This window comes from Battus philenor, unplaced genomic scaffold (assembly GCF_028537555.1).
Source record: "Battus philenor isolate CCGP_79_NKW_IND1 unplaced genomic scaffold, ilBatPhil1.0.hap1 SCAF_5, whole genome shotgun sequence".
NCBI lineage: Eukaryota > Metazoa > Arthropoda > Insecta > Lepidoptera > Papilionidae > Battus > Battus philenor.
Window position 1 is genome coordinate 10,000,410 of NW_027181715.1, and position 576,716 is coordinate 10,577,125.

Sequence of the window (576,716 nt, forward strand, 5' to 3'; positions counted from 1 at the left end):
ATGTAAAGCTGACTTTATTTAGAGCCTACTGCCAAAGCTTCTACACATGCCAAATTTGGACGAATTACACGAAGATACCATATAATGTGCTTCGAGTACAGTATAATGACGCTTTTCGTATAATTATGAAAAATCCAGATAATGCAGCGCCAAGGGCATGTTTGCGGACGCCAGGGTTTCCGATTACTATGCAATCTTTTGATGCCGAGCAGCTAGTGCGTGGAACAGGGTACGTAACAGTAGTAATAACATTTTAACTGTGGTTGCGCGTGTAGTGTACGTGAGCTTTCTAGCACCACTGGATATACCTACACAAAAGTGTGAATAGCTTGCTTTTTTTGCTTTGCTTGTTCTCTATTGATGTTAATGCTGTTAGCCCTAGGGCTTATACAGCTTCATCGGTACTGAGTTCACGGAGCGGAAGGGTCTGTGAACTAGATAGTGTGAATGGCAAATAATCACGACTATTTATTTTATTTATTTATTCATTGATGTAGCATTATTTTGATTTAGTTTTAACTACCTACCCTAGACCTAGATCTATATTTATTTTAATTATAATTTCTGGTAATAAAAAAAATAATATACATCTCATTTATTTGTGTCAAATATTATCACATTATATATATGTATATACTATGTGATAACATTTGACGATGACATTATCTTTCACAAAGTTTTTTTGCTTGAGCCCATGAAGTTTTAAGTTGGCATGGCCAATTTTAGAGAGATGGCGCCACAGTCATTCCTATGAATTTCATTTATTGCCGAAATGAACAAAATCAATAAATAATTTACATTCCATTCTTGCAATTTTTCCATTTATTGTTCTGCTTAGTGGCGTAGCAATGCGTGCAGTGTACTAGTATTATTATTAATATATTTCATTTAAAAAATTATTACTTATTCTTTAGGATTATCTAATGAATAAACATTGTTTACATTTGAAATAAATATAGTAATTCCTTTAGAGAATATACTTTTTTCTCCTGGCTTTCAGTAGTATAATTTTAATACTCATTTTACAAGCTAATGATATTACTTAATTTTAATAAAACATGCAAGTATCACAATGGCAACAGTTTATTATCACTTCTTTATTTCTAATAGACAAAAATGAGTACAGAATTACTATCAATAAATTTTAATTAATTCTATAAAATCTTGTTTATATGTTTATCGCTTCCTTGATTTGTATATTTTATTAACATTAGAAAAAGTTTCACATTTTTAATTCAAAATAAAAATAGTTTAGCCTGTTTCGTATGTTGCATACATTATAATTTTAAACAGCTTCGAAATCTAAACAAATCTTTACAATATTTACTAAGATAATTTTTTTAACAAATTCTTGCTGTTTGTACAGTTTGTTTACTTAAGCATTTAAATAATACTTCAGGCAGTGATTTCAATTCTTATAGTATTTATAAAGTCTAAAATTATAGGCCTCTATGTAGTACCCTTGTAATTGTAACAGACTACTTCGAACAATAAGAATAGACACATTGGGATAACTATTAGCTTCAATGTAGCAAGATAATTCACCAACGCAGAAGAAATATAAACATTAAGTCGTAAAAACGATTACATTAGGAAGCCCTACGAGATTCGATGTCAATTTTAATGCTCTACTTTTTTTTCATATTGAAAACATTTTAAGCTTTACTATTCCTTATAAATCACTACATCGGTTAAAGTTATACCGGCTACATGTTCGAAACACGACATTTTTCAAATCATTGCGTCAATCACATTAATAATTTACTAAAAATAGACTAGAACACCATCATATGGCGACGTCGGTGCAGCTCTCTCGCCCTCGCATACCGCCGACCATATCCGCTCCATCGCCAAGCCCTGTTGAAAAGATATGGTTTAAGTAAAAACAAATTATCAAAAGGCGCCAATTGCGAAAGCTAAACGTGAGCCGAGTCGCTAAGCAAAACGAATAAAATTAGACCAAAAATTGTACGCAAAACTATCAAGATATACGGTCAAAAAAGACAGTTTCAATTTTATGATTCTGATCGCATCGTGTCTTGCTAATATTCTTTGTTTAAAAATTCACTGCATTTTTTTCAGTTGTCTCTTTTTTTAACAAATAATGAGATTAAAGTAGATAAAAACGTGCTTATTAATTAATTCAGAGAACAGAAAATGACCTCCAAATAAACATTTTTCTTATGACTAAGAATTTTTGGGCAATTTCAGGAAGCGCTAAAATTTTTAAACACGATTGACTTTGTTCCAATTTACCTTTCATTGTATCCCAAAGGTTCGCCTCTGTAAAGATGATCGTCATCGAAGCGCCTGTTCAAATCTTCATGACTATCTAAAATTTAATTAAAATTGTAATTTATTTTTAACACAATTCACGATGTCTGCAGTTCCTAATTATTTTTATCATTACAACAAACTTATTAATTATTAAGAAGTAGATGAGAGTACGAAACTCAAAATTATCGTATGTTGCTTTCTTTTTACTTTCGATAAAATTCTAAATTTAAGGTTTTGAATTATTTTTTAGTTTTAGTAACAGCATCTTAACATTGAAACTTGATAACAATTACGCATAAATATATACTAGCTGGCTTTGTTAAGATAAATGTCCTCACTATTTGGATTGGAATGGGAATAACGCCTGCAAGAAGGTCCACGGCATGTGAGAAGTTGTTGAAGTTGATTATGAAAGTAATCTTTTTCCGATTGTGTCAGATATTTTACTCTATTTTGTGTTTCGAAAGGATCTGTAATAAAAAAAGGTTTGTGATATTTTTTTTAAATGCACTTTCATCTATAAAAATCTTCGAATTTACTAAATGTATGTTACTTGAATTTTTAAACTTACCGATACGCAAGTTGTAATAAGTTACGAGACCAGTGACAAACTCGCAGTACAGTAGATTATGCGTGGCATTGATAGTTCTAACACAATTGTACGTATTGTTAGAGGAGCTCATACAGAAGCAGAATGGACCCGCGGTCCATAGAGGTGCGGTTCTCCAGTGGTCATTGTCATGTCTAAAGCAATTCATCCTCTCCGATTCACACAGTCTTTCTAATTCAGCCTGCAATTGCAAGACGTAATCTTTAAATAACAGCTTTAATAACAAAGAAATCTATGCCAAGTATTAAGTGAATCATATACATGAAGCTGTATTTGTACCTTTTTCTTAGCTTTTCTTAATTTCTTACGTAGCCTCTGTTCTTTTAATTTCCTTCTTTCTTCTCTAGCTTTTTGAGCTGCTTCTACATAAGCATGTCCTGGTCCCCGCGGTTTACTAGTTAACATATATTTTAAAATTAATATCTCACAAAGATGCAAGAGTGACATAAATTGTGTAAGACTATAACTTACCGAGTTTCTTCACAATAACAGACATGTTTATCTTCATTTTCAATGAACAAAGGGTGGAGTCTTCTCTGAAATATGTCGGCAGGTTTACTGAAAACACCTAAATTTTCATTGCCTGCTTTGTTTGGATTTCTTTGCTCATATTCAGAAGCGTCAAATCTTGTGGGTCCTAAACTCAGAGACGCAGTTGAATGATTTTTAATTGTAGTTTTATTACTAGAATAAATGGATGGAACTGTTGAAATTGTTTCAAAATTAAGTAGCTTGGTGATTTTAACCGTGGTTGAAATTTTATCAGTACTGCTATCCAAATGTGTAGCAAATGTCGTATGAGGTCTACCGGTGTCTATAGTATGGACGTCTATTTTTTGCTCAGTTGTGGAAGTCATTAAAGGTTTAATGTATTCAGTAGTCGTTTCGTCCAATGTTGTCAGTTCATTGTGTAAGGTGGTTTTATCCTCTACGATACTTTGGTCGATATAATTTCCTTCTGTAATAATAGTCGTTACTTGAGCTTTAGGTAAATCGGTATTTATTAGTTTTACTCTTTCTTTTCTATCTTCTGGAAAATTTATATCATATCCCAATGTGGAGGATTCTGTTGTATTGTTGATTTGAGAATTAAAAATATCTTCTTTGGTGTTAGCATTTACAGTTGGCACTATATAGTCATTAGATTGTCTGAACTTTTTATCAAGAGATGTAGTATTTCTATGCTTTAATTTAATTCTGTGAAGTTTTGTTTTTCTTAAATGTTCTTTAGATGTATTATCATGTGTGATATTTTTACTACGTAAATGATGATTTTGATTAGCCGAGGGAGGTGCGATTGTTTGCAAATCAATTGCCGGTTTGCTGGTCTTTAAGTGCCTTTTTATTTCTTTTAGGTCTTCAAGTTTTGTTCGTAGCTGTCTTATTTGATCTTCTAAGCTAAGCCTATTTGTATGCCAAGCTTTTAAGTCATTATAAATAATTTGAGAGCAATTCACGGTTCCATCCTTCTCTATTTTACATTCCAATGAAGACACGTTGTTAGATTCCATAACGTCATTCTTTTGTTTGTGTTTATTGTGATTCGAATGTTGAGCCCTACGTTTAACTCTCTTATGATCTATATTTTCTTTGGTACGTTCATAAGCGCTAAGATACGCCTCAGTTTCCTTGATGAGTTCATCTAATTTATCCTTGAGACTTCTGTTTTCTATTTCATTAAACGGTTCATTAAGAAAACGTAAATGGCCGATACTGGGATTTTCATCTAAAATGCTTTCCACTGTGTTAGGTTCAAAAACATCGTTGTCTATTGATCTGCGATTACGTGTTATGTTTTCTTTTTGCGTGTCAGTTGGTCGTCGTAAAATTGTACCGTCAGTTTCTAATCTTGTGTAAACGAGTCCACTAGGAGTAAAGCATGCACATTTTTTTGTGCTCATTTTTGGTTGAGGGGCATTTATTTCAGACTAGAAAGAATATTAACAGAGTATTTTAATAAGGCACATATAAAATAAAGATTATTGTTGTATAGTGATTTTTACCTCATATTTACATTTATGCCTTCTCCAACGGCCGTTAACAAGAACACATTTCCATTTGCGGCCTATTGAGCAAGGAGCTCGAAGTTCCGCTTTAGAACATTCTGCTGCCAGACGAGCTGCCTTACCACTTGCTATACTTGCAGCTGATTCTGAAACGAAAAACTATTAAGCGTCTATAACCAAAAGTTACCCTCTGAACAGAGACTTTATCGAATACACTTGTGTCCTTAAAATATTCTTCTGCTTACGTTCAAATAGCTTGGATCCCGTAGGTGAGAGAAAGTCAAGCTGGTTAACATTTCCTTCTTCTGCATCGAGTGCTTTTTCTAGATTTGCTTCCAATATCGGATTGTGACTTTCATTCGTAAGCAAAGGTTCTGATAATTTCTTTGTGTCATCGCTTTGATCTGCGCTTTCCTAAAATTTTATGTATTATATTTCAGATCTGTATTAAATATAATTAATTATCGCTTGTAAATTAAAGAGAAATTTTTAAATTGACTATAAAAATATCCTACATTGTCTTCATTATCGTCAAGTTCTAGGAAGTCGTCATCGTCGGATTCGTCATCAAAGTCCCCGCTCTCAGACGAAACCTCCTGCGGCCGTGCCGTAGTCGCCTTTTCGTACATCTCACGACTGTACATATGGGCACGCATCCTCTCCTCTGACATGTGTGCCTGCGTGTCACGACGTCCGGAGCTGACAAAATATTCGATAATTACAGTTTTTACTTATGTACACCTAAATTTATAGAATGTATGCTTTAGTAATCATCATTATCATTTCAGCTGTACTACGTCCACTGTTGGTCACAAGCATCCCCTATAGATTTTCAATAAGATTGACAGCGTCCTACAGCTTCTTCCGATGGCCTTAACAAAGTCGTATGTCCACCTTGGGGATAGACGTCTTACGCTGGGATAACCGGTCTGTGGTATCCAATCCATACCTTAAAGCTCCAACAGCCATTTGTTCTGCGATTATTTTACTAAAACTAACAAATTATCCGTCATTCCTTCATCCGCTAAGAAAAAGCACATAGTCGTGAATTTGGTAATCGGATGCTAAAAACGATAGTTACATTAAATGAGTTCTAAATAGAAAAAGTACTTAAATTTAATATCTTCGGAGTCTTCCATAAGCAGACATGGCTATTAATCACTTTTTAAATACAAAAACCATTTCCGTAACTACCGGCCGAATCGTCATTGTTACAACAAATTTTAGAAATTAAAATGATGAAATGGAGTAGACTTTGCTTTTGAACTTTTTAAAATATGGAAATGCTCGGAAACTAAATATTATTTAAACATTAGTATCTTCTGCAATATTCTTTCTATAATGTTAAATAAATATATGCTAACGTAGATGAATAACCCTGTCTATGAGAAATATAAGTTTATTTTAGACGCTCAGAACATTAATAATAGATTGTATTCTAAACAAAGATTTCTGGTGATAGACGCCCACTACAAGGTTAAAGCTTTACCCAAAGATCGCCACGATGTCTAGTCTTACGCTACCGCATCCAGCGACTTCCCGCAACCTTGGCTACGTTCGCCGGTCATGTAGTGGTGAGCCTACCCGTACATCGGTTAGTGTTCGACACTCGGTAACCTTCCGGCCCCGACAGCTGTCGGCTGCACGAGCGATGTGGCCCACCCATTGCTACTTTAGACGAGCAAATCTTCGAGCTACGTCGGTGATCTTGATCATAGACACATAAAACTGTACCTTTCAATGAGGAATGTGTCGGGCCAATGCGCAGCCGCTTGTCTTCTGCGTCGTGGTTGTAATAGTGGAAGCAAAGAGCGGCCGTCCATGTGCGACGGGGGCTCTACCCCACCCATATCCAAGAATGTTGGCGCCAAGTCAATGTTCAGGATTATATCGTCTACACTAAAAACATTAATAGTTCACATATATCTCTTTGACTTTGATTATGACGTACATTCATCGTATATACACACATACGTGATTTTGTTACCATGATTCGTTCAAATTTTTCAAGAAAAAAATAATTAAAGCTCTTAATATAGTTAAAGATGCTGGCATGTTATAGGTGTGAATTTATGTCATCAAATAAAAACTTAGGTTAATACAAGATAATACACAGTGTAATGCAAACGCTGTCATAAAAAGTAAGACATGCAAACTTACACAGTGCCCGGCTCCACACCTGGTCCTCGAACCAGAAAAGGAACTCTGATGTCGAATTCGAAAGGAAAGCTCTTGCCTTTTACAAGACCGAACTGGCCCAAATGGTAGCCGTGGTCCGACGTATACACGAGATATGTGTTGTCCAGCTCGCCCAATGCTTTTAGCTCTTGGTACACTCTTTCCACCGCCTGCAATCGATATAAAAACCTGATAATACTATAAATAAACCATACAGTTTTAGAAACTTTATCTCTTATATACAAATTCTTAAAATTTTTCTAGTTCATACCATCCAGCTTGAAATAATAACTTTATCTATTGTTGAAATATATCTACAGAAATATCGCTGTGTCGAAGTTAAAGGTGTCAAGCAGCACATAATATTGACGAATTATAATTTTTTTAGCAAGCTATGAACTAGCAGGTGCATCTTTTTTAAAAAACTTTGGTTTGTGATAGAGCGCGGAATCCCATCCTCATTCATTACATATCGATGAAATGATGAATGACTGTAGAGTATAAAGAAGATTGCGTGCAGCAAAAAAGACGTACTATTTCATTGCTAATCTTATACTATGGGGCCGTTCATAAAATACTTCCGCTGTGAAGCGAGGGATGGAGAGATTGCTTAGTGTGACAAGAGGTAACATGGAGGAGACGGAGTGGTCTATGTAAAGGTGATGATCTCTTAATTCTAATAGATTATTATTACTGTTTTGCGTTTTTATAGACATCTGAGAATATTAAAGAAATCTGTAAACATATAAAAATCAGGTAATAGTTTATTAAATTTTAATAAGGATATTTATCAATTTATTTAAATATAGGTACTATTTTTGAAATCCAATTATTTTCAAAAGAAGGATGACTATTTTGGTGACGTAACGTAATATTATGATATTGTTTGTATTTTGTTTTATTGTAACAGCAGAAGGGGGAAGAGATTCTAAAAGTTACTTCGAGTGACTTATTTTATGAACGGCCCCTCTTACAGTAATATCCGTAAAGTAATATTTAGTACCATATCTACGCTTTGTAGCGTCTGCAGTCTCTTCGTCATTAGAAGATCTGTGAACTGCCGGTGGATAGGTTTCATTTTCTCCGTGACGCGCAGTATCCATTGTTTATCTGGATTTGGAGCCAAATCGTAGGTAGGTGTGCTGTAAACAAACAGCCAGTGTCAGTCTAGGAAAACATGAAATACTCTGTGGATTAGTAATAAATAAACATATAAAAGTAAACCGGTGGTTACGTTCGTTACATTAAATTTAGTATTAAACTATGATCAAGTGTAAAAACAAATTCGACTTTGTCGGAGCTAGGCGGTTGACGTACTTCTATGTAAAAGCACGCTGACAAAATTATTTTTTTTGGAGGCGCTGATTATGGAGTATAGAGGTTAAGAGATATTTTTATTTTCTTTATAGAAAGTGATGTAATTTATTTTCCATAATAACTACAGCATCTAAGTTTTAGTCAATAATGTAACCATTATTACGTACATAAATTAGTATCCTGTACTTCATGGCATTTTAATCTTCTATTTCTCGAAAATTTAAATCAACGTAATATTTTGGAGGCTATTTATTTATGTTCACGAAAGTAATTTCGACAACCACTATACACTTTTGCTTTACAACGCTGTTGCAAGCCGTTCAACGAAGGAAGCGTCTTTTTATGGCTTGCTCGTCGTTTTATATAAAATATTTAAATACGAATACACTTTTTTATCTCTTATTACTCGTTTGTCGGCACAGACCCCCCAGGACAGGTTTGACGGCGACCACACAGTATGCCAATGGTTGAATATTTAACGGAACGTCGCCGAGTCCACCGTTCGACTCCGGTTATCGGCGCCGGCCCGTCGCAAACCAAGACTCGCGGAATATACATATGCAAAATAATAAAATAAAACCTAAAAGTAATAAGACTAAATAACTCTGCCTTTACATGAAACAAAATTTCTATGTTATATATATTTAAAACCACTATTTCACAATAGATCGAGCTTAATGTTTTACTTGTACAATATAATCGAACAACCGCTGTTAATAATGTTTTCGAAACTATTCTGCTTGCGCCGAATATTTGGAAAGTTCGACGTCGATGCAACCTTCAAAGGTCGTTAAAATCCAGACGGGTATGTTTTTACCCGAGTTTTCGACAGTCCACACGTTCGCACAAAAAGTGACGGAATAGCTTATAAAATTTCGAGGACTTACCTTGTGTAGTTTAGATATATTCGCTTTTAATAAGTATTATTTAAATTTGTAATCAGTAATTTTATACTAACTGTATACTAAAAAAATGGTTATAATTTACGGTTGAAAGGTAAGTGAAAAGATATTAAAATGTATTATTATGGTTATTGTTTAAAGGTTTCATTATAAATGCATAGCAGTTGTGAAAAACTGTAAAAAGTAAATTTTTAAACATATAATTTTAACACTTTTTGCATAAACATTATAGACAAAAATTATTGTAGAAAATAATATACTATTGGCACTGATGTAATTTATTTATTAAAGTAAGTACCACTAACTTGTTTATGTAAACTTTTGGAGATGAAAATCAACCAAAAGAGATTTCGTACAGCTTTGGTCATTAATATTTTTTTGTGACTATTGCGAATTTTCGTATAAACGTTGGCTGAATTCTTTTTTTTGCACGATAACTTTTTAATAAGTCAATTAACTCATTACTTGTAAGCGCTTATAATTACAAACGATGCAGGTAAAAAGATCGGAATGTCGTTAGAAATAACCGGTTTTACTACTTCAAAAGCTGTGCTACCAACGATTACTTCTACAATGTGAATATAAATTAATCACAAATATTTATTACGAAAATATTTTTTTATTTATACCTTTAATGTTATACGAATGTTTGCAAATACATGTAGAATAGAGCTTCTCCATTTCTCCAAAGCAAAAAATAAGTGCAATGTTTGATAGAGCAATACGGTGTAGAAATGTCACTATGCTATATTTGTCCGATAGAGTGAATACCAAAAAATCCAAAATTCAATTCATTGGTAATAATAACGAGCTATGGGTGCGTTTACAGGCAACTGTTGCAAGCAAAGTGTAGACGTTTTGTCTTTCCCTTAGGTTGACTATTCCCGGCTTGATTTGTTTTTGGAACAATTTCTACATAATTTGTGATTCGGAGTTATCTTGCATTGGTTCGTATTTAATCTATGACTCTTAAAAACCCATCAACAATGTGTTATCTGCATTTTTGTCAACATCTCAGGCAATGATAAAAAAGGGAACAAAAAATAAAAATGATATATACAGAAATTGTTACTTGAAAACTTTTTAAGAAGTAGCCGCATGTGTCTTTATATTTTTTTCCTCTAAGACGTAGTGGTATCTGCGCATTAAATATTCCCCACCCTCTCCTCCCGTGGTCGTTGTAAGAGCCGGCCAAGGAATAAATATATATGGTATTTGCTGTATGCTTGAAGGTTCGAGAGTAGGGACCACGGACCGGCAAGTGTAGCCTAGGACGATCACGGATAAGATCGTCGGGAGACGCTGTATGCTGGCCGTTTCCAAACGATCATATTGAAAATCTATAGTTAAGGTCTATGTCCAACTGTGCACGTCCTGAGGCTAAAGTGATAATGATTTTTGACTCTTACTCGTCTTAATTGTCCTCTTCATTTGCATACAAAAGTGCAGTTGATAGAGCGTTACATTATCCCTTTTTGGCAAATAAAGTGTAATAACGCTTGTCTATAACTTTTTCTAAAATAATTTGATTTATTTTAGAAAAAACTAATAATATATAAATATTTGAAAAACAATTTGACGCGTTTTATTCTTTCATGGATTATAGTAACACATGTGTATGCAATTCAGCTGAAGATAAGTGATACTTATTTTCTGTTGAGGTAGACGCTGTTAGCCCGAAGGCTTTTACAGCTTCATCTGAACTGAGTTCACGGAGCGGAAACTTACGTGAATTTAAAAATGATATCTGTATTCCTAAAGCTCGTTAAGGAAAGTTGTTAAAAACAAATGTAATCATAAATACAATAATTTTCGGAATTCTCTTCCCTCTATTACATGAAGCACTGTAGTCAACAACTGCAATTTTTAGCTTAATTTTCGCCAGTTTTATGGCCGTAACAATTTGACTTAGTTTAATAGTGTAAGAAATTTTCTTTCGTAGCATTGTATAACAATTATTTGGTGATATAATAGATAAGATACAATATTATTTTTTTAGCATCTATGTAACTCTTTGGACAACAAAACTGACGACCAAATTGTACATTTAGATTTTTTATCGATTGATAATTGTTGCTATAAAATAAAGTACTCCTTCAATTTTCGAATCAATTAATGGCTAGTATAATGAGCTAGTAATAGTAACATGCAGTTTATTTTCCAAAAAAATTTAATAATTTTAAAATACCTATTTTAAAGTGTTTACGTTAAAATTGATGTCAAAGCTGTCCGACTCAATATTTGAAATAACTTTACTTATAAATTGGAATTCTTCTGGTGGAATGTTCACTACTGGACTTAGGTCTTTCCCATAGATTTTCAATAAAACTGGTAAGAAGCGGCCAGCACTCTGCCTTTTCCTACGATCTTAACAAGCCGTCTGCCTATTACGACGTCCTAGGCTGCACTTGCCGGTTCATGAACTCCTCTCCATACATTAAGGTCCAAGTGACACTTAAATTTCACTGTATTTTCACACTTCACTCATAGTATTTTTAATATTATTATTATTAATTTTTCATACTTGTATCATTGATTGAAACTTCACTGGAATTTGGTAAAACATTATCCTGTTATTTATAAACAGAAGGAATTATAATTTGAGGATATGAATAGTTAACATGTTTTTCAATAACGCAATAAAAAATTATTCGCATGATATTGATCCTATAATTATTGCTTATTCGATTCCGCGTCAGCTTCATTTACATCAGCGGAGCTTTTATTTGCCGCTAGTCCGCCCTGTTCAGTTGATCAATTTATACAAGTCTTCAATCGTCGGTATTAAATATTTATCACCGGTTTATGTCGTCTGAAATACCCGATATCATCGAGATATGCGTGCTGTTTTACGTTTTTTTAATTCTGAAATTTAACATCTTCCTACTTAGTACTATCAGTATGAAATAAAATTTTACAATTTCATCATCATTATAGTTTTAAGATGAAGTTTTAAGGTTTATTCAACCTCTTGTCAAGTTAAATAATAAATACTTTCGGCTTGATTAATTAATGGATATCCAAAAAATTTGAATAACCTGATTTAGCTTAACGTAATAAATTGCTTAAGTAATAAATAATAAATCAAATGGCGAAGTTGCATATACGTCAGTCCTAGTTGACTGTGATAAATGTACGAAATGGTATTATTTATTTTTAATTGCCGTTAACTCATGACAATCGTAATAAAGTTGTCCGTGGAAATATTAGATATGTAAATAAATTAATACATTTATGATTAAAAGGTATTCGGAATTTCGAGGTTATTGTCCAGAGCGCGCGAACAAAAGACAACTGTCTATAAACATGTTCTTTCTTAAAAGACTTAACGAGGTAGAGGAGGTTATAACTATTATTTACGATGCGATGTATGTCCTTTGAATTTACCGAGTGTTCATTAAATGTTTTAGTTATAATTCTAGTTAGTTTTTAGAATATCAACGTCTGGTACTGTCAATCATAATGAATGTGTGAATAGATTTCTTATTTATTGCTATGAAGTGTCAAAAACAAGGCAATGTTCCCCCGATAGTGATCTGAACCCATAACAATGTGATCTATCCAGAAATTAGCTTCTTGTAAGTTATTAATGAAGATCGCTTAAGATGTTCTTAATAATAAAGATATTAGCATCGACACAAATGATAAATGATATTGATATTAATACAAGATAAAACGAAACCACATGTGACATTTCATTAAGCAAAAACATGAAGAAATGATACTGACTCACGTTACTAGTTCTTTGCCTTGCATCAAGCAAATATCCTTTATATTGCAGTGTTATTATTCTGATTTTAATGATAGTGCAAAAAAAATTTTTTTAATGAATATCGTGATTAAAAAAATTATAACTATTCCTTTAGTTTGTAGTTCATAGTTGGATAACTTAAAAGAATATCATTATACTGTATTAAATAATTAATGGAATTAATGTCACCTGGGCTTAAGTTAAAACCATAATGAAAAACTTTTACTTGATAAACTTAGATTTTATTGTATCTAAATTCAGTAAAGCGCTTGTTTTTGTCATTAAAAGTTCATCTAACTTTAAGCCGATAAAAACAATTAAAGCTTTGTATTGTTCTTTCGTACGGAGTAACATGGTGTATGGATCTCAGGCTTAGAGTCTTAAATACTCTTGCTATGTAGATAGGATCGAATGCAATCAACGTAGATTCCTACGTAATCTTTCGTATAAACATGGTATACACGGCTGTGATTATTTTAATCGATCTAGGCGTCATCATCTACTTTCTGTCCTTAGTAAGGTACAGAGAGTTGGCAGACACTGTACATTTAAGTAAAATTTTAAATGGCTCTGTCGATTGTCCCGAGTTTGCTAGTTCTATATTCATTAATGTTCCATCTTTTCTCCAGAGGAATCTTCAGCCAATCTCTATTCCTTATAGCCGCAATAACCTTCGGAAAAACTCTTTTCTATTATGTCCTCCACGTAGTAGGTAGAATGAATTAGATAAAGAATTTGAATTTAACATTTTTAGTGTCAGTCTATGTGCATTAAAGCGCGAGTATTTGAATGATTTTTTTTAAAAGATTTGAATGATTTCTTTTCAAGTTAAAAAAATAAGAATTTTTTAGTTTGTTGACTTTGTTACATTACTTGTATATGCTTTAAAGCTTGCTGAGTAACTTTTATAAGCTTTTATGTAGGATTTTAATCTTTTTGTACGTCTGCACTATCTAATTCGTGATTAAAGCGGAAACTTGTGACGACTCCTGGTTCTTTATGTCGCCAATCATCATGTAATTGTTTAAGTTTCCCAAATTAGGAAATAAAATAAATAAAAATACATAAATTGCAAAAGTTTCACAATGGATTAATATGTAACGTGCAACAACCCAATACATTTAATTGAAGTGGAAGAAAAATTGTTGGTTGTATTTAACTTCTCGTCCTCTAAATATTCCAACAAACTCTAATTGCTGTGGCATTTTTGCGAGCGGGCAGCCATCTTACTTCTTTAAATATTTAAGGAGTTGACCGGGTTTTAGGGGACCATTGGCAGGCGGCAAAAACTTTTACGTTATTTTAAAAAGAGAAAACAGCACTTACTACAATTATTTTACATAATGCTGTAAGTAAAAAAATTGGTGTGTGTAAAAATAAATAATTATTTACTATTAAATGTCATCTATTGTATACTTATATATGCGACATATTATCACAGTTTGGAACAGGCGGGAAAAAGTGATGTTATTACTTAGAACGAGTTTCTGAAACCAATTTCAGTAAAATGTATCACGTAATATCCAAATCATTCTTCATCATTTCGTTTCCGTATGACGTCCACAACTGGACATAAGTAAGTTATAGATTTCCAAAAGGACCCGTTTTAAGTGGCCTGTATCCTACAAAACCGCTTATAGTGTTTATTATTTCTTAATAATGCATAAGAGCTGAAGAAGCTAGATTGTTTATTTTCTATTGCTTAAAAGTAATAATTGAATAAGAACATCATCAAAAGTAAAATATAAAGTTGAGAAAACATTTGGCATATTTTTGTATTCCTTTTTAAGTGTTGTGATTGCCTATAAATATTATCAACCTATCCCAGGTTCATATTACAATAACATAATAAATATTTTTTGTACAGACCCCAATTTTAAAATATCATAGAACGACCTTGTTTTTTTCGCTACTCCAAAAATCTCATGTACGTTCGCTCAGTCGACGTTGCCCTGAATAATTTTACCTCAATACTCCGTAACCGAGGCTGATTTATGATTCATTAGAATGTATAGATCGCAAACATTAAGTACACACTCTTGTTATGTTTACATAAAATTAATTTGTACAATGGGCAAAGCCTTTTTTGGAGAGTTAAATTTTGAATTAATATTATGTCTGTCTTGTTTTGGTATTGGTTGCCTGTTTCATAGTAACGAAGTTTCAATTAAAGATCATTAGTTTTGTAAATGCATAGCGATCCACTAAGTTCCGTTTTTAAATATAAGAAACTAAGACTAGACAGCGATCGGGAAACTTCCAATTTTTTTCTCGTTCAGTATTCCTCAATGTCTAAAGACAAAATGTCTATGACCAATATATGTTAGCAGTGATGATTTGGCACTGGAACGTGACCTCTCACTCCGGACCTCATTTGCAAGCTCACGACCGCTTAACGAGCCTTACCTCTGTAGCTCTCTAGCTACGCTCAGGATATTCTCGGAAGATTCATAAACAAACCAAAGTCACCAACATATCCCGGCGAATGGGCAATTTGATTTGGATTTTCATCTTATTGGGAATCAAACATCGATGATGTATTTCAGTCAAGATAAACTAGAAAGTATCGCACATAAACATACATCAAGTATCCATTTAATTTTTATTTTCAATATTACTGGTTCAACGAGAGTAGCTTCTATAATTATAGCATCGATGAAAGGAGTCTTCCTGAACGTAGATGCACGTTTGCTCAGTTTCGTCACACAAATGTGTATCGATCGAGTTAATTTATTCATAGTGCACGTACAATGCTCTGCCAAACTAAATTTTCACCCCAACAACGCTGCATGGGAGCGCCGGTACGAGATAGCGGCGGTGTGATATTACTTTTACGATGGTATTAGCATAACACGGGATTGGTTTGTGAACGCGAGCGTATTTTGAAATTGGGAATTTAATATTCTATTTCGCTTGACAACACGGCATCTGCATTCGCTCGCCCAGACGCTCCCCGCGCCGATTGTTCCGGACCTGCACATGCTATCAGCTTCATACATGTTTTCAAAATACCGTTGAAATTTTTAACCATTACGAATACCCTAACATCGCTTAAAAATTAATTAAAAATTAATTGACTAAACAAAACGGTTATTTAAATTAAACAGCTACAATAAATTATCTAAAAATGCATTATCAATTCAAAATGGCTAAAATAAATTATACAAGTTAACGTCGCCTTTGTTATATGAGACAATATTTTGTACATTCTACAGTTTCAACGAGTTTGGGTTAAAACATAAAGCTATCATTCAGCTTTTAAACATTTAAGTACAAAATAATAAATATGTATACAATATACAGTAACATTATACAGTATAATTATGATTAAAAAGTATGGCAGACCTTAAAAACTTGTTTCCTTGCATATTTTTAATGTGAAGAAAATCTTTATCAATAAATACATAAAATATAATCTAAATTATTCAGATTAAATTTGAACTTCCGTCCGGTTCGATAAAGATTCTAATACTTTATCCGCTGAGCTGCCATGAACTTTAAGAATAATTTTTCACTTAATTGAATTCTTTGGACACGACAAACATTTAGACAACAATTTATCTTATGTAATATTAATAAATTTGTATAATGGAATGCTTAATTTACCGCACATGAGAGCGACAAAAAACTAAATAGGATCCTTGTGCGATAAAAACTTAGCCTTGCGTGGATCCTAGCGTAATGAATTGATTTTTATTATAATATTTAAGTCATAAATTATTGTTCTTTATTGTGTTCCATTGAAATAACTCAAGTTAAACTAAATCTCAGTTTCTTTTTCATATTTTGTTATAGGCCAAAGCCTATAATGTGGAAAATGCCTTTTTTGCCGAATAATTATCGGCCTATAAAATGGTAATTAAAAACATTTGATAGTCTCTAACTGGCTATGAGGTCGGCTAACCTGCAGTTAAATTTGTAAGAGGATTGCAGGGAAATTCACACTAAACAGATAAATGTTGTTAACTTGTTAGAGACTTTTATATTGCGTAGAGTACATTTATACGACCTTATCTAATAAATTACGCATGACATGTTCTCGTATTCAGCGGCAGTCGTAAAGGTGACGATAACTGCACATGGTTGTAATGACATCAGACAACACGAACATGTTACTATACATTATCCAACACATTCTCTGCCAATGAAGTAAAAAGTTTTGATGGCTAAAATGTAACTATAAAAATCGATTACACCGAGAGGTCTTAAATTATTATTATAAACTAGAGGTCCCTAGAGAATTTGCACTGCGAGAAGTTAGCCTGTCGCATTCTGATAGAAAAAAAATATTATATGTTTCAAAGTGGATCACTTTACTTTTTTTTTGATTTATATTAGATATTATTAAATAATTGTAGCAATTGTAGAACTAAGCTTGCAAAACTCGCGTGATTTTGTTAAAGATAACGCCATATTACATATAGCATTATTACACATATTACATCGAGCGTAAAAGTCCAAAAGGATAAAATGGACTTATCTTAATGCTTAAAGTACGACGCCATAATAATCTTAACAATTGAAAACAAATAAACAAATAATTATATATATATATATATATATATATATTATATATATATATATATTAATTTATATATATATATATATATATATATTAATTGATATATATATATTATATATATATATATATATATATATAAATCTATAATGATCTAATACTTCGTTAAATTAAAAATAATAGCTGTAAAGAGTATTTTGAACTATTTAAAAAAAAGGATTTTTTTAAAGTAGAGAAGATTCACCGATGAAATATTGTGGTATATTTATTAATCATAACAAAATTATTTTTATATTTATTTTTATTGTTACTGTTGTATCAAACGAGCTTTTTAAGAGTGAACCAGGCATCAAAGTTTCCCTATAGAAATTATATTTAAATATAAGTTTTTCGGTAACTTACTGATGGGTAGTCACATTGAAGAAGAGGTGGGAGTACTGCGGTGCGGAGTCCTCAGGCCCGTGTGGTGCTGGGAATGACATCACCAGCAACACTGGCTTGCGCGAGAATCGCCGTTTGGATGCACGAAGGAAGGCGATCGAATCATTAGCTATCAGATCCGGATAATAGTCCTGTAAAATTAGGACTTTGTTAAAGAAACAAAAACGACGTTTCCTTCGGGTAACATTGTTGCCGTAAACCGTATGATTTATAAAGAATGTCTGTTAAAATTATAAAAATAAACACAATTTACTGATATATATATATATATATTTCTGTAAGCAACTTAACCTTAATTAATTTTGTTTAATTTGTCTAATTCTCTTCTCTTAAATACTTAACGTTAAGAAATATTTTGTAGGCAACTATGAACACGTTTACTTATGAACAAACATCCTTGTATGTTTCTCAATAATAATGGAATTTATTTTAAATTTTAAACAAAAACTTTTAAAGAAATCCAATTACTGTGATTATGTGATAATAAAGCTTGAAAATGAATCGCTTTGCGTGATTGCTACAGGATTAGGAATATTTAAGAAAGCAAGCTTAAAACAAAATCCCTGGATGTTCTTAGATCACGGTGCCTTTGGAACTTTCGTAAACACGAATTTTATATTGCGAAATGATATTCGTATCATATTTATTATTATAAATTATATCCATATAGAGGATAGAAATTTAATTCATGTTCTTTTAAATTTTCTTATTTTTATTCGGTAGAGAACTGACTAGAAATGAATGTTGGTAATTAATTGTATTTAAACTTATAGCTTAAGGTTGTTGGTAGCACCGTATGACATTGTAATAAATATGTGTATGCATACAAAAGACATATATTTAAAATTCGAAAATTTAACATAAAGTCAACGATCATATATATTGTTATGCTGTAAGTGTTATTAATGTTAGTTTATGTATTAAATCTTTAAGCAAGATAAGTCAATTTTGAATTACATACAATTTTGTATCGTCAACTTATACTAACAGTTAACAAGTCAGAAAAATAAATTAATATAACAGGTCTATGTTTATAGCTGCAATAAGTTGTAAGTTCGTGTTATAAAGTTAACATACCCTGTGATAATCGTCGCCATGTTTGATCTTTTTTCCATTCATGTTGACACTGTAATTGTAGTACTTGGAGTTCATGATGAGGCCGCCCCATTCGCGCCAACCGGGCGGGATGTATGACCCGTTGTATTTGTTCAAATACTTGCCGAAATAGCCTAAGGATAACGAGAAATACAATTATAATATTGGCACTAAATATGGAACTGTACTTTTACATAGATGCCTTTATTAATAGGAACTTTTAGCTTTTGTAAATAAATAAATACCTATCAAAAAATGTTATAACAAAGGAATCGTTTGTATAATCGAAAAGCTATACAGTATAACTCTGTCTTATTTTTCTGTGTTAAAAAAATGGTTAACGCGGAATGAAAAATAATTACGAAAGATTATGGTTGATTTATATGAGCAGCGGTAACCCAGCGGTAGAGGACTGAGACGTGAGATCGTGTGTAGCGAGTTCGATTACCGGTATTATTCTAATATAATTCAAACTTTATGCATTAATTATGTGAGATTGCCACTACCCATTAACAAATTTCCATACGATGGGTAGCAGCGTCCGCCACCTCTCCTGCATAGCGTGACCATTAATAGTACTAGCTACAAATAGTAAAGATAAAAAAATTAAAAATACTAGAAGTAAATGTAAATAAAATAAGCCAATACCGTGGTACCAAATTTACCTGTGATTTAAAATGTAATCTGAGAGTGAAGATGAGGGTAGGAAGGCGATGAAAGGCAATTGATATATAAGCGATGGAAAGATAGACACTGTAAGGATAAAAGAAAAGCACGAAAGTATTTGTGAACAATAGGAGGAAAATGAGAAATAAAAGATTCGGCTGAAAAGCTTATTTACTCGAATATATAACGTCTAAGCCCTAAAGGGCCAATAAGGGCCTAAGTGCCATGTAAGAACAAACGTGGCGATTATGGTATAGCCCCATCTAAATATCTTTGAAGTTGATGTAGCATGTTATATTTTACCTTCAATATGGTAAAAACTTTTTATAGCTATCGGACTCCGGGTCTGCGTGTTCTTAGTTGCACAACACTGTTAAAACCAAAAAGGTACAAAGCTCAACTTGTCCTTCCTGTTTCCACACTAGCGACAGTGACAAGACCGGTCAATTTACTTTTTTATGTTGTTACAACTCTATGTCTTCTTAATGTTACAAGTAAAATAAAGTAAGGAGTAACAAATTAATAAAAAATAATATAAATGCATATCACGAAACGCCTCTTGTACACCCGATTAAATTAGAATACCATTTATAAAATTCCACTATTTGCATAGTGCTAATTAAGAGCTATGTTAAAAGTTCAATGCGAAAAGTTTATATATAATGTTTCATCCGTGTTATATAACAAGTTCTTCTACTATTAATTAAAAAGATGGATACTCTCCATATAAAACACATAAAAGGTTTTAAAAATGTCGAACAAAATTGTCGAAACGTAATTATATTCCGCAAGTATAATTAAAATGTGCGCTGGTGATATTTGTAATGAAAAGTGATGCGGCGTAAAAAAATTTGTTTTATACTCGGTGACAGCAGTTCCAAAATTTTAATTTAGGTGTCATTAATGCAAATGCAGGGAGATTTTTAATTTTCGAGAGACGTGTCTGCGTCAGCCGGCTTCGATGAAGTAGGTAAAGAGACGCCGATTGCCGCCAGGGATGGAAAAATACGGAAAATATACATGAAAATTTTAAAATTTACAACATACCAGAAGTACTATTAAAAGTATTCTTTTTATTTTACTATGAAGTTACATCAAATTAGTGACGCCATTATAGTCAGAATAAACATAGTTATTGAAAGTTCCTTGGTTCGTTTTCATTTAAACATTAACATAAGGATTGAACATATAGCCTATTTAACGGCAAACCGCTTTACTTAAAGCTTTTACACCTATTTTCAATCAAACCTGTATAAAGTTCTCACTTTTAAATATATATTTTTTGTATTGCTATGCGATAGGCCAATAATTTTTGTCGGTTCAAAAATTTGCCAGAACAGAACAAATAATTAATAATTAATTTTAATATGTAGTAATCCAAATTTATAAAACGCTTTTCTTATTATATTATTACGTTATTAATTATTTCTGAAACCATTGATTTTGGGATAGCGAGATTACCATGCACTAATTGACAAATTAACTGTTCATTCACTCCTTTAAATCTATAAATTAATCACCCTGGATAATAATATCGACTGATGTCATATGTACACAATTATTAATGTTTAAACAAAAAGTTTGAAGCCTTAGAATCCTCCCATCCACGATGAAGTCATAAATAAGAAATAATTATTAAAAAAGTTGTATTTAGTTTCTTAATGAAAGTTTTTTCAGCAAAGCTTTTCTTTGTCAATCGTATTCCCACAGCTTTAATCCAAATCTCCAAAATTTTGTAAGCTAAACAAATTCTAGTACCACTAAACCTTTCGAACTAGAAAACAAATGTATTTAAGTGACTATTCGTCAGTAGAAATATTTGCCGCAGCTATAGTACCCTTGACGGCATCCGAGAAGAAAGATTTGCAGCCTGTAATTAGTAAAAAATCAAACTCAGGGTTACGTCCTTGCCAATACCGTAAAAACTGGTATGTAGCAACCCGAGCCGATGCTCTCCAGGAAGCCTTTGAAATTTGCTACCTAAAAAGCGGTTTTAAACTAAGCTTTGAGCGCCCTCCATCTTTAGTCCACTTCAACCTGAGGTATCTACAAATGTCACTTGTGCTGCTGTGTAAGCTGGTGTAAAAATAATACTTAACCGTGCAATATTTTTAGTACACTCATTAAATATATAAAAAAAATTAAAAAAGGCTCTTGAGAAAATTTTGCTTAGACAACCCTGGTTCATTTCCTTGCAAATTCCTCCGGGAGTTACGAGCACAATCTCCACCCAGAGAGTGAACGAGCGAGTAAATTTCGACGCTCTTCAATTAGAACTGTCACATCAAATGCAGCTCTCAGCAAGTTTAGCTATGTATCTCAATAACTTGTGGCACGACCTCTCATTTATTTGAATAAAACATATTAGTGATATCACCTTTGGCTCTAGGAATTACGATGCATGTTATTAATAATATGTCGAAGAACAGGCCGTAGTAGTATTTTAAAAAATATGAAGTCAGCAGCTCCTACGTTATTAGGGTCGGGTACGCAATTTAAACAAGAATAAAAACAGAGAATAGCAATAAAAGTAACTCGATAAGATAATAAAATAAAAATGTTATTAAAAAATTAAATTAAAGAGAAATAAAGAACTATTAACTGTAATAAATAAACATCTTTAATACAAATAAATAAATAACTTAAGCATTAATAAAATAAGAATAGACAGTTATACATTGTTACGGATAGACATAGACTGTGATAATTCAGGAGAGGATGAAAGGCGATGCAAAGAAGGAAATTTAGAATGAATATGTTAGATTATGTGACATAAGTTAGAAGAGTGAATGAACGATTATGTGGCGACTGGAAGAAGAGAGCGAAAATAAAAGACACGTGAAAATTTTATCAGAAATGTACAAGTCCCTTTCCCACAATAAGCTAGGAGTGTACAGTGTGAGATGCGACAAATCTTTTTATATTCGATTAACAACGTAACAAGATCACTCAACAACTTGCCCTTGTACCGTCGGTGCGTTGTTATTTAGGCCACTAACAAACGATGTACTTATGTACTTTTTTAGTAATATCCCATTGAATTCGTTTATCGTATTCACCTGCACTAATTACTTGATAATGATCGTGTGTTTAAAGTTGCGAGAAGTCGCTCGATGCGGGCAGCGCAAGACATCATGACGATCTTTGGCGAAGGCCTTGCGCTTGTGACCGTTTATCTATATTATGTTTACAAAATATTTACCTATCCTACATTTAACAATAATGGAATTTTATAGCGAATGCAAGAGGTAGATTACCTTGAAGTATAGTTATTTATACTTTTAGTTGGCGAAATGTATTTGCCTACATATAAGTTATGGATGAAGCAAAGTTTAGATTAAGTTGAAGAAAATTATCATAATTTATGTTAAACTTAGTCAGGTTTTAATTATTCCTTTTGTGTTGACATGCATTAAAACCGCAGCGACGTTTCGTTTTTGCGAACGCTGCATCACAAAGCTTTAAAGAGTTAAGAGTAACGCGTTAGCTAGTTTTATGTCCTTTAACCTGCTGTATTATGAAATTGTTATTCAAAGAAAATCTCTCTCTCATATGTCTCATGAAAGAGCTTGACACTGAAGTTACGTGAGTACCCCGCGGCGAATATTTATGACGCCACACAGTAATGCGTAAGCTTTACTTTGAGGTCTATGTTCGGGTCTGAAGAGTTAATTTACTATCTTATAGAAGATAACGCCTTGAGTGTTAAATATATGCTTGTACACGCGATGCTATTCATTTGATATTTCCTACTTAAAATAAATACGAATACATTTTCTCGATATTATTCAATTTCATACGTTTATTATAAAGTCTCTATAAAGGATGATTACTTATTGATGTAAAAACTTAAAAGAGGCTAAACTATAAATATATTATAAGCCGTCAAATGGTACCCTATTAAAATAAATGGTTATAATTAATCAATTACGAAATAATTTTATTTTTAATTAATAAATAATATGAATTACGACATTATATGTATATTTTTTTATTGTGTGAAATGCAACATACCTATAATTTCTTGCAGTACAAAATCTGTCGGGTCAACTAAAAAGTATCTAATAATAGATGTTATGGATTTTGCTAACAAATTTCTTTCATGGAAATAGCTTTTAAGGGTACCTTTATAAACTTTTAGCTTATTCTTACCTTATTCTATGCTAATTCATTTTTGGACGTGAGTTGAAAACCATAAGTATTAGTGACGATAAAACAAAGGAAAGTACGAAGTAAGGAATATGGCTGTCTAGGACCTAACCAACAATTCTGGACGCTGCGTGACTAGTTGAGATCTAAGTGGGGGCGAAGTGCCGGCGAAGTTTTGTGAAGTGGCTCGAGGTAAAAAAGGGTACTCTGAAAAGCTTCTAAAAAGAAAGTTTTCGCCTTCTGCAGCAGGCATTTAAATTTTTTTTAGGTCCTAACCGGACAATTACGTTCTTTTCTTCCCAGGAAGGCAATAATTTTTATTTATAAACAAACTACGGTACATTATGAAGAGAAATTTATAATATTAAAGATTTTACTAGTAATAAAAAGGTCCTGCATTGTCGGTTTCTTGACATACCCTGAAAATCTAAACATAAATTCCGCTGTCTACAGAAGAGAAAATAACTAACAACTAAAAAACGAAGAGGCATACCGTGTTAACGTCTTCAAAAATTAAGTTTGACTTCATAGGTCAGTTCGATCAATGCACAAACCTATATGCCAACACATTAAAAATTTATACTTCCAGTAAAATTAAAAGTTGCCTAATGTCGTAACAGAGAATAAACCTCTGCGCATTCTTTTTAGTGATAAATGAAACGTTCACGTTCATGACTACATGTAATATAAATAAAGAAGGAAAGAATATACTTTTTTATTAATAAAATATAACTTGTTATTTTTATTTATCCTTTGGTAAGCTAGTTGTAATGTATTAATCAGTATCCACTCTATGTTAGCAAACTATTCCAATTATAGATTATTAGAAAGCCTTGGGTCAATACCCAATAAACGTGATGGCATGTTGGATGCCCGCGCATATTACTGAGAAGGAGTACTGATATGGGTACGAAGAAATATATTTCTTTTTTAACTTAACAATTTAGGTAAAATATCATATTTAAACTTTCTAATACTTATTTAATAATTCAAATATAACATTGAATTTATTAAAACGTTTTTGTTATAATTAAGATTAAATATGAAAAATTATTATATAAATTACCTCACGTTAGAGTTGGGTTCGACCAAATTTCGTACATAAAACAACTCTATTAAGTATCAAATTGACAGTGCAACTCGTAAATAAGCAGACACTGTGTTGCTATCTGTCTGTTGTAAATATCGTATTGAATTCACGATTAATCCTGTTACAATACCTTCACAACACCTTCGGTTCGATTCTTCGAATCGTGATTTCGATATATCGGCGAACGCGTTGTAAAACCGAGTAATTGTTGAGAATTGACTATCGCAGAGCTGACGTAATAACACTAAATTATTAAAAGTAATTATTATAGATGGAGACATACATATATTGCTTGTTTTTATACATCAGATATACCGATGGCACATAACTATCAGTCAAATATTTAGAAAATTCTTCGAAAATGCGTTGTATTGCAAGTTGTTCACTAAAATTAAAAGAATGTCGGCAAAGTGTATTTGAACTTGCGCAAAATATGTTTTTTGTATAACATTTATATTTCAGTGCAACGAAAGGAATTGTTAAATAATAAACAACATTTAGGTACAAATAGTAATTTACAGGCGTTACTTAATAAAAATAATTTATTATTAAAAAGTAGATAATGACATTAATTGACAACAGACATTTATTGACCACAATTGAGCTATACATTTATCCCTTTTAGGCTTATACACCAATAACGTTTTTAAAGTGTTTTTTTTTCTCTGTTTTTATTGTACGTTTAACATCAATAAATGTAAACGCTAATGATGCCATATAAGTGGAAGCTTGTAATTAGCAATTGTCGCAAGCAATTGTCTCGTTTTAAAATTTGTTATTAGTCTGTAAGCTTTATGTAAAATAAAGTAAATAGATAAATAACCAATCACCATGTACAGAGGAATAAAAATGTTAATGTTTAAACTAGGCAGCGAGGCAACAGATCTAGTTTCACCTTATCACTCCGACTATTAATTTCCTTCACGTTCTCATTTATTGCTTATAGAAATGCATAAACATGTATTCCGGGAACCGTACAGTCACCGCAGCTGGCTAAGCGCATTCGTTCCAATTTCACGTCACTATTGCAAACATTGCCATTTCCATGAAATTAACTCGCTATAATCACAATCAGAGCAACTGTCAGCGATAAGAATTACCGGAATATATTAATTTAGTTTTAGCACGTTAATGTTGCGAACTGGTTCGTAGAAATCTCAATGATAGACATCGGAATCTATCAAAGACTAGACGGTATCTCTGTGTTAGTACTAATGGATATCTACTTTACTGAACACTTATCTAATTTCAAGTGAAATTATCGTGGCAATTATTATGAACTCATTATGATAGAGATAAGCTGAAGCTAAGCAGTTTGCGGTATGAATAAGTTCTCGTCGTGAATATATACAAAAGAAACTAAATATACAAGAGATTTTCATCAATTTACTGACTTGTTATGATACATTGGTCTTAAGATCCATAAGGTTTAGAGGCTTAAAATTTAGCAAAAATATTCATTTTACCGAATTAAGATCAGCTGGGAACGGATTTTACAAAATTCTACTTGTAGCAGAGGGAGAGAGGGAACGTAAGAGAGTGTTCATTTCTATTCAACTTATCTCTTATAAAAAAATTCATCAACTATATATCTTATAAGTAGAAAACTTGGCCAGAATGTTTTATTAGAATGTTAAAAATTACACAGAATAGGTTTTTTTTTTAATTACATATACAAATATCAATGCAAATAAGTTTCCAATGAGAATCTGTCCAATATAGAAATAGGTGTAGATTGATGCTCTATTGAAAAGTATAAGTCAGTTTTAGACAATATTCATTATTCATATGATGAGCGGTAAAAAATCTGAGCTGTGCGGTAAATTAGACTATAATCTCCGTCGTTATTAAAGTATTTCTACATTAAATGATGGGAGTAAGTCGCATGATATAAACCAAAAATTACGGTATGACCCCAGGTTTTGAAACACAAAAATCTGCTGTTTATAGTTTGCGTAAGGTTTAAACTAATACAAACTCTAACGATACACAGAATTAAAATTTAAGTCAAACGTGTTGTTAATGTGATATACGTTTAGCCTTGTGCAATTAAGTTTAATGAAGTATACAATTTAAGGAATTCGTAATAAATAACTTAATAATTAATACTTATTAATAAACGACTGAGGTAATTTTGAGTTGCTGATTGTCTTGTATTTAAGTTGCGCCGCATACAAATCTTGGCGACTCCGACTTGTTTTATTCCAACTGTCGGGTTAACGCTGTCGTTAATTTTATAATTCCGCAAACGGGTTGAGTAAGTTACGTCCTGTACAAATTAATATTATTACACTGGTACGTAATTTTGTTTATACATGTTCCGCTGATCATGTAATCCTGTATATAGGATGATTGGTTATAGGTAAAACTTTAAAGAGGTACACTTGTAACACATTTGCCGTCAATTAGTGTATTGTATGCATATTTAATGCTTTCAGATAATTTAACGATAATATAGTAGGAAAAATTGTTACCTAAATCGAATTATTAAATATTAAAATGAACAAAAGTTTACTGTTTGCCCCTGCACACAATAAATAACTATGTAATATTTCAAAGATGTTCACTTTTTAAAGATGTAAAGATTATGAAAAGCTTTTTCTGAAAAATAAACTATACATTCACCTCTTTAAGGTTTTACATTAATAATTAATCAACTCTGTATATGATCTTCCTATCCAATATATTCGTGTATATTCTGTATGTTATGAAAACAAATATTTTTGTCATTAATTACCTTTATAGCTTTTATTATTACATGCGTAGTTAATTCATTATATGTATATGCGAATACGATAAAATTCGAGGCATTTTATATGACATTAAAAAAAATCTTTTGTTTTTGAAATTTTCGAGTTAATATGAAAACATAAACGCAATATATTTAGCATATCTCTACAGCAAATTATTTCTTTTTAAATAGTTTCTTTATTAAAGTTCACTGGACTTTTAAGCAGATTAAAGGATTGTAATAATTTGAACGTCGACCATAACTATTATGTTTTAATTTTTTATGTTTATGTTGGAGAGGTTATCGTAAACTGCAAATACGTTCTAATTTTTTTTAGTTCTTTGGACGTTGCACCTGTAATGAGGATTCGATGGAACGTTTGGTGGTGCAAAGCAAAGAGTACGCCAAATGATATCGTAGTCGCTCAACAGGATGGAAAGATCTCATTAAATCTGCCGTTAGAAACTCAATAAATAAATGCTCTCATTCAGCCAAACACCAAGCTATAAGGCGACGCACAGCGACAGCAACGGAAGTACCAGAATCGACCGGGGCATAACCACGATTACTCTGCCAAGAGTGAACTGAGAAAAAGTAGAAATAATATAAATATGTTTTTGGAATAAAACCATAATGTATTTGAACCCCAAAAAATAAAGCTTCGTTACAATTCAAGTTATATATTTAAGTTAGAATGGAACAGGAAAAAATTAAATAGAGAAAAGGAGTGTATGGAGTTTAATTTTATTTTAGAATATTTTCCTAATGTTTTACTATTTAATACACGACTTTCAGGATGATTTTTATATCAGAAGACAAACAGATAAATCCATAGTTTGTATAAGTTGAAATAATAATAAGATGTACACAGGATTAATGTAATCACACCAAGAAATGCTCTAACAGCTATATAACATGAATGTTGTTCCAATTTTTAAGGGTTATCTGCCAACGTCTAATATTCTTTTAGTCAAACCCATCCTTGCTTGATTATTACTGATATTATCTCTTGTAACGCGAGGTCTGAATACGGGTAACCGTGTAGCCTATTACCTCTATGTTGTGTGGAAACATAACCGTAGTTTGAAAAGCATTGCAGCTAATGAAATTAGTCTCGTAAACGTGTTAACGAGACGTGACTTCTTATGTCTCGATAAAAAGGAGTTACGCAAACATTGCGTCGTGTAGGAGGTTTTTTTTTGGTTTTTCATGTAATAATGTAATGAAAATATAATTTGTATGATAAAGTTACACTGCGATATAAAGTAATATAACCAATAAAAGGTATATAGAGCACGTAATGAGTAATAAAAATATTACAAGACAAAAATATATACATCTAACACTTTTTTACACCGTAGAGTAAGTTTCTTAGAAAAGTGTGCAAAAAATGCATTTTATATGGAAAATTTGGGGACATTTTCAACAACTTTAAACATCGTGTAAGATGAAAAACCCTTTAAATAATTTCGTAAAACCATTCAAAAAAAAATAATAATGAAATCCGTTTTTGCATGTAAAATACAATTTGATTTTAGAAATAAAAGACAGAAAAACTTCAATTCTCAGCACAGTAAATACTTTTATTCCACTTTTAATACTCTTAAAGGCCAACTAGCATAGTTTCCACTAAACAACTTATCACTTCGATGGTTATCGAACGAGTAACGGAGCTCTCGACTCAATAATCAAAACGCTGTTTCAACCCCACCAATACTTTTACTGGAAGTTGTCACAAAAGAGTGACGGGGTCGAGTAGTGTTGCCATTTAAGAAAAATAGAACTACCTTTTATAAAATTATTACATGTTAACTATTCATCGCTACTTGTTAACAAGCGCGCGCGGTCATTACGGACTTGACCAAAAATGCTATCGTCGATATCGATACATCAGATAATCAGTTGCTAAATCTGTGCTGAACACAACTGTTAGGTATGAAAAACTGAGTATGACAAAAAATGGTGTATTAATTCTTATTTATGAACCATCTTATTCCAAACCGTGTAAACAAGACTGTAAAAGAGTTGGGGAATATATACAACGAATAGGCAAAATCAATAGCCCATCACTAGTGGTTAGTGATGTTAACATGTAGTCGTAACACTATTCGATGCGTTACGTTAACTCTAAGACAGTTTACCTCGTATCAGCTATCTTATCTTTGGTTTGCTGTCAACATGTATTATCAAGTACCTGTCATGTTATGTAGCATGCTCAACGTTCACAAGGCGTCGATTATATTCACAACGAAGTTAACCGTTTGAATTTACACGAAAATTATTTAGCTCGACTAGTAGTCATTCATAAATTCTAAATTTGATTTATGACTATAGATGAAAAAGTTGTAATTTAATTAGTCAGAATACAGATTAGCAACAATTGGAATTCAATTTTTATAACAGACTAGCTGTCACGACATACTGTAATGTCATTTATGTTCACGGACCCTTTCGCTCCGGAAATCAAACAGCAATAAGAGTTATGTCAGAAGTTATTGGACTGTTGCATTCCAACAGATAAAATATATTAATGTTCTATTAAATTTTGAAAGGATCTCTTTATTTACTGATCAAATGTGAAATAAATAAATAAAATATTTGATCGATTAATGCACTGACCGGTGCAGCTGAGGAACTGCCGACGCGAACAGGGAGAACTGATAGGAAACTGTTAAATGCGCCAAGTTTTGATAATCATAATATTTCCTGATTTTTTGTGCAAAATATTTTTTTCTTTAAGTACCTTATACTAGGTATTCAGAAACTTATAAAAACAAATGAAATCAGTGAAATCGTTCTAAGTTACGGCGTGACCAAAGGAAGTAGGTATTCGTTTTCTAATTATGGATATGGTTAGCACATCTGTTATATGAATTATAAATTACTTTAATGAATTTTTTAGCACAAAATGTTTAATGTTCACGTGATTTTTCTTTCATGTTCTCCTCAAAACAGTACATAACTGCTACCGAAACCGCTGCACCATGCCTTGATATGTTTCAAACGAGAGGCAGTATGTTCTTCTCCATCAGTACATTGACAACGCTCGCGAAGAAGGAACTCATGATCTTTTTTCAGTCCCCATTTCGCTGCGTTTTCTCAAGGCGTGGTACAGTGATTTCGAAAGCCTTATAATTTTAAAAGACGTCTTCAGTCACCAAATAATATTTTTATAGAAATCCATCACTAACTCAACCACCATAAACATTATTACTCAATTATATATATATATATATATATATATATATATATATATATATATATATATATATATATATATATATATATATATATATATATATATACATACATACAAATATTACCTGTTTGTAACTCTATGTGTGAAATCGTTGCGGAGGGACAAAATCATTTATGTAAATTAATAGCTGTTGTCAGAAATACGGTACCTCACATGTTCATGCATATATGTGTCAAAGGTGATAAACGGCATAGCTGAACGGTGAAATATTTATCACGCTATAGAGTTACACAAAGAACAATAACTACACAACAATAAATACACTGCAACATCCTTGTCAACTTATTAAACTCAACCTGTATAATTGTATAAAATGTTTGAACAATTTGTAAGAAGTGGTAATATAAATGTTGTTGTTTTAGGACTTGTAAATTACTACTACATTAAGTGTTAAACTCTACATAAATTCATATGTTAATAATCATCGATATTTGCGAAATATTAAATTTCGATATTTTTGAAGTTACGCAGGCCAATCCCTAGATCGGTGGTGACGCATGCAAGTACGTCCCTATTTCACCGTGTCACGGGGGTCGTGTTTAGCGCTGGAATTCCATTAAGTGACAGCGCATTTAATTTCACTATGAACGGAGGCAGAAATCCTTCAGTAAGTCGCCTGTGATCTCGGTGCCATCGTGTAAAATATATACTTTTCTATCTCAATTAATTCATTACTTTATTATTTAATTTGACACAAATTTGTCCAATTGGCTCGGTACATTATACAATAATGATTTCTTATAATGTACAATATAAAATTTTTGTTAGCCATAAAATAATGTTTGCCTCGGTTTTATAAACAATTTCTTGAAACCTGCTTTGGTTTCAAGAATTGATCGTCTGAAATCCGATGGCTATTGAAGCCAAAAAGTTCCCTAATGGCAACCACGAACCAGTAGACGCGGCGCGGGTAGCTATTCCACTAGGTGAACCAGGGACACAGTAAAGATCGTCCGATCGATCACACTAACTGTCCGAAAACAAGTGCTGAATTAAAGCAAAACTTTCGAGAAAAAATGGCGGCGGCTTCAAGGAATGCCTTTAAAAACATTTAGCACCGTTTGGGAGAATGTTCCCAAAGATCATTAAGACACCTCGGTAAAACAGTTTTAAGATAATCAATTATTTTATTAAATAAAGCACCTATTTTTGGGTGAAAATAAATCTTATTTTAGCCTACCTTATATCTGTAGTAAAACTGGAACTATAGAGAGTATCTTCTCTTGGTAAAGATGTTTTTATAGATTAAAAACTGAAAGACTTAATTCAAAAGGGATTTATTAACTAAAAATGTAGCCTAACATTGCAGATTTGCCTAAGTCGGTTTAATAAAACACTATTTAATTAGTATTTTGAATAGAACTACATAAATAAAAATCCTTAAATTACAACGTTGAAGAAAGTGCGAAAAAAATTAAATCCAGAGACATTTAATTTTCGAAAATAATATTTCGACAAAGAAAACGAAACAATTACATTTTCGATTATTAAAAAATATATTCAGATTATAATCTAGCGGCAGTCCTTAACCCACATCCGTAGCGTAAAAAAATTGTGGGAGCGACCCACTTTGTTATTCACGCCGACGATGTTTGTCGTAACGAGCGCTCTACGCTCGGCGAGATACAGCCGGTCGGCCCTTCACCAGCCATTGTAGTCGAAAAGTTTCCTCACATTGTTTATACACGAAACTTTTACACTTTTCATAAGGTAATATCGCCTACATGCACGAAGCAGTTCTATTTGATTGACTTCGCGTTAAAGAAAACTGTTCTGCATTTAAAAAAAATATCGTCGTTATAGTCATCATTTCAGCAGTGGGACGGCCATTGATGAACATATATCTCCTTAATATATTTCGGATAAGATCGATTGTTATTACCAATATTAACAACCGCATCAACAATCAACATTAATAAACCTATTACATTCCCTATACATAGACATCAACGTTTTCCTAATTAGGGAAGCTTTCTCCAACAAGGTTTTACGTAGACAACTGGTTTTGCATGTTATCTTTTGATTTACTTTCCTACGCTGCTGTTTTCTCAACAATATTTTCCACCGCTATTATAGCGCATTAATGACGGCATTATTCACACATATTTAAGTGATACTTACACTACATAATGCGGTATTACCGTGAGTTTCAAATAACAAAATCTTGAGCGACGTAACAATTCCTTTTGACTTTCATCTTTTAGCTTAGCAGTTCTACTAGATACATGTACAAAACTAATTTCTAGCCTTTTCGAAAATCATTTATAATTTTTCTTCAATGGTAAGTATTTATTTATATGAACTGAAGAAAAAGAAAGAAGAATTAGTTAAACAAAGTCGAAAGTTTTAGGCAGTAATAAATTGTTAATGGGCATTATAGTTACGATTATAGTTTTTGGTATATGTGTAATTAATTAATTATTTTAACACACGTACTTTTAACACTGATTTTTTATTACTATAGTAATAATACATTATAAGTTTTCAGAAATACGTATTTTATACTGACGATAAATTCAGATAAGTACCTTGAAATTATTTACTTAAAAAGACGAGACACAATGTGTTTTATTAATTATCTCTGATTGACAGAGATTCTATTCTATCTATTTTTATCTCCAAGAATTCTGTTCTAAAATTTCACACGTGCTTTCTTAATTCAAAAAAATGTACAGAGAAATTTCCTACGCGTTGTTAACGAAGTTAATCAAATAGACATAAGTGGGCTTATTAAGACACTATTGACTAAACTGATTAAGGGGACCGCCCACACAATACGCACTTCCGGCGATTTATACAACCGGCCCGACTATTCTTTGGAATGTCTAACATTATTATGAATGGTACATTGCCATTCGCTAAACTTTTGTCAATGAATGTAGTGTCGGCGAGTTAGGGCGCCACGTGGCTCGCCCACGCCCACGAGTGCCGATGAGAGGCGGCCCGGAAGTGTTGATTTGTCCGCCTTAAGTACCGCTGTATTGGCCGCGGTGTAAGCGTGAGGCGTTAAGTGTTTACATCGCCAATATTTTTTATGGCAAAACCGAATACACGCTATGAACATATAAGTGAGAATTCCGACCAATTAAAATCCATCCCTTATAAAAGCGATGAAAATGTATTGATGAAACCTGTATGGTTTTTTGTTTTCTACCGATAACACATCAGTACGTTTTTTATCATATTTTGTCATCTGCATTTACTACTTACGCTAAAAATTGTCGACTTCTTAACAAAATACTTCTTTAACATCAATGGCATTTATGATACTCATTTAATACCATTCATTATAATTCATAATATTTATATAATTAAATTCAAATGTGAGTACATTTGCTATTCCGGTAACAGCAAATGTGGTTCTGTTCATTTATACTATATTTTTACCACAAACGTTATTGCGATGGTTTTCATAAAGTATTATTAAAAGTTTTAAGAATTGGCATAAATTTATACTTTGAAATCCAAATATAGATTATGAAGCATAAATAATAAGTATAAAAGCGTGCGTGTAGATTGAAAATTTTTTTAACCGCGTAGTTATTCTTTAACTTGAAGCCAACATAATTTGTACCGACGTGTGAGTTGTAAACAATTGCGTGACCCGCGCGAGCAACCCACGCGGTCGTATAATAGTGTTGATTTGGCTGTATCGAGCATGAATTTTTCAATTAACATTCTTTAGCCTACTAAATAGATATAAGATCTTTTAAATTAACATTGTTTTTTTTTCTAAAACTACTTGTCATAAAAGTATAAATAAAACCTTACGAAGCGGTATTTTAATTCTTACAGTGTTTGTAGTAGTGGTGTTTTATTACAATTATCGTAAGTGTAGCTCTAATGTTTATTGTCATTATTGTCTTAAGAGTAAGATGTCTTTTGGTTGGTAAGCCAACCGCGTAGACTTCTAATACAACCGGCTGAAAGTGACCTGCATTTGGAGTTTCCCGACGACATTGTAAATATCGTCTGTCCTTGTTATATCACTTACCAGTCTGTGGTCTCCGCTTCACCCAAACAGCGGGCATCTGGTCTACGCGCTACGTGGCCATTTAATAAACACAGGGTTTATGTTAAAAAGATTAGCACAGATCTCCAGTTTCAAGGGCCTTTGTTTACAGACAATTCATGGGTTGCCCGTTATGCGACCTGCAAGATTGATGTTCTTGGTTGGTCCGCCGAGTTTATTTACTGTGAAGAGATCAGGGCTAAGCGTCTTTGGCGGATTGCCACCTCAAACATGGTGAAACTGTTAATATCAACGTATAAACGGCATTTGTTAAATGTTAATGAAAAAAATAACCTGAATCATACTCACGGTTCATGCCATGATAGAGATTATAATGTTTTGTTTTATAAGCACATGTAAACGTGTAAAGCTCCCAGCTACGAAGACTTCAAACAGAATATATTTGTATTAACTTTCTATATCCTAAGTTACATACATAAAGCTATGTTGATGTTAAGTAAGTTAGTTTAACTCTATGGCTTAATTACAAGCATTTTTGGAAATGGAGGACTGCGTCATGATAGTGTAATTTTGAGAAGAATATTTTTTAGAACTTACTAATTTGTATTAATATTTGTTATAGTTTATTTTTGCCTAGACAGTTTCTAAAAAGGTTTTACTTTCGATTTTTAATTTTGACGTCAAGTAAACGAGTTAGTATTAAAGTTTTGTATTATGTTATATATTTTATACAATATGTGGTCAGGAATATTATTGTAACATAATCACATAACAACAGTTTGCATTATATGTAAATAACAAAAATATTTTAGACCTCGAGAAGCACCAAAAGCACCATTGTCATGTTACTCAAGTCAAGCTCAAAATTGCATTGCTTAAAATGGAGAGGAGAGATGTGGCTCAAAAGAAAACTTGACCCAAAATTCTAATTTTCCACTGTCAAAGCTTTGCAACAGAAATTTGACACAGTTGACGACTCACTTACGTAATTTAGGACGGTGTTTTTTTTAATAGTATTACAAAATAAAAGTTTCAAAGTTTTATAATCTAAATACTTGTTTTTCCTTTTTTAATTTAGTCGTTAAATTAAACGCATTCAAAATATACAGGTTTATTGGTGCCTTTAAACGTTGACTCGTATGTAGTATTTACTGTCAATAGATGTGTTGTGTACCTTATCCAATTAACAATGGTTTCCGAAATAAGCAATAATAAATGACAATGTTGTAAGAAAAAGCGTTTTCAGAATTCGGATTACTAAATTTCAAAATTAATTTTCAATATTATTTACCTGTCCTATACCCAGTAGAAAAAAATAATTATCCAAAGTGACCACTATATATATGTTTAGAATTAGATGAGAATGCTTATATGTGCATCTATAACCAATAACACTGTATTGGTAATTATACAAATGTAAAATAAAAAGAAATGAAAAAATCGGCGAGAAAATGTTGGAGCAAAATAAAATATATCAATGAAGTAGCGGCGCGTGGGTGGGCCAGTGACGAGGGCGAAGGAGTTCAAATCAAGGACGCGCTTATTGACAGCTTCATTAGGAATACAAAGGCGGCCTGCAAGCCATTGATTAAAAACAGACGCTCCGATGTAAAAATAATCATTTGCTTCTTTATATCAAGCGAATTACATTTATATACAGGTTGATCGATTATAGGTATGAAAACTTTAGTGATGAATAAAGTCAATTAAAATACAGCACATGCTGATCTAAAACCAATGGTTTTAGAAATAATAAATAACGCAGTGATATCTATTATAGTAAGAAAAGCGAAAAAAAGAAAAGCGTTTTTTAAAGTCAAATTCGTTCAAATTAAAAATATACATCGTTTACTATCTATCCCTGCATATTATACTGCCAGAGGTTATTAGCCTATCGCATTCCAATAGTTTCAGAATGATCACTTTATACCCGTTCAAGCTAAACACCTATAGCCATTACATAATGTTAGAAATAATTCAGTCTGTGTTATATCAGTTATTATAAAAGTGTTCGTTCACAAATACTGTAATTTTTTTTCTGATCAAAACCATATCATTAAATTAAGACGTATAATTTCGTCATTAATTATTGATGTATCAGATGTTTTAGAATTCAAATTAATTAACAAAAAAAATATTCTCACTATATTTCAGATGTTTTGATTTGCTTTTTTATCAGCAAGAGGCGAGCCGAGAAGACTTCATGCAAAACCTTGTAATTATTTTGTTTAATTATCGTATTTCTTATTTAAACTTTTACATTTCGGTATCGGCGCATAAATCAATTATACTTCGAGCGATAAATCTTAAAGTGAATTACTGACGGTTGTAAACTATTCTAAAGTGGAAGCGGTTGTTTTGGAGTCCACAAATAACCAAGAAAGAAACAAACAAATTATAAAATTAACTTTAGAGTTTTCGTTTTGAGTATTTTGAAACATCTATATGTATAAACTATTTAGTATTATTTGCAGTTACGTCTTTTAAATTCCTTAGTGTTTTCAGTGGAATTGTCTGAACCACGTTATCTCCATTCTCCAGGAGCTCAAGATTTAACAACGTACCTCTGCTCATTTATTCTTACTTTTATAAATACTTTGGCTCCATTGTGCTAAGGAAAGATGACACTATAGAGAGACTTATTGGATTAGATAGAAAGAATGGTTCAAAATCCATACGTCACCCAGAAATGGCTGGAAGAATCAGGTAAGGGCCCTTACGTAATTACCCGTGAATGGATGCGAGCTGGAGAGTCCAATGCTACTCAGTACCGGTCGTGCCAGAGGGTCGCTCTAGCATTTGAATAAGTCGCGTTCAAGTCATCTTTTATGGGTCATAATGAAATGGATCGACACGATCGAACAGGAGACTCACAGTGTATATATTACATAATTACGTTTGCTAAGTGTTTAGCCTTACTTCAAATTGTTCTTCAGAAAATAAAAACATTTGGCAAATAATCGGATCTGTATCTGGAATATAAACACTCCATTACGCGGCAATGATAAAGCCAGTTATTTCCGGTTATAATTTTAAACGGCTTGACATTTCGGGTTCGGAACACCGTTATATTACGCCAAGTAACCTTTTCGCGACCGCCAGGAGAAATTGGCTTTGAATGGTAATTAAAAATAAAAAGTTTTTTTTTAATTCTTTAGAACACCGCTACCTGCCTGGCTCGCTTTAAATAAAATATTTTATGGAACTCTTTCTCTATATTCATAGCGTACCTGAGTTAAGTCTTATAAAAGCAAATATAATAGAGGAATACTAAATAGCTCCGGGTTTTCTTGTTTTAACGGTGTTGAGAAATAAAAAAATCCATTGACCTGTGTACGCATGTGAAATTTACTATTAAATAACAAATCATAATTTCTTTTCATTTCATTATGGCCATAGATAATGACTTTAAAGCGAAATATTCAAATGGCGGAGGCTTAGGGTGGCCCTTCGCCACTACTGGTGTACTGCGTAGTATTGGATACAGCATTTTATACCACCATCATCAATATTTCAGCTACAGGTTGTCCACTAGGATCGTTTGGGCACAGCCTTCAGATGATCTAGCAGATCTAGCAATTCTGTACAACTTGTGGGCTTCCCACTACCACTTCAACTTGAAAATCTACTGGGCTTTACCGATCACATTTGGTCGTGAACTAATTTTCGCATGATTTAATCTGTTAAAGAAATTCTGAGCAAAGCCCTCTACATAATTTTTTATTAAGCCAGTTTGTTGCATATGTTTTCAAATCCATTTAATTAATGAGCAATACAAGACCTACTAATTACACGATAATTGTTAATTAATAAAAGTATCAACAGTCGTTCTATAGCCGAGCTTCGATGCGATGTATCCCTGCTGGTAGACGTCAAGTGGGCGAACTGGTGGGTCCCATTTATACACGTAATGAATGAACCGAGCTATTACATTTGACGCTGTTGATTTACATATACGAGTATTACGATAACGCTCACTCTAATTGCTAACACATGTAACTTTATATTATCAAACAGGTTTCGCCTTTTGTTATTAAATTGTTTATAACAAAATAAAAAGACACTATTACGAAGTTTTTATTAGTCATTTCGTGAGATAAATTCGTTAATAGCTCATTAAGTTCATTGTTAAAAAATTTCAAATATTATATTTTTTCAGTATTGCCAAATCAAATTATATTTTTGGAATGATCGGTTATAGCTTTAGCACCTTTAACCAATCACCCTGTATATATTTGCTAGCTACTACTATATTAGACAACGTGTATATGTCGTCTACAACATGTGACTTGGAATGTCACTCAATTTATCTTCCGAGTAGCTGTAAAAATACTTGTGAAGCAAGTCCGGCTTCCCGTAGAGAACGGTTAATGTGATAAATGCAGTATTAAGCAAACGAATGAGAAGATTAAATGAGCAATCTCATTTGAAACTACTTCGCTGCGGTCAATAAAAATTAGTGAATATCCGGTTTATAAGCAGGACATCCACGGGGATAAACATTTAACGTAACAATTGATGCAATTGGCGCGTCATGGAATTACCGAGAGAAATCTTTAGACGTCAGACGCGACCACGAAAAAAAGGAATTAGACTCAATTAGTGGCGCCAATGCGGCACGCTCGCTTCGACCGTATTTGCTTTTAATTTCTTTCATAATTAAAACCCGGTACTCAAACTATTGAGGTTTGTCTAGCCAGTGTTTTTATTTGCTTACTAGTATTTATACATATAAAACAGTTTACAACTCAAACCAATTTTCCTTCATAAAATAAGTTAACAAATTATATAAAAAAAATTACATAATTTGTGACTTCCACTTCCGTTCTATGATTTTCGAAAAATATAAGCTGAAGCATTTTATTATAAGTTTTCATTTGTACGAGAAACAAATGAAAACTTGTTAAAAATTGAAGAATAAATTATATTGTATTATTACACCTTGTGCTGAATTTTAAACAAAGTATAAAGTTATAAATAGTTTATTGTTTTTCTAAATAATTTACGCATTTTGTATTCTGTAAATTCATTGTGTGAAGCAGTGGATTTACTCCTCTCTGGAACGCTGCTTCCAATTCCGGCATCTTAAAACCGTATTCCACGAAGTTTTTCTTTTATTTTTTGTTAATAAATGAAAGTCATAATACACACCTGTCACAACCAAATACTCTGTTGCACGTTTGGCGAAGTGTGCTAACGCGTTGTCCTCATGAAGGTGGACTTTACTAGAATGTTGTTTATTACAATGTACACCTCTGTTGTCACCGTTTACTTGTTTTCGAGAAAAATTATTGCATGATAACCTGTCCGACCAAAGAACAAGTCGATGTTTTTACTCATGTTTTTTCTTTTTTGTAGCAATCCTTTAAACCTTTTTTGTGAAAATTGTCTCAACGTCTCAAGAAAAATAGACACAAGTAAATAGAGTAATTTGTCGATAAACAACAAAAACCATTTAGTTTATTAACAAAATATAAAACGTAATAATTGAACATGTATTTCGGCTTAGTATAAATGTATGTTATATGTTATTCCATGAAGAATGTAACGTTACTTAAAAAGGCCTCTCATTACTACATTACGCTCTTTGGGTATAGCAATCGTGATGGTGTGATTATTACATGTAACTTCTTATTAACAAGTCGGAAATGCTCTCTTAGAATGAAAGACATTAATCTTTGACGCGCCCTTCCGCCTCCCTAATTAACCGCCTCGGATACCCAGCACCGAGCCGTGGACACCTCATTACTCATTCCAAAAATAGAATGCTCTCTAGTGGCTTTAAAACAACTTAGATTATTACATTTCAAATTCTCGCGATTGTAGTCTCAGAGGTGCGGTTTAAACATCAACTAATTATTTCCTTAGGGTAAAGACACAAATTTTCCTCCTAACTGAAGGTATTAATATTACTATATATTTATCTAACTATGATAAGCACGTATTGGCATTCAGATCTTCATCACTTTTTAGGTAGCAATCTCCTGAAGGCGTTAGTCATAAATCTATTTACAGAAACTTAGGTATAAATTAAATATTTTCTTGATGTAATCACGAGAGATTGCCTGTTTATTGCCAATACTGGTGATTTATTTATCAAATTATACACATCGACATTTACATCTTCATCTGATTTAAGAAGGTAAAGCGACAGAGCCGCTTTTTGTAAATATTTACATAAACAAAATTGTTTACTATTTTCTTGGGATAATCCAATATTGCCTGTTTACTGCAATATATGCAATATTCACTACTATTCACACATTGTGCAAGTTAACGTATTTGCATTCACATCTTCACCGAGTTCAAATTCTATAACGCGAGAGGCGCTCATCGTAAATCTTTTTATAGAAACTAAGCCATCAACTAATTATTTCCCAAACATATTTACAAGATTATCACCCCTAGAAAATAATTACTTAATAGTTAGTTCAGTATCTGTAAAGAAACTTACAAAGAACATCTCCAGCGCTCGACCATCAGAAAACCGGTAATCAAATTCGGATTGAGACATATTAAAATCAATTGTTGCTTACTATCTATCCTGGCAGACTTTGTACTGCCAGAAGTAATTGACCCGTCACATCCTAATAAATAAAATTAATTAATGTTACATATTTCAGTCATCACTTTATAAAAGGGGATTGGAAATAGATCAAAAAGCTTTTAACCTTTTGCTAACAAATGAGATAGCACTTCTTTAAATTACTTACGCTTGTAACCAATCATCCTATATACTTTATAATGCTTAAAAATGTAACTAATCCTTAATAATGGTAACGCGAATTCAGCGAACTTTACCTACAAATCCCATTAGGTTGCACCAATTATAAATCCTTTATAATTTAAACGACAGCCGGAATGAGGAAACAAATGGAGATTACGTCATACTTTAAACTTTTCCCCCTAGCATATTCATAACTAATCTTCGCAATTTAATATGTAAAAGGATTCTTAAATAAAATTGTCTGAATTTTTTAAATTATAAATATTGAAATTTACTCTTTTCGTGTAATTGAGAACAAATCTCCGCAGAAACATCATGTTCTTATTAAAATTACGTAGTTTTTATAACAGTTTACGGATAACAAATTTTCATGTTAGTAGTTACGCCCACCTATCTCTGATTTCAAATGTAATCAGACAACCATAACGCCTGCTAACTTGTACGACCTATGCGCCCACGACCCTCACGGAGGCCCAACCGTGAAGAGCGTCTTACGTAATATAAACAGCATTATGAAATATCTCGTAAAGGTTCCACGTTTAACACTTGTCACTTGAGACAGATGTTGTGAAATTCTTTGAAATTAACATTAAAGTAAAACAAACACGAAAAGGTACTTTTGCTTATCACATTATACTCGTGATCACCTCTCAAGGTTTTGATTGGTAAGATAATGACATGAAATAATACCGTACTATCAAATGATTCCGATCATTATATGAAAGTTAAAAAAAATGTTTAATATGATGCAACAAAATAAATGTGACGGGACCTGTCTGTGCACATAACTTATTGCTTCGTAGCTACTCTTTTGTAGTAATCCTTGTGAATTTGTAAATACAAATCTTTATATCTTTATACATATTTGCAAATCCACTACCTAAGGATTATAAGTATAGATATTAAAAAACTAACTGTTAAAATTTTATATTCATTAAATATATTAAAAACTGACACTTTTTATTATTAATAAAATTTTACAATTACATAACAAATGAAAAAAGACTTCCAGAATACCTTGAAGATTACAGATTAAATAATAAGAAAGTTAATTGTGTGTTTGTTTGTCACCGTATTGAAAAATTGCGTATTAAAATATAATACAAAAATATTTTCTTAGTAATTAATTACAGTTTATTGTTTTTATATTTTTAAACCACCTTTTGCTGCTTTCACCAACAGTTTTAAATGTCACACCTGTACTAAAATAAGAATAAACTTGTGTAAAAAGTAAAGGCGCATGTCATACATACATTACAAAAGGTTTGAGCTGAAAAATAAGCATTTTATAAACAACAAAAATAAAATATTCACAGCATAAAAGTAAATATTATTAGAATGTTATGTATGATATCATATGAAATGATTTAGAAATGAATAAAAAAAAACTTGGATTTATAGATCGCTGGCGATTATGAAGTATAATAGTTAAAAATTATGAGATTATTGTTTTTAGTGTTAAGTCATTACTTACAGTGGTAAATCTTAAAATTATCTCAAAGCTTATTAAATTTAAAAATAGTCTATTTTATGTTAAACTCGATAGAGAAAATAGATTTCTCTAGAATTAATTCTAATAAAACATCTTGAAACATTTTCACCCACGCGAATTCATCCTCGCTTTCTTATAAGATAGACAAATGAATTAGTGCGAATATTGTCGTAGTACAAGCACAATGTAATTAACTCCACGTCGAGGAGATGCTTGACGAGTTTGAAACTACATTAACACAACCGCGGCATGCGGTAAATAGTTTCTTAATAGCAACCAGTTATAATTCACAAAAGCGTTACAACGCAGACAGTGGCTTCAAAGAAAAGGTTTTGGAAAATAAATTAATGATATTTTCTATTAAATTACTATATAGATTACACATTATTACCCTACATCACTTATTAACGAATACATGTTAATAATTATTCTTGTTTATGCTGAGACACACTCAAATTTCTGGAAATATCTTCTGCAGATTCGTAAATTAATCATTCGATGACCATTGACATAAAATTTTTTAATATATTTAACTATATTTTAAAACCTCACATTTTTAGTCATCCTAATAAAGACTCCATTCTAGGCGTAATTGCGCCATTTCGGGGTAGTGCCTTTTCAGTTATATGAATTTTGAAGATATTCATTGACTTCAGCGCAGAGCTTCTCGAACTTTTCGATTTCTAGTATTTTCCTGGCCATATTAACCAAATTAGGAGGTCGCTGTGCCTTTTGGGCACACGGTAAGTAAAGGGCCAAAACTCGGTTTGATCTGTTGTAATTGCCAAATTAGTATCTACTTAAGTATATACTAATCTGGCAATTTGCATCCAAATGCAGAAATAGAAAAATTTGATAAAGTACACGAAAGATTTCACGATACAACGCGGCGACAAACAATATCACATGCATTTTGTGCCTTGTAGTGCTTTCCATCATTTGCAATTAACATTATTTATAGCCATAATCATATTTCTTATTATGAACAAAATAATATACATCCACTTCGAGAATCTGCAGAAAATATAGTATATTTTGCGCAATTTAATCTTTCGAAATATTGCATCGGTTAAATATACAAGTATTTGCTACCAAAATATTGGATAAAATAGGAAATATCGATACTCATGTCAGTTTTCTAGTAATTCGTATAAAAGCTTGTTAGTACATCTTCTGCAAAAAGTATTTTTTTTATATTGTCTTATACTAAAAATAGTTTAATATTAATCTTTTAAAATCAATGTTATCTTAATCTTATTAATAAATTAGATGTAGTAACTCGTACTATTTATGAGAGCTATAAACCGTCGTAACTTTGCTTAACATTTATGATACTCTTTCAGAAATCTATACACCGAAAAAGTGAATCATAGATATAATAAATATTTAAAGGAAAAAAAGGTAATTTTCTTTCACGAGAATAATAAAAAAATGTAATCTGCCTTCCCGCATTTACATCTACTTTATGCCTTATTAAAATTTGTGGAAAAAATCCATGTTAGTCGGGCAGTGATCGTGGCAATTAATTGTTTAACTACTACTGCAAATATTTTATTGTATTTATTTGAAAATAATTATATAAATTCAAAGTATCTTTATTCAAATAGACAATTATACGCACTTATGAAGTTGCAATTATTTTAAAATTATAAGTAAGTTATCAACAGCTTGGAATGTTAATCTGTTGAAAAGAGACAGCCAGGAACCCAACAGTTGCTCTTTTAAAATGAAATTTAATGAAGTTTGATGTACAAATTTTAATACCAATCATGTAAATGAGTCAACAAATCAAATGCCACACATTTCTATGAACTTTTGAATTGAAAGTTTATTAAATAATACAATTTCAATTTTAAATTTAAAACTTCAAAAAATAAAGTATAAAATACCTTGTGTCCATTTATTATACTTCTATATGCCTACATTTAGACCTTTGATGGATTTGTCAAGGTTTTGAAGACAAGACGTTGACGTTACGGATTTACTTTCATTTCTTGTAATTTTATATTATTTAATGTATTTATTAACAGCATGTGTTGAAATTGACCTTGAGCTGAGCGATAACAGAGGCTGCTGTCTTGTATTATAAACAACACAAAACATAACAAAGGTCATAACGTAAACTTACGGTGCTAATCGAAAATAAATTTTATTTATAATCTGTATACTTTCGTTTAACAGCGAGCGCTAGCGTGCCTCGAGCAGACAGTTTGGCGTCGACACCCACGCACTGTGAGCCTCGTACTGTATAATATATTTATGATATCCTACTTTATTATCATATTTACTCTGGAGTCATGGCCGTCTAACTTTTTATCGAACATTGATATAAGATAACATATAATATCAGAAACATTAATAAAACAGTTATACAGAATTATTGGAAATTGGATGAATATCTCATTTGCTGTCAATAAATAAATCTATCTAAAAGTCATTGGTGACGGAAGTAATAAATAACGTAATGATATTTATAGTAAAAGAAAGCGTTTTCAAAATTCGGATTACTACATATTAAACTTGATTATAGTTTACGTATTTTGTTATTATTGGCAGACATTGCACTGCCAAAAGTTATTAGCCGCATTCTAGTAGAGTTTTAGAGTGATCACTTTATACAGGTTAATTGTTAATATCCACAATGTAATAATCAATCTCCTTCTGTAATACCTTTCCGGCCTTACAGTTTAATATCTGTTTATATAATATCTGTTTTAGTTTAATTAATTAAAATATCTTTAGCGATATTGGCATTTTTCTTCCAAAATTTTACGAGATTATTTTAAAAACTAAGAGGAAAATCGCATGTCATGATGATTCAGCTAATACGGCTTTTCACAACGTGTCTTACCGCGTAGTCAAATCAATAGATTTTGGCAAACGAAGGTAGCAAAACTCCATAGGGATTAATTAAGCCCACTCAAATATGTTCATTGTTAGCCCTACTCATATAGCCCTACTTATAATACAAATTTATAAAATAATTATAAAGACATTTTAGGATAAAACGTCAGAGGTTTATTTAAATCTCAGACAATATTGTTGTTTTTGTCATACTTCTTGGCCCCATCTTGCTTATTTGAACTGTGAAGGAAGCAGAGATTTTTGTGCAAAGAACATATGTTATATAAAGTTCAGCAGATGCAAAGTGCCTACTTAATTACTAATGTTTGCTGTAGTACAGCTAACAATGGAACGTTTAGTTTTCGTGTCAAGAACTAAATGGATTACGGGTTAAGAACTTTAGAACACTGGTAAAAGTGATTTGAAAGACTGTAATGTTTACGATAACTTATATAGTAACACAAATAAGTAAATCATTATTTTTTTATTTTGTTTTGTTAAACTACCGACAATATTATTTACTATTAGCTGACCCACTTCACGAGGTCCGCACTATCTTTTGTGGATGTAATTTCATAGCCCAGTTTTATAACCACCATACCTGCATAACTTGCGAATAAATTTTCTAAAAACCGTTCTAAGCTAACGCCTACTTTAAATTCTACCTTACAACGAACTGTAGAAATACTAAGTGACAAATTTTTAATCATATAATACATACGTTTATAAATACATAAGGATAAACTTCAAAAAATAGTTTTACGAGAAAATGGCTTTTTAGATTCCTTTTCCTAAACCTACGCTTTCGTCGTCTAGACGGAAGCTGCAATTGATATGATGAGCGTATGAGATGACCGTACAGAGAATCAACACAGTCCCTATCCCGAACTATCCCGGTTACGTGGGCGTGCCCATCGCCCACGTGGCGTCGCGGAAGGAAAAGCACAGGACTAATTTATGATAGCTCGCTTAGAACATAAATTTACAAGGCAAATGAATACTTAGTGGAGTGGTAATAAATCGCAACCGTACGTTCCGTATCTCAGAGGGATCGGTAGACAAGGCAGGTGCAAACCAAAGATGAACTGAGGTTGTGAGATTCTTTAAAATAATTTCTGAGGGATTTCATTTGGGACCGTTTGTTTATTTTTTACCTCGCTTCTCCTTCATTTCATTATTTTTAATTTGTATACTCTGCGTTATCCTCGAGATTCACCTTTCGTCGGAATAATTTGAATTTATAAAATTATATTAAGGAATATTTACACATCTACAAAAAAAGAAATATATTACAATTATCCAATAAACAGTCGAATTAAGAACCTTTTGCAAATAAATAAAAATTTATTTATTAATGTTGTGATTTTTTTAATATGAATTTATATATACAAATTTAAAAGTGGCCAAATAATGTATGATAGAGTGTAACTAAAGAATGTAGTGCGCGACGAATTCCTGTCGGCAGTCATTTGCGACCGGACAAATCACGATTTCGCACTCGCAACTGCGTCTCAGTCGGATGGACGAATGGTTCGGCCAATAGGCGTCTCCCCAAATACTAGCAAGGACACTTCTATCTACCGATGTGCCGCACTCCGTCGCGGGTGTGATGCGACGAAATCGCTGTCGTCCGGCAACCCACGTGCGCCCACGCTTCGGTCCATCTAACGATATTTAGAACAAATCTCGCTCGCCATTTGCAGCAATCTACTTCTGTCGGCTATGTCGTCCTGGTATTGACTTATGACCATTATTACGCTCGACTGCGGATGGAAGCGATAACAGGCGTTTATAGGACTTATGATGCAATAAATTAAATTTTGTTTTACTTCCCGGGCCGAGCGTCAACAAGATATGTTTGTGTATACTCTTTTGAAAGGTACCGACCATGATAATTTAGTGGCTACATGAGATTTTATTCTTCTTATCACTTTTTATACAAAGGATTTGTAAGTTACAGTTTTTTTAAGAAATAGCCTAACTTTTTTGAAACAAGGGAATTCACTGATTAATTAATTGCCTTGCTTGGGAAACCTCCTCATAACGCGCTATAAGGAATAACGAGAAGAACGATATTTTAAATAAACACTAAAACGTGTTTTGTACTGATATTACATTTATTTTGTGCTTATGTGTATATCAACAAAATATATCTAGAGCAATGTCCATAAGCTTGCCGAAGGTAAGCCTTCCATATACCTCACAATACCGCGACGAGGCACCGAACCTAAACGTTAACCGATTGTGAGTCAGGCGGCATTCCTGACCTTATTGCATCATTAAACCCGGTATCCATCCGACGGATAAGCGTTCAACGCTCCTCGCCTGTGATATATCTTCATATGTGTTTATCGTATAAACTCTAGATCAAACAAGTGCACTATATGCGAGCGTACGTGTAGGTGAACAGTCTTAGAATAGGAATGACACCACGCGGATTGAGTCAAAAAGGAAATGGCGCATGAGTTATTTCTAATTTCAGTCTGTTTCAATCTTTACAAAGCTGCTCTTTACTGCGTATTACTTTTATGTCATCTCGTTACTGTATACCTAATTATAGAATGAATTCATATGAATTGTAATAAATATTAAAAGAAAACGCGACTAAATATTTAACAATACCACTATGGAATTTTTCAAATTATTTTTTTATATATTAATCTATACACTTCCTTAGCACGAGTTCGAGTAATTAAAATTATTAGCTGATTTTTGGTTAGCGCCAAAACTTCTAATTCAAGTAATATTCTTTTATTTCCATTAATAATTAATATATTTCAGCGATTATGTATACGGGGTGGTTAATTATAGAGGTAAAAGTTTTAAAGGACTGCATCTATAGCTCTTTTGCTGTCAAATAATGTATGGTACACCCGGTCTAAAAATCAACGGTTTCTGAAATAAAACTTATTGTTCATTATTTGTACAGCCAGTAGTTACTGGCCTGACATTGCAAAAGAAAAATAATGTGTGAACTTCGGAGTGATTATTGATTAAAATGTTCAGAGATTTTGCTAACAAGTGACAATTCACCGCTCCAAAACTTTTATACCTTTAACCAATCACCCTGTACAAGTTAGTAAGTAGTGTAGTAAATATTTTATCTGTCAAATAACATATACTCTCCTTTGTCCTTAATCAGGTATAAATTTTACATTTGAATTTTACTTGGAAATGGTCATTCAATAACAGACAACAGTTGTGTGGTGACAATGAAATTCTGCGAACTTCGCAATTGATATTCTTATATTGCATTCTCGAGTGATGGGTGTAATAATACTCTGGATTAATACAGTTTTTTTACTCTACGTTCTTAGTTTAGCCTTATATATACAAAAGTCAACTTTGTTGTACTTCACTTAGATTTAAATGATTTGATTTTTCCTCAACACCTGATTTACTAATCAGGTAAATCAGTAATCAGGTAAATATGTAAATAATATAATAGGTCATTAACACTTAAAGCAATGATTTTAACATACAAAAGTGTTAAATACATCGCTGTTTCCCAAGGGTCCCAAAATCATTGTGTCTATATTTGTATATATATTTATATGTATATATATATATATATATATATGTATATATATATATATTTCTATGTATATGTATATATATATACATATACATAGAAATATATATATATATATATAAATATATATGTGATATTACACAACATAAAGGAAGCTGCGCCCCATCCTCTGGAAACTTGTTAGTGAGCAGTGGCAATCCAATAAAATTAATGCACAAAGTGGAATACATAAGATTGTACCGGGAACCAAACCTGCGATCTACAATGCAAGTCTCAGCCCTCTACAATTCTCTCAATGAGTGTATATTAAAAGAGAGAAAATACAAAATAATATTATCGTCGTCGTCATATCATCCGTAAGACGTCCTCTACTAAATATAGGTAGGATATTTCTAATATACTTAATTTTTTGCCTTTTATTTATTTTCTCTGTCTTTGTGTAGAACAAAGATTTAAAATAAGTAAACTATCAAATAACTGTACTGACGAATTGTTTCATTTTGTATAATTTTCAGAAAATCGCAATCAAATTATAATAATATTAACGTAAATAGCAAATAGCGAATTACAATTCGTGTTTGTCAGCTTAATGTCTTTAATAATTTGTCTAGTATAAATTGTTTATATCCGAACAATAAGTATTATGCATGACTTCGCTTGCAACTTAATTAAAATTTATATGAGTGAAGAAATGTATACCGTATTACAATACAATTTTATAGTGACTGTTGCGAGAATTACCATTGATGCAAAAAAAAAATAATTATAGATCTATTTCTTATAATTTAAAATAAGCGCGTTATGTTACAGATTTAAAGTTTTTACATCTATTTCCTATCATAATGATAGTAAGTATATAAATTGATCACTCTGAATTTATATGTTATTTTTACTATTGGAAAGCGACGGGTTTCTGCTTCTATTAGTAAAACAAACTCTGCAGTAACAGTTAACTTATATAATTAATATTGATACTTAGATAATTAATTTGACTATGTAGTAATCCGAATTTTTAAACCGCTTTTCTTACTATATTATCTTTAATTTTTAAAACCATTGTTTTTTAGACATCATCGTGTACTCGTACAAGTAACGCACACACAACAAAAAATTATTATAAATGTTAAAGTTAGAAACACCAGCTAGACTAACTGGTATTTCTAATATTTACGATGTTAACTTGCAGCAGCGGCAAGTGACATACTTTTCTGTTGGAACTAGTGATACGTAACCATTCATTATTATCGATAAATAATGGAAACATTTATTTTCTAATCTCTGCTTTCCAACTGTCAACTTTTTTGAAACGACAGCTTAAGATAAAATATATTTACTTAGTTTCAGTTACATTATGATATTACCACACAAAAATCTATGAAAAATATAAAGAATTAAGTGACTTATTATATATTCTTTATTGGTTTAATGACCATAAATTAATTTGTTATTTATATAATTGTGAATAACAATTAAACCTAACAATAACGAAAACTTTCTTTGCTTTCACCCATTTTGTTAGAAATTTATGGGGTGATCAATGTCGAGCACAAGACTCAGTCTCTGAAAAATGCAAGCAATGTTTCCATAAACGCAGCTAGCTGTACATGGCACATCTGCGATAAGAGGGTTGCTATGACGGAGTCAAGGTCTCATGAAGTCTCTTTTAAGAATTGGGCTAAAATGGGATATCCTTGATATACATAAAGGTTTTATTGCGCACCTACCACAAAGCACTCGTGGCTCTACCCATAAATCTGTTCATAAAATAACTTTATCTAAACTCTGTCTATTGTTAAACTGAAAATAAACTTACCGGTACGGTAACCAGCATTGGACAGGTAGGTAGCGAAGGTGTTGGTCTCATGGGTGGCCTGCCACATGGGCGAGGAGCAGTTGTCATTATTTGTGTACACATTGTGATTGTGTACATACACGCCCGTCAGAAGAGAGCTCCTACGAAAATGTAAACATAATTTTAAAAATTTTCTTTAAAAGTCAAAAAACGGTAACAACCATTCACTTGTGAATTTACATTTTTTACTGTTAATAAAATAGATTCGTTTTCAGAGAGGATTTATAAATTTAAAAATTAATTTTGAAATTTAGGGAGTTGAATAATTAAAGAACAATTCATTATGAGGTGGCTATATATATTTTACAAACAGGATATTACCGAGAAGGGCAACACATTGGTGTGGTTGTATAAGCATGTCTGAATTCAGCTCCTGCACTTCTAATGGCTTTCATAGTCCTTGGCATAAAATTAAGGCTGCCCAATTCAACATCCTGATCATCGGTCAGTATCAGAATAATGTTTGGTTTCTTTTCCCTCGGCTGAGGATACGGGATGTACCCATTGCTTTGCCATTTATTGGACATTTTAGCTTTCATCCTCGTCATATTTTCTCTTACAGGCACGTGCGTTCTTTCTGGTTTGTTTTGATTGATTATTTTTCTTCTTTCCTGTGAATTTTTCTCCAAACTACTCTTGTTCCAATGTTTATCTGGTCTGCGGGCTTTTTCTTCATTCCTCAAACTGAAGGGATCTGTACGGTTAAAGATGTGGTATTCCTCAGAAGAATGGGCTTCAGGTCCTTTCCTTCTGTCCCGTCTAATTTCATGCTCCCTTTCCCAAAACCTACGTCTATCACCGCGATATCTGGAGCTGTTTCTATGTCTTATATATCTTCTTTCCGATATATCAGTCAAGGTACCGTTAAAAGTAGTCCTGTTACGATTGTTTTCTTTATTTCTTAATTCTTTTGCTCTTATTGCATCGTCATCTTCAAATGAATCTCGCTTAGCAGTTATAAGCAAAAAGTTCCACGTCAATAATAACGGTACTATTTTCAGATTCATGTTTATTTGTTAGCAATGTCACTAAATTTTCAATTTCAAACAGATTAGTGTGAAAATTGACTTTTCGAACACTACTATTTATGTGGTGTCGGTTTGCAACAGGAGTAATAATATTCTCTTAAGTTGTAGCCCCATCTTGATCTGTTACCTGAAACAAAGAATACATATATTAAATAAATTTCAAACCAATATTTGAGACTATTACTACACTCAAATTTATTACTGAAAAATTGTCATTTGCTCGTAACTGAATTGTCATTTCCAGTATGATTTCTAGTAAGAAGATTTCCATTTAGAAGCAGCTTGCGTCCAATGTCTTCTGACAGTCTTAATATGGTCAACTGTTCAACTTGCGTATGGGCGTCATACGCTTCGCATGAAGGTCCGTGGTCTCCGCCCCAGAACCTTAGCGCCCTAGCAGCCGTCTGTTCTGCATACTATGTGGCTCTATAATTTTCCAAACCGCTGGGATCAGTTGGTTACTTTTATACGTCTACGGAACTCCTTAGTCCTGATTCGGTATCGTAAAGAAATCCCTAAGATAGCCCTTTTCTTTGGCTTGTTAAAAATGAGCAAAACAAAATAAATTAAAACATTTCACTAGTAAGAAAATCAAATTTAAGTTGTTTGCTTATTTCATTTTTTAATAATATTTTTTTAATAGTTTGTGATTCACTGAAAATTATTACAATTATTACTTCCATTTTCAAGTAAATGGAAATATTAATTGTAATTAGTCAAAGTTATAATTTACTTTTTGACTAATTCCAGCAATGAAATTAACTTTACCCATTTTGTCTTATAATGAATTATGATAACCGTAATATTTGTAGACGCCAAAAGTTTCAGAATTTGGACAATGTAAAATCACCGTTTTGTAATTCCGCAAACAATTAAACCCTAAGAGCATTTGGTCTGTGAATTTCTCTTATTTTATTTACGACTTTCATTAAAATTGATCATGCGGAAACGCCTTGAAAGCTTTATTGTTCCCTTACATACCTACAAGCATAAAGTGGTTTGTTTTTGGGTGCAAAAGGCGTGATATCTTTTGACCCTCAACTGTCTTAAATCTGAAATCAATAGCGATATCGACGACAAAAAATTTATTATATTGTCACAAAAATTATAACATGGTTCCCGTTTCTATCCCCGATTTCCTTACTGAAAAATATGTATCTATAATCTGTACAACTGAATAGAATAAAATAAATACATATACCACTTATAAGTTAAGAGTTCAAGACATGGATAGCGTATGATATGTTATAAACAAGTGTATAAAATACATTCCGAAAGATATATATCCGTACTTTAGACTATTTTGATTCTGCTAAAGTTAATGAGATATTTAAACCACAAAACTTAAAAGTAAAAACAAAAAGTAAAAGTCGGACCCATAATGTGGACTAAGTGATTCACTAAAACACGAATTAAGCACCTTCTTTAAAGTTATATCCGTTTGAAACGGCGATGAAAGATTAAAGGAATTATTTATAAAAGAACCTAACTGTTAAGTCGATGTTGAGTCGTCGTCCGCCTTTTTAATTTTAGACTTAAGTATTTTGTTTGCTTTCAACTTTTTACTAGTTCCAAAATATTCAGTAGTGCACGTTAAGTTTTTTTTTTTTCATTTTAGTTTATCTTTGCGGCCAAAAAATATTCGTTGGAAAATACTATTATAGTTTTAAATTATTCGTACATAATGTGAATATATTTTTTACCCTTTGATACAATATAGTCTGTAGGTACATTAGTAGGAGCATGTAGATACATTAACTGTCCCTGCCTGGTGTGGCCTGCTGTCTTTTGTGAGTGTAATTTCATAAAATCCATTCTTAGTTATTAATAACAATTAACCGTGCCAATAAAAATATTCTAGCCAAGTTTTATGCCTATAAAAGCTATAGTATAAAAATATGCATTTTTTTATGAACGCCCTCTCAACCTTCCTTGATGGGTTGAATTTGGCAAAATCCTTTATTAGCTTCTAGGCGCTTCTAGGTGAAAGGAATATTTCTACCGAATTTCAAGTCCCCAAGTCTTATGGAAAGATATATCGTGATCAGTTAGTACAAACGATTTCTCTCAAATATAAAGTTTTTTGTAACTTTTCTACGGTTATTTGTGTTGTTGATGTTTTTCTAATTAAAAAAAAACACGATATTGTTATCCCACAACCTGAAGTAGCGGGCGCTGACTTTTAAGACATAAATTGTTTTATAGCTCAGAAAAGTGAACGCGTTTTATAAAAATTTTGCAAGTTATGGTACTTCAATAAAAGTAAGCTCGAATTCAGTTCGTAAACGATGTTTAGAGCATTGAGAAAGGAGTAGAATTAAGGGCCGTTTTATACACATTATTGTAAATTGTATGGAACGCGTGGCGCCCGCGCCATGCTGATCTTGATTTATGTCCTCAACGCGCGACGTGGTGCCGCAATTGATAGGGGACCGTGTGACGATCGATAGCTGTCGGTAAACTGCAAAACTAACCCCAGCTATACACAAGCCCAAATTACTTATCAATACACGTATGTGATATTTAATCGATGGTTGAAATATATATTTCAACCATTGACATTGGATACGCTTCCTACCGGTCCTATTGGATATCTATAAGGAGAGATATAAATAAATCCAGCAATGTACGTCTTATGACTGAGATAATGATTATCGAATATTGATTTATTCATATTACTATTTTCTAAGAGTAATTTTAACAGTAAACACCAGTGCACGTCATGAGAAAAATGCTAAAAGACCCAAATTTGATGGACACTAGAATCAGATTGAGCTCTCCTATAATGGCACCCTTCAACTTAAAGCTATAAGGATTCCTAATACACTATTATTCAACAAATAAAAACTAATAATAAAGTAAGACACAATTGAAGGCAATAGCAATAAAATTTTCGATATGCGAACTAATCGAAAATATTTATAGCTTAATAGTATGCTTCTAAGAACAAGAAATGTTATGTCACATTTTATACCATTTTAATAGCTTGCCTGGAAAACTCATACTGGCAAATGCAACATAAGACGTCTTTCAAGTTAATGGTGCTTTGACCTATACGGGTTTACGGGAAATCGATGGATGCAGGTGGCACTGGATCGTATTTCTTTATATTTTATAGGAGGTCTGTGAGTCTTAAGCATGCTGGAGGCGTTTACTCTGTCCTGGAATAAATGTAATATTTTATTGCAATTGATATTGTACGTTTGTATTTATTGATATTATGACGGTTGCTTATAAATACATATTTAAAAGAATTCTTATTGCGCCAAAATTTAAATACATTTATTAAAAATAGTGACAGATAAATAATAAATACAAGAAATAAAAAAAATTGTCGCTTAAATGTCGTCCTGAAAAACTGAACAAATCCTTCATAGATTTGAGTGTACGCATTATACAAGTAAAATAAAATTCTATAACATATCTTAGCCCTTCCCGTTTTAGGTTTAATTCTAAAATAAAATGTATATAAGTATGGCATTCAAGAGCTTTTAGTAGTTGAAATGTAGGGAACTTGGTTTGTTAATTTACACGGTTGATAATATCGCTGTAGAAAGCTCACGCTCACTCAGGGAGCTACGGAGAAACCTATTTTAGAAGTTTCTAGGGGAACAAGTCAGAGATGAGGAAATCCGCAGGTTAACTGAAGTCACCGACATAGTTAAAAGAATTACTCGTCTGTAATGGCTGCGGGTGGGGCATATCGCTCGTGCAGTCGACGTCAGTTGGAGTCGAAAGGCTTTCGAGTGGTGACTACAAGCCGGTAGGCGCGGGCCGGTAGAAGTTAGCCTCCTACTTGGTAGACTGACACAAAATCGAAGTCGCGGGAAGTCGCTGAATGCGTACAGTGCAAGGCCAGTGCAGCGATTTTAATTTACTTCCAATATGCATCTATCGGCTGACATGTATGAAATTAATTAATGAATTATAATGTTTATATACATCACACATCATTAAATTTTAGTTCAAAAGAACAGTGCCAGCTCTTCTCAAAAGATATAGATTCCAAGTCGGCGATAGCTTAGTATTTACGATCTTAAAATCATTAACGACTCAAAATAGCATATAAAAGCCTACTTGTATAAAGACATATAAGATATTAATTTGATTTTATTGAAATTGTTATTTGATTACTTATATGTAATAAAAATACTCTTCATGATACAAATATATAATAATTTTATTAGGTAATGAGAGCTTATTTATTTTATATTATTAACAGAGCTGTTGGAAATTAAAATTTCGTGATGGATTTTAGAAGCAAGTTTTAATAATGAAGGGTCGGTGCGTTAAATCGAATGTTTTGTTTATGAACACTCTGTTTATGTGGAGAAAGCACGCCTGATTCTATTTACAACGTCATGTTCGAAACAACTCGCAAACAATACCTCGACCGTGTTTTTCTTTTAAGCAAAACATATTATAACTTTGTACTGTGTTTACATTCAAAAGTGTGCCCATAATAAGGAACAAAATAAACAGATGGATTATAATAATGTTTGGTATACATGAATGGAAAGTTTAGGTGTACAACTTATATAGTCTGCGAGTGCGAGTATTTAAATCGCCGAGGGCATTAAATTTGCATTGAAAGATGATCACTTTGAAGATCAATGGTAAGATATATCACGCGTTTTCTACGAGCCTATTTTAAAGTCGAGATTGAAACTGATCCGAATTAATAAAATGAAAGCTAGCGAAGTATTCTTTTCTTCTACTGCCATTTACTTATTAAAAATTTATTCTTTATGTTATTTAATACATTTGCCATCTGTATTTATTAAAATAATTTTCATATCTCATTCTCTCGTGTCTTGTTTCCATTCAAAGGTTGTCTGGTAGAGTGGTCTGGAGTAATAAAACTGACTAAGATGATTTGTTTCCTTTTTTCTTATTTATTGTTTACGGTGTACAAAAAAGTGTAAAAAAGTAAATATATAAATAAAAACAAACCTTACTATTATTGATTGAGCATTATTTCACTCTTCTAGTTGTAATGTGCATTTAGGTCAAAGTTTTAATAAAAAAATCATTCATTATTATCGATATAACTGACAAAATAACACAGATTCTCAAAGAAAATAAAATTGAAAAACACTGTTATTTACGAACATTTTTCGCTGATACAATAATATGTTGAGAAACAATCGTAATTAAAATTGTTATCGGGCAGATTGTTGACAAGAAATGCAAATAATTTCACTACCTAGAAAACCAACACATAATATACCATTTTATACGATTTTGGATACAGTTAAGCATTTTAGGTAGACGATTTATTTATATTATTACTCATTTTGAATCATTTATATTGTTTACTTCGAAAAAAAGCAAGAGCCCGATTTCATAGAAGCGAAAATCCAATTGGGCTCCACTGTATTTTCCATCCTACGACTTACAATATATGGTAACAAGTGTTCCAAACGCACTCTGGTCTGAAAAAAACCTACACCAAACTCAGTCGAGTTGTATTTTGTGTTCACATTCACGTATATCCTTAATCTATTTAAAGTATTTATTACTGTATTAGGGCATTTACGGGCTTTTTAAAAGTGATGAATGACAATTAATACAGAAATATATTGTAACACCATACACCGTTGCCTACAAGATAGTTACTAATTTTAAGAAGCCTCGAGAAAGAAATAAGCATGCCTTTATTTCTATTGTAATATTAACCTTACATAAAAATTCTTTTTAGTATATTTATTACTTATATACAAGTTTAAGCAATAAATATATATTATATGATACTACTTACGAAGCGAGTATAATCTAAGAGAGACAGATTTAGATGACATAAAGTCTTACGTAATTTTAATTTATAATCAACCTAACAGTCAATTAGGCTGTTGCCGGAACAATCATTAACTATGGCACGACAAGACGTCGGCATTAAATCCTCTTCCAATTGATTTTTTTTCGACTCCGCTGAACATAATTTCAATTAAATCATTAACAGATGTAGCATTATGACTCAGCCGTCTTATTTTCGTTCACGGTGAACGCGTAATTATAATTAAATATTTAGATATGACCGCTTCGTACAAACAACTTCGCTTGTAAAATCTCGCCTCCGGGAAAACAAACAAAAATCCCGTCTGCGGAGCGTTAAATAAAGATTGGATAAAAAAAACTTTCTTCCCGCCATCTATCGCAACAATATTAATGAACCCTTATAAATTAGAAGTTAATCACCCATTTCGCGAAGTTTTACCAACCGCCGCGGAAGCTTTATGTAAATCTCCTTAATGGTTCCCGGGTAACAAAGTTTATTACTCGCCGTTAATTTTCGAATTGGCGAAAGGAAACAGGAACCAAGTCGGCTGCGCAACGAGAGATTTTGTTCACATTAAAGGGCGCAAACAAAACTCGAAACACCAAAAGATACTTCTGACCTATTTTTGGACAGAAATTAGTACCATCTCGAAAATATAATTTATTTAAATAATTACAAATTTACCTTTTTAAGTGCCTTTTACAATTTCCACTAGAATAATGAAAGACTTAATAGTGCAGTGGTAGCTCATTGAGACTGAGATTTATCCACAAAGTGTAAATTATATAGGATTGCCACTGCTCACAAACGTTTCCAGAGGAAGGGCAGCAGCGACTTCTGCGTATCATAATACCACACTGTGATCGCCAGGGCGTCAGCCAAGCGTGGCGATTATGGTATATCTCCCAACAAATATCTTTAGGGGAAACCTATGCCTTGAAGTCTGTGTCTATGGGCTGAAACGATAGACGACACCTTAATAAAACTTTTAATTTATGAGTGGAACTCTAATAACTCCGTACCTGCTTCTAATAATATGTCATATTTCCTTTGTCTATCGTGAAGATTCTTATTCTTATCGACTTATTGCTATGGGAGATTTTTTTACCATCTTATTACGTTTTGTTTTCAAGTATATTCTTAAACAGCTGGAGGATCATTTTTCAAATATCATGTAATAATAAACTTTACGCAAAAAATAAAATTGGCCCCTCTATATTTTGATAGTGACGACAACGACAACGACAATAAGATGATATTTTTTTTATTATGTAGCTTACTAATTTTACTAGTCACAGTTCCTTTAAATAAACGTCACCCTCATTATTATTGTCATAAATTCATCCATAGGACGCCTCCTGCTAGAAATAAGTCTCACGTATAGATTTCCAATACGATCCGCGTCAAATGCTTTTGTTACACTTTTGGACAAGATCATGGCACCGCCTCCACATCATTTAACAAATAAGATAAATCGGAGAATTTTTAATTAATTTAATAAAGGCTCGATGAAATCTTTAGAAAATTAATAGCTGCAACAAAAAGTGGAAGCCTTCTGAAGACAGAATTAACATCAGAAGTATAGAAAGGAAAAGTCTTTGTGTAACCCGCAAAACAACGCAGTGTACATTTCAAACTAGGTTCAAACATTCCGTGAATTTGTTTACGTGTCTATCTTGTTAGTACATTGCACTGTTCGCAGAAATCATAGTTTATCTTTGGTAAAATAGTAATAACTAGGATACGTTGAATAATAGTATACTAGGAAACAGGAAGAGTTCATGATTATTAAATAAATTTAATCTAGTAATGACCTATTTTATAACCCGTGCGTGTTTTTTTAAAGAAAATAACAACGGAGTGACGAAATAAAAACAGTGGTAGCCCAGTGGTAGGGGACTGGGACTTGCGATCATGGGACACAAGTTCGAATCCCAGGACAAACTTTCATGCGTGAATTACAGAAAATAGTATCACAGGAACTCTGTGCATTAATTATACAGGATTGCCGCTGCTCACAAACAAGTTCCAGAGGGTAAGCAACAGCGTTCTCAGTGTACCAAAATGTGGTCGCCATCCGAAAATTATCCAGCAAAAAAAATAATATCTGTAAATTTAGAATACTTGAAAAAGGTTGGTACTTCGGTTATTAGAGATTACATAGTACACAGAATAATTGTTCCGCGCAATTCGTTGCATAACGTTTACGGACAATAGGGCGTTAATGCACTAGTTGGTATTAATTCGTGTTGTGTCCCGGATGAGTGATAAATTGTGCTGAAGTACAAACTTCAATTGACTTTATACGGTCTTGATCATGCATTGCAAGTTTATAGTGCTGAATATGTATCGAAATTATTATTTTCTAATGCAAATTCAAATACCGGTAAGTAAGTATGAAAATAATTGTTTTATTTATGTAGTAAGTAAGTACTGTTTATATATAAATAAAGATATTATTAATATATAACGTTTTTTTTTAATTGATGATATTTTTATTAAAAGAACTGTACTAAATCACTTGCAAGCTGCACGTACCCGTATATGTTTACTTAAATAGAAAAAAAATTTAGGAGCACTTGAAAATTGTTCAATAATTTCGGAGAATGTGTCTAAACGTTTATATGTTGCGGATCTTCTGTTGTACAAAAAAAATTCCTACTAATCATCCATTATTAAAATATATTTTAATACATTGTCCTTTAGGAATTATGATTACCTTTTCTTTTTATTTTTTTTATTTTGTTAAAATAATTCTTAATGAATATCCAAAAAAAATTTCATATCCTAAAATTAATAAACAAGTGAACTAAAGTTTTGTAGTGCAGACGAGAATAACATTTTGTAACAAACACCTGCACAAAATTACTTTAGTAATACATATTGATATTTTAAAATGAAAGTAAATGTACTTTCACGCTACTTTTTATTTTTAATTATACTTAAACATGTTAATTCCTTATCGATAATCGATATCGTTCAGTTTAATAGTTACCGCAACCGCTTTCTCATACTTATCCACATAGTTTGCATTGCAAATGCAACTTGAACTTTCTCAAATGATTAAAGATGACTAGCGTGTTCCTTAGTTTATTGCCGGCCGTTCCTTACGTCAGTCAGGAGCAATCAGTCCGCCTCGCGACTGATTGCAACTGATGCCGGAGTAAGGACCGCATTTGTTGGTACTGCTCGCAACGAGACCTCTTTGGACGACTTGACTCGAATCAACTGACGAGCAATTTGAATACTACAGGTTGAACTATCGTTTACACTTTATTATACGGACGATGTTAGACGATTCATATAAAACGAGTAACTAGATACAAGTCAATAAGTTGTAATAGAGAATTTTATTTTATAAAACCGTAAATATTCTGTTCAGTACCATATTATCGTGTTAACGTTTTAGTGTGGTTTTGTCACTTTTTAGAATTGAAAAATAATCGGTCAGGATTACGAAAAGTGAGAAAAATAAAAAGTTAGCAAATAATTTACTATAACAGCGTGCATGCGTTATAAAACATTAGGTATGTCTAGAACGATTATATCCCCTAAATAATTTTGCTGCAGATACGCTTTTACTCTTAAAGAGTTTTAAGCTATATAGTACAGAACTTTTTTTAACTATTGATATTGTTAATGTCATCGGAAGACACTGGATGCAGGCCGCTCTTAACCGGACCTTTCGTTAATCTATGAAGGATGCCTATATTCATCAAAAGACATCTTACACCTGAAATGGCGATTACTACATTTTTTACGTTATCGTTCCATAATATTCTATCTAATCGTTATCGTAGTATTATTATGTATACTTATTATATTATATTTCTATTTTACTGATATAAAAACTACTTCAAAAGCAAATTGTAAAACACATGGTTGAAGAAAAAACTTTTAAAATCCATGTAAATGCGGCACCGTGATAGTAACCAGGACATGATTAATTTGAAACATTTGCATAAGACCGCACTGCGGACGCGAATGTGCAGAAATAACTCCAGGTCTAGCCGTTGCGAATTACCGTCCGAATAACTGGACTAAATAAATGCAGACTTAAATCAATTTGTATAATTTTGTTTACATTTTAACGGATATGCCTATCGGAATCCTTAATTGTGAAAATGTTGATGTTGTCGGTGCACAATGAAGGTATTATTTTTACATTATTCTAGTTTATGAAAAATTAAGAAAGCAAAATCATTAAGTGAAATGGCTGAAATTCTGGAAATAAGAGCCGAGAGTCCATAATAAGACCGACTGCTCACATGAACGCTAAAATATAAGGATGAAAGGACTTTAAGGTAACCTCAAATATAACGCAATTATACCCAGGTAGAGAATGTAATGACAGGAAAAGATAAATTTCATAAAGAATTGAACAATTGTTAAATTGTCCCTTATTAATCCTATTCACCTTTTATTTTTTATTCAATCTCTCTCTATTTTATTGAAATATTTCTGAAAGAAAGTCCTAAAGTATATTTCTAAAATAAAAATTTATTTATTTTAAAATTTAATTTCATTAACTAAACTTTTTAAGCGCAAACACAAGACTGACGTTCTATAACAAAGAAGCACATAGAATTTCTTCAGTTATTTATAGATTTCTATAATTAATACCATAAAATGACTAACTATTATCGGTTAGGAATAACAAGCACAGGTTATGTTTATACGCAAAAAATATCAGTCAATATGTCTCATTTGGACGACACGAACGTATTCTTTTGCTCTCAAGCTGATTTTTCCTTGTTTACCGATAATATTCGCGTGCTTTATAATTGATTTCTTAAAGAATTCTTTACTTGACTTATGTTGTGGTAGTTTTAGAGCCAAAAATACTCGTAATTATCATTTATCATTGAAAAAATGTTCTTTGGGCACATCTTTAAAATTACCATGTTTAAAAGCTTCACTACATTTACTTACTACAGCAGATACTACTGTCCAATCTGCCCCTTCCCCTTGCTAACAAAAGTGCAATTAAAAGACTGTCTGGTGAGTATATTGTATTATGATTCAGACTCTCACTAATCATTGTGCTATGCTTGTCAGCAGATATATTTTCTTCTTTTTAATAGTCGTATGCTTGTGGATCAATCATGTTTATAAAGCCTTTTATTAATTGCACGGCCATGATCCATCGATACATCATACTACTACTTATCATAGATTCATTCAGTAATTTTATGAAAGCCCTACCCGATCATCTGCAATTGCAAAGCTCTGCACTAGTTCACCCGCAAAGGCACCGCTCTACCCTACACGACTTCCCAAGAGGATGAACTTACAACAGTTTATTTCATCTGGTATGATACCTGCTAAAGCCACGATTAACATAATTACGCATAACAATTATGCAGTGCGTGTGTTCCATTTAATTTTGTACTAAAAGTTGTTCAAAGGCTGTGAGCGGCGGGTTTATTAACTCAAAGGATTAACTAAACCGGTGGTAAGTACTCACTAAGCCGCGTGACGGTATAACTCGACCTAGCCGTAATCTTTTAAGCTGCTCTGTAGAAATTCCGATGAATGCATACCATGTAATGAAAACCTAAAACCTAAAATTAGTACATATTAGATTACACAACTTTTAATCCTAGTGTCAAAATGCCTGCGGTTGACTATAGTGGAACAGAAATAAACGCCTAATACCAAGTCGTATATTCAAGTTTGGAACCAAGTATAAATACCAACATCTAATATTTAATTTATAATTCAAAATTCGAAATGATTTAAAACTAAATCCCATGACAGATTTCGTACGTGCAAGTTATTGGCCAGTCACAATCCAATAAAAATTAAAAAAAAGTAGAACGTATTTCAGAGCGATAACTTTTTAATTGGTACATTGTTTGAATAATTAACAAAGTTTACTTAAAAATAAACTTTCAATTTCATTGAAAATATGATTATTTTATTTCCTAGAACTCTTTAGTTACTCGTGTAATGTTAGTACATTTGTACTCGTACAATACACAATATTTAATATTTCACGACTTGATGTCAATGAGAGATGAAATCCATTTTAAGTTGAAAGAAGAATTTTTGAATTTGAAATTCGTATCGATCATTGGACACCTTATGAACTGACCAAAGGACGTAAGCTAACACGCGTTGGGTTTCATTTTACGTCACCCTACCAGCATTAACTATAAACGGCTTCTTAACTTACAGCGCTGCCTAAATGTCATTTATAGTTTCCGCTGGTCCAAGGTGGAAGAGCGTAGAAAGCGTCTAGCCGGACCTCTTTTAGGGTGGTAGCAAAGCACCTAGGGCCCCGAAGAAGCCTCGGCCCGTGCCGCTACATACTACTATTTTACCGGATTGGGAGGCTGCCTGACGCACCATGGAGGGTCTAAGCTCAAGAGCTCGAGGAGACCTCAGCTTGGTCGATATTTCCCTCTTAGTATTCCGACACAAGGACAGCTGAGAGCGCTTAATACAAAATACTCAACCAATGTATGACCGACAGACACAATTTTAATAGTAGCTTTCAACGTAAGTAAAGCAACGGGCAGTAACTAGTCTAAGCTAATAAAAACTGAATTACGAAATAAAATATCGTCTGACTCTCACTTGACATTTGTTAACGGCTATAACTGATATAAAGTTACGGTTAACAACATGCACACATAAAAAACTTGTTTGAAGTCATCTTAATAAACAGAGAAATTCATTTGAACCACTTATTACCCACGGGTCGACTTACATGAAAATATTGTTAAATTTTATTTGTGTTTGCCTCTTTGCTGACTTATTTATTATCAAGAAATCATTTCAATTTTTTCAACTAACTGACTATAAAAATATATTTGAAGAAAAGGGTTAGAATCATCTCACATAAAATTGCAGTAAATTTAGAATATTTTTTAAGTTATTCACGTTATATATTATTTATTGCTTTTTTAATACTTGGCTGTTAAAATAACATTTTTTATATAAATATTATGAGTGTGAAATTAATTACAAGGAAAGGCAAAACACAGGTATGTAAAAAGTTTTTATAACTATTTTCGGAATTAAATCATCCACATAAAAAAGATATCGATGGAATCTTCTAATGCGGCTGACTATTAAGCAAAAGGAACCGATTATTTAATCACAGATAACAATTTTGTCCTTGACAAATGCTACTTGCTCTTTGTCATCGGATTTTAGGGGATATTGCGCTAAAGAACACCTAAGGAACCTGGGCTCGTGCAATTTCTACATTCATTTCTATGATGTCTTATTCAATTTAAAATTCAAGTTAACTTAATAGAACTCTTTTTCTTATTAATTATTACCGTCTTAAGACCACATTAAATCCCTGTCAATTTAAATACGGTCACCAATTTCAATCATGCCCATTAAAGAATAGATTAAGTAATTACCTCAATAGAAACATCGTGAACAAAACCATTGAGCATTAGAGTTTGGGAAACAAATTGAATGCACGCGCTGTCTCGACATTGGTCAGCACAAACGGGCGGTGCCCACGCGATCCCTTCATTAAACTGACATCTTCTCGCTAAATGGTATAGAACTGAACCAATCTACTCTTATTACAGTACGCGAGTGCATTGTCACCATATATACTAATTGGCAGTGCTAAAAGCGTCTGAACTATTTAACAATATTAATGATATTTCCAATTAGAGAACATGCCGAAGAAAAATATACAAATCATGATGATTTCATTATCTTTTACAAATTCTTACGTTTCTACAACATCCTTATCATCGTTATTCATTAAAATATTCGCGCTGTAAACAACTTTTTTTATAAAACTATCTGAAGTTTTTATACGAAAACAATAATAGAACACTCAATAAACTTGAAAGTTGCATTGAAAGTCTAAAGGTATCAAATCAATGTTAGCCGTGATCGTTTCAGCAGAAAGATGCTCCTCTAGCGGTTTGCAACGACCTTAACAAGGTCGATTGTCCTATGTCAATTATGTTTATATGTATAATGTAATTTCATAAAAAAATAATTTCTTATGTAATGTACAAAATTTATAATCACTTTTACTCATTTGGTTAGATCAGGTTCATCCCTATGCTCAAAGATCGTCTGGTACATTTCACAAAATGAATATTTTATGCTGTTTAGTTTCGCCAGTACACGAAATGACTTGAACTAATAAACTGTAATGAACGTGCTCTCTCTTCAAGGACTAGTACCGATAAATATTACAAAATAAACATTGGGTTCATTTAGAAATAAAACCATTGTTCGTCTAAAAATACAAATCTTCAACTGAAAATTATCTGATGAAAACTTATAACAACAAGAAAGTAGTACTAATTTGAATGCTGAAAAATCGAAATCGGTTTTCAATAAAGTTTATTTAATATCTTTCATCATATATAACTTCATTACGGTTATTGGTAACGGATGTAAAAGCTTTAACAGAGGGGATGTAGCTAATTTGCTGTCAATTAATGTATTGTATGCACTTTATGTAATAGTCAGTGGTTTCAGAAATAATAAATGACGTAATGACAACTTACTAAGAAAAAACGTTATCAATATTCATATCACTAAATATTGCAACGAATTATTGTTTACTACCTGACCCTGCAAACTTTGCACTGCTAGGAAAAATTATTTTCACAATTTCATAATTCAAATTTTATATTCCAGAGCAATAAATTTACACAGGATCTTTGGAATTAAATATAAAAGATTTAAAGCTTTTTGCTGACAAATGTCATTCATCCCAATACATTCACTCTTTCTACAACATATTTACCTATAACCAACTGCCCCGTACAAATTCTCGATAAGCCACATCAAAAACTTTTAATGCGTATAATTTTTAATTAAAACAGCCAAAGCACGCTATGATGGTACAAGCACTATTTTATTACTGTGAGTTTCAATTAAAACAATGCTAGACAGACATCAGTTGCTTTAAGAATGTTTCGTCGCCCGCGAGCAAACATTTAACCCATAAAACCGATCACAACTATTTGACGCATTAAATAAAATATTCCCACGGTCCTCGTCTATGGCAGGCAGCCATGTGGCGCCCCGGCCGCCAATCTGTCAATTTATTTTATTCGCGAACAAAAATAAATACTATTGCACCAAATGGTACGGCTAGATACAAAAGCCGCTACGTCACCGCCAGACTAAACAAACGCTTACGGAGAACCACACTGGTGACCCTCAGAGATTTTAAACATTTAATTTCTGTTTACAACATCGTCATAAACGAAAAGTTTAAACAGGTTTTACAAGCACTTAGTTTTTCTCACATAAAATTTTCTAGTTTATCTAGTCGAAAGTACGAGTATATGGGCGATTCATTAATTTCATTTCAGCCGAAGAACACCGAGTGTGGCCAATGGCACCAACTATAGAATTCCTATAAAACCTGCGATCCTACGACCTGCATCCAGTTTTTTCCGAAGACCTTGACAAGGCTGCTTACGTTATGGTAAATGATTAGAGTCTAAATCATTATTATACGAGATCAATACAACCATTTAAAATCGACAGCTTAATATTAAGTGTCCTTTAGTAACACTACACTTACTAAAAGGAACTAAGAAAAACTCGAGATTATTTTAAAAAATTCCTTAAAATTAGAACAATTCATTTTAAAACATCTTTACTATTAACATGCTTTGAGATAGAGTAACATGTCTTTTAGAGAGAGTCTTTTTTGAAATTCTTTACTGAGAAAAAATTTACAAATTGTATACATTAACCTACGATTGAATGTGTCACTTTATGGAACTTAATAGAGGTTATAGGAAGTTGATTTTTATTCCTTAGATTACATTTATGAAGATCATCACTATTTATCTTATATTTACTAGTATATTTTCCTTTTAAATATGTTTTTATTATCTAATAAACGGCACATTATGGAAATAGAAAACCAGACTTCGTACAATATCCGTAATCTTGTATGGTTAATGTCTTTGAAAGCGAATAATGTTTTGTACCAGCAATATCTTCCAGCAATATCTTAATTTAGTATCCAATTCTATCATGTTGCAAAACTTTAACCATCGAAAATCCAATAATGTTTATTTTTTATTTTATTCATATAACTAAAAAAGATTTTTATTCTCTCTGTACACTTTTATTTAACGTTATCTAACCTAATACACTAGATAATCTGTACAGGAATTTTACACGCGACTTTAATATGTTAGTTTCTAATATTCTAAATTCGTTTGTTCAATTTAAACCTTTCAATCTTACTTTCTTCATCAACACAGAAAACCCCACCTATGTCACCATTGATTTAGATCAATTATTTTGTGTACTTTACACAGCGACGGACTTTTAAATACAATATTTAGAGATGTTAGTAAAATGACGTAGTAACGACATGGAAATGCCGTAAGCAAGAGAATAACTTAAAAGTTATCCATTAGGGTTAAGTGCATCGGTACTTCGCTGAGATACCGTTATCTGCTCTAACGTTAATCATTATGAATGCTAACAATTTACTAATTTACACTGGCTGTTCACTACTACTACAAGTTTTACTAACTTTGAATATGTTTCAGGACTTGTTCTCTTCAGCAGATAAACACCCACTGTAAGGCATTGGCCAAATGATTGCCACGACAACCAGTCTGACCGTGACGTTAACTATGTCCTTCAGTTCACCAAGAGGGGGTCAACACGCGCCGCGTTTACAGCTTCGTTGTCGCCTCTCGAAAACCTTTCAGCTCTAACGACCATCGATTGCACGAGCGATGTACCCCACCTACTGCCATTTTAGACTAGTAACTCTTCGAGCTACATCGTCAAGACTTACTAGTGGTTTCAGAAATAAAAATTAGTACATGTTATGTCTCTGGCTATTTGTCCTTTCCTTCCCTGGCTTTGTACTACCCGAATTTATATCAGAACATACGCTTTACAACAGAGAAATAAATTAAAGTTACATATTTTAGAGTGATCACTTTATTCAGGATTTATTTAATTTATTGGAAACAGGTGTAAAAGTTTTAAAGCTTTTTCCTCACAACTGACCAAAACATTCACCCCTTTGAAACTTAGAGCTAAAATCAGTCACCCTTACATAAAATGTAATTAAGGACAGTGTGCATTTTAATTATTATTGTATTCAAGTTTATCTATCTATATAATAATCAATGATATTTGTGTAAACTTAGCTTTAAATAATACGAAGCAAAACATCTATACAATCTAACTTAATCCAAGTCTGCGTTCGCTTAGAAACCACAACAATAGTTGGCAATCGGCCGAATCCTGCGACAATGTGCTGTTTTCTATTTTAGTACTCCTCTATTGTAGCAGCCGGCAGACGTGCACTAATAAACAATCTGTTCCCTTCTGTCTGTCTCATTTGCACTTACACTTCCCTGTTGTACCGTACTCGCTGCAATTTCTCTGAAGAGCAATCTCAAACACATAACCAATTTTAATGTATTTGACCCAAATTGTTAAAACAATGTAATTAAAATTGTATTTTAATTTTCTATGCAAAAGTAACAGAACCCTTCCATAATAAAAGGTTCATCGTGTACAGTACTTAAACTTTATTAAAAATAATAAAGTTCATCAACTTCGCTCCTCGTGGATTATAGAGCATTTACAGCTAAAGTAAAGAAAGTTTTATGTGCTATTTCAGTCGCTTGGGATGTTTATTAAAAATATTCCAAACTCTCTCTTCGTCTTCTGTTGAAAATCTTAATTTCAACGATTTTCTTACATAGGAAATTGACGTATAACATAATGTAGTAGAGAATCTTTTCTATGGTTATCTAGTAAAGGTTGCTCTTACGAAAAAATCGCCTAATTAGACGCTAGCAATATTAAGTTATAAACATTTTAGTGTAATTTATTAGTACATAAGTGGTGTAAAAATAACGTGTTATCTATTTATCTATATTTACATTGAATATCTGTAGAAAGCACACTTGTGGTTGTTCTGTCTTGCAAAAGGCTGTCTAAATACAACTACGCTACTAGCTTTATATATATATATATATATATATATATATATATATATATGTATATATATGATAATATACTTTCACAGAATATATTATATATATGCAAGGGACTTAATAAATATGTTATACATTCGCATGCCAATAATAATGAACAATCAACAGACTCGGTGTATCTTTTCATATCGACACAGGTTCGCTTGCAGATAATCGAAACCCGTAACGCAGCATGCTGTCCTGGGCAAAGGTTATCTCGGACGGATGCTCATATCGCGCATTTAATAACACTTAGGAACGCTTCCGATGCACTATGTGTATATTAACGCTAGAACTGCTGTGTACTGTGTAATAATCGTCAATGTTTCTTCACAAAGAAACATTGACGATTATTATTAGTAAACTTACAAAAATATTTTACCGACAGTATATGTCAGATCAAACAATCTTACAAAGCAATCATCATCACCATCATTCTGCTGAATATAGGAATCATCCATAGATTTCCATTAAAAACCGTTAAAAGTGACCTGCATCCAACTATTTTCGAGGACTTTGACAATGTAATCTGTCCACCTTCTAGCAGAGAGTTCTTCACTGCGCTTGCCAGTTCGAAATCTTTACTTTAACAACCTTAAGGCCCGGACATCCGTTCTGCGAGCTGTCCTATCCACTGCCACTACAACTTGCCAATCCCCTCGGCTATATCGATTACTTTGATTTGACAACCGAATTTATTTAATAATGCTGCTATGGTTAAAAAATCTTCTATTGGTTATATTTCTATGTTAAGAGGGTAGTTTTTACTGGGCTAGTTAGACATATATACCTTATTTGCTGTTTAAAATAGATTAATATCAACGCGGTTCAGTCCTAGATTTTATATTTAAAAATACTATGCTGCATCCCAATATTACACGTAAAACAATATGACGAAACATGGATTCAGAGGAATTATTTAACATTTCATCCATCCATTAATTATTTGTTTGTATGTAAAAAACTTGCTGCGTATATAATATTGTACCTTTTAAAATTATAAGCTTGTGGAGGAAGCAGAGCGATGTTCAGTAACCAATGATGATAATTACGTAAAACGGTCTCTTCCGCCTCTCTGGTAGCACTATACCTAGTCGTGGACTACCCAGTATACTACAATATTACATTTAAACATAGAGTGTACGATACGTTGAGCTGCTATCATCTGCAAGCGGCGCAGTGCCGGAGGCTGAATTCAATATTCAAGCAAATCTTACACTGCATGCACCACACCTGTACTGTATAACCGGTCGAGGTAACTGCTTCGTTAATAACTAAGAACAGCGAGCAACTTCTAATGTTTATTAATTATTTTAATACAAGGAAATGTTGGTAATTTCTTATTAAAAGGGAAGGAAATGGGTCTAACAACAGGACGTATTATCGTAAAACTAAAACAAACGATCATTGCAGTATTACAAGCTTTCAATTATTTTAATTTAGCGTAAGATGTACACGATTATCGTAATCGAAACTTTAATTAAATGTTTTACAATTAGAGTCCTTTAATAAAACTTTGTTTTTCTTTCGTTCATTGTTTTTTAGTGTAATATACTATATAAATTATTCGTCGATACGTGTTTGAGAACATGATGTATTAACACTTTTCGTTTATTACTTTAAATGGTTTTTAAGAGTCCCAAGAAAACAATTGTAGCTAATGTATATTCAAGTTCATTAGCCAAGACAAGTTCATTAACCAAAGAAATATGCTGTTTATTCATTTATATATTTTATAAGCATGATCAACACAATCATAATCTAATACAATAAGCAATAAGATCTAAGTGTCATTATAATTATAAATGAAAGCATGCAAATAGTTAATTTCTATATTCTATCAAATTAAAATAATAAAACAAATTAAAACTTAATTAATCAAATTAAAAAAAAATGTTGCGGTTCAAACACAATTATAATTATAATTAGGCATTATCAAATGTTTCGTGATCAGAGGTCAGAACAGCCTTTGCACATTTTTTAAATTTCATTTAATACTCTTGTACACTCTACAAAATATATGCATAGTTGCATAATAGTAAGAAAAAAGTACAATGGACTGTTTTACCACACAAGGCAATTTCTTCCAGACAAGCATACTATGGAAATGCAAGAGGTGCGAGTAGTGGGTAGGTAACGTGTACATATAGACAAAACAATCATACATATATATTTAAATATTCATATATACTTATAATACATTATTATAATATATAAAAACATCAAATTAATTTGGATCGCACTTACCTCAGAAAGAATAATGAAACAGAGAAAGTAAAAAAACCCAATCGGATAAGTACACAATGGGCTAGTAAATATTTCTTAAATATATTCTTAAAAATAGGCCCATTGAACTTTTGAATTAACAATAAGGTTAATTACTAATTAACTTTCCAAAATAACAAAAAGGTACCTAACGAGTTATTTATTAATTACTGTCTTAAGTAGCCTAGTCCAATATCTAAGTAGTACTGCCATTAGGTTTTATAAATTAGGTCATAAATATAATTATACAAGTTTTATTCTGTGCAAGGTAGAAAATATTTTTTTCCAACATACATAACAATTACTGATAAACAACGAGAACCAAAAGTAAATAAAAAAACTATAGTCATAAATAACATAATAAAATAAAGACCAATATTTTTTGCACGGTTATGTTAATGTAACATTCTTAGTTCCATCTACTAAGATAATTAAGCATTCGCAAATGACAGTGAAATTACACCACATAAGATAATTTCACTCTTAATAACGATTCATTAGTTTTTGTTCAGTGATTCAAACATTCGAAATTATATGGTCTTATAGACTTAGACGGCAACAATTTAAAATTTGGAACTCATTTTAGTCACTAAGACAGTGATTTTAAACTTGATGATAAAGATAAAATACTAATTAAAAGAAAATAAAGAATAAACAGTTTATAATTTCATATGTACTTACTCGTCGTACTGTAGCCGTCCAAAACGGCGACTTATTGATTCGCTACACAATTTCTGTTATAAATGAATACAACTAGAAATGATATTAACATACGAATTAATTATGTATTCGAAAACACTCAATACGGCAACAGCGTTGCTGTCGATAACCACGTCTTTACTTTTGCTTCCAAGGCTACTTTCATACACAAGTCTTATTTCGTATTACTTTCATACACAAGTCTTATTTCGGTAGTGTAATACTAACCATCATATGCTGGTTAGTATTACGGCACTACCATAACTGTGCCATGCTGTAACGTACCTATATAATTTTCGCTTTTCGCCTATGTATAATATCATAACTTATTTATTATACACCTGAATACATTATATCATATCGTACCATACCATATTATGTTATATTATATTACATTGTATTTAGCTCTTCATACGCTCTTTTCTAAACCTGAATACACTCATAGATAGAATTTATATTGTGCTTTTCTAACAAAAAACCTTCGTATATGATGAAATTTGATACTGATATTTATTGTAATTTTATTCGGTTTTACTGTTATAATATACACAAGCAAGAAAATGTTGATGTAATCTTACATATCCCTTATCCGTCGTTACCCACCATCTTGGTAGCTCACACAAACTTGTCAAAGAGACAAGAACACGTCCCGTCCGTCTTGCCCTTTTTAAACGCAAAATACAATGTAAAATAATCACTTAATCTTAACGACATTCCGTATACGGATATCCTAAGGTTTTTTCAAACGCGCAACAATCCGCATGCGCGAAGAAAGATGTAAATAAGGTCCAGCGCATGAATTGTAAACATGTATGAATTATTGATAGAAAACTAAGACAGATCACGAATACTTCTACATATTTTATTGCGGTATCCAAGAGCGAAAACAATTTACCCCGAACGAGACGTTCGTCTGACAGCGAGCAGACGCGTCGTGATACATTCCACGCAATTTGATATACGTAAAACCAACATAGTGCTCGTTGGGCGGCAAAAATCGTGCTTATGTTTCGCATGGAATGGAATCGTTGTTTTGAAACCCTTCAAGATTGCCTAAGGGTTGACGGGCATTTAATACCGTCGCCATTTGGTCGCCAAATATTTTACGTGACATTTCACTTATATTTTACTGTACTAGCAAAAGCACTTACATTTCTTAAAATATCACACTTGCTTTTAACGCCATATGTAATAAGAGAAAAAAATATTATATATTCAATATCGTTTTAAAAATATAAATGAAACTATACGGAGTAGGTATTCCCTCGCGTAATATTTAGAGGATCACGTAATATTTCCCTTGGGTGCACCCGTTCCACCGTTTGAATATTTAAACTTAGAAAAACTTAGTTAACATCGTGGAACTCACATTCTAAGACACTCAGGTATATTTACCTACATTATTCTACTGTAATGAAATGTAATAACTAGTGAAGCATTTCAAAGAGAATTAATTATCCTCTAACCTTTGGACGCTGAATTCATAGTAAATATTTTTAAAAATAACTACATTATGTATCTTAGATCTTTAAAGAAAAAGTTCAAGTTCAAATTTAATAATTTCGCGGAAAAATAATAATTTAAAATTTATTGACAAATTCTTTTCTTCTCAAATTAACTTTCTTTTAACTGCACAACTTTAGCTATATTTAAAGCTACACAAATTCTACACTATATACATCATCATATATATATTTATTTGTCAGTTAATTTACGAAATTTTGAATCAAAATTCAATATGCTAGGAAACAAGTATATATCATTGGGTGCAAAAAAATATTGAGGAAAAACTTTTAGTAGAGTGAATGTTTTCACGAAGATGGTATTAGAGATGGATAGGACCTTCATTATCATCATTTTAGTTGATAGACAAGACTTTATTTAAGAAAATAATTTATTTCAGAGATGAAGCAATCAGCTGACGGTGATGGTACACGCAATGAGTTTTTCCAATATTTTCTTGACATGAAATAAATGTCACTTTTTATAAGAAACATGTCTATAGACACGGCTTATATGCATAATAGCACTACATAACATGATCGATAGTTTTGATAGAAGTAATTTGCTGAATATTCAAGTGCTTAAGCTGAAATTAGTGAAAATAGCAGAAAGTCTCCGCTAAATTCCAACGAAAACCTCTCTAAATATTTATTTTGCAAGCGAGGAATGAGAGTCATGATAGTTTTTTTCGCCCTGCTTTCTGCCATGAATGGAAGCTGGCTTGATTGTAAATACGGAGCTTTGAATTTCGAACATTTAAATTTATGAAAAGAATTACGAACGCTTCTGCGTTTATGGAAAAATAGAAAAGGCTCCATTATGAATATATATCAAGGTAAACCAAATGATGGCGATTTCGGATGTAATTATCAAGTTGTGGAATATAATTTAAATGACAATTTATGAAGAAAATTACTTTTAGGAAATTATTTACCTAGCAATTTTTTTCATACACTAAAGTTAATTTTGGAAGATACTACAAAGTGTGAATAATTATATTAGTCCTATTGGAAATCTTTGGGGGTGACCTTTGCCCAGCGGTGGATACCCTGTGGCTGAAAAATGATGATGATAACTTTTATCAGTCGTTCATACAATTCAGTTAGCCTAGACAGGCTAAAACCTCGAAGCTAAAATCTCCTTTTTATTAAGATAGGAATGTGTGGATTACATCTACATCATGAACACGTCTTCAAGTTAAGATAATAGTTGATAATTAAAAACAACTAAAGGAATGCATTCGCAACGATTACGTCTACATAAGTATGTTATATCTACTGATATGGCTTCTAATTCTTCCTCTGAGAATTTTTTAGATTTAAAGATGTATTAACAACGTAGTTTAAGAAGCACTATAAAATAAATAATATAGTTATTGCTGATTAACCACAGAATATTTAAGAATTATACAACTGGTATACTGGTTTTTATTTTATTTACAAAGTTCAAGTACTAACCTAGCCTTAAGCACCTGTTAAAGCACTTCGTGCCTCCGATTTAGTTCCAATTTATACAATTTCAAATATTTTTTTATAAGTAATCCGATATAATTGCTATTAACGGAAGATGTATACCAAAACATTGCCAAAAATAAACTATATTTCAATAGACAAACTAAAAGAAACCAAAACGCACTAAATTATTTAAGACCTAGTAATTGTACGAAGAAATGTATGTAAAAATGATTCCTAAAAAGACCGGCAATGCAATGTGGTAATCAACAGATACACATTGTCATAGACTACTAAGTGACATTAAAAACTATAAAATAATGTAATTTTTACGTAAACATTTCTTAACAAATTCAAAACAAAAATCTTTAAAAATACATCCTCTTTTCTGAAGCAGAGTGGACTTCTATGTTATCTATTAAACATCTCTCTTAGAACGTCCAGTGGAAAGCTTTTAAAATAATGGTCCTCGCTGGTACCATTGCCTACTAAAAAGTAAGTTTAAATTTAATAAAAGCGAAAGATTCTAGTTTTATTTTTCGTTCTAGCAGCGTTTAGTGAGAATTTTCTTTTTACGCGCATTTTATAAAACGATAAAAACAACGTGATTCTCACTACTTACTCTTTGGAATTTTGAACGTATGACTTGCAACCATGTATGTATAAGTTAACGAACAAAAATTAGAGGCTAAACGGTTTCGGTATATTTACAGATGCAAAGCATAGTTTAACAAGAATTAAAAAAACGAACCACACTGTTTATTATAACCATCATATGTTTTAATAGATATTTTATAGCAAAAGACATGTACGCAGCTATTTTTATTGACCTGAATTTCACTATCGCTCAAAGGACATTTTTAAAACCCGCGGGGTTGAGCGGATAGGGCGTAGCACGTACTTAGCTTAAAACCTCTTTAAAAGTAGCGAAGACTCCCTGGCCAGTCTCGGGTCTCGGGTCGGGGTTCATCAGATTAGGAAGCCGACGAACTCCTAGATCGCTTAGGTAGTACTAACATTACTGTGTTAGCGGTAAGAAAAAATTCGCAGTAGAAACTCCAGCAACGATTTTATCTAGAATAATAATTAGTTATTGTTTTAATTTTATGTTAAGTAAATAATAATCCACAGTCACAAGTTGCGCGGTTCATTGCGATGCGGAGCGTAGAATTCTGTTGCGATAAGCAATGTGAAAGATTTAAGACGCTTTCACGTATATCTCTCAGAATGCATCGTGTATTTGTCGACGCTTCTGCAGGAGTGCGGACTTATGCCAAGAAAAAGCTTTTGTCCTTAAACGAAACATTTCACTTTTTTTAAAGAGTTTTGTCGCAAACTGGTTCACGGTGGTTAACTTTTTATGTTCTCTGTTATATAATATAGACATATCTTGGAGAGAAAATAGAAAGAGCTCACTTGAAGACTGTAGTCTATTTTCAATCACATTCTGAAGTTAATTTGATTACCGCATGAGAGTAAAAAATGTTAAATTAAAAATTAGCTTTCTTTTAATCGTATTAAACACTAACCAGTTACTCGCATAGTCTTTAAGTATAATTTATTATTCAAATATTAATATACTATGGATTGTATGAATTTAAAATAAAGTTTATTATTGTTATAATGAATACGAAAGAACCAGTTAAAATGCAGTTATGATAGCCTTACGCTAAAAAAAAATACATGTCCTACATATTTGAAATAACAAATAAAAACACAATTAATGTCAATTTCAAAAATATTACATATATACATTATGTATTTTAATCAAAACAATTACCGCGTAAACTTCAACTTTAACCTGAATTAATGATCATTGTATTTGAATTTCACTGTACTTGCGCTTCTGCGAAGTTTTCAATGCAACGTTCTTTACGCAGAAACAATAACCACATACTTGCCTACCAGTGCCGCGTTTCACTATTGTATCAGCTAACACTGTGTACATCTTTGTTTTTAGTGTCATTGTTAGTCACAAAATAAATCTATTTTCATGGCAAGAACTTGTAATTGATGGAAACATGGAAAGAAGTGATTATTTTTAACTCGTCAATTCTTGTCGACACGTAATGATTCTTACATTCGTAGGAATCTTACTATTTTAGACTTAAAATAGTTACAACAGTAAATGATGATTTTCTACTTTGAAAATTATCTCCAAAACACTTTTTTAATAACTTTATTATGAAAACGTAGTCAGAAATCTAATAAGCAGGTTCGGTGATATTTCTTTTCAATTTATTGTTTAACGTAGAAATATTTATACAGGCACGGTTAACCACGCCCACTTTTGTACGTATTGTAAGAAAAATCGACACTCAATTATTTTAATAATACAGATAAGTTATATAAATGTCAAATTATTTTTCGCTATGTTATTGAATAAGTAAATCATCAATTAAAACTAATACACAGGTTGATTAATTTTAGGTGTAAAAGCTTTAAAATGATGTTGGTATATCTTTAATCACATCATATAAAGCAATCGCTCTGGAATATGTAACATTTAAAAAATTTTCTTTTTTTTGGAATACGGCAGGCCAATAACTTCTCGCAGTGCAAATTCTTCGTGGACAGAAAGCTAACAATAATTAATCTTAATGTATAGAAATTCGAATTTTGAAAACGTTTTATCTTTGTATGTTATCATTACCTAATTTTAATTTCTGGAAACTTTGATTTTTGAATAGGATGTACCATATATTACTTTGCAGCAAATGACTTGTACATTCACATTTTCAAAGCTTTTAAGACATGAACCAAATTACCCTGTATGCAACAAATATAAATAGATTAAATTGCAAATTCTTACTAAAAAAAATCATTATCAATAATATGTCTACCAATGATATTTTTCAATGACTATAGTATAAAACAATTTACTCTACCAGATCTGTTTCATATAAGTAGAAAGCCTTATTAGGGTAAGTGCCACTTTTTCAATGCTACATAAAAGGTTAAGTTTACCAGAGTCTTGTTTTAGAGATGCTGGGGCGGGTAAATCGGTTTTCCATTACATGCCAGCTCTAGATGGATCTAATTCTCTCTAAGTATTGAGCACGGGAAAGGCAAATGGCCATATGTTTGTCAAATGGCTCTGTCGTGTTAGTACTTGGAAAATATTCTGTACTATTTAATTACATTATATAAAACTAAGTAATGTATTTAAATACTTTACAGAAATGTTTTACGTGCTTAGTTTTCTAATTACCATTACTACATATTTATTTAGAATTATCATCATTTAAACGGTGGGACGTCGACGGCTGGACATATCGTCCCGAATAATTTTCAAATAGGACCAGATGTAAGCGTCTTTTCATTTGTCCAGTTTCTGCATGAACGTTTTACACTTCACTTGCAGGTCTATGAACTGAATTCAGATGTTCCGTGTGCTATATGGATTTCACCTTGCCAATCCGCTGGGCTGTGCGTTTACTTTCGTTCGTCTACTGATCCTGTTCGATCTCGCAAAGAAATCTCGAGTAGAGCTCTCTCTGTCCGTTAAACAACTGTGAGCTTGCCAATGAGGCCTAATAAAGTAACCGAACATAACTAGGTTTTTTTTTTAAAAAATAGTGATATTTTGACGACAGTCCAGCCAAGGTAGTTTTTCCACTATACGGTCACATTTTTGAGTTCCGGACTATATGTTTATAATTACTCGTTTAAGAAATGCTATGTTCATTCTATGTATTCCTACAGGCTTCCTCAAAAATAAGTAAATATAATATAACCTCTAAACAGAATTTAACTATTGATTAACATTTCAGTGGATTATTTATTTTTACATAAAAAAACCAACCACTAAAAGATATATCATCAATATATTATATCAGCTTGTTATTTAAAAATAACATCGTAAAACTTGAAAGAGATCTTTATTGGCAAGCTAAAGATATTGAAAAAAAGTAAATTTCATGGTAAAAGAATATAATTGTATATGATTAAGTCGCATGACAAGGAATGTCTACGTACATTAGACACGACACGTAAGCGCACCTATTAAAAGTTGTGAACTTTTTACAGCAAGGAATTATAATCGTTTCACGACAAAGCTGTTACGTATATGCACTAAGAATTTTTATTATTATTTCTACCTCGTTACTGTTACTGTTTTAAGGTAACTTTTTATTGTTTTTAATTTATATTATAACACAGCTTATTAATTAAGACGAGATGCATTTATTTGTGTAATATATGTAGGTGCGAATGGATATAATAAAAAAAATGGTTATATATCTAAATATACCATGAAGGTTTAATAAAATTATTTCAGGTACTCATATGATCGACAATAATAACGTAAAACAATTAAAGTGTAATTTTTAAAATCATTTAAAATGCGAATTACACACAAATATTATAAATACATAAATTACATAATATATATAATTACAAATGACAGAATTATAATTCAATGCAATATTTCATGTACGCCCAACCAAACCTTAATGTAAGCCATAGTAGACCAGCTGCCGCCTCTATTTAAGTGATTTCCAAGTAAACTTTAGAACGCCAGAAGTTAAAAAAAGGTAGAAAGGTATAAGTAATCGTTATTTCAGCCCTTAGACTATAATTCTGTAGAATGGTCACTGCAAACAAAAAGGTTTTCAGAAAAAAGGCCGCAGCATCCTCTATGTACCATAATACTACGCTGCGATCGCCAGCCCGCCCGACAAGCGTGATGATCTTTGAGGGAAGCCCATGCCTTGCCGTGTACGTCAATAGCCTGAAACGACGTTGTCAATTAGCATAGCCACGAACCTTGGCAAAACAGATATTTTATAAGTAAATGAGAAAGCCATGTTCATATTGACCAGCGGTTGTAAGCGATTTAGAAAATACAGTCACAAAGCATTCATTTTTTCCAATACTATCATATGATCTAACAGCGTTGACATTTACAAAAAGGAATTTATCAGCCAGTGCGTTTTCAAAGCAACAACCTGATTACATATAAATTTAATTCAATATAACTAACTAACCTATCAGAAAAACTCCAATTCACAACAAAGTAAATACATTTATTCCACTTTTAATACTCATATAGGCCAATTAGCATATTTTTCACTAGACAACTTATCACTTCGATGGTTATCGAACGAGTGACCAAGCTCCCGACTCAATAATCAAAACGCTATTTCAACCCCACCACTCTCAATTCTTTTACTAGAAGTTGTCACAAAAGAGAGACGAGGTCGAGTAGTTTTGTCATTTAAGAAAAATAAAACTACCTTTTAATAAATTATTACAAACCTAAACACAATTGCCGATTTGTAAGCTTATTAATACAATAGGTTTTCATAATTAGTTTATTGAATATTAAATGAACTTGAAAATCGCTACAGTATTCTGTTTATAACAATTGTGTTTATGTTGTAAAAACTATACTCGTATCTAATGTTATGCCATACCCTATTACGTACGCATCGTAAGAAGTTCCATCATACCATAAACGCGGCCATTTTATTCGTAGGGATGTGACGGTAGTTGAAGCATCTTACACTGCCGTATTTGGACTGTCAGGTATCTTCGCTATCCTTATACGTATGTGGAAGGATATACCGACTACATAATTAGAAAAAAAAGATTACCGCAGCCTACAGGACATTCTCGGAAGTGCATATGATATCGACAAAGGTTAATACGAATAATATTACCTTGCCTACGTATGTAAAGAATCATTAATTTACCTATCAATGAACAGCAAGCCTTAATAAAGTTACAAATGCAGCATACCTAAGTTATAGCACCTGTTGAAATTATACTATAGTTAACCATTGTATTCTGATATAAATATGATAAGAAGCGTAGAACATAAACAATCTACTAGTATAATACTGAACGTAAGCGTCCTCGGGCGGTCGCCACAAAGCAGTCTTAGAGTAGGTTATCGCTCTATCTTGCAGATAACCGTCCAACACTGCGGCTATCTTCTCAAAGTAGCTTCTTCAAACTACAAGACTCGATCCAATACCACTTTTGAAATTACAACTTCTTTAAAACACCATCGTTTAGTCGCAATGAAAAGTTTATGTTTGTTCAGCTTACTGCATAAACACAACATATCAGGTACACGAGAGGTATGTTAATCGGTAATCCGACTCTTGAGAATTCAGTCCCAGTGCCGCGTTTATCGGGAAAGGACCGTGCATTGTGTGAGCGAGAATATTAAAAATTGTAATTCAAAAGCTTCTGCAATATTGCATACCCGAAGATGCTAGACGTTTGGATTTTCGCTCCGGTTGCTTGTAGAAAATAAAAAGCGTCAACGTATTGGTTTTTAATTTAAAAAAAAATTATTTTTTACCAGCTTATATTTTCTTTCCCATTAATCATTTAAGTGTGAAGCACCGTGTACACACGTAGACATGAGTGTTTACTTTACCTTGTACTTTACAACAAAAAAACATATGGTGATAGATATTGATTTAAAAGCTCTAAATAAGAAAAGAGTAGAGAGTTCTTAATTATTACATAACACATTTATAAAATTAATTTTTAAGAAATACTTAATATCTTAACGATAATATAGTAATGAAAAACGTTTTCAAAATTACAATTACTACTTATCGAAATTAATTATTATTTACTTTCTGTCCTGCAGACGTACTACTTTAGGTTATTGACCTGTCGCATTCCAATAAAAACAAATAATGTAACAAATTTTGCGGGTGATCACTTTCAAAAAGGTCAACGAAAATAGGTGAAAACACTTTAAAACTTTTTGCTAAACATTAATATATATATTCTTCCCTTAAAAGGTTATACTCCTTCATATAATCAATCATTCTGTATAGTTACTTACGTTCGTTGGTTTTATTGTAACCGTTTTAATTTTATGACAGCAGATTTTTATACTGACACCATATAGTTAATTAACTTATTGATATAAACTAGTATAAACAACATTCAGTTTAAAGTTCGTTGTTGAATTAAAGAGCAAATAGCTGTTTATTGCTCTGTTCCCATAGAGAGGCGTATAATTTATTGACCCAATATCATCGCGTCATCTGTAAATAACTGAAGAATTATTTCACAGTCACGTTCTGGTACGAAGGCAATAAATTTTGTTGTTAGCAAACTACGTAGTTTCGCTTACAATGTCGTATAACTCATTCCGTTCATCGTTTATACACTAACACTGTGGAAGTTATTTTTAGAAAAGATAATTTTGTTACAAAAACTTTTTTTGTCCAAATAAAATTCTTTTACTTTGCAGCCAAAAGTTTAAAAAGATGAGTTTCTAAAAAATTTAAAACATTCAAACGTTGAAAAGTAAATAAATTAATTATTTAATTTTATTTAATATGAATTAGAAATAAGGACATGAAACATGTGGCTATTAAATTTGACTATCTATTTTGAGAATCTATTAGACTCTTTACCATTTATGTAATTGGTATATTAGAAAGATTTAAATAATTATTGACACAATCAAGATGACATATTTTAAAATGACGGTCGCTTAAACATTATATAAATCATTCCGTTGATGAGTAGCCTTATTTAAAAGCATCTCTAGATTTTCTTGCCGTTTGGAAATTTCTCTAATCGTTCTAATCGGTCCCTTTCACTCAAAAAATATGCGGTTGTAAGGTCGCATTTTAACTCAACACAATGTTGAGGGTAATTAATACGCACTATTGAAGAAGATATAATGAATAATATTCTTAATTGGAATTCATTCAGGATTGGTAAATAAAGAAAAAGATGTAAATAAATACTTGATATGATCATTACTTATATCTATAGCACAACAGACGGTCCTTCTTTTTGTTTATTCTTCTGTGTACCACACGAGTAGCCCTTAACCCTTTTTAGTTTCTTTTTAATACACGCGCAAGAGGGTGGGGAGTTTTATTTCCTTTTCTAAACTGGGTACTGCACGCTTCATCTTCAATCTAGAACACATTTCAATATTCAATATGGCCGGAACTCGGTTGAATATCAAGTTGAATATTTCAAAACGCAAATCGCGATTAATGGGCACTAGTCACTATACTGAACATTTTGGTTTTAAAGACAGTAATTACTATATAAAATGACAGAAACTAAGTACAAAAATGTGCGTATGAAAAGATATTCATTTATGTGTACACTGGTGTAAATTAGCAATACCAAAAAAACAGATATCATTATTACGTAACATGAATAGTTTACTCATACGAGAACAATGATGATGATGAAAACCATTTGAGTTATTTTACTCATCTAATAAAGCTGGTACATCTATAATTTCATTTATATCCTTGAACAGTCATTTGGCTATCTTAAACTATTATTTCTCTGACAGCAATAATTAAATATATTATAGTGCTACCGAGAACGTTATATCATGATTTAGAGAATAAGCGTTGAGCAAAAAAAAAGAGCACGAGCGAGCGTTGATGACGGACCGAAGAAACGGCGCGACCGTTACTCCCCTTCGTCTCGCCGCATACCTAAAGCGCGGTACTGCGATTTCGGTAGCACACAATACACACATCTATTTTTGATTTCTGACCCGTTATGTTACAATGGGTGAAGGTATATGTCTTTTTGTTTGTATGTTTCGATGTTCCAATTTGTTATTACTTTATTTGAGCTTCGTGTAATAGTTTATTTTGTTTTACGAGTCCACGCCAAAGGAATACAAAATTCTTATAGAAATTCCGAAGCCCCTGAACCATCTACCAATAAAATAGTCTATCAAATAATCTCTACCAATAAATCAATTTGTCATATTTTTGTCTTTGTCAATGGTGGCTAACCAGTATTTATTATAATAAAAGTATATAAGTAAAGTTAAGGAATAAGACCGCCTCTTATACCTCTACATTAATTGTTTCTTTTTTTATTATTATCTATGGTGTACAATAAAGTATAAATAAATAATTATTTATTTATTTATACTTTATTGTTTAATGTAAGAAAAAAAAGTGTAATGTTCCTGCTTGAAAGTTTTTCCTTGTAACTTTCATAAGCATATAATTACATTCAACCCTTAGTTAAATTTTAATTAAATTTAAACTGTAAATAGTTCAATTAAAAATAATAGAGTGTTATAATAGCCAGTTGCTATCCATTCGGTCGCACTTGGTTGGATCCCAACAGCGAACAAAAAAAAACAAACAACTCATCACGGCGCCAAAAGTTCTAGACGGCTCTGTAAAAAGAATCCATTGTTTCCTAAGAATCAACGACGCATTGAAATAATATAATTGTCAGTTGTCGCTTTATTTAACGTGAGACAAGAATGAATGGGGAGACAAAGAATGCTGCTCATTCATAACTCCTTTGGTTCTCTTTGTGAAATATCGCTGCAAGTAAAACAATTTTTTGATGGCTGGTCTTTTTTTAACATTGATGTGAAAAAAAACAGAAGCTAAATGGTATACAACATTTGTGACAGTAAGTTGTCACCCAGGGATTTAGAGAATAAAACCAGCTGCTGGATTTTTTTTCTACGCGACGGAAACCATCTAAATGGCCTATAGCAAAAAAATTAACCACCAGTAACAGATAAAATTTTTTTTACTGCAAGTGATGAAGTTTAGAACGTAACACTTGACCTCTTAAGATGAGAGTTCGTAACAGATAATTATAAAGTATGCTATCTCACATGATGCAGAATTTTGTATAAAATGCTTGTACGTTTCACGCTGTTTAGAAGGGCTATGTCATTTATTACTTGTTCGCTTTCTTCGTTGAGTCCAACAGTAGTATCCCAGGGCGTACGCAGGGTCACATTGTGATTATTTATAAATTGAATTAGTAACAGGGGAAATAGCAAGAATTCAAATAAGTTGTATTATTATTTATATAAACATTCTAATGATATGTTATTTCTATATGGTAAAGTTTAAAATGAATAATAGACCCTAAAACTTGTATTAAAAAGTTCTTGGTGAAAAGTAACAGAAAATAAGATGGTTAAAAAAATAATAAAATGTTGTTAATATACATAATGGACTGCTACAGTATCTCCACAGGTAACCAGCTTCGTGAGGGAATACTTGGTATATATTAAATTTTCGATTGATACTAGATAGATCTAAGAGAAATGAGTCTCATGGAGTAGGTATGTAGTTGTGAGGGAAGGGTTCTGTTTATGGATATTATATTGATGATATGATAATTTATAATTATGCTGTGTCCATCCTCTAGAAACTTGTTTGTGAGCAGTGGCAATCCCATATGATTAATGCATAAACTGTGAATTATATATGGTTGTATCCGCAACCTACGATCGCAAATCTCAGACCTCTACCACTGGGCTACTTGAGATAATTACGTGAAAGATATAAAAGAAGGTTAAAACTTAGTATAAAACACAAAAATTAACTTGGTACTTGGTCATAAATATTTTAATTTAATCATTTTCTTTTTCATTATAAAGAATAAACTCATTAGTTAAATTTGATCACTACAACTTCAAACATTATAATTAAACAAATTCGTCTGTGCCAAATCTGTTAACACATTCAACTACTCGCATTCCGATACAGATATGTACATATTTAATCTCTAGTCTGTTCACTTTGCACATCTTTGCAAATTTAGCACATACAAAAAAAATATAGACATTTAAAATGTCGTTGCCTCCGACGCCACAGTTATGATGCCATTCTAGCAAATATTTGCTCCGTCTGCACCGCGAATGTTATTTTATGTCCTCGTCTAGATCAAGCCTAGCTTTGTATTTACTTGGCTAATGCCTATCAGTCTATTAACTCGAGTTTACTCAATTAAAAAATTATAAAGATGAAATAATTTTCATAATACTAATAATAACATAAATATATACATACTCACCGTCAGGCAAAGCTGTGTCAAATTATTATTTCAACAAAATTACAAGAAGGTACGATGAAAAGATTTATATATTAATACGTGTAATTATATTAACTTGTTGTACGCAATTATTTATGATAACGGACGATGATCATTAACGACATTGAAACGTGATCTCCAACTTCACGCTTCATCGACAAACTGACAGACGTTTAGCAAGCCATAGTAAGCGCTATGCTCGGGATTCGTCAAAATCGAATCAAGAATCTGTAGAAAGAATCTAGACGAACGGATTGAAGAGATCAGTAGCCCAACGTATTTAATGGAATCAGACGTTACCTTGCGGTAGTCCATCCTAAGTAAGAAAAGGACCAATATTTGTGACCAATGTGCGGAAGTGGCTAAATATTGGTCCTTTCTTGCCCAACGTATTGGCTAGTTGAAGTGGCAATAGGCTAGTCACAGATGGCAGCTGTGGCTGTAAGATTCTGGCGTAGAGACCACGGGACGGAAAGGCAATATGGGATTTGCCCGACACGGTCTATAGAAGACATTGTTCAGGTCGCCAGAAGACGCTGAATGCAAACCGCTTCCTGCCCCTCTTATCGAAAATAAATGAAGGGGTCTATGTACAGCTGTGGGCCTCTTACAGCTGATGACGATGATGATGACGTGGATACTGGTTAGCATATAAAAAAAATAACGAGGACTCTGACGAAGTTATGATTTATTCGATTAATAGTTAAAAAAGAAAATGTAAACTAAGAATTTTAAATATACAAAGCAATAGATGTACGGATAAAAAGTTGGCCCGATTTTCGATATTAGGCCAGGCACTCATACATAAAACCTTGTTGCGTATATTGACATGAATAAGTCGACCATGGCAGGCAATTTAAAGTAGGTCAAACTAAATTTAAATTAATATGATAAAGCCTAAACACTTTCAAACAAATGTTAGGAAAGTATAAACAAAGTTTGTTGGTTTAAACCATCCTCCTAATGTGATTTCTATTAAGGCTACAAGGTTATAACTTTGTAGATATGTACAAGCTTGCGATATCGATTTGATCATATTATTTTTCCGACAGAGCACATGATGAACACCTTGTGCAGACCTTTAAAATAGATACCATTGCGACGCATTTTCCCGCTCTTAACGAGTAAGGGTGTAGGAATTATTTTCTATTTTAATTAGTACCATATCTAGTAAAATTTTAGATTACTTAGTTACACGTATCATACCTTGGTACCTCACAAAACATCGTATAGCAACTACACCGCTACACAAATTGATTGGTTATAAACTTTAAACGGGTGAATGCATAGTTCATTTGCTAACGATTAATGTAAAGTAAACCAATCCAAAAATCTATTGTTTCAGATATAGTTAAAAACGTCATTATAATATACTTAGAAAAATTCGGAATACTACACATTAAAATTAATTATTGTTTACTGTTAAAAATTAATTAATGTAATATGTTTTAGAATAATTACTTTATATAGGTAATAGGAACTTGATACAAAGGCTTTTTAAGCTTTTACTCCTCTAACCAATTATCCAGTGAAATTGTTTGACTTTCTATTATGTGACCCTTCTTATTTCATTACTTTTTGATAAAAAGATGAACATCTATACGTATCATAAATAAACATACTTTAAATACTTCAAGTATAATTATATAAATGAATGAATTATAGATATTGACTATTTTACAATAATATGGTGATATCAACCCATCAGGTCGTGGTTAGCGGGTAACCGTCGTATCATCCCTGTGGCTCTTATTGTAATACTTATTTGATATCGAGTGACAGCCTTAGACGAGTTACTTTCTCGGAGACCCTTACTCATCAACAGTGCATGGAGAGTCCTTCTAAGTGAACTAAGCTCTTGGCAGGCGCCCAATCTCGTAAGATATTTAGTCTCCTCGAAGAGAATCTCCAGAAAGCGTAGTCGAGACTTGTTACTGTAAAGTAGTTTAAATAAGGAGCATTCAGCTCTATTCTTCAAACACAGGGAAGTTTTAAATGCAAACAGAATTTGTCAGTTACCAAAAAAAATATCGTGATCTCAATAAACTTGAACAAACAAGTACGATGCTTATTATAAGTTACGAGCCGTAAGGAAAATTCGATAAGTCATATTATTATATTAAAGATTACGTACAAGAGAAACTTGCCTTGGATTAACATCAGGCTATTTTCACGTGGCCAATAGAAGATTTGTAACGTGGTAAAATTGCAAAATTGGCGTTAAAACAGTAAACATCGAATTTATTGCCAAGTTTTTCTCAAAACAATCAACATTCCTTACCTGGCAATAATATATGAAGAAATTTGGAACCAATAACACTGTGTATGAATACATTTTTAAATGTACGTTATATTATTATCTTTTCGGAGGTACGTAGCAAAGCTTATTCAAAGAAAATAAAAATTGATTTCGTTGTAATAGATTCGGAGAAATTTTGTGGTAGCTGTGAAAATATACAATTAGTGTCGGCTAAAATCGACCAGGCGTATACGTTGAAAATAATATAGTAAAGCTATTCCCTAAGTGGGTTAACAATGTCTCGTATGGTCGAATGCGTCTTACGTGACGATAGCGCCGGTGTTCGCACGATTTACCACATCTTTAACATATCACATGCATGTATAGACAATATTGCATTCTATTTACAATTAAATGTAAATTTTAGATAAATACTCGATTTCATTAGAAAAAAGTTTATATTGTTAGACCATCCACGATCTTTCGTATTAAAAACATAACTATTTGTCACTATAATGATCTAAATTGTTATACATTACATAATATTATCCATAAAATTATCATCATCATATCAGTCGATAATCTAAAGATCGTCACGATGACCGATTGGTTTATATAATATTGAAGACAAATTTATATTTCACGTAGTAAAGTCTAGTGGATATTACATTCGAATTGCTACGTAGTCTTTTATAGCTTGCGCTGGCGCTATTGGGGTAGAAGTCAAGGCAACTATTTTTCTATTTATACAAAACCCACCGCTTAGTATCTGCGGGTGGATAAGTTTCGTATCGCACGACATTCCTGTTCTTCAACTTGAATTCTACTACTGAAAACCAAAACAATATTGAATTTGTATAAACCTCCACAAAAGTCTGCTTAATACAAGTCCTATGCTTTGGACAGACCATGACATTTAACTATTGTTTAACCGTAGCCTGATAAAAATTTTTGAAATTTATTCATGCGATGTAGTCAAAAAAGAAGATCATCTTTGGGGAACGCCTATACCTTGCAATGTGGATTATAACATCGTCAGAGGTATGAATGTAATCAATATTCATTTTTTCATATTTTTATTCACACAGGATCACTAAGTGACCACTCAAGTACGTCATGAGAAGAAAGCCAGAAAAGCATTAGCAAGAATCAAATTAAGCTTACCTTTAATGGCAATATTTCAAATTAAAGCTACAAAGGATTCAAACACACCTTGATCTAAGAAGAAACCACTAAAAAGGCAGATTGTTTTTTTTTTTTGGGAGGGGAGGTCATTTTTTAGAGGAAATCAGTATTTTTTTCACTAGTTTTTGTTCAATACATTTCTTACATTATAAGAGCGAATTGTAATACCATACACAGTAGCTCACAAGATACTGTCTAAATATAATTAAGCAAGCTTATCTTTATTTCTAGTGCTAAGCCTATGTACATGTTATACATTTTTTTTATATTTATTACTATACGTAGGCAGATCATCATATTTATAAATATCAACCATGTACCGTCATAATATTTGCTTTACGTAACTTTTCTTTAAGATAGTCTTTGCTTAATAAACCGTAAGTGTTCTTCGTTCCGGTTTGAAAGAACCGTAGCTCGTTGTTTTATTGAAATAATGTAAAATATATCTAGTCCAGGAGGTAAGGACACACGCGGCACTCTTCCGTATTGAAAAGTTTATTACATGATAACTTTTAAAAGTTTAGTTCGTCTGTACAAGTTTTGCACAAAAATGTTTCTATATTAGAAATAATAAAATTGTATCAACCTAAAATTTAAGTACATTACGGTATTAGAATAAAAAACATTAAATTTGATATACTTCTGCCAATCAATGTGTCAAAATCATGTTTTATTTCAAAATAAACATAAAACAAACATTTCATATCGATGAATAACATACATTTTATTCATATTTCCGTTCAAGCGAATAATCAAACATTAAATTTTGGGGGCATGGAAAAATCGCTCGTTCGAAAATAATCTTTCTTATGTTGGTATTAATGTTTAAAATTAATTCCATATATAACTGTTAAGAGTGGCGGTTAATGGAAATAGGGAGCGCCTGCACTGGTCCGTGTCGAAGGCTATTGTCATTCAATCGAGCTATTGAGGTCTTTGTTGAACTCGGGCTGGTCCCAGCGGTCATTCGCTATGGGGAGAGGACTGTGGAACATGTTAGTGTTACGGTATTTATGTACATATGTACCGGATTGGAAGAGAAAGCAGACAAATCCCGTTTGCTTGAATAACATTGGGAACTTTTTTTATCTGACACTTGTGACAATTAGTTTCAAAGATACGGATTTCATGATTGTATAATTGTAATCATAATAGAGACCCCGGAGGTGCTTTTAAGTTTACGCCTAAACACTTTTCGTATATAATTAACTTATTTCCTATAAAGTTCCTGTAGGTTCCTTAATTATTATCCGTTTAATATTGTTTTGTTTTATTCAGTTAACTTTAATTAAAGTTGAGATAGATATAAGGCAACATGATGGCCAGGGTTGTGTACGTCTAGTGTAAGCAAACGTATTTAATTTTATAAAATTTTGAAAAGCCTTTTTGAAATGCATAAATAATAAAAATTATTTTATACTAAAAATATTTCGTTAACAGACTTTATCGTGCACGTGTGTATTATGAATAACTTCTTTAAGAAATTCCTGTAACGTTTAACTCACACAGACCCACGGGTAGCAACAACACAAGCAAACGTTGCTTAATACTCATTAAAGCAACCAAACACGTTCCTCCAAAATTGCGAGCGATTTCATTTTGGATCAGAAACGCAACATCAAATGCATATTCCGCCGACGTTTTGATGTTCTCGTGACCGTTTCATATCGCCTAAAGATTTATTGGAAGATTGGACATAATTCACTTTTTTTTCACTACGAAATATCCTTATACAGGTTGGATGGTTTTATGTGTAAAAACATTAAAGGAGTGAATATATATCTCATTTGGCAGCAAAACGCTTCAAAACTTTTACACCTATTTACAATCACCTTGTATAAAGTAATCACTCTGAGATATATTACCCTATTTTTTTTCTTTCAGAATGTGACAGACCAGTTAGCACTAATTTTAATATATAGTAATCCGAATTATGGAAACGGTTTTTCTAACTATATCGCCATACACAGTGCATCCCTTCAAAGATTTTACTCCTATAACCAATGAACCTGTACACATCGTGAAATTAAATGGGTAACGACTAAACAATTTACTTATATATAACGTTATGTATAAAATTTGCGGTCTTTAATTGAAAAGGGTAAAACAGGTACACAGAGATAATTGCTGTGCATTATTCAATTAAGCATAAAAGCCTCTACCTAACCTGGATACTTTTGTACAGCGATTATTTTCTCAACCTACACTGAAATAAACAGTCATACCGTTCGAAAATACTGTTGCCAAAACCGCTGTACCATGCTTTAGATATTTATAACGAGGGAGATTAACGGCCGCGCTGTTCCATCAGCCCTCCATCAAAACTCACGGCGGCGGCGCTCATACTCTTTTTTCCTTGAATGCCCCCTCTCTTCAACTTCCTAAGGCGTGGTACAACAGTTACCGCATCACTATATCACATGATTCAAAGTAGTGAACGAAAGCTAATCGCCTACCACCTACCGCCGAAATTCGCCTTATTTCATCAGTCGGAACATAAAATTTATAATTTGTGAAACATAAATTATAATATAAATTATTATAATATAAATTGTTTTGTTTGTCTTCACATCATACATAAAGTCAACACTTGACAAGCATATAAGTGCACAAAGTTATACACAATTATGTACGTACACATTTCGTGGCCATTTCGAAAAGACATAACTAGCAAGTGCTTAATATCGTGCCAAATACCACACGTGTATTTATGAAACACCTGACTATTCCGCAAATTGCATTATTTATAGCTGACATAGCATTCGAAGGACCTTTGGAAAATAACTTTACCATTAAAGTTGTTTAAATGCCGCATTTTATGATGCTATTCTTTTATTCATCAGTTAGCTGTTGGAGGAACAGTGCCGGCGGCGCTACAATGGACTGTTCATTTATTACAATCCATAACGCCTGTAACACTGTGCTATTCGCTAACATTTCATCTGTCGTCCCGTATTTTTATCGTACCGGCAATGTATAAATCAAATTAATTACTTAATAAAATGCTATCACTACTTGTGGTGAATACGTTTATTTATTTTTTTAAGACAGATAATAATGTTATAGTTTTAAATAGTTTTTTTTTTCATTTTGTCTATTCCGTATTAGTTAAAGTGTGATTCTTTTGACGTTTTTAACGGACAGGTAATTTTGTAAAAATTTGGTATGGTTTTCATATATTATTGTTAATATCTCTACTTACCTATTTGTGTATGAAATTTTCATTAATTTTCTGATACTTTCAGAGTACGCGTCATAAAATTTGGCAAATATAATTTCAGCCGTTAGACATAAGCTTTTCCCATATATCCCTTCCTCTGGCCGTCTGCCTACTATATAGGTGAACGTCCTAGGCTGCAGGTATCATCATAACATATCACTAATACGCTATAAAAAACGAACGGATAGCACCACAATAACAACGTTAATGTATCGAATGATGGTTATCCTCAAAATATGTAAGATTAATTTAAAACCTGAAATGAAAGTTGGTTAGTAATTAACTTATTCAATATGAATACTTACTACTTTAATTCAGCCGCCAGGGTAAAAACGTTAATCTTAATAATAACTTCGTCGCCTATTTAGAAATTAAATCACCCGCCAGCTGCATTTTACCCACCGCCAAAACCGCAAAACATACGTAAAAAAACTCCTACTTGTCTGTATTTCAAATGATAATGTTATTCTCAAACATGTTAACTCATAAAATTACCTCGTGTAATAAATGATAGACATAAATAACTATAAGTATTTTCCTTGAAATATTTCTAGATATCTCATTACCAACATCGCGTAATCGCTTAATAACAAAAACAAATTTATACTGTGACTATACAATGCAATAATTTGTCTATGTGTATTACGACGAGGTTTTTGATCTTATACTGAAATATGGATCCACAGCGCTTATAGTTAAATTGGTGTTCCCGCAAAAGATATCGAGAAATATGGTGTGGAAAAAAAATGAAAACCAATTTATTGTGTTATTTAATACACCAATAAAACAGGCCAGCGTGATAAAAAGAAAAAAATAATTTATTCAACATTGGAACTTTCAACAGAACTCTTATTAATAGTCAAAATAATTTTTTTAATCTGTTTTATTTTTGACTCTACTCTGCTTCGCCAGTGTGTTATAGTTGTGGAGAAGAGGCAGGAAAAAACTCCACAACAACACGACTTTTTATAAAATTTAACAATACAGATGTATAAATGTACATTTTATCAGATAAAGCCTAGTAATACCAAGCGGCGCTGGTTATCGGCCCCTCCTAGCTTTCAAGGTTTTACGAAGAAGGTGTATGGTAACATATAGTGCTAGCCTACCAGAACTAATTGGCACTCCAGAGTGTGCCAAGCCCAAAATCTAGCAGAATTCTTTATATTATATACTATACTACTACTTATATTATATACTATATTAAGAATGATTGAATAATTACGAATAGAGAACAACCACCCAAGAGTAACAAATAGAAAGGGCGTTCACCTAGTGAAAAAAAGCTATGTGTAAAAACATCTAATGCAGAATTGTTTGATCCGCAGAATTTGTAAAGTTTAAATTAAATTTCTCTGTCATGTGATTATGACCATGTTTCAGTATACCTACCAATGCAATCCATCAATGAATGAAATAGAGTTCGTATCTGATCTCAATAATCCAATCTCGGTCTATTAATCCTACCCGTTACCATTTAATCCTACGGGTAGACCTTTCGTAGGCTGTACGTATTGCAGTAAATTCAAATCAATGAACTCGCTGTGTTTACAAATCGATATTACCGATTCGTATTGATTTTATTATTATGAATCGGTAGTGTTTGCACCATTCATTCATTAATATTTGGTCATTTATTACGTAAATAATAACTTTTTATAAAATAGTTGTTAATCGACTCTTTTACAACTATTTAGAGAAGATTAAGGCGAAATACCTTTTTTTAGCTATTAAAGTATAAAGTCCAATGTAGCAAAGAGTTTGTTGTCGCTCTAGGCGATTAGACGATACATTTTATTACCTGTTTCATCTGTATGCTAGTGAAATGTCGAAAATACACTTACTTTTTTATCTCAAGACTACTTTAGAAACATATATATATAGATAGATAAAAAAGTTTTGCTAAAACTTGAAAAAATGATCTCCGATTTGGATATTTTCTTTTTACTTTCTTTTCGTTAGGGTACGAGAAAGGTTAAACAAGCTTACAACGGTCGAATGCTAAAACGCTTATGCAAGAGTATAAAATTATGTTTTGAACTATGACAGGTTTGTACCTCTCATAGTTCATCGAGCCTAAATAGTATAATTTAAAAACATACATACATACTAATTTTAACATTGCCATCGGCAAATATACCGATGTCTATTCTCTTTTCTAAAAATATATTAAACACTGGCAGTCTCCATAATCGTTATAAGTAATTCGCATTATCTATTGAAAAAATGGAAAATTTTCAAGGAAAATTGACGCTTATTTTCCTACACAAACGACAGAGTAAATTAAAACACCTGTCCCTAGTTATCAAACATGTCACGTAGACCCTTAACAAAGCGCGTTAGGATGTGACAAAATAAAAAATATTATAAATGATAACTTATTACAATGACAATATATTCACAATAATATAATCTCGCACTGTATGTATTACAATATGTCTTTTAACGATATCAAAGTCTATCGGGGTAATTAGTAAAATGAATTTGGTGACAGTTGGTGTAATAATAAAAGACTAAAACTTTCTATTTGAGCAGGATATCGAAAATTGTAAACGAATCATCAAAATATTAACACTGTATGTTTTCGTACAAAAAGTTTATTTCTATTATTATTTTCTACTGCAGAGGCCAAGTAACATAAGGTCAAGTAACGCCTGATCTCGTCAGCTAATTTCCATTTCTCCTTTAAATTTTTCATTTAGTCATTTATATCAACATCATATTTAATTTAAAACTTTTTAATCTACAACAATAGTATTTATATAACGAGTACATGGACGACATCAAATAACACAATTACTCAGATAAAACTAAATATATATAGATTACTTTACCTCAAAGTAAAATATGAAATACATAGCAATATGTAAAACTCGTCAAATAATATACCGTTTCATAATGTATTCTCAACACAAACCGTTTATTCTAACGGACTTTCATTTATATTTACTACAATTTTACTTAAAGAAACACTACTTGAAAATAAAATCATCAATTAAAATTTTAAAAATAAAAAAATGTAAAGAAGAATCTAAAACTTTTGAATTATATACCATTTTTAATAATCACTGCCTTTCTAAATCTCGAAAATCTACATAATGGTTTAAAAAAAATAACATATATTATCATCGAAAAAGTTATAACATATAAAGAATGTCGTTATCATTATTTTCTCCGCAGGATAACGTATAAAAATATTAAAAGATATATTTGTAACTACAAGGACTCGTGCAGAAGACAGGTTAAATAACATCTGTTCTTGCCCTAAAAATCGGTAAGAGTGAATTGAATATAAATACATAGTCACATTTTGAAATAATACAGTTTCTATGTTAAATTTCGTCAGTTATATTGGAGATATGCATAGTGATTAGCTTAAACATACTCATCCTTAAACAAAATGATTTTTTAAGGATGAGTATGTATAAGTTACCATTTTTTTAAAATAATTTAAAAACCAATGTGTATGTTTATAAATATATTTGTTAAATTAATTGCTTAATATTTCTGCCAATTATTATCACTAATTAGAAATAATATTACAACTAACAGTATATAATTATGCATAAACCTATAGATGTAATAAGAAAAACAAATAAAATGTTATATTATTTGCGTAAGACCTTTTAAATCAAATTGATAAACGATGTAAACAAGCCATCGAAGCCCTCATTCAAAGACTTACAGGTTATTTGCTTAATGAAGTAATTTTCTACTGGCGGACTATTGCCCAGACCCGGTGGCGACATGGCGGCTATCGTGCGCAATCACGAATCGCGGAGAGTGAGATAAATAAATCTATAAATCAATTTCACCTTTTGACACTACAAATATAAAAATTGGCAGCAATTTATACAATATTATTTTATATTAAACATCAAATTACTATATATATCGCGTTCTTTCACACCGATCTGAGGGATTTCCTCAAATTAAGATATATTTCAGCGTTTTTCGACCGAAATACCTCCACTATGATAATAGATACAAATTTTATTAATATAATCTAAGTTTAGATTATTTCATGGAACGACACAACTATTTTAAAAATGCAATAAGAAAATGTGCGTCACAGAAGTTTTTAGTATTTACTCAAAATAAATATATTAACATTTTTAAATAAATTACAAAAACACAAATATTTAATTTATTTTAGATAGGTATCTATAATTCCCGTAAAATACTTACCGCTACTAAAGGTACAGCAGGATCTTGCACGTTATGCTTTTCACAAAAAAATCGAAAACACAAAATTAAAACTAAAAGACGAAGTAATATTTTACTTCCAAAAGATAATGGAATCTTTACTAAGTAATAAAGTATGATAGTAAGAAAAAAACTGTATATGAAACGATAAGATGTTCGTAAAGTTTTTGACGTTTGAACTTGTAACAAAAAGGCAGGACAAGCTGCGCGTCAAGTCCCTGCCAGAGACGGCGCGAGACTGTACAGAACAAACGAATTCCCACCTCCAGCGAGCTTTCGTAGCGTTTGCCGAGAACTCATCCGTCCCTCTCGCGCAACCGGTCACCTGCCGGATAAAAAAAAACTGAAGCCTCACATTTCGGCGAAATATGAACCAAACTAAACAGCACTTTATACACGATCAGGTACGCGGCAACTTTGTTTACCGCTGCCAGACGTCCTCGTGGAATAGCCGCGGATTAAGCTACTTTACAGACACCGAATATAGCTGTATCGTGCATTCGACTATCAAGAATGGTCGTTCGCACGCCGCGAGCTATAATTTGGATACATTACCCATTATTCGAGATATAGTAAATTGCTGCAACGTGGTGAGAGCGCACTGGCCTACAAAAGTGATTGAATTCAAGCGGGTTAGGAATCTTTAGCGGACACTTGGTAACTACGCGTATAAACAATGAGAAAATCTTAGCGGTCGACAGATAACTGACCGCCGTTACAGAAGTCGTACCTGGTCTCTTCATCACGTTATATTTATTTTATAGCGTCTTTCATGAAATGTATAATCTACTATTTATTAAGTAGGTACTGCCACTTCTTGTAAGCGAAAATTGCGTTTATAATCAAGCTGTTTTTAAGCCTAAATATAGCTAAAGCTGTTATAGGTTTTTTACGCCACTCAGGCGATTTGACTAGTAGCACTAATTTAAATTGGTAAAATATGTTTTGACTTTTGTAAGAAAACACTAAGTAAATTCTTATATACTTTTCACAGTTCTGTAACTTAGTATTGTATGTGTATACTATGTTATTGTATGTACACACAATCAGTCAGAAATAGTGTGCTCATAAAGGCACACCCAATAACTAGTATACTGATAAAAATATTTACCATTTTCTTCAAGTTTTACCAAAAAAACTAATAATAAACTGACTATAGGAATATTTGTGTTTATTTATAATTTAAAAAATATGTATATTATTTTATGTTAAAAATATGATATCGTACAAAGAGCGTCTATTTCAATTAATAGTTATTACGTTAATAAAACATTTAAAAAACACGCTTATATGACGCGTGTTTACAAAAACAAAAATGTACACTGTTGATTGTTAAAACTACAGTTGTAAATAGTATCTCTGGAGATACTGTAAATAGGTTACGAAACTGAATTTGTTCTCGAAATATATATGAATAACTCTATTTCTTTTTTCACCTACAAGAAATAGAATATTTTCAAAAACCAAAATATTAAAAGTTAGAATTAAATGCCTCGGTTTCTATTTATTGTTTCCAATTGAAAGGCGTTACTTCCACCTATTACTGTCTTCTACGAACTCATAGTTATATCTATTGAAAGAAAATCAATAAAGAGCCCTTATAAACTGATCAAAAAAATAATACAACCAATATAACTACTAAACGTTTACGTACGTGAATAAAAAAAATAGCATTAAAAATGATACTAATACAGAATCCAATTTCATTCATCTGTTCCTTCGACCATGACGCGCATTATCTACATACTATATGCTACAAACACAAGGCGTATGTATTATTGTTGTGCGCTATGTATAGCTTGTTGTTATGTATTCGTAGTAATTTCTATCCAATATAAATTAATCATACCTTGTTAACATCGCTGAATGATTTGTAAAAAATATGTACTGTTTTTGTTAACACTGGACAATACTGTACCTGTGTAATTAAATCACATCGCTAGTAAAAGACACGGGAAAGCACTCAGCAAGCACCCCAAAGCTTAAAATAGAGTCGAGGCAAACCGCTCGCTGCTCTTAAATCCTATTACAGGCACAGAGCACCTCTATTCATAGAATCCTCTGACTCGTACAAATACCTAATGCACATTTGAACGAAATGCATATATTTTACAGTACTCCATTTAAACATTGTCCACGAATAATGACATCACACCGAGGTCATATTTCGTTGAAATAATGAAAAATTGAGTTGATATACTCGTAATAGATAAGATTTTTTATCATTATTTTAACAAAGGCAACATGCATTTTGTAATTTTAGTGAGACAATCGCGAATGCAGGAATGAAAAAACTAGGCTAACCGTCCGGTACAAGGTACAGTATATAAATAAATAGGTTTTAAATTGTTTAGTAAATCCAGCATCTTCCATCGTCTTTAAGAAGGTCGTCTGTCTACCTTGTGGGTGGACGTCTTACGCTGCGCTTTCCGCTCTGTGGTCTCCTCTCTAAAACCTTAAGGCGTAAGCGGTCATCCATTCTGCACGCCATGTGGCCGGGGCAATAAATTTACTGACTTAATATGTAAATACACACTTATATATATATATATATATATATATATATATATATATATATATATATATATATATATATACTAGCTGATCCCGCAAACGTTGTTTTGCAAAGAAATAATGTTTTTAATTTACAAATAAAAAATAAGGGATGATCATAGAGGGGTGAAAATTTAGGGTTGTATGTGTTTTTGTATGCTGTATCATAAAAAAATTAAAACAAAAAATTTCGTCAAGAAATTAAAAAAAAAATTTAGGGGTGGACCACCTTTATCACTAAGGAGTATGGAAAATAGATAGTAGCCGATTCTCAGACCTACTGAATACGCATATGAAATTTGGTAAAAATCGGTCAAGTCGTTTCGGAGGAGTTCAAGTTCGAACACCGTGACACGAGTATTTTATTTATTAGATATATACATAAACATCTTTTTACGGGTCGTTTATGAAAATGAACACACACAAACTGAGTTGATGTTGTCGTAGATACTTCCATGTTTAGGGCGCGCTTAAATAAGGTTTTATTTTACGTAAGAGGACATCATTACCAAAGAGATCAATTTCATACCAGTTTCTATCAGGTTGCAAATTTCAAGCACTCTTTTATCGACGCGCATAAATGATAACTATAATCGATTAAAAATATAAAACAAAAAATCAGAATGTATTCCTGCAAAAATTACTAGAGAAAATGATTGATTTCAGCATACTCGAAGTTTAGCTATCTACTAAGCACATAAAACTATCATTAATATGAATAACATTAACGCTTTGTTGACAATAAACATAATTTCAAGGTTAACATTGTCTTCATTTACATGTCTCTCTTGTGGAGCTTGCTATTTTATTTTCGTAATCGATGAATATGTTGTTTACCTATACTTTGATTAGCCATAATAAAAAAAATTCATAAAAACTTACAAGACAGAAAATAACTCGCCTCTCTGCGGCTCACATACTTATCAGAATCAGCGGTCTTCATGCGTGACGAATTAAAGTTTTAAAAAGAACCCCGCGATCACGGAATCGAGGGGATATTCAACCATGAAATTGGACATACGAATCAAGTCTCAAAGAGCGTGTCGGAGTAGAGAAGCGAGAAGTTAAATTACTTACTCTTCATGAATGCGATCAAGCGCACTGAGCGGCGAACATGTTGTGCGGAATATATCCGCACTATAATATTTGTTTATGAGTAAAAAATTGCATTGCCGCTAACTTAATTTTTCAAATCGCTAATGAAAATATATGACGAAGTAGGTAGCTCTTGAAGCGTTTCTAAAAAGCATGATATCAGCAACTATGACGTCACCAACATAATTTATTATTACTAACATAATAATATATATATTGTACAAAATACAATCACAGTTATTTTACTTAACAAAGTTATGTGACTACAAAAGCAAATGAAAACTACACTAATCATATATAGACACATAATTTTTTTAAAAGAAGAAATTGAAAATTAACATTCCTCAGCTATTTCTTCACGAACGGAATGATATCCGTGTGTGTGTCTGCGCGCGCAATTGCAAAATGCAAACCCTTACAATATATAACAATTTCTTAAAACGTAAACATAGTCCAAATGCGCGCAGTCAAAAACTGCAGTAAAAGGTATTTTCTAAAATTTATTTAAAGAAGAGCATATTTTTAAAACCAATGTTGTAATGGTTGTTGATGGCAAACATTAGCGTGTTCCGGTTCTAGGGAACAAATAATTACGTAGCTAATGACATACACTAACTCATAGCGCCGATGTGCTGCACAAAAATGTAAAAAGCTATTTCAATGACAACGTAAAAGAAAACCAAGAGTGAATATGTCATGTTACTCTTGTTGCGTTCATTTAACCGGAACAAAAACATTATAAAAACTTCTTATATCAGGTTAATTATACATCATGAAGATTACTGAGATTATTTAAAAAAAGAGATGTGTATTATTTTTAGTTGACATTCTTGACAAATTACTAATACTCGTGTAAAACGAATTATTTTTTAAAAAATTTCAGTCTAATATTACAATTGAAGTTACCAAAGTGATCAATGTTAGACACTTTATCTGTATCTATACATAATATACTCGTACTATAAGACATTTCTATCTTTGTACTGACATCACTATAGCTCTGGAACCGAACATACTAAGAATTTATGAGAAAAGGTTTTACGAAATTCTAGCTGCAAAGGTTATTAAGTTCGCAAAGCGGGCTAGGGACAGCTAGTATCCTATAAATATGTACTAGAAGAGCCGTCGTTCAGAAATAAATATTTTCTTGACCACCAGTTGGATTAAAATAAATTGTTATCGAATTGAACTTTAAAGTGTGTATAAGCAGAGGTCACTGTCATTTAGCTGCAAGTGAAAGCACAAAGAGTACCCCGCGACCCGAGACCCGCGACCACCCAAAGCAAACAAGCTAACCCAACCAGTTTGCTCCTTGAAGAACGCTCCGGGATTTTATGTGTTTTTTTATTTTAAAATTGAAAGACATTTATTTACTTTATACGATAACTTATAGATTTAAAATGAATTCAGGAAAGATATTTTTTGCAAGTTTTCAGACTTTTATCAAATTCACATTGAAAAAGTATGTAAGTATTTTTGTGATATATTAATTATAACATAAAGCCCAAAATATCATAAAACTGTTTGCATGCAAACACTCCTATGATAAATTCTGGTAATGATTGCTTTTATTTTAAGAAAAATAAAAACGAAATCAAGAAACATCGATGATCATATTTATTTATCAATTATCGGTGTTAGCAATAATTAAAATTACTTAATAAAGTGCTGTGAATGAAAATTTGTGAAAAGAGCTTAAAGTGTAAGAAGTTAGGTTATTCCTGTAATTGTTAAAAATGGGACCTTGGAATGAGTATAGTGAAGATACCGTTTATCAATTTTTCCAGCTAAGATTGTCAAATTACATACAAAATGCATTTTCAGCAGAGCTGTTAGGAAGCTAAACACTGCGGTTAATTGCTTTGATCTTGACCTCTTCAATAATAACCCACTTATTTTTAAAAACATTACAATGTATCGGTTCTCTGTTGGTTATAAAAATATACTAATTAATTATATTGTGTGTGTGCTCAGTACATTAAACATTTTTTTTAATATTTGTTTCTAAGTAATGCTCTTCTATTACATTCTCTTTTTTCTTTAGGCGGAAACTTGTTAATTAAAATTTTTATCACTTAATTTTTGTCACTGTATGTTTCCCTAAAATAAATAAACAAATGCGTAAGCGGGCATAAATGTCGGAAAGGCACCGTCAATATTATGAAGTTATGAAACGCGCGCTGCAATAGAGTGATATGTAAATTGTTTGACGTTAATAACGTTGTATATTAAGTTAGATTTTGTGAGTAACTATCAAATAGTTTCGTACAGATATAAATGTTCGTACACAGTATTAATGTAATAACATAAGATAAAGGGATTTTTTAAACAAAGTATCTTTTCAAAAAGGAATGATAAAGGACCGAGTACAATATGTTGTTTTAACCAAGGCACTCGGCGACTGGGTCAAGGATATGCACTCAGGACACAGACTATTTGCATAAACTCAACTAACTCCTAGTCACAGACAGTGACGCGCTGCGTAAGAACTCATGTAAGATATAAATAGAAAAAAATATTTTACATATTTCATTTGAAAAAATCCTTTGCTCTATTTTCAAATTTTTCATAGATATAATTTTGGGATAGAAATTAAAATATTTAATAGTGCACTAAAATATGAAAACTATGTTTATAGCTGTTGAAAACATTACAAACAGCTCCTAGCGAAAGATATTTAAACACATCGAAATTTACTTTCACCTTATATTTTAAAGCTTACACCCATGATTGGCCAAAATTAAATAATATAACGTCAAATGGATTTAAAGCCTATTTAAAAAATATAAATATGTCATTGTCAACCCTTATGTCAAAATGTGTGTTGAACATATTTTTATGCTTGTTTATTAAATTTACCTAATTTGTTTATATCTAAAGTATAAATCGGAATTAAATTTATTATATTATTATTGAATATCAACAACATGGCAGGTAAACATTTTTTGGATATTTTATTTCGTTCCATTTACTAAATCGCGTGATCATATCAAGGAGGTAATAGATTGATGGCTATGGATTAATGACGTCAGAGAATACTTAATGCAAGAAGTACTTGAGTGATTATAACATATAGGTTATGGTTACATTTTTAAACTAAGCAAGTGTTAGTAAAGCTTAAATAGTTATTTTAGCCTTTAACGTCAGCAAACCATCGCTATGTCTATTTATTTCCTCACTAGTCTATCTTAATAGAAAAAATACATAAATATCGTACTCCTAGTACGCTTGCTTGCATAAGTTTCTTTAGTATATACTGTTAAATATCTTTATTGTATCCAATTTAATTCACTTATATGATATACATACAAAATATTGTAGTAATGAGTAATAACTGTTTATATATACACAATCCTAAATAAATAATTAAATCGTTTTAAATAAAGAATTATTAAAAACATTTCCCTAGCCCTATTTTATTTATCATGGAAAACTCAGAGCTAGCAGATATTTATACATTAAGAGTAGTAACAGAAAGTCAATTACATGTTTTTACTAAAAGGAAGAAATACGTTCCAGATTTAACCTTACAAATTGTTATATTATATATGATATCACGGTTAAAATTTTTTACAACAATTATATTAGAACTATAATAATAAATACATAAATGACAAAATTTTAGTTTATTTTAACGAATGTATATATCAAACAATAACTATTTAATTAAACATAAATATTAAACTATATACACTATCCAACTCAAAGGAAGAAGAGCGTCACTCTTAATCTTTTTGAGTGAGTGTTTGAAACACTTGTGCAAAAAAGGTCTAAGTTCGCATTGTATTGTTGAATTGGATGCTGGCTCTTACTAGAAATGCATTGCTGCTATAATTTGAGTTAACACGGGTAATATTCAGTAATCTCGGATTTGTCACGAGGTCGGCATAAACGCGAAACCAAAAAACCACCCAGAAAACGATAATCGATCAAATTCGCTAAAGACAAAAGATAAGCTGAATCAGAAATGCGCCTCACCTGAATTATTATTAAGGTTATAGGTAAGTTTTTGAGCGACATTGAATGAATCTCAGGAACTTCGTTTGGATATTTTCAAGGTTATCGAAATAAACATTGTAGTTTGGATTCCACGCCGGTGAGCAGTATTAGAGATGACTGCGGAAGAATGAACAATACAAAAAATTGATGGTTTTGATGCTTTCAAATGAAAAATGTAATCTCATAACAAATCGTAATGCTTAAGAAGATTTTGTCACAATGTCGGAGATATGTGTACTAAAAAGATGCTTAGTATCAAATGTTACGCCCAAATTTTTTATTGAATCTACTCTTACTAATGTTTTTCCGTTTAGCGTGAATGTGAAGTTAAATGGTCGATAATAATAATGGTCGATATATTTAATTCTAACTAGTTGATTATGCAATAATCGGTGAATCAGGTGAGATCGGATTAGAGAGCAATGGAATCACCCTCAGCTGAGTTGTGGTGCAGTACTTTCATGTCATCCGCGCGCAATATAATTTGTGAATGCGTAAAGCATTCGGATATATCGTTGATAAAGATTGTGACAACGAACGCAATTCTGGAAAAGACGAATGCTACTCTAGATGAATAACTGTTAAGCAACAGTTTGACAGTTAGTTGACAAGTTATCTACATACGTAGAAAACCATCTGAAGAGGTTACTTCTGAAACCTGCGTCTGAAAGTGTGCGAGTAGAAGTGCATGGTCAATTCTGTCGAAAGCTTTATATGGCTGTATATTACATCGAACTGAAGATGTTTAGACAATGCTTTTGGTAGATATTCACAACAAACGAAGAGTTCGTCATTTGGTTTCTTTTAATGTATAGAAGTAATGAAGGCGGCCATGCCAATTTTAGGAACTGATACTTCGCTCGGCAATCTTTGAAAAAAAAAGTGGCACTAGGATGGTGAGGCTTGTAGCACACTTCACGTTAAAAATTGAGGAAATATAACGGCCGGAAGATTTGTTAAAATCAACCGACGAGAATACTTTATATAATTCGTCATTATGTTTTGGTATTGCACTAACGTCTGCTGCGGAATTCTTGATATAAAATAATGATTCTCAATATTACTGAGAAGCAGGATCCCTGGTATTGCTGGCGCAAAAAAAATTGTAACTGAAATAGTCACAAAACATGTTACATATGTGTTCACCATTTTTAAAAGACTTTTGCCCCTTTTTGGAAGTTTAATAATAAGTATTGCTTACTTTTCTACTATTTATATAAGACCAGACCTTTGGGATTAATTGCTATGTTAGTTTCAACTTTTGTATTCAGAGAAGCTCTCAGTGTCGAGCGTTTTAGCATCTTTAAACAAAGCAAATGTAGTATAGTCTGGTACCTTTTATATTCAGAGTGCCATTTATTTGATTCTTTTCTTAGAATTTTAATAAAAGTTTTACTGTACCAGGCAAAGTATTCGGTTAAGGGAGTAATTGTCTATCTAGAAGACGGTAGATTTTCTACTGTGGCTTGATGATAAGAAACCTCTGGCACCAAAGGATCGCAGCAGAGATTAACTAGCAGTTTTCTATTTAAAAAGATCAGGTCAAGCAGTTTATTGTTTGCATTAAGGTATAAGTTATACCGCAGCAGATTGCAAAGTTGATTTTATCGAATAAGATGGATTGAATTGGACCTTTGACATTACTGAGCTCCAAAGAGCACCCATCGTCTAACAGAGACCGGTTGATAAAAGGAAGATTGAAATCGCGCAAGATGATAACGATAATGATAAGTTCTACTAATTACATTCAAATTCAATTAAACTTCACTACGTGTTTATATCTTTTTAAGGTCTAATAAGTTGTTAGTTTAAGAATCTGTGTGTGACTGTGGAACTCTTAACGCGTTTTTTTAAAAGCCTGCTGTCGCCCAATCTAACCTTAATAACATAATTTAAATGATTACTGTTCCTCTAATAAAGCATAGGTTCTTATATTCGACTTACAGTGTAGTAAATCAGGACTTGAGATATTGAACCGCTTCGGTGGACCTAAAGACAATACCATCATGACAATGTAAACATTCGAAACCATTAATAATATTTGTTTACAAACTGATTATTTTACCACACGATTACAAAAATATGCTTCACTGTTATAAATAATTTTTATCGATAATGTTATATGAATGAAAGCTTTAAAAGGGTGAAGGTGTAGCTCATTTGCTGTCAAAAATAAATTTCTGAAATAATAAATAACCTAATAAAAATATAGAAAGGAAAAGCTGTTTTCAAGATTTGGATAATTGCGTATAAAAATAAATTATCGTTTAATATCTATCACTGCGGACTCCGTACAGTCAGAAATTATTGGTCTGTCACTTCCCAATAGGAAATTACATAATTCACATTATACATGACGGTTAGAAATAGATGTAGGAACTTAGCCTTTTTGCTGACAAATGATCTATGCATTTACAACTTTAAAGCTTTTACACCTATAAGCAAAGGCACTGTATATGTCAAAACTGCATAAAACACGTAATGTCTGTAAAATGTTTAAATCTCATTTAACTGACACGGAGGGCTTTTATCTGCCCACCCAACAGTTTAAAGCACGCATGCATTAAAATAAAGCTTTAAAGTTCGAATGACCGATCAACTGTAATGTGAATCGTTCGAACACAAACGAGTGTTCATTGAACGACGTCGCTTGTTTAATTCCTAAATGATAACACTGCGTAATAATTCTCTCATTCGTCGACAGCGGCTACTCAGAAATCTGTGGTGCTTAATATTGCGTCAATGATTGACTTGGCTATTGGCTCACCGGAGGTAAATAATTCACATACATTCATTTATCTTTTTAAAGATCCTTAACAAATTGTGAGTGATTGGTTATAGGTGGAGAAGAGGTTTATGCATCGCTCATTTTCTATTAATGTATGACACGTCCTATAAAAAATCAATGGTTTAATAAATAATAATAATTTAATGATAATATAATAAGTAAAATGGTTTCAAAATTGGAATAACTACTTTTCAAAATCAATCACTATTTACTATCTGTCTCTGCAGATTATTAATACTGCTTAATTTAACCTGCCTATCCATTCCAATAAAAAATTACTAATATAAATTATTTCACAGTAACTACTACAGGTTGATTTGAAACAGTTGTAAAAGCTTTGAAAGCTGACAAATTCTGACATTCAACCCTTCACAACTTTTACACCTTTAACCAATATAACCAATCACCCAATATATATAGCAACAGATCCGACCGATTTTTGGCAATCCTAACTAAACGAAATAGACGTGTTACATTTTGAAGTAAATATTTTTTTTTATATTCTTAACTGAAGAGTAGGATTTTACAGGTGAAATCACAACATGAGTAAGAGTGCTCTATTGCTGGTACTAAAAACAAGTCTCCCGTTATCAGCAAACATTTATAGTAATTATTTAATCCCTAAGTGTTTCCTGTGTAAGTTGTCAGCCTAATTTGATATTCTGTGAAACAGTGAATGTCTTCAACAACTGTCTATCCTTCATTGAATTTGTAGTTGTCACCCAGCATTATAATATCAGTTAATAGAAGTTAATCAAAGCAAAGTCTACACCTATAAACGTATTTAAATTACCAAGATTATCGTTTTTTAATTTACAAATTACAAAAGCTGGCAATATAGATTTTTTAACCAATCACAAGCCTTTGTCATATAAGACCCTTAGTGTTTCCAGTGTTGCTCCATATCACAGAAATGTGGACAGTAAAATAAAGAAATCAATTATATTGATGGTTTGTATGTTGAGGAGGAAACTTGCAAATATCGTGGACTTACCCGCATTATTGTCTGCATTCTCTATTAGCTTAAGATCAATCACCTCTCGGCAATAGGTCATTTTAAAATTTTAAAGTTTAACAACGTTACATAAAAGAAGATTGACTCATCGTACAGTACATAACTCAAGATCCAAATCAGCCAACTTTGCGATAAAGTGATCAAGAGATAACTCTCACGGAAGACACTTAGTGTCTATACTGGCTACCATTAAAGACTTCCATCGCTAATAGACGGACGACTTTATTTAGATCGTCGGAAAATGCTGGATACTGGCCACTTCCAGCCGGCCTCATTGGATATCTATCGGGTGGCCTATGTTCAGCAGTGGACGGCCTGCCAAATGTTGATGACATATATTTCCGGTTCACGATTTTGGGTTTTGATATGTCGGTTACCTTAGGTGATAACAATTTACCATTTGTGAACAATGGCTATGTGATAAAATTAATAATCCGAAACCGTTGATTATAATTCAGTCTTCAACCACTAGACTTCCACTACTCAAAATGCTGAATTAAATACACAAAATTGGTAAAATAATAAAAATAGCAACCGCTAACAATACAATCGTAAGCATTGTTAAAAGTTTAGTTGGAATTAAAACTTCATGCATGACCCAGATTTTTCAGTGAAACCGTTTAGCGATTTGTAATTCGATGAAACCCTAGAGGTTTACTCCAGTAAGTAGGTTATTTTTTTTATTTTTAGGTTGGCGTAGTCGACTTTTGTATGCTCCACACTGTACTGCACTGTCTAGCACAGCAACTGCGCGTAGACACCAAAAACGTGGAAATTAGGGGCCCTATAGGCACGTTGCCCCTTGATAGGGATGTCAATAAATCTGTTTTTGTTACTGAATATGCTGTGGACACTGAAGGAAAACCGGTAAATAGACTAATTCTTTAAATTACCCACGATTAGTTACATCGTAATAATACAATTGTCGTATTTATATTTGCTGTTTTTGGAAAACCCGATATAATTTTAAGAAATATGGCGAAAGGAGAATACGAGAAAAATATATCTATTCAGTTTTTTAACTTCCCAAAATCTATTTAAAAAACTATACTTTCGTTTCATTTTTACAGACCGATGAACGACTCACGCAATCAGGTATCATTTTAAACATATTTTACATAGTGAATAGCATACGAATATTACGTACTATTCTGTAAAATAACTTAACATTACCAATGGCTTACAGGTATATATAATTATAGTACGTTTTAAGAGTATTAGACGAATACAAAATCATCAAGGTTTTAAGCAAAAGAAATACTTTAAAGTTAAATTTAATCTTGGTCAAGACAGCTTTTGAGGATAAAAATATATTGGGGATTAAATTATTCTAAATACAATAAATGTAATTTAATAAAACTGAATATTATTTTTTCAGCTCTTGCAATGCCTACAGGGACCATTGACAGTATTTTAATAGGTAATAACAAAGTATAGTGTAATGGATAACATAATATGAAATAAAATATGATAAAAATATATGAAATAGAATATAAAGTTTATTCGAGAATAATTTTTGCTTTTCAGTGGAGCGCCTCAATGAAGCTGGAACTCGTAAGTTCTTTGGAAATATTTCATAGAAATATTTAAATATCTCCATTTTAGTAATACATCTGTGTAATTATTTTCTTTGTTGCAGCTGAGGAGAAAACAGAACCTTCTCGCGGTAAGTTATAATACATTAAATTAGAAAAGAAAAAATTTTTCACAATCAAATTTCTGTAGCTGAGAAACATAACAGTAGTTGAGAAAATGTATGAACAACAAACTCTGTAAATTTATGGCAGTGTAACGTGGTCACTTTGAGCCACATTGTTGAGCTCACAAACACCCAACTAGCCATGGAGTAGGTTACGCTTTTGAATACTCTACGAGATCAAATAAAAAATGAGAAGATCCGTTGACCAACGAAAGTTACCGACTCAACTCATCTGATTGTTTAGTTGAAGTGGCTGTGCGCAGGCCACATAGCCGCAGAACAGATAGCTGATGAGGCCTCAAGGTTCTAGAGTATAGACCACGGACCAGCAATCACAGTGTATAACATCCAATTACAACACAGACGACCTTGTCAAAGTTGTCCTATTGGAAATCTTTGGGTGAAGCCTATGCCATTGGACGTCCCAAGGCTAAAATGATAATAAACAACTTCAACGTTCTAAAATTTTCTACATTAGTTTTGCAAGCATCAAAGCAATATAATCAACTCTTAAAACGAAATAATAAATATCCTCTTTTAATATTATTTAATTTTTGTAGGCAAACCCGCCGCTTCACGCAAAACTTTGACCGCAACCTCCAGCGCCTCTACTGAGAAACTATCACTTGTTACTATGAGCAAGTTTAACTTGCTGGAGGACATGGTAGAGGATCTTAAAGAGCGAGTATATGGCAGCATTCCAAAGAATGAAGATATCATAGAGGAAGTGAGGTCAATATCAGTAAAATAAACTTTTTAACTTTATAACATTTAAATAACTTTTAGAGAGTAAAAATAATGAACTCAATCGTATCAAAGGTCACAAACGAACCTCAAAGCAATAACGGATATGTGGACTTCGCTAAACGTGTCTTCGCGGCTAGAAGCAACGGAAGCCGGCATCACAAAACTTAGCTCTCTCATAGAAGATCTTGTTTCTGATATTGGCAAGCTACAGGATTCTGTAAAGGACGCTGCACAGGACGCTGCAAAGTAAGCAAATTTTATTATTACAATCACATCTAAAACACCACCCTAATAAAAATATTTATTTTAACAATAAAAAGAAATGTAAAATATAATTATCCCAAACCATTAGACAAAAGCATTAAACAAAACCATTAAACAAGAAACCATTAGAGTGTAAACATTAACATCCTTTCATGATAATTCAAAATGATGCAAACAACATGTGAGCCATTTTTCAATTAATTACAAATGTCTAGAGCCTTATAACCCTTTCTTTTATTACGTTTTAAAGGCGTAATACAGCGTTTTCATGTAAAGAGTTTATTCAATAAATACCTTCTTTTCCACATAATACTATATTATATCCTAAAAGATAAAAAATGATCCTGGTATAACTTTACTTAAGACCTCGGGAAACGGTAACTGTGAGACCTACAATTGTACCGGAACCACCAACTACACCGGTACCACCAACTACACCGGTTGTTATCCCGGCGATGAGTCAAGACCAGTGTGCCGAATTGATGCAAGACCTGCAACAGCTGAGAGCTGACCATGACGAGTTAGAGCGAAAATTTTGTACAGCCATTCAAGATTTCAAGCCGAACACAGGTAGGATTTGTCGCAATTCTCTTGTATATATTACCGCTTCACAAATTTTCAATAGCCATATATACGGAAACGTTTAAATATTTTGATATTCGAATCAAAAAACCTTCCTTAATTTTCTCCTTTTATATGAAAGTAATATATATATATATATATATGTGTGTGTGTGTGTGTTTGTGTAATAAGTTTTTTTATGGTATACATAATAAGTTTTAACATTTGCAGATGTTGTGATGCCCGGCGACATAATCAACCGGCTAATCGAGTTTGATAGGAAACTAAAAGAGTGCCATGACTCTGTCAACAAACAAGGAGGCGTTATGTCTGACAACGTAATTAATTTTTTTTCTTATCGCGCACTTAAAATTGCATAAAAAATATTCGAAAAATACTTTGTTACAAGTCTGTACATAACACAGAATTTTTCCCAATGTGCCATTTATAAAAATACTCATACAAATACAAAATACATTTATTTATTTGTTAAGAACTATGAAGTGATTCAAAAGGTCATCTCATTGGCTGTAAATCGCACCTAAATTTTTAGCAACTGCATCAAGTGCACGTTTTTCATATAGACCAGCCGTTTACGAGTTTTTAAACTGTTTGTTGCAAGTCATATTTCGGACTAAAAATATTGGAAGTTTTTTTAGAATATGATGACATATAAATAAAATAAATACATCGTTCTTGGGAAGGGGACAACACTTCTTAGCGTTCCAAGGATTGTAGATAACGGGTTCTGCCTGTCACCGAGTAAGTAATGCAAAGTGTACCTTCCACTTAGAACCAAGCTGCAAGTTTTTTAATGTTCCCCCTACCATGTTTGAAGCAGGAAGTTTACATTATTGGGTTTTTCTTTTATCAATATTTTAATTTTATTCATCATTTCCCTTACATTCTTCTCAATTTCTTTTACATTTTTAATCAGTCCTTCACAATCTCTTTTTCTTTCATATCTTTTTTCACATAACGCCTTCTTTCCCTTGTTTTCATTCCTAGATCACAGGTTAATACAGTATTAAAATTTATTTGACTTGTTTACTACTTTTATTTTCATTTTATTTTAATTTTTATTTCAGACATAACTTTCTTTCCAGTAAAACTCTTTTTTTGTCTAATCTGAATAACTTCATTTATACTGTTGTATTTGTACCTATTTCTGCTTGCATGTTTAACTTACCGTGGATCTTATCTGAAGCTTTTGTTTGGTCCCCGAATCTTATTTTGATTTATCGAGCACTGTACCATCTTTATTCAGAACTCTAAGATGACATTTGTCGTCGCCTATGAGGTAGGCAACATTTTCTTCCTCTATTCCCATATTCATTGCAACCTCAAAATCAAGGCGAAGCCCTCCTAATACAGGACATATGGCGATGGGGTGCACCACGGTCTGGTCCACTTCCAGGTCACAGATGCACGAGGGATTCTCCTTGAGTTTAAACTTATGCAGGTGTTCAGAGAATCCCCTGTGCCCCGTAAACATCTGGAATAAACACATATGCACCTGAACTTTTTGAAGTACACGATATGCTGATCCTGCGTCGGGGAAGAATTTCCTCGTTGTGGATGCCGTCGTTCCTTTCCGTACACCTCCTATTTCATCCGGCAAATGTGTTCAGCCTGAGCTGTCGCTTGACGGAAAAAAAGAGGACATCTCTCGTGTTTCGCTCGCCTCTTGCTCTTTAGGGCCGCGTCCTTAACCAACTTGTCCGCCGTCATTCTTGTACAACTTTATTGTCCGAATTTCTGTTCCCACCTTACTAAATTCTATCTAAATGAATTAAGCTACTTCATTATGATTCGAAGACTTGAAAAGTAAATTGGTAACAAAAACTTCGTACTCGTGTTCGTTCGAAAGACAAGACGCTCATCTTGGATCGCAAATTTTTAATTGAAAACTTTTGATTTGCAAACTCGCAACAACCATAGGGAAAACTAAAAAAGGATAACTAAAAAAAATTACATCTGGAAAAATACCCAAATTTGTTTTAAAAATTGGCTACGATTTGCGAGGTAGATATAGAATATAATATATTTACAGACCTAATATATTATTTCATGCAGTTTTTACATCGGTCGGCGAAAGTCTTTTCGCAAAGTACGAATAACATGAATTCGTAATAAAACCTCTATGGCTCTGCGATTTGATTCTAGCTGCTTTTTGGGAGATGAAAAGCTTACGTTAAAAGAATTAGTAATTTTTTATTTAAAAACTACTAAAACTTAGTTTTTCTTTCTGTCAAAATGTGAGAATCTAGAAAAGAAATAAGATACATTTTAAAATTTTACACATATTTATTTTATATAATGTACATTTATTTTTCACATATTCAGATGCTTATATTTTTATTTAGGTTAATTCATTGCAAGATCAATTGGAATATCTATCAAAACAAGTAACGTTATTGCAAGAAGCAAACAAAGACGCCGAAAAGGACTTACCAGGTATGCCTAGTTACGTGAATAAACAAACAATTGCCAGGCAATGTTTACCTTCTTATTCCTTTAAAATTATTTATTAATTTCGCAACATTTTAAACATCCACTGTCTATATAATGTTTTTTTAAATATATTTTTTTAATTAATCTTAACGGTGTCTAAAAACAAACGATTTCATTTTATTAGTTCCGGAGAGGATATATTATGCACTTCGAACGATAAGATTTAAACAAGATTCCAACCATACCTTAAAATCTCTTAAATCTACTGTTGAAATCCACTGATGAAACAGTGGTGCCCGTTGACACCAAGCAAATGCCGTGTCACACTCGCTGTCACACCATGTGTGTGTCACCTCACAAATTTCAATTTGCTCCCAACTTAATTCCTGCTGTAACATGCCTTGGTATAATGATACCCATTGACAATCGAAAATGAAATGACGCTTTCAACGCACCACTCTCTTATAACAGTCCTATAGGTATTTGTACATAAATATCTAAAGTCTCCAGCAAATATCGGAAGACGTAATACCGATGCATAAAAAAAATCCTCTTGTAATATGACTAACTTTATTGACAGGCCGAAAAGCATTAAACTTTAAATTTCTTGTAGAAAACAAAATTATAATTCTTATACCATTCTATAGGCCATTATTTTGCAAATTATGAAGATATAATCAAGCAACGTGATCTAACATCATAACTGTAACATATCAAAATACCACATCGCGGAAACGCCTTGTCACGATTCCACCGTAACGGAACGACATTTCTCAGGGTTCGCTGTTGTCTTCAACCATAACTGATCTTTTAATATAAAGCTCATATACAGTTTAGACGCCGACTTTGCATTTTATACTTACATAGAAAATTGAGATTCACGTGTATTTGAAATGTCTCTTAATGTTTTTTGCAGTGTAACTCTTTTATAAACAACATTTCCGAAACTAAAATTTTAATAACATCGTTCAACTAAGTTATCACTGGTGATAGATATTATATTTCATAGGCTCATATGTTAATAATTTCTCAGCTCCCGCGTTTTTCTTGTTTTCTTTTTTTGTCCCTATATTTGTTTTGTTGTTTTTTCTCCCCACTTTCTAAGACATATTGGTATGCAGGACTTATGAAGTTGTTCCAGACAGTCCAGGATATGCAAGAGGAATTGAAACTGGTCCACGAGACAGGACTGCAATTAGCCGCTGAGAAGGAAGATCGGCAAGCCCGTATAAATGTATTATTGTATCATTATTATAAATTTCTCTCGTCCTTTAAGTTTTTTGATAAATTGAATGACTACAACTAAGCTTCATTACTCTTCATAACGTTTGTAATTCGAATTGCATGCTAATCTGTAAATAAGAAATAGACTAAAATTTACGAACATATAGATGTTACGTTCCTTATTTGAACTTGTTTTAATAAATTAAATAAAATAACTGATGCTATCATTACAAGCACTAAGTTGGTTTTAAAAGCAAGCAAAACTTAAAGTCGTATGATAGTGAAAGAATCTATTATTAAATTCCACCGTTATCAACACATCAACACAAAGATATTTTTACTTAAATAACGCTTTAAAATGCAAAACATCAAGGATAAAATTTCCTTTTTTTAGGTTATTATAGAACAAATCGAAGTGTTGAAGACGATTAAATTAGATCGGGACGATATGACGGAAGCAATGGCTGAAAAGGCGGATCTACGCATGCTGGCTCGTAAGGTGTCGCACGACCAATTCGAGCTCGCCTGTGATGATTTATCCAGAGGATTGGATCATGCTCTTGGAAAACTCAATTTACAGGTACTCGACGTTTCTCGTATTTAATAAATATTTCCTATTTATTATGATTTGATTTACCAAAAGATTGTGTAATAATTATTTTCTCCATGACGCAAATCTTAAATGCCTATACAAAAATTTTTACACACGGTTACTACAATCTCTTTCATTTAGAATTTTTTACTTAATAAAATAAAAGAAAATACTAATTCGTATTTCCAAAACTAAATAAATTAAAAAAAAATACCGGTGACCATCTTAATAGATTAGTTTTTTCTCAATCGATCGATTTTGTTAACAAAAATGATGGACAGTTCTGTTAAATAAATAATTATTATTATTTTAAGGAATCGTTATGGCAACAAGCGCTGGACGATATCCAACGCGAAATTGAAATGAAGCTTGACAAAATGGAGCTATCGCCTGTGAAAGAGTTCTTTAATAACAAATTGAAACAACTGCAAGAGAACTTGAAACAGATAGCGTCTATTCGCAGAGCAGTTGAAGCCGCTGGAGCGAAGAAAAAGCTTATGAAGTATTCTTTTTTATTTCATATAATCTGTGATTTTATACTCGTTATATTACAATTAGGTACAATTCCAGTACTTAACGTAGATTTGGAAAATCAATTTAAAGTTGTTGCATGATTGAGTTACAAGCTAAATATTTCGAATCAATGCATTGAAAGCGGTGTCTTTTTAATGGCTAATGGAAAATGAGTAAAAATTTCTTTATTTCAACATAAAAAAATAAGTAAAAATCCTGCAGGCAGTGTTATCAAGGATTTAAACTAGCCAAAAGCTTCCTTTTCTCGACAAAACTATAGATATTATTTCTTGTATTATAGAAATAACAGCGCGCGCTTTTTCCAGAGATTTGAACTGTATTTCGTGTGACGCTAATGTCGTGATGCCTATGGAAGGAGAATCAACAATACCAATGGCAAAGCCTTTACCTGCTCATATGTCCATGAAGCCATACCTGACGTACGAATTGGGTATGTCATTCTTGTTTTATATTATATTGTATTCATATTTAGAAGGCCTGGTGCTACGTTTCTTTTTAATGAATTGGCTGCCCCGCCAGACTTCGTATTATTACAAGTTTTTGGCCTATTGCATTCTAATAAATACAATAAACAAAATAAAACACATACTTTATATTATTTGTAGTCTTTAATTTCCAATAATACGCAGCTGGCAAACTAGCGGGACTTTATTAATAATTATTTAAATTTTTACTATTTTTTTTTTTTAGTTTCATTCTATCGTATCATCTTTTGTTTATGTTGACGTCAAATGTTTGGTAGCCTCTTTCATTCTATGCTTTGAACGCAATAAACAAAGTGTACTTTTTACTGATTACTTTCAGTTTTTTTTTTGCCTCTATTAGAAGATTTCTTGTCTATTAAAAAAATTACCAAATTGGTCGAAACTACTTCGAGTCTTACGCTCAGCAACACATTTTGCTATTAATTTTATTTACATAGAATATTTTAATACCTTAGTACTTTCGGAGCAAGAGCTTTTTTTTTGTAGAGATTAAAATGATTGTTTTCGACTAATCCGTGCACTATGTAACTATTTACATATGAATGTGCATGAAGTAAATGAAATGAAGATAAGAGAACGTTGGTTAAAGACCAAGTTTAACAAATTCTTCATGGGTTTATGTATACGCACATATAATAAAGTTCCACCAGATATCCTACACGTTCCCCTTCATAGTTTTAAATCTAAAATCATTAATTTAAAAAAATTCAATTTTTTAATTTGTATTAGCGAAATTATTTTCACACATGTACAACTACTCATAGATTTTTGACTCTTTCCAGAATTTTCAATTATATGTTATAAAAAAGTAAAATATACAAACAAAAAAATTGCGTTGAGTTTTACTAAAACAATGAACTTGTTAGCGTACTTAATATTAAAAAAAAACTCGTAATACATTTGAATTTTTGTCCTTATCATAAAAAAATCATTAAGCTGGTTACAATAACCAATATGTTGGTTATATACCAAGTATATATTACGATTGGGTTTTCTCTAGTATCTAAACTAGGCCTAGCCTGTGTTTTGACACAAGGGAGTTCCTGTGTACCAAATGGAACATTATATTTACCCTAATTATTTGTATTATATGTAAACATACAAGTTATAGTTTTTTTTTTTCAATTAATACATAAATAAAAATTCTCAAGATAGATATTATAAGATACTTTTGATGTCGTTTTTATTAAGTAAGTTTATACATAAATTTTGATTGACTTTATTGTATAGGAATGTACCAAGAAAAGATGTGAGTCTCGCAATGTAAATCGCATAAAGCTGGTCCTGTAGGAACTAATTGGACACAGTTCAGAGATCCATCGCCGTCTCAAATGTTTAGGATCATAAAAAAGACTTTTACGCTCATTTTGTACGATATCCATTATAAAAAATGATCGCTCTGAAAGTACATCACACCAGGAATATAATTCTCCAGTGGGGAATTCGAAGAGTTTAAAATACGTAACTTTAAACTTGCTTACATTAGGCTCTTTCCACTTTGATTAAAAAATAGTTTTTCACATCTCCCTAAATCATACACAATAAGTCAATATAGATTGTGCCATAATATAGTAAACTGTTTGGATAAGCACAGGGTCCGCAACATGACGTAAGGTTTTAAATATAAATACAAGTTTACAGATCCCTTCCGTTACTTTTTTTTTTGCGAAATTTATGTAAGAGTTTGGTCTAATATAACACTAAGCTCATTAACAAAGGCAGCTCTTTCCAAGATAGAACAATTACTTTACGAGTCCAATGTGTGAAAATTATGATTATTGCATGAATGTACCTTAACAGTGAAATAAATTCCGGGATTTTATTACAATAGATACCAAATGTTACTTATTTAGTTTTTAACGTACATTTGCTTGAAGCCAAATCTTTGTGTGTTTTAAACTAAATTCGGCTTTGGTTCCAACCTAGTCTCAACTTCGACCTTAAAAAACCAATGTTGTAAAGATACTCATGTATTCATCAGAATTCCATAGAATCATCTGCCGCTGGCACACAAAGGGTGAAGATCTTTGGTCTTCAAGCTTGGTACCATCAGAATCAGATAGAGTGTGCTTTAACAATTTGCTGCTAGGTAGAGTTCTTTGTGTTCGTTGCATTTTTCTTAGGTTCAAAGTATTTGCAATGGAGGTCTCTAGTTATTACTTTTCCAAACTACCTTGAGCTCTACGAATGTACTACTGGACGGCACAGGAAAATCTTTGTTAATTTGGCGATTTCAAGATTGTGCGATAATACAAAAAATGCTTCTATCTTGCTTTAAAAGTAGTAGCAAGTCTTCATGTTTATGTGTGCCTGGTACTTTCAACAATACTTTTAAGCACTAATTTGTTCTAATAATTACAACGAGCACTGGGAATACGGTCCATACACTTTCGCGGTCAGGGCGAAACTGAAATTGAAAGTATACAATTAAATAAATCTTATTATGCATCCAAGTTTTTAGTTTACATTAAAATGGTTGATATTAAAATTTATACATGAAAGTTTGTTCGATTTTGTTTAAAAAGAGCAACTGTTGAGTTTGTGGCCATATCTTCTTAGCAGATCCGCCTTCCGAGCCGGTGGTAGCTTAATGTATGTAATGTATGTAAGATTTTGAATTTAAATTTGACTTTAATTGCAATGATATTTTATCTGTGCATTATAAAATTGCGTGCTAAATAAACAAGCGAGAAGCGGTACAGGAATTCCTGCTGTCAATGTAGTCGCGTGCCATCCGCACCATGTGACTGATTTCATTCGCGCATCATTTTATACGACTTTTCTTTGCATCCCCACGCAACTTGAGTAATTTATTAATTACTTTAGAGTTTTTTGCTAAGTGCGCCGTTGCGTGATCGTTACAGTTGACTCTTGTTTATTTGCCCGTTAATTGATATGTTTTGATCCATTACATTTCTTTTTTGACTAATCATAGCGTGTTCAGTATTTGCAAATTAACATAGGTCCAAAGGTTACTAATAAATAACTGCGACCTACAATTGTGCGAAGGTCTAACGTACGAAGTTCTTTGCACGCATTGTTTTTTGTATATCCGCCACAGTTAATTGACGGTGAATTGAAGCATCATGAAATGAAAGTCATTTTAAGATTCACTCGTTCCTTGTGAGAAAGACCCCAATTCGATAGAAATTAGAATTAAATTAAGCTCCCCTATGCAGTATGACAGACTTCAACTAAGAATCCACCACAAATTCAGATGGATTTTTTGTGAACAATTTCCAATACTCTTAAGTAGTAGTAGATTTTCAGCTTAGTTATTACTTAGGTGCCCCTAACACTGTAATAGGATTATTTTTAAAAGTTTGCGTCACTAAATAAACTTCCTAAATCAATGGCTTGACAATGAAGAGAAATTACTCGGGATTCTATTATAAAACCGTTACATACTTCTCTCAAAAGAGTTACTAATTTTACAAATCATCAATCAATAATCAATCAATAATTTAATACTATTGTTATGCACATAGACAATATTATAATGTACACGATATCGACATGTGTTGTTATAATTTTTTCTTCACAAAAATTTTATCTCAAATTAAGAAGTAAGAAAAGGACTAACATGTAGCTACTTCCGCAAATTAGCGGACTTGATATTAAGTTCGCCACAAAGACCTTTATCTTGGGCGGTCTATGTTTTGAATATAGACAAACAACTATTATAAAGCATCCATATTAGTTATTAATAATTTATTTCTTACCGAGTACATATTATAAAAATTTAATCGTTTTGTTCTTTCCCAAAAATTAATATTCCGAAGTGTACAAAACGGTCAGTTTGTACTAGGCCTAGTAACTTAGCGAGTTCGTTTTCTAAAACATATATCCTATTCGGCAATATTATAAAGCTTAATATATCAACTTTACTTACGTATATTATTTATTGACACAATAAGAGTTGAAAATAATGTACCAAAAGAAAATAAATTTGGGAAATTGTAATAGTAAACATCAAGTAGTAATTTACAAAATGTTACACAATAACGAATATCGCCCGACTCAAATCTTTCAGAATGATGTTTTAATTCTTTTATCAACTAAACTTAATTTAAATATGTAATTTCAATACATAAATTATGAATGTGTAAACTGTTTACAATGAATGTCGTTCCAAATATACTCACATAACTAAAACAAACTTCCACAAACGCACAAACTTCCGATAAATTGTTTCAAAGTAGCCATACGAAAAAAAACTTATTCAGCAAAATATTGACGCTACTTTGTATTACTGTTTTCCTAAAATATAACCAAGACAGAACCGTAACATAAGAGGCAGTGGAGAACAAGGTATACTAAAATAATAAAATAGGCATGCATTTTTCAGTCAAAAAATTTGTGAGTTTATGATTTATAATAATTAACGCTTTTTCATCTATTTTTTTAAAATAAGCTTTGACAACTATTTTTGTTTTCGATATCCTTATGACATCTGTCGCCCAAAACAAAACGTTTTTTTTTTGCGTTAAAGAACACGGGGGTAAGTAACATAACTATAAATTAACGAAGTAACAGTACACGAGAAACAAATAGTATTAAGAATGATAAAGTATCATTTTTTAAATGTTGTAAGCCTCCTTTTGCAAATAATTGCATAAAATAAGTAAAAGTTTGTTTTAGTCTGATGTGTCTGAAAGTTAAAAAATATAAAAAAAAAGATTAAGCGTCGTTGGCAGGTATTGGATCCACGGTATCCATTTATCTCTAGGTCAGAAGCAGTACTATGTACGAATTTATATATATCTTCTGTCAAGGCAAAATATAAGTATTTTTTTATTATACTGCAACGTACCGATACGAAACCCGAACCTTCTTTAATATTAGCTATAAACTATATATGGTTTAACATGTATGGATTAGTTGTTATAAGACTATATTGTCGCATATTTTCTATCACTAGATTCAATACGTAAGGCTCAATCAAGCAACTTGCCTCAGCGCAATCTGCACGATTGGGAACAAATCGACAAACAACCAAAGAGTTCTCAGAAAGTGCGGTAAGTTTAAAAATATTTTTAAATGTTTGGAATCACATAGCATTTTACTAAAATCTATCAGTTTCGACCTATTATTCAAAAAAGATTTTTTTTTTAATCTAAATATAATCTATTTAAATTCTTTGTTGCAGAAATATCCTTACCACAATTTACACGATTGGTTTTTTTTTCATAAAAACTTGTTTTTTTTTTTAATAAAATGTCTTTGTAGTGTATTACAAAAATTATTATACATATCGTTAACATGTTGTCGTCCTGTTTGCGCGCCATTACATTAGTGTTACATTTACAATACACTTACATTTAATTGTTGCAAACGCGTCATTGTTGATTTGTGTATGATAACAGAAAAAAGTAGTTAAATGATGAACCATGATTTCGGATGAGATATTAGCAAAAAAAATTTTAATTTAAGTAGCATATTAATATACTAGCTCTCTCCCGCCCGCTTCAAAAACTTTAAGAACGCTACTTCAAGCTCCTTTGCTAGAGCTATTTCGAAAATCTTCTTACCTGAATAAACTCTGCTCTACAAAAGAAATATTTTTACCTAATTTCCAGTTTTAAAAGATATCATGATGACACAGTACAAAGTTGGTCCTGATTGTAATCCCTTCAATATTTATATATATATATATATATATATGTATATGTATGTATGTATGTATATATATGTATGTATGTATATGTATGTATGTATATATACATGTGTATATATATATATATATAGAGAGAGAGAGAGAGAGAGAGAAAGAGAGAGATAGAATGAGGTTAGGATATAGACAACGGACTCGAAAGCCCCGCGGAGGACGTCCACCACACTACACCATTCCACAAGGTAGACAGACGACCTTTTTGGTAATCAGAAGACGCTGGAAATTTGTGGGGAATACCTACGTCCAACAGTGAACGTCTTTCGGCAACAATAATAAAAACATATCTTACGAATCTTTCAATTTCGATATGCCGATCACTTTATAATTTTTTCCTTTCCTGTCTTGTTTTGTACGATATTTTGTATAAAAAACTTAACATAGTAATCTTTACACAAAAGATCGGACACTGACAAACACATATGCAACCGCTACTGTGGCGGGTCGCACACGGTGACGACGCCTGCGCAACGCGTGGCGCGAGTTGGACACTTCGTGAAGCAATGGGGACCCGATGTCGTACCTCTGTCCTCTGGCTACATGACCGGCGAAGACGGCAGGGTACTTATCCATTGACATTAAAATTATATTCGTTTATGCAACAAATACATCGTAAGATTGAATCAGAAAGTAGATTTTAAGTCATACCAAAAAAATTGTTTATTTCATATAAAGTATAATGCCGCAGTAGTCTAATTTTGTATATTTAAATATCAGATAACCTTTTTATTTGATACTGATATAGTATCAAATAAAACGCTTCTTGGTTCAGTAAAAGATCTTATATATACTTATCTTTTAACGGATTATATTACAAATATATCTGATACCGTTTTTAATACCGCGTTAACTTTATCATATATTGTAATCTTTAAATTAACAAGTACTTTTAGCTTACTAGAATACGACGTGACGAGTAAAGAATTCATTTGATTGTATGTGATCCATCCCGGCCATGACAGCACCACATGTGGTGGTCATTAAACTGATAAATACACTACCTATGAAGCCCCTACGTTATCGTCAATGAATAAACTATACATACACTAAACAATTTATATATTTAGTCAAAAATGGGAAATTCCATAACGATATTTTTATTTCTGTACTTTTCTTCCGTATTTATTTAATCTTTCCTATATATTTTGGGTGTTTTTTTTTTGGATTCTAAATTAATTCATTTTAAATGTTTTTCTTTTAACCTTTTTATTAACTTTTCTAACAATTTTTAGATGTACAAAATTAGTACACCAGAGGGACAGGAAGCCGGTACTGGTAAGAATTTAGATTAAAATTATTAAAATGGTTCAAAAGTATTAAATAAATTAATAAAGCTGGTACCCCAAAAATATGGATACAATTAAGCTTAAAATAAGTTTCGCTTGTAACCTGTGCGGGTAGTGAAAAGTAAAACTAGCATTAATCTATAAAATTACAATAAAAACAAGTGATTTAGCAACTGTCAGCAGCACTCTCCGTTGCGAATTTTTAGTTAACTCTCAAAGAATGTTCTAAAAAAATAAGTTCATGAAAATTAAATGTAAATAGTCTGGTAATGTATTTACTTTTTAGATTTGAAGTTTTATCTTGTGTGTGTAATACGTTTTTTTTTCATTTTTAGGTGATGTTAGTGATCCTTGTACGCTGAAAACGACTAAAAAAGGCGAAATCCCAAAGGGAGCCGATAAGCGTGTCAATCTTGTAAGCACGGTATGCATCTTTTTTCGTAAGTAGGATAAGTGTATGGATACAAAATCACACTTTATCAAGTCAAAATTACTTAACAAAACAAGCTATGATGAGGTCTTCATTAATAGGTATTTGAAATTTTCAGCCATAATCTTTTTTATAAAAGTTTAGGCTAAACGTACTTAACTCCACACTCCACTGACGGCAAATATCACTAGTGCAAATAGTGACCATACGTCATTTTAAGGGAGCTGTATCTATTTGAACATCCAATATTTTTGTAACACGTAACATTTTACTTCATAATGCATTTGGGGGCATATTTAAATAAATAACATATATTTTTGATAAATACAGTTTATTCAAACGGTACCAAAATGAGGTATTTTATTCAAGACTTCTTTGTTAAGATACTCTGGATTGTTTTATCATTTTTTTTTCAGGAATGCCGGTGTCTAACGGAGGGAGGAAAGGTATTATTATAAAAATAGGATATTTCTAATTATGATTTAAATTATTTTATATTGACGTAAAAATTTGTTAATATTAACTGTTACAAAAGCTTAACCTACATTTTTATTCATCAACAAAACATAACCATGACTCATCGATAACACAAATCAAATGCTGTGAAGATTCAATGACTATTCAATATTAAAAAAAGTTAAAAAATATTTTATTTACAGGTTGTTTAAAGAAATGTTGAAGATAAAGCTGAGATTATACATTTTTGTGTAAATTATAATAATATACATTATATTATAATTAGATTTCGTATATTTTATGCAAATTTTATTATGTAAATAAATTATTAGTTTTTTCTATAACATTTAAATGGCATTAAATGAAACACGGCTATCTTTTGTTTTGATTTTATTTGGTAAAACATTTACCATACACTTCACTTGTACCTTAGAAAATAATTATCACTTAGACGTTTTAAAACTAAACAAATAACAAACCGTCTTTTACTTTCAAGTACATTGAGTGAAAAAATCAACCACATTTTTCTTAAGATAATAACTAATATTTACATATTATTTATATTATAAACAAATATAGTGTGAATCTAACTCAGCACATAAATGCATAATATTTAAGCTGTAAACATAATACTTCATGAGTTCAAAGTATTCTGTAAAAAATATAAATTTGGGAAGATAATATTAAATAAAACTACTCATATAGCAGCATTGTAGTGTGACGGCACACTGTTGTAACTCAACAAAATTAAGCCCAAGCCTAAAATATTATAAATTCCATACTAAGGCATGAACAGACAGATTCTATATATAAAAAGCTCAATTCGGAACTACAATTTCCGTACAGTCAAATATAATTTGATTGAATTTGAAATGAACATAAGAATGATGATAAACTGGCGATCTCAGATTAATAAACTCGTAACAATTCTTATATAACTGTTAAAGCTGAAGGGCAAGCATTGTTAGCATATATTTTTACTATTAAATGTTATTTATAAAACAAATATTCTTTGGTGATTATAATGACAAACAGGTAAGAAAGATTTATTGATTTAAGCTTAGATGGCTTTTTTTTAAGAATATGCAAATGATTTATGTATGGTGGTGCAAATTTCTCGAAAACAGGTATAATAATAAAGTTTTTGAAAACATTTCAAGTCCAATCACCAGCAATATTTAGATATCTAAAGAAAATCTACGTCTATATATTTAAAAAAATATTGTAGATCCTGATTTATTATATTTACTATAACGACAAGCCATTCGTAACCATACACACTGACAAATTTAAAAAGAAAGTTAACAACAATCACAGTAGTACAAATGCCTGCTTTAACAAATTATGAGACCATTCAACTTTCAATGAAAGCTTTAGAAATATTGTTTTATTTTCAAAATATACATATTCGTTATTTATTATAGGATCATTATAAGGCATCTAATGGTTTTTATTATCATAATATCAAAACTGTCGACGGTTCATAATATATGTATGAAAGTTGTAGACACTTATTCTGAATATTAATATTTCCTACACTTAAGAAACAATAATCTATATATTTACAAAGATGTACAAGCTGAAATTCAATAAAACTGTAGTATACTCTCCAGCACACAGCAATACAAAAACACTTCGAGAATTGTTTTATGTATGAAATTCAACACAGAGCATATTTTTGCCTGAACAGTGTCCGAGTCTATTAGTCTGAGCCGTAAATATACGTGTATGCTAGTGGCAATTCAAGTAATCATTTTCCCTAATCAAGACAGAATGTATTCCTATAAAAATTGTGTAAGATTTGGTTACAGCTTTGAAAAATTAACTATGTCTTATATTCTGTCAGAACAAATAATAAGATTTTATAAATTAAATGTGTTCAAAAATATTTCATGTTGTAATAAGCACTTCAGCTAACTACATTTGAAAATTTCAATTCACTTAGACAAATTACCACTCCATGATTAATAACATAGCTGCCCTTGTTGTTGAAATTAAAACTGTTGAGTTATAAGATTGTCTACCGTTTTATGATAAACCATATCTTTTTTAATTGCCTTAAGATAAAGATAATTTTTAAAACGGCTACATTAAGAACCAACTTTTTCATCACTTAAAATTCAATATACAACACTATTCACAGCTAAATATCTCTACGATGTCTCCCTCTTGCGCTGTAATGGTTGCTAGGTCCATCGCGACTGTATCGACGCTCTTTCCGGTCGTCACGACTTCCCCGTGACCGGTCTCTTCGGTCTCGATCTCGAGACCATTCCTTATCGCGCGACGATTCATGACTTCTGAAAAAAAAAATACGGCTCTTAGTTTAAAAAAAATCTCTGAAGTATTTAAAATACTCAATTATAATTATGACCATAGACATATTATAGATAGATAGATATATATATGTATTAGTGTAGATATATATATACATACATATATATAAACGAAAACTAATGTAAGATTTCAACAAGCTCTAAAATATAGACATTTTATACAGTGGACACCTATTTTGGCAGTAATTAACACATATAATTCGAGAAACCTCAATTTTAAACAATTATATATATTCGATTAATTATGAATAGAATAAAATTTAACGCAAAAAAAGCAAATATATATATATATACATAAATATACCAAAAAAGAAATAGAATGACATATGAAGATTCCCTTGCTTGTAACAATCTTAACCAACCTTGATTCACCAGCGGATCTACTGTCTCTCGATTTTCGCCTCGTGCCAACAGTAGCAGACCGGGATCGCGGCGAGCGGGACCGTGACCTTGACTTGTGACGCTTTGGAGACCCCTCGCGCTCGCTGTTTAAGTTAAAATCGTCAAATCTGCAATAATTAACACGAAAATAAAAAAAAAACACGATAGTATAAGATCTGTACAACTCAATCGCAACCTGAGAATCTTATTAGTATGAGTGTCTTACTAAGAAATTTAAAAATAAAGAGACAAACTTCAAAGATTTACACGTCCAATGTCTTTTGCACAGGATTTGTTAATTTTCCTCTTGAATTTAAATCTCCCGAACACATAAGAATAGGACAACCAGAGACAATAATGACAAATATTCTGTTATTCTTTTACTTTCTTAAAATAGTTTTTCTAAGAGACAATTTTAAACTTATTAACAGAGTTAAAGTTAAGGAAGAAGTAAATGACAACTTACTTATTTTTTGGTGTTTGAGTCGAGCTATGACTAGAACTAGAACTTGAAGTGGAGCTTGATGATGAAGACGAACTGCGGGATCTGTATAGAAACCGACATAACAAAAGTAAAAAAGAAAATTTCTACTATATTGTTAAGAGATAAAATGTTAAATCAATATAGTATTACCTCTTTTTACTGCTACTACTCTTGACTTCAGGTGTAGAAGATTTGCCATTTTTTTCCATTTGTTCTGAACTTAAACCATCCTTTGAATTTTCATTCTCTTTACCCTTTTCTGTATTTTCTGGAAATAATGGAAGTAGTCAATTACATCTGCTTGTATCCCATGCTACACATCCTTTGGAAAAAGACCAATAAAATGATATATAATGTATACATATGATTTTAGCTGTACTAAATTTTAATGCTAACCCAAATTTGAGGAGTTGCCCTGCTCCCCATCACTGCCCCAGAGATCATACTTAGAAAGATCAGCTTCATCCCCTGACTCTTCTTCCTCATCCTCCTCTCCTCCATCGTCATCTTGGGAGGCGGTTGCTTTACCCTGAAGCAATAACACAACTTACATATACAAATGACACTTCAATATAACTTAGGATAAAAGAGTTATAAAATACAGACCTGTTTTTTAATCCGTTTTTTCTTTCCTTCGCCAGATTTTTTGGCGTACTTCTCAGATGGTTTAACAGCTAATTTAAGCCTATTTAATAATATTGGTTTGGGAAGTGCAAAGCTTTTAAAATTTCCTATCACAGGAGCATTTTCGTTGACAAGTGCTGTTTCACCAGGAGGCTTTTTTTCCTCAGATAATTTTAAATTTATGTTTAATTTCTTGGCTACATTTGCAGGCATTACAACTGGACCTGGATCAAAAATGTCACTTAAAAAAGGTGTGTCGCCCGTGCTGCCATCTAATTTTTCTAACTGCCGCTCTATACTGCCATCTCTATTTGACTCTTTTTCCCATTCTTCATCATTAGTTAAGTTAATGGTTTCCACGTGTTGCACATCACTATCACTTTTGTTGTTCTCTACTATTTCAACATTGTTTTTGGTTTCATTTATAGATTGCATATTTTGCAAGTTCTGTAGTGCCAATAGTAATGCATTAGTGTTAATACCAGATAATAAACTTGTAAAATCAACTTGGCCAACCGTTTGAACAGATTGCAAATTAACTTGCGTATCTGTTAATGCATTACATTTTAAATGGGAATCTTGTGTTGAAGCTTCTCTACAAGCATTACTGTCTTTTAAAGTCTCTTCTGGATTACAAATGTTCAGTGTAGGATTTTGCGATTTTTTTAGTAGAATTTGGCTTGTATTTGGTTGAATAGTAATTGTTTCTAATACTTGCACGCGCTTAGCTGGAGAAATAGTTGTTTTGGGTAAATCTAGTGTTGTGCCATTGTTTGTCACTAGAGTAGATAAGTCACTTGTTTCATTTCTTAATAGCTCAATTTGGGTTAAATTTGGTAATATTGTTTGTAATTTCTGATTACAAACAACACTGGAATCTTTTGATTTATCTTGCTCTGTTATCACAGATTGTTTTTTTGGATCACTCCTAATGGTGTCTTGTTCATTTCCTTTCTGAAAATCTTTTAACAAATCAAGTAACACATCACGTTTGTCCTTGATAAAATCTATGTTTGATGTATTTGATTTCCCATCAGACTGTACACTGACCAATTGTTCTGTATGTGCTGTATACAACATTTGAGACATTGGGCTTTGAATTGTAATGGAACTTATACTTGGTGGAGATGGTGTACATCTCTTGGTTGCCAATAGTTCAGGTGAATTGGAATTCTTGTAGAGAGCATCATCATCTTCATCCCATTGTGACTCAAATATTTTATGAACATTTGCATATTTTTCAAAGTCATTGTCTCTCTCAGGGCTCTTATCTACTTGATCACTTGTATTAAAAATGTCCATTATGCTTCTATTTCTACAAGCAGAATTTGATTGAACTATATCAAAAATTCTTGTTGTGTTTTCAGGGTTTTTTTCTAATCTTGGTGCAGGTTTCATTGGTTTATCAAAGGGTGTATAATGATCAACAGATGAAAAATTATCGAATTCATCTTTTGTGAAATCTTCCATGCGATTTGATCTAGGAGCAGTAATGTAACCAACTGTTTCTAGGTTGGCTGAGGGCGGTTGTATATTTCTAGTTATTGGAAGTGTGATGGAAGTTACAGTTGAAGTTTTGCTTTTACCAATAGAAACACAATTGCCTTTAGCCCAATAGCCTTTCTTTTTAACATTATCTCTGAATTCTTGATAATTTCTCTTTGCTGTGGAACCTAATCTTGTTGGCACATATTCACTAGAACAACCATCTGTATCATGAATAATACAATCTTGTGTTTTAGCATTCATGTTATGCAAATTTGATGTGTAAATATTGCCAGTAACTAAAGGTGACTGCTCTGATGGCTTAACTGTACTGTACCCTTGGAAACTCTCATTAATATCATTAGATAAATATTTATTTGATTTTATAACTGGTGTAGGACCTCTCTTGGCTTTGTGTCTTATTTTTCTTCCGTCTTCATACACTCTTGATAAAAAGTCACCATCATCACTATTATAAGAAATAGAGTCTGAATCGGAGCCATGAATAGAAGATCTTACCATCTTTATCTTACGTGACCTCAATTTTGTGTTCTTGAGTCCCAAATTTTCAGAATCTGTGTCAGGATAATTTGAATCTTGGCTGTCACGGGAACTTGATCGAGGTCTATGATGAGTAGAAGCAGAATGACTTCTTACCTGAGATTCTCTTTCTTCTGTACTTACAGATCCACCTGTTCTTAGATTACCATCTACACCACAAAGTAATAGAGTTTCAGCACTTAAACTTCTTTGCCGCAAGGAAGGTAACAATTTATTGGTAGTTTCTGTATTTTTTAAACCATCATCTTCACTTTCACTTCCAATTACAATTTCATCAGGATTTGGTAGGATGTGAACATTCTTTTTTTTTATATCATTTTCATTTGTTAAATCTGGTTTTTGGTTAGGCATTTTTTCATTGTTCAGCGATTCATATTTAGAAGCATCTAAATGAGAATCTACCAAACATCCTGTCAACAAAAGCCTTTGCCTCCAAGCAAAAATTGTTTTGAAATCAGGTGCTGGTTTATCATACCTTGATTCAAATTTACTAGTACTTATTTTACAATTATTATAAACAATGGCAAATGCAGCAGCTCTCACTCTTTCTTCAACAGTATATGTAACCTGAAAATCTTCCGCTGGATTGGACCCCGTGAACTTGTAAATAAAATCATTATTTGTTGAGGATACTCTATTTTCCATAACTGGGCTATATGTCTTAATAGTTGGAGATTCATTTGTTTTCTTTGACCCAGTTTCATATCCTGATGAACCAGTATTGTCTCTATCACCAATACTCGAAAATCTTTTCCTTGATCCATTTGAGTTAGCTTTGAAACCAGGCAACATATGTTCCTGACGATGATAACTTGTTTGACTTTGGATTTGGTTATTCCGGAATGCTACTTTACTTAAAGGGGGAAGATCACACACAGAACTATCACTCAGGCTACCATTAACTTTTTCTCTCCCTCTATTTTGATGAAATAACATATTTGATACTGGCACTTGCATTACATGATCCACCTTATTTTCCTTCTGCAGCACAGTGGGTGGCAACTTTTTGTTTACTGGTCCTTCAGTGATGCCAACCTGAAGGCAGGAAAAATTATCTCCACTTTAATAATGATGTGCTTCAAAAATTATTTCATTTATGTCTAACATTACATCAATTCTTCTTAGCTTGAAATTCCATTATCGGCTTGATTTTGTAAATGTTTACACAAAACAACCCCTGCAATTCTTAAATGGTGCCTCTATAGCAACTTAATATTGCTTAAACTTTAACCACAGTTTCTTGCAAAAAATGCTCTAATTGTGAAGAGTTTATTTAAAATTAAGTAAAAAAGTAAACATACTTTATCATGTGTTTCCGACTTGCGCTTGCGTTTCTTTCTTCCAAACTCATCGTATTCGTCATCAGAAGAATGCTCGCGACGCCGGTACTCCACTACCCCGCGTTCATTGTAACCTCCGCCGTAACCGGTGCGCGCTTCTACCTAAAATTAAATCTAACATCGTAAACGAAATTTCAACGACTTTCTTCAAGTAAATATATTTCCAGAAAAGTACTTACTTCACCAAATTTTGGAGCATTACAAACATTGCAAGTTTGCCGCCGGGCCCAATTCACATTCGCGCATTTATTACACTGCCAATCATCGGCATTAAATAATCCTCGTGATTTTTCTGCCGCCGATTTGCCTATTTCTGTACCGAGTTTCTTTTTACACGGTTTACCTCCATCAGGTCTCTCTTTGTTACAACGATAGCATGAAACTCGACGCGCAAAATTAATATTTCCGCAATTAGGATCACTACAAATCCAGTCTCCGTCGTTCATTATGATTCTACGATTCTTTTTCTAAATAAAGACCATACTTTACATTCAAAACATCACATTACAGAAGAAACACTGAAAAACGCATTATTTTAATGTAAATAAAAGACAAAAGTGACGGAATCACTACTTGCAAAGAAAATCAAGCTCTCTTTTGCAAGAAAAGTAATCAAGATCAAGCTTCTTGCCAGCCATGACATGACGCAAATATAGCTTTTCCGGTTATATTGTCATAGACAAATTGTGGTCATTTCCGGTTTAATTTTCTCTAAAAAAATTTTAATTAATTCGGTTTTTTTTTAAGTTTAAACATTATAATCAAATCATCACATCAAATTATATAATTCAAAAAATATTTATTGTATTTTTCAGTGAATTTATGTTTGTAGTTATCATTTCATTTTTAAATGCATAAATGGTGTACATAGCATTAACAAAACGTGTTTCCTTTAGATTGGTCTCTATCTATCTGTATACGTTTACTTGTCTTTACAGTGTATATTTATTTATATACTAAAAACTGAAAACACTAAATATACATTATTTTTAGATATTGTTTCAACGATATTTTAAAAGCAATGTCGGAAAATGTTAATATTGATCTTTCAGGAGAGATTAATGCAACAATGGAAAAAAAAGGTTTTCAAAAGTATGTGAATGAAATGGAATTGTAAGTTATACTAACAAATAAAATATATTTATGATGTAGTGACACTAACAAATGTCTAAAAATAATATATTATATTCTTTGATTAGCTTAAGGTCTCATTTTTTTAAATATTTAAGATAAAGCTTTTACCAGTCTTCAATCAGGACCATATAAACTAATTTCAATTTCAATTTATGATCCAGATTACTTCAGCATGTACGAAGTGGTGCTGCACCTGCACTTGTGATGGGTCTACTGTCTAGTAGACGACCATGGACCCAGTTTGTTGCTACCGATAATTTTAAGGTGAATTATGATCAAACTTAATGATTTAGAAAATCATCTTAACAGAACAAGTTACTGTTACCAGTAATGCTAATAGCTTAAAGGCTAATATGTTTATGTATGTAAAAATGTTTAATTAGTTTATCGGTCTAGTTAATAAACTTGCTTAGTCTTAATACTCTTCAATTAAGATGTTTCTTAGACGAATCACTTTTCCCTCAAAAAGCACACCTAGTGTGCTCAACAGTGAGGAGATGGTAGCAATAATGATTTAAGGATAGTAACGGTGAATGCCAAAGATTGTTTGTTTTGCATGTTGTGCATGTTGTGGTTGTTGGGCGTTATGTGGGACGCCGCAGAGTTGCATACTAAGAAACTCAAGTTGAGCAACTTCTGCACTGTATAACAGGCAGAGTTGCTGGCTCTAGCGGAAGCATCAGGGTACGCGGCCAGCATGTTCGCGCAGTCATGTTCCATAATGAGCGACTCCCGGTCCGCCCTCGAAACTGTCGCAAGATCGGACACCCTACATCCCTTGTCGTTAAGCGAGAAAGAGAATATCATGAAAGTGAGAGAAAATGGGAAGGATATAAGACTATACAGAGTGAAAGCGCACGCGGGGATGGAGGGAATGAGAGGGCGGATCAGTTGGCCATGGATGCGGCCCTAAAGAGCAAAAGAAGACCTGAATATGAGAGATGCCCCGTTTCATTTGTCAAGCGACAACTGAGATCAAAGTCGCTCGACGAATGTATTAGGAGGTATATGGAAGGTACTACGGCTACAGAGACGAGGATATTTTTCCCGAACGCGACGCAGGCCAACCGCGTGCTCCGCAGTGTCGAGATGAATACGGTCTTGGCCCAGCTCTTCACGGGTCACGGGGGGTTTTCTGAGTACCTTCACAGGTTCAAGCTCAAGGAGGACCCCTCGTGCTTCTGTGAACCGGGTGTGGACCAGACCGTGGTCCATTTTGTGGCCCACTGTCCGGCGTTCGGAAGACTGCGCGCAGATTCCGAATGCCGGATGAGCAAAAAGATAGAGGAAAGGAGTATCTCGTCCATCCTGCAAGAAGAAGAGGAGAGGAATGCTTCCTCAGCTACTGTAGGAAGGTGGTGATAAATGCCATAGGTAAAAATAAAACACAGTAATAGATTCAAATAGACTTGAATATGAATAAAAAAGTAAAGCAAACACTAAAATATAGAAATAAAATAAAGTAGTACCAAAAATAGTGCCATGAACAGTATAATATAATATGATAATTATAAAGAAAATATGTGTTAAATGTAATGTTGCAAAATAAAATAGTAAGGAAACCTAGAATGTAGTGGTTAAGGATGGATGTATGGCTAATGGAATAAAAGAGAAAGACAGGAAAAATTATAGAACGAAAGAGACAGTACGACAGATATGATACATGAAAGAGGAGAATGATAATAATAAAAAATTATATGTATAAATTATTAGAAATAAAGAGTCCCTGTCCCACATGAGATAGGGGAACGGGAGGTCCCCAATAGCGGGGACCAGTTAAGAAAAAAAAGGGTTGTTTGTGCTGCACTAGTAATGTGTAGGACATTACTAGTCTGAATTAAGACCTTATTCGGCCAATATATTAAAATATATGTTGGTTTAGCAGTTTATATGACAGCTAATGAACATACAATTTTTGGAAATTAATGTATTTAGTGTTCACAAATTTTATAAAATATACACATTAAAATTTATAACTTTCATAATGAGCACACATTTAATAGGGACATAGGTCAATTTACACGTCAATGGTTTACATTATAACCAAATATTTTTTCTTTCTAAAATAAATATCTTTAGTTAAAGAAAACAACTAGTCTTTTGCCCTACACTTTTTTGGTCATTATACCACCCACCAATATTTAAATAATTGGCATTATTGGAACTCTAATATTTATATGAAATCTTGATCAGTAAGTTAATTTACCTATACTGTCTCTGAATGATACACAGTACTGTTTCTAATGTATACACCTAACAGTGACCTATATTGTAATTTTCTTTTTTCTTCTTTTTACAGACACCTGCTTCCATTCCAAGACTGTCAAGACGATTCTACAGGAATATTGAATATTTTCAAGCGAATTACTTGGTGGTATTTTTAGGACTATTTGCATATTGCCTGTTAGTACAAATATTGTTAATTTATCATCATTGTTAAAACCAATATTTGCTTTGACCAAAAAGTAAGACTATATTAGAATTATTACTGGAATATCTATTTTGAGAACAATTAATGTTGTTTGGCAACCAATAATAGCCAAAAGTGCACAGTATCAGTTATTGGTTTGACAACTTACTTATATAAATCACAAAATTATCTTTTTAAATTTAAACTTTTTTTTGTAGGATCACTTCTCCTCTTCTTTTAATTGCAATGGTTGCAAGCTTTTTTGGATATAAGAAATTAACATCTGGTCCTAATACCTGGAAGGTAATATTTCCACTTCATTAACTAAGAAAACAAGAATTGGGGATAAAGCTAAATATTAATGAAATAATATTTATTTTTCAAAATAATATCTGAGCTAATTTGGTTCACTTTACTTTAGATATATGAGAACAAACTTATGACTACAGAAAAATATTACAATTTTATTAGTTCAGAGTTTAGGTATTGGGATGAATATATCTGAAGTTATACAGGTGATTGTTATAGGTGTAAAAGTTTTAAAGGGGTAAATGAATAACACAATTGTCAGCAAAAAGCTATAAAAATTTTACACCTATTGATTTTACACACTGTATAAAGTGATAACTCTGAAAATAGGTTACATTAAATTAGTTTCTTTATTTGAATGAAACAGATCAATAACTTCAGGCAGTGTGTAGGGACATATAGTTTACAATAATTAATTTTAATGTGCTACTGCTTTTTCTTTTTTAAAATAGCTAAATATCAATATTTTATATTTTATATCTGAAATGATTAATTGTAGAGGTTTTACTATGTATATAACCAATCAACCTGTATTTGATTAAGAAATTATGCAGGCGGCGAGGGCTTCAATATATTACTCATATAACCGTTTCCAAGACACAATTTTTCAGACAGCTCTTATTGGTATTTTGATAAAAAAACACATGTCAATACTTACATTTCAACTTTATTCTTCCAAATATCAAATCTCTTACAAAGACAATATTATTAATTTAAAAAAAAATTGTAGATTGGTAGCTGGGAACTTACTAAAACTCAACAATATGCAATTTATGCCTGTGCATCAATGGCCTTATGTTGGTTGGCTGGTGCAGGAGCTGTTTTATTCTGGGTTTTAGGTAAGCTAAAAACTTACTCTTACTTATTCTTTTTTGGTCCAGTCTTAATAAACATGCATACTTCTTATGAAGTAATGGTAAATAGTTACAAAATTGATTGTGTTCTTGTGTTTTGTACTTAAGCATTGTATTTGTCAGTTAACACAAGTTTAATTTTTCATCTATCATTAGAAAAATGAATTGTTTACTTTTTATTAATATTTATGTAGCAAGAATTTCATTACTTCTTTTGCACAATTTTTTGAGAAAAAATATTTTTTTCATCCCATACAATTTTTCTAAAGTATGCCACATGAATTTTTCTACACCCTTTTATATGCATTTTTAAAAAACTTATCCACATTGTAGAAAAAAATGGTGTAGTGTTTAAATATATAAATCTATACCTAACTTATTGTTTAAAGATAAGTTCACAAATGCAGTAAAAGTAGGACTAAATCTTTTATATGTCTGAATTAAAGTTATATTATAATTTTCAAGGATAATTACTTAAATTTGGCGTAATCCTTGCTATAAAAGTTAAAATTCTTAAATATTTCAGGTGCTACAGTCACAGTTGTTGCTCTGCACGCAAGCTTCTTTGACACAGAAAGTCTTCCTCCATCTGACAACTTGGAACAATTTCCAATGATCGAACAAGTCTGACATAGTCACTTGCCCTTGTATCATATACCTGCCAGTCATATATCACCACCTCCCTAATAATTTTAAAGTATGAATAGAAACTATTATTTGTGCTACAAGAAACATTAGTATTATGTAAGTTGATGAAATGGCACTAATACCTTATTCGAATAATATTAAAGTAAATAACATCAATAAATATTAGAGGTAAGATTATTCATTACAAGAAATATTTAATTGAAATATTTTGTATTCTCTTACTTCAATAAACCTTTAAAAACTGTTACTTGATCATTATACTATATTATGTCTTAATAATATTTAGGATAAGTACATTTATTGTTCAAAACATGACTTGTGTTCTGTTGCACATACATTTCTTGAATATTAAAAACCATTCGAAGTCATTCAAATAAATATTATTTTTTTTACAAATGTTGCATCGATGATCTGTTTTGTTACATATAAAATAAGCGAAACAGTAGTGAATTATAATTATTTTACCAGTAAAAATAACCATGCTACTAATAACAAGGACATTAATTTCTCAACTAAAATTTTAGAATAATCACAAGGATGGTGAGAGTTTGTAAATAAAAATAACATTTGTAAAATATAGAATATTTATTTAATAATTAACTTATGAGAAATATTAACTTGGCATAAAGTTTTCATAATATATTCACACAAGAGGATAAATGCAAATGACACATTTTATTTTTAAAAATATGCATTTTGGCTTCAACTTCTCCAATACCATTTTTTCATATTAATATATATATATATATATATATATATATATGGTACACATATATGGTACACACAATTATTCAATTTAATATTGCGTTTTACAGATACACAAAGGTAATTATTAATAAATAATCAGTTCTGAGGTTCCCAGGGACATAATTAACTGAATGCTTTAAAAAATTTTGTAATAATTGTCTGCACATGTTGAACGTAATTGACAGTGTCACAACATTAATTTTTAATGAATATTTTCACTGTTTACTTTTGACACTGACATTTAACAAAAATGGACATTTAGTTATTTCCTATTCTTGATTTATGCCATAACATGCAGTGCTGGTATTATTTTGTCAAGCAAGCATTTCTAATGTTGTAGTTCTAAATGTGAATAGTACATTTGTGTCTTTAAGAACTATTTATTTTTACTTTTAGCTATTTGTATTCCTCTGGATGTTGTAAATATGTAGAAATAAAGAGTATAATCTTCAATATTAAAGTTGATCTATATAAAAAATTATCAATATTAAAAAAAATATGTTTTTTTAGTTCTAGTCTTTATACATCATTATGTTGTAAATTGTCAGACAACATTAATATATTGCCACAGTAATAAAGATTATAGTGCATAAAAAACGATATTGCATTAATTACAATGTAACATTTCATTTTTGCTAAATACACTCTTCTACAACGTATTAATAACAACCATAATAATCAACAAGTTGGTTTATCATTTTTCTGTATTATTATATATTTTTTAAATTACTTTTAAAACCACTAAGTGACGAAATTGTCAGTGCTTACACCATTATGAATATGACCTTTACAATAACCACCATTAATTATTTAAAATTTTGTACATTGCCATAAAGATCACCACATACATCCCATGTGAAGACTTCACACATTTTGACACAAGTTTAATATTGATATTCAACTTTATGCACATAATGCAGTAACTTGCACTTGCTTACTTACTTGTTGAATTTGATGTAATCAAAATAAAACGGTTCTTGGAATGCTTTTCACAATAAGCAAATAAATATATTTTATTATGATATATTATACAATATGTAATATACAGGTGCATTAAAGTAAGTCTTAAAAAATAAATGATAAAAAAATGTGTTAGAAATAATCCATGTAAAAATCTGAGGTTCAAAATTAATAGTTTAATCTACCATTTTTAATGTATGTTACATGGCTTAATTTCATTTTGCTATGAACTTTACTGTAATGCACCTTACGCAATTAAAATACCTAGAACATGTAATTCTATGCAATATGTCAATAAATATTAAGTTTAATAATTGCACATTGTTATTACAACCTTGAAAAGGTATTTCTGAGACTTCCCTGGAAGACAACTTTAATATTAACAACTATTAATAGAATAATTATGGCTTAAATTAACATTCAGTCAAGTTCACAATATTTATGAGTGAACATTCTATAAAATTATTAGTCAATGCAAGAAATAAATTTTCTTAATTTTTAGTAATTCATTTTTAAAAGGAACTATGGAATATATACATTTTAAGGTGTACAAGTTAATCACAGTTCATATGATGGTATAAATTTACTGTACTTTTGGACACCTTCATTTGTCTTGAATATTTCTTTTTCATGACTATCAAACATTTTTTAAAAAGATTCATAATTATACTTGATTCTTCATCAAGGCACTAAGCTACTTATTTTAAATATATTTTATGAAAATATTTACTGTGTATAAAGCATAAGATCACAACAAGATGCCATTATTAATTCTATTCAGCTCCATATCTGCCACAAGCAAGATTTCATCCCACTTGTGTGATGGTGTATGTGGAGGTGTGGTAACACCTAATTTGGTTTCATTATTTACAGCAGTAAATTCTAATTTTCGCCGAGACCGGCCTGCATATACATGGCAAGGGGTTATTTTCTGTTCTATATCTAAAGCTGAGAGAGATGTGATTGGCGATGGTGTCATGAAAGCAGTCTCTTCAAAGTTATTAACTTTATAACGTCCCACATACTTGAATACTGGTTTCTTTAATATTAAATTTCCAGAAACTTTTTCAATGAGTCCAATTGATATAAATACATTAGCTATATCATAGAGCCTTCGTACTTTAGACTTGTGTTGACGATCCAGCTGTTCTGGAGAGAGATCAGTTGTATTTTTATTTGATGTATCAATAAGTACTCTCACGGCCATTTCTAAATTAATTAAAGTATTCTGTAAAGAAAATATTAAATTATTATATCTTAAATTTCTTACTGTGTTTTATGAACAAAATTACATTTAGTAAATGCTGGGATACTAATATAGGGACATGTTGCATCATATATTTTTATGACTTAATATGTATTTGACTGTACAAACAGACAATTCAAAACCTTTTACCTTGTTGTTTAGTATGATCCTCAATATTTCAAAAAATTATCAGAGAGCCAGAAACATTATTGAATGTACGTAACTTCTTAACTTAATTACTTCAAATAAAGGCACTCTTTATTTTTATTTTTTAATATACTGATAATTACTCTTGGGTCACAAACAAGTGTAACATTATTGTTACTAAATATATAATAATAGTAAAAGTATAGGTATTAGCTAATAGATATACAAATATGTAAAAATACTTACTTGTGGTTCAACTAAAAATAACATCAAAAATCTTTTAGCCAGTACTCCAAGAGTTTTATGTTTGGGTGGTGGAGGCTTAGGTGCCCTTCCTCTTAGCGCTTCAGATAATCGCAAATTTTCTCCTTGCTTTTTTAACAATTTTAAAAAAGCATTTAATCCCGATTCTCCATGCCACAAATATGTATTTTTCTTTTCATGAACAGCATACTTCATTGCCTCCAATATATTAATTATGTCATACATCCTTCGTTTTTCAACGCCCAATCTGGCTGCTGTGCTATCTAGTTGAATTTTCATAGTTCCATTACAATGAAGAGGATATAGGTTAAGAAATCTACAAAAAAAAATAATCTTTTTAATCATAAAATTAAAGAACATTTAAGAATGGACATTAGCTGTGCCAAAAGTTGATTAGAACAGCTTCTGGAGAAGCATCTTACTTGTCACATAATATTTGCAAAGATTTTTCTTTCCGATGTACGGCGCTGGGTGGCGGCGTGGGATACTGTAGTGCAACATTGGTCAACAACTTGAGATTTGCAGTAGGGGATACATAGCTTGCGTTCGTAACTTCAGTAAGGGCATATCGTTTCGGAGTAGAAATTATGTATTCACTTTCATACATTGTGAAGACATTATGCAAAAATACAGTGTCTTAAAAATTCGCGTACTTTTTGACAGAACGACCAGAAATCAAGTAGGTTGACATAAAATATTATTAAAAAAGAAACTTAATTGGCAAGAAACAATTGATTACTTTAATCATTTTGTATAACTTTATACTTTAGTCTCAAGTAATATTTGAAATGGTTAACTTTTCGATAAACAACTTTGACATAAGCAAAACGCGCGCGAACTGGATTAGAAGTAAACCGATTGAAAGTACAGATTTTACGCGGTGTAAAAGTTGACAAACATGAATTTTTAAATATTGCCTAGAAATATCTAAACAACGTTTTACTACTTAAAATTTGTTGAAGTTTTATTCCAGCAGATTCTTTCCCAAAATCGAGCAGTTTAATGTTAGAATACAAATTCAAAAAACCATTTAAAAAAAATTCAATTGTTGTTTGTAATGTTTTTGATTGTGGAGGTACTGCTTATTTTTAATTTTTAACATATGTAACATCCACAATATCTATAAATCAGTGTTTTTTTGACAAAAGAGGACCGGAACAAAATTATGAGCACCTACTGGTTTATTTTTATCGCGGTCCAGCTTATTCGTTTTTATTTTGTTTAAGGCCTCGTTATTGGGGACCTCTCGTCTCATCTAGGGAGTGACAGGGTCTTTTTTGTTAAATAATTAAAAACACTCCATATGATATAAAATACCTATTTCTTTATATCACAGGACAGTTTTATCAATTGTATTTTTTCCTTCTTTATATATATCTCATCTGTTCTATTTATATACTTTTTCATTAGCTTCTAGTTCTTTAATATTGTTTACCGTTTAAAATAAAAATACAATATAAATTTTTACTGTCTTACCCGACCTTTCCTAGTTTGTTATATTTCATTATTATTATATATATGTTATTATATATATGTTATATTATATTATAACTTTTTAAATTAATTAACTGCTGTAATTCAGGAATAGAAGGTGAATCTTTTCGTGGCCCATCCAGAAGATGACATTTCCAGCCTCCTTTTTCTTTCTTACGTCCATTTTTAATTCCGTTCTTTGTTTCGAAAATGTGAGACAGCCGGTGACCAGGTGCAGCGCGGTCTGGTCTACCCCGATTCACAGAAGCACCCATGAAGATACTCTAAGAATCCCCCATACTCCGTGAACATCTGGACCAGTAACGTGTTCAGCTACATTTGGCGAAGTATGCGATAGGCCTACGTGACGCCTGGAAAAAAACCGCGTTGTCGAAGCCGCCATTCCTTTTACATCTTAATTATTTTAGTTTAAAATCATGGAAGTGCTCTTACGTATAAATATTGGGTAGTTCCGTTTCCATTGATATTAATGTTCTTAGCAAAGCGGTCTTTACAGTTCATTGAATTTATATCAAATTAATCATGATGGTCCGGTATCAGAGGTTTTGAGTCAAAAATCATATTTATCATTTTCGCTTTTACATGTATTTGCTTATTTCGATTTCAGTTTTCTTTATGTAACGATAACTAAACAACATCTCATGAACATAAAATAGAAATAACAATAACAATAATATACTAATAACAATAATATCGAAATAACAATAATAGCGCTGAAATGCAACTAGTGGTCTTAACACATATAGCGATTTTTCGGACTACTTTTGGACGAATTCTAAACTATAGACACCGAGGAACTATACTAACGCATAGGGAATGTTGTAAAGAGGTGTCTTCTGATACGATATACGACAAGCAATACAATTTATAAATGACAAAGATGAACGTTCTAATGTAATAGGTATTAAATAATAATGTAAAATAAATCAATCTATATAAAAATAAATATTTGTATGTATGTCCTTTATAGTATCATAAATTTTGCATTTAATCATGTGATGATCTAAATAAAAGTAGTCGTTTATGTGTCCAAAAAGGTTCCAGAGTGACTTGTTTTTTTTTAAATCAATAAAACGACTCAAAATTAATAGAATATTTGTTTAATGTCTCTCCTTCAAATTTATTTGGTGGTGTATTAACGCCCGTAGGGTACAGCTAGTTTAGTTATAAAATACTTATACTAAACATTGCAAGTCATAAATAAAACATAAGAAAAAATTAAAACTAAGAAGATAAGAATTTTAGGTTACAATGATTGAAGCTTTTCATGTGATTTATCAATTCCCAAGAGCCTAATAAATCCAGATTTTTGCTGGATCGTCATTACCTACAAATTATAAACATGACGGCTTGTGCGTTTCTGACAATTTTGCTTAAAATAATATATTTCAATCGTTATACAATAGATAACATATTTAGACCAATTCATTGACATTAAGCCATAAGAAATTCCTGATTTTATATATCTGTGCCGTTTGGAGTATTTATTTTATTCTCATTCAGTCAATTGCTATAGTTTGACTTCTGATTGTAATGTTTATTTATCGGTTGACGTTTAACTCTTCCCAAAAACGATGAAAACGAATTAGTCATTAGGAAATACAGGTCTTATAAAAGACTATAGTTTTTTACAATTGTAACCTTCATATGAGAATCTGTCTATATATTTTAAACGTCATAACTGTAACAGTGGTATTTCTAACATTCCATAATTTCTCAAATTACTAAAACGTTTTAAAGTTTGTTTATGAAAACTGTTTAATGCGGACAAAGTTTTAGTGGAATTTTATTGTGTTGATTCAACTTTACATTGAAAAGGTAAATTTCAATTCCTAAGTTTCATGTTAGCCATAGGCTTATCCCCTCTGTAAAGTGTAGGCCTCACGCAAATCGGGCCACGATGTCTGGCCTGGTCTTTCCAAGATTAGTTATATATAATTTAAATTCTTTTATGCTATTCAAGGTGGCTCAAATATTACCTATGTTTTTGCTTTGCTTATTTTTACACCAGAGGAATTACAATGGTGAACAATCTTTACTTGCTATTTAGTGTTACTAAAACACTTCTGCTTAGTTATTAAATAATAAGTAAAGAAAATTTAAAGCAGTTGATCAATCAAATAATTTAATGTAGAATACAATTAATTATCCTAGTATTGCAGACAGCCATGTTTATGGTCTAATTGGGAGGCCTTTATTGGAATGATCTCTTAGAGCTATGGTATAGATATATTAATAATTCTTTTAATATATACTTAGTATCCTAATTCATGGTTGTACTTTATTTTTCTTAGTTCTTCAATTTTTTTGTCCATATGCTTGTCATTGCTTATAAGCAGTTTTTAATTTTAAATTTTATGTTAAAATTATATTAGCAGAAATCCCATTTAGTACATTTTCTTCGTCATGAAATTTTGTGGACAGGTATAAAATATGGAATTTTAAAAAATTGTCTAACTTCTGTAATATTTTAAGGTGCAACTTTATAATTTGTGTTTATTCCTAAACATTTCAAATAGTAGAAAGGTAGTATATGGAGTGTTCACTGAGATGATGCAAGAGCTTGGCAGACTGCCAATCCAGTAAAGTAGTAGTATGTTGTGCTAAAAACTGGGTCTCTCCCTGGAGTGCCTGACCTTTGCTATTTTAAAAGAGGTCTTAGGCTAGACACACTTCATGCTGTCACCTTAAACATGCGGAATCTGCAAATGCCTTTTGAGCAGCAGTGATTTTGGTCTAAAAAAAAGGAAAGGGAGATTGTTAAAATAGCCATTCAAAAAAAACAAACATTTACAAAAGACACAGCTACTTCATGGGGACAGATATCCTCGTGAAGTAACTGTCTCTTATGAATATAGATATATTTAACTTGTTTTTGTTTTGCAGTAGCTAACTCAAAAATATAATCAAAAATATAAGCATTCAGAATGGCTGCTGATAAAATCTCGGATGAAGACAAGGTCTTTTTAGAGCAATGTGAAGTGGAGTTCAAAGACAGATACACTGGCAATGATGAAGATTACATGAAAGTTTTTCATGCTGAACCATCAACTCCCCCTATAATAGAGAATTGGTGGGTGGGCCAGCATTATGGGCGGCGTAATGACCGTCGTAATAACAAACGCAAGTATCCTTATGATGATTCGCATAATGGGGAAAGAGATTATTCAAATCAAGGTTATCAAGGCAGAAACCACCAAGACTGGGGGAAACGTAGTAGAGGGTACCAAGACAGGAGCTACAAGGAAAGAGGTAATAGTGGTAGAGGATACTCAAGCCGGGACTACAGAAGATATCAATAATTAATACAATATACTGCCACTTTGAAAAAATATAAAGAATTGTTTGATTTTAGATAGGGCTGATAAATAAAATAAAACATTTTTTCAAAAGAATATATTCTCAGTTATTATGGCTTGATTTACAGTTAACAACTTAGAAGTAACACAATAGATCACCAGTAAATGAATACAGCTACAGAATCTTAAATTGAAAATCAACAGAATAAATAATTGTATATCTCACTGCTACTCAACAATTTATTATAAATTTTTAACAATAATTATGCCGATAAATTTTATTACAAATCTAATGTTTCTAAAACATTTTTGTTGACATACAACATAGTTTATAGAATAGGTATTCTGCATAGACTGAAATATTTCAATTATATTGCATTAATAATGCTCCATGTTTATTTAATTCTATAGTAATAGCAACTGTATTTTGCATAGGTAGTTCTTATTACATGAATATTTTCAAAATAAATATGTAGCAACATTTTTACACAAATATATTGGTAATCTCATCTATGAATTATTCACACAAATAGTTATGAGAACAGGCCAGTAAGTTGTTTGTTCTGGGTCAGCTGTTTGTTCTCTGCATTTATTTGGTACAGTCAAGTGCTTGTTAATGGTCCATTTATCCCGACGAGTCAAATTCGGCGATTTGGGTTGCTGTTCTCTAATAAACATATACAATATAATGAATTTAGGCTAGATGGCGCAATACACGCCGATGTATTTCGATAAGTATTAGCAATCGCAGGAACATTCTAAATCTACTTTGAATTTTTCGAAAACAGAGTAAAGCCCTACAAAACCAAGGTGGCTTTGAGGTTCCATCTCCATGAAACCCAGCCGAAATTCATTGTATATTCGATGATAATTCTATATATACCTCGTGCGCGAAATTTCCACGCAACTTCCAGCACCAACATATAAACCTTCCAATTCCTACCTAGTAAACGATACTGTTTCTTCGGCAGCTGGCTTTCCGGCGGAGTGTGTAGCTCAGGGTGCTGTCGGAAGCGCCGACCTTACATAGCTAAATAAATAATTTCGTACGACCAGATAAGTCTGAGTAACATCATGCTAAGTGACACAATAACTAAGCACAATGACAATTACATTCATCAAGCTCTCTAAGATAACTATGTATACATAATTCTTTACTATGTTAATTATGTTATAATAATATATCGGCTACTGTTTCTGTACTGAAGCGTTACATCAAAAATATTACTAATGATCAATATAATAACCAAATTTAGTAGTTTTACACTAGTCTAAAATACTCATTACTTATCATTCGCCTTGGATTAAGTGAATAAAACAATATGTGGATGAAAATCAATGGGGGTAACTACAGTTTTACTAAAATAACGCTTCATATTCACATTAAAATGCAACCACATAAATCAAATCACAGTGAAAGTGTAACAAATTATGCTCACTACCTTAACATTACAACTTAACATAAATATGACAAACAAAACGTACATATCGATAGGAGAACTAAAAATAATTATATTTGACAGGCGTTTCACACAATTGAAAATGCTTTTCGAATATATGTATACCAATTAATAGTTGCGGCCTATAGACTTTTTGGCAAGAAAGTCACCAAGGATATAGTTGCCAAAGAGACATTCGGGAGCGGCCAAATATAAACGATGCTTTACAAATATTTTCTTTAGTGAACCTCTACGTAACATTATACAATGAAATGAATACAAATATGTTTCTATTCTTAACAACGCACAACATTAATTGTATGAATTGACACGTATTTATTTGGGAACGTCGGCCGCAGTTACGAGTGGTGGCGCCGTGCGACCACGAGACCAGGAAGCCGTTGGTTGTCGAGGCTCATGTTGGAGCTCGCACGGCGCGCATGCACCGCTAATGCCATCTACCTCGTCGAGGCCGCGCCCCCGACGGGAAGGGGCCTCGACCCATCCAACTTACATACGAACGACAATTGACTAGGAATAATGCACTTGGTCGCAGGTCGCAGCGCCGAATCACTCGGTCCGAACGCGCCTAAATTCGGAGAGAATGAAAACATTGGTCAAGTTTCAGTACGTTTGACTAGAAAAGCGCGTGCACATCTCGACAAAATCATTTTCAGATCGATCTATAATAAAATCGAACAGACTGAAATGTGTCAAATCTTCGTAGCAAACGTTCACGAGATAGTCTAAAGCTTATATCGATGTGGAGTGAAGGTCGACCGCTCAGATGAATGTCCAGCACTCCATGATCTTGACGATGAAGTCCTCGCGGGTGGTGAGTGGTTCGTTGCCGTACGTGGTGCAGCGCTGCGTGCGTCCCAAGTACAGGTCACCGTCTAGCCAGATGCCGAATTTTCCGCTGTAATGGATTTATACATAATTACTAAGTATCATAATGTGACGATCGCTCAAATATCAAAGACAATGGAGATCGCTGGAATAAAGGACTAATTCTACGAATTAGTCAGTGGGGCCGGCGGTGCGACATCATAGAGGGGTATATAAGGCACGTCGATCGACTTACTGAATCTTTTACTGCAGCTGGCAGGCGGAGATGATATAAAGTACGACCTAGCCTCTATTGCATACTATATATATTTTACATATAGTGTGACTAGGAAGCGAGTGTAGACTCGAACACTCCATTTAACCTAACGACTCGATAGTCTCCACATATTATGATAAAGAAGCTGGTTCAAACGCGGACGAATATTTAAGAAGGGATTACTTACTCGCCGGCGCCGATGGATATGTTATCGTTGCTGCCGCGAATAAAGTACATATTATCACCGGTCCAGCCCCAGTACTTGAATTTTGTCTTCACCGGAGCAGCTTCGTCTGTAATAAAAAAATTGTAAAATATACAAGATGACTTTAAAGTGGTACAAGTAGAGACAGCGCGGTGGTCAATGTGCACAGTAATAGCCTTGGATTGGTCGTAGCAATAGGGTCAAGTCGTATTTTCAGACAGTCGGAAAAATAACGTTTTCATAAAACCAACAATACATGTTAACAACTCTTCAGATTTGTTCCTATGATCTAAACAATTTAGCTTTTTTAAAAAAATCAATTCAAAATGTACCGAATAGTTCTTTGATATGTATGATTAAAATTAACAATTAACCCCTGAAATTAGGTTGTACTTACCCTCCTTTTCATCCTTCTTTTCTTCTTCTTTTATATCCTTGTCTTTGATCTCTTCCAATGCGGGATGAGATTGACGCCTGGGGTCTTCTTTGACTCGTTGAAACGAGAACAGTAGCGACTCGCCAGTTCCGTAGAAATGTTCAGATGGGCGTAGCGCGCACGAAGTTAGCGCACCAAATACCTGATAAACATTATAAAATTTTTACACAACTTTATCGTTTTGAGTTGGCGGCATTAAGGTTCTGGAGCGAAAAAAGATCACTCACAAGGTCGATGGACGACTTTGGTAATGTGTTTGAAAGACGCTGGACGTAGGCCGCTTCCTACGGGTTTTATTGGAAATCTTTGACGCCTGTGTCCAACAGTGGGGGTCTTACGGGTGAAATCATCTTGATGATAAAAAATTGGATACGAAATTATTTTAAGGACAGCGTAAGATTGTCGAAATCTGGAGGAAGCCTTGCAGTGAGCGCCTATCGGCCTACGTGAATATTGTGGTTATACGTCAGGCATTGATATTAGTAAAAAAAGTTCGTTAAACGTGTTTATTTATATACAGTTTGTGGATTTTTTTAAATCAAATTAGACAGAATCTGTGGTCAGTTTTTTTTTTCTAGCGCATAAGCATAACGCTTAAACCCTCATATTTAAAAGAAACGACGGTATATACTGCGTTACTAATTCAAAAGTAGAACTTTCCAGAAATTCAGAAGAATTATGCCTTGCCGGCTCAGGATTTAAACTTGTCCATGAGAACGATTCCCAAAGAGCTTTTGAAAGTAACGGATAAAATTTTACACAATAACAAACAAATGAAAGATTGAATATAAGAATCCAATGTAATGTACATTTTGATTCTTATATTAAACATTACAGCAATCGCACTAGACGTTAATTTCTCCTCTTCAAAATCCTTGACCGCATCATCGTCGATGCGCATACAATACTTAATTTGTTCGTTTTGTTATACGAATAACGTTTAAGTTTCCTTTTATTCGTCAATAGGTCCTTTTTTTTGTTATTTTAATAAAAGTTTTAGCTGTATTTTCATTAAAACTAACATAAATTAAAAGTTATGAAGCCGTGTCGACGCTTGAAATAATTCAATTCCATCGCGTTTTAGGAAGTGTCACAAAATGTTGTATAAATATTAACTTAACGTTAGAAGACTTATGATGTTAATAACTGCAATAAATTAATTGCAAACTACAATGAAAACAGAATATTTAAACGTTTACTTTAAGCAAGAACTCGTAAACTGTCTGATAATTAAGAATACTAACCAGACCTGCGTAATAAATCTAATAACAAACCAATTAAATGTTTTGTTACAATAGCTGAAGACCGTATTTTCGTATGTACAGTGTACCTGATGTATAATGTACCTATAGTGAAGGGTTAGCTTATCGTGGAAAGCACTTTTGTATAGAATAATTTTCTTATGGGATACCTGCTTGTGCGGTTGAAAATACAAACTACACTATTTATCTATTATAAGGTAGCATAACAGCAGTACCGCGTCCGTCAGCGCCCGCGGGTTTTGTTTTTTCCCATATCGTCGCAGTTTTCCAAGGCGCGGTACGGCTGTTTCGGTAGCTGTATAGTAATCCATTGAAGCCGCCGCGATAAATTCTTAGTCAAATTATGATTTTAGTTAAAGATGCATCTGAACATCAATGTCTAATAAAAATTATTAAATAATTAAAATGCCACATTACAAGGAATGCATTTTTTTTACAGATAAAATAATAAAATATTTACATAAAACTTCATATCCCGTGTCTGATTTTTTTTAGAAGAACGTAATATTTACTAACATGTTACAATTTGTAAATAACAAAATTCTCGTGGTGGCGCATGCCTTCGTTGAAGTCGAAATTTGAAATGTGTTTCTGGTATGTCGGTCAGAGCATAACCATCTACATGGCTCAATGAGCGACCGTATGCTTGTCGATAAGCTATTCATTTTAATAGTTGTAAAGCCAAACATTTTATCTAAATCTTTTAACAGTCACATTGTAAATATAAATTTCGTTTCCGCTGTAACAACAATAATAAGATATTTTTATTCAATTGCATTTAGATAACCATTATAAAGTACGTTTAAATTGTACACGTGTGTGAGTGAGCAACTCTACAGACCGGTTTTGCGAGCGCGGATTTTAAAACTAGAATTGTTTTCGAGACGACCGCCACATTTAAAAAATGTAAAGGAAGACATACATCATCTAACGACTGTGTAATAATGATGAGTGTAACAGATGATAATTCATTTGTGTGCATTGGTGTTTGTCTGCCTTTGTAGTGCCTAGTACACTTTAACTTGACATTGATGATATTTCATAGGAATCACAAAAAAGAGACAATAAGGAATACGAATTGCCTGTCTAGGCGGTTCTTAGCTTGTACTGATCTAAACGATACTTTTAAGAAAAAAACTATGTAATTCGCATTTTTTATACACATGCAACGAAAATTATTCATTTAAGTAGAAAATTTAACAATAATTAACGTTTTTTCATGGAGAATGTAACTTTAGTTTTGCTGACGATCCGTCAATCACATTTGTTCAAGCTATGGTTCGGCCTATTCGCGAAGGGGTACCTCTTATCAAGGACCCATGCGTCCAGTTACTTAATTCAGCCTGAAATCCGTTGGATAGTGCAAAAGTCTGTACTGAGATTCTCGAGGAAGCCCTCGTTCTGCACTCTGCCACTTCGAACCAGGTTAAGCTGCATGTCAACCGGGAATTATACGTTAATAATTTTACATTTACTTATTTTTCACTTGTATTAATATCGTTTGTAGCGATGGATCCGTTCCGCCGCCGTCGCTTGCGGCGCTAATGCTTTTTTTTCATCGGCCCTAGCCACGCTTCCCCAAAAGGAGATCGGGACGTGGTTCTGCGCTCTCCAGCATCATCGAATGAGAATATTAAACGGAATTCCAGGGATCCTAGCACGAAGTTACTTTACAGAGCGTTCGCCTAAGTGTATTAAAAGCTTGTTCACCCTTCTCGATCTGGTGAAATAAACAACGCAACGTTTCAAACCGAGGGAGTTCACAAGCATAGTTACTGCAACGAAATACATACAACTACAGCGTGCATAGCAAATACATAAAACTAAAATAACATTTATAAATAAGACGACCATAATTTTTATGTTCATGGGACTTACGTTGTTGTCGGTGTCTTGTATGACGAGAAGCACTGGGCTGTCGACGCGCTGCATCTTGCGGTACATGGAGGCGAGCGAGAAGCCGTGCTGGCTGGTACTGAACGCCAGGGACCACATATAGCCTTGCGCACGCGCCGGCAGCACGCCGCATAGTTTCTCCCTGCGGTCACACGATACTTTAGCACTGCATTTTTTCATCCTCATATTAATTTGTACATCTTGAGTAAATAAAATAAACTAATATGGATAATATTTGAATAGATGTCTAAGGAACTCTGATGTGAAGTCTAAAAAAAAGAAAGAATTGCTCATCATTGGTAGGTACATAAATAATTAAATTTTGGCAGTTCTCCGCTTGTATTAATGTAGTCTTTCAAAAAAAAATGCTAGTGAATAAGTTTACACTTCATAATAATTATCAATTTCAATGTAAAAAGGGGCCACATTACAATAAAATACATATATCAGACAACCACTTTAAGGAAACACAAACTATGCCTACAAAAGATTCAATATATTGGTATGCATAGATGGTAAAATGGGTCTCCACTTTGACGTGCAACATTAATGCAAAAATGTGCCGATAGTTGGTAATTATGAGCGGAGGCGAATAGAGGCAGACAATTATTCAAAACGGCCTTGTTTTTGTTATTAACCAGTATTATATAAAATATTATAATTGTTGAGCTCATCTTTATTAATTATTTGCTGTGCAATGATAACTAAGTATTGGCTGTGTTCTAATAGTTATGAGAGGATACCGAACGCCCAAATTTTTACATATAAATAGCCTCAAATCACCGGACTTAGATATTTACCCTATTATCTAAAAATATAGAACTTCGAAATTAAGTTACTTATGGTTTATTTAACAGGCTTGCAAAAAATACTAGATTCATTCATATTCATAAACAGATGTTATAAATCATATGAAACGTACACATTGAATGGCACATTTCGTCAAAATTAATTCAATTAGATTTTTTAATAATGATATATGTATATAAGTGTAACATAATGTTTTAATAACTAAGTTAAAGATATAGCGTAACGATCATACCTGTGCTCCATAGTGAATATCTCCGAAGTCCCGATGAGGTCGGGCGGTGAAAACTCCATGTCGACAGACGCGCCGGACGAATACAGAGCGCGGCGTAGTTCATCGCTCATCGACAACACCTACGCAAACAGCCATCTTACATTACAATTTGTTTTTTAACAGAAAACAGAACATTGTTAACAGCCAGTCTCAACACATTGGTGTGTTAATTGTAACAACTTTTTGAGTTTGTATAGCTTCTGCTAATTGACGCGATCACACTTTAAAACACCTACGGAATAAGCATTATTTTTTTTCCAATTAAATTAAAATTTTCCAATCATTACATTAATACTACTCTCTCTCTTGTTTAAAGATCATCATTTAGCATTCATCACAGGCAAATTATTTTTTTTACATATTAACTTAATTAGTAAGATAAAACTAACGAATGTTCATAAAACATTGAAACTGCCTGCGTGTTTTAGAAACCATAATAAATACCAATTTATTCATGAACAAAAATATTCATTGTAGATTATCATGCTTGTATGAAATTCAATGGATATGAAAGAAACCGTGAATCATTATTTGAATTAAGTCGTTGAGGCTGAAGTGATGTAATGGGGTCGACAAGATGCAATGAGATGATGCATTCCCGATCACTACAGTTCACATTTAACATCCACTGGCGTGTGTTCAGTGCACTACAGATACTAATGACCGCGATGAAACGGTGGGCACTTGTACACAAACATTGAGGTAAAGATCAAGCTAATGACAAGCTTAGTTTCGTTGGTTGTAGAGGTGTAACTACAAATTATATTGCTAAGGAAGTTTGCTAGAATTAAGTACATATGGACGGCCTCGATAAAACGTCCGTGTGGTAAAAAGCAACACCGCTATTAGTGGCCACTTACTGAAGTCTTATTTAGCAATTCCACGTTTAGTGGATGATGTATTTAGAGGTCTCAGCTTAATAGAGGTAATAGGCCAAGAATTGTTCGATCGTAATGAAGATGGAGCCAATTAGACATATTCTGCCGAGAACTTTGTGTTCTCATATTGTTTTATGTTGTCCTCACCTCGCCTATCGAGTGCACAGTAGCTCTTCTACAAATAGAATGTATCGTGCCCCGCCTTCGAACGACTGCCACATTGAATATAAACATTTCTGTCTTCCGGATCTTCTCCGCGATTCTTGTGGCAAATTTGCGCACAAAACGCAACATACTGGTTGATCCAAATTGAATTCTCACTATATTTTATTTATCCTTATTCGTTTTCTAATTTGACTTCCCACAGTTTACGGTTGAATTCCAAAGATAGCCATTTTATCATAAATTTTATAGCGTAATATTTCTAGAATATATTTTTTTAACCGCTGACCAATTTTCACGCGACTGAGCAGTGAATGCATGGAATAGACTGTCTTTGTCCACACGCGTTCAAAAGTAAACTAAAGATTATCTCTGAAACGCTTATCGTAATCTAATTAGACCCATCTCTGGATTAAAGAGAGGATTATAGAAAATTTACGAGTCAAGTGAGCAATAAATATCTTGATAATTTTTAACGCCTGTGTCATAATTCAAGTAAAATGTCGTCAGGTGGAAAACAGTTTTTTTTATTCCGATGTATGAAGAAAAATTATTATAAAATATTTATGCGCTTAAATTTATTATTTAATACTACAGCACGTACAGAACACCAATAAATAGATTTGGGCTCGTTTTATATAACTCGTTTGTTAATAACTTGGACGTACGTTTTAAGCCATTACAGCTCTCACGTATTAATACGAGCACCTCCGATAACGTATCGAACATAACTTAATTTTTAATCTGCTATGTAAAGGTTTCTCGTCTTTATTGTTAAACTTAACTGTCTCGTCGTCGAAAATAATTCGGACTAGTAATATTACAAAAAAAATTGAGGTTTATGTTTCAATGTACATGTACATAAGGACATAATAAAAAATAGTCATCGTACCAATTGTAAAGGTTAAATTACTGTGAAACTGTTGAGATTTTTTTCAAGTGCGTTCTGTTTTGGACAACGTTGGAGCGATAATGTCAAAGTATGTTTAACTTATTATTTTATAAATAAACCTTGAACTCAAACAAAGTAAAAATAATTATACGATAAGTAAGGAAAATAATATAAAACATTTGTCGCATTTAATATATCAAAAGCATTAATAAAAAAAGATACAGACACGAATAAATTATTTTCGATCCTTGAATTACAGCGACTTTATGAGGAATAACTAACTAAAAGTGAATGTTTCACAAAAACACTAAGCCATTTTGTAATTTATAGATACAATGGAATGTGAAAAAAATTTTTAAATATCGGTGACAAAGACCGGATATCCGAAAACACAAATCACTACAAATCCGAAGTCGCTGTAAATTATAGACAATTTGGTTCAGAAACCACGTAAAGTGTAACAGATTACCCTTTACGTGTATCAAAACTGAGAGCGTAAAATCGTATGAACAGAATCACCTTAATAAAAACAAGTATTGAGTTATACTATATACACACCAACAAAATATCGAGGGTCAATTGCCTTACACTCTTTTCTCGATGTTCAAATGATGTTGAACGCTGTTTGCTTTAGTTGAAACTTCACTGAACCAACGGAGCTAAAAGTAGATTCTGTTTAAAGATCCACTTTTATATAATGGTGCAGTGTATTGAAATGGAAGAATGTACGGAACTTTGTTTTTATCAGATCGTTTAATTTTTAAATAAAATGTATGTTTAAAATTTAGATAAACACATGCGATAATAAATATGCTAGTAAGAGTTTGACATAAAATTTAGTTATGATTTTAACATCATTAAAACATGTCGATTTATACACCGTTTCAAAAGCTAAAAATCATTAACATTCTTCATTTTATGATATTTACTTAAATCGATAGAAAAGTGTTTAATTTTATTAAGTTTTGTTTAAGTTTAATAAATAAGGAAATATAAAGCGAATAAGCAATGACACCGTTATGGTATCATTAATTTTTAACAGTAGCGTACCGAAACGCGACCTCACCTTATCACTGTCGAAAGTTGAAGACCTCTCGGAGGGCGACGGAGGTCCGAGTCTCACCATTTCTATCCATTTCATAGTCTGCATTTATTCAATAACGTGTTTTGGCACATGAAACGATGCGAACACGTGTCACAATGCGCTCATAAACACGGGAACACGCGATCTTTACGTCCGCCAATACTTTAGTTTTTAATTGTTTATAGAGGCCTCCTCGATTACGTGTATTCAAAACCGCTTAGTATAGCACACTGCGCGTTCACCGTTTGCTTATAAACAAGAATCGTTTGTGTACGTCGCTGCGATGCAGTCCGGTTTAAAGACGTGCATTAATGGCGGAAACCGTCGTGATCTCAGATGGACCAGCTTTACAGCAATTGTTGTTTTATAATACAATTTGAAATCTACGCTGCGCGCACGCGACTACGACACGGCAACGCTGTGGTGGTACTGGAGGTGAAAGAAACGAGCGAGGAATGCTCCTGCCCCACCACTATTTCTTACGACAAAAACTGTGCAATAAATTTAAAATAATATTCATCGGACTACATCAAACTGCTTAATAAACCTGATCACGCCTATTCGTTACTGGTCAAAACATTCGATCTTATTTTACCGTTACCATGTTTTAAGACTGATTATTTTCAAGAAAGATCATATTCATTATTTAATTGGAATTAAAAAATATAGTCAATGGCATTGGACTTAAACGCAATGTGGCGTCACAACAGGTATGAAGGTGATGTTAACGCGACGCCCGTATCCGGTCGACGTCGCGGACGCAGAGTTTATTACAAAAAATACATTTATAGGTCACAGAGTTTTTGGACACCACATATGAATTTGTGTCACCAAACCCACATGTGAAATTGTTAATTGATAAATCTTTATACACTGGCATTGCATTATATATAAAACATAAATATTTATTGTTTTTATAATTCAATATTTTTAAATATCTTCTGATATTATCTTTAAACATGAATTTGAAACAAAGACTGATCTTTGGCATATTGTGTTGCAACAGTAATTACGTCAAGGAAATAATGTAATGACGAAATATTTTATTAATAAGCGCAATTAAATTGTATTTAAATTTTCTTTAATAAATTGTATCGCATAAAGTATTGTACATATATGATACTATACGTGTGTCATATACTTGTCGAATGCACTTGCAACAGTTATTATTTAAAGACCTGATATCAATTTATTTACAAAAGAAATGTTAATCAATAAAACCCAGCTGGTAATTTGTTCTTGAGGACATCTAAAGAAACATTCTTAAGAGTATTATTTACACTAGCATTTTTATTTATATTCATAAATTCCGATTTCTTCAGGTAACAAAAATATTGTTGCAAACAAAGTAATGACGTAGGTAGGTGTAAAAAATTAGGTCGTAGAACATCGCCAGTTAACAAAAATAAGTTATAAAAAGCCAAATAAAAAAATTAAATATGTGGTTTACATGACCTCATTCAAACAGTTTTAAATATTTCGTGATGATTATCCTTAAGAATAACGTTAGGAGGAATGCATATCATATATCTCTCGTCTTTATATTCTTATTACTTTCTACAGATAATAAGAAAAAACTATAGAAGAAAAAGTAAAAATGTTTATTACATAAATTATTTTTTAATTTGTTCCATTACTTAATTATTATAAATGATGCATTCATTTAATAGACAAAAGGACTCTTGAAAAATATTTTTAACAGATTAATTTTTAATTTCATTGCAAATTACATCTAACAACACGCTTTTAATACGAAAGACATACCTGTAAAATGATACGTCACATGTTCGGAATCAACGATCGATGTGATCGCAGACGTTTGCGGCGGCTAGAGGAGCACGAGAGGACTTCACCATTGGTACTCAACCTTGCACTAGTGCAAGAGGGAATTTACAGATGAATATTTATGTGTGTATGGCTACTGGTGTTAAAAGCAATTAGGGATATTACCATGCGGCTAAACGACACGACCACGAGGCGCTGTTGTAATGTATTAATTGAAGCGGGTTCATGGCAAACAGCGTTTGTTAATTCGTTGCAGGTTGACAAACATGTCTGCGAAATTAATTTCTACTTTTATATCCCATAATACCTATAATATTAAAACATCCAACCAAATTTATGAAAAGTTAAATAATAAATAAATGCAGAAAAATAATAAAACACTGCAAGTAAATTGTTTTAAAATTATATTTTCTCAAACAATGCATGAACTTTTATTGCCAAGGGTCGTGTGAATAACCAATGTGGGTGTTGCCAATAACATAATATTTAAATAATAATAATAAATAGTGAAAATCACGTTTATTATTTGATAGAAATATCATTAAATTGAAAGACTTACGTACATGTACACAAGTTTAGGTGGAGCCAGTACAATTTTTTTTAATTACTTTTCTTTACATATTGTTGTCCAAAAAAAGTGATTGCGTAAAAAAGTGTAAAACTACAGATGACAAATATTGTACAGGCTTTTAAAAAATATGAAGTATTTATAGCATGTATAAAATATTATAACCCCATTCAACCGGCTCTGGATAAACACAGCCGGTTCCATTTGAGATGTACTCGGATGTAATAAGATACGTTCAATCAACTTTATCGTTTAAGATAACAATAAACTCGATATATGCACCTCGAAACCGATACCCCACCAGTCAGTGTCTACAGTTACCACTGGGTCACAGTTCACCGCAGCCTCGCTTTGTAAATAAGCCATAGGTATTATCGCGGCTCAGTAATTGCTACTGTTTTATTGTGGACAATTAATCTGTAATCTACTTGTGTATAAACACGTTATATAATAAAATTTATGTTTAATAAAAAGCATACATATGTCGGCGAGACCGTATTGTATAACCGCGCAATTGTTAAAGCGTTATTGTAAGGTAGAAACATATTTTGTTAGTTTCTGAATATTAAAAAGTCATTATTGAGGGTGGACGATTATAAATAGGTGGATATAAATAACGACGCACCGACGACACAAAAAAAATAAGAGTTGTCACTTAACCCGTCGGAATGTTAACACTGACGTTGTTACGCTTTTAGTCGAATACGATTTTTAAGAAACTGCGTGGTATTTATTTTATGGCTCCTGTTATTAGGGACCTTTCGTATACCCTTATCATGCGAGGGACATGGTCTTTTAATTGTATGAAATATTTTTACATTTATTAATTTTTATTTCTCTTTCTTATTGCATGGTATAGGAATTGTGCAGTAATCATCAAAATAATGTAGGTGGCATTAGTGATGCTTACGTCCCGCTTTTTAACAATACTAGCTATAACTCTAACAAATGTTTAATTTTTATTAATTCATTATTTGTTAAGCTGCATGTCGTTAACATTTCAACATACTACGCAAAATTACTGATTAAACGCAGTATATATATGTACCTCAAATCGATTACAGCACGAGATTTTACAACATAAAACCCTAGTTATCGCCGTATTAATACGAGGAGCGCGCTATATTCGATTGGTGCTGTTAGCCTTTCGGGCTTTTACACCTTAGGTTATTACAACGTGAGCACAAAATACTGAAGTTTCGGTGTAGATATAGTTGGGAGGGTCGCAATATTATACCTCAATTCTGACGTCAAAACGCCCATCGGTTTTAAAATTATTACTATTCCAATTTGTTGCTCAATGTCGGCAACAAATTATTCAGATATCGTAAGAAAAAAATACAAACAGTGGAAATCTACCAAAATCTACGACAAGGTTAAGTTTCTTACATGTGCTACTTATAAATAAAATAAAGTTATGCATATGTAGACAGGATAAAATGCCAATAAATTATTTCAATTATTAGTTATTTTATTTTATTATAATAATAACGATGATCTACCTACTAATAATAATGAAATATGCAATGATGTCATAAAAAAACCTTACTGAGTTTTGAATTTTGCGCACATCATTAAATTGACAACTTTGTTACCCGAACGCAAAGTAAAATTATTTTAAATGCTCCACGTGAATGTCTTTTTAGATTTATGGCGTAATATAAACCAGAGTACATAACATATTAACTTACTAACCAGGTTTCGCTGCTGCCCAAGTGGCATTTTCGGATTCTATGAGTGCAAAGTGAGGGTATGGAGGGCGATTAGCCTAAAAGTCCTTTTAAGGTAGTTAGTTCGAGGGCTCCATGAGAAGCCTCAGCTCGGGCCGCTACTAACTTCCATTTTACCGGAATGGGAAATAATAACATGATTGTTATCTCAAATAAAATTAATCTTGTTCCACTTGTTATTAGATGCTCTTTGACATGTAATAAACTATACGGCGATATATTAAATTCATGACAAACATGAAGCAGAATGAATTAATTAAGCCTTAAACTAAACAACAAATTTGTTTTGCGAAAAGCTTTGACGCATATAAAAACGTGGGGCCTTATGAATCGTACTGTCGTTATAGACGCTAATGAGGTCTGATTCAGCAATTGCTGACATCCGTAAGCTAATATTAGGTCTAGTTTATTGGTGCATAGGAAAACGTCGTGTACCATCACCGACAACGTGCGTGCTATTTTCATCAGGTTAACTGCAACTAATTTAAGCCGCGCTAGTGAATACGTATCTTGACAGATAAACCATAATTATGGTGACCTGTCTTCCGGTAAAACTTATAACTGCAGTATCCCAATCTAATTATAGAATAGAATGCAGTGGTCAAACCCAAGGCATCTGAGGGAGATATCGAGTTTTTTTTTTTTGTAAAACAAGGCTAAAGCTTAGCACCCTTCCTCCTCAAAACTGTGGAATCTGTAAATGCCAACAGGGCAAAGGTGACCATTCACTACAAAAAATGTATTGGTTTTTTTTAAGTTTATATTATACAGTTATTAAAAAATCATCTATATTGACCGTATGTAAAGAGATACGACATAAATCAGTATAAATACTATCTATCTAGTTGGCCGGCAAGCTTGATCGACCACAAAAAAAAAGAACTAACATACTCATCCAGTAGAAAACTGTCTTTAAATCCTGTCCTATGACTTTTATCGCAAACTTGCAAGTACATACATTCAAGAATATTTTCAAGTAAAAAGATTTTGTAGTCATTTCATATTTTTAGTAGTAAATTTTATTGTAAGTTGCTGATAATTTAGCTAATTGTTAATCTCTATTTACGTTTAGCTAATAATTTAAATGAATGTAGGCCGCCAATGCAAACATCTAATTTATACGGTGAAATATTTACTTAAAAAAATAGTTCATCTAAATGATGAATAAATTATCTTTATATTATAAACATTCAATGTATGCGGGTTAAGCGTTTTGTTCAGGTGTATAAGCTTTAAATAGGTGAATGTATAGCTCATTTCCTGTCAATTAATGTATAGTAGACCATATGTAAACAAGAGTTAAATATTAACTATTATAATATTCGGTTTACTACATCTTAAAATTAATTATTGTTTTCCACTTGTGCCTGTAGACTGTTTACAGAAGTTATATTCATTCGAATAGTTTCAGAGTAATCACTTTAGACAGGGAGACTGGAAATAGATGTAAAATATTTAAAGCTGTTTGCTAACTACTTAGCTATATATGACCCCTTTCTTTTACTTGTTATTGCAAAGGCATGGATTAAAATCTGTCTGGACTGGATGAAGTTATTAAATTAAATGATGTCAATGGCCATTCCGGTGTTTGTAAACAATGCAGGTAATTTGATATGAAAGCTCCGTATATATTACTGCCACACATTAAAAACCAAGAAGGAATTGAAGTAAGGGACAACTAGAGCTCGGCGAATTCTTAATCCGTTGTAGTACACAGTGTACCGGGCCAAGCCGAGGTTCCTGCGGGGACCACTGAAGCTTGGCTTATATGGTAGCAAGCATAGGGTTTTAGGTGGTCGAGTGCTAACACCGCTAACACCAACAGGTTTCAGGTGTTAGCACTCTACCACCTAAAACCCGATATAGATGTCAAATTGTAGACAATATTCCATGCCAAAAAGTAATAACAATGCATTGACGTGGTTAACACCTAAATAACAGAACTTGTTTATCTTCACCAACAACTAATTAACATATTGTAATTACGTTGTTTTCTCTCAGTACTTTGAGAATAATAACAACCGCGAAGATACGTATGTTAGTGGGCAAATGTCATTGGATTGGATACGTGCCACTTGTTACAGTACCTGTTTACAGGCGTCTAAAATGAAAAGGCTACTGGTTTTGTGAAGGTTATATGGCGTTGTTTACTAAAAATTGTTATTGATTATACATATGGATTATTTCTATATATGTTACTATGACTGAAATGATGATAATGGCACACTACGTATGTACATACGTACAGCGTATCTATAGATAATCCATAAAAATCTTAGCCAGACTAGTAAATTTCAATGTTGTTTATATTGAAATATGAATCACGCACAATGTAGACAGTAAAAATTACTACTTAATAGTTGTTAATTGATACAGTACCGCTTATTTCTATAAAGCTGCCACAACTTAGAAATTGGGATAAGTATTGAGATTCTTATCGGAAACAACTTATATTTTTAATTAATTTATTTACATTAATACTCACTTGATCACTTAAAGTAGTCACTCGTCTACGTCATGACAAGAATGCCGGAAGAGTATATTTTGAAAGATAGTATTGTAATCAAATTGATCTCTTCTATGCGAGGATGCCAAACAATGCAGCAAATTTTTAAATTTATTGCATGATAATTCAGAGGCATAAAAAATGTAATGTGGATTCGTACATTAGTGCCTATAAAAGTTATCAATTATAGGAAGCTTGGATTTATCCTTTAGGAGTGACACGATTTTGCTGATCGCCGTCTAACTTTCACGATGATTTTTGAATGTTCTAATAGAGAACAACATTTATGATGGTCACATACGGGGTTGACATGTCAAGGATCAAATCTCAAACTAAAATTAACGATCATAAAAAAATCCAGAAACCTTAACTATAAGACAGTTCTTAAAAAATTAAAATATACTAATCGTGCTGTGTTCTAATGGTCACCTGGTTGACTTTCTTTTCTATCTAATAATGTTTGTACGATAAGCTGCTATAAATCTGTTGTTAAGTCGTCTTGAGTCTAGACGTTAGTGGCTTTTTAAAGCCCTCCTCTTGAGTGATAAGACGGTAGATCAAAGACAAATTTCAATGAACGCATAACTAAATAGATATTTGCTGTGTGCACCGCGTTACGAAAATGCAATCGATATTAATATATTATTATTTGTTAACTTGGTAGTAACTCAGAATAAAAGTACCGGCACATTCTACATCGTACGTGGCCCAAATATCTTTCCATACGCTTGTATATATCCCTTGGGTTGTTACCGGTAACTATAAGAAATCATAATTAGCTACCAATAAAGATTGGTAGCAGGAAAGTGGTTGAGGAGTGTTTCCTTGACAGTTAATAATTGATTATTTATTTTTATTTATTGTGGTATGTTCAAATAGGCATTTTAATATTTTTATTGTAAATATATATGAATAAATGTATGTATGTATATATGTACTTGTCTCTAAGAGTACATATTTAATATTGTACAACCATACTATGGTTAATGGTTAATATTAATTATATGGTAATGGTTAATATGGTAAAAATTACCCTGATTGATAAGACCGCCCATTGTTACCTTATATTATTAAAACTTCAAGTTTTTCTTTTCTATATTAAATGTGCCGTAAAGGGTATTAAATAAATAAGAATAAATTCCAATTAATATTCACATCGAACGTCGAAGCCAAACGCGATACATAAATATTGAATAGAAAGTGCGTCACGACTCGGGTTTTCTTTGTACTTGAGCGGTTAATTTAAATTTTAAAACTTTCATTTTGTGAAATCGTTTTAAATAAATAATAAATGTATTAAATTCTTCATAAAAAATAACTAGTTACACATTAACGTGATGATTTATGCAGACAAATATTATCCATATGAGCAAATTAATCTAAATATAATAATAAAACTATATATCCCCAAAATTTAGTGCCACGCTAAATATGTTTAAAGAATTCATTAACACAAGAGACGTCACAATCTACTCCCTTTTTATTATACTGACCATATGTGAGAATATAACATCAAATAATGAAGTATTTGTATGCTTTCATACAAACGCAGTCTTCGTTTATGGTTAAGAAACGACATGTAATACGATATGCAAATAAATTTAAGACGTCAACATGACTAAAATATGAATACATGCATAATGATAGTGTCATTTAAATTCAGTAGTTATTCAAAAACAAAATCGTATTTACGCGTTTATTTTAATGTGTATGTGCGCTTATAAATTTCTCAGCTAGTGTCGATGTAAAATCTCTATCGGTAAGTGGAACGTATATTAAACGCGTTTGTCGCGGCCACGCAACGATCTTCAAGTTTATTGAATTCAAATAGTTAAACTTTATCACTAGAAAGACGGAAGCAGTCAATTGACCGAATTTTTTATTTAATAGTTCGCTTATTCTAAAACCTTTAATGTAAACTTGGTGATTATTTACTACTTTTATTAGTTTACGTAGAAGCTTAAAAAAATACAATCAAAATCATTCTAGTTTATTTGTTCAATTTCTAAAACGCTGATGTACCGACAAAGACGGGAGCAGTTATTTGACTGCAATAATCTATAAATGCTATAATAAAATATAAGTAATGTATATATTTGTAATATGGCGGTACTTTTGTACACATGTGAATTATCTATTTGTCGGTAACAATCGTAACTTGCTTGATGTTGTTCGTGTTACTCAGTACGATTATTGTAAATAAATTATTCAAGGAGACGAAATATTTCAATTGCTGCAAAAACCTACCAGAAGATTAATCGGAATGTAAATCTGAAAAAGTAGAACATAGCAGTGACGATGATTTTTAGTTGCGTGAAACTTTAAATTCTAAATGTGAATGCGCAGACCCAGAAAATCAGGTACTGTGTGCTGCCAGATTAGTAATATCAATACTATTCACAAGCAGAATCATAATTACATACAGTACATAAAATAAAACTAACAAATTATACAACGGTTGTAAAAAGCCGATTTGTGGTTCTTGTAATGTTATTAAAGCTCTGAATTGTGAAATTTGTTACTGAATAATTACGTAATATGTAATTTGTTGATATTAGTACCTGATTTTTTGAACTTAATAAATAATTGTCCGAAAAGTTCTCCTTTCAGTCATTTGATCGCTCGCCGTCTTTATAGACTTGCCATCTTTCTAATGTAATTAACATTAGAACGTTCAAATTTGCAATATAAAAATTAGGCGGTTGTAATTATTTTTAAGAAACATTATCATTAATTTAGCCGTAAGACGTCCACTGCTAGACATGTACCTCCCCATAAACTTCTATCAGGACCAGGAAGCGACCTGCGTCTAGCACCTTGAGCTAGTCGATGATCTCCGCTCTAGAATCTTAAGGTCTTACCCTTATGATTAATATAGTAAGAGCTTATCATAACTACTTTATAATAAAAAAGAAAACTCTTATATATCTCGTGATAGAGAAAAAAAATAAGATATATACATAAATAGCAAAATATTTAATTGGGTAGTTATTAATCGTCAATTAATTCACACCACCTTTGTCTTTAAAGAATTAATCCGATAATATTAAATAAATTAAATAGCTTATCTAAATGTTGCATCATTAAAATCTATCTCTACGTCTAAAAGGGTAAAAGTAAGACCGTGTCTCAATTTTTTACTTATCGCTAAAGAGATCTAAATAGATAAGTTGATTCAAACACATATCAAAAGTTGCTTGTAATTAGAAGATAATAGCGCACTTCTTATCGCACGGTGACGTAAATATGCAAAGATGATTATATTCTGAACTTATTGATTGGAGAACAAACTATTGTAATTTTAATATTATGCACGCCTTAATAACCATTATTTACGTAATTATTTGTGATTAAATGTAAAGAAGATTAAATAATTTGCAGTTTATTTATTATATACTACACCAAAATTTAAATTTACGCATAAACGTCTCGCGTATCTGTGACGGATGAAAAGAATAAACTTTTCCGCATTGTTACTTTCCATTTTCTTGAAATTCTTTATTTGATGCCGTGAAATTATACTTTATGTGGTTTTGTTAAAGATAAACTATCCTTATCGCCATCATTTCAGTTGTATGATAAATCTATGAAAAGTCATACGTACAGGACATATGACTTCCCATATATATCTAACAGGATCGGTAGAAACCTGCGTTTTCCGACGACCTCACCACAATATTCTAATCCTAATTGAGCTGTGACAGTACTATACTTGTCATTTTGCCAATACGGGAGAGAATTTTTTTTTGCGTTTCATATAAATTCTTGGTTATCCTTTGATTTTCAAAATTATTGTAAAATAACACCTTCAGAGCAGCATCGCAAACTAGTAAATCATTTTTATCCATTTTTATACCCATAAGTAAAGCACGGTACACTTATTAATCATATGGCTGTACGACAGCTGCATCAGGTTGTTACGCAATGTTAAACAATTTGCGAACAAGAGATGTGACACGGCAACTAGCCCGGCTCCGCGTCCCATTGTTCGTCAGCTATTGTGTTTACGCGGCGACCACATGCACCGCCTGCCTCACATTTTGCTTATTCACACACGACTATTATTTAGACACGTAATTAACTAATTGCATTATAATTCCGCTACACTAGTATTAAGGACTTCATCCTCATCATGTTCGCCGATCGACGCCCACTGCAAGGAATAAGCCTCCGCCGAAAATAGCGACGATGCGGTCACCCAGTATCTTGCGCTGCCCGCCACCCACATAAACATACTTCTACAATAGTATGCCTATCCTCTACAGTGTTTTTATTAAAGCCTAAGTTATAAAGAAAAATACCGCCCTTAAATTATATATTTTGAATAACTTTATTATAGTGTTTTATGTCTGTAACATATTTTAAAATGAACTAAAGACCACCAAATGTTATAAAAATATTTTCGTAAATTTTTTATTAAGAAATAAGTAAATATTGTTAATGCACATAAAAAGGCTTCTACAGTAACTCCCTATAGGTCATCACAAGTCTTTGGAGACAGTACTACGTATATATCAAAGTTAAGATTGACAATAACACCGACTTCACACGTTTTGAGAAGTATAGAATTATCAGAGCACGGGTAATCATAAATGATAACTTTTACTACGAGGTATAAGAACGATTAAAGGTTGGAAAGCACTGTAAAAATAAATATTATTACAATTACTGCTATTGTTGGTTGTGTATTATCTGTTGTAAAATTTATAGCGCAATATACTTTAAATTTAAAACAAAACGGATGTAAGATATTGATTTATCTTATCGAACAATTACTTCGTATCCACAATTTTAGTAAAATTGCTAAAATCTGCTTAGCGCTAATGCAAGCAGCATTAATTAGCTGCACCAGTTAATAAAATGTATAATAGACAATAACAATGAAATAACTAAAATACGGAGCCACTATTAACATTCAATAAATTTAGTGAGGGAATAAAATTTGTGCATTTTCATTTCACTAAGTGCGTAATTGCTACATTGAACGGATAAAAGGCAAATAGAACTTGAAGACAATTTCATTGTATACGCAACAATTGTGCAATATGAAGGAAATGTATTATTGTTTATCTTTTTTATTAACTTTTATTTCTGCTCAATTGAAATTACCAGGGCGCAGAGTCGCCAAAATCCCCTTTAAGGAAACTCGACAGCTCCCGGGAGAGCCTAGATTCGGGTCGTTACATATTACTATTTCATCGGATTGGGTGGCCGCCGGGCTTTGATTTGATTGCTTTGGCGGACGATCTATGCAGTGACTAGGCTCAAGGCCACCAAAAGGTGACTTTGGCAAGGGCTGCCGCTCTTCGATAATGCACACATCAGACACAAAGGCGGCAGAAATGGCGGAAGAACCCCAGTGACGCTTTTATCTAGTATGATCCAATTGTTTATCCGAGTTCTATTTGCCTTTGGTGCACGCGTTACAAACGATACCTCCGGGCGGGGCTCCTCGCCGAGCGAGTCGCCCAGGGCCTCAGCCTGGCTCTTCATTATGGAATATATTTTGACGTACGGCGCCTTCAGCAGCTATGCGCAATCGCATCATACATTAGAATACATTACACATGAGTCAATTATGTTGTTATTGTCCTTTAAATCAATGTGTATCGATGTGTTGTCAAAATGTTTACCGACATAAAAATAAAATGTTTTTTACATTCCTATGTTGCCTCAATTGTTAACAACTATTATATTATTCTGTAATAAATTTAAATTTTACACGTAATATGATATATTTGTAACAGACACAAAAATCATCGAACGATACGCCATTACTATTTTGTGTACATAAATTACGTAAAATAATTCAATTGACACGAATATCGATGTTAAGAAGTGTGAATGTACTAAAAACAATTTATATGCATAGATCGATTCGATTAATATCTATCGTTTCATAATAAAACAAATTAGTGTTCGACATTTATGTACTTTTAGAGCACTGTTTGTATTTGAAGTTAGTAAATAATGTTTCATGTGTACTGTAATGGAATGTGCGACAGATGCGTTGTCGTATTACGTTGTGTTATATAAAGCATTGTAGACACACGTGTTATATTCATTAAAAATTTGAAACAGTTGCACATTTGAAATATATTACTTACCTCCCACGACTCTCTAGTAATGTCCGATACATCGCCGGAGCTGCCGGTACGCTCGCCCTGCGAACCAAAATAGCTCGTTGTAGATGACGTTAAAATTACACCACTAATTCGAAGTTTTCAGACTGTGACGTCAAGTATTTATCTTGAACGATGGTAGCGTGAAGACTTATCATGCCTTTGTATGCGACAGTAAGTAATAAAAAATCAACGCCCAGTTCTTGTTGATTCATAAATAATTACATAACTTGATGAAATGAATATTTTGAAACCAATATCCAGCTGTTCTGTTATTAGATTATCATAACTTTGGTTTGTGGTTTGGCAAAACAATCCGTTACCTACAATCTAAATACAGTATTTTAATTAACAGCGTCACATATATCAAAGTTTACTTAAAATTGGGTTATAGGGAAGGTAAGGGCTAATTCGAGAAAATACATATCAGCACGTTGCTTAATACATTTTTAATAAAGTCGGTTAAGTTCCGTTGTGGTTTGACAAAAGCAATTTTTTTATTTCAAAATCAGACAATTGCAGTATGTATGATTTCTTGTCTGCCGTTTACAGGGTTAGTTCACTGTAAAAAAATAGATAAGTAAAAATACTGTAGTTAGAGTTATGGAAATAACAACTAATTGCATATATTTTTTTCAATGTCATTAACCTTGAATAACGTTGATTTATGGGACAGATTACAAGCCTATGAAATATATAAATATTAAGCTATTCAAACTATCTGCCAATAATTATTGCGATAAATTGTTAGAACGATTAAATTTACTTTTATAAATGTTATAGAGCAGTTTAATCATGTAGACGATTATTGCCATCAGATGACACACCTACGATATTAGTTTGAATGTGAAACTTTGATGTTGGCGTGCACACATCGCGCGAGCCCTCGAGGCGTGTGCGTGTTAGATTAGCTTCGATATCGCCGGCTCGGTACACCATTAGCCGCGACAAATCGAACCTGCACTATGACGTACGTTGATTTCATAATAAATGAGATTGTTACTTACTTTCCGATTATAAACGGTTAATTATCAACAAATTAATTGGATATTTACTTTTAATTCTAAATTCCCTATCCACTTTTTTTTATTCATATTTTTATTCACTTCGGACTAAATGACATAAAATTGAGTTCTCTAAGATTAGCATCCTTTAATACAAAGTAAGTCTCTATAAATGTTCTATATAGGACCTTATTTAAGAAGTGTTCACAACTCAGTGTATATTTTTTGATACACTTTCTTAAATATCTATAGAAAAAAATAATAATTTCCAAGCTTAACTTAAAATCCTTAACACTATATTAGGATTTCTTTTATCATTTTTTATATATACTATTTTGTAGTGGTAACTCCACTAAGTTGATAGAGCCTAGAAAAGGGAGTTACAAGCTTCTCTTTATGAAGCCCAAAGATAGGTATATCAAGCTTGTCTTTATTATGTAAATATATAAATAAACAATGTTTGTCAAAATTTTATTTTTCACGAAACACTTATGTAAATATCTGAGAGTATTTTGATTTAACTTTTAAAATATTACGTTATGCTAAGCTACTATTAATGAGGTAAAGAAGGTTTGTAGTTGTACCTTGATCCCGGGCTTAGTGTCCTCGTCGTCCCATTCGGTGTCGCTGTCTATAAGTTCGTAGCCCTGCGCGGTGACGTCACCCAAAGGTCCGTAGCGGCTCGGGACCCAGTGGGTCAGGAACTTGTACAAATCGTCCACCCTGACAATGATAAAAAATATAAATAAGTTCATTTTACATGAGATACGGTTCAAACGCATGTAATATATCATTTCCTTTATAGATATTCTATTGGCAGTCATAAATTTTCCTTTTTTAACTTAAACAAAATTAAATAATTTAGATTTTGAAAAGTTCTAAAAATAATAAGCTGTGGCAAATGACGGATCACAGAGGCACACGATTATTCAAAGAAACAAAAGATAAGTTTACTAACGTGAACTAATGGTATAAATTGTTATAAACAGTAGAAATATGAGATTCAAACAGCTAAACAAGCCTTCACTTCATATACGAGAGGTGTTATCACCAGTAAAGTATGTACATCCGAAGTATGTAACAAAAAGAAGAATGCGTTCAATAGGTACAAAAGCCACAAATCGCATCTGCACTGTGAAAAATTAATGCTTTTAATGACGTATATATTTTAATATAATTCATATTCGTGACAAATAAACGAGGCTTATTGTAACAATAGATTGTTTACGCAATTACAGTTTATTTTTATGGCGAAAGGACTTACGTATATTATACAGATTGGTTCGTTAGGAAAAAGATAAAAAATGTAGAGTTCACGCACTGTCAACATAGAGTAAACCCAAAGAAAAATTAATGGTTTCTATAATAATAAAAACAGTAAAGATAATATAGTAACAAAGAATGATTTCAAAATTTGGATTACAACATATTAATTATTGTTTAATATCTGTCTCTGTAGAGTTTGTCCTGTCTTGTGATAATTTTATAAGGGGTGATTGTGAATAGGTGTAAAATCTTGTAAACTATTAACTGACAAGCGAGCTATACATTATCCCCTTTAAAGCTTTTACATCTATTACCGATCAACCTGTATATAACGATATATTTCATATTCGCGAGAAACGAACGGACTGTATATGCATTACATAACGGTAATATTTGCTCTATGAATTACATCCTTTTGTAAATATGATGTACACGAACCTGTTCCTCGGGATGCCGAACCAGTACTCGGGCTTCATGCGCTTGCGTCCATAGGACATTAGTTGAGTGGAGCGAGGAAGTGGGCGTCCAGCAGGCTTGCCCATGCGCAGGCGCAAGTACAATGGCGGATCGTCGCTTGGGCGCGCCGGACGTGGAATCAGTTCTATAAATTAACAAGTTATTATTTCTATGTATCAAAATCTCAAAACATGCCGAGTAAATAATATAATTATTTTAAACACAAACTAATAATAAAAAACAAACTAGTAATATGTTTCAGGTTACAACTTTGTAGACGTGAAGATTCACATTTTTCAGACTTTTCCGTAAAATACCTGTATCTTTGTACATAACTATACATTAGTACAAATTTATATTAGATATAGTTTCCCAGAAAAAAAAAACTCTGTACTAGTATGATTCACTTAATATTACAGATGCAAAAGTTTTAAAGCGGTCAATGTATAACTTAATTAGTGAGCAAAAAGCTTGAAACTTTTACACCTATTTCCACCTGTATAAAGCGATCACTTTGAATTATTTTACATTAACTTATGTTTTTATTGGTCTGTAGTATTCATACAACTTCTCGCAGTACAAAGCCCTTAGGGATAGATGGTAAACAATAATTAACCGAAATACGTAGTAATTCGAATTTTGAAAACGCATTTTTCACTATAATATCACGTAATTATTTTTTTTCAATCATCGTATAAAGAGTGTACGACACATTAATTAAGAGCAAATGTGCTATATATTCACGATTCTAAAGCAATTACACTAATCACCATATATAAATAAGGACTAATTGTCTTATCTACAATCCTTTAAGAGTGTAGTCTATATTTGATTATACGTTCAATCGTACAATTTTTATCTAATATAAAACAACAATTAACACTTACTATCAAATGATGCAAAGAGATCGGGCATATCGTCCACCGACACCATGCTGCGATAGTCCAGTCTAGGTTGAGTAGAACCACTGGAAGAGGTCGATTTAGTATGGGAACGACCAAAACCTCCCAATGAACTGCGCCTGTATAAATATCACATATTATAGAACATTGACAGTAACCTGACGGAGTAATACAAGTCAAAATATTATAAATCATTGTGAAGTTGCACATAAATTCAAAATTCCAGTTGCTTTACCTGTGAAAGAATTCGGAACAATAATTAAAAAAGTTAACGTGAAATTAAGATCACTCAGTGATATAACAATTAACATATAACAACATGCTGAATGCCGCAAAACTCGTAAATTACCAGGAGGGTGCCAGCAAAATGTTCATGGTAAGTGTCTGATGAATTATATCAGGGAAAATCTTTCAACATCCTTAAGCGATTATAAAATTGATGATGAAACCGGGAGCTAGCGCCACGCCATAACGCCAAGCCTTTTCTTACATGCACACAGTAAACGCAAATACTACGTTTGTTAGGAAACTATTATCATTATTGTTGATAAGACTTCTATTCGCCTTAATTCCTCTGCAGAAAAAAGCTTTGAACAAGTGTCGTAAACATCAAAACATTATATTATCGTCGCAAAACTAAATTAATTGTAAACTAACTTAGTTTGACTTTGTAGCATTTAGCAAGTTGAATTTTTAACATATATAAAGCCAAATATAGCTTTAATGCACTTTTGTAATATATCTTTGTTTGCAAGGCGTGTCGTATAGCGGTGCACCGGCGACGTCAATATTGATAATGGCCATGATACAATACTCCGAACAGATTACAATCCTAACACAATAAAACATGCAAACTCTTTATTGCCAAGTGAAGCAACAGTTGAATTCTGGACATTCATCTAAAATTCAAACGCTTTAGAAACAACAGACACAATAAGTGGAGAATCCTAAATACAAAAACAGTGGTACGGAAGAGGCTGTACATTGGACCACAACATTCTAACAATTCTAACTTAAATAAATTGGTTAAATCCAAAATAATCTTTCACTGAGATAATATTTAGAATACAATAACAATAAATTTGTACTTAATAATTTTTACCAATTTATTTAGTAATGAGACATTGAAATCTAGCTCAATATTGTAACATTTTTTTTATCTAATTCAACTAGTCTATAAACATACACACTGAATTTTAAATAAATAAAAACTTAATAAGATTTCCGAACAACTTATTATTTTCAAAATCTTTCCAGAATTCTTTAAATTATTAATTAATAATGATATAATTCCAAGTAATTTGTTAGAAAACGAGATTAATGTATAAACAAATAAATATATATATATATATATGTATAAATATTTTAAAAATTCAATGTGTATAACAAAGGTCATAAAAGTGAAGGATAGTTGGGGTCCAATCTCAGGGCCTTAAGGCAACACAATACGGACTTCGCACATCGATTGACATTGGCAGCGTGGGCTCACGTACCCCGATGTAGAGAACACGTCGTGTGGCGCCTCCTCTGATGGGGTTTTACTCAGGAACAAACCAGTACCGAACTCCACTAGGTTCATTGGTGAGCTATGGCATATTGTCAATGAACGCAGTGGTGTCGAGATCATTTGGGTAGATTCCGGTTAGCATCCACGGTAGCAAAGGAAAAATTTAGGATTTTTTTTAATAATTTAGTAGCATATCCAGGGTGTATATTTTAAACAAAAAAAGTATTGGTATATTATAGAAAAGTTTTCCGTGTGATACAGATTTTATAGGATTCATCCAGATTTTATTAGAATAATCATGCTACGGTGTATACTCAGGCTGACCATGCAACAAAAATTAGTGTTGCCAAATATAATTAAAGATTTTACAAAATATTTCATTGTGTTGTAAAATATTATTCACTATTAGTTAAATTTACATCTTTACAAAAAAATGTTTATGTAAATATTATTTATGATGTCAAAAATTATAATTGAAAAAGACATATATGTACTGAATGTAAGTGACATGTATGAAATTTACAAAACATATCATATAATTAATATAAATTCCTATCTTAATTAAATGTGCAATAGAGATAATACGTTGCATTATCTTTATTGTATATATAGTAAAACAAATTATTATGAAGGCTATAAATAATACCGCAGACTAAACAAACCAGTACATAAGGACAGATTGACCATAAAGTTGTTTGTGTGAGTGTAATGATGGGAAAGAATAAATTCCAGGTGACATTGAGGTCACAATTAGTATATAGATCAATCTTAAAAGGATGAAACATTGAAGTCTTTCAACACATATATAACTTTTTTAATTGTAAAAGATATTTATAACCTTATGGAAATTTTGACTTGATCGTTAGTAATAAATGATACTTAAGAACACGGCTGTCATTGAACAATAGGTCATTTTTGATTGTGATATATTCATAGTAATGAAGAGATAAAGTGTAAATAATTGAATGTTAATTGCACATCGTTTGTGTGAACCAATATTATTTTAAGTTTTTTATTATTATTAACTATTGCATAATTAATCTTGTCTTTGTGTTTCTCAAGTTTTTTTTGTTTAATGCGTAATTTTTCTAGTAACAATAAAAATTAAACGAAAAAATAATAATAAGAAGTGTTTGCAATAACACAAAGGATTATTACAACACACAGAATTGTGTAATAATTAATTGTATGAAAGATAATTTAGTACTTTGAATACTGAAAATCGAAATAGGTTGTGAACTGTAAACTGTTTTACGAAACTAAAAATGGTAGAATTTTAAGTAGAAATTATTCTTATATTAATCGAGTAATAAATAAACAACGACCTCAACTTACCTGTTGAACACTTTAGAAAAGACACTGGTGTTGTGACTATCGGCGGACGTCGGAAGCGAGTCACTTTGGGAGCCCTGGCTGGCTCCAGTAGGTCCTTCGCCGGTTAGACCTTCTACCCACGAAAGTGGATAAGACAGCCTCTTCAACATCTATAACAAAGTAATTGTGTCAGGAGTATTTGCTGTAGTTTTCATTCTAATCTGTCAGTGTAGATAAGTGAAGATAAAGAAGAACAAGGGGAGTGTTTATTTTCAAATAAAAACAATGACTGATAAAATTTACAATCCAACTGTAATCCTATTTGTACAGTGTCAATTGATATGGCGTAGATATTTAAGACGATTTACTACCATGTTAAAAAAGTAATTATCTACAAAAAATGTGAATAATAAATAATAAACATTTTAGTGCTACCGAAACAACTGTACCGTGCCTTAAGTATGTGCGCGGCGTGACGGGGGAATTATCGGCCATTCCGTTTCGTGCCGTTAATCCACTGTTAACGCTCGCAGCGGACGTGCGGTTCATGTTCTTTCTCGGCCCCCACCGCGCTGCACTTTCCTAAGGCGCGGTAAAGCTGTTTCGACGGCACTATAGTGACTAGAGATCCATAATTAGCGAAATTGACAGTGAGATGAACCGATTCGTATTCTTTTATTAAATCTTCAATAATCAAACCTTGTTTTTCTTATCAGGTTTTCCAATTTCCTCCTTTTGGTTGTTTCCGTCAAGAGAGAAAGAGACAGCGGCGGGTTTGCGTGGTGTCCTCTCATTTTCTCCGAGCGGCGGTGCGGACAACGGCGGTTCAGCGCGAGGCAAGCACACCGGTGGGACCCACTCCGCAGACAAAACAATGTCTGCATCACTATACACCTGTTAAATATATATATAAATCAGTAAATACTTAAAGATAAATAGAAAATATGTTAAATCTTTAGTTAACGACAATTTTATGCTCTAGCATAAATTGTGTCACAAAAATAAATTTATTTAAAACATTCTATTTTTAATATTATTGGTTGTTTTAAAAATATCACAATATAAATCTTTTAAAATATATGGTACAACTAATGTTTTAACAAGGAAATAAAACATCACATAGTGTCAACATACAGAAAAAAGATCTTTAAACATTTGAAGATTTGAAAAAAAATCAAAAGATACAAAAGATACATAATAAAATACAGCAAGAAGTCCTCGCAAAACCTATTAAAGTTTATTAAAATAACAAAAACACATATAAACACACAAACAAAGTAGTATTTTTTGTAAAGTCCTTCGCCAGAAGTTGTAGGAAAGTACAAGGAACCTCCCCCGCCCATAACCGCCTCACCTCTTCGTGGCAAATGCAAGAAGTCATATCAACATCGTGATATTCGACGTAGAAGTTCTCATGAAAATTCTTTTCATAATTCGCGTCGAACATGGAAACGTCAGTCTCTGCTGTCTCCATTATTGTGTCAATGGCATGATAACAATGTTCATGACATATATCAATCGCATGATAGTACTCTTCGTGATCTGACGACAGCGATGAAATTGAATGTGTATCCTAAAATTTATTACATTTTATTTACCCAGTTGGAGTATGGTTGCAGTTACTTTAATGTTTTATATCAATATATATTGCATATTTTAAAGTTGCTATGAAACAAGTGAGTTGAATTGGTAAAAATTGTATACTTGCATTCATAATTATATTTAAATATATCTTTATACATTTTTTCTCATAATTCTACTTTTGATTAAATAACAAAATGAGCAGTGGTAACGCGGCGGTAGTGGACTTGCGATTGTAGGTTTCGGGTTCAATTCTATGGATACAATTTTATATAATTCACACTATGCATTAATGATATAGATTTGCCACACAAACAAGTTTCAAAATAATGGATAGCAGCGACATCTGCATACCATAATACCACACTGTGATATATCCTCTCATAAAAATCTTTAGGGAAGGCCTATTGCTTGCAGTGGACGTTTATTGGCTGAAACGACATCGAAGATGAAATATGACATGCATATATTAGAAACTGTGTTGTAGTAGAAAATATCTATTTTTTTTTATTGAGAGTTAAATTTACATTTACAATTGTGGTTCAGAATAAAATAATTTAATTAATGGTTGTCCACCATTATAATATCTTCACACATTGTCAAGACAAATGTTTACATGATTATTACTGTTATGTGACGAATTATGTTCGTTTTTTCTGTCACAACGTGGTTTCGGTTTAGCACTCATAGATTCACTTGGATTGAGGTAGGTGAGCATTCAAGTCATTTTTAATTATTTCATTCGCACTGGCAAGGAGGTATTATTTTTTCAATAACAATTTTGTGCAGATATCGTGTCCTATCTTAAACTACTTACTTGGTACTTTTTTTATTTATTACTAATTACCACTTTTTTTTTCCGATGAAGGTGCTTAACAAAGCCTTCTTTACAGGATCTAGGCACGCGTGCTTCGTCGATATAACAGCTATTCTAAACCTTGCCTGAATTGGAGTAGACGGCCATTTGAAAAGGTAGCTTCTATTGATATTATAAAATCTGACAAATGTTCTCAACATGAATTTTAGCTTTATTAATATTAATAGTTATAAGACAGCCGTTAACTGCGTAAGTGGTATAACCTACCTTAATTTAATATAGAGCCCCGAATAATATTATTTCTGTGTCGCGAATTTAGATGTGACATCTACCTTAGTGATAACAGTAGCGAGTAACAGTAAAGAATAAAAAAATAAAGTCCGTTTATGTTTAATAATGATACATCTCTTTCTATTGGTCTAACTACGCCCCCTAACCAATCAAATTCAATTAAATCACGGTGACCTGACGAAGTTATCGAGTTCACTTCAGAACGTCCCGTATTACTGGCCACTACACAGTACTATTTAGTTAAAATGTTCTTGATAGTAGGTACTGACATTCTATACTTGGTATGTTTTCCCTGCCCTGTCCCTGTTTATATCAAAAGAACAGCTTTACCTTCTTAGAGTTGACAGGTGTGACATGAAGCATTGGGTCGCGGATATCAATGCCGGAGTCGTGGTACGAGAGCTTGACAAGGTGACGCGCCGCGTCTCTAGGAACTTCGTCTTCGCCCCCTTCTACAACTTCAACAGGCTCCACCTCGGCAACTTCGCCCGCGGCGCTCTCAGCGCGCTCCGATGACACGCACACTTCCAAGCTCTCATCTTTGCCTTGGTCCGCGTTCGATGACACCTTGAAAAAAAAAAACAACGTTTTATATAAGGAATCACCCTGGCTATAATGTAAAAGTTTCAAATTTAATCATTTCTACGACAACCGCTTCAACAACGACTTAATTTCAAATAAACTACAGTCGCTATCTACAGTTTAACAAATATTGTATTATTGACTTCTCTGTTACGTAAGGGAATAATTTCTTTTAGTGGAAAATTCTTAACAGATATGTATAATATTCTGTCAATATCATTAGCATAGATGATTAAAAAAATACAGGGTGATTAGTTACATGTAGGTCATTTGCTGTCAATGAATGTTCACTCTATCCAAGAGGAGTCAGATTCAGAGATAATAAACAAGTTATGATAATACAGTAAGAAAAGAATTTTCAAAATTCGTATTATTACATTTTAAAACCAATTATTGTTTACAATGTCTGAGATTAATTGAGACTTTATGCTGTCACAAGTAATTGGCCTGTTGCATTTCAATAGGAAAAAAAAACTAATGTTAAATTATAGTAATTCAATTATTTTGAAAATAATTGAAAACAGATGTAAAACTTTACAGATTTTTGCTGACAAACGCTACACATAAAGCTATATATCGGTGTGATATTTATTCTGAGAATAGTAATTTTTATTTTCAGATTTTGCAAATAATTCTAAAAATTATTTGATTAATATAGGTAAAATCAAATCATGTAATAACAATTTTCATAAGCAAACACTTTATAAATAGTAACATTAAAAAAATTTACGTAATGGAATTATTTTAGAAATTAAAAATAAAGTTACAGATCTTTTAAAAATATTATCTGTCATAATTGTTTGATTTGGTAGCCTTTGTTTACTGGTTGACAAATTATTCATCCATCACACTCATACTGTTTTTAAAAATAATAAATCTTGTTATGATAAAAAAATTACTTACTTCACTTCCTTGATCGATGGACATTCGGTCTTTACTCGGAATAGCCCAGTGATGATCTAGTAAAGATTTCCGCCTCTCTTCTGTTGTCTGTTGCTGTGGGACAAAACGATAAACATGTTCAACTATAATTCATTCGAATAAAATACGAAATTAACGAACAACATCGTCATTTTTTTATCATAAGACGTCCACTGATGAACCTAGAGCTCCCTTAAAGGTTTTCAATAGGACCGATCGAAAGCAGCATTCTTTTTGCATCCAGCGTCTTTCGACGATCTTAACTAAGTCAAATAAAGATAATAGGCAATAAATAACACACGTACATAATTAAAATAAAAATATTGTTTTAGTTAATAGTTAAAGCCCACGCGTTGAGATCAAGCTGTTAGTCAATTTCTGAGTAGAGTTGTAAATAATTAATGTGCTTATAGTGATATCACTACTCAATATTTTATATGTAAAACTTATCGATAATTATAGTAATTAAGAGTTTAGATACAGAGAATTCTGGTTTAGTCAAAGCTTGTCATGTGATTATACAAATATATTTCGTGAATTTATAGATTTGATGTCGGTATTAATAGACTTATAGGCATTTGTCCGGCACAAATGACGTAACGTAGTGCGCCATAAAATTTCCAAAAAGAGCTACGATCCTCAATAGAGTGGAATACGATGCAGGGAGAAAGATCATCATCACCGTAACAGCCGACAGACCTACTGCATGGCATGGGCTTCCGCCAAAGATTGCCTCGATAACTGATTTTGCGCTGCCCGCATACAGCGACTTTACACAGTCTTAACTATGCCGTCGGTACACCTAGAGAACCGTCAGGACTCATCAGCCATCGGTTGCACCGTCTCCCTGATCACTTCCAATTCATCGAGCTATGTTAGTAGCTTAGTTTCTTCTGTGGATAACTTAAATTTATTCTATTATTGTCAATTGTTACCTGAAGAGCGGTGGGAGTGACGAGTTCCCTCTCGAAAGCCTTGGGGAAGGCCGCGCCGCCGCGATCCTCGGTCTCTCCGGAGCCGGGCCGTTCCTCTCCCGCTGCAGGCTCCTCGGCCTCGCCGCTAGCTGCCTGCAACTCCGGGAACGTCTCGTCCTGAGTAAACATCATATACGTAGCGTAACGAATGTTTACTAATTTACGCTTTTGGTGTGATAAAAAATGCATAAAACGCGTGCTAACGAAGACATAGCCCGACGCTTTTGAACTAGTGGCTTGCATATGAAACACAAAAACACATACACTTGCGAGCGTGCATACGGAAGGAATGTTTTTTATATCACAATTTTTTAAATAATTGTGTGTGTGTCTTTATAATCAGTGTAGTTTTTTTAAGCTACTTTGTTTAAATAAATAATTATAATTATGTTATGAGCAATAAATATATTATTCTTCACACTAGACACGATCCTCTCGAGTAAGCAGAGGCCTTTTTTTGGGGACTCATATTTCTAGTCGCTTCAGTTCTCCTAAGCGACATAAAAACTAGGCGAACTCCTTATTCTATAAACTACCGTCCCGTACCGTGATTCCGCTAATAGTAGAGATTCGTTAACAAGAAGAGGTTTAGCTTTACGTGAAACTAAAAGAGAAGGATCGTTACCGTATGCATCCTCGAGGCAAAAAATGTAAATCCGTCACTAATAACACTTCTAATATATTTACAGGTATTTTAAATATCTCATGTACTAATAAATGTCATAAAAGAAATTTAAATGTAAATAGTATGTTACGTGTGAAAGAGAAGTGGGATTGGATTAGGTTTTGTAAATAATTTAAAAGAAATTTTATTACAAGTACTAGTAATATAACTACGTAATATAATGACTGCGTCAAATTACGAGTGAAATTGTATATAAATAAGTGAAAAAAAACGTACACTCACTTTGACTAGAAGGGAGTCTTTGCCCGGCGAATGTTCTGATTTATTCATGTAGTAGATTTCGGCCTGTTCTGCCCTGAAAACAAAAGAACGATTTTCAATAATTGCTATAAGGGCACAATGGGCAACAATCTATCAGTATTATTACATATATTAAAGAATATTATTTTACAGTCCTGTTTTACCTCGTTAACAATAAATGAGTGTTAAAGAAATTGATATTAACTTCATAGTATTTCACAGTTATACACGAAATCAAAGTTCAACCAAATGACGATTTATTAGCGGAAAAATTGAGGAGAAAATTTTGTTTACGAATCTTATTATTTTTAGCCTGTCTAAAATTCAATAATTAACTTACTTATAAAATTATTTAGGGCAAATTAATTTTAAATTTTCACCATGAGTTACTGGTGCGGTAATAATCAAGTTATGGAAAGCACATTTGTATCAAAGAAATCCCGGCATATGAATGGAAGAGTAAGACCGATAGCAAGATTTGTATGTGTGTGTGATTGGGAATAAAAGACATCAGTTTATAACCCATAAATATAAGGTAATAAAAGACATAGAAACCAGAAGAGGCCCCTAAAAATACGACCCAAATAAAGAAAAAGTATAATACACAAACATAGTGACTGTATATAATTATAGTTAGACCTCGTCATTCATTTTTATTTGTTTAAAATAGCAATCCATTTTCATACCTGGAAGTTGTTTTTTTTAACATTACTCTTATTATAATAACACTCTATTGTAAATAATAAGAATACAGATAGTTAAGAGACAGACGAATTCATTATCTCATATTGTATTCATATTGTATTCACGTATGTTATAAGGTAAATACATTATTCATCGAGTCCGTGTAAATAAAGGCGCGGTGACCGAATAAGAAAAATAACAAGCCATTCATCGGTGTACGAGAACAAACATTGCAATGCATATGAATGGTAGTTACGAATGAAAATTTTATGACCATTCAAAATCAATAGCTGCCTTGCAAGACGTTTACGTAATGGAAGGTGTACAATGTTTTATGCTGTAAGGAGCGATCACGTGATGTGGTCGAAAGATGCATCCATATTTTTCAGCGGATGAAGTGCCAATATAAAATAAACCATTTCTCGTTAATTATTGTGTTCAAAATGGTTAAATTATATTAAACATGATCTACGTAAATTGACATGACATGACACTGACTCTATACATAATTTTATCAAGAAATTCATTATGGATATATTTTTCCTTTGTTGGACCAATAGATTCTTAGTACATTCCCGATAAGACTGGTTGGAAGCGGTCTCCATCCAGCGTTTACTGATGACCTTAATAAAGTCATCTATCCAATCTCAGGGTGTGTGACGTATACCGCGCTTGCGTGTAGCTTACACATCTTTATAGTTATTGAACTTGAGTTATTGGCTTCTTGTATTCGAATTAAAGCAAACAACTGTCATTAAATGCATGGAGAGAAAGAAAAAGAGAGAAGTTCAGAATTCAATGATGGGCACGTACTTGTGAGCGTTGTGGTCAGGGCCGTGGGTACGCATGTGCGCGATGTCGTAGAATATGGCCGCGTTAACGACGTACTCCATGGGCGCTATTACACCGTACGACTCCGGGCCGTGCTCCATCACGAGCGCATCGGATACGTTCGGGTCGAACATGACCGCGTTCGGTGTAACCAGAAGTACGCCAGAGACGACACCCTGTCGGGATGAAATTGAGATTTATATTATTATGCTGAAAAAATAAAATTGTTAGTAGTTTCTATTGAAATTTATTTTATCTTCTACGTTTAGACACTCTAGACAGCATAGTCGTAATTTTCTGAGCTTCAACATGACTTTTCACAAAACTCCCAGCCAACTTCCTTGCAGACGGGCTAGATAGATCATGTACGTCGTCATTCAAGCCGTAAGACATTTACTACTACGTAAGGCATAAGCATTATCGACAGAGCCACCGGTCATCTGTATGTATATAATATATTGTGTGTCCCTAGTTTGCTTTGCCTAAGAAGTTCGATAAACAAACTTCTAAAAAATCTTATTACAATGTGAAGAATTTTTAAGTGATTTATTATCACAGCTTAGTCATGAATTGAAAGATGACCATAAAAAACAAGTCTAAATTTATTGTGGATTTTTCTCAGATCAGTGGGTAGTTAGAACTCTCGTAGTTTTAAGTTAAAGTATATTATTATAGGGGAGATGAATGTGATACTAGTTTCTTTCAAATTGGGCTCTTCTGGCAATATTCTTGACGTAAACAAATTGCCAATGTAAATGATCCCGTGTTGATATAATATGATCAGTTCACCTGTCCATCGGTGATATGGCGCACGTTTATCTTCAGGAACCTTTGAGGGGCATTGCTGCTGGCAGGCGCCTCGGGCGAAACCGGCCGCAAGCTGTCCAGGATCTCTGTGTAATTTATAAGCTAATATAAATGAACAGTCTAGTACATGTTAAACTAGAGTATAAATTTTAACACAAGTGATAAAAAATTACATTAACGGTGCGCTGAGTTTTATAACGTTAACAAATTTACAATTTTTTTTATTACTAGTGCAAAGAAAAATCCTTTATAAAGTGATCACTATGAAATATGCTACATGAATTTATTTTTTCTATTGGAATGCGACAAGGCAATAACTTCTGGCAGTACAGAATCTGCAGGGACAGATAATAAACAATAATAAATTTTAATAGGTAGTAATTAGAAATTTGAAAACAATTTTTCTTAGTAAGCTATTTTTAGATAGGGTATACTATACATATAACGTCAATATATGAATGAGCTATACATTCTCCTCTACAAAGCTTTTACATCTATAACAAATCATCGTGTATATAAAACACGATGAAAGAATTCTTAATTTATTTCGTTTTAAGGTTAATTGAGTTTATCTGTTGACGTATGTTTTGTTTATCAATAGATTAGCCGCACAAGGGTAACAAATTATTTGTTACATTGTTTCAATTAGGATATTGTTAAATAAATATTCAACAAGTTAGCTAACGCGTATGTTACGGTGAAGCTAAACGAGGGTCGTGCAGCGCAGGTTGCACGACTACGTGATAACGACGTACTCCCGACATGTTGCGATAAGAGGCGCCGGTAAAAATGCGAAATTTTACACTACAATTAAGGAAATTTACGCAAACCGAATCACATCTTTTATTTAATGAACTAATTTAAAGACGACGAAGTTCCTTAAAGCACTTTGGATCCTTATTATTATTTTTGGAACAACTTTCGTAATTCTGTTTCTTACCGAAGTTGAATGTATGTGTTATAAACTTTATGTATACATTCACAATTACCTTTTTCCTGTGCTGGCTCGCTGGGCGCACCTTGGGTGGACTCGGATGTGGTGTCGCCACTTTCGGACGGCCCATCGGAATCCTTGTCGCCATCTGAAGATGCAAACATCACGATTGTCATCACCACATCATCATATGTTGATATCGTTGTGGCTACGGGCGGCACAAAACAAAGTACATATTCAAATTAAGATTCGCAACAAACCATGATACCAACGCTTGAGGAATTCAAAAGTGAACATTCTTGAACAGCTGATAGGTTGTCGCTAGCATCGCACGTTTATCTCTGCCGATAAAGCGAATCCATCGCTGCAACGGCGCGCGCCGGTGTCAAAATTGTTTCAATTTAGGCGCAATAATAAATGTGGGACAATTTGCCGTTGGACGCCAATTCAAAATAGAAACTTAGCGCAGTACGCGTCTCCGTGTGGCGCGACCGACTCCCACCGCTGCCCGCTGACACTGCTCTTGTAACTTTTGTTTGCCGTGCAAATAGCAGAAGAAATTGTTCCAAGACTACGTCACACGTGAATAACATCAAGGCTGAATGTTATTGTTTTGTTTCATGAACGAACAATACTGAATAGATCGGATCTACTGTCATCAAATCGATTCAATGTAATTTATTCTCTTATATTTATAACGTCGTTAAAGATTGCATGTTTGGAATTAGTTTTCGTAACAACATACATTGTAGTAATTTTAAGCTTATTTAAAGAAATAGCTATATGCACATATATACATAGATGAAGAAATAAATACCAAAAAAATCATCTTTAGTTTTGGAAGTAAAAACGATTGATAAAGTATATATCTAAAAGAATCGGGGAATTTACAAGGTTTTTTTTTACTGTATTATTCATTAGCTTTAGAATTTTAGGATTTCGTCCTACCAGTGGATTTATGACCTATGCACAAGCAGCCGTGTTTATATAAAAATATATACAATCGTTGTACACATACTTTAGCAATAGAAACATAATCCAGCAATAGAATAATAAATTGTAATAACAGTATTTAATTAACAAAATGCTAATGAAAAGTGGTCATATCATATTTTATAATTATCCATTACAAAACGAAGTAAAGAATCGATTGCTTAGAAAGAAAGTTTGAAGCAACATTCTATCGATTGTTGATACACCGTTTAAATCGAAGGTCGTCTTTAGCAAGGCGAGTAATGATTTCTCATTACATTGATCGGTCACAAAAAAATAAACTAAGATTTACTCAACTAATCAAGGACGAAGAAAAAAAGAATTTAAATTCTCGAAATTAACCTTTTTATTACAAAAACTAGACATATTTACACGAAGTTTATGGATGGGAATTATGCAAATAAAACAAAAACAATGTGTAACGAAACTTTATAGTACATAATAAGCGTAAAAAGTTGAACGACAACATCTCCGCGTTGCGGTTTTGTGTTTCATGTTTTTCTTTTACATCGTTCGTTTTAAGCATCAAAATTTTTAATAATAAATATATCACAATGAAACTCTATCCACCAAAGGAAGTATTACTTCGCTGTAAGTTTATTGGGAATTTGTTTGAGTTCCGCTTTGTATGGATGGACAAAAGAGAAGCATTTACCTAAAGGCATTAGCATCTTATAAATACAACTTCCTCTAAACTTGCTCTATGGTGAGTTAAGCTGCCTATACTTTAACTGCAATCGAGTCTAAATAATTTATCTCAAAATCACTGAAGATTTTGTAGTAGACTTGTCGAATCAATGTTCTCCTAAGAACCAGATAGTAACTAAGTGGTGTGGCTTTAAGCATATCAGTTCATTTTTGTTTTAATCATTAAATATATCTTGCTTGTTCAGATTTGAATGAAGAATAATGCAATAAGGACTTTTGATAACAATTCCGGGATTATATGTTAAACTGTGTTTATTTGTTGTTGTCATTCCGTGTAATAATAAATTTCCCATTATTTAAGTGAAATGTCGAGCGTCAAGTGGAGCGCACTTGACAATACATTAAGTGGTCACTGCAGCGGCATTAAAAATTATCATTGCACGATAAGTAAATCCCTCTTCTGCCTTTGATTCCGTAAACAATACTCACTACGAATAGCGCAGAGTAACTGTACTTTTTTAAGAGTTAAAATAAAACCTATCAAGTGTTTTATGGTTCTTAAATGAAATAGAAATAAATTAATACCAAAGCAATAAAAACATATTACCAAGCTCTTACAATAATAATGCGCATTATTGTTATTTCATAGTTAGGTATTATTTTTAATATTTATAATTTTAATATTATTAATATTAATGGAACATATAATTGAGATAATATTTCGTTTTTTTTTTTAAATAAATATTAGGGTATTAAGTATTAAGAGGTTTTTTATAACTAGGTTTCTATACATATACTGTCTTTGAGGGTAGATACCTAGTTATAGATATATAGTCACATAGTATTTACAGAGGGTGTAACACGACGATGGATCAAACGTGCCACAACGGCGAAGAACCTAAATAACTATCCATGTTATGTATATATAGCAATTTTCAAGTCCATATTTGAGAATTTCAGATTTTATTAAAATATTGTAATTACGCATCTTTGAACATAAAATGACTATTGTTTACTGATAAGAATCGCCATTACTTGTTTATTTAATTGAACAAAGCACTATTGAAGTAAGCAATTTCCATAATTACGATCTTGAAATTCCGTTGCTCCTCCACTGAATTACAACTTTGTGGCGTATGCTAGCTAAATGATTTTTTCTGTGATTATTTTACATGAACCCCAGTAGTCTTTAACAAGTCTACAGCCCCCAATTTTTTTGTTTAACTTAGTTAAATAATATTCATTTCAATGTTATATCAAATTTTATGCATCAATATTTAGATGCGGTAACATGATACAGAAATTCTAGTAATCAGATAGTTTGATGCTAAAAATCACGGGCGTAGGCTCAAAAGTTAAATTTTTTGACGGAATTTGATGTCTTAAAAATAATAAATTCTCAAATATCAGCTGAGTCATTTAAAACTGCTAAACATATACACACAGTAGTGAAATAAATAGGTATAGAGGTCCTCCACCTCCGAGCCACGTTTTATCCATCGGTCGTGTTACACCCTGTATAACTAATATTGTTATGGTTACAAAAGACGGCGAATCGAATTTTATTAACGGCCAATGAGATGTGTCATGGCAAATTAAGTGTGAAAGTTGTTCTGCGTAATATTTTATATAGCTAAGCTATAAAACAACACTATTAAACCATAAGTGATTTCTATTATAAATTATTAAAAAAATAATGCAACAAAGTATATTCATTGAGACGGTTAACCCATTTTAATAATAAGTCTGGACCGTAATCAAATATCAGATGTTCTACGTGACAAAAGTTTTTGATTGATAAAATAGAGGGAGTAATATTTGTGGACATATATAATATAAACTACTTAGTAATTTACGTAAAACATTTAATAACTTTTTAAAAAGATTTATTAAGCACAATACATGTTTTACATTTAGTTAAACTGGACAAGCGCCGTTCCCACGGGACGTTTTTAGGTTAATTTGAGATGTAGGTAGAACAATGCCCTTAATTGCTTCAATTAAATTTAACACTGAGGCTCATCTACGTTTAAATTGAATTTCATCTCAAGATTCTAGAACAAAATTAAATTATCTTATAACGATGCAGCGCAAGTTATGTGACGATGGATTTATCTCGGACACATTTGAATTTTAACTCTAAACTGCTATAATTAATTACGAATATTATTGATTATAAATATACATCAGTCATATAATTTTTGATTTTTTTATTATTATTCCTGATACCATGACTTGATATGTTCTCTACCATTTTTATGTTAAAAATAGACACCAATTCTTAAATTGTAAAAAAGAAGTAGGATTTGTTTTAGCTACACTGTAGCCTAAATGGCATTTGCAGTTTAGGCCTTTACATTCTACTGTATTATCGGATTGGGAGGCCGTCGTACTCATAGGTCGCTGGAACGGGCGATCCGTGGCATAGCGCAGCGCAAGGAGAGGGAATCTAGGCTTGGGAAGTCAATACCCCTTATCATTCCCAAAGGGCGCTTAGGAGGGCCGAATCCCATCTTGGACGGAAAGCGTAAGCGCTGGGAGAAATGGCCAAAGACCTCAGCAACGCTTCTGTCTAATATAATCGAGGATTCACGATATATCACGAGAGAATTAAGAAGTCATAAGATTTGTTTTAGAATACTTGTGCTCTAGATTTAATAAAGAATATCAATCTGAAGAACATATAACATATTATTGATGCAATGTTTCGAAAATACCTTTATCCTTTTTTATTTTCCATCGTGAAACAATACATACGATGACTTGCCAGGATTTCTTGGGAACAGTAATTAAAACTAAAATGTAGCGACGCAGTCTACATGGCTTGCCAAGGGAAAGTTATAAATAAATATTTGTGTGAGGAATAAGTGACGTTATTACTACTAATAGCAGAGTTTATAGAGAATAATTCAATCAATTAAAAAAACGCTTTTTTTAACAATTTAAATCTATTATCTATATATATCTATATCTCTAATTATATCTGTTTCTGTATGAGCACTCAAGCTAAAGGAGTATATAGTAAATGTTTGTGTTATCATTTATATATAGATGGTTTTTTAAATAGAATTTGTCTATGAACTTAGAACTTTTCTATACAAGAAAATAATCTATTTCCAGAAAGATAAAGGTAAGACCCACAAATCTATTCGTATATGGTCTACAACTTTCGGGAACAGTTTCAATGCAAACTTATCTCCAATGTATATGACATAAAATTACCCTCGCGCAGGTCTTATTTGGTCGCTATAGCCTTATACTGCTATACTACATAAAATTTACACTTACAATTTCCCGGCGCATTTGATATCAAATATTCGTGACGAAATGGCAGCCATTACGTAGTCGACTTGCCGTGGCGTCATAAGATTTTTTGTGTTTGATTCAAATGAGCGCCGCGAACGCGATGGTTTACATTTGAATGTATTTTTTGATAAATAAATTTCCATATCTTGAGTTATATATATTTTTTTCAAGCCATAACGTTTTTATTCAGAGTAACAAAAAAGTATAAAAAACACGTAATCAAATGTTATAAGTATAAGATAATAACTAGATTCGTTCTCTAGACAGCGCCCGGCATTTAATTTTGCACGTCGGAAATATTAATCTGATAAACACAATTGGTTTTAACTACTATATGCATATACTATGTTCGTTTGTTGATAAGCTTTGTAATTAATTTATTATCTACAATATCCAAACAGCAGCTTACAATTATTTCATTAATGTATACAAATTTACAATTGTCTTTCGTATGCCCCCTTGTTTTAAACATACATGTTTAATGAAATTATTATTAGCAAAATCTAATAAAAATATGAAACAAAATCTGTTAAGTATTTTTAAAAATATTTATTGCCGCTCAAACACCATAATTAATTTTATGCACTTTGTGAGGTTCTTTCAATTATATACCTCCACTTTTCTAATTTTATTTCACTTGTTACCGCGTGTAAACGGCCTGACTTTGTACAAACATAGCACTTTTTAAGACCATGTAAAACGATATTACTAGTTGAAAACAACTGTGAATCATTTTAGAAATATACCCACCCTGTCGTTTAACGTTGATTTATGGGAAAACTAAAATGAGCTAATTTTCAAACAATATTTCTAACACAATAAAAAGAATAACGTGATAATAATAAACCATGAAATTGTTCGACTAACACTGCGGTGTACATGACTGAGTGTGTGCGAGTTTAAGGAACTATAACATTGATCGACATCTCGTTGTTGAATTTTACATGTTTTAATGTGTCATCTACGATTTCAGATGCCGGATTGGTTGAAGAAATTATTTCAAAATCAATTTAAATCTTGCAAAAAAACTGTAGCGATCTTTGGAGACCTATTTCTTTGCAGTGGGCGTCTTTAAGATGACATGATAGTCATAAGTTCCCGTCTATTTACAGACTACAGACATTTTACAAAAAAAAATTCACCACTTCTCTTTCACAAAACAGTAAAAAATCTATTTAAATACTAATTGTTAATATAAAAAATATTAAAGAAAAAAGACGATAATTTTCTATATCTCTACCGTGTTTTTTCGAGGTTATAATTTTCTTGATTGCGTAACCCACATCTGCTTTCTAAACAGCCTTTGTCAACTGCACACGGTCATTTCCCACGACACAATAATTATGACAACTACATTTAAATGCAAGAAACTCAAAACATTATATATATACATATTTTTGCGAATAGCAAACACTGACCTTTCCTCTTATCGGGCACAAGCAGGGTCTGCCCGGGGAAGATGAACTGCGTCGCGAGTCGGTTCAGTTTGGTGAGCTCCGAGGGCGTCGTGTCAAAGCGGGCCGCCAGTGACGTCAGCGTATCTCGATCTCGGACCTACGGGCATAAGTTGTATTATGTAATAACCGACTGAGTATTTAACCCATTATACTTTGTCTGAGGTTTCATAATGAAATTAAGAGTTATTAAAAACGATTACGAGAAACATTTATCCAATTTATTCAATCTCTTTACAATATTAAATACTCCTTTAATTGTATAGGATGATTGATAATGTGTTAAAGCTTCAAAGGGATAAATGTGTAACTCATTTGTCAGCAAAAAGAAATTTTACCTATTAACAATCACACGGCATAAAGCGATAACTCTGAAAAATATTACATTTTTTTTTAATTTAATTGTGACTGGCCAATAATTTTTAGCAGTACAAAGTTTGCAGAGATTTTAAAGCTTTTTATAACTATAACTAATCATGCTGTATAATTATAAATTATCGATGGAATCTTAATTCTTTTATCGAAATATTATGAATAACATAAGAATAGGTTAAAGGCATATCTGTTGAAAACTTCTCACTAAAAGAAATTATTCCAATACGTAAGAGGTCAACAGTACAATATTTGCAAAGTACGTAGAAAGCGACTGTAGTTTATGTGAAGTCATGCCGCTGTTGAACCGGCTCTGGTATAAATGTTTAGATTTGAACAGAGAGAGACCGGGATTTGTTTTTTGATCTTATTTTGGTTAAAATTATAAAGTAGCTTTTATTTCCTCACAAAAACAAACACTGAGACGTCAATATTCGTACAGTATAAAGTAGATTTATGTAGATATTTACGTTTATAAACATTTAATTAGACCCTTCGCGTACGTTTATAAGTTTTATGCATATAAAAGATCGGAATATTTTTTGTTAATCTACACTTTTTAATTGGACGAAATAGAAACCAAGGAATGACAATATAAAAATATCAGTGACGTCGGAATATAAACATGAATAAAATTTTACGTCGAGTACAAATTGAACTAACGTTCCATGTATAAACGTGTAAGGTAAAGTTTAAAAAGAAAACAAGTGCTCCCTTATCCAAAGGTCTAGGATTTCCAACCGAATATTGTAAAAATGTTTCAAACAAAAAATCAATGCGCGCCCTTAGTAGAGTTAACTTGTGGGACTTCTGGTGAACTCGTATAATCGTCAACTGTCGTCAATGTATTGCCCTTGCGGCTTTCAATTTAATCAAATTATATAAGTATATATTGAAAGTTCATGATATGGAAATAATTAATTTTAGGCTCTACTACAGTTGTTACTGTATCATTTATTGTCATGGGAAAACAAGCTCCTAACTTGACACATTTTTGCGACGGATCGGCCGAGTGTATTTTACTATAAAAATAAACCCTTATTTAATCAAATTATTATGATTAGAAAACAATTATTCAATAAAATGTCTCTATCAAATTAAATCATTATTGATAAATTTTCTCCAAAATATCACTGACAAATATATAAAGTCTAGTTGCCAAATAGCTGACAGTATAAAATCAGTTCCCCTAACATACGTAACAATTACTTATAATCTATAGCATTATCATTTCAGCCGTAAGAAGCCCTGTACTAGATATAAGCTTATAAAGATTTTTAATAGCACTGGTTAGAAACGGCCTAACAACGCAGACGACATTGTCCAGCTTGTGGGTGCACTACGCTGTGCGAGCGGGTCTGTGGTCTGGACACCAGGACCTTAGCGCTTATCTGTTCTGCGCGGTATGTAGCATGTCCTCTACCACTGTAACTTGCCAATCCGAGATATTTCGGTTACTATCGTTCGTCTAAGAATCTCCTCACTCCTGACTAGATGTCGAATGGATATCTCGAGCTCAGTCTATTCTATAACCCATTGAGCGACTTTGCCTTACTAAATCTACATATGACATTATGATTATGTTCAACTATTAATTAATTCTCACCGTATACGTCATTGTCTTGATAGGTGGTTGAGGAGGTAGCCTCTTGATCTGCTCGTCCTCATCTGTAACAAATGAAAATAACCATCTTAATAAGGAACAATTGTTTGTCATAGCCAATATTCAAGCTTAGAAACTAGTTTCTCCTACAGTATTGACTGTAAAATCTATTTTTAATCTATCTAAGTTAACATAAACAATTTAAAATTCCATTATTTTTTATATAACAAATGGCAAAATAAAGGCGAAAGTATAGATGAAAATAAAACTGACTAAACTGGTAAAGCAAGTTTAAAAAAAGAATATGTAAATTAAATTAAAGCATTTAAATTTGTATTTTACACGTTTTCAATCAAAGATCGTTCGAATGATTTTAAATTAAGAACATGACAAACTCATATCAGAACATGTAAATAAAATATTTTTTTACTTCTTTTATAATGTGAACCATACATGTACGGGCATCGGAGGAAGAGAAATTAAAAATTAACGTTGTACATTGTTTAAGGTGTTTACAAATAAATTAGTGTTACTTAACTAGATGCATTTCATTATAACTATGAGAGAATTAGATAATTGCTATATGGAATATCAAAGTGTGTAAATATGTTATAACTATTTTGTAAAAAAAAAAGTGTATGTTATATAAGACTGAATCCCGGGAATCGGACCCGCGACGATCGCAAATCCAAAGTCTTTTAGCGTTAGGCTACCAGTAAAAACATAATGTTTACATAACAAGATTTAAATCCTCTTATTTGATGTGAATATAAAAATATACAAAACTGACTAGAAGCGAGTACGTTAGAAATTCTCTCGTAGTCTTGTATTCATTTCATGAACCAAAATTTAATTATTACCTATACTCGATACAATACAAAATATGCCTAAATGTGCCCAAAAGATTTGCCACAATTTGCGTACAACACCTGGTAACTGAACCTGGCGTCTGAATAAATCTGATATTAACATTGACTAGGCTTTAGTAAAGACACGTCAGCTGTCCTGTAATTCCTTTTGATGTGAAGGTAATTGAAAAATATAATCTGAAGCCTCACAGGGCCAAATGCTATTTTCCTTCTTAACGACATGAGTCTTCTTAATTTATGCTTTTTAGTCTTTAAAAGATTTATAAGAAATATAGTAAAACTAGACATAAAGCCTTTACTTTCAAGGTATAGCACTTATGATAAATTATTATGTATACACAATTAAGTATTTTACAAAACGCGACCTCTTAAACGAGCAATCAAAAAGTAACGATGTAATTCCTGGATTATATATATATTCCTCTTTTATTATTTGTGTCAATATTATTGCTTTGTAATATTTTCATTTTTAGGTGGACTGACGTCATTGGAAATTGGCTGAGGCCTATTCATTGCAGGGTGGTCTACGGGTTGGCATGACGATGATAAAATATCTAAACAGACACATCGGGTAGTGGAAGTTTCTTCTCCCATTCTTCGCAATCTTGGATAAAGTCTAGCCCCATAATAAGATAGTAGTGTTATCGCTCTTTGATAAACTTTAAAATTTCTAAACACATTTGCAACTGTCGCACGTGAATATAAAATAATATTTTCAACACTTTTCTATGCATCGTTCTACTTAATGTAATATGCATACATTTTATTTCCTCTCGGTCTACTACAATGAAAAAGTTCAAGGTGGAAAGCTCATCTCTAACAACTGAATTATTAGGTCAATCTCGCCCTCGCGCCGGAGAGGGCGGACATTTTAATGCATAAACTAGAAGTAACATGCAATTTCGGAAAATATCGTGAATTGGGTTAACACAGTGGAAATGTCAAAGCGTTTATTTTTCATTCGATCGTAAACTTAGCTATCAAACTATCGGTGGAGAGAGGTCGTAAACGTCCGTGAACTTGTACAAGACGGTATTATTCCCGTTTCACTATTTATTGTTGCTATTAAATTTATAACCAAAGATATTGTGTGAGGTATTACACTTTATATGTGCCAGAGAAGTAATAATATTAAAATGGAACGAGTAACCACGGAAATAAACATGGCTGGATTCGTTTCAAAATTATACAAAATGAAACCTTAAAAAAAAACGTTTTACAATACTTAAAAGTAATAACAAAAGATTTTGCAATAACAATGTACGACAATTATTACGTTTCTGATTTATCATGTAAACATTTTCGCTAACTTAATTCGATAAGACATAATAAATAAAATAAATAACTACAAAATGGGCTAATAATCTTCTTCCAAATAGTTCTTATCAAATTCAAATTAACTATTCAAGAAGGCATTGGCAAGCATTTTTAAATTGTCAATTATTAATAACATAAAAAAGATCGATGTAGTCAGTCCGTTAGTCCGTCGGTTCGGGTGCTTGCTGATCTGTTGAGGCGAGTCAGCCAAAAACTCAACAGTTGCTCTTTTCAATCGTACTAGATGTTCATTGTCTTTATGTTATGTCATTTAAAATGAAATTAAAACATGATTAGCGCATGTTGATTTTCTTCCCAATTGACTTTGCATGCACTTTTATTATAAAATTTTAGTGAAATTTCTGCAGAATAAAGTAAATTGTAATATTTTAATATCGTTTCCTTTAGGTCAACGTTGAAATTCAATCAGTAGTCAACACAAGTCAATTGATCACGGCTAATTCATTGCCTTGTCGATATCTCCGACGAATCTCTTTATCTGACTTCATTAGTTACTGTACAGTCTTCGGGCAGTTATGAATGTGCGTTGAATATAAATTATCTTCACCGGACTTATGGTATATTATTATTGCTCGATCGAAAGTAAATATTGAAGTTGTGATTTTCATGCATCAAATAATATTATTCACGAGTACGGTCGAATAAATATTTTCATTTTCCATTTGTACGTCAAGGACATGTGCCAATAGCGATCATGACTCGAAAATAACGTAACTCGTAAAGTTGCTCGATTTCAGTTTATTACATTTCGGTTCCTGAAAGATCTAGAATAATTCGCAAATTAGAAACTACTTACTATAATACTCTGTGTACTTTTTAGAACACACGAATCAATGTAATTACAAGAAAGAGTTGGATGTCACAGATCAAATACTATTGCCTCTAATTTGTACTCTAGAAATCTGAGAAACAGTTTAACTTGAAAATGAATTAAAGGACGATTGTTAGAGGAACCGTTACAATTTTTAGTCTCAAAAAATAACATACTTTTCTATAGCTAACATAAAGTGTATTTACTGCGTCTTTAATTCGATATAGAACGTATAAATAAACAATTTGAAATTCGTAATGTAGTCATTGTTTTTAGTGACTAGCCAAGCTTTATTAACTCTAATAACAATATAAACCTGTTTATATTAAGCGTAAGAAGAAAAAACTTATTGAAAGTCATGGCAAAAATGTTAATGTAAATGAAAGTTTACTTTTAATCACTTCTAAAGAAAACTTATATTTTTCAAAGATCTTCATTGCGACAGATAACTAAATTTAATTTCAACAAATATTGACATTTGCATTTCAAATAAATTTATGAGCCGTCGTCGACCGCAATAAAACATATTTAGATATAATGAAAATAATTAAAAGTAATCTGCGATACCGCTCTCCAGGGACAGCGTAAACAAACAGTGGGATTTTATAGATGCAGGGTTAATTATAGCTCGCATTACAGCCGGATACTATTTTATAACTGGTGTGTTTACTTGGCAGACACCCCTCCGTGCAAGCGGGCGGTTTGTGACTGTCGATAACGAGACGACGAGACGTCTGATGCGTCATTTATGAATGTTGTTTAAATTGTTTGTTGCACATTACGTTATAAATTATTATAGACACAACTACTCCTTTGATTATTCTTCCTGGTATTGAAATATTCCTGATAGATTCCTTATTCTTTTTAAGTTAAAATAAAATAATTTAAATGTATTTCACATAAATATTTTTTTTATTTTAATTTCCTTTACCTAACCTACGAATTTTTAAGTAGCGGTAGAGAGACCACATAGCGCGCAGAACGGACGGTTGCTAGGGTCGATAGGCTCTAAGGGTCTAGGTAACGAACCTGTAAGCGTAGTGGAAGGACGTTCAACGTCAAGGACAGGTGCCTTTGTTTGAAGTAAGGTCGTGGAAGATGTCAGGATGCAGGCCAGTAGCGAATGGTTATATAAGAAAACTACGGTAACGGGCTGTAGTTCAATAATGAGCGTCCTACGACTGAAATCATTAGGATGACTGAAAACATACCGCTTATACTATTTTAGAGTTTATTTATTGGAAACGCCTTTCTTACCTTTAGGGATAAGTGTCCCAAATTTCATTGAAGTTGAACAGAAAAATCAAGTAAATTAATTGTATTAAATCTATACTACGTACATTTTTTTAAGTGCCATCATCTTTGAGAAATTATATCTGTTATTTACAGAAGGATCATTAACGGTAACATGAAAGAAAAGAAAAGTACTATTAATAGTCATAGTAATAAAATATCACACGGTGTATAAAATTCATTCACCTTTTTTGATTGGCAATGAATAAAGATTTTCTAAACTATGTTTCTAGGATTAGCGATAGACACTACCTGACCTATAGAAGTCGGGTTTTCCGCTTATTATGGAAAATCTTGTATAAAAAATGTAGAATGTTGTATGACGCGCATTTATAAGATGTGCTTACAGTACGAACGTCTTTGGCTTGATTTTAACTTTTTATCTCTGTAATAAACAGAGTTGGTATAAACAGAGATTCTTTGAAGTTGGGATAAGAACTTAGTAATATACATTATTTGTATAAACATGTTACAAACAATCGTGACATTCACATTATAGATGTTGTTTACTAGCTATGTTGACATTGCTCATCATATATTACTGAACAATGACTGAAATATGATTATTTTAAACTAGGAACACCAGTTGAATTACATTTTAAAATGAAGAGAGATCTGTGGGCAGCATTTATCACTTGATTTTAATAAAAATATACCCGCGTACTGCTACAAAAGCGCCATATCGTAAATTAATTTGCAATTTCATTCATCTTCGTCATCATCATTATCATATCAGGCTTCAGACGGTTACTACAAGGCGCAGACCTCCCCCAATTATCGTCACGATAACCAGTTTTGCATCATCCGCATCCAGCGATTATGTCGTCGGTCCATCTAGTTACTGGCTTACCGCTACGTCTTCCGATTCATGGTCGCTATTCGAGAACCTTTCAGCCACATCTGCCATAGGTTACACGTGCGATGGTCTTTCATTTTAAAAGTACGAAATTATTTAAAGTGTATAAATTAACTCGTTTACCTCTATGTACAGCATCGAATCTACCCTCGACCTTGGAGCGCAGGGCCTCCAGGTCAAACGGAGCAGCGAACCCATGGTCCACGGAGCGACTTTTCGACCTGTAATGTATCACATGGTAAATTATAGAGCTGTCCTCTTATTAATGTTATGTAATTTTCAGGATTATAACAAAGAATAATTGAAAAATTACCTTGGGACTAATAGATAAGTATATAATAAAATATATTAGATTAACGGTAATTAATTCACGAACTCATCATAAAAGTGGACTTTCCAGGGAAAATTTTACCCGTAAATAAGGAAAACGATTTGTGAAACGTATTCCAATGACTAAACCTTAAAATACGCGTATTCACACTTTTGAGAAAGATAGCTTGCTTACAAGACATAAATACAAATAGTGGTCGACAAGTGATTGTACAAAACAGTCCGTTATCCTGTCGCGAGCGTCGATGACATTACGCAGTAAATTCGATGTCAGTGTACTGATAATTGCCCGATACTAAAAACAACTGTCCAAAATAACTTCTGGATGAACACGGCGCATAAATTCCAAGCGGGAAATATGTGCTAAAGACGACATGTGCATTGCAAATTATAGGAGCAAAAAAATACAAAAACAACTCTGAGAACCCCAGAGAGAATGCTGTATAGATATTATCTTATACCCTATTGTAGAAAAAAGTTGAAAAAAAAATATTGAATAGATGCCTGTGGACTTTGTAATAAGTCTAAACTCATTACCTCGAGTGTCATTCAGTGGAACTTCTTTAACTGACAGTTCAAATAATGTAAGATCGTTAATTTCATCGATTTAACTCTTTCAGTAATATTGCATTCTTTATTTAGTTACATCATCATAATGTCAGCCGGTAGACGCCCCCCACTGCAGCTCAAAGGTTGCCACGATGACCGGACTCACTCCCGCTGCCCGCATCCGGCGGCTGCTCACCCCCCTTGACTATGTCGTCGTTCTAGTTAGTGAGTTGCCTATCTATGCCGCGTCTATCGGCTAGTGGTCGCCACTCGATTTATTTAGTTTAACTTCATATTTTCTCAATACCCTTTTTGAGAGATAAACATTTATGTGTACATACACATTGAAAAGCAAATTTAACTACTCTAACCTACATATATTGACTTAAAAGCTATGCTCTTAGTGATACTAATATATCGACACACATTTTATGAACAAATCAGACATATAATCAAAACATTTCTAGGTTTCTTCGACACGATGAATGCTCGCTTTCGTGGCCCAATTACGGTAGTAGACAAAAGTATATTTTGGTGAAAGTTGTTACCTCTTGTAGGATTGATCGATGCTCTCCGCGCTCCTCGAAAGCTGCTGCGAAGCACGTCTAGACCTGCATGCAACACAAACATAACGAGCTAGATACAGGCGGTGCATGCACAACTAAAACCTACTCAGACAATTTCAATAAAGTCTTTATATATTTCTTATGTATATCAACAAAAATATTACATTCAATACTTTATAGTATAATATTCGGACAAATTATAACGTAAATAGCATTCCAAATATTTAAAAATTGTCTGAGTAAGGTAAAACAATAGTTTTCATATTGGTAAGGTTAACATAAATCTATGAATTTTGTTATCCAAATACAGACGGTTCTACCAATGTGAAAACTATAACAAAATTGATAGCTGTCAAAACAAAATAACATCTACGTGCATAAAAATGAATAAATAGATATCGATTTCGAAAGATGAATTACATGCACTATGTCACTGCAGTGTATTCGCCAGACAGAATTAAAAATAGAAAATTAACAAATTAAATGGTTAATGATAAAAAGGTGTAGACGTGTTTACGCGGTGGCAAAATGTCAATCAAAATCCTACGTTTGCGAGATGCGGACGCGTCTGGTTACTTTTATTATTACCATAATACTTAGTGTTTTTGGACTGATTTTTCTTTGACCAATGATTTCGGCGTGTCATTATTTCCTGTTTGATTTGAGTGTTTTTCATAAATAAATCCAAAAACTAAAAGATCGGAACGGCATTATTCATCAATCAAGATAGCGGTAAAAAATACTAAATTCGTCACTTACATATCTCTTTTAAAAGAACTACTTATATTTTCAGCATGTAAATATGTCCCTTTCATTTAAATAAGTGCCTTTTAAACAGTACTATATTAACTTTATCCGGCGAATATTGTATAAATATATGAAGATACAATGAATGGACGGTACAAGGAGAAAGTTTCAAGTGAAGCATTGTGCTTCATTCTCCTTATGAATGGTGATATTAATTTGAAAGCGCGGACAGTAGTGAATACGAGTTTTGCAAACCCCTCTGGCTAAATGCTAAAATGGCGTAATATGATACTTCTACTGCAATTTTAATGGCAATAGTAGGAAGCTGATAATAAAATTTGAAAATAAAAATCGTGTCTGCCTTGAGCAGATGTCAATGTTTATTTGCGGATAAAAAGGAAGATCCATCATAAAGATATTTTACAAAAACCTATAAAATGTACTGTGCGTTAATATTAATAGCGACAAAATCTGTGCTTTTATTTGCACACCGACTCTGGTGAATTGCCACAATAAAAACACAGAACCTTCTCGACCAAATTCATAAAATTCTAACATTTTATTACAGACAAGGTCTATGTATCATAGTGATGACGGAGAGAAACGAATGATTGTTTACGCAATAAGTGTCTTCGGCGATCTCATTTACGAGGACGTATCTTGTTTGCACTAAAACAAATTAGCGTCACGGTGTGATGGATAGATCATCGGTGGCTGGAAGAAACTTGTTTTGAAATATTGCTTCTACAAGTATGAAATATCTTCATAATCTTAAGTATACTCGTACATTACCTTGGCAATGTTTTTTTTAATTAAATCATTAATAAATTTTATATTATATTGTCGTGATTAAAATTTTTTACTAATTTTCGTCGATGTTTAAATTTATGACTTTTGAGTTCGCATGCGTTAGGCTCTAACGCATCTAACTCCGACGCAGACGCCTACTTAAACGCCAACGTCACATGTGTCCAGAAGCAGCAAAAAAGTTTGAGAAAATTCAACTGAATCTTATGACTATCCAAAGACGAATTATGTCTTTGTCAGGTAGTATTGCGGAACAATTAATTGAAAAAACTAAGATCATTGAATTTTTTTCATCAGCATTCGAGGAATCCACTGATATTAGTTCCACAGCTCAACTTCTCATATTCATACGAGGTGTTACTCAAGATTTTGAAGTCTTAGAAGAGTTATTAGGAATGTGTTCAGTGAAAGGTCAAACCAAACGAGTTGATATACTCAATGTACTTTTGGATGAGTGTTCAAAAACTGATTTGGACTTATCAAAATTATCGGGAGTTGCGACTGACGGTGCTCCTTCGATGATTGGCGTCAATTCAATTTTCAACATTTAAAAAACTTAAACGCTGAAGATCTCATGCAATTTCACTGTATTATACACCAAGAAGCCTTCTGTTCTAAAAAAATTGAATTTCAAAATGTCATGAAAGTGGTATTTTCGACTGTAAATTTCATAAAATCACGAGGACTCAATCACAGACAATTCAAACATTCCTTGATGACATCGAAAGCGAATACGGAGATTTCCTGTATTATACAGAAGTAAGGTAGCTAAGTTTTGGATTGACACTGGAACGATTTCTAAATATAATAGAATAAATTGGAATATTTCTGGCGGAAAAGCAAAAGGATGTCCCGGAACTTAAAAATGATTGGTTGTGTGATTTGGCTTTTTTAGTTGACATTACAAATCATTTGAATGTCTTGAACACACGGCTTCAAGGCAAAAATCAACTGATATCCCATTGATATCCGCTTAGGTATCATCCTTTCAATGCAAGCTGACACTTTTCAGATCACAATTGAATTCTGGAAATTACAATCATTTTCCGAATTATAAGAAAATAGCTGAAAAATTCAACAAAACTGCGATTAATTTCAGTTATGTAGAAAAGCTAGATATTTTGATTCAATCTTTTCAATACAGATTTTCGGAGTTTAAAAAGTGAAACCTCTGTTGGACATATTCAGCAATCCTTTCACGATTTCAGTTGAAAATGCGCCAGAGTCAATGCAGTTATAAATTATCGACATTCATAACGACCAAGATTTGCGCAACAAGTTCAACGAAGGAGACTTGCTGAACTTTTACCGCTGCATTGATAAAAAATATGTACGAAGAGTTGCGCATATACGCTCTGAAATGTGCCAGCTTATTTGGTTCTACCTATATATGTGAACAAACTTTTTCAATACTAAATAATAATAAAACAAAAAATCGAAACCGCCTTGCAAATGAAAGTTTGGAAGCAGTTTTACGTGTTGCTACAAGTAAATTTGTGCCAAATATAAAAAAAGATTGTAAGCACTATGCAATGCCAGGCTTCAAATTAATAAATTATTTTTCAATTTTAATAAATTATTATCAATTCTCTATTGTCTTTAATTACCTATACTTCTGGCGGCCGGCCCGCCATCAGTTCATGATTTACCCAAGTGGCCCCTAGTCTTAGTAAGTCAACTATGCGATAGAGAGACTAATTCCATTATAAATTTGAAAAAACTACAATGAAAAGTTTTTTTTTTTATAGCATCAGCATTTTTTCACATGAAGTGTAACAATATATGAGTGTTGCTATGTTTAACTTCGAAGGAGGCTATTGAACAAGCACAGGGCCCGCAGAAGTTAATATTTCACAATCCTAGGTACACCGGACGTTTTAAGTTCACAAAATTGGGTACTGTCTTCTGAACGCTTCCGTCATGCGGCCTTTCTTTGGACATAATATTATCAAGTTGGGCTATTACCCAATAACTGTCAAGAGCACATTTTGGCAACCCGATTTTTTTTTTTTTAGATAATTTCAAAATCCTCTCATTTCGCATCTAGCCTCTAATCGTTAGTAATTAAGCTCAACTGCTTCTTCGTGAGCCTAAACTTGACCCGTTACATCGATTTTTACCACCAGTTTACTATGACCGGAAGTTACCAATTACAACATGTCGATTAATGTACAAGAAACTAATAACATGAAAGCCGTTAATAATAATTGATTAAACAGAGAACGATGTACAAGTTCAAAGGATTGGGGTTAAGTTCGCGTGTCATGCGAGCTAAGACCCGATGCGGACGGGATATAATTTCAACCGGACTTAACTGAGCTGCATCATGCCGTAACCGCTTACAATCGTAAAGGGCTTTGTGAATGTGAAAGTTTCCGGCTAAGTTCGTCGGGTTTATCGCTGAGAGAGGATGGGAACGTCCTTGACAAGCGACTGCGTGCTTGCTTGTCAGTGCATTGTTTTCAGACGGTTACACACAAACACACGAAAGGTTTAATTAACAGAACGTATTACTACAGGAAATATTTCATTAGAAAAATGCGTGTTTTATCCATATACCAACATGATATTATCGATACTATAGCACAAAACATGTCAACACATGTAACACAAATCAATAGTACATCAATCGTCGCTGATTCACCTTGATGACAAAAAATATTTGAAAATGTTTCCTCTGCATAAAGTTATTTGCGTATTTATTTGTCAGCACTTTCAATTATTCACCGGCGCATCTATTGCCTGATATATTCATTTATTCATATTATTATCTACTTGTGGTCATTTAATAGTGAGAAGATTGCTATAAGACTTCAATTTGAATAACACTCGAATCAAATTGAACTCCTTTATAATGACATAATTCGTCCCAAAACACTTAGCTAGGAAGGTTTCTAATGCGCCTTGATCTGAGAAAAACCCGCAACAAAAGGCAGAATTATTTTTGTAATTACTTTCACACTTTTTTTCTGAACAGTAGTTAAAGCAGTTCATACTCAAGTTGTGTTATCACTTAAAACACTACATTAATTCATATGTTATCAGTAATTATTTTGTTTTTTTACTAGTTATTCTCTGATAAAATTTTAATATTTGTTGAATGTAAATTAGAGATCATTAAGCCTAGACAAAGATGTAACAAGCTTGTTTTGTTACAGAAATAAATTGTTTTAAGAATTTCAATCTTTACTTTTAAAAATAAATATAATTTTCTTTGTAGTAGTGATTTTCTTAAACTACAAGTTTAAAAATTAAAGGATAAACTGAAAATGCAAGACTAGAAATATATCTCAAAAATAATTCCTAACCGTTGCACAATTCCTCGGATTCATGACTTTGTTACAGTTGCATTTTCAATCGAGACAGCATAACATGTAATCGTTACACAAACATAATTATTGATTCGCTGAACAATGGACAATACGACGTCAGAGATGCATGATTCCATTAAGAGATGGATTAAAGTAATTAATTTCATAATTAAGTGATTATTCATTTGCAGATATTTGAAAAATTCAAGCCGACTGTTGCTTCAGAGGCACTCTTCACATGTAAGTTAACCTAAAAGTACTCCCACATATCTTTACTTAAATAACTTGATACAGATTTTTGATATAAATACTAGCTGATCCTGTAAACGTTGTTTTGCAAAAAAAATATTTTTAATTTTCAATTTAAAAATAAGGGTTGATCGTAGAGGGGTGAAAATTTAGGGTTGTATGTATTTTTGTATGTTGTATCATAAAAAAAAAATAAAAAAATTTTTAAGGGTGAACAACCCTTATCACTTAGGGGTATGAAAAATAGATAGTAGCCGATTCTCAGACCTACTAAATACGCATATAAAATTTGGTAAAAATCGGTCAAGCCGTTTCAGAGGAGTTCAAGTTCGAACACCGTGACACGAGAATTTTATATATTAGAAGATTTAAATTCTGGGTAATCAAACTTATTGTGTTTACACATGGAGCATGTATTGCTTGTTAAACTATTAATGTGCCAATAATAAAAAATAACGTTATGTAAAGAACCAATTGAGAATAGACAAATATAAAAAGCAATAAGATTTAATAATTGGATAGCTGTCACAGTTATTTATTAACACCGGATATTGCTGACGGAGATAAGGCGGGGAGGAAGTAAACGCTTTTGGTACGGTATTATTTAACACGAGGTCGTCGGACCGCGGCGGCGGTTGCGAAACGATCGTGCACGCAGGCACGCACGCGCATGCGCATGCACGCACGTGGTACTCGGCCGCAGTTGCGCCACTCCTCGAATGATAGGTCGATTCGAAGTGCTAGGTGCACAATACGAATGATTAACGTCCACCTAGTCTAATTCGAATGTTTACGTTTATGTCGGTCAATAATTACGCCAATAACCCCGAATGAAAAGGCTAAGAATAGAAATATCCAAAGTCATTACGTTATATTTCGAACAAACACATCTTACCTTACCCCGAGTAACGCTATGGAATATTATTATGGACTCAGGCTGAATATTCTTAAGTCGATGCAATGTTTATCCTAGTTATAATTTCGAACGAAATGTCCATATTCTCGGATGATAAAGCGACGTAACGCCTGTAGACTTTCTTATTGTGTCGCAAAAAAAATTATAATTTAAAAAGAAACACTAAAATAAACATTTAAAGTTAATTTTGTATTGCTGTAAGGAACCTCGTATGTCTTGTGAGGAGATAATATCAGACTGAGGTAACTTACCCACTTCAAAATAATAATGTTGGCCTCGTTTATTTTAAAATTCAGTAATTTGCCAGTTTTGCCGCCAATAAAACCACCATTAACATTTACTTAGCGGTACACTTGTTGCCAAACGCTTTTGTAATTGTTGTTGTTGTCATAAAATAAACAAACTTTACATTTTAAATGCTCACGTATTATTTAGAGTATTAATATTATACAATAAGAAATAATAGTTATACTTATATTATATAAGGACGTATTAAAAAAAAAGTTCAATTAACGCTACCAATGCAAGTAATGGTATTCCTAAATGATTTTCATGATTTAGTGTTTAAATGGTAACTAGAAATTTTTGAAACAAATCGTCGCATTAAATTCTTTCCTACTTTTTTGTGTAAATAGTTTCATTATTATATATAGCAATTATAATTATTTTTATAAAGACTTTATTTAAATGTAACAAAATTCCAAAAAGGAAAAGTCTTCACGGCTCTCCCTACTTATAAGTTTACTCATGAATAGATATATCCAAAGTCAATACGTGACACTACGAGCATACACACCTTAGATCGAGTAAGACGACGTAATATTATTATGAACTCGGACTGAATATTACGAAGTCGACGCAATGTTTACCCTAATTATATAGTAAATTTGGTGTGGATATGCTCTGAATCACAGAAAGAATCGTATACCGTTGTGATTATTACGGTAGTATACTGCAATTTTATCGCGGCATGTCTCAATGTTTACTCTAGCAAAAGTTTATTATATCTATGTCAACACAAATATTCTCTACATATACAGGTTCATTGGAAACCGCAAAAGAACTAGAGTCACCGACATAGTGCGTAGAATTTACCGTCAGAATTGGCAGTAGGCATTTCTCGTGCAACCGACGGCCATTGGAGAGGAAAGGTTCTCGTATGGCGACCACAAGCCGTTACACGCGCCGCGAAAATGTACTTTTCTAGGTGGGCCGACGAAATAGCCAAGATCGCGGGAAGTCAGTGGATACGGTAGCGCAAGGCTGGTCATCATGGTAATCTTAGGTAGGCCTATGCCTTGCAGTGAGCGTCTACCGGCTGACATTTTAATTGTTTTAGTACGCTGTAATAGCGAATAAGTTGATTATCTAAAAAGAAGAACGTATTGATATAACAAACAAAAGAGAAACACGTGTAGAACACACCACCAACCTGCAGTAATGTTTCTCTAGTGGAAGTTGTTTGCATTACGAATCTGTTCGAGTTATGAAAGCAGATTGCTCGGCCATAAAACCATCACAACAGCTGTCACTCAATGATAATGATACAAAGATACGCTTCCTTTAAGTAGACATTAATCTGGCTATAAATCTATGTCATAAGACGTGAGTAATTCAATATTGCGGCACCGGTTTTATGAATTCGTACCGCCACGTTACGGCTGTAATTATTAACACGTTCTACATTAATGATTTACAACATACATGAACTCCTTTTACTTGTTTGTACGCGCACTCCTACTTCGAGATCTACTTTATTCTGTCTTTAGCACCAATTGTAATTACAAGTGTTGTTGACTGTCAACTACAAAGTAACGTCGCATTCAATGCTAGCTGACGCAATCTGTTTTAATAGTATCGATGTAAATATTTCATTATTACCACCACAGATATGTTTTTAATCAATTAAATAACAATAACAATTGACGTTGCTTTATGATTCCATTAAATATTAAGAATTTTTAATTTCCGTCTATATCAATTTTACTTTATTTTTAAATATTACAAATTTTGGCCAACTCGTTATTCTCTTATTGAACATAATTACTATTAGTTTCAAAAAATAGAGTTAATGGCCACACTAAATACGATTGAACGGTATCTTTCCATTTTTAAAAAACATCACGACTTAAAAACAAAGTGACTTATGCCACTTTTAAAGTAAAGGGCCCATATATTAAAACAATGCAATAAAAAAATTAAAAATAAATGAAAGAACACCTTTTCTACAATTATCTCAGGTAGCGTATGAAATCATACTAGTAACCACAATTACTAAGTTTCATTACAAAGAACAATGAGGTATACGCAGAATTAAAATACCATCGAGTGAAATTTATTTTGATGGAAATGTAATCGAATTATAACTTTGCTACACAGATCATACGTCGCCGATGTTGACTACTAGTTGACCTAAATGACCATATCGGCCTTCAAGAGGTACGAAGCACACAAAGAATTGAGCGATCCAGGCACCATATAAGTATTAAAAGTATTGTTGTTCGAAGGTGCTATTTTTATGAGCCTATTGTATTCGCGTTTTATTACCACCAACTGTTTTTTTTATTTAACTCGTCCAGATGACAGTAAGCATGGTTATGAATCTTTTTAACCACTAAACGGCTTTGAACCATTTAGTTAAATCCTCCACAACACATACTCCGAGAAGCTCCAATCATCATCATGATAATTGCAGCGGTAGGCCATTTATTGCTTCACGTAGGCCTTCCCCTCAGATTTCCGAGACTGGCTACAGCCTTTTACGATGATGTTAACAAGGTCACGGTTGAATTGAGTGGACATCCACTGCTTCGCTTGCCAGTCCGTGTTCTCCATTCCAAAACCATAGCTCGAGATTTTTTTTTAATTACCCTCGCTATTGTGGACATCTCGTACGACTTTGTCTTGGGTTCAGGGGACAGTTTTGCTTAATCATTTATTTTTATTTTCTCACTCTTATGTCGTTTCTTAATAACATTATATAACACTTATCTCTCACTCATTCTTCTTTTATCCAACACTACAGTTCCTATCCATATCTTCACCTTTCATATCTTGCCTCTTATCCGTTTCTCTTGAATTGCTACTTTACAATTTAGATTCAATCATTTCTTCACTTTAATTCACATTTTGTTATATTCTAATTTCTTATTTTCTTTGTTTCACCCTTATGTCTATATCACAGCATTATCATTTAATTTCTATATCGCATTTCGTTACTCGAGAAATACTATGTGTGCATTATCAATTTTATAATTTTCTGTAACATTTAATTTAATGATCAAAATTAAGATGATTAAAGTTTACATGGATAAGCAAAAAACTTAAGACAATGAAATTTACATACTCCGAAAAAAAAACTCTCCGAAAATCATAGAAAAACGTTTATATTGACTAACGTCACAGTAATACAAGAGAGACAGAAGTGATAAAGTAAAACAAAACAAAAGCTATTGTTGTATATTTTACAAAAATAAATTTGTAAGTTCTCACATGATCGAAACAAATATAAAGTTCTTTGATAACGTGGTAAATATCGTCTGAACAGAGCAAACATTGTAAGACCTAAAATAATATTGCAGACGCTGAAATATTTAACTAAAATCACGTACTGTCTCATGCATATGAGATAACACGCAGTATTTCTTGACAATGACATAGCTAAATCGGATGAATTGTATTCGAAACTCATAAATTACAAATTAAATTTTGTAAAATATTTTCTTCCTGTATACATTTATTCATGTATACGGTAAATGCGGCGTGGGTAGGTGCACCGATGACATAGTCAAGGTCGCGAGAAGACGATGGATGCGGACTGCGCGCGGCCGGTCGTTGTGGAGATATTCGTTGGAGGCCTACGCCTTGTAATAGGTGTCTATCGGCTGACATGCATCAATAAACACCGTCTTGATTTGAATCAATTCCTCATGTGTTAATCTGAATTTTTTTTATTTATTTAAACTTTCACGCAGTGTCAACAATGTTTATAGATTTTGACATTGCGATGCAAGTAAGAGTACTCGTAATTAAAACCTTTTTTGTAAAATTTAAATAAAATGGTACGTTGTTGGAACATACGTAGCACTCTTTTTCACTAGCTCCTACAGCACGACTGCATTTAATACGCTACAAAATAATCATTATTGATGGGTATTACGCTGAAGCATTCATCAGGGTGCGCAGTTAATTGCTTGCGCGGCAATTAGTTTAGTGTCGACCGTAAACGAGCGCAATTGGCACAATGGAAAGGAAATGGACAGCTATCCTGTAATACCTAGGGACTACGTGTGCTGTACGCAAGCGCCCATTGTTAAACAAAATTATTATATTATTAACAATTATTTGAATTGCAGTTGTATTATTATAATTAATCTACTTGCATATTATAAGTCATGTTTACTCAGAAGACAGATACAAAAGACATAAATATGTAAGTCTTCTTAAAAACTACTACTTAAAAATTAATTTTGGTGCGATTTAATTAAAATTTTATTCCTACCACACCTAACTCTAACAATTTTTGATAACAAATCAATAAGTATATACTACTGAAATTGAATATGATAATATATTGAATTGAAATTGTCATTTAAAACTCTCGGGTATTAGGAAGACATGTAATATCTTAGGTTGGTAGAACTGTCTATAACATTTGCCAATTGCCTGTTTTTCAAAACTTGGAATATTTATTTGGCTCAGCTCAAACCATTTTACAAGGACGTTTTGTGTCGCTAACGTGTCATATCTCAAATAGAGCAAATAGCTTAATTTTTGAAAGAAACAGCGTTAAAAAATCCACTCATATTTTCGCGTCTGCACTACAGGTTTGAAGCAATAAATTTATTTTTAAACTTCACGTTTGAAAGCAAATTTTATAAATAGCTTTTAAACCTATTCCAAAGTACCCTGAATAAAGTGATCAGGCTAAAATACGTTACATTAATTTATGGTTTCTCTGAAAAGGCCAATAATTTATTATCATTACGTTATTTAATATTTTTGAAACAGTTGATTTTGAATAGTGGATATCATGCATTAATTGACAGTAGATGAGCAAACCATTCATCTCTTTAAAGATTTTACACCTTTGTGTTATTACGTTCAACAATCAAATCTAAATCTAATAATGAATATTAGCAGATGTATTTTGATCACTAAAATATAAAGTAGTATTGCTTATAAATAGCATCATTTAATTAATGCAATCTTCCTCGTCGGAAATATCATTTGATCACAATCTTTATATCGAGATGTGTCATGTGGTACATTCCATTCAATGCAGTCCATCTTTAAACGAGGAAAGAAATCCATCTAACATATAATACACACAGACAAGAAATAAACTCAGTTTTCGCATACGCAATGTAAAATATTACTAATCAGTGTAATCCCCATAAGGATGTTACATCACGCACTATTAAAACCTGAGCGTAAATAAAATTTAATCACTGGTTCTAACGTACGCCGCGACCAGACTACCAGTTTAATATGGTGTTGTCAGGTAACCTATAGGGAATTATAAAAGTAATTGACACACGGGGAACTCATTAGCGCAAATGAACCTAATTATATGAATAAATTCAATTTCGAAAATTCCTCATTCAACTTACGATGGATTACATCCCTTGTTAACGACACCTTGACGTCATTTAGTCTACCACCTGTTCGGAAATTTGTCAGGCCTGAGAAAAACAGGCGAAAGAACATATTAAATGAACAACAATAGTCTGGAGGCGAGCCCATCATTCCTAAAGTGCGTTTTCTTCTATAAAGATATCTACAGTGTAGTAACTCTTAACACTAAAGTATTGTGACATTTTTTTTAATCTGACAATGGCGCATTTTGGACAATTTTCTGAGATCCTTTTTGTAAAATCATAAAATAAAAGACTGTGTGGGCACATAAAATAATTTTACCAAAAGATCGGTTAAGCAGATGGTGGCTCTTGGAAACATCGATTGAGTGTTTTATTTTCTTTACATGTCTAAAGTTAGCGCAGGTAACGCGACGGACATGAGCTATAAATAAAGTCTTACAAGGAGGAGTGCGTCGGACGCGCATTAAAAAGTGCACAGGGCGTGCGCTTCGTAACCAGTGCATGAATGCCGACGACCTTGCGTCGGTCCACTTTGCACAGCGCCGTGACACATGTGGGTCACGCGGCATACGCCATTTCGGAAGGATATTTCCTAATAACACAAACATTTCCTATTTCCATAAAAGCATAACACAAAATTATTTGTATCTCCAATAAAGACTAGAACGATTTGTTTATAAACAGGTTTCTGTCGGCTCGGAATATTAATGATCATTCGAATAATCAAGTTTTTATTAATGACTGTCCATATCGGAAATCAAAAGGACAGACTATAAATTAACAATATGTATTGGTTAACATTATCGAATTATGCATTTGTTGTATATCCCCGCGCCTCCCTCCCCCCTCTCATAAACAAACAGGTATTTTTTATTTAAAATAGAAATTATGGTGTACATTATAAACAAAAAAAATTATTATTCTAAATATTAATTTTATATCATAGCACCGAATTACAGAATATGTGTGATGGTTTGCGAACCATTTCTATTTCTACACAACGTTTATTGTTAAGACTACCTAAATATACCGTTGGTATGTTAGAGTATTGGTATTAATATTATATAAAATTGCAAATAATTCACGTCTGATTAGATTGTTGAAAATTGATAAGGATTCATAGATTACACTAGAAACCATAAGGCTATTATTACTTCAAGGTTTAAGAAAATTATCTGATATAAGCAATCGGATGGACGTCAGTATTTTTAGACGACTGTCTTTGACTTTGTAATTAAGAGAGCGTTACGTTAGTTAATATGCCTTAAGAAGCCACAAAAGCTCGAGACAAATTTAATTATAAAAATTGAATAGTATTCCACTATAAAAAACATTTTAACAAAAATTTAATTAAAATTCGTTTAGGTAGATGAGAGTCTTTGTGCAGCTGAACGTTGATCGTTTATCAACTTTAGACAACACTTCCCCCGCTATTGTTTGGCTAATTGCTTTGTTATGCATTTCTTTTCAGTTCAGGCTTGTGACTAAAAGTGATTTTAACTCCATTTCATAATTACATGCAATAAATACTCGCATTGGAAAAAATACAAGTAAAAGCATGATTTTTTCATTTATGAAATAGTAATTACAACTATTTATTTGCACCTATGGAGCAGGCTTATGTCAAGTGGTAGATATGGCTTAAATATTGATAATTTCTATCGCCATTCTCCCTTCTTATGTTTATTTATTTAATTTTCAATTCTACCAAAAATAAATGATTTCATCATTTTGTTGGTTTATTATCTTGGTCTTTTATTTTAATGTTAAAATATTTGACGATTCAAAAGTGCATGTAAATGCCTTCGCGAACAAAGATATTTCGAATTTTATTTTATTATATGATTTCGTTTCAAACAATTCATGCTTACTAGTCATCCTGTTTGACGCTTTAAGTTTATATATGTATAAAAACGTTAAGTCTGTGTTAAAAATATTTGAAACTATGTGAAAACAAAGCGTAAAATATCGAGAGAGATTCATATCTATGGTAAAAATACAACCACTCAAAACTATCCTAGTATGGTCATTTCATGAAGTATATTAGACTTAATAGAGGAATGGAATCCGAATTCACGATCACAATCAGAAGTCCAATATCGGTAAAAAATACCTGTAGCGATTAAAGTAATCCAGTACGAAATATAACGTTTAATCTGTTAGGAAGAAAGAGCAGCCTTATCGCGGAACAATGGAGGCTTTTGGCTTGGTGGCTCTAATAGTCGTTATATTTTTATGCTTTAAGGGCGGGTATTTTACCAGCATATTAACGGGCTTTGAGACTGCTTGTGTAACTGAGTTATAGTGATTTGAATAACCATAAAATATTGCACAAACAAATAATGAAAAAAATAATATATTGGAAACTTAATAAAAATAACCCTTAAATGACATTTGATTTTTACATATATGTAAATTTTACAACCAATAAATGAAAAAATGGTAAAAAATAGAAAAAAATAGTATAACTCGTTAATTAAAAAGGCACTTCTGAGAAATATGCAGTACTTTGAGAAATTCGCCAAAATGGTGACCAATGACAAGGGTTAAAGCAGTCTGGAGGGTTAGTAGGGGATTGCTCTGCTGGCTCGGGACGTTGGCTTCAGGGAATATTGCAAATGTAGTGATTATATGTAAAAAAAATTATAGTTAGTTCAATTTCTATTATTAATCAAGTATGATAGTAACGGCAGCCCACAATTTTTGTTCCTCATCAGTTAGCCCACGCATTGTTGGTGCGCATAGTAATGGATAGGACTAAGACCAGTAAATTGCTCCGAAGAGCCTACTAATACATAATTCTATTCTTATAACTGTTTACATTTACAACAAAAGTAGTACAGGTATTTATAAAACTATAGACATTCCTAGAGAACTCGTTGGAATGACAAGTTAATGTATTTGCATACATCCATTATCCAATAACTGACAATGAGATATATATTAGATATCACATGTACAAACTGGCTAGTTGCCAAATGCAAAAACAAAAATGTTTTTATTGACATAAACAAAAGTAATCTTTGGCACACCCCTGACACATAAATATCTCGTTTGATATCATCAGTAAATCACATTACCGACCTTATTTAAAATCAATACGATCTGTTCGAAATAAAGTGATTTTAATTTAATATTCAACAATTATTGTAACCATTTTGGTACTAGTTTAATTTTCATTTAAGGAATTTAAATAGTTTTAGTGGCTTTTAGATTCGAAAAAATATTTACAGCCTATAATTTATTTAACCTTTGTATATTTAAATTTCTTCAACTTTTTTAACTTGCTACAATTATTGTAATAAATTATGCATCACTTAATGAAGGATATAAAAACAAAAATGGGCAGGGCATACTTAACAAGTTTGTATTTCATAAAATATACGAAGTTGATCGGTCCCGCCGTAAACTATGCGGAAAGAAACGAATATTTTTGTTCGAATGAATTCAAAACGTTACGTATAAATAAAGGTTTACGCCATCATTTACAAAATAAAGAAACATTTGTGGAGTAAGAAAAGATAATACTATAAAAAATTGGCAGTAAAGGCGAATGAAAACGAAGAAACCAATCTTAATTAACTGAAACGTTTTCCTGTTTACTGGCGAAAATGTGGACGCTGTCATGACCATTACGACTTTGCTTTCAGTCGGAATACAAACAAGATCCGTCGATCTGGAAGTCGGCTGCCCACGCGCAGTCGCGCCAAGCCGGACCGAATCCAAAAAATTATCACTGTCTGCCAACGACGACTATTAAAATAAGATTTATTAGCTGCACCAATCGATAGGGATGTGCCAATTTTAATATAATAATATTTGGTGGAAAACTTAAGTCCACGTCCTTTTTGTTATTATTATCATCATCACCATGTTAGCCGTTAGACATAGACATAGCCACTGCAAGGCACAGGCCTGCCAGAAAGATGTCACGATGACCGGCCTTGAAAATGTAAATCCATTAAATGTTACATTTTCTTATATATAATCTAGATTTACAACGTAAAAATGTAGATAACGTATACAGCAATGGCTTTAAAATAGTGAAAGTCGTATAGTATTAAAAGAATGCAGTTATAAAAGCGTCGTGTTAAAAATGGACATATATAATACATAAATTTTACATTTAACATCAAACATGATGAATGAATGCTATTAATCCAATTTTCTATCTAATAAACCGGTCTAAAGCAGAGTATTTTTTCTATAGAAAAACGTGACTAACAGCATTTGTATTCTTTGTGCGATTTGGCCTTGGTGAATGTCACTACACTAAGTACGTTTACTTATTTAATTTAATAGGATTATCCCTTCACTTACCAAAAAATAGCTATCGGTGTCATATCTGTCCACGTACAATAAGAACTTGAACTTGAACTACGTGAGATTCTCTTAGTTACATTATAGAAATTAAATAAATAGTATTTCGCATTTTTTGACAGGCACCTAATACAGCAAAATCATTTAATTTGATTTTTTTTAATTTACTGCGTCTACTGTACACCGCAGAAATCAATTAAGATATATTGTACTATGTGTGTATGTACTTTTCAATAACATATGCGTAAATGTAAATAGAATAAATGTTATAAAGAAAAAAAAAATTATTACTCTATGTTACATAATTTATGATTTAAAGTTTAAGAGTATGAATGTTTTTTTTTTTCATTTAAAACTTTGGATGCGATTGTTACTTCATTATAAATAAAACAATAAAAATGTTTAAATTTAAGTCTTAATAACTTTTATTACCTAATAATGTATTGTCGCTACAGTATCGCCCTTTGGAATTTCACTAACTAATATCAGGATGGATTTTCTTACTATATTTTTCATTAAATGTCGAAGAAGAAGATTATAGATTCTTGAATATCATTATAGGTGTAAGGCCGATGCAAAGCAAGAGGTAGCTGGCCTGTAGCACAGAGAAACAAAGGTGAACGTACGATTGCGGAAGCTCATGTGGAGGTCACGCGACGTGTGATGAAAACATTTCGCCTCGTAATTAACAATTTGATATTGTTGCCACTTTCTATTTTCACCATCGGGTATACTGGTACATAGACTTGCAATGATGACACCCTACAAAACGCGTGCTTTGTTGCAAGGAAATTAAATCAAAATTTCATTCCAATGCGACACTAGTCACTTCACACTTGCTGCGAAGGCGCAGTTATTGTCATCATTTTAGCCTATACACGCCCACTGCAAGATCCATAGCCCTTCTCCAAATATGGGATATGGGGAATATACCTTAATCGCCATGGTTTGAAGGCGGATTAGTGATCGCAGCGTGGTATTATGGTACACAGAAGACGCTGCTGCAAACTTCTTGGTGAGCAGTGGTTATCCTATATAATTAATGCACAAAGTGTGAATTATGAATGCTGCATCCCGGAAACTGAATACGCAACCTACGATTGCACATCTCAATCCCTGCTAGCTATCACTGCACCTATTTTACGATTTGTATTTAAAAAAAAATTGCGGAACTGTGTTTTACGAGTGGGCAGCCGCTGGAGGTCTATGCTAATGAACCTACAACGTGTTTTGATATACAATGCATAAATGTATTTCCTACTTGTTAATATTTCATCATTCCGAGATTCAAAGGACGATGACTGGACGTATTAAATTTTATAAGAACTTCAGAAACCACTATATCACGGTATAAGCTGCCGATGACAAAGCGATAACTGCATTAAAATGAGTAATTTTATACACGCAATACTCAAGAGCCAACTTACGAATGCGACACGAGGACGAAGGCACGTACGTAAAAGCGATACGTGAAGTCTTCGCACTTTTCATTCCACGTCATTAACAATAAACAAACAGAAGTACTACCCGGAACAAGGATTCAAGTGTACGTCTTAATACCGACTTTTTGCAATTAAGAAAGATACAGACCTGCAAAGAAAGTTCATTTCAATACTTAAAATAAAGATCATTTCAACATTGACTTATATAAACTTGCGAGATAAGATCTAACCAGAAAAAAGACAGCAATCGATTCAAGGTGAAAATGGTATGTTTCGCACATAACATAATCAGCCGTTAAAAAGCTACGCACGTTCGATCGACGACGCTGTAAAGAAATCGTGAACAACTATAGCTTCTAATGAAAGCGCTAAAAATAAACGATTAGCAGTAATCCTTCTTGATTTACACAGTGATCCACAACTAGACACAAATATAATATTTGTCTCTCATGCAAATAGATCCAACCTTTGCTCACATAAACTTTGATAAATCTAGCTATTGTACGAATATTGGCTACATTTAATTTTCATGTTTATTTAACTATTATTAAGTTATTTACTAAATTTTTTCGAGAAATAACAATATATAATATGTTATATGTGAAAAAATCAAGTCAGTTGAAAGTTATATTTCCTTACTGTCTGAATAATCAAAACATCGATTAGAAAATTATTAATCGAAAAAAAAAAGTCTTAATTCCTCCAATTTTACATAACGGCATAGATATCATCTATGACAGGTTTCCTCTATAACGTTATAAATATATTAGACAGTTTTTATTAATTAGATATAAAAAGCCATATAAACAAATGCCAGGACCCCGCTACGTGGAATTTGTCACCGCTCCACTTTTATTTATAACTCACGATATAAGGATTACAATGCAAAGTGCACTCGAGTGTTTAATACGAATATTAATTTCTAGTCTACATAACACACCGGAGTATCTGTAACGTTTCGTTTTAATTAAACCAGCAATGCTGTTACCTAACGTGGTATTAATAAATAATGTAACACGTTACAAACTGATATGCAAATATTGTTTTTGATCGTTTAACATCGACAAAATTACAAAGTGAAACAGATTTATGAGACAATTTTTTCTTACAAATATCCTGGTGAAATATGAAAAGGGTAAGTATGGAAGAAAAGAGTAAATACACCTCTAGTAGCCGTTTTACCCTAAAGAGCTGAGTTCGGAAGGTAAAGTACGGTGTAACTGTTTGAAAATTATATGCGTTCTATTCGTTTATTATAAGCGTTTCGACGACGCTAACTACAGCTATAATATTTATTTCTCTCTTGATAGAAGTTTCTCCCTAATTATTGAATGCCGGATTCAAATCTATAACACATTTTTTTCTCAGACCTCTCTTGATAAATATCACTATTATTTAGAATTACGACGTAATTTCAGTTAATAATACTAAAGCCTAATTTTTGAATTAAACCCGAACTCTAGAAAACTGTGCTGATATAACATTAACGATTGCACTTAGGGCACTGGGTCAAGGAACACTGGTGTCATGGTGCACCACACATATATTTCCATTTAAATCCCATACATGCGCACAGAGAGGTATTTAAACACTGCCTTAAAAGATCTACCCGTGGTAGCTTACTGATTTACAATTCATGAGTTACACCGTTCGCGTTGTCATAAAGTCACGCGAGGAATAAAATCAAGCTGAATTAGAATAAAGCAAAAATTCCACACATTTTATTGTCAAAGGTACAAGAAAGTATTAAATATGTTAAATTACCTATTTTTCAGCATATTATCAGGAACAAAGACGTTCCACCATGAGGGCCTCTTTTGCCTTATGTAAACTGGAGGGTCGATCTCCTCATCGGTGTCGTTGCCGCCAGATTTCCGTCTCTTCTTACGTTCAAGTTGCAGCTTCGCTGCCCATGATCGTCTTCTTCCTTTGTCACTGGGTCCGAAGCCGTCGCCGACGGGAACGGCCAGGGACGCTCGACGGGGTATTTCAGGCGGCGGGCCGTCAAAATCGTTCAGTTTTCTGTATCGTTCAGCAAACGCAGCCTCGGAGGCTCTTCGCCCATTGGACGCGGGCTTGTTGGGTTTGCTTTGTATTGGATCGTAAAAGGCTTCATCGTCATCGGTATCCGGTGTGAATGGTTCATCGCTGTAACGTCTCGGAGTTTCGTCAGCAGCCTCCTGCAAGCTGGCCAGCGTGAGGCTGGGCCGGTGGGCGCGTAGGCCGCGCGGTATCCGGCTCGGCCGCGTCTGCAGCCTGGCCAACGCCAGCGGCACCGGCGACTCCATTAACGTGGGCTCTCCGCTCATCGTTTAACTTTCGACACGCACAACGTGCACTTGAACACTTCACTCACGTAAGTCAACTGTGGATGTCAATGCCATTTTTTTAGACATTATTTAAAATTTACTAGTAACCACTTTGTCAGTTTATTTTTAAATTAGCTTCGAATCCTGTAAGGTAATAAATCAAAACTGAAAAAACGGAATCCCTACGCATTTGTGTGGCAATCGCGAGAAGTATTTTATATCCTTCTTCATTTTGTAATACAAAGAGTAAGTAACGGTTGTAAGTTATTTACATTAAGATGTAAAGATATTTGCACCCTATGCATTTAATATTTGTAGGTTACATTGGATATTTCTTAGAAATTTCTAAAGTCTTCTTATTTATTCATTTAATTAAACCGTAAGTTTATGCCAGTTCTAAGCTGTCGTAACCTGTATTAAAACGCAAAGTTAAATAGAGAATAGACATTAACGTAAAAAGTTAAATTTATGTATTAAATTCGTTTTGCAGGTGCTTACCAGTGAATTGTATTAAATGTTATCATAATAATGCTAAGTAAACTTAAGCAAAGAACTTCTAATCAAAATAAATTTAGACACAAGGTACGCCATGTAACCTGTTTTGCAACTCTCCGTGTTTCCTCAAAAATGCGTCACGCATACCTACACAAGTTGAAACTTCACAATATAAACGTTTTGGCAAGTGAGTGTTTTTATAAATATTATTACAGTTTACGCATTCGTAAATACTAAATACAAATGTGCTCGCTACGTGTAACATGAATGCAAAACTATTAATAAATACTTTCGAAACTTGTTAATTATGATAATATTAAAGACAATGCATTTCAAAACATACACAAACTACTATTGTATTTTGTTAGAGAGTTTTAGAATAACTCAAGAAGGTATTGTTTTAACTAGTAAGTGTCCAGATAATTTACATAAAGATTTTTTTTAAATAAATAATTGAAGAATTTAATATGTTTTGCTTTTCGAGGAAGGACTGTTACAGTACATAGTTTTTTGTCTGTATAATTTTTATATAACTTGCATCTCTTAGATACAAAAATCTAATATTAATATAAAAATATAACTGCTCGCGTGTTTGTCAAGCTGCCGAGTGTTGGTTTTAATAATTATACAACTTTTACATAAATTTAGATATAAAAGAAGAGGAAACGAATATTTTTTGGTGAACATGATGGCAAGTAGCCGCTACACATAAAAAAAAAATCGAAACACACCCACGCCCGACGATGTACGGGAAAACCGAATGATGCCTGCAATGAATCGAAAGTACTAGAAGATTTAAAGCTATTTGTAAATTATCAAAACGGATACAGAATCTGGACGTAGCAAAAATCTTATTGCAGATAAAACGCACACGAAGATATTTAAGGTTAAATAAAGTATTTTTTTTACAATATCAATTAATTAAAGGCCTTAATCAATTGCGATTACCAGGTAGCTAGAAGAAATAAGATAATAACAATATAAAAATTAGTCAAGACGTATCCTTTGAAAAATATAATGTCCAATGAAGTATAAAAGGAATAAATACGACAGAAATATCTTAAAAGGTCAGTAAACAAATATTGTTTACCAAGTAAATAAAGTAAAATTTAAATTTTCATAATTTTTTTTTTTAATTCATTATACAATATTTAAGAAGAAAATTGAAAAAAAATTATCATTTGTAATAGGAATAAAGATAATTATATAAAAAGTTATTATTTTGTATAATTTATCATTAATGTACAAGGAATAATTACAAAACAATTAATGTCCTTAAAACGTTGAGAATTAGTTATATCAGTGTAACAGTTACGTATATTTCTTTGTAACAAATATCCTATTTAAAAAATTAAGTGAAGTGGTGCCGCTATCTAATAAATCAATTTGTGAATTTGTGCGACTTAAGCCGTTAATTCACAAGGTTTTCTGCAAGTTTAATATTTTAATCATATTCACAATGCCGCTAGTGATATTAACGAGCCGTAGTCAGGCATTCGTCCTTAATTTAATATTATCCGATCAACTTCCGTCCGGTCATCGGATAAGTGCCTAGTGAAATTATTATCTTTCATTTTTTATGTTAATTAAAAACTCAACCGACAACAAAACACGCCCATATTTCACAAGTAAATGAAAAAAATTTCGACAACATTAAACGAGTCGCACCTGTTTTAACGAGGAAAGTTTGTCAAAATAATTTAATTTTGTAATTAAAGGTATTTTACTGAATGTCGGTTTATTGTAAATACTTCTTAATTATGTTTTATAAATATTTACCATCATAATGTGGATTCTCTGGATCACCCATAATCCCCGTTGCATTAAAGGTTTTGTTTTTTTAATTTTGCATTGAACAAAATGTTTCCGTAAACTAGAATATATGCCTGTTGCTTGACGGTGGATACAGGCTGCGATTATTCTTACCTACTCCGCCTTTCGAATAATAAAGAACTACTAGCAACTCATGGTAAAGTATAAATTAAAAAATTAAAATAAATATTTCGTTAAAGTAAAAAAATAGCTATACAAACCTAAACCCATGCCGCATGATTAACTAAATTCTAATTTATTACAAAGTATTAAAATATTGTAATATACAACACATATGCCTAGTAAATTGAAAGACTTTATGGAACTTGGACTTGATGGTATGAAAGAATTTAACCCACAATACTCTCACATTAGCACAAAGTATTTATACATCATCGTCATATCGGCCCATAGAAGCCCACTGCAGGGCAAGTACGTCCACCAAAGTGCGTCGCAATGACCGGTCTTGCGCTGCCTGCGACTTCGCGCACAAGGTAGTACCTTAATAGAATAACAGCATCTAAATTAAATTAAAACTAACTGGTATTGCGTCCATATGTTATTAGAAATACTCGTAGAATTAAAAGTACAAGTTACTTTTATGCATTCAAATTTTGTTTATTAACTCGTTAGTTTATTTATTTATTAATTCGAAATAAATTGATGATTCTGGATATTTAATAAATACCATGTTTGGATATCAATAGATCGTAATCTTAAATAAAAACAAAATTATTGTTTTTCTCGCTATACCACGCCCGTACAAAAGAAAAGTGCGATGAGTAAGAGAACATTTGCAGCGTCTGGTCAGTTAAGGAATTAGAAATAGCGACTCCATCAATAGAAATGTCATACCGAAGAAATGTAACAATGTGAAAATCGTCTATAAAGAAATCACAGCGCCAAGCGCCGATGCCGTATAAGCGAATGCAGCTTTCGTAACTGCATAGGCGTCAGCGACTTGAGCGTCGCGGGGAAAGTTGTAGCGTACTTTTATAAATAAACCGCAGTCAACCTGGATTGTTAAGTTCCATTTCATTATCGGTCTATCGACTTATAGCTGCACTGACGTCGGCTTTCGGACAAGCTCGATATTTATTGCATTCCAATTAAAAATTGCTATGCGTTCAGTTTGCTCCCATGAGCATGTGTACTTGCATGTGCAGTGAAATAACTAGAGAATAACAATCAGCCGTAGCGTCCGACACGCCACCAAGGTCATCGCACAATTGTATTTATTAATTGTCATTCATTGAGCGTGTACGGCATATTATTAAAATGGCAACACCGTTAATTCCAGCGGCTGCCGATGAACTGGCGCACTTTAATGCCTTTGTTGATACGCCTTTTTAAACAGTTCATCAGGATATCGAAAGCAACAACAGGATCTAACATAACAGTTTATAATCCTACGACATTAATTTTTTATTCTTTTTGGCACATGTAATACAACGTATGTACCGATGAGATTAAGTCCATGCAAATTATTTACATAAGGAACATTTGCTCTATTTTAATGTTAAGTTTAATCAAGACTTAATGTGTTTACGTGCTATTGCACCAAAGTAGGCCAAGGTTATAAATCGCACAACCGTAAGTGAATTGCGTGCAAAAAAAGATACATCTTAAAAGGTGAGTGTTGGTAAGACATCTAAGGCAACCTACATAATTATAGCAATTAAAAAGCTGGGAAACTGCTCGTTCAATGTCGCACTGCAACTAAAGAAATAAGAAGAAAATGCTTTTCAAATAGTGTTTGTTGTTTCGTTACGAATGTAAAGATTCACAAAACAAGTCGTGATCACAGTTGAGTTTCGAGTCAAAGCATTTGGAGAACAAAACCGTTGCTAAAACGTGACGCTTTTAACTTCCGCGAGAAACATCGTAATCCGAAGCTTTTCGTGTGCCATTAAGTTAACGTCACTGTTTAAGAGCTCGGCGTTAAAAACCTTTGTCTCCGGGACTAAGGATTATTGTGCCTTATATTGAAAATTTGGTATCAGTATTATTTACGTCACGTGAGCATACTGCCATCCAATACAGAATTACATATTATCGACAAATGGAGCTAGTGTCAGCCTATCAAGTCAATGCAAGTACTTTGGGGTATTTAACTATTAATAAATTTAATTACGTAACAAAAGTCATTATAATAAATAAAATTTTAATCCAATAAAGTTTTTTGTTATATAAACATAACGGACTGTACACGTAACGTTTAAAAAGTGGTCCAGAAGAATTTTTACACCGGGCCGGTATTCAAATGTGGAGCAACATTTATTGACAAGCAACGTCTGACAGTGCGCGCCCCGCGGTAATTACCCAAGTGTGATAGGGCACGCTCAGTTACCCGTAAATGCAAAGCTGCTTCAGTATGCTAATGAGCCGCTACCTGTGTTACGGACACCTACATTAATTTAAAATTACATGTTAATTCATATTTTTACCCTAAAATTTAAATTAGCTCCTCTAACCAGCGATCGCATGCCTTAACGAAAGCACTTAAAAAGCGTTTTACTAATTAGCGGGTGGTCTTGATGTACTATCTTGTGCGTAATATATCTGTGAATTATCAAGTAATACATCTTAAAAGTTTATATAACAAGAATCGCTTAACAAGCTATGGAGAGAGCTACACTCGGAATGAGGAGATCCGGAGACAGGCGAAAGTAGTGGCAGTTGACAGAGGCCACACAATAGATTGCGACTATGAGGTTTTGGAGTGGACATCACCGGCCAGTAAGCGCTTTGTAGGATGTCCACACTCAAGGTAGACAGACGACCTTGTGAAGGTCGTTCGAAAACACTGGATTCAGGACGCTTCTAACCGATGCTTCTGGCAATCTATAGCAAAGGCCAGGAATGGACTATATACGTCTGAGATGATGATGACAATGATAATTATGTTAATTTATCTATTACTAACACATTGAAAACGCCTTAACAATTTCTTAACCAAAAGTTAACTTCAAGTAAAATATGATCATTGATAAAAAAATATGAGAGACTCTTGTATTTTCGAACTGAACAGAGAAACAAACTTGTCATGAGGAAATAAATTTAAAACATTATTCAAAAAAAATTTTTAAAACATTATTCATTAACGCCTGAATTCATTGAAGTTTTAAAAATTCCGTTAACTTCTTAGATAATCAATGTTACTTTACGTGTAAAAACAGAAATCGTAATTCTTACGTAATGAGAAGTTGACAAACATTTAGAAATTCAAATTTACCTCATCAAAGAGACGCCCAGTGAAAATAAATGTGGCATTTTTATATTAAAAGAGATTTTTTAGTAGTATTACAAGGCAAATCAGAAGATGTTATGCAGAACCGTCAAATATACATCTATTGATCTTTTGATCTCAAACGCATTCTTAAATGAATATGTATTATTTATGATAAACACAGTTATTTTTACATACATTAAAAATGCGAATTAAAACCGGATATATAATCACGTTAATTATAGATCAATCACTCTTTCTCTGCAATATTTTACGGAATGAATATTTACTATTATTAAATGAAGGTCTCAGTGAGCAAAATGTGATTTACTCTTTAGCAGTAAATACTATTTTTATACATATTTTACATTTATCGACAAGATAATTAATTATAGACCAATGTGCATAAAAATAAGACAACAATCATTGTTCTTTTTGAATTATTGTAAAGTATTTTTAATTTTAGATACACGTCTAGATATTGCGTCGCACTTAAAGTATGGACATAGATCACTCCTCATCAAATTGAATACAATAACGGAAACAAAATGAGACACATTAACATGTACAGACAATGGCAGTGGACAAACAGAAACGCATGTTTAATGAGATGGTATAACTTGCGCCTCCGCCCTGCATACAGATTAATTGTTTACTCGTAGTACATAAAGAACGGACAAAGAAAACATCGGACTACTTCCATTACACACGAGTTATTGACTTATTCAATTACGTGTATAAGGTAAAGTATTAAAGACGCAAACGCGTGTGCCTTCACTGTGACTGCCTTTTAAAATCTTTTAAAATTTAAGCAACCAAAATAAGTAAAAATCAACTTCTTTAATTTACATACCCTCTTAATTAATTATCAGTTACAAATTTGACTATAATATTATTTATGTTAGGTTATTAGTCTTATAAGTATCAAAATGTCGGCAGTTAAAGGGCATTAAGTATTATGACCGTCTATATATAACAGTTAATCGATATAGTAAAAATATATGAATGCCAGAATACACGTCACTGTATTACAGCCTAACGGTGAACGCAATAAGGCCAACATCAATACTCTGTTCGACGTGAGCAGTACATTATGACGTCATTGTGGAGCGGTGAAGAAACGAAATCGAGATTGTGATAGTTTGACGCAAACTAATATTGAACAATATCTGTTCATAGGCCATTTAGTACATTTGATATTAACAGCTTGTGATTGACACAAAAAAAAACAAAATACATTATTGTAAATGCTAGCGTTGTAAGTAATACTATCTCGATTAGTGGATTAGTTTGTGATGTAATAATTAATTGTTCAGATTTGTAATAGTAATAGTTGGTTCGAAAATACGAATGGAATTATTAATAACTAAAACTTTCACAAACTTTATAAATAAGGTACAGAGTTGTTTGTAGACGCTGATGCGTAAAATACCACAGAAATATTTCATATCTTTAACCAAACTCTGTTCGGACGTCCACAACATATAAATGTTTATTTATATGTAATAACAATATTACACGCGCAGTCGTAGGAAGGTATTCAGGAATATTCCCAAATTTGCAATATCCCTGAATAAACATTTTGATGAGAGCGCTCTCTGGCATGACGACCTAGTTCCGTACGTATCCGAAATAAATTTACTAAAAATACATCGTCACGCTACATTTATTTATATTAATTAAATCGGTTTGAACGTAAACACCTAGTACTATCCCGCGTTTAAGAATTATTAAAGAAAAACTTTTTAGTTATTACTGTCTATTTTTGTTAGTTCACATTTGTTTAATACACTACACTTTCTTGCCACGTAAAAATTGCTTTTTAAAGTTTACTGATAATTTATTACATATCATTTACGACCATACTAATAATAAGACAAGAGAAATTTATTTTAAAACTATAAAATTATGTTCAGGAATTATAATTCATTTAACTTTACTGCTATACCGGGTAGCAGTAAATACAATTCCTGTACTTTATATCGCAATTATTATAAATTATGAAAATAATGAATGAAAACTTCAAAGTGAATATTTATGAAGATTAAACGTCATCAAAACTTTACACAGACTGGGCATATGATAGCGGCCGCCGCAGTCGGCATCCTGTGGCACTGTCCGGTAGAGGTCGACAGGAAATCGACCTTTACATCCAGCGAAACGCATTGACACGAGTAACGGCAGCATTAGACAATGTCTTTAAATAATATAAAAATATATCCAAATTATGGTTCACTATAGATAAAGATAAGCTTATACCTTTTGTGTATGCTGTGTGCAAGCTATTTCATCATATCAACCGATAGGCGCACACAGTAGGACATATGCCTGCCCCAAAAATCGCCGAAATGACCGGTCATTATGACCACGTGTGTATTTTTTTTTCTCTCATATATAATATATATTTAAATTAAGCCTCTCTTTGTCGTTTTCGTTTCCGATTTATTGATATCTATAAATCAGATTAGATCATTTCTTATATAAAAAATTCCCATATGTCTCTAAATTACTGAGTGATCTATATAAGTTCTTTCAAAAAATGGATTTATGTATGATATTCTTGGAAATAAATTGCTTTACTACTGTATTAATGATAACATAAAAGTGACTACATAAAGAAAAACCGTCTGAGTTTGTTGTGGGTTCTTCGATCCAAGCCCGGTGTTTAGAACCGTTGTAGCTTTAAGTCATAGGAAGCCATTATAGTGGAGCTCAATCTGATCCCAGTCAAACTACAACTCTATATATATGGGACCGTTTAAAATTCATTCGTAAATAATCCTATGTGCACAACATCAATAAATCATTATATACAAGAACACTACAATCCGTAGTTATTTTTGTAAAGCACTAAACGCAACGATATTGTTTATGTTGATATTATGTATGCAGTGCATATCATATTCATTATGCAAAAACATAAAATCTTGAAGCGTTCCTAACAATATCACAGCCTGCAAAATAAACAAGTGTCGCAAACTGATAATTAAATCAGTGCAGGGGATTTCTTAGTGTAAACAAAATCCCGCCATAAATAAAAGATATAGAAAACGAGAAAGCTGCGTTAATCATATAAGATAGAAACAATATTGTGTTTTCAAACATAACCTTGCAAATACTTCTGGTAAGCTAGTTGTTCAGCCTTGCGGCTTGAATCAGTGCGACAAATAAATGCTCGTTAGAGACATTGTACCTCTGACTGGTCCTGTGTTATAGTTTAACAATAATAACATTCAATTAAGACTAAAACATTATCCTTCCAAATAAATTATAGTTATTTGTCACGTGTTTTTTTCCCATAATATATAAATCAAGCTTCTTATAAAAAAAAGTTGCGTATATTGTGTTCATACCATTAAATAGAAAATTGAGACACTTTTGAATATTAAAATTGGAAACGTGAATTCGATAATGATAATTGTTTAATAATTCAAATTATAGTTTTTCATGGTCATTGGATTGAGATGTAAAGATTTTAAAGGACTTAATTTACTCATTTGTTAGCATAAAACTGTAGTTTGTACACCTATTTTCAGTTGCTCTGTATAAAGTGATCATTTTGAAACCCTTTTGGAATGCGACAGACCAATAACGTTTGCCAATACAGAGTCTGGAGGTACCAGATAGTAAACAATAATTAAATTTATTATACTTTCTTGCTATATTAACATAACTTTATAGTTTATTTCTCAAATCATCGATTTTCGGATAGGGTGTACATAGTTAAATTTACAGCAAATAAGCTACACATTCACCCTTTTAAATCTTTTGCACATATAACTAATCGTTTAGTATACATCAAATGGTCAAACAAATGAATGAACTGGTTTAAAATATAGAGGTATTCAAATGGAAAATGATTAATGAACCAACCATGAAACAACATAACCCGATAACCATGAGTAGATAGTAGGAACGTTCACGTTACAGTCTGACTCTAGGAATGTGGGCCGTATCCGATTTCGAAGTACACACTGTGAACTTGCATAACGCGCCCAGCGGCACTCGAAACACTTTCAATGACATTGAGTCGTCACTGTGCGATTTTGTACAACCAAATCAAATTTATTAAGCGGATACAGATTATACAGTCATCGTTTCATTAATAATTCGTGTTACTTTGTTTTGTTTATACAGTTAAAATTGAACTTACTTCAAATGAAGATTTATTAATGCGTAAATATCAAATAAACGTGGAGTACCGCATAGTTCTAAAGAAAACAGTCATTTATATTATTGCGCTACACCAAAAAGTTTTGACTTTTTTTTATTCTTTAAACTTTGATTTAAAGAATAATGAATTAATATAAATTATTACCACTGTGGTACAAATATAAATATAAACGAGTTCTGTCAATAACTTATGACGGTTCAATGAATTTAAGCTAAAATTAATTTCTAAAGATAGACGTCATATTTTTTTTTATTTAACCGAAACATTCTTAATGAGAATAGGTTAATCTTTTTAATTAGATACTTATTATAGCTTCATTTATGTAAATTTAACAAAAAGATATATTAAAGTATTCTTAAACATTTTGAATAATACAAAATGTTCACATTAAAACGTAACATATAGGATAATAATTATAACATGTAAGAAGATACTCCACTGATTATATATCAAAAAAATAGATCAAAAATGACTGTCTCTTCAAATACGGGAAAGAAATGGCAAAGATTTACGTCTTGAAAGAAATATAAAAGGGTAACTGCCGCGTTGAAGTTCGTTGTGAGGCAACTTCTGTACAGTTAATACGAAATTTTTAAAACCAGATTGCCTTCTGATAAACTTTAGCTGAGATGGATACTTTGCAATATTTAAACAGTTAATCATCTTTTTAAAATAACGAGGTATTTTAGTTATTTTATATCCATTCTATCAATATCAATATTTTCAAACATTTAGAATTATTTTGACTATTTATATTAGACTATTTATATTATTTGGTATTCCCATACTAAATTATTTGCACATTGAAGTCCTAAAACCGCTCTCAATTCCCTTTTTGTGACCACATGTCTTTATTTTACGATTTTACACGAAATTAAAGTTAAAAATTTTGCACATATTGTTAACCTCAAAATTTTTCTTAAGGAATTAATATCACTCAAAAACATTTAATGCTGCTTACAATTTAAAAAAAAATTATAACGTGAGCAATAATGTTAGTGCATGTGCAATGTGATAATACTGCCGCGTAAGAGTTTAGATGTTACTCAACTTGGTAAATGCATTTTATGACCCAGATTACGCAAAAATATCGATGAATATTTCAGTAACTCAAATAAGTATAAAAATACATGAACCATTCGACACGCGTCTAAATAGATAAACTTGATTAAATTTGCAGATTCTGTGTTTAGCGTACACTCTCGCGCTTTCGATTATCTCTACGGTGTCCGTAGACTTTCGTAGCAGTTTAAAGAATTATAAGAATGATTAGTGAGTTAATGCAAAGTGTACATGACGTAATTGTTTATGAGGGTAGTTAAAAGTTTGGTAGTAAACAATCTATAGTGGGATCATCCGTTTGAATTTTATAATGAAAAGTTCGATACAAACACTTCAATTTGACATTTTCTATGTAGTACACAGATGGAAAAATATTGCCACACAAATGCGGGAATCGATTTCGTAGTCGCGAACACAAAGCACGGCGTTGTTACGGGCTGCGGCCGCGCATCGACCTCCTTTCCCAGTTGCACTGGCGCAACGAAACAAACAAAATAACTAGACGAAGATGACGAACACACGATTTGTGTTTGGTTTGCGCGTGCGACTTTCACTGCAGTGTGCGCGTGCGCGTATCCGTGCGTGCGTGGCGCGCGCCGCCTTGTTACTGACTGATCGCTCTCCCACCGCGCTGCTACTCGGCGTGGTGGGGCTGGATGCTCACTCACCTGATACCATTATCTGAAACTCACCCCCTCAATGTTATTGTTTCGTATCTGGTAGCCTGTACTTGTTGCGAATAATATTTACGGTTCATACTATCACAATGAATCACAGATAACAAATTCACTCGATCATGGTTGACTTTTTCCATATTTCTATTTATTCATGTTATTATCCATATAGGATAGTTTTCACAATTTTAGTGGTGGGTTTTATCCTTGTAAGGACATGTCACCTCCATTGTGGCCATTATAAATAGGGAACCTATTGAAGGCAAGACGTAAAACTGCAAAAATTATTAAAAGCGACCATTTATGTACCGTATGAGAAGATTTCCAGAACAGCCCGATTTGACGGAAACTAGATTTAGATTTAACGGAACAGCATTACCTAATACCAAGAGATTTCCAAACACGCACTGGTCTAAGAAGAGCCTTCAGAGGGGTCTTACGGCCACTTTTACAAAATCCTTAATACAGTAGTAGAGCAATTCACTCCAAAGTTATAAACTAATAAGCATCTTAAATTTGACAAAAGAAAAAACTTAGAAATCAATCTAGGGTCATACATTCACATTCATCATTTTATAAATAAGCTGATAGTAAAGATTTATCACTTTAGAAATCAAACGCGAAACAAGTTATGAATTAGCCACTCTACTGAACTTTGTTGAATTGTCTACACGCGGCAATATTGTATTCAAATTACAACAACCTTCACATACTGAAGTAGGTGGCATTATTAAGATACCGTTACGTCGATTTGACAAGATAATTTTAATGTACTTATATGATATATACAGGATGATTGGTTATAAATGTAAAATCTTAAAGGGTTGAATGAATTCACACTTATTTCACAACAAAAAGCTTTAAAACTTTTTGCACATTTTTCAAATAAACCTGTATAAAGTGATCACTCTAAAAATCTGTTTGAATGAGACAGACATTTGTAACAATCCGAATTTCGTAAACACTTTTTTACTGTATTACTATAACGTTGTTTATTATTTCAAAAACCCCGGATTTTCGGACAGGGAGTAATCATATATTAATGGTTAATAAAGCTTTTTCCTTTTTAAAGGTTTCACTCCTATAACCAATCATCTTTATATAGATTTATTATTTAAACTATAGTGGCACTAAAAAACTAAAAGTTCTAAAAAAAGTGTACAAACTGCTGATGCACTGGATGTTCTCTTCTTTATTTTATCTTATATATCACCGGTAAATTGAAAAGAACTTTTGAGAAATTTAATTCGTGATATTATAAAAAAAGACAAGTATATAAATATATATAATAAAGGGAGAATTGATTGTTTATATTATTTAATATTTCAATTATTTTTATAAGCATCAAGAAGTCAGAGAAAGAAGAAAACGAGCGAATATATATTAAGAAGTATAAAACAACAGTAAGAAATTATCATTTGAGTCTCATTATTAAATTATTAAAAAAAGTATGTAAACATATGTCTCTTATCTATTCGTACTATTCCTTTCTATTGTCTTTTAACGGTACGGGTATTATATCTTTTTCGATTGATACTAGACAGTTGATTATACAATGACTTTGAATTATAGATAACGGACAATGCGGTCATGAGCGTATGTTACGTTTAGACTCGTGATTATCAAATAATCAATTCCAACGTAAAACTAGGGCAAGCGACAGAAAGCTAAAAAATTTACTGTAAATCGTTGTGGCAAATCGTGTTCGTATTGAAAACGAATCGCTTACGCAACAAATCAACAAATTTACCTTAAAGAAAAATGTGACGAATACGCCCGTGCGTAACTTTTAACGTCAAATCTTAACATTTTTTTAATTAAAATCTTTTTGCTACTGGTTGTATGCGTCACAGTTTGACGTCACACGGGCGTTGAAAAATAAGCCCCAGTATATTTCAATTTAAAATGCATTCGAAGTTGTCATCATTATGTATAATAAGACGAGGAACAGAAACGCTATGTTGCGCAGAATTTTATATTAATGAAACCTATGCGCATCGATCGTTTACGAAAATATAACTATTAATTCCTGTGTCCGCTCTGCATTATCACTTTTCGGTAAAATAACCAAGTGTTAATAACACGTTTATTTAAACACCACAGCATACACTACCAAACCAACCTTCGGTCTCTTTATCGCGTACGTGACGTATTCATTTTCTCCTGTAACTCTTACTACTGTAGCGAACTAAACTGAGCAACTGAATCCAAACTTTCTGTGAAAGTAGTAGAAAAAACAAAAGTAAACGTAAAAACGACTAAATCTAACACGCAATTTAGAAAACATTAATTATTTTGTTATTGTCGTTAATGTAATTCAAAATATTTCTATTTAACAGCTCCAAATCTTATAAAACTAAGGCCCTTAAATTCTAATATTTAATATCTAGAGTCAACAAGCGCTAACTATGTATTATCAAATGATTGACCCTCTCATTTCATTAGTACATAGTATATAAATATTTTAAGTTCGCAATATTAATTACAACGTGTTATATAGTATCATCATCATTTCAACCGTAGGACATCCACAGCTGAACATAGATCTCACCCGTCGATGAATACAATTAAAAAAGGTTTGCATTCAGTCTTCGGACGACCTTAAAGTTTCACACTGCGCTTTAAGGTCCGAGATCTCTAGAACCTTAACGCCACAGCGTTCATATATTCTGCGCGTTATGTGACTTGTTCACTGACTGTAATTTTGTCAATTGCACTATTTTAAAAGAAAATCTTCGACGACATGTTATAAAAAAAAATTTTTGTTGTTACTTGCAAACAATACGGTCCAAACGGTCACGAGTACATGATCGGTCAATCCCGGCGGCATACGCATTCAATGCTGCGTTTCTGATTTAAAACGAAATCGCTCGCCGTTTCACTGTCACGAACAGATCACGTCACCGACTATCGGAATATCACCATACGCAGCTCACAAAAGGATTATTTTTTCCACTGATTAAAAATGTATTATGTATGTGTATATTCGTTAAGGCAAGAAGGAGGTTCCTCTGGAGAGAAAAATACAAACCAAAGAGTAAATTAAATTACTTGTCTCTAACTATTAAATATTTTACGCCACACCAAGGCGTACTATAAAGCATTACAATGAAAATGTAATAGAATAATAACAAAAATATTTATTCTTTCGAACAGACTTCTGAACGCCTTCGAAAAGTCAAGACATTAATATAACAAATGTTTTAATAAGTATTTCTATATAGACTAATGCCTGATTCGGAATGTTGATGCTACATATGGAGTCCATTTTTACAATATTATCTTATTACAACTTGTTGATTTATCACGTGAATATCAGTATGATACAAATCCCAGGCATGTAAATGTCCTAAATAATATTAAATACAATAACATGTCTTATTGATGAATTTTACTTTAACACAAGCTTTAATTTATTGTGCGGTTAAATAGGAACTTAATTCAGGGAGTTTATTACAAAAGAGTAAACGTTGTTCCAAAAATAACATTATTACAAAAGTCTTGCGGTGTTTGAAATAGAAAACTTATTTTTGTAAGTTATCGTTACATATTATTATGATAGTAAATGAATAAATTGATCAGTCTGAAATTCGTTTTATTCATTGTTTTTTAGACTGCGACACGTCAATAACTTTCAAAAATACGAAGTCTGGTTGTCTAGTTAGTAAAAGATGTAAGTACGCTATATAAAATACGGCACTATCGTCCTAGCAGGCTGTTAGTCTAACCTCAATATATTACGTACATTAATTAATTATCGAAAAGCACTTATCAATTAACGTCAATTTAATCATTTTAGTACATTTGAATGCATCACTAGATATGAATAATGGTAATCCACAGGATTCACGCGTATTTACGCAGCCGCAATTAGAACTAATTAATGTTGGATACTTAGATACATATAGCAGCGGTGCTGAAATGTTAATATATACACAACTATACATTTTAACATAAAATATTGACAGACTAAACCTCACCAAAAACCGTCGATATGGTTGATAATATTCAGCAAACCGCACTCTTATTCATTATAACCTATACACTATGACTCGAAGGCGACATATTCAGACGGCAGAGGCTCGGTGTGGTCCTTCGTCACGACCGGTTTACTACGTAGCATTAGACTTCCTAAGTAAATCACACCCGAGCTTCTTGGCTAAGTACTCGTGCTTAATAACTGCACAGAAGTTAAGATCAAGCGCCTTTAACGCTATACCAGTATAAACACAATGACCACCGGACCAAATGGCTAAATAGACACACCCGTTGAAGTGTTTATTCATAATAGTACATGTTTATCTACGAATAATACAAGGACTGGTCATGAAGGACTAATGGTTATCTGAAACAAATCGCGGTTTGCGATAACACCGAAGTTTGTCTATAAAGGGCTACCTTGATCTCGCCTATTTCATTTAATTCCTTTTTGAATTCCTTTATTGACGTAAATTAAAGAGGAAATGGATAATTAAAATAACAACTTTTCCTATTGAAAGCATGGGGTGCACAAGCTTGAAGTTTATCTAATATTTAACCACATATATTTAAAAGCTTTAAAAAATTGTTAAGAATATTTATCTTAAATTATTTGATATGATTAGCAAAAATTTGAAAAGATATAAGACTAGATGTATGTATAAAATACAATATTAAATACTGTTCAATAAATGCCCGCATCTATTATTCCAAGTTATACTACCTTTGATAAAGCGTTAATAGATAAGAAATAGATTTGATCACTGGGTCTAACTTACTCCACCGTTTATGGGAATAGAACACATATTTTCTCGGTTTATTGCTATACTTGTTAAACAGGTAATCCGTCAGCGTCCCGCCCTGCGTCATTATTATTAATCGCCGCCTTTCCATATTCGAATCACTTTATTATCGTGTCAAACCGTAGTGAACTCGGCGGCGATCGGTCAATTGCATTACACAACGCGTGCCCTTTTTGCGAGATCTTGACATTTATTATGATCGTTATGATGAAAGTTCATAATTTTTAATTCATTCATGTATTCCGAAATTTATTGGCGCGGATAAATCAAAAATATAAGATATTTTTTGATAAAATAAGTATTCTGACGCATATTACTCTTTGTACATTTATTACAACATATTATCTTTGTTAAAACATACAGAATAAAATCTGAATCAATTATTCTGTTGATACATTTTCCACTTCTACTATTTTATGGTAAATTTTTACACCGCGAAACGTTAACGGTATTCCCAAAGCAAACTTATACAACAATGAATCATTCACACGATTACCTATTGCACAGGTCACATCTATTGATTCGAGTATTTCCTTGCATAAACGAGAGCAAAGTTATTCAGAGACGTCATCGTCTCGACGGACAAAGGTACACGCGTACAGTTACAGAATGACTAACGGGAGGTCGGAACGAATTATAGAAGAAAGTGTTTGCAACGGTACCGACATCGTAATTTCGACATCGATCAAATGAGGTCGCTGCGAGCCTCAATGTTCTCGTAGAAACCTGCAAACGTTCAATCTTTGCGCGACGTAATTATTTGAATTAAAAGTAAGAAAATGATTTACTTTCTCCAGTATATTTTAAATTTGTCACACAAGGAATGTTAGAAGGCCAAATATCGGTGGGGTGATGATTTACTCCGACCGGCATAAAAAGATTGGACAAATGCAAAGATATATTTGAGGAGGCCTTTATCCTAACAGACTTCGTGTCACAAAGCATACTAATACTAGAAATAAGATTTTATTATAGGCAAAAGAAAGTAAACGATAAAAAGATAAACAGTTTTGGATGCAGGACTGATAATTATTATTATCAAGAGACAAGTTACAACGCAAAAACCAGCGCTCGACTCGTTAAATGAAGCGGCGGACGTTTTTGGTACGGAGCCATTGAATAGCGGCGCGCGGATTTAGCCCGGATTACGCTGTACACGTTCCCTAATTAGTGCAAAGTGTCGTCGCCTCTCATCAAAAACCCAAGATACGTTGGCTCAACTTCAAAAAGGTCAACGCTTGTTTTGGTGTCTAATTAATACGGCTCAGGTTTTTATGCGACATTATGGTATGGTATGCAAGACCAGGACTCACAAAAACTTGGTAATATAAGTTATTACATTGTAAAACAAAACAATATAACACACACGCACATTCAAAATAAATAGTAGTTTTTCCGAACGGTGGTATCCGTGGAAGTGTGAAGTCCGTGTAAGATTATTATTATTATTATATTGGTAAGGCTTTTTTGTATATATGTATATCCTTTTTGAGTTATGCTTTTCTAATTAATATTAATGATAAATTTTAGAATTATTCTCTTTTTAACATTTCAACTTTTACTGGCATCGCGAATATAAATAAAAGATTATCTCTCTACTGATACATTCTAATTTAAACAATATTTTGAAAGGGAGTTAAAAAAGGTGACCATCAAAATGTATTATACACGTTTCCTTATAAAAAAATAAAAAATAGTAGTTTATATTTTACAACATTATTTTACGTATTTTTTATGATTTTATGTATTTATTTTACATTTTTAAATATAACGCACTAATATGTAAATAAATATTAATATTAAACAAAAGAAAAACAGATTTTTTTATAACTAAATATTTATGTTGTTTATTTTAAGAATATGCATTAAAGTAACAAAGTAGAAGTATCGTGTAATTAAAAAAATAAGCCGGTTAAAAGATAATCCGAATAATGCTATATTTTACGGTTATAGTAAAACTAATTTACTACAGTTAATAACGAAACCCACGTCTGACTAACTACAATATATGTACGTGTTAGATTTTGAAACGGGCATGGATTTTTGCACATGCTTGTCGAGAAAGCCCATGTGAAGATAAAAATGATAAAAACCACTAAAATTTATACATATCATAAAAGACGGTATATCAGACATGTAGAGAAAAAAATATAGGGTGACTTAATTTGAGAATCGAATTAGTTTTATATTCGTTTGGTTAAAGAAATAAAACCGGGATAGTGCAGATGTTTAACTTTTTTTTATTAAAAGATAAAAACAACACCTCAAAAGCGACATGTTTGAAAGAATAATCAGAAGTAAAGAATAATCAAAGGCGCCCTCTAAACGAATTTCATATTTAAACATAGAATGCAAGGATAAACTAATTGTTTAAAAGTGTATAAAATAATTTAATGGAAGAAAAAAATCAAAATTTCTTCTATTTTAAACCCACAATACAATTTGTACTTCTCTAACTCAATATAATTAGCTATGGAAAACAAAGAGCATCGAAATCAATCAAGAAATTTTACGCTACGCTTGCTAACAACGTAAAACGAACATAGCAAAACTTTTCTTGTACAAAAAGTATTAAAATAAAAATTAATTTCAAGACGTTTTCTAATTTTCGCCATTACAGTAAAATAATTTTTACAGCTATGACGTACGAATGCAAACCGGGGAGAAATTTTAAGAAAATCGATTAAAATTAAAAACACGTGAGTTATTACGGGAGAATGATAAACACTTATACAGACGCAACGGTGCTAATAAACAGCGAATTGCAAATATTTTGCCAACAAGTCTACATTTGTTTATATTTGCACTTTTATTATAGCTAATTTAAAACATTCCTTGTCCAAATATTTGTTATATGATCAACATCAGTGATTAACATATGTAATTTATAAATTTATAACTTATCGAATACTACAAACATGTTAAGATAAAGGAAATGAAATAAGTTTATAGCAAGCCACTGTATTTACGAACGACATCGATACCTTCAATCCAATAGTCAGTTGTAACAAGACTTGAACCTGACATACTGCTGCCCGAAAGGCGTTTACAGACTCCACTTCGTTAAGGATGTAGGACGCAAATGGCGTGCAGCCTAAACCTCTTATTAGATCTAGCAAAGCTCGACGACGCAGTTGGGAATCTTGGCTTGCGCCGCTATATTCTAGTATACGGTTGTATAAGTAATCTGTTTAGGTTGTATAAGTAAAAGTAATCTGGTTAGATTGAGAGGTCATAACTGCACAAAACTACCAATTAATTTCAGAAGAGATCGTGGCCAAGCTGGTGGTACCCATTGGTAACATATGCAGTATGCCCCTAGTAGACGTAGTTTTTCTTTATGTTAACGGGTTTAAAGGCAAACGAAGGACTTTATGAAATACCCCTAATTTCAACAAACATACAAAAGTGCTATCTATAATCATCCTGTTGATTTATTATAGATAGCACTTTTGAAAATAATTTTGGAAATGGCCGAGGGGGACGAATAAATACAACCTTATGCGAGTGTAACAACAAACGGTACGTTTTTAATTTACGAGTACCTATAAGTAGCTCATTGTAACTGGAAGCAGTAGTTCTTAGAGTAAACTACTTTAGAAAAGTAAGACGCACCTTATTATGCACTCTCTGCAAATTTAATATTTATTAACGTTTTTATATAAAGAGACAAAATCTTTAATTATGCTGTAGTATTGTATACAGCATAAATTTTATGTGCTGAAGTATAATGTTACTTTTCTCTACACTTCATAACATCAGTAACTATTAGGGGCAACTGTGTGTGATAACACAGTACAAACCCGTGTTACGTTCCTGAATTATTATGAAATAAATTTAAGAAGATCATTAAATAAAAAACTTTTAAGAAGATACATTGCTATTACAGTGTAAAACATTGTTTAAGTGATAATAAACCTTAAGAATGAGTGGGTCTACGCTACGGGCTATTAAGAGTCATTATAAAGGTGACTCAAAAAAACCACCTGCGTTTTTTAACGGTACCTCTCGTGGATGTCCTCATAGGAGAGTTCAATCTGATCCAAGTTTCTGTATAATTGGACACTCCTGACAATCAATATGACGTATACAAGTTATCACTATTAATGATCTTATGTTAATAATAAAAAAGTTAATAAATAATGTGTAAATCAATATAAAAAATTGGTCAGCAAAGAGAATGGGATGTAAGTTTGTGCCATGACCTTTAAACTAACCACGAGACTCCGGATCTATCAGGAAACAAGTATTACCTTGGTAAAAACGCATACATCATAATGTCCAAACGTCGAAAAACGAATTTGATAAACGGAATACGGTGGTTGTTGGACGCACGCGATTTTCTTTTTTTCTTGTACGATCAGGGATTTAAAAATTTCGAACACATTTTATAAAAAGTACTCCTTTCTGCGATTTCTTGTTTATTGTATTTGCTGCAAGTAAAACTCATTACCGTATTTTAAAATAAACACATCTGGATTCTACTAACACGAAAACAACATTGTCATAAAAAATAGTTATACACATTAAATAGAATTCAATTTATAAAATATTACATTAATAACTAATTGGTAAGTAAAAGAACATCGAAGGAGTGGAATATATGTGGACATTTAGCATTCAAACAATACAGCACGGTTTAACGTACGCTAAGCTCGAGAAGCGACGCTGCCAAGCCGGGGAGGGTTGAGGGGTGATGGGCGGCGTCATCAGTTCTACGTAACTGTAATATTAATTAACACTTAACATTAATCCCGTCGAGCACCAAAGACCACTCGCTCGCAATAGTTACGAAGACGGAAATTTTTTAAAAATTAATGTCAACAAGTTTAGTGAGGTTTATCAAATATTAAGGACTCGGTCTAATTTATAGACTACAATGTGAGGTTGCCAGTATAGCCAGATTATCATAACAAGAATAACAAACATAAACGTAACATATCTAGTCCTCGAACAACGACAGCCTGCTTCGTATAAAACAATCAGTGTTATCTTGATAGGTTTGCTTTTTGTGATGGCAAACATGGCTTCCGAGAAACGTGATAATATTAAAACGTATCAGTGTGTCGTGTTTAAATTGAGACAAGTGGGATCCGTAGCGCAGCGCACGAGGCGTCGCTCCTATCGATTGGGAGGGAGGCTGCGAAGTATCCAGTTGGATAGACGACCGTTTTAGAACCAATCGATGAAAACGGTCGACTTGTGAGCCAGATATACACATCTATACGAATTTGATTAACGAGAGATGTAAAATGGACAGTGGGACGAGAACTATAACACATGTATCATATTATCAATAACATCAATATTGTTGTATAGTTATATGATAAAAAAGTCAATGTAATTTTTGAGATCATGTCTACATATTGGGCCTTTAAGCCTAATAGTTTTCCGCAAATATCAATAATAAACGTAATTAACATATTTTTGCAAATGATAAAAACCTTTGAACGAGGTCATAATTATTTTTTTAGATAGAAAACTCTTATAAGCACAGAATACTATGAGTGTATTTTCTAAGAAATATTTATTACATTTATTGCGAGCGAGCGATCAGAAACACTATGATATTAGGCTTTAACATTTAACATTTTAATTAGTTCAATCTGTCTCCCACTCACTCGATTTCCGTACTCCATACGTCGTCGTCATCGTCCAGCCCCTCTACCTGCATCTCACCACATACGGATACCCTCGTCCCCTCGTAATTTACGTCGGACGACGGCGAGTGCTACAAACAGATGCGCACGTGTGAAATAAAAGCAAGCGATGTACATGATTGTTTAATACTCTAAAAAGACGCTCCATAATACAATTGTCAATGTCTATAACGTCATTTTACATCCATTATTAAAACGGTTTTACACTTAGCATAACGCTATTTTACAATAAGCTTCAATTATTTGTTTCCTTTCATTGTTCAACAAAAACTATTTGTTACTTTCGCAATGGCCATCATTTGTACAAATTCCAATGGAGTTTTGCAATTGTCATAGACATTGGAAATAAATTAATGGGCTACCGCCATTGTAAGCGAAATCTTTGAATTTGAATGTTAGCAATTACACAGAGTACATGTTATATATAGCTAGTTGTTTATCCATGCTATGAATGGTTTGATACTTACCATATTGTCAATAAACTCATCACACAGTTAATAAAACACACAATTTTCAAGCACAAAAAATAAATATATTATACCGACGGTTGTTAACGACTGACAAACGATTAATTTATGTTGCCTTTTATCGATATTTTAATTTTCATTTATGTTATCGAATTCGATTATCAAGTCCACGAAAGTGGATACTTTAAATTTATTTTCATAACACTGAAACATATTTTATGAACAAAAATTATTTGCTTATCGGAATTACGACCAGCCGCATCACAAGTTATCTTCCTATCAAGATTATTAATAAACATTGGCCTTAAATAAATAATGTCAGTTAAATAAATATTGTTATATTCTGTTTTTAAATCGTACTTTACTACCGCTCCGAACTGCTCGTTCGATCCACAAGATAAATAAATAAATTTTGAAAGATTAAATAAACAAACAACAACATTGAAAAACGTCGTAAACTTTTCAATAATTTCAACCGGTCATATCATTGACAGACGAAGCAATATCTCAGTTTTGTGCATGCCGATTAACTATGATATAATTTATACCAATGTAAACGATTTATAATTTATTAACAATCTTATCTGAAATTGGTTGTATCTTGATTAAGATTAAAAGTAGCACTCGGTTTCATTGGAAAAAATAATTATTGTTATTCCTCAATATAAACCGTCGTAATCGTAATTCATATCAACTATAGTAACATTTTTATTAGTGACATTACAATTTGAAAAGTATCCAGACATCATTGATGATGAGACAGAGGTTAATAGTGCGGATAGAAAGGCCGCTCTGGCTCTAAGCTTTTGAGAGTTGACATCTACAAGGTGAACCGAGAATCTTGTAAAGGTTGTCGCAAAACGATGGATGCAGGCCGCTTCTACACTTGATTTATTGTAAATTTATGAGGGAGACATATATTTGGCAAAGGACATCCCATGGCTGAAATTATGATAAAACGAAGTATTATTATATTTCTCTTAGTCTCATACAATCTGTAACTAAAGACATTTGTGAACGGGTTTGACCTCGCAATGGATCAATAACTCATTAAAAGCACGCGTCATAAAGTAATGTTATATTTTTATTTATAAACAATAACCTCTTCACTAAATTCTACAATTGTTACGTATATATAATTAAGGATAACCTATTATTTTCCTTCAGAATATTATAAACAGTTAAATGTTTTGTTTATTACATGTGCTTGAGAAGATATTAGATAAACATTTGTTTTGATAAGTGTCAGGGAATTAATATAAAGCCTGCAAATATATTTTACATAATGTTGTACAGTTAAAAGAATTTTCCTCCAGTATTTGCGATGCATTCTCAAAACTGTGACGTAAATGTACGGTCAGTTAATGCGAGCGAAACGGGATGCACTCGGCCACTGTCAAATGTCTAACGATTGTAGCGGCGGACGCGAGCCTGCACAGCATCATCTCGAGAGGTGTCCAACTGGCGCCGCCGCCAATCATTCAATTATGCCACTTCTGCGCACGGAGATCGTCTTCAATTGCCCAAACGCGCTCGAGGGCAACGGATGCTGCGTGTTAAAGTGCATCTCTCAAATTTCCGGAACGGTTTTAATCTTTAGTTCTCGCTATTTTAACATATATCTCTATATTAATCCCCGCATTATGAAATATTTGATTTTATTACAAAGAAAAAAAACGTTTATTTTCTTATTAAAATTAAACATGAAAACACAAGTCACATAAATCCAATAATGCCAAAGTGAAATCGGGTATTATTAAAAAATTATTAAAAAAATCTAGGTTACTTTTAAAGATAATAAAAATAAAGACTTGTGTCTATAGTAATAAAAATTTGACTTAACCCAATTACAGCCTGACATTGATTTAAGTGACATTCTGTAAATTTACCTTAAGATAAAAAAATATCGATGAACCAAAGAGTATTTAATATTTTTAAAACAGTAACAAAGAGTTTGCGTATTATATAATTAATTAATTAGTGTAACATCTTAATCGAATTGTTAATATTTATAACAAGAAAACCTACAACATGAACACAATTCATGGGATATGAGTGATGATACAACGTGACGCGGTACTTCGCCTAGTCTTCATTTGAAAACACTATCATTACCGATGATCGATGTGTACGACGTGTACAGCGACCTTTTAATTTAGACTACTTCAGCAAACAAAACAATTAATGACTATTTACAAAGGCGGCCATCATTTTAGACAATATTTATCCATACACATATCAGTTTCAACGCAAAATGCATATTAAAAAAAAATTAATCGCTTGATGTTTTGCAAAGCGCAAAATTTGAAAACGGTATATACAATTCGGTTTTTGTATTCTTAATAATTTTATTTACTTTTTTAATAAAAAAGCACTTTGTCGAATACAGTAAAAACAGCACTTTTCCAATACAAACCATAAAGTAAATTAAGCCTGTCTCTACTATCATTTCAGACCAAAATTGACAGTACATAGCACATTCGGGTAGGGGTCTAATTAAAATAAAGATACCTTTATTAGAGAAAGATATGGAGACTTAGTTTTTTTTCATATACCCTTAAGTAACGACACGAGAAGTGCGTTCATCCAATAAGTCATGGCATGCATTTAACTATACTGTAATACCCAGGTACAATTTATAACACAATATCCGCTAGTTACTTGAGGCGCGATGAGGTGTGATATTACGTTCCAATAACCTTAGCACATAATGTTTACGAAATACTGGACTGACATAGGCATTGCATATGTACCAAGATGACCTTTCACAAAATAGACTACCGCTAGGTAACTGTTACACTTTGCAAAATTAAACTTAATTTTGACTACGTGACGGATGTCACGTATTATATAAATTTAATTATAACAAAACCCGTAAAGGCAATGTACGAGCGAACGAACTAGTTGATCAGAGAGGGCATTGATCTTAGCACAGCGTCAACACAGACGAAAACCTTCCGACAGTATATTCAAGTGACTGATCACGACTGATAAAACTGAAAAACCTCAAATCACCCCGATTCTGGGTACTTAGTATAGAGAACAACAAACACCGCATACTGTCGTGATGAAGTGTGAAAAATATGCTTACTACACTCTTTATTGTATACGATCGACAAACCAGTAGAAGGTATAGATCCTCTTGCAATTTATCGTATGACCAGAGGAGATGTTATACTTCTGCGTATCATTGGATGAATGTGAATGTGCATATGTGTAGTTTAGGTTATATTTTATAATGTATGCATCATTAACACCTTGTCTTTTAAGTACTCTAACATATATGTTCACACCCTACATTTCCTGTCCCTTCTACCACTTGATATCCGCTCTCTTTTTTCTTTTTAATCAAATCTTTTTAACTGCTGTGTGAAAGAATTTATATAATGAATAAACACCATTTGCTATTAGACCGCCTCTTGCACTTAATTTTTTAATTATTTCATCAGATATTTTTGACTTATTGAAGTATAATATAGAGTGAATAAATAAATACGAGTATATATCTGAAATTACAAGTAAATTTTGATGATTAACGAACAACTTCCAAAACATATTTAATAGTCTACAAGAACTATATAATTTATGGAGGTCGATGTCTACATGGGCATGCTAATGAAGGGTTAAGTTACAATCGCTTAATGGAATAATGGATCGAGTTTGCAATAACTATCAAGGATAAACATATGGGACCAGATAACGACAAGCTTCCACTCGAATATCTCTTTATTAACTATTAATATTAATTATACAAATAATTCAAACCTACTTATAATTCCTTTGTAATATTAATTACAATTGGTATAGTTTTTAGCTATTTGTGTCAAGGAAGCAATTGATTTTAATAGTACTATGTAATATTTTTTTAATTTCATCATCATAATTACAGCAATTATACGGAAGCCGCCTGCAACCAGCTTCTTCAGACGACTTTAACAAAGACCTCTATCTACCTTGTGGGCAGACGTCTTACGCTGCGCTTGCCGGCCTGTTGCTTTTAGTACAGAACTTTAAGCTCCTCCCGACGACTATCTGTTCTGCGCGCTATGTGGTCTGCCTACTGCCACTTTAACTTGCCAATCCGCTGAGGTATATCAGTAATTTTTGTTCTTATATATATGGATTTACGTAGAAATAAATTTTGTTAGTTGCATATTTTTTACTTCGTAATAACATTACACTTAGACTATCCTGCTCCAAAATTCAGCACTAAATTTCGAACAAACATGAAGGAAAATTATAAAATATGTATCATTCTTTAAAAATAAATTATCTAATCTATCTTTGTTCTAAGAACAAAAACACGGTTACATATTTTACTAGACTTAAAAATAACACATGACAGCAAGATTTGACAAAATATTTGTATAACATTATGTTGCGGAATGTGGTATATGTCTAATTAAAACAGCAGATGTTTTCCGAAACGCTTTACACGTCGCTCGAAAAGACATGAGACGAGATACACAAGAGACCGGGGGCTCGCCGGTTGTTATCTCGAAACGCCCCTTATCCACGGGCAAGTGCGCAGTTATCGCCACATCAAAGAAGCATCGGACAAAGACTCCTTTTCTAACAAATAGAAACTAGACAGACAAACAACAGCAAAAGCAATTTATTTCAAATGTTTCCAAATTGAAACAAAGAATTTGCAAGAACGCATTTTATTAAAGCATTTTTAAGTTACATGTATTTTCTTAAAACCGTACGTAAGCAAAATGTATTGAAATTTCTTGAATAGGTTTGTTCTTCAATAAAGCTTACTTTATTCTATATACAAACAGATAATTATTGTTATGCAGAACTTCTGTGAAATTATCGTAACAGTATTCAAAAATATGTAGTCTCTTAAAATTTATTGTTAAGTCTATAGTAAAATATAACTATTAATCTCAATCACCAAAGAGAATTCTAATAATATAGTCACTCAGATGGAATATATTTAGAGAAAGAAGTATAAGGAACGTTTATAATATAAAATAAACATAGACTCAATATTGATATGGTAATGTGAAAAGTAACTATATGCTAATAGATACTGCAACAACAACGGTTACAGTCTGAAATCGATTCGAGCAAGTTGTCTCCACGACAATGCAGGGCTTTGAGTGGCGAGCGTGACAACACGGAGGTGTTCAATGCCGCGTGGCCTCGTGCTCTCTCTCCTCACGATCCCAGGACAAGCGGTGCCTTAAGCTCGCCTTTGTATTACAAAACTACTTTGACTCAGTATTGTGCATTGGTTCAATTGGATGCGATCAAAACAACTCGTTAAGCGATTGAATGCGAATAAAATTAATTGCACAACTATTTGAAGAACTTGCTGTCGTTAAGACGAGAGAAAGATTTTTATAGACATGCTTATTACGAGGGCAATAGTAATAATTCCTTTTCCCATACAAACCACAGTTAATTAAAACGTTTGTACCTAGCTGCCAAACATTTGACATCAATCGAATCAAAAATATATCAAGTATTAAAATGGAAATAGAATATAATCACATTATCACTAAATTCCTCCCGTATATGAAATAGAAAACTTGGTCGTAGTTAATTATTAAGACAAAACTTATTATTTTTAATATGTTTTTATTGAACTGTGACAGACCTGTAAGTTTTGACAATAAGAAGTCTGAGTAGCTAGTACGTACTCAATTACTAATATATTTTTTTACAATAAAAAGTTACGAGATAATAGAGAGGCATTTACAAAATGGTAGCGACGCGTCCCGCTCGTAATATTTCATAGCCAGTCCTCCTATGCACTACCCGATGGAAGTCACAGGGGTATGAATAAAATTACAATAAAAGATGTTTGCGCACACATATATTTAAAAAAAATATCTATGGACATGGATAAATTAATTAAAACATTAAGATTGTTCTTTCTACTTTTTTTAAATATATTTAGTTTAATAGTTTACGTAATAAATATAATATAAAGTAATGAAAAGGAAGAAAAATCTTAAGGTCATTGGAAGGAGACGGATGAAAGCCGCTTCCATCCGGTCCTATTGGAAATCTATGAAAGAGAACAATGTCCATAGGCTGAAATTATGATGATGAATATGTTAGATAGATATAATAAGAAATAAGATATTTTCAAGTTTTTACAAAAAACGAAGACGCTTGACCTGCTGGAAGAACTGTTGGAGAAATTTTAATGCAACTGTTTTTTATAATAATATTATTTTGTTAAACCAATATAAGTAATCGATAACATTGTTAAGAAACGTTTAAGAATTGTAAACAAGAGTAATGTTTGCTTCTGTCAGTCGCTATCACATTTTAAAAATTTCCACATATTGCATGATTCATAATAACAAAGCTGGAGAATACTGCAAATGATAACATACATATCAAGAACCTATTTGAACCGAGATTGTTCTACTTGTGTTCAAATAAAAATTCTATACAGTGTCTAGAGAACAAACAATACTGTTGCAATGTACCGTCGCAATTTACTAGCAAGCTTTGTAAGACTCGATCGATCGTCGCTGTGCATTATTCTCAAAGATGTTTTGTCTCTTTAAAAAGAGAATTTAACAAAAGCAAAAGAGATAACTACGTTTTACTATTTGTAAAATAGATACAGGGTATCTATGAAATATTGCCCAAGGAGATTTAGATAATTTATCGCAGAGAAAGGAAATCATTATAAGTCGACCTGAATTTGTGACAGATCTTGTCACACAGTCATAATAAAAACTAGTTTAACTAATTTAATCTTGTGGTTCACAGTTAATTAGGAGATTTATATCATAACCAACTAGCCGTAAAGTTTTGTGAAAGTCTAAGGCGAAAATTTACGGTCTTTAAAAAAATCATTGCGGTTTTGGAAGAGAAATTATGTGGCCCCAACGAAGACATGACAAATAGCTGTAAATGTCAAAAACCTATTATTAATTATAAAATGTGTCTATAATATAATAAAGCCCAGCGGATTGGCACATAGAGCGTACAACAAGACTACGGAGCGGCAAGCATTATGTCCACCTATTAGATGGACACATGACCTGGTTAAGGTCGTTGGAAAACACTGGCCGCTTCCTATCGGTCATTATGGAAACCTGTGTGGGAAATGCGACCCATGTCTAGTAGTGGAAGTCCTATGTATAATAATGATGATAAATCGTTTTTTTTTTTACATGGCCAATTTTAAATTAAGAAAATAATTAATGGCTTTGTCGATTTTAAGAAAGAGTCTAAGAAAGAAACAGATATCTATAGGTTTGTAAATTTTATACAAAAGCAGTGATGACGATCTCCACTGATTTGTCTGGGTAGTGAAGGTCATAATTAACACGATTGCCTTCTTTTTCTTATTGTCTAGGTAAGAAAAAGCAGGAAAGGAATTTACCAACCCAAGTTTACCAATACAAAACACACTTGCAGACAAAGAACATATGTGATAACGAAACACGTAACGTTTTATTATAGCCAGGACTAGTTTGATATTGCGAAGCGTTAGTTTTATTACTTCCGTCTGTAATTGCGTCTAGGTAAGTAAATATTTATATTAACGTTGCTGTATTTCTGCATGCACAAGCCTTGAACTCGTACAAATACTTTCTACACACTTTCCACACATGTGTATATGTCCACCAGCTGCACTAGTTATGATCTTGCGTGTGTGTGAAAATGTATTTATAAACAAGAGTCGCTAAAATTATTATGATCGTTTTAAATTGAGGTCAAATTGAAAAAAAGCATAGTAATGAAAATATATTTAAACGACGAACGAAAAAGACATTCCGTTGAGATAATAAATGACATGATGGAAACAAAGTAAATGTAAAAATTAATACATAATTTTTATATGAAGAACTTTGAGTGTTCATTTCGTTTTTTGGTAAACAAAATTTTATTATGGAGTTGCTTGGAAAGCTTTACACTTTTTTGTAAATTAATGTATGGTATGCCCAATGTAAAAATCACTGGTTTCAGAAATAATAAATAACATAATGATAATATAGTAAGAAAAAGCGTTTTCAAATTTAGAATTACTACATATAAAAAGTAATTATTATTTACTATCTGTCCCCGCAGGCTGTACTGCCATAAGTTATTGGCCATGGCATTCCTATAGAGTTTCGTAGTGATCACTTTATGCAGGTGATTGGAAATAGATGTAAAATATTTGAAGCTTTTTGCTTACAAATGAGCTCTACATTTAACTCTTTAAAGTTTTAACAACTTTATTCAATCACCCTATAGATATAATACTTTTTACTTAAGAATCATTAAAACGTAGCATCCGCTGACATTGTCATCAACCACCTACCACGAACTACTGTTTCCGGGCGTGACGCAACTACACGACCCTAGTTATTACTTGAGTGTCCTACTTTGGTTATCACTCGTAGTTTCCGAAGTTTAAATGATAAACAGTTCAATGAACTGTCAATATCAATATCAATCATTAAGTATCAACCTAACATAAATAAAAACAAATTGACACAAAATTTAGAAACATAGACACAAACGGCAACTTGAAATATTCTCTATTGATTTTTAAGTCGTCGCACGTTGCAGTTAAAAGCGAACCACGAATGGGCCGGCACTGGCGAAGCTGAACCACGCCCCTCCTCGTACAATAATATTATGCCAGCAGTTGTTTCTTTTTTTTTTCATAAAACTAATGAATAAAACATCTAGGACGTTCGCCAGATGGAAAGTTGTACGGCATTCTTGTAACATTGTAATTCCTAACCAGACTTTTCGTATAGAAAAAAACTGCTCAACACTGCGTCACTTTGACACATGAGTTAGTATGTTTATTGTCCCAAGTAAATATTGTCTATTACAAATTGAATACTATATTACTTGTACAATACTGCTTGGTGGAAAGAATGTCACAAGAATGAATGAATGAAAAATTGTCAATAAGAAACAAAATAAAAAGAACTTTAGAGCGATAGCAAGGAATGCACGTCAGTTCCTTCGGCTATCGAAGAGTATCAGCACTATATACATATCATACAAAGACACCAATTTCTATAAGGCTGAATTCATCAATTGTATTACATAGGCATACATTTTATCAGCAACATGACATTTTACTGACAGGAATTTAGCCGAAAAACACAAAGATGGAAGGAATTTGTTTTTTATTTGAAAGTTTACTCTGTTATTATTACCTAATACAATTCTATAAATTCAATACCAAGAATTTAATACCAAAGCGTCTTGCTTCAACTGTTCAACAACGAACATTTTGTCATTAGAAGAAACGTTCTTTTAAAACACCCTTTTATTCATCGCGCGAACGCAGCGTGATTATGATACATGTATAACAAGTAGATGGGAACACAATGACAAAGGAAACAATAGGGGCTGATCCACCCTCCCCCTTGGCCCACAGATCTCAACAAATGTCTCCTAAACATTTTATATCGGCCAAGGACGGCTTACAGTCTACTTGCGTAACGGAAAAAGCGAGAGCACCGGAGCATGATAGCAGCCGCGGATTAATGCAACCTATGTACCTATACGTGTAGCCATATCTGCATTTGTGGAACCACTCGCTCAAGCGGAGGCCTTCTCCCTACGCGATTAAAAAGGCAGAGTATACGTAAGCTATTTAAAAGTTGAGACTTTTACGATTAAACGAGATTCTTATCTACGTAATAAGCGTTTGTAGTAACACCGTGTGCGCTTATTTATAATTTGATGTGTTATGAGTTTTATTATCGTCGTTTTATCTATGGGATATCTACTGCTAGACATAGGCCACTCTCATAGATTTCTAAGGTTAGAAGTGACCTGCATTCAACTCTTCTGACGACCTTAACAAGGACGCCTGTCCACTTTGTTAGTGGACGTCTACTTCTCTACGCTTGCCAGTCTTTGGTCTTCACTCCAGAACTTTAGAGTCCAAGCGGCCATGTGCTCTGCACGCTATGTGATCTGCCCAGTGCTTTAACTTGCTAATTACATAATCTCACTTTCGCTCCTCTACCGATCACATTCCTGATTCGATGTCGTAGAAAAATCTCGAGTGTAGCCCTCTTCATGGTTCGTTAAGAGACTGTCAGTTTGCCTAGAGCAAGAGTCCGCGTTAAAGTGTCAAAAGTTCATCACTGGTAGCACATATAGATCGTAGCCACATTTTAAGGCACTGACATTGGACGAGATGTTTCGTACCTAAACGCAGCCCGGCCAAGTTGGATTCGACAATAGACCTCTTTCTCGAAGTTCAACTATCCTAGTTTAACTGTTTGGTCCAAACTTTAATTCAATTCTTTTAATTTCATTTCGTTTTATACGTTGTCTAAGAGCATGTAACAAAGTGGAGAGTTTTTTGTTATTAAATTGCGTTATAAAGAATGTTGCCCGGGACACTTGCTGGCTGCGGCTGCTACGTATAAGATAAGGAGACAGGTGAGGTGAGGTACACAGCCGAGATAGGAAATGTTGTGCTGCGTAAATATTTGCAAGCTACCAAGTACCTACGTTGTATGCGAACGCCAGTGTTCCGTGTAAACCTAGATAGCGACAATCTTTAAGAGCATCTATACGTCACGATTATCATTTCGTATTAGTTTACTTGATTGTGTCAAGGAAACTCTGAATATATTTCAAGTAATGATTTATTGTTTATGTTTCCGGACCGTACTGACTGTTTGTCGTAAAACACACATGTGAATTAATAATATTATTAAAAATATTTACATAATTTCGTGAAAAGCAAGCCAAAATCATAGGATATATTGTAAACAACGACTGCGCAATTTATTTGTTATTTTTGAAAACATAGTGTATGACCTGATTTACGATTACTGCTTATGCTTATGTAATCCGGAATACTACCTCGATTAGTTTAATTAAATGACCTTATAAAACATACCCAGAATCTTTGCTTAGAATTAACATAACGAGAGATAAATTTTAGTTACACAGGTGATTTAATTAATAGGTGACGCATTGGTCCTAAGATACTCTAAATGCTCTACAAATAGGCATCTAAGCACATATAAATACCGTGTTAAGTAAACTGTACTGTGCCATAATTATATCCCTTTCTCTGATAAGACTCTTGATAACAAGTGCTTTCTATTGAATCAGTTATATGAAACCTATGCATACAAAAACATGGTTGTTAAAATTCCAGTTAGCAGTTTCGTTAAAAAGTTCGAAATTATATACACAATTCAAAACAAATAAATTTTAGTTGCTAATTATATATCATAATTCAGCTATGATTGAATTCTGCGTAAGAATATTTTTTTCCATTCTTACTCCTCGTATCACCATTATCATCATTCCAGCAGTAAGACGTCCTCTGCTAGACATATACCTAGCCCGTAGATTTTAATTAGGACCAGTTGGAAGTGGCTTGTACTCAACGTTTGTTCAATCGAAAGGCTTTATTTTTTTTAAATTCTTATTAGCATATAAACTATACAAGAGTACAAAAGCTTGACAGATAGATTTATCTTGGATAACAAATAAATTGTATATACATTATGCCGTGACAATTATAACATTTCTACTATAAAATAGCGTTATTAGAATTAATGATTGCATTTAATTTACGTAGTATTATTTAGAAATACATTAGTATTATTATCTTTTAGTAAAAAATGCCTTTTTTTGCATTTCAAATTGAAATCATTCAATTAATTAGTGTAAAAATGCTTAAACTCATGGTAACCACGTTTATTTTGTATTTTGCCCGTCGTCAATTGTTATATTCACGTAACAATTAAAATATACATCAATTTTCGATCATACGTAACAATTATTTTATCTCTATTTATTAATAAAATATAACAACTTTGATAACGTGTAACCAGCAGCTAGTACAGAATTTTGATATCTACGTCAAATGAATACCTTTACAATAATTGTGGGAAGACACAATTTGAAAAACAAATAAATCTCACGCACTACCTCTTACTGTTTGACTACCACTATACTGAGACAAGTCGGATTTCAGCAAGGAATACCTACATTTGGTAAATTGTTACGCCTTAACATAACATCAAATTGGCATATTCGATCATCACTTTGATTGCAAGCCTAGAAAAGGTTTAATTGTCTATCCGACTAAAAGTGTTTGATTAAAAAAAATACGAGAATTGTAAGGAAACTGTGTTGCAATTATTCTTTCTTCAGGTGCATACTGTGCAATAACTTATTATAATTTAATAATAAGTAACAACGGCAAAAAAACTTCAAAATTGTAAACTGTCATTACAAAGACGATGAAATACATTTTAAAAATAAAATAGAAGATTTTTTTTTCATTAATTCTTGTAATATTTAATCCAAATTACGATTAAGTTTTAAATGTACGGATTTTAAAATGCAAATATCATACTCGAAATGCACGAAACAAGTAGAATTAGAGACATTTAAATCGCAGCGTAACAAGCCGCTAATTTGAGTTGCATTCCTACAAATTGCATGTCGGATTTGGAGGTAAATTGGATTCCCTTTGGCAGGAACGTGGCGCTCCGAGGGGTCGGCCTGCGTCGGGCGGGTTGCGCAGATGCCTCGGCAAATTTAATGAACCAGCGTTCACTTAAATATATAGCCCCGCCAGATGACGCAAACGAAGAAACGGATTAATCAATAATACGTTACAAGATGTAATTTTACATACACCTATACATACATACATATACCATGCAATCAACATTGGAACATCTCAAATTACTATTCAAATTATTGATGTTATACTCGGAGCCGAATAATTGTGCGGACAAACCGAGAGACTACCCAAACCCCCATGTTTTAAGGTGCGTTGACATAAACATTAATTTTATTAAACATTTTTTAACACATTGAATTAAAAATTTATCTTAAAGGGTGCCAAATATTGTTTTGCACAGGGGGCTCAAAATTCTGAAATCGGCCCCCGTATGACTTAGCAGTCAAATACCTTAGCTTGCTAATTCCGGAGCTACCTTGAGCTATAAAATCTATCATTAGCTCTCAATTTCATCCGATACTATGTAAACTGAAACTTAAGACAATTGAAACATCCGCTCCGTCAACATTTTAACGTCCTATGTCAAATTCGACACGGTGTTAAAATCAGTACATCTGGACAATACGCTACTTGTGTCGGCAACCAAAGCACAGAATAAAAAACGCATAGCCTATGTCATATGTGTGTTATTTTAATTAGGTTTTAATATCGTACATTCTATACGTTAAAAAAGCGTGGCTGTAGAGGTGTAGCAGTTTTAAAATCATGCAAATACAAAATATACAGCACGGAGGCAGCCGTTGCTCAGTTCCTGAAAGTATTGTTGAAAAGAAATTAAAACACTCACTGCCAATGAAAAGGTCCGGTGATCCCCTCTCGGAGGCGGTCTTTGAGAGAGCGTTGCCGCGAAGGCCCCGGGCCAGGGGGCAGGGTGCCCGCGCCGGCCGGGACCGAAGGGGCGCGTGCCGGAGACGACATGACTCTCCCGATGTATTAACAGTCGCGCACCGAAACTAACATCACACCGCGTCGTCCCTCACCGCTGTAAACGTGCGCTGCAACACAACAAAAGCAACCGAAGCCGTGTAAATGAACAGAAAGCATTGCCTGTGCTACCTCCACACAACTACTGCTACCAAGCGAGAGCTAAATACATTAAAGCCACATTGATTCTGTTACCAGATGAATATGCCAGGTGTAAGAATGGTGCAAATGTGAATTTCATAAACCTATACGCGATAAAGTAACGCCTGCCATTTTGGAAATAGCAAATGTTAGCCAGACCTGACTTGCAGATGTTTAAACATGTTGCTGTGCCTAAGCAATAACAAGAGGCATTTAAATAATCAAAATTAGCATTATACCGTATTTATGACAGATATTTAGATATTTATATTTAATAAGTAAATTATAATTATATAAATAAATAAATTAACTTGTTCATTAAGCTAAGCGTAAATGATCTTTTATGTTTATGTAAAACAAACAAAACCATCCTTATCTTTGTATATTTTACACCGTAGTGATTTCTATATAATTACACAACTTTCATTCGCCGTAATTATCAAACGTAAAGAGCAATCGGTACAATTTATCGCTAGGTACAATGACCAACACTTTCCTTATCGGAACGCAGTCCTGGGAAACATGGTTTTATAATTCGATATTATTTTATTGAACTTACTCTCGAGCGCACAACATCAATAACACATAGTAATACATGTTAAACTTTTAGTTAAGGTATTTTTTTTTCAAATTACGAATTAATAAGTGACTCTTAAAATTAGCTACTAAACTTAAAATATATAGATGCTACCAGTTGTTTAAAAACTATAACAAATTTATTTAATAATAGATTCATCAGAGTGGTTATGTATAATTTTAATAACCAAAGGTATACGTATACCAGATACCGGATACATCCCTTTGCTGCGGTAAATGTGCGCGATATAGCAGCCGCAACCACAAGTTACACTGTGGTCAAGCTAAATTAGAATATATCCGTGATTTCAAATGTATTAATAAAGCATCGCCTATATAAATTCAATTAAACTTTAATATTTTTTATTAATAATACAATTATCATTATCATCATTTCAACCGTAAGACTTCCACCTTTCGCCAACCTAAAGGGTCCAGCCACAGTCATTTATCCTTTTGGAAGACCAGGGAGGGCGACCTACGCCGTGATCTCCTCTCCAGAACCTTAAAGTCCCAGCGGTCATCTGTGCTGAGCTTTCTCTCTTGCTTTAACTTGTCAAGCTGCCGAGTTATGTCGGATACATTCGTAAATCTACGGACATCCCGTCCCTGGATTCAGTCTATAGGTTATCTATACGATTATATACTTCTTTAATGCCGTTATTATAAAACCAACATTTTAGCGCGCCCGTTAGGCCGATAAAACTTACCGGATTCTAACATCGGTACACTAAATTTCACGGAAATGTGTTAAAGATATAGTCTCCATGGAGCCTCTCGAAATTAAAATAAAATCAGTAACATAATTAACAAAATACATTTGATATTTTGTCATGGCACATATTCTTTTCACTTTTCATAATCTCCAAACCTTCATGTTTACAACAAAAGAATATAAAATGATTTTTTTTTAATTTTTTAAAATGAAAATTATAAAATTTTTTATTTACGTTGAAAAACAAAGTTCTTATTAATTTTACAGTCGACTGTTTTTTTAAATGCCGAATTAAAAACCAGTTCATTAACATCAATTCGAATAAAGAGATGAGCTCATATTCTATGCATTATCCTAAGCGATAAAACCATATTTATCTATTTTGTATCACACATCATTTGTCCGCATTGCCTATATTTTGATTATCATTTTAAATGACAGAACAAATACCTCACGTGAATTATCTCGAGTTGCTTGCTAACATCGCTGTGTGGGTGGTGTTTATTATGATCTTAAAATAAAACATATCGTCAATAGAGTGACAGGGTATAGAGCATATCGTCAATTCAGCCTTTAGACACCCATTACAAGGCCTACCTACTACTCCCCCAAAAACATCTTTGGAGAATAATCGTCACGCATAATCGTTTGGTAGGCGCATCAAAGGTATTATATGATGGTATTATAGTAAGCAGAGGACGCTGGTATTCATTCTCTGGGAGCATGTTTATTTTGCAGTGATAATCCTATATAATTAACGCACAATGTGTGAATTAAATAAATCTGTATCCCAAGAAAACCCGCAACCTGCGACTGCATAGTATCCATCCTCTACCGCTACTTTATTCAAGCAATCGATATCAAGTCAGTTTACTGAGTATCGAAAGTCTAATACTATCTCTGTGTATCTAAAATAAATTATCACTTTTTAAATACAAAAACGACATCCTATCGACATTAAAAAAAATCATACATATCACCAACTATCAACGTATGGAACTAATCTTACATGTATAACTGATATGATTTAAATTTTTCTGATACCTACTGACTAAAAAAAGATTGACTGCATATTTCTGTACCTTTATTAACAATACGAAGTGACATGATCGATATCTCAATGAAATTTACAAAACTCAAGCATTGTTTCATTTGTTACATTTTGTTAATTTAATAAGAAACACTAAGGTCATTATTTTAAGTAATGAAACTGCTACAAAAATATAGAATCGTTGGGTAAAAACAAATAAATATAAAACACATTACTATACGAATACGGGCAGTTCAATAATCATTGTCCGCAGATAATCACGATCACGCGTAGTTTTATATCAAAAATGCATAAATTATCATTCGAGGGACAGAGCATAGAATTAAATTCCAGGAATATGTGAAAAATAAATTATGAATTTCAACTTCGGAAGCCTGTGATGTTTTATGCGGTGCGCGCTTATGTAATCAGATTCCGGGCTCCGACACTCGGCGTTGCATTAAAATGATATCCACTCTTAATACCTTCGATGAAGCCTTAACCTAAAAGTATCAAGTTTATATAAATATTATTTATTTCAACCATAGATCCGTGGGCCTTGTTAAAGCCTAATGCTTGTAACGCCAAAACATCAGCCGACAACATGATAATTACGAATTTACGGATACACATTCTCTTGTTAATCTTTGAAATACAAATTTGAAAATATTTTAAATGAAGTAGACAAACGCATTCGAATCGTTGATGATTTTAACATTGTAAGTAATAAGCTACCACCGACTGGGAACCCTGATGTGTTGAGAAGAGCTGGCCAGAAACTCAACAGTTGCTCTTTTAACTGAAATTTAATAATTTTTTCATGTGAAAATTATAATATCAATCATGTAAGTGAGTCAACTAATTCCACATATATCGATCAGTTAAAAAATCTCGAATGCTATAAAATTTATTTAAAAAGATACTTATAAATTTAGATTTAAAAATAAGATAATGTATGCAAAGAGAGAGTTGCTAACAACAGTGAATTAAGGAATTTTACCGATTTTGGCTTTATTACTTTAAATATATATTTTTGTTATCCATGAAATACGAACTTCAATCACCAATCGAAACCATTCGTTCAACTTAAGTCTGAAAGATATATTTAGCCGGAAGTTAGGTAGGCATACCATTCTTTATTTTAAAATGAAATATTATTTTAAAATAGAAGGCAATGCATTCCAGTTAGAATAAAGCCGCAAAAGCTTTACTATATGAGATCATTATAATCATTGATAATCTTCAGCCCAAAATTAAGTTTACGTTAGTTCATAGCGCGCCACCTACTGAGAACTGAAAAGAAAGTAAGATGGGTTTGAAAGTTTTTTAGATGTCTCACTAATTTTTTCCTAAAAATTAGGACAATTAACTTCCACAATTTTATATCGTGAACATAATTTAGAATATACTAATATGATTTAGGGAGAAATGTAATATATAAATGAGTAATATAATATACAAGATAAATTTTGAAAATAAACGTAAAAATAATGAAAATAGTAACTTATCCAATCAGTTGACAGAGTTACAAGAAACCAGTTGAGAAACTTTGGTATTGATTACTCCCACACTTCTTAACAAACTCGTTAGCGAGGGTAAATTGAAAAAAAATTATCAAACTTTTACAAAATATTTCGCTAAATATAACAGATACAAGTTAATACGCAGTAGACGAATTTCTGTAATAACAAACCTACCACTGAATACTTTATTAAGAATAGAAACGCAAACGGCATTCGTATACGATATGACCCCTGACTTCTGAGATGGGACACCTCGTTATCTATAATTGAATCGTCGGTTTTCATGACTCATATAACAGTAGTATTACGTTGCTATTTCAAGCTGATATCCTATAAGCGTAAGCTATGCTCGAGAGACCATACTTGTTCTAGATTATTACAGAATCTTTCAGAATTCGAGTAATAGGATGTGATGAGTGTCTCTTTGTACAGACAAAGGCTCTCGCTAATGTGAAAATTTAGTTCTATTTGAGAAGATAGCGTCCTGTATATTCCTTTGTTTTTATTTATAACAAGTTATAATACATGCATATATAATATCATATCATGCAATATCAAAATTAACTTTTTAGCTTTGGAAAAAAATTCTTTAAATGTCTTAATGTAAATAATTTCGTTACAAAACAAGTAATTGCAGATGCCCAGCGGAAAAAAAGGTCGAGTTCGAACAATTTACAATTCACTAGACGTAGAATATTAAGCAGATGTTATGCTAGACATTTGGGCCTGACATGTAGAAATAACTCCGCCGCATCACAGGAAATCAACTTTATTATTCAGAGGAGGGGTACCGGTAAGTACATGGCCCCGCCGCAAGGGGAGCTACGATCTATATTTTTATCTTAGACAATATTTGTTTAGTAGGCTTAAAATGAAAATTATTAACATTTTTATTATGGGTATCAACTGTCTGCTTATAAAAGTTAACCGCCAGCAATTGACACTAGAGAAATTGTAAAAATAATATTTCGTCTAAATCTACGATAACATTCCCTTAAAGGAAAACTTAACAAGACTGTAAATTAAATAAATAATAATTAAACAATTAATTTAGTTATTGTGAAAAAACAGTCTTATGGTTCTGAAGTGGAGACCACAGACTGGCAAAGGTAGTGTAGGTCGTTCCAATGACAACTAACAAGGACATCTTGTAAACTTACGAGGAAGGCCTATGTCCAGCTGCGAAATTTCTACGGCTGAAATGATGATGATAAAAATAAGGATCATTACATCTATACATTAGTCATTTTTGAAATTTAAATCTAGAAAAATATGCCTGTCCAAATTAAAATGAAGAACCAAGAACATTTTGCACACTTGACAATAAGTCATACTGTCTTGCACAATAAGTCATTCTGTATAATAAATTGCATTGCATCTGTTCAGCTTCATTACCACAAGATAATAATTTTAAGTTATGTGAATATTCCATGTATAATGCCATTCTTTGACGGAGATTTATAACTTAGGAAGCCGTAAAGCTAAATAGTCCATGATCCGGTAATTAATAAAGAGATTTTAATAAGTACATTATTAAGAACATTAGCTATTAAAGCTTAATTAAAATTGTTGGAATTCAGATCGTAATACTGTATAGAATTTTACAAACCTATAGTATAAATTTATGACTTTGTAACGGCTCTATTGGTTGACGTTAATAAATGTTCATAAGGTGATAGGTGAGTACATAATATAGGAGTATGTAAAACTACAGGCAATAATAGTGTAATAGAAACACAATACATATTTAATAAACATAATGAGTTTATTACGGTTAACTGAAAAAAATAAAGTAATATTATGAGATCAACATGCACTGGACCTTCGCAATGATCCTGCTAAACGAAGCACTAATTCATACCCTACTTAAATAATTTTAGGTTGGTATATATAGGGTCAAACTTTCATTTAAATCCTTTAAATGAAAGTTTGACCCTATGAAGTAATAATGACCTAATTATGCAAATAAACAAATTTGCAAATTACATTTAGTTAATTTTATTAAAATAGCTCTGAATCTTCTACATATGGTGTCGGATTGAAGTATGAATTAAAATTGCTTTTATAAAATTATAAAACGTAAATTCATTACTTGTTGATTTATATATTTATAGTTTTCGGTTGGAGGCGGCAGGCACCGAGGGCGTATATCCTAAACTTCGTTTAAAGTAAGGTCTAATGCTCCCTTGAGAGCCTCTACTCCAACAGTGACATGGATTTTTTACCGAATCAGTCTCACATATGAGAAGTGCTAATTTTTATAGCGAGTCGAAAATCAGATACTAACAAGCGACAGTACAACCCTTTTTTATTTTATTTTAATATGAATAAATCATTAATCAAATACAATACATTCGAATTATCGAACAAAGTAAGGTATGCATTCAACCGCAAGTTAGAAGCGTTAAAGCTTGAGAAAGGCACATCTAAACAGAAGGAATTTATGCTCTCGGTGACGCTTAAATATTTCAATATGATTCATGTTCGTGGGAAACTAACAAGGCATAATGTAACAATAGGTTGTTTATCTAATTAGATACAGTACAAACGTATTAAAATGGATTTTGTTTTACTGCGAAACTCTACATCCTTGAAACAAAAGGGTACCTGTTATTAACCCATTAATTACTAGCTGTAGGGTCCTTCTGTATACTATACGGTTAATAGACAAAGTAGCGGTATCTATCTATATTTCTGTACATTACGGCATTACCTAACAAAAGTCTTTTTATTCTGTAAAAGATTAAAAACGTTGTGTTTCAACAATGTATTGATAAGGTTTTTAGTTTTGATGATATATTTCTCAATGCCTAGTTATTTTAATAGCGGTAGCTCAAAATTACAAGACGACTGAAACAGCCGCCATGGAATCCACCTAAGCAGTATTTTACAACAGTGACATTTTATTGTATTTCTACATGATACATACGTTATCAATACGTACAAAATAAACAATTTATTCTGAATCATGTAAAATTTAGCCAGACAGCAATCCCATTTTTATATATATTCAATATTTACATCACCACAAGATGAGAACGCTAATCACCTCATGTGCGCTTTTGGTTATTGAGAAATGCTGCTTGCCCTTTGGCATTAGCTTTAACAATTGCAAATGGCGAATGCTGAGGTGTAGGCACTCTTTACAGTAACTACACTCAAGGGCTCCCTCGGGAAGTTGGACTCATAGAACATTAGATTTTCCAACGAATTAGAAATCTCTGTTACAATCAATTGAATAGCCTAATTATGAATCAATACAATCTAAACATGTGATCATGATGCCATTTTAGAACAACATTCGTATAATCATAAATTATGGAAATTCTATATATTACGGTCTAACATCGATGTGATATCAAATAGCTCTCCAATGTCAAAATTTACTTTTAGATAACTTCCAATAACCAACGGAGTAAAAACACATTATCTTAAACATCATTAAATCAAGCATCTAAAAAAATCAAATGTCTGTCAATAAAAATTATATTTATAGTAATGTAAAGATTAAATTTAACATTCAATTTAAATCATTATTATTTAATACACTTAAAACCAAAATTAACTTATTCCCATAAGCTAACACAACGTAACAAACCGTTTACCTTTATTTCTAGTCAAAGAGTGTAACGGAAAGGTATGAAAGTATTTTCGATCGCGAAATAACAGCTTTAATTAAAGAGGTATAATGACAGATTTGGATTAAAACAATTTCTTGCATCATTAAAACGTTAAGAATATTTAAAGAGATCAGGTTGAAAAAAGATAAAAATCTGTTCGAATACATCGAGTCGGTATCAGCGACAGGCAGCAGCAACAGCTATCGATCCGCCCTCGCTCTCCCCTGCGAAGCGCCCCCTCCATTCTCCCCTCCACCCGCCCCGTGCCTTACGTAAGTCCAGCTGATCACACCCACCCTGTAACCTTGACAACGAGCCCTGTGCACACTGCCTAGACGGCTTCGAAACACATTGGATAAACAAAGTAATTTCCACGCTCAGATCTCATTGCTCTGATAAGGGTAATAATAATAGTTATTAGTAGCTAAAATGCTGATCCTTCATTTTGACCGAAATTCTAATGAGATAACGATTAACATAATAAAACATGTTACATTTTTAAGGTCATAAATATATTTTTTTTTAATAATTGCCTATTAAAAAAGAGAAACTCAAAGGTACGGAATATTCAGCCTAATATCATTTCAGCCTTAGAACGCCCTTTTGTTGGACACAGGCCTCCCAACGCTTTCGACGATATTTACAAAGCACGGGACAACTTCAATAATCTATCAGTTTGTTCGCGTTAGAATTAATTTAATTACAGACAAGAAAAAGTGTCTAACGATAGCCAATTAATAATATTTATATGAAGTTTATTCCATTTATGTATTATATATTGACCTTTTGAAGAGTGATTATACAGAGAACTTTCGTCATAAATTGTGGTTGTTCACTTCTATAAAATCATCTTATCGAATACGACACTCGAGAAGAAAGAAATGGAATATGCAAACGTCAAATCTGTCCCATTGTGACATTATGGCATCACTTAAAAGCACATTATATTTTTACTGAACATTATATTCAATCGAAAGTAAATATGTTTTAGAAATAGTATTAAAAAACGACTTGTTCGGCTTTAATTTTTTTCTATATGAAACGTGTGCAATTAACCTATTTCTTACCTAAAAGCGTACACAACTCCGAGAGTTAGAATTCATTATTACGCTGCTTAATCAATGCTTGTCTTTTTACGGCAAATACAAAACATGCTGATACTAGATTTGCTAAAATATTTACTATGTAAATAAATGTGGATCAAAAAGATAAAATTTATACTTCATAATCTTTACAAATAGATCTTTAAATTTTAAACGTTATGAAGTACGAATATCAATAGAAAATTTATCCGGTTTTACAACATTAAAAATGATCCATGAAGAGGATAAGAATTTAAAAAATTAATATCGCACTATTTCAAGTTATACAACATGAAATTAATAAGCTTGAAAATTCCACCAAAAACATTTGTATTTAACGCTTAATTTATTTATATTTTAACATCAAACAATAACAAAGTATTAGTTGGTCCGTTACGTTACGTTATAACCGAGTTCAGTTTACCTGTCCCCCTGACAATCACCTCAGAAGCTAACCAAACAAACGTAAACAAAAATAGAATACTCTGACGAACATTGTACAAACATAGCAAATTTGTGATTTTAAGATCAAAGAAATATATCGATTAATCTTTTGGACAAATCAGAATAATTTCATATAAAATTCAATCGCGAATTCTTATTTACTGCATTACTTATAATTAGAATACTGTTTAAACAAGAATTTATTCAGACGTCGTAGGTACAGAGAATAGCGAACAATTTCTGGGTGCATTTGTATCTCTTCACTATTATTCGCCGTCCATGAAGCAGAGTAAAAGCAATGAGCAAATCGACGGCCGGCGAGCTTGGAAAATTTTGAACAAAACCCCTCATTGTGACATTCCCTGCATAGGTATGTAGGTAAACTTAAATTAAGAATTTATACTTTGAAACAATTCCGTAGTACCTTTACGTTGTTAATATTATTTTTCAAAAAATTAATGATAATGAATCTCATAAAAAAACTACATTGTAGGAATGAGGTGATATCGAATAAGTATAATATTTTGAAAATTAAACTTTCTTGGGGGTAATAATCTAGTTTCTTGTAAGGGTAATCCCCTACAGAAAACTAGGTATACGCATACTACCACAAAGCCTTTTATGACTTTGTTGTTATTCAGTTCAAAGTATTGCGTATCTAATAGATTTATGACAATTTTATATAGCAAACAATGTAACAGCCTGAGCCGAGATCCAGCTTAATTGATGAAAAGGTTTTGGCTAATGGATTAACGCTATGCCATCTATCCCAGTAAAATGAAAATGCCATCTGGCATACAGCATGACCAAAAGAATGTTAGCTAAAAAGGGGACAAACGCCAATACAATAATGTCCGTCATTTTATATTAAATATCACAACACTTGTACAGGCTAAGAGCTAAATGATTTACTCTAGGTGAGTTTTCTGCACATGTCAATGCTTTATGTTACCAAACAATGTACGCCTATGTAACTAAAACGAATATTCCGATCATTACAATGCGTCGGTTCAGTTAAAATATACAATAGCTTCATTATCCAAACGACTAACAGAGTATAATTAAAATCATATCAGACATTAATTACTGAAATATACGTCTTTTTGTTTATAAACCAATACACTAATTTACTTTCAAATAGTCATTCCATAGCAAAGACTACCTACGTAATTAAAATCCATGAAGACAATTCGACATTTTTTTTTGGTAATTCATTACGAATATATAACCAAAAGCAGATATGCAATAAATCTTTTTTAAGGTTTTATATCAACGTGGAAGTAAGCACGTACGTAGTAAGTGTGGTATAATAGCCTCCTCGTATTATAGGTCACGGCCATAATGATAGCCATTTTGTGATTGTGAAAAATTTAAGGTAACAATATTATATACACGTGTGATTAATGATGATTAATTTAAATATATTGGGAAAAATACTTATAATACAGATACAATTAAATATAGTATGAGAAAGACAGATGAATGTTTAAACCCAATGTTAATAACTTATATATTTCAGGAGCAGATAGGAAGTCTTTGTCCGGTAATATATGAGAAGTATACTAGAGTTGCAGTGATCAAATACGTAAAAATATTTTAAAAATCAATATATAATAATTGTCAACTTTTTTATAAAATTTAACATAAGGCAACGTACAAAAAATTTAAATGGAAAAATTTTACAATTTAAAGTTTTAAAAGTGACGTTTTCACTACGCAAATCAGCTGTTTCGGTTTCTTAATAAAACGTGACCTTAGTAAGTAATCATAGTTAAATAGGTCAAAAGACAACACTAACGAAACATGCGCGTATATCCGTTCCGTACACTATTCAAGACGACGACTTCTTAGTATACTATTAAGAGCTACTTTAAAGACTCGCGAATCGATCAATGCATATAATTTCGTAGATTAACATAACGCTAATTTACAAAAAAAATTAAATCCGTAGCTAGACACATCACTAGGTATGATGCATTCAGATGAAATTATTATGGTAAATCGAGCCACACAATTTCCTAATGATACTACTGCCACTCGCTCAATGATACTATAAATTCTATATGAAAAATTGATTGATGAACATGGCTAATATTTTTGTCGTGACAATGATAAATGATGTGCAGAAAAGCATCTAAGTGGTTCATGCATCGATGCAACGAACCGAAGGTGTACGGATTTCGCATGGAGGAGCGCTGACGGAGGAAAATCGGCATAACGCGCACTACTTCGAACACTGGAAGCGTGCAACTGTTCTAGATTGAAGGAGGGTTGCGCGGGCGGGCGACGTGGGCGGTGCTCCACGCGCGCGATGGCGCTCAACCTGTGCCTCACCCTACCGCCCCACCTCATAATTTCAAAACGATTTATCGACACCTATGCCATGAAAGTGTATACGAGAAAACTACAAACCATCGCAATGAATGGGGAAAAACGTAGTGAAAATTCGCAGGCTTTCAATTTTAAAGCGAACTGCACAATCGCTATGGAAAATTGAATGGCAAAAATTACCGATTAAAAACTGTAAACAATCGAGTCTCAAAGACAAGCAGGCGTATCGAGCAAAGTATTAGTGGCAACAAATCGCATCAAAGATGCAACAAGCTTCATATAAAACGTATGATGTGAAGAACCTATACTTAGTTGGCTTAAAAAGTAGTAATTAAATATAACTATATTCCACGACGTACTTCCTTTAACAGCAATTTTATTTATCGATTTATAAACGAGTTTTCTAAGAAAAAATAATAAAACGCTATAACCTAATTATTAAATAAAGCCTTCGATAGTAACTTTTGCGTGAGGAACTATATTATTATTCAAATTAACATGAATCAAATTAATATGAAGAATAATATAGTTCCATAGTTCATAATTCAATTAATATGAATTTAAATAGAACATACATAATTATTTTTAAAAAGTGGATTATTTGAACAGGCAGTCCTTTATTTTTCATTATGTACAGCTCATGTGAAAGAATGATTATTTACACATTACTTGACATCATAAAAAAGATATTTTTTTAAAATAACCTTTGTCGAATATAAAGCAGGGTATTTGAATACAGAAATACATATTATAATATTTTAGATACAAACTATAAAATACCAAATAAATTATTATCAGTTAAAGAGGCCACTTCTTTAAAACTTTTTTAAAGTGAGCAACAAAATTCTTAGTTTATTGCAATTAATAATGAAATAAGAAAATAGGCAATGACATCATCAATTATTTACCCTTGACATTAAACCTCAGAATTTCAATGTAACATTTTTACGTCATTGCTTTGCATATGGATTCCCTTAGGTGCACTTTGAATTACAATTAAAAATATTTTCATTAGTGACGTATGGCTTATTGTCATCATTGACGCAAATCAATTCGTAAAATGGGATTGCTTTGTTCATATTGTATCCAACATCTACAAACTTTTGAGAAATTATTTTTGATAATTAGAGAATGAAAACAACTAAATTTATCACAATGTTAATTGACCAATAAGATCATTTGTTTTATGCACAAAGTGATTTTATTCAGTCAAATTAAAGAAAATTTTGTTTAAAAAAAATTCCAAATTCAGAACTGTCATGTATATTCTTATATTACAATTTTTTTTAAAAGGATCAATTTTAAAAGGTAATGAATGCCATGATAATGGAATTTTATACTTTACAATTACAAATCTATTTTCAAATAAGGGAGAAATTATTAGGAAATATGTTAAAAACAGGATTTTCATGTGATTTACAGCAAATCATTAAAATAACTTTATTGTTTTTATTGCAGACATGGAGGGTAGGAAGAATTAAAAAAGTTTCCAAGATATTTCTCCTACTGTTCCTCAGTAGGAGAAATATCATAGAAACTTTTTGGTACATGGTATATCCAAAACCGTATACTTTTTGACTCATAACACTGTTTTCTGTCAACCACATTATAACTTATGAAGCATGTCTAATAATAATATATAGATTTTCAAAGAAATTGATAAAGTGCTATTTTACACTGACATGATAAGATATAAATATATTGAAATTACGGTGACAAAATATTGTAATCTACAAAATTAAACAACCAAATGAGTTAATATTTTTGGTAACATTCTTATAATGCATACCTATTTGACTAACATGAGCTCTTTTCTCAGTAATAATTTATCATAACTAATATGTAAACATAAATATCAAACAACAAAACTTTTTATCAAAGTATGATAAGTTATAACAAAAAATAAAAAGAATACAAGATGTTTTAAATAACGTCCTTCACATAAAAAATGCTGTTATTTATGTTATGGGTATGAGTCTATCAATGCTTAAAATTATAATAATTGATTGATACAATTTTGATACATCTTTATTGTCTACATACCTACCTTCTTCCTTAGTATTATTTAGGCTACTATATGTGGAGCAATATATGAACCCTATTGTTTAAAAAACAGATGTCAGTAGCGCAAGGGGTATTAAGAAAAGCAGCTCTGTACCTGACTACACTTGATTGCCAGTCCAACATTAACTTATTTTAACGACCACACACCATAATACAGTTTGTGTTATTTGTAAATTATTTATCTCTTTGCATACATTTATTTACATAGTCATCTTGGTGTTTTATTTATTAAGTTAAATCCTAAGAAAACTTTAATTTACATTATAGTTTACTTGGTATAACAACAAGTATTGCATCTATTATATTCATTATAAATTTTCAACGACTTTTAACTAATTTTAATTTTTAACTACGTTTACAATTCTCTTTACAACTAAATTCATATTCAATAATAGTATAAATTGAAAAACGGCTTTCCTTCACATAAGTCCATAACAGTTATTTGCTGTTATATTGCCTATACTTATTTTGTTTATAAAATCATGGTGTATTGTATTAATCCAAGCATTATAGTTTAAGAGACTTCTTTCTTAAGTTAACAAAAGCTGTTTTTATAATAAATTTCTTACTAGCAACATACTGGCAATCAATAATTTCTGTGTATTGTTAGAAATGAATATGGCTTTGTTGCATTGATTTTAAATGTAGTTTTTAATTTTAATTGTATTTTAAAGGTTTTAGTAGTAAAAAGTATAGATCCAACAAGCTTTTTCCTCACTAAATGTTAACAAGCCTAGTGGCAGGCTAGACCATACAAATAGGAAGCATGGCCTTAAATAAAATATTACTAGAATATCTTCCTTAGGATGTCAAAGATTCATATTGTTTAACACAAAGAGGTGTGGTTATATTGGATGTCTGTAGAAAAGGGAAAACATCTCAGTCAATTGGCTAAAAGTGATAACCTTTAAATGATAAGCCTTTGAACTGAGCAATAAACAAAATTGTTTTCATACCAACATTTTATCATACACAATAATGATCATAAACAAATATTTATGTTTGCATCAATTATTTTAAAAATAAAAAATACTTCTGGACTGAAAATAAGTTAAAAAATAATTTATAATCAAGATCTCTCTCTTTAGATTCATATAAATCATTCAAGACTATAACATTAGAAATCGCACTCTTATAAAAGATTTAATATTTTATTTCATTCCTGTTAAAACAAATTATTAGATGTGTTAATATCTAATTACTAAAATCAATACCAACAATCATAGCTAAAAATAATAGCAGGGTACAGATCCAAAATTATCCTTATATGATTATTTTGGGTGAGATAATTTTAATCACTAAATTTTGGGTATCACAAAATACATAAAAATTCTTAAATACTAGGAAGTTTAAACCGTATATTTTTCTAATTAGAAAATTGTGAATTTTGTGAAACCGTTTAAATTAATATTGCAGTTATGTTTTATTGTATATATAATGATAAAATAAATTTATAATTAATTGTTTAGGTGTTAGTATATTAGCATTCAAATCTTGTTCTATCAGGCTTTATATTTCCAAAGAAACCATATAATTTACAAAATACTTACATTATTAAGAGTTCACTTGCGGTTCGTTTTTTCTCCGTTTCGAACTATTTCAAAAAGTTTTTTCAACACTATGCCGGACTACACTTTTATCGAATAAATTCAATATAACTAAGAAAACAGTACAATATTACTTTAAGCATAATAGTTGATATTTAATCATGAATTTCTACACAGAATAGCATTTAATGTATTCGGACAATTTTAGAATTTATTCACAATCGATATACGAATTACGATTCAATGAAGCAAAGTTTAAAAAAGTTAAATATATTGTTCATCACAGCAGACTTGAAAGAATCGAATTAATACTTTTTAATGAAGTTTAAGTGCCTATCACGTTTAGTTCCCTCAAACTTCAAAGAAAATATAACAATAATCTTAAACATCACACTTCGCGCATCTGTCAACTTTACACACACCGCTTCAAAACAACGATAAGAGCGACATCTAGAAATAACAATATAATGCTCTAAGTATGCATTGCGTCCAGGAACTATATAGATAAAGATAAAGACATCGGCTTCGTATTTTACAAATCCATATCTTTTCTGCACATTATTGACTTTCTTCATGTTATTATTTATAATAATAAATGCGACGAAATAAGAGCAAATTAAATAGTTAAAAAATATAATTTACGTTTGCGAACAACTTCGTCTTTGTGGTAACATATTCGTTACGCATGTAACGATCGCTGTAAAGCGATTCCTTTCATAACAGAACATTCGATTTTATGAATTCTGTCCACAATTATGTATTTACACAAAATATTGGTTTTCAAATCTTAGATAAAGGTAATATTTAATTTGAAAAGTTATATGCAATTATGCGACATTCAATGGTTATAATTTTTGCGTAACCAGAGAAAATTCAATTTAAACTTTATAAGATTATTTTTACTGCATTCAACATTTCTTTATAAGTCATTTTTTCTCTCAGTTCTCATGCTAATTACACCATTGGTCACTTTCTTTAAATGTAATCAAAGAAGTGCAAGTACAGCAATTGTAAAGTATGAAATCTAATAATATCTCCGTAACCTCATTTTTAACTACATATGAATATTGACCCCTAGAAACGAAAGAAATATTGAAAATACATCTAAAAACCTTTATTACATGAAAAAAAAATGCGGAAACCTATTTTACACGTAACTTTATGCTTATATATTTATATAAGCTATCTATGTATATATATATAGGCTAAATCGAACCTTCAATTAGCTGGAGGTGAAAAATCACAGTTTACACTGTTAGTACTATATGTGTGGTGTAGATATATTATAAACCTAATTGTAAAAGCTTTAAAGGGTTATTTGCTGTTAGTTGACGTATAGTACAACCTATAAAAAATACATAGTTTCAGAAATAATAAATAACGTAATGATAACAAAGAAAAAAAAAGCGTTTAGAAAATTCAGATTACAAAGTATTGAAAAAAATTATTGTTTACTGTTTGCTCGCAAATGTGATATACGTTAGCCCTTGTATCACTAGCCGATAACACAACAAATCATTTAACACAACAAAACACCTGTATATTAAGGTTGCGACTGTCATAAATAAACTATTATTTATTTCTTTCTTTCTTTCTTTACCACAATTACACCAATCCGTTTTAAACAACAGGTATTTGTCATTCCAGCAAAGATTATGCGAATGAATTCTCCAAGGTTAATGAAACAGTTGATTACTAGTTTAAAAAATAATAATAAGAAAAATAATTAAATAGCCAAAATTTAAAAAAGTTACTTGTTTATATGGAAAACACTAAAATAAAATAAATAGTGATGCAGGTCAAAATTTAATTATTTTATTTATTTTCTACAGTGTTTATAACTTCGTATAAAATAAATAAAAATAATTAGAAATTGACCGATGTTCACATTGTCGGTCAGACACCATTTTAACCAAATTCTTTCTTTTTTGTTATTGTTGACACACGGTACAGGAAGAGAAAACGAAGGCAGTAAAACTAAGCGGACGTTTATTTCAGATTACAAATTAAAATAGACAGTATTGATTGTAAGGACTATACAACTTAATTAACATGAAATTGATGTAATTTTTACTAAAGTAATAAGGATACGTCTAAAAATAACATGATTGACATACTCATCCGTGATATGGCACCCATAGACAGGAAAAATTTAACGGCATTTCTGTTTATACAAATATTTATCATTATGTCCAGCATATTAGGGATTAACTTACTAGCAGCGTTTTCATAATAGTTACAGGGAGAATGACATAAAAGACAAGAGAGTCAGAAAACGAGTTAAAAAACAAAGTTAAAATTTAAAATGTTTTATTTTTATATCGCCCGGTGTCCAACATAACAATCTATCTTTTCGAAATATAGTTACGAGTTCGGGAATTAAAAAAAAAATACGAACTGTAACGTTTCATAATGACAAACGATTAATTTCGAAATAATCATTCACTGGTTAACAATGTTGTGTGAGTTCATACAAGCAACATTATGGATATATATATATATATAACATGCCAACAAATGTTAGTGACGTTTGGTTTCCTAAATTAAATCTGATGCACTTGCACATGAACAAACACATTACTTTTAAGGACATATATATATGTACATATATATATATAAATACAAATATATATATATATATAAATATGTATATATATATGTATATATATATATATATATATATATAAAGATATATTTTAAGATGATTATTGATAGTATCTCTTTAAGATGATTAGTTGCTAAGAGACCTTAATAAAATTATACCTACCGCAATATTCAGCAAAATGTGAACTTTTTCACTTACAGCTTATACCCTAAACTCCATATATATATATAAAAAAAGAGAAAGACTCTAATTCTAATTCCATCATGGTTGATTAAATTAAATTTAAAAAAGTTAAAATTTGTTTAGTTCCATTTTCAACATTCGTTTTACGAACATCGGATTTAACCGTAGTTATGATATCACGGAATACGATGTCCGTACAACCAACATTGTCCTCTCTACAGGCCCATTTTGTAATAGCGCTAAGTGTCCAACAAAATATCCTATCTTCTCGATTAACGGTTAATAATTTGACAATGAAATAAAACTACTGAAATGTTTCATAATGACAAATTATTAATTTCGAAATAATCATTCACTCACTAATTTGAACACATCGATACGTAAAGGTCCGTAGTACGGATTGAAGTTTTCGTAATAAATAGCAATTCATACGTGCCTAAATGTCGTATTATGTACAAACATTTATTTCAGTAAACTTATTACTTAACATGATGATGAAAATGACTCAGTATGTATAAAACCAGAATAATTTAGTATCGGGTGCATACAGTTAGATTGAAGAAAGGATGGCGTCCAAACTTTTAATAATTTGCTTGGCATTCGTGTTTATTCTAAATGTACGTATACTAGAGAATTTAAAAATTTTCTACATTTTAATTTATTCGATGTACTAACGTACGACTGTCTCTATTCTTATATTGTATTTATTTTAGATTTACTCAGTAACTGGCCAGTATGGGTGCTGTGGCGTAGCTCCTCCATGTCCATACTCACAACCACCACCTATCATCATCAAAGATAAAGATAACCGCGATATCTTATATCCATTGTTATTATTAATGCTGTTGGGAGATGGAATTTAGTAAAATTTGCATTATAACAATTATTGTTAGGTGAGTATTAACTTTACCTTAATTTTGAAATCTTCCACATACAGTCTTTTTTTTTAAAGAGTTTCAGTTAGTCGGAAAGGATAATCTTATAGAATAGATAATATAATAAATATGGAGAACTGTTTCGAAACTTTTAAAACAGTAAAAATTAAAAAGCTCTTATTTTTAATCTTTAACTTGTTGAACAATAACAATTCTATATAATAACAAAATGCTAACATAGAAAGAATAAAAATGTAATGTTAATTATGGCTAACACAAAAAAGTATAATTAAAATTTCGCACCTGTTAAAGGCTATTACTAGACAAAAAGCCAGTCTGTTTCTTAATACCTGGATTTAAAATGCTATCCTCATTCCTTTTACCAAAAACTCACAGCTGAAGAGATAAATCAAAAATTTTTATTGTTTTTTTTTGTATTGATAGTCTGTTGTTATCACTCTGTTTTTTAGTTTCCTAAGCTGCATTACTTTTGAGCGGACAAAATTTTTAATACAGTTGGAAATAAATACAGCCCATTATTTTGAAATTCTTTTGTTCTCAATTTATTGATAATATTTTGTTTTATTAAAAAGATTCTAACGTTGTAAAATCGTAAATCTCTACAAATATCTTTGTAGAGTTATATTGATGTAAAAATTAAACTTACAAAACAGGCTTCTGATAATAAAATGTCAAAAAGTTCTTTTTTACATTTTTCTGAAAATTTAAAAAAAAACACGCTTTTTCATAATGCGATCGTATCTAAAGATTTTATTCAAATAATCATATATAGACAGGATTTTCTTTTTTCTATATTAAAACCTACAATATATATTTTCCAATGAAAAATTTAAAGATTGATTAGAAATTTATCTTTTTATCATCTATTTATACTTTCTATCAAATTCCATACTCAGTATAGGTATATATGAAATAAGCACAGATTGTTTTTTTTGTAAAGTACTACAAGCAGCTATTCCATTATGATGTTTTTGCTGTTCTATCATTTTTATATCGTTATTAATAATTTTACTGAAAAATGTACTTGTAAAATGTATACAAATCGCAATCGCGATTTATGAAGTTACAATATTAATTATATTATTTAATCTGTGCATAGTCTTACACAGTTTTTGGAACTTAAATATCCAGAAACATAAAAAATGTTTTTTTTTGTAGTTTTAGAAAAAAATATACTCAATTTACTCGCAAAATTCATAAAAGACAAATAAAATTTATCTTTTAACTCAATTTATAATTGTCATTGCAATTGTTATACATTTTAGAAAATTTCAGCTTTTACTTAAATTATATTTTTTTTGTTTTTCATGTGTCATTAGCTATTTTTTGTAATAAATTTGCTCTTACCTACGTGTAGCTTGATTTTCTTAAAATATTTTCGTTAAAATGTTGCAAGCTACATGTAATCAATTAACAATTTTTTTTATTATCATGTTAGTATCAAAGCATGCTTGTTCTGTTTTATTTTCTTATTATTTACTGTTCCAAAATATTGCTATTATTAATCATAAAAATAAAATAGTTTTAAATAGTGTACAAATTCAGTTTCCGTTACTATATTTTTTGAATTTACTTTATTAAATGTGTCAGAGATAATTTACGATACTGTTAAAGCTTAATAATTTTGACAGATGTCAGTGTCTCACTGTCAATCAATTAGCTGCAACAGTTCGATGTAAATTAGTGCAATAAACCAATTAAATTACTAAAAATTAAAATGAAGGTTCTCTTTTAGTGTCAGCGTGTTGAATACATATCAGTTTTTATACCTGACAGGAAAACATGATATGCTTGAACAGCTACTTGGATTGCATTGGACACTAACCGAAATCATGTGTAGCATATTGGTAATTTCACTGAAATTAATCTTATCTCTTTGATTAGATTTGTATTCATTTCTATCGAAGTTTTTTACAATTAATAACTAATGTAAGTGATGAATTGATAGTATTCACACGCGCGCAATGTCTAATTCCGTCTTTAAAAAAGAAGACGAATCTTTTCCTTTACACGAATGTATTTTTCTTGGAGACGTTCGTAAGTTATCATCACTGCTAAGATACAATGATATTACTCGCAAAGACAAACATGGCAATACAGCATTACACCTGGCAGTTATGCTGGGTCGCAAGGAGTGTGTGCAACTACTCCTTGCTCATGGTGCACCAGTCAAAGTGAAAAACCTTGCTGGTTGGTCCCCTCTTGCAGAGGCCATCAGCTATGGCGACCGGCAGACAATATCTTCCCTTGTACGCAAACTCAAACAACAAGCAAGAGAACAAATGGACCGCAGGAGACCAGACCTCATAAGAGCTCTAGCTCAAATCCAAGATTTTTACATGGAGCTCAAGTGGGATTTCCATTCATGGGTACCATTAGTTTCCAGAATATTACCCTCTGATGTATGTAAAATCTATAAATCAGGCTCTGGAATAAGATTAGACACCACTTTGGTTGACTTTTCGGATATGAAATGGGAGAGAGGTGACATTTCATTTATATTTCAAGGAGAAAAACCACAAGGAGAGGCTTTAACTGTGTTAGATAATAAAGCTAAAGTATATCAAAGAGTTCGCTATGAGGAGACAGAAAATGAAATTGAAGATGAAGTTGACATATTAATGTCTAGTGATATACTTGCAGCACAGATGTCCACAAAAGGCATTCTGTTTTCAAGGGCTCAGTCTGGTTGGATATTTCGTGAAGATCGCAAAGAAACTGTTGCTGGTCTATATAGAAGTGATATTTATACAATAACAGGGCTTGTATTAGAATCTCGAAAAAGAAGAGAACATCTATCCACTGATGATTTACAGAAAAATAAGGCAATAATTGAGAGTTTAACTAAAGGTAATACACAAAATTTGGATACAAATGGAGAGCCAACTCGCCGGGCATCACTAAATCCTCCACCCGAAAGCGGGGTAGACTGGGAAACATACATATCATCTACTCCTGGACAATACCCAAGCCTTGGAAGAGAACTGGTATACAAAGAATCTTCAAGAAACTTTCGGGCAACTATTGCAATGAGCGATGAATTTCCTCTGAGTGTAGATATGTTGTTAAATGTTTTGGAAGTCATAGCACCATTCAAGCACTTTGCTAAATTACGGCAATTTGTAGCCATGAAGTTACCTAGGGGTTTCCCAGTTAAAATAGACATACCAATATTACCTACAGTCACTGCAAAGATAACTTTTCAGAAGTTTGATTTTCGTGAAAATATTCCTCCGGATTTGTTTGTTATACCTGAAGATTATGTAGAAGATCCTCTTCGTTTCCCTGACTTATGACGTTTTGATATTCTAACACTGTTTGAAATAAGTGAAAGGCCAATTTGGCGACGTGAAGTGAAGCGTGGTTGGGCCCATCAAGCTGTGAAGGGAAGGCTCTGCAGGTCGACGCATGGTTTTTTAACAATTGAAATTCCTATGTTATTTGGTTTTGGCAGCTCATATTCCAGCCACTGTGTCTTGTTTGTGGAGTAGCAGATTTTCTAATTTTTGGAATGTAAATTACACAGAGAACCATCTTATGAATTAGTTTGTATGAACAGTGTTAGAATCACTCTAGAATTTAGATTGCAACAAATATGCATTAGTTAAATTGAATCAGATTTTTTTATTTATTTGGGCATTTTTGTAGTTTTGTTTCACCTGGTAGAAATTGATCTTTACTTCATATTTTATGATGGACCAATATAGTGTCATATTTATTACCACTAATTTTAACTGCTCATACAAGGGTTGACCCACAAGGGTTTTAGTATTGTGATGTATTATTTTTTCTACTTTTAAGCCCATTGATGTATTTACAATATTATTTATTAATTTGTTATTGAAAATTTTTAAAGCAATATTTGGGAAATTTCATGTACAAAATTTTTTTAGCCTTTGGCCTATGTACTCTATGTACATCTGTAACAGTGACAAAAGTCCTGTTAACATTAAAGTTCCTCGCTTGTATAAGTAATGTATAATTATTTGCACATTTTAACACATGACAAGTTTTATAATGAATATTTTTTAATTTACACGAAATTATCATGTTGTCAAAATTGATTAGTAGATTGTGATGTTATAGAATGATTAGTATTTACAAAACGAAATAAATGTTGTGTATCTAATGAAATGTACCTAAACTAGAGCTTAAAACACACCATACTTTCTCATAGCATGTTAATAAAAGTAGATGGCATGGATAGTAAGAATGTGCATAAATTAATGTTTATACATAAACTTACAAATTATTGTCAATACAATTATGTTCCAAATCCCACCTGAGCCATTGTTTTTACAAACATCTATTGTATCTTGCCAGTAGATTCACACATTGTTTTCACAATCGTTTTAAAAGACAGTATGTGATGTATATTTCAAAATTAGAATTATAATGTTAATAAAGATGAAATATTATAATAATGTGTGTTATTTTAATATATATCTATATGTATATATATATACACACATATAATTGTAATTAACTGCATCATGCATGCATCTACATCATGCTTAGCTGGCAGACTGTTTGATTTTATATGACATTTAGTTCATAACAATTCTCTGCTTTTATTTTTGGCCACCAGATCATAAAAAAAAATTATTTCACAGCATAGATAAATTAAGCAAATTCTAGTGTATTCTTACATTGCTTTTTCATTACTTAAATGTTTTGTCTTTGAAATTGCCATAATTTTTTATCAGTCAACCAAATTTTAATTCAATATCCTATTTTTTTTGTGAAAAAAACAAATATCAAATTGTCTTGGAGCTGGTTTAAACTAAAAACAAAACTTATTTTATTAAACATTCATTTGACATATTTTGTTGTAATTTTTTTTACTACCCTACCAATCAGTGTTTTTTTCTTATTCTAATTAGATTAAATTATAGGTAATAATAACAACAACATAATTACGAAATGAAATTTATAAAAGCTTACTTCAGACTTTTTGGAAAAATTAATGTGCATTGTCAATCTCTCGGCAATAACGTTATTCTCCACTTTATTTTATAGGCGACATAATTCAGCGGATGTGCAAGTTAAAGTAGTAGTGTGCTAGTCACACCTCGTCAAGGTCGTCGGAAGACGATGGATACAGGCCGTTTTCAACTGGTCTTATTGAAAATCTATGAGGGAGGCTTATGTCTAGCAGTGAACGTCTTATGGCAAAAATGATAATGAATTTACGGTTAAAGAAGGCCTATGACTAGCAAGGAGTATTTAAGAATGTAATCACTTTATGCTCATTATGATTATATTCTATATCTTTGGTGTAAGTACTATTAGGGTAAATAATAAGAAATATATAAGTAAAAGCTTTATTGTTTCAAATTTTTACTAGAATCTGCACGATAATACTACACAGCTTTTAGCTAACCATTTCACTAATAAATGTTATATTATCTAAATGGTTGAACATTTTAATAACAAAAACTTTTAGTCGAAGAAACAAAATAATGGCATTAAACAAATAGATTTTTGTCAATATGGAAAACTAACAAACAGACAATTGTACATGGTTTTTGAACATATATAAAAATATTTCTTTAAAAAAATGCGTTTGAAAACGTAGGAGACATTAACATAAAAAATTACTAATTATAAATGTTTTTTAACTAATATTATTGATGTGTCGCGTCAACGAAAGGTCCTCCGAGATCGTGCCGCGCACATGTCAGAAGGTTCAGCTGGCAGGGTCTCTCTTATCCCCAATGTCACGACACGCAAAGAGACAGAAGACCGACGTGCTAAAAAAAGATTTTAAAGAATCGTAGTGCAGAATTATAGAGTCATTGGTTATAAGTGTGAAAGCGTTAAAGGTTAGCTTAAAAATCCAAAAGCATGAAACCTTTTACACGTATATCCAATCATCTTGTGTAAAAATATTTCTATGAAATGTGTTACATTAAGGCTAATAACTTTTGGCAGTACAAAGTCTGCAAGAACAGATAATAGACAATATTTAATTATATAGGAAGCAATCCAGATGTTGAAAAAGATCGTTACGATATTTTTTTTCTGAAATCGCTTTTGATAAGGTGTACCATACATTAATTGACAGCAAATACAAACTATACATTCACATTTTTAAAGCTTTTAATTATATAACCGATCACCCTGTATTGTCACCTTTTCAACCACTTTGCAATAACAAACAATACAATGTCACACGGGTTAACTAAAGGACACCAGACAAAAACAGCTTGATGTGTAAATTTATACAGTCCCGAGAGGAAATTATGGTAATATAATCTGACAGTCGTATCCTGTTGCGTCAAAGAAGCCTACAGAAAAGTCGGGAAACATCTTGAAACAAACAAATAGATTTAAAAAAAAATCTTAATCAATTTTTTTTCATAGGTCTATTCTTTACGATGAACACATAAATCTTTTTAAGAAGAGAAGAATTAAGACATTGCTGTAAAAATAAATTATGCACATGATATTTGTGAAAATTTTTGCGTAACATTTTACTTAACTTCGAAGTTATATATTATATCTAAACTGGAATAATATATTATAATAAAACATTTACCTTGATACGGGATCTCTTCAACTAACTGTAAAATAAATATATCATTAAAATTGCACATAAAATAAACAAGTTATTCATCGAATAGAAGTGAACATATTTGTATGTTATTTTGAAAAGTAAAATAAATTGCATTTTTAATTTCAAATAAAAGACCCACTTACTGCTGAGAGAAGCAATTTTTAACTCCACCACAGTGGTGTCGTGCGCAAAATAGTATAAATAGTATCTAACTATATATAAATATATATATATATATATATATATAAATATATATATATATATATATATAAATATATATATATATATATATATATATATATAAATAATATATATGTATATAGTTATGTTGATGTTTTGTTTAGGTAACAATAAGTTACACACGTAATAAAGTATTTTTGTTTTTATAAGTGCTTGTGCCCTTTTATCATGACAGACGAAATAGACGACACGATTATTTATGATGAATGCGCGGACGTCTTGTCTGACGTTCCGGACGATTTGGCCGATTCGGAAGAAGACATTGGAGATGAAAAAAATGAAAGTGGAGCAGAATCCTCGGATGATAGTGAAATATTTACAAGGCGAATTCGACGTTGCATTATAGAGACTGTTTTGTTTCATTCCATTCGAAAGAAAAATACTAAATACCAAAGAGAATGGAAATAAACAAATATATAAAAAAAAAAATTTTTGCATTTATTTACGTATGTATATCTTCGAAATTTCATGAAAGTAAGAGAACAGGGTTGAGAACGCATGAGAACTAGCAATGAGTTGATTAAAACTTTACAATTCATAATTTCCTGATTATGTAGTAATCCGAATTAGCGCTGCCGGCGCCAAGCGAGTAAATTTTTACGAAACGTGCGCACGGCAAAGTGTTAAGATTAATCAAACACGGACTACGGATTTGTCAAACAGTTTTGACGCTAGAATCATCCTACTAAATAATATACTGGAATTCGGTACCCTGACATTATACCGACGTATAAAGGTGACATTTTGACCAGAAAAAAAATTAATTCTAAATATCGATATATAATGTAATATCCCATAGTAAAATAAATATAACTTTAGTTAATCTACAAAAAAAGTTTGGGAAAAGAGGCTAAATGTATGTCTAATTGTTATATTAAAACTGAACACGCCGGATTGATAACAATTGACGCAAGAAAGTACGAATAATTTTAACATATGTGTTTGGGCTACAAGCAACCCATCATAGCTAGAACTTTATCAAACCTTTAAAAATACTTACACACGGCTCTTGAACTTTGGGTGCCAATGTTTTGCGGAAAGCGGTCAGTCGCTTCGTGTAGCCAGTCGCCATGCTCACGCCGCTCTTCGTCGACTCGGTGGTCGTAGAAAACACTGATTCTGAAATTATTGTTACAAATTATAATTATATTTATTTAGTATAAGTAGTAGCAGTGAGCACACGTCGTGCAGAACAGAACGGTCCAGCAAGCGCCTCGTAGAACGTCCACCCACAAGGTCAACAGACAATCGCTGAACGATAACGCTGGATGCAGGCGGCATGCAACAGGTTCTATTTGAAATCTATAGAAGAGACATATGTCCAACAGTTGATGCATGTACATACTAAGGCTGAAGTGATAATGAATACTCTAAATGAAAAAAATAGTCACTATAACGTTATAGTCGACGGAAGGCGTTAGATCTAGGCCTCTTTCAACCGGATCTATTAGAAATCTACAGGAGAGGCCTACAATTGTAACGATAAATACTATAAGAAACATAGTTTTAAAAATATCGCACAAGCAAAAACCTAGAAACTAACTAAGCAGCGTAATTTCCTTTAAATTATTCAACTTCGTACTTGAGATGATATTTAGTAAAATACAATGGACTAATGGTGTAGGTATGCGCTGTATCGATCTTTAATTTTTCAATGCTTATTGTACTCTTTTTCCTGGAGTATTAAATGACATTTTGAGGCGATTTTTATAAATACAAATAAATGAGAAAGAAAATCGAAAATTAATTAAAAAGTCTTGTACAGTATTATCAAGAATTCAATGAGATGTCCTTTATTCTTTTAGGGTTAGGATAGAATAACGCATGACTGCTGCAGCCATTGTTGGTATCTTTAAATTCAGAATTTAAATTATTACAGTAAACAAAAAAAAATGTGACTAGAGAAACTATAATTCTATGTCCAATTTATGAGGTATTTTCATAATAAGTTTCCTGTCTGTTAAAATATTATTATTCTCTTTAAATTGACCTAAGCACCGTTTTAAAACTTACAAAATTTATAGACTTCATTAAAATTGGTTTGACTGGTAGAGATTGTTCAAACGCATTAAGCCATTATTTCCGCAATTACACAAGTTGTACAAAAAGTGAATAAAGAAATTGAAGAGCAAAAGAAATTTTTCTGGCAAAGTAGATCGATAACGAGCAAGTTTGTCGACAATTCCCACCGCTCTTATTTATATTCAATGTTATTACGTAATGAAAATTAATAGCATAAACGTAAAAAATCTATGGACAACAACCTTCAATATCCGCAGGTGATTCCAGAGAACCAGCAGACTCGGTCGCAATCATTCTGCAACACAAATAATTAAAACGGTATCATCATCAATACTGTAGTACACGATGTGGCAAATGGTTTGGCACATCGGATAAAAAGCAAAACTGCCAAGTACCGGCTAGATCCAATTTACTAAATCGCTGTATTTATTACAGTACAGTGCTCAAAAAATCATATATGTTGATTGTGGGTTCTTCTCAGGTAAGAGCCCGTTAGGAACACTTGTACATTTAGATTGTTGTTCCGATCGAATTTGGCTTTTCTAACATTCTTCTGGTAAAGTACATAACTTGTTACTGTAAATGATCTTAAGTGTAAAATAATATAAATTAATAAACGTACCGTTTTATTTATGAACAATAGACATTTTATGGTATTTTTATATAAGTTAGGTAAATTAAGGTTTGTTTTTGATATAATATAACAATACAATTTATTATGCGTCTAAACAACATATAAACATTAGACATTACGGTTTCGAATGACACGATAAACGACGAATTACATAAATTTCTTTACAAAGTTTATACAAGATTAAGATGAACGTAATATACACATATACAATAAATAAACCTAAAATTATAAGAAATAAATATATGATTTAATTAAAAAAATATATGTACATACACTAAATTTTACAATACATAAAAGAATCTAAAAATATTACAGACTTGGACTAGGAAATACAAGTCTATAACAGAGCCAAATAGTATTTCAAGCCTTGTTAAAACCAGATGAGTTTTTGCCTGAATTGCGTGACGTGATATTTAACGTGACATGTACAGACTAGCAGAATGTATAATAAACGAGTTGATGAGTGTGTGGCTTATTTATTCATTGCCAACTCAAATAACTATCAAAGATTGATAAGTGGATACTTTGGAAAAATTTACGACTACACCTAGAAATTCTTCATGATGGCGACCAATGACTATGAAGTATGTAAGACAATCTGGCGGGCTAGTAGCTAATAACTATCAACAATAATAATTAAGTGTAAGTGATCTGATTTAACAATAAACTGTAAATATTTAATAATTATAATACGTTGGTTCGTAACAGTGAAGTGAAATATTAGCGGTATTGCACAATTATTCCTCGTTCGCTAACCCACGCATTCTTTATTCGCACGATAATCTAACTCTATCCGAGTTAAGACTATGAAATTAGGCGATGAGCCTAGAGGTCTATTTTAACTTTATGTTTTAAAATTGCATTATTATAAATGAAAAGTGTGAAAAAGGCAATACCATCGTATTGCTACTTGTAAAAATGTATCCTTAGGTCTATTTTAACTTTATGTTTTAAAATTGCATTAATATAAATGAAAAGTGTGAAAAAGACAATACCATCGTATTGCTACTTGTAAAAATGTATCCTTGGTGATGTATCTATTGAATAATGGTCTGTCGGCGAAATATTTATCGTAGCAATGTACAATGTGAGTGTGCTTTATTGAAATGTGGTACGTAGTAGTTACTTGTCGAGGTAGGCGTGCAGGCGGCGCTGGTTGCGAGGGAGTAGCGCGCGCACATCGCCGCCCGACAGCAGCGCTGCCAGCATGGAGCGCGCTGCGCGCAGCCCTCCGCAAGCAGCGGACATGCCCTCAAGCACCTTGTGCGCCGCCTCCGTATAGTCGCGCGTATACAGCGACATCTGCCCACACAAGTTTTTCTTCATCTAGCTTACACTGCTGCCCAAGTGGCATTTGCAGAATCCGGAGGTGCGAGGAGGCGGAGCGCAGAGGGCGCTTAGCCTAAACCTCTTTAAAAGCAGCAAAGAACGAGGATCCCTTAGAAGGGATTCGTACAACTCCTTTCTATAATAAGGGTCATTCTAAATCCTTTCACGTGCGTCCCTACGACCCCTGTGTAAACATTTGTCAAAGTCAGCGATTACCTTCCCACCTCTCATTTAAGCTGTATATTCCCGTAAATTGTAAAAACTGTAAGCGGGATCTAATTGAATAAAATAAAATATTTAATTTAAACTGAAACATGGCACATATCATGCCTTCACATTGTATCATAAATTAAAAATAAACTCATCGGTGATTATAAAAATCAGATTGTATTTTTAGAATCGCTGTTGATTAAGCCTCAACTTCTTATGAATAGGTCTAAATGATATTCTCCTTTGAAACGTGTTCACATTTAATTCTGTCAATAGTCAATAATAATCTTCACCTATATTTTTACTTTATGTAATCAATTTTAAACAACCCAAGCATTGAGGAAATCTATCAACACATATAACAATCAATCTGGATGCTCAATAAACAGTATTCTAGCCTTTACTACATCAACAACAGGTATGTTATTACTTACATAAATTAAAAAAAGATATTCCTAAGATGTAAATTATATGTTTTATTTGTGTTTTGTAATGGCATAATAAAATTAAATCCGTCCATAATAAATACAGATTAAAATTAATCCTTATGATATTTAAGAAACTGACCTTAAAAAGGCGCCATTCGTCAACGTCGTCAAAGAGTTTCTTGGCGCGTTTCAAATTGAGACTGATGACGTCATGCGCGTTCTGCAGACGACTCTCCTGCCGTTGCGTATGTTCTCGAAGGTTCTCCAACACATTTTCTGTTTCAGTTCTATGACAGAATCGTGTGTTCCTTTAGTATATTTTAAAACCTATATTATATTTTAAAAGTGTTCTAATTATCGGTGTCACCAGCTCAGTGATCAATTTATTAAATTATAATTTAGTAATAAACTTAACAATAGTTTATTATATTATTTATTAGCATATAATTTCTTAGTAATAAATGTAACACTCGAAACATATTTAATAAAAAAAAACAATGTATAATAAAGTAATGACAATTTAGTAACCATAAGCGTTTTCTTATTATTAAAAATAATTATTTTTTATTATCTATCCATGCCAGAAGTCATGAGCCCGTCAAATTAAAGTAAAATTCTTTTCGGAGTTATCATTATATAGAGGTTATTGCTTTAAAGTTTTTATCAAAACTTGAGCTACACACATTTACCTCAAAAGCTTTTACACCCTATATATATATTGCGTCGATCTAAGACGACGTTGTGCATGTGTCACGTTATCTATTCAGTTTTTAATCTGATTTCCTTATGTTGTTTTTGCCATTTTTACACAAATAGTTATTTCAGTAATGCAGTTTTTGCCTCGCACAAATGAAATTGATAATGCTTATATTGTTCGTTGTATAAGAAACAATCAGTTACTTACTCCCTAACGGTGAGCTGCTTGTGCTGGTCTGATAAAATCGTGACCTTCGAGTTCGCCGCAGACACTTTTTCCTCCAGCTGGGCCATCTTAACATTCAGTTTTTTAAGTTCATCACGTTTTTCGTAATATTCATTAGTTAAATCATTAATTTCTTTCACTTCTGGAGCTAAAATTTAAGCATACAAATGTCAATTTTGCTTCATAATTATTTAGTTAACAATATATTATGATAATGCAACAAAATATCACAACTGCTTCAAAACTAAAAAGCTCTACATAAAGACATATATTATACATAATTATTTGATGCTGCATGAATTATTAGTGCATGAATTAAAACCCTAAGTGGACGGTCAGATGCTTGGCTTCGAAAACCAGGTTTTGAAAAAAATTAAATTTCGTTTTCAAACAACTCTTTGAATTTCATTTTAATGGACACAAAATAAATTTTCGCTACTGGATTGCAATAAATTGAGAACAATCATTATTTCAAAATTAAAGTTTATTTTCTTAGCAACGAAAGGTGATTAGTAGTTTGCGAGGGTTGACGGCAGTACCTTTTAAGGTCGCTAATCAACAAGCTAGGTTAACCAACTTTCAGATTAATATATCGTTAAAATAACCACAAGCAAAAACCGATCAAGATAAGGAATCTTGCCATGACCTGATGATCGTGGGTCATAGCCAGATCTCTTCCTAGAATAGAGGTATGACCCTTCAGGACAGATAACATCCTGGGTGAGTTGGCTTAACATAGTGTATGATACAAAAAAAAAATGATCATACACAGCAGCCTGTGAAAGCAATTGATTCATTTGTAGGCGGTATGTAGTCCAATTAAAAAATCGTAGGAACTTCTGCTGTAGATCATACACTACAGCAGAGGTTCTCAGGATTTTTTGTCATAGACCACGTTCAAATTTAGCCAGACCAACTTCAAATGCAGGCTGCATTTAAAATTGGTCTTGCTAAATTTATTGGTCATTTCACCTTGTTCCCAAAACTCGGGTTAAAATGTAAGGATTAGATCTGTCTATGGAAGTTTGCGTTGACACTATGTTCCCACCACGAAATAACAGTTTTGAATTGAGAATTGACTGGTTAATAAATTAATTTACTGTGCTATGATTGAATGTCGACAATGTAACGTTTGCCAATAAAAAAGTAATTCCATTTGTACTGAATATGAATACACATGTTTTTACAAGTAACAGTCGTTGAGTTTCTTAAAACATGGCAGATATTTTTAAATTGATAGGTGAAGTCAAATCAACATTTTAGTTCTTTATGTAAAGCAATCTTGCTTATGAATTGTGAACGTTCATTTTTTTGTTACGCCAATGTAGAGTTCGTCTAGTCTCCCGAGGTCCGCACACGGAACCATTTGAATAAAATTATTTTAAATCTAGAAGTACCTTCAGGGTCGACGGGTGCGGTGCGGCGTAGGAAGTGCGAGTGCGCGGCGTGCACAACGCGCATGGTGGCCTCGAGCGCGGACACATCGCGCTCACGACGCCCTATCTCCGCGTCCAGTAGAGCTCCACGCTCGCGAAGCTCTGCGCGTTCCGCCGCGAACTTGTAAGTAACAAGGCAACGTCATAGACTAATATTACTTTTCTTAATACATCAGAAAGTTGTAGGCTAAACACTGTCGGCGCTCAACCGCTTTCAATACGATTTTTGTTCATCATCATCATTACATCAGTCTCTCCCAAGATCGGGGAGGCTCCCATAGTTCGCCACTATCGGTCTTGTGTTGCCCGCATCCAACCACTTCCAGCAACCTTAATTGTTTCATCGTTGACCCGTTGTTGCCCCTCGGGAAACTTCCGACAACAATGAGAGTCGGTTGCACTATCAATCGTGCCCCGCCCACTGTCACTTCACTGGAGCCACATCCGTGACCTTATCTAAAAAAAATTATTTATAACGTCACTGGTTTTGAGGTAGCCGAGTAGTTCACGCTAGTTAGTCGAAACCTCTTTATAACCAATTAGGTGATTATTTCAAATGATGTAGTACTTTTTTATGACAGATTCAATTGATTTATTTACTATATTCATCATAATCGTTTCAGTCTTAGGACGGCTACTGACGGACATAGGCCTGCTCGATGATTTCCTGTAGGATAATAAAAGCGGCCTGCATCTGGAGTCCTCCGAAGACTTTAACAAGATCATCTGTCCTCGTGGATGGTCGTACTAAGATGTGCTTGTCCATCCGTGGGCTTAATTCCTAAACCAGGTTCCAGCGGCCATTGCCAATCAGCTTTTAGTATAATATAACTGTATAAATATTGTATAATAACAAAACCGAAGAAGCGAAGTTATATCTACTAATACGATTCCTGCCAACGCGGTCAATGCTGACTGACAGTAAAGTTTTCCTTTAGGCCTATTAAAAATAATAAATCTGTTTAAATTTTAATAAGTTGTTTTTTTGCTTATATGCTCTAATATTTTACTCAATTGTTACTTGGTTATAACAAAAGTTAATTAGAGCCTTTATTTATGAAAATAGTTAACGCTAGGCAGCACTGACCGACACGGCCTGGACAGAATATTACGTTCTTTTTTCTCGGTGTAGAACGTGTTAAAGAATTTCAGATAGTGTAAAAACACAATCTCTATTAAAATGTATTAAAATAAAGTAATAAATCAACATTTAATTTTAAACTGAGATAAATAGAGTAATAGTCATTAAATTTTTCTACAAAAGATCATTCACAAATCAGCACTGTTGTCACAAGCAGTCTAAACCTATATTTTAATTTATAAACAAGCCATGCATTTTAAAATCAAAATAGTGTAATCAATGTACCCGGAATTTTAAAGTACAAGTGTGAATACACAGTATTGTTCAGTGTTTAAACCAAAATATTACGTATTGATAGCGAAATATAACAATTGCTTACCTTTATCTTGAAAAACGTGACACTCAGCTGCTGTCCGGACTCATCCTTGCCCAGTGATGCAATGAATATGTCGTGCCTGAAACAATTTCACATACGATAAAATAATTAGTTAAAAAAAAAAAAAAAAAAAACATTGGGCAATGGTACAACCGGCTCAGGCTGTAATGCGTAGTAATCGGTACTATGGATTTCTAACATCACATTTGAACATTGTGCCATGAATATATAAATAATACTGCCTTTAACAATACAAACTTTTTACAGTGCTACCGATATCACTATGCCTTAAGTATTTTAGGTTCTATAAATCCGCCATTGATGCTCACAGTGGTACAATGCTATTGGTAAAGCAGTCACGATCAGTCAGGTGGAGTCGTCATTTGCTTGACATACTGCGCTTCAGCATAGATTCAGGGGCGATTTCGTGAGGACTCTCACTGTTCCGCACATTGCAAAGCTGGGTCTCGCAGCAAAACTTCGAATATAGAACATGTATTTATTGCTTTCTGAACTTGATCCTTTATAAGGCCCCTCGTAAACGATCACGTCTCGGATCCGTATATCACTGACAACACACATTGATCACAGATATTGCTGTATTTTGGACGAGTAGTTATTTCGGAGATTCCTCAACGCTGTGTTTTACGCTGGATTCTTGTAAATAACGCATTAGATATATCCTGATCAGTCTGTCTAGCCACATTCCATTCCTATTTAAATTGTTGGACATAACTGTTGTCTTAATATGTATACAATAAACTGGTCACTACCATTTGACTTTCTAATTAGGAACTTTTTGGTTTACTATATTCTTAATTCGAAAGACCTATAGCTTGGAGAAATAAATGTGGAAAGTATGATACCTCTTTATGAGTTGCTCTATGCGTTGCTCACGCTCGCGTATCTCGGCACGCAGTTTGCCGCAGTCTTCGAGCAATGCTCTTTTCTGCACGTTGAACATATCGCGCCGCGCGGCGATCTCTACCAGGCGTTCCTTCATGGCCTGCGAAATAATAAAATTTTCACTAAATATAGTCTTCAATATATAAAGTGTGAGGTGTCATCGAAATTTTTTATTCTTTCGAAAGACTCACTGATGCCTGTAACATCGTTCAAACGTTTGCCACGGCTTCTCTGAGAGGTGCGCATCCGAAATGTCCAATTAGTCTATGACTCAGCAATAATCAAGCTGAATTTCTTTGTGGACTGTGTTTCGTGATTTATTCTATTACATGCAGCTTCATAAAACCCTACAAAAAATATCGAAAGAGGTCATATCGCACGGTATAAACAATAATTCTGTACATTTAGTAGGTAGACGACCGCGGGCAGCCCGAGATCGATCATCGTGAGTGTCTAACGGCTGGCTTAATGATGATGACAAAAAATACGTAAGGCTTTAAATATAAAAGATTTTTTCTTTGTCACTGCGGTAGTTTTGCTCTTTATTTGTCATTTTTGTTTGTTTTGTCTGTATTTTATACCATATAGGCCTGACTATGAAAGATGTACTAACAGCGTCGAGCTGCAGGCGACGCTCGTCGAGCGTGTAAGCGGTGCGGTCGAGGCCAGCGAGCGCACGCGACGCGTGTGCAACCCGCAGTTTCGTGAGCGCCTCCTCCACACGCAACCGCCGCCATTCTTCGCGTAAAGACGCCACCTCCTTGTCACCACCGGACACGTTCAGCATCGATGTTTTTAGACGGCTTTGCTGCAAATATAATGTTGGTCAGAGATTTTAAGCGGTATGAACATTAAAATGATCGTCAAGCCTGCTAAATGTGATGATAATATTCCCACATAGATATGTGGGATAGGTTGAGGTAGTCCTATGCCTTGCAGTGGGCGGCTATGGGCTGAAAAGAAGATGTCGAAACATTACATTAAGATGATAGCAGGATGCATCAAAATTCACATATATTATCATAAATATACAATTGTTTTTTTTTAAATATAAAATACATTAAAAATTGTTCTTAATTCATAAAAAGGTCGACTTTTATTCAGTATCCGAAATTTCGCCACTCAACTTTATTAAGTACTTTAATAGGTATTTTATTTTTTGTAATGAAAACTAATTAAAAATGCCATGCTTTAAAAGAGAACAATCGCAAGAGCGACAAAATATTTGCTCATGCGCAGACATATAGACCCAACGGTTAATATTATTTATTACCTGATGTGGAATTAAAATATGACAGATTAACATAAATAATGCACAATATTTATTAAATCCAATGATATAAAGTCTGTCGGTAGTGTTTTATAAGTATTTAAATATCCATTTAAATGGATACACCAAGAATGATCGTTCTTAGAGTGTAAATAATTTTACGTAATAATATTCCGATATATAAATTTATTTGCTAGTATATTAGTATAACATATAAATATATTTAATTGCTTCTATCTCGTATCAGAGTAAGAAAAGAAAGAAATGCCTAATATATAAATTATTAATATCCTACGGATTTTTTCATCACGGCTATTATTTTTAGAAATAGCACTGCGAAAAACAACCTGCATTTTTAACTCTATAATGCAAGAATAACTCTTGTAAATTCTTGAACAAAACTTATCTTAGGTTCTAGTGCTAACACAAGCGTCACTGCTATTTATGTTTATTATTGACTATGCATTGTCATAACTTTTTCTTCGCGAAAACCTTTCCTAAAAGAGTTTTTATACCTCAATATTGTAGACTTACACGTATTCACCGGAACAAATGTCGTATCTTCACGAAACAATGGCAACCAGTAATAAAAAAATAACTGTGAATTGCAATACAGATCTCGTCGCACAGTGCAGTTTATTTCAAATCTCTTCCTACTTTCACAAATAAATTTACTTTAAGCATACCAGGTCAGTGTACAGGGTGTTCTTGGATTCGAGATCCTTGGTCAGCCGTCGCATGTCGTCGTGTAGCCGGGCGGCGTGTCGCTCGAGTAGGGCCACGCGTGCAGCGTGACGCCCGCGGACATCCTTCAACCTGTATATACGTATAATAACTATCTTTTCATATTTATTATTATTACTATATAAAATGAATCATTTACAATATCTCGTACGCCATGAAAAGAACCCAATTTGATAGAAACTAAAATCAGTTTGAACTTCCTAATAATGGTATCCTTTAATCTAAAGCAACGAAGGTTCCAAACGCATATCGTTCAATTAATTACCATAAAACTATTCAAATTTTAAGTATATTTGTAAATTGCTTTTGAATAGCAAAAAAAAAACTTTCGAAAGACAAATTTTAGATTTCGTGATCATCCAGCCAGGGGTGCCCAACCAGCGGCTGGCGAGCCACATGAAGCTATTTGAAGGGTTATTTGTAGCTCGCGGTAAATGTAAAATTTTTATGTATTAAATTTTAAAAAATTTATTTGATTTCTAATGTTTCAAACCTTTTTTAAAATCACTGTAATATTTAATTTGAATGCAGAAATTTCGGACTTTTCTAAAAAAAAAAGTAATGCCTTTTAACAACGTTATTTTTTGCGGCTGGTGAAAGATTTTAAATTTCGAAAGTTGGCTTGTAGCCGTTTGTCCATCCCTGTTCTAAGCAATACACTCTTCTAATATGTTAGACAAGCCTTTTAATTACAAAATCAAACAAATATGCATCCAAAATTACTACCTATAGTGCCTATAAAACCAAACTATTACAGCCTTTCAAATCGGTACTGTTGTGGTATCCATTTTAGGTGACCTTTCGCAAAACCAGTAAACATAGTAAACACACCGAAACAATATAATTCAAGTGATCATTGTGATTATAGCGCTACCAAAACAGCTTTACTGCTCTTTGCGAAAGCGCAGCGAGAGGGTCGAGGAAAGAGAGGCGACCACCGCTATCGCGAGGAAAGTCGCGCCTGATACTCTCCCCGTCCCGCCGCGCTTACATCTAAGGCACGGTACAGCGATTTCGGTAGCCTTATAAAAACAAGTAAACATTCAGCTCAGCTGTCATATATTAGATGATAAATCAAAAAGGACATATTAAAATAAAAGTTAATTGGTTATTATTTAAAATCTTTCAATCATACAAAATAATAAACTGATTACTTAAAAAATACTTATTAATAAACAAATTGCTACCTTTCGAATACGTTTTATATCTATTCTATTGAACTACAACAGACTAAAACAGAAAGAAGCTCGTCAGATTTACTCGGGTTAGATAGTTTAATCTATCAGCCTATGGGAAGCCTTATGTATAAATGCTAGACCTGTTCTCTCGTTCCGCCAATTCCGCAGAGCACTCACGTTCGGCCTGCGCCCCTTCCATATGCGAGACACGAGCTCCTGTCGTCTCCACTTGGTAACACTAGAAAATGTTTTTAATAGCTGTATGATTAAATAGGATATTATTTAAGGATGTATCATAGGAAAACTTGACGTACAATAATGTAAAGAGATTCCTTCAACGCTTGCAGGTTGCGTTCCATGTTCCGTTGCTTCGTATCCAGTTTGCTCATGACAGCTTTGGATGCTGGAAGTAAAAACAACTGTTTTACTGCTATGTGTGACCATATATTTAATAACACTTAATATTTGCTGGAAATCTCTATATAAAACCTTTTTTATATTTGTATCTATGAGGAAATATAAAATAAATTATTTTTTAAATTGACAGATCAAAGCGAATCTAAACAATAATTGAATAAGCGTAGAACAAGGCAAAAACAACAGCATGGTGATATATATTTTTTGTAACTTAAACAGATTGAAAAAATTTTATTGTACATGCTTTTTTACCTTACGAAAAGCTTGTTTATATATATATCACGATAAATGATACCGATTTTCATAACAATACAGTTTATTCTAAATAAAATTGAGTGTCTGTTTGGAATATTAAAACAATCGCTTTTACTACATGCACATGAATATATATAAGGTACATATTTGGTACATCCATTTTTTTAAAAATTTTGTCTGTTTGTTTCGGCTTATCACTGAATTGACTGGATCGATTTTGACGGGCCTTATACTAGCAGATAGCTAATGTAATAAGAAGGAACTTAGACCACATTTATTTTAGAAAAAAAAAATTAAACAAAAAAAAACTAAATAGTCTAAGTATTCTTTTGTTAAATTCCACATGGACGAAGTCGCAGGCACAGTTATTTTGGAATATAATATGTGTCTCATAGGTCTTAACAGTAACTTTATTACTTACAGCACAGTTCGAATCATTTTACTAATACTTTTACTAATCATTGTAAATCATTCCACAATCGAACGGACTGTGTGGTGATATAAGATCGATATAAAATGTAGTTGGTATAGCAACCTTTTAACTGCATGTAAAACAATTTCTCTTCATTCTTGAGAGCCAACAGTTTCTGGTTCTCTACAAAGGAACAGTGCATCGCGCGTTGTTGGTTCTGAGTAATCTGGCTTGCGTAGCGCTCTTCCTCCTGCAAGTTTAGTTATATCAACAATCTGATCACAACGAGTGTGGCCCTATTTAAGTAAAGAGATTCTTGCCGCACACATACAGCATCCAATTCATTGTGTGAGCTCTACAATGTTCTTATTGCAACATCTTACTACTCTCTTTTGACACTTTTGCTATAGAAAAATTAAAAACGCATGATGACCTTCATTAAACAGAAACAAAAGTGAACATTAGTCATGAAATAAATACTATATAATTGTATGCATGACATTTTGCATGAATTACATAATTTTAAAAATACCAATACCATAAAATAAGTTCTACAAAGTGAAAAAAGTGTTACGAAGGGTATTAAAATATTGGAAATATTTACATCAAGCGCCCGTGTCACGCCCGCCCTAATATCTATAAGGTACAACACCTTAGCCTAAAAATTTTGTAAAGCAATAGAAATGTCTAAGTGGTAATACCACTGTCAGTTTATATCGAGGACACTGTGTCAAAGTGATTAAAATTATATCTATTTAAGTTCAAAGCATTTACTTACATTCAACATCTCTTCTAACTGCTTAGCACGTTTTTCAGCAGTTTTTGATTTATCTGTCGACTCCAGCAAACTTTCTTTTAACTCCCTGATCTATACAGAAAAATAAAAAATATTTAACTCTTAAGATATAAAATACATAAAATACTTCCAAATGTTTCATGTAAATGAGTTAATAACAACGTTATCTGAAAAGGATAATAATGTAGGATATTACAAAATAACCTTTTTAATTAATTACATCACAATTACATTTTAATTGACATTGATAATATTACCTTTTCAGCAAGGTCCTTTACGGCAACATCTTTTCGGTGTTGCTCATCCAAAATATTTCGGTTTTCTAATCGCAACTTCTCGAGGTAATTCCGCATGTTGCTTAACTCCCTTTGCATACTTTGAGCCTGCAACGTTTAAGAATCACCAAAGAACAAATTAGAAAATCATTTATAATCTACGAAACCACAATTTAAATTAATTCTTTGAAATTAAATATTGCATATTTCGATGACCCTCGCAAATATTCAGGTAGTGTTATTACAGGATTTTCTTATGTATGTCATGTGATTTTCAGTATCTATAGGTTTAAATGTATCCAGTAGCCCAGTAGTAAAAGACTTGCGATCGGAGGTCGCGGGTTTGGTTGTCGGGATACAATCTTATATAATTCACACTTTGTGCAGCAGTGTCAATCCCATATAACTAATATATAGGATTGCCACTGCTCACAACCAAGTTTCTATAGGATAAGCTGCAGCGTCCTCTGCGTACCATAATCCCATACTACGATCGCTAATCCGTCTGCAAAGTGTAGTGATTATATTTCCATATATATATTAGGTGGGCTTCCATATGCTGAAACGATGACGACGACGAATCTTTTTCAATTTAATTACTTACTTAACCAAATTGTAAAGAATTCTTTCAATGCTACTTTGGAAGCCCATTCTAAAAATGAGTTAATATTCTCTTATTTTTTTTTCAGTTATTTTATTGATTGCGTGGCAGTACTTGTTCATTTTAGCTGTCATATTTATTCTACAGAGATTAATGACTTTGTAATTCAATTATAATAATCAACACACTATTGCCCAATGGTTGTATGTGACGCAAGATGGTAATGTGCAGTTAACGAAGTTGAAAATATCACCTCGCTATCCAATGTTACATTCTGGTCAACTATCTGTTGGTGCTGGAAACGTGACAGGCTGAGCTGTTGTGCCAAAACAATGTTTTCTTTCGTTGCTTCAGTGTTGTTCGCATGCTGTTGATCGCAGAAGGCCTGCTGCTCTCGGCACTGGTCTGCCAGATTATTTGCCTCCGCTTCTAGTACAGCATAATCCTAAAAATACCACTTTATAACTATCTTTGATTTTTCATGTAATAATTATACCAGCAAGAAATTTTTCTCATCGTTATTGATAATTTATAAAATATAAACTCCTAAAGTCATTGATAATTTTGCCAGGAGTTTATATTAAAAATTAGATTTACAAATTCCAAATATAAATACTGGTAGAAAATGAAGTATTGAACTGGAAAAATTTGTATTTTAAACCACTCTAATTCTTCATACTTAATCTACTAATTTAATTGATAATAAGCCAATTAATTTTCATCCAAAATTCTTTTTTTTTATTTTATTACTCATCCTTTGTAATTATATTTAGGTTTTATATTTTAACCTTTTTTATGTGGGCTATGTTTACCCTTAACTTGCTTTATCACTTTTAGAATAACAATGTATTAGGATATTCAATATGATGCAATACTGAGATAAACCATTAATAGACCTAAAAAAATAAACTAAAAATATAAATTATTAAATAAATTAAAAATAATAAAATGGTATATTTTGTCAAATTACTTGACTACATTTTAGAAACCTTCTTACTATATTACAGTAATAAAATCTACTGCTTGGCAGCATAAGTTTTTATGATGCAAGTCACAAAAATTAAATGTAGTAGTGTGTAGTAGTGGTAGTAATATAGGTACATAATCGATTAAACGAAATAGAGAACGTGCTATCGAGGTTGTTAGGGGTTTGATATATAAATAGAGTTTAGAAAATGTCTAGATATTTACTTCTCTTATATGCCTAATATCTTTATCACGTTGTCGTAAATTTTCAACTGCACTCGTCCACATGGCCATCATTTGTTTTCTTTGTTCCATACCTTCCATCACCTGACAAACAAAGAAATCATTTGTAATTTTAATTTAAACATTCTTAGGATAAAAGCTATGTGGTATCAGAGAAAGAGGGTTAGGGAAATGCAGGAAGGTCTGTACAGCCAACTCCATGATCACGACTTCTCTACCAAGAGCTTATTAACAAGTATAATAAACAGAATAATATTTGATTTGAAGATAATATTTAAAAATCCTGGATGGATTGCCCTTGCTCTCTAAACATATAATGTTAAGTTATATAATAGTGTAATGTAAAGGTTAATAATATTACAAAATTAACCATTCAATTTATAATGTAAAAAGTTTATAAATAATGTTAAAAATATGTTAAGTTTTATGTAATTACTATTATTGATTCTTAGATGCTGTGTAAAGTATTTAGTGGTATTTTTATGACACAAAACAAAAGTATATAAACATTTAAAATGTAGTTGTAATTACTATACACATTTATTTCATTTAAATACCTGTACAGATATCCTTTCACAAGCACGCTCCTCTGCACTTAAATTAGACACGAGCTGATTAAGACGATCACGCATGCGATCATGCTCTTGTTTTAGCCTCAGTCTTGTAGTCTCCAGTGCCTGCGAGTTAAGATATAACATATATAAATACTTTTATCAGATACAATAAAAGTTTTAGATAAAGGGAAACAGTACCAGACATTTGAGAGATGGATTTGACAAGGTGCAATATTTAACCCATTATATTTATCTATCATAGTTACCGAATTAAAAATTGGATACTGTATCTCACATTTCAATTTTTTTTAATGATAATGTTTGTTGATATTAATACAGTGCAGTCATTCTTCTTCTTTTTAACAGATAGATGCTTACTGCAAGGCTTAGGCCTCCCCAAAGATCGCCACAATGACTGGTCTTGCACTGCCCATATCCACTTCTTGCAACTTTAACTATGTCATCAGTCAACCTAATGGGGGGCCCACTGAGGCCGCGTCTATTGGTACGTGGACACCACTCAAGAACCTTTCAGCTCCAATGGGCGTCGCCTGCACTAGCGATGTGTCGTGCCCATTGGCAGTTCAGACATACAATTCTTCAAGCTACGTCTGTGACTTTATTTTTACTGTGGATTTCCACTGATCTGATTCAATTTTATGGTGTAGGTACTCATACTTAATTTAAAATGATAATAATGACTTTGCTCATGAAACTGAAATAATGGAGGTGGCTTCTATAAATTACTTTAGATGATAAATAAAAAAAATTAGTGATTTCAGGAATTTCTACCAAAGCACAATAATTTATCACAATCACATGTCTCACTAAAATGGTTTCCATAATAAGCCAACACCACAACCATAGTACAACAACCCAATTTTTATTTTCTGTTAATAACATAAAAACTGTAAATTTATACAATTATTACAATGAACTTTATTTTACCTTAGCCTTAGACAAGTCCTGTTTAGTAAACTGTTCTATTGCAGTGATGTCGCCAGCACTTCTTTCGAGTGCGGCCCGCCATTCCTGTAGTGCTCCTCTTTCACCACAAACTTCACTCTTCAATGTATCAGCCTTTTTAAGAAGTCTAGCTATATTACCTGAAATTCCAAAATATATTCAACATTATAAAAAGACGTTCTTTCAATAAAACCTTTGAAAACATAAGGCATAGGCTAATTAAATTAATTGGTTAGTACAGCAAAGTACACACTACTTGATTTGACACAATAGACAGAAGAGTAAATGGAAAGCAAAAACAGGCTTAATCAATTTGTAGAACATTGTCTTTATCATATGCAAAAGCTTGCATATTTATAGACTGAATAATTGGGGTTCATAAAAAATTAAGATTTTCAATGTGCCAAATGGTATTCAGGGTACTACACTATATTTGTAAGATACCTTAAATAATTACTACTACCGTAATTGTAAGATGAAAATATACTTTACAGTTTCTAAACAAACCAACTATTGTCCCCCCCCCCCCCCCCTATTTGTTATCATGATAGATAATATACTGTTTGAATAAGCAAAAACAAATCATACCCACAAGTGTTTCTGTTAACTGTGCAAATGTGATTTTAATATATGAGCATGTGCATAAATTTGCTGTACATGTGCATTAATCAGCAATTTAATAGAAAATGTTTTTCATGGGAATAAAAATTCATTTTTATTATATTATGGTATTAATTATAGGAGGTGCTCTTTATCACATTTGAGTAATGTGATTCATAAATTTTATTATATAAATATGGCAACAATAAACACAATTTTAAATTAATGAAGAACACTGATATATTAATGGAAAGAAAATGGTAATAAGTTTAATACTACAATAATTGATAAAAGAATAATTACTTAAATACAAATATTACTAACCTCCTATGATTAATATAATAAATATGTGTTTATGTTGAGCACAATAAATAACAAATACACAAAAACTGCATATTTATATAAGTATTAAATTTTACTTTGCAGTCTATCAATCCTGGTCGCAATCACACTACTCTGTTTATTAGAATCAACCACATCTCTTTCAAGTCTATCAGCTTCATTTTTTGATAATTGATGTATTTTTATTTCTTGCTCTAATTGCTGTTTTTGAGCAAACAGAAGACGCTAAAATTAAAGTATTACACATCAATATCTACCTTTAATAAATTTTTACTTATAAACACTCTGATGAATTGTTAAGTAATTGATCAATTTCATTAATAAAAAAATAACATTAGAAAAATAAATAAATGCTTTAAAGGTATATAACATTTTTTTAAAGGTACTCACAGTATTTTCTTGATATTCAGTATGTACAAATTCTTTATATTTATTGAGATCATTTTGCTTCTGAAGTTGTAAGCTCAGAGCTTCCTTTAAACTCTGGATTTCATTTTGCCTAAATAAGGACAGAATGAGTTTATTTTTTAAAAATTTTATTAAGTAATGACATAAATGTAAAATTAAACAATTTCAACATTTAAAATAGTATAAAGTAAAACCTGTCAATTAATATCGTTTCTAAATTACAATTACTGGCATCTGCTAATGGAATCCTCGTTCCTTGATTCCATCCAAGTTCTTCTAGCAGTTGAGCCATATATCCGGGCACCTTCTCGGGCTCATTCATTTTTCAATATTGATACATAAAAACTCAAAAACTTGTCGAAAACTACAAAAGGACTAATCGAGTAAATGCGATCAATGGTATCGAACAAACAAATACGATGTCAAATTTGAAATTACAAAACAAATCCATTTTTTTTAAAAAGTGAAAAGGGCAAAGATCTCAACTTTATTCGCCATACAAATCTATAACCAGAAAACAAAATTTATTATATCGACGTAAAAGTGTCTATACATTTTTGACTAAGCATCGTTTACACCTGACAATACTATTTTAATACTACCTGGTTCAACCGACAATTTTAAGAAAAATGCTTCTCCTCATCTTCATTCTTACCCAAGACAAAATATTATATGCACACAAAAACGATCAACTTGTACAGCTTAAAAACTATTTTAAAAAAACACCTGAAGGTAGTGATAGAACTAAATGTGAAAGTGATGAAAAAATGACATGATAACCAAAATTTAATTACTTATGTAAGTTACATAAAAATTGGTTTTATATAATTTCACGTATTAAAAAGCCATCACCTAAACACACACATATTTCGTCTATCATATGATTATTTGTAATTAAAGTACAAAGATACGTAAAATATTATTGTTATTTATACTTTAAATTTAAATAATTGATCTTTTTAATTGTTTTTAATTAGGTTCCGATGAGTTCCATGTAAACACAAACCCAAATATATCTACTTTTTACAGCCAACCTAAATCTTTTTATGAAACACCAATCATTAAAATAAACAAAATATAATAATTTTTAGTATATTCGCTATGTAATCAAGGTTTACTAGGCATTTGTTTAAAGGGCATTATTAAACTATGTACACGATAAATTAAAATTTTGTTAAATAAGCTTACAACGTCTTTTAGAAACATTGTCGTCTGTAATTATAATAAATTAATTTAGGTAAAAATCTTTGTTGTTCCATTACATAAGCATATAGAAATAAATATACATAAATATTCTAGATTATGTTTAGAAAGCTTATTACATTTTCTGTAAGGACAAATAAAATTTTTGATATACTAGCCATCAATATGTACCTACATAATGGAGTAAAATTTCTTGAAATGCCGCCAAAAGAGTGCTCACGGCTCTCTAAAAATAACTTGTGTTTGGTTTAGTTTCGCGCCTTCGCAGCAGCACATTGCTGATATTGTAATCGGTATTCTTTAAAATATCATCAAAATGAGTGCCGAAGCAGCTTCTTTACCGTGTCCAATATGTTTACATACTGGAGTGTTCAAAACTGCACAAGCCTTAAAAGACAGATTGATATACGTTTCAACAAACAACATATCTTGTCCAATATGTCAAGAAGAAATAATTGGGCTGGATAAACTTACAATACATCTTTTTACGCATGTTCAGATGTTGACGCCAATAGAATTGTCGGAAATGAATTGTACAAATTCTAAAATAAAATCGGAATCGAAACACGTGAATCAAACACCACCTGCAACGCAGAAGAAAACAAGAACAGCGGCAGCTAAAAATAAAGCGACGACTACTTCAGCTCCAGTAAAATTCGTTAAAATATATCCAAAATTACCTGTGATTGCTTTGAATACCGTACCTATTATAGACATACCCGCTGACCGATATATACAAACTACTAAACCAATATACATACCAACAGTGAAGGCGGAAACAACGCTTGTACAAGCTGAAAACAAGTGTAATGTTTGCGGAATACATTTTATTGATTCTGATATCTTAAAAATGCATAAATGTATATTACATAACGTGGATGATAAATCTGATAACAATTTCACGAGATTTAATTGTCACTTGTGCCCCAAAAATTTTAAAATGCGAGGATCTCTAATGGTACACTTAAGAGTAGCCCATTATGGTTTTTCTTCTCATTCTTCAGAGATTACAAAGAGCAGTGAACAACAAAATGAGAAAATAAATTTAGAAGAGAAGTCTATTGCCGTAGAAAAGAGTGACGGTAAACAATGGCAGTGCGATGTCTGTCGCAAAAGTTTTACGACCAAGTATTTTTTAAAAAAACATAAACGACTTCATACAGGTTAAACATATTGGTGTTCATTTGAGGTAATACTACTAACGTGTCATATATTAGGTCATTTTTAACTCGAACAGGCTAAGCATATACTACAAGAGCATACTTACCTTTAACCAAGGCCATTAATTATAGTGCTTCATGGCTTTGCTTAGAATATATCTCCACCCAAAACATGATATTTCTATATAATATATAAAAATTACCATCTTATTTTCCCTACATCCCTAAACGACGAGGAGAATATACGGATAAAAGTGCTAATGAATAAGTTTAGCCATAATATTGGAAATACCATCACGAAAAACAATATGATATATCGCCTGGCATCTATACATTTAAAATAAAACATTTAGATCAAACTTTCTACAGACAGCTTTTTTGATGAGAAATAATATTATTTTTAATTATTTTTTTTTCATTTTATTTTCAGGTGAAACACCGTATGCGTGTTCACAATGTAATAAGACGTTTACCTTTCAACAATCTTATCATAAACATCTCCTGTATCATAACGATGAAAAACCTCACATATGTAATTATTGCGGGCGCGCTTTCAAAGAATTATCAACTTTGCATAATCATCAGCGAATACACACCGGGGAAAAGCCGTTTTCCTGCGAAACTTGTGGTAAGTATGAATTATTTGTTATAATTACCGTAACAATTCTTCATACATTTATTCCACATTTAAAAATATTAACGAGTAATTAAACAAAAGTGACAAAAGAATCTTCTTTTAGTCGACTTTAATTCTTTATTATAATTTTTTATTTATAGGAAAATGTTTTCGCCAGCGAGTTTCATATTTAGTACATCGAAGGATACATACTGGAGTAATGCCATATAAATGCACAGCTTGTGAGAAAAGTTTTCGATACAAAGTAAGAAATTATACAAAATAACTATTCTTTTTATTGTTTACTAGAGGCCATTTCTTTTTCTCTTGCCATGTCTGCCTTTGATTATTGTAAAATTATAATTAAGTAATAATACGGTAATACCCATAAATCGCTCAGTTCAAATATTACTTTTCATCAAATGGGTTGCAAGAGCACGGTGGAATATCATAGTGCCAAATACCAAAGTTACTCGTTTTATTTTTAAAACCCACGTAGTCTGATTAAGGGAATTCTCAATTTATCAATGTCAAAATGTATTTTTAATTTAAACGAAATATTAACACATGATTTTATTAATTTTTCTTTATTTATTCTAGGTGTCCCAACGGACTCATAAATGTCAAGCTCAACCACCAGGCACTGTTGTTAGACAGTCTGGTGATCTAGTTGAAAAACTTAAAAAGAAACATAACGGGTCAGATACTTCTGTTCCCGGGAGCGAAGAACGTTATAACAATAATATAAATTACGTCGAAGTTTCTGAAGCAAATGCGGAACTTGTTCGAAGTGGAGCTAAATTATCTTTAGAAGATATGGAATCTGATAATTTCTCTATAATAGCTGAAGCCTTCAACAATACTACACAAAATCAAAATTTATTAACCGGTGGTTCAGACACGGGATTAGTAACAGATAACAAATCAACAGAATGTAAAGACTATGAGATATTCGGATCAAATATTGACGATCTAATCGATTCTTTGCCGATCAACGAGAAAAGTGTTCCATCACCTTCTGAAATATTAAAAAACTTATGTTTAACAAATGATGACAACTACATCGGTACTCATTAATAACTTATTTAATAAAATAAACATGGTTCTGATATGTAGTTTGAGTTAATGCCCGCCAGTAATAAATTAATTAAAATCGTCTGGGACATTTGCATTGACAACAAGAGCTTTACAGTCTTTTTAATGGTTTAAAGGGTAGCAGACAATAATATATTGAAATATCTTTTAACCTCGTCGGAAGTTAACAAATATTTAACATTAATATTGGCCCTGAATAAGAAAGACGTATGCTTACTCACGATTAATGAGTGGGAATATTTTTACTCGGGCTATCATAAAGGCCTTTAACTCAATTCAAAAACCTACAGTTTTTCGGGAGATATCTTGCAAAATAATTGTTTTTCCTACTGTGCTATTCCATTAATTAAATCTTAAATAAGAGACAACCCAAAGAACGTTGAAAAAACTTCAACCAAAACTTTTTAAAACGAGCCGGGATAAATTTATTAATGTTTTCTAAAATTAAAGAGAAATAGGGAGAAGGGACTAAAAATGAATAAAAGAAGTTAAGAATAAAACAGATAAGAAAATTGTTGAAAATTTTTAAGCATAGAAGCAGAAATTTTTGCTCTAAAAAACACTGCTGAAAAAAAATGATGATGCAAAGGATTTCAAAACGAAATTGTTTTTAAATTATTAGTCTAATGAGAGTTACAGCGTTTTTGTTCAATTAAATGTTTCATAAATTTATTACTATATATACAGGACATCAATAAAATGTGTATTTTGTATTATTGTTCGTTATAATTATTAACCGATATTTTAATCCTATCTATTATTTATATTAATTTGAATCGATATTTTGGATGAATTAATTATATTATAAAATCTTATTTAATTAAGAATAATTATCTTAACTTGTACTAATAATACAGTTCTAATAACTATTATTACCAAAAATACTTTTGGATTTTTTATGTTAATGTTAAAGTATTAAAATAAAACCGACACTTAAAAATCAATACCGGTTTTGTGAAGTTACCGTACTAACATACAACAGAACTGCACTATTCCGTTGGTGAGAATGAGAAAAAAATACGCGTTGGTATCAGCCAGCTGTTTTTGTTCTGAGTGTTTGAAAATTATTGAAAATTTTAATGGGTCAAAATTAAAGAGTGTCATTTCATTTTGAAACAGTGACGCTATGTGAACTGCAAGTGAATGTAATTATACCGTGGAAAATTCTTACCGAGTAAAGTATTAATCGATCTGAGACTGCCGTTCATTACGACAAATACTTTTTAGTTTTATTACGTCGTATTTCTGAAACATGATGTGTTTAATAAACTAAGGTGGCTACACCCGTTTCATTACGATTCGAACTTCAGCAAACTATTTTTCCGTGGGTAAGTGATTTACATTATAAATTGCGCTTAATTTAATTTTCTATTCAAGGATTCTTTGTCTTATAAAATTTCAGAGGACATTCTGTGATTTGGTAAGACTAATCATCTTGTTTTCCTTCGAGGTCTGTATTAGCATATGAATTAATATATTCAACTACAAACTATAAAAATAGAAGAGAAGTTTATATTTCAAGCTATATATGTATGTAAAAAAAAGTACTATGTACATTAAAAAAATATTGTAGAAAAAAATTGGTCTTGAGTAATATGATTAAATAAAATTAACTCTACTTTAAAATCTGATTTTGTACTAATTAGATAATTATTTTATTATTGTTTGTTAAAAAAACAAAATTACTATGCCTAATCTTGAACTAAACAATGAAATTTTCAAAACTTAATTTAATTTTTTTAATATCTACCTTCCAAAATTGATTTTAATATTTCACCTGTTGAAATGTTATTATTAATTACTCGTGATTAAAACAGGTTAGAGATTTGTAGAAAATAAAGAAAGCAACTGGCACAATTCAGTGGATTGACATGTTGTATTAGCATTGGGCAGATCAGATAGCACACAAAGTGATGGCCTCCAAAGCCTTAAGCTTCTGGGGTACAGACCATGGTCCGACAAGCTCAGTAGCACTTGTAAGGTGGATAGACAATCTTGTTTGGTTTATCAGAAAGCACTGAGTGCAGGCTGCTTCCATCCAATCCTGAAAGTCGATGGTGTAAGTGCATGTTCATAAGAGAACATCCTCCGACAAAAATGATGATCAAAATAGTAGAGAAATTTGTAAAACTATGACTGGTGAAATATAAAATCTTAAAATAGATTTCCGTAAACTTAATGTTATTTAGTAGTGTTCAGACCTTGTATTGATTAGCTTAACCAAATTAATAGTAAAAGAAAACAAATATATGATAAAAAGGGACCTTCTATGTAACTATACAATGAACATGGTAATACTAATTGCCCCACTCATTCCAGTGAATGACTATAATCTTGCATCTTCTTATATCCTCTTGCAATCTTGTGTGCAGCATAAAAGGCTCACCCTTTTAAGGAATTTTACATATAAGACTATTTGTTAAGATTTGTCACATTACATATAAAAGTACAGAAGTAATAGGATGGTAGATATTTTTACATTTTTAATAGCAAAATTTACAATAATGCTATCTTAAAATCTTTTTTTCTTATTGAAACAACCTACATTAAAATTTTAATGATCATTGTCTTAACATCATTTAAAAAAAATTATAATTATGAACAAATTTATTAATAGCAAATATCAAAAATAACTCTAAATGGGCTATTGAGGCATATTTCTTACCTTATATATGAATGTCAGATTCAAAATTAATTTAGATAATAAAAGAATTAAATACAGTAAAAAATATGGTAATTTTATAAATAACCTACATATACAGAGTGAATGAATTGTACCCAAGACATTTTAAAAAATGTGTTGAACCACAAACAAACTGATTTGGTTTAATATTTTTAACAAGGTTTTTACATTAACACAAAAATTTATAATTATACAATAGAACATGACTTAATTTTAAACAACATTTAGTTTCTTGAAAATAAAAATGTATTTTTTTAAACATTTCCATTAATTTTAAAATGTTCTCTGTTCTGTATGAATTATTTTCAGTGCATAAACCATTTCATTTTCTAATAATGTAAGGATTCACGTGTCCTAACTTCATGAATAAATAGAAGTCCGAAAGTTGGTTTTTCGATTCAAGTTTTTGATTATTATGTATTTAAACACCTTAGATAATCTGTAGCTGGTGTATGAATCACGTATTTTTGCCGAGTGAGCAAATTATTTTATGAATTGTTGTTCATTGTTCCTTTAAATGGCGCTCACAGATGCCTGGAATTATACGGCGACGTTGTCAACGCGATAACATATCGCAACCTGAGAGGCCATTTTGTTTTGACTAAGTTATGTTGTGTTAAAGGAATACAGTATTATAATTGGTATTTTAATTTAATTAGTTTAATGTGTTTGTGGTTGGGGATATTGAACAGCTGTATCTGCGGGGGAGAAACAGTCGCTTTCACCCCGCTTACCGGTGCGGAATTGTTTCGCAATCATTAGTGACCGTAGTACAGATTTGTTTAGGTAAATTTTTAATTTTTTTTTTTTTTTATTTTCATTTCATAATACGTGCATTTTCTCAATTTTAACAGAAAGGAGCAGCTTTGGAGTGTATATTTATAGATTTTAAATTATGTAGTGTATTTTTGTAGATTTAAAGCAATTTCAATTTGGAGTATATTTTCCTACTATCGACTGCATATGGCTGCTAAATTCTGAATCAAAATATAAATTATTTTGAGTAACCCTCGTTTGTTGAGTACAATTTTTTGATAGCTGTCGCATTTTAGATAGGTTCGCGTATTCAAATTATTGTCATGTTACCACAAAAAAAATCGAAATAAGTTTATGTACGGAATAAAAAATTCTACTTTAAATTACGATTATGGCAAATGGATATGACTAAGGGAAATGAATTTATCCACAGGGATGTTATTTTTTTAAACATTGTGTTTTGAATAAAGACATATCCTTCCTCGTAAGACAGATAATCCTGCTATGACTAATTGTTTCATAATTCGCAGTAAATCTATTATTAAATAACATTTTTTGTACAAGTAATCGATTATATTTCCAAAAACAACATTTAATAACAATGGAATTTTAATATTACTAGAACTGACCTTATGCACTATCCTATTATAGCGAAATAGTGCGCAGATTCTGAAAAAGTCGCAGAAATGCCGTATTTCTTACTACATTTTGTTTTGTTTGTGAGCAGCAATGATAGCGGTGTCTTATTATAATAAAAACAAAAAGTAGGTGACAGTTGAGAAATGTAATTCAAGACGTACGATTGTAAGCTTACTATTGGGCTAGCGACTTTGGCTTAATTAATCTTATATTACACTGTAGTTAATATGTTTCATGCTTTGTTTTCAATTCAAGTTTCTTAAGTTACTCATTTGTTAAATTTGAAGTTTTCTCTTTTTAAATAATAGAGCGGGTAAAAGAGGTTAACCATCTCCAGTTTCTTGTTCGTTCAAATAGAAGCGGATAGTTCATTTAACAATGAAAGCATAGTGACGTAAAATCTTTATGCATTATTAAATATTTTTTTTTAATAATTAAAAACACTGTAGCCGATGCTAATGTCATTAATTATAATCACATAAAGTCTATCGAGAAGACACGGTTGTGCATATTTAATTGTAATTAAGTTTGCATAAATCAAATTTATATTATTTTATATCATTATTAATCGAAAATTTATAATGATAAACCAGGATCTTATTACTTTGTTGCAATTACTTTTACGTATATCGACACAGTAGTAATCATTTAATTTATCATAATTTTGGTTTCACTTTTCCTATTTGTTTTATGTACGTGACAAGTCTATTCTGCAAAATTCTGAAACAGTAGACACAGAGAAAACATTCTTGTCGTGACAAAGAAATGTAATAATAATAATTTTGTTTCCATAACAATAGATTTGCACAGTCAGATTTAATGAAATGAATGACTAATCTAAGCACTGCTTGCCTCCCCAGAGTAAATCACGTCGAAGTAATATATTAAACGGATGTGCTGTACTAAACAATACTAAAGGTGTCAGCGGTAATAAAATCTTTCTCGTTGAAAAGGTGAAATCGTTTTTGAAGAAATAGTTTCTTTTATACGTTGTCATCTGTTCGAATATTTGAAGGTCGTGGTTGATTTTTTGTTATGAACAAAGAGAGAGTCTGTCTTTGTTGAATTGGCATGGGTACAAGGTGGCAGTGGCGGCAGGGCCGCGTCCGTATCGATCCGACGTGCAGCGGCGCCCGGGAGCGCCCGACACCTCTCGTTTTCTACCTTCTCTGCGTACAACGTTCGTATATATTATCATCAAAACAATATGAATCTGGTTGACCAAATATATATAATAATTTAATATTTAGTAGACTAATCAATTCTCGAATGTTACTTCGAAAATGTCAGTTGAGTGACTAGTCACATATTTTAAATTTATAAATTGTTTGTTGCTGATGTCCTTTGTATTTACTTATTTACTAAAAAAATATTACTGTTGTAATAAAGAATAGAAAAGCAAACATAGTTGAATTTTGCATACGAGCAATTACAATCGAATTTTTTTTTCCTAACATTACCTAAAATTATTTACATACGGACGTAAATAAAATAAATATTATATACTGAGCTGAATATGAGATCCGGTACTGCCTTCGTGTATAGCACCTGTCTGAGAATCACAGATAAAAAGATCGTATCTTTTGTATTCCTCGCGACCCCGCAACTTATGTGATATTTTGTATTATGTTACAAGTACAAAAAAATGATTGTCCCGTCTTACAGCGCTATATATGCAGCATGATGAGTCATTTTTTATTGTGGATATTTATTGAAAAAAATATATTTAACTACCTGCTTACTTTCATAACACATAATTTTGATAATCGTATTTTTTGAAATTAACTATTTTTATTAAAAAAAGATATATGAGAATAAAATTATTAAACTCTGCACTTATCAATTCCGGTTAAACGAAAATATACACGCAAACCTTTTTTTAATTAGTTTAACAAATTTCGTTTTTTTTTTTATCTTTTGTCATATGAATACTCCACGTATAGACTTGCTAAGAGATGATATAATATGTCTGTGACATTCATACAGTTGTAGTGACACGGATCAGCATACAAGTAAAACTAGAACAGAAAGTCTATAATTTAAAAGTCCCTTTAAATTAAAATTTAAAGAATACAAGCCTATTGCAAGGTGGTTTATAATGTTTTACTATCAGTCTATACATGCTTTATATCGAAAGCTATTGAAAAGTCTATTAAGAAAATGTTTCCTTTGAAAACATAACTTCATTAATATAGTGAATTTTATGCCAAAGTATATGTGTAGTCCAGACTTTACAAGGTTTTATAGTACGAGATCGTGCGCTAGACTAGATGGTACGTTTCATTAGTCAAGTAATTTCATTGGCTACGGCGCACTCGGAGACGGTATGGGTACACGGTGGTGATACTCGGACTTGTTAATAATATTAACTTGCTGCCGCGACAAACTTCACACAGTCAAAAATAATTGACCTATCGTAATGCAATAGAAAAAATAACTAAGTGGAGTGTACTTCATAGTTTTCACTTTATTTATTGATTTGTCTTAATAATAAAAGATTTGGCTTACAAAAATAAGGTTTATATTTCATTGTAACTTCAAAACTTCAGTAATGTGATAAATTGATTGTAATGCTTTATGATAGACCATGTTTTTAGTTAGATGGCATCCTGGCGTCTTTATTTGGTTTTGATTGACGTCAAATGCTTGGCAGCTAGAAGCAGGTGTTTTTATTTACTGGTAGCTTATGTCTCATCGTTTGTATGGCAAAGAGATTTTTTTCAATACTTTTCACTAATTTTTTTTCCATTAGTTCCTTCCTGTTACTATAGATTAATAGTTACTGATCAAGCTCAGAGGTTTTTGGGCCACGAATCGTATTGCTAAATGAATTGCATGTGACGGCCCTCATAATCTTACGACCCATTCTGCGGTTCAAGCTTGGTTTTTGTAGAAGTTTAGGCTAAGTACACTTAGTGCTATTCGCGAAGTGTGCACACCCCACCAAACAATCTTATAATACGTCGCAAACAGCATTAGTCATTAAGAATACAATGGGATACAGGCCTTACTTCGAAGATGGTACGAAATCCACCAGACAGGCGTGGTGCGGAGGATTAGTATAGTTGATATGTCCTAGGATTCGCTCTTCCGATTTTCTCACGTTGTTTTCTTATCACCACTTCTGATCTATTCTATATTATTAATTAATATAAAATGCGTGTCTTAGTTCCTAACCGGCGACGTGTGTTTCTAAGCCCCAGTGTTTAAACCCTTGATACAACAAAGTATACATTTCAATCGTGCTTGTTGTACAAACCTGATAATATTGTTGTTATCTTGGTCTTTTATAGCGCAACAATCACTATAATTAGTTTATTATCTTTTGAGGTTTCTAACAGTGCACACCATAGTTCAGTACAGGCAAATCTGACATTGAACAAATTCATTACGTAAATGTACCTGTATCTGGGACAGCAATACATTTACTTGGAAGCATTTTTGAATGCGAAAAATATGCTTTAGAAATGTTTGCCTTGAATAAATTTATACAAAACTATTTTTTGTAAACATTTTTGACATCTATAGAAATTAGAGAAATTTTAAATATCTATTAAAATTTTCTTAAGCTTTTCGATTTTTTGACGGATAATTAGTAATAAAGGATGAATTAAGAATAAAATTTGCAAGTAAGTGAATATATTCCTATTTAATCTTTTAATAACATAATCGCACTTATTACGGCTAAAAAGACATGGTAACACTGCATGCATTATCAATAATATTGGGCAATGTTAACGCTAAAACGATGCCCAAGCTAACAATGTGTGTTTGGTGTCAAGATCTGAATAATCTGCAATGATTAGCATTGCAGAAAACCTCGTAAATTATTTTGTGTTGAGAAACCGACCGTCCTTGTATCGCGGCTACGGTTGTTCATATGTTTTTAAGAAAACGTAGAACAGACTTTTTGACAAATGTAAATTATAAATTCTATATTATTCTTTTTCTATTTTTTCTACTTCTATATTATTTCTTAAATTAATATAGTCTAAAAACGAATTTTTTTAATAATATCATTTATTGTGCACAAGCATGGATTGAAAAAATTAGGAAGGTATAAGTCAGAAGTACCTAGATTTTTTCTCATAGACCGCTTTTAAAATTTAGCTCGTTAAGATGGACACCATGCTGCTTCATTTTTACCACATTCACAATACTCGACAAAAATGTAAAGAAGATTTAACTATGGAACTTTGCGTTGCGTACTCTTGTACGAATATGGAACATGCAAGCTTAGCTTAAAATATAACTTGCCTAATTTATTGCAGTCAAGCCAACGTTTTAGTTCTTCATCGTCTACAGATATGAAGATCAATTTTCGAGAACCCGTCGATTCTCTCTTGGAACCCGGGGGTCTACTCCTACCACTTTGAAAACTAATGGTCTGAACGGAGACATTGTAGACGGTAAAAATTAGCTTAACATAATTTTTTTAGTTCCGACTGCTTAATGTTTAATATCTTCATTTGTAAGATACATTATACAGAGAGAATTATTTGTGATCGCCCAGCAGTAGAGGACTGCAAATTACGATTGAAGGTGGCAAATTCGATACCCGGGACACAAGTTTTTTTTTTAATCCATTCTGTACATTAATTATGTAGTATTACCACTGCTCACAAACAAAGTTTCCAGAGGATAGGCAGCATTGTTCTCAACTTGCCAAGAATTGCGATTATGATATATCTCCCATAGATAGAGAGGGCATATGTTCTGCAGTGGGCATCTATGGCCTGACGACGACAAGAAAACTACTTATTAGGTTTGTAAGAAAATCTAATAATATCCTGAATTTTTTACAGGTTTTATATCTTTCTATACTCGATGTAATGTTGTCTAAGTCTTTTTGCACTGAAGATTGAGTCCGTCTTGTAACACCTCGACGGAAACGACATGACGAACTCTTTCAATGCTATCTTGTCTTTTTTCTTCAGGGCAGTAGCAATTGAAAGTCCGGTTATAGACTTAAATTTATCACCATTAAGTAGGTAATCGACCGCGTGGTATTTTACTGTCTGCTTACTATACGTTGGCCGTAGCTCTTTTATTCTTATTCTTATTGTTGAATTTTTCATAAAAAGGTTACGTATAGTGAACTACCACCGAGCTCAGTGTATTGAATGGTGTTAAATATTTTTTTGAAAATATTCAGGTAAATGCCTCGATGTCTTTCTTCATCTTTTGTTAGTCATTAGCGATGTATATCGCATAAAAGATGTACTTATTAAGAATACAACCAACAAAATTGGGTTGTAGTCCTGAACCCGAAAGCTACTACTATTCTGTCGCTTTATCTACAGGTTTGGTGTGTTCCGAGATTTGTTTCCAAAATATCACCTTAACAGTTTTTACATTTACGTTCTCATTACAAAAGAACTGAAAAAATATGGCTCTGCATAAAATACCGGTTGTTTAATTATGCAAAAAAATATTACTTTGTAGGTACTATTGCTTTAAGGTATAGTTTTTTGCTTTTATTACCATAACATAAAGTGTTTTTATTGAAATCTGTTTTGAAAGAAGTTTGTATTTGCTGCACATGGTTGCCGTTGGTTCAAAGCGTTCTAACACGGCTTAGTTATGTAATCCGGCTCTCGTACAAAAATAGGTACACCGACACCAGTCTATTACCAACTGGCTCGTGGTGTCTGCACTTCTGTTGATTTTTATTTAGCCAAGTTCTCATCTAATAACAGATTCGAGATATTTATAGCCATACCCATTATTTATCTGTAGTTAGATAGACAGTCAATTGTAGAAAGTGTGAAATTTTAATCTGTTCTATATCTAATATTGTGACCTGATTCTCAATTAAGTTTATCCAAAAAGAAAAAGAAGAAAGTTTTTACTAAAATACGGTTATATTTGCAAAGATACACTAAATTTACGATAGTTCAATTACTGTTTAAAATTCAAATATAATTTAAAAATTAATCAAATCAATGGAGGCAATTGCTAATAAAAATCGGTTTGTTGCATGGATTATATGAACCAAAGTCAAAAATATTTATGTACAAAAACGTATTTACAACACTATATACTAGCTGTCCCCGCTGCTCCTCGAATAACGCCTTCTTCCACCCCAAGGAGCAGGTGAGATTTTATAAAATAAGTTCGTACCTGAACTTTACTGGGACAAAGGAATATTCGTACCAAATTTCACTTCTCTAGGCCTAGAACCACATGTGACGTGATAAGTTTGCAGATAAAGATATTCATAGGGAATGTAAACAGATTAATAATATAAATATATAGAAAAGCTAAAAACTAATTTTATCATCGACCGAACCATGCTATTTATTACACGAACTATCTCTGCGGTGGTTGGCGGGTTGGTCGAATGAGATACAATATTGTCCTACTTGTGCAAATTGCGTAACGGCCCTACACTTGAACTCAATTTGCCATCCAATGTCCCACTTTATTTGGTTTTGGTTCTTTTCTAGATAAAAAATTACTTTTATGTACAGTACAAAAAGCATCAAGTTTTTATCGTAACATTATTCCGATATAGTGGAGATTAACAGTTGTTTAGCATGGTGCCGTGGATTATTTTATGTTTAGCTTTTAACTGTAGTCTTGGCCGCGTCGCCGCGAGCGTTGTGCGTTATGCAAGAGGCTCAAACGGCTGTCACGATACCTTCTGGCTCCACGGCGGCGATAGAGTTACGCCACCTTGGCTTTCTCTAGTCAACGGCGCCCGAAACCTACACTTTTGTTTTCATGTTTGCCTCAAAATTTTATTTAATTATTTTCAAACATACAACATCTCTTCAGGTGGCATAAACTTAAAACAATAGTGTCGCTATTAACTACAGTCACTATTTTAGAATACAGTTTTATTAAATTTAGAGATGGTACAAAATAAAAATTGCCAGAGGTTCCCAAAATAAACAAAGCCTATGTCTTCGGATTATTATACACTAATTCGTCTTATTAACTGATATGAAACGATTTTTTTCTTTACTCCGTATGTAACGTATTGAAGGGTATTATTAAAATAAATTGTTCATTTAATTCCTCGGCAAGCTCCGTTTGACGCGGCATTAAAAGACGCTTCTTTGGGCTTTTGTTCTACACTACATTGCCACTTTAAGCCCTCGATGTCCTTTGTTCTCTCGGCGTATACGACGAGTATTTGCGCTGTACATCCGGGTAACCTCAGTATAATAAACCAACACTTACAAAAATATTTTGGCATGTATTTTTTAAATGATGTTTTTCAAGCTATTAACTCAATTAATAATATATTTCATATTTTGGTAATAATTTTCAATATAAATATATTTCACAAATGCCTTCTAAATGCTTCCAGTGTCTAGATTATTTACGTGACCCCTTTGTCTTAGATAATTAATAAAATTCATTTCGAAGTATATGTATTTTTGGCTTCGAGATAGAACAATATACATTATTTAATAGAAAACAACTTTTGTAGACTTTCTTAAATATAAAACCAAGTTACCAATATTTCTGCACAAATATTGGTAACTTGTTTTTATATTTAAGATATTATGGAGTATAATCATTTCAATTTATCGTTTTTTTCCCCAAAAAACGATAATTATTTTAATCTGAAGTCGTCTTAAAGGTTTGCTGTGTTATTTTATTAAAATCAATTTAATGAGAAAATAATAAGGGATAATAAACATGAGTAAAGTTTCCTAATAGTACAATAGCACCTTCACAATTATTTTAGTATATTGTTGTTAATAATTTTCTGTACATTTCTGAAATTTGTTATTATATACTTGTTACAGAGTTTATTACTATCTATATGTTATCGACATCATATCTAGGAAAATTTGCCGATATATTTATATACGAAAGCTAATTATATATGAAAGCTTTTATCTTGATTTGGTAACATCAATAAAGCTATGCTATTGTGGTAAGAGGTAAGATAATCCTTAATTATAAATTGTAAAGCTAAAAAGTGTAAAATCATATTAATTTTACCCTTTTTGAATCTTAATAAAGTGAAGAAAATAACATATGATTTATGTACAATCTTTTACTTTTTAAACCAATTTTTGATAAACCGAAGTAATCACGGTTCTTGTTGTAAAAGTCCTGACGCAAAAGCATTGTCTCTCGTGACGACGTATGCATCTCGTTATCAACTCTGGGGTCACCGGTTACCTCCGCTCACAACATGGAACAAATTATTATTTGTGTAATAAATTCAAGACCCTCTTAATATGTGCTTTCATCATCGATTTATGTTGAAAATTAAGTCAAATTCTACTTACTACGAGAGCAGTTTGAAAAAATTACATGGACAAAACGAAACATTCTTGCATTCTCAATACTAATCTAATCTTTTAAACATAGTTGCGTTAAAAATTAGCATGGAGGCGTATCCGAGGTCAGCAGGCGAGCCGTGGTCCGAGCTGCATAACGCCACGAGAGTTCATTTGAAATTCCTCGTTACCATGCCGCTGCCGGGCTCTTAATTTTCAAACTCCGCGCACGGTATTCGGTAGCGGGTTTATTATGCACAAATCGATTTCATTTAGCGCAGCGCACCTATTTCAGTCGCGCGCGACGCACGCTCGGCGCAGTTACTTCGCGACGCCGGCGACTACATGTACGCGCTTTTATATTTACCACATATACATCGCTCTCGCTAAATGTAATCACGGCGCTGTTGCACCAACATCTGCAGTATTGTATGTCGCACGTTACTATTTGACCTTGTATGTATACAAACATGAAACAGGTTTATGGAGCACTCGGCGACGACCGGCACCGTTTTATTTCTCGCCTAGCGTGTCCCTGACGCGGGATACAAATATCCACAGTCTCTTGCTAAATTTGTTAACGGCTGTAAAACAATCATTAACTGACCAATCTAAATATCCACAGCCGAATCACTGCGCTATATTTTTAATTTAGACGTGCAACTGTTTTTAGTATATTTGTATCTATTATAAGTAAAAAATAAATACCATTATTTTTTTTTATTAACCGTGGGAGAAAAACTTGTAAACTTCAAAAATTGAGAGCAAACGAAAGGGCAACCAAGGGTGCCTGAGATATGATCTTTGTTTCATGAAGAGTAATATCGAGGGTTGTTAGGAGGGTCGAAGCGGTCGTTGAACCGGCTGGCGGCCGGAGTGCTCGCGTGCATTTGGGCCCGGCGGGGGCACACTGCACTGGGCCGGTCGTTGACACCCCTCTGCTGCAGCGGCTGATGTACGAATTGATTTTGTTCCACCCCCGCTGACACGCAACGCGTCCATTTCGCTACGCACGTATTGTCCTTTACAGTCCTAAGCTATAAACTTTATCCTCCTATAGTGTATCGTACGCTTCTAATTAATTAAAATAAAAAAGAAGACCTTAAATGTTACGACATCACGGTGGTTAATTTACGTACAAAAATACACACAACCCTAAATTTTTACCCCTCTACGATCAACCCTTATTTTTTATTTGTAAATTAAAAACTAATTTTTTTTGCAAAACAACGTTTGCGGGATCAGCTAGTTAACATATATGATATTCATTTAATCATATTTACATAAACACAATAAATAGTATATAAAACCAAAACGGTTAAACTAACGCTAATAAAACTGAAATTTGTATGTAAAGTAAAAAAAATATTTAAATATTTCTTGCATCGTGAAAAACTTAAAATACATTATAGTGCATTTGTCATAGTCACCACTCTATACTGACAGTGTTGTATATTAATTTGACAAATTCACGAATATTTTCATCTTGTGAATGTCAAGTATAATAAGAGACTTTTATAAATTGATTTGGTAGAATGAATTTTTAATTCGTTTTATATTCACTTGTCAAGTCGCAAAAAAATTCTATCTTTTGTTAAGATGACCACAAGACAGGAATTCATTGAAAACACTTTTCATGCAAATGCATTTCTCGTTTTCTTTAACACATTATGTATCAAAAAAGAAAATCTCTTTGTCACCACTGTGTTACTTTAATTCACTATTGGCTTAATATTTGTCATTTATTTTTTATTATTATACATAATTCATTATACTCTGATCTATGAAATCGCATTGATTGCAAGACTATGGTCTGGTCTGGTAAGTACTACGGTCTTTATCGAGAACAAATATCTCCAAATGTAGACGTTGAGACGGTGATCAGCTCATGACTTCTTCTTCCTAATAAATAAGTTACTTGCTCCTTCATTTCAAAAAATATTTTTTATTCCCAAACTGAAATAATAAGAATTATAGGCATTCGCAATATAGCAGTAAAGTTCAATCGACAATTCAATTGACATGAGCCACGCATTTGAATTTCATATATGTACATATATAAGTGTGGTGTATGCATATATATATATATATATATATATATATATATATATATGCGCGTGTATATTTATAAATATATATGTATATATACAGAAATAATAATGATTATACCATTTATTAGTACCAAATGTAACTGAAATTTAGACAAATCTTTCCATTGGAATTAGTCCTTAGATTGAAATCGCCATGTCTGTTACGCACGACAGCTGGCAACACCACGCGTTAGAGCAGAAAATCAGATTCGAAGGAGTGCTTTGCTTGAAACCGCGTGACTAGACAGTTTTAAATGCAATGAAATTTGCATCCTGTCGTTCAAAACGATAAAAAGATTGAAATTCTTATTTTCAGTTCTTAACAGAAGCTAAATAGTCTCAAAGTAAATATACCTTTAGTCTCACTCTCACACACAAAAGTACCTTCTCTTTGTCCAATTCTGTAACTTTTACGATTACTAAATATTTTATAACATTATATTTTCACTTTATTTCCTTTTGTATTATTTATTTAACTTTCCTTTTAACTGTCGTGCACTATAAAATTTTCATTTATATGACATTTAATAATAGTTAATAATATTAAGTACACGAAAGAATACAAACAATACACGAAGTTATAATCTAGAATAGTTACTTTAGTTAATAGCGTCACTCTGGTTTACCTGTAAAGATATTGCACATTTCAAAATAAGTAAATAAAAAAATATTAAATAGATAACAAAATACTCTGCCATACCGCCATGTACCACAATAGTTTAAAAACAAGAACTATATAAAGTAATGTTTTTTTTCTAACTTTTAAAAAAATACAAAAGTATTAAACAGTATGAATACGATATGGCGATACCATTGAAATGATTTAATACAATAATATGCGTACGGACGGATGACGTCCGGAGTCAAGGAAGGTCGTGTGGGAATAACAAATCAATGGCGTGTCGGCGAATTCAAGTTTTTTTTTGCCTTTGAATACTACATGCGCATTTTGGTCAGAATTTAAACATACAGAAATTAAGTGTCCAACGATCACTTGGTTACATTCAATTCATCTTGTAAGTAAGTACGTTTACCTGGCCGACAGGTAAATTCGGTTAATCTGTAACGACTGGCACATCTACCTGGCAGTCCTACCTGAATCATTTTTCATTCTTATATTATTGCGCGTGCCGACTCTAAGACGCGATCGAAACAAAACCGGACGAACTTATTTTAAACGGAACGTCAAGTTGCCTGGGTTAGCTAGAGGTAGTGTAGTATACCGTTAGCATTGGCAATCGTTTACGTTATGAACTTAAAAATAACCTCTATTCGTTTCAAGTTTATCTTTCGTAAATTTAATTAAATTATTTATATAAATCAAAAAAAAAATGTACTAATGCATAAACTATATTAGGTGAATTAAAAAAGTATTTTGATTTTATAGACAACGAACACAAATTCGACCAATTAAAAACATTAAGTGTTATGAAGGAAAGCACCACTAAGTAGTAAAATTTCAGTAAATCATTTTTAACAAAAAACATGGTTTTTATGTTATTACACAAGTAATGGTAGTAATTTACTGATTAAATCTAGCATATATATGACAAAAGACAACGTAAACACCCAACTAGTGTAGTAATAACGACGACAATATTTAAAAGTGATAAATATAAAATTCATCGAATGGCTTATTTCCTTGATCCTTGTAAAAGAACATTTGCTTTAACGTCATTGGCTCAGAAGAGTACAATATCAGGTATTCGTAGAATTGTTATGAATGCATACGACGGGCGTGTACCTTGGTTTGAAATTACATTTGGAAACCGTAACCTAAATACACTGACATAGGGCCGTGAATGACCAGTCTTTTTTCTCCCGAATTGCATAATCTAATTGCAAATACATGGTTCCCTAATAATATGCCACAATTAACAAGTTCAACTCCCCTAGATCCCACTTTTGTTCAAAGATATTTTGTTTCGTGACCATGTTTCTTAAACAACTATTTTGTGCATCATGAATAAATATTTTATTTCCCGTGCTAAATTCGGAAGTACTAATGATAGATACGCTGGTATTTAATTTGTAGTTAAATGTTAATCGTTGCGGATAAATATATTACGACATTTGCATTATTAGTGGGTCCATAAACCAAGAAATTATACGGACCTGTCCGGATGAACTGGTCACCACAAGAACAGACGCGGTCGTTCACCAGGGGCCCTAGCCCTTCGCCCCGCCTACAAACCCAAGTCGTCGAAGCCGGTTGGCGCTTTGTATTTAAGTACTACTTAGTCAATATTTCGAATTTTTAATTTTTATAGAGCTTTAATATCGAGAGAAAACAGTACAACATCGCCTCCAAATCAAAATGTATGTTTTAGATATTGAACGAAAAAAATCTTCTATTATGTTAGTATAAATGACTATATAAAATGTTTTAGGGGCCTGTTAACCGTATAATGCTTAACAGTGCATTTATACGAAAATTGAGCAGAAGTTGATTATTGACTGTAGGATAGAAAAGATAAGAAACTGATAATGCGTTACATAGTTTGTATGCTGTACGTTGTTTACAAAGAGATAACAATTACCTATTGTATTTGTATACATACATATTATAATTTATTCGTGTTTCTATTTTTTCATTATTATTCGTAGGTTGGTAATATTCAGTGTTGCCACATAACTAAAATTCTACTTATATCGTAACAGCTATTTTAGTGCTATGAATTGTTAACTATGTGATAACTCGCCTCGTCGGCCAAGTTTTTATTTATAACAATAACTTAAACAAAAACAAAAAATGGTAGCTCAAAAAAAATACAACCACGTTCAAATTTTTTCAATCATGTTATAAATTATTTACCTGCGATATTGTTATATAAGGCCAGACAACTGGTTCCAGTCCAAAATTTGTTAAAGCAAAAATACCATTTTTGCAGTTAAAATTGGAAAAGTGCAGATTTTACGTAGGCAAATAATATTATAGTAATTTTATAATTGTAAAGCAGTATAGAATTTATTTTTTATTCAAAGCAATAAATATTTTTACAAATATCATACGTAAAAGTGGTAATATTTTAATCGTTGAGACTGGCAACATTACAATTTTGACAGCTAGCCAGCTGTGTGTAGATTGAAAAATATGTTGAAAAGCATATCTGTAGCTGTCCTTGATGTGTCATCCACTGCGATAATTCGATAGAAACGTGGTGTTTAATACATAAATATAAATGTATAAAATATTTAACTAGTAATGTTAAAAATATATTTGTACCCTTTATAATTTAGATTATTTGTCGTTCGTTCCGGTGGCAGGTACATTCTAATAATTATTAAATGTTAAAATGTTTATGTAACGTAGCATTGTTCAGATTGCTGAGTGTATATTTCATCTTTGTTCCAGATAGCTGCGCAGTGAATATCGATAGTTATTGTGCAGTGGCCTGACGCAGATCTTGTGTGCAGTGAGTGTGACGATAACTGAATAGGTGCGGCTTAAGGTGATGTGTTTGTGAGAAGAAATTACTCGGTGCAGTGGATGCAGAGGGGGCGGTGTAGCGCTCGCCCGGGCATGGTGCCGGGCAGGTAGCGGGCGCGGGCGGCCTGCGCAGGCCCCACACAAGCAGCCGCGTGTGTTTCCCAGCGTCGTCTATGGCCGAGCAACACATTACACCGTCGTCGCACTCTGCACTCACGCGAGAGTCCAACAGGTAAGAATTAGTAATTCCTGATAATAAACATTAACCCACCTATACCAGACGTAACTAATGTAAAATGATGTCCAACGAATGAAACCTGGCCTACTATAAAACAATAAATAATCAGAAGTATCTAAATACATTGTGTAATAAACAACAGTGTTGTGGTATAATATAATAACCACAGCACTGAAAAATATAACAATAAGTAGTGTAAGTTTAAAAGTGGTGTTTTACATGGAAGTAGATAAACATAATACAAATTGACATTTGTGGTTTTACATATAACTGATTAAAATAATAATGGGCATTAAGATTTGAATTGAGATTTGTAAATTGCAGGTCTACCCTGCACAGTATCTTAAAAATGTATTCTTTGCTATGTTTCAATATCGTCTTACCACCTGATAGACACCCACTACAAGGCATAGTTTAAAAAGTCATATTTGTAGATAAATTTGTAATGCAATCCTTATATTGAAGTTTCTGTTGAATTATTTTTCACCTACATGGAATTTATTTTCAATAACCTGCCCTTACATATTGAAAACAGTTATGTTAATTTGTATTTATACTTAAAATTGTTAAGTATAATCAAAGCTCAAAATATTTAATATAATAATTGGTTTGAGTTCCTTTAAATTCAATATAAAAATTCAAGACATATTTGTTCAAATTTTATCTAATGTAGGTAGGTGCCATTTTGTTCAATGACTTTTTGCCATCTTTTAGATGATACATGATGTGGTGGTTGTAAATATTTTCAGACTTATAATCAAAAAACACATACAATATAGATGATAATCTGAAACTGCCAAAAAATTCTGAAGAGAACCAAAAGGTGTGAAAATCTGAAGACGCATGATCAGAGCAGATGGCAAACAAAAGAGCTATATGGCAGATGTGTTGATACCTCTCGTAATTTCTACTAACTAAAGATGTGTATGATTTACCATTTTCAAGATGAAGGACCACACCCCTTCTATTGAGTAATTGTGGCAGTTTTTCCCAACTTATGATACAAACAACAACTTACTTTGATCTCATCAGTTGTTGGCACTAGAGGTTCAAGATTCTAAAGTTCTTGTCCACCTACAATTGGGGAATGAGAAACCTCATAAACAGGGCTATTAAAAAAATTAGAGACCTCAAAAATAATGTTTAGCATAATAAACTGGCCTTCAAATCCCACCATACACACAACATCACCTTATTATGAGATAATATAGATTTTGCTAGTCTGTGAATTGAGCCCAATTTTTGAATATCATCATTTTACATGTTCATGTCTTATGTGAACTACATTTAATCTCCAGTATCCAATCTTTATAAATTGTTCGGTTTCATCTTAACCTAGAATTACAAACAAGTACATAGACAATAGGTTTCTTTCAGTGAGGTCTAGAAATAATGAGCTTTTTTCATATGTTTTAAATTCTTAACTTTGTCATAATTAAAGATATGGCAAAATTGATCCAATTTTTATGAATGGGGTCCATTTCCTCCATAACTAGGTGACCAGAGCAAGATAATGTTTGATATCAACATTTCTGGATTAGGTCTTCTTTCTGCTCTTATGGGCACTGTTTCGTCCATAAACTTCAACTTCATTTTGTTTTCTTGTTTGCAATGCATCTTTTCATTTTTAAAAGTGTAATGTTTAATTTCTGCTTTAGATTTACTCATTTTGTCAAAAAAAAAAAAACAAATGAACTTGAAATAAAATTTCCTTACTTCTTTCTTTTTTTAAAATGTCACAGTTTGAATGTCATCAAAACCAGCATGATACAAATGTAGTACAATGTAATTCATTTTATTACTTATTAAGTTTACATATTTTTTGCAAAAATACTTTCCCATGCCTCTTATATATCATTCATACTCATTACATGTAAAGAAAAAAAAAGCTACAGAGCAACAATCACCCACTTGTTACTTAAGTGAGGTTCATTGTATTTTTATTTATAACAGGTATGTACCTCCAACAAATTTTAAATGTCATAAAGCATAACAATTCTACCACCATTGGCATTGCCCAATCAATATATTCATGGTAATATTGTGGTTCTTACACATTTGAGTCCATGTGTAAGAACCACAGTAATGAAGTGACATTTGGAAGTTATTTTTTATTTATTTATTATGGTCAGTGAATGCAGCAAATTTATGTAAAAGGTGTTATTTATGTGTTTTAGATGTGTGTCTTGACACATTCTAGTCCTTTCTTTTAAATCTTTAAACAAGACTTAAACTCTTAGTTCATGACCTAATATTATTTACATATAAATTTACTTATTTAACTATCAGATTTTTCAGGAAAATGTTTTAATAACTTGTTTTTACTTTGTATAAGATGTGCAATGTAAATAGCAGGCTAGAAACAAAAGTGTGCAATGCTCAGGCACAAGCCTTCTTCGGCACATGTTTTAGATTTTTGGTGCTTAGAAATGTTGGTTTACCCAAAACATTTTGCTTCTGTACATTGTGAGCCACCACTTAAAACATTATTAACATAAAGAATAAGCTTTGCAGAATAAAAACTGCTATAGTTATTAGTTGCTGTCTTTAATAACTAGACTTTCACTACTTGTTTCATAAAATACAAGTTTAAATTAAATTTATTTTTACCAAATACAAGTTAGAAGTTTGCTAATACTATGAGTCATGTACCGAGTACCTGGAAATGATCATATTAGTAATTACACTTAATTCACAAATTTTGTTTCATTATGCATAAACATTTTGTTTATTTTAGGTTCAGAAATATTAAATAATATAAATGAAAAAATATGTTAAAAAAATGTTTAAAAAAAATATGTTGTCTAACTACTTACTTATGAAGTAACTCCAACTATTTGCCTGTTACTAACAAAATAAAATATCTATTTTTATCCATAAAATATCTTTAATAGTTAGTCACAGATAAATCATTGGCAGAAGTGCATCATTTTTCTTATTATCTAATAATTTGTGATATTCACACAAATCTTCAAAATCTTATTACTATTAAGAATTATTAAAGAGGTCAGCAGCTGACAGGGAATTGTATCTTAGTCAGAGTTAAATAAACATAATATTTATATCAAACCAAATGTTTGCATATTTGTCTTGTTTGGTATGGTATTTAATTAATAATTTATACACACATTTTGCACTAGTGCAACAAATTTATTTGTCAATAATTACCCTTCATAATATGTAAAAAAAATCATTGTTACCTTAATTCAAATTAAAATGTTTTGGGTAAAGGCCTTCTCTAGATTTTTCCAAATTTGTCCATCTATACCAATTCTTTATTTAAATTAGGCCAGCAATTGTAACAAAGTCATCTACCTATTGTTTCATTGGGTTGCTGACACTTTTTACCTATTGGTCCTTCCACTTTGTTGTACTTAATGTCCATCGCTTGGCTAATGTGGTATGCCTATTACCATTCTTAGTGTCCAAGTCTCAGTGCTTTAGCTAGAGCATCTAGAAGTTTTGTTTTGTATTTATTCCTCTTCCTTATTATGTGCATATTTCATTGCTCATTGGCAAGCTGTAATTTTTGATTTTGCTTTCTCAGAAAACAGCCATGTTTGACAGCTATAGAGCAAACAGGAAATAAGGCAAGTTTTGAACAGTCTTCTTAAGGTTTATCTCTCATTTGATTCCTTGTGAACAAAACTTTTCATGAACATAGATGTCATCAATTTTGCATGGACAGTGTACCCTTAAAACATTGAAAAACTTATTAATTAAATAAGAAAAACAAATTACTATTTGGTACTAAAAATCTACATTAACAAATCCACCTTGAAAGAATATTAAAACATTTGGTATTTACAAAATACAATGACTTGTGCATTGTGGAATTTGATTGTATCCATGGTTACATGGAACTTAATGTTTTAATGTATAGAGGTAATTATTGGAATGAACTGGTTCAAAAAATATTGTATATTTGATTTTAAACCATCTTGATCTGTCCTTTGTTTTCAAAATGGTATTTTCTTGTGTTGTTGTTATCCTTAATGTATCACAATTATATAGTAGAATAGTCATGTAAACATTACACTTAGGTTACTAATAGGTTTTCCTATATTTATTTGAAATTTTGGGACATTAGTATTAAGCTAGTACAGTGTAAATTTTTTATGGTTTATTTACAGTTTACTTTTGTAGAAGATACACAGCTATGGTAAATATGATACTATTACAAACTTTAAATTAATGTGCTGAAGTCAACCCCTAAAAGTCTTTTATTATAAAACCTTTTTTTATGTTGGTATAAATACTCATAAATAATTATGTCAAATGTTAATAAGAAATGGATTGTATACTTTTAGTGCTCTGAACATTCATCTTTTATAATTTTAGCTGAAAAAATGATAATTTTAATTAAAAAAAAACTCAAAACTTTTTTTAAAATATTGCAGCTTATTAAATTTAGCTTACATTTATTAATGATACCCAAATTATATCTCATAATATGTGACAATGTTTATGTTCTTACTGTTTGTTATCATACATTGCATTACAAATTATTAAATGATAACAACTACATTTCCTTAAAATTTTCACCAACAAATTCTTTGAATCTAAATTAATGTATCTGTTAATCTATTGATTAATGTAAAAAATTACTTAATAATTGATCCTTAATAGTCATAATTCACAATTTTTAAGTGATTAAATAATTGATTCTATAATAGTAAAAATAAAGAAACCTTGTTTACAAGTATACAAGTAAGTATAGATTACCATTTTTTTTAAATGTATAAGGTTGCATTTACTTCGTGTTTGAATTTCTAAATTCTTTTATTTCTAACATTTATTTAATCTAGTAAAAATATATGTACTGTAATTCAAAAGATATTTAACCCTTTCTAAACTGCACATGTTATTGAAGACTATTCTCAAAATTAAAAATAGTTTTTTCTTAATTGACCTTTTTTTAGAAACATGTTTGCAAAGAAAATCAGTCCCTTTGTAACCCAATATTGTTTAAAAATATGATTACACACTTTTCTGGTGGGTACTTTCTACAATATTTTTTTACAAGATAAGGGGTAAATATGAAGTGTGTAAGGGAAAATAAATTAAAAGTACTTATTAAATGGAATAATAATTGTTTCTGAAATAGTCCTGAAACATGCAATTCTTTTTTTAAGCTCAACAATAAAGAAAATAATCCGTCTACCTTAATAAACATTTTTTTTAGAAGCAGTACAAAATTTTGTTGGAACCTTCCTATCACATCTGTGCAAAATCAAATCCCTGCAGACTCTTGATGTCGCCGGTGATTTCAGGAAGGCATCTCGGTGATCAGAGATGGGTAGTCCTGTAGGGTTTTACCCTTGTACACCAAAGTATTACGTAAGCAGTGGTCTCGTCCTCTTCGAGGCATGCCCAGAGTACAGACAGAGAACTGTGAAACAGATGTTAGTTGAAAAGACCATGACTAGTTAAGATCACTGAGCCATAGCAAGGTATTTGAAAGCCAGCAGCTTATTGTAGGCATTGCTTCTTTAGCTTGTTTGGATGATGGGTTCCGGACTGTAACCAATTATGCTAAAGCCTCTTCTGGTCAGTTCATTTGCATCACCAGCCCCTGGAGCCATTGTGATCTTTCAATCCATTGCAGTATTTAAAGTTTTTTATATACTTACCTCCATTAGACATGTATAACACTTTTATATTAACCTAGAGTTAATAGTGTGATTCCTTAAGGGTTAGTAACACCGCCTTACTGTAGAAGATAATTCGAACAAGGGCACCTCTTACCTGCTTAATAGTTAAGGCGTTCGTGTTTATGATATGCACACATTCAGGTTAGAACACTCTGCTGTGCTTATCTAGTTGTGTTGCTATGCTGATGTTTGAGTCTCCTGAGAATGTCCTGGAGCCTTCAGCAGTTGGGGTGTAAAAATGACCCTTGCTTCAGTTTTTGTTCAGCTTAATAATTTTGTTTAAAAATAATCTCCCAAATATAATCCAGGGTTACTGATGCAAGAAGGGCAAGAGTAATAAGTTTGTATATATATGTTTTCCGTCTATACAGCATTGTTCATATAATTTTCTTGGCATTATTCTGTCTTCATCTAAGCACAATTTCAGATGATCCTTTGAATAATATCTTGAAATCGGTAATTCTCAGTGCTTTCTTTTTCTCTTTAAAATTATTTTGCCATACTGTTGTCTGTACCCCTACACAGTCATTTTCAAAAATTTATCATGTGAGAATTAAAAATGGAGTTTTACGGATCACTCCCTAGTAGGCCCTTGTAGGCTTACCTACTGCTTACCTACAAAAAATTATTTTATTTAATGTCATCTCTGTCATCTCTGTGTCTTCACTAACTTTAGTTTCTTATTTTTCAATTTTGCTTTAACTTTCAATTTCATTAAAATATTACTAATCACTATTCTATGTTCTATGTCTTTCTCATCACTCTTATTTTAACACTTACTCATACATTATAATAAAATTTCAATTAATTTTCTATACTCTGCAAAGTACAAATCATCAATTTTACAAATTCTGCCCATTTTCTGCAATTGTGGTGGTCCTGGCTGTGGGTGACACATTTTAGAGGTTAAATTGAAATCAAAACCAAAAATTATCTTCAGATACTTAAGGTAATTTTTATTTTCTTGGACAGCCAGCATTAAGCAGCCATGGGCACAACCTCATGGCTGCTTCATCTACATTTACATGTTCCTCTGGTAATTGTACTTCAATCACATTGCATAACATGGTCTGCAGTCAATCTTTTTAGTTTATAAATATAATGCAACACCTGGTGTGCATCAAATGTCAATATTAGTAGTTTACAAGATTACACCAGCCACCAGCTTTAAAAAAATACTATTAATATTATTTTATATTAAGGTACAATTTTACAATACTTTTTGTACATATTTTATCTCTTTATAAATTTTTATATTAACTGCCACAATTAATAGATAGTATTTTCATTTATTTATAATTGAGCCTTTGTATTTATTGCTTTATAATTAATATTTAATGTGCTGGTTTACACATAAAATTAAAAATGGTAACAAGATTGACTTTATATTTAACAGTTACAATAGCAGGTGTTTATAAGTACCCTGTTTCTAATTTACCTGTATGGGACTGTCTGAATAAATATTGTATGTTTGCTTGTTATTGTAAAATATGTAAGAGATTTTTTTCTCAAAGATATGTGGGATATGGTGTTCAGGAGTAAATAATTGATTTATTTACACAGGTCTTCTCCTAGCAGGGTGGTGGGCGGTCGGTGGTTGCGTCAAGTGCGCCAAGCGAGTCGCAATCGCCGCAACAGACGCAACGTGACATCGCCTCTGCCGCGGTCCACCAACCGAAACTCAAGTCGCGCGTCTGACGCTGAACCTCAACAGCACGTTGAACTGCGAAGAAGCTCACGTCTAGTGAATTCATTGCCAAGGTCTGATTACTCTATCTCCGAACGCTGGTCTTACGGCGCAGACGTCTACGAGACTCGCTACGACACCGACTACAGAAGCGGAGACTCGTGGAAATACTCCAGCAGCGCTAATTCACGGCGCGGCCGGAATTCGTCGCATGAACGAAAAAAATATAAACGCCATTCAACTTCGACTAGCAAAACTACAGAAGAGTGCGTCGCGTACTGCACACGCTCGCGGACTGCTCTTAGATCCAGTGAGAGTGTTTGTGAGCCGCTCGCGAATACTCTGAGAACGCAAACATTATCGAGAGTACCAATTAATCAAAACGCCTCAGCGACTTCCACGCAAGAGCTTCCTTCAAATCAAACCGAAGGTGGGCTGCTGCCGTTAGACGAGAGGGACTTTGCCTACTCGCCGTTCAGTTCGTCGACTATAACCGAACTCATCGATTCGGATTATTCCGTGTACAGCCCAACAGCTAGCCGCAGGAAAGGCAAAAAACGCAAACGATCTACGCATCGTTCACTATCGAATAGAAAAAGTAATTGCTTGGTAGACATCGAAGATTGTAAAAAGAAGTTTAAGATAGATCCCTACAAAGAGGCCGACGAAACAAGCGAGGACGCTATTTCAGATAGCCGCCCGGAATACGATTCAGAGAGACCAGAGTCGGCCTCCGCCTCGCATTCCTCGTGCACCTACTTGCTGCGCAACAGGAACCATCGAGACCTACCGCCGCCCACGGCGACTGTAATTAGTGATCATTCAGGTAATCTATCAACGACCTCGTTATCCTAATATTCGTTAACGCATTCCAAATAATTTTCATGTCTTGTAATTTGTCATTTCACTATCCTTAATATCTCATTATGCCATCGAAAATATTGTTTAGTATTAATTACTGAATGCTAATAATTGGTTATACGGGGCTATAAAAGGTTAGTCTCATTAAACAATTATCACAGTCGTTATCCTCTATCTGTATCGAATGCATCCATTCATAAAACATAAATTGTGTGTTTATAGTAAGTAATCTTTCAAAACTGTGTTTGCAGCCAGTACTTCTACGAGTGAGGTGGGTAAAAATCAGACAGTGATTGAACGCAAGAGCTCGGAATTTTGTGGAAGAACCGTTACGCCACCACCGTATAAAGATTTGCAAGGTGATTATTAGAATACTATTAATTTTCAATTAAATTTATTATTCTGTTACAATTAGATGTCATTAGCGAAAATCAATTTGTGTATAATTATTTAATGGTGTCTTACAGAAGCCAGCTCGTCGAAGGTACCCACTAGTGAGAGCAAGCTTCTCATCGTTCCACGCGACCTCCCGTATTTAAGGCAAACTAACGCTCGTAGGGTAAGTGAAATTAATAGTTGAATTATATGAGGCAACGTTCTGTAAGTACTTATTGACCTTTTGTTGTTTGCAGAGTATCGCTGCTGCGACGGGTGCGACCCTGGGTGCTTGCTTGACTAGAGGTGCTGGTACTTCGCAGCGCCAGAGGCAGGACGCTGCTTCGAAAACACAGGTACGGAATTTTTATTACATTTTTTTATTATTTTACTATTTACAGAATAGTAAATTTTTTTATACAACAGAGAACGACAATCTATCATTTACACAGGCTATCGTTTCTATTTTTTTGTTTTTCACATTTCCACTTTTCTCTAGTGGTGATATTTTCGTAGCAAAAGATCGTTCTTAGCGATGAGACTACCTATTGTTACACTAGCAATATATAGTTTAATGCATATAACTTCAGTACTTAGTCTATTTCTTTAGTAGTATGTAACTAGTAAAGCAATAAGTGTATTTTTAAATAGCAGAGTTATTCTGCCTTGTTATCATATTTTAAAAACTGATCTATTTAAAACATTCCATGTAAGAACTTGGAGTCTAATGATGACCAAACCACAACGTCCTTTTTAACAAACTATTGTTTTGCACGGACGCATATGGTAAACGTTAATTGGAAGGTTAGCTTTTTGTTCTTTTATGTATCAGTCAATTATGAGTATGGTTTTTTTTTAGGTATCTGGGAGTGAGGAGGCGAGCGGGAGCTCGACGGCCGGGCGGCGAGCGCGTGCGCGCGACATGCCGCAGCCGCAGCCGGCATCTACGCGTCGAGAAAAACGAGGTGAGCTTAAACCACAGGCTTTCCCTAGCCACTATGCCCAATCTACTGCACTATAACAACGTGTATCGACTGAGGGCACTTGAGTCTGGTCATTTCATCGTGCGTCCACCGAAGCGATCTAAGAGCTAGACGGTCCTAATCCTTTAAAATAGTAGTATGTAGTGGTTTGAGACGATCCTCCTCAGAGGCCTTCGAGTTTCATTACCTTTGAAAGGGTTTTAGGCTAGGCGCCTTTTGCAACCTGATGCTCCGAACCCATAGAATCTGCAAATGTCATTTCGATTGTATTATCGATTACAATAACCATAACAAATTAATTCCCGTTAAACACACATTACCAATTTCTTCAAATGAAGACAGTTCATTTTTTAAGATAGCTTAAACAATTAGCTGTTTTTTTATATTTTTATACCACAAAGTTTTTTATGAAAAGTAAAAAATGCTATGAGAAGACTCTTTTCTTTAACCATACAGATCATTGAGTAGATTTTTTCTAAACATTTTTTGATTTAATACAAAATAAAAAAGGCATAGGGATGTGTGACCAAACAAATAATGTTGTGTACATCAAGTATTAAGATGAAAATTTAATCTAATATATAAAATTCTCGTGTCACGGTGTTCGAACTTGAACTCCTCTGAAACGGCTTGACTGATGTTTACCTTTTTTTTTATTTGTAAATTCAAATATCAATTTTTTTTTGCAAAACAACGTTTGCGGGATCAGCTAGTCATATTATAAAGAGAATGCTTTCCGGAACATTCAATCAACAGTAGTGTGCAAATAAATCGCATTTTATTTAAGTTTTTTTTATTGGGCTTTAATTTTTGACTGTACAAAATGTGAAGGCAAATGACTGGACAAGGGGGGTGCTAGTAAACCATTTAATTTCCCTTGCCAAACAAAAATAATGCAAATCATTCTCTCGTCATGTAACTTACAAAATACACCAGAAAAATAAAACTAAGTCATGAGTCTTGTTGTTAGTAAATAAAACTTTTGAGACTGACCTGTTATTGACATATAATTACAGCGCATAAAAGCAATAATACTTGTAAAACATAACATAAATCTGTAGAAAATATGTATATTACATCATCATATTTATGTTGAGACTTGAATTAAATTGGACCTAGTGTCTGCCCAAAAAAACTTTTTTCTGTAAAATAATAATAGTATGTTTCTTTGCTTCTTCCTATTTAAATGTATCTGATGAATACCAAGTTAAGATTTTATTTTTAAGCCTTGATGTGGCTTGTTATTACACAGTTATATGTCATTGATTGTTGAACACTTTGTTCAACTATTTTATTTATAATGATGTCAATTAAATATTTGTTTTCCTTAGATATATTACTTTTCATTGACAGCACTAAGTATTTTTTTTATTATTCAGGCAAAACCAGCCTGGGTTCGTGTGCTAGTACTGGTGGTGCGTCCAGCCGGTCCCACCCCCAGCCTTTAACCACGGTAAATATGTTTATCATGAAATGCTTTCAATTGTTTCAAACTCTTTCATGATTAATTTTTTAACATTAATATAAAATGTTTAATGTGTAGGGTGCCGTGGCGTCCACTTCTTCCACACCGCCGGTGTCCGCTTCGGCCGTTTCGATGCCTGACAGTGCATCCAACGATGCCAAGCCCAAAGGCAAAGGTTTGTAAAAGTATAGGCATAAACAAAAAATCCTTAATTTTTTTCTACTAATACCAATATGAATAATGCCTTTGTAGTTTTATATAGAATTGGTAGTGTGTAATAAAAAAACAAATGGTACAACTTTATTAAAACTTAATGCACTGACATTAATGCTTTTCAAAAAAAAAATTAATGAAATTAATATTATTAAATAGAAAATAGAGATTTGGAACATCAATCAATATAAATTTTTGTAACAAAATATTTGGAAACATTTTTATTAATAATATGACTGATAACTATGACTTGATAATAGACATGTACTGTTGTTTACTTGAAGAAAGTATAGTTGTACTCTATTCATATCACGTATTTTGTTTTAAATTAGATTAATTTTTTTCGTAATGTTTTTGAGAAGAGTTCTTAATATAATATAAATTTTGATATATCCATCAGATTTGCCGGGAACTGTAAGAGGTTAACATGCCGTGCCATACCATGTAGTGGGCGTCTAGAGGCTAATATGATGATGATGAATCAAATTTAAATATTTGTGCAGCATCGTCTTCGGGCGAGGAGTGCAACAGCGGCGGTGCAAGCGCAGGCGTGGGTGCTGTTGCCTCAGGCGGAGGCGGAGAGGAGTCCTCGTCAGAAGAGGGTGAGGTTGGGCGGCTGCAGGCGCTACTTGAAGCACGTGGTCTACCACCGCATTTGCTCGGCGCACTCGGTCCACGCATGCAGCACCTTCTGCATCGCACCGTCACTGCTAATTCAGGTTATTATATCCATAGTTATTAAATTGTACAATTTCAATCCAAAAGTCCAGAAGTCCCGAAGATAAGTAAAAAGTGAAAAAGTTCTGTTTTTTAATTATTTCCAAGCAAAATTAGAATAAATAACTGAATAAATAGCAATCTATTAAATAATATATTAATATATATTAACTTGTTTTTGACAATAACTTAAAATCATTTTGATTGAACAATCAAATTTAAAAACAAAGGACATTTGAAATATTTTGATTATATGTAATATTTAAATAGCCTCAAATACTAAGACATTTCTTTGCACAAAATAAAATTGTGAATAAAGTATATCGAAATGTATATCAATCATTAAGACTGGAAAAAAATATATTATTTGTACAACATAAAGACCTTTGTAAACGAACATCGAACAGGCATTTATAATAAAAGGAGTTTCAAATCCGATATACATAAATAAAGAGTAGTCTATAAGACCATAATAACTGCTTATTATGTACAAACTGTTTAGTGGATGTCCTGTAATTTGTAGTGTTTTCATTGTGTTATTAAATATAATATATACATATATCCAGTGATAAGTAGAAGTACAGACAAAATATTTTGGCGACAAGTGGATTTTTTTAATGAAAAAGAGGACACATTGCACAAGCATGAAGCTTGAATAGTAAATGACTTCTTTAGGAAACTAGATGCTAGGGAATTTATAATTGCAGATTCTCTAGCAATTGTACACACTGGTTGTATTACTTATGGCTGATAACTATATGACAGTTTATAACCATAATAACACTAGCTATTAATGCATATTGTATAAGGCTATAATAAATTGCATATCTACACAAAAATTGAATGCCAAATTGATGTATATTAATGGTGATACATTGTTCCAAAAAGTTAGCTACTTTACAATTCGTTAGCAACATGTATTTTAAAACAAATATCCATAATTTTTTAGCTGCTTCCAAAGCCGCGCAACTTCTGGCTGGCCTACAAGCCACAGGAGATGAGGGACAACAACTGCAGGCAGTTATCGAGATGTGCCAGCTGCTTGTCATGGGGAACGAAGATACACTCGCCGGGTTTCCGGTGCGCCTCGTTGTACCCGCGCTAGTCAACCTGCTCGCCGCGGAACATAACTTCGATATGGTATACCATTTATATGATTATAGACGACAAATTATTTAACAATTCAAATTATATTATAATGTTGCATTTGTTGATGTAGTATTATTAAGTGAGCATTGTAATTTCAGATGAACCATGCGTGCCGCGCTCTTACTTATATGTTAGAAGCGTTGCCTCGTAGCAGCGGCGCCGTTGCACTCGCAGTACCGGCCTTCCTTGATAAACTCCAGGCCATTACTTGTATGGACGTCGCAGAACAGAGTCTCACTGCGCTTGACATGCTGTCGCGGCGTCACTCTAAAGCCATATTACAGGCGGTAAGTTCAACGCTGTTACATAGTATGATTTTGAATTACATTTTTGTAGTTTTCGTATCATAGACTGTCAGTTTACGAAAAGTACAAAGTTCAAACTATTTTTATTTACCATTAACTCCCCGTATAACGTGTTATAACATTTGAAATGCTAGAAAACAACAAGTTGTGATTTCCAAATCATCACTGATAAACTGGTGATTCAACAACACTTGAGTAAATTGTCAAATCTTAGATAGTTTCATTAATCAAATGATATTTTTTAAAATGAAATTTATGTTATTACCAAGAATATAATATAAAATTAACTAAGTAACTTAAATCTGAACCAATTTCATTAATTCAAAAGTTTACATTAGAAATTACAGTAATTCTTCCTAATTACCTATTAACCATTGATAATATTTAAATTACATCACGCAATGTAAAAAATAATTTTGTATAAAATTTGTTTGTATTATAGTAATAGGTACAAGATTTAATTCCCACTTATATTTACTCCTACATTGATATGACGGTGATATGAATTTTTTTTTTAGGTTTACTATAGACAAAGTTTACTATAGACAAGTACAAATAATATTAGTTAAACAGTGATTAACTGTTTTTCCATAAACAAACCTTTTAAAAAATTTCTTAGGTAATTGCAACTTTGAGGACTTCTCAGGAACTTGATAGACTTATGTACTCTATTATTTATGAAGTTGAATGAATTATCAAATAGTAAATTGATTAACTTATGATGCATTGTAATAACATTTTTTATTATTTTTGTATAGCGCGGTGTATCTGCCTGCCTGACTTACTTGGACTTCTTCTCTATCAATGCTCAACGTGCTGCATTGTCCATCACGGCAAATTGTTGTCAAAATCTGACGCCCGATGAATTCCATCTCGTCAGGGACTCCCTGCAACTATTGGCAAACAGGTTTGTGTTACTTCAAATTATGTAAAGCAGTGACTATAGTCTTGTTTCATGTTTGCAATATGTTCTTTGTATATTTTAACTAATTTTATATGAGTTGTTTATATTTCATTCCATATTTCTAGTTGCTAATATAAATTAAATAAACACATTTACTTCCTGCAAACAACGCAAGGTTTTTTTATGTCAAAATAATATGTAAAATATCTTTTATTTCTTAACTATGTTAGATAACACTTTTTTGATACTAAATGTCTGTGTTTTGATTTTTTAATGGCTATTAAGTATTTAAACACCATAGTTGATATAACAGTACAAGAGTTGTTATTTTAGAGAGTCTAGTGCGGATCTAGCAAACCTAGCTAATCCAAATACATTAAATGCAGGTTAAGGTTGATCCATTTTTTAACTTTTTAAATTTTACTTTATTTGTTTAGATTAACTCAGCAAGACAAGAAATCTGTGGAATGCGTCTGTTTGGCCTTCTCTCGTTTGGTAGACAGCTTCCAACATGATCCAGCGCGACTTCAAGAAATAGCCACGCCAGAGTTACTTACTAATTTGCAGCAGCTTGTGAGTCAGAAATTAATACTAAACAAAATTTAAGTATATGGGTAGTAGCTGTTTTGGGCATTATAACAATATCTCTAAGCGTTCAAGAAGGATTAAAAAAATTTAGGTTTACAATTCGTAATCTGGAAATTCACGGAAATAAATCTGCTTTCGAAAGTAAAAACTAAAATTTTAGCATGACTTTGCCTATCAACATACTCAGATTATATTTGGAAAAGCGCAGCGGCAGTTACTTCTATAAGCAATAGGAATATTCCATATTGAACATTACGAATGGGAAGTTTGAAAGTGGAATAGGTAAGAATTGAGTAACCGTTAAAAATAGAAATTTGGATGAAATCACCTGTTTGGCATCCACTCGCAGCACAATTAATTAATTAAAAAAGTAATACCTTTATAATAATAGTAATATCTTTATTTATACGAAACTTACTAATTCGTGGTTGGAACTTAGCTGCAACGAAAATTTCCATAGTTAGATCTAATCTAGGTAATATAATAGAACTGTAGACTGACTCTATTTTGAAAATAGTTTACGAGAACAGAAGTCTGTGAACTTATACAATAGATTAATTCGAAAATAATGAACAAGATATTCAATGGCGGTCTTATCGGTATACAGCTGGTAGTGCAACCGCCGTTGATATCTGGCGGCACATTCATCACGGTGTTGCGACTGCTGTGGGTGATGTGCGCGGCGTGCCCGCAGCTCGCACTCGCGCTACACCAGCGTTCCATCGCCGACACGCTGCTCTGCCTGCTCACGGGCTCCACGTTACATCAAGAGGTAAGATTGTGCCGTCCATGAACACTCCTATACACTAATCTTCTTCCACTTCTTCCACATATATTAAAGTAATTAATTTTAGTCTGTATATTGAATAGCGTAACAGTATTGAAGCATTATAATACCAACACTTTATACTACATAACACTTTATACAAGTGCTTGTGTGCCAATTCTTGGAGATTAAAATATTTGTAAAATAATACTTAAAAAATTATTTCTAAATTGTTTGTCAAAACATAATGTTTATCGATTTAATTTAAAATTTTGTATGTATAAACTTTATGCAAGGTTAACATGAAAAGGGTAGAACAGAGAATTTAATAATGTTTATAATTTATGTTGATAAATTTTGCATTTTTCATTTACAGCAGGTGGAATTGATCCCGCGCTTACCGCAAGAATTGTATGAAATTACATGCCTGATCGGAGAATTGATGCCTCGCCTACCTACGGATGGCATCTTCGCAGTCGACGCCCACCTCGACCGACCGTGGTCCGCAAGCGCCGACCGCGCCGCACACTGGCAGTGGCGCGACGATAGAGGTATTTTATAGAGTCGCTTGTTTATTATCACCTCGTTATTATCGTGTCAAAATAGTTCATAGTTCTGCTATCAGTGGTATATTTTTTTTCAAATACAATTAAAAAGCGCGTGGTATATATATTACGACATGAGAAAATAAAGAAGTCTATTTTTATGAATTTCTTTTCATGTTAAGAATTTTGATAGAATTTTCTTTATAATTTACATTTTTGTTGGCTACTCATTCATATTTTTTATGAGCGTGATCTGATTTCCTATTGCCAAAGCGAGAGTAGTCACCTATGTATAAAAAAGGAGCCGAGAAGAGTTTTAAAATATTTGGGCGAGTATTTGCCAATCTCATTAAATAAAGAAAAAGATTATCGGAATTGGCGATTGATCAGGCGTATGGCGGTCCTACTCGTGGGCAGAGAGCCGAGCGTTGGAGGCGGGCGCGTCGGGCGGCGAGGAGGAGGTGTGCCTGACAACGCTGGGCCGCTCCTACACCGTAGACCTGACAGCGATGCAGCAGCTTAATGACCACACCGGGACTGCGCGTCCCGTGCAGCGCGTCGCGCCGGCACCGCTCTCGACAGACGCTTCTGCCGCCAGCGCTCCCGGTAAATTGCCAACTCAATGTTAAAACTAATTTAAGATTTTAGTATTAGTAAATATTAAATACCAATTGAGGTATTGCAAATATATCAACAGTGAGTTCATAATAAACTACACTGACGGACTCATAGACTGCATAAATGTACAAGACGCTTTAGACGTAAACATTAAACCAAGTATTCAGAAGCTATATTTTGGTTTTATTAACTTCATATCAGCTCTTGTTTTATTAACATAATATCACATCCTTCAGTGCGCTTTTGTACACTGGCATTGAAACATTCAATTTTTTTTTAACAAAAACGATAAATATAACAAGAATTGGTTTTGGTTGGTTTATTGAAAAATTAGTCTTTACTATAAAAAAAAGATGAAGGATACAATGTTACAGATTTTAATCAATTTCACAAAGATCTCATTAGGGTTATTAAACGGTTCTGAGGAATATTGTGCCATTCTTTTGAAATGGCTGTACAACAGTTACAGCACAGGATTTGTTGTATATACAGCTGTTTTCAATTTTATTGTTATAGGTGTTATCACCATTCTATGAAATATTAAAACTTTATTGTACATGCCATTCATCAAACAGATCCCCGCATAGCAATGGTGCGCTGTAATCCGTCGCTGGTGCGTGCGCTGCTTGCTGTGCTGCACGAGGTGTACTGGAGCTCGGCCGGACCGGCCGTACGCTCGCAAGCATTGAAGGCCATCCTCCGCTGTGTATATTACGCCGACGCACCTCTACTACGTCAAGTTCTCAAGATGCAGGTAACTTTTTTGTCGCTAGCTCTTTTAACTGTAAGTCATATTTTCAAGAAATATTAGATAAATCTTCCATATATACATCAATTTTTATAAACCAATAAAACTACCTTAACCAAAAATGCAATGTAATATAACAGTATCTTTATAAAATATGAAATATGTCTTTAAACAGTAATTCTCACAAACATTAAATGGTGTAAGTGTAAAGATTTGTGAAAATGTAGGCAGGAACATGAAAATAGTGTGCAGTTATTTATTTTCACTTTTTTTTGTCAATATATGTTTACCTAAAATGAATAAACAAGAAACTTCATTAAAATTTTCCCAAAAGTTAACTAAATAGAAATAATATAATTAAGGTGATTTCATCGCACATCGCCGGAATGATGGCGTCCAGCGACCTACGTATCGTGGTGGGATCACTCCAGCTGGGTGAGATTTTAATGCAGCGCTTGCCCGAAGAGATGGGGGCTCAATTCCGTCGCGAAGGCGTACTCCATCAAGTAGCTCAGTTGGCTGAACGCGCACCGCCAGCGCATCCTACGGCACAACTTCATACGCCGCGACAGCCCAAGCTGAAGGTAACAAAAATAATATTATTTATATGTATATATATATATATATATAATTTATTTATTTTAATATATATAATTTAATTTTGAAAAGCACACCAGAAGCAGGTGCATCAAAAGGATACAATTAAGCATCGCAAAAATAAAAATTCTGTTGCACCTGCTTATTTAAGGTTTGTTTTATGACATATAAGCAGCAAATAAGAAAGCAAATAGGTGAACTAATATATATATATATATATATATATATATATATATATATATATATATATATATATATATATATATATATATTATAAACATAGTACGTGCATATACGTACGATACATATTCATACATATACCATATAAGCCATACCATATAACAAATGTATTGCATAATGATGTACCAAAGATGTACAGAATAGATTTTTGAAAATAAATTAAGACAATTTTATTTTAGTAAAGGAAATTAATAATATTAATAATTAATATAACCAATCAAAATTAATAAAAAAACTAATTACATAACACTAAAAAAGTTTTCAATATTTAACTTTTAAGCTTAATATAGATGGCATTTGAATGCCAAACAGAATAAATACAAGACTGATGTATTCAGCACTTTTAGACCGTCATGGTAAAATAATATCCATGATATAGTTTTATTGACTTAGTTAGCTATGCTCAGTTTAAGATCTTAGTCCCTGAGGAATGTGGGCATTTCTTTTAAATTATTAGAGGTTTTTATAATATGTTTTTTCTTTATTGATGTTTATTCTACTACATACTAATGTTTTATTATTAAAGTTTTATTACAATCTAAAAAGGTAATTATGACGAGGTGAAATAATATAAAAAAAAATATTTTAACGTCTTCAGTCTCCAAGCGGCAGCAGCGTCCGCTCCGCCGGAGGATCATCCCCGCCTGCGTCCACTTCTGCAACTTCGATTGATCACAACTTATCTCTAGCTTTCTCCGCTTCTGGTTCATTTGTCGCAAGCTCTATACGTAAGTTTTACATTCCTTTTATTTTATAGTATTTTTAATTTATGATACGATTTCAAACTGCCACTGAGAATGAAGGACGCAGAATATGCATTTACTTAAGTCATTGGCGTAGACCAAAAGTGCATATGTGCATCTGTCCGTTTTTTCGACCAATATGAAGGTTCTTTAATTGTATTATTATATTTTAATTTTAATAGTATAAATAATTTTTACATTCAAAAATAAATCTCTTTCATTATTTAACCCCGTGCTAAAATATTGCTATAATTTTTTGTTTGCGCTTTAATTATTCCATGTGGCATTAAAGTATTCCGTCCCCAGCGACCGTTTTTACCTACCGATCGTTTCAGCAACCGCGGGAGTATTTACAGCCCACAAGGTTAATGATAATTAAAAAAATTAATAGACAAATATCTAAAATCTTCGTTTTACAGCTACGGGTAGTGATGGTTCGGAGCCCGGACCAGCCACGTCGGCTTCTACATACACACATACTTCCAGTACAGTCCACAGGTCAGTGCAGTTATCAATTTCGTTTTATTTTTTACAATCAACAGATATTTAGTTATGCAAAAACTGCATAAGAGATTATTTTATATTCATTGGTTTCTTAAACAGGTCAGGTAGTCCTCTGCAGCTTGCAGAAATGTTGAAACGCAAGCGCGCGGTGAAGAGGTCGGGTGGAGCACCGGCGCGAGTGCCGCGGCGCCGCGAGGACGTGACTCCCGCGCACCAGCCGCCTGCTGCACCCGCGCCTCCCCACGCCCACGCTCACCACACTCATCAGGCGCACGGTCATTACCTCTTAAATATTTTTTTCGTTGACCAATTTAATGAGAGTGTTAATGGCATGAGAAAAGAAAATTATGGACATAACGTAACTGCGATAGCTTCATAGCTGATGTTCCTAGCATGCAACACTATGCTTATAAATGGGAAAGAAAAACATCACTAAACATGTATCACAGGGGTGGCCAATCCACGATTATTATACATAAAAGCAGAGTTTCTTACGCAACAGTTTCTCCCAGTACTAATGCTTTTCCAAGTGGTGGCTATGTTAACCAGGTAATAGAAAGCGACCAAATCAACGTTCGACCTTAACAGAGCTTCGCTACCTTAACAGAGGCTTAGACTTAAGGCCCTCTGCTCTTTCGAAAACGCAAAACCTGTAAATGCCACTTGGACATCAGTGTAAGCCAGACAAAAAAATATAGTTTTTTGCACAGATTGCGGTCTTTCCTCTGTGAGAGTCCAGCTTGTTTCTCAACAAATACGATAATATGGCAAAAAGTTTTATTTCAATTTACAAATAATAATCCTTGCTTGATCATAGATTAAAAAATTATTATGTAGCAGTAATACATTACTGCTACGTTAAGACAAATTTACAACACTACAATTTTTTTCTTTACTTCTACAGCCTCCGGAATCCCGCCTGCAGCCCGTTCGGCGTCTCGAGTTGGCGGCACGTCGAAAACATCATCTTTTCTTTCTTCATTGAACCCTTCACGTTGGGGACGTACTCCTCACGCTCACAAGGATACTGGACTTCTTGCTTCTCCGCACACTTCGACAAACCTCTCGGTTCAGAATAAGTTAGTGATAAATTAGCGTAATTCTTAACTACAAAAAATGAAAGAACGTATTTATCTCTTAGGCAATTCCTCCTTATAACCCGTTCGCAATTGCAACTAATTTCTTTACAAAAAATTAAACCTAGTATGAAGTCTTCCATTATATAGAAAGTATATTTTTTGTTAAGCAAATATACTTTTAAATTCGTGACATGCAATAAAACAATTAAATTTAAAATAAAGCTTAAAAAAGTACCACACTGAACACAGCCTGTATCGTATAGTGAATTAAATTTAAATTACACTCAAAGCTGATGTACAGCATTCGACAAAAAAAAGAGAATTATTAAAATGGATGTTATATAGTGGTTATTAGAAGCTATTCATAAAATGTTCAGTTTGTAAATTAACCAATTTAATATTTATGTGACGTTATTTTAAGTGCACGGATATACTTATGACTATTTCCTTATGTCATCTCTGGCTATAAATAATCCACGTGCGGTAATAAGACGTTATAGCAAACGAGCTGTTATACCAAAATACATTCTTAAGAGAACAGTGTACATTACTGTATTTATAAAGGTTACGAATTTTTCCACATAGTATGTGTATGCAATAGTAATTTGAAATGATTCGCAGGGAGAAAGTTCGAGAATGGATTGTGTGGAAGGCGGGTCGGCTGCAACGCGAGTGGGGTGCGCTGGGCGGCGGTGCCGGCGCGCTGGAGCAATTGGCCGCGCTCGCCGCCGCATTGCCGCACGCGAACCACCGCCGCGCCGCGCTGCACCAGCTGCGAGACACACTGCTGCATCATGACGTGTCGCCCTTCGAGGTACATTGCATTAATACCTTCAATTGAACTTTTAGGTTCATAGTTTAAAAAGTGATCCAGTTGGACTCAAGTTCAGGGTCTACCTTAACGTGACCAAAAAATTTGGGTTCATAATTGGTAACCCGGGGTCTACGAAAATTTATCTGCTTTCGATAGTGAAGAATTAAATTTTTTTGCTTGACTTGACCTATTAATGTAAGCAAACGATATTTTTAGAGGCGTTTTGACAGTTCAAAGTTTTGTTCAAACTTGCATATTCTAAATTCAGCATTTATTGTCGAGTTTTAGGAATATTTATGGTAGAAATGTAATCGGGCTTCCATGGGAACTAACTAATTTTTGAAAGTGATAATAATTGAAATTGGTAATTCTTGGTGGAGACAAAAAAAAGTAAAAATACAGTAAAATAAAATATACTTGTTGAAATGATCATACTGCAAATGCTTGTAATCATAGGTGTGATCTTAAGCAGCGTCATTCGTGTAATCCTCTTTCTTGACCGCCGGCGGTGACGCAGTTGGGGGGGGGGGGGGCTGGTTCGACTTGTATTGTGTTCCCTTGCCGGGAATATTTCCACAGGAAACAATTGTGGGAATTACAACTTACGTCTACTACTACTCGTCCCCACTCGTATCCACGCGTTCTGTATTATCTTGGATGCGTCCTATATCCTTCCACAGTTAGGAACGTTGGTTTTAGGCCGTGACGGTGACGATTTGATCTCTTCTTACATGAATCATATATATCACTCTTTAATAATTTTGATATAAACTGCCAATAACATATATAAATCTATAAATTAATTTTGCAGGTAAATCATTCAGGTGTATTGGGTGCACTGCTCCAATTTCTAACTTGTGAACCTGAGATAGAGTGTGTGGAAGTTCGAGATGCCGAATCTGAGGCTCGTCAATTGGCGCAAGAAATAGCAGAGTGTGAAGAGCGTCTGCGTCTCTTCCTTCACGTCTTTGCGGATATGCCGCTTGTGCCCGAGTAAGTCACACATAACAATTAAAATTATCATTTTTTATTTATCGTAATTAATCACTCATAAAACGCTAATAAATTTCGGGTCACGGTGTAAAACAATCTTGGAATTAAATGTTGATATTGTAATATTATGATAATGAATTACCACCAAGGTTGATAGAAACTAGCATAACAGAATTACAACCTAGATTCTATTCGTGACATTTTAAATCGAAATTTAGTTTTCTGTGCATTCGGGACAAAAGGTTTAACATATATGTCAACCATTTAAGCTCCATCTGTCGGCTACTAAAAGAAATAATGTTTCAGTGACAACGAGTGGAGTGAGAAGGTGTCGACAATCGGTGTGGATTCAGGCGCCGGCCCCTTGGCGGCGCTGGTGGGCAAGGTGAACGCGTGCGTTTCGCACCTCGAGCAGTTCCCCGTGCGCGTTCACGACCTGCCCGCCCGCCCCGCTACCTCGGCACTTAAATTCTTCAACACTCATCAACTCATGGTAAGTATCACCAACATCTAGGTTTATGACTTCTGTTTAATGCAAATGACAGCCTGCAATAATATTGTTTTTATTTTTATTAAAAAGCTGGAATTATTGCGATTATATAGTAATTAGACATAGAGAATGTCTTGCTGTCCAAAACTCAATCATTTCTTTGGCGTAGCCATTTAGTTCATGTGATAAGTAGATTCGATTTATGTTATTTTTTACAAGCTCGAAATATATATACAATATTCTGCTAGCTATTGTTATATTATCATACATACTATTAGTTAGCTGTGATTAGTTATAATGCTGTAAATTTCATATTTACAGCTTTTTTATCTGTATCATTTTGTCTGAGGATCTATCAGATAATTTTACTTTTTATTTCTGTTGCTGTATTGACATTTCTGATATTAATTAATAAAAGTAAAATTTTATATTTTGTTACAGTGTGATCTCAAACGTCATCCAACCTGCACTAACTTGAAACAATGGAAAGGTGGTGTAGTACGGATAGACCCGTTAGCTTTAGTACAAGCCATTGAAAGGTAAGTTTTCCTTTTAAGTCAATTGTGACTAAAAACTTTGTCTTTGGGAGTGGGCCAAATGAAGAATAAGTTCTTTTTAATATAATTTTAATATATTTACTACGTAATTATAATTACTTTATTAAACACTGTTTAACATATTATTTAAATACTTTTTATTCTTTGCGTTTTTGTGAGAAAAGATTACAATATTTATTCTGTGGATGCTTATAAGATGATGCTATCTGTTAAAGGTATCTAGCGCAGCGTGGGTACGCGAGCACGCGGGCGCGCGACGGTTCGTCCGCGGCCGTACACTCGGACGATGAGGGTGCATCTGATGACGACGTAGAAGACTCCCTCGCTACACCGCCTCATCATCAGCCCACAGAGTGAGTATATACTTACGTAGCCTTCACAAGAGAGCGCTCCATGCACATGGTCACACTTCTTAGTCTTAAATAGTTTTACGCATTTCAATTCAAACGCCAATTTAAATTCGGTAGCTGTCAGTGATGTAGTCATTGCATTTGTGTCTAAATTGTAAATACATATGTAACATACATAAAAATTTGTTCCTATAAATTCTGTTTAATAGTAAACCTGACAAAATGTTGTGTTATGTATGTGTGTTTGAGTTTATTTAGTATTTCTATAAATACCATGTTTGTATAACCAATTAACTTTTTATAACATTTGGTCTCTGCCCACTAATTGTCTCTGCACCACCTTGGGTAGATTGATAGTGAATACATTAAGTTCGCCTTTATTAACCCTTTGCACTCCAGCCTAGTAATGCATAGAGGCTACCAGCAACTCCAGCACTATATTAGTTCCAAGTACATACCTATGATGTAGAAGAAAAATAGAGTTGTTTCAATAAAACAAAATTTTTATTTCTTAGCTATTTTATAAACAAAACATATTCTAACTTATATTATAAAAGAAAAACATAAATTTTAGGACTTAAAATTTCTTAAAGTGTGATATCTTTCGAAACAATTGCCCATATGCATTCGCGGTTTACCGGGACAAGTATCACAGTATTCCGAAGTTTCGCGTCTTTGTCCTTTTTCCTGTCTATTAGAACAAACAATACAATCTCTTTTCTTGCCTTTTCGCAATATGTGCAGTTTTTTGTCCAGTCTTGTTTCAGTTGCTGAAGTGGAAGGTCTTGATCGATCTTCGCGGAATTCACCTACAAGTTGATCGACTAATCTCTTGACGAACTTCAAATGGGACAGTGGTTTTTCGTTCTTACTTTTTTTACACACTTATATAAAATGTATGCATTTATTGCAGACATCTCCATTCCCCAAAAGAACAGCTTCCTCCACCACTTAAGAGATTTTCTTAGAAAACAATATGATGATGCGTATTGATCAGCGCGATCAACACCACCCATTGAAGCCATTACGTCACTATCGTCACTATCTGTCTCTAAATGATCTTCTAATTCTATTTCACTTAAATCGTCGGCAAGCAACGCAAAATCGAGTTCATCTTCCACATCACTTATTTCACAACTATCGTCAAAATTTTCGCCTTCCATCTTCACTAGGGTTATAACGTTATGAGTGTAACGAAATAAACTTAAATAGAGCACTTTTTACTCTTATTACAATGTAAGCATAATAAACGTATCATAAACACTATAAGATAAGCACAGACTATTTTGCTTACCTAACTGTTAAGGGCACCAAGGCAGCAAAACAACCATGTCGCCGCTACGGCGACAGCGGATTTATTGTTAGCTTTTTAATGTCGCAAATACGGCGACAACGGAGTGCAAAGGGTTAAATTTGTATAAAGGTCAATAATAATATAAAAATACGTAACGCACGAAATTTCATTCACTACCAGCTCAGCTCATCTTTGCCATTTCAAAAGCTGTTCTTTTGTGCACCTCCGCACGTAAGTCGCCTATACTTACGTATGTTCAATTATTCATAAAGTTCATCTCGTCTCGTCCATTCGTGCGGACATACTAGTAACTACCTGAGGTATGAGATTAGGCACTATTAGTCATATACATACATATGTGCTGAAGTCATATATTAAACTTTGCATATCTGACATGTTTTAGGCAAACATATTGATTTGGTAGGTTAATATTTGCCGAACTTTCCACAAAATGTACGAATGAAGATCAGATCGAAAAATATGTATACACACCAAAAATGTAATGCACTTACTTATTACTCTTTCTGTTCTGTAATTAAAATTACCTGAATACTCATTACAAAATCGACCTCTTTCGACAACTCTAAAAGATTGATGATAAACTAACAACCTTACATTAACATTAATGCACAGTCTAAATATAGTCATGTAATTATTTTGTCTTATTTTCAGCTCTGAACACAAACTTGAGTTCCTTATTGGCGATACTGTGCTGCCCTACAACATGACCGTCTACCAAGCGGTTCGTCAATTCGGCGAGCAGACTGACGCCGACACCGACACTGAAACGCCTCTAGGTAAGGGCTATTGCATTACTTTGGCATACAAAGTGCGCTTGAAACATTTTATCTTATACAACCGAATTCTAAAAAACACTGGACACTAGTTGAAACGCCTCAATTATGATAAAGTATCCGGTTTTCGTAATAGTAAAATATTTACTATAAAAGGATTTTATTATAGAAGCAAAATCCTTTCCCAAAAAGGATGAATCAACTATAATGAATGGAGTTTGTTTGTGTTTTCATTTTGTGTATTTAGTTTATATGTGTGTGCTTTATTACAGCTAACGCGGGTATTTGGGTGCAAACGCACACCATCTACTACCGTGCAGTGGAAGCCGGAGAACCGCCTCGCGCCGACGCAACGACTTCGCGCAAAGGCAAAGGACACACGACCAAACTCTCCTCTCGACGTAAACCCGATTTGTTGTGGAATGGTAACCTTATTTTTCTTCTTATATTATATACACATGTTACTAGGTAATATTTACATTTATAAGACCTCTGCGACTTTCATGTTTTACATCAACGCTTTACTGGTGTACGATTATTATAAATTTCAGTCTTGAATAGTCATAACCATAAACATAAAAAACAATAGTTTTATAATAAATATCAATAGTGCACATTGTTATTAATCGTTCATTAATATATACAGTATAAATTAATGTCAAAATTAAGTGATAATTGAAGTAAGTCAACAGAATACGATATAGGCATTATCCAACTTCTGTTATGGTTTGGTGGGATGTTAGCTTTGAAGGAGTGACTGAGCCATATTTTTCTGAATAAAATATCAAAACTACGGCAAAATTTTATCAAGATACCATTCTTGATAAGATAGTTAAGCTCCTTAACAACACTATGCTTAATAACCAAGAAAGGTGGTTTCAGCAAGTCTCGGCGCCGGGTTGAACAGCTCGATCCACCTTATTTTGTTAGGGACCAATGGAGACCACTTTGATTGTACTAACAAAGTATAATAATAATTTTGTTTTTCTATGTAACAATATTTGTCAAGACTAAGTATAATCTTGGCCATGGGTTTAAAGATTCTAGAGTGCTGGCCATAGACACTGGATGCAAGTCGCTTCAAACTGCTCCTCTAGAAAATCGCCGGGGGAGGAAGGCTTGTGTTCAGCAGTGGATGTCTTACGGCTGACATGATGTTATAATATCTACGTTAATACAAGAATTTGTTAAAATCAATAATTACATGCATTTTGTATAGGAATACTCACATTCCCAAAAATTAGGAAGTAAATAGTTAAGATTTACTGATATTTACAGAAGGCATAGTACCGCCACGCGAGTCACCGCTCGTTGTGATATTGCGCTCGCCACTCATATCCGGGGGAGAGGTGAAGGACGCCTCCCTACCTGCTCTGGGATTACTGAGAGCCTTGCACGCTTTGGCGCGCCACTGGCACACGCTCTACCGCGCTGCCTGTCTGCCAGATCACCGCCCGCTAGTGCCAAACTCTGAATTTATTAATGCCAAGGTATTAAGTTATGAAATAACTATTATGTATACATTTTAGTGATCAGGTTTAGATAACTATTTTTTAACAATAACATACATTTCTAGAAATAAAAATAAGAGTATTGTACTTTCTATAAGTTTTATATTATTATTAACTATTTTGTGGATAAACTATGTACAGTATTACATTACACTTATGTAAAGATTCTCAATTATATCTTAGTAAATTTAAGAAGCTCTTGAAATAAATACGTAAAAAATCTTTTTTTTAATTTAGAGGTTCTTTAAGTGAAAATAAAGCTCGAGAACGAATTTATCTACTACTGTATTAAGGATTTTATAAATTTAATGTAGACACAAAAACAGTTTAGAGTTTGTAGTGGACTGTTCTAAGACTCAAGGTGAAAGATAAGAATATGAGAGAGTTCAATCATATGATTTTAATTCCTTTAAAATTACTTGGGCCAATTTGGGTCTTTTGACGTTTTTATTGCGTGTTGAAATACCAAAGAGGTCACTGTATATAATCCTATGTGGATAATAACTTAAATAAAATAATATGAAACCAATCCATATGATTCTCCAATCCTTTGATTAACAGTTTATTTATTTATTATTACAGCTTGCTGCCAAGGCCAATCGACAGCTGCAAGATCCATTGGTTATTATGACAGGAAATTTACCACCATGGTTGAAAAAAATTGCTTATGCATGGTTCGTTATCACACTTTATTTTAATAACCTAACTTAATATAAACTAAAATACACCCACGACGAAAACAGAATTTTTATATATTTTTTTGATATTTTTATGAAAATGAATTGTTCATCATGTACATTATTAAATGACGGTCTATAGTATTTAATGATTAATATGGTATATTTAAAAAAACCTTTTATTAGTTGTATATGATTAATTCCCGCTTAGTACCTCTGGAGCATCTGTATTCGCCGCGGACCTACATTGTATAAACATTATTGTTTGTTTTGTGGTATTGTTTAGTTGTCACATAAGTAGTTGAAAGAATTATTGAGGTAATGGGCCTTATCATTTCAAGTTATTAAGTGACGACTTTAGATGTATGTAGTGTCATGTGATATTACAAAATCTGATAATAAAATGGTTTACTACTTATAGTGTTAAAATAAAATAAGATTCAAAAGTGCATGTAAATGCCAACTAGAATCAATTTATTTCAAATTAACATTTGAATCACACTTATAGAGAACAGTCTTTCCAATAGGTGATCTTTACACTCGTCATTTTGTAGAAAAAGTTATTAATATTTATTATCAATACAGTACTAGGTGGACCAATGACACAGTTAAGGTCACGGGAATGGTAATAATATTCGGGTGTGGGCGTCTATTGTCTGATATAATGAATGACATTCGCTTTGTAATGTATAAATTTTGTTGCAGTCCGTTCGTGCTGCCGTTTGAGTGTCGGCACCTGTTGTTCTACGTGGTGTCGTTTGACCGCGACCGCGCGCTTCAGCGGCTTCTGGAAGCGGGCGGTGAGCGCGGCGGCGCGGCTGCCGACGAGCGCGTGGCGCCACGCCTCGACCGCCGCAAGCGCACCGTGCAGCGCCACAGCGTGCTGCGCCAGGCCGAGCACGTGATGCACGAGTTTGCTCACACCAAAGCCTTGCTCGAGATACAGTACGAGAACGAAGTGGGCACGGGCTTGGGGCCCACGCTCGAGTTTTACGCTCTCGTCTCACAGGTACGCATCACAAAACTGGCTTAAACTTATACACTCAACTCTTTTTTTAAACAATTTTGAAATAACGCGTTTACCATTTACAATGATTACACTTTTTACGATCTTTAAATTCTTACACAATACATTTTTTAATTCAGTGTCGGTGCTACAGAAATTTATCTGCACAGCACGAAATTGTTATTTTACCTCTGGAATTTATCACAACTAATGATATATTTTGTCATGTATCTTGTCACAGCAGCCTAGTTTCTGTCAACTAAGCGACATTGTGCCCATTTTGCCCCATAATAACTGTCTATTTATTAATAACAAATATTTCATAGGAATTGCAACGTGCGGATCTCGACCTGTGGCACGGAAGCGAGAATTTCAAACAGAAACCCACATCATTTGGAGGTGAAATAGTGAAAAGCCAACCGCCGGTTGTGACTGATCGTTCATCAGACGCAGCCACTCGCTTGGCCTCGTCCGTGCGCGATGCACTCAGTCTCGACGAAGACCGTTCACCGCAACCTTCAGAATTTGAAAAAGAAACTTCTATTCCTTCCCCTGCACCAGATGCTACCTATGTGAATTGGCCTTGCGGTTTGTTTCCTCAGGCCATCGGACGTAATGCTAGAGCATCGCATTTGTCCCGCGTGAAAGCTAAATTTCGGTTTTTGGGAAAATTCATGGCCAAAGCTGTTATGGATTCTAGAATGGTAAGTTACTTTAATTAAATCTAGTCATCCTTCTTACATAATACGATGTGAATGTTGGTGAATAAATATAATAACATTTAAAAAATGTAGTAGTAGTTTTAGTTTTATAGACATTACTTGGCCATCTTATTAATTCTAGCTTACATTTTTTCTGCTGGAACTTTCACTGCTACCCAAGTGGCAACTGCAAGTTCCGCGAGCTCGGATAACAGCTTATACGTGCTAGTAATCATTAAAATTGAATGTTTATAATTGTAACCCTTGCAATTGACGATTAATGTATGATAATTTTGGAAACGGTAGTAGCGAGATTGTCGCTAATAAGAGTGGGAGTCATAGTATTTCAACTAGGGTTGTTAGGCACGCGCTGCTATAGTGTTAATATCTTAAGAAGGCAGTATATTGATTTTATATAGAATTCGATGTAATAACTATGTAACTAAAGACTACACTTGTATTTTCATTTAGGTGGATATCCCACTATCGGTGTCGATGTACCGCTGGCTGGTAAGCGAGCAGCGTTGGCTGGGACTGAGCGATGTGCGTCACGTGGCGCCGGAGCTGTGGCGCTCGCTGTGCAGGCTGCGACGCGTTGCCGAACGCGCCAGGACTATTGCAGCCGATGCCCGCCACACGGCAGACCAGCGCACGCACTTGGTGAGTCAACCCTAATTTGTACATTTTCTAAAATCTATCTAGGAAAAGCAGAATAAATGACAAAAATTCCGGACACCGTTTTCATAGACTATCAAAAGTAGATACATACACTACTCATCATCATGTCAGCCGATTGATGCCATTGCAGGCATAAGCCTCCCTCAAAGATAGCAAAATGACTGACCTCGCGCTGCTCGCATCCAGCCACTTCCAACCACTACAATTTTAGCATAGATTCTTCAAATTGTTGTGGCGCGTTGTAAGTCCACTGACAAATTGTTATTGACCAAAAATAATCCTTAACATGTTAGTTGCATATCTTATATCACGATTTGGGATCATTTTTTGCTAATTTTGTTACTGACGCTTTTTTTTCTCTTCGTGAACTTACTGAATGCTGATATATAAACTTTGGCTATGTCATTGGTTTAGCTGGTGGGGTCTACCTAGACTCGAGAAAATTACGATCCCAACAAGGCATCGTTTCCATGAGTTTTATGCTTCGATCACTGCCACCTCATATGAGCAATATCCATAGAGTAATGTATGACAATGTTTTGCAGATCAACGGATTGGAGCTGGACGGGTGCCCGATCGAGGAGTTAGGGTTAGACTTCATTCTCCCGGGTGACGGGTGCACGGAACTGCGGCGCGGCGGTCGCGACTTACCCGTCACTGCACACAACCTCCATAACTACATAGCGCTTGTTACGCACTGGCTTCTCTATGAAGGTACCTATATTTAACAAAGCACAATAACAAACCCCTATTATATTCTCAAATTCCGTAAAAACAAGTTATAGATAAAAACTGCTGACAGATAACTTATTTTTTGTTTTGTAGTGCTAAATGATTATTGTTATTAAAATATTTCGCTTGCAGGTGTAGTAAAGCAGATGGAGGCTTTTAAAGAAGGATTTGAATCAGTATTTCCATTGGCTAATCTCAAGATATTCTACCCTGAAGAGTTGGAACAAGTATTTTGTGGTAGCCCATCAGGTAAGTTATAACCTTTGAATTATCTTACCAGAATATTGTAAATGTAACCATCCTCTATAAGTATAAACATGAGGGACAACCCGACGTGTGCGCGTGACTTGAAACAAGTGAAAGCTTAATTTGACAACTGAGTGCCCGGTAGAATAAGATATAATTTAGGAATTGAATCAAATATAGGCGTGCAGACAAATATTACAAACTGTTTAGCAAGACATATGACTCGTGAGACGCTGCAAGTAAATAACAAATAATGAAGATTAAAAAGTTGAGCTTTTATTGTGAACTATGCTGTAACCAAAAACAGTTAAATAATAGTTTGTATATACAGCTATGTTCCTCAATATCCACATCCATCCACATGAGGAACTCAAAAATAACCATGTTGCACCAACTTTTAAATATCACTTACCGCCAATTGTATATGAATTATTGAAATTATAATAAATGTAATTTGTAAATTAGTAGGTTATTTAAAATATAAGAAAGAAACTTAATTATGGAAACTAATAGGTGGACGCGATCAACGCTGGGAAGCACGCATGCTGGCAGAGTGTATCCGGCCGGACCACGGCTACACGGCAGAATCGCGCGCCATCCGCATGCTCATTGACATCCTCGCGTCCTACTCGCGCGACGAGCAGCGACTCTTCCTACAGTTCGTCACCGGTAGCCCGCGGCTGCCCACTGGAGGTATTCTTAGTTGTCCAAAACGAATATGTTTTAGCCAAGTAATAGAAGCTATAGTATGGAAATGTATTTGTTAGGAATGCCATCTCAAACCCCCTTTTCGGTAGATAAGAATAGATTTTTAGCTGACTTCTACTCGTAAAAAATATTCCTACCCAAAAACTTTAATTGTTGTTGTGTATGTGCAGGTTTCAAAGCACTAAACCCGCCCCTGACGGTGGTGCGCAAGTCGTTAGAGTCGTCGCTGGATCCCGACGAGTACCTGCCGTCGGTGATGACTTGCGTGAACTACCTCAAGTTACCGGACTACAGCAGCGCGGAAGTGATGCGCGCCAAGTTGCGCCTCGCCGCCTCGGAGGGACAACACTCCTTCCACTTGTCGTGAATTCTCTGCCTGCCCGGAGTCATGTCACGTGAACTCACCAAACTCTTCTATATTCATGTATACTTTACTACTGTGTGAATGCGGTTAGTGATATTATAAATAACCATAACATTTCGGTGGACGCCTACCGTCTATGTGCAATCTGAGTGATTAATTTTTCCATTACGACAGACACTCAAAGTGCTGTGATTCAACTTTTTGTTCTTTTTCGATTACTTTTAGATTACATAAATGTGTTTATAATTATATTTTGTGTTAATTTAATGTGATAGCTTTGTATATTCTTTATCGATATGTTAGATTGGTTCTCAATATGTAAGTATATGGTGTGTGAGGTGGGCTTTGTGTGGGCCGGCTCTGCGGTTTCGGTGGCGGCTTGGGCCGCGCAAGCAGCACGTCACTTGTAACCGGCACCATTGTTATATATATAAAATATCTTATAACGTAAGTCACATTTCATGGACCATTGGAAATCTTCTTTGAGAGTCCCTACGAGTTATGATAGCATTTAAAACCAAGTGGTATATGTTTTGATTAAAGTTTAAGTATCACAAATAAATAAAGAAAAAGTGCAAAATTTAATATGTAACAATTTCAATAAAACCATGTAAACAATATTATTTGCCTTTGTTTAATTTAACAACTGAACCCAAAAACATGAGGAGACTCTGTGCATTTTAATAGTAATTGTGGTATTGTGTTAATATTAAATTATAATGTTTAGTAATTAGTTCTTGAAATAAACTAGAAATTTTTGAGTATAAAACTTATGTAAAACAATAAAATTTATCTGATTATTAATGTTTTCATTCTCAAAAAAACCTGCGCACTTGCTGGCTGGATTACAAAACTATTTAAAATAATCAGTAATATTACAGACCATTTAAAAGTACAAAAAAAAACAAAAGACAATGATTCAAAATATTGTTCTATGAACCCAGTATTAAGATGTACGAAAAATTAATTCAGATTAAAGGGTGTACGCCCTGAAGAGGTCCCTAAAAATTAAGTTTAGTGCATGGATGCACAGAACGCGGCCCGCCGGTCTAATATTGGTGGTGGCCCCCTGCCAGAAAAAATAATACTCTCGTACATACGTAAAATATTGAATTCTATTCCTTTGTTATTATCAATTCTTTATTGTCTTTAATTACCTATACTTCTGGCGGCCGGCCCGCCATCAGTTCATGATTTGCCCTAGTGGCCCCTAGTCTTAATAAGTCTGTGCAACCATGGTTTAGTGCAAAGAAAAGTGAGCCTTAATTACATAACAGGAATTAGCAATAAAAGACAAAAATGATTGAAACTAATATTTATTTACAGGGTCAGCTTAGCTTATATTAGTTTTAATTAATAACAATTTCTAATAGATAATAGAAAACAAACCAATTACAAAAATTGGGAATGTACTTAGTTTAACAGATATTGTTTCTTGTTATTGAAATTTCTATTTAATATTGATAATATTAAAAACCTTTACCTAAAAAAGAATTTGTCACCATCTAGTCTAACATAAATTAAAAAATCAGGATTTTCTATAGTACCATAGCCAGCCATCCTAATATAAGGCAGGATCCACCTATTGGGGTAAGACGTCTGAAGCTTCGGTCACCAGTGAAGCAATGATAATAACATGTGCCACAAAACAATCCCATTCCAGCCATGAAAAATCCTCCTGCCTGGAAAATATAAAAAAAAAAATTAACATGGTAAAATTTGCAATTTACACAGCATAATTAAATATGATATAAAGTTATGCACAGCTGATGTTAAAGACGATATTCAGATTTTTTTAATTAAAATAATGCAATGCTGATATTTATTGTAGTTAATAAGTTTTTATGCTTTAATCTTAGAAAACATTAGAAATTTCCTTAAAAATAACATTATCCAATTAATAATGTATGTGTGCAGTAAGTAGACAAATTATATGCAGCTTAAAAAAACATTATGGTAAAAAGCCCTTCTGTTGATTTAAAATTAGGTTTTTAACTGACAATAATGATCTAAACCAAAGTTTAATATTATGAAGAGGTTATTTAATACAATGAGCTTTTTATGGAAAGTGTTTCATCAAAATTTCCTGTAGTACCTCCTCATCACAAGTCATGTGTGGAACAAACAGCTTTACAAGAAAGCTGGAACAATATTTCTCATAACACATTTGATAAATTAATTGCTGAAATACTGAAGAAAATGTGTTTAAAGTATATTTTTAAACATAAATGGTATGGATGGATTTACATATTTTTTTCCTTTCTTCTTGATGAGTGTATCAGTTAATAATTTTAATTGGTGATTAAACCTCTTGCTCTAGTTTTATTTCACTTTTCTACTTGATATAGTTGATCCCAAGATTTTTGTTGGCAACTCATATCCCTGTGAGGAGATATCCAGATATAATATATTTAGTTAAACAGATTATTTTATTCAAAAATTATGAAGTGGTTTTAACAAGTTTCTAATGGATAGATTCACAAAAGAACTTTTGTTTTCCTGTCTGCCTACAAGTAGTATTTAGTACACTCGCAATAATCGGTAGTAAGGCATCTTAATTGCTTATTTAGTTTCACAATTCTTTTTAACCAAAAGAGCTTTCCATCATTACACAACACTCCTACTTTATTAACACTTCCAAATAGAACTAATAAGCCAGACTAATAACTCTTCATTTATATACTGTATTATGTACAAATGATAATTTTAACTTGCACAATTGCAGCTAACCATGATGCAAAATAAGTACAATGTGGCTTAGTTGCAGAAGTCAGAGTCCCAATATTATGTATATACACAGTTTCTTATTTTTGCATTGATATGTTTAATCTATTGGGATTTAACTTGGACAACACACAACCTCATATTGTGTACTGTGCAAGGTATACAACTCCACATTTGTGCCTACTCTTTGCTGAACACATACCTTCATAAGTGCATTGCTAATCCTGGTTATTACGAGTGATAGGTAAGTCTTTGGTTAGTAGTAAACTATGTTCAATTTACTACTAACTAAAGACTTGTAATTATCTGGTCTCATAAACTAATGTTTGTAACATTTTTTTTATAGACTCACTATGTATGGTCTTCGGCAAAGTGGTACAGTCATCAATGCTAATGTATGAAGAAAGTGGAATCTGTTAGCTGTTTCAAAGATCTTTTTCAAATTTTCTTTGCCTTCAGTTTCAGGGAATGTGCGATGCGCTCCCATAGCGCCGAGGACGACAGCAACAGCGCCACTCAGTCCTGCGAGCCTGACGAACGGTCCAGCAGCTTGGGCTAATTCCCACAAAGGCATTTTTATAATAATAGGTGCTGGTCGTGCAATATCTGACTTAGGCTTAAAAATTCCCTGAAATGAAATATTTGAGAATGCAATTGATTTATCATTAAAGTACACTATGCTGAGACTAACACTATAGCTGTTGCGTTCTGAACCGATATCGTAAATCGTTATCAAAATTATTGAAGGTTTTTTGTTAATTCATGCTACATATTTAAAATTTATCACTTACGATTTGGCGCAAAGCATTCATAGCTCCTTCCGTCACCGTATTAATCATAAAAGCGTCAGCTAAATTAACCATACCTTAAAAATTCTGTCGTATTCTCAGAAAAGATTTAAAACAATTATAATATAAGATTACGAGAACTCTCTTATTGATATTTTGACAATAGATTTATAGAGCTTTCTACGTTCATAAAAAAAAACAAAATCCGTAAATCGATTATTTCATCACTCGATGTTTGTCAATTTTTAAAAAACAACATCGATTAAAATTATGTTGGTTTTAATAATACTAAACTATATTCAACAGATACAATTATTAAAAAAATGCAGAATTTATCTTACTTGATCATGTTAATCCGTAGATTTGCGAGTTTTTGCATTTTAATTAACGTAAGAAGGAAGATGTGGGCTTCGTAAAACCAAACCAAAATAAAAAAATTTAAACTCGAAATTTGATTAAATTTAAATTTTAAAGTTCATTTAGAAACTAATGTTTAATAATTATGTATACATTTTTTGAGAAAATGGAATGCTTGTAAAATTAAGAACATTTAAATTTCTTTACAATTTTTGGCGCTTAATACAACAATTTATCATTTAATCATAAACTATCGATTAATGTTATTATTAAAGTATTTTCTATAAGAAAATTATCATTAGATACTCAGCTTCTTAGCTGAGTATTTAATAATTATAGTAATAAGCACTGAATCTTTTTAATAATTATTGAATATAGGAGTTACATGACACAAGAAAACGTCTTGCTTTACAACTTTCTATGCATTTCATGTGAAACATTGAGTACGCTTCCTTTCTTAAAAATAAAATGGTCAATAAATACTGAAATTTATAATTACGCATTTATTATTATGTTTCAAATTCGTTTTAAACAAAGAATGGTCTTTGCAAAAAATGGTGTCGCATATTTTATCCTCTCTTTTTTGATAGATTCGTTAAAACATATCTAAACCTTTGGATGGGGATTTTAATGACTACATGGGACAATAACAAGACTTCATGATAAAAATAGATTAGAGTAATAAGAAAATAGCAACACTTTAAGGCAGAGTTCCCTAAACTTTTTTGTGTCGTAGACCCTTTGCCATGTTTTTCCGTGTCAGGTAGACCCTCTACTTACCTGATATTGATTTCCTGTAAATTTCTAACTGTGGTGAAGTTTAGTGTTTAAAACTTAAAGTAAAAACACATGTTAATTTATACATTTATTAATTGGATTTAAATTAAAACTAATGAAAATGACATTTTGTATCTGTTATGTAAAATATAACATTAAATAAACATAAAAGAAACTATAAATAAAATAACATAAGCAATAAGTCAATATTTTTAGTGAGAAGGATGAACCTGATGTTTTAATAATAAATTATCAACATTTGGCGTCAATTTTGTAAGGGTTAATCTTAAATCTCCTCGGCTAATGATGTCCAGTCTGTTTCTTTTTTTCGTTAGGAGATTGGTAACAGCGTGAACCCCCTTTCCACTAGGTATAACGATGGAAAGGAAATTAACAATTTCCTCGCTATCTTCTATAATACAGGATAAGTAACAGGTATGTTGTTTTGCAGCCAGAATTGCTGATATCCGTTTTTAAAGTGAACCTTAAATTCTTCGTTTGTACTTAGTTCAGTCAGTTTCTCTTGTATTATGACATTCGTTTCGTCTATGTCACCATTTGGATTAATTATCCACGGTGGTATTACCATAGTCAAATATCCTCAAACCTAGATAGATGATTTCATAGCGTCATTGCCCAAAACTTTGTTGCATAAAAGGCACATAGGCAATTGTTTGTCCGGCAATGATGGAATGAAGCCAAATTTCAAATAATCAACACTGTACTGTCTACATTTCTTTTTAGATTCGGACATGGCGTCAGTCATCTGTGGGCAAAATTAAATTATTTAAATAAGACTGAAAATCCAGCAGCTGTATATTAAAAATATCTATTGATTTTTCCTAAAACATTCCATAATTCGAACATCTTTTTGCAACAATTAGGTCGAATTACGGAGATTGCACTGTAATTATAATACCGATTGTTAAAACTTTCAAAAAGAAACTATTGAGGAGTAATCGTGTAATTTTGCATGATTGAATATTAAACAACTATAAGTAAAGTCATAATTTGCGTAATTTTATATCTGAAATAATGACGTAATTATTAAAGTTAGAGAAATGCTGATTAAAAATTTTATTTAATTTATTTGTTTTATTTGGCCAACATTAAAGCTAAATTTGATTAAAATTGATAAAATAGGTAGGGAAACACTTATTAATAACAGAGTACGTACGATTTCACAACACAATTATACACGGTACTTTACGGGTTTACATTGCTACAGGAAATCCACGTTGAATGTGGATCAAAATATATGACACCGGATAGTCGAGTTAAAATCTACACTAGAACTATTGCCTCCCCAAAACAGTATTAAACTGCACTTATTCTCATTTACTTATTACTTCGCTTTGTATTTTCGCGCTTATTTGTTTTTGTTGACACTTCACTCAAATTAAAACCGACTGTCGATCGCTATTCTATTGTCTTATGTGAAGTTTTTGCTGTTAGCCTTGCGGCTTTTACAGCTTCATCGGAAACGAGTTCACGGAACAGAGGGGTCCATGAACTATATAAAATTACAGGATTCGAGTTTCCTAACCCGTATCAGTACTCGGCGGAGAGTCGCCGCGAGATAATAGTAGCGGGGCTCACCCAGCCAGCCCTCGAGGACACAAACCCAGCGCAACCCAGTCGGCCGGCAGAACTCGCGGCTAGCGCTCCTAAGCAAGTACGTCTGTCTAGTCAGTGTTACTGATAGTGTACTAAATGAAGAGTTAAGTGTGGAGGGCAGCGTGGACCAATCGGCAATTTAAGGAAGGATACTGATCCTACCTCGGATCGCCCACGATGTTCATGGCCGCGGCGTCGGCAGGCCGACGCCGTTTACGTAACGGCCGGTAGGGAGTGTGGTGAATGATTTTTGACCATCACACGCGTTTTTTCGTGCGGTGAGCGGTGGACTTATTGCTGTAGTTGGTGAGTTATCGCTTGCAGTGTAGTTAGTGTCTGAAGTGTGCGGTGTGTGGTGAGGATTGTGGGAACCCTGCGATAGGATCTGTAAGGACGTCTTTAGGACGACTTACGAGGTTTCTGAAGGAAGAGCCGGAGGAGTAGCGAGAGGAGTTCGCTATGAGGGGGTTGGGGTGGGAAGAGGCCTTCGCAAAGTATGCCTGGAAGAACTCTTAGACGGACTCTAGTTGGAGGTCACTGTGGTGGTCGATGTTACGTTGGAACCACCTGGCGCCGGTTGAGAGCCGGGTGAAGCGGTTCTATAACGTCTGTAAGGGTTGTAGTATGTGTGTGCGCCGGGGCGTGAGCGGAGACTACGCTTGCGTAAGCGAACATGGGTCTTACACAGGTTTTATAGAGAAGAAGTTTATGTCCGAGGGACTACTTCCTTGATGGGCTAGGGAGGGGGTAAAGCCTGAACAGTATGGCGCGGGCTTTGTTTGCGACTAGGCTAGTGTGCCTGAGAAATAGAAGCCTAGTGTCAAAGGTGACACGTAGGTATTTAACAGTTTTCGTCCAGGGGATAGGACGACCGTAGAGGGATATGACGCCCGGGTTTTGACTGAGTCAAACAGTTTGACTTGCGAAACCATTCGCCTAGTCGATTGGTTGCGCATTGGAGGTGGCGTGTTAGGGAGGCTGCGTGTTTGCCCGTGGCGAAGAGCGCTGTGTCGTCCGCGAAGAGGGCTAGGTTGACCTTAGGGTCAATGGGTATATCGCTGGTGTATAGCGAGAAAAGCAGCGGGGATAGGTAAGAGCCCAGGGGGACGCCTGCCCTGAAGAGCGGGGGGAGGATAGAGTATCGTCTAAACGATATCTAAAAGCATGATTCGATAAGAAGGCTCCTATGATATTGACGAGCCGATCAGGCACACCCATTTTGTACAGCTTATACAATAAGCCTTTATGCCAGACCTTATCAAAAGCCTTGGCGATATCAAATAGCACAGTGCTCGTGGTCAGAAAACGGGGTTTTGCGAAACCAGCTAAAATGTGTTCCGTGAATCGGTGGGCTTGGTGGACACAAGAATGGTGAGCGCGGAATCCGAATTGTTTGTCAGGAATGAGACGAAGATCGCGAAAAACCTGCTGAAGGCGCTTGAGTAATACACGCTCGTATAGTTTATGTCGCTGCGGTTAGCGTGGCTTTTATACCGCGCACACGACTCTGGAAGCTTCATGTATCTACCTACGCGAGCAATCTGGAATTCCGGACTATTGCTATCTCGCTTGCTCGCACCGCGCTAGAAAATTCTTGATTTCTCTACTATTTTGAACTGGATATAAAGGCGACAAGCGTTGTTAGTTGACTTAGCATTTTTGGGCGCTAGATTCAAATAGCGCGCGAGATTAAAATTACTTTTCGAACAAATTTTTTTTTGATGTCGGCGGGCCACCAGTATTTGACCGGAGGGCCGCATGCGGTCCGCGGGCTGCGGTCTGTGCATCCATGCTTTAAGGTATAAGTGAAAAGATTTACCTTTTTGTAATGCGGCAATTACAATTATTTCCAAATATTTAAACGTATTATATTTAGCAGACAATCTTATCACTGACAAAAATATAGTGAACATCGCATCAACAGAAGCAGTTTCCTTGATGATAATAATCAATTTGTATTGAGAGACATGAGTAATATTCGTTATGATACCGCGATTTCAATCTCCCAGGTTCTACTTCGTTAACTACATAGACATGTTGATACATACCACAGAATATCATATATGCATAGAAATATCAATTTAATTAGATATGTTATATCGAACTTAGACTAAACTGAAGATAAATAGTAACGAATAATAATCGGCTAAAGCATCCGTCTGCACATATTAAAATATTTCATTTTCATATAGCTGCCGCACCTTCATATTTTATTGTCGAATTGCTGACCCACTAGTCCTGACCGAAGTCATATTTCAAGCAAAGTGAAAATAACTCAAAACAATTCAAGTAATGGCTAAAGTGCTCTTCGTGATGTTATACTTGCAGGTATATATTTACCGTGTAACTTTGCTAAAATAAGCGTTGTATAGAACAGCCATAATTTACATAACATAATAATCTTTAATTTCAATTATAATAACCTCTTTACTCCTAATTAAACTGTTGGTAAACATTTAGATCCCTTTTAAGTCAATTTGCCGGCACACGCTTTTTTTAATTCAAAAGACCAGTTTCAATTTCTTTTAAGCTTAGCTTTTTTAATCCGTTTCCATTTACCGCGATTAATATTCGTGAGATATAGTTCTTCGACCACTGGTGCGGCCTATTTAGGCTTATTTAAATTACATTTTTATTTAAAATATATAACGATATATATTTTTCACAACCTTAACAATCATTAAGATTTTAAATCAAAATCTTGAAATATATGTAGATGTACAGAGGCGGCTTAACCTATAGTGCAGGATGTGCAATGCACACGGGCGCCGCGGCAATAGAGATGTGCCGTCATAAGAAGAAAGGCAGTAACTAATACCATATACTATGGCTACATACGCTATACCTACTTACAAAATAGCTTGTTGTAATATGAAAAATAATTCCTGTTACGACCGCAAAGTTAAAAGTTATAGCCGCGAGGGGGAGGGGGGGCGGTCAGACCTAGGAGGCGCCAGGGTTACATTGCACACGGGCGCTACACGAACTAGAGCCGTCCCTCTGGATGTAGCGAAAACAAAGACAAAGAGAGAGACGAACTCTCCCCCGTGTGGAATATAAAACCTAACAATCATGCAATTATTCGATTATAATTTTTTTTAAATACAAGGTACAAATGTAGTTTAACATAAAGCACTAAAATGAACTTTTTAGTTCTTTTTAAAAATAATTACAAACACACCTTTTTTTTAATTGATGTACAACTTTTTGTGCACCCGTGATTGAGTTCGTATATAAAAATTTTAATCGCTATTACAATTATACTGACGATTTTTTTCAAGGGAAAGAGAAGAAAAGACGATTAGGTAAAAATGATTTTATATAATAGTCACATTTCATTTTACAGGAACTAACGATGACTTAATCGTTATGCTTACTATTAAATTTATAGTTAAAATTTTAAGTAATTTTGAAATAAATTGATTAATGGCAATCAATTTATTTCAACAAAAAGCAGTTTGAAATAGCAAGATTAAAAATGCTACATCACATTTATTGCCAAAAAAATTTTTATATTAATTATTAAGCATAAAGTACGTTTACAGCCGCACCCCATACTTAATAAATGTTCGTCTTTATTTCATCAAATTACAATGTTAGAATTTATAAGAATGTGCATAAACATTTTATGCTGTTTGCCCTCGCCTTAATTTGTTTTTTCTACTTTGTTCTTGGGACAGCAGACGCCCGCATATCTGGAAAACAAAAATGATTAAATCAGTGTTACTAAAGTTTACGAGGGATATCGTTAACTGGCTGGCACCCGCTCACTTTTTGAACTTAATGAATCCTCTCAGTTGTCTTCAACTAAAGCAATATTCCTACCAAATTAAAATCTCTGTGGATTACCCTTCCACCGCCCGCTTCGAGGGACTCCCATTGCCCTTTGTGGGTGTAATTTCACAAAATCAATTCTTGGTCATTTTTATGGAGCCAAAAAATTCTTGTCCAATTTTAAAAGATGGATTTTTAATGAATATTTTTAATGAACGCCTGATTCGCTTGGGAAAGAATTTCGTAAAAAGATCTTTTAGCCGGCGTTTCCTCGACGATAGATATATTCCACTTACCAAATTTCAAGTTTCTAAGCTTTATGTTTCTAAAGATAGCGTGACGGGTCGGTACCGAGGTGGGTCAGTGCATATACGTAAATTATCTAAAAGTTAGATGAAATGTTATGTACCTAGTACAATTAAAAATATCTATCAACCTATTTATGCTCATCAAATGAGTTATGATGATTCATGTTACGTATGTGTTAACAGTGGTGCACGCATACCCGTCACTGACGACGCAGTAGGTGCGGCTGTAAAGGTCGGCGGTGATGTCGCGAGCAGCGCTGCATCTCGTGAGGTACACGCACAGCCCAGCGGTTGCATCGGTAGCGGTAGCACATTCTGCATCGCCGGACGCGCTAACAGGAGCCTACAAAAAGAAAAAGATATTACCTTTACTTACTATAACCTTGCTTATAATTAATCAATTTCTAGTAAAATTAATTTTACACTAAATTTATTTTTACTGTCATCAGCAAAGTGAAAAATTATAAAGTTATTTTTAATAACAAACGCTGTAATATTAAAAGTAATTCTGTAAAATAAAAAAAAAACTCATAGTCAACTCACAGTGACATCTTTCGTAAGCTTCAGATCCACTTGAGTTCCGTTGGTACGGATACTGATGCAATCAGAACTGCTGTTTAATAAAGATTCCGCCCAAGTGTAGCCATTCAAATGATAAGTTTCTAATGGAGCCAATGATGTGGTCAACAATGGTGCCGGAGTTGTAATCATGTCTACAGAGAATAAAAGTTTTATATGTTATTAATACGAACCAACAATTAATGTTTGCAATGATTATGGAATACATAGATGCATTAGCGGCAGCATATTTTAATTAAAACACGTCTATCATTTTAAAAATGTTCAAAGCAGTATAGCGTCTGAAATATTTAGTTTTTAATTGAAATTCATATATTTCTGGACGCATCTGGAAAAGAAAACGATAATTATAAATACGCTTACCATTGGATGACCAGTGTTTCATAAATGGAGAGTATCTTAAATCTGTAAAACAATATAATTAAACCTTTATTTAGATATGTCTCCAAAAAAACGACGTAACTTCATTGTAAGAGTTTATAAGAATTGAAGAAAGTTATTGAGCTGTAACATGAATAAAAATAAATTATCTTTGATGTATTCGTATGGCCCATACCATATGAGTACGTTAACGAAACTGAATGTTATAACAACTCGCTGACCAATTTCAAAATAATATATAAAAAATCAAATTTAAACCGATTCAAAAACTTTAGTTCTTCTTACTAATCTTTTCTTCTTGACATCAATCTATTAGTTGTTTTTTCACTAATAGCTGGAAACTAAAAACATAATGTGTCTGCATTATTATGAGTTTAACACGTGAAATTTTCGAAGTATGATTTTTTTACAATTTTTGTAGCGTTAGCCAGCAACATATAGCATGTCAATCAACGGTACGATAGACTTTTGATTAGGTATGGGCGTTGAAACTGCACAGCAGGTTTAACAGTTCGAACATGGTCGTTATATCCTCAGTGAAGATTCGAGAGAGGGGCGTACTTCAATAATTTAAGAGGCACATTAAAGTCTAACAAGAGAGTTACCTAATAGAAAATTTTAACAATCTTGGGCAATGGTTTTACTCAAATTAAAAATATAAATGTTAGGAATCTTTGTTAGCACAAAGATGCACATATATGACTTCATTTTAATTGGTGTCGTAATATAAAATTGAAATTCGACTATAGTGCCCTAAATGCTGTATTTCACATTGTCACAGATGACAAAATTTGTCTATGTAGATAGATACCGTGTAGACGGTGTTGTTTCTCATAGAAGTCTTCAAGAACTAACAGATAAGGATCTCAAAAAAAACGATGATCCCTTCGTTCTTTAGTCGGAAAGACGGTATAAGCGTTGTTAAAATCAAGAAAAGAGGCGCAGGTGAGTGTGCTAGCATTGTTGGTGTGTTGTTTTTAAGACGTTCAAGAACATCGTCCCCGCCTCAGTGCACTCAGCCTAACGACCAACCTTGATTATAGTAATTATGAAATTATTGCTCATCTACTTCACTACAGTCCCGATCATGCATCATGCGATTTAATTTATTTTGAAAATTCAAAAAACAAGTGCATGTTGTTGCAAGGTATGAAAGAAACAGTAGTTAGAATGCTGTGGAAAAGGCGCTCAAAGTGGAATGAGTACATTCTTTCTCGTCATGTTTTTGTATAATGCAATGGCGCACTTATTGCCTACCTTAAAAAATATTTTGATGCGATGTTAAATTTTTGCTTTGCTGTTTTTCAGTGTATCTTCTTATTGATGCGCGAAAAAATATACTGCACTAATATACATTAGTTTTAGGCTCTTTATTTTACTACCTTTTTAAAAAACAATTTCGTTCGAAATTATTGAGTACATACAATGCAATTTAAACCATAATATAAATATATAAACAAACATAATATAAATATATAAACCATAGTCTTTGATCCCTGTTTAGTAATGTTTTTATTCTTATTTGTTTTTTCATTGTTTGACTATAAATCATTATATGTTCTCAGTGAGATAGTTATAAGGTAACAACTGTAACTAATTTTATATTTCTAAGTTTGTACTTTCTTACTGCCTTTTGTTACTGTCTATCTCCAATAAAGTAAAGTACCTATAGCAGTTTTTGAATTGAATTGAAGCATTCTAAATTTTTTTTTACAATTGTTAAAAAAGTATTGTTATAACTTACGCGGCGTCACAATTGCAGCTCGATTCATAAAACCTGCAAAATAAATTAATAACGTTTTGCGTTTAAGGCACAAGAGGATTTACAAAGAATGTAGCAATTTGATAAAATAGTTTTGTCTTTTTAATGTCTCAGTAATAAAAAATGTTTACAAGAATGACTTTTAAACTAGTTGTTTGTTTTAAAAGCGTTGTTAATGTCCCGATTAGTAAATACTATAATTAAGACAAAACTAATATATAAATAAAGAACGACCGAAAATTTTAAAACTAATAAACGTTATTTATAGATCTAGTTACGGAAACAGAGAGATAATTAAGTTTTTTTCCCAAACTATTAGATATCTACATCTAGTACGTGAAAACATTGGAGAGAATACATGCAATTCGCAATTTAGTAACAGCAAATTAAAGATAAATTATAATATTTACCCCGTTGGATTCCGATTTAGTATGCGTGGAAGCTGCTCGTCATTCTAAAGTTCGTGCAATTTTAAAATCAAAATGATGAGTGATTATAAAATGGTAGCTTTAAACATGTTTTAAAACGTAAGCTATATATTTAAAAATGTCATTAACGCTAATATACTGCCGCCAATGTCAAAAGTATAATATTTGTGAACATTCATCCATGTTGTCTATAACAATTTTTAAGCTTACCGTAATAGTCGACGTCGGCTTCTGCATAAGTATTCATATCAGGTAATGCTTCTGGCATAGACCCACTGAGCGCTATGGGGGCTGAATCTACAATAATGAAAATATACTATTTTTGGATGGTCTTATGTTACATTTATGGATATCAATTGGTCAAACAAGTTACGATAAATTTGTACAAGAGTATCTTCAAATAAATCTTTGATGGTTAGTAAGTTTATGGGCATTTTTTATCCGCGAACTTAAGACACAAGTAACAGTAAAACGTAATCAGTTTATTAAAACTGTATTTACAATGTTATACATAAATTCAATCGGTTAACGGTTTTTGTAAATTTAATATTTTCTCTGTTTCCATCCTAGCTATTTTATGTAAAAAATTAGAGAGAAGTTTATGCTTTTTGTGATATAATTTTATATATTTACTACTTTCCATGTAAAGTTCACCATCAACCAAAATCGTTAGTAATACAGGTGTGATGGTTATTTATGTAATGGGCAGCAAGTTATTCGCACTAGCATTCGTGCATCCCATAATATCCTAGCAAGCTTTTATACTAAATTGAAAAATTCTATTTTAAAATACGACATTAAGCGTACAATGATTTAATGGAAATGGATGAATTATTATGAAGTACAAATGTACATTCATTTGGCTCTAGATGAATGCAATGCCCCATTCAGCATATCAGCGTGGAATAGAAATGATGAAAAATATAGTAAAACTCACTGGATTGGAGTGATGAGCTGAAGTAACTTGAGTGACCTATAAAAGAAAGAAGTAAGTTAATTATTGTCAAATCGATAGGAAATAAATTTTATTAATAAAAGTCTCAATCACTCGTTATTAACATACATATTCCTGCAGGGATATCTCAACTGGGACTTGTAATGAGGACTAATACATTTGTTCACAAACAAATACTATTTCTTCGATTTCCTCAAAAATATTTCTTAACGTTTCTAAAAGTGTATATCTAAATGTTTGCTAAATAACAAATGATTGTCTTACTATTATATTGTTTTCATTTTTATTTCATGTATTTAAAAAAGGTTCCCAAAATAGTTTATGATGTAATTAGATGTAATGGTTGCGTTTTATAATCTTTTTCTTTTTTGTTAAGGATCTTGATGTTTGCTCCTTGATATTTACAGCTTCGTAGCATATAGTTAAAAGCACTTAGCCTAGCTTCTTACAGTAGCTACGCCTGTGGGCGATCTTCGGCTCGATCCGTTACATTACTGTGGAATATACGAGGTGGACCATGCGAAAGGCCGGGCTTTCTTATGGCGTTAGCGGGAAACGTACCTACCTACCTACTTGTGGAGTATTACCGTTTAAACAAAGGAAATTTTACTATTTTTGTAATTAAATAAACTAGACGACCTTGTGTGAAGTTAGTAAGCATTGCCCAGCAATTGGTGTCTGCTACGGTTACTTTACTATCTTCATAAGAGTGTGTGTGTGTATGTGTGCCTTATACAGTTTGTTACCGTCCAATAATATATGGGGTGTGTGTGTTTATTATGATGGGTCTTTTTGAGCAGCAAATTATTTGCAGAATAGCATTCGTGCATTCGATAAGCTCACATGCTTAAAGGCAAAATTTAACGACCCTGATTATTTGAAAATACGACAATAAGCGCCCGATGATTTTTTATCGAAATATGTTTTATAGAACCACTATAAATGAATTTTGTTTTTGCACGAGGAAAATGCTATACCCGATGCCATTTGACTCCTAGGAACGGAAGAACGAAGAACGGAGATGTGTGATCGAGCTAAAACAAAATAAAGTTAATAGAATTATTTACCGAACTCGTGAAGTAAATAGATCTAATTACTAAAATTAACACATCGTATGGATCTTAGCCCAAGATCGTAATCATTAAAATAAATATGTTATATCATTAATACTGACCGGACAAAGAGTTAGAGAGAAACGATGGTCCCCGAGGCGGAGCAAAACCTGGTTGAGCTAGAGCTGGAAAAGAAGATAAGGTTTCTTAAAGAGTTGAAGAGAAATTAAGATTCGATAAAAAATGTTATGTTTTTAACGTAACGTAACATAATATCAACAATTGAGGTCTCAGAATATTACGCGACAGTTAGAGAGCCATCAATCTAAGTACCTCCACGGTTAGTAAGAGAGTACGAGGATGGATCCAGAGGAAGGGAAAGGTTTAAGCGAAGTCCATCTTAAAAGCAAAGATAGTCTGTTGCAAATACGATTTAAATTTTTATGCCAGGGTTAACTCGTTAAGCACGATAGCCCAGGAAAAGTAAGTGACAAAATTATTTCATTACCAAATATATCGCAAATTATATTGTTCGACACTGGTATAAAAAAAAACAGACATTTAATTTACTTACATGTACTTAAGGGTGAAGCGGACACTGAAAACAAAAGAAAATACACAAAATTACAAAAAATGTATTACATATTTTTATTAGTGAAATCCGGATAAAATTACAAAAATTGTATTAATATCTCTAGATTTTAACATCTGGATCATGTCGTTAAACATGCAACATTTTAAAATAATTTCCATTACTTTTTCTTTCTAAACTTTAACAATGTCCATCGATTCTTGCAAATACTAACAGAAACTATTGGCATGTTAGCCAAGTTCTATTAACAAGTTACGTGTACAATAAGCCTGCCGGCTCTTATTTTATGCCTTAAACGTTTTAGGTACTGCTATTCGTATTTCTCATTAATTTAATTAAGTTATTACCTTTATCCGCTGATTCGGCGTCCACAGCGCTTGTTGCATTTGGTTTTACCACCACTAGCGACGTCAGAGCCGTCACGAATTCATACTGCGTTAAATATAATTATTATTATTATTAAATAAAAAAATAACTGTTGTAATCTAGCTAAAGAAAATTAAAATGTACCTGTTTTTAGTAAAAGAATAAATATTAATAAATTCTCTACTAATTTAAATAAAAAATTGAAAAAAGGAAATCAAAACTAATTAAGCGTTAATGATTTAAAAAAGCAAAAATTAAAAATGTTTTATTCCAAGTAAAAGTTATTGTATCACTAATTCCTGTATCCTATGAGAAATCATTTTGAATTAGACTTATTTAATTCTAGATTAAGTATGGCGTGTCCGTGACAATCTAGGAGTCCTTCGCCCGCTTCGAGTGACCCGCACTGCCTTTTATTGGTGTAATATCATAAATCCTTGGTTATTTTTAACATAACCAAAAAACATTCGGACAAACTTTTATACCCATAAGAACTTTCGTTTGAAAACCTGCAATTTTAGTAAGCATTTTTGTAACTCTTCTAGCAGATATTCTTAAAATCAAATAATTTCCTATATATATCTCTTTATATCTCTTTTAGTGGAGCTATACTCGGCGAAAGAAATATTCTTACCAATTTACAAATTTTATTAACCTTGCGGCTCGAAAGTATATAGTTGTAAATCTCCTATAGATGATGTACCTTAAGAGCTAGTGCCAGTGCTTTCTTGGCTGGGCTTTTTTCGTCATCGTCGCTGATGTCTACCACGTGACGCTCGTCTAACAGCTGCTGTATAGTAAGATAGGCCCACAGTCGCTCCAGGGGCAGGTACGCATCGGACTTACGCTCCACAGGTGTTTTTGTTGATACCTCGAACCGCTTCTACAAACAAATATCATAACTCTGTATTATAAGTGAATGTTTAGATAACTTGTGATTTATTGTTGATTCATCTTTCACTGGATCGTATTCCACTTTTGAGAATCGATAATAACTCCAATTAGGTTCATAACAAACGAGATTAACAAAATTGATGTCTTTTTTAAATTCAGAACTATGTTATTGTATTTTACTTACAACTAGGCTGTATTAAAATCCAATTTTTAGTTTTTTTTTTACATACAGAGAATATATTGCGTAAAGTTTGACTCACTCTGCCTTCTTCGTTCAAACCAACTCCACAGACTCCGTATACGTAAGGTTCCAGTTCTGCAACATCGTCCTCGATGCGGCCGGCAACAATCATCTCAGAACCAGCATAGAATCTACGGAATTTGTGTTTAGTCACCGATCCATCTTTGACCTGTTACAATACAGAATATCATTGTTATTAAATTCATCTGAAATATTATTATACTAACCAAATATTTCACTATTAATAAGTGTTTAATGTCTATTACAATACATTTTAATACATTTAACTGACGTTGTGTATAAATTTTATTACAGCGAAATTATAGTAAAGTCTATAAAAGCCTTTTATAAATATACATATATAAATATTTTTTTTTTCAAAATAAACATTTTGTAAAGAAGGGATTAAATTATAATTTGTTATAAGATTTTTTAAAACGATCACTTGAAAACTTTCTGTCTCCTTTTTTTAAAATTACATGAGCACTAATTTCATCAGTAAAGTTGTGAACAGTTTCAATTTTGTATTTTCGGACAGACTGGCGCCCCGGAAACAGATCTTGAATGAGATAAGCATTTGTATTAGTATAAGTCATTGTCGGTTTTTTGGTTATAGATAAACTTCCTTTTGTTGTAACAAATAATGTTGCTGACCTGTTCTGGTGGGTAGACGAACTTAACATTCGCAAGTAGCGGGGAAGAAATCTGTCGATAGAAATCGCGCAATTGTAGCGACGCGTCGGACGCTTCATATATGTGCCTCATCAAGCCATCGTTCTTCAATGCCAGTTTGCGTAAAAATGATCGGTCAGCGTCTTCGCCTAAAACGAAAAAGATAACAAGTTAGACTAGGCATCGCCAACAACTAAGTAAAAAGCTTCAACGCTTATTTCTTTTAACTGTGTAAGTTATGAAAGCTAGGACTCAGGAAGCATCCACTTAAAAAATATTATTTAAATATATATGTATATATATATTTAAATAGAGAGAGAGAGAGAGGGAGATGTTGAATGTGACATGGGCCTTTGTCAGTTGTTCAATATAAAGGTAACGAGTTTATTTTTTTATTAATGATGTGTTTAGTTGCGTCATATGTTTTTGTTATACTTGTTATTTTTTAAAATTTAACTGAAAATTTGCATGTAGACACTCACACACACTGGTAGTCATACACTCACTGGTAGACAGACGATCTTGTTAAAGTCGTCCAAAGATAAAGAGAAGCCACTACCGACCGGCCTATTCGGAAATCAAAGGAAAGGCCTATGTTGACGACATTTATTTAAAACTTACCAAATGCCAGAGCGTAAATGGATGCTTTACGAATTCCATAATTTTTCTCGGAGACGATGTTGATAATACGAGAAGGATTTCCTTCGCCTACGGTCGGTTCTCCGTCGGTGAGGAAAATTATAATAGGTTCCTTTTGGTCTGCAACATTAAATTTATTACAACAATTATTTCGAAAGTCCTGTGTAATTTGTTCTCAACCGAATAATCAGGAATATACCATTGCTTAATTCATCATCCTTCGTGTCGTCTTTGATTTCTTTATCCTTCTGCTTCTCAGGTTCAGCTGTGTTTACCTTTTCGGTGACATCACTTTTTTCTGAGTCTTTTTTCATTTCGGCTGCTGTGATGTTTCTACCATTTTGAATAAGTGCGATTGCTGTGTCCAGAGCAGTACCAATGTTTGTACCTAAAAGGAATATAGAAAATAAAATGATTGATGATGAGCAGGCTTTCAATTAGTGTCACGTGTCATTTTCTATTTTTAAGTGGCAGACTCAGTGTTTTATGCGTGCAGGCGCTTTCCGACAGATCATACTGGAAATGTACGGGAGAGACCTATGTCCAAAAGTAGACGTATTATAGTTGAAATGAAGATGAAATCACTTAATGCCCTTTCAACCTTGTGGTCCAAGAATGGACACTTCATAGAGTAACAAAAGCTTTAATCATAATACCAATTGCATATTTATCGTCTAGTTATTCTTAAATTAAATTCAAAGTACGAACCGCCGCTAGCCCGAAGTTTTGATACAATACGCGTTGCCTTCGCTATATTTTCAGGTGTCGCTTCAACTGGTGGCAATAAAGTGGGTATTTCGAACGATTGACGACGATAATAGTAGAAGTCGTTGTTTGGCGGATCAACTTCTTTTGAATTTGCGATATCTAAAATCTGTAAAGAAAAAATTATAAGAGTTTCGATTAAGATTTTTCGATTAAGAGTGTCCAAAAGTGCAATTACTAATTCGTTGTCCTAAAATCGATGATTTTTCATAGTTAAATATTTTTACGACTTTTCTGCAAACGACTTCATCAAAGGTTTCGCCTGAAATATAAACTGACACATAGCTAAATAAAGTAGCTAACCGTACCTCTACTGCGGATTCAAACTGAACAATATTAAAGATATCTCCCTTGTTCAGTTTACTGAGAATGGTTTGCATGGCTTCGATCAGTTGTTCTATCTTGCGGCCACTCATAGAACCTGACGTATCCAGAACGAAGACGACATGTTTGCTTAGGGGTGGGAGAGAAGTTGGAGCGAAGAAATGCACGAAGTAACCATTATTGACCTGTAAATTAAGACATATATTTCATTTCACATACTTTTAATATTAAGAATTCTAAAGTATATGTAATAGTAAGCTTAGCAGGGTTTAAAGAATTAAGATTATAAAGCTTTGTTATTCTATACCATGGATAAAGAACTATGTTGTATTGGGAAGTAAGCAAAAGGATGAGTAATCTTGGAGATTTAGGTGACTGCACTACAATACTATATGTATTGGCAGAATTTTACGTCTTAAGATTGTAGATTGAATGGCCCCGTGTACTTTTTTATGTTTTTAGCGGGTACAAAAAAAATATTAAAAAAAATTGAATGCTTAGTTTCCAAGAAGCGTGAAATAAAAAAATAGTAAGGATTATAATATCGCTCTGCATATATGCTAAAGAAAAACATGAAGAAAACCGCTTATTCCCTGGCCACATCGGATACATCTATATCAAGCGTCTGTGGTGATAAAGATCATGAAATTTCTAAGAGATGTTATCGTTAGGTGTAGAACAAGATTGATTAAGTGACTGTCATCCACGGTTTATATGTATTAATGGACAATTTGGCATATAAGGCTGTGTGATAATAACTTAAATATAAAATTTGCATATATGATACTTACCAAAATTTCGTTAGTTTTTGTACGATCAACGTCATACTGCACTACAAACTGTCCAAGACTACCATCTTGCGGACCCTGGTCCTCGACATCAAAACCGTATCTATCGCCACGACGTTGCTTAGATTTTTCCTTAAAAATTAAAAAAAATGCTTTAATCATTCATAACAATTTTTCAAAGAAGTGAAATGGACTTAGAGGTATAAGTACCTTATAGACTTGTATTAAAGTTTTCTGTTCTTCGAGATCAGGTGTGAAGGTAATGGTAGCTTCGTTGTTGTTAGAGCTTCGCACAATCACAGCTTTTTCGTTGGCTGTAATTTGATTGTAAATGATTACAGAAGCCTCATATTTTTAATAATAAAAGCACGATACATATTTTAATTCACTTTATGTCACTTTGTGACTAGATTATTAACAATGTATATGTTGTAAAGACGTTAACGAATATTGTAACTAATGTAGTGTACTCGTTGGTCATGTAAGTTATGTACCAATAAGTACACAGAATATTCGTTTACATCTCAATGTTGATCATTAAACGTTTTTGTTTGCCGACGTTAAATTTTGAATATAATTATTAAGTTTTTATGAAATTCGATCCAAAAGTCGATTTTATTGTTATAAAAAGTTGTTAGCTTGTGAATCAATGACCTAGCGAAGAATCGGTCAGAGAAGTCGTCAAACAGGTATTTCTATCAGGTTACTCGCGTCTGCAGCGTCTCTTTTTTAAGTTTGTTGGATTTTTCCATGTTAGTCAGTTTAAGTTGTCGTTTGTTCTGCAAACTAGACTGAACAAGAAAGCAAAAATTAATAGCCCAATTATATATTGGCTATTCATTTTTTAAGCTAAACACAGGACTTAAGAACGGCGTGACAATATTTTTTTGACGCACGAGAAAGGTTCATAACAGAAATGTTCAATGAAAAGGAAAAAAAAATATAATGCCAATGCCAATAGATGGCATGTAATGAATATTACAGGATAATTTTATATGCTACAATATTCGTATGGATGAGCATAAAGAATATCAATAATTTTGTAACTAATAGTTGTTAAACGGCTAGCCTGTCCGTCAAACATAAAAGTGTATCAGGATTTGCATGGTATGCCTTCAAGTTACTCAATATCATTTTTAACATGACAATGTATATATGAGTTTCTAATATCTAATAATAGTAATATTTTAAACAATGACCACATTAAACAACTAAATATTTTTTATTATTATTGGTTTCCACGCAATTATATATCATTTCAAGATATATACAAAGAATTGAAAAGAAAAAGAAGCGTCACATTATTGTTAATAAAAGAAGCAGCATCTAGCAGGTGATGTGTATTTTTAATCACTACATATACATAAGACACGTAAGGATAAAAATCAAAAAACAAAAATATATTACAATAAATAAAATAAGTCCGCGTGATGTCGGCAGATTTACTATAACAGATCAATAACTTACAAATCCTAAAACAGGAGAATTACAACAAGAAGAAGAACAAGAGTTAAAAACATATCTCATCTCAGTGAAATATTATTTGTATATGTACTATTAACATCTCTTTGAGAAAAGACTGGCGTCGTAACAGCGGAGATACTGCAAGACGAATTGTTTGTTTGAATATAATATGCGGTATACTTACGAGCATCCTCGTCAGTAGCATCAATCTCGTTACCCGTGCGAATTTCGGGCACCCTCAGCACAGATATGCCTTGAGATTCTTTAACATGAACGGTGACAGTGAGCTTCGGCACTAAGCCTCCCGGGTGAAGGTTGATCGCATGGTTGTACACTCCGTTACGACGCGTCAGCAGCTCCTCGTACGTTAAATTAAACACCGCTTTCATTTTAGGTTCCACGTTCACCGACACTGTGAATATATTTGAGTCACGTGCCCTGAGAACGCAAAATATCGTGTATAATAATTAATATCAAAATAGAATTTTAAAAAATCTACAAGTAGCAAACAAATAAAATAAATTCACATTATTCAAAGTTCTGTCCTAAAATTGTGCTGAAAAAAAATCGTTTCAGCTATAGGATATCTACTGCTCGACATAACACAGCACGGTGGAGATTCATAGCACCTCCTGCTTCGCCATTATCGTGGCTGCTACCTTGCCAAGAATAGTGGAGCTGCCGGCATCTGGATGCCTAGTCCTATAAGGAATATCGGGGATTCAACGCGCACGTTTAACCCGCATGGTTGGTGAGCGCAGTTTTTTTTTATTTCCATTGTGGGTTAGGAGAAGGTACGGCTCGATTTTGGTAAGTAGTCGCTATTTATTATTAAAACGTTAAAATTATTAGTAATGTGAGCACTACAGGTTACGATTATCTTATTTATTTTTCCCGTTGGACAGTTACAGATAACTATTGAAAGTCGTAAAAACTTTGGAAGTCTGTTAGGCAACTGGTAAATACATACAAGATATATAAACGTTATATTTACCAAGTTCAAATTCTTTACGGAATTAATATTGAAACAGATATTTTAAAAGTAGGTGTTTAATGGAAATATTGTTCTCGATAGCCTATTCACCTCTCACATACGGACGATAAATATATTTACGTGATGTAAGCGATTTATTGCAATTAAAACAAAACTTACTTTGCGGCGACGTGAGCAGCCCCGAAACCTTGTGACACGGCTTCATTATAAATTTTCTTCGCCTCCTCCTTTTCCTTAACGTATGCTTTATAAGATTTTCCATCTAAAGTCCTAGAAATGTGACTCAAATTATTATAATTTTACAAAGTTTACACTTCGTTTTTTAAAATATATGTACGTAATGTATGAATTTTCCTTGGATTTTATAAAGTATCTTAATGGTACATACATGATAAATCCACTAATAAAAGCAGTTTCTGGCAGGAGTACCCTGAAGGAGGCTTCTTGCGCGCGCTTGGATGGGTTCTGGACATACGCCACGACCGAAGTGTACGCGTATCGCATGGTGATCTCTGAGCGTACGTCCATTTCTGTCATCTTTATTGGCTTGTCTGGCTCCTCGGTTGTCGGCTCCACCGACGAGGCTTCCAACTTCGTAGCCTATATTTACGAAGTAAAACAAACACAGAAAAAGTTTCACAATTCGTACAAGGGATTACTGGATGACACATAACATTTAGCTTTTTCTGGTCCATAGACATGCTCTTTTCTCCAAAGTGAAAGAGAATATTGTAAGTCCTACGAAGGTTTTTAAAGTTAAATGCCATTTTAGGAAAGCTGGACAGAGGGACCTGGTTAAAATCGTTAGACGACGCTGTATATAAGCCACTTACAATCAGTATTGTTGGAAATTTATAGGGGAGACTATGTCCAGCGGTGGACGTCCCCGAGGGTAGGTCAATTCGGTCGTTCATTATACATAACGATTACCGATTCAAAGTAGATGAAATGAAAGAATTAACATAAGTTTCACATAGGTCTGCTGATTGTGTGGAATATCAAGACGAAATATTAATGTATATTAGAAATATCTTTTATAGGTCACAAATCGAATCCGTTTGTTTTATAATGAATCTGAACTTTTCTGTATTAACTGAAACCGCAGCAATTAATTTATGCAATGGGATCACGTACGAATGTTGCCTATTTTTCAATAATTATGTCTTTCTTTCAGGTGAATATAAACACATATATTGTGATGTATTCAGAAAATTTTGCTACTGCAGTAAATTTTGTTCTTAACGTTTAATGTTTGTTCGATTAACTGCTACTTACGTCTTCATCTGATTTTGTTATAACTAAAGTCTCCTGAGTCGGTAGAGCATGGCAGTTCGCTGTCGCCACTAGGACGGATAAGCCCATAAGGATGTGTAGAATTCGTGACGTCATTGTGCTGAAACAAATAATTTTACTTACATACATGTAATCGAAAAATTTTGTGTAAGACTGAAAACACTTGAAAGCGATAAAATAATACCTAGGTTTCCTCATTTTCTACCCATAATTAAATATTTATTGTTTCTCCTACAGCTTAAATTCAGTACTAAGTGTTATTTTATTTTTTTTCCTGCGTGTATCTCATTTTGTATGTTACCGTGCAATTTAATCTGTGAATGTCACTGCTACTGCCCCTGCGGTACAGGCCTTGGCTAGTAAGGGGAGCGTTTCTTTTTTATAAATAAAATAAAATCGCTCTTACTAATTTTTATCGGGTTTTTAAATATTTACACTCTACCAATTACATACACCTTGTCAATTTCTAGGTATGGATAGGTAAAGTTTTCTTTTTATTTTTCGAAATAAGTTAGAATACAAATAAGAAAAAATATTACAAGTAAATAAATTAACAAATCTATAATATGAAGATTACGGGTAAATATTTTCAGCAGCTATAAACTTCGGTCCTTTTGTATTTATGAAATAATATCAATTTTCAAATACAAATCGCTATATTATAATCCTTTAAAAAAATAATTTACTTATTTTAACTCTTCGAATGCTATGCTACAAAATATAAAACTCATAAACATATCACCGCGGACGATACCGCCATGAATAACAATATAATAATAGGAGACTCGCACAAGTTAAAAAAGCTAGCTAAATGGTGATAAAATAAAATCTAGAGTATCGAGCGGAGATATGAAAATACTGCACGAGATCCAGCAAAGCGGCGGTTTTGTTTGTCTAATCATTTCTGGACATAGAGACCGATATGTTTGCGGTTGCGTACAAACGATATCGCTTCTTTCGTCTCAAGGCGCCGAAAACTCACGTAGATGCGAATGGACCCAAAAGGCCACTGAGGCCAAAATGTAGAAACGAAAGGGTGTGATTTACATCGAAATAATCAGAGGCAAACACCCTACGTAGTGTTATGTTGTATGTATATACATACAAGGTGTACAGAAAAACTTGTCAGGGTCCGCAAAGACTCTGAATGTAAACTGCTTCTAACCGGTTTTATTGGAAATCTTTTGCCAATGTCCAGTGGACGTCCTAAGGCTGAGTGGTAATGATGAATCACAGAGAAGACTTAAGGTTTCCAAATGCTAAGAGTGGGTGAAGAGTTTTACTTATGTTTGTGTATGTGCTGATTATTGCAAATTACCGTAAGTAAAAAGGAAAGGGACGAGAGCTTTACATTTATTTTAAAACGCCTTTCATTTTGCGTTACTAAATTTTTTTACTAGTTGTCATTAACATATCGTAAAACGGAATTTACAACACGCAAAGTCAAAAAATTTATCTTGCTCTTCAACAATAATAAAATTAAACTGCAACAGTTCAATTATGTTAAGCCACATTAATGCCCACACAATTACATTCGTCAACCGATTTAAGGTATCAACAAAGTGTTTGTTCATAAACATGATGACAAACGTTAAAGTTCAAATAAGATAAGATATCTTTCCATTTATTTATGAGACGACGTGTTTTGTGTTCTTGTTAATTATGCGAACATTCTTTTTTTTAAATAGATTAAGCGAATGTTGCTCACACGAATATACATTTTTTTTCACTTTTCTATTATTTAGCTCGTATGTTATTTTGAAAATTTCATATTTTAAATCCAATCAACAATATAATTGCCTTTATTATAGATTCAAAACGATACATAACATCGGGTATAGACGCGGCAATACACTCAATACAAATAAAAAGTCATAGCTAATCAAAGAGGACAATAAGAGATTCCTTATCAATTGTATAAACTTGTTTTAATAATAAACGTGACGAACATACCTATGAAACTATCCTTCAATAATTATTCCGACGTTAACGTATCCGGGACGGCGTGTTTAGATGAAAAAAAATGCATGATAAATTGGCACGTCTAGCAAATAAACAAGGAAAATTGTTCTTACTTTTTTGATTAAGATCCATATGAGTAACTTATTATTTATGTTTTGTTAATAGTAGTTATAGATTTAAATTTTCATCATCGTCATCATTCCACGCGTAAGACGTCTACTATGATGTAGGCCTTATCCGGAAATATCCAATAGGACCGGTTGAAAGCAACCTGACTCCAGGGTCTTCAGATGATTAACGTGAACGCCACACGCTGCGCTTGCCGGTTCGTGGTCCCCCATCCAGAATCTTAAAGTCCCAGTCACAATCATGTGCACTATTTAGCCTGACCATTGCCACTTGCTAATTCCCTGGGCTATGTCAATTATGTTCGTCACCGAATATCCTCATTATCAATTCGATCTTGTAGGGAATTCCCGAGCACAGCTTTCTCCATGGGTCGTTGGGCGACTGTGCCTGCCAATGACAGCCAGAGTGAAACACAGTTTCAGCGCCTTAAGTCATCACTGGTAACAACACTTATTAACGTTAATCTATCTTTTCAGGCACTTAGGTATATTGGAGGAGATGTTTTGAAGTTTAAAAAAAATTATTATTATACATATTTTTTTTATACATTCCATGTCAAAATGTCCATGATGATAGAAAGTTTGTATCGATAAGCATCCGACTTGAGGGGTTTCTTGTTACCAGTGGTTAAATGTTCGGATTCGCTTTTTAATTTTTTAAACCTGTTAATGCGATCCTATTAAAAAAAAAGCTAAATAAGCTAACAGCGCTTTACATTTGGAATTAAATACATTAGATATGCCGCCTTTTTATTACATTCAATTACTAATGACTATAAAAGTAATATTTTTTATATATAGTACATTTTTAACAAAAATTATAAAAGAGCTTGTCAAGCATAAGTTTCTATATGATATTCGTTAAATGCAAATGTTACTACGTTAAATAATACGTTAAATGCGTACCAGTGCGTACCAGTAATACTAAATACAAAAAATACCTTTTTTTCTTGGTAACGTACAAAACAATAATTGCCAAAATAAATTCTTACAGTAATTGTTCACGAGGAAAACGCAGGTAAAACATTAATCACCCACGTTTCAATTTTCGTGCATCCGCAAACTATTGTTACACAATAAATATCTTAGTGCGATTGAATGAATTTCAAACACGACACAGGAAATCTCAATTGAATTAAGTTAATGAACGTAAGTGCATAATGTTAAATGGCTTCAAGGTTGCAATGCTCGTCGTTTTTATGACACATTTTAATCATTGTTTGTTTAAATAATCATAAAGTTGTCTCCAAATTATCATCATGTCAGCCAGTAAACGTGCAGTGAGAGGCATAGAATTTCCCCAAAGATCGCCGCGATGTCTTGTACCTACCCCATCTGGCACCTTGAATATGTGATCGCTTCACCTAGTGGGAGACCCACACCGTGTCTACAGACTCGTAGCCGCCACTAAAGCTCTTGCTCTTTCCATCACCTTTAACCTACTTCTAAGACCCATCGTAAACTACCGCGTCTCAGATCTGTATATCATCACCGGCAACACACACTATGGGTAAAGACTGGTCTGTCAACAGACATTGCAGATTGAGACTAGAAGTTACTACAGAGTTTCAGTAAACTCTAGGATTGGATTCGACCGAATTATTTCTTTCTCCGATTGGACCGATGTATATAATCGTCTACAACTCCGGGCGTAACATCACCAACAATAACTTGAGTATGCACAATATAGACTATATCCTCAAACGTTAATAAATCTACATAGTTTTTAAATTCAATTATTGGTCAGTGGAGAAAATATGTACCATTATTTAGTAACAAAAATAGCTATTTTTTGTCATAATAATTACCACAATATACAACAGCAGCGGTAACAAAATAGTTTACTTTGATCTTTGATTTGACCTTTGTAATTATTTTAATCATCGGTTTTACCCTGTACAACGTTGATAAGCAACTCTCTCGACTTGTTTCATTGATTCATTTTTAAAAGTTTGCCATTATTCTTGTACAATTAGAAATAAACAAAAAAGATATGTCACACAAAGTTTAGTAATACCAAAGTAAAAACAATCGAAACGTGTAAAAAAAAACATCTGTTTGTTTATACTGATATAATATTGAAATTTATGTTAAAAGTAATTGCAACAAGAAATTGGTTTATTTGTTTGAAAACCCTTGTTTTCTTTTTATTTTTAAACGGCAACACATAAAAGAACCACAGCCAATAAATAATTAACAACAGTTGTTATTAAGAAGTGGGTTTTTCTCCGCGATTTATTTAAAAGCTTCAGTACTTTGTAATGCTGTTATACATAGAATTTATTTTCTTCATGTAATATAATGCCTAGATCAGTTTTTCGTTTCTGCATTTGCCCATTGTTCACATATTTATGTTGATACTTACACATCATCAATATGTTGTGTCTAAAAACGATTTGTAGTTTATGATATCATTCGACGTGTAATAATAATTTTAAAGTAATCTTTATTTTACAACTTTCTGTACAAGAGTAACTATAGAAACTCCAATAAACTATAGACCACGAAATATATTTATTAAAGAAATTATTCAACAGATTTAGTTTAAAATTGTTAGTTCGAAATAATTGTTTTTTAAAAACCTGATCATTATACAATTATAATCTATTTGATATACATTATTATATATTTAATTTTACAAAACGCAATCTGTATTAGATTGTTTTATTTTAAAAAAGATAACAGCCGGAATCCATTTCTTCAAAAAATATACGACTGCCTGTCGTAACATCGGCAGCATTTAATAAGTGTAAAGTAATAAAGTCGGCTATAGCCAGCTAATTTGTACCGCGCTGGATATAAAGAATTAAACTAAATTAAGTGATAAAGGTGATGAACAAATCAATGCTACGGCACCCCTAAACCAGAAAATAGTACTGCTTACGTAATACTGTTTATATCTTCAATATATTATACATAATTTTAATCTGTTATAAAGAAAAAAAAAACAAACAAATTTCCACTTTTATACTGTGTATGTAGATTATATAAGATTAACAGAGAGAAACTTGGGAGGAATAATTTTTTCGTTGAGTAGAGGTCAGTTAAAACGGATTTCGCAAAGTTCCACCCACACACCGATCGAATATTATTTGTACAAAACTTGGCAACTATATTTATTTTTCCTACATTAATTCGTTATCCGGAATAGATTTTATGACATTACACACAAAAGACAGTGCGGTGCCGTACAAAGCGCGGGGGACACCTAGAATATATATATATATATATATATATATATATATATATATATATATATATATATATATAAAAATTATTTCTGTGAAAATTTTTCCCTGTTTACAAAATAGCTAATGAGGACTGAGGAATATACAAAAAGTGTATATAAATTTGACGGGTATCATTATTACTTAATGATACCCGTCAAATTGACATTTCGTGATTGTAATATTCATGATTGTTTTCCACATAAACAGTCAAGGCATATGGCATGTGGTATTTTCAATAGACTTTAAGTAACTCTAAGTATATTCTCGAATACAAAGGTATCAAACGCTAATTATATTCGGAGGACATCAATTGCCTTATTTGATAAACATAGCCAACAATAATATGGACCTTACTTACTTCATTACGTGATATATGTAAAATAATGCTTTTCTCAATTCTTGTAAAAGAAATACACGATTATAATAACATATAACGTTAATAATATAATAGTTATTTAATAGAAGAAAAATCAATATAAGTAGTCTGTATGTCAGTTTAAATACAGTTCTTCCATTTTAACAAAATGTTGTTGTAGTTTTGATGGACGTAACGTTAAATAATAAATAAAAATGTATACCCAATAATACTGAATAGCGTTGGTAAGGCACAACATACATATACTCTCACCTATGTGTTCATTTATACATACGTAGGTGACGGAACTTGTTTAGTGTTGCGTTCCGTTAGTCCGCCTCTAAGGTCTATTTTAAACCGATTTTAACTTTAACAAGTCTTTGCTCATTATTTATTACATTTTATTATCGATATTTATATATTAGAATATGTTGCAAAGTACACCTTGACAGGCTCACATAAATTATAGAAGTCTGTAATTAATTGCCTGCAATTTTCAACTTACAACAATTGTTATTATTCATTACAGTAGTTTAAAATAGTAAAATGGACATGAAAATTACGTTCTATTTCGTTCTATTTTATACAGAAATCTGTTCATGGAATCCGTTCCAATCGATAAAAATCAAAATAACGTTTTACCGGCCGGCTTGGAGACGACCATTGTTATATAAAGATATTCATACTCACTCGTTTGTTTACGCTCAACAAGATGATTGCACCAATTGCCGCTTGGGCTCTGGCACGTTCCGTATTCGATGCCAACTGGTCAAAGGTATGTCAAGCCGAGCACGAAGCAGACGTGTATCCCAGCCGTTGTCCGCCGCGAAACTCGTTGAAGACCCAGCCGCGGTTACTTTATGTACACTTAGTTCAGTGTACGTCGTAACGCGGGCTTCCCGGCCACACGTAATTTACGCTACTCCATCAGTGGTTCTCAAACCTTTATTCAACGGTATTTATTTATTTTAAATATAAAAGTCCTTTTGAAATTTCATAAATTTTAAAACGAGCGAAAACTACAACTCTTTTAAATAAAAAATAAAAGCACTAACTGGTGCAACTTATCGCAATTTATGCTCGACTTTTCTTCATTCCCTTTCACGGAATCGTTGAGGCAATGCCTTTTTTAAGAACTTCCTTATGTTCTTGGATTTTCATATTATATAACTATGTACACAAAAAAATCATTTAAATCGTAAATCTCCAAGTCTATTATTAGAAAAAATAGTAATGCTAAAACCTTTTCGTGCAAAGATTTTGCATTACAAAGTTACCCCGTAAATATTTAGCCTTAAAATGAAGTTAAAAAAAAGGTTTTTTTTTCTTTTCACCAAAATTACTTGTCAATTAGGTTACCATACACTACAAAGACTAAGCAAGAATTAGTGTTTTATCTGTTTTTAAATTGAATAAAAATAATGGAACAAAAATTCTTCGCGTAAAGATAACCTATACATTTTCATCAAAATCTCAAAAGTATGTTAATACGAAATACGTGAATATACGCGAATATACGTGAATTATTTTATATGAACTTAAATCTTATTGACTTGAGATCAGTTTTCAAAAGTATTCTTTTTGACAAATTGTTTCTAATTCACCTTTAGATTGCTGTTTATTTTAAAAGGGTATTTATGCGAAAACTTATTCTACATCAATAATATGTAGCACGTGTCGCTAAATATTGATTTCAATTTTCTTCGCCCTATTGTAGGAATTACCCATACATTCTTATCACTCGAGAAACACTTGGTTTCCTGGAAATGGAATAACTACAAAGTGTAGGAAAAAAGCAATGTTTTTCATAATTATATTAGCTTATTTTTAGTACACAGAATGACGTCTTCATAATAAGTGCGAAGAATTATTTGAGGACTCGTGTTTTATTATATTTTTCAAGCATAACTGAAATAATTATCACATCAACCATTATTTTAATCTGCTGTTAACATTATATGCATTGTGGTAGATTTGGGGGACATTGAGGTAATGGAAACGTCTTCACAGACATTGATTAAATGCGTACTATTAATACCAAAAAATGTAGAGACAAACAAGGTATTCTTTTCGTGGTGAGAGGTATACCAATTTAAAGGGCTATCCGTGGTTTTCTTTTATTATTTTTCATTAGTACCGTCATGTCTTCTCCCATCTCAACGGAAAAAGAAATTATTTAGCTAGCTTTAGGTAGATGATTGGTCGATTGCCATTGCCATAGACGAGGATAATTAAAACAGGAAATCTATACACGCCAGAAAAAATTAATACAGCGCGCAGCATTATGATTGCTTTATTTGTCGACAAAACATTATTCCTAAAATACACAAAAAGTTGTTTAGCGCCTGTAAAGTTCTTATAGCAATTACACTGAAACAACTTACTAAAATGCAAAAGCAAACAGTGGAACTTATGGAAGTTATCATGGTTAAAATAAACAAAACATGAATCCCCATAATGCAAAAAAAAAAGATTTAAAAAAATATATTGTCGGGAAATAAGGTTTATCTGAAAAGGGAAGAGCAGTTATTAATATTAATAGTTTTAACTAAAACAGAAGCCAATAAACTGAAACAAAGATACTCGCGTTATAAAACATTACTTAAAATAAATTTAAGGGAAAAGATAAACACTACCAGTGTTTATCTTTTCCCTCCCCTGATTTATGAAAGAGAGGAATAATTTAAATATTACTAATTGAAAAAGAACACTTTCGAGTCTCGACTCGAAAGTTTTCTTTGTGAGAGTACTGAGAGTACACAAATGTACTCTCGTGTCTGATGCAGAAGATGCGAAATATGTACACTCACCTAAACCCTAAAAAAAATACGCGAGAAATGTGACAGGGCTAAGACAATGGAACATACTAAGCATAAATCAAAGACGGAAAGAGAAATACCAGCCTTTTTACCTTGACCATACTGACATATTGGCAAGAATAGATCTTCATAATATAAAAGAAAGCTATCTAAAAATAGCAAGCGACAGCGAAACAGGACAGTGCTATAAGAACGCGTTTCAATCAATGTTTTTGAAAATAGGAATAAGTCCGGTCTTAAAGACGTCACCGCGATGTGTATTATTACATAAAAAAGTTTGTAATATTATTGTTATTAACTATAGAGTATAAAACTGGCCAGTTGGCCTTCTTGAATCTTAATAAATTTAACATTTTTCAAAAAAATATTTTACCTCCTGATCAGAAATGAAGGTGACTGGATTGTGGAAATGCATCATAAGACCTAATTTTTGTGGTAAAAAAATGTTAGAAATCTTCTAAGATTTATTTGAAGGAAATTATAATAATTCGATATGTAAATAATGGAGCGAATATGACGTCAATTGATAATGAGGATAGCGTGAAGTGTTCGTGAATGGTACCATCGGTTTCGCAGAACTATAAGGAAAATTAAGCAACTAATTCATTACCCGTCCAAAAAAATCTTGTCAAAATATAACCGTAATCTCGATTACGTCTGTTAAACTTTATCAAGTTGTTGCTTGGACACGCAAATAAAGCTAATTTATGAAACAACAAACAATTATTGTCTCATATTAATACTAATTCACCTAAGCTCGATTTCAATAGTTCGTATACCCTTCAGCTAATCATTTTAAATATTACGGATTTGATTAATCGTCTTGCAATTCACGGAATTGTACAATATCGATCCGTGTATTTAAACCTCGAAAATTGATTGCATAAAAACAAGAACAAAGTAAACAACGCATAAGTTGATATGCGATAACACGGAAATACCACACAATAAAATAAAAAAATAGAGAAAACGTTTAATTAATAGACAAAGGATATAAAACAAAAATAAAAAAACAGAAGCATCTCGAACTGCCAAGGGAGATATTTAAAGACCCACTCCCTACGCTTTAGGTTAAATAGACAGTTAAAGGGTCCATACATAAATACAACTATATAGCAAATAACAAAGTAATAAGTATGTACTATAATATTTACCCATAAGCAATTTCGTATATTCTGATAAGAGGTGATATAGGTTTTCAACGTAAACCTCCTTGACTTGTAGTCCCAATGTCTAATTTACTACAAAGATAACGTGATTTACGATAAGAATTGTTTGTTATTCAATTTACGGATCCATGACAGGCAAATCTTAAAGGTCACGTTTAAACAATAAAGTTTACCACATCTAATTGAATTGTATTCGTCTATTTTGTTAACTTTATATTATCATGATAATGTAAGCCGTAGCACGTCATCCGCTGAACATGGTACTCCTTTATAGATTTCTAACAGGACCGATTGGAAGCAGCCTACATCCAGCGACTTCTGACGACCTTAAAAATGTCGTCTGTTCGACCGTGGTCCCCACTCAAGAACGTTAGGGCCACAGCGGCCATCTGTTCTGCGTGCTATGTGGCTTGCCCACTACCTGTTCAAGCTGCCAATTCGCTGGGTTATGTCGATTATTTTAGTTCGTTCAATAATCTCCTCATTTCTGTTTCAATCTCGTAGAGAAATTTCGAAGTTAGAATACTTCAATTTATTACACCACTTTTGTCATCCAGACCATATGTTGTTTTTAATGACATGTAATTTCAAATTGGTAAGACATGGAGACCGAGCGGTATTACAAAGAAAACGACATGAGTTTGGTAGGCATGTTTTGGCGCACGGAGTGCGCGCATGTGCGGTGGTTCTGCAAGTGCGTAGGGTGAGTGTGGAGGACCCTTCCGGACCGGTGGTCCGGCTTTGTTATTCCTAGGACGACGAGCCTACCTGTTTTAGATAGGAGCCGTGCCCGGGTTTCTGGGACTCCTGGGTAGGTCTAGGTGTCCTACGGTTAAAGCCGATGTGTATGGAACAGCGGATCCAATTGTTTTACATGGGAGCAGTGCCTGGGGTTCTGAGACTTCTAGGTGATCTAGGTGTTTCGCGATCGGTGTTACTCTGTAGTGATGTGTGTAGGTATACGTAAGTGGCTGGATTGTTTCTGACAGCGGGCGTGCCCGTGCATGTGGGGGTCGTGCACCGTTTTGGTGGCTCCAGGGTGCGACCGTATGTCAGTGCTGTTTCGGTTACATGTAATTTGTTGGGTTTCGATTTCTTGGTATACATCGGTTTGTTTTCTTTTGGAACCTAAACTTCATATGCCATGCAGATTGTAGTATTCACTATTACAGTATAAACCTGAATTTTAAAGACATTCGATCCCCGCGTACATAACAACAGTTGTAATATTATACTCGTATATAGCAGGTGGACTGAATTAAAATTCGTGAAAGAAAAAACAATGGAACAGGCAATAAAATTAAAGGTAGAGAATGATAAATGTCATAGGTTCGGTAAACTTAAAGCAGAGAAGCTAGTAAGCTTTCCGATAAAATTTCTTATTGCATAAAATATATGACAAACGCTACTGCAGTACGTTAAAATCTGCCACTTCAATCGTTTACTAGTGTGTCTGAGAGAACACTTAATTAATTCTGTTAAATAAATAAACCTTTTTCTATTGCAGAATTACAGTTATTCGTTAATTTAAAACAAGCTTGATATCTGCTCTAAGTTAGTTTAATATCTGCTCTAAAGACAAAATTTAATGAAGTTATAATTATCATTTTTAATAAGCCATAGGGCGTCCACAGTTGTGTATAGCACTCTCAAACATTTCCAATAGTACTGATTAGAATCGGCCTTCAGCAGCTTACCACACCAAACTGCTGGGCTATGTCAGTTAATTTCGTCCGTCTAAGGATCTCCTTATTTCTGATTCGATATCGTCGAAAATTTTAAGCAAAAGTCTTTCAACGCCTCGTTGAACTACTGTAAGCTTGCCAATGAGACCCGAAGTGCGAGACCATATTTCTGTGTTGTATGTTGTCACTGGTGACAGACATGGGTAGTTTAGACCTTTGTATTTAGGCTTTAACGGGATTAGACTTGAAGATGTTTCATGGTTTCCCTAATGCAACAGAGTCGAGTTGGATTAAGCGGTTGTTACGTTTTTTGTTAAAAATTAGCAATGCTCCGAATGACGAGGTACCAACCAATAAATAATAAGGAAATGTTTACACTACCGTGTATTTTATTAACAAAAAATGAAAATAGGTAAAATAAATAACATATAATTATATTTTAAAGAAATATTAATTTGTACATTACTTTATTCCATCTTAAAGATATCTCTTATAAATTAATCCTCAGTAGAAATAGGACAACAACATATTTAGAATATAATTTAAAAGTTTTTTTAAAGAATTTTAGTGAAATAACTGCTTGAAAATTTATATAATAGAAAAATCGTTAATAATATGCACCGCTCACGCAGCTCGCGCACGGCTCGCGCACAACTCCCGCGGCCGCCGCGCACTATAGCACAATTGACTGTTTCTTATCATACTATGTTATACACTACGAAAATATGATTTGAGTTTATAAAGAGAATCACAGCTTAAGTAATGGTGTCGCCGAGGTCGTCTCGCTAAGGCCGTCTCGTCTCAAACATTTAGAATAGTTCCTTACATTTGTAAACACAAATGAAATAATTACTTTAATAATATCAAACTTTAAGTACATTTACTTATGGAACATGCTGACCACATCTCAAAGTTTATTTTACCTTTAAACTTTTAATGTAAATATTTCGATTCAAGAAGAGATAGAACTTTGAATTTGTTAGATATAGTAAATTGGTATTAACAATAAAATCGTTAGTGAATCTGACATCGTTATATAATTTATAGCCCAGTCTATTTCTAAAACTATACATTAACATAGCCATAGAATGAATTAATTTCCTTGAATATGTGATTTAGATCAAAAAGATTACTAGAACCAATCAACCAGTCCAATTATTTACACCATGGCATCCTATCTTACAATAACATACAGCAAATAAAATATACAAATATGCTAACGTTTCCTATTTTGTATCGATAGATTCAACATTGGACAGTGATACCGATCACAGAGAACATATCTAATTCTTTAGTATAAGATTTAGCTTCATAACATAATTGTGCTAAAGGAATGATTCCATCCATCCAATAACGAGGTCGCACAACTCTTGGCACCTTTTGAGTATTAACACTATCATATATAAACAGTAGTCACTATTCATTCAGAAAACACCACTACAAACTAGAGGAGGCACATACTTCAGGTCGACGAAAAGGAGTTCGAAAAATATAGAAATAAATATAACCTTAGCTTAGTTCATTTACAATCGCACCATAACCGTTGACGTAACAACGCACGCATGCAAATACTGCACTCGCAGACACGTCCCCACACGTACACCCACATGTACACGACGAACACGTGCACTACAACCGGATATCGTTGGTGGCGGCCGCCAGCAGCGGGCCGTGGTTGCGCCTCCACGCTGTGCTGCTCAGCGCCTCGTCTTCACTTGCCACGTACTCCATCTCACCGGATTCTCTTCTAGATACATCCCTCTCCATGGTCGCGCTCGACGGTTCGCCTTTTGGCATCAGGTGCTCAGCGTCTTCGTTGCGAACGAACGCATGGCACTGCACGTCGTCTTGAGGCCCGTACCTGTGCAGGCTGAGAAACTTGAAATTGGCCACTATTGACGAGTTGATGGGTCTCGTCTGTATGTTGACCGTAGTCGCCGAGCGCTCGATCCGCTTACTGCGCCCCTCGGCCGGCGCGAGCTCGAGCGACTGCCCGCGCCCGTACAGCCGGGACTGGCCGAATCGAGGCGTTAGCCTCCCGATCAAATTATCTTCTTTGCGAACACATTTTGCCACTTGCGCCTCGTCAGGTGGTTTTGATTTTTTCTTCAAGAAAAACGGCGTCAATCTCTCCGTAAACGGTCGGGACGTAACGGCGCCCGCGTCTTGCACGTTCGACGTAGAACTCGAAGGTTTTAATGGCTTAATAGATGCCGGTTGGGTCTTTATCGGGTTGGACTTTCTTTGTATGCTTATTCTGGAAAACATCCCATATTCCTCTTTCTCCTTACGATCAATCGAGGCATCGGACACCAGCTCGCAGGCTTCATGTTCCTGTCCTTCGTCTTCGCATACTTTTAACACGCAGTACGTGTCGCGCTGTAACTCGGCGAGAAGGCTGTCATCATTCGAAACGGTGTCAAGTTTGGTAAGAGGCTGCGTCGACTCTGCTAGGGTGTCCTGTTCGTCCGGACTGACGCCATCACTGGGTAGACTGTTAGAGGATCCGCTGGTGACGTGCACTAAAGTCGAGCGCTCCCGTGACCGTCTAGTTTCCAGGTCCGGTTTGGGTTGCAGGCGATTCCGCGCAGCCGTATTCCCTCGCGGTGGTACTGCTGGCGGCGCATCATCGTCAGAGGCGTGCGCGTGACTCATAAAGTTTGCCATCAACTCGTACTCTTTACATCGATGGGAGACGTCGACTTCGAATCGTCTGGGCGTATATTCGGGTTTGGGGCCTCTCCGCGGCGGCTTCAGCTCGACATCTACGTATTCGCAGAGCGCCGGTGGAGAGGAGAAAGCGGCTCGCGATGGGGACAGCCGCGCTGGCTTGGGTGGTCGCGCGGGCTTGTCGGTCGAAGCGTCGCTGTCTTCGGAAGGTTCGTGTTTTAAACAAGACATTGTAAGGTAGCCGCTGCCCGTGGATTTATTCGATTTGCCAGAAGAACGCTCATCGCCGAGACGGGCCAGTTTGAGTGATTCGGTGCTGGAACCGATGTCAATGGAGGTGTGTTGCGGGGGGAGTGTTTTTCCATCGAGATCCACAGTGGGAGACATTTCGCCTCGCCACGCACGCCAGAAGAACGACCCGCCATCAACGCTAGCCGCCGCGCCCGCCAGGTGCAGGTAATTGTCGTCGCCTATCGGCGCTTGCCTAGAACGATACACACAACATGAAAAACTTTAATGAAGATATGATCTTAAGTATTTGAAGCATCTAAAACAGGGCTGCAGTTTTGTAAAGTTTACAGTTTGTTAAAAATATATATTGTATAAAGTAAATAATATTTTCTTACTTGCTGCCGTATTTAGTCTCTCTTGCAAGAGACCGACGGTATATGCAATGCTGGTGTTCGAGGTCGAACACAGTTTTCTGTAATTCACATAGCGTTGACGCCTCGGCCTCGCGTTCTTCAAGTGTTGTTCCGTCTGAAACAATTGTATGTTATTAACTAGTGATAGGTGCCCTTGCACGATGTAACCTTTTGGAATAAGTGGCGCTGACGTGAACAAAACGGAAATTTTAGAGATGTAACACACCTTATATTCCAAACGTTGTGCTGCTGTGTTCAGAATTGTGAATGTTAAAATGTATACAGCACTGCACTGACAGAGCTATGTTCACTTACGAGCATTCATGTAACTGAACGGATATCATATAATTACTTTATATTTTAAAAGAGTGTTCATAACCTAAAGTCAAATTAAGTATATAATAATAAAAACTAATCGCCAAATGTTATGTTAAACTGATAACTTAAAAATGCCTTGCCCAATTCGGCAATACTATTTGTTTTATTTGTATGGAGAGATGAAAAATATTTTACTTTTTTCAAACAAGCCATCAACCAAGTTAAAATATGTGTCCCTAGGTTTCTAAACATATTGTTTTATTGTATTGTATCTATATACATTACACTATATTATAGTGTATTTTTTTACATAGTGATGATATAAATTAATTAATAAATAAGTGTATGGTATATGATATGGTAAGTTATTTTATGGGATCAGATTCTCACTGGTCAATTGGCATTTCGCGGGTTCAAGGTGGTCGGGCGCAGAGAGTGTCTCCCCTAGAACCTGGTTTAAAGTAGCAATGAGCGGTGGCTACCTGAGGAACCTCGGATCGGACAGCTACGTACTCCTATTTCATGAGATTGTGATGGGTAGGTAGTGGTTGATATTTATAAAAAGGTTACCGTGAGGTCGGTGGCGCCGCTCGTCGAGGCGCTGTGCGTGCGCGACAAGCAAGGCGTGCAGCCGCTGCAGGTCGCGCGCGGGGTCCAGCCGCAGCGCCAGGGCGGCAGGCGCGCTGCGGGCGCGCTCATCCAATCCCTCGCCGCCGCAACCCTCCGCCTCAGGCTCACTACGTCCGCAGCTATTAAAAAAAAATCAATTCTTGTTACGTTCGTAAAAAATTAAAACGTCAGTGAAATTCACAATTTTTTTGGTACAAATTACATAATAATTAGTCCTAGACCATATCGTTATGTAACTACACATCACTATAATTAATTAATAATAATCGTTTTATTCATATACTACACAGAAACGGAGACTCGAGGTTCTTTGGCAAACTTGAACTATCCTTGGATAGAAATATGCTCGAGATTTCTCTACGAAAGCAAATTAAAATAGATCCGCAGACGTAAAAAAGTAATGAACGTTGTCTAGCGGATTGGTAATTTAGTGGCAGTGGGAAGGACATAAAGAATGGATCGCCGCTAGTGCCTTAAGGTTTTAGAGAGAAGACCACGGACCGGGTACCTAGGAGTCTACTCATAAGATGGACAGATGATCTTGTTAAAGTCGCAAAACATTGAATGCAAGCCTTTATCCAACGTATCCGTCCCGTCAACGCACGCATACATAAGGCGCGGTACAAAGGTTCTGATAGCACTATAGTCATTAAAGCGTTTATTGAATTTCTGCTATTGATATAGTCGTTATTAAGGTTCAAGTTACACAGATGTAGTGATAAAGCGAATGTTACCATGTCCACTTGTCGTCTGCGTAGTAGCCGCGGTGCGGCGCGGCGGGCGGGCGCCGGCACAGCGCGCCCAGCAGCCGTACCCACTCCGCTCGCTCCACGCAGTTGCTGGCCTGCACTAGCAGAACGCGCTCGCGGTGCACTGCACACATCACACATCAAACATTAAAGTCATCCATAGCTTTCTTTTTTTTTTTTGAGTATCAACTATACAACGATTAAATATGTTTTACTGGGAAATAAAAAATCTTATGCGAGGTGCCTATACGATGACTTATGTTAATATATTGTCGCACCTATTTGGAAGATGTTGTTGGCGCCGAGAGGCGCGCCGGCGGGCGGGCAGTCGAGCGCGGCGACGGCCAGCACGCCCGACAGCGGCAGCCGGTGCGCGGGCGCCTTTGCACCACTGCGAGACCACGACAACTCGTAACTGAAAAATTTTATATAATTATGAAGACTGCGACATATGGATTCAATAATAGCAACTAATCTAACTCTGCTTCGATTCTTTAGGGCACACTCAAAATACTGAACGTGGTTCGAATGACATTCGAACTGACGGCGCTCACTAAACCAATATAACGAAAGAGCTTGGCAGCCTTCCTTTCCCGTAAAATAAATAACGTCGCCCAAGCCTAACATCAAGGGTTTTTATAAATTACTTAAAATTACTATTTTTTGGGTTTCGCATGGTAATCTCTCTAAATCTTTTGCTCACTGGAAGGAAGTTTACCGGTTTATATTAGATTCCTAACCACTTATACCCGTTAGGTGGTACAGACTATAAGAATACTATATAATCCAGTGAAGATGTAAATGTCACCAATAAACAGCGTTATTTCAGCAAAAAAGACTTTACAAATGAATATCATTATATAAAAAGTTTACTAATTTACCTAGTAAGCTTAAAATGTCTCCGTTTGGAATGTGCGTTCGTTGGACGGGTCCACCTACGTCTCGGTGAGCCAGAACCCGCGCGGGCGCTCTCCGACCGCTTGATCATTATACTATAAAAAAAAACAATATACAATTATAATGATAAGTCTATTATTTAAAATTAAAACTGATTGCTAATATTGCTAAAACTTTATTTACATATTTTAATAATCATCATTATTCAGCCACAGGACGTCCACTACTGAACGTAGGCCTCCCAAAGGCTTGCATCCAGCATCTTTCAACTACCTTAATAAAATCGTCTGTCTTTGTGGGAAACGGAAATATATTGTTTCATTAAGTATTAATTTATTTAATGAAATGAACATTGTTTCTTTTAAATGTATAAAATAAACTTCTTTCAATTAAATTTAAAGTAAAAAACGTACCCATATCTGCTCCATGAATGCATGAAAATAGGATTTTACTGAATATTGCAATTTGAATTTAATTCAATTCAATTCAATTAACTTAAACTTTAGAAAATTAACGCTCACCCTTCTTTAAGTAACACAGGTGACTCTTGAATGTTGTTGTTTTGGGTATCAGAGCTAGTGGAGATTATTTCAAGGAACTGCTTAATTGCCTGCACCTGAGAACAATGACAACGTAATAACATTCACAGTAAAATTATAATTAATTATGGCGCTATAACTAGAGTCAGTTCAGTTACTATGGAAACTTCGTGTTCGCATTAAGGGTAAATACCTAGACAAACATTTATTTCACACCACAATGACACACACACACAGTTTGACGTACAAAACAATTTGAAAGTTATTAAAACTAGATTAAAATAAAATTTGACAAAATAGAAACAATTTCTTTAAAATTGGTATATCGCAGTAGTATGAAATAGAGCATAATTCAGTGACCTGAATCTCACAGTGAGCGAAACACTAATTTTCTATCATGAACTGGTGACCGTTACCGGCTGACCAGTGAAGAGAGCAGTGAAAATGAAGAATATAATTTACTTCTTCAATAACGAAATTAAATAAGAAATTGAACATCGCCGTATGCATGCAAGCCATCGCTCGAAACAAGATAGTGAGGCCGCGTGCCAATATAAATCCGGGCGGTTTGCTTATGCTATCTACTATCAAACATTTTACCCTTTTTTAATGTCGAGTATAAAGAGTATAATAAAATAATAACATGTCTTAGTTATTGTCATAAATGTTGTTAGAATGAACTCCTGCAATTCCATTAGACAAAAATTTCAAATCATTTGACAAAAATCTTGGCATGAAAATATTTAATATCTTTGCATATCGAGTTTACTAAGTGAAGCATATTGAAGCACATTAAATTATGGAAGTTAAAAATATCGGTGTACTAACATGTCTGGGAGTGCAAAAACTTCGATACAGTTCTGCCATGTACTCCTCTTTGCACACCTGCTGCGCAGAACGACTGCTTACCAGGTTACCCAGCGACTGAATGGTCTTTGAGATTAGCGTTAAGGTACGGTTGGTTTGTGGATCCTGAAAATATTCATATTCAAATTTAAATAGTCTCAAAAAACAAACGCTTATTTAAACGGAGATAATCAATAAACAATGTTTCTTTTTGAGCAATATAGCTAGCGACATTTTTCTCCATGCGGCTTACTCTGCATGAGCTATGATTAATAGAAAGATTTTCCATCTCATTAAAACGTTCTTTTTCGATTTTAGCGATAAATTCCTATCAGTTCTTTTAGTTTTATTAAATATTATAAAACACAAAATCTGTTTAGTTCCCTAGCTTCTATTATATGTCTTCTGTATTACAGAAGTCAAAGTCTTCATTTGTAAACTGTATTTAAACAAAATAACAACATATGTCAATACTGACTATAGCACATCTTTAGCCATAACGTGTTGAATACTATACACCACAACATGCATGTTCTTAAAGATTGAAATTTTCTAAACATGTGTGTTAAAAGCGTGAATCTATTCAAATGAATTGCTGTATAGGTATCGTATACTTACAATTTGTTCGGTGGTGAGGTCGAAGAGTCGCGGGCCGAGGATGGCGGGCGCGAAGAAGCGCAGGAATATGAAGCCGGACACGACGGAGTAGCGCACCTCCGCGTTGCAGGGGAAATGGCGCGCGGCGCATTGTCGCAACGCGTCGAACAGCCGGCACATAACCGCCGGGCACGTCGCGTACGACGACGTGATCGCCGCGAACACCTGCCGCACCGCACACAACATCTCTTATACCAGTGGTGTCAATTTTGCGGCCCGTGATGAACATTTACGACACGTCAATATATCTATTTACGTATATCCAGGTAAATTTTGTAAAGATCATTCATCATATAAGAGAAGAGATACCAAGTATCAGGAAGTAAACAACAATTTAATTTTACATACGTTTATTACAATATACTCGTTAAAATAAAAGCATTTGTTCGTATGGACACTATTTTTTTTTCGGGCCACCTAAATTTAAGCTTTATTTATTTGGCCCATTTGTGCTACCGTGATATCTGCCGAACATATTACTGTATTTCAGGTTGAAAATCAAATTCAATACATCATTATTCAAGTAGGTATTTTCAAGAGCCGGCCAAAAACTCAATGGTTGCTCTTAACTGTGAGTTACCTATACTCATATTATTTTTAATAAGAAGTTAATGTCGAGGGCAGCTGTTATTTAGGGCACCCTAACCTGCCACTAGCTTCGACTATTTTGAAGGGATTGACTGATCCAAAGATTTCGACCGATTGTGAAGGAATAGCGATGGTACCGGCGATAAACTAACTATATATTCTGGGACACTCTGTAGGTCTTATAGGGTATTTTTCTCATGTCGCAAATGAGTGGTCACTTTAAACGTGGATAATAATATAAATAAATGAACAAATAGTTTTCTCAGCAGCCCAGAGGATGAACACAACCAAACAGAGTCTAGTTGAATATTATAATATTATGTAGTGTTGTCTGACATACCCGTTCGACGTAGTCCTTCAGGTTGGCCAAGTTGGTAGCAATGGCGGCGGAAGGTTTGACCCGCGCGGGGTCGATCTCACAAGGCCGCCGCTCGGCCAGCACAGCGGCGAGCGTGGGCCGTAATACCGAACGCAGGTACGAAGCCCCGCTGAGTCGCATCGCTTCGTCCATCATCTTGGACACCAGCGTATTGCCGCGAAATATTGTGGTTGCGTCCCTGAAAAAGTCACATAATTGTTGCAGTCTCACTTTAACGGGCTTTGACGACAACTAACTTCGTTACAAAATCGAAAAGGACTTTCTAACACAATATAATGAAAGACAAAATTATTAAGGAAATATAATCGTACATGATGAATGTAGACCGATAGTCGCTCATTGCAAGGCATCATATGCCTCTCTCAATGATCGCCACGATGATTGCTCTTATACTGCCCACATGCAGTGACTTCCTGGGACCTTTATTATGTCTTTGTTACATCTAGTGGGCTCTATTACCGAGGCCGCGTTTACCTACCACCTTCGACTGTTCGAGCTAACGGCGCCACGCTTCAAGCGACCAATTCTTCGAGCAACGTCGATGTCCTTAGTTCTTCTGCGGAGCTCTTCATTTCAATCTGGCAGCGAAGATCCAAGCTAGCCTTCTTCATTATTATATAGGTAACTTTGAGCCTTTCTATAAGTCCCAACGTATACATACATATAACATATGTGGTAAAATACTTACGTGAGAACAGATATCTCAGCGTCCGCGAGCTCTTTAACGATGGGTACAATGAGATCGTGGTGGGTGAACAGCCTCACTAAAGGTTGCGCAGCGTCCGTCTTGCTAGACACTATCTCGCCTAATATATACACCGCCGAAGCAGTTATTGGCTGCAACACAACATTTTACAATGTACACACACTTCAGCTATAGATAGAAAACATACAGTTAAACCGAATTTGACAAGAGAATTCTCTTGTTAAGTTAGTGATTACAATTTTAAAAAATTAATACAATTTTTATAGTAACACACTACTGTAGCAACAGAGTGAAACCTTACATTAGCCTAGTAATTTTATCAGCTATAGGATATGTAAATACATGTCATATTTTGTGCATCTGTGTATACATATATTGATAACTTATGTTCGATGTGATCAAGAGTTTACATATATTTTTACCTTTTATATTTGTTAATTTTAAAACTCTTCTTTCAAATTGATATCTTTGAAAGTTAAAACACTTTACAGATGATCGTTACTTTAAATTGTTATTTATGATACAAAATTAAGCGTATGGAGAGTTGATTTATTTACCTTCTGGTGAACACTCCTGAGGAAGAGTTCCTCGAGCTGTCGGTAGTGGTGTATGGGGAAGACGTGATCGACAGTGTACTGGAGTAATAGCCGCAGCGAGCCAAGCGTTGCACTGCCCGCTGCTGACAGCCTCGTGCCCGGCGGCGTCGCACCGCGGGACAGCGCGCCGCCTGCCCGCGACGTCAGGAAAAACCTGGCAAGGTCACAAATCGTTTATTTATCAATTTCAAATAGGCACGCTAACAGCAATACATAACATAAGATTATATTAGTTTCATTACATCATCATCATATCAGCCGGTAGACGCCTCACTGCAAAGAATAGGCCACCCACAAAGGTAACTTAACTATGTCGTCAATACACCAAGTGGCCCCACTAGAGAATCATTCGTCCGCATCGGCTATTGGTTGCTTGAGCGATATGTCCCCAATTCTAAAGAAAATTTTTCAAGCTCTATCTGTGACCGATTATTATATATTATAAATTATTATTATACATTATATTAAGTGATTTAATATATAGTTGTAGTACCAGGCGCACATGGGCGAAGGCTCAGGCTGCCTCAGCTGCAGGCGGACTTCGCCCAGAAAAAAGGGCGTAGCCCCGTCGTGCCACACCGACACGCGCGCCTCGCACGCCACTCCGGCCTGCAAGTACAAAAAAAACATGAACAATGTACTTGCACCATTTAGTAAATATTTCTACTGTAGTACTGAAAACCCTAATTCAAGTAGTAGTAGTAGTTCTAGACTAGTTAATATAAAATAGGTCTTCTTAGTGGTCTGCATTTAGCCCTCTGCCTACTCAAACACGGGAAAACTATAAAATCAACAGGCAAACAACAAAAAAAAAACTATACGCCAATAACGTTATTTGAAAGTAATCGTTTCCCGAAGTTATGTATGTCATTGTATAAGAAAAATAATTCAACGCATTTTGAATGGCACGAATGTGAAACTGATAGCATTGTTACAGTCAAAAACGTTGCAGCATATATGGGACACTCGCTGTGTAATCTCTACAGGTACTATAGAATGACTTGAACAGTACGGTTTATAAAAGAAACAAACAAGACGAAAACACAAAAGGCAAAAATAATAAAATATATATTTTGTATCCGGCACACAACACGACTACTAAAATTAGCAAAAACAAGAGTTATTATTTCTTGAATAGAAGAATTTTGAATATTTGTAGATATAGTTATTTGTGTTTAATTTAAAGAACTTACCGATTGAGAGCCATCCTTGTCCTTCGGGTCGGCCTCCATGACGAGATCAAAGCTAAATATTTCGTCAAACTGTGGGTTGACGGTTTTCTTCCTAGGTTTGGTGCGCTTCTCGACTCTCCGTCCGTTGGAGTAAAGTAACGTGACGAGAGCGAATGGGTCGCACTGGCCGTTCCTGGTGGTGAGTTCAGAGCATTCGAGCACCCTGAGGCGGAGGGTGTCGGGGCCCACGCGGGCCGCGCAGTGTCTTTCAGGATCCGACCAGTAGTCGGCGGCGGTGGGTGTGGGCGAGGCGTCCGGCTCGGACATCGTATGCATCGGAGGTTTCGAGCGGATCGCCCATTGCGCTCGATCCTTGAGACTCTCCGACCGCGACAACGTAAGCGTCGGCTCCGTGGCGACCGCGCTCAGCAGCTTCTTGCTCGTGGAACTCGAACAAGAGCCGAACCGCATACTCTCCTTGCAGTACTCAGACAGCCTGACGAGATTATTGCCCTTCGTTTTCGAGTTGTCCGCCGCCGGGTCCGGGTCGGGCGGCTTCGGGTCCATCCGCAATCGTTTTCTCGAGTCCTCGAGAGTGAGCTCGATGTACGCCTTGCCTTGCACCTCAGAGTCCGCATCGACCGGTCGCAGTGCGAACCAGTGGTCCTTGTTGTTGTAGCGCTGCAAGTCTTCTCTTTTGATCGCCACCTTGCCCAGGACCTTGTCCTGTTTGAGGTGTTTATCGCGGTCGAACACGTATATGGAAAGGTATCGGAATCTTCGAGGCACTTCAAACTGGAACTCTTCGCCGAAGAAAGGGCTGTAAAAACATAACGTAATAAATAAATTTTACATTCCCATATTTCGTGTGACAGGAATTGATATGTCTTTAATAAAAAAAATATTTTAAAATGTGTTAAGAGCCGTCACTGGGGCTAAATTTTGTTAACAATCGCAATATAAATACGTGGGAGTAAAAGTAAAAGCAACAATACGAGTAGTCGCTAACAAATTAGTTGATGCATAAAGGTCGTTAATAAAATTACTGTTTCATACGAATCCCTGCATTTGAGGGCGATGTGTTGACATTCGGCATACCACACTTTATGACACAGCCGTCTATATTCATTCGTGGAAATTTGAGTGTTAATTGCGCCCAGAACGCAGAGGAGGGGAAGGGATAGGCACAAACGTAAAAAAACATTATACGAATTATATTCTTTGCTAAAAAATTATACTTTGGCATATGTCGTATTAAATTTTTTTAGACTAAATTCGGTATATAACAATGTATGGAAACGCCTTTTACGTAAATAATATTTACTTTTAGACGACTCATAACAAGAGTCACGTTATGTTTACATGTTATCACGGCTTTGTCTTCATAACGCGCCGTGGCTGCCGGTCTCGGCAACGCCATCAATCAAGTTTGTTTATTTGATATGTCAACAGGAACCATAGATAAAAAATCAACTTCCGTCCGCTTATAGTGCCGCTTCAAACAATAACGTAATGAATGCATTTAAAGCCGCCTTAAATGACTGTTATATTAACTTTTTGTGAAGCGCGCCGATAATACAAATATGTATTAAATAATTTTTATTTTAAATTAGTTATAATTAAAAAAAAACATTATCCTTTAAGTCGAACTACAAAAAAATAATTAATTTCCTACATCCATCATCATCATCACCGTGTCAGACGCCCACTACAAGACATAGGGCTCCACCATGGATCGCCGTGAAGTCCGGTCTGGTCCTGCCCGTATCGAGCTACTTCCGATGACCTTTATTATGTCGTCGGATCATTAAGTGCGAAGCCTATCCAGGTCCAAGACGCTTCTTCTGTCTCATGAGATCATGGTCTCCACTCGGGAATTTTTCAACCACATCAGTCGTTAGTCATGCGTACTTTGATTACCAAACGCGCTCTCTTCTAGAAAAAACTAACTTTTCATTCGACGATATAATTACGAAATAAATAACCTTTAATTGTTTCACACACGTTTTTTGTTCAGTAAATCAACAAAAAATGGTTCACCTACCGAATCAGTACCGAAAACAGTAGTGTATAAATCAGTATGGAACTTTGATACATATATTTTCACTCGAGATTTCAAAGCGCTAGTCTTACCAACCCTAATGCTGTTTGTACAATACAATTTGACGGAGAAATTCAAAATAAACTTACAAAATTCAAACAGCAAATAATTAGTTTATAAATTTATGTACGCTCTCAAACATTTCATACCGAGAATCTTCGAATTTTTCATACACATAGCCCGAACTTTCATCATAAATGTTACAGAGGCAGTACACGTGTTAGAAACCCGTAACAGATGGAACAATATCGTAAGAGATATAACCACTAATGATTGAGGTCACGACCTCCAGCATTAAGGAAGCGAAGCAGGGAGGGAGGGAAAAGCATTCATTCCTGCTGGCTTTATTCATCGTAAAGATATAATAACATATTATATATGATCCATCTCCTCCTAGCGTAGCATCCCTCACTCCTGAGGCTCGTGGCCCATTTTGAAAAGCTTATGGCGCGCTATGTTACGCCATCTGTGTCGGTTTCGCGTGATGTGCATTCCTTCTGCTAAATAAATACATTTACTTTCATGTATACATACATACATTATAAATACATTATACGGCTCGTATCGAGGTAATTATATACAATAGGACGTAGTAAACATTGTTCAATTAGTAAAGTTTATCGGGTGTGAGTGTACACAGACGCGGCAACACAGCGTTGTAGGGAACAAGTCCGCGGATACATCCGGCAACTCGGTATTTATAAAATGGAGGCGGCGCTGCCACCAACACAGCGGGCGGATCGCTGCCAACGTATCGCCGCCTTCCCACAAATAATTGTCGACATGTTTTTTTTAAATCTTCTCCTTACAGAGTCGCCAAGAAGCCATGCGATGTAAATAAATCACTAACATGCATTTTAAGTAACAAAAAAAAAATATTTTGCGTAGTCCTTAATTTTACACACAAGGGTATAAATGTAAGGTATTCGAAGGGTGAATCTATAGCTCATTTGTTGTCAATTGTTGTACGACACACCCTGTCTAAAAATAACTGTTTCAGAGAAAATAAATTACGTAACGATAATGTAATAACAAAAAGCACATTCAAAAGCAATTAGCCAGTCGAATTCCTATTGAAAAAATAACTTAAAGCTACATAGTTCTGAGTGATCACTTTATACAGGGTGATTAAACAAAATTGTAAGATTTTTGAGCTTTTTGCTGACAAATGAGCTATATATTCACTCCTTATTTTATATTTCATACGCTGTGAAACTAAAGAGCTTATATTTTTATTTTCAGTAATGCCTAATATCACACGAGGGGACAGTTGATTTATTTAACTCTAGTATATGGGAATATGTAAGTGTAGTTTTTGCCTCGTAGATTTTCATTTTTTTAAAGCTGAAATGATTGAACCGTTCTCTATTTTGGCAGTTATAGAGGTAATAGCAATTATAAATAAACAAAGTGAAAAAGTTATCATTTATACTATAATTTTAAGTAGTGTGAAAAAAATTATTATTAACCACAAAATCCGCCGCAAAAACAGTTTTTTAAAATTCAATTGAATAACGACATAAAACCAAAACACTACGTTTTGGTGTTATTGCGTTAGTTTTGCAACGTATACTTTTATTAGGAAACCGCAGATCAAATTTAGCCTTTAGTAGTACGAGATATGAGATAGATGATTCATCGGACCGCTCTTGACGGACAATTTTAAATGGACTATTCAGTAATTGGAACAGGCCACACCTACACTCGGCGATACAGCGTCGTGTACAGCGTGGGCAACGTGTATGGCGCTGTATGTAGACACGCACTTAAACTTGCCGGCGGTCCGTGGCCTATTTCGCCGGGAGTGATGATCATTTTACGCGCTACGAGGTTCCGCCGACAATTTATCACTTGAACGCTTCCGCTCGACGCCGCTGCACCGCGAGATTTACGAACTGTTCACACCTGAAGACCATCGCGACTAGCACATCATTTCCTTCGATTATTATCGAAAAAAACTATATTATCATTTCATTCTTATGAAAATCTATGACGTAAAATTATTTTTAGCGACTAATTTTTAAAACTGCCGTACAAAAGCAAATTTTTGAAAATCTCAAAAATTTGTAAGAGGAAAATATTCGAAATAGAAATTGCCTTGAATTATAATAACGCCTATGTATTTTTTATGTTACCATGTATCTATGTATTACTTATACAATATAGCCTACTTCTAACTTCATAAAAAAACTACTTCTACATAGGTAAACAAAACATCGGTCCTATTGGAAATTTATTAGGACTTTGTCCAGCAAAAATAAAAGAGAATTAATACATTGCTTAAAACAGACTGAATAAATATTAACTTTGAGAACGACCATGGTGGCGATCTTTGGGGGAGGCATATATGCAGTGTATAGGCAGTGGGAGTGTATCGGTTGATTGGCGATGATGAAGATACTTCTTCGAATACAATATTTTTGCATGCGTATAATGTCTGTATATTGAAGATATTTCGAGAGCACACAGCCTCCTTTAATCTACTTTTTAATCCTAAAAGAATAGGAATCGATCTCTTGTTATATAGCATATGACCTTCGAAACAAATGATAAAAAGGACTTCATACAGACTCATACGAGGTTAAACTCGTTTGTTTTTTCTTATTGCCACATTATCAGCAAATAATACATTAATGTTAACATTAACGCGTCAATAATGTAATTATTTTTACTTCGGAGTGATTACAATTTAATGACGTAATAACGGATACTTATAGAGGGAGAGTTCATACGCATCGTACGTGTGAGTCCGGCGAGCGTATCGGCCCTAAGCACACAGATAGTTTAGAGCAGAGTCGGGGCGATAAGGTATCGCGAGACAAAGAACCCATTAAGCGGTCCGCTGTGTGAGTGACGTGACATTTCCTTCGATATCCGCCACCGCGTCCTGCTCACCTCTAGGGTCACCAAATCATTATCGAACTTCCGTTCCGATCGCTCGACAAACAAATAACCCTTTCCTGTGTGATACTGTGCAACATGGTATAGGTGGCTTGCACATACCCTCCTTGTTTCTAATTACATACGTTTTGCTCAACCAGTGATTACTTTTGAATTTAGAACATCATTTATTTTGGCAATATACATTTACGTAATGAAGGTGATTGGTTATGGTTAAGGCTTTAAACGGGTGTATATATTTCAGAGTGATCAGTTTATACAGAATGAGTGGAAACAGGCGTAAAAGCTTTAAAGATTTTTGCTGACAAATGAGCTATACATTCATCTCTTTAAAGCTTTTACACCTATAACACATCACCCTGCGAAAGTTGTGTTCGATTAGTAATTACTTTTGATTTTAGAATCACCATTCATCATCCAGACTTTACCAGAGTACGTATAAAGGGCTTCATTTAAGATGCGGACCAGTACGTAATGTCTATTTTACAGAACGTCTCGATTTCAAGAATAGTTAACGGTAGATTGAGACTAGAAAAGTAAGTAGAAGAAGTATCACATTTTTCCTTTAGTTCTTTGGACGCTTCAAATGAAATCGTTTGAAACGAAGAAACAAATATATACACTTTCGAAAAGCCAATACATTGATATAGCGGACATATATTTATACATTTCTACTGCCCGGATCGAAATGTTGATTCTAACGAGAAGAACATGCAAGAAACTCAATATTTACACTTTCAAAGTCAATTTAGAATTTTTTCACGTTATAAATCGTCACATGAGATTCAGAGTGATACTAATCTCAAACCTTCTAAAAACCTTTTTTAAGGTAGCGATGCTTGAAGGTTCCTAAGCGAGCCTCGGGCCGCTGCGTACTGCTATTTCACAGGATCGGGTGTATTACAGAAGTGTATACTTTATCCAAAAAAGTAAAATCAACTTAAGGTAAACTAAAACTCTCGTGTTATAAGGTTATTTTGAAACGGTGGCAGAATCTCATTCATTGAATTCCATAAGCGAGGCGGAGGGTAGGAGCGGAAGGGCCGTTCCGCGCCGGTGATGCATGCACCGGAAACGCATCCGGGACGCGGCACGCCGCAGCGCCGCACAATGAAACCTCCCCTTTCCTAATCCCGAAAGAACAAACTCCCACGTCATTTTATTGCTCTCTATTGCTGCTCATTGTTACTGCGACGGCTAATGGTTCACTTGCAAATGTTTTACATGCTTTATTTCTTTATTTTATGGTTTTCCAGTCACTTACACAATAAAATTACATCGGTGTAGTACATCAAATAGTCAACACAATAGTGAGGCAAAACTCATTTAAATAGGTTGTACATCAGACTTTCATCAAAATTCATCAAATGAGCAGATAATAATGAAAAACCAAACAAGGACAGAACTAAAATTAAGAGACCTATACTATTGTTATACAGAAAAGAATTTAACAAAATAATCAAATTGATACGCCTGTCGGAGAAATAACTCCAGTAGTGTATTTAAAAACAGTGATTACAACAAACTTTACATATATATATATAGATACAAAACAGTTTCTTTAAATCTTATATTTAACAAAGAGCGAGCTGATTGGAGAGATTCCAGCGCTCCGGCGGTTCAAGCGACAACTCTTTGACTGTGCCGCGGGTTTATTTGCTGTTCCTCACCGACATTATTTAAAAATTTGTATATCAACAATAATTTACGTAATTTGTAAGCTATTACAAGTCGGTTAATTCGAAATACCTACGACATAACAAGAAAACGAAACAAATTGAAGAAAACTTAATACATCCAACTACAGTTATTAAATAAACATAAGGTTTTAGTTGATTATGTGGCTAAATAGTTACACTGACCCCTTGGTCACTGTAACTATATTATACATCGAAATATCAGAATAAATATCAAACACAATTTAATGTTTTTCTTTAAAAGTTCGTTCTTTAACTTTTTAACTATTGTTGATTAATTTTCAAGCTCAACAAATTATGGACCACGCTCATGTCACGTATATAAATAAGTACCAGATTAAGTTTAAAGTCATAATTTCGGTTAACAAAACGTACACTAAGTAAGTTTGGTATTTATACAACGTGATGCGTCCCGCACGCTGAAATCCTAAATAAGCAGTTCCTAGAATGTGACACACCTATCTCCGTCTCGGAGAACCGCACTCATACACTCCTCAATATTAAATGCATCGTACTACTGAAGACTTTATAATTTACTTCTCGAATCATATTAAATGTCATTAAAAAATACTATTACACACAAATACTATCATCGTGTAAAATTTGAGATAACGTCACAGATTTCCTATTGTCATAAGGTATTGGCCTGTCACAAACAAAAATAAATAAAGCATATTCTAGAGTGATCACTTTCTTTGTCAATTTAATGTCTTAATAATTAATAATGATTACTAAAACGCACGTTTCGTTTTCATTTTGACAAGCCTTTTATTAGTTTTGATTATTGTCAAAAGTTTCATAGCAGGATCAAAAATTTACTCTGTCTGTGTTTGTCTAGGAAAATAAGGTTCGTCTGTACTATTTTCTTTTCGTTTGGCGATAAATTTTAATTTATATATATGCTGTAAGAGCGAACATGAGATTTTTAAACTAGAACGTGAACCGGCGCTTAAGTGTTTGTAAGTTTTTGAAAGTGAATTTTCTTAGACCGCCTTAATTATCTTAAGTGGTCTTAATTCATAAAAACAAATGCCGGCGAACAGTCAAGTTATAAATAATATGTGAGATATGAATGAAAAAAGGAACTAGAGACATTATTCATAAATAAGTGCGAACACGACAGCCGCGCCGCCGTAAGCACCTAATAAAGTATTCATGATACTATTGAAAGCAACACGAACCCCAAGCTGACACCGAGTGATTCTCGTAATTGTAGATACAACATGCGCTGTATGGCTGCGTTCTGAATACCAGTTGTGCAAGCGAGAAAAAAACAACTCGAACGTATGTAGTACTCGGGTAATTACTCTTAATTCAAGCTAACGGTCGTTAATTTTTACTCATTCAGAAACGGACAGGCCTTGACCCAGTAAATATGTTTGTTCCCTAAATAAGTCGGTAATCGCTCCCGAACGATAGATAATACCGGAAGCCCGTCCGGATATCCAACAAAGGGACCGTTATTCCGGTCGTACGGAAACACGACCCACGGACTGTTAAAAAAATTAGGTTGCTTAGTGCGATTATAAATATTTGAGAATGCTTTTACAAACTCATGAATCCATTGTTACAAAATACCACGTGGTGAAAGTTATTGTACTGTACACCACACTTTTTTACACGATTTTAAAATAACGCGATTGACCAATAAGAATAAGTACACTTTTTCTCTCCAGCATGAATATATTTTTTTTAATTCTGCTTTTGACGGTGCTTATATATATAACCTTAGATTTTGGTCCGGTCCGTAATAAATTTACTCGCTTCTTATCAACTAGCTATAAATAGTTGCAAATAGACTTTTATTTGTGTTTTGATGTTTCGTACTAATGCACTAAATTTTCACAGTACACTATTTTTTTGTTTGTAATAAAACACTTTTTATGCGCTTTTATAATTAACGCATCAACCGAAAAGATAGTTTGGTGTTTACAGAACCGTTCGTAAAATTTAAAAACCAATTACGAAAAATATCCCCCGCGCTATGTGTGATTTGAAACAGTATATAAACTTGATAACAATTGACAACTGACATTTTTATCTTGACAAAAGGCAGCAATAACACATTGTGTGTGACATTATGAAATACGGGCATGACCACTGTTATGCGAGAAAATAAAAGTTAACATCATTTAACGGAGATAAGACGTAAAATATATATGCGATCACGTAACGGCGTTAGATCACAAGCCACGACTCGTGGCTGACAATAGCGGTTTTGTTTAATTAACAAACGTCAGGTGACACGACCGCCCGGCAATCTGCTAATTATATGTTAGGGTTTTACTTTAACAATGCAAAATATTATGCACACTGTCGACTGAGAGGGCGGCTTAGATACAATTTTATTTATACTTTACTCACTTAAGTGTTCTCTCCATTGTGGAAGTGCGAAATATCTCTTCTTGGTCGAGTGACAACACACAGTATATGTCCCGATGACAGGCGGTGCCATTGTTGCGAGCTGGCAAGTTCTTTGCTTCACCTGCAATAAATGTAATCTGATTTATCATCTCCAAAATAATTCTTGGAACATGTTCCTATTGGAAACCGGCTCCGAAGGAAATTCAAACAATTTTCACTTAATAATAATGTAAGAAATACAAATAATTTCATTTTATTATTTAATAGATCATATCATTTATATTCATATAAAATTAAAATAAAATGATAAATATTCAACGAAGACTTTTCTTTTAATGCGTTGTTGGTTATATAAATAAAAAAACTTGGAGCGCAAAGGGTTAATATAATTTAATATTTGACTTAATACAATATAAATTTAATCATATATAAGACCATGATTAGATAATACTGCACCAAAAATATATATTCAAATACAATTTGCCTTAATACCCTTGCGTTTACAGTAATAAAACCTAAAATCATATTGAGACAAGAGACGTTATATTCAAGAAATGATTTGACGAGTATTGTAATAATCGTGCGTTGTTAATTATGAAATAATAATTACAAGTCCTGTTACCAAGCAGTTTTGCGTGTAGTGTTGTATATGTTGTATATGGTGGAGTGCAACAAGCGAAACGGGCAATCTGATATCAGTATCCGCTACACCAGCATTAAGTTATAAAAATAATTATGCTACCTTATACGGGAGCAGTCATATATCACACAAGTATACAAGTATTAATTAAGAGAAATTCGATATGATGTATCTAACACATGCCACGTTATATCTAAGAAATAATAACAAGGCCCATTCATGCCATGCATGCAAGAGATGTACTCTTTGTAGCGCGTATTGTTAACAGTAAAGGTAAACTTGCCTAATTTATTAAAATTAATTTTCTGAAATAAAAGCCAGAGAACTTATATATCGTAGTCTTAAGTATAACATGTCAAGACTACATCCTAACACGTTTAAGTTAACAAATGAATAACCCAGCGAACAAGCAGCTAATACAGAGTAACTAAATCGTAATCCTATAATAAATGTCTAATTTAAGACTGAGAAGTTAATAAGTGATAATATTGAACTACTTATTTTATTTTTAAATAATTATACAACCATTAAGTATGACATAAATAAAATAACTCATTAAATATTACCTTTAAGTATTGTTGTATGTTTATTTTTTGAACCTTGCTATTATCTACATTAGTTTTAAATTTTGTGCGTAGATCCGTACAGAAAATTAAAATAATTGATCAGCGGTAGCCCAACGATAAAGGACAGATTTTCGTATGTGGCTCGCGGATTCGATTCCAAGCACACAATCTTATATAATTTAAATATCTTATTGATTCAGGCGTTACTTTGCGGAAGTCAATCCTAAGTAAGAAAAGGACTAATATATAGCTACTTCCGTTATGCAGCAGTGGTCGTGCAATGAAGTGCACCGCCCGCCAGCCCGCTGATAATATATTAGTCCTTTCTTACTTACATAATTTACACTTTGTTCAGTACATATATAGGATTGCCACTGGTCACAAGCAAGTTCCCAAAAGAAAGGCAAGCAATATTCTCTGTGTACTATATTATCATACTGCAATCGATAACCCGCCTGCCGAGGCTCCATAGATATTTTTAGGGAATGCCTGGACCTAGCAGTGGGCGTTTATGGGCTGAAACGACGACATAGATTCTCATCTTATCTAAGCTTCTTCAATGCCGTCTTACGCCGCATAATAATTCAAAATGTAAATAAGGAAATACAACCTTATTCACTCTAGGAGACAGGCTATGCCTAGTGTAGTGTTTTGATAATCAGTAAGCATTATTGTAATTCTAATGTTATTAATATAAAAAATATTAATATGATATAAACAAAATATGCAATTATAATATAAACATACTTGAAATAATCTGAAAGTGGACAGAAACGAAGTTTCATTCTGCGCTTTAATTTGGGAATGTGCATTATATTTTAAAATCAAAATTACTTTCAATTAAATTTGAATACAAACTGCAAGTACGGCTACTAATAATGATTATAAGTTATCTTTTTTATTAGAGTTACATCCTTTCCATATGGCAACACAAAAACGCTCGCCTCGCCTTTTTTGTACTCGTCGTCATCACGTCCTTTTGCGTTAGCGCATAATAGTTCCGATAATGAAACTCGAATGGGTTGGTCTGCCCTACGTTTGTCAGTCCAACATTATCACATCCCTATCCGGCTAAACTACATATAGATATAAAATGAATTCACGTTCAAATGCTGTGATGATATTAGACTGGTTTGTGATCACGACATCGCCTTCGGTTCAAATAGTTTTATTTCGATGAATTACGATATTGTGCCGTCACTATATGTAGGTTTGTACAAGTCAATTTGACCGCGTCTGAACTGTTAGTGTTGCAATAATTCAATTAGAAAAATTTAAGCACGCGGTAGGTAATCATTTGTTAATTTTACTAAACATGGAATACGTATCTTGTTCAGTTTTTATTCTAGACATAGATAAAAAAATAGGTAGTCTAACATTCGATTTTTTTCCATTTACTAGGTACGTGTTTACAAAAATGCACAAGTTACTTAGTTATAAACTATGTTACAGCCGTCAATGTTCAAAAGCGAATTACAATTAAATGATACATTTAAATGCAAAATTACAGGTGCAAAATAAAAGAACTAGCCGTCCCCGCCTGCTTCATTTTGAGAAATTCAAACACACCAAAAATTATTTTGACAAGGTTTACAGTTAAAGAAAGTAAAATTAGAAATTATGATTATTTACTCTCAGCAGACCTCTACTCGGCAAACGTAATATCCCGACAAACTTTTTAGTCTCCAAACCTTATAGTTATTGAGATATAACGATGAATTAGTACATTCGTGAAAATCACATACGTATGTTGAAGGCATATAATTTACACCGATATTTAATAATTATTTATTTATTTACACGTTAACGTGCTTTGTGTGTGTTTGTTGTGTGTAAAGCGTTGCTTATTTTACTCAGAATATACTTATTGATAATAGTTACAATAAAGCGAGGAGTTCATAAAAGGCGAGAAATTATTTCCAACTGCTTTTCTTTGGTGAGTACGCTATTGTGTTTGAAACAGCGCATCGTCATCATTTCACTATCGAACTACGCCGCCGTATTACAAAACGTGACCTCGCATGGTTTTAATGAGCGAAGTATGCTTTCGCGTTTGCTTTGCCCACGGCAGAGGTGGCAACTGTACTCGAGCGTTACTTAATATGCAAGAGCGATAAAATTAATTGAGGGTGGAGTAAAAAGCCCTTATCGCTCGTGCCATCGCCTTGCTAAAACTAAAATAGACTAATGGCAACATAAAAATAAGAAATAATCAACTGTTCTACTCTATTCGCCTCAATGACATTGCTAGATTACGTTCGTCATTTACAGCGTATTGTAAAGAACGCTTAGCCTTGCGTACCGCTATAAATAAATAACGCCCATAAAAGAAATCTTTTGAATTATCATGTCTAAGAAGTGAAAATAAATCAGGTACATAGCATAACCCTAGACGAGCCTTTATTTACTTGTTCAAGATTACGCATATAACAGCAACACCGTTTTTTAAAAGAAGGAACTAAATTATAGCACAAAAGGCGATTCGAATGCTAGTTAGCCAACGAGACGACCTCGTCAGATATATCTTTATACGGTGGGGCAAGGCAAGGTAATCAGCGAGCCATAAACTCTTGCTCTGAACGTAGTCCTTATGGCATATCAACTTATTCTTTACGCGAAACCGAGCAAGTGTTATTAAACACAACATTGTAACACTAAAATTCAAGGCAGTTACCGAACGGTGATTTTGTTTAATTGTTTTTTATATATCTTATCATTAAATACTTCATATGCGTAAATCCGTACGTACGGTAATTTTTCTCGTAAATAAAGTAATTTGAAATATGAAAAGTCATAAATACAAAGGGATTATATTAATCCATGTATACGTTAACTTTAAAAAATAAGTAAGCATTGTTAATATTAATTACGTTGGTTATAATGTTAATTTATCATCATGCGCAGGGCATTCTCTGCTAGTCATAGGCCTCTTTCTTAGATTTCCAATAGAATCGAATTGAAGCGGCCTGCATCCAGGGTATTTCGACAAGGTCGCCTCTCTCAATTTGTGGCTAGAGATTCTACGCAGTGCTTTTCAGTTCGTGGTCTTCAATCCTAAACCTTAGAGCCCTTACAGACGCATATCTGTTGTAGCATTACAACTACACTTTTCATGTTTTTTTTACTTATATATACTGTGTGCAGTGTCGGTATATTGTTGATGTATATGTTATATGTAGGTATATAGAAAAAAAAGCTATTTGCGTTAATATGTTAATTCTACAAGTGGCCTCATTAATCGTAACACATAAAAAGGGGGAAATAAATACTGCATTGTGTTCGGCGTTCGTCGAACACGTATATCTCACGCACTGATTTGCCATAAGTAGCGATTGCAGTTGCTGATATGAAAACTTTTCGCACACTTTTTAATTGACGGTGTATCCGTCAAACACAAAGGGTTGCCTTACGGTGACGAAACCTTGCCCGTATTACCCGGGACCGGTTAATGTATTTGGCAAACTTTAAACTAATGTAATTACCTAAACAATAAAACTATTACAAAAAATAGTCGCTATAACAACGCATGAGATCCCGCAGTTAAACATATAATATGTACATAGTAAAAAGATTTCCAAAACAATATTTCGTAAGATATTCAATTAGTTAAAGTGTGCTTGTTTTATTTAATAAAATAATTGTATCTAAAATCTTTTCCGTCATAAATTAACTCTTGCTAAATGTAAGAACTGAAATAGTTGGCAACAATATAACGTAATTTTTTCCATTATATTTGTACTACAAAAAATAAGGTTTTGGAGTGTTTATAATGATGTTTTTAGAATAAATATTACTTTTTGTGAAAAAAAATCGTAAAGAACTCGTCGAATTTCGCCTCTAGAATTATTTTTTAGCAAAAGAATAAAGTCATTAATTAATATAATACATGATATATACAGTAATCGTTAATTATCCGGGAGGTAGGTATTGAAAAATAAGCATTGTTAATAGTAGTGTATATTTTAATTAAATCGATGTATGATTTTCATACTTATATTAATTCGTTATAGAATTGTATGTTCATATACAAGGACCTAATGATTTAGTAAATGATAAAATCATATCTAAGTTACCATCGTTCGCAGTTTTACTTAGTAAGTGAATGGAAGCATAAATCCTTCGAGGCACATTCATTTATTTTATCATCGAAAGTACAAACCTAATGGCAATTGTACTTAGCATAATGCTGTTGATAATTCTTAGAAATTAATTTTAACTAGAATTTAAGGCTTAACATTTTAGATATCAAGCAAATTGTATACCAACAATTACTCGTTTGTTCCATTTGTTCGTGTATATTTTACAACATGTAACATCCGAAAGTATAACATGAATTAAAAACTCTCTCTCGATATAGAATCAAAAATTTCACCTTAATGTCATAACACAAATAACCACCGACTATTACGCATAATTACTGTGTGATTACAGTGAAAATTGTTAGGGCGACTGAACAAAGACAACTGGCCGAGGTCGCGGTCTCAGAAATTCGTCGTAATTGGTCCGCCAAGAGAAACCAGCTACTGGCATAATTGCTAATGCAAAAACAACCGTCGCCATCAACGTGACAGTACCACACGCCATCGAACTAGATCGTGGGAGTGAAACGGGAACCTTTGAATGGCACCATCAACTGCCGTGAAGACTAAGGTACTGTTTAGATACGATTAACGAAAGCGGTTAAGACGTTTCCACACACACACGTGCGCGTGGCTCCTTTCGAAATCGAGAGTTGTTTCTAAAAGTTTATGAGCTTGGGAACGTTTTCGTATACTTGCACATAGTTAAGGAACTGTTGTGTAATTTACTTTAATTATAATATATACAAAGAATTGCTACAACTACGACAGGCTGCAAGAACTACAAGGCTATTTTGTTTTACGCTATTGTTCAATTGCAGATCGTAAATAAGGGGTGCGATTTCCTGTTTACATAATACATATCACAAAACTGCGAAGGTATTTTGATTTCAGATCTATTTTAAGAAGATTGAAAGTAAATCTGTCGAATTTATTTCAGTGGGAATGAATCGACAACATAATTCAAATGTATTCGTACATAATCATTAAAAAAACGAGATTCATCCTAGTATATGATTCAAATTACGTTAAGCATAAAGCCCGTGAGATTTGCCGTTTTTGTGCAAAAGCTTCTAGTTTTCGTCTTCATAATTAAATAAATAATTTAAGGCACACAGGTATGTACTATAAAATTCCACAATCAATTTCGAATTTGACACTGAAGAGATTTAAAACCAATATTAAAAAAATATTATTGAATAAGTATATTATTCTAATGCGTGGAATTAAATGTTGATGCTCACCCAAGAAGCTAATTATTGTCAAGCACTCTTTATAAAATTATATTTTTAAAGAGCAATTGTGAGTTTGTCTCCGGCTTTTCTCAGCAGAACTGTTTACTGAACCGGTGGTAGCTTCCTACAGGGCCAACAAAGTCGACATTTTATGTTGATTGACGATTCAAAAGTGTAAATAGCCCATTCGAATAAAGAATATTTTGGTTTTTTTATTATGCTTATCACTCGCCATTAGACAAATATCTAATCTACCGTAATGGTAATCTGACTTTTTTAAATTAACAAAACCGGATATTTTGTACTGAATGAAAATAAAAAATGTGAAAAAAAAACTTCACTTGCTCTACCGGCGTATAAATACCGTATACCTGAATTCAAGGAAACACGCACAAGAACGTGTATCTGGCACACATGTACTGTATTAAACTTGTACAGTCCCCCAGACAACAGCTTATCGCTATCTCTCCCTTTCACATTCTATTAGTTCCACAGTCAGTTAACAAGTGCAATTGGGTGTATTAAACCTTTTGCTTATAACAAGACTAATTTTAGACTGTTTTTTTTTTAATTCTGTGAAGGTGTTATATTTCTTGGATCGAGTTTATCAGTAACAGTGCTAGAGAATAAATTAAAAAACAAAGTTCATATTCCTTCTGCACGTACACATATATTATTGAACTCAAAGGAAACTTGAAATTTTTAATTTTAGCCCATGCAATCATAGCCAGTCCGCGGTAACGCTTCACGCAAACTAAATAGTAAATTTAACGTTTTATTGCCATTCTCGGAATTGATACACGACGACACGACGGGAGGAAGTGACAAGTTAGCGCTAAAATGAACCAACATTTCCAGGCCCATTGAGCGTAAACACTGCGAAAATTTAACTACTGGGTAATGTTGTTATTAAGATAAATTGATTTTACAAAGCCGTGGATTCCTTATACTGGCATAAAAGTTTTTTTTACGACTTTTTTTACTTTAAATCAATAAACAATCTGGAATGTACGAAATAATCTCTTATGAAATGTGAAAGGATTTTTATTAGAAAATATATTTTTGTATAGTTCAATTAAAAAAACATCTTTTTCATCTATTTCCATTCCATAGATATAAATAAAGCTTTTCTAAAAATTGCTAAGCTTACTATTTTATGATGTATTTTATCTGTGCGTACGACCCAAGATTAAACCTCTGTTATAACGCTTTTTATGTTAAACGAATTGTGCAGTGGGTTGTCATGCATAATGGGCCGGAGCTGCGGCCTACGTAGCCGGAGCGAGGTATTCGCACTTAGGTCCTCACCCACATAGGATTAGCTGGAACCCGCTCTCAGGTGGGTTGCGACAACCGAACGACTCTTGTATTTTTGCAAAAAGACATGGTAAGTTTCGCAACTTGACAACTTGACTCGCGATTTGCAATCATGATGTTTCGTTCGTTCGTTTGAAAATTGTGTAAACGAGCCGTTTCGTGCGAATCTCTTGGGGACAAGTTATTAACAAACCTCCTAAGTTTGTCGCTTACGAAATACCCTAACGGTTGAACAAATGCTTCCAATCCAAACCTTTTCCATTCCAATACAGCTTTATTTATTTTCATTTATGATTTATCCTTTCGCGTCAAGTTCGTATTTGTAAAAATGTGTTTCGTTTTCCTAAGATCTATTTTTTATGCAGATTCACAGCTGCCCAAATGGCGTATGTACAATCCGCAATTTCGAGGGGGGGTAAAAGACGCCTAGCCTAAACCTCTTTTATAAGTAGCAAGTGCTCCATCGGGACCCACGGCTGGGACAACTACATTTTACTATGTTAACGGATTGGGAAGGCGCTCAATAGAGTGACTAGACTAGTCGTTTAGCATTCCGACTAAAGGGCGCCTAAGAGGATCAACTTCGAGTTACTCTGCTGCTATTGCCAGACTCATTATTATCACTTCGAAAAGCAATGTCGGAAGAAACTCCAACAACGCTTCTTTGTAATATAAGTGATAACATTGTAAATCTTAAAAATAATTTAATTATTTATTAAGGAATATTTTTATAACAGTTGATACTACTGTGTTTAACGTTATGTTCAGTCAAATACGATTTGATTTTTGATCTGATACCTAAAAAAAACAGTTTATAGTAACTTCTCAGTATTTCCATCATTTTTATGCTGGTGTAATTTTTAACGTAACCACAATAGTGGTCAGAAAATTATTCATTTTAACAATCATAAAAGAAGTATTAACAAAATTTTAATGTATCAAAATAGTTTATATGAAACTGAGCATTTGTTGTTTGTTTGTGTAAAAATGTCATCTTTGAGCAGAATCATAAAAAATTTTATTAATTAAGAGTTAATATTAGAAATTGTTACGACCTCGATGGTCACGTAATGCGTTACCGTTTCGACACTAACCGTGCAATAATTAATCGATAAATGAGAACCAGTTACGAAACATTATTTATACACACTACAATTACTATTTAGTGAATAGATACAATGCAATAATAAACCTTATCGCCATTATCTTATCGGCGATAGTTGATAAAGAAGGATTAGCCGTTCTGAATGGAAATATACACACGTAACGCTAGCAGACATCAGCGATAACGTTCGCGATAAAAGAATGCCTTTTTCATTAACGGAACACCGGGTTTCCATGAATGGGTGCGCTCAATGGAAACACTCGTCCGGCCCATTCACGGCGCGGGACGACCGCTCGTGCGTAAATACATCGCCGACAGATATTCGACGCAATGTCACCTTCCCTGCTAGGCTATGAGTCGAAAATCAAAGGTCCTACTTCACTTATTCATCTAAGTTATTTTCTTACAATAAAAAGATTATAAAATCAATAGTTACGCTATTATAATACTTATATTTGATTATCTACAGACATTACAGACACAATTCTGGCTTCGTATGTTCGGCGACTGCCAACAGGCAGTCTGTCGCGAAATGGACGATGATCGGGAGTCAAGTAACTATGTGTTAATGAACATTTCATTTGGCAATACGAATACAATGCGTATTTTTAAAATTGGTGATTGCTAATAGATGTAAATAAAACTTTAAAACTGTGAATGTATCGCACATTTGTGAGCAATAAGGTTTAAAGCCTTTACTTCTATAGCTAATGACCATGCATAAGGTGATTTCTTTGAAATATGTTCCATTAATTTATTTTTCTATTAGAATGCTAAAGACCTATAACTTCCAGTAGCACAATCTGCAGCAGCAAATAGTAAGCAATAATTCATTTTAATATTCAATTTTGATAACGCCTTTTCTTACTTTATTATCATTATGTTATTTATTATTTCTGAAACCATTGATTTTTGGATAGAGAGTACCATACGTTAATTAACAGAAAATGAACTTTACCCGTATTACTTACCTTTAACCAATCACTCTTTATACAGTATGTTTCAAGTATTTGTATCACGTTTTGAGAAAAAATTATTTATTTTCTTCCATATTTACTTCTTTTTTTGAACCCTACCACTAACCTTCTTTATTTCATCTCGGTACGTCTCAAAAGGTTGACGAGTAATGAATATCTTCAGCATTAAGTGCATCGCAAAACATTCGCTAATGCGTTGTTTTGCAGAGTTTTATACAGGGTGGCCCATAAGTCCTTTGAAAAGTAAAATTTGAATAAAACGAACAGGGCGCGCGTGAGCGGTGCAGGGGAAGGGGGGGAGTAACTTCGGTTTCTGGGAATTTAGTCGAGATGAAGCTTTTCACCGGAGCGGACCGTGCGTTTTGTGTGCGCGAGTTTTATAATAACGACAATTCGGCAACCGTTGCGCGGCGTAAATTTCGAAAACACAAAGTTTTACACAACTTTGACGACACTCCAACTCTTCAAACGATTAAGAACTGGGTTGCTAAGTTCGAGGAGACCGGTTCGACGTTAGATAAACCGCGGTTGGGTCGCCCAAGGACGTCACGTACGGAACAAAACATAGACACAGTGACACAGTCTATTCGCTAAAATCCGACACAGTCAACTCGTAAGCGCGCCAGAGCATTAAACGTATCCAGGACATCGTTACAACGGATTTTGAAGAAAGATTTACATATGCACCCTTACAAAATTCAGTTGGTTCAAGAATTAAAGGAAACTGACGGTATTCAAAGACAAAATTATGCGAATGAAATGTTGAATCGGTTTACTTCCTTCAATAACATAATGTTCTCTGACGAGGCTCATTTCCATCTTAACGGGCATGTTAGTAAACAAAATTGCCGCTATTGGAGCCCCATCAATCCAAAACTTAAGCATCAGAAGTCCTTACATAGTCCGAAAGTGACTGTTTGGGCCGCTATGTCAGCCCATGGTGTCCTAGGGCCTTACTTCTTTGAGGATGGCAGAGGGCGCGCAGTTACTGTTACGTCGGAGCGATATGTGGTTATGATCGAAGAGTTTTTCATACCAGAATTGCAAAACTTTTCAGGCTTTAATGCCAGGACGTGGTTTCAACAGGATGGGGCCACTTCTCACACCTCTAACACTGCTATGCCCGTTATCCGTCAACTTTTTCCTGGCAAAGTGATCTCTAAGAGAGGAGACATTTCCTGGCCTCCACGTAGTCCAGATCTGACCCCGATGGATTTTTTTTTGTGGGGCTACCTTAAGGCTAAAGTATACGACACAAACCCGCGGTCAATTAAGGCCCTAAAAGAAAACATCCGCAGAGAAATGACAAGCATTTCAGCAGTGACGTGCCGCGCAGTCATCGACAATTTTAGACGTCGTTTGCAAGAGTGCCGTGATCGCAACGGATTACATTTAGAAGACGTTATTTTCAAAAAAATAATTCCCGTTTTTTAAGCTTTTTTTGTAAATAAAAATTTAATTCATAATGTAATTAGTTTTATTTTAATATTTTTTTTTCATATCAAAGGACTTATGGGCCACCCTGTACTATTTATATATAAACGTCGACATACGAACTAGAATTATAGTGAAAGAAAACAAATAAAAAAATGTCTAATGTGTGAATACTTTACGGCTGCATGTGTTGTATCAACAGTACAAGTTAATATCCTATCTAATACTACTACACTATATATTTAAACTGACCCCTGAAGTCATTATTGTAATTCGTCAAGTTAAGGAACGCTGAACATTGTTTAATATATATATTTAATTTCAATACCTCGTTATTATTACAAAAAAAAAACGCTCTGTGTAATTAGTAAAAGAATGGCAACATAAAATGAACTATTTCCATCTATTATAATAACAAATCCATCGGTTCAAAACAAATCGACACTTCATCCTAGCCATAGGTAATAATTAAAATATGCTGTGAGTCACACGCGATTGTGAATTTTAACTAAAGTTTACATTTATACTGTACGAAGAAACGGTATTCATTTATGCGGCATGAAGAATGGGCGTCGTTTGAAACAAAAGAACAAATGCCAACTATTGAGTTGATTGATTATTACACAAATTGTAATACAATGAAAGTGAATTTCAAAAGTGGTCACCGTCAGCCCATAAAGAGCCCCCGGAGGAGATTACTCACAAAACATTATCATTAAACGGAAAAAAAATTGTGTGGGCTACTAAAACTTATTTCTCCATATAACAGAACGTCCGCATACATTTTATACCGGAAAGTAAAAATTTCTTTGACCAAACGTACTTTAATTATTTTAAAATAATATATACTAAATGATTCGTCATCACTATCTTATCAGCCGGTTGCCGCTTACTGCAAGGCATAGGCATTCCTCAAACATCATCACGATCAGTTTTGCGCTGCCCGTATCCAGCGACTTCCCTCGACTTTATATTACAGCTATAGATAATTGTTACTTTTATGCTATAATGGACAAAAAAAATAGTTTTAGTTAGTAGCTACTCTAATATTGTTTTGTCTCGACTGGCTGGTTTCCGCAACCAAGCGACAATTCTCACTTGGGCAAAAGATAGTAACGAGACATTTATACTCGTACTAATTCGTAATTTTTTTGCCTTAAACATCTAAACGATTGCTTAGTTTGATTTTATATTAACATATCTAACAATTACATCACGGGCGGGAGTTTAATCGTAAAGTTGTATTTTAAATGTCACTGTTACCGGACAACAGAAGTGTCGAGAAAATTGAAAACAGAGTAACCCTTAAAAATTATAATGAAGTATGAATTAAATATTGTGTAATTAAAGGATTAAGTCCATATATGTCGGTTAGCAAACAGGCCTAGGAATTGTTGTTTATTTATGTCAAGTTATATTTTTGTAACGTAATACATTTTAGTTTTATTTTACTAGATGGAAATAAAAATAGTTATTTGTAGAAGTAGTCAAGGGTGGGGAAATCAGTACATGCGTTAAAATATCTGTAGCCATGTATCCCGCGCTGACCGAGCCGGCGACCGGATAGTGTCAATGCCACGCTCCGTCTCTGCGGCTCGTTGACTTTACAAGACCGCAGCTCTACTACACCCGGTTAATATTGTAATGCGTATATCCTGCGCTACGAACCATTCTTAAATTTCTACTTCTTGTCTCTATAAACGACAAATGTTACGTCATACGAATATATACGTCAAAAAGAAATTATATTATGATTTGTTACATAGATTAATTGCAATTGGTAGTAATTAATAAAATAATTTATATATATATATATATATATATATATATATATATATATATTTATATTTATTTTATATTTATCCATGAAATACATAAGTAAAATTTTATTTCAATTTATTTTCTTGTTGCTTTTATAACTTTAAAATGTAAATGAACTGTTAACAAAAGTCTATTTTAAATATGATTGTATTATTTAACATTATCTTTTTACCATGTTTATGTCACAAAATAAATAAAAATAATAATTTGAAAGGCATGTCTTGACATGAAATTATGAAAAACTATCCAGTGTAGTAATATTTTCGTCTATCCAGAAGGGTAAATCGAGATTATACGAATTCGAAAATAAATTTAGAAAAATGGTGACAGTATAAAAAGAACATCAAAGGATGTGAATAATTCGTTCCCTTTTTTGAACATTTTTTTTTTAAATACACGATATACACTTTATCAAATAATTCCATTTTGGCTTGACGTTATGTCGAGACATCCTTTATACTCATATTAATAACCTTGCCAGCTGGGAAGGACAAGAAAATCTCTTTTTTTATTTATAACCTTTGATATGATATGTAAAAATATAATAAAATAATTGCTGTGCAAAACATATGCGTCCAGTGTGATTAAGATGGAACATAAAAATTTTAATATTCAATTAACAGAAGCCTGTTTGGATAGGTTGACTAAGTGGTAAGAACAAAGGTATGGTGTAGATAAGGCGCGTCGGCGGCGGAAGCTACCATATGTATAGCTCGCGTTTATCGGCTGCCTGGGCGACGCATCTACCACCTAATATGCATGCACAGGTACAACCGACCTGAACAGTACTTAAATGAATACCACAGATATCATCTAATTTTAATACAGATAACTAATTATATTTTACAGAGAATGAAAACATGATAAATGCTTAATAATTTAGATTTTACCAAACAATTTAGAATTATTTATTTCTGAAAGAATTAATTAATCATAGTTTAAATTGTTAAGTATTTTATGCCATTAAGATGATTTTAAATTAAAAAAAAAACATATTAAATATATGATGAACTAACTAGACCTTCACAGCTAATAAGATCATATATACAAAACTTACATTTATGACTAACTCATTTAAATTAAATATCTTTTGTAATCATATGTAAATTAAATGCCTAATAATTATACATACCTTTAAGCTTTTTGATTAAATCAGTAAACCTAAATAAAATGATGATGATAAAATGTAATATATTTTCCAATTAAAAGCTAATTAAAAAACAATTACATAAATTTCTGTGTAACTAAATTTTTATCATAACCATAAACATGTAGCAACTTACTTTAGGCATTATGTATAAAGTTATGTGATCCCTTTACCATAATAATTGATAAATGTTAAATCAACTTTAACTCACATACAAATTATTTAGTCAAAACTTGATAAAAAAATTATATTATTTATAATAACATGTACTAAAGTATTGTTCCTCTGCCAACCTTATTAAAGCAAGTATTATAATGGGGGTGTGGCTAAATATATAATAAGTTGTGATATGTAACAAATAACAATGTCTTACATTACATGTTCAATAATTCCTTTATCCATTACTACAAAATATAATAGTTATCTAAAATAGAGCAGCAATTACATGAGAATAGACAATAACATGCTGTTGATTAAACCCAACATCTAAATTAGGGTTTGGAGAGGGTCAATTATAACAGGGTTCATTGTATGTGATAGCGAGGTAGGCAGAGGAGAATGGGTCACAGGTCGTGCCCCGGAAGGCATACTGCATCCTTATCATAACAGACACACTTCTCCTTATCATAGATTTATGCACCCGCTCTGACACCCACACAAATCAATCATCTATGTAATACAAACACTTAAACTATATGTAAGTGGTATTCAATACAAATTGATGTATTGTATGTAAGCATGTGTAACTAAATGACTGGTAAAACCTGAGAGAACAAAGCAATTTTTTAAAGTGAATAATTGTAATTTACTATAAACTATGTGTAAATTCATAAACATTAAATTTAACTCTTTATGGTAGAAAAAAACTATTATTGTTTTGAATAATGTTAATTTTATTTAAATTAGTAGAATTTTTCGTCTATTTCACTTTAGCATCATTAGGGCTCTAATTTAATTATGAAAACCACTATACACATACCTATAGGTAATAATAATTTCATTAACCTTTAGAAATACCTAAAATAAGGTAAAGGAGGTTACTCATTTTTCTATATTGTTATAAGTTAAAAATAACTCATTTGAAAAGTATAATAGATATATAATAATACAAAGGCTTCAATTTGGCTTCAGGTTGAAAAGTAATAAAGTAAAGATTTTTACTTAAATTTCCTATGTAAGTTATATGAAATTTTTTAAGTTGTAGTAAAACTTGTTAAAAAACTGGCCACAATCTAAATAAAAATAAATTCACATCATATTATCATAAAAAAATTGTTTATTTGTGTTCTTAATAGTGTAGATAATAAAGATTTTGCTTTTATGCATAAAAAGTTATAGAAGTTAATAATTAACCATAGAACATACCAGTATATACTAACTTGGGAAGTAAAATTGCTCATATATAATAAGCATATTTACTTTATAATGGATCATAATATACAAATTACTGTAAACAAATAGTGGTTGTGTGAAGTTCTTAGTAAAACCTCTTTTACTTTTATTTAGTTCGTTAACTTGACAAAATTACGATATATCAATATTATAATTACACAATAGTATACATGCAACAAATATCTAATCTAATATGATCTAGACACGAGTTCATTGTATTCACGGCGATTCATTCATAAACTGTGCGCGAACTGTCAAAGCATCTCGCGACAAAAACAAAAGGATTTAGACATGTTCAATTAATGTCACAAGGACTTTTTTACCCGGACACTAAAAAATATCCTATTTATTGATTCAAGTGATAATACTATATTAATATAAGGAAGAATTTAAAATCTGAAATACTTATACACCACCTGTTCACCACTATGACAACAAAACTTATAAATCATAGCCAAATTCACGGATATATTAACTTATTACTCTGTAGAATCCATGTACCGTAATAGAACACAATAAAGGTGTAATAATCTTAAATATTACATACCAATCTTTATTTTTAATCTTTCTTCAACTCGCACTTTACGCGTTTCGTCCGCCATGTTAAATCCATAACTGTTTATCTCTTTCATCCGCTGTTATCTCTTTCGGAACGAGCCCCTCGGCCGGCTCGTCCCGGCGCTTCCGGAGTGTCGTAATGTTCTACTTGAGCCTGTTTTCAACAAGTTAGAGTTAACTGAATAGTTCAAATCCGGACACGTGAAAACGTACGATTGGATTTTGAAGTTCACTTGTATAACAATGTTTCCAAATGCAATTAAAATCTAATGAATTCATGCTTGCATTGCGCATGTGCTTGATCCATGCACTTTAATTCATCAATGAATGTACCTTGTGAACAGACATTACACAAATTTCACTTCACAGCTGTAAATTCTATTACAAAAAACACAAATTACTTTAATCATGTGCCTCAATTGGTACCTTGATTATCACAACACTTCGTCAATAAGATATTTTGTCTCACTGAATGAACAAAAAGTATGAATGGACAATTACGTCACGTCACGACATTGCGCCTGCGCGGCCGCAAATTCGCGTACAGACAACCGCATACACCGCACTGAGCCTATCCCATTCCCATCTATTCATAAAGTGTCACAATGAAGTCATGATTCACAGATATTACCAATAGAGGGCATTAAAACAAAATTATTGTTAATTACATATATGACATGTATTCATTCACGGCAGGTATTTAATAACAATTAATACGCGATCAATTCTCAAAAATAGATTTAAAAAAATTTTCGTAAGCAATAAGTAAATTATAAGAGAATATTAAAACATAATATATTAATATATAAAGATTTTAACTGGTTATAAAATGCTTTAATTTCGCTAATTACAATTTTTGAATTATTTCTATAACGATCAATTACGGAAAAAATACAAAGCTTCCAAGAGTATTAAAGAACACTTCGCAAAATCGAACGTAACTCGATAATGAATTATATATAGATAAATTTAACTCTAATATATTATATAACTTATTCGAAATTATTAATTAAAAAAAGATGTTAAGACATTTTGAGAGATGTCAGTGTTACTGGCTTCGTGTTGACGTTTGTCCTACATCATTAACTGTCATTATACATTTATGAGTCGTAATTTGTTATGTTAAGGAACATCTTACTTTCCTAGATATATAGGATGCTTTAATGACAGTATACGTATATACTTTTCTGATGTATGTTCTGTAGGTATTGCGAACCTGTGTACTTTCTGCGCGACTGCAAATGGACTGTTTCGTTAACTCAATCATTAATATGAACGACAATTATGAACACCCGAATAATAAAGTTTTTTATATTGTTGAAAATATCCCAGGACCAGCTGAAGACAACGAAGAATCTTTAGAACTATTAAACCAATTTAATTCTCAGGTTACTTATAAATGTGAATGTAAAAGCGGTTGTTCAAACGAAAATTGCTGTTGTGTTTACAACTCGAGAGGAAGGAATTACACATTTACCAACTGTAATGATTTAAAGAGTTATACACTTTATAATGATAACAAATCTATATTCGAGTGTAACAGTTTATGTTCATGTGTAAATAACTGTGGCAATAGATTAGTTCAAAAAGGACCAAGAGAAAGTTTAGTAGTTAGGACTTGTGAAATTAAAGAAAAAAAGTTAGGACTTTTCACAAAAGAGTTTATTGCTAAAGGTTCTTTCATATGTGAATATGCAGGAGAGTTAATTACAAAATCACAAGTCTCTAAGAGACATGAAATAAATACAGTCAACAAAAATATGAATTTTATATTTTGTTTAAATGAACATACAAATGGGAGAGTAATACAAACCTTTGTTGATCCATCACTGTTTGGTAACATTGGCCGTTATATCAATCATTCTTGTAATGCAAATTCTCACATAATACTAGTAAGAATTAATTCTCCACTACCAAAACTTGCCATTTTTAGTCTTTGTGATATATCACCAGGTCAAGAAATAACAATTGACTATGGTTCAAAGAATTTCAAGTCTAAGGAGATTGTTAAGGATTTACAATATGACCAAAAGAAATGTTTATGCAACAGTAAAAATTGTAGAGGATATTTACCTTTTGATTTATATTGACATCATAATACTAAAAAAAGTCTATTAGGATTCAAAATGAAATGGGGATTGTTAGCATTACATGTAGTTATTTTAATAAATGTTAAATGTCACTTTGTCCTGGCATTGTTGAATTATATAGTATTACCACTGCTCCAAAGAGTAAAGGGAATGTTATGATCCATTTTTCAATATGGTCTGAGTCTCCGTGGTATGGATTATGGTGCATATCACCTGTAAGTTAAAATCTATTGTTTTCTCTATGTTTTACAATAATTATAAATAATAAATATACATTTAACATGTTTAATTTAAAAATGTTAACCTTGTTTCAAAGGCTTTAAAATTCTATTGACACTAGTATAATTTTTTTAATATGGTATTGTATGACTTTATTACAAGAATTTGTACAAAATTCCTTCTGTAGAGTTATTTAATAATTGAAACTGGTTTTATATTTTGTTATCTGGTAAGTTTAAGCTATGATTTCTCATGTAAAAAGGTAACCGATGCATCAGTATGAGAAATGAGATTTTTTTAATCATTGTACTATTAGTAAATGATCATACATAGTCTTTATTGTAAAAAATTACGAAAAATAAAACCCAGATGTATTATTTCTATTGTACAGTTCTCTTATAAAGAAATATTGTCATAAAAGAAATTATTTTTTTATTACATCCAATTTTTAGGAAGAAAAATAAGATAAAGAGAAACATTGGCTTACTTGTGGATTACACACTCATAAATACATATTAACTTTCTTTGTAGTTTTTATTTTAAATATAACATTGAAAAATACTACAGATTTTCCAGGACCCAATAAATAAGTACAGTTTTTGTGAAACATTACTTTTACTATTTTATATTATAATATGTTACATATCACTGTCTGCTCAATATGTTGTTCCCAAAGAACAATTTTCTTTATCACTAAAACAATAGTGGTAAACTATTTACATTCTATACATTTTTGGCATCAACATTAGTGAATCTGTAACTGAAAAAAAAAACAATATTAATACATCTGAAATTAAAAATTGCTTCAAATATTATTTATTTATAGTAGTATTAAAGTGTTTCAAATCATGAGCATACATGGCATGGCCTGTCTATAATAAACATAGTTTTTCAAAATAAATTCCTGCAGTATTCTGCAACTGGTGTCATCATGTTTAACCCATTAATTAACCTAACGCAACCCATGCCCGGAACACTAATACTTAAGCCTAGCTATAGCTAAACAAATAACTAAGTCAAAGATTATATTTTGAGTGCCAGTGATAGCATTTATTAAAACAGACCTGTTAACAAAAAAAATATCTCTAACATATTTCAATGCCAAGTCACAGTTAGGCTTTACACACAAAATTCCAGGCATGATGTTTTATTTATAAAGCCAGTCCACAAAGTGCTCTTATTACTAATACTGTAATGGATCTGATTAATATTATGTTACTTACAATTTTCTCCCAAAACATTGCTTAAAATTAAACCATGAAAAGAAGCAATAGGGGATTCCATAGAGCTGTCTTTAATATCTTTTATATTGGTTTCAAAAGTCCAACCTAAATGTTGTCCGCAGTGAGGGCATGTACATATACGCCATGTATATCCTGGAAACCAAGAATCTGCACCTTGATTCTACAAAAAGATTTTGTTTTTGAAATTTTCAGTACACATTAATATTATCTTTATAAACTTCTAATAGAAACGAGGAAATTATTGACAAGTCAATTTTATATCATAAGTGAGGAAAAGGAAGGTATGATAAATACATAATCATAGCTTGTACAGAATATCTATAAAGATGCCCATTAAGAATTATAAGGTATTTTGTAACATAATAAATGAAATAAATAAAATAGAAAAAATACACATAAAATCATACTCAACACCCCTTACTGCCTTGCATATATTCATTTCATTAATATAGCAATTACATTTTCTATTATACTCTAATACCAAAATATAATGTAACTTCTATTTGGAGGTAGCTCTATATTTGTTGCAATGGACACAGACATTCAAATAAGCATTATTTTGTAAAAGCATTCATGTTAACACTAATAACAATATTTGAAATATGATTTGCGCTCGTTAAGACAACATAATGAATTTATAATAATTGGCTTCTACTGTATATTATCTTCCAACATGTATCAAAAATTAGTTCATAAAGTAGGAAAAAGAATCACTTGTCTTTTGTAAATAAATTTTATATTTATATACATAAAATTTTTAATTTTTGTCAAGTCTGAAAATAGTTATCTGGATGAATTAAATAACTTACAGGTCCTATATTTTGACATCTTGCTTTTTCTGTTGTAATAATGTTAAAATGAACCCCAAAAGGATTAACTAATGTTTGCACTGTTATATTGTTTTGTCCAAACAAGTTTTGTTTCTCCACTTTTCGTGCACCTGGGCTGATTTTTTTAATTATATAATGAGAATCGGCCACATCACCTCCACATTTTCGACAAAGGAGTAATTCTAGAAGATAACTTGTGCATTATATATAAATTTTATATGTCCAAAAATCTTGATAATTAAACTTTGTAATCTATAGAAACAAAAACGATAAAATATAAAGAATAGGTCCACTTAGCTAAGGTTGTAAGTATACGTAGGAAGTACCTTGGCCATGCTTGTCAAAATGATGATAGAAATCAATTGCAGAATGGGAAACTTGCACGGCGTTAATTAATAAAATTATAAACAAAATCGGCAACATTTTGTAATATTCACAAATAAATCTTTACGGGCTATTAGAATTAATGCATATCATAATATGGATAAACTGCTCATGGTTTACTCATGGCTTTTTCGAGTAACAACTGAATCAATCATAATATTTATGTTTGGATTAACTGAATACAAAATAAAGATATACATTAATATGAATGTCAAATTAGACATTAACTTTTTTTACTACCGAGGCCATTGCAACCGAGACATTATTTTTGCCAAAGCTTCCTACATCAAACCTTAAACAAGAGTGCAAAAGTAAATGCCAATTACATTGCGATTTATAATAGTTACAAAAAACATTTACGTAAACAAGATTTGGACATTAAAACAAAATTTATTTAGCAAGGTTTTTAATTCAGTATGTATTATAATGCATAAACACCTAGATACATATTTCACTCCAACTATTTCTTTTAATAAACACTTAATTTCTTAACAGTAGATAGCTAAATAAGGAATATTTTACTTGATATGACATATTTATAACACATTATAACATTTTTTTATACGTTGAGTTTATATGAATTTTCGAACGTAAATGATGAATTATTTTGACATTTGTTATGTTTACTATTCGCATTTTCGAGGTGTATTAGAAAAACTTGTGTACGAGATGAGTTTCAAGTTGCAAATTTAGTTTAACGTGTGAATGTTTTACGGCAATTTAGTAAATATTACTGAATAATAAGCAAAATGTCGTTTTTTAAGAACGTCGCTTCTAGTTTGAACAAACATAGTCGCGATTCTATTCTCAAGGAATCACTGATAAACAATTTGTCGGATTGTGTTAAAGACATACAATACAATAGTCAATTTGAAGAAAACTTTCATAGCGTTCTTGGATCCTCTGACTCAACAAATACTCTGTGTATGGCCTTAGAAGCTGTTTTTCTCCATGGCTTGAAGGATACATTTTTGAGAAAAGCAAAAAATGTTATATCTAGCGACCCGGATTATCGCCCACAATCTAGTTTTTGGCCTCTTGTACTAGTTCTATCACATCGCCAAAATATCGATCAAATATCGTCTCTTCCACAAATAAACACGGAAATAGGTCAATGTCGTGCTTGGCTACGCATTGCCCTTAATGAGTGTTTATTATCATCTTACATGGCTACTCTTTTAAAAAATATCTCAGCCGTCAAGCCGTTTTATAACAGGTCTGCATTTGTTTGTGATTCAGAAATACTGGAAGTCGCTCAGAAACTTATAGAAGGGTTGGAATCATGTGTTCAGTTTAATTTGCCAACAAACTCAAGTCTTTTAAATCAGTGGCCAGAACAGGTGCTCATGCAAGCTGGAATATGGGTGCCTACAATGAGGGCTGCTCCAATTAGTGCTGGACTAGATGTGGCCAGCACACTTTGTGATGATATTAAAAGTAAATTACCATCAACTCCAACACATGCGTCCAATCTAACAGGCTTAGGTAGGATGATGGTATTAAATGAAGATGAAGCTTTAAATTTTATACTTTCAAAAGATAATAATACATCAATTGATGCCACAAGCAAAGAGGATAATTCACAAATTTCAGAACAAACAGAAAAAATGGAAAAAAAAGGCAATGCATCTACACCTAAAGAAATTGTTAAGTCAGTTTCAGTAGATATTGAAAAACCTACAACTAGCCAAGAGCATGATATCAATGCCTACGCATCATCTGTGGAGTCAGCTGATTTTATTAACACATCAGAGGTGTTAGTCACTGGTAATTCTTTGTGTGGAAAAGGATGGTCTACAGATAATAAAGATGAGCTAAACACATCAATAAATTCAAACTCTTCACATGGCAGTAGCCTTATAAAAACTCCTGAATTAAAAAGCCTGTCTTCCTTTGTTGACAACTCTAGTAATTTTGGTGACACACAGGCCAATGCACCAAATTTAAGAGACATTATGAAAGATATTCATAAGGAATTAAAACTTACTTGTGAAGATATTGATATTTGTGACTTAACATTGGAGACTACAGTACCTGAAGAGCTGGCAATGCATGGCTTAGACTTTGAAATTGTTCCTAACAGTACAACTGGCTCTTTCACCGTTCTAGAATTGCAGAAATTAGTACAACAACTTGGGGTACTTTCAAGAGAAAAGGGGCTGGATCACCAGAATTATCAATGCAAGAGCTGTCAAGATCCTTTAGGCAGTACTGTTTCTAAGGCAAAGGTCTGTGCTTTCACTGGAGAATATTATTGTTCAAATTGTATGGATCCAAATGTATTTATTATCCCTGCACGAGTTATACACAATTGGGATTTTAAGAGATATCCGGTATCTAAAAAATCAGCACTTTTCTTACTGGAATTTCAACATAATCCATTAATAGATATGAAGAAACTGAATCCTAAAATATACTCTGGCGTATCAGATATGGCACACCTTCAGGAGCTAAGAATACAACTTAATTTCTTAAGATCATATATATTTACTTGTCGAGAACCAGTAATTGAAGAATTGCAAAAGAGAGTTTGGCCCCGGGAGTATTTGTATGATCATGTGCATTTGTATACAATATCTGACTTGGCGCAGATACCTAATGGCTCACTTGTACTGCAGCTGGAAAAAGTTGTTAGCTTTGCCAAAACGCATGTGCTTGATTGTTGGCTCTGCAGCCAAAAAGGTTTCATTTGTGAGGTGTGTAGAGATCCAAAAATATTGTATCCATTTGAAACCAGCACAACCTACAGATGCGAGGAATGTTCAAGTGTCTTTCATGCTAAATGTCTCAATGTAAACATACCCTGCCCAAAATGTAAGAGAAAACAAGAACGTACTAATGACTCATCTTTAGTTGACCCTGTTCATTTTATTAAATAGATTGCCATTACATCTCATTATACTATCAGTACAGTACAATGTAATAATTAATGTATATACACAAGATAACATGTTAAGTGGCTTTATTATTTGAAATATTTAACAAGTTGTTTAGAGCATTATTTTTTATTTGAATTGCAAATAAAGTGATACACCTAATGATGCAGTAATATGTTTAAGGTACACTATTAAAAAAATTATGAAATTATCAAGAAATTAATTTTTTTTCATTGTGTGTTTGATAATCTTAATCAAACATTAACTATGTATTGTGTTAATTAAGTGAAATATTTTAAAAAATATTACCGAAATTTTGTAAAATACTTTTTAGTTACTTCAGATAACTTGTCTGGAGCAGCTAATAGTTTTTATTTGATATTTTGTAAAATATGTAATGTATATTAATAATTATTAGCGTGCTATTTACTGTCTTTTGTATATATGTAATTATTATCCTGTTTGGGACATTAAATAACGTGTGGGAAATGTAAAATTATTAATAAAAAATCAATATTTATGAATATAAAAATGTATTTATTCAAATTACAGTTTTATTTCATCTTACATAAAAATACTTCATGTATGAATCATTATCATTTTTAATACGAAATCCGAAAATTGAAATGCAAAAAATATTGGTATACTACCTGGCATATGGTTTGACACATCTGAAGCAGAAGTGATATATTTGCCAAGTTTAGTCTTGTAAAACATTTGTCTATCCTAAGTGTTGTGTTGACAATCAGACTTCTTCCATTGAAAAAAATAAAATCTTTCAATAAGTATGACATTGTCAAAACAGTATTTTTATTTATTGTTGTGTAGCTTATACACCAATCCCCCGATTTACGCGGTAGATACGTTCCTGAAAAAAACGTGTAAATCGAAATTAAAAATTTTCAAGTCAAAACCGTATAAATCGAAAAGCTTGCAGAAAATGCATAATTTTGCTATTTAACAGAAATAAAAATAAAACGCACTGACAAGTTAAAATATTTAATGTATTACGGAAACACTGTTTTTTTTATTTAATTACAATACATTAAACAGAAGAACAAAAATAAAACCAAAGGTGTTTTATTATTTTTATCACTGTCAGAAATTACTCTTTCTTTTTTTCGGAATCGAAGGTTCGAATTCACTTTCATCACTCGAAGTTATTTGTGCCGATTTGATGTTTGAAGCAGAAATATTTACATTATGAGAGACGGTAATTAAATCGGTTATTAACAATTGCTTCGAATTAAGATCTATGTAAACTTCTTCATATTCATCATAGCCAAGCAGCGATTTATGTCACGTTGGAATCGTAAAGCCCTTTCAAAGTTTGTGTCATTTTGTATAAAATTATTAACCAGCTTTGTTTCCAATGCGAGTCTGTCGCAGATGACTTTAGTAATGAATGTTACTGGTACTAATTCCTTTTCATCAGATTTGTCAAACTCACTTTCGCAAACTAAGTTAACTAAATTCTATCACTTAGTAGAGTGTGATAAAAACAAAAAAAACTTGTTTGGAAAACCGTGTAAAAGTGAAAACGAGTAAAACAAGTACCGTGTAAATCGGGGGATAGGTGTATATTATTGTTTTATATTCCAACTTCACCACATTAAAAACAATCCTAAAAATTTTCCACTAGTGATGGAAATAATAATACTTTTTATTTTTATAGATAGTGAAAATTGTAGTGACAGCTTAAAAACAAGAGATTTTAATCTTTTATACAATACTACTCTGTATACATACTAAACAGTCTGAGGACTAGATTAAGATAATGCTACAAAAGTGAAATCGACCAATTCTTTTCAAAGTCACTTTATTATATATTTTTGTTCTATTCAATTTTTGTATTTGATGTTACTACGTTTTGGGCATGGCAAAAAAAAATCATTTGACGTTTTATTATTTGCATTAATTTAAACTTTTGCGTCATGATTTCAAAAGTGTAAATTAATAATTTTTTTAATAAAGCAAGGACAATTTTACATTTATTTACCATATATATAGTTAACACAAATTTTAAAAATTACAATGTTTGCTTCCTTTAAGCATTCATAGAAATTCACATAAAGGACCATATATTAGAGTAAATTTGGTCATTGCATAATGCTTGATTATAAAATAAATCTGTATATAAAACTTTGATTAACACTTTCACCTAGTTCTATTTAAGTTTAGAATATCACTTAAGTATGAGCTGGCACTTTCGTTGTCTGTTTTATTTCGTGGTTTTTTAGTTTGGCCCCAATTTCCCATCTTTTTTTCATTTGAATTTTCGTTGAACGAGTACTCTTCGAAACATTGGTCCAGTAATTTGTCTGCATCCTCTGGTTTACCTTTTTTCTTCTTCGATTGGTAACTAAGTGAATTTTTTTCGAAATCTAAAGGCACGACTCCCAGGTCTCCACTGTACCGGTTCTTGGCCACTTGTAAGTATTTCTTGCCGCGCACCGCTGTCAACCGTTTATCCTATAAAATATCATTAAAATGTTAATACAAAAGTTTATATATCAGAATTTATTTTCTGTTTACTTGTGTACTTTATTTATTAATTTAATGTCTTAATAATAAACTTATTATATATAAATCAATCTTTTACTCTCTAAGACTAAATTGTAATTTATACCACGAAGGATTAAAATTAAAATATAATTTGATTATATTTACAATACTTTGTAACTTTGCTCTGTTCATTTCATCTAAAAATGATTGACCCAGATATTTTACTACAGTGACATTCCAATCGGAATATAGGAACACAGTGACTGCGTACTTTTACATTTACAGTAAATAGAGAATTGTGATGAGTCACATTCAAGCATATAAGCAGGTTAAAATTTTTATAATTTGATTTCTTTTGATAAAAAGAAGTTTGTTGTTAGTCATGCCTGAATTATTAGAACATTATCAGCTTCTTGCGATGCCTTTGCGCTACCGAATATGGAACTCGTAGATAGATCTTCTGACTCACGTTCCTGAAATAAATTTAAATATAAATTAAAATCGGATCACTTTTACAAAAAAAATGTTTTTATACTTTTTCTTTAAAATGAATTGTTAATGATACGTCGTTTCAGGCCGTAGACGCCCACTGCAAGGTATAGGCCTCTCCCATAGATATCTATGGGGGGATATATAAAATCATCACGCAGTCGCAATGTAATATTATGGTACGCTTAGGATGCTGCTGCCCTACCTTTGAAAACTTGTCTGAGAGGAATGACAATCCCATATAATTACAGCAAAAAGTATGAATTATTCAAGATTGTATCCCGGGAATCGATCTGCGACCTACGATGGCAAGTCTCAATCCTCTAACGCTCTAAATTAAATTATATAAAGAGATGCTATTTTACAAAAGTACTTCTGAACCTATTCATTTCTTAGTAATAATATAGTTAAAGAATTTAGATGTGTTTTTAAAGTAAAGCATAACTAACTTAGCATAAGTGTGTTGTGAAGCGGTCGATATTTTGCAATGTTTTTATTTTATTCATGGAAACTTTATAAGTGCTTCTCTGGCGATAACGTTGAAGTATTAAATTTAATAATATACGAAATAAAGGTATGCTCAAGTATATGCCGAAATAAAGAGGTTGTCAAACCGGACTAACCTTTCGCGGGTGCATGACGAGTGTGACGTGGCAGTGGCGCGCGGTGGCGAAGGTCCGGAAGGCGGCGACCACGGCGTCCTGCCGCAGGAAGCGGTCGAGCTCACGGCCGTCACCCAGCCCCAGCATGAACTGCACGTTGTCTATCACCACGTGCGCTATGTCGTGCATGTAACGGGCGTGCTCTACTACCTGTTCAGTAATTATAGAAATAAACCTTACTTACTTGAAGAAAAAAATTGAAATTTTCTGTAACATGTAATTTTATGGATATATATATATATATATATATATATATATATATATATATATATATATATATATTTAATGGGCTTCTAATCTTTTACGTCATATCTCCTCCTTTACGAGTGTCTTAAATTGAAGAAAAATATGAAGATAAGATCTACATGTTCAAATTTGGCTTGTAGTCGAGTTCCAATCACAAATTAATAGTTTTCAAGAAAAACTCAGAATTTGACGTTTTGCGAGTCTCGATTCGTTGTACTGAATAATAATAAAGTTAATTCGAGCTGAAATTCTAAAGAATTTATTTGCTCGATTTGTGGTACCTCACATGCACAAGTGAAGTCAAGCAAAACATTTTAGTTATTCATTATCGAAAGCAGGTTATTTTTGGACTCTCGTTTCGCATTGTCAACCTAATTTTTTGTTACGCCAATGTGAAGCCCCATCGAGTCTATCCTTGACTTCCGAGGTTCCACCTGGAATACTTTGGGAACCTTTGGTATACAGCTTTCGAAAATCTGATACTACGAGTATTTCGACTACGTTTTAGACAAATATTTTATAATTTGCAATTTTATTATTAATTTGTAATAGTTTGGGACTAAATATTGACAGTAATTATAAACTTACCTCCATAACAACTTTAATTTGTTGCTGCCCATGAAAAGCTAAGTAATAAATTGGTAGTTTTTGAAAATCTTCTGCGTATCTATGGAAGTCCTGGAGGTTTTGTTCGAGCGGAACACCGACAAATTGTTGCAGCATCGTTCGCGCCAAGCGTGAATTGCGAATTTCAAAACTACCCCATAATGTATTTACCTGCGAATGAGAATTGTTACATGGAATACATTCATAAGAACAAATGCTCCCAAATACGTTTTGTCTGTACAAGGTAAACATTAGAACTTATACAAATTTACATCTGTCCTAAGCCCATATGATTATAGTTGTAAAAACTTGAAAAGGGTGAATGTACAATGGATAATTTGTCAGCAAAGAGCTTAAAATTTTTACACCTATTTCCAATCACTTGTATAAAATGATCAATCCCAAATATGTATTTTTTCTATTAGAAATCGAATGGCGAATAACTCCTAGCATTACAACGACTGCAGGAGTAGATATTTAACAATAATTAATTTCAATAACATTATTATTTCTGAAATCATTGAACTTTGGACAAGGTTTACCATAAGGTAATTGACAGCAAATGAGCAATCATTCCACCCTTTGATACTTTTACACCTACAACTAATCACCTTGTATAGAATAGATTTATTATTATTAATGCTTCAAGCCGAGGATTATGCAGCTTACCGTACGTACAGAGTTCGGGGAAATGAAGGGTTAAGGAAAAGCAAGCAAGAAAGAAAAGCAGCCCTATTTCGCCTATTTAAACAAAGAAGTTCGCACGAAGGTAGACTAGGTGAGATGAAAGCGGGGATTACTCCGCGATTGAAGGTGAGACATGGGTCCTAGCTATGCCTGCAGACAGGGACGGAATCAGCCATCGCTAGAAGTGAAGCAGTTTGTGAATAGCGAAATGGTGAATTTACTGCATTGTATTCATGTTTAAATGTAATGTGTCATAAGTAGAGTAATTGTTGGAAAAGTCTTCTATCATATATAACTTGTAATGTACTTTCATTACTATGACTACAGATCTTTAATTTTATAATTTCATTTTTATTTTACCGTGAGTAATCATACAAAAGACTAATGATAATCCATACTTAAATAGCACCTTTTTTAAACAATATTCTCAAAGCGATTATAACATGCAACATAAAATAATTAAAAAACATATGCGAGTTATTTTTTTTTTGACAATATTATTTATTTAGTTATATATATATTTTATAGTTTGATCTATCTGGTGAGAAATTTAACACGACTTCAAAAGACTGAATTTGTATGTTACAAAAAATAGTCATTGCTATGATAAGTTATTACAAATGATATATTATATTAAATTAAACAACATTTAGACTGGTCTTGTCGTTTCTTAATGTGCCAATATTTTTTATGTTATACAAATTGTTATATATCATAATGATGTCAATAGATCGACGCCCACTGCAAGCTTAAAGATCGCTGCGATGACCATCTTACGCTCCTGGCATAGATATATTATCTTCTTTTCTTACCCCTTGTTCTGCCAGGTCGAGTGACATTTCGGCGCATAATGTTGTTTTACCGCAGCCTGTAGGTCCTGTGAGGATCGTCAACTCTCCTCGCCGATGGCCGCCTAGTAGACGTGTGAGCGCTGGAAAACGTCGCCACTTCACTCCGCGTACCTATGTAAATAAAATGCAAATAAAAAAAATGTGTTTTTCCTATTTTTTAGAGGAATTCAGAGTATATGAGATTTAGTTGTTTGTTACTTGATGGAAATTACTTATTACACTGATAAAGATTAATTAATAATTAAAGATTATACTTAAAATATATGAATTGAATGTCAGCCAATGGCAGACGATGGCGCAAGATAGAGGAAAGTGGAAGTCTCTCGCTTCGGAGGCCAAGACCCACTTTGGGTCACTGAGTTAGCGGAGTAGTAGTAGTAGTAGTAGTACTTAAAATATATTATATAAATAGTCTTAATAAGTGTGTTAAAAATTATGTTTTTACAATCTATACCAGAAGTGGCTAAGCGCCTTGATAACACGAGACAATTTTCGAAATTTCACAATTTTCACGAATTTTATTTGCGAAATTATAATTTTTTGAAAAGGTATTATTTTTTTAGCAAAGTACAAAAAAGTAGTAAAAAAGTTTTGAAACATACGAAACGTTAATAGTTTTTTTAATACTTAATTACAGAAAAATGAAAAGTGAATTCGTTTTCATTTGCCGAGAACTACAAATAATTCTTCAAATAGCCGCATGTGGCTCGCGGGCCGCTGGTTGGACCTGACCCCTGATCTATGCAATCAAGCTTAATCTTTACACTTTAACCTAAAAATCATTTTACACCAGAGATGGAAAACGGCTTTCAGTTCTTGCACATTTAAAATATTATTTATTAACAATCATTGTATGAGAAAGGTAAAAAAATAATTCAGAAATAAGTCAAATTTTGAAAATGTTCAATAATAGCATGGATAGTAATATTATAATTACCTACAAATACAACATATATTTGTTGCAAATATATTTTCATATTATTATGTATAAACATAACATAAAGATACAAGTATGTTTATTAAGAAGTGTTTCATTAACATCATCATTTTAGAGCAGGACATCTATTGTTGGACTCGTAAATTTTCAATAGGAAAGTTAGATAAATAAAGTATTAAGCAGAAAAATTCAGGAATGTAATTCCAAACCGATGCAATCTTATAAAAATGTTTTTACCAAAGGAAAATATATAAAAAACTAATGGCTCTTAAAATAAACTTCTCACAAAATTGTCTGGCTCTTATAGAAAAAGGCCAGTTAATAGAGAAATTAATAATTAAAAATGCATGTCACCTTATCAATATTTATTAATTCAGCATAGACATCATCCTTCAGTGCGGAGAATGTAGTTATGGACCTGTGTGCAGCAGGTTTAGCCTCTGACACCAGGGTTTTCAAAGATAAATTGGCAGCAGCACTTTCTGACGCCGTCACTAATCCATCTGTTGGTCTAATACATAAGTATCTTATGTTAGATTATGTGAGATAAACCTTACTAGACGGTGACATATTAACAATAAATTCAATACTACAATAAAGAGTGTAGTCCCAACAGACTACATTCTCATATCATCTTCATAAATTTTATATACTGTTTTCCTAACATAAAAACATACTATAGTAGTGCTCTGCAACCTTTTTTCATCTAAGGCACACTAAAATCTTTCCTAGAATTTTGTGTTAAAGTAAAATTCAAGAGACGAGTGAAGGTGACGTGTCACTGTGTCTCGAATACAAAATATGTTTAATGAAATATTGTAAAATTTCAATTTATTATTTTTTCCCACGGCACACTTGTATCCCACCTACGTCACACCAGTGTGCCACACAGGGCGCTTCGCCACACTCATTGACCTGTGTCCACAATATTCACACCACTACTACCTATTCCAATATTACCCTAATTTAATAATCACTTTTCAAAGTAGGAAACGTGCGAGAAGTTATTTTAATGGTTGTTAACAGTGATATATTCATTGGCTTTAGAATTAGCATATTAAGTAGAAAAGGTTGAGTTGTAGAGTTTAGTTTTTAATTTACAGTGCACTACCAACTTAGTATATATGAACAGTTAAAATAGATTATGTGTGTAATAGATAACATAAATAAAAATATATATAACATATCACCTTACAAAACGACATCTTTCTTCACCTAGTTTCTCAGCTACTGAATGCATGTTATTCCAATCACCCCATAAACATAGTTTTTGATATTTCTCCAAAGTAGGAAGAACTATTGGAGGTAGGTTGCAATTATTTAACCATACAAGAGTACCTGTAACAATGAATTAATATAAATGATCTTCAATGAAAAAACATAAGTTATCAGAAATTTACATTTTGTACAAATTTGTATTCTAAAACAAATATGTTTTGTAGCTAAACATATCATAAACAAGTTTATGTAACTTGGCTGAATGATCAGCGATCAGGGAAGCTGCGATTATACTTGTATTAGGGAAGAAACTTAGAGGCTTTTGCAAAAGAAAAGGGGGGTAAGACTTGCTATGAGACAAATGTTGAGTATCTGTCATTACAAAAATAGGTGTAATATAACCAAAGTGAGCCTCAAGTAATTTTAGCCACATTGTCTGCAGACAACCTTGTTAGTTATTTAAACTACTGGTTGCAGAAAATGGTAAATGAATATGTGGACTATCACCTGTCCTGGTAAAGTCAAATTAAGATAACAGAACTTTTTATTACTACTGCATTAAGAAAATCACAGTAAAAGAATACTAGGAATAGTTGATAATTGATTCTTTCAAATCATTCAGAGACCAGTACGGACTTTCAGTGTTGATTAATAAATAGAAGAGATAATTTATACAGTTAAATTTCTTTCGAATAATATTCCTATCTAATACATAAAAGTTTCTAAAATAGTAAATATTGCAGAATTGCAAATCAAACCTGGTATTTTATGAGCTGCTAGATGTATTACATCTTGTATACTGGGCACCAAAACAGCTTGAGTGCTATGACCAACCTTTTGAGCTTTACACCAAAATAGACCAGCTGTATGTTCGCCATAACTCTCAGCTTCCTCTTCTCTACCAGCTTGAATTTTACGATATCCTATTACTTCATCAACAACATTTTTCAATGGAAAATACAAAATGTTGTGTTCATTAGATACTCTCACATCTGATAGAAACTTACAAGCATCTGGATAATACTGAAAATGAATTTATTAATAGAAATTGTACTATAAAATTGTTTAGACTTCTTAATTTTAACATTCACACTTAGTCATAGTAACACATTGTTGTCTGGCAACTTTACAGAAAATTAATTTCTCATGTCACACTGGCTATTATTTCGCAATTGGATGTGGAAGTAAAACAATAAATATAAACCTCATTTATTATTCAACTATTAATATTTATTTTTGTATGATAAGCAGTATAACAATCACTTACATACCTACCTAACAGCTTTTACAAATATATCTAATTTCGCTTTGTTTTCCCTTTGATAAACATACTTAGTACACACGAGTCAGATTTGCTTTCGTGGCAGTAACTATTTTTTCTAAGGCATGGCCTCTTACTTGTCCGGAAACCTTGGTGTAATATTTTGTTCACTTCACTCTTTTTCCAAATCATCATCATTATCTGATGCTATTATATTTCTATTTTGAAATTTTAGTGGCCTAATATTAGAGATGCTCTCTTTTTTGATACCATATCATTTTTACAGTAAGCACAAATTGATTCATAATCACTCCAACAATCAGATAAAGCATCAGCATAAAATTCATTGTTCAATTCTACATTATGTTTGATTATTTTTTTTAAAACAAATGTATATTTTTTACAACAAAAGATTTTAGGCGAGAGAAACAGCTTGTGTTATACGGAACAACCAATGCACTGTATAGTCGCCAAAAGGGAAAACAAGAGCAATGTGAAAAAAACACATCATGAATTTACTTGTGGCCAGTCAGCAAAAAATATTCAGCCAAAAAACACAAGTTGAATTGTGACTGGACAACAATTTGTTAATGAATACAGTTAGAAATTTTCCTATTGGACATTACAAAAAAATTTTCCACAATTATTTTAATTAAAAAAATTGTGCAATTAATATTTAGTATGAAAATATTAGTAATATCTAATATTTTTCAATATTTCCATGACTAACATACCTTATCAGTTTCAAAATTACATATACTTAGTAGTCATATAAATTTTATGGATTATAAATATTAGCAATAACTAAGCAGGGAACACAGAGCTTACTTACAGGAAACTCGAATAGCTTAAATATATCTATCACATCATTTTCCTTTATTTCAGACAAGGAGCTAGTTATGCTAATAGTGTCCTGCCAGTCTTTTTGAAATTGCTGAAATTTTTGTGTTAGTTGTTCTATGTAATCTTTTATGTTTGGTTCCATTTTTGCTTTTTTCAAAAGTCTTTCTAGAATATTCCAATCTCCATAAATATTGCATTTTGGGCATATAAAATATCCTGAAATTAAGCAAGTTAAAGTTAGTTCCAGTACAAAAATTATTTCAAAATAAGTTAAACCAATTATACTACATCACACGAGAATGTAGCTGTAATATTTACGTACTAACCGGTGGCTTTGTTTACATATAATTTGTTGTTTTCGCCTTTATCCTTTCCAGAACAGATAGCACACTTGGTCACATAAGATGAATAACCATCTTGTACCGCGAGACCACCTTTTCTCAGCAATTTTCGTATATCAGACCCACATATTATAGGTATATCATTAAAACCTACATCGTGTATATTACGTTGTGTAAATTTACAACCACAAGTTTTTAAAGATAACTTTAAAATGCGAGACCTCAGTCGACAAGAGTGTAACATATTTTACGCAATTAAACCTTAACAAAAAATTTCAAAAACCGAAACAATAATAAAAACATAACCTATAAATTATTGACAGATGATACACAGACAAAAAATATTGACACTGAAACAATAGAAAAACGAAAAGAAAAAAATGTAAGTACAGATAATATAGATACAGATAAACTGTACTTTAGCAGAAATGTAAATTTAAAATAATATAATAATATAAAGCAATTTCAAAGTATAATCATACAGCAACGTCTAAAACGGAGACTGGTGAAAAAAACATCAAAGCTTCTCAGCTTCGTACGTTAGTGGTTACACCACTCTCCATTAAATCTCATAACACAGCCTTGTAGGCGGATTCGGGTATGACCTGCATGACTATTTACTATAAAGTTCAACAGCAATTAAAACGTGACTATGGAAATATACAGGGTTGTGAATCTATTACTTTTGATCTAATGTAAAGGTCAGCAACCTTATGCGTTAGAGATAAAAATTAAAAAGCAAAAAAGTATTTTCTTTTATTTGCTTCACAACAAATTAGAGCATAAAGATATGATAAAATAAAATAATGTTTGCCTATGTGACTAAAGAGCCGCATGTGGCTCGCGAACCACAGGTTACCATCCTCTGGTTTAGTGTTTTGTAGCATAATTTTAGGAAGGGTTTAGAAAGTAAAAAAAATGTACAGGTATTATTTATTAAAAAGAATATTTACAAATACTTCGTCTATACTTTTTTTTAACTATTACATTTGATTGTACTACATTCAACACAGACTGTCATATATTCAAATACTTGATAATAAAAAAATTAATAACTAAACAAAATTATATAAAATAATTAAATAATTAAAAAAATAACTGTATTTTTAATAACTTGAACGTTGTCATGTTACAAAAACTGTTATACACTTAGATTATAAGCTTTGAGTTTTTACATCTTCCATGAGATATCGAAAACAAAATCCTTGTGATAAAAAATTCATGCATATATGCAACCACAGTAGTAATAGCAATACATTTTATAAATACTTGTGTGACATAATTTTAATTTATTTGTTACAATTCATTCTTACACATATACTACCTTAATTAAAAATTATATGTACAAAAAATTGTGTACAATTTCTCTAAAATATTTATCACGTTCAAAATATAAATAGTTTGGTTGACATTTTATTGTAATGATATCGCTGATAAAATTCTATATTTCATATCGCTATTCTATGGTTTCTACATAGACCACAATTATGATAACTCATTTTACAGACAAGTCTCTCCATAAAAATACAATCAAAATGTCATTTAAAAAATTAAGCAGTTACCTTCCCAGGTTACTTAGCTATCACCATAACGTATGCTAATATAAAACAAACTGATTATATAAAACAAATGTTTTTTTTTATAAATATTTCTATTTGTAAATTGTTTGCTTCTAATTAGTGGTTAATTAAAAAAAAACTACAGAATTTCATAACAGCAGACTTTTGTATAAAAATAACGGAGACAGATCTGATAGATGAATAAAGTAGGTAAAATAATAAAATCTAGCGAGTTATAACTGGAGGTCGGGTGAATATTTGTCAAAAAAGGATCGAGTGAGAGCTATATGACACTAAACAAGATAGTTTGAGTGAGACGCCTAATTTGCCAGGTAATCGTAAAGCCTCCTATACTGCAACTGAAACCGCTCCTTCGGTATATGCGACGAGACTAGGAAGAGTTTTGACAGCTCTGTTCTGTTAGTCCAATATAAATACCTGCTGCGGCGGCGCTCCTCCCGTTTTTTCCTTAACATTTGCCTTGGGTTTCAAGGTACAGCACAGCGTTTTTGGTAGAACTATACCAATAATTTCTTTTGATAAAATATGCTTCGGATATTAGATTATAGTTTGTAAAATATTTTTTGTCAGAGTCTAAGATAAGTTCAATTAATGATTACATTGAGCTGGATTAAATATTCGATCCTAATAAGGTGGCTGATACTGCTGTCGTTGTAAGTGCTGAACGAGAGGTCCTTGCTGTTGCTGCATTGCGAGGACTTGCTGCCGCATGCGCAGCTGCGGGGTGAGCTGCTGCTGGTATTGGGCACTCTGCTGAGGCTGCATACTGCGGGGGTATGGCGGTGCAGGGCCACCCATCGCGCCCATTGTCACGTTCGGCGCCTTCAACATTTTTAATAAACGTTAAACATAACATTAACACTATAATTCTGGCAATTTGATCCTCAGGTCCACTAGATATTTTTTGTGCCTAACCTTAAGCTATAAGTATGTCTTCTCCTTTCATGTATCATCCCGATATGCCCTACTCCAAGTCTTCAAGGATATTGCATCACTCTGATACCAGGCTTTGATGAAATGTTATTACAAAAGTTATTAGAAGTCATATGGCATATGACTACTTCTAATATATGTCCTATAGTCAATTATTTATGTATATATATATATATATATATACATAAATAATTAATAATATAAACACACATATATATTATAACATATGTCATAGAGTCAATTTTTTTGAGATATATCTATGACCGATTAGAGCAAGTCTCTTTTTCCTGGTTTGAAAAAATTATAGTAACTAACTTGGACAACTATTTTAAGTGAACTATGATGAAAGTGGAGGTGGTGAACAGATCCAAATCCTGCATTTATGTGATTTAAAGGTGCCAGTGTCGGAGCGTTATATGTAGTCCTGGCTGGTACTATATGAAAATGATTTATATTTCTTGATTACCTGCATGTACTGTGGTCGAGCGTTCTGTCTTTGTTGTGCTAGGAATGCTTCTTGACTTGCTCTACCACTCATCATGTTCTGCAAGAAATGTCACAATGTCAATATTTTTTTGAAATAAAAAGTTTCTTAGTACTTAACCTATCTAAACCATCTTAAAATAAATAAAAAATCTGATACGATAAAACTTAATGACCTTGTTAGTTAAACAGATGATTAACTATAAGCTTTCATAATTTTTAATTAGAAAATGTTATTGCTGTTTACACTGTATAGCTCACTTGTTAGCAAATAGCTTTTACACTTATTTCTAATAACTTTTGGCAGTAAAAAATGGGCAGGAAAATATAGTACACTATAATTAGTTTTAATATATAGAAATCCAAATTTGGAAAACGCTTAGTCGTACTTTATTTTTTTACTATCATTGTATTATTCATTACATCTGATGCCATTGAATATTGTTAAGTGTACATTAATTGACATGAACTATACATTCACCCTCTTAAAGATTTTACACCTATAATCAATCATTACGTAGTTTACGTGTTAAAATATTCAAGACAATAGTAGTAATTAAAATTAATACTAAAGTATATACGATACCTGTTGGAATGATTGTTGTCCAAGGAATCCGCCCATTGCGTTTCCTCCTTGTGGTCCCATGGATGAAGCTTGACTATTCATTGTTCCCATACCACCTCCTTGACCCATCTGTCCCATCTGACCAATTGCCTGTCCCATTTGTCCCATGCTTTGACTCATTTGTCCCATGCCTTGAGGCATTTGTCCACCTTGTCCGACACCTTGGCTCATTTGTCCGACATTCTGTCCAATTGAGTTTACACCTTGTCCCATTTGGTTCACTTGTTGGCTCATTTGATTAACTCCTTGGCCCATGCCCTGAAAATTTAAATATGTTTGTGATACTTGCATGCTTATTCGTAAAATCTATTCTTAGCTGAGCTCTACTTGGAGAAAAGAATATTTCTACAAAATTTCAAGTCTATGCCTAATGGTTCTACAGATATTGTGTCTATTCAGACACGGAAATCTTTATATAGATTATGTTCTTATATAGACATAGATAATAGACAATTTTTTTTTGCATGTAAGAAACCGATTAAAAGTGATTTACCTGATTCATCATTTGTTGCTGTCCACCTTGCATCATCTGCTGCCCATACCCACCATACCCTTGTTGCATTCCACCATACTGCCCACCAAACATCTGACTGCTGAGTCCTGGCATCTGGCCACTTCCCATCTGACCACCTCCCATTTGGTTTTGTCCCATTTGACCGCTTCCCATTTGACCTGCGCCCATTTGACCTGGACCCATCTGGACACCGCCTATTTGCCCCATCGGACCCATGTTGCCCATAGCACTCATGGGGTTCATTTGGCTAAAAACCAACATTAATAATTACAAAACAATTACAAAACTTTTTTATTACCCTTTACTTTATATTGTTACCCTATATATATATGTGTATGTATGTATATATATATATATATATATATATATATATATATATATATACATATATTACATATCAAATATGTTAACATCAATTATAAGATCTAAGTGTTAACATTTCAGCCGCAGGACGTCTTCTGCTGGATGTAATAAATTGTAATGAAAATGTGAAAAAAATACTGACTTTGGTTGCATCTGGCTCATCTGGTTGGGCTGCATCTGGCGCATACCTTGCCGCGGGAATGGCGCTCTTGCATGAGGTGCACCGGGATATCCAGCACTCTGGTAATTTAATATTAACATACTTATTACAAATTAAGTTTACCTTACATTAATGATGTGAAACATGTAATTTGAAATTCTCAGTTTTGATAATTTAAGCCTGTAAAGACCAAATTTTAAAAAACACATCTAGTACTTATAGGATCGGTTTTACTTTATCATTTACGGTCTAAAATAAGTAAATTTGCATAAAAGAGTGAAGAAGAAAAAGTTTTTGAAAATTCTTGACCTAGACAATCACAAATAAACCTATATGTTTTTCTTAAACAACAAAATGATAATATTTCAAAAAAATTACAAGAAAACAATGGCCTTTTCGATCTTTACAATTTATCTAAATCATTCACTGGGTATTTATGGATAGAGTCATAGGATAATTATAAAATGAGGACAATAGTAATAATAAATAAAAAACAAAACTTTACTTCACCTGCATTTGAGTCATCTGATTGAAAGGTAGACGTTGTCGCAGCATATTGCTCAGAGCCTGTTTGCATTGCGTCGTGGAGGCCTGCGTGACGGCCCGTGGACTCACACCCGCCGCTGGTAATAAAAATCAACATTAATTATGCGTTCTAGATTGTGATTTCTATTTTTGATGGTCCAAAATGTTACATCGCAGTTCTTACCCGGTGGGTTGTAGTAAGTGGGTCCCGGAGGCGGGAACCATTGTTGCTGTGATTGCATGAACTGCGGCTGCTGCGCTGGAGCCGCTGCCATTCCCACCGCATTGCCGCTCGCGCCCACGGGCCCGCCGCCATTCGTCTAAACGTTTAATAGTTTATTTTAGAATGACACAAACTGTAAAACTCATAAATGCACAGAAACACATGCTTTTTATATTAATTTAAAACTCGTCCCGACATAGGAAGCGTTCATTAAATATAGTTGCTCTGAAGGGAGAGAGGGAAGACAGTTAGTATGGTAAGAGATGACAAGGAGGACGGGTACGAAGCGCCTAAGGAAACGAGACGATCATCGTTAGGATCTCCCGCAATATTTATGAAAATCTTGGATATCCGAACATAAAAGTGCAAAAAAGTAATTATTTATGTATATTTTATACAATATATTTGCTATTCTGTTTAAATTTCATTATTATTAAAAAAAACTATTTTTTTTCTACAAATTCGTAATATTCCTATGAAGAGAGTAGGTGTTTAGAACAATACAATTTCAGGCATATTATTTTATAAACCATCTAATATTAGTTTACCGAACCGGTTTGTTAAGTTGTGTCTCCTATGCTCATTTTGAAATATGAATAGAACAAAATACTAAATATAAAATGACTTTGTTAGTTTTTAAAATGAAGATTTCTTTATTATAAATGGTATAGAAATCACACTGGAATGTAAAATAGTAAAAACTAACCGGAGTAGCTACTTTAGGCTTCTTAACTTTGTTATTTTTGCACGGCATCTTACGACCTTTACCCGCTCCCGTAGGGCTTGAGTCCAAGCTTCCATTGTCCTGAAAAAGTTATTACAAAATTACATCTGTTAATCCAGACATATTGTTTACGTAACTAGGCCAAGTTTAAACCATAAAGAAGTAAGATATTTCATACATAAAAAGTGTTATACTAAATTTACAACTAACTACTAAAACGCCTTTGGTTGTCATATAATTAAAATGTGAAGACATGTGTTATAGCAAAAGGTCCATGCATTCATAATATCAAAAAAAAATTAACGAATTTTAATAGGTGGAATAAGATATAGAAGATTGAATTACTCGGGTTATTTAATTAATTATTAAATAGTGTTTTATAAATTACCTGTTTACTATCGTTGGTCTCCAAATCTTCAGGCGGTAATGGAAGCGATTCTAAATAGTAACTCTGAGGTTTAACAAGACTGTGTGTATGGTATTTTAACAATCTGAAACAATTATTAAAAAAAAATAATTTGTTTTAATTATAACTATTTCTTGCATAGATTATTTTTAACAGAAGACAACAAGTTTCTTCACTTCGGGAATCTATAAAGCTGGTGCGATCAAATGTTAATGATAATAATTTTTAGTATAAGTTTTCTATTTTTATAATTTATTTACTTATACACAATCTCAAATAGAGCGACGAACCGTTATTACTGGATAGTTCGAAGCCATCAAGATAATTTATCTTCATCCTATTGTGTTAAAATAAAGTCTATAATAAAAAAAAATATTTGCATTAAAATTTTCAAAGCTTTTCGACATAAGACGTAACTTTTTAATTTTCTTATTCATTGTGCGTTGTGGGTCCAATTCGTTGTAATTAGATCGACCCGGTACAGTATTTGAGGCTAACATTAGGCAATTGCAATGCATTGACGTTGACCAAAGATAATTTAAAATTTGTTGAATATGTGACTGTTGTTAATGCTGAAAGGAAGCCGGTTCTAGAAACGAGCAGTTCTCTTTTGAAAGGCACAAATACTTCAGCAATTTATAAAATATTCGCTGTTACACTGCTTGCATCTGCCACATAGAAATTCACTAATTTAATTCTAGATATTTCTTTGACAAGGTCTTAGTAACTGTTTATCATAGTTATGTGGTCTATAAGTACATTTGTTTCTCTGGGAATTATAAGGCCTATTAGTTTCAAAGTTCTTGAAAACAAAAATAAATTTGGTCTAGACGTCCTTACACTCAACTATAAATTATGTAGGTGACAATTGAAAGTTTTCAATAACAAATCAATCACTTGAAGAGAAGTCAGAGTAATACCTATGAGCATTTTCATAAGTGAGAGGTTTCCGTTCAATCTTCGTAGCAGCAAACCAAGCCCAGGATAGCGGCGCTGGATTTCTTCCACCTTCCACCAGTTCCCAACTCGACACTCGTTGCTTATCCGTTAGTCGAAGACCCTGTGAAAGTTCAAGGATTTTTTTTAATATACAAATCATTCCTATATTTTATAATTCAGAAGGATGCCTTTGTTTCAACTATATTAACATTACATCTTAATTCTTAAAACCTATGTATGATCCTATTTCACAGTAAGATGCAATATATTGTTACTTATAATATGTATATATAAACAACATGTCTATTTCGAAGTTGTATCTGACTGTAAGTCTTCTCAAAGAGAGTAAAATATGTTTACTTTTATCAAATTGTAAAATTCATATATTTACTTCTGTTATTAAAAATAATTCAAATTTTGCAAGTAAACAATTACATGTTAAGATAAATTGTTATAAAATGTTACCTGTTTCTTATCGCTGTCGAATCCTGAAATTTTGTTTCCTTTTTGGTCCACTAAACAGCCTAGCGGTTCGCATGCGATCACCTGAAACATAAGGCATATAGACTATTCTTAAAAATTACGGGATCTAAAGTTTTAAATCAAAATTAATAAAAAAATTCGGTGTCTTATATTTTTTAAAAGCTAGAAGTTAAGAAAGCGTTGATATAATGATGGTGAGGTTTATTCATGTTTGATTTTGAAATACAAAATCTGACTTGTCATCTCGATGAATGGTTATTCAATTTTAGTAATTTAGCTATTTTTATAGATTTTGTGGTCGTTAAACATACATATTAATGAATAAAAAATAAAAAGGCATAATTGCGTATACGCACCTTCGTAATATTTTAACCATTAGAACACGAATTTATTCTACGGGAAATGATCGAGATCCACCATGGAAGTATATCGAGGTCACTACTTATTACTCTATTTATTTTGGTCTATATAATTCATTAGTACTGAATGTATATTTACGTTGTGATCTTCATGTCTGACCCAAATGTTATTTATTTGCTTACTTGATGTATGATGACGGTATATGAAGACACCAAGCTGACATTATTTGACAGAAGTCATATTAGTGATCTTTCTTAAAAATAAGATGAAATATTATCATATTTACTCAAATTTTTAGTTTTTAGGATATATACGTTTCTTATACCTTATTATTCATGGTACTATGTATTCATTGTTATTATAAAGAGCACACTAAATATGCTATGATCTAAAATCGTTAGTTACATTTATTTTAAGCTAAGTAATACCTCAATAATGGTGTTTTTCGATAAGGGTAGCAACTGCCGCACGCTCTGCACCGCGGGCCCGTACCGGTCTCCGATCTCCTTCTTGAGTTTCTTCATGAGATTCTGGTAGTGCTTCCTGTTATTGTCGTCGCCGCCGTCCGCGAGCGTCGAATGTATTAGAGTGGCAAGCATGTCGATCAATGTGGTGAAGAGGTTGCTGCGACACAGACTATATTAATTTATTGTAGGTTAACTGTCATTCGGCCAAACTACGCAGCAAGTTTTTAAGTAAAACCTCTTCTGTGTGTTAATTCCATTGTTAATTAATGATTGACAGGTATGACTTGCTACGTAGTTTCATATAAAAGCATACAAAACCCTGTAATGAAAAATATGTTAAACTCACAAATCATGAAAATAAATGAAATATGACAATAGTGCAATTCATACAACCAACTAATAAAGTATTTTAAATAATGTAATAAAAAAAATATTGTTTTTGAATTACATAACAATATGTGTATTATGAGGTAATTATATAATTTTTTTTTAATTTCATTACATTTACATGCTATTTTTTAAATAATTAATTTAGTGAATATCTATTAGCACTCCTAGGGGCCAGAGCTGTTTCTCATTTCAATAGCTCCTGCTAAATTTAGAGGCATTAATAAGATACACCTAACCCAAATTTTAAACTATAATCCGCCTCCATTTTACGATATTGCACTTTTGTACCAACATTATGATCCAACGAGTCTCTGATAGAAAATTGGATGACCACCATTTTTATTGGTGCCCAATTCCATATCTAAGTTTTTCGATTAATAGATTATTTCTCATTATTAAACAAACAAGAACTTCCAGAATTTGATAATTTATAAAATAAAACAAATGACGTAAAATAAGTCACAAGGTTTGCAAGTGACTTGCCAAATTGAACTAGGCCTTAAGTGTTCTATGACTTGTGTTGCAATACAGTAGGCACGCGGGAGTGCTAATGTGTAGAAAGATTTAAGTCTAATTGAGCTTTTAACAAAGTTTTGTAGCAGTGTTAGTAGATCACCAAGATGATCTTCAGTAAGGATGCTTTTTTCCGTGTTCAGGATTGATACCTATCATTTTATTTTCTTAGACCCCCGCTCCTTTGCGTCTTTTTTTGTCAAAAATAAAATGGTCAATGAAACAATAACTAATCTTTCAAATAAACTTTGCTAAGCACTTTAAAAAGTCAGGACTTGAATAAATAATCATTTCAATATGTATTTATTAATTGACTAGTGCTTGAATTGGAATGTTAAATTTATTGAACCTGGCAAAAAACTCGATAATGACTCTTTAGACACCATTTTTACAATTTTTTTCTGAAAAAGTCGTCTACTTAACACGTAAAAACCGTGCAAAGTCGTGTCCACACAATGTTAGTGATCCCAAGGTGAACACCGCCTTCGTTTACCTATTGTTGTATGCATCGATGACTTGGTGCGCGACGAGCTGGGTGAGCAACACAGCCCAGTCGGAGGTGAGCTGGTAGGAGCGGCGTATGGCGTCGAACATGCCGCCGGCGAGGGAGAAGCGCAGTTGCAGCGCCTCCGGGGGCACTTCGTCCTGCCACGTGTCGCTGCACGCGGCGCGCTCGTGGTCCCGCGCGTGACTCAGGTAGTGCTGTAGCTGAGCGTGGATCGATCCTAGCAAACTCTCCTGTTACAAGCAAATCACAAGGATCTTAAATCATAATGACATCAGCAGATAGACGCCTAATTTAAGGCACAGCTTTATCTATTAGAATGCCGCGACTTTAACAATTTCGTCGGTCGAACTAGTGGGAAGCCTACCTACGCTGCGTCTACGGGCTCATCGTTGTCATAGAACCGTTCGGCTCCAACAGTCGTCGTTTGCACGAGCGATAAGCCCCGCCTACTTAATACGACCAATTCTTAAAGCTACGTAGGTGAATTTGCTTCCTTTGCGGATCTCTTTATATCTGATCCTATCTCGGATCGAAGTTTCGAACATAGCCCTCTCCATTAGTTTCTTAGTAAATTTTCAACTCAATAATTTAAATAATTCTTCTCTTGGCTATTATTAATTGAAGTACAATTGATTGTCCGTGTCTTGTTTTATTATAATACAATCCGTTTAATATTTTTTTCTAATATATTGAGTTATTAAAGTTTAGATTATGTGTGCCTATTTGGAATTTTGCAACATATGTTCTTAATTGTTAATCAATCCGTTCTTAATACTTGATGTAAAGAATATTTCTACTGTATCTCCAGTTTCTAATTCAAATTTTTCTAGAGACATCGTGTTAAGTCGGCGCATAGATGGATTAGTTTACCCAATATTGTAATTTTTATACTTAGTCTTGCCATAAATATTGTTATAAAGAAAAGCACGATTTTTTTTTTATACGTAACATTTATTCCTTTCATAGTGAGTTAGTTTAATACATCAATATATAACTATTAAAAATATACAATGTTTATTCGAAGTGGTCTCCATTGGCTGCAATACAGTCTTTTAAACGTTGAGGCCAGTTATCAATAGCAGCACGAACTCTTTCTAGAGGAAAATTCTTCACTGCCAACCGAATGGATCGTTTTGGGGACTCCAAATTATCATGGCGTTTAGAGCAAGCCTTACTCTCTAAAACTGACCATAAATCATAATCCAATGGATTTAGGTCAGGACTTGACGACGGCCAGTTTTCAGTGCTGATAAAGTCCGGAACGTTAGTTTTCAACCAAGATTGGGTGGATCGAGCTCTATGACCCGGTGCCGAGTCTTGTTGAAAGCACCATTCTTTGTTATTGAACATGGTGTTAGTTAAAGGCTTAACTACCGTCTCAAGAATGGTATTTTGATAAACTTGTGCCGACGTTTTAATACCTTTTTCACAAAAATATGGCTCAGTCACCCCTTCATAGCTAACACCCCACCAAACCATCACTGAAGTGGGATAATGCCCACGTTGTACTCTGTTTACTAATTGCGAAGCTTCTTTAGAGCTTCCAGCATAAATACGGTCATTTTGTTTATTAAAATACTGCTCAATTGTAAAAATTTTCTCATCCGTAAACAAAATTTTTTTGTGACCTCCCTTTGCGTACCGCTTAAGTAGTTGTTTGGATTTTACCACCCTATTCTTCTTTAAATTATCAGTTAAGAAGTGACCAGTACGTCTCTTATAGGCTGCAAGTCCTAAGTCATCTTTTAATATACGCGACATGGTTCTAGGAGCTATCTTCATCTCCCGAGATAAAATCTTTTGCTTACGGACAGGATTTCTTCGAATTCTTTCCCTAACTGCTTTAATCACCTTTTTCACACGAACGGTACGTGGACGGCCAGATCTTTTTCTGTCACAAACAGAGGAGGTATCATTGTACCTATCAATAGCCCGGTAAACAAACATTTGACTAATACCAAGCGGGTGGAGGGTTTTAAAAATTGCACTTTTCTCCATACCTACTTTATGTAAGGCAATCACAGCGATTCGGTTCTCTTTATCACCCCACTCCATTTTAATATAACAAAATATTTAACAATATAATGGCGCGAAAATAAGAAAACACATCAAGCAATCATATAAAAATGACAGATTCTAAATTCAAACGTAATATTTTCTTTTTTTGAATAGTAACAGTATTTATGGCCAGACTAAGTATTAGTAAAACTTCCGGTCACCTTTTGATCGTCCTGATGTCGTAGGCAGGTGAGCACGAGTGAGAGCAGCGGTTCGTTAGCGAGCCGCACGCTGGTGGCGCCACCGCATGCGCACGCACCGCTGCTGACACCCCGCTTACCCCCGCCCCCTCCACCAGCCGACCTAAAACACATTCATTTTAAAGTAAACAGATAGATATACTATTTATAGATATATATAAAAAATAAAACAAGAACTTATAATGCGTCAGTTTATAAAAATGAAATTTTGCTTATAAAAAACGCAGTCAATTTATATGTGTATATACATATTTCTCAATTAAATTTGAAACCAATGGTGACAAATGACCACCATAATTTGGAACAAATAACAAAGAGAACGAAAACATAAAAGGAAAAAAAAACAATGAATTTTATAACCAACCATTTTGTAAGCAAAGGCTTGTATTCAAAGACATTAAACATTGTTTTAACAATTACATTACATTATATATTATTTTGGTTGCTTCTTCGTAAAAAAACATCATGGAAATAAACAATTACATTACATAAATTATTATTTTATTCAACTACATTTTATATATTGTTTATGATATATATCGGATTATAAAATTATCGTTACCCTTTATAGCTGGGACTTTGATGACTTTTGCAGTCTCGATGTGAGCCTCCACCACCGCCGCCGCCGCTTGAACAATTTCCGCTGCAGCCCGCACCCCAACCGCTTTCTAAAATCTATTTACATTTATATTATTATCTTAACGTCTCTATTCGTTCATTTTCATTTCCGCATAAGATTCTTTACTTATAACATTCAATAATCTGTTGCTTAACACAAAGTATGAAAAATCTTTTGTTATCAAGTCACAAATATAATATTTAGTCATAGTGAAATGTCGTTTGTAACAGTATAGGATATACCTTTTTACAGTAATGTTGACGGCTACGTTAGAAATTCCGACTCGGGTCGTTACATACACTATTTTACTGGATTGAAAAGCCGGTAGGCTGCTAACGTATCGAAGCGTAAGGACCCTCGAGAGCAGATATCGGCTTGGTACTTACGGGTAGAACTTCTGCTCTATCATTTGACATTATACAGATTATAAACAAGTTACAGGTAAATAAAATGGTTTGTTAGGTATTCCATGTAAATAAAGTTCCTAATAAAAAATCTGCCTGTTTGTTAAGCGTTAAGACAAATTTTTATCTTCGGGGATGTTTAAGATATTTTTTTTATTGTATGACCCCGCTATTGGGGGCCTCTCGTACCCCTATTTATGGTGGGATAGGCTAGACTTTATTAGCATTTAATTTATTCACTTAATTATTTTATTTTCATTCTCTTCTCTTTCATTCTTCACATAATCTTTCATTCTGTTCTTTTATACCACAATTCTGCTTTCTTTCCCTTTTGCTCTGTTTTACCATTCTTTCATCCTCTTTTCATTTTACATTTTCTTAATTTCTAGTTTTGTTGTATCACATTTTTATCTTTATCTTTATCACAGTTTAATATTAATTATTTTTACATATCTTTTTTGTTTTTGTTTTTGTTTGTTGATGCCTAACTTTTATTTTTTTCTATTGCATATTGTATAATTCTTTTGCAATAACTGAGGAATTCTTTCATGGTTTCTTTTCCACCTATCAGGGAGGGTATTGTCTTCTCCCTGATTTCAACGCCAGACCGGCACTCGAAGCCGTGCCGGAGTGTTTAAGGTATTTCCTATTCGTGAGTAATTAAATTTTTTAATAGTCACCTGTCCAGCTTGTTTAAGCACTCGTCCTTGTACTGCGGCGGGAAGCTTAGCAACCAGTGGCGCCACTAACCATACAGACTCTGACCACTTGCTTGTGCTGACAACGCCTCGGTCCGTACCAGTTCTGTGCAAGGTACAGCCAATTTATTATACAGGTTGTTGATTATAGGTGTAAAAATTTTAAAGAGGTGAAAGTATAGCTGTATTTGCTATCAATTAACATATAGTACATCCTTTCCAAAAATCAATGGTTTCAGAAAATAATACAATACTACTTCTGACAAAACAAACGTACTAAATTAGACGCTGAGAATATTTTATAAAAAAGTTTAAAAAGGCAGTTTTAAGTAGAATTTTTAGGTATTTGGACCATTTTAACAGATAAAGTGTTATCAACAATGACTGTTTTTGAAAAAAGAGATGTGGTAAAAGTTGAATAAAATATACTCAGATTTTTATTACTCTTTTTTAAAAACAATAAAAGAATATTTTTGGTCATTTCAGCCTGTGAATGCCCACTGGAAGGCATAGTCCTCTAAAGATATCTATACATAGATATATCATAAAATAATAAAAACTAATAATTTTTTTAATAGAAGAGACTGAGAATAACATATTTGATTTTAGTCAAAAACGAAAAAGGTTTTTAGATCAAAGAGCGCTTTATGGTCCTATTATTTTCTTTTGGTAATTGGTAATATCACTGCTAAATAATTGTGGATAAATAAATAATTGTGGAAATAGAAAGACCCTCTCTTTTTTTAAAAAGAAAATAAAAAAAAACTTTTTGTAATGAATATAATCAAGGGATCTCTTGTACAAACAATATATATGTATATACCTATCCTTGTCTGGTGGTGGCGGTGCCGGTTGTTGGAAGACGTTGATAACGGCGCGAGCCACTGTGTCCAGCCACGCGCTTAGCTCCGAGGAGCCGCTCGGGAACTGTTTGAACATCAGCTGCAGATCCAGCCAAGACATCCGTAGCGACCATTGCTCCAAGTTCTGAATTATTCAAATTCAAAATATCTTTATTTAAGTAAGAATTTATGCGCAATATTGAATCGTCGATTATTTTAACATTATAAGTAGTATACTACCGCTGGCTCGGAATATCGATCTGCTAAGAAGAGCTGGCAATAACTATAAGCTTCTAAATTTTCTGACCTCCGTCGTATAATGGAGCCAAAGTACTCGAGGTGGTAATTATATGTAATTAATGAAAAACTAATTTCAAAAAGGAAAATTTAATCTTACCTCCAACAACCTCGTGATCATAGTTTTCTGATCAAGATCGGGATGAGTGTGGCTCGCTGAATCTGGATAACAAATCATATGTAGAAGTCTGAAACAAGAGTTTAAGTAATAAATATATATATATATATATATATATGTATAATACTGAAAAAGAATTATACTACATTTGTTGAACAAATAATCTCATTGGTTATTCATAAAGAGGAAGTATGGGTTACATGGTTTCAAAAGTGTTATAAAACTCTGCACACTTCAATAAATCTCTTTTACAAAACTTAGAAAGTTTTTAATAATTTGATATGATTAAATTTAAATAAAATTCCTATGTTCGTTATCATACAAGGAAAACCTAAAAAATGGTCCAAACAATATTTATGATTATAGGATTATGGTAATGTTATTTATTTACTTCAGTTTTGAAATAAACGTAAATACACACAACTCTTTTTTACAGTCTTCATTTACACGGTTTTGAAATAACGCGGTCCACCTATAAAAATAAATACGGTTCTTTAGAGGATTTTTTGTTTTAACAAATTTTAATTTAAACTACGTTTAACCCTACAATTTCTTTTTAATTATAGTTTTGACAACGCTTATAAAAACATATTGCTATAGCAATAAAACATAATTAGAGGAATATGAAGTATTTCAAGTTAGATAGTTGGGTTTAAAATGAATTTTGACTGTATAGTAATTTTTGGGTATTATTTAAGTATATTTTTTAAAGTTGTGGAACATATTTCCAAACTTACCCTCCATTAAAAGTATTTTCTTTTACATAATCTTTTGAAAGCTTTTCTAAAAAACTTACGTACTGCGTAAAAATTAATTGGGTGTAATGAATATTGCATCCAGATATAAGTGTCCAATAAAATAGTTTTTAGATATTAATTTTAAATTTTTTTTATATACCTCTGGGATTGCCGCGGAGTGAGCATAGAATCAAGTAGCATATCTGGTTGATATAGCTCATCAGGATTCTGTAAACACTTCTGCAGCACCCATTCTTCGGAGCAGATTTCTGCCAACACTCTCCTCGCCAATGAAGAAAGCGACTGCGATGAATCTAGTAAAGTAGAGCCGACTCCGCCACTGCCCCTGTGATTATAATTTTATGATAAAAACTGTAAAAATACATAACAATTTATTTCCTACATCATTTTTTAATTCGAATTTATAATTATTAATAACAAATAATTTTTTAATTTCATTTTTGAATACGATATTTACAAATGTAAATAAATATTTAGTATATCTTATCACAACATATTTTTTAAAAATAGTTTGGTATAATAATGTTATTTTTAAGAACATAGTTTATTAATACTTAGGGGAAATAATATTTCCATCGTAAAAATCATCAAATATACAAAAGAGAGTAGACAATACAAGACATCACAGACTGACACCGAGTGAACGTAAATTTTTGTTATATATACAATCTAAAAAATTTCTTAGTTTTGTTTGTTAATGAGAGGTTCCACAGGTTATGGTGATGGATTTTCCAACCATTTTGTGAATGAACACCCTGTGAAGATTAATTATTAAAAGTTACGTTCAAAGTATCATGTGAACCAACGAAGGTGAAAGGAAAGCATCTACACATAGACAAGTCCCATCCTCAAAACGTCTAAAGATTGGAGATGGAATGGAAACAGTGATCAGACACGGATAGAAGCGAAGCGGGTGAGCGTTGTGGTAACACGACTTGGTTCGCACAGTTTTTATTTGTATTTGTGAGTGACGGTATGTATGCGGGGACTGGGATGTGCGACATTACAACTCAATATTAAAATAAAAACAAACCTAGGAGTTCTATGGCCCCCACTCATCTCTGAATCTACAATCCTATGAATAAAAAATTGTCTCTTATCAATAATAATCATTAATAATTATTACTATTTAGTTCTAGCCTATATATAATATCAAAATAAAATATGCCACCAAAATATTGATTTATGATTTTAAGTTAAAAATTGAATTAAATAGAGCCAACATTATTATTATTTAAAAATACCCAATATAATTAGATATCTCAACCTTGACAAAAAATATTATATCTAAACATAAAGGAAATCTTTAAATGGATGTACTTACGACATAAGGTCCAACTGCGCGTCAGTAGGCACTGCGTCACTGGTGCCCAAGATATGTGACAATTCACTGGATTTCTTTCCACTTGGCTTCCCGCCGTCTCGAGCCGTGGAATCGCCGACCACTGTAACAGTATTTTCATTCTATACTTTGATGTTACCGAATCCGCTGTACCGCGCCATAGGTAAGTGCGCGGTGAGATGGGGGGAGTATCGAGCACTCCGTTCAGTCAGTTACTTCGATACGTTTTTCTAAAGTGCGATTTCGGTAGTACTATACGAGTAATATAATACTTGAATAATATAAATGACCTTTCCAGTACAAACTCTCTATAAAATTTCCGGTTTGGGAATACAATGTGGCAAAGTGTGGCAAGCCACAACTGATATAACTTAACTACGCACGTTGGTCATCAGTTGGATGCTTGACGTATCTGATGCAATTTTTAGTTGCGAGCTTTATAAGAAGGAGAATTTTAAAAAATATATATGAATATTACGAACTTAGTATAGCCTTAAGTGTGGCAAGCACTGGTCCGATGCCAATGTTCTTGTGGGCGGCGGCCAGCAAATGGCGGTCACATGAAAGCCTCACGCCCGCAGCTCCTCCGCCTGGCCCCGGCGAAGTTGACACGCTGTATAATCCTGCATAGACATGAAAATAATATTTTGTTTCAGTACACTTAAATATTTGCATTAAAATTAATATTGTAACAGTGGCCACGAATACGGTATTTTGAGAATTAAGTCCGACAAAAATTAAATTTAAATTGGCACTCACAAATAGATACTCAAGAGAAACAAGCATTAGATTAAGCAAGTGTCCAGATTTAATTTATTTTATCATCATCGAGAACTAGAGTAATAGAGAGAGAATACCAGACTTAATAAAACTGCAATAGCGGAACAAAGAGGAAAATTATTAAAACATATATTTACCTATTAATTTTTTTATCTTGGTATAGAAATAATACTTTATACGTTATACTATAATACCAAATCTTTTTTCTTTTTTTCTTTGTACTTTACTGCATGTTATGTAACTTATATGTATGGAATGAAATAAAGCTTTATAATTATTATAGAAAGCTTTAGAAAATTGGACATATATACTGTACGACACAATAAATCTTGCGAAAAAAATTTTCTGATATACAATACAGGATTAATTAATTCATATATTCATACATTCATATCTGACAGAAAGTGTTTGCGCATAAATAGGCTTTTTAATAGATTTCTTGTTCTTTCTGTTTCTTCTCCACGGCTATAGCACCATGAGAAGCAGAGTAGAATAAAAAAATATATAAAAATACGATCAATAAGTCCTGTTACAAGTTGAATAAGTGCAAGAAGAATAATTTTATCTTTAATAAATTACCAGGTTGCGGTGTGTCGACGGTTTTGAATAGTCTCAGAAGCAGGTGACACGTGAGCCTCGCGCCCGTGTCCGGTGAGGGCGCGTTGGCGGGGTTGTTGGACACACCACCGCCGCCACTCGCCTTCACCAACGACGGCAGCGCTGCGTGACGCACGAAGTCCTCCAGCGAGAAGCAGTGGCGAGCTACATGAAGAATTATTTTTAAAACAAAAATCTTGTGTTTTTTTATCTAACCAATGTTATTATGTGGTTATTTTTTAAGAAAGAGATTACCATGTCGCTAGGGGCGTTTATAAAGACAGCCACGTACCTGACTACACTCAATTGCTAGTCTTTATTTTAACGGCCACATCATAGTATAGCTTGTGTTATTTGTAAAATCTTATCTCATTATATACCTTTATCCACTTTGTCGTCTTGGTTTTATATGTAAAATTTAATAAGTCATCATCATTTTAGCCATGCGACTTTCACTGTTGGACATAGGCCAGTGGATTTCCAATAGGACCTACAGTAACAGGCCTGCATCCAGCGTCTTCCAATGTTAAACTTATAAAACAAAAAAATCATTGATTAACTTTCGAACAGCTTATATGTTAAATTATTATCCTAATATCTATCGCGTATTTTTATACGTTGTATCTCTATACATTGACGCGACTTGATGATTCATGTAAGCGGTAATGATTATAAATTTCACAAATTTTAATCTGCCCTGTAAGATCTATATATACAAATAAAGTATATACGGTAAGACGCATAGAAGTTACTGAATATATTAATGCATTTTAGAGACAAAAGTTATGTATTGGTTATACATATTTCAGAAAAGCCATAGATAATAATTCGCCTTAATTATCTGACTATTAGACATATTTGAAATGCTTTTAAAAAATATATTATATTTATAAAAAAGTCTGAAAAAAGGCTTGAATTTTACTAAGTAGATAGACGCCCACTGATTGGTCTATCAATATCGTATATATTTCGTAGTCCGTACGTACCGACGAGTATGCAGGTGAAGACTGCCAGTGCGTCGTGTGCGGCGGCGTCGTGCAGGTCGCGGTGGTGCAGCAGGTCGGGGTAGAGGGGCGGCGGGGCAGCGTGTGGAGCGGCCGGATAGTGCTGCGCCCCGCACAGCGCAACCAGGGCGCCCAGCCACTCCGCTGCCAGCCCGCTACACCACGCCGTCATCTCCGCACACAACACACCTAGCTCATTCACTCTGTAATATAACCATTAACATTTATTTTTCGACGAGTTAACGCCGGTAGATTCTCTCTAGCTACATTACTAACAATTTCGATAAAAAGTCAGGATAAGTGTAGAAATATTAGTACGCGGCGTTGGTACGCCTGCCACGAGATGGACCGACGACACAGTCAAGGTCGCAAGAAGTAGCTGGATGCCAGCAGCGCAAGACCGGACATTGTTGCGATCTCTGAAGGTGTCTTATGCATAGCAGTGGGCGTCTATCGGCTGACATGATGATAACAAAAATTTGCGTTGACCGCAGAGTTCCAAACACGAATTAATAGTTTTTTTAAAAAAAAAAGAGCGAGAATTGATTCGTAAGTTAAAAAAGCATTAGGGACGACAGCAGCGCTTTGCAAGTCTCAAAACGTACTCCATATGAAACCTGAAAGTTTTCACGAGTAACTATTTAAAATATTATCTGTCCAAATTGCTATGCCATGCCAATGTTTTAGTTCTTTACTATTATATCTATCGCAAGCAGATACATTTTAGGGGACCCCCGCTTTATTTTTTTGTCACACCAACCTGTGGTGTCTTCAATACATTAAGTACTAATTGGTTAAAATAAGTAAACGCAAAATGAAAAATCGCATGTATATAGAATACAAGCTTGATACATCTCTCAATGAAAAAAAAATGGTAAAATAGAAGTGAAGAATCTTATTCTATTTTAAACTTAAATAATTTTGTTTTCGTAATGTAAAATAATACGCAAGTCATAATCACGTCAAGTACATTGCAATAAATTGAAAATTACTTATGACATCTGCTATATTTATAATATATTTTTTTAAATTGAAATAAATTAATAAAAAAACCTTAAGTAAGTTTAAGTTATATAATTTCAGTCGCAAGACGTCCACTGCTATACGTAGACCTACATGTTGTGTTTTGAGGCGACTTTAACAAAGTCGTCTGTCACCTCATGGGTGGACGGTCATCTTGTAGTGCGCTTACGTTGATTACATATTCCATCTAGTTAGGAGGCCTCCGTGAGGTGAAAAAAGCGGTGCCTCGTCACGGTATGATTTAAGAGGAAATGCGTGTACACTAGTTTCTTTAATAATTCTATTTTGCATGTGTCTATAAACTTTTTAAATGTAGAGTTAACTAAATAGAAATACGTATTGTATTCGTATTGCCAAATTAAATGTTCAATTACACATTATTACTTGACTTACCGATCATTGTCGACTTCGCGACAGACTGCTAACATCGCCGAACATACGAAGCTATATCTGTTAGCCGGGGATTCGGCGACTTGGCGAGCCCATGCTATCTCAATTTTTCCTTTAATAAAATAAAATGGTATATAAAAACTGTATACTTTATTCAAAATAAAACAAAAAACAATTAAATACAAGAGAATTACCTTTGCGTGGATTTGTGAAAAATTCGCTTAAAAAGTGCGGATTGTATACATAATTGGAAGGCGTTGGTTGTAGCTGTGAATATAGCGCTTGCCTGAAACCATAATATAAATGTTATTAGATGCAAAAATGTTTTTAGACTTACAATTTATGTATTATATATAGCTATATTTGAATGTCTTAGAATATCATATTAAAGTTTAAAAAAACTATCACTTAAACACAAAACAATACTTTTATTATGAATTTATTTTTATGTACTCAACATTTTGATATTATTTTTTGTTTTAAATTTAATTGGGATTATTATAGATACCGAAGTCGTTGGAAATGCCCAGCCATCTTCTGGAATTTGAAGAGCCAATAGAGCCACTATCTGACATAAGACAAGTCCATGCCCAGTAGTGGACATCCTACAGCCGAGATGGTGATGAATATAATACCGGGTGCAGTCTAACTTATGTTCACAGACTCCAAAGTTATTTTTAAGACTGTATTACGTTCATTAAAAGTAGTCTTTACCCGTCTTTTTGTTCGTTACGCATATGAATATTTCTGTCTATGAGAACATACTGTGACATAATCCGTTCCAATTTAGTTTTATTTCACGAGTAATCATTATGATATCGTCGCTCCAACTGAATAAACCCGTATTGTGCTATTGCCGGTTTATTCCGTTTCTATTAAATCCGGCATCTACAGATGGTATACTATACCGTGTGATTTTTTGTGGATTTTTTTAATGTAAAACGAAGGAGACGAAATTCTCGTAAGAAAGATTAAGATAATGTTCGCGGAGAGAATGTTCGATAAGTTTTCAATAATGGGTACTGTAACGTCTTATTGCCATAATCTATTTTAAAGAATCGTCCATAAACTAAGGTAATGTAACTCGAAAAAAATTGTAAAAACCTGTGGCGGTTAACGAGTTGGCAGAAATGTACACCTACCTTACTGATGATGGTCAATAACAAACTTCGCTCGAAAAACATCGTAAAGAATATTACTCCCAAAAACATTTAAATTAAATACCTGTAAAATCAATTTTCCGTAATAACTCAGATACTTCATATAATATATAAACATAAATTAGAAAAAATAGGTTTGATTTGGTATATAAACTACCCTTGTAAGTTGAATATAATGACAGTTACTAAAGAAATTCTTTTTTTGTTTCTTGAGTAAAATTTAATTTTTGCGATAGCAGGTTTATTTATTGGGGGCGACGGTATCAGCTGACAGACAAGCACTGCAAGGCATAGGCCTTTCCCTAAAATCCGTATCCAGCGATTTCCCGCCGCCGATAAGTCTTTAGTCTATCTAGTATCTTACCCAACCTGCCTCTTTCGGCCCGTTATTTTAAGTAATATTAGCGTTAATGTAAGAAGTAATTAAACTGGACAAAAATTAACGTACTTAATCTTTGGATAGGCGTTAGCGAAAGTGTCCGCGTGCGGTGCGTGACAGAGGTGAGCCGCCGCCTTGTACAAGTCGTGCAACTGGGCCAGCACGCAGCGCTCCGCCGAGCCGCAGTCGCCCGGGTTCACCACGCACTTCACCAACCGACACAGCTGCTCGAACACCGCTGACGTTTGCTCCACGCATACTGCTCATTACAGAAATAACTCGCTACCTTCTCGTTTCTCAGCTTTCTCTACTTAGTTATCAATTATTATTAATTAAACTTAATCTAGAAACTTAATTAATCAGACTTGTCCCGCAAGAGTAAATATTATGAGTATATTATATTTTTATAGCTCCCCTTATTAAGGGCCTCCCATTCCCCATCTTATTTTAGGAGGAGTATATTATATTAATTGGGAGTACATTTTATTCAAATAAGTCCATAATCCACTTGAAAGCAACCAGCGTCAAGTGATAGACGATCAAACATGCAAAAGTTATATTAAGATATATTTTTTCTTAGTAGTATAATATGTTAAATAAAGATTTACAACTATTGATAACATTAATATTACTTACATAATAAGCAGGAATGGTAACGCCTAAGCGCTCCTACGGTGCACAAAGCCAACGCAGATGTGTACGCCCTGGGCGCTGCTAAACCACTGCTTGGAGCACCTCTCGTTATAAGTGCGCCCTCAACTTCAGATAGTTCTTTGAGTATCTACAAATATAACTTAAATCTAAGTCCGAAATATAAATAAAATATCAATATGTAATATAAAACAAAACTTCGGTAATAGAATACGTATCTGCTTAAAATATTTCTGTAAGATAATAAGGAGACTGCTTTAATGAGATAATAGTAGAAAAACTGACTCGAAACCCCAACTACGTCTGATGATAGAGGTATTGCCTAGTCGATGGTCTTCTTAACAAACATCTGTTTACTATAAGTGTTTTCTGTACTGAGCACGCCTGGAAGTACAGAGGGCTTCAGTGTATGGGGGGCATCCTGCTGGGCCACCACAATTCACGGGGGCGCCTTCCCGAAATCGCCGGCGATATGAAAGGTCTATAGCAATGTTTCCCAACGTGAGACCCATGCCTCACAAACAGGCAATTTGATTGTTAACGGGGGGCAATTCGAAAATGGACTCGATATTAGTTTAACCCTATCGCTTCAATATTGAAATGATCTATAGGGGGGTGTAAGAATTTTAGAAAGGCTTAGGTGGGGCATGGCACAAAAAAGATTGGGAAACACTGGTCTAGAGGAATTTCTAGGAATTAGGTTGAATGGACTATAACCAACACTATGTACAATTTGCGAAAAGTATTGCAGCGCACCTGTATACAGGTTTCGATGAGTCCGTGAACGTTTAACGCGATCTCCATGAGGTCGAGCGCGAACGCCACGTGCTCGGGCTGCGGTAAGTACGTTGTCGCGCCCGCGGCGTACGCGGCCAGCGCTTCGCACACCGCCCCGCCCACTGCCCAAGACACTGCGCCTTGCTCGTACATTGACATCGCCTATTCAAAATCAAATTACCTTTAGTAAAGTAGGAATTTACAATTACTTTTACATTGTCAATGATTTTAACATCATTAGCAGCCGGCTGTAACTTGTCGAACTGTCGGCAGCCGGCCAGAAACTCACCAGTTGCTCTTTTAAAACGAAATTTAACAATTTTTTAATTGTACTTTATAATATCAACCACATAAATGATTCAACAAACCAAAATACGCACATTTCGGTCAACTAAAAACTCTTGAATGTTATAGTAAGATTTATCTTGTTTGATTGTCTGAGGTATTGTGGAAATTTATTAGACCACAATTACACGGTAACCCACATTACATGGCACTAAGTTATATAAGTAACAAGATTCACCAGAGATGGCACCAGGCGGGTGCTAGGTCTTTTGCATTATAGAAAAAGAGTCTAACTAAGGGTGCCTCTTTGCAATGCGTTTGCGTCCACCTTTACCCACCAGAGGTCTCTCGATGTAGAGTCCACAATATTTTTTGTTTGTTTATACCCTCATCATTTTTTTATTAAGATTAACAACAAGTCTTAGATACCTCGAGATATGTTTTAACTAACTCTTTGATTCGTATACGAGAAAAAGTTATTTTCATTATCTTCCTCAGTTTTTTTTATTTTCTCTCTCTTTAAGAAATTTTCCATAGCCTCAACGAGAGAATTATTAAATGTATAATGTATAAGCTCTTTAAATATATAAAGAAACATGTTTTTTAGATAATAAAACAAAAATCAATAACCTGAAACTTATGTGTCACTGCTTCAAAATTAAATTCGCTTCTAGAGTGTTTCTTTATTTTTCCACCCTCCGCAACATCAATGGAAAATTTCTTTGAAAACAATTTGCAGATTTCTGAAAACAAAACATTATAAAGCAATATTATTTATGTATACTAACAAATGCATAAACAGTAAGTCAATAGAGTTAATTCAATTGATATTTAAAAAAGTAACTATATTTGAGATTTTTGGGGAAGCTTTTCTAATTGGCGAGGAGTAAAAAGTAAAAAAAAAAACGAATTTTATATAATTTTAAGAAATAATATATGGTAAAAATGCGTTGATTTGTCTGGTTTCCAAAGTTTTAGTCTTAGTTATTTTAAAGTCATTTATACCGTAAGTATTTTTAAACAAAGATACAGTCCGTTTGCACTGAACCTGTTTAGTGTGACGATCTGTGTACATTTATATTACGTCGATTACTTGTCAATTATAAACATGGACTTTTAAACACGAACAGTGATAGCCCAGTGGCGAGGATTGAGACTTGTAGGTCGCGGGTTTGATTCTCTGGATACAATCTTGTACATTTCACACTTTGTGCATTAATTATACAGGATTACCACTGCTCACAGACAAGTTTCCAGAGGATGGGCAGCAGCGTCCTCTGCGTGCCATGCTATGGTATATCCCTCCATAGATATATTTGGGAGAGGCATAGGCCTTGCAGCGGTATAATAGTACGCGACAATGACGGCTTTTTTGTGTACTATTAAGGAATTGCGCAGCAGGAAGTGAATGGGATATATGTGGCTCCAGTGTCTCGGGAACCGCCTCATTTGAACACGCTCTAAGAGTAAAGTAAAACGTTTTAGCAACGATAAACATTGATCACAGAGCAACACTTTTATTTATTGCTTTAATTATTCTTCATTTGACTATTATAATAAATGTTTTAAGATTATAAATGAAACCTTTAGTCATTTTCTTGACAGCGTGTTTGGCATCGTCTCTTTGCCGTCCGACGCCGTAGAGCAGGATGTGTCGCTGGTTGGCGTCATGCGGCGTGTGATCTGGCTCCGCGGGTGGCAGAGGAAAGTGCATCGTGTAGTGGTAGTGCCTGGATGCAGGTGTGTTGTTGCTGCTACCCGATGCCACGTTGCCGCCTCCACAAGCACTATTGCTACGCATCCCTGAATAACAACATTATTTTCTGATTTTATTTAAATTATTTCATTAATAATTTTAGTTCCTAAAGTGGTCTAGATGGAGCCCTAAGGGTACACGGGAGAGTCGAGGGGGGTCTACATAGGGCGTCCCAAAAAAATTAAAAACGTAACCTGAAGTCTTTGAAAGTTTATGGTGAAGGACTACAAAAATAGCATGACTGACTTCAACTGTCAATGTAGACAAATATTTTAAATAAGCTCAACAAACTTACATTACATATTCAGTATAGAGACTCTCAAAGTGCCGCCCCCGTCCGCAACACTTGTTCACAAGTGCTAAACTTGTACATCTTCACATTTTTGTAGTTTTTGGAATAAGATAGGAATCTTATTCCAAAAATTACAAAATGTAAACTCGATTAGAGGGTAGTTGGCAGGTTAGAAAAGAGTACAATGAAAACAGGCCGGTAAAATATAAAAGCGTTTTAATTTTGATTAAAAATTGGTAATTGGTGGTCATTTCCTAGTCAAAGTTTAATTTAATGTTATTTATTGTACACGCTAGGATAAATTTAAATAGTTTCATAATAATAAACAAAAAAATACAATAGACGGTATTATCGCACATCTCTTAAGTAAAAATAACGGGTAGTTAACGTGTGTACAAAACTTACATTTATACAAATACATATATATATATATATGTATAAACATATATACTTATAATTCACAAGTTATAATACATGTTATGATGTAATATATATAATAAATATAATACGATAATAAATAAAAACATCAAACTGAATCAACTTAAAAATATAAAAAATGGTAAGGTTTATTTCTCTGCAACATGCTTAGTATTTATGTTAAAACCACTCGCGGGTTTTGATTTATAACAATAAATATAGATACCAAAATAAATAACCATAAACTTTTAAAATTTTTTATTTATTTCTTTATTGATAAAGATCACTCGATTATTTAACTTCGACATTTTAGGTTATTATAAGAGATATTTTGTCAAGGCTCTGGACTAAAATTTTAAAGCTAAATTTATACATAGTACAATTACCTGGCACAGACATTGGTCCCATTCCCATGCTCTGCATGCTGGCAATGCTCATTCCGCTGGGGCCCATCATAGGTGAATTCACACTGAGTAAAAACAGCATAAATTAACATTTCACACATGTATCTTTTAAGATACAAATTAAAAAGTTATTTTTAGAAAGTAATTCTAAAAAAAATTGACTTAAGAATTTAATTGAAGGTGAGAAAGGTTGAGAGAAAATATCTTAAAGTATTATATTCAATAACATTATAATAAATTATTCTTTTATGGTTATTAATAGTGGTTAAAAATCTGCTCTGGTCAACCGTGTACAGTATAACAGTACATCAATTATAACAATAAAAAAATATCAATTGTATTACAATGTAACTGACTTTTAAAAGAGTAAAGCTTATATATATTGCACAACTACTGTATAAAGGTGATTGTGGAAGTGATGATAAAAAACATCTCTGTTTCTATTACGTTAAACTTGTCTTCTTATAACATACACAACTAAACTATTGATGATCCAAAGTCCATTATACTAAGAATTAACTAATAAATAAAATAAATTTTACTCAAACTTCATTTATAAACGATAAAAAAATTTTTACTCATATATTATGTCCCATATCCTGTCTGATAAAATCTATATCTCAAAGTTGGAACTATGGTGGTCGTGTGCATAATTACCTGTGCGAAGGTTCACCGGGATCCTTTGGACTATCAGGCGCGTCCATTGAATTTTGCTGGTCTTCTTTTATATGCTGCAATAGCTTGTCTAGGTCATCGTCGATTTTCGAATCATCCAAATCCATTCGGACATTTTCCTACAATACATACATGTTAACATTAATCCGTATAAACATAGCATGTATAGCTTATTTACTATCAATTGTCTATCTAAAAATCAATTGGAAGTAGAAATGGTAAATAACATAACGACAATATAGTAAGAAAAAGATTTTTCAAAATTATGATTACTGCATATTAAAATTAACTCTTGTTTACTATCTGTCTCTGGAAACTGTACAGCCAGAAGTTACTAGCCTATCGCATTCCAAAAGAAAAAGAGTAATATTAACATATTCCAAAATATTCATAGTACAAAGACACAGGTGATCGATAATAAATATAAAAGCTTTAAAGCAAAAATTAGTTGTACATTCAAACCTTTAAAGAATTTACACCTATGACCAATCATCATGTATACATAAGTAATTGAAATATGTACTAAAACATAACTAACCTCCATCTTAGGTTTGAGATCAATTCCGGCGAAAATATCGTCATCCATGTTGTGATTGGTGCCAGTGCTATTGGCTGGTGGAGCTACGGTGTGGCCGCCACTGCCTCCTGATGACGTCGGTTCAGTAGGTGATATAAGGTCACCTGGAAATAATTGTTAAAAATTTTTACATAGGCTGGACATAGGCCTCCCCAATAGATTTTCAATAAAATCTTTTGAAAACAACCATTAAAATTTTTTTGTCAAGATGATGACAAAATAGTTTTGACGCCAGGTTCCTATCATCAAACGGGGGAGACCAGCTAGATTATTTATTTCAAAACCTTATACAGACATATTTTAAACGAATAGGTGTTTAAGGAATATTAATAGGTAACGAAGTTACAATAAAAATTACCTCGGGAAATCAATGTACACATGTAAGCGTCGTGGGAGAACACATCTCTTCGAATCAGTTCACCAAAAAGATGGACCAAGTTCGCGAATTGCTGCCTATTTCCCGGTGGCGCATTTGGACTCTCGTCTAAAAATAAATATAACACATAAGTTAATATATTTAGCAAACATGATTCTTTATTATTGTATTGGAAATTGTATTTGCTTTCTTTCTTCTTAGTCGGTTCCGGAGGGTCGTGGCAAACCATGTCAGTCTCCGCCGCCGTTTCTCTCCAGGCTTCTCTGGTTTATAGGACCGTGCATGGTACATGCGTCAGTTCAGAGAGTAGGTTACCGCTCTCTTGCCCACTGACCTTCCATATTACCGTCAACTATAAGTTCCTCTGGATTTTCCGTGCAATCTGGCCGAGGTACTTAAGAATTCTACGCAAATAAACTGTGGATAGTCGTATCCTTATTCTAAGCTCTTTGAGGAGAATTTGATAGTGCGGCGCCGTGACCTGTGGAAATCTTGACATTCAGCACAAACACCACATCTTGAAATATTTTAATTTAACAATGATTTAGTTGTTACATTCATCATGTTTTAGTTTACTAGGGTAAACAACGTAAATTCTATATTTTTCGCTATATTGTCGAGATTATTTGATAATCAAACAGGATGACCGGGTAAACATGTATGGATCAACTTTCTATAAATTTAATATATCACAAGATACTTTATTTAAAATTTTTTTTTGGAATATGATCTTCATACCTAGTACTGGTGCATCATTGTCCAAAAACCGGAGGAGTAGATTTTGGAATATAGGCGGACCATTATAGAGACCAGTGCCCGAGCTTATTGATTCTTTATCATCAGAACCTGGAACAGATAAAACAAAAAAGTAAATAAATGACACATTATTACAGCTTGAGTTTGAATAAATATCTACTTGGCCATTCCTCCAGAAGAATCGACAACATAGTGAAGCTCGCTTAAGTCTTCGTGGCGATCTTTGGGTACATGATGATTATTGTAGATTTCAATAGTATTTTTGGCACCATTCATTAAACTGTAACTATTTATTTCATAAGTCAAGTGAAAGCAATTCACCGGTGGCGTGATGGTCATGGTGAAGATGTAGCAGCTGTTGGCGACGGTCAAGTAGAGTGGCGGCCGCCATGGCTCGGTGCTCCCCCCAACGAGCGCCACATACCGCCCACTCACACAGAACACGAACTACCGCGTACGAACACGCCCACTCCTGTACGCATTGAGAAGTAACGTAAACTAAATAACTATAAAACGCAATAAGGCAATACATGTAATTTTTTTTAACAGTGTATGTACTTAACAGAACACTTTTATAAGTTAAAATGATTGGCAAGTTGAAATAGCAATGTTACTGGATGCAGTTCCTATCCTACTGTCCTGTAGGCCTAAGTATACACATATTTAATAAACTTCTACACAATATATCAGATCTTCCTATTCTTTGTTTTACATTTAAAATTAAATATTAATTAAGTCTTATTATGGCATTCGAGGGTTTTCGGTGGATCGAAGTATGTGGAATTTGGTTTGTTGACTCATTTACATGATATTATAATGCATACATAAAACATTGTTAAACTATATTTAAAACGAGCAGATCAGCATTGCATGTCAGTGGTAGCTTATTACTTATAATGTTATAATAATTGATATTCAAAAATGCCTATTTGAATGAATAAACTTTGAATTTGGAATGACATTTAAATATACGTTATTTATTTTTATGGACCATTGGCATGCTTAGTTGTTCAATGAACTATTCCCAGAATTATAATTACGATCCAAAGAACGAAAGTAACCGAAATAGCCCAGCGCCCAGCGGATGGGCAAGTTGATACAGCAGTGAACCATAGTACGCAGAAAAGTTAGCCACTGTGGTCTTTTAGTTCTGGAGTGACTGAAAGATTGGAACACCAAAAAATGATTGACTATAAAAGTGAAAGAAAAATGTAACATTCACAAAAACTAATACCAATTATTAATTCCATAATTTTGTGTTTTGTAATTTTTTTTAATGGTAGTTAATTTATTTAATGGCTCATATTGATTTTTATAGATTATACTGCATATAATATTGATTATACAAATAATAATGTTAAATGTTGGTTGTAATGTAAAGTTGTTGGCATTATTTCTATATTTATAAACACAAAACTTACTGGATCTTTGGTATCAGTAGGTGAATCTTTGGATGGAGGTGTGCAGTTAGCAAATACTTCTTTATACAGCGTATCGAGGTTGTTGTTTGGATCTACGCGGTCGAAACAGTGCCGATCTAATGCTTCTAAGACAGCTAAGACACGAGCTGTAAACGAAACAGATGAAAAGATTATTATTATTTACATTATCTGTGAAAATAAACTAATGGATTTTAAATTGAAAAATCTTCAAAAAATTTAATAAAAAAATTAAAGGTTATATTATACCCTGAGAGCTTGTTTGCCATTTATCAGTGCACCATTTACTTTCAGCTTTTTTACTTCTTGCTGCGATCTCCTGTTCGGCTTCATAAACCTATGGAAATATAATCAATGGTTGTAAAATCATGCTCTAGAATAATAATGACTAATATTATGCAAAATTTAGATGTGTGGAAAAACATGTATTTTGTTCACTTGTACGCGAATTGATATCATTACTTGCAGTATATATAATTATGTAAACTATAAACTTAAGTAAATTGTAAAAAATTGTGTGCACTAACATGGCTGGATTTTTAAAAGGTCGGGTTATTTTTCTGTGCTAGCATGCTGTTTGTCTGTGGTCGTAAGACGATGATCACATTTAAAGTATGTCTATAACCCTGTTTGATTCCATTAAATATAGCCTAACATCGACTATTCAAAGGAATACGTAGTTCGGAAAAAATAAAAAAAATATATTGTTAGTTTGAAATTAAATTATTTATAAGAATAATAATTATGGATACTTACCAATTTCCTATGTTGCTCAGTGATATTAGAGTCCATATGAGGCATTGGTAACGCCGAAGGTGGTAGGGGAAGTAAGTCAAGAGGTGAACCTTGCATTGATGAACCACACCCCGACCAGACCATAGCGGTTGGACATTCAATACATATTATCTAAAACATTTAATACTTTTTTAGTATGATTATTACTATTTAAACATAGGGATGATACATTAAAAATAATTGAAGATTAAAATATGCATGTATGTAATTTTAGACCGCATACCTGTAGTATTGTAGCTAACTGTATAATAATATCCCTATGGTAAGCACAATTTAATATTTCGCCAAATCCCACTTGCACAGGGTTTAAAGCTGAAGTTATCACAGTATTCAAAATAGCCTTTTGGTCTCTAGGAGGTGATCCATTCTCTTCCTTTATTTGAACATCCATCGGTTGAGGAGGATTTGGAGTACCCATTGGAATTGGTGTACCAATTGAATGGTTTGGATTTGGTGTTCCAATAGAATGGTTGGGATTAGGTGTGCCTTGACTTTGATCAGCAGGAGTTGCTGAACGTTTGATTTGTGTAATATTTGGTTTCACATCGCCATTGGTGTTCTCTGGAGCTGGTGACATCGGGACGCCGTTGGTTTCTAAAAATTATATTATTTTATATTAATCACAAGTAATTATAAGTTATTGAATGGAAAATAAATAAAACAATATCTGTAATACCATTTCCATCCAATGTTTTAGAAAAAACTGCTGGCTGGTTAAGTGTACGTAGTGTAGCATCGGATAACACAGAACATATGGCCGCCGCTTTCTTTGCACATGAAGTTGCTAAACGCCGAGAGAGCCCTTCGCAACAGACAAACTCATTCATATGCTGCAGAGCTAACGGAAGAAACAACCTGTAGTGAAAATGTAATACGAAATCATTAAATAATATCATAAATAAACATCTTTAATTTTCATACAAAAACTATGTCCTTAATTACAATAATATTTAAGCCACGATAAATTTCACAGCTACTCTTAAAAATGTGTTGCATGGGTAATTGTATATAGTCAATCTTAACTCCTTAATAAAAGTACCTAATATGAACTAAATATTTAGACACAATGAATTGTAATATTATTTACGTAACGAAATAACTGTTCAGGTCTAACAAGTATTTTTATCATTTCCAATATCATATTACTATTTGTAAAATAACAAGTTGGTTGGTAACAAATCTCTACTATAAGATATTATAACAGATGACTATGATGATAGAATATATTTTAATTGCCAAGAAAGTATAGTTATGTAATTTAATCAAATTTTCGAGTAACGGGTAGCATATTTGCTTAAAGTTTTATATGTAACTAAGAAAATATGAAGGAGCCTTCAATTATCACAAGTTACTAAAATCAACTATTTTAGGAGACTAGCTGCCTTTTCGAATCATTGGATTTCATACATAAATATCCCATTTTCTGATCACGAACCAATATATAACATTGTACATGGTTACGTTCATACATAATATAGTAAAACAAAGAATGCATTCCATTTAGAAAAAAATACCTTAGTAAACCGTCTTCAGGTGTTCTTTTATCAAGTAGCTCTATAATCCATGTAAGAAAATCATGACGATCCAATAGGCCCTCATCCAGCATGTACCTTGCAAGACGACAACAGTAGTTCCATAACCTCAGAGCCTGTCGCCAATCTGTACTTTCTCCTGAACCTAAAGCTGTAAAATAATTAATTAATCACAATCAATTAACATAGAACTAGTATAAATAACATGAGATGCTATTTATTGCATTGGACATATAAATTTCAATATAAAAGATGTTTTTAAAAAAAAAACAGAAAAATAATTAAATTCATTAATGACGGAAAATTTCATTTTTTTGTCCACATTTAGACAAGATGAACAGGATATTCTATTTACGGGTGATGGGTGATTCACATACTAAACATGATGGTATTTATGATTCCTGGTTAAACTTGGAGCATCAGATGTTATGCATGTTCATTCAACAATATATCTATCTAAAGTGTTTACAGACCTCACAAAAATATGACATGCCCAAGATGGAAAGAAGCACGTTGTTAGACTTATCCCTTTTTGATATAAAAAAAGACTTTTGTAATTATTAATTACCACTAGAGTTTCCTGGTGAATGCATTGAATTTGACACAGTTGAGCTATTGGGTGTAGAGCCTCCCGGTTGGTTACCAGATGAGTTGTGACTAGGTGTACCCTGACCTGCAATACAATACCATTTTTCAATTCATAATGTGTAAAAAATTTATAATGAGTAAAACTAAATTTCACTATAAGCAAAATTAAATTCTCTTGATAAGTAGAACAAGCAAAAGATTATTTTTTAACTGTTTTACAAATATTGTTAAAAGATTTGATAAACATTGGATATTTTTAATAACCAATTTAGTTAACATTCTCAAAGAATTGCAAACATAGACCTAGGGGTGAGTCCATAAAGGCTTTAATTTGATTTATTTATCATACAGTTGACATACTCTGGATTTTAAGCTCTTCACTCTACCCTGATGAATTGCCTTTCACAAAACTTAGTTCATCATATTTTAGAAATTATGTGAAGCAGTTAAAAGTCTTTATGATGATGATGAAGTTAAAAAGGCATAGTAAATGCCATCTAAAACAATGCATACCGCCTCAAGTAAACTAAGTATCACTAAAAAACACTAGGTATTATAGAACAAAACAAAATTCAATTAAAAAAAAAGTTTGAAATATTTAAAATTATATTATGAAAACCAAATATATACTCAAAATATATGATTAATTATTGATATATGAACTTACCTGATTGTAAGGAAGGTGGAGTTTTTTCAGATGGATTACCTGGCACCGCACTTTGATAATGCTCTGCCAACTTTGGTATTTGATCTTTAAGAAATTTTATCAGTGTTGTTGTCCATTCTAGAAATATTAAAAGCATCCATTACAGTAAACACAATAACAATTACAAAATTAAGTATCATTTGACTTAATCAGTATCAATTTATAGTCTTGGCAGATGCTGGATGCAAGAAGCTTCCCACTGATGATATAGGAAATTTATAGTGAAGGTCCAGCAGTGGACACACTACCACTGATATAATGATATTGTTGATAACAATGAGTGTTTTACAACTGTTATATAACATAAAAATGGAAAAAACAGTTATTATCTGCATATCACCTCATTAATTGGTAGTTGGTTAGTTGGTAGTTAATTTTTTTAAGTTTTTATCTATGGTTACAAAAAAGTGCCACTAAATAAATAAAAGTATGAGTTTTACAGTTTAATCAATATCTATAACTTATATATTACAGTAGTCGACATAAGAGCTGTGGCAGTCTAGCGGTTGAGGACTGAGATTTGTGATAACAGCTCATGCGTTTGAGTCATTTTCGTCCACTAATTCATACTTTGTGAAGATTATGGTATATCCCCTCATAAATAACTTAGGATGAGGCCTATGCCTTGCAGAGGGATGAAACAATGATACATGACCAGTTACATATATAACAACTTATATCTTACCTGTAGTGGGATCAGGTAATTGTCTCTTTTTAATTTTTGCTTCTGAAACTGCTACAGTGTAAGCTGAACTAAGTTTTATGAACCAAGCAGCTCTTGGCATCGCCACTTGATATTCTGTTAGTGTAATAAATATTTCCTCTTTCTTATTAAAGTTTGGAGCTTTCTTGGCAAGTATTGCAAGTGGTTTGCTGCCTGGAATTATATACAAATTATTAATAGAAAAAACAACAAAGATTGTAAAAATTAAGTCCTTGTAAGAAAATTTTATATACATGGAAGCATTATAAAGACTTAAGATTATAAAATAAAAAAAAAGTATCTTTTAAGTATTTCAAGCAATTATTGTACAATTTTAAATATCTGTTCATGTGAAAATGTAAGATTTCTTCTTTTTTTGTAAACACATAAGTCAATTTTTTAATTACAAAACATAATGAAAATAACTTATAACTATTATGAAAAGGGGTTGATATTTTGTTAAGCATGTTTCATGTCATCCCTTAAGCATTTTTTCTCTAAACTAACATCTCTAAGCTAAAATTGAAAGTATTTTTATTCAAGTAGACATTTACATGCAGTTTTGATTTGTCAATTATTTTAACATTATAAGTAGTAAGGTACCACTGGCTTAGAATTCTGATCTGCTGAGTATGAGTAGCTAGAAACTCAACACTTGGTTTTTTTAATAAAATTTATTAAGCATTTTCTCCTATTTTGGTAATATTTTACTATAAAGCTAAATAAGCTATTCCTGCTCTAAACACTCATTTCCCAAGAGCCGGCGTGAAACTCAGCAGTTGAATTTTAACTGAAATATACCTATGTTTACTGTATACATTATAACTTCAACCATGTAAATGTGCCAGCAAACCACACATTTCAAACAACCAAACATTCTTGAATGCTTTAAAATTTATTATAAAACTTTTTATTTTAGATCTAAAACTAAGAAAAAATCTCATATATAATTTTGAACAAATTTTATACACTCTGCCACCCTTTGTAATACCATTTTGTAGCTACTATTAATTGATAATGTTCAGTACAGTTTAATACTTTAAAATAATAAAATTTAAAATGTATTATACTAATAAGATGTCAGATAGGAATTTCTCATGCTCATACTAAAAGAGTTTAAAAGAAGTTACAAAAATATTTATTTAAAAAGATATTTATACCTGCCAAATCCTTAAACCATGCTTCAATTTGTGCTTTAGTTCTAGCAGTGGCTGGCCAAAAATTATCTTTCGGATTCACTTGCTGCCTCTTTCGTCCACAGTCAGGTAATGTATTTAGCTCCTCTTTTTTGGATAGTATACTTGAGAAAAATTGTCCTATCTGTAAAAAATTTAAAATTTTTCTGAACATTATTATTACATTTTAATTATAAATTTAGCGTTATTTTTATATAAAGTGGCTAATAATTTTAATCTTAATGATTTTTAGGACACTATTGAATGAAAAAAAAATAAACAACTAACCAGTTATGTATAACTGTTTATGTTTTTAATAACGGTAACCTAATACAATATGCTACACAAATTATTTGCTCACCTTTGAGGCCGAATAGTTAAAATTTCTGGCTGTTCCAAATTCGTCACTTGATTGTGGTGTAGTGGAAAAACCATGTTTAACGTTTGTAGAGGTAAGCTCATCCTCTTTTTGGCGAGGTTCTTGCGGGTATACATCAGGGGGGCCTAAACGGGGCCTTTTTAAAGGCCGTTTTTCATACATTATCCCCATATTTAGTGTGAAAACATTTACCTGAAATTATTATCATAATAAAAATAAAACATTGAAAGATAGTAGTCACGTCATTATATGAAAAGAGAAAAGTGATTCACCCTTATTCTAATATAATTTTACAAATTCATTGTGATGCTTATTTCAAACTATGTGATAGTACTTTTAATTACTAAACACTATAATTAAATTTACTTTCTGTGTATGAACAATAAAATAAAATACATTTGATTTTGACGTATATCAATCATACATAAATATAACCACAGATAAATGCCATTATAGGTACAGTGTATCTTAAAATCTACTAAGAATCAGTATTCAGAATGAAAAAGTTTAATAATTAAAACAAATTTAAACAAATTTTAAAATTTGTTCACTAATTTTAATCCGAGAGAATTCTTGTTGGATACGTTTAAAATATTTGATGAACATTATTTTGAATCGCAACCGTAAATATAAAATTTATAGAAGTGTTACTAGATTTTAATTGAATAAAAGTGTGATTTTGTTCATTTCATTGAAATGATATAATAGTCCACAATACAAGATTTTACACAAAAATATTTACTGAACTTCAACAAGAAGTTATCTTTGACAGATAATTCTTTCAAAAAAAAATACAGTACCAATCTTTCAAATGTAAACCGTATTTATTTACTATAAGGTTAATGTCAATTTGTAGGTGCACTATCATTTTGACATGTGTGATTAATGTTATCAAACTTTGAAAAACTATAAATCAAAGATTTATGAAATAAACCTTGATAACATACATTTTTTTTAAAATTATATCAAAATGCCTCCTAAAAAGCAACCAGAAAAGAGTGGTAAAGCAAGCGGTGGCAAAGGTGGTGGAAAATCTGCAGGCGATACGAAAGGTTAGGGTAAAATTAATATGAATTAAAAATTTAAATTGTTAATCAATTAGTACAGATCGACTGTCAAGAATTATTTTAAAAAATTACAAAAAGTTTAATTTTTAATTTTAGAATCAGGTGCGAAAGAGAAAAAAGGCGGAACCGCTGTCAAAGTACGTCACATTTTATGTGAAAAACAATCTAAATGTTTGGAGGCATTAGAAAAATTAAAGGCTGGACAAAAATTCCCAGATGTAGCAGCAGCGTACAGTGAAGACAAAGCACGTCAGGGTGGAGACTTGGGTTGGATGACCCGTGGCTCGATGGTTGGCCCCTTTCAGGATGCAGCATTTGCTCTGCCAATATCATCAGTCACTAACCCAATTTACACAGATCCTCCCATCAAAACTAAATTTGGCTATCATATTATTATGGTCGAAGGAAAAAAATGACAGATATGGTTTTTGAATTTGAGTATTTCTGGGCGATACTGTTATTATTTGTTATGGAAAGAATATGTTGCCTCCAAGAGCAGTTTGATAAAGATTTTTCTCTATTACCTGACCCAACCAGCTCTAGCATGTCTTTAATATCTGATATAGATGATTTTGCAAACAGAGAGTGAGTATTAAATCTTAAATAATTTAATTCATCATCATAATCATCACTGTTGATGAATGCCTACAGTTTTAAATAGATTTCTCAGATTTTTACAGCTTGCAGTCTATGGTTATTGTTGCCAAGACACTGACAAGCTTAATATCATGCATCCACATTGGTTGTCCACATTTGTTGGCTCTGTATTCTGCAATATTGTGAATATTTTGCCTAGATTATATCTACAACTTGCATCAAAGTGCATGCTTGGTGTCTGTTAACCCAGGTTAAAATATTGATGATGTCTTCTGAACGGGACTGCAGTACTAATAGAACTTAATGTTCCCTGGAAGACAAATATACCTAAGGCAAACAAATGAAACAACCATGTTAAAGAGGGATGTATAAATTTCTCTAAAACCTGCTGAAGGATTTAGGCTTGTTAATACCAAACATTAGTTAATTTCCAGAATTGGTTGCCAAAGTGGCATTAGTAGGCTTATTTAAAATTTGTCCAAAAAATATACAAGAAGGTGAATTCCAAAGCATTGCAAGAAGGCCTGGTTAAACCTGCTATATTTTTTGTCAACTTCGAGTTTGGTATTCAATCCCTCTCCCTACAATGATGGATGCAGCACCCACACCATGAATCTAAAGAATGCTGAGAAATATCTAACAAGCTTGTTGCGTTTATTATATAGGAAACTATGTTTTTGTTACAGTTTAAGTTTGAAGTTATGTTTTCTACGCTTATACCGTATGATGCATATAACAATAATATTAACTGTCATCTTCTTCTGCAACATGTGCTTATGGTTTATCATGAACAAAAAGAATGGGTCTAGAATTATTCAGTATCGCTTTAGACTGACTTTACCATCATAGTTATGATTAAATGATTGTTAAATTCACAGTGACATTAAAATTATTTTATTAATGCTGATTTTTATTTTTTCTGTTTAAGGTTGTCTCTGTCTTTCTCTATAACCATGGTAGACTTTAAGGATAAAATTCACCAAGTGATTTGCAGCTCATTGTATGAGTGTTATATGAAAGTTGGTAATAGTCATCATCATTGTTTCGCACCAAATATATATATGGGGGGATACACCATAATGGACACACTGGGCAGACAGGTTGGTGATCATAGTGTGGTATTATGGTTGGTATTGTGAGCATTGGTAATCTTATTTAATTAATGCACTAAGTGTGGATTATATATAAGATTATCCTGGAAAGTTAACCCCCAACCTACAATTGCAAGTTTACTTTTGTTAAGTAAAACTCTTAGAACAAAATTAGTTTAATTCATGTTATATCACTGGGGTGAGACAATATGATATGTTAGCATGTTAGGATTAGTTTAAATAATAGCATTAGCATTAAACCATGATTTTTGTCTTTGAAGTGGTAAGACCTGAAAGTAAGTAGGCCGTTATGTCGGTTCGTTGATAACACTCCAGAGGAGTTGGACTGTGAAGGCAAGGTAAGTACGTCTACCTTTTCTTCCAGAGTGAACTCCCAGTGATGGATGAAGAGGAATGTCGGTATTATGATACATTGCTCTCCTTTCGATCTTTGAATAAACGGGTTCCGGTAGAGCTGTGGTTACTAATCATCTTTCAAAATATGTTGACGGCTTAGCTAAAGACTAGATTCACTGTAATTGGTTAAAGTGCTTGGAGTTGTGAGTACTTGCTCTGTTGGTTACCTTTGCTTTTTAGTGACGAACTCGAGGGAGTCCACTAGCTCAGGTCTGGCGTGGGTTTTAGTCGGTGCAAGTTCGATATAATCCGTTGTTGCGTTAAAACCTGGTATGCGAGTGCATTAAACAAGGAAAAAACGACGATTTCAAGATATGGTTATGTTAGGGTAAGGTTATTGGTTACAAAATTAAATGAAAACTGCAAAGTATAATTTTTTAGCAGCCTTTATTAATGATAATAAATACTTAAAGTAGAAAAAAAATATCGTAATTACAGACTGCTGTTAAGGTTATATTGTAATAAATATGAAAAATAATGAGGTAAATCTTATAACTAAGGTGATAGGGTTGATAATCATGGAGTATATGTTGATACCGCGTTTACATTTTTGGCATTGTTGTAAAGTTTGCGATGCAAACATTGTATTTATTCCTAGCGTTATTGAATGGTGTCTGTTTAAGTGGCGTAAGTAGGCCCCCCTTTGGTGGATTAACAACATTGTCAACTTCGCGGGCAATTCCTGGACCCGTCATCATGACTATCTTTGGGGAAGGCCTATGCCTAGCAGTAAAGGATATCGGCTGATATTATGATGGTATTGAATGCAACGAAAGAATTTATGATTGTAATTTTGGGAATGATCTTAGTACACGTGTAACTTCGTAATCTATTTGCTTTGTTAACATCTGTGTGACATATTAAATTCGTAAATTAGGATTCGTGTATCGGACGTATTTGAGTAGTGCGTCGTTCTCTTCGCAGACGAATGGCTTGCGGTGATGGCAAGCAACGTCGTGCCAGTGGACACCGTCATTATAGAAGTTGTTCAGGATAGCTACGCAATGTTCAGCTGCACCTCCTTGCTGCAATTCCTGTGTGAAATTCAAAATAAATGTCAATAAGTAAATCCTGCGAAGTTCAACGGGATAAATGTTACTTATGACCATTAATTGGAGGTGGGAATGGAAAAAGAAACATTAATATACGAGTTAAAATACGATGTCTGCTCTTTTTTCCCAATTAAATTTCACGTCTTCTGATTTCAAATAAGACCAGGCAGGAAGCAACTTGCATTTTCTAACAAACTCAAAGGCCGTACTTTGCGTTTGCCGGTCCGTAGTCTTCGTTCCAGAACCGTAAGGTCCCAGCGGTCATCTATTCTGCGCACTATGTGTCCTGCCCAATGCCAAAACTCTGGACTATGTCGGTTTACTTTGTAAATATCTAAGTACCAGAACGAAAGTAACTTGAGGAGATCCTCATTTATTTATGCAACAGAAATTTCGTGGGAATGGGATCCATTGTGAAAGAATTTGTATGTCTTATTCAGTATCTGATTTCGAGACAGAGTGCTGAAGGAGGTTAAACTAAACGACTTTTCAGTAACTAAGCTCTGCTCGCTCGCTAAGCTTTTAGGAAATTTAAGAGGGTGCTTTATATAGTAAATGCAGAGGTCCCCGAAATGGAGTGTCTACTTAGGCAGTCATGAGATGGGTGTAATATTGTAATTCGAGAAAGCACTGAAAGCGTCAAGGTCACTACGAAAGAAGATATCGTCGTTATTTTAAAAAATAAAAAAAGTTAAGATTAAGAGAAATGTATTATATTTTTGAAGACGTATCTCTTTTTGATTTCATCGTACTGTTGAATGGTGATGACATTTAATGAAAGATAAACAGTTGTGAGTATATTTACTAAGACCAATGCTTTCTGTACGTGAGTGAGCACCTATAACATTTTCTGTTATATTGTCTGGTTTTACAAACTCGTTATCTGTTTAAGTACCGTGTAGTGTACATAAATCGTAAATGTTATTTTCATGTTCGTGAGGTTAAAGTACTTATTGCATAAGTAACGTAATCACATATTAAAAGTCCAAGCTGTTAGTGAAGGCTATAGAGGGACAAGAAGCGGACATGGAAGATCCGTGCGAGGCAGATTACGTATGTATGTAGGCTTGGTGCTGCAACTCGGGCGAAAGTGACGCGCAAACAGAATTCATCGATGACTCATAAAGAATACCGATGAGGCTTTGTTGAACAGTAGAAAGTGGCCGGGACATGCGGGTATGCCCTTCGGCGAATATTTCGCAGCCCCATAAATATTTACACCGCTTTCGTTTTCATGGCGTGACATCCGCCGCGAATATCCCGTTGTGATAAATATTACCTAACTGTTAGTGGAATTGAGTAATGGCTCTCTGCAAGTTAATTAAGTAAGGTTGCATATTACAAGATTTTATATTCTGGTTACTCTTCTATTACTATATTTACTAATTGAACTTTATAAATTGTATTATCTATCTCGTACCTATCTAAGTCCTCTTTCAATTTAAAACTATTAAATGGCAGTTTTAGCAAGTGATGAAGGAAGTTTATTATAAATTTTAAGGCTTTTTTTAACTGTTAAAAAATTATAAAATTTTTGGGAGACTCAAAGGTGATATTTGATATTTTTATTTGTAACTAAAGTGCTGAAATTTTACTAATACTAAACTTCATAGGATTTGGAACTAATATATTTCAACGAGATTCCAACGTCAAAGTTTATAAAGACAACCTAAATTGTCAGGTACTCCAATCTTTTTAGAAAATTTAGGAAGAATATTAAGTGACAAAATGAAGTAGCGCGATACTATAATCATGAATTTAGGTCGGCAATTGTTTTTATATATCATGGACTAAACAGACATCATGACCGTTATTATTTGGATCTTACTATAACCGTTGATAAGCCAGGTCATTTTATTTTAATATGAATAATTGTGATTAGGGTACGAGCTGGGGCAATTGCTTTTTTTCAGGCATCAAAGAAAAAAACTTACGAAAAAAGAGACCTTGACTTCGTCATAGAAGCAAATATTGTTAAACGTATTTACATAGCTAGATGAACGTGGCCCAAAAATATATACTATGCCTCTCAATAACAATTTAAAATGTTTGACATTTGAACCTTTTTTTATGGTTAGTCACGTAAACCGACGTTGTATTATAGCAGATATAATAGCAGATATTGTTACAAAGTCCAATAATTCTTACTTAAAATATTTTCTACTAGCCCCATTATAAATCTCTGAGGGAGGCCCATATTTTGCAGTGAACGTCGTATGGCTGAATTGATGGTGATGGTATTTACTCTCGTTTTTCCTTACCCTGTTGTCCGGTTGAGGTTTACCGATGCCGCCACCTTCGGACCAGTCATTCTGCTGGCGGTTGGTAGTTGGTGCCAGTTTCTGAAGTTCAGCCGTCCAGAACCATCCGTTGATTTCGTTGGGAAGCAGGTCAGGACGATTGCATCCCTTAAAGTCGCAGAGGCGGCCCGACGTCCAGATGTATTTAACCTGAGAAACAAAGTTATTAACACTCTTCCGACTCAAAGAAAAAAATTCTACATTTTAATCGAGGCCAACATTAACATTAAGGAATTCCATATTATATTGTTATAGTACTGTACGATAAACAAGGCCTTTTCTTGTTATAAAAATGGATACATATACTAAACTACACACTATACGAAAATATATAACAAGTAAATTATATTATACGAGTGATTAAATTTAAATATTTTCTGGCAGGACTTCAAAGTTAAATTCTAAATGGAATCATAATACGGATTACCGTATTATGATTCTATTATCCAGAATTATCTGAAGTAAGTTTATGGATATTAAAGTCTCACAACTAGATTTTTGGTTAAGATAAAAAGTAGACACAAAACATTTAATTTAAATAATATGTTTCCCATATGATATCTTACTGAAATACAAAAGTATAAGTTAAATGCCGTCATAAGAATTTAATTTCAAAAAGCGCCGGTAAAGAAAAATGTAAATTCCTTTGGCTAAAGTTGGAAAAATGTAAATAAGTCATTCAAACCATAAAAGATAAGGTCCAGGAATGTAGACACGGATACAACATGTAATTATATCTGTTATGCAATAAAATGTTACGATAATCACCTAACTGGCTACTTAACTCTAAAAGAGCAGTTGTTTTGTTGTAATACACTCTGAGCTACAATGTAAAAGACATAATTACTCAAAAAAGCCAGAAATGTTGATTATTGTATATACAAAATGTCTGGCTAGTTCTTATGCATACACACATCAAAAGTTTTTATAGATATCTCTTTGAATTGTGAGATTTTTTGGTTCACTGCAAAGCCCGCAGGAGATACAATTACATGCAATGATATGTGAGTAACTGAGTTGGTAGAATACCCGAGTGATTTGTATTTAGACTTTGATACTTTCATTACTAGGTTACACGGTCTAACGTAAAAGTATCGACATGATGAACAAAGACCAAACAGTGCGAGAAAAATTCTTTTCCCACGTAACAAGACGCCGTTCCATCGATAACAAACAGTGAAATCTGAAAAGGGAAAATATTTTAAAACACTAGTATCGTAACGAAGCTCTTCGTGTACACGATATAAATAACCGTTAATAATTGTTGTTCTTTTAAATTTTAAATAGTAGAGCTGGTGCGTTACTTGTGTCTGTTAAAACAAACAGCTTAAATTGTCATGAATTACTTTAAATAGTTCAGCGCTTTCTACTTTTATTCGCATCCGTATTTGAAGATATTACGTTTTCATGTCACGGTCGAAATGGGTGACGACCATACCACTCTTCAATCGAACTCGTGACATGGGCGACACGTGAGGATTTTGCTAATTTCCGAGACGCATTGTGGCCATGCAGGTCAAGGCTGGAGGAAATTCATTGTCGCTAATGCTGTCTTTTTGTCTCCGTTATCTCCAAATGCATGTAAATCACCGGCACATCCGTAGAATCTTTAGTAAAATGTTCAATTCTTTTCTTAGCAATAATAATCCTCAATAATTATTTAAATTATATTCTTTTAACGATTCTATAAAACTGTTATTCAAGAATCCTTGGAGAGTTGCAAATATTTAATTTTGCAATTGTCATATTCTCATGACATTGCCTGTTTGAATACACATTGATAACCAATCCACAATATTTAATAACGGGCCTGATGACATTATAGTTTATTTCGACATTTTTCCTTTAACATTTCTAGCATTTAATTGAGGAACGCATTCGTTTTTTGACTCACATACTTTCGAAACAACCGAAGATATAAAATATTGTTAAAGAATTTACAAGGTCCCTTTATTATTCCAACTTTAAAGTTATTGCCATGAAGGAATGACTTTATGTACTGTACTTACTGTTATTATATTTTACTATGTATTAACGACATCATGATCATTTCAGATGTAGGAAGCCCACTGTTGGACATAGATTTTACCCATAAATATCCAATAGAACCGGTTGAAAGCAACTTGCATCCAGGGTCCTTGAGTGAACGTCTTATCCTGCGGTTGTGTTATTTACAACGCTATGTGGCCTGCTTACTGTCATTTCAACTTACTAATTCACTGGGCACGTTGAGTAACGATATATTGCTTTCGATCTTTCCTGATTCGATTTTGTAGAGAAATCCATTGTACCTCCTCCATAATTCCTCGAGTGACTCTTAGTTTGCCAATGAGGTCTAAAGTGGGAGACCGGTGCCTTAATTCACCACTGGTAACACAATTTAGTAGTAGACTTTTACCATAAGGCAGTGTGGATATCAGACGACAAGATGTTAGAAAAGATCATTACGCTACAAAAATTTTGAATGGCATAAATTGTTTTACCTTGTCTTGAACGATGCGTGCCTTCACCCATTCGTTCTCGTCACTGGTTTCCAATGAGACGAGATCCATACAACGTTGTCGGCAGTAGTTTCTAGCGCTCAACCAATCCTCTTCCACACCCCGGAGTGCAGGGTCTCGCCATGAGAAGAAATATCCCTTGTCTAAATGGAACAAAAATTATTATTATTTATTTTCACAAAGTTTGATTGGTTGTTAGATTGGTTATAGACGTAAAAACTTTAAAGAGATGGCCATAGCACTAATTTGTAAGCAAAACCTTTAACAGCTATTTAAAATCACCAAGTATAAAGCGATCACTCTCAAATTCTATTGTAATGCGACAGGCCAATAACTTCTGTAATTAATTTTTATATGTAGTAGTCTGATTTTTGTAAACGCCTTTTCTTACTATATCATCATTACGTTATTTACCAAACTGCATGTGTAGAGAGAAAAGAGGGCTATTTAAGTAATTAGAACATTGTAATATAGTTGCATGTTTTATTACGGGGTTATAGAATGCGTCAAATCAGTGTCAAACCTGAAATTTTAAATTCTCGTGTGCAAATATAATAACAATTCGTTTTTTTTCATTAGATAGGAAAATTATTAAATCGATAATAGAATATTATTCCGAACTGTAAAAAGGTCATGGACGTAGATGGTTTTTTTTTAAATATGTATATTGATTTAATCTTCTTAAAATTCAAATTTATTTCATACTTAATTTGTAGCAAAATAATTGTGTGACTCAAAGGCAATGTTATTTAAAAGAGCAAAGTTCTTGTTAAAAGAGGTTATTTGAAAAAGTGAGTTGTGTAATGGTCGAATAAATCATAAAGTAATAATTTATGTTAATATTTTACTTAATTATTTATCAAATTTGATCTTTTCCCATGTTATTTAAAATTAATAATTGCCTTTTAAAATTTTAAGAATATTAACGCAAAAATGTAAAATTGTACTATTGTATTGTATTGTATTGTATTGACAATATTTCGAAAATATATACCAATGGTAAGACATGATATGGTATACAAAATATTTATTAAAAAAATAATTCGCCCGAACAGGGACTTGAACCCTGGACCCTTGGATTAAAAGTCCAATGCTCTACCGACTGAGCTATCCGGGCTACACAGAGTTAGTTAAAAATTAACTAGACTTGTTTGTATGATTTAGCTAAAAAATAAAATATGAAAATAGATCAATGAAACGTTTGAAGTTTTCTAAATAATGTACTGTTGTAAACATATAATACTGGTATATTATGAAAGGAGTTTACTTTAATGAAATACCAGTAGTAACAAATAGTAAATTTTTAATGGAATTTTAATTATTTTGGTTATTGTAATGATTTCATAATAACATTTTAATAAAGTTGTTGCCGTGTTACTCCAGTAAATGTTTGGTATGGGTAAAATCTATTTTTGTAATAAAATACATCTGATGGAATTGTACAGAACGATTAAATAACGTCTACATATGTTTAAAAACAATAATACAGTAGATTAAAAATGTTACGATCATGTCATATTCAATTTACCAGCTATTTGAAAACATGTTTGAAGATTTTTAGTAGAGTTATTCATATTTTTCCTGCTTTTACTACACGACTTTATCAGCTTGGTGGAATAACACAAATTCCAGGTTAAAAACAGGTTGCCTTATCTAACATCCGGCAAAGATGTCGAGATAAACTTGCATGTTGTTTTACTGTATGGAGAGCTTATGTCATGAGTTCACATTTCTGTGAACGTTTCAAAAGAGATATCGTAGCAATTTTAAAATAGACAAATGATAAGAGAGCTTACTACGACTGCGCTGGAAAAGGTTTAACTATATTTTAATATCCAATATTTTAAATTAAACACTTTATTAACGTTAAACAATCTAATGTTTGCCGTTATTAATGTAATCCAAGATATATTTGATAAACTTTGCTAAACGTCTTTACGATAAATAAATTTGATTTTTTATTTTTTTCTTGTGATCATCATATCATTACCTCCTCAGACTTAAAGATTTCCAAAAACACCGGTTAAAGAGATCTACAACCTGCGCCTTCCCAAGTTAACAAAATCGTCTCTCTATCTTATGGATGAACGTCTAACGCCGCGCCTGCTGGCCTTTGGTCTCCACTCCAGAACGCTAAGGTCCGAGCGTCCATCTATTCTGTGCGATATTTCCATTTCAACCTGCTAATCCGTTGGGAAATGTCGGTTGCTTTCGTTTGTCTACGGATCTGCTTGTTCCCGATCGCTCAGACAAATCCTGTGCACATAACATTCTATGGTTCGTTGATCATCTGTGAGCTCACCAATAAGGTCCGAAGTGGATGCAATTTTGTAGGTAATATTAATTTAAATGCAACATCGTATTAAAGGGTGGCAATCAGATCTTTGCATTTACTTTCTCTTGTTCATTGTAACTTAATGCTAATGTATGATTAATGTATTGCGATAAGCCACTACGATTAAGCGGTGATGAGATTCAATATATTAATAGCAGGGGTAAACTTTCAAACAATCGTCATTTTATCTATAGAATATTTTATATATACGACAGTAGAAGACGCTTTCTCTATGGTATAATATTCCGGTTTTAGTAAAAAAAAATCTTAATATAAGAAGCGGTCATTTTTCGATGATCAATTATCATAATTTAATTTATAAATGTTGTTAAGTCTAAACGAATATCATAAACACGTTAGAAAATATAAATTCTGACTTACTCAAACTTTTTAAGCTTATTACGTAAATTTTGAAATGTCATAATAAACATTTTAATTTAATTAAAATTCTCTCTGTTTCCGGGTACATTCAAGCGGTAATTTTATTTTTAGGATAGAATAAGGTGTATACTGTACTTAATTAAATTTGTCATTACTTTCTTTTCTGTTGGGCTAAATAGTGTAAAGGTTACGTCTGCCAAAAGATCAACTTCCAAAAATAATTTTCATTCAATTTCGAACCTCTTCTAGTTCTGACATATAACAAGTTTAAAATAAAAAAATGTTATGCCAAATGCTCAATTAATATGGTTTGATATTAAAGGAATTATATTTAACTTTTATAACTATAAAGGCTGTTTTACATTAGTCTTCTTCTAATGGAAACTAAATCGAAAAATTTTTTAATAATAATTGTAACATTGATTCGTAAAAAAGGTGCAAAAAACACTTTTGACGGTATTAAAATTACAAAGCTAATAATTCGTATAATAGCGAGATGTAGATGGTTTAGGCGTAAGATCCTGGTTTAAAAATAGATAAATATCACGTAAGTGACGTGCACAGTAAACGATACAGTGTGGCTTTGAGGATGTAATACACGGGGGATTTCCAGTTTCCAAATAAAGAAGAAGTACTTATTTTCTTACCAGCTGGTCTTCTTAAACACTGACTAATTGAATATTTATTGATATTCTTTTATTACAGATATTAGCAGCGATATTAAACCAATTTTATTAAGAATAACTCTTTACGTTAAAGTTTTATTCATAAAAAGGTTACACTCTGTCAACACTCAGAATTTTGAAACACAAAATCGTTCTTTTAAAAAACGATGACAGGATGTATCATTAGCTAAATAATTTTATTAGCTAACATGCTCTTCAAAACGAAACTAAGTAATGAAACGATGTCGAGATAGTATCTGCTTAGGCGTCAAAAAAATATTATACAGACTAAAGAACTTAAATATCCCTGTTTAAGGTAGGTATGATTGTTAGAATTTCTTAATTAAATAACGAAAAAGTTAATTAATAATTAAGCAAATATTTTTCAAAGGACATATAATTCTGAAGTCAGTCAATAAGAAAATAAAAGAATTGTCTTGACTTACTGTCGGCGTATCTTTCGTGGATGACTCGATTGAGACAAAGAGAAGGCACCGGAGGTTCCAGGATGCGTCCATTGGGAAACTGGGCGTTCACCACTGTTACTAACACCACCAGTGAAATAAATAGCTTCGCCTCCATTATCTATTGACAAAATATATTAAAATTACTTAAATTTTATTTAAAAGCTGCACATTAACATAACCGAAATCGCATATGTTTTTGTTCCTATAATTAGCGTTAAGGCAGTAATTTGTTAAAATTTTGGCATTCTAGACATCTTCGGCGCGCCTTTTTATAAAGGCGTAAAAGCGAAAGAACCGGAAATTTTTTATTAATTTCTCGGTTGTTATGATTAAATAATAACAGGTTCGACCAACGAAATATTTATAGTTAAATGACAGAAATTGATTGTTGAGTTTTAAATATTATAATATTTCTATTAGGGCAACAGTAATTGTAACGGTTGTTTTTTTTTAAATGTGTTAAAAACAACAGCAGGATATTGAATTTAGAACAATAACATTGGAATTTACGGTTAAGGTTTTTAAATATTCCACCAATAACAAAGTTTTAAAGCTTATTTGAAAGATAATATATGTATTCTCTTGGATGAAAATGTTACAAAATAATGCAACATAAAGTTGTTGACAAACAAACTTTCTTTAGTCTCATCACGAACGTTGCGCAAGTACTGAAGCAAGGAGAATCGGGATTAAAGACCGGTCCCGGGTCGAATAGAAAGCGACCTTGTCCCCATGACTGAGTAGTTCGTTCCTCTCCACAATAGTCCCTTTATATCCAACATCTATAATATTTATCATAAAAAAATCATAAATTGATTGACGGTCAAATTTCTTATCTACCTATAAATTTTATTTATAAGAAAATTATTCTGAATTAAATAAATAAATTTAGAGGGATTAAAGTTTTTCTTTTTAAAAAAAAAAGAGAACGAAAGAGGTTTTACTCACAGTACGTGTCTGTCGTCCGATTCGGTCACAAACTGATGCGTTGTCGCAGCGCAATCGTTTTATATAGAGGAAACGCGCACGCACGATGATCCAACAACCCTCGTAGGGTGTATCTGGGCGTATAATGATTTATGCTGACTAATTTGTACCTTGAAATTTTACGTTATCTGTATTATCTAGTAGTCAAAATGTCAAAATTTTAGAGAATTTTCTTTGTTGCCGATAAAAAACATGGAAATTCTATTTCATCAAATCTAAAATATTCCTTATTTTAAAAACTGTTTATAGAAAACAACAACAAGTAACTATTCGTGTCTGTTTGTCTTATATTTATAGAACATTATAGAAAAATCCTTATTAGTATTTCTAGTATATTCTGTTGACCGAGCGTTGACGGCCTACGTGTAGGCATTGTTAATCGAGGCTTTCTTTGCGCTATTTGTGCATGTTGACTTTGTCACAACAGTTCTGGCTGTCCTGGCTCTAGTAATAAATGGCAAAAAGATTTAATATCTATCCATGTCTCCTGTATAAAAGAAAACTTATACAAAAAAAAGATTTTTATATAAGCTGGGTGGGATAAGCATCTAATTGACAAGTTAAAGTTTCACTACAATTTTAAACATAATTATGAAACAATTATAAATTAAAAATGAGTGTATACCATTTAAGTACCCATAACTATGTAATACGAGCTATTTAAATCTTATTATATAAAAACGTTGATTTTATGAAGTTGACAAATAGTAATATTGTTCTTTAAACAAATTTTATTATAATAGGAGAAATATTTTAAATATAATTTAAGTTTAAGTAGTTCAAATCAGATATTATTAACTTAGTAGCTTAGAGCAAAACGTATAATGAATATTTGAGCTCATAAATTCGACGACTAATTAAAAAAAAATCTATTAAAACAATGTTTATCACATTTTTTATGATTTTAGTGAACCCTTGTTAAGTTATGTATTAAAAAAAGTTTTATAATAATATTATTTTAACGGCGTAACATATTTTAACAAATCAGTATGTAGTTATAGATAAATTTTAGTTAATATTTATGATACTTAGTAAAGTTTAAAACCCAATTTTAAGACTTAACTGGCTCTATAAAATAAAGACACTATTTGGTTTTTGTAATAGTATTCTTGTTATTTTCTTATTATAATGGAACAAGTGGATTAAAGAAGTAATGCGAAATTTCTATTTATAAACTTAATCTTAAACTGAATACGAAATGTCGGTTTGGGTCATTACGTCATTGTTTCCATAGGAATGGGAAATATTCAAGTTCATATACGTGCTATCACCCGGACTGATTAAAATATCTGACTGTCGGGAATCATCATCATTCAGCCATAGGACCTCTATTGCTGAATACAGGCCTCTTCAAGAGATTTCGGAGAGGACCGGTGTTAAGCGCATCCAAAGTCTTTCAACGACTTCAACAAGGGCCGCTATCCTTATGGTGGACATTTTACGCTGCATTTGCAAGTCCGTGGTTTCCACTCCAAAACTTTAAGGCTCTGTCGGGAACACAGGGGAAATGAACGAAGCTATACATAACTTAAAATAAGTTAGCTCGATTATATGCAGCGCACACAATCTCTATAAAATCTCACGCAATTTTTTTAAATTCAATTTAAGAATATCATTTCCTATTTGTTAAGTTTAAATAAATTTAAAAATAAAACAAATATTTGAAACAGGCATAAAACTTATAAGTTAATTATCTTATTAATTTAACCTTGATTAATTTATCTTTCCTATTAAATGAGACGGCTAATTGATGTTTGAAAATCATTAGACTTAGTACTGAGTGTGCAGTTTAATTTCGTGAATTAGGTCTAAGACACACAAAGCGTTCGGGCGGTTCAACGCTGCTGCGGCTTTATACGGTATTCATATATAATGAACATACATCATGGGTTAACCGCGCATACCTAACAGATTTTAAATTAACTCTGTATACGATTCTGACATTTTAATATCCATCATCATCACCATTTCAGTTATAGGACGTCCACTGTTGGACATAGGTTTCCCTCTTTGATTTCAAATAGGGCCAGTTGTAAGAAGCATGCATTCAGCGTCTTGCGACGACCGACTTCAGACTTTATAAGGTCGACTGTATTACTAATGTATGTACATTATTAAGTCTAATTTAAGTACTAATGTATGTACATTATTAAGTCTAATTTATACTTATAAATTGTTATAAAATATAAAACCTTAATCATCACTTAGTTCACATTTTTCGGTCCGATATCAGCAACCGATTAAATCGGGCTTCGGCTCTTTAGGGCATTCTTGAATTAGAATCGTAGCCAAACGCGTACATTCAGTAATAGTTTAAGCCGAGGTCACTTCTCTGAGGCCCTTGCGTCTCGTGATTCATGGGGCATCCGCCCAAGCGACCTTATAGTTCGGTGGCTTCCAAATCCGTAAAAAATCAGGTATCGAGCCGATCTTCTCGTAGGTACACTTAATATTTTTATGCCAGTAAGATAATCAAACATCTTCCATCAAAAAAGAGAAATAGATTGCTATTTTTGAATCCTGGTTTTTGGTAGCATTTAAAGACTATTTATATGTAATGGCTAAACTATCAGCGTTAGCCGTAATAATATTCTCTAAGTAAAACAATTGTGACTATAAGTAGTGAAGTCATTGTTGCGCAGGCTAAGGTCGCTGCCTCGACTCGTCGTGTGGAGACGCTCTAACATCTCGTACTTTCCTAGAATTCGCGCTATTTGCGTTCCTAAACATATAGTAAGCAGATATTTAAATCATTTATATTTCTATTGATATTATTTATTTATATGGTAAATTTATTGTGTATATTTACATTTTAAATGCTTTCATTGAAATTTATAATAAAAGGTATAAGTATATAGTTTTGAGTAAGTTTCCAAACTTACTCAAAACTACACTTTTATAGAACGAAATATAATAAAATTCGGACCATATTGACACAATTGTTACTTTTTAGACGACATTTACATTTTAGAAAACGTTCAAGTTTAGATTTTAAGTAGATATCGGAATAATATATATAATTAGCTTATATAATACTACATTACATTAATTTATCACTATATGATAAATAAACTTATCATATTATGTAACTTAGTGGCGAGATCAGAAGATGGTTCAACATGTATGTGACACGCTCTGTCCATTCTTTGATGTTTCTTTGTGATTCAGTTGCCGTAGGCGTGAGATATGTGTTTTTTTTGTGAAACAGTTAAACGTAGTACCGTTAAGACAGACAGGAAGAGTTTATTATACTCAAGCTTAAGGCTACTGCCGCCAAGCCAATTGCGAAATATGCGTTTTAAAGTAAACTGAAACTTTATATAAAATATTTTAAAATTTTTTTTGTTATTAATATCAATAGATATTTCTAACGGAAACGTGAATTGATTAAAAAAGTTTAAACAGTTCATGTGTATAATAAAATGTTTATTCATTTAATTGAAATGTATTAATTTGTATTTACATACGGCTCTAACCAAAAAAAGCATTTATACTAATAACCAATCATGTGTACAGACCATATTTTTTTAGAAAGCAAAATTTTTTTGAAAAGCTGTAAATGGTTTACTATTACTACATGAAAAAACAAATGTTAGTAACCTATGTTCCAAAAGCACAGGAAAGACCGAAATTTATATACGGAAAGTAAAGATTGTAATGTCAATGTTGTTTTTTATCTTATTATGTTAATGTACATTAAAAGGGCTAACTTAATGTTTTTAAGTATTCTCTGTATGTAACTTAGGATCTAATAACGTTGATAGATCTAATGAAATGTACATGATCCACGAGGTATTTATTATAACGTGCAGCAAAAATCATCAAAAACGGTATTCAAATGTTTTCTTCGTGTTACATTGTTATTAAGGAAATTAAGAAATTTAAAGTAATAGAAACCACAAGAGCATGTACTAAAGTGAAAGATTTGGTGAATATTAATTGTTTTTATCACGATAGAGTTGTACAATTTGCGTTACAATTTATATTACTTTGAACAAGTTGCAGTCTATAAAGAAATGTTATTAGTAACCTTACAGCTTAGAGAAACAAGTTTATATATGATAAACTTATGAAATACTCCGTACCTGGCTTAAGTTAAAAAACATCGCATTAAGATTATGTACTAAAATATTGTACGACGATTAAATGAATAATATAATTGTTTTCTTGTGTGTGCTAGTGTGCTATTACGTGTCAATAGAATAGAAATGTGATACTTCATTGTATCATACATACTTTATGCCCACATTTTATTTATAATTGTTCACATAGTTTTGCATAGTTTCATAGTATTATTATCATTTTACATAAAACGTTACCCATTTTTAGAGAAAGCTTCGTATGAACAGTATTTTTTTTATAGTTGTGTACAATTGGAAAGAAGGAATTATAAATAACTACAAAATAATTGTTTAATATGGTCGTTAGTAAACCACATTTACTAAATGTCTCAACCAAGTTACGATTGAATAATTGAAGTATTTAGTCAGGAAAATGTTGCGACAAAGTAAAAAGTAAGTCAGCTGAAAAACACATTAAAAAACAAAATTTATTTAGAGTGCACGTAAAGAACTACAATATTTCTTAATTATGAAAGGATAAAACAACGTAAAGTAAAAGTTATTTTGTTACTCATTAGGTTAAAAGAAATGTACTATAAATCATAAGGGAACACAATTTTAACATATAATTCCATATCAAATCCAATCATAACTTTATTTTTTTCACGGGATTATTTCTTAAATTATACGATATTTCTTTCATGTAATTGCCACTTCAAAAAAAGAAACGATATGTCAATGTCATTTCGAAATGACAACCATCGGATTAAGTGAATGAGATGAATGAACGTAAAGTAAATATACTTTATTGAAGAAAACAGTTTACCGAAATATACGTGTATTGATTTTTGTTTATAAGAGCAGTTCTGTATTATGATAAATATGTTTTGCTGTCTTAAAGGATGTATAAATGGATTTACACTAACTCCAAGTGTTCCAGTACGAATAAAAGAGAACCCAATACAATTGGATTCTTTACATATGGGTATTTATTACAATATACTTATTTTCGCGAATTCGTAGAATAATGTGTAAATAAACTGAAAGGATTTTCAGTTCGTTGTTTTTTTTTATTTTTGCATGGAAATTCTTCATCTTAATAAAAAGCTTAGTCACGAAAATTCTCGAGTATATTTAGTGTGCAGTATGTTATTGTTTTTAATGCATATGTTTGTACCACATTTTAGAGCAGTATTTGAAATCGCATTGTCTTAATTCATTGTATCCTTTTTAAAATTTCCACCAAGACATTCCATTACTTAAGCTATTGACTCTACTAAATGGTATTTGTACTAAACTTGCACCTATATAAATCAAATATAGTGTATTATATTAGTTGTCTTTATTTCAATTACTTATATACTAAACCCTTAATAGAAATCCTTTAATGAATTTCCTGAATCTTTAATTAATAATGCTGTATATATTTTCACTGGCTTCATACAGTTCACTTAAATTGTAATAAATTGTACTTTCAAAAGTGTCATTTATATTCTCGATTATAGAATTAGAGTTTATGTGCATTATTGATTACTATTTTAACTTCTACTACAACTTTATTAGTTTTGTGTTTATTTATATATGAATGTGAAATACTTCTTTAATTATAGGTCATGAAGTTGTGTTGGTAAAAAGCGGCCAACGGGCATGTGGATCTGGATGTACCTTGGGTAATGCCCCATTAGTGCAAAACAAGGCTTACTTTGAAGTGAAGTTGCAACAAGGAGGGGTTTGGGCTGTAGGATTGGCCACTAGAGACACTGATCTGAATAGAGTACATGGTAGGTTGAAGACTTAATCTTTACTAACTACTCAAATGAAGATTTCTTAAAAGCTAGATTGCACTCCATTCTTACTGGTGTGCATTGCCTAATGCTAGTTTAGAATATTGCCCTTTACCAGGCAATTTTTTTTGGTAGTAATGGAGGAAATGGTGGTGAAGTTTCCAACACCTGTACTCCTCCCAGTCACCACTTGTGTAATGCTAAATGTGTATATAATGACAAGCTGAGATCCCCTCTTGGGACTCTTGTAGATCAGGGCAATAATAGGCTAATAACCTAATTAATTTTGGTTTCTTTACGTATTTAAGTTTTGTATATGTATTGTTTTAATGTACTTAAGATACTTAAGTTATTGTTAAATATGTATAAAGTGATTTTATGCCACTATATTTCATAGATTTTGGTAATTAACTAAAATTTAAATTAGATTTAAATGTCAAAACTACATACCTTAATGGACAATAAATATTTTGTGATCTAGGATACACAAGATATTATTGCATTGTTCATGGGAAGCAGGCTGTACTTATAGGATTGTGTGTCTTTTTAGTATTTAAGTACATTTATCAATATTTGCTTTCCTGAGGCAAGCCAAAGGTCCCCTTTCATGTGTTTTTTTCTTTGGAATGGAAAAAAAATCAACAAACTTGCCAGGCTAGTATCTCGCTCAGGATCACTCTGGTCTTAATATCAATATATAGTATTGGCATCAAACAGCAATTTGTAATCCATCATGGAGTCTGGTAAATCAGTGATGTATAAAAACAGTTGCCAACCTGAAGTCTATTATGCTCTCATGTTACAAAAGTTATATACGATGTTGCATGGCAAAATAAATTTTTGTCACATAACAATCTCTATTGCTTTTCTTAAAGATTTGTGTTAAATGGCAATTTATAGTAATTTATTTCTCTTAGTTTGATAATTGAATCTTTTGTTCATTTAAACCTATGAAGGGTAGTTGCTGTACATGTGATGCTGTAGGTCAGTGTTATTTACTGGGAAATGTGATTTTTAGAAGTAGAATTGTTTAATTCTATAACAGTTTATACAGAAGAACTGTAGTTACTCCTTTGTCCTTAAGTTGGTTACATGACACTTTGGTTTTCAATTTCCTTAATATTTGACAAGACCATTTATCTTATTATGTACTAACTATTGCTATCTAACTCTCGTGTCCATACTTATTATCGAAAGAGAAAATAAAAATAAACTTACCAAACTAAACTATATTTATTTAAGTAAATATTTACTTTAATACTTCAGGTGGATTGGACAAGGAATCATGGTGCCTCAACAGTGATGGCACAGTGCGGCATGATAATGTGGAGCTATACCATCTTCGGCCTTCCATTCCTGACTCTCCACATACTGAGCTACTTGTATCAACCGAGTCACCAAATCATACAGAAAAAGATAAATCCGAAAGTGAGAGAGAGACAGAAAGTGTAGTAGCTGTTATGCCTGTAGAAGGTGATATAATAGGAATAGCTTATGACCATGTGGAAATGAATTTTTTCTTGAATGGAAAAAACTTGGAGATACCAGTTAGAAATATTAAAGGAACTGTGTATCCAGCTCTTTATGGTGAGTAACGAATTTTTTTTATATTTTTTAATATTTTTAAGCTATGCAATTTCTGTTTTTTCAGTTTCTTAACATTTAGATATAAGCTGGCTTAATTATTGCAAGGGCTAAGTCAAAGTTAAAATTGATTTATTACATGAGATCATGACAATCATTTATAATAGTCACCTTAAAATTTTAAGTTTTCATTAGTTTCTAAAACAACAACAGAAGAAGTGACAAAAAAGTCCATGTTTGTAATTTTTTCTTTTTTTTTTCTTTTTGTTCTTTATGACTTGTGTATGCATACAATAGGTAATTGTTGTATGTTACCTAAGACATTTTATGTCATATCAGTATTTCTCATTCTGGTAATTGTTTATTGGAATTGATAATTATAAATATACCGTATGACCCTATATACCAAGACTCTTTCATGATTAATTAAATATTTTTTAATGTTCATATGGTTATTGGATCATTCGAAATACGTTCACTAGGTTACATATAACATGCAAATAGATGATTGAGTCCTAAATAATCTGCATTTTATTTTTCAGTCGATGATGGCGCGATTTTGGATATAATTTTAGATAACTTTCGCTATCCACCGCCCTCTGGATATGAGAAGATAATGGTTGAGCAGTCCCTCCTTTAATAGAAGATAAGAAAACTGGATTATTTTGTGTGCTTGGACACTGTGTTATGTCAACAGTGACCTTAGTCAGGTGCTTGGTCACAGGGTTTGAGACTTGTAATACTTTATAAAGAGTGCTTATATTTTAAATAACTGTTACCTTTCTTGGTACTATACATTGGAATATATTTATTTTATGTCCTAATTTTTTTTCATTAATTTAATAAATTTTTAATTTCTAAATATATATATATATACACATCTACAATATTACTTGAATATTCTTGATATTAATATTGTAAGTACAATTTTCAAATAGTGTGTAGACTTTTAAACCATGGATTCAAACTTATAAAAAATTTAGCTTCTGGATTTTGTGATACATTTTAAAATTTGCAGCATTTGTCAGTTTTGATGATTTGAAATAATATAATTATCAATTTTTATGTAACGTTTATTTAAAATGCAATTTGTTTTTTATTTTAACGAATTATTTATCATTTTCGGGCCCAATTACTAAAAGTTTTTTCCTTAAATATATTGGGAATATAATTTTTTAATGATTTATTGAAAAGCTGTATTTTATTTTTAATTAAATCACAAATTGAATTATGTCATTTAAATAAGTCATTAATTAGATTCATGTAAACTTTATATATATAATACAATGCACTGCCATGATTTAAATCAGGAACCGAAACAGTCATTAAAATGATTATATCGACATAGAAATCACTTTATGGTCACTAATTAATTAATGAAAATATTTTCCATATGCCTGACTATGGTCAAGCTAACATTTGGTATATAAACCACGTGCGTATTTTTATCTAAGATGGTAATAGTGTGCGGTAAATACTGAATAAGTCACAGATAATTTAGATACTGTTGACCTGTAGTACCTAATCTTTTATTTATTTGTGACTCTTATAATCTCCACTGTACTGCTACCAAAACCACTGTGTCGTGCTTTAGGTATGCGTGAAACTGGAGAGAAGTGTCGGCCGCTCCGTTACATCAGTACTCTGGCAGCATTTGCGGCGATGGCGCTCATGCTATTATTTTCCTCAGTCCCTCATCGCTGCGCTTTCCTAAGGCGTGGTACAGCGGTATCGGTAGCACTATAGCAACTCATGATAGTAATTTGACTTCGTAAGTTTGACATTTAGTTATACATTCCAATATAATTGAATTTCTAGAACGATTCTATTGTTCTTAAAAGTAATGTTAATAATCTTTTAAGCTTGCAAAATGTTGAAAGCATAAAACAGTCAATATATTTGAAAATTACTAGTAAATGCTTTCATTTCATGATTAATGATTTATATAATACAACTTAGTATGGAATTATAACATATTTGTTAAAGAAATAAATATAAAAAAAGTTTTGGTCCTATTATAAATTATGATTAGAATTCTGCTTTAAATTAATCAGATGTAAGCAGTGTAGATTTATTTTTTCATATATGTATGTACTATTACTGTGGTTGAAAAGAGACTTAAATAGAATGTGGCTGCCATTTGCTTTGAGTCCACTTGTTTGCGTGTTAGGCAGATATCGGCTTTTATATGAAATTAGTTAACAATTAATTATTTTAGCTTTAATTGACTCTCATATATTTTCCTTTTGTATTAAATAAAAAATCTCTTAGTTACTTCTAAGTAAATGTTTTAAAAAAGATAATTTTTATTAGAGAGTATTGTTCTACATCGACCCGGTTTTATTTATTTCATTATCATGTTGTCCAATTTGTGTTGTAGTAGATAAAGGTCTCTCTGGGCTTGCTGTTCTTGTATGTAACGAAAAATTAACGTGACTATCAAATGTCTACAAAATGTGTGTAAACAGACGTTTAATAATAATTTGGCCTTTCACTTCTTTGGAAGTTTGTAATTTAATTAAAGATATAAATTTACTTGCTGATGATAAAAGACGCCATCACGGTAACAATAAAAATATTTGCCAAAATTTAAAAATAAACATTTGTTAAAATATACATCTTATTCCAGCGATAGTTAATAACATATTATTGTATTATTAGTTTATTACTAGGTGCCTAAATATTATAGAAATTTTCCGAAAAATTTATAAATGAACATATCTACTTTTCTGACATACTGTATATGGAATTATTCATAGTTCCATTTAAAATAGAATAAGTGAAAGCAAGAGTATTTTATGTGAAAATTTTATGTAAACATTTAAATAAATAGGTGAAGCAATAATTTTTGATGCTTTGATGTAAAAAATTCAACAAAATAATAATCAGTTTAGGGGTTCCTTTTATTAGATTACGACTTATGTTTGTTTTGGATTGTTATGATTTTTAAGCTATTTTGTCACAATTTAGTGAAATAAATAATGTATTAGCCCTTCCTGAACTTTGTGTATTGGTTATTGATCAAAATATTAAGTTCACTAAAAAAGCAAGCCTATTAAGTGATCACTTGAACTATCTTTTTACCATATTATGAAATTTTTGTGTCGCTTTGCGTTCAAAATGTGATATTTTAAATAAGTAAATTTAAGTTGTTTTTTCGCCTTTTATATTTTTAAACGCTTTTTTCATGTAATCAATATTTATCGCTAGTAAAATTAATAAAATTTAATATTTGTAATTAACCTTATTTCTCTATCTCACGTTAAAAAAATGCAGTCATTATACAAGGATACAAGAAAATGTGGTAAAGATTAATACATTTCATTGAACCTGGACCAAAATATTTGAAGAGTCGTCCATCATATGTATGTTTATAATGTTAACTGACGTTTGTTCTAGCAGGTCACAGATAATCCATAAACAACTTACCTAATTCTGATTTAATATCAGCGAATTTAACAGTGTTAAAGCCTCTTCTTAACATATATTGTAAAGCAAATGTAATAGTTATTGTCTTCAACTAATGTAAAAAGCATCGATGAAATCAGAATAAATAATTACCCTGACTTTTTCTTTTATTACTTATTTTAAAGTTGTAAAGTTTATTGTCTAATTTATGTGTAAATAAATACTAAATAAAAAATAAATAAAAAAATAGTAAATATAATTATACAAGTCTATTACATTATATAAGGCCTATATAATTATATAAATAGCAATAGAACTGACAGGTTCTTCAATTTAAGAATCCTTCTATCAGATTTTGAATTATTTACATAAACCACCTGGACTCTACTTCTCATCTAAAGATGAGTGTTTCACAGGAATCGTCTTGGCCCCCTTTTGGTTCTACTTTATATTAATCATTCGCCGTCTTTGGCAGTGTTCTTTAATGACTAAATTATTTGAAACTAATAACTAAATAATTAGGACCTAAATGCTAATTAAACAATATGCATTGACTTTATACCTAATGTAAAAATTGTAGCTTACATATTAACAATGAAGTGTTAGATATTATAAAATTAACTTTTTTCTCTGTTGTCTGTTTGTTGACAACGCTGTCAGTCTTCTGGGACTGTTACAGTTACAAAAAACTAAAAAGAAGTTAAAATTTTAAATGCCATACTACCACTACCTTATAACATGACTATTTATGAGTTAAGTTTCTAATAGCAGAAGATAGTTGATACGAAAAAGGCTATCTAATAAAAAACCTAATGATACACATTGTACTAGAAAAATAAAAAAGTAGGTTAGGTTAAAAAATAGGGCAATTTAAGTTATCCTAAGTGTTGAGCAACTGTTTGAATGTTAACAGTGTATTTATCTCTAACACAGGAATTTGTTCCATTCGATAAACTGTCTTCCCATATACAGCATCCCATGGCTGAGTTCTTGAACAAATTCTTATTGTTGCCCAAATGGTATTTATGAGTTCCGCGGGTTCGAGGTTAGCGGTTAACTTTTAAGGTAGCGAAGCCCGAGGGCTCCCAGGCTTGACTGAGGATCAATATTTAGCCACTTCCGCACATGCAGTCGTAGTCGTGCAACAAAGTGCACCGCCCGTCAGCCCGCTGATAAATGCGCAAACACCAAACAGTGTTTGGCACTAATCGGTGTAACATACCTCCTGAAGATGCCTCGTGAAGGGGTGAAACACGTGTTGAGTGATTTAACGGTGGTAGTTGTGTAATTCGCATTGTTGGCCGTATGCGCAACATGTACAACTTGTAACATATTAACTTTAAGCGTAAATCAGTATTTCACAAGCTTCAGGATTTTTACTTATAGGACTTCAATATGAAATTGTATTAGAAATCATTTAGTCTTAAACCTCCGTGAGATTATTATAAAAATAATAAAATTGCCGTTTATTTTGTTGTTGTTACTGTCGATGTTACTTATGTTTGTTTACTGCACTCTACAAGAGATGCTCTACAACTTTCTTGGGATTTATAATAATTCACTACTATGTCACTGATCGCTGCCTTACTGATTTTTAGTTAGTCTGTTATCAATTTTCGTAATTCTCAGTATATACACCCAACTCTTTTTTTACGTATTAGATACGTTTGTTAGGGAAGTGTGCGAAAAATCGTGTAAAAAACACATGTGAAATATGTTGAGGACATGTTGAGTATAAGATAAAAAAAAACTTAAATCTTTTGCTCAAAAAACGAGTAATAATAAAATGTATATTTCATAAGTATTCATGTTTAAGTCTGTTATTAGCGGTTGTTTTTGTGCTATATCAAGTTGCTTATATTACTCTTGATATCTGCTCAAAACTTAGGATTATGTCGAAATTTTTATGCTACGCTCCACATAAAATAAAAAAAACACATTGTGAAGATTCGAGCGTGTAACAAAATTTGTGTAAAATGCTGTATTAATTTTAGTTGTTGAACCGCGTTAATTCGAAATAACATTAAAAAAGAGGATATAATGTTTATGTGATAAAGATGTACTTAATTTTATTGACGAATAAGACAGTAATAGTAGATATGATAGATAGATAATGTAATTTTGACATATTTCGAGGTTCTTACTAATATTCTCTACATTAGTAAGGATCTCGATGCAGTGGACATCTATCGCCTGGTAAGAATCCAACCGGGAGTTAACAAATTAATAGTAATATTTAATTAGTAAACAAATAAACATCTCAAAAGCGAGTCGTTAGATAATTTCGTATCAAATAATGAAAGAAGGATTTTTTCATAACAACAGCTAAGTCCAGTTACAAAATCACGTTTTAAAAACATACTTTTTAATGTCTGATGTACTTTTATGTGTAACGTGATCAATCAAGTCAAACTGTTAATGCATATGTTTACAGTAAAACTTTATTGTTTAAACGAAGACTATTGATAAATATCTGCAAACTGCGACTACTAAAGTGCTGCGTTCGTTGAATTTGGGAATTTTACCTGCATTCTGTATATATTTCAGATATACTGGTTTTTTCATTATGAACGTTTTGATGCATCATGACCAGATACATTCTATAAATTTTAAATAGGGTTTTAAGTGTACGTTTAACATATTTAAAAATTATAAAATTTACACAAACTTTATCGCTTTATCTCATACGACGGATTTTATGAATGTATTTGTTTACGTCGCAATTGCCATGATATATTATTAGTTATTTAAAAAAAAATTGTAATAAATTGGCACGTCCATTTTGTAACAACTAATATAGACCCATTTAGACAAAAAACTACGCTTGTCTCCGACTTGTATTTTTTGTAAGTGTACAAGCGAACGACGGCGATAAGAAACGCGATGTACGAGGAAAATCTGATATTAATAGCATTATTGGACTGTCTTCTGAGGTCAGCGGTTGTGTTTGGATCAAAATGTTGTGGAGTTTATTTGTATTGACATTAGTAGGAGCGAGTTATGGCAAAGAGTCAAAGTTGGTGAATATAGAACAGGGTCCTGTTCGAGGGTACAAAGAACCCGGAGATGACGTGTTTATGTTTTATGGAATACCATACGCCACTGCACCAACCGGTATGCATAAATATAAGGTAAATATATTACGGTAATATTATTTTTTTTTGTAAGAAATAATTATCATAACCATTTTTTGGAAAATAAATGTAGTAACTTAATGTATAAAATAATAAAAATATTCTTGATTGTGTCATAATCTTACACACATGTTTATAATGAATACGCAATTCAGTCGTTAAGAAAATTAACGATTTAAAAAATATTGACTCGATGTAAATCACTTAATGTGTTTAAAAATTTACTGCGGATAAATTTACAAATGAAACACACAGAATATTACTATGTAATATGAATAAATTACGTAAATAAATACTGAAGATAGATTTTTTTTACTAAATTAATGTTTACAATAGTGAAGAATTTCCCGACAAGAAGTATAATCGTGTAAATATAGTCCAGTTTAGGAAGTTAAGATTTGGTTTTTATTGAAATTTTTATTACAGGCACCTCTTCCTCCACCTACTTGGACAGAGCCATTCGAAGCTGTAAATAAAAACATAATATGTCCGCAAATGGAATTTCCTGGAGTAGTCATTCCAAATGCAATTACATTAGATGACTGTTTGATTGCAAATGTGTACGTTCCTGATACACAACAAGAGAATTTACCGGTAGTCGTTTATGTCCATGGAGGAGGATACCAAATAGGCCACGGCGAGTTTACTACTTCAAAAAACTTGATAAAAGCGAAGCCAATGGTAGTTGTCAATTTCAACTATCGACTTGGCCCTAATGGGTTTCTGTGTTTAGGTACACCTGATGTTCCAGGTAACGCTGGCATGAAAGACCAGGTAGCCTTGCTTCGCTGGGTTAAAAAAAATATTGCTAGTTTTGGTGGAAATCCTGATGATGTAACTATAATTGGATGTAGTGCTGGTTCGTCATCAGTAGACCTACTTATACTTTCACCGATGACACGCGGTTTGTTTCATAAAGTTGTACCTGAAAGTGGTTCCAACATTGCTGGTTTCAGCGTTCAGATTGATCCTGTTGAAAACGCTTGGAAATATGCTGAGATGTTAAATTTCACTGATAGCAGTAACGACATATATGTTTTGGAACAATTTTATAAAATGGTTCCCAGGGACATTTTGCATTCAGTAAATTTAATGGCTTTTAAAAGTACGACTATGCTTTTTGGACCCTGTGTTGAACGTGATTTAGGAGAAGAAAGATTTCTCGACGATTCACCATATAGTATATTAAAGAACGGTAGACAGCAAAAGTTACCTATGTTATATGGTTTCGCTGAAATGGAAGGGTTGTTCAGAACTTTTACTTTTGACGCCTGGAAAGATGAAATGAATGTGAATTTCTCAAATTTCTTGCCCGATGAACTGCATTTCAAAAGCGAGGCGGAAAAGAAAGAGGTTGCTCGGAAAGTCAAAACATTTTACTTTGGTTCCAAACCAATCAGTAATGAAACTATTTTTAGATACATTGATTACTATACGGATATTGTTTTTGCGTATCCCGCTTTAAGATCAGTAAGATATCAAGTAGAATCAGGGAACAATAACGTCTACTTATATGAGTATAGCTTCGTAGATGAGAGCGCCAAATTAATACCCTATAGCACAGTGCGTGGGGCCGATCACTGTGCTCAGACTTGGGGGGTAGTGGATGGAGGATCATTTGAAAATCTTAACGAGGAGACCCTTTCGAAGGATTATAAAAGTGTAAAAAAAATGATGCGAAAAATTTGGGCAAGCTTCATAGCTACAGGGTAAGTAAATACGATATAATAAAAGAACATAATAAAAGGCAATATAAAATATATTTACAAATATATTTTTAATAAATTTTTTCTATAACGCTACCCCAATGATTTCCAATAATATTCATCAGAAGCTGACTACAGTTAGTTTCTTCCGATGACTTTAACGAGATCGTTTGTCTACCTTGTATCCATAAATCTATGATGCACGTTATAGATATGTTTATCTGTATAAGGTCATCTTATTTTACATTGTCATTATGAGCCATGTTCTAAAACTGTAAGAAAATGGTCAAACAAAACTCAATTATAAGATGATGATGAGTTTAATATTTATGTATTTTGGGGGCGTTGTTAACTTTCCGGTTTGATGGCTTATTCGAACCTTGAGATAAGTGTGTCATTAGCCCGTTATTTCACTTGAAATTGCTTCGTGCACAGTCTTGATCATAATTAAGTTAGCTATAACGGCACACGAAGTGTTAAGAACCTATACAGGAAGAAAAAACAGCAAGTTACATATAATATATATTTTTGTCAAGTTGGGGCTGTGACACTATGATAGGTCTTAGGTTCGATTCGAAATAGACTTTATTTAAATTATGAAATATTATCAGAGTTCACAAAGTGAGGAAGAAAACATGGGGAGCAAACTGGAATTTTAAGACCAAAACGGCAAAGGATTTATGACATCAACCATTCTGTACTAAAACCTGGTCACGGAATTCGGCTTGTACTCTGTCTCTTTCTAAAAGGAAATTTGTGTCCTCATTCGTGCGGACATTGGGACGTTCACACTGTTATCTATATATTTTTTATTACTCAATATTGTAATAATAATAATATTTTATATAATATTCTTTGCGTTTCAGTAAGCCTGTACCAGACGAAGCAGATTTCCCTAACTGGCCGCCAACACAAGCTAATGGTGGACCCCACATGTCCATAGACGAGTCGTTAAAACTACGTGGTCCACTGGTGCAGCAAAGAATTCTTTTCTGGGATGACATTTATGATAAATATTACAGTGCTCCTATTCCACCGCCTGAACCAGTGTCCACACATAAAACGGAATTGTAAATCCATATATATAAAAATATTTATACGGTTAAGATTGCAGTTAACTGTCAATGAATATGTTATCACTGAGCATTCCCGAGCATTTGAAGTATATAACAAGTACATATATAATTATATAATACTTTACTGTAACATGAAGTTTTTTAAATATGTGTAATTTTTATATCTTATCCGTCATACCGAATAATTAAAATAACTACAGATTTAACGCCGTGATTAGTGATTAGATAAAGTATCACGTTCACAATTTAGGTCAGTGTTTTCTCTTTTATTTTATTATTTATCTAATTTATGTTAAATTACATAAAAAATAAATTCATATTTTTATGACGTACTTTAAATAGAGGTTAATAACCTATTGCCCTTTATATGATTCTACTTAATAATTTAGTTGTACTATGAATTTGTCAATACCAACAAGATGAAATTTATTTGTTTTGTTTTTACACAAGGTAATCATAGTATAAATTAGAGGTAAACTTATTGATTGTTGTACAGACGAAGTTGGTGTTAAACAGAAAAAAAAACTTTCATAATTGAAATAAACTAGCGTAAGCGTTAGCTTATTGACTCTTCTATTGATGGTTAAAATATATTTGGATGAAATTACTATTGCAGACAACTTATTTAAATCATTTTAGTAATCATTGAGCACAAAGGCTACCGCTTCGTTCATATGCATAGAATACAGACAACAAAGGTCTTTATTCCACGCATATGAACTTGAATGTCCGTTGAAAAAGAGAAAAACTGTAACTATATCGTATAACTCTTAAATATACTACAAAATGCAACCTTTGAAACTGAACACTTTACATCTATGTCCAAGAACATCATACGTTATATGTTTTGAAGAGGAAACGAAGAGGGAGAGAGAAAGAACCGGCAAGCGACTGGAAGACGCAATCAAGAGACCTGGAGATCGAAAGAGGTTTTACGCACTCCTGCGATCCCCGTAACAAGGCCTTTGATTCGCCGAACACAGATTTGGTGGACCTTTGAGCTATTTTTCTTCACGAATTTGTAAAGACGGTAGCTGCAGATCTCTTCGAAGGCTTTGAGGCACTCGGCCAACGACGTTGAAACTACTGTAGTATATGAAGACGTTTCCATTGTTTTAATAAATAAAAAAAGTAGAGCATGGAATTTTAGCCGGTAAGGTTAGAGTATAATCCTTTCGTTACACTGTTACTGAATAGAAAAAGCCAGAAAGACTAACTACGTCCAACATCAGTCGAACATAAGCTTTGAGAGTGAATCTTATGGATTACACTTCATTATAACGTAAAGTGTTAAAAGTATTAAAGTTGTTGGTGAGAGATAAGCCCTGCTTATCACAATGCGAAGCTGCGACAGTTTCTGACATAATATCGTGCACGTCACTACGTTTTCATTCATTTCGTGACGTGCTACGTAACGTCGTGATGCTTCGAGTCATTGCACCTTTACATGGAGGGTTTCTAACGCTGAAGCGCTGTCGTCGTTCTCGTGTTGAATTCCGTTTAAGCTTTTGTTTGAATACCTGCTGAAGCAAACACTGTGAATTCTACTTGGATGTTCCTACTTGTTATTTCAACATTCATAGCGAGGTTTAACTTGAGCATTATATAAAAAAAAAGTTTAATTTGTTAATGACAATATTACTTATATAATCTTTTATGCGTTTGCTTGCGACTTAATTTTAGGCAAAAGTTTTTGATTAAGATTAATATAAAAAAATATCCACAAAATAAACGGTAAAAGAAAGTAATTTTATATGGTAATATAAACGTGTGTGTTTGTTTATTTATTACCATTTAATTACACATATTTAGGCTACAAATATGATGTATTATTTTCGGGGAATAAATCAAAAAATTGTTTAGACACAATTAAATATATATGTAATAAATATATATGTGTGTATATATATATATATATATATATATATATATATATATTTACACACACACACACCCATATATATATATATATATATATATATATATATGTATACGTATGTACTGTGACTGTTTTGTTAATATATGAAACCTTAGTATAAATTAATTAATCTGACACCGCAATCTTGTTAAGTCAGCTTCCGAAAATTAGTGAGCTTTTTATTGTTAAATGCTGTATTATGATAATGCACTAACATTCTTGTTAAAAAGTGATCGTAAAGAAATCAAATAAAAAGCTATAGTTATTCTTGTCAGTACAATAAAATGGTTTATTTATTTTAAATATTTGTTAAAAAACGTATAAACAATATTAATATAATATTCAAACAATTTTGGAAGGCTAGTTTTATTTATTACATTTTTTAAAACGCAAAAATCCTTGTTCTTTTATTGTAGATCTTTTATTACATTGTATCAATATTACAGAATTTTTTGTTATGTATACTATTTGAAATTTTAAAAATTATGGCCCATTGGTCTGTGTGCCACTTAGGTTAATGAGAGAATATTAATTTAAGAGGTATCAGTAACAATTACTGTCGAATATTTTACCAAGAACAAAACAGTCGACGCGCATTTGCACACAAATCCTTTAAATACGCTTCGATTGCGGATTCGTCTAATGCTACTTCATGACTAAAGAACCCGCACATATGACAAAGCTTGCAATGCCCCTCTTCCGCTCACGCCTTAGGCCACCGCTTACACCGTTAGGCTCTAATGCAATTTATTTACTAATTTATGACTATCACAGAAGTATAATAAACTCAAATACGGTTCTTCGGCTAATAAAACTACTATAATTAAAGTTATTTTATTGTTTATTCAAAATTATGTGATATATATGTGAGCCGAGTTGGAAATTTTTTATTCTACACTTTAAGGAATTAACAGAAAATATAGGCTTTTTTATCTATTTCTATGCTTTTCAACGTAAAGAAAATTTAGCGCATTTGTCTAAATTTACAGAAATTAGGAGAATTCTGTCGAAATGAATCGAGAGCGGAGTGTAAGTTGATAATCCAGGCTTTAATTTGGCTATTAAATTGTTTTGATGATTTAAAATTACTATCAGGTGCTACAATTAAATATTACAGTGTAGAAAGCTTAATTTTGTCTGTACAACATAAACAAAGCCTAAACTGGTAATGTTTAAAACTCTAAAATCGTTATTTTAAAACTTCAAAATTTAAATCCCACATCTTAATCCTTTAATAAAAACAACACAAATTTCTTATTTATTTTGTTTCTCTCAACGTTTTTACTTATTTGTTAATGTTAAATGTTAACGTAAAAAAACAACTAACCAGCAATAGAAACAGGTTTATCAGTATTGGTTTAAAACATGGTCAGTTTTACATACACTTGGCAATCCAGCGACGGATATAACTTGTTTCTACAAAGAATGATTATTTTCAAACGTGTTATTAATAGTTATAATATTTGATCATATCGTGATTAAAATTCAATACGCTAACATTGAGTCTACAGTTCAAACAATTTTCTTTTGGATATGGCCAATAGCTGTAGCCACTACAATAATAAAAACGGTTAACTGTAATGTGCACGCAAGTTTTAGTGACCTGCTGAGTATATATAGGGCATAAATTATAATAATTTAACTATTGCTTTGATTAAGACTGTTTCTAACACAATTATTTGGAAATTGTTGTTTTCAAATATCTCGTATGCGTATTGTCAATCATGCCCACTTCGTCTCACCGCTCATAAACTAAAGCGACACGTTCGCGCCCGGTGTAAACCATTGTTAATGAATATTTTCGTCCTGTGCTAAGCCCATAAAATATATAAACTATTAGAGATAATAAGAAAATTAAATAATTAATCTCGAAAATATCTGTTTGAATTATTAATTTGGTTTAATTTGAATTATATTTACATATATATTTTAAATAGTACAGATGAAATAATGTGTACGTTATATGGGACATAAGGAAAATCCACATTGTCGGTGTGGAATACTTAACAATGGTGAATGAAATGCCTAGTAATTTTGTGGAACAACGTTTTGTTCCGCGGTTATTGTTCACCTGCTTTTACATCAATCTGTCTGATTATTATTTCCAGCGAACAACAAACGATATCAATTTTCATGTTTTTGCATTTCATTTCAGTATTGTAGTTAATGTATTTAAACTTCATTATGTTTTTCAAAAATATCTGTTTCGTGATGGATTAATATACCTTTAAAAACAATGATTTATTATTTTCTTATACATATGTTAGTGAATCCAAAATTTATTTTTAGCAAAATTCACGAGTTTTATTTGAATGTAACATACAGCCTGATTGGTTATAGGTGTAATAGGTTTTTAAGCAGTGAATGTATAATTCATTTGTTGTTAAGTAGTGAATGACCCTCTCCAAAAATCAATTGTTTCGGTAGTAATAAATAACGTAAAAATCATTTATTATTACTTTTATGTTTTTTAATTAAAGTTAAATAAAATATTTAACTTTAATTTAATTTTACTACGAGGAAAAAAGTTTTTATAATTCGGATAAGCATTAGTTTAGTTAGATAAAAAATAATTTTTTTTTACTATCTGTCCCTGCAGATTGTAGTGCCAAAAGTTATTCGCCTGTCGTATTCCAATCGAAAGTTAATCTAATATAACATATTTAAGATTGATCACTTTATACTAGGTGATTGATTGGATATTGGAAAAGCTTTTTGCTGATGAATCAGCAATACATTTTTCATTTTTCATACTCTTTATAGCTTTTATACTTGTAACCAACCAATGACTCTGTATGTAATAGGTACCGTACCTCTTCCTCTTCTTTTCTGCCCATAGATGTAAACTGCAAGAAAAAAACCTCCCATAAAAATTGCCACTATAACCGATCTTGCGCTGTCCGCATTCGCGACCTTAACTTTGCCGTCGGTCCACTTATAGGGAGGCCTATCTACGTTGCATCCACTGGTTTGTAGTGGCCACCCAAGAACCTTCTGCCTGCCTGCCCCAACGATCTTCGGTTACATAAGCGATTTGTCCCTCTCACAGCCACTTCTGCCAAGAATTCCTCCGAGCTACGTAGCCTTGGTTCTTCTCCGGATCTCCTTATTTCTGATTTGATCTCGCAACGCAATTCCGAGGAAAGCCCTCTACATTACTACCTGGGAGACGGGCACGGTCCGTTAACACAATTTATTCTTTAAATTGTATTAATTATTTTCTTTGCAAGATCCTTTACTAAGACATAATGCTTTTGCCATCTCAGATGTTGTTATTATAATACAATTTTTGCCTTTAATTTATTGTTGCCGCTGATCTGTTGTATACAAATCTTGTTACGTACCTAGTCTGATAGTTAAAATATGTTAGAACAAGACTTAGCAGTTTATATTTCAAAGTGACGAGCGCTAATGCGATCTGCTAATATTTTATCGGAAACAATTCAGAACAAAACACACATGTTTATGAGAAAGTATGTTAAATCAATTAAATAGAAAAGTGAAAATTATTCTCTAAGTTAAACAATGTTGCATTCCAATTTGCGTTTGTTCTTGTATATTGAAAATTGGCATGGTGCACAGCTACGAATACCTCTGAAATCAGACTTAATCCTCTACCGATCGAACGGACCTGTTTCTGTTTTCACTGGATTTTGTAGTATTATGTATTGTGAGAATTGGAAAGATTTTGTCGAATAACCATTTAATATAATTTTAACACAAACGTTTTTATGAATACATAGCTGTTTTTAAATACTCAATGCTAATTTGGATTAGTTCAGAAATTAAAGAAAAAAAGGTTGGTTATTTGGGTAATTTGTGTGAACTTGTGTATGCACTGTCTTGTGCCTTACTAGGGCATTTTAAATGCGTATTTAGTATGGATTGATCGAAATGAAGTCAATACGTATTAAATTAATATTCACTGTAGGTAATCTATCAATATATTTCATCTGGTGGTTAAAATAAAACAAAGATACAATGTACATCAATCAGGATTAAATAATTATGTAATTTTCCTTATAAACACACAGTCATTAACACGCAGAGCAGTCGTAGCCCGATAGTAGACTGAGAGTTGCGATCTTTAGTCGTATATACAATTAATGTACATACTTTGTACATTAATTATATAGAATTGCCACAGCAGCAGCGATCTCTGCGTACGATGATATAATAAGCGTGGTTATTATGGTATATCCCCCATAGATATCTTAGGGGGGGGGGGGCTTATACCTTGCAGTGGGAGTCATTAGACTGAAACGAAATGATATGATTTGAAACAGGTAGTAAAAATTTTTAAAAGATGCACTTCACACTGAAATTATCTGTATCTTCTACTCGTTTACAAAAGTGCGGTAGAAAGATCGCTGTATTTACTTTGTCCGGGAAAAATGTAAGATATTTACACACAATAATTTGATGTAGGTGTAAAAATTTAAAGGGGTGAATGTAAGGAAAAATATATGTTATAATAACAACATCTATTCTCGCAAAAGCGAGTCTTTATAAGATTACCTGCAAAGTTTAGGGAATAAATTGTGCTCTTTAGACTATAGTTATAGGAGTTTTATATAAACTTTGTTACAGCTACTACGTTCGTGTATGACACGGTCATTTTTATTTTGGAGAATCTCATTAATTTACTGGAAGTTTCCAGAGGAAACATGAAACATACATTGTCCAGAAAGTTGTTAATGTTTTCCTTTTCGTGTTTATGGAAATTTATGACTAGTGCTATCAAATGAGACACTTTTTTATTTTTTTTATTCAGAACTGCATATTTCTTATCAAGTAAATTACTTACATGTTACACAAAAAGTAAATAGCGGTGTGTAAAATTTGGTATGATTCTTCAGTATATTTTCTCCAAAAACACTAGGGCAAATGTTATGTAACAGAAAATATAATTATATAAAATCTAACTGTTCCAAAATCGTAGCAAAAGTTTAAAAGAACACTTAACATGTTATCTTTTACGAAGTTCATTTTGGAACGCTCCAGTCTTTGTTTTCCTCTTTTATCTTTGATTTTCAGTATCCATTGCGGACTTTAATGTTGGTATTCAGATGTTCGTTCAAAAGATTAGACATAGAGATTGTTAGTAAGAAGTTTTAAAACATTACGCAATGATTGTTCAACATCGTGTTTTTTGCAAATAGTCGAAATGAGTCAAAATTAACAATGTAAAGTATTATAAGTGTTTACAATTACTCGTTATATAAATTAAACTTTTCGTTTAAATGTTTTCTTGGTTTAACTAGACAGGGAAAATATTGTTTCTTTGATATACGATGGACAAAATTATGATATCAATTTTTATCGTTGTCCAGTGATTATCGGTTCAAATACACTTGTATGTTACAAGTGTATTTGAACTTTAGAATTAAGGCAAATTCATAAACTGTTATATGTGCAAAGTATTTTACAACAGTCTTTTAAAATTATAATAAATATTTTGAAAGTAAAAAGTGAAATGTATATAGAACATAGACATATAATCGCTATTTAAAAAAATGTTATTAGAATAAGTGAGTTATATGATGCTTCTTTAAGAATAAAAATTAAGCTGTTGAGTTAGTAAGCTGATAATAATAATAATCCAAAATAACGCAATGTTTGAAGACGATGGTGTTTGACCAATGTGTGTTGCCAGTGATGACATACGAATCCGAAACGGGGTCGTTTATGAGCAACCTCATAAGAAGAATCTAAGTAACCTAGAGGGCTACGCTCGTAGTTTCGCTGCGTGGTCAAAAATGAGCAGATCCTCAGAAAAACCCAGACCACCGACGTAGTTCTATAAATTGTTCGTCTGAAGTGGCAATGGGCATATGCAACCAATGTCCTTTGGGTCCGAAAGGTTCCCGAGTGGCAATCACCCGATCGGTACACCCGACGTGGGAAGGTCCCCCACTAGGCGAACCCACGATATAGTTAAAGTTAAGGGAAGTTCCTGGATGCGGGCAGTGCAAGATCGGTCATCATGCCGATATTCGGGGGAGGCCTATACCTTGCTTTGGGCATCCATCGACTGAAAAAAGGGAAGAAGAGCCTGATGATAAGAGAAATGGATTGGTCATAACAATCATGTAATAACTTCTAGCGATATATATTCTTTTGCAGAAACGCATTTTATGAGATATTGTTATTTTAAAATAAGTACACAGACTTTCTTTGTACTTATTTTAAAATGCAATGAAAATTGCGTTGTTATTATACGAAGTTTCTCATTTTTAATAAAAAAAATGTCAAAAATGTGTCAAAACAGATTTGAATATAAAGGTTAGTTAGAGCGAAATCTAATTATGAAATGCTATATTATAACAGCTATAGAAGAATATTTTTCGAATTATTACCTTAACACTGGAAATTATTTTACTATTTACTTTATCGGACATTATTTTTTTTATTTTTATTCTATATTTACATTACAATAATATGTGGTTTGCGAGTATTGAAAACGCTCTTTTAAATAAATAAATGAGATAATACCAGTAAAGCATTTTAAGAAAAACAATAAATATCTTTTTTAATAACGTCTATTAACGTCAAGTCTCAGTGGAATCTAAAAAAGTTTCCAGTTACATTGAATGGAAAAAGAAATCTTTGAATGCGAATTCTCGTTCAAACAAAAAACGAAGACTGTTGGACAATCCTTGAAAGCGCTTCTAGAATCAACAGAATCTTGTTTTGCAGTTTCTAACAATAAATCTCTTGTTTCAGCTGCGAGTTCTTGAGATATTAAATTCACACTTCATTTTTAAGTTTGTTTCTTTTGATTTATATATAAGTAATTAGTAGCAACGTGGGTAGTTCCTCCACTAGGTGGACTGGCGACATTGCCAAGGTTGCGGGATGCGGATACGGCCAGCGCATGTCATGGTGGCGACCTTTGGGGGAAGTCTATTTCTTTTACTGGTCGTCTATCAACTGATATTGTGATGGTGATGATGGTGGTGATAAAAAGGTAACTAACCAACGATTTTTTTATGGGAACAGACAAGCTGATCTTGAACGTTTTATTTTTAATTTATTATAAAAGGCAAAGTTATTGACATTGTGTTTTAAATTTTAACTTTTCTATTAAATCAAAGAAAAAGAATAAAATTTGAACATATACACTATATCTCGGTTTCAACTGAAAATAAATACTGGAATCACTACAAAATTGATATTTAATTCGAATAAAATATACATTAAAATAAATATAACATTGAAGAGTAATATTTACAGTCAAGAGATAACTTGTGAGGCATACGTGTTTCATAGCTTTCGCTGAATTAAAAAGTTGTTTTGATTATTTTTACCTTCGTAAATTTCTTATTTTTATTAACATTGAAAAAACTAACTTAACTGTATTTTCTTTGACGAGGTAAGTTCTGAGGAACTACATATATGAATGTGGTATTTAAAAAGAAAACTTATTTTTATGTAGAAATGCTTTAACATGCACAAAGTATTATTACGTGGCATTTTGAATAAATATGTTAAAGCTGTATTTCTGCTTATTCAATTGATGCGTAATTAAAGACCCGGGACTGAGACGTGGTTTCGTAAACCAGATAATTGTATGCTTTCGAAGCATATTTCCTCATCTTTACGGTCACGTAAACAACAACATGTCATTAACAAATGCAATCAAAGTGAAACTGTTAACCTATGAAAGCAGTAAACGAAAAAATTTGAACAAAAAGATTGAAATTTAAAATAAGGAGGTAAAATGTTTCTTAGACGTAACGATTTATGACAAAGAAAAAAAATGTAAAACAAAACGATACTAGTCAAAATGTAAGACACTGTGATATATTACGAAATATCGTGAAGGACGAGAGACAATGTGTGTAAGGAATGTTCAAAAGCAAAGGAGTGACAAAAATCGTGAAGGATGAAAAAAGGAAAAGTGTAGAAATTGCTGAAGTATGGAAGATAGAGAGGATAATAAACAAAACCTGAAATAATTACTGAGTAATACAAAGTCCCTGTCTCAACTAAGATAGGCCAAAGAGAAAAAAGAAACAGCAAAAAACTATAATAAATAGGACCATAAAAAAAAACATATCCTTAAAACAAATACCACATCTGTTAAGTTAGTTCCGATGAATCTGCAAAAGCCTCCAGGCTAGCGGCATTTAGATCAACAGATGCAATGTATAAGCACCACAAACCGATTCGTCTACGGTAACTGCATAAATGTTTTAGAATCAGGTGAGCTTTGCAGTCGTCGTATTCCCATTTTAGTATTATTCTACACACACTTTAGTAATGTTCTACTTATATACACTATAACATGCAGTTCGCTCTTGAAAATGCTTTAAACCCAAATCAGAAAACCATACGCCACGCCAACATACGGGGGGTAAGCGTCCTTCCTCGTTATATAAACATAAATTTGTTTTGGAGACATCTTATAAAGCTGATATATAATAAAATGCTATACTTAAACCTTTGTCCCAAGGTGTTTCCGATATGGGTTAAGTAAATAAAAATATATAAGCATTAAAATTCGGAAAGAATATTACAAATTAGTGCTCTAACGAAGTTTAAATATAATTTTGTCAGCGTATATATATAAAAATCTCCTAATATGTAAAACTAATTTACTTATGTTTTACAGGATATTACCATTCGAATGAAATTTCTTGAAAGGTTTTAGATATTTTTATTAGTGTATTCCAATATTTAGTCCGATAACCCAATCGCCTTTTTTGATTTTTCGTTTTATTTATATAAAATTAAACATATTCTTATATACTTTAGTCACGTCCTATAGAGATGTACATTAGCAAAGAAAAGAATTTATAAAAACCACATTAATCATTTAAAGAAAAGTCTGTCCAAGTATTACGCGTGAACCTTTTCTGAGTACTTTTCTGTGTAACATTTGTAACAGCTTTTTACAATTTAAATAGAAAAAAGATTTCAGATAAAAAAGAACTCGCAGTAACTATGTATTGTTTCTTTATATCTTCACAGATCGTTGTGAGTTGATTAGTTTTAGGTGTAAAAGCTTCAAAAGGGGGAATGTATAGCTCCTTTGCTGCTGTTTAATGTGCATTCTTCTATTAGATTCTGAAATAAGTCTTTTCACAAATAGCATGTATAAACTTTTTATAGAATCTCTTTGGTTGTTCTACGTGTATCAGGCTGGTTTTGATAGAATTAAAAATGTAACTTATTAAAAAAAAGTAGTCTACCTGTAGTAATTTCTCTTACTTGCATTTCAAAAAATCGTATTACTACGTAACAAAATTAATTGTTGTTGCTATCCTTGCAGACTTTGTTTGTATTGTCAAAAGTTATTGGCCTATCGCATTCTTAAAGAAATAAACAGTATTGGATTCATATTTCAGAGTTTGGAAATAGGTGCTACACATACTACGCTTACCACATTATTGCTTTCACACGTTTAACCGATTATTCTGTATATATATACAAATTTTAATAAATTTGTTAAATAAACTGCTATGGACATTTATAAGATAAAATTAAAAAAAAATATTTTAGACGAGATAAATGTGAATTAAAAATATTTAGTTGTTGAATTCACCAAGACATTCATTATTTTTCGAATTGTTCATTATACCAATCTTTTGTTCCGCGTAGCATCCATGAAAATTAAAAACCCGCCAGTGTTCCGCTACCACCTTTATTACCAAAGGCAAAATGCAGATGTAAATTAAACGGGGGCTTCTTAGACGTTTTGTATTCATCTTACGTTTTATACGAGGTGCCTAATTACGAAACAACTCATTTTGTGCCTAAACTTTTACATTTATTCATTTTACCGTAATATTACGATAAAATATTACCGAAATAAATAAAATAAAGTCCGCCTGCACCGTATGTCAATTGAAACCATTAAATCTTTACTGCGAGCGTAATGTTCGCTTATTGCTTTATTGCATGACGAAGCAACTTTGGTTTTCAAACCAAAATTGCTTTATCACGTAATTTTCTGTTACTGTGACTGCATATAGAATAATCCACAGCAAAAAGTATTCGCCTGACAGAGTTAATACTAGAAAATGCACTGCGTTACATAATTAATAATAAGAATATAAGGATACATTTACATCAGTAAAAATGTATATTCGCCGTTTGCATGGTGGACTTATTCTAAAATTGATTGCTCCTTTTTATCTTATGACTTAGAGAGTTTTTGAACTGATTTCTACTTTAAGTTCTTTGTTTGTTTCTTGGACAACGATGGCAAATACATCGTAAAACGAAGCAATACATGACTCATGTCGGTGTTTATCTTTAACAGGGGAGACAATTATAAAAAATATAATGCATTGGTGGTACTTGCACGCTTTTTTTATAAATATACATAGGTAAATACAAATAATATTACTTACGATTATTGACTACTAAAATCAATTGTACTTTTTTCCTTGCTTATGTGCGATCGAAAGACTGTTATATTAGCTTGTTCCGGGGAGTATGTGTTCATAAATAAAAACAATCAATTATTTATTTAGCTATTGCCATTTAGTAATTTCTATACCTTATAGAGGATTCGGTTTTTGCAACATTTACACACAGCATAGCAGTTTGTATCGCTTATTTAGTGACAGATATTGCCTTTCCTTTCAAGTTTCATCATTAAAGTATTAAAAATATTGAATGCATATTATATATAACATCAAATATTAAAGTTGTTTAATATAAACAAACATTTCAACATAAATAATAAATTATTACATTTACAAAGGAAATTCTGTGCTGCGTTAACTGCGTTTTTATGATAATCAAACCGTAAGGCATGAGTTCTCCTCTGCGACTTTGAAATTGTGCAGCAATTTCTCTTTATTTCAAAAGCTTTATATTAAAGAATTATATAATAATTTATTTCACCTATTTACTAACACGTAAAAAATAACTATTTATTTCAACTATCCTTAAATGTTTGTCTTACGAATTGTTAGTAGCAAATAAAGCCTATAGGTTTCTCGTTTTTATAATTAGATTTTTTTTTGTATTCACAGATCTCTTGTTGGACGAAGTGGCGTAAGAGATTCCAGCAACGTTTTAGTCTAATATGATCGGAGGTGGACGTTTCTTATGGTATACAAGCCGACTTCGTTTCCGACAAGGCTAGTTGGTTTTCAAATGGCTGCGAATTTTTTCGTACATAGCCTGTCTGAACGTCGTGGCTTTGTTTAGAGATTCGATCATGGTCTTGGACGGCGCGACGTTTAAATTTATCGCACCGATTGTCTTGCACATTTACATTCACATTAATTCCCTTATCCTTGCTACTTATTGCGATTACTGAAATTTTGTGTTCTTTTTAAGACCCTTTTTAATGCTAAAACAAAGCGAAACATATCATAAGTAAAGATTCGTAATGAATTCTCAAGTGAAAATCCATAAATAAAATAAAATACATTATGCGTTGAAATTATAAATGTCTGAATCTTTCATTCCCGCAGAGACGACGCTGTACATTTGAGAGCAAAATGCTACTCTTCGTGTGAAATGATGCAAAAAGCGATAAAATGTTTCTGAAAGCACTACACGATGACGCAGTGTTGAAATATTTTACGCTACATTTAACGGTGAAAAAAATATGAGGAAAGTCAGCTCTTATGACAGCGTAGTTATAAACCGGTATATTTTAAACCTGTTTCTTTTATAAGTCTACATTATGTTCAACTAGTCGCACAATTTAAAAAAAAAAATACCTCAGAGATAAAAAACAAATAAACAGATGTTGTTATTGTTCTGTTCGGACGCATTTTCTCTCCCAGAGAAAGTATGTGCTGTAGTTTACCCCACGGGCCTATTTCGGTAGTCACATATACTTTGTTTTTTATTCTTTTGGAATTGCGTTCCAGGTTCGTCATGAAGAGTTTCCGTCACTGTTTTATGAGAAATAATTATATACAGATAAAAATACATCTATAAATGATAGAAACATTGCTCTAATCTCCATTGCCTGATCTTTCAGCGTTAACGTTCTCCATAGTGACATTAGATTTAGATTTATTTGTAATAGTAACCAATTCCGCAAATGCTCGGCCCTCTGTACGACCCACGGATAGATATACTAAATATGCGATGATTGACAGCTCACGGAGTGGTCCCTTCCCGGGGTTTTTGTGCCCTGTCACATCATAACACATCAGAATTTGCGAATTAATAACGAATGAACCCAGGCTCTCGAAGGAAAATTCCATCTAACATATTGTAAAAAAGCCTAGCCTAAACGCCTTTAACGCTATGCCTCCTAAAACTCCGTGAAGCTCTAAATGCCAGCGTGCGAACAGTATTTGTTAAAAACAAAAAGTCAATCAGAAATCATCTTACAGTTCAACCTCGTGCATGTATATAAAGAGAAAGTTCACAATAAAAATCCCCGAACTCTTCTGAGTTTAAAAGAAAATACTCGTCCAGAAATCAGCTCAATTGAAAGAAGTTTATTGCAGTGTGTGACGCAAAATACAAAGATCCGTTTGGTTTGGAATAGTGTGTGTAGTTCTATGGAAGAGTTTATGATGACATATTCTTTAAAAAATTAGATCAACGTTTCTTTTTATCGATCAATGCCTTTAATAAAACAGTATGATAAACATTACATTTTTCATTTAAGTTTGAAAGCATAAATCTGCCACTAGACAATGTCTATTTCTCTTATCAATATAAATAAACCTTTAAATGGGATTTAATAAATAAACAAGTAAATATTATTTGGTGCGAAATTTTTATACCATCAATTGAAAATGTGCTAATAAGTTCAATATAATACGTGCAAATAACCGATTCAATTATCACTTCATCTATAATATTATTATGCCTTTGAATATCCAATGACATTTAATCTCGGTGTTAAATTATTACGTTATAGAGTTACACTTGGCTGCATCAAAGGAGATTATCTGCAGATAATGTACACGTACGATAATATAGATATAAGACTGTACTGATGTACATACCTTGCCTTTATTTATTTTAATTAGAAATATACATGCGATATCTATCCTACAGTTACTACTGCTGAAATTATAATGATAAGTTCTCGTAATGAAATGTTAAAGTGAACGAAGAATAAACTAAAGAAATGAGGAATTGTATAAGTTCTTATTAACCTTTAACCATTAAACATGATAAGTTTGATTCGGAATATAAAACACGTTATAATTTTTTTTGGAATTCGGCGTTAAATCTGGATCATATACGTTCGTTAAAAATGACGTGCGACTGATGGACTGACAGATTTGCGTGAAAACATTTTAACAAACAATGGCTTAGGCCGGCGCAGCACGCTGCACCAGTTAAAATGCCATCATAAATCTGTTAGGTATAAATATTTTTCATTTTTAATTAACTTCTGTTCAAAATTGTTATTATTTTATTTAGTTTTTGTTAACGCGTACATATCTTTGCGAATTATTTTTTTGTCCGTTAGTAAAAAGTATTGTTCATATTATTATGCACATAGGATTATCTGTAGTGACCACATGTGTTTGTTAGAACTCCCTTATCTTGGCATCCATGATCTTAAAGCTGTGAGGATCGGAGAAGAATACAGGAACAAAACAGATGGGTGTTTTGTGGTCACTTTTACAACATCCTTAATACAGTAGTAGAGCAATTCATTCCCAAGGTCAGTTGAAAATCCTTAACGATATTTTTGTTTAGAGACAGTACATGGGAGTGTATTGTTGTAATACTGAACATAGTTGCCAACAAAAGAGTAATTAATTTTATGTAGGGTTATTATTTCTCGGCCAAACTCGTGATTATTTAAAAAATACGTTAAGTCTAAGAAATAAACAATCAGCTGTTTTATTCGTGGTTGATGTTATGAAAGTCGAGGGATATATCAGTGTCGGATCAATTAATTTCGAAAGATGCGAGTAAATGCTATATATCTCGCACTAAATTTTAATAATCATGTTGCTTTGCAATTTGCAAGCATGTCAAAAATTGAGTTATCCTTTTTGGATATCAGGATCAATACATATATGCAAAAACATACACATAATACAAGACGGTATATTACAAAATAACAATAAAGAAAAGCATATATATTACGAGAGCAATTACTTCAAATACAATTAAAATTGTATGTATCTAATGACGGAAGTGGTAGACCAGCGGTAGAGTACTGAGACTTGCGATCTTATACAATTCACACTTTGTGCATTGATTTTTACTACACAAGTTTTCAGATTATGGGCAGGAGCATCCTTTGTGTACCATAATACCACACTGCAATCGCCAACCCATTTGCTAAGAGCGGCGATTATGGTATATCCTCCATAGATATATTTGGGAGGCCTGTGCCTTGCAGTAGATGTCTATCGGCTGAAAAGAAGACGAGAAGAGATGTCTCTAATACTAAAAATTATTTAAAATGTTAATAAGTAAATAATACGATTAATAATTAGATAAAAGGTATTAAAAAATCATAACAATGCTGAATACTATATTTTACATGTACGAGTACATCTATATAATACACATATTTGTGTGTGATTGTCTATGTGTGTATTTATATATGTCTACATATTTATAATTGTTTCTTATATACGGCGTTTGACGTTCACACACAAAGTCGACAGATGTTCTTGTTAAGGTCGTCAAAAGACGCTGGATGCAGGACGCTTTCAATCAATTGTATTGAAATTTAACGGGGGAGACCTCCAGCCGTGAATAGTTGAAATTATAGTGGTGTTATTAAGAAATCGTAACTTAAATTTATACAAGAAATTAACCAAATTTTAGATTATATTAGTATTAAAAGCACAAACTAAAGTGACCGTTTTTCATTGCAAATGTAGTAGAATTCCAAAAAAGTGTTATTCATTTTCGTAAGGAAAGATACACATATGAATAGCGCAGAACAATACTAATTAATATTACAATAGCTATTCGAATGTAGAAATATTTTTGGTGAATTTGAATTTTATAACTTTGGCGTTGAGCCGAACGTTGTAGCGTGCAAAACAAAACAACAACGAAAACGTTCAATACGGAAAATGTAATACAATTTTTCAGGAAAGTTCAAAGCTAAAAGTACTTGCTCTTCCGTGGAACCAACAATTAGTTAAGCGTTGCTACATAACAGTATTACAATATTATATTTGTACAGAGTAATTGGTTATAGGTGTAAAAGTTTCTAAGGGTGAATATATAATTTATTTGCTCTAAACTAAATAACGTGATAAGTAAACAACTAAATAAAATGATAGTATAGTAATAAAAAGCTTTGACAAAAATCGGATAACTACATATAAAAATTACTTATTGTTCAAAATCTGTCTCTGCAGACCGTGTACTGCTAGACGTTATTTGCTTGTCGCATTTTAATATAAAAATCAAAATTGTAGTGCTCCTATTTGTTTTGACTTTAAATTTAAACCTTCTTCAAATGGATCTATAAAAGCGTTGTCTAAAAACGAAACTATTCGGCCGTGAAGCAACTTGATGTTTTTGTTTGTTTAATCGTATATTTTGCATTCTTAACCTGTCGTCGTGAGGAATAGTATTATATTTTTGTATTTAAAAAATTATTACAGTTAAAATGTAATTAGCTCATAGTTTATGAGCAAAATTATCATAGAAATTCACTAACGTTACCGCAACATGAAAATTTATATTGTGAGATATAAAGTCATTCGGAATTTATTTCATGCGGTCAACTTTAGCTTCTATTTTAATTAAAAATTTAGTTGCAAACATTTTATCTGTATTACGTTTTTTCTGTACAGCGCTTCTGTACAAAACAAATTTAATTGTATGTATACCTTACAACGTGTTGCGTAATTAATAAATTGTTTGAATTAAAACTTCCAGAAACAAAAACGGAGTTGTAGTCATTTCATGTTTTTATTTAAAGATTCCCCAAGTAACGTATATCATTTATTTAATTGTTTAATATTATTATATGCCTCAAAATGTCATTACAAATCTGTTAATATTATTAAAACTTAGGTGTCGATTCGTAAATCTTATTCGATGCAAACTATTCATATTGTTAAAAATGTATCGTTACTATTGATCTTTGCATAACATTCTATATCTGAAACTAGAGGTGTTCAAATTACGTTTGATTATAATCAATTTTTTAAAACTATATTATATATAATCTTTTAATTATAACTACGACAGTAATAATTAACAAGCGGGTATTACTTTATATACATTCTTTAAATAAATCTTTTAATTGCTTATATTTTGGTCGAAACAATGGTTTATATAGGTAAAAAACCATTTTAAACGGTTTATTGTGTGATTTTTATATATAACTGCATTTTTTTTCTTTTTTCGATTTGGATCACATAAACTATAATTTTGTGTGTGTGGCTAATAAAAGAGTGATATACCAACATTTCATCCATATACTCGTACAAATGAAATATTGCTATATAATTTGTAATGCAGGAGCGTTTTTTCTATTTCCTGGCCTACTTTTGTTTTCATCTTATTGACTCATATTACAACCTTTTCCGCCCAAATAATTTATAACACATAAACACTAATTTTATATCATAATTAAAATGGAATAATATTTTTACATCTTTGGCTACTTTCTGGCAAAAAATCTATTTTTTCCTCAAAACTTTCACTATCTCTGAACTTCCGTGCACGAATTCACATTCATTTATAGTGTAGTGAAAACGTTTTACTTTCGGCTAGTGTTTAAGTTTAATCGATACACTTTATTTATTGATTTACTAGTTGTGCACATATTAATTAATAGATTAATTATTTATATTGGGTAAGGCTTTTAAACTAATAATAGCCGGACAGAATGAGTCTTCTTAGATGGTTATAACAATATATGAGAAGATTTAGTGCTAACACGGATATGGATTAATAGTTTTGTTTCAATATACATTCCCACCGCAGATTCTTTATTATTACGTATCTAAAAAGTTCCATCACCTAGTTTATAAACGTTGTAGCGTAAAAATGCTGCAATTTTGATTTTGGATGCCTAACCGAACAAAAGACTGATATAATCAATATGGAACAAATGACCGTTGTGCAATGTATAATAATTAAAAATCTATAATGAATTTCAATAGATGATCGATTTCACGATAGAGTGAACTAAATATATTTTAAGCATATAATACATAGTTTTGTTTTTAACCATAATAATATCACATGAATTATTCAATTACATTTTAGAAGAAATTGATTACCAGTTATTATTTAGTACCGGTGAATTTTATTTTTAAAAGTAAATGTAAGGTGTTTGTTGTGGTCATGTAAAATGTTTGTACTATGAAAATGAACTAACAATTATTATACTTCAAGATCTACAGATGCTTCAAGTTTAAGCTGAAACATTTCTTAGTTTCGAAATCCAATATTTCCATTCGATCAGGCAATGTTTTCGCGAAGTATACTTTTTAGTTTTAAGGAAGAAGTTCCGGCGCGGGTCCTGCGGGTGCCACGGAAGCTCTTGAACTAGTTAATGTTATGAGTTCGTCTGGTAGTTTTATTATTTAGTTTACGAGTACTTTCAATATTTGCGAATAAATAGAATTGCTATATTTAATTTATATTTGCATACAACACCTATATTTTGTTGAAATCACTTGTTAAGTATATCATAGATTATTTCGGCTAAGCTTCTTAGTACCTCCTTGGCCTGTAAGCAGGGCGCACGGTAAACACTTCTTCGACACTACTGCAATTCTGGTAAAAATGATGCTAGGAAAATAACTGTGGAACAGTTATTTTCCTATATTTAATAGTTCAGTATTGGATAAAAAAATGTCATTATCATTATGTCAATAGACGCCCACTGCCAGGCTTAGACCTCACCCAGAGTTCCAATAAGAAAACATTCTTTCTGCTTATCAAACCTATAATCATATTTTCCCTTTATTATTCCAGTAGCACGATATGCTTCTTTATTAACATCCACCAAGAGATTATAAATAGTAAAGAAGTTGTCAAAAAATACCTGATAGCGTGTTGGGTCTGTGCCCAATTTTCGAAGTAATGTTTTGACTACTCTAGATCCTAAGGGGTCAGGAGAAATTACCTCAACTTTTCCACAGTAAAAATCAAATGCTTATTGGCTTTCCTCGGACAAATCGTTTAGGAGGATGACAACCAAAATATTTTACCATTGATTCATCAATTGAAATATTATCGTGCATCACACCCAACTGTAGAAATTAATTCATAAGAATATAAGCCATTGGTCGTATTTTGAACAATTTGTCTCTGGTACTACTTGCTTCATATTATTGGCAAAACAGAAGTTTGTGAGCTTATGAAGCAGGTAGCGAGACTAGCAGAGCAGACGTTCACGCTCGCGATTGCACTCACGCTTCAGACCTAGACAACCTCCACCAGGCCACCATTACTGCTTCTATCACTACATTTACGGAGCCAAAGCCATCAAATGCCAGAAACACTGCAACTACACCTCGGAAAACTCCCTGGGCAGTCGCAAGTAGCGGCCAACGACTGTCCCGTTTCAACAGGCCGTCTCTTCTTAACCGACTACCCGAGTAAAATGCAGTTCTTTATGGACACTAGTTCCGACTTGTGTGTTTTCTCGCGTGTTATTACGTTTAAATATAATTAGAATTTATATATTATTAGAAATTATGAGAAAAAAACCCTTTAAATATAAATTGTCGATAGATAATAAAGGAAGAAATTTACGTTTAAATTCCTTATTTCTTCGGCGGTATTGATCGTTTAATGAAGATAATTTATTGCAAATAATCAGCAAAACAACTATTGTTTGGCTATTACCTGGTTTATTTAAAGGCAAAGGTACAGTAAATAAATCAAATTATGGATAAAAAAAGTTCTTTATATTTATATAATTAATAACGATCGTTTTATTAGAATTCGGTCTTTTGTCTAGGTGGCAGCGATGGTGGTGGAGTAGGAATGTTATAATATTTCTCGTAGATCCCATCCCAGAAGAGGACGCGTTGTTGTAATAACGGTCCCCTAAGTTTTAATGTTTTGTCTATGGACATATGAGGTCCGCCATTAGCTTGGGTTGGCGGCCAGTTAGGTAGATTTTCTCCCTCCGGTATAGGTTTACTGAAACACAAATAATGCATTTTGTCATACACTATTCTGTTTAACATAATTTCAGATGTTTCTAGAAACGAAAATGAATTTTTGAAAATGTCAATACTGACGCTATCTATTCGTAAGTTTTTTTAAATTAAAAAACACATCAAATATTTATCACCTCATTGATAACAAAGTTAATGACGAAATCTATTACTATGCTAAATACAGGAAGCCAAATTTTATTCTATTTTTTGGATCATGATATTTCCGTTTGATTTCCTTAAAAGTAAGATAACTCAAAAAAATTGAGCCAAAACCAAAATATATAATCATGAATAAATTTAAAATTAGAATTGCATTTACTTTTCATTAACTTACCCAGTTGTTATAAACGTTGCCCATATTTTGCGCGTAATTCTTTTCATGTTTTTATAGCTGTCGGAGAACTTTTCTTCGGATGGATCTTGCATGATCCCTCCATCTACTACTGCCATAGTTTGTGCACAATGGTTTGCACCCCGCACCTCTGTGTAAGGTACCAATGGTGTAGTCTCATCGACGAAACTATACTCATATAAATAAATATTATTATTTCCAGATTCCACTTGTAATCTTACTGATCTCAACGTGGAATAACCAAAAGTAGTATCTGTGAAGTAATCGATATATCTAAATATAGTTTCATTACTAACAACTTGGTTGCCAAAGTAGAACTTTTTGACTGTCTCTGCAACTTCTTCTTTTTCTGCTTCGCTCTCAAAGCGCAGGTCAATGGGTAAAAATTCAGAAAATTTCTTATTCATATCATCTTTCCAGAGATCAAACTGTGGTATTCTAAATAAACCTTCCATTTCCGCAAATCCATATAACATAGGAAGCTTTTGTTGTTTGCCGTTCTTTAAAATATTGATAGGTGCGTCGTCTAAAAACATTTCTTGGCCTACATCACGTTCAACACACGGTGAGAAAATAAACGACGAATCTTTTCGGTTGATTAAATCTATAGAGTGCAAAATGTTACTTGGAACTGATTTATAAAAATTTTCTAATGCGTAAATATCAGCGCCGTTGTCAGTAAAGTTTAACTCTTTGGCGTATGTTATGGCATTGTCGATTGGATTCACTTGAACACTAAAAGCCGAAAGGCTGGCCCCGCTTTCTGGTACAACTTTGTTAAATAGACCTCGTGTCATCGGCGAAAGCATAAGAAGATCGACGGCAGACGAACCGGCACTGTATCCAATTATAGTTACATCGTTAGGATTTCCTCCAAAACTGGCGATATTTTTTTTAACCCAGCGAAGTAAGGCTACCTGGTCCTTCATGCCTGCATTTCCTGGAACGTCCGGTGTACCTAAACACAGAAATCCACTTGGCCCAAGCCGATAGTTAAAATTAACAACTACCATTGGTTTCTCTCTGATCAAGTTTTTAACAGTGGTAAAATCACCATATGCTAATTGGTACGCACCCCCATGAACGTGTACTACTACGGGTAAGTTTTCAAGTTTTCTGTCAGGTACGTAAACATTTGCAATCAGACAGTCATCTACCTGAACAATAGTATCTATAAATGGTAGTCCAGGCATCTCCATTTGCTGACATGTTATGTTTCTGTTTACAGCTTCGAAGGGTTCGGACCAAGTAGGTGGAGGTAGAGGAGCCTGTAAAGAATAAGTATCCTGGTAACCTATTATACACGTATACGTGACAAAGAGAAGATAACGAGAAACAAAAAATAAATATAATAAAAGGCAAATAGGTATGAACACAAGATTCTAGGTAAGTAGGTATTTTAGTTTAGACTGTACCAATGTGTCATATTAAAACTGGTTTTGATTAATAACATTAGTACATATTGAAGAATAAATTGAATTTTTGTTCGTATTTTCCTGTAACTTCAAAGTATGAAGTTTATATCTAAACGCTAAGAATTATTAAAAAAAAACTACCTGAAACTACACCTAATATTGAACAATTACAGACTCTATTGGAGAGTAAATACTTACTACTGTTATTGTATTTAAGCTAAATCAAAATATTGTTACAGCTTACATTGAATTTTTGTGTCCCACTGGGAGCAGTAGCGTAAGGGATTCCATAAAACACAAACACATCATCGCCTGGTTTCTTGTATCCTCGAACAGGACCTTGAGCTATGTTCACCAATCTGACTTCCTCATCTCCCCGAGTGCCCACTATTATAAGCGCGAATAACAAGTACTTATACATTTTACGTTTGACACAACCGTCCCATCAGACACCCGGACACGTTATGTTATCTTCATTAATTTATCCTTGAATTGCTTGTTATTTTTGTTTCTTATGCATTGTCGATTACGAAAATTGTTGAAACTTTGATTATTAATATATTGTTTTAAAGTTGTTGAGTCATCACAACTTTGTATTAAACGAGTATTTGTAAGTTCATAGTGATTTTGTGACTATGTCGTTAGGTTAGTATCATCGTTATAATAGGATTTCGTAAAGATTTATTAGATTTGTTGGTCGCATAACTAAGGCAATTAGGGAAGTTACTGATTTGATAATAAGTAATTTAAAATATCGACGTCCAGTGGAGTATTATAATATACATGTTTAATCGCATATTTTGCATTCTTAACCAATAGTCGTGGAGAATAGTGTTATATTTTTGTATTTAAAAAATTAGTACTGTTAAAATGTAATTAGTTCATAGTTTGTGAATTATTTTTTATCATAGAAATTCACTAACGTTAACGCAACATGAAAATTTATATTGTGAGATATAAAGTCATCCGGAATTTATTTCATGCGGTCAACTCTAGCTTCTATTCTAATTAAAAATTTAGTTGCCAACATTTTATATGTATAATGATTTTTCTAGACAGCGCTTTTGTACATAATAAATTTATTTGTATGTATAGCCTATTATTTGTATACATTATTAAGTGTTGCGTAATTAATAAATTGTTTGAATTAAAACTTCTAGAAACAAAAACGGGGTTGTAGTCATTTTCATGTTTTTATTTAAAGATTCCCCAAGTTACGTACTCGTATACCATTTATTTAATTGTTTAATATTATTATATGTCTCAAAATGTCATTACAAATCTGTTAATATTATTAAAACTTAGGTGTTGACTCGTAAATCTTATTCGATGCAAACTACTCATATTGTTAACAATGTATCGTTACTATTGATCTTTGCATTACATTCTATATCTGAGACTAGAGCTGTTCAAATTACGTTTGATTATAATAAATTTTTAAAACTTTATTATACATAATTTTTTAATTATAACTATGACCGTAATAACTAACAATCAGGTCTTACTTCATAAACATTTTTTTAGTTTTGATTAAAACAATAGTTTAAAGGCTTAAATCGGTTTATTGTATGATTTTAATACATAACAATATTGTTTTCTTTTTCCGGTATAGATCACATAAAACCCCGTGACCTCGGTTTAGGTTGTCTGACTTATATTACTGCCACTTTGAGAAGCGTTAGCACTGGGAGAAGTGGCGGAAGAAACTCTGTCAACATTTTCTATCTACGATTATTTATTTGTCTTTTCTATACATCTCAACTGTTCTTGCCGGTGAGGACGAGTTCTATGATTAGCTACAAACTGCTTCGTAAGCTATGTCATATTGTCGTCGCGTCATCACGGTAGTCACAATCAGGTCGTCAGAACGGTACTGCGTTTGAATGTTCCCGGTGGGATACTTTTGTAGGTGGTGTCACACGTTTCATCATGTATCAACGAACTTCGATCCAACAATGTTGAGGTGGTATTAATTTGAAGTGGTTAGTAAAAGAGTGATATACCAACATTTTATCTGTATACTCGTACAAATGAAATATTGCTATATAACTTGTAATTCACAGGAGTGTTTTTCTATTTGCTTGCTTACTTTTGTTTTCATTTTTTGACTCATTTTACAACATTTCCCCCCCCCAAAAATGTATAATACATAAGCACTGAATTTATATCATAATTAAAATGGAATAATCTTTTTACGCCTTTAGCTACTTTCTGGCAGAAAATCAAATTTTTCCTCAAAACTTTCATTATCTCTGAAGTTCCGAACACGAATTCACATTCCTTTATAGTGAAACCGTTCTACTTTCGGCTTGTGTTTAAGTTTAAGTTTAATCGATACACTTTATTTATTGATTCATTTACTGTACATATATTAACAGATTAATTATGGTGGGAGTGGCTATTAAACTAATAATGGCTGGACAGAATGTGTCTTTTTACATGGTTATAGCAATATATGAGAAGATTTAGTGCTAACACCCATATGGATCAATAGTTTTGTTCCAATATACATTCCGTATCTAAAAAGCTTCAAGTTCCATCTCCAGCTGCCTTTTCTTTGTGTTTATAAAAGTTATCTCGTAAAAATGCTAGGTTTTGATTTTGGATGAACTAGTTAATGTTATGAGTTCGACTGGTAGTTTTATTATTCACTTTACGAGTACTTTAAACATTTGCGAATAAAAAGAATTGCTATATTTAATTTACATTTGCATACAACTATATTTTATTGTAATCACATGTAATGGATTCTTTCGGCTAAGCTTCTTAGTAACTCCTTGGCCCGTAAGTAGGGCGCACGAGAAATACTTCTTCGACACTACTGCAATTCTGGTAAAAACTATGCTATTCACAGTTAAATTCCCATTTTTTATAGCTCCGTATCAGACCAAAAAATTTCATCATCGTCATCATCATGTCAGCCAATAGACGCTCACTGCATGGCTTAGACCTCACCCAGAGTTCGTCACGATGATCAGTCTTGCACTCCTCTTATCCAGTAACTTACTGCGATCCTGACTATGTACATTCATATGTATGTATGAATAACCGAAGAACATGGTTCAAGATAATTAAAACGATACTTTGATTTAAATTTCAAACTGTTTTTGGTGCTGAAAGGCATATTACAGTCAATAAAGTAACTCTAGGTAGTGTAACTTAATAATAGGCTTTGCTGTATAATTATCCTCGATGTGCATGACCAGAAGCCGTTTCAAATAAATCACACGTAACTGCTGTTATTAATAATAATTATGGATTATGAAAGTGTAAATTAAAACAAAAGTAATGAAAGTTATTTTCGTAGAAAATTAAGTATTATATATATATATATATATCTATATATAATATATGATATTTATACATATGTATATAAATAAATTTAAATATATATAATATACAAAGCAAACATAATACATATTCCATTTAAATAAAAAGGCACAACCAAAAGTTCCAAGGAATCACTTAAAAAGTCAGTTAGTATTTTTTAATGTTCAATACTCATTTAACCATTTGACAGCTATCCATCAAAATCATTTATATACTATAAATAATTTGGACGTCATCGATTCATACAAGAAAGTTTTTTTTTTAATTTTTAAATCCCAAACGAAATTAAAACATTATTCTATATAGATAACGCTTTTCAGTGATATTTTGCTGATTTTATTTCATTGATGTTTTTTTTTTTTTAATGAAAACTAATTAAAACCGCTATTAATGCTTTAAAAGACACAGAGCGGCAAAATATTTACTCACGCGAAAAGATACAGACTCGAATAGTGCTGCTTATTTAGTTTTAAAATCTTGAAGCGTAATAGTGCTGCATAGTCGACAAACGGTTTTGATCATTTTAGCAGTTTTTTTAACATTTTAATAATTATGCATGTGTGTATACATACACAAATATAAAAATCTGTATGTATTGTTTCTTACTAATATATATATAAATATATGGATTGATTATGTAATTGTAAATAATTATTAATTTATTTTCTTTCTTCATTACATATATTTAAGTCTTGTTCAAACATCATTATGTTTATGAATACCTATTTTATTTTATATTATTTACAGGTTATTGTAATGTTGTCTCCATCTTTAATGGTATTACATATACTTATTAGATTTATATTTCTTTATTTATTCTTTTTATACATTGTGTTATAGCAGATTGAATACTTTAAAGACATTCTCTACCAGTTAATGTAATTCATATATTATGATTGTTAATAATACTTATGAACAACCGCTAGTGGATCTAAATAAATATTTGTGACTGTATTTATTTAGATTCATTTTATTAATATATACAATGAAAATAGTTATGAGTTTAACTTGTAAGCGTGTCACGTGTGAATTCCATGCTGTAAATTACCGGGCAGCCTGAGTCACAATTGTGTCCTTTTATATGCCTAATTGCGCAAAATGTACGCTGTATAACGTCTCAACCTAATAAAACTGAACGAGGAAGCATATTTTTATTATTTGTTGTATTAAAGTTTTTCATACACTAATAAGAATCGAACAGTATAGGAGGTGGAACACATATTCAGTCTCCCAGGAAGGCCATGGTCGCAGCATAATTTTTTATTTCTTGACAGTCTCCGATTAGGGAATTACGAAAAAAGATAATATTTTCGTGAATGCGAATCGCAAAAGGGAGGCCACGTAAACCGTCTCCGACTTTCCAGTATGCATGAACACCGGTTACCGACCTCCTTGAGTAGTTGATATTACGCTAAGATGAATTCTGAACTTTCGGTCGTTTATTCAGTCCAAAGCTGTAAAAGGCCAGAGTTCCCAATTTTTTGCCAGCTGGTTCGGTATTGTTTTACACTAGAAATACCGGCACGAAGATTTGGACTCCATATAGGGATGAGCCAAGAGACTTATTGGTAAAGGTGCTTTATTGAACGCTAAGCATCAGTGCTTGCTGCATCAACGAAATTTTGCCAGTTCATTATAAACTGCATTTTGGAAAGCGTGCGTTGAAAATTCGCCATCCCCCATCTCCCTTCTTCTATTAGACATCAAGTCGCTCGTATTCTTTAATCGCTTTAAGCGTATTGCTATTACTTTTATACTGTAACAGCGAAGGGATGGAACAACCTACCTACGCCTTTGTTTCTAGCTAGCTGTAACTCGGGAGTCTTCAAGTAAAGAGTTCTAGACAAGCATGTATCATAGTGGACCACGAGGTCCATGACGATGACAACATCGCTTAACAACAGGCGAGACAGAGGTTAAATGCTTTACTTATAAGCAATAAAAATAATAACGATCATTAATATCTACATTGTTATGTAAACGCTTATGATTGTCATTCTACCGATAATTGGTCCTTGTTTTGATAACGTTTATCAAGACAAAGTGTTATTTACCCGATATTATGTGATTATTATATGCAAGAATATAATTATAATAACAAGCCGCATAACAATAATAAATGTTTAAAATGAGGTACTCATTAGTTACTTCTCTGGAATAGGTGGGCCATTCGAGAACTAATTAACTAATAAAGCTATGACTAGGTTTCAAATCAGCCATCTAAGTAATTTCATATGTTACGTATCAAACTTTTAAAAACAAATTTTGAAAATTGAAAACAATGAAGTATTTAACTGTTATTGGTACATTGAGACAGTCTACTAAATACTGAATTTGGTGCTTTTTAACTAAAAGACTAGTTACGATAAGAAATTAAGATTAGTAACTTACTAGTTCTAATCGTGGTAATCACACGTTATGTCAAAGTCCACAAGTTAAATTTCTAGCTATGTAGATTTAAAGTTTGCTTTCTAAAAAATATGAACATAACCGCGTCTTTGTAAAATAATAGAAGATTGTCAAATGGCAAAAAAAATAAAAACAAAAATGTGCCGCACATAAATTTATATATGTTCTAATCTTTTCGGTATTATTACGTTTAAATATATTTAGAATTTATGTAGTATTAGAAATTATGAGTAAAACCCTGTCGTTAGATAAAAAAGGAAGAAATTGACGTTTCAATTTATTATTTATTCAACAGTATTGATCGTTAATGAAGATAATTTATTACAAAAAATCACCGAAACAATTATTGTTTAGTTATGACCTGGTTTAATTAAAAGGTAAAGGTATAGTAAATAAATCAAATTATAGATAAAAAGTTCTTTATATTTATTTAATTAATAACGATCGTTTTATTATAACTCGGTCTTTTGTCTAGGTGGCAGCGATGGTGGTGGAGCAGGAATGTTATAATATTTCTCGTAGATCCCATCCCAGAAGAGGACGCGTTGTTGTAATAACGGTCCCCTAAGTTTTAATGTTTTGTCTATGGACATATGAGGTCCGCCATTAGCTTGGGTAGGCGGCCAGTAAGGTATCTTCTTCTCTATATCTTCTCCCTCCGGTACAGGTTTACTGAAACACAAATAATGCATTTTGTCATACACTATTCTGTTCAACATAACTTAAGATATTTCTAGAAATGAAAATGAAATTTTAAAAATGTCAATACAGATGCTATCTATTCGTAAGTTTTTTTAAATTAAAAAACACATCAAATATTTATCACCTCATTGATAACAAATTTAATGACGAAATCTATTACTATGCTAAATACAGGAAGCCAAATTTTATTCTATTAGTTATATGATTAATAAAACGAAGGAACTTTATAATCTTTACTTTTGGATCATGATATTTCCGTTTGATTTCCTTAAAAGTAAGATAACTTAAAAAAATGAGCCAAAACCAAATTATAATCAATAAACAATAAATTTCACAAGCGCTTAAACACATATAAGGGGCCTGTGATTAGTACTGCATTTACTTTTCATTAACTTACCCAGTTGTTATAAACGTTGCCCATATTTTGCGCATAATTCTTTTCATGCTTTTATAGCTGTCGGAGAGCTTTTCTTCGGATGGATTTTGAAAGAACCCTCCATCATCTACTGCCATAGTTTGTGCACAATGGTTTGCACCCCGCACCTCTGTGTTAGGTACCAATGGTGTAGCCTCATCGACGAAACTATACTCATATAAATAAATATTATTATTTCCGGATTCTACTTGTAATCTTGCTGATCTTAATGTAGAATAACCAAAAATAGTATCTGTGAAGTAATCGATATATCTAAATATAGTTTCATTACTAACAGCTTGGTGACCAAAGTAGAACTTTTTGACTGTCTCTGCAACTTCTTCTTTTTCTGCTTCGCTCTCAAAGCGCAGGTCAATGGGCAAAAATTCAGAAAATTTCTTATTCAAGTCATCTTTCCAGAGATCAAACTGTGGTATTCTAAATAAACCTTCCATTTCCGCAAATCCATACAACATCGGTAGCTTTTGTTGTTTGCCGTTCTTTAAAATATTGATAGGTGCGTCGTCTAAAAACATTTCTTGGCCTACATCACGTTCAACACACGGTGAGAAAATAAACGACGAATCTTTTCGGTTGATTAAATTGATAGAATGCAGAATGTTACTTGGAACTGATTTATAAAAATTTTCTAATGCGTAAATATCAGCGCCGTTGTCGGTAAAGTTTAACTCTTTGGCGTATGTTATGGCATTGTCAATTGGATTCACTTGAACACTAAAAGCCGAAAGGCTGGCCCCGCTTTCTGGTACAACTTTGTTGAATAGACCTCGTGTCATTGGCGAAAGCATAAGAAGATCGACGGCAGACGAACCGGCACTGTATCCAATTATAGTTACATCGTTAGGATTTCCTCCAAAACTGGCGATATTTTTTTTAACCCAGCGAAGTAAGGCTACCTGGTCCTTCATGCCTGCATTTCCTGGAACGTCCGGTGTACCTAAACACAGAAATCCACTTGGCCCAAGCCGATAGTTAAAATTAACAACTACCATTGGTTTCTCTCTGATCAAGTTTTTTACAGTGATAAGATCACCATATCCTAATTGGTACGCACCCCCATGAACGTGTACTACTACGGGTAAGTTTTCATGTTTTTTGTCAGGCACGTAAACATTTGCAATTAGACAGTCATCTACTTGAACAGTAGTATCTTTAATCGCTAGTCCAGGCATCTCCATTTGGTGACATATTATGTTACTTTTTACAGCTTCGAAGGGTTCGGACCAAGTAGGCGGCGGTAGAGGAGCCTGTAATGAAATAGTATCCTTGCATTTGATTACATATAAAATAGTTACCTATTATACACGGTTACGTGACAAACAGGAGATAACGAGAAACAAAAAGGAAATAAAATAAAAGGTAAACAGCTACAAAAACAAGATACTAGGTAAATAGGTATTTTAACGCAGACTGTAACAGTGTGTTATGTTAAAACTCATTTTGATTACTAACATTAGCACATATTGCAGAATAAATTGAATTTTTGTTCGTATCTTCCTGTCACTTCAAAATATGAAGTTGATATCTAAACGCTGTGAATTATTAAAAAAAAACTACCTAAAACTATAACTAATATTGAACAATTAAAGACTCTATTGGAGAGTAAATACTTACTACTATTATTGTATTTAAGCTAAATCAAAATATTGTTACAGCTTACATTGAATTTTTGTGTCCCGCTGGGAGCAGTAGCGTAAGGGATTCCATAAAACACAAACACATCATCGCCTGGTTTCTTGTATCCTCGAACAGGACCTTGTGCTATGTTCACCAATCTGACCTCCTCATCTCCCTGAGTCCCCACTATTATAAGCGCGAATAACAGATACTTGTACATTTTACATTTGACGCAACCGTTCCGTTAGACACCCGGAGACGTTATGTTATCTTCATTAGTTTGTCCTTGAATTGCTTGTTATTTCTGTTCCTTACGCATGGTCGATTAGGAAAATTGTTTACACTTTGATTATTAATAAATTGTTTTAAAGTTGCTGGGTCATCACAACTTTGTATTAAACGAGTATTTGTAAGTTCATAGTGATTTTGTGATTATGTAGTTAGGTTAGCATCACCTTTTTAATCGGATTTCGAAAAGATTTATTAGAATTGTTATTCCCTTAACTAGGGCTAAACTAATTAGGGAAGTTAATGATTTGATAAGAGGTAATTTAAAATATCGACGTCCTGTGGAGTATTAAATATGCTATGGGAATTGATTGTAACATGAACTTACTAACTTAAAACATATGCCTAATAATAACATTTATAGTGTGTCTCATACAACTTTCTATAGTTAAAAAAGTGAATATATGTGGTGTTCATAGTTTGTGGTCCTTATAGAAACAGCGTTGTACGTTTACAAGCTAAATGAGAGTCGTGCGAAATGGCGCGGAAGGCGATAAAATGTTTCTGAAAGCACTACCCTGGAATTTCCACATATTTTTCGAATCGTTTATCCACGAAAATCTTTACGTTTTAAGAATGGAAATGTTTTTCTATATTAACATGCTGCGATTTTTTTCCATCGGAATATTACGTTGCATTGGAAATCTAAAGCTGTATATACGTTTTGATTAACGCGATTATATATCGAATGAGGTGTATCGCAGTTAATTTTAAGTTTTCTATTGTTGTTTGGTGAGATTTGTGTGTGTAGCACTGATAGTCACGCGAAGGTTTTATTAGAATTCTAGTAGAAATTAGTTTTGGTTTGATATTGAAACTCAATATATGATAAATATTATTGATGTTTATTTATCTGGATAAGAATGTGATATTTTTAATACTGTATATGTAAAGGAAAACCTATTACTCGTTTATTTTTTCTTCTAGCAATTTCTCCATTCTCTCTTTTTTATAAAGCGCTTAAAGGATGGTAATTATATTTATTGTATTCGAGAGTAATGTCGGAAAGGGTTTTCGTTTCGTATCTTATTGAAAGAAACCTGATTGTTATGTACTTAACTCACCCTGTATACGATTTTGGGCCGTTTTTTTATTTTCAAGCTGAAAGTTTTACTTTTATTTTCCCATAGTTAATTGTTACAATAAATTTTAAACAAAATAGCAACTAAAATTTAATATAAATATAACGTAATGCCATTCAAAGTGCGGCAATTATGTTGAAATTAATTAAATGTTTATTTCATATAATATCCACATATAAGAAACAAAAGCAAACAAAACTTATGAAATTTAACAGTGAAACAAATAATGTAATTATAAAATATCCGTAAATTTAAAAATTTTAATTTTGACTATTTAAAATTTTTGCAGTCTCATTACAAAATCGCTCGCAGTACTTTGAAACATAAATACAGGATGGAACTTAAACATGTACGAATTTCAAAACATTATTGTGGTCAAACAACTCCGCGAAAAGAGGAATGGAATTCAACGCAATGGAGCGCTTTACAAGCCAGCGATATGCAGTCTATGTTAAATATTTTCACAAACAGTGATTCCTTTGTTATTTCAACGCGAATATGTAAAAAAAGAAATATCAAAATATAACTGGAGTAAGTTTTGCCTTTGTACAGAGATATTCTTTCGCATAATATTTTTATACATCTGTGTATAGAACACGTATTCATCATCATTTTAACATGGTACATTCACCGCTTCCATAAATTAAGAGCGGCAATCCAGCGTTTTTCGACAATCTTAACCAGGTTTTCTGTCTGGTCCGGCGACCCACGCCGCGTTTACCAGTCAGTGATCTCTTCTCTACATTAAGGCCTCAGTGGCTATTCGTTTAGCGCGCTATCATTTCAATTTGCTAATCCGTTGGGCTGCGTTGGTTATTTTGCGTTCATCTACGAATCTCTCCATTCCTAATTCCTCTCCATGCGTGCATTAGATAAATAAACTAAAAATTAGGTTGTCGTGATTTGTTCCGTCATTTATCATATCAGTCTTACGTCGTCCTCTCGTGCGATTGCGGTCTAGATCCTGCGTCTTTCATTATTACCTTAATAAGTAATTGTTTATAAGTTAGGTTAACACGCCAACTTAATTTTAACGAGACTTTATGTATATAACTAAATGTGTGCATGAATAGAATCTTCAAGGTTATGATCGAGGATGTTCCAAAAAGTCACATTCCGTAGCTCCCATGTGTAAAATATCTTATTTTCTTTATTTAATAAGAGTAAATTGTGTATTCGAAAATCTATGAAATATTATTTTATAAATAGTCAAGATTATGTTCAATGTATACCTAAATTAGAGGTGTATTTTTAAAGCAGCACCCAGTGTTATTGAAAACAAAAAAAATATGATAAAAAAGAGACATGTGATTATGTTATATATGCCTAGCTATATGAATCATTCCGTACATGACGTAAAGTTTTAAGTTTTTGCTCAACAGGCTGTCTGCGTCTTGGCGAATCTGCTCTTAAATTGATTACATTTTAAGATAGATTAAAACTCCTATTATAAATTTACAAACTATATATTTGTGAACACTATGGTGTTTGTGTTAATTTTAATTATAGTAATACTTTGTATTTTCAATAACATTGTGTACCTAATATTTTGTATATATCCTTTTGTCTATTAAAACATATAACATTAAAAAAGAAAAAAAATTATAACACGTTCAGCTTAAACTTTAGTTCTAGTTAGTTCACACAAAAGATTCGAATCGATTGAAACTAACTAAATAAAAGTCTAACGTCGAAGCTGGGCGTTACGTAAAAGCCCTTGTTAAAGTTCAGTACACAATACACGATGAACAAGGCTGGAAAGCGCGACAGCTTTGATATAGTAAGCTCATTTTAGTGTATGTGAACGTAATCCACATTAAAATGGATAATTAAGGCACTTAATGTTACGTAATGATTACTTTTTATATACGTTATTTTAATTGTGTAATCAATGTTATCAGTTATACATATAAAGCAGTATCACGCCCTTATTGAATTTCAATTAATAATATGTAGAATTAGTGATATCTAAGTACTGCATAAAATAATGAAAAGCGTTTAAAATAATAATGAGTCTAATTAATTTTAATTGTACCATACTGATTGACAAAATTGATATTTTAACTGGTATAGTTTATCTGGGAAATTCCCATAAAATGCGCACAAATCTTACAGAACTACAAAAATATTGTATGATCACATTAATAAACAATAGTTATTTAAACACTATCATGTTTTTAGTGCATTTATTTATCATTATTGAAGATTTCTTTTGTAATTAATAAAGTGTAGAGAATGATTGACATATCTAAGTATTATTTCACTTCATTATACAATATTTACCTTTAATTATATACAGGAGGATATGTGAATTGGACCAATTTCAAGTAACAACTGTATGTAGAGGATCTGACATGTCCGTAAGTACCTTCCCACCCGCTGCGCGCAATGTATGAGTACAAGCCCGCTCATTGTAATAAAGTTAAGTTGGCCAGATAATCAATGCCTTGTCGATATCCGACTCTGTTTAACAGTTTTAGTTGTAAAGTATATCTTATGCACAAGGTTTTATAATACATTCTCGTACTTGCCCTACGCGTCAATTCACGTAATTTCTTTGAATTATCATGTAATAAATTTAAGAATTTTATCAAGTAAATACTTAAAAAAAGACGAAGAGATAATAAAACTTAGAAATAAAATGCTTTGTTATTGCATCAAGGATATATTATGGTAATAATGACCACAAAAACACCACGTCTAAGTTTGTTGTGGGCACTTCACAGATCGGGGCGCGTATGAAAGCTTTCGAACTTTAATTTACAGGATGTCGTTATGGTGAGCCTTAAGCTGATTCTAGTTTTTATCAAATTGGGTACTTCTAGCATTATTCTAATGAGTAAATAATTGGACGCTGTAAATGATTTATGTGGGATAATAATTTAAATAAATAGATGAATATAACGTGCTGTGGTTAAACGACTAAACTTACTTTTGCATGTTAAATATTATCCCTATTTTTTAAAGCATAAGTATGATTTGAAATAGATCAAATTCGTGGCAGAATGGTAAATCAAAATAAGAATTCTCAGTTCGGTGTAGAACTTGGTATCGAAGCAAATTTCTCAATTAAAGATGTTATTAATTTTTAACTAGAAAATTTCTGAAGAAAATATTTTTCGCATCAATTATAATGTAACATCAATTGAAGTCGACGACGCTATATATTAGTAAATATACATGAGTTAAATAACAGAAACTAACGAATACCGAAAAGTTCATTTTTAATTGATTAAAGAAGTAAATTATATTTATTATTTTAGTTATAACAGTTTTATCGAAAGCGAAAGAATTTTTTAATGTTTTTTTTTGAGCACAACCCAAAGAAGCGTGCTCGATTTTGTAACAAAGGGCTTCGCATTTTATTCCTCTTGTCAATAGATAAATAGGAACTACACATGTGGTGGCAATCACCCAAATCATTGGACATAATTTTTTTTCAGCTATCAAACGTTAAGAATTTTTCGAAAACAAATATGTTTATGATTCGAGCCAACTATCCTTTTTTGAGGTCCTGTATGCAAGCAGATAATTTGAAAGCGTCGTATGAACATTAACTGACAAAATCAACTTAAAATCTGGAACAAAAGTGCATAGATGAGTTCAATCGACAACAATAAATTAATGTTATCGAAAAAACACACAGTCTTTTTATTTTAACAGCCGATACATGATTTATTTAATGTTGAGAATGAAAAATATGTTATATATAAATATTTATTATCTTTGACGAAACAGTAACAATAATATGAAATCAAACAGAAACGATCGAAAGGAAATATCGAGTTTGTCTGGAGTCTATTATAAAAGTAGATAGATAATCACCGTTTTGGGCTATTTCCATCATGAAGAAAACTAAGCATTTAGCGAATTTATAGACAAACTTGTTGTTGACCTAGCTGATGTTTAAATACAACCCTATTTTGTAATATATTTATTTTGAAACTGGTTTAAGTCCATTTATAATCTGTAAGTATACAACAGTTTTGTCAAATACGCCTAAAGCAAACTTATGTAACAAAATTACGTATTAATAAAACAGAAGAAATCTTTTTTAATTACCAAATATGATGAGCTGTAATTTATACAATACAGCAGAAAATCGATTTACACCACTATTAGATTAAATGGAGGACATTGGAAGGACATGTGGACTCTCCATAAATTTTTAATCTAATAATGAACATTCTCCGTACCAATCGAAATATTCATTTTTTAAATAAAATTGTTTTTTTTTTTTACTTAGCCATCTATTACTCTAATGTTAATAATGTCAGGCACCATTCAACTTTTCATAGCATTTGGATTATACAATCTCGCCCACAAATCTGACTTTATATATCTGACTTTGTAATCTGATTATATACTTTATTCAAACAATAAATTATTAATTTGTAGCATTAATCGAAATGTTATCAAAATGTTTATTGCATAATTTATCTTACAGGGCTTTAACCATTATTAGAAAATTTATCAAGATTGATGAAGAAGAAGTTGACTAATTTAAAAAAATATGCTACTCCGATAACATAAATTTTCTCATGAGTTTGACGGTTTATTAAAAACATGATTGATTGCCTCTGGACAACGTAACAATTTCTAAAAATGTACTCATTATATCTAAAGAATGTTTTTTACAACGTGCTGACCATTACGGTTGTGAGACGGTACAATGTATTAATATTAAGAACTTAGAAACGTGTAAGATTATACCCATATATTTCTACACAAACACATCGGGTAGAATTGTATTTCCGTATGCTAGCCGTATGAATGAATGTATGGCTAGCATACAGAAACAGGCCGCTTTTGATTCGTTTGAATAATCATAGCAGATCATATTGTACCATCTTTAAATGCCTAACACGTTTCGACAGTGTGCAGGCACCTTTATTTACGAAAGAAAATCTATTTTTTATATATGTAATGTATCATTGATTTGTTTTTTATTAAGATAGTAGTACGTAAGTACATTTCAATAAATTTTACATCCCTCTTCGTAACATATTGTCCAATATCATCAGGTGAACTATGTGATCGATTTATACGTATAATTTTTTTTCAAAAGAAATCGTCCTGTTCTGTCGTGTTTGTTCACAAGACCATTTCTAAATATAGAAAATGATGTTTTACAGTTATTAAAGTCATCCGGGAGCCGGTAGCGGAGCGCAAAGCTGTCGACATAGTGCCCCGCGCTGTGGTGCGGTGAGAACCCTCGAGGAACGTTTGCAACGACCTAACGGAGGAGGTCAGTCGGAATGAGGTCACATTGAGCTCTTGTTGAAGATCAAGTAGGGGTTTTAAAAATGTAAATCTTAAGTAACGTGCGCGCAAACGTTATGCTGGACACAGTGACTACTGGTTTTTTTCTGACAATTTTGGTTTGTTATAACTTTTATTACTTAAATTTTGTTGTACTTATTTAAAAGTATATTAATTATTTTATGTCAACAGTTGTCATATTTACACATATAACCGATAATTATTTATTGAAAGAATGTATATTATGCAGTGTGTAAGAATAACTATTTCCCATTTAATTCAGGAAATTAACTTTTTACTGATAAATGCTGGAATTTGTTTGAAGCAGATGCAGTAAGGACTTAAAGTTATTGTGTGACTAATAATTAATGTACATAGTTCATTAGTTGCAAGAGGAAGGACGTGTTTCTTGCTAACTACAATAAGCTACAAAATATTGCAAAAGTATACATACAGCCGCGTTTCCTCGACGACTTTAAATAAATGTAATTAATTAACAATATAAAATTAAATTATAACGCTTACTTTATAATTTGTTAATGTATATCGAATAAATAAACGTATGTACTGACTTTGGTACGTTAACAGGTAAAAAATATATGTTTTAATGTTCATTTTAATTTTGGAATTAAATATAGACACGCTACGTAAACTAAAAATATTTTTAATGTGCAATTTTAATTGTATATGTATTTATTATTGGATGTAGACCGCTTACAACCGACACTATCGGAACTCTATGTTAGAGGTCTAGGTTCAGCAGTTCATGATGTATGTATTTACGTGAGAAAACTCATCTGTGTTGGTTTATTACAAATTAAATATACTAAAATGCAATGGCTTTGTATATAAATAAAAATATTCAAATCATAATAGTATAGTTTTCGAATTCGAATAATGTTTTGTATGATTTTTATTAATATCTTTTGTAAAACAAACGTACAAAGTAAAAATGATTCATCACATTAAATTATTTTAAAATTTTGTGTGCAGAGCAGTTACATATTTATATTCACATTGGTGAATATAAATAGTCAATATGGTTATTGAATCGGATTGAATTTAAACATAAACTGCGTTGATCACTCATAAGAAATAAAAGCTCAAGCTTTTCATCATTATTTCATATCTGTAACTCACAGCGGTAAGCAAAGTTTTAATATTTTTTTGGTCTTTTTGGAACCGGCTCCTTCGTAATTGAAACAAAAAAATTGGAATAATTTTGCGAAATTAATTTTCTTAATATTTATGTAATAAAAGTATTTTTATTATAATGTAACAAATGTATTTATTAATAATAATATATGCGATGAATAATCAATCGAGATAAAGTGCAGCTAAATACATGTTGTTTAAACGAAAGAATCAGAATTGTAAATTGACACTTTACATTATTAAATTCCCTACCTAGGCATCTTGCAATATTTGTAGGAGCAAAAATTATTAAAATTCGGAAATATTTTAAACGCAAATATTGAATATAACGGAACAGTTTAAAAATAAAAGAAAAACTTAAATATAACCATTTTTAAATACTCTACGGATTTTTCCGTTACGGAAGCTGTCATTGGTCTAATGGAATCCAGTTTTTCATGGAATCAAACGCTAACGCCCGGCCACTGGGATACATGTGTATTAAATTAATTCTAGATTAAAACATAAAACAGCTAAGCTTTGCTGGGTTCTGAACTCCGATCTTCTTTTAGGTTTTTGTTATTAAATTAAGTTGTAAATTTCAAATGAAATCACGTGTATATGCATACCGCAATAAATAGACATAACAGATGTCTGAACGAGAAGGTCTTTGAGTGGTATATGTTGCCGGTGTTTACATATGGAACTCAGGCGTGGCAATATTCGAATGTCGATACGTGCTGTTAGCCGTTTTGGCTTTTACAGCTTTATCGGACTCAGGGCTCGCGGATCCGAAATTTGCGAGCTAATAAACTAAAAAAAAATCTTCATCAGATGCTTCACCTGACATATTGTATTAGCTAATTGTTACCTAGTCGGTGGTTACTATTCAGACGTGGTCGTTAACGATGTACTTTATAAGAACGCTCAAGATTAACCCAGAGAGAAATAGAGAGGGCTATGCTTGGAGATTCGCTGCGCGGTCGGGTCAGAAATGAGAAGATTCACAGAAGAGGTCACAGAAGGTCACTGACGTAGTTCGAAGAATTGCTACGCTGAAAACAGTACGTCACTGTATCAATTCCCACCGCAATGTGATGTCGATAAATATGAAGGTCGTCGGTGGAAATCTCAGTCTTCCTTCGAAAACACAGTAGATATCATCTAGTGTAGTATTACACATGCCAATAGACGACAGATAGAGGCATCAGACGTAGTATTCAATAATCTTAATAGCTCGTGAATTCAATATCTCTATTCAGCCAACCTATAGAAGTGAAAAATGCTGACAACGAAAAAATAACATATTGTGTTTTCACATTCACCCTTCTAAAGCTTTTGCATCTATTAGCAATCATCCTGTATATAATACCATCTACTAAAATGCTATGCTGGTTCATTTTAAGCATATAGAGATAAAATAAACGAATACATATATTAAATACTATTAACAATATTTAATTTATAAATGATTTTGGTTCATGTATTCGAAGTTTGAAATAAATTTAACTAATTATGACGTTCGCTTTCTTTAGTTTAAACATGCCATTTTCATGCCCTACGTCGTATTCACTTTTCAATTACTACTACTAAATAGACACAAAAAGTTGACGATAACTTTATAAAGAACTATAAGACAAATAAAATACTATTTTGCAAAGCGAATTTAAAAACTTGACGTATATGTAGATTTGTTTTTTGCAAACTGTTCAGTTTAAAACGATTCTCTGATAAAATTAACGTTGCAACTTTTTTTGTTTATATTCAAACAAATTCAATAAGCGAAGAGAATTCTTATCCTGAAATATTTTAAACTTGTCACTTTATATTTTTCATTTGAACCAAAATGATTGATGGTCAAGTTTCGTGAAGAAATTGTTTTTATAACTGAATGAATGAATGAAATATGAAACCTGCTATCTGATGTCCTTCGTTTTCTTTAAACCAAACCTGTGAGGTCTAAAAACTATTTGTTCCGCGAACTTGTGATAATAGTAAATAAAAAGAAATAGGCTTTATCACAAAGTACTTTTAAAAATTATAATATGTCAGAGCTTTTGGTTATTACCCGGTTATAAAAGAGAAAAGGCTTATGCATTTAGAAGTAAATGTGATGTGCGCGAAATAGCGTGGAAAGCGATAAAATGTTTCTAAAAGCACTTTCTGGAATTTCCACATATTTAACGAAACGCGTGACCGCGAAAATGTACAATATATTTAAAAAATAATGTATAGTTTTATTTACATTTTTATACTAATAATTTTAAATATAGATTGTATTGGATAAACTTTATTTGCTGATTCGATTTAAAAGAAAAAAATAGCACGATCACTAGATAAATACTTAGTTTGGCAGCTGTTAAATGACTTTTATTTTTTGGGCAATTTTTTTCTGGTCTGTCGTCCGGGTAGGGGCGAATAAAAATTCGAATTTCCCACAGGAGCTCTTTACGAAATACAATGGGAAGTAGTCACGGAATGAAACATTAACACACGGTGCTTTCTGCTGTACGTGGATTAATTTTCTTTCTTGACTATTGGTATTTTCAGTATTGTATTTGCAGTTCCTTAAATAGCACTAATCTAGTAATAACTTTAATAATCTACTGCTAACTAAAAGATCATAAATTGTCTAAAAATTTAACTTCGACTGTCTTGAAAATGTAGTAATAAAAGAGTTTCAAATTAATATCACATCATCAAAATGTACCCCTAGTTGGAGTCAAAGTTTTAATTTTATAAATATGTTGAATAACTTCATATACTATTTATGTTAGAAAATTTATTGTACTTTTTTGATAGAGATAGTGATGCAATTATATAAGAATGCTGTAACTAGAGACGGATTGACAAGATAAAGTCGAAACCTACGTAGTGCCTGGATGGAGATTTGCTTAGTACCTGCATAGGTTTAAAGTCGAGGAGAGTGACATGTGACCCTGTGGAGGACCAGACCGTGGCGCACGTGATCACAGGTATTCCTGTATTTGACACAGAGCGTATTGACTGCCAGTTTCGGTTCCAGGAGAGAAAAGAGGAAGGAAACGTCGCCAGGCTGTTAGAACAAAAGAAAAGACGCCACATTTTCCTAGATTATTGTAAAATGATCATAGGTAACGTAATAGAAACATATCCCAGTCCTTTTAGACTTGGGAGAGGAACAAATTGTGAGATAATGTTGTAAAGAATTTAATAAAATAAAGGAAAAATGATAAATAGTTGAAATGTATAACAGTATAAAAAATAAAAGTGAATGAAAAAAACAAAACGAAAAAAAATGTAAAATTAATAGTATGGAGATGAAGGCGATGTAAAAGAGGAAAATAAAGTATGGAAAGGAATGATGATTGCTTACCTAAAACAGGGGTTGTACAAGAGCTCCCCAACAACGAGGGCGATTAAAAAAAACCTACTTAGTTCGCAGAACAGACTACCGCTAGGATCTAAATGTCCTGTAGTGAAGACCATGGCCCTGCAAAAATAGGACGCCCACCCACGAGGTGGACAGACGACCTCATTGACGACGTCTGAACATGCAAGCCGCTTCCAACCGGGATTGGAGTTTACTATTGGAAGGCTCTATGGGCAGGCTTATCTTGAGCAGTGGAAAAGAGTGGCTGAAGTGATGATAGAAACTACTAGAATATAAAAGATTCAAAGTTAGTTGCTGTATTTTTTAATTAAAGTCTGATTAAAATTGCCCTGGTTTGAGTAATCTTAAAATATAAAATTGAATCATTCCAAGGTACCTTTTCAAAACAATAGTTTAATTTTTACGTTTTTAGATTCAAAACAACCAAGTTATAATCCCAAAAGTGGATTCATTTGATGTATTTTTAAAAAATGCAAATACGTTTTTCTCACGTGCTTGTAGTTTGGAATGTGCTTAGAAAAGATGTCTGTTTTAAAGAGATTGAACTGTCGTTGCCAGAGCAACTCGAAATCGTTGATCTAAAACCTGGTTTCCAACGACAAATCGCAATCAGGTGTGGGCATTGAACAAGAACACATTCTTCTGTCGAAAAGTTCACGCTGCTATTCCCAGTGGTCTAATTCCATATTATAAGTGGTGCTCCATTCTTTAAACACAACTAAATAGAACAAAGCACCAAGGGAGTAATGGCTAGTTAGTAAAATAATAGGATTTTTAAAAACAATATTGAATTGATGATGATGAGTGGTATGTCCTTTGAGCTAAGCATTTGCTTTATACACTACACGATAAGTTATTGCTATTCCCTTTTACCGTCAAATAATAATATCAACATCACTGGGACATAATTAACGTAAATAAATAGAATATAATTAAAAGGACAGCTTTAGTAGAGGAGGTTATGATAATTTTTACATTAAAAAAAAAGGAAATGTGATAGACTTCTGAATTTTCAGATAATTAAATTTAGTTTACACAAAAGTACAGGCCGCTTTTATCACGCACCATCTATCAATATCTTAAAACTAATCTGTATTTTCATTGGTGAGGTTATAACTGTAGACTATCGATTTCGTTTGTCTTTTTTTAGTTTCTTTATATTTTGTAGACGGTTCTTATGCAAAAAAATGTTAAATTGCGCTCACTAAAAATTTCCTGAATTTGTTATTTTTGAAGCTTAGAGCGTCAGTTCGCTTTGAACAGCGTTAGTGTTTACCACAAATTTAATTTAACGATTTTACTTTTAATCAATAAATAAAGTGATCACTCTGAAATAAGTTACAATACGGTTAAATAAATTTATTTTTATATAGAAATGCGATAGACCAATAAATAACTTCTCGCAGTACATAGTCGCTGCCATCAATGTTTGTAGACAGTGATGATTCAGGGCTTTGAAACACGTCCGGCCTTATTGGCAAGCTCCCATCGCTCATTGAACCATGAAGAGGGGCACTATCTGGATACTTTTTCGCGATTGAACAGAATGAGGAGATTCGTAGACGAACAAAATTAACTGATTCCAGCGATTTGGCAAGTTGAAGTCCACTCATAATGCTAAGTGAAGGTAAACAGCCGAACTTATTGAGGTCATTGAAAGATGCTGGATGCAGGCCTGTAACCGGTCCTGGTAGAAACCTTAGGGGGAGGCCTGTGTCTAGTTTACGCCTGTAATAATGATGATTCGGGACCAAGAGTATTCTATATACTACTTCCGTTGCTTTAAGCATATTTGTGTGCAATAATAAATCAGCTGTGCACACATGCTAGCTGAATGACTTATTAAAAGGATTAAAAAATATATAGTATAATTTCTTAATCATCACAGCACATTAAGGCACATGATTATTTTTTATATTAATTAAACTGTGGGTTTAAAAATTATTTATGATGTTTCACCAATTTTATGAATATTTATTAGTCATAAATTAATTTTAATTTTATAATACTTTTTTTATAAACTTAAAAAGTCTACAACAATTTGAAATAAAAGATTGTTAGGGAAAAAAGCAAATAATTGTTTTGTGTTGAATCTGAATGGGCTGGAGAGGAATATACAAAATGAGTGGAGTCATTCAACACACGTTGATTACACAAACTCAATTAGTATCGGGCACAGTTAGATTGTGAGGCACTCGCCGGCCCTTTGTTCGCACGGCCTCTAATCAACTTGCACAAACGGCGTGCGGGTATTTAGGAGTGCGGATGGAGGCGGCGAGAGTTGCTCGCTCATGACTTCTGTCTACTATCACGGCTGTTCAAACTAGCAACTAGCATCGGGACTTAGCCATTATTCATTCATTCACGTCAGCCGATAGACGTCTATTGGTAGTCTTTGGTCTGCCCTAGATACCCTTACCCTACCTAGGCTTACCTGCGCCACTACTACTATTACTTAGATCGAGGTTTCCTCGTGAGGTCCCTTGAGTTTGATTACTTTATGGGGCGTCCGCCGAAGCAATCTAAGTATTCGGCGACATTCCAATCCAGAGAAATAGTATAATGTAGCAGCCCAAAATGCAGCTTCTCCGAAAGGACCCGCTACCTTAAAATAGGCAAAGGCAAAACATCTTCACCGCCCTGTCTTCTTGAAGCCGTAGAATCTGCAAATGCCATTTGGGTAGCAGCGACAGTCTAGTCCAAAAATATAAATAAAAATCAATGTTAAAATATTAAAGAGCTGCCGTGTATAAAATTGGGAACTACTTATTTTAGTAATTAGTCGTTGTTAATTATTATCTCATTAAATAAATAAAATGACATATCTGAAATACGTATTTCATTCATTTATTTTATTCATTGGAGTGCAACAGACCGATAACTTCATAACACAATATCTTTTGGGGTAGCTAATAACATCGTGTCACCGCTACTGTTCTATTGTTGTAGTCTGATACTAGATTATAACAGTCGCATAGTCAAGCTCGGCGCGAAACCGAGGCCTATCTCCTGCAGTGATTGCTTATCAGCTGAAATAATTGTGATGATAAGAATGTAATTTTTTGGAATTTTTATCATTAATTTACATTTGCCATATATTTTAAACAGAAAGCAAATTTCTAATCAACTGGCCAGTAACAAATGTAGCGCTTAATTACTTTGTCCAGTCGTCATCGTGTCGCACGCACGATCAGCTTTAATTTAAATTGATGCAAACTATCCACTTCATTAAAACTACTGCAACGAATAGAATTCTATGCTCTTAACTCTCTAAAATTAGTTCTCTTTTATACCACGTAATGCACTTTTCCCATTTTAAGTTTAATAACGATGAATTCATTATTACTGATTCAGATTCATTATTATTTGTCGGTATCTTTATCGTTTGTTATAATTTATATAAAATAAGGTTAAAGTTCTGCGAGTAACAATCACGAGTCGATAGATGTGGTGTGGGTTGCCTTGTTAGTTGGATCAACGACATAGTCAAGGACGTGAAGTCTCTGGATGTGGGCAGCGCGAGACCAATCATCGTGACGATATTTGGTGGAGGCCTATGCCTTGCAAAGTGCTTCCAAAATGCTTTGAAAAAGAAGAAGAAGTCAATTATTTGAGAATCCAAAAAGAACCTAGATGTTATTACTATTTCTTAAAATATTACTATTCGGGTTTCCGTGTCGGTAATAACTAAATTTGCTGTTAACGACTTCGGTTCCTGCCCGACTTGTAATATGTCAATTTATACAATTACTTTTGCTGTCTTTGTATAAAATAGTGACCGATATAAAAATTAAACTCGTAACGTGACTTAAATTTCGTCTTCAAAAACTTAATTGATCCTTCACGCGTGTGAGTGTACGCATGTATAGTAATGTTTCTTTTGTTTTGAAGGTCTATTTTTAAATAAATCTTATAATAGTTATCAAGAGGTTTTGATAGAAATATATGAAACTCGGTTTGTTGACTTATTTACATAGTTGATATTACAATAAACATACATCAAACATTGATAAATTTCATTTAAAAAGAGCCACTGTTGAATGACTGGCCGGCTCTTCTTAGCAGATCACCACTCAGAGCTGATAGTAGCTTATTAATAATAATGTTAAAATAATTGACAATTTTTTTAATAGGAAGGAAGAAAAAGATGATTAGAAGCACAAGTTTTTCTAATAAAACTTTAATTTTCAAAATTATGAAACAATAATACATTTCAAAAAGAATGAAAGGAATTCACGACAACTGATCTGACCGAAGCATTCTCTGTGTAGATAGTGGGAATTCTTATCCTGCTTGCATGTTTGCAGAAGCAACGAAAATACTCCAGGTAATACAAAACTGTATGACTTCAAACACGTTACCGACGCGCCGTAAATTGCTTTGTCTGGAATTGCTTTAAACCGCTCCGATAATTCGGGACAAGGAATGGAGTAGAACTTTGTGTGATGGAACTACATTTGAGCACACCGTTCCTTTATTTAGCCGAGCTGTAATGCTTTCAATTTACTTGAATGTATGTTAAAAGCGACGGTTATAAATTTGCCTCGGACTGGAATCTGGTGGTTCTGTTGTATTTATAAAGTGTAGATAAAGATTATTAAAATTTGGTTTTGATACAAAAACATAGGCAAACATAATTTTGATAACGCCAAATAACTGCAATTTGCTTTTCCTTTAAAGAGATAAATAAAAATTTAAAGAATGTGAAATGTACCCGATATGTCTCTTCATACGCCTTTTGTCACTATTTTCTTTTCGTAACATTCACAATCTGATTTATTACATATGTAAACAAACTGACGGATAGAGATTTTGTTATTAAAGAAGATCGTTACTAACAGACTTCTAGTTAAAAAAAGACACAACATTTTCGTGGCTATTTACAATGAAAATATTTTTGAGTGATAGGTCGAATGAATTTTTTGTTTTTGCAATATGTGAACGGACGCTTCAAACATTTTTGAACCGGAATAATACTAGATATTTTTACTCTTCTTATAAATACTTAGATCTTTCGATATTTGTTAATATTGCAGACCATAAATACATTTTTGTATAAATTCAAAAACAAATGATAGCTAATGTAACTAAATTAATGTGTTTTACTTTTAAGTCTAACAAATTTTCCCTGTTCAATTATGTAGCTAGTACGGCTGTTAGTGAAACAAAATACTACATATAACGTTCTCATTTGATTATAGTGCTTCTAAAATTGCATTTGCCTATATGAAATTCAATATGGATTACTGCGCTGTTTCACGGCATATTATAATTAAATGGACTACATTGTTTGATCGCTCGCTTATACGTATTATATTATATAAATATATTTCTTTTAAAACTTTAATACCTAGTCAATTTATTGAAAATAATTATAACAATGCCAAGTGGTATATTGGCAAACTGGTGGTTAAACTGTGATCTGCTATTTTTATCATCACTCCTACAAACTGTGAAGGATACCATTTAAATGTGCTAAATAAATGCGACAACGAACTCTAGAGACTGGTTACTAAGGTTAGAATAATAATAGAAAAAAGGGAAGATAGCTTTCATGAAATATTTATGTATATTTTAGATTATATTATTTACTATAAAGGAAAAAAGGAAGAAAGATTCAATAACGCATGAAATGCACTCTAAAAAACCAAAAATGCGATAAATTCGGTGGAGAATAAAGAGAAAGACTTAAATAGAATTAACTAGGAATGAAAATTGCAACTAAAGAACCTGTTCTTCATTCAATGCGTTGTCATCGACGCGTTAAGTACTAATTTATGAAAGAGTACCAACTTTTTGGATGAAATTGATAAAATTGAAGAAGCCCTTTACCGTCTGAAAAACCAAGACAAGAAAACAAGCAAAGCTTATAGCCAAAAGTAGAAAAAGTATTAGAATTAAATCAAACAGTGTCCAAATAAGAGGCTGCAGATAAAACCTATATGAAGCGCAATTGATGGCAAATTATTAGTTTAAAATTTAAAAATTTCATGCATTTTAGCCCAACGATATTAAACATCATAGAAACCTTAACGGTTGTAAGAAATCTAACGTATTAAACCTGTATTAGTAATACAGGTTTTTTTTTAAATTAAAAATTGTACCAATGTTATAAATCTAGACAAAGGTATATTTTTATCGTCATAAAAATAACGTTAAAACCCTAAGCACGCATCTTGAAATGTTACGTCTTAAGCCAACAAACCTCCTTTCACCTAAAGGTTGACTTCTAATGCAGATGTCAAGATGAGCTAGAAACCTAAATAAATGTTGTTCCATTTTTGTACTAAACGCGCACTTTTAGCGGTGAAAAATATGCAAAGAATTTTCTAATGATCATAATGAAATAGATTTTACTGTTCTCTCTAACACCAGAACAAAGATACACTTGTAAATTCAAAATACGTTGCATTGCCATTACATTGTTTGAACTAATCTTAGTAACAAAATTATACCACAGAGAAATGTACTTATTTGAACAAAGCGACTGGTTCATTGCGATTATACAGAAAGCGGTTTTCAGATGGGAGTGGATAAGCGCTGTGATAAAATAGCTCATTAACGTTGAGTTTAATACTAAAACCCGAGTGCCATTAAGAATTGAATAATTAACATATTTTTCTCGCTTCTTAATCTTTTTTACATGGTACGCTTAAATCTTTAATAAATCTTCAAGTCAATAAAAACAGTTTATTAATCTATTTTTACATATCTTGTCGAAAATATGTGAAAAAATTACGATTCTCTTTCGCCAAAAATATGTGACCATTAAATATTTATTCAAAATTTAAAAACGTCGTTTTACTATTCGGTTAATGGAAAATAATTAACATTATCGAAATGTAAATTTTGATAAAATTGAATTGAGAATTTATGAACAAGTTTTCAAATATTGCATAATGCTTTGCTTATTGATACAAGTAACATTGTTTGCTTTTGATCAACAATATATTCGATAACAGGTTAATATAGAACATCGTATTGTATGATTTTAATAAGTGAAATTATTAAAGATCTAGCTGAAGATGATTGCAAACTAATTAATAAAAATGGTGTGTAGTTACTATTTGTTAAATAACAGTTAATACACCAGGCCGTTTTCATTTTTGATATTGATTTCACGGACCCTTCCGCTCCGTGAACGCAGTACCGACGAAGTAAAAGCCTTAAAAAGTCTAACAGCATTAACATCATCAGAAACAATACTATACAGTTTTGTTATCGATGATAGTTTTGATGTTAGTAAAAATCATTATCATTATTTTAGTTATCGGATATCCGCTGCTCTCAGACTTGCAATAAAAATGCCTTCAGTATCTTCCAACGATTTAAACAACAAAAGATATTATTAATAGTAATAATATAATTAGAAATACATTTTTTTACGTAATCAATTATGAAAACATTTATAAACGTAGTAATTTCGTTGTTAATCCTTTTACGTAAAAGTTAATTTACAATGATGAAGATAGAAAGAATACACTGTTCTACTTTATTATAGTCCTCCACAATTAAAACTTTGAACGGCTAAAGTTTTTTTGCTATTTAAAATTTGTAAAAATGATTTTGATTCTACTGCTAAAAGATATGCTAATATATGCCGCTTTTACAGCAGTTTGGTTTTAATGAGCTTATTTCCTTGCGGAGTATAAATTACTAAAACTACTGTACGATGTGGTGCTCTATTTAAATATTTAAGTTTAAAACTATAGTTTAGAATGCCTGTCACAATTTTAAGGCTAGTTTCATTTAGTGTCATTTTTTAAAAATGCGGAAAGGTCCCTCATTTATTTTGTAAATTCCATGCAACAATGTTGAGAATATTTAGAAACTGCTTCATTTGATTACAACGCGTTAACAGATTTATGTGTTCCATTTATTTATTTTTTGTTTATATTTTTTGATTCGATTTGGTGGTTGCGAACGGCACAAGATACGCGTTCATCGTGGAAATCTTTGGGACCTATCACTTGTAATTGACATCTATTATTTGACGTGATGATTTTATCAATTTAATTTTATTATAATTGATTATTAAATAATTTGTTCCAAACGCACAAATTTACATTATTTGGAGCTCCCAATCTTTCAGGAAAATTCATCTTAGGCCGTAAAACAAAATAAAAAGATCACCAAGGTTTTCTTATCCTCTGTACATCATTCTGTCAAATTGTTATAAGAGCAAGGACACTTGAAGGAAATCTATAAAAAAGGTGCAGGCAGTTAGACAGCGGAATTCACAGTCTTCATCCAGAAGTAACTGCCTGACACAAAGGTTTTTAATTTATCATAAAACTTTACAGAATAGATTATTAACCCTAAAACTCAGGACTAATATGCGACTTAATGGTTTTTATTACCCATTACACAGATTTTAGGCATTTCGTAAATCAGTTTTATAAATTATTATTTTATTCGTATTTTTATAAACTATTTATATACTTGATAATAAGTAAAATATGCCTGCCTTTAGTTTTAAAACTAATTTCGTTATAACAAGGAATTTTCCTGCCGCTGCATTAATTAGATGTTACGGCGTCCGGGCTGCAACCTTCTACTAATTTTAAATAAGATTGGCACGGCAAACCGCGTTTAATTAGCAACAATGGAAATTAATAAGTTCTCCGTTACGATTACATTTTGGTATGCTTATTATTAATATGTTATTGGTTACAAGTCTTCAACAAAATATGCAAATGACTCTACTACTGAACTAAATTTAACTATTACTAAATTAACTTTAATAAAACACACTTAAAAACGACGTAAATTTTAAAAATGTACATTAACTTTTTTATTAATTATTAGCCATAAAAGAAATTGTAATAATAGTTATAACTTTCGTCTGTTAATATAATTATAACAACAGATGTGTAATTAGAATTACGTGTTTGCTATTAATGTAAATTCCCCCAACGGGTTCCTATAAGGGCCGGTGGAAAGTAGCCTGCATCCAGTGTCTTCCGGAGGTTTTAACAAGTTAGCCTGACCACCATGCGGCGATGGACATTATTGGTTAATGACGATGATTGGTAACAGCTTTAAAGGGATGAATTTAAGGTATACATTGACATAATTGTCAGCGAGAAGCTATAAAGCTTTTAACCCTTATTTCCAATCAACCTGCATAATAACACATTACTGTGATCATTATGAAATTTGATTGAAATACGACAAGCCAATAACTTTTGGCAATACAATTTACAGGAGCAGAAAGTAAACGAAAATTAATTTTAATATGTAGTTATATGAATTTTAAAATCTGTTTTTTTACTATAATATATAAATGTTATTTTTTAAAACCATTTGCTTTCGGATAGGGTATACTTTACATTCATTGACAGCAATGGAGCTATACATTCAGCCCTTTATAGCTTTTACATCTATATCAAATCAACCTTTATAATTATTGATAATTAAAGGAAGTATATATATTTTTAAAACGAAAAAAAAATATAAAAAAGGAAGTCTCTTACGGAAGCGTGGATATATATTTTGATTATAAAGATGCAAATTCTTGTATTGGCATCTTTATAATCAAAAAAAAAAAAAAATATATATATATATATATATATATATATATGTCGCTTGCAACATTTATTTCTTTAACAGTGCCGTGCGAGTAACTTCGTTTTAAGACGCACCTTGTATTGTTATTTTAACCTTGGAATTACCTAAGTACAGAGTGGTGTTATGTTGAATCAATTGTAAAAGAAAAAAATTGTCACTACCGAATTGTTTTAATTTTAAATATTTCAACGCTAGATTCAATTTTAGAACAATTATTTGTACCAATAAACTTTAGATTTTTAATTATTATTTAATTTATATAGGGTACAATATCAACTTGCACTATCTCACGTTCCGTTAATTGAAAATTTCATTATCTCCTAATCCAGCGGTGATTAATTTTGTTGCAAGCTTATCTTGTAACTTCATGGGTATTCGAGTTAGATTATAAACCAAAGAGTGGAACAAAAATTTTAAAATAAATGTTAGTCTGTATTTAAGTATGTATAGTGACCGTATTTATTAATGTAGTAATAGTGATGGTGATAATAAGATAATAATTATCTTAATAATAATTATATGTAGTAAAGATTTTATTTAATTTACAAATCTAAAATAGTTAGAAGTTTTATTTAATTTTAATATTTATATATTACCAATAGTCTTAATTTGAAATCTTTATAATGTGCATGCATAAATAAATATTAACCGAAATAGTTATTATTTAACATAATGCACTCACTGAAAATGGTATTTGTAAATGTAAATGTTGTATAACGTTTTAGTTTGTCAGTATTTATTTATTGATGTTTAAATATTTATATATCATTATATTTATAATTGTTTAAATATTTATATATTAATATTCCTGTGTAAATTTATAATGTTTAAATATTATAAATTTACATGGGATTATTAATAGAGACAATAGGTGTACATTATGAGAAGAATTCCAGAAGTGCTTAGTTTGATAGAAAATAGTATCAAACTCCTTCACCTTCCGCTTAAAGCAATGAATGTACCCAACGCGCTCTGGTTAAAGAAGAAACCAGAACAAATACAGACGGAATTTTATGTTTACACAATTATCATAGTCAATCACAATTATTAAATTACACATTTTTGTTTAATAAACTTTTTAAATATCTTCTTCGTTTTTTTTATTTGGTCTTGCGCTGCATGCATCCGGTGACTTCCCACAACCTTAACTACGTCGTGTTACCACTACCTTACCCATGCTGCGTCTACCAGCTCGTGGTCAACCCTTGAAAATCTTTCGGTCCCAATAGCCAACGGTTGCATGAGCGATGTGATCCGCTCACTGCCACTTTAGATGAGCAATTCTTCGAGCTAAAGTCGGTAACTTTGGTTCTTCTACGGATCTTCTCATTTTTGATTCGATCTCGCAGGAAAACTTCGAGCATATCTCTCTCCCATATCATCTATTCCCCATTGCTTTTTGTGTTGTATTGAGCCATATAATGCGTAAGCGTCTACGTCTTGGATGTAAGTCCTCTTACGAATATAAGTCGTCATCGGAAATATACATTGGTCAAAGATCTTATCTTCAGACATTATTGTATTTTGGACGAGATGTTTCGGAGCTTCCCGAACGCTGCCCATTCGAGTTTTTAAATTTATCATAAGATTATTCATATACATTAGACGGGAGTGTAATATATTGTTGTTGTGTGATTAACGACGTTATCTTTATTTTTAGTTCTAACATAATGTACATTGTCATTTTTATTACATTTATTCTTATGCACTTATATCTATATCTAATAATTATTTTATTTTTTTCTTTAATAATGTAAACATTTATTAATTTTTATAATTAACTTGAGGCAATGAATGTTATACATAAAAATAAATTTTTAATAAGGAATCAAAAAATAAACATTTTTTTAGTAACAGATTATTTAATTAAATTATAATCATAAGGTAGCTTAATTAATCTTTATTAAATGAGTTGATGTAATGTTGATATTCAAAGTAAGATTATTCCAATTACTTGTGTGTCGTAAGTAGGAAAAAATGAATATGAAAACAATTTTTACAAAAATCAATCTAACCCTCCTCGACAACGGATTAATAAAAATACTTGGCATTTTTATCGCGATCACATGATTTTTATTCAACATTTTTTTTGTAACTTGTGCCCAATGTTAGCAAGAAGGTGCAAGCCAGGGTTTTAAAATTTAATTACATACAAAATCCTTGCTTATGTCCTGTATGCTGCGCTTACGAATATGTCTTTCTCTTCGATACTTAATAAGTCCTATTTACATTATACCTACATAAAATAGTGTAGAAAGTAAAAAATTGCACAAAGTATTACAAATTTTGTGTTTCATTTCCTGTATCATGTCATCATATATATAAAAGTAGCGGCATAACTCATTATTAATTTTCCGTAAATATTTACTTTTTTAATATTGTATATTTGATGAATCACAATGTATAGCCTGCGTATAAATAAATAAGTAATTGAATCACCATCGTATTTGGATTGGCGGAAAGTATAAACGTCGCTTCGGTGCTCGCTTTAAAGGAATTTTTTTAAAAAGGTAGCAGCAGCAGATTTCATAAGTTAATTACTATTTCAATGATTGAAACATTTAAAGTATTACGGAAATATTCCATTAAGGTATATTGATGTCATTTGATAATATAATATTATACCTGGACTGACAAAGTCTCTGGTAATTAGAAGAATTTTTATATGATAAGTAATATATTTTATTCGTAGGTAATAAATACTAATTAATACATACGAGAGACATAATTTGCTATTGGTTAAAAAATTGATGTAATCAAAGCATAAGCAAATAAACCCAAAAGTCTCGAAACAAAATAGTTCAGTGGCCAGTTAGATCGACGTTGCACAAAATTGGTATTAAATATGTATAATGTTTCACTCTTGGTTAGATTTTATAATGCCCCAGGTCCAAATGAAGCGTTTAATTAAGATATCGATTTAATTAAAATACATTAATACACAAAAGAGGTATTTTGTATATTGGTCTGTGACAAGTTACTCGTAATCGGAAGAATTTTACAGTTAATGAAAATTATACGACTAATATGTATTTATTATACACATTTTATCTGCAGAAAAACCTTGCAAAAATTCTACTGTAGGTCGTTATAAAAGCAACTTAATAAACGAAGCAATCTTACTTTAAAGTTCTCTTGAATCTCTTACTGTTAAAACTGGTAACTTTACCTGTTTCTTTGTGAAGCTACAAATAGCCAATGAAAATATTATTTTAAATGAAGAATCATTCTAGATTATATACAAATGCTAGGGCTACCTTTTCAATAAAAACAGTTCGAATAAAAAAGATTGACGTAGATTGCGATAATTATTGCCCCTGTTGAAAGTCATACATAACTAAATTGATTTATATTGAATAATTTAGCAATATATAAACATGAATTTGTCCGTATATATTCAATAGTATTGTAGGTACAAAATATCTTTTAACATAGAAAAACTATTCTTAAACAATAATGTACTTCTAAACCAATATGTCAGTAAAGCAATTTATTTGCAAATTGCTTGAAATATGAAGATAAAAGAAATATAAACTTTGAAACTTGATCAATAGTTTCAAAGCTTTTAAGTAACCCGCAGCCCTTACCCATTCCCTTGCAAACTTTTCCTTTGAAATTTGTTAAGAACGTAAACGTTGTTTAACGGATATAAACTATTTCAATTTTGAATAAAATTAAATAATCCCATTGAGCTAAATATTTTATTAATGTTAATACCAATGTTTTGTACGCATTTTTCTTTAAAGCTTAAAAATTTTTTTGCTAAATAATCGATATAACGCTTCGAACAAAACTAGTTACAATCAATTATTTGTAAATATTTTCTGTAACAATTGTGAATATCCTAATTTAAATTTTACCGGGTAGGCACAATAACCTAAATTCATTCTTGTTTACGTTATAATTCTTTACATAACACGGTATAAATTGTTTGTAGAGTATGTAAAAAACATATTTATTATATGGCCTCGATCACAACGCAAACCACGGGTAAAAAGATAATTATGTTGTAAACCGGGTGAAATCATTGTGTGTAGCAAACGAGCCCGTACATTATAATTAATTTTAAAATAATAATGCACACTACATATATATATAGAAGCTATAAATGCCAACGTGCAAACAGTATTTGTAAAAGCCAAAAATAGATGATAATCTAGCTTATGACTCATTAGGTTGAGTTTAAATACAACGCAAATAAATAATGAGTTAATAACATTATAAATTATGTGTTATTTTAATAAGAAGTACAGTGGGTTAAAAATAGTAGTATATTTTTCCATTGCCCAATTATACTAATATAAATTATAAAGCCATGTTCACATTGACCAGTTGAAATCATCTTTTCAGAAAGCACATACGGATGTGTTTTTTGTCAATTATGAAAATAAACCTTATTTATTGATTACGAGGCTTGGCTAAAGTAAATGACAACTATGAGTGACTATTTTATTTACGAATTTTCTTTTTACCCCTTTTTTAATTTTCTGATTTTTAACAAATATACACAAGGTGCGTTATTCTTTAATTGCAATAAAATTATTAAGCACACCTGATATATTATTTGACGCTGCGCAAGTAAGAAGATTCCATCGAGAGCAATGTAGTGTTAGGTCGTAAAACCTTTACAGAGGCCGGTACTCCAAGGTGTCATATCGTAAACTTTGCATTAACGGTTCTCTAGAGAAGGTGGGCTTTTCGGTTTCGAACATTATGCATTAACCATTATCTGATAGATATAATGCATCACGTAAGAACCCATTTTTCAAGTAAATAATTTATTTCTGCATTAAGCTAACAGAAGATGAATAATTAACACGTGAGCAACCAGGGGCAATTACATTAAACAAAAAATAAAATATCATTACATGTTATATTAAACAAAAAGTTGTAAAAAAATCCTGCGAACGATTTTTGTGTGATGATAAAGGTGTATTACCACTGTACTGAGGATATTGTGAAAATTACAACAAAAACCCGTCCGGGTTTGTACTGGCCTCTTCTCAAATTATGGCGATTTATAAACCTCCTTACTTTTAATTTAAAGCATGCCTTTAAAGGGGAGCTTGATATGATCTTAGTTTTTTTTATCAAATCGGTTTTCTTTCACATTCTTATCATGACGTATACAAATGGTCACTTTTTTGTCACATACCGACACTACTTACATATTCCGTTTACAAAATTACATGGTTTGCACGCGCATATTTTAATCCTCTACTGTAATCGAGCACAAGGATTAAGAGTAAAGGTTTAAAGTTAAACATTGTGACAAATTTGGTGGCCGCCTGACTCTGTCAGACGTATAAGCGGATGCTCCACGGAGTGTCTGGAAGCATAGGACTTCTACTTAGGATGTCACTCGCGACGCCTTATTCATACTGGGGACCTCCAAGATGGCCAAATCAGTTTAGTTGCTTTAATTAGATTATGTCTAATTACCTATATTTATATGTTCAGGTTGTCCCAAAATTATTACTAAACACAATGTGAAAAAACACGCAACAAAAATTTTTTTTAGAGCTATCCGCAACTTTTTTTCTTTCGCGGCGAACTTCCATATACGGTTCTCTTCTGTTGCAGGACAACGATGTGCCGAACGTACAATGATTCGATGAGTGAATGAATGAGATTTAACGTCTAAAGCTTTAGTTTTATTTAAGACTCGTCATATTTAGTACTAGCAATTACTAACGATATTATTTTCGTTTCCTTTTGTAATATATTTCTTATGAGGGTCTAATTATTACATATTAATCTGCTTTTCTCACTTATTTACTGCTGCATTTATTTACATCACAAATATTGTACACGCCTCAAATACGCAAGCGTACCACATTTTTTTATTTATTTTTATAACTATTAATTGTACCTTTTTAATTTATTTGCATTTGGAGTGCCTTTCTAAATAAATAAGCAAAAAGTAAATATCGTTTTTTTTTTTTACTTTTTGTCCAAAAATTTGTCTAGTTAAATAGCTTTTGCAATGCCATATAGGAAACTGATACTCTATCACTTTGTATGTACTTTGTTTCTTACGTAACTTCTTTCAATGTTGGGAAAATTTTTGAGACCAGTTCTTATCTTTTTAGGAAACATGAGCAGCGTCAAAATTTTAAACACACTGCACATTTGACAAGGAATTTATGTATTTTGACTAAGCAAAATAGTTTCAAATTTCGCAATTTAGCTACTTACCTATTTAAAAGGAATATGCAGTGAAATAAAATAGAGTTTGTGTGGCTTCTAAAATGTTCCGGTGGAGGAAGATTTTCTATTTCACGCTGTTTTACTCCAACATATCTCTCTAGAACTCGGGTAATACAATGAAAAAATAATTTTACCTCACGTGCATTAGATAGCGTATTCACTAGAAGTATTATCCTATTTCGGCTTACTCAGGTTTAAAGAACTAAGCTTTGTCTTTTGTACGGCGTAAAAAATATTTCTAACTTTATAATTATCTTTGAATGCCCTATTTCTAATCAATATGTATAATAACTCCTACTAACTGAAAAATATTAACATTAGAATCATTTTTAATCTTTATATTTTGATTCATAGTAATTATTAGATCGTCACAATTCTAATTATAATTGTAAAGCTTTAGTTAACTATAATTGCGGTGATGTTTGGAGGAGGCATATGCGTTGCAATGGGCACGTATCGATGGATATGGTGATGATGAATTATAGTTATTGTTAATTAATAATTATTGTGTTACCACAATTATAATTATTCATAATAGTTGCAGTTAATTAATAAATAATATTCAGTGCTTTAGTTTTGCCTGTAGTATTGTGTAATTAAGCAGACAAAAGGACGCAATCGCTTAGATCGAGGGTCGCCTGCAATTGTAATTTACGGTCGGAAATTCGTCTGTAACATGTTCACGGGATGTGGGAAATGAGAATACTCTTGTTGTTTCTCGCACGTGGCTCTTGTTTAATAAATAATATTTCGTTGCCCATAAAGAAACAAATACTACTACAGTTATTACAACCAATATTTCATCTACCTTAAGTAACTATTATTTGTATTTGGATTTTTTCTATTTCTCGACGAGAAATCACAGCTAAATCCAGCATTTGCTGATCTTTTATATTCAAACTCAAAATATCTTTGATTTAGTTTCGTGTTGTCGATTATTTTTACATGTAAGTAGTAAGCCTTCATCACCTTGGAATGCCGATCTGTTGAGAAGAGGTACCAAGAAACTTAACAGTAGCTCTTTTATAATGTAATTTAATAATTTTTATGAGTACATTTTAATAACCAGCCATGAAAATGGGTTAACAAAGAAAACTCCACACACTTTGATAGACCAATAACTTCTGAATGCTTAAATATAATTTATTTAATAATATACTTGTAATTTTAATTTTAAATCTAAGAAAAGGAGGCTCTAAGGCCTTGTGTACTTTATTATAAATATTAGAGGAGCTAAGTTTACATATAGTTTTAATTTTATTTAATATTCTTTATTGTGCATGTAATATCATAAACTTAAAGTTATTACAAGAGACAATTTTTTACACACAATTAACATATGAATACTGAAGAAAGAGAAGTAACGGATAGTCGACGTGTACTCAATATGATATAGTTTAGAGTACAATTACGAATTGTATAAAGTACTCAAAGAGATAAATACTTATATACATTTACTTATATTATTATACACATATACACCATTCTTATAGAAAATCTGCAGGAGAGGCCTACGTCCATTAACGGACATTCTGCGGCTAAAAGGATGACATACATTGAAATACATATTTATAAATACAACTGTAAATAAATCAATTAAAAAATTGTTAATAAGTTTAATCTGTAATAAGCTACTACACCGATTTGTTTCTATATGAAAAGATCTGGAAAAAAAAGTACAGCTTCCGTTATTCGACCGTGTCATTTACATGTCTCAAACCTTGGCCAATTACATCAAAAAAAAAATTAAGCAAAATTTCAAATCCGATACAATACAGACGGTTGGTTTTTGTACAGACACTTTAACCTTAACTGTTATTCTACATTTAACGTCTTTTAACAGCATATTTTTATTTTATCTTTCACAGCTTAAAATAAAAAAAAATATAGAAGGGGATATATAGAAGTGCAAAGTTTTCTGGGTGTTTATTTTTAGTGTTCAATAACAACAGTGTTATAATTTTCAGTGGTTTGAGTTTGTCAATAAATAAAACTAAACATATTTAGAAGACAGTTTTAAGCAAAGACGTTAGCACTTTGTACACGTGACTCTGGCCTCTTAAGTTGAAACTTAGACAAAAAGGACTCTTAATTGCTTGTAAATATTATTATAAAGATAGGGAGAATGATTACATAAATAGTCACGGGAATTTCGTTATAGTTCATAGTCATAGTACATAGTTATAGTGTATAGATAAGTGCAATATTTTCTTTTAGATATATTGCTCTATTTTGGTTAAAGCCTGTATAATATGAGAACAATCTTTAATATTGTCAGATAAATATTAAAATTTACATTAATGGTTCAGTGTTTGTAGTTAAAAAAAAGTATTAAAATCTCAAGTTCGCGAGAGTAGTAATTTATTATGTAGTTTATAGGGATTAAAGCAAGCGGCAAGAAAATGGAGCAAGTAGATCGATGAGGTTTTAATGTATAATATACATTAAGATAACTTGTATTATGAATTTTTCCACTTATATTACTTTTTTTACTTACATACTTATATAAGTATTATATATGGGAACCGAAATACATAAAAGTGCCAAGTTATTTTCAGAACTTTATTAGAAATTAAAAATAACCTTTTTGATTCGTGTTTTAATATTGACTTGGAACACACATCACTTCTTAGCTGATTGTGATTGAGATTTGGGTGCTGCCGAATTCATTGTCATAGCCACGGGTATTGCAGCGTCCAAAGAGTTAGTCTCGATCGGGTATCGAGACCAGACAACGACGCAACTCGATGACGACCATCGGTCCAACACAAACACACTCCCCTGATTTGACTAACATTTGGTGACGTCGAATTTTTCGCGTGCCGTCAGAAAGGTATCATGCCGTGTTCTAGTGAGAAACTCTGATATCGTAATGTTCTGGCATTACCCTTTGAGCTTCGTCAGCACCATGAACGTTTCTGCATCTCTATGGTGTAGACGTTACGAGATAATGTGTCGATTTGTAGTTGCAGCATGGTTAGAGTTTGGGTAATAAACATGCGAAACGAAGCGAACTCCACTGCTATCCCCGAAAAATTGCTTGGCGTATTTGGCACAATTATTTAATATATACTTTACTTAATACATACATCTCTATTAAAAAAGGGAAATTGTACTTTCGTAGTACAGAATTTGTTGTGTGTACTAATAATGTACATCGAAGTGGTTATCGTGCATGATCCTTGCGTAATTGTTATGAATGTACTCAAATGAATAAAACATTCAATTTGTGTATTAATTACAGCCCCGAATACCGTCCAGAAGCTTTGTAAACAAGTGTCTAAGCGTTCTGCAATAAATAACAAGTTGTATTTAGATTTTTAACATTAAGAAACAAGAAAACCTTTTACTTAACTGTCGTTACTGGAGTATCAACAAATCCGAAACGTCAGCGTCCGTAACCCATTTGTTCGACCAAAGTGACCGTATGAATATTGCAGAATCTTCTACGCGCTGCAGACGTCGAATCACTATTTCATTATATTCCCGCATATACAGTCCATTTCGCTCCCGGGAAACGCTCTATAGAGTCGCTATAGTGACTGAAGTCTTCTATTTGGAAAAGGATTTGTTGCCTTTTCGTAGAGAACTAAGTAAATGTAAAATTTCTTTTAAAGTTAGAAAATTCTATGTATGTGTACTAGAAAATTTATAATCATATAAAAAGATATTGTTATAGAAGGTGTATAAATACTCGTACAAAAAGTATCAAGGCCTACAGTAGAAATTTGTGATTTTAATCATAAATAATAGTGAGATCGTCATCATCATTTCAGACCCAGGAACTACTGAACATAGACTTCCCTCATAGATTTGTAATTGTGAGATAGCTTAAGTTATTCTAGAACTAACTTGTATATTCTATCATAAGAAGTACCTCGAATAAGTGAGTGAGTGAGTAAGGCTTGCGATAGTAGGTCGCGAGTTCGATTCCCGGGATACAATCTTAACATTTTTCGCGAACAAGATCTGGATAGGCAGCAGTATCTTCTGCATACGATACCTTCGCACTGCAATCGCCTACACGATTTTGGTACTTCCCCTTGTGGTTATTGTTGTGATTTATTTCATTTTATTTTTATATTCATTATCTAAACTTGACAATTTGTAATCAGTCTGTAAACTTTCTTCAGACATTAAATAAATAAATTAAAATGTATACAGGTGTAATGTATCGTAGGTGTAAATAAAATGTATGCACAAAGGGATATTGGTGTTTAAATTTAAGCGAAAGATGTCAACTGTAACTAGTTAATTGACACCAACTCGCAACTGAGACGATGTTCCCGCCAACGGCCTCGTTATCCCGACTCGGCGTAATGAAGGACTTGTTAACAGCACTGGATAGTTGCAAATACTACGTCGTTCTTGCGGCTGTGAGCAGCTCCATTGAAACTGT

At 32.7% G+C, this 576,716-nt stretch overlaps 25 protein-coding genes and 1 non-coding gene across 45 annotated transcripts; 11 read left to right on the forward strand and 15 right to left on the reverse strand.

The window, feature by feature from the left end:
- Window positions 1-1,080: 1,080 nt before the first annotated feature.
- Sulf1 (Extracellular sulfatase Sulf1) lies at window positions 1,081-97,985 on the reverse strand. Its single transcript, XM_068772467.1, has 17 exons — window positions 97,759-97,985; window positions 51,733-52,566; window positions 51,373-51,512; window positions 19,079-19,230; window positions 17,963-18,132; window positions 8,075-8,213; window positions 7,054-7,241; window positions 6,628-6,792; window positions 5,409-5,592; window positions 5,139-5,307; window positions 4,891-5,039; window positions 3,359-4,815; window positions 3,167-3,281; window positions 2,849-3,068; window positions 2,616-2,747; window positions 2,257-2,332; window positions 1,081-1,857 (listed from the first exon to the last, which is right to left on the reverse strand). Exons 2-17 carry the CDS (start codon window positions 52,416-52,418, stop codon window positions 1,776-1,778), a joined length of 4,224 nt encoding a protein of 1,407 aa, XP_068628568.1. The 5' UTR covers window positions 52,419-52,566; window positions 97,759-97,985; the 3' UTR covers window positions 1,081-1,775.
- Window positions 97,986-104,351: 6,366 nt separating this feature from the next.
- On the forward strand, window positions 104,352-125,986 carry LOC137929889 (putative leucine-rich repeat-containing protein DDB_G0290503). The gene is made up of 21 exons (XM_068773018.1): window positions 104,352-104,358; window positions 108,128-108,195; window positions 109,917-110,093; window positions 110,297-110,321; window positions 110,754-110,780; window positions 110,866-110,892; window positions 111,486-111,657; window positions 111,745-111,918; window positions 112,301-112,506; window positions 112,729-112,835; window positions 114,864-114,954; window positions 116,073-116,185; window positions 116,570-116,755; window positions 117,082-117,269; window positions 117,607-117,731; window positions 122,708-122,804; window positions 123,859-124,018; window positions 124,690-124,732; window positions 125,079-125,167; window positions 125,590-125,619; window positions 125,833-125,986. The coding sequence occupies exons 1-21, from the start codon at window positions 104,352-104,354 to the stop codon at window positions 125,839-125,841; spliced, it is 2,121 nt and encodes a 706-aa protein (XP_068629119.1). The 3' UTR covers window positions 125,842-125,986.
- A 538-nt stretch (window positions 125,987-126,524) lies between these two features.
- Window positions 126,525-133,468, reverse strand: LOC137929414 (serine-rich adhesin for platelets). The gene is made up of 8 exons (XM_068772346.1): window positions 133,020-133,468; window positions 132,802-132,942; window positions 129,437-132,535; window positions 129,227-129,359; window positions 128,981-129,098; window positions 128,813-128,893; window positions 128,328-128,474; window positions 126,525-127,929 (listed from the first exon to the last, which is right to left on the reverse strand). Exons 1-8 carry the CDS (start codon window positions 133,284-133,286, stop codon window positions 127,773-127,775), a joined length of 4,143 nt encoding a protein of 1,380 aa, XP_068628447.1. The 5' UTR covers window positions 133,287-133,468; the 3' UTR covers window positions 126,525-127,772.
- A 300-nt stretch (window positions 133,469-133,768) lies between these two features.
- On the forward strand, window positions 133,769-140,279 carry LOC137929695 (prenylated Rab acceptor protein 1). 3 transcript variants are annotated; one of them, XR_011108847.1, is made up of 7 exons: window positions 133,769-133,953; window positions 134,136-134,238; window positions 136,274-136,377; window positions 136,603-136,687; window positions 137,424-137,532; window positions 138,074-138,363; window positions 139,011-140,279. XR_011108847.1 is itself a non-coding variant. In XM_068772754.1 (6 exons), exons 1-6 carry the CDS (start codon window positions 133,862-133,864, stop codon window positions 138,175-138,177), a joined length of 597 nt encoding a protein of 198 aa, XP_068628855.1. In that variant the 5' UTR covers window positions 133,769-133,861; the 3' UTR covers window positions 138,178-138,959. The 3 variants fall into 3 exon arrangements, 2 of the variants coding, with proteins under 2 accessions (XP_068628855.1, XP_068628856.1); XM_068772754.1 differs by lacking the exon at window positions 139,011-140,279 and having other exon boundaries at window positions 138,074-138,959; XM_068772755.1 differs by lacking the exon at window positions 139,011-140,279 and having other exon boundaries at window positions 133,769-133,932; window positions 138,074-138,959.
- Window positions 139,517-142,366, reverse strand: LOC137929314 (transcription factor E2F7-like). Its single transcript, XM_068772194.1, has 3 exons — window positions 141,982-142,366; window positions 141,542-141,875; window positions 139,517-141,130 (listed from the first exon to the last, which is right to left on the reverse strand). Exons 1-3 carry the CDS (start codon window positions 142,164-142,166, stop codon window positions 140,651-140,653), a joined length of 999 nt encoding a protein of 332 aa, XP_068628295.1. The 5' UTR covers window positions 142,167-142,366; the 3' UTR covers window positions 139,517-140,650.
- A 3,614-nt stretch (window positions 142,367-145,980) lies between these two features.
- Window positions 145,981-147,382, forward strand: LOC137929890 (RNA guanine-N7 methyltransferase activating subunit). The gene is made up of 2 exons (XM_068773019.1): window positions 145,981-146,305; window positions 147,324-147,382. Exons 1-2 carry the CDS (start codon window positions 145,981-145,983, stop codon window positions 147,380-147,382), a joined length of 384 nt encoding a protein of 127 aa, XP_068629120.1.
- mtd (mustard) lies at window positions 146,447-271,111 on the reverse strand. Of its 11 annotated transcripts, XM_068772875.1 has the most exons (25): window positions 242,343-242,429; window positions 241,837-241,946; window positions 240,864-240,938; window positions 200,270-200,332; window positions 198,966-199,063; window positions 193,679-193,740; window positions 191,665-191,800; window positions 185,355-185,447; window positions 184,348-184,451; window positions 183,541-183,734; window positions 182,020-182,098; window positions 181,080-181,235; window positions 180,127-180,219; window positions 178,972-179,208; window positions 176,652-176,846; window positions 175,974-176,122; window positions 173,117-173,250; window positions 172,212-172,374; window positions 171,092-171,230; window positions 169,489-169,545; window positions 153,738-153,856; window positions 152,678-152,837; window positions 149,499-149,679; window positions 149,084-149,189; window positions 146,449-148,710 (listed from the first exon to the last, which is right to left on the reverse strand). In XM_068772875.1, the coding sequence occupies exons 1-25, from the start codon at window positions 242,343-242,345 to the stop codon at window positions 148,575-148,577; spliced, it is 3,042 nt and encodes a 1,013-aa protein (XP_068628976.1). In that variant the 5' UTR covers window positions 242,346-242,429; the 3' UTR covers window positions 146,449-148,574. The 11 variants fall into 11 exon arrangements, with proteins under 11 accessions (XP_068628972.1, XP_068628975.1, XP_068628977.1 ...); XM_068772871.1 differs by lacking the exons at window positions 240,864-240,938; window positions 241,837-241,946; window positions 242,343-242,429 and adding exons at window positions 219,444-220,132; window positions 231,091-231,706 and having other exon boundaries at window positions 146,447-148,710; window positions 182,026-182,098; XM_068772870.1 differs by lacking the exons at window positions 240,864-240,938; window positions 241,837-241,946; window positions 242,343-242,429 and adding exons at window positions 219,444-220,132; window positions 231,091-231,693.
- Window positions 271,112-276,188: 5,077 nt separating this feature from the next.
- Window positions 276,189-279,217, forward strand: LOC137929422 (ankyrin repeat domain-containing protein 13C-B). Its single transcript, XM_068772364.1, has one exon. The coding sequence runs from the start codon at window positions 276,487-276,489 to the stop codon at window positions 277,816-277,818; it is 1,332 nt and encodes a 443-aa protein (XP_068628465.1). The 5' UTR covers window positions 276,189-276,486; the 3' UTR covers window positions 277,819-279,217.
- A 679-nt stretch (window positions 279,218-279,896) lies between these two features.
- On the reverse strand, window positions 279,897-301,087 carry Ccdc39 (Coiled-coil domain containing protein 39). Its single transcript, XM_068772513.1, has 24 exons — window positions 300,887-301,087; window positions 300,675-300,783; window positions 300,362-300,509; window positions 299,325-299,482; window positions 298,380-298,499; window positions 297,805-297,906; window positions 296,867-297,058; window positions 295,995-296,120; window positions 295,720-295,809; window positions 295,065-295,191; window positions 294,172-294,260; window positions 293,998-294,095; window positions 292,622-292,751; window positions 291,279-291,473; window positions 290,626-290,765; window positions 289,763-289,838; window positions 288,264-288,423; window positions 286,849-287,014; window positions 286,084-286,231; window positions 285,104-285,279; window positions 283,586-283,638; window positions 282,322-282,440; window positions 281,064-281,088; window positions 279,897-280,275 (listed from the first exon to the last, which is right to left on the reverse strand). The coding sequence occupies exons 1-24, from the start codon at window positions 301,012-301,014 to the stop codon at window positions 280,166-280,168; spliced, it is 2,985 nt and encodes a 994-aa protein (XP_068628614.1). The 5' UTR covers window positions 301,015-301,087; the 3' UTR covers window positions 279,897-280,165.
- A 1,029-nt stretch (window positions 301,088-302,116) lies between these two features.
- On the forward strand, window positions 302,117-304,748 carry LOC137929892 (zinc finger protein ZFP2). The gene is made up of 4 exons (XM_068773020.1): window positions 302,117-303,058; window positions 303,486-303,683; window positions 303,833-303,936; window positions 304,272-304,748. The coding sequence occupies exons 1-4, from the start codon at window positions 302,212-302,214 to the stop codon at window positions 304,746-304,748; spliced, it is 1,626 nt and encodes a 541-aa protein (XP_068629121.1). The 5' UTR covers window positions 302,117-302,211.
- Window positions 304,749-305,776: 1,028 nt separating this feature from the next.
- On the forward strand, window positions 305,777-356,127 carry ctrip (E3 ubiquitin-protein ligase ctrip). The gene is made up of 39 exons (XM_068772733.1): window positions 305,777-306,094; window positions 322,536-322,842; window positions 330,066-331,015; window positions 331,302-331,409; window positions 331,518-331,609; window positions 331,683-331,781; window positions 332,285-332,390; window positions 333,788-333,861; window positions 333,952-334,048; window positions 334,590-334,805; window positions 335,753-335,943; window positions 336,051-336,239; window positions 337,016-337,164; window positions 337,599-337,734; window positions 338,357-338,521; window positions 338,892-339,066; window positions 339,451-339,666; window positions 340,254-340,432; window positions 340,789-341,010; window positions 341,862-341,991; window positions 342,426-342,504; window positions 342,610-342,785; window positions 343,415-343,589; window positions 344,211-344,403; window positions 345,215-345,396; window positions 345,703-345,889; window positions 346,328-346,425; window positions 346,659-346,796; window positions 348,760-348,884; window positions 349,154-349,306; window positions 350,160-350,371; window positions 350,975-351,066; window positions 351,775-352,078; window positions 352,402-352,779; window positions 353,248-353,436; window positions 354,000-354,168; window positions 354,319-354,435; window positions 354,946-355,125; window positions 355,311-356,127. Exons 2-39 carry the CDS (start codon window positions 322,784-322,786, stop codon window positions 355,505-355,507), a joined length of 6,897 nt encoding a protein of 2,298 aa, XP_068628834.1. The 5' UTR covers window positions 305,777-306,094; window positions 322,536-322,783; the 3' UTR covers window positions 355,508-356,127.
- A 688-nt stretch (window positions 356,128-356,815) lies between these two features.
- On the reverse strand, window positions 356,816-359,164 carry LOC137929681 (transmembrane protein 256-like). Its single transcript, XM_068772739.1, has 3 exons — window positions 359,020-359,164; window positions 358,581-358,856; window positions 356,816-357,186 (listed from the first exon to the last, which is right to left on the reverse strand). The coding sequence occupies exons 1-3, from the start codon at window positions 359,089-359,091 to the stop codon at window positions 357,043-357,045; spliced, it is 492 nt and encodes a 163-aa protein (XP_068628840.1). The 5' UTR covers window positions 359,092-359,164; the 3' UTR covers window positions 356,816-357,042.
- A 5,909-nt stretch (window positions 359,165-365,073) lies between these two features.
- Window positions 365,074-386,559, reverse strand: LOC137929916 (inter alpha-trypsin inhibitor, heavy chain 4-like). Of its 5 annotated transcripts, XM_068773045.1 has the most exons (25): window positions 386,404-386,559; window positions 380,021-380,138; window positions 379,134-379,345; window positions 378,905-379,015; window positions 377,936-378,189; window positions 376,498-376,601; window positions 376,291-376,419; window positions 375,484-375,684; window positions 375,119-375,284; window positions 374,610-374,798; window positions 374,393-374,530; window positions 373,754-373,920; window positions 373,119-373,268; window positions 372,668-372,847; window positions 371,946-372,030; window positions 371,581-371,604; window positions 371,129-371,191; window positions 370,932-370,988; window positions 369,937-369,972; window positions 369,210-369,296; window positions 368,554-368,586; window positions 366,792-366,833; window positions 366,393-366,562; window positions 366,047-366,192; window positions 365,074-365,462 (listed from the first exon to the last, which is right to left on the reverse strand). In XM_068773045.1, exons 2-25 carry the CDS (start codon window positions 380,132-380,134, stop codon window positions 365,414-365,416), a joined length of 2,907 nt encoding a protein of 968 aa, XP_068629146.1. In that variant the 5' UTR covers window positions 380,135-380,138; window positions 386,404-386,559; the 3' UTR covers window positions 365,074-365,413. The 5 variants fall into 5 exon arrangements, with proteins under 5 accessions (XP_068629146.1, XP_068629147.1, XP_068629149.1 ...); XM_068773046.1 differs by lacking the exon at window positions 370,932-370,988; XM_068773048.1 differs by lacking the exon at window positions 369,210-369,296.
- A 5,255-nt stretch (window positions 386,560-391,814) lies between these two features.
- On the reverse strand, window positions 391,815-428,662 carry RasGAP1 (Ras GTPase activating protein 1). Its single transcript, XM_068772446.1, has 16 exons — window positions 428,101-428,662; window positions 411,841-411,961; window positions 402,799-403,597; window positions 402,099-402,214; window positions 401,567-401,759; window positions 400,992-401,140; window positions 400,265-400,481; window positions 399,298-399,501; window positions 398,662-398,805; window positions 397,816-397,910; window positions 397,279-397,389; window positions 396,676-396,812; window positions 396,383-396,521; window positions 395,589-395,767; window positions 394,683-394,815; window positions 391,815-394,540 (listed from the first exon to the last, which is right to left on the reverse strand). The coding sequence occupies exons 1-16, from the start codon at window positions 428,183-428,185 to the stop codon at window positions 393,016-393,018; spliced, it is 4,347 nt and encodes a 1,448-aa protein (XP_068628547.1). The 5' UTR covers window positions 428,186-428,662; the 3' UTR covers window positions 391,815-393,015.
- Window positions 428,663-429,226: 564 nt separating this feature from the next.
- LOC137929564 (histone-lysine N-methyltransferase SETMAR) lies at window positions 429,227-430,344 on the forward strand. The gene has a single exon (XM_068772576.1). The coding sequence runs from the start codon at window positions 429,353-429,355 to the stop codon at window positions 430,199-430,201; it is 849 nt and encodes a 282-aa protein (XP_068628677.1). The 5' UTR covers window positions 429,227-429,352; the 3' UTR covers window positions 430,202-430,344.
- Window positions 430,245-433,083, reverse strand: LOC137929565 (uncharacterized). The gene is made up of 5 exons (XM_068772577.1): window positions 432,821-433,083; window positions 432,474-432,676; window positions 431,644-431,824; window positions 430,908-431,180; window positions 430,245-430,414 (listed from the first exon to the last, which is right to left on the reverse strand). The coding sequence occupies exons 1-4, from the start codon at window positions 432,915-432,917 to the stop codon at window positions 431,137-431,139; spliced, it is 525 nt and encodes a 174-aa protein (XP_068628678.1). The 5' UTR covers window positions 432,918-433,083; the 3' UTR covers window positions 430,245-430,414; window positions 430,908-431,136.
- A 452-nt stretch (window positions 433,084-433,535) lies between these two features.
- On the forward strand, window positions 433,536-435,994 carry LOC137929516 (uncharacterized). Its single transcript, XM_068772504.1, has one exon. It carries the CDS (start codon window positions 433,628-433,630, stop codon window positions 435,755-435,757), a length of 2,130 nt encoding a protein of 709 aa, XP_068628605.1. The 5' UTR covers window positions 433,536-433,627; the 3' UTR covers window positions 435,758-435,994.
- A 1,780-nt stretch (window positions 435,995-437,774) lies between these two features.
- Window positions 437,775-446,693, reverse strand: mtDNA-helicase (mitochondrial DNA helicase). The gene is made up of 10 exons (XM_068772557.1): window positions 446,386-446,693; window positions 446,049-446,275; window positions 444,714-444,978; window positions 443,928-444,075; window positions 443,092-443,248; window positions 441,762-441,911; window positions 440,245-440,433; window positions 439,372-439,560; window positions 438,646-438,732; window positions 437,775-438,226 (listed from the first exon to the last, which is right to left on the reverse strand). Exons 1-10 carry the CDS (start codon window positions 446,642-446,644, stop codon window positions 437,912-437,914), a joined length of 1,986 nt encoding a protein of 661 aa, XP_068628658.1. The 5' UTR covers window positions 446,645-446,693; the 3' UTR covers window positions 437,775-437,911.
- Window positions 446,694-447,367: 674 nt separating this feature from the next.
- On the reverse strand, window positions 447,368-483,951 carry LOC137929968 (mediator of RNA polymerase II transcription subunit 12-like). Of its 3 annotated transcripts, none has more exons than XM_068773130.1 (49): window positions 483,821-483,951; window positions 483,531-483,740; window positions 483,155-483,314; window positions 481,977-482,168; window positions 481,253-481,369; window positions 480,566-480,670; window positions 479,980-480,148; window positions 479,142-479,320; window positions 478,689-479,059; window positions 478,427-478,576; window positions 477,920-478,007; window positions 477,653-477,798; window positions 476,553-476,703; window positions 476,214-476,321; window positions 475,458-475,583; window positions 475,061-475,203; window positions 474,505-474,641; window positions 473,830-473,912; window positions 472,563-472,781; window positions 471,609-471,721; window positions 470,673-470,855; window positions 469,902-470,046; window positions 469,335-469,524; window positions 467,921-468,012; window positions 467,730-467,838; window positions 466,296-466,516; window positions 465,292-465,474; window positions 464,415-464,555; window positions 463,915-464,035; window positions 463,624-463,665; window positions 462,730-462,915; window positions 461,815-461,902; window positions 461,399-461,562; window positions 460,558-460,681; window positions 459,417-459,529; window positions 458,816-458,957; window positions 456,582-456,826; window positions 455,147-455,342; window positions 454,341-454,421; window positions 453,857-453,996; window positions 452,919-453,021; window positions 452,513-452,611; window positions 451,768-451,903; window positions 451,569-451,681; window positions 451,041-451,138; window positions 450,515-450,782; window positions 449,983-450,279; window positions 449,380-449,457; window positions 447,368-448,802 (listed from the first exon to the last, which is right to left on the reverse strand). In XM_068773130.1, exons 2-49 carry the CDS (start codon window positions 483,717-483,719, stop codon window positions 448,605-448,607), a joined length of 7,242 nt encoding a protein of 2,413 aa, XP_068629231.1. In that variant the 5' UTR covers window positions 483,720-483,740; window positions 483,821-483,951; the 3' UTR covers window positions 447,368-448,604. The 3 variants fall into 3 exon arrangements, with proteins under 3 accessions (XP_068629231.1, XP_068629230.1, XP_068629232.1); XM_068773129.1 differs by having other exon boundaries at window positions 455,147-455,354; XM_068773131.1 differs by lacking the exon at window positions 463,624-463,665 and having other exon boundaries at window positions 455,147-455,354.
- Window positions 483,952-484,391: 440 nt separating this feature from the next.
- On the forward strand, window positions 484,392-486,095 carry LOC137929600 (peptidyl-prolyl cis-trans isomerase NIMA-interacting 4). Of its 2 annotated transcripts, XR_011108846.1 has the most exons (3): window positions 484,392-484,600; window positions 484,712-485,200; window positions 485,899-486,095. XR_011108846.1 is itself a non-coding variant. In XM_068772624.1 (2 exons), the coding sequence occupies exons 1-2, from the start codon at window positions 484,519-484,521 to the stop codon at window positions 485,029-485,031; spliced, it is 402 nt and encodes a 133-aa protein (XP_068628725.1). In that variant the 5' UTR covers window positions 484,392-484,518; the 3' UTR covers window positions 485,032-486,095. The 2 variants fall into 2 exon arrangements, 1 of the variants encoding a protein (XP_068628725.1); XM_068772624.1 differs by having other exon boundaries at window positions 484,712-486,095.
- A 1,028-nt stretch (window positions 486,096-487,123) lies between these two features.
- Window positions 487,124-497,470, reverse strand: LOC137929356 (uncharacterized). Its single transcript, XM_068772258.1, has 5 exons — window positions 497,370-497,470; window positions 496,401-496,539; window positions 492,556-492,716; window positions 490,034-490,222; window positions 487,124-487,754 (listed from the first exon to the last, which is right to left on the reverse strand). Exons 2-5 carry the CDS (start codon window positions 496,534-496,536, stop codon window positions 487,581-487,583), a joined length of 660 nt encoding a protein of 219 aa, XP_068628359.1. The 5' UTR covers window positions 496,537-496,539; window positions 497,370-497,470; the 3' UTR covers window positions 487,124-487,580.
- TRNAK-UUU (transfer RNA lysine (anticodon UUU)) lies at window positions 493,618-493,690 on the reverse strand. Its single transcript has one exon. It is a non-coding gene; the product is annotated as a tRNA-Lys (tRNA).
- A 4,807-nt stretch (window positions 497,471-502,277) lies between the features above and the next one.
- On the forward strand, window positions 502,278-505,847 carry LOC137929744 (SPRY domain-containing protein 7). Its single transcript, XM_068772821.1, has 4 exons — window positions 502,278-502,454; window positions 503,080-503,250; window positions 504,520-504,840; window positions 505,380-505,847. Exons 1-4 carry the CDS (start codon window positions 502,343-502,345, stop codon window positions 505,475-505,477), a joined length of 702 nt encoding a protein of 233 aa, XP_068628922.1. The 5' UTR covers window positions 502,278-502,342; the 3' UTR covers window positions 505,478-505,847.
- Window positions 505,848-511,178: 5,331 nt separating this feature from the next.
- LOC137929499 (esterase FE4-like) lies at window positions 511,179-514,265 on the forward strand. The gene is made up of 3 exons (XM_068772477.1): window positions 511,179-511,376; window positions 511,806-513,088; window positions 513,952-514,265. Exons 1-3 carry the CDS (start codon window positions 511,203-511,205, stop codon window positions 514,157-514,159), a joined length of 1,665 nt encoding a protein of 554 aa, XP_068628578.1. The 5' UTR covers window positions 511,179-511,202; the 3' UTR covers window positions 514,160-514,265.
- A 20,601-nt stretch (window positions 514,266-534,866) lies between these two features.
- Window positions 534,867-537,364, reverse strand: LOC137929353 (esterase FE4-like). The gene is made up of 3 exons (XM_068772253.1): window positions 537,149-537,364; window positions 535,472-536,757; window positions 534,867-535,117 (listed from the first exon to the last, which is right to left on the reverse strand). Exons 1-3 carry the CDS (start codon window positions 537,323-537,325, stop codon window positions 534,910-534,912), a joined length of 1,671 nt encoding a protein of 556 aa, XP_068628354.1. The 5' UTR covers window positions 537,326-537,364; the 3' UTR covers window positions 534,867-534,909.
- Window positions 537,365-543,045: 5,681 nt separating this feature from the next.
- On the reverse strand, window positions 543,046-545,673 carry LOC137929966 (esterase FE4-like). The gene is made up of 3 exons (XM_068773127.1): window positions 545,442-545,673; window positions 543,743-545,028; window positions 543,046-543,315 (listed from the first exon to the last, which is right to left on the reverse strand). The coding sequence occupies exons 1-3, from the start codon at window positions 545,616-545,618 to the stop codon at window positions 543,096-543,098; spliced, it is 1,683 nt and encodes a 560-aa protein (XP_068629228.1). The 5' UTR covers window positions 545,619-545,673; the 3' UTR covers window positions 543,046-543,095.
- Between the last annotated feature and the right edge of the window lie 31,043 nt (window positions 545,674-576,716).

Coding starts and splice junctions, on each gene's coding strand:
- LOC137929516 (XM_068772504.1), top strand. CDS start 433,628: ATGTCGTTTTTTAAGAACGTCGCTTCTAGTTTGAACAAACATAGTCGC.
- LOC137929422 (XM_068772364.1), top strand. CDS start 276,487: ATGTCTAATTCCGTCTTTAAAAAAGAAGACGAATCTTTTCCTTTACAC.
- Ccdc39 (XM_068772513.1), bottom strand. CDS start 301,014: ATGAATGAGCCCGAGAAGGTGCCCGGATATATGGCTCAACTGCTAGAA. Junction 299,483..300,361: donor CAGGATTGATAGACTGCAAA/GTAAAATTTAAT, acceptor TTGGAATTTCAG/GTAATATAGCTAGACTTCTT. Junction 285,280..286,083: donor ACGAATGGCGCCTTTTTAAG/GTCAGTTTCTTA, acceptor TTGTGTGGGCAG/ATGTCGCTGTATACGCGCGA.
- LOC137929414 (XM_068772346.1), bottom strand. CDS start 133,286: ATGAACGACGGAGACTGGATTTGTAGTGATCCTAATTGCGGAAATATT. Junction 132,943..133,019: donor ATGCTCCAAAATTTGGTGAA/GTAAGTACTTTT, acceptor ATTTAATTTTAG/GTAGAAGCGCGCACCGGTTA. Junction 128,475..128,812: donor ACTCAAACACCAAAAAATAA/GTAAGTTGTCAT, acceptor TAATTATTGCAG/ATTTGACGATTTTAACTTAA.
- LOC137929681 (XM_068772739.1), bottom strand. CDS start 359,091: ATGGTTAATTTAGCTGACGCTTTTATGATTAATACGGTGACGGAAGGA. Junction 358,857..359,019: donor TGAATGCTTTGCGCCAAATC/GTAAGTGATAAA, acceptor ATTTCATTTCAG/GGAATTTTTAAGCCTAAGTC. Junction 357,187..358,580: donor TTTGCCGAAGACCATACATA/GTGAGTCTATAA, acceptor TATATTTTCCAG/GCAGGAGGATTTTTCATGGC.
- mtDNA-helicase (XM_068772557.1), bottom strand. CDS start 446,644: ATGTTACACTCTTGTCGACTGAGGTCTCGCATTTTAAAGTTATCTTTA. Junction 444,076..444,713: donor AGCAGCTCATAAAATACCAG/GTTTGATTTGCA, acceptor TCATTGTTACAG/GTACTCTTGTATGGTTAAAT. Junction 441,912..443,091: donor AATTAATAAATATTGATAAG/GTGACATGCATT, acceptor TTATTTACATAG/GTACGCGGAGTGAAGTGGCG.
- LOC137929564 (XM_068772576.1), top strand. CDS start 429,353: ATGGACTGTTTCGTTAACTCAATCATTAATATGAACGACAATTATGAA.
- LOC137929356 (XM_068772258.1), bottom strand. CDS start 496,536: ATGGAGGCGAAGCTATTTATTTCACTGGTGGTGTTAGTAACAGTGGTG. Junction 490,223..492,555: donor CACGCATCGTTCAAGACAAG/GTAAAACAATTT, acceptor TTTGTTTCTCAG/GTTAAATACATCTGGACGTC. Junction 487,755..490,033: donor AACCTCAACCGGACAACAGG/GTAAGGAAAAAC, acceptor AATTTCACACAG/GAATTGCAGCAAGGAGGTGC.
- LOC137929892 (XM_068773020.1), top strand. CDS start 302,212: ATGAGTGCCGAAGCAGCTTCTTTACCGTGTCCAATATGTTTACATACT. Junction 303,059..303,485: donor ACATAAACGACTTCATACAG/GTTAAACATATT, acceptor TTTTATTTTCAG/GTGAAACACCGTATGCGTGT. Junction 303,937..304,271: donor AGAAAAGTTTTCGATACAAA/GTAAGAAATTAT, acceptor TATTTATTCTAG/GTGTCCCAACGGACTCATAA.
- Sulf1 (XM_068772467.1), bottom strand. CDS start 52,418: ATGAATCTGAAAATAGTACCGTTATTATTGACGTGGAACTTTTTGCTT. Junction 2,748..2,848: donor TTATTACAACTTGCGTATCG/GTAAGTTTAAAA, acceptor TTTTTATTACAG/ATCCTTTCGAAACACAAAAT. Junction 1,858..2,256: donor CCTTTGGGATACAATGAAAG/GTAAATTGGAAC, acceptor TCTTTTCAACAG/GGCTTGGCGATGGAGCGGAT.
- mtd (XM_068772870.1), bottom strand. CDS start 219,988: ATGAGCGGAGAGCCCACGTTAATGGAGTCGCCGGTGCCGCTGGCGTTG. Junction 172,375..173,116: donor TCTCTTTGCATCATTTGATA/GTAAGTGTTAAT, acceptor GTTAATTTATAG/AACTGATTCCACGTCCGGCG. Junction 149,680..152,677: donor TACAAGACACCGACAACAAC/GTAAGTCCCATG, acceptor AATGTTTATCAG/GTATTTGGTGCGCTAACTTC.
- LOC137929695 (XM_068772754.1), top strand. CDS start 133,862: ATGTCGGAAAATGTTAATATTGATCTTTCAGGAGAGATTAATGCAACA. Junction 136,688..137,423: donor CTGGTCCTAATACCTGGAAG/GTAATATTTCCA, acceptor AAAAAATTGTAG/ATTGGTAGCTGGGAACTTAC. Junction 137,533..138,073: donor TGTTTTATTCTGGGTTTTAG/GTAAGCTAAAAA, acceptor TAAATATTTCAG/GTGCTACAGTCACAGTTGTT.
- RasGAP1 (XM_068772446.1), bottom strand. CDS start 428,185: ATGAAAGAGATAAACAGTTATGGATTTAACATGGCGGACGAAACGCGT. Junction 402,215..402,798: donor ACAAGGATGGCTCTCAATCG/GTAAGTTCTTTA, acceptor TTGTACTTGCAG/GCCGGAGTGGCGTGCGAGGC. Junction 401,760..402,098: donor CCTTCGCCCATGTGCGCCTG/GTACTACAACTA, acceptor TGACCTTGCCAG/GTTTTTCCTGACGTCGCGGG.
- LOC137929565 (XM_068772577.1), bottom strand. CDS start 432,917: ATGTTGCCGATTTTGTTTATAATTTTATTAATTAACGCCGTGCAAGTT. Junction 432,677..432,820: donor TTTTGACAAGCATGGCCAAG/GTACTTCCTACG, acceptor GTTATCTTCTAG/AATTACTCCTTTGTCGAAAA. Junction 431,825..432,473: donor GATGTCAAAATATAGGACCT/GTAAGTTATTTA, acceptor ATCTTTTTGTAG/AATCAAGGTGCAGATTCTTG.
- ctrip (XM_068772733.1), top strand. CDS start 322,784: ATGGCCGAGCAACACATTACACCGTCGTCGCACTCTGCACTCACGCGA. Junction 331,610..331,682: donor GGCAAACTAACGCTCGTAGG/GTAAGTGAAATT, acceptor TGTTGTTTGCAG/AGTATCGCTGCTGCGACGGG. Junction 354,169..354,318: donor GCACTGGCTTCTCTATGAAG/GTACCTATATTT, acceptor TTTCGCTTGCAG/GTGTAGTAAAGCAGATGGAG.
- LOC137929968 (XM_068773129.1), bottom strand. CDS start 483,719: ATGGGGATAATGTATGAAAAACGGCCTTTAAAAAGGCCCCGTTTAGGC. Junction 478,008..478,426: donor CTGAGCAACATAGGAAATTG/GTAAGTATCCAT, acceptor ATATTTCCATAG/GTTTATGAAGCCGAACAGGA. Junction 458,958..459,416: donor CAAAGTCCCAGCTATAAAGG/GTAACGATAATT, acceptor AATGTGTTTTAG/GTCGGCTGGTGGAGGGGGCG.
- LOC137929916 (XM_068773045.1), bottom strand. CDS start 380,134: ATGACGTCACGAATTCTACACATCCTTATGGGCTTATCCGTCCTAGTG. Junction 373,269..373,753: donor TCGTCTACCCACCAGAACAG/GTCAGCAACATT, acceptor GTATTGTAACAG/GTCAAAGATGGATCGGTGAC. Junction 372,848..373,118: donor GTTTGAACGAAGAAGGCAGA/GTGAGTCAAACT, acceptor ATTTGTTTGTAG/AAGCGGTTCGAGGTATCAAC.
- LOC137929890 (XM_068773019.1), top strand. CDS start 145,981: ATGGCTGCTGATAAAATCTCGGATGAAGACAAGGTCTTTTTAGAGCAA. Junction 146,306..147,323: donor CAGGAGCTACAAGGAAAGAG/GTAATAGTGGTA, acceptor TTTCTTCGGCAG/CTGGCTTTCCGGCGGAGTGT.
- LOC137929499 (XM_068772477.1), top strand. CDS start 511,203: ATGTTGTGGAGTTTATTTGTATTGACATTAGTAGGAGCGAGTTATGGC. Junction 511,377..511,805: donor CCGGTATGCATAAATATAAG/GTAAATATATTA, acceptor TTTTTATTACAG/GCACCTCTTCCTCCACCTAC. Junction 513,089..513,951: donor GCAAGCTTCATAGCTACAGG/GTAAGTAAATAC, acceptor TTTGCGTTTCAG/TAAGCCTGTACCAGACGAAG.
- LOC137929744 (XM_068772821.1), top strand. CDS start 502,343: ATGATAAATATGTTTTGCTGTCTTAAAGGATGTATAAATGGATTTACA. Junction 502,455..503,079: donor ATTGGATTCTTTACATATGG/GTATTTATTACA, acceptor CTTTAATTATAG/GTCATGAAGTTGTGTTGGTA. Junction 504,841..505,379: donor TGTGTATCCAGCTCTTTATG/GTGAGTAACGAA, acceptor TTTATTTTTCAG/TCGATGATGGCGCGATTTTG.
- LOC137929966 (XM_068773127.1), bottom strand. CDS start 545,618: ATGTACAAGTATCTGTTATTCGCGCTTATAATAGTGGGGACTCAGGGA. Junction 545,029..545,441: donor GCGGGACACAAAAATTCAAT/GTAAGCTGTAAC, acceptor ATTTCATTACAG/GCTCCTCTACCGCCGCCTAC. Junction 543,316..543,742: donor GCAACGTTTATAACAACTGG/GTAAGTTAATGA, acceptor TTTGTGTTTCAG/TAAACCTGTACCGGAGGGAG.
- LOC137929889 (XM_068773018.1), top strand. Junction 116,756..117,081: donor TTGGAAAACTCAATTTACAG/GTACTCGACGTT, acceptor TATTATTTTAAG/GAATCGTTATGGCAACAAGC. Junction 117,270..117,606: donor GCGAAGAAAAAGCTTATGAA/GTATTCTTTTTT, acceptor CGCTTTTTCCAG/AGATTTGAACTGTATTTCGT.
- LOC137929353 (XM_068772253.1), bottom strand. CDS start 537,325: ATGTATAAGTACTTGTTATTCGCGCTTATAATAGTGGGCACTCGGGGA. Junction 536,758..537,148: donor GTGGGACACAAAAATTCAAT/GTAAGCTGTAAC, acceptor TATTCTTTACAG/GCTCCTCTACCTCCACCTAC. Junction 535,118..535,471: donor GCAACGTTTATAACAACTGG/GTAAGTTAATGA, acceptor TTTGTGTTTCAG/TAAACCTATACCGGAGGGAG.
- LOC137929600 (XM_068772624.1), top strand. CDS start 484,519: ATGCCTCCTAAAAAGCAACCAGAAAAGAGTGGTAAAGCAAGCGGTGGC. Junction 484,601..484,711: donor ATCTGCAGGCGATACGAAAG/GTTAGGGTAAAA, acceptor TTTTAATTTTAG/AATCAGGTGCGAAAGAGAAA.
- LOC137929314 (XM_068772194.1), bottom strand. CDS start 142,166: ATGTATGAAAGTGAATACATAATTTCTACTCCGAAACGATATGCCCTT. Junction 141,876..141,981: donor TTGCAAATATTATGTGACAA/GTAAGATGCTTC, acceptor TTTTTTTTGTAG/ATTTCTTAACCTATATCCTC. Junction 141,131..141,541: donor TATTTTTAGTTGAACCACAA/GTAAGTATTTTT, acceptor TTTTCTTTACAG/AATACTTTAATTAATTTAGA.